Raw genomic sequence first — 549,228 nt, forward strand, 5'->3', positions numbered from 1 at the left:
GAGGAAGACACCTGCCTGACCCACCTCTGTCTCTTGTCCCCTCTCCCCTACCTCCAAATCTGGGCTGCTCTCTGCCACAGACTCCCCCCACTCACAAAGTCCTGTTACCCTTTCAGCTTCCAACACTCCCTTCCTCCCAGTCTTCTCCTTCCACCCCTCCCTGGGCTCTGAGCCTTAGAATCATAGAATCATAGAGTTGGAAGAGACCACAAGGGCCATCGAGTCCAACCCCCTGCCAAGCAGGAAACACCATCAGAGCACTCCTGACATATGGTTGTCAAGCCTCTGCTTAAAGACCTCCAAGGAAGGAGACTCCACCACACTCCTTGGCAGCAAATTCCACTGTCAAACAGCTCTTACTGTCAGGAAGTTCTTCCTAATGTTTAGGTGGAATCTTCTTTCCTGCAGTTTGGATCCATTGCTCCGTGTCCGCTTCTCTGGAGCAGCAGAAAACAACCTTTCTCCCTCCTCTATGTGACACCCTTTTATATATTTGAACATGGCTATCATATCACCCCTTAACCTCCTCTTCTCCAGGCTAAACATGCCCAGCTCCCTTAGCCGTTCCTCATAAGGCATCGTTTCCAGGCCTTTGACCATTTTGGTTGCCCTCCTCTGGACACGTTCCAGTTTGTCAGTGTCCTTCTTGAACTGTGGTGCCCAGAACTGGACACAGTACTCCAGGTGAGGTCTGACCAGAGCAGAATACAGTGGCACTATTACTTCCCTTGATCTAGATGCTATACTCCTATTGATGCAGCCCAGAATTGCATTGGCTTTTTTAGCTGCCGCGTCACACTGTTGGCTCATGTCAAGTTTGTGGTCAACCAAGACTCCTAGATCCTTTTCACATGTAGTGCTCTCAAGCCAGGTGTCACCCATCTTGTATTTGTGCCTCTCATTTTTTTTGCCCAAGTGCAATACTTTACATTTTCCCCTTCTTCCCTTGGGGGTCCCCCAGCTAGTTCCTCCCGCCGTTCCTCTGCGTCCAACCTGCCTGTGACATGGCTCCAGATCGAGAGGTCTGGAGGGTTACATGTGTCCCTTGAAGCTGAGATTCCTCACTCCTGATCTAGCGAGACAAAGCAGCCTTAGGTCCATTCATTGCCACGTGTTTACTCTGAGCAGGACTGAGTTGCACGTTGTTGTTTTTCCATTCGCCACCCGCCAGTTTGAGGCTGAAGCAGAGGAAAAGGAACTTGCCTCCTGCTTCTCCCAGCTCAACTCCTCCCTCTTGCTGAGGACAGGAAACATGTCCAGGCTGTTTGGAGTTTTGAAACAGGAAAGGACGGCTGCCTGCCATTCCGGCTGGACCTGCAGAGAGCAGACGGTTTTTCTCTTGCCATCCTCCAGTTTAGCCAGAGGGCAGGAGAAGCTGGAATGGACAAGGTGAGTGCAGAAGGTTTTGTTTTATACCTGAAGGAGCGTCTCCACCCCCATTGTTCTACACTGAGGTCCAGCGCCAAGGGCTTCTGGCGGTTCCCTCACTGCAAGAAGTGAGGTTACAGGGAACCAGGCAGAGGGCCTTCTTGGTGGTGGCGCCCACCCTGTGGAACGCATTCCCAACAGATGTCAAAGAGAACAATACTACCAGACTTTTAGAAGACATCTGAAGGCAGCCCTGTTTAGGGAAGCTTTTAATGTTTGATGTATTATGGTATTTTAATATTTTGCTGGAGGCTGCCCAGAGTGGCTGGGGAAGCCCAGCCAGATGGGCAGGGTACAAATAAATTATTATTATTATTATTATTATTATTATTATTATTATTATTATTATTATTATTATTACAGTGGTACCTCAGGTTACATACGCTTCAGGTTACAGACTCCACTAACCTTGAGTTAAGAACTTTGCTTCAGGAGGAGAACAGAAATCGTGCTCCGGCGGCACAGCGGCAGCAGGAGGCCCCATTAGCTAAAGTGGTACTTCAGGTTAAGATCAGTTTCAGGTTAAGAACGGACCTCCGGAATGAATTAAGTTCTTAACCCGAGGTACCACTGTATGATTATTGTTTTTTGGGGTGTTTGGGGGTCCTGAGTCTTCTCAGCCCCTTCATCCTGCCACTACCACTCCACAACTTCCTCTGTCGCTTCCCTTCCTGTCCAAGCAAGGAAAAGTGCAGGAACAATCCCAACTACTTGCGAGTAGACCCGCCGAAACAAACAGGGACCTTGGATTTTTTTTTTGCCATGTCTGCTCATTGCAACAGTCTGTCTCAGACCCTCCATTGGTCCTTATTTTCCAGGGATAATCCCACATCTACAGAAGCCGTCCCGGTTTCTGATTTGGTTCTGGAATGTCCCGCTTTCCCCTAAAAGGTAAAGGTAAAGGGACCCCTGACCGTTAGGTCCAGTCGCGAACGACTCTGGGGTTGCGGCACTCATCTCACTTTACTGGCCGAGGGAGCCAGCGTACAGCTTCCGGGTCATGTGGCCAGCAGGACTAAGCCGCTTCTGGCGAACCAGAGCAGCGCACGGAAACACCGTTTACCTTCCCGCCGGAGCGGTACCTATTTATCTACTTGCACTTTGACGTGCTTTCGAACTGCTAGGTTGGCAGGAGCAGGGACCGAGCAACGGGAGCTCACCCCGTCATGGGGATTCGAACCGCCGACCTTCTGATCGGCAAGCCCTATGCTCTGTGGTTTAACCCACAGTGCCACCCGCATCCCCCGGTTTTCCTTAGGACGTCCCTATTTTCATCAAAGAAATGTTGGAGGGTATGGAATTATGCAACCGCCGAGCCAATGAGATAAGTCATTAGACAAGCTTTAGAAGACATCTGAAGGCAGCCCTGTATAGGGAAGTTTTTCAATGTTTAATGTTTTGTTTTATATATATAGGGAGCCTCCCAGAGCAGCTGGGGAAACCCAGTCAGAGGGGCAGGGTTTAAATAATAAAATTATTATTATTATTGAATAGGATGTTCCTATTTTCCTCGGAGAAATGTAGGAGCGTCTGTCCTTGCTGGACCCCACCTGCTCAGGCAACTGACGACAATCCATCCCCTTTTCTATCTTTTTAATGGACTTAAATGGGAAGCATTTGAAGGCAGGAAGCCTTGGCCAGCAGGATGCAAGGCTCCCTTTCCTGTTTTCCACGGGAACAATGGACTTGCTTGTCCCTACTAAATCTCTCTCGCGCATGAAAGCTCCTTAGCTCACCACAAAAGATCGCTGTTTCTGACTAAGGTCTGCAGTTGACCTGACGCCGGCTTGGGAAGGGTCAGTCCGTTGTGCTGCTCTTCCTGTTCCGGACCACAAACTCACCACTGCCCCATAAAAAGCATTATTCAGAATAGCGGTTTGCACTACACACCAAGGGAGGTAACAGCACGACAAAATGTGACACCGTAACCATGAATTGCACACGGGTTTAAAATCCAGTTAAAACCATGTGGCTTCATTCATTTGACAAAGCGGACAAACTTGATCCAGGGAAACCAGCTTTCGATACGGTACAATGCGATAATCGTTATTGTCATTGTCCCATACAGAACAATGACATTGAAAAATTCTACATCAGACATTCAAAAACCAACAAGCCTGCTATCCCAGCTATCCCAGCCTGGTTAGCCCCCTAAAAAATTCTGATATCCAATAATTAAATACAATATACTCCCATAGAGACTACCTTAAAAAAAAGTAAAGGGACCCCTGACCATTAGGTCTAGTTGTGGCCAACTCCGGGGTTGCGGCACTCATCTCGCTTTATTGGCCGAGGGAGCCGGCATACATCTTCCGGATCATGTGGCCAGCAGGACTAAGCTGCTTCTGGCGAACCAGAGCAGCGCACGGAAACGCCGTTTACCTTCCCGCTGGAGTGGTACCTATTTATCTACTTGCACTTTGACGTGCTTTTGAATCTGCTGGCTGGACAAACATTCCTCCCCATGTGTAAATATGTTCACTCTAGGAATGTTGTACTTGACTGCTCTTGTTTTTCACACCCCGCATCTTTGATCGTCCTTGAATCTTCCTTCCAAATTTGCCATCCTCTCCTACCACACTGGAGTGGTGCGCTGCAGCCTTTGAGAACCACTCTAACCACTGCACCACGCTGCCTTGTCAGGTCTCTTCTTAAGCTCTTGTAATAATAGACTTACAAGGTAAGGATCTCCCCCACTATATGAACTGGCCTTTCTGGATAAGCGTGGGCTGCACCTGTTGAATTGCAGCCCGACACTGCCCCCATCCCGCAACAGCGCTGACAATATCCTTTCTGATTTTGCTTGCGTCCCTGCCTTCTGGGAGCCAGGGGGACGAGGACCCTGCAAGCGAGAGGTTTGGGGGTGATGCGCCCGACGAAGGAGCAATCCTCCGCTACGAAGAGCATATCACAGGGCTGTTGGTCACTATTGCCCATCTCCACGGCCGAATTGAGAGCCTGCAGCGGAGCAAGGCCAGGTAAGTTCTCCGGAAAAACAATCTCTCAAAGGACCTGTTGATGGCATTTTACCATTGTACTGTGGAGAGTGCACTAACTTACGGTCTCTGTGTGTGGTTTGGGAGCTGCACTGTCAGGGAAAAACAATGCTGTCCAAGGTTGTAACGACTGTGGAGAGAATAATTGGGTGCCTTTGGATCAAATCTACGCTTCCAGGTGCCTTAAGAAAGCTGCAGAGACAGCGCAGGATAGTGCACAGCCCGGAAATGATCTCTTTCAGCTTCTGCCTTCTGGAAGAAGGTACAGGGTTATAAAGACTAGGACTATCCGCCTGAGAAACAGTTTCTATCCAAAGGCGATTTTGGTTTTAAACGCATTGTAAGGTAGTCTCCGGGACACGGGTGGCGCTGTGGGTTAAACCACAGAGCCTAGGACTTGCTGATCAGAAGGTCGGCGGTTCGAATCCCCGCAACGGGGTGAGCTCCCGTTCCTTGGTCCCAGCTCCTGCCAACCTAGCAGTTCGAAAGCACATCAAAGTGCAAGTAGATAAATAGGTACTGCTCCAGCGGGAAGGTAAATGGTGTTTCCATGCGTTGCTCTGGTTAGCCAGAAGCGGCTTAGTCATGCTGGCCACATGACCCGGAAGCTGTCTGCGGACAAACGCCGGCTCCCTCGGCCTATAGAGCGAGATGAGCGCCGCAACCCCAGAGTCGGTCACGACTGGACTTAATGGTCAGGGGTCCCTTTACCTTTACCTTAAGGTAGTCTCCATGGGAGTATATTGTATTTAAAAATGGGGTATCAGAGTTTTTAGGGGGCTAACCAGGTTGGGATAGCTGGGATAGCAGGCTTGTTGGGTTTTGAATGTTTTATGTAGATTTTTCAATTTTGTTGTTCTGTATGGGACAATGAGGGACGCGGGTGGCGCTATGGGTTAAACTACAGAGCCTAGGACTTGCCGATCAGAAGGTCGGCGGTTCGAATCCCCGCGACAGGGTGAGCTCCCGTTGCTCAGTCCCAGCTCCTGCCAACCTAGCAGTTTGAAAGCACGTCAAAGTGCAAGTAGATAAATAGGTACCGCTCCGGCGGGAAGGTAAACAGTGTCTCCGTGCGCTGCTCTGCTTCGCCAGAAGCGGCTTAGTCCTGCTGGCCACATGACCCGGAAGCTGTACGCCGGCTCCCTCGGCCAATAAAGCGAGATGAGTGCCACAACCCCAGAGTCGGCCACGACTGGACCTAATGATCAGGGGTCCCTTTACCTTTACCTATGGGACAGTGACAATAAAGATTATCGTATTATCATAAATCGGGGTACAGGGGGGCAATAATTCTCTCTGGCACAAAAGCCCCCTGCCTTAAAAGGATTCTGCACTCCAGGCTATCCATGGCTACTAGTCATAATGGCTATGTTCAGAGGCAACAATGCTTCCGAATTTCAGTTGTTGGGAATCTGTGGAACTCCTTGCCCCATGAGGCAGTGATGGCCACTAACCTAGAATCACAGAATTGTAGAGTTGGAAGGGGCCTCACGTATCATCTAGTCCATGAAATGATGACATTAGACCATTTCTAGGAGGGGGGTTGTAAGAGAAAGAACAGAGGGATTTTATTTATTTTTTTGGCTGGATCTGGACTGAAACGTCCTTCCTTGCAGGGAGGACGACGACCTGTGTTCTGACCTGTGCTCTGAGTACACAGCAAGTCTCCCACGATGTTCTCTGCCGTTCCCAAATCCAGCCGCAGCCCTGCCTCCTCCGGCAGCCCATTCTGAAAGAGGTAAGGCTTTGCTGAGTCTGTGCAGGACTATGGTCTTTCCTTCAAAGACCAAAGCAGGTTCCTTGTCCTCCTTGTTCTTGAATGAAAAGCTGAACTCACCCTGGGGTTTAAGGAGGGAGCCGTCCCCCAGCCTAGAGATGGCAGGAGATTGCAGTCAAATGTGGAGATCTGAAGACCTATGGAATACAAACTTGGCTAAAGTGGAAACTGGAGCTTTTGGGACATTTGGACTTAAGAGAAGTAGGAAACAAGATTTTGGCTCCATTTTTAAATACGGAGGCCTGGCTGGAAGAAACATGGACCTTATTGGGACAGAGCTCCTTCGAGATTCGGAGTTTAATATAAAGGACTATCAAAAAAACCGGCAGAGAGGAATTGTGAGAGAATTGAGAGCCTCGGACGTGAGGTCGCCAGGCTGACTGCAGATGGACTGATGGACTTTTGTTGGGGTTCGAAACCGGGAAAGGGGGTGGTGGGGCTTTGGGAATCCAAAGGGTGTATAACTATATTCTGCTTTAATTAATTTGGTTTTGCCACTAACATAAAAATGGGGATTTCGGGGAAGGGAATTGGGGCCGACCTTAGAAAAAGACTTTTAAGAATAAGTATTGACGTATAAAGATTGAGGTTTATAAGTTAAAATTGGTTAATTAAATTGAGGGGGTGAACCTAGAAAAAGATTTTGAAGAATAAGTATTGATGTATAAAGATTGAGGTTTATAAGTTAAAATTGGTTAACTAAAATGAATTAGAGAAAATAAGGTAAAGTTTGGGGACAAGAACTTGCTGAGTTAAAAATTGGAACTGGAATACAAGAAGGGGAGGTGTGGGGAAGTCAAGGAAATTGGTCATTGACAGTAAGAAATGTAAGTTGTATGTGTGTTTAATTGTTTTTTTCTTTTTTCTTTATGTTTTGTTTTTATTTTTTTGAAAATTTCAAAAAATATCTTTAAAAAAAAAAGAGATTGCAGTCAAATGTAACTGTGCTCGAGTGCTAGTTAGTGCATGAAGGGGTTAAGACCAGAGAGGTCTGGATGTGGGTCCGAAAAGGAGATGGCATTGGTGCCAGGGTTATCTCCCTTGGCAGGGCTGGCATTCTAGGGCTAAGGAGCCACCACTGAGAATGTCCTGACCTTTTCTCCTTACATAATATACTCTAGCAACCTGCAAGCTGTTCCTGGACCAGATGCATCTTGGCCCCCCATTTTGGGGACATGCTCCCTTGGAAGCCATCTTTCTATGCATTTGGGGGGGGGTGTCCTTAACTGGAGCCTGGTCGTTGCTTTCCATTTTAAAGGTGCAATAACTTTTTTTAAAAAATCTAATGATGAGAGCTTTATGGAAGAATGGATGCCACAGGAGAACGCAAGGACCCTAATTGCTAAAAACTGGAAAAAAGAAACTGTGCCAACAAAAAAGGAATGGCAAGACAAATTGTTAGAGTATATTGAACTGGCTAGATTAACAGAGGCAATTAGAGATCACACTTGACAAGAGTTTCAAAAAGCATGGGGAAAGTTCAGAGAATACTTCACAAAACAGTGCCCTAAAATACATACCTGGACTTGTTTCGATTAATGTCTGCAGGAGACTTTGTGGATATTTAAGTTATAATTAGAAAAATCTTAATAATTATTCATAAAGGAAACAGTTTATAAGAAGTAAATAAGGAGGCCAGATACAGGATAAAGGAAGTCTTTTATTTGGTTGTTTGTATTGTTGTATGTTATGCTCATTGTATGTTATGTTCACGTTTAATGAGGGTGGATTTGCATAGCTGTCAACTTTTCCCTATTCTTGCGAGGAATCCTACTTGGAATAAGGGAATTTCCCTTAAAAAAAGGGAAATGTTGACAGCTATGGATTTATGTATTGGGGGGTAGGGGGACGCGGGTGGCGCTGTGGGTTAAACCACAGAGCCTAGGACTTGCCGATCAGAAGGTCGGCGGTTCAAATCCCTGCGACGGGGTGAGCTCCCGTTGCTCGGTCCCTGCTCCTGCTCCCTGCTCCTGCCAACCTAGCAGTTCGAAAGCACGTCAAAGTGCAAGTAGATAAATAGGTACCACTCCGGCGGGAAGGTAAACGGCGTTTCCGTGCGCTGCTCTGGTTCGCCAGAAGCGGCTTAGTCATGCTGGCCACATGACCCGGAAGCTGTACGCTGGCTCCCTCGGCCTGTAAACCCCAGAGTCGGTCACGACTGGACCTAATGGTCAGGGGTCCCTTTACCTTTACCTTAGGGGGTTTATGTTATGTTGCAAATAAAATTTCAATAAAAATTAAAATTTAAAAAAAGGAAGAATGGATGCCTTTTTTCGGACTACTTAAAGAAATATTAAAGGTAAAGGTAAAGGGACCCCTGACCGTTAGGTCCAGTCGTGGCCAACTCTGGGTTTGCGACGCTCATCTCGCTTTACTGGCTGAGGGAGCCGGCGTACAGCTCATGTGGGTCATGTGGCCAGCAGGACTAAGCCGCTTCTGGCGAACCAGAGCAGCACACGGAAACGCCGTTGACCTTCCCGACGGACAAATTCGTGAGCAGGATTTGAGCTTTGAGCAGCAGAAGCGATTAGATATAATATTGTGGTCATGATTTGATAGATGGAAGAAAGAAGGGGAAGAAACAACAGCTCAGTGGAAAACGGGGTGGGAATTCGATAAAAATAAGAAAATACAAAATTGCGTTCTGGCTGCATATGTTAAAAATGTTTAAACTTAGTAAAATATAATTGGAAAAAGAATACTTTTTATTATTTTTAAACACCCATTCCCTCCTCCCGTATCTTTTCCAGGCGACCTTTTCCTTGATGTCCACAAGGCCGTCACGTCCCTGGAGAACACCGTCTTTGCCCACCGGAGCCGCCTCCCCAGCGCCAAGGCAGAGCTGGAAGGATGCCTGGAGCCTGCAGAGGTTGGCAAAGCCACATTCCTCCTCCTCCTGGGGCAGGGGCTGTTTGCCAGCCTGAGGGGTCCACATTCCCTTTCAGGGGAGGGGTGGGAGGGCATCACCAAAGGCCAGCACCCATTTGGTGTCCCCGAGGGGGTTGAAAGGTTATTGGAAGTTCTCTCTAGTAAGTACCATAATAATTATGGTTATTTGTCAGCAGTTTGCAGAAATCAATTATCTCCAAGTGTGGCAGCCTTGAGTTTACAGGACCAAAGTCAGTGCCATCCAGTTTTGCAGACTCTCTGCAGCCGCCACCTGGGCTTGCTCATCAACAGTTCTGATACCCTCAGTTCAGATATAAACACATCAAAGCGGCTACCAAATGCTTTTCTAAACCAGCTGTTTTTTAAGTAGTAGCCTTTCTGGGTTGTTGTGGTTGTTGAGTCGTTTAGTCGTGTCCGCCTCTTCGTGACCCCCTGGACCAGAGCACGCCAGGCACTCCTGTCTTCACTGCCTCCCGCAGTTTGGTCAAACTCATGTTGGGAGCTTCAAGAACACTGTCCCACCATCTCCTCGGTCGTCCCCTTCTCCTTGTGCCCTCCATCTTTCCCAGCATCAGGGTCTTTTCCAGGGAGTCTTCTCTTCTCATGAGGTGGCCAATGTCTTGGAGCCTCAGCTTCAGGATCTGTCCTTCCAGTGAGCACTCAGGGCTGATTTCCTTCAGAATGGATGCGTTTGATCTTCTTGCAGTCCATGGGACTCTCAAGAGTCTCCTCCAGCACCATAATTCAAAAGCATCAATTCTTCGGCGATCAGCCTTCTTTGTGGTCCAGCTTTCACTTCCATACATCACTACTGGGAAAACCATAGCTTTTACTATACGGACCTTTGTTGGCAAGGTGATGTCTCTGCTTTTTAAGATGCTGTCCAGGTTTGCTATCACCTTTCTCCCAAGGAGCAGGCGTCTTTTAATTTCGTGGCTGCTGTCACCATCTGCAGTGATCATGGAACCCAAGAAAGTAAAATCTCTCACTTTATCAAATATAACTGGGAATCCAAATTTCAAGAAATGGAACATTAAAGGCTTACCTCCCCCTGGGGCTGTATAATTAATCCACATGTTGATTCAGCAAGCTGGTCAGACTTAGCAAAGTTACCTTCACTTCTCAATGGCTGCTTGGAGACTTTAAACTACATCACTCCACTCCACCATAAATCTCAGGCTAACATCCAAGGTTCTTTGGCGTCTCTAGGCAGAAGAATAGCCTTTGCTGGGTTTCAGGGGCGGTGGCCAAAGGCAGGGGACTATCTCGGGTGTCGACAGTTGCCGTCCAGCCGTTTTGGGTGGCTTCAGCGGGATTTCAAAGGACTTTAGAAGAGCCTCAAAGGAAGGGAGGATGCTTAAAATGCCGTCCGGCAACTCCCGGAGTCCTTATCTGGCAGGGATATAAGCTTGTTTTCCGGGAGTATATCTTCCTCCCTTAATATTTTTTAAAACTCCTATTCACTCTGCTGAGGCTCACAGGAGACTTGCTTCAGGCACCATCTTCTAACCCGTGAGAGTCGAAGTCAACATTCTTCTTGAATTGTGGTGCCCAGAACTGGACACCGTATTCCAGGTGTGGTCTGACCGAGGCAGAACAGAGTGGGTCTATGACTTCCCTTGATCTGGACACTAGACTTCTGTTGATGCGACCAAGAATAGCGTTAGCCATTTTTGCTGCTGCATCACACTGTGAGCTCATGTTAAGCTTGTGGTCCCCCAAGCAGGGGTGGAGGAAGGGGGGTGCGGGGGGTATGGTCCGCCCCGGGTGTCACTACTGAGGGGGGTGACAAAATGTCGGGTGGCACTCACCGTGGGGCCTGCAGCTTGCCCAAGCCACGCGTCTCTCCTGGGTGAGATTTGGTGGCTTGGGTGTGCACAGGCTCCACGTTGCCCAAAGGGTCCGCCTGCTGCCTCCCCCCCTCCCAGCTGTAGGGCAGCTGAGTGAGAGGAGGCAGGCAGATTCTGGAGGCCCCACGGTGCACCCTGCCCTCGCTCCAACCCTATGGGTGGCTTGCTCCGCCTCTGGGCGCACCACCCCAGGCGGCCGAGCAGTTTCCTCCACCGCTGCCACCAAGACACCTAGATCCTTTTCACATACCTCTCCTGGTATGCCCCGCGGAGGACCTTAAGGTCCACAAATGACAACATTCTGGAGGTCCCAAGTCACAAGGTGGTTAGATTGGTTTCAACTAGGGCCAGGGCCTTTTCAGTACTGGCCCCGACTTGGTGGAACGCTCTGTCACAAGAGACCAGGATCCTGCAGGACCCTTGCAGGGCCTGCAAGACAGAGCTGTTCCGCCTGGCCTTTGGTTTGGACTCAGTCTGACCTTTATGTTTCCCACCTCTTATGGATTTGACTTTTAAAATGATGCTGCATTTTAAATTGCATTTTAACCTGTATTTTAATTTCTTTTTCTTTTTCTTTCCCCCCCCTTATTATGTTTTACTGAAATTTTATTGATGCTAGCCTCCCTGAGCCGGGGAGGGCGGGGTATAAATAAAATTTATTATTATTATTATTATTATTATTATTATTATTATTATTATTATTTACTACTAGTAAGCCAGCTGCAATTTGTGAGGCTGGTTCTTCCTGCCTCAGGGTCTGGAAACCAAGCCTGATGAGGAACGGTTGAGGGAACTGGGGATGTTTAGCTTGGAAAAGAGATATTTCAGATATCTCGAGGGCTGCCAAATGGAGGCAGGAAGAAGCTTGTTTTCTCCTGCTCCGGAGGTTGGGACTCGAACCCATGTCTTCCAGTGACAAAGAAAGGAGATTCCAACCAAACACGTGGAAGAATTTTCTGACAGTAAGAGCTTTTCTACCATGGAAAGGAGGCGGTGGGTTCTTGTTCCTTAGAGGTTTTTAAACAGAAGTTGGATGGTCATCTGTTAGGGATACTTTAGCTGAGATTCCAGCATTGCAGGGGGTTGGACTGGATGACCCTTGGGGTTCCCTTCTCGCTCTACAGTTCTATGCTGTATTCTACGTTTCTGAGCACAATTCAAAGTGTTGGTGTTGACCTTTAAAGCCCTAAATTGCCTCGGTCCAGTAGACCTGAAGGAGCGTCTCCACCCCCATCGTTCTGCCCGGACGCTGAGGTCCAGCTCCAAGGGCCTTCTGGCGGTTCCCTCACTGCGAGAAGCCAAGTTACAGGGAACCAGGCAGAGGGCCTTCTTGGTGGTGGCACCGCCCTGTGGAACGCCCTCCCACCAGATGTCAAAGAGAAGAACAACTGCCTGACATTTACACCAGGGAAGTTTTAATTTTGATGTATTTTTAATTTTTGTTGGAAACCGCCCAGAGTGGCTGGGGGAACCCAGCCAGATGGGCGGGGTACAAATAAATTATTATTATTATTATTATTATTATTATTATTATTATGCATTCTAATTTCCCAGGGCCTGGAAGAAAGCCTGAGGAGATTCCAAGGAGGCGAGAAAGATCCCTGGCCCCAGCCGGACCCGGAAGCCCAGATGTCTGGAGCAGGGTTCCTGGCAGATGGGATGAGCATCTACGAGAGAGAAATCGCCTTGTACAAAGAGAGGAACGCTGTGCTCCGTGAAGAGTTGGAAGGCAGGGACGGCGAAATCGACAGATCAAAAGCTGCCCTCTGCTCTTACCAGGAAGAGAGGGATAAGCTACACAGGAAGGTGCGCTCCAGCTTTGAGTTCGTTCCTCCGCATTCCCACATCCGTTCAAGAATACTCTTTTATTTTTATATAACAAATTAATTTCGACTTCACCACCTATTTCCCTTGACGTTTTGACTTCCCACCCTTGAAGTTAATCTGTTAAAATCTGTGGAGCTCCCTCCCGTTCAGATGTCCAGGAGATTAAGAACTACACAACTTTTAGAAGACATCTGAAGGCAGCCCCATATAGGGAAGTTTTTAATGTTTGATGCTTTATTATGTTTTCATATGTGCTGGAAGCCGCCCAGAGTAACTGGGGAAAGCCAGCCAGATAGATGGGGTTTTATTATTATTATTATTAATAATAATAAGAAGAAGAACAACTCCCATGCTGTTTTTATTCCCACCCTTTTCAAATTCTATTATATAGCATGCTTTTTACCTATTACCTATTAAAGCGAGATGAGCACTGCAACCCGAGAGTTGGTGATGATTGCACCTAATGGTCAGGGGTCCCTTTACCTGTTTACCTATTACATATTTCCTCTATTACAATTATTTTCATCCTTTCCCATCCGCTGCCCCCCCTTCAATAAATTCATCACATTGATCTCTTACTCTCACACTGTCTGTCAATTTTAAGAGCCATTCTTCCTGGGCTGAGAATAATTATTATTATTGTTGTTGTTGTTGTTGTTATTATTATTATTATTATTATTATTATTATTAATTACTTTACCCTGCCCAGTATTCTTCCTTCTTTTCATTTCTGCGCTGTTGCTGCGTAGGCAAATAATTTAGTCATCCTTTTTGGGACATTCATCCCTTTTACACCTCGGAGAAAAGCTTCAGGTTTTTTGGGGTTACCAATCTTAACATTTTCTTCAACTCATTATGTATCCTTTCCCAAACCCCCTTCTATTCCGTTCTGTTTTTTTTAAAGTTCTCGCAAAAACTGTACCATCAAGTTAACCACCTCCCTGCCTCTTTAGCCTCCCCAAATGCCTCGCGATGCCGCAGAGCAATGCGAGGTGTTGGGGCGACTCAGGTAGCGCAGCGATGCGCATGGCGAGTGTTTGTCTCGTGTTTCCCTCCAGGTCAAAGATCTCCAAGGGGCCCTCTCCGAGATGGAAGCACTTCCCTACGGAGCCACCAGCCCGGTCAGGGAGAAAGAGTCCTTGGGATTGCAGGTGAGTGTTTTGGCATCTCAGGTTGTGAATGTGATCTGTGCGGGAGGCACGTTCGCAACCCGCAGCGTTCACAAACCACAGTGCCATGCCTGCGCACGCGCGGGACGCGATTCGGTGCTTCTGCGCATGCGCAAAGCATGATTTATCGCTTCTGCACATGTGCAAGCGCCGAACCCGGAAGTAACCCATTCAGGTACTTCCGGGTTTGGCGCGGTGCGCAACCCGAAATCGTGCAACCTGAAGCGTCTGTAACCCGAGGTATGACTGTATTGATGATCACCAATTCAGGTGGCTTAAAAGAGAACCTTCCTTGCTAGACTCTGCACCATTACTGGGACTCGGGTGGTGCTGTGGTCAAAACCTCTGAGCCTCTTGGGCTTGCCGATTGGAAAGTCGGCGGTCCGAATCCCCACGACGGGGTGAGCTCCCGTTTCTCTGTCCCTGCTCCTGCCAACCTAACAGTTTGAAAGCACGCCAGTGCAAGTAGATAAATAGGTACCACTGTGGCAGGAAGGTAAACGGCGTTTCCATGCGCTCTGGTTTCTGTCACGGTGTCCCGTTGCGCCAGAAGCAGCTTAGTCCTGCTGGCCACATGACCCAGAAAACTCTCTGCTGACAAAAGCCGGCTCCCTCGGCCTGAAGCGAGATGAGCGCCGCAACCCCAGAGTCGCCTTTGACTGGACTGAACCGTCCAGAGGTCCTTTGCCTTTGCCTTATGCCACTGCTCTCTCATGAAACTAGAACTTGCAGAGAACCAAAAAGATTCAGGATGCGCCGAAGAAAGGACTGGGAACTATAGTTTCCTCAAGGCGTCTTGTCAGGAGAAGCCTGATCCCCTCGGAGAAATGCAGTTTCCTGAGTGGTTTAACTACCAGTCCCTCTTTCGCAGGGGAAACCTGCAAATTGTAGCTCTCTTGCCTCAAGAGGAGTCTGCTAAGAACGTTCAGCAGCCTGAAAAAACTACAGTTTCCAGGGTTCTCTGGGGGAAGCTCTCGCTGGTTAAAGCAGTGTGATCATAGAATCATAGAATCATAGAGTTGGAAGAGACCACAAGGGCCATCGAGTCCAACCCCCTGCCAAGCAGGAAACACCATCAGAGCACTCCTGACATATGGTTGTCAAGCCTCTGCTTAAAGACCTCCAAAGAAGGAGACTCCACCACACTCCTTGGCAGCAAATTCCACTGTCAAACAGCTCTTACTGTCAGGAAGTTCTTCCTAATGTTTAGGTGGAATCTTCTTTCCTGCAGTTTGGATCCATTGCTCCGTGTCCGCTTCTCTGGAGCAGCAGAAAACAGCCTTTCTCCCTCCTCTATGTGACATATATTTGAACATGGCTATCATATCACCCCTTAACCTCCTCTGATGATACTTTACAGTATCATCAGATACTTTACTTGATGATACTTTACAGATCACGGGCAAACAGATTCTAAGGAAATTCAGAAAAAAAAGATGTAAATTTGTTTATGTATGCCACAACGGCTGCAAGAATACTCCTGGCCCAGAAATGGAAGCAGCAGGAGCTTCCTACATTGGAAGATTGGCAGATAAAGATGGTAGAATATGTGGAGATGGCAAAGCTGGCAGGGAAGATTTGGAATCAGCGAGACGAACTGTTTCAGAAGGACTGGAGCAAATTTATATTTCATATGAAAGAAAACTGTAAAGATTTGAAAACGTTTGTAGGTTTGAATTGAAATGCTTTGTCTTGTGAAAATAAGGGACCGGTTTACATATAAGGAGGTAATTTTTATGATAAAGGAAGATTTAAAGTTAAAAAGTGGCTATAAAAATGTGAGAATTTATTAAAAGATGTTTGGAAGTCAGAAAGAGGGAGGGAAGGAAGTCGGTGCTCTGTTTGAGCAATGCTTTATGTTCTAGATTTGTGTCATGATATGTAATTAAATGGGGATGCGGGTGGCGCTGTGAGTTAAACCACAGAGCCTAGGACTTGCTGATCAGAAGGTCGGCGGTTCGAATCCCTGCAATGGGGTGAGCTCCCGTTCCTCGGTCCCAGCTCCTGCCAACCTAGCAGTTCGAAAGCACGTCAAAGTGCAAGTAGATAAATAGGTACCACTCTGGCGGGAAGGTAAACGGTGTTTCCGTGCGCTGCTCTGGTTTGCCAGAAGCGGCTTAGTCCTGCTGGCCACATGACCCGGAAGCTGTATGCCGGCTCCCTCGGCCAATAAAGCGAGATGAGCGCCACAACCCCAGAGTCAGCACCGACTGGACCTAATGGTCAGGGGTCCCTTTACCTTTACCTTATGTAATTAAATATGGAAAACTCAATATTTTTTTTTTTATGAGCCTCCCTTCCCTTCCTGCTGTACATATTTACTCTTCCTTTTTGAATATATATCACAAAGAGGACTCTGCCTCAGGCTGTCTTGCTTTGCCCTGCAGGACCCACTCATGACAGCCCAAAACTTTGCCTGCTGTTTCCGAGGCGCCCCCAGTGCCCACCCCGCCTGCTGCCTGCACCCCGGGCAAGGCCCACCTCCTGAGGAGACCCCCGCGAAAGGCATGGAAGATCAAAGGCAGGAGCTGCGTGGGTAAGGGTGCCCCAACTATTCTCTCTCGCTTTCTTTTTTAAATCATTATATTTAGGGGGGAAAATTGCGAGTCAAACTTCTATGTTTTGTGTCAGCTTCAGCTGATGCAATATTTGGTACCATCTCTTCACATCATTTTTGTGCATATAATATTTGCATTAAAGAAATCAATTTACCTGTTTCTATTGCGGACACCTGTATGGGTTGTCCTTGCCTTCTGGTCTTTTGGGGAGAGTTACCTTAAATACCTTTTAAAAATTAAAAATCTTGTTATAAATAATCTCCCCAAAGTCCTTCACCACGTCCACCACAAAATGAGACAACTCTTCCCTTATTCCCTCATGAACCAGCAAAGTTCAGCCTCCTGGGGCTCAGACACTGCTTTCCCAGAATCGCAGGCTTGTAGAGTTGGAGGGAAAAACAAGGGTCATCTAGTCCAACCCCATGCAATGTAGGAATCTCAACACTGAACCACAGAGTTGGCTGCAGAGCCTGCTCAGTCCCTTTGGGGCTGAAGGACTTGCCCCCTTTTGTTTTGACTCAGATTGTTTTTTCATAATAGCAATAATTATTATTTATACCCCGCCCATCTTAAAATACAGTAATGCATCAAACATTAAAAGCTTCCCTAAACAGGGCTGCCTTCAGATGTCTTCTAAAAGTCTGGTAGTTGTTTTTCTCTTTGACATCTGGTGGGAGGGCGTTCCACAGGGCGGGCGCCACCAACAAGAAGGCCCTCTGCCTGGTTCCCTGTAACTTCGCTTCTCGCAGTGAGGGAACCACCAGAAGGCCCTCGGCGCTGGACCTCAGTGTCCGGGCAGAACGATGGGGGTGGAGACGCTCCTTCAGGTATACTGGGCCGAGGCCGTTTAGAGCTTTCAAGGTCAGCACCAACACTTTGAATTGTGCCAATGTAGGTCTTTCAAGAAGGTGTTATATGGTCTCAGCGGCCACTGCCAGTCGCCAGTCTAGCTGCCGCATTCTGGATTAGTTGTAGTTTCTGGGTCACCTTCAAAGGTAGCCCCACGTAGAGCGCATTGCAGTAGTCCGAGCTTTCTTCTGCGAAACCCTGAAACGTACACCTTCCCAAGGATGCAAATTCCCCCACCTTTTTCAAAGTGTTTGGCTCAATTTCTATCGGCACTCAGCGCCTGAGTTTGCTATTAGCGGGAGCTGCGGGGACAGCAGAATTGTGCTGAGCGTCTGCTTCCCCCCCATCCAGATTCACCGAGAAGCTCCAAGGCCTCAACCAGCTCCTCTCAGTAACGCTGCAGGAGTCCAAGGGCGACATGGAGGGCATCAGTTTGCTGCTGGGACAACGGGAATCTGAGGAGACCGCCCTGCGCTTGGCTGTCCGGTGCAGGTGAGCAGGGGTGTTGGCGAAGGAGCGTGCGCTTTTCAAAACGGCTTGCGAAATCGTTGTTTCGTGAAATTTGTGCACCTTTAGTGGAGTGGCTGGAGGCAAGGGAATGGTGGGGGGCACCGGCTGAGAGACCCCCAAGGGAAGAAAGCTCAGAGCCGGGGGAGGGGTGGCAAGTCGATGGTGTGGGATGTGAAAAAAAGAGCAGTGAAGTACAACATTCCTAGAGCGAACATGTTTACACCTGGGGAGGAATGTTTGTCCAGCCGGCAGGTAAACTTCCTGCTTCCTTCTGGGCTGGGACAGACTTCCTCTGCATGTGACTAGAGGTGGGCGTGGCCTCACCTGTGCAGGTAACGACAAAAGCACAGGGCAGGGCAGCCATCTCTCTCTTCTTTGACTATATGCATCGAAGAAGCAACATCTGCTTAGCCAAAGATGCTCTCTTTAGCCAAGAGAGGACAAAGGGACTGTCTCCTTAGGAGATAGTTTCCAGGTGTATGTTACTTTTCTGAGCTAAGTCTGCCTTCTGGGATCCGATTGTGAACAGAATGTGAGTAAACTCTTTTCATACTTTTATAGAAGACTGTGTCGTGTCTTTATGAGGGAATAAGGGGAAAATGTCAGAACAGTTATTATAGAGGCTTTAGCAAGCCTGAGCAAACACATCCGCTGTGAGTTTAAAAAGGGGAATGTTACTCTGCTAAATTGTGAACTTGTTAACACAAGTTGGAAAGGCTATAATCGAACAATATATCCTCTCCTGCACCCCTGAACATTCCCACAAGAGGGAGAAGATTGGGAAGCCGAGGTGTCAGAAGCTGAAGAGGTGGGGAGAGTCTGTGGCAGAGAGCAGTCCAAAATCAGAGGTGGAAGCTGAAGGAGGGGAGGAGGAGTTTGTGGCTATAAGCCATTAATAAGCCTTATTCTCCGTGAATTTGTCCAGTCCTTTTTTAATGGCAAGCTGGTGGCCGCTGTTGAAGGGGAGGAAGGTCACAGATGTCTCCCCTTCCTGTTGCAACCAGCTCCCCTCCCCGCTAGTCTCCCAGAACCAGGAGAGACATGAAAAGGGTGGAGGAGAGGTTGGTTTTGCGCAGGCGCAGTCTCCCATTGCTTGGGGAAACCCCCAGAAAGCAGGGAGCTTAGATGGCTGTGGGGAGGTGGGGACTTTCAGCAACTGATCCACTGGGCAAGGCTTTCTGAGAAAAACCTCTTGAGTAGACCTTGTTTCCTCTAATAAAGAGCTGGCTTCAACTTATTGCTGGAGCGCTCCTGACAGTGCCGCTCGCTGGTCAAGGAAGACTCACAAAAACCCCCAAAGCAGTTTGCAGAAAAGGTAGAACCAAGAAAAGAGCAAATATCGGAATTTTCCAAGTTGCTTGGGTGCTTTGCAAATTAATGCAAGGATCTTTGCATTTCCTGGATTTCTCAGTGAACGCTGCTTGGAGGCCTACGAGGTGCTGCTATCCTTGACAGCAACAAAACTTCACCCCAAAACAGAGGAAGGAGGAGAAGATGGAGGTCTGTGCCATGCAGGTGAGTCACCGTGGAGGTTTTTGATGTTCTTTTTCAAAAGTTTACAAACTTAATAAAAGGTAAAGGGACCCCTGACCATTAGGTCCAGTCATGTCCGACCCTGGGGTTGCGGCGCTCATCTCGCTTTATTGGCCGAGGGAGCCGGTGTACAGCTTCCGGGTCATGTGGTCAGCAGGACTAAGCCGCTTCTGGTGAACCAGAGCAGCGCACGGAAACGGCGTTTACCTTCCCGCCGGAGTGGTACCTATTTATCTACTTGCACTTTGAGGTGCTTTCGAACTGCTAGGTTGGCAGGAGCAGGGACCGAGCAACGGGAGCTCACCCCGTCGCGGGGATTCGAAGCACCGACCTTCTGATCGGCAAGTCCTAGGCTCTGTTTTTTAACCCACAGCGCCACCCGCGTCCCTTTAAACTTAAACTTAATACACAATACTATTTTCCAATTAATACTCATTTATCAATTGACTTTCCCTCTCCCCTCTCCATGGTTTCCCCATATTTTCTAATATTACCGCATCTTTTAATTATGCCCTATCCTTTCCGCTTGTTCCCAGATATTTTTTTCTGTTTTTCTTCATTCAAATCCTACTTGCATTTTTACATTTTTGCAATAAACTTATTCTACAAAATAATACAATAATACAATAAACTTATTCTACAAAAGGGTCCCAATCCTTCTTAAAAACTGTCTCTTCTGGACCTCTCATTTTCATGGTTAAATTTGCCAATTCAGCATATTCCATCAATTTTAACGGCCACTCTTTTTTTTGTTGGTAGCCCCTCATATCTCCATTTCTGCAGATCCTCCAAGTGTCCCTATTTTCCAAGGACATCCCTGATTTAGAGAAGCCGTCCCAGTTTCTGATTTGATCCCGGAATGTCCCACTTTTCCTTAGAATGTTCCTGTTTTCATGGACTATGCAGAATTAGATAAATTCAGAGGAAGGATTTGAAACCTGCGGGGTCAGAGATTCTTAGAGGACTGGAGCAAATATTTGAATTATTTGAAAAGCAATTGTGATAAGCAGATTACGCTAGTAGGACTGGAAGAAGTTCTGTAAGGAGTACTTTGTGAAATATTGCAAGGAAGAATTTGAAAAGAATTATTAGTTAAGGACAATTAAAAGTAATAGGGAAATTAAGAAATGCAGAACAAGTGATAAAGAACGGAAAATCTTCAGAGGTTGTTGACGGAAGTCCAAAATATTGCATAAGATAAGAAGTTATGTTAAATGATTGTTGGAATTTATACGTGTGTGTGTGTGTATATATATATGTATGTGTGTGTGTGTGTGAGTATATATATATATATATATATATATATATATATATATATATATGAATGTTCCTGTTTTCACTGGAGAAATGTTGGAGGGTATGGAGTTATCTGACCCCTGAGCCGCCTGAAGGCAATCCTGTCTAGGGAAGTTTAAATTTATTTATTTTAGTGCTTTATTATGTTCTTATATATGTTGGAAGCCGCCCAGAGCGGCTGGGGCAGCCCAGTCAGATGCGTGGGGTATAAATAGCAAAATTATCACTATGGAATGGGACGTCCCTATTTTCATCGGAGACATGTTGTAGGGTATGTTTCTGCGCATATATCACCCTGTTTTCAATGTTCTCACCTTACCTGTACAGGTGTCCATTGTATGTTGACAGAAGAGGTACCTGTGAACTGTAGTGAGTTAATGGCGCAGAGGGTTGTTAGGAGACGCCCCCCTCACAGAGGTACAGTTCCCGGCGCTCCCTGCAAACAGGGATTGACGGTTAAACCGCCATGCAGAACAATGAGGACTGGGAACTTGTGCAAGCCAAGGCAGCTTCCTGTGTCCAGAAACATCTGCTTCCTGGCTCTCTAACGGATTTTTGGAGGGCAGCTGTCGACGTAAAACGCTTAACCCTCTTTCCGCCCTTCCTCCCTATCGCAGGGCGGTTGTCGGAGGTGAAATTGGCAGTGTTGGGTGAAGCCTATCGGTCTCTGCGACGTTGCGGCAAGGAAGTCTCTGGGGGGCCTGGTCTCAGCTGCTTGGAGCAGAGGTGAGGAAAAGGGAGCTCAGATAAACAGCCTTGCATGGGATGGTGAAGAAGGAGAATGAGCTGTGAGGCCAATCATTAGTAAAGGTAAAGGGACCCCTGACCGTTAGGTCCAGTCACGGACGACTCTGGGTTTGCGACGCTCATCTCGCTTTACTGGCTGAGGGAGCCAGTGTACAGCTTCTGGGTCATGTGGTCAGCAGGACTAAGCCGCTTCTGGAGAACCAGAGCAGCGCACGGAAACGCCGTTTACCTTCCCGCTGGAGTGGTACCTATTAATCTACTTGCACTTTGACATGCTTTCGAATTGCTAGGTTGGCAGGAGCAGGGACTGAGCAATGGGAGCTTGCTCCATCGCTGGGATTCGAACCGCCGACCTTCTGATTAGCAAGCACTAGGCTCTGTGGTTTAACCCACAGCGCCACCCGCGAGGCCAATCATTATTATTTATTAAATTTGATGAAACTTGGTCCTCCTTCTTTCCGTACATAAGGGAAATAGATAACAAATTTTCCCCATAATCCCCCCCCCCAATTTTTTGCAATTGGAAATCAGAAGAAGCACCAACATTGAAAGCTTGGCAACATATGTTTTTTGAAATGATTGAATTAGCAAAAATGACGTTAACGATTAGAATGCAATCTAATCAAAATCTCAAACAGGAATGGAAAGGTGTAGAAGACTACATGACCACAAGATGCTCCAGCAAGAATTTATTGATATGTATAGACTGATTTCACAAAGTTAAGTTAAGCTAAGTAGATATATAAGATTGAATATTTAATTATTAAGATACAAAATTACAATCTCAATAATAAAGTTGCAAAATAATAACAAGGAAGTCACGCACGGGTGGAGGGCAGAGAAATAAGAAATGGATAAAAGTTGGTACATAATGAAATGGGAAAATGTGAATTTACGAATATAATGTATATGTATCATTATGTAAAGATTTCATATATGTATTGCAACATTAATAATAAATAAATAAAAGGGGAAAACAACAACAACAACAACAACAACAACAACAACAACAACAACAACAACAACAACAACAATTTATACCCCGCCCATCTGGCTGGGTTTCCCCAGCCACTCTGGGCAACTTCCAACAAAACACTAAAATACAATAACCTATTAAACATTAAAAGCTTCCCTAAACAGGGCTGTCCTAAACAAATTTCCCCCATAAATTTCCAGACTCTTGATCATCTTGGTCTCCCTCCTCTGCCCACACTCCAGCTTGTCAACATCCTTCTTAAATTGTGGTGCCCAGAACTGGACACCGTATTCCAGGTGTGGTCTGCCCAAGGCAGAACAGAGTGGGACTATGACTTCCCTTGATGTGGACACTAGACTTCTGTGGATACAGCCTAGAATAGCCTTAGCTTTTTATTTTTGCTGCTGCATCACCCTGTTGACTCATGTTCAGCTCGAATCCATGGCTTCAAGGAAAGGAGAGTCCAACTCAACATCAGGAATAGCTTTCTGACAGTAAGAGCTGCCTGACGGTGGAAGAGTTTGCCTTGGAAGGCTGTGGATTCTCCTTCCAGCGGTTCTCAACCTGTGGGTCCCCAAATGTTGTTGGACTTCAACTCCCATCATCCCTGAGCTCTAGCCTTGCTAGCTAGGGGTGATGGGAGTTGTAGTTCAACAACATCTGGGGACCCACAGGTTGAGAACCACTTAAACAGAGGTTGGATGGAACCAGGGAACCAGGCAGAGGGCCTTCTCGGTAGTGGCACCCACCCTGTGGAACGCCCTCCCACCAGATATCAAAGAGAAAAACAACTACCAGACTTTTAGAAGACATCTGAAGGCAGCCCTGTTTAGGGAAGCTTTTAATGTTTAATAGGTTATTGTATTTTAGTGTTCTGTTGGAAGCCGCCCAGAGTGGCTGGGGAAACCCAGCCAGACGGGCGGGGTATAAATAAAAAAATATTATAATATTATTATTATTATTATCTGTCCGGGATGCTTTAGCTTAGATTCCTGCACTGAAGGGTCTCTTCCAACTCTACAATTTGATGATTCAAAGTGCAGAACCTGACATCTGTCCTGGCTGAAATTCATTTTGTTAGTTTGCATACAGTTCTCCAATCTGTGGAAGTCATCTTGAATTCTGATTCTGTCTTCTGTGGCACTGAGAGTCCTGGGCTCAATCTGTAATTGTCTGGAGCTGATGAGAGTTATAGTTTGAAATATTTAGACTATATGGAAATGGCTGAGATGACTGGCAGAATCCGAGACCAGGGAGAAGAGTTGGTGGAAGAAGATTGGAGGAAATTTAAAACTTATTTACAGAAGTATTGTAAAATGTATGAATGCTGATGACATTGAATTAAAATGAAGGGGTTCTAGTAATAAGAGATAAAAATTTGAAATTTGGGAGGTAAAATAAATAAGGATAAAGTAGTAGGATACGAATTTGCTGAACTAATTGTTAAAAAGGGATATAAAAAAGGGAGGCGTGAGGAAGTCAGGAAAATAAGTTAATTGACGATGAATAATTGGAAAAGAGTGATTTGTGTTTTTCTTATTCTACTTCTTGAGTGTTGATTGTCTTTTTTTGTTTTCTTGTTAAACGTTTGTATTTTATGTATCGTGAAAGTTTGTATTGTTGTGTTTTATATTTATTTTGTGTTTTTATTGTTCTACTTTTTTATTGTTAAACTTAATAAAATATTATTTTTTAAAAAAAATAGTTTGAAATATTTAGAGGGTGCCAGGTCGTGGGAACCTGATTCCCCCCCCCCTTTCCCCTTCAGGCTCTCAGAGCTGTGCCGTTCGGAAGAGGGCGACAGGAACGTGTTGCGGGGATACATCTGGCGCCTGAGAGAGGAACAGGCCTCTCTGAAGCTCCCACCTTGCCGGCCACCTCCCGGGCCTGATTCTGCCGCAGCCAGAATCAGCTCCCGGATCGGGACCAAGGTGGCCGCGGTCCAGAAAGCCTTGCGGGAGACGCTTCCCTCCGAGGCAGCCCCACCCAGGATGGAGAAGACACGTTTGCTGCAGGAGTTGCAGGAGGCGAGGGTGAGCGATGGGAGATTGGACTCTTCCGTGCAAAATAGTCCGCAATATGTTTCTAGACCTTAGTGATTTTTTTATCCCATTAACCAATTGTGTCTCAGCTGAGTCTGATAATTTTTTCAGCCTTTCCCCCCGCAGTAGGTGGGGCTGAATCTCTCCTCCTGTCCTGAACCCCTGGCCTCCCTGGCGGCAAGTCAGTAGGTCCAGCCCCCAATCCGGCGTCAAGCCACGTGTCCAAAGTCCAAAGTGAAGTGGATCCTGGAGCATTCAAGACAAGATCCATCAATGTCTGGCAAATGAGCAGACACAGCCCCTCTGCTCCCTTTTGTACAGGCATAGCCAAACTCGGCCCTCCAGATGTTTTGAGACTACAATTCCCATCATCCCTGACCACTGGTCCTGTTAGAAAGGGATGGTGGGAGTTGTAGTCCCAAAACATCTGGAGAGCCGAGTTTGCCTATGCCTGCTTTTGCACTTTGCATGCCAATTCAAGCAACTGGGCTTGACGAGGCAGGTGCATTGCAGTGGGGTTGGGCTGGATGACCTTCGGGATCCCTTCCAATTCCCCAACTCTGTTATTCTATGGCCCTCAAAACAACACCACCACAAACTGGCTTATAAGTATAAAACCAAATTTACTAGAATTATAAGTAGAATAGAGATAGACTTGTAACCATTCAAGCAACAAATATACTAAAGTGCCATGTGCAAAACAAAGGCTGGAGATACCGTAAACATGGAGTGGATAAATGTACAGCTGTATCTTAACAAGTTAGGTAAAGGGACCCATGACCATTAGGTCCAGTCACGGCCGACTCTGGGGTTGTGGCGCTCATCTCGCTTTATTGGCCGAGGGAGCCGGCGTACAACTTCCGGGTCATGTGGCCAGCATGACTAAGCCGCTTCTGGCGAACCAGACCACAGAGCCTAGGACTTGCCAATCAGAAGGTTGGCGGTTCGAATCCCCGCGACGGGGTGAGCTCCCGTTGCTCGGTCCCTGCTCCTGCCAACCTAGCAGTTCGAAAGCACCTCAAAGTGCAAGTAGATAAATAGGTACCACTCCGGTGGGAAGGTAAACAGCGTTTCTGTGCACTGCTCTGGTTCGCCAGAAGCGGCGAGTAAAGCGAGATGAGCGCCGCAACCCCAGAGTCAGCCACGACTGGACCTAATGGTCAGGGGTCCCTTTACCTTTTTATGAGTGTATTGATATCGTATCATTGTATTTGGTCATTGTGTTGCCTTAGATATTACTGACTACTGTTTGCAACACAGGGGTTGAATTGTTTAGTTCACTAATCCTGCCAGTTCACGACAGCTCCCAGTTCTGATCTCAGGAGGCCTTGGGAGACCTGAACACCCGCTTGCACCTGACGGAGAAGGAGAAGCATAGACTGGCGCTGCAGATGTACACTTTTCGGGCTCAGGAAGCCGCCTGCCTGCTGATGGCCCGGATCCTGCAAGGGGAGCGCGATGAGCTTTGTGGGCAGCAAACGGCATCGACAGGAAGCAGCAGCAGCAGTGGAGAGGACTCCTCAGAGGTAAGGCTCACAACTGGTCAGTAGTCAAAACAAAAAATTTTTTTCCTTCCAGTAGCACCTTAAAGACCAACTAAGTTAGTTCTTGGTATGAGCTTTCGTGTGCATGCACACTTCTTCAGATACCAAGCACACGAAAGCTCATACCAAGAACTAACTTAGTTGGTCTTTAAGGTGCTACTGGAAGGAAAAAATTTTTTTGTTTTGACTATGACAGACCAACACGGCTACCTTTCTGTAACTGGTCAGTAGATTGTGCTTATTTTTTTTCCTTTTTGGCAAAAATAAGGATGCCCCAAAAGGTAAGAGAAATCTTTTTATACACTACGGTCACAGCAAGAGTTCTCATTGCGGCAAGTTGGAAGAGCGACAAAGTGCCCCCCCCCCGCAATTCCCAAGCCTTCCCCAAGCCGTCGGGTTAAGGGGGGGAGCTGTGCTTCTTTGCCAGCGGCTTCCCCCCTCCTCCCTTCGTTTTGACAGCTGGGGGGAGGCTTGGGAGTCGGGGGGGGCAGGCAGCACCCAGTTGCCCCCCCATGCTCCAGGAGGAGGGCAGGATGTGACTTCCTTTGACGGGGGAAGAAGCCTCCTGCTCCCTCCCTGCTTGACATTCCCTTTGGAATTGTAATAGCATCACCTCCATTGCCATATTGCAGAAAAGGGGAAGATGGGGAAATGTCTGAGAATCCCAAAGTCTAAACTCAGAGACTTTGACTTATGTCTCGCAGGTACCACTGTATTATGCATTTCTGAATTTCATATTACCTTTAATTGTCCTTAACTAATAATTCTCCTTGGGACGTGGGTGGCGCTGTGGGTAAAAGCCTCAGCGCCTAGGACTTGCCGATCGAAAGGTCGGCGGTTCGAATCCCCGTGGCGGGGTGCGCTCCCGTCGTTTGGTCCCAGCGCCTGCCAACCTAGCAGTTCGAAAGCACCCCCAGGTGCAAGTAGATAAATAGGGACCGCTTACTGGCGGGAAGGTAAACGGCGTTTCCGTGTGCTGCGCTGGCTCGCCAGATGCAGCTTTGTCACGCTGGCCACGTGACCCGGAAGTGTCTGCGGACAGCGCTGGCCCCCGGCCTCTTGAGTGAGATGGGCGCACAACCCTAGAGTCTGTCAAGACTGGCCCGTACGGGCAGGGGTACCTTTACCTTTACCTTTAATAATTCTCCTCATTATCTTTCGTGCAATATTTCAAATAATTCACCTTACAAAACTTCTTGCAAACCTACCAGCGTAATCGGTTCATCACAATTGCTTTTCAAATAGTTCGTAAATTTACTCCAGTCTTCTGAGAATCTCTGCTCCCGCAGGTTTCGAATCCTTCCTGTTATTTTAACTAATTCTGCATAGTCCATCAGTTTCATCCTCAAAGAATGGAAGACAAAAATGGGCGCTTCTTTTCATTCCTGTTTCCTCTCTGTGGCGCTGCAGGATTTTGCCTCCATCTGCACTTCCAAGAGGAACGCTTCCCGGTCTTCTGACGATGGTGGAGTAGAGCAATCCGGCAAGGAAGGCAAGACGGAGGCGTTGAAGCTTCTTAACACTCTGACACGGTGAGTGCGATTCAGCTCACCGCTTGCAGTTCCCCGGTTTTGAGGGTCCACAAAGCGCTTATTCCTGTGTGGTGGGCGTACAAAGCAGCTAAAGGTTTTTTGCGGAAAAGGAATGTTTAAAAGGACGTTCCCCCCTGCCAAAAAGACCAGAAGCGTTCCTTTTAGGAATCATTGAGTCAGATGTACCAAAGAATCGAAAGAATTTATTTTTATATGCAACTACTGGTGGCCGAAGGGGATGCGGGTGGCGCTGTGGGTTAAACCACCGAGCCTAGGACTTGTTGATCAGAAGGTCGGCGGTTTGAATCCCCACAATGACGGGGTGAGCTCCCGTTGCTCGGTCCCTGCTCCTGCCCACCTAGTAGTTCGAAAGCACGTCAAAATGCAGGTAGATAAATAGGTACCACTCTGGCAGGAAGGTAAGCTGCGTTTCCATGCTTCTCTGGTTCGCCAGAAGCGGCTTAGTCCTGCTGGCCACATGACCCGGAAGCTGTACGCCGGCTCCCTTGGCCAGTAAAGTGAGATGAGTGCCGCAACCCCGGAGTCGGCCACGAATGGACCTAATGGTCAGGGGTCCCTTTACCTTACTGGTGGCCGAATCTTACAGGCTGGGAAATCAGCGAGTCTAACCAGTAGAATGAGAGATCAAGAGGAAACTGTGTTCAAAGAGGATTGTGATTAATAATGCGTGAATAAATATATAATAATAAATGTATTGTAGGCAAAAAGGTGCCTAGTCCTCCGTGAGGGCACCGCAGCTGTCTCGGTGGAAATTTTTTTGGGGGGGCAGGAGCCCCTCTGCCCAAATTGCCCAGCCTCACTGTCCATCATCATCATCATCGTCATCAACATCATCAATAGAATTGTAAAATTGGAAGGGACCAAGAGGGTCATCTAGTCCAACCCCCTGAAATGCAAGAATCGTTTCCCCAATGTGGAACTCGAACCCGCAACCCTGCGATTAAGAGTCTCACACTCTGCTAACTGAGCTATCCCAGTTATTATTAGAACCATTGAATCATCGAGTTGGAAGGGACGCCAAGGGTCTAATCCTGCTGCAATGCAGGGATCTCAGCTAAAGCATTGATAATAATAGTATTATTATTAATTAAATTTGCGTACCGCCCTTCATCTGTAGATTTCAGGGCAGTTTGCAGCATAACAATAAGAGAGAGAAAAACACCAAATACATAACGAAAGCAAGAATGAAGCAAACCAATAACTCCCCCTGCCACTGAGTGCCAACCCATTGAAATCTATGGGTCTACTCTGAGCCAGGCATAGTGGGTTTACAACCCCAGATTTTCCTGCTATTACGGGCATCTCCTGCCGGCCTGCTCTGCTTGCAGAGAGCAGCAGGTACAAAACTCCCTCCATGTTCTCCTCTAGCGTAAACGGCAGGATCGAGGAGCTCAAAGACCGGATCAGCTCCCTCTTGGCTGAGCTGGAAGAGAGAAGCCAGGACAGCAGAGCCCAGGAGGCACAGCAGATGGAGCTCACGAGGGACTTTTTCAAAGCACACAGGTAAGTTTGGAGTGGGGGGGGGTCCCCTCTCCCCAAAAAGGCCTCTGAACCCCAAGAGACTCCTGGTACCCCCTTATCTGGTCCGAGCTAGCCAGCGGCTGCTCTGAAATAATAATAATAATAGTAGTAGTAGTAGTAATAATTTTTATTTATACCCTGCCCTCCGGAGCCAAAGCCGGGCTCAGGGCAGCTTACAAGCAATAATAAAAATAAGTTGAATGATTACAACTTAAAAACAAGATTAAAATACAACAATTAAAATATTGAAACATTAAAATATTAAAATGCAGCCTCATCACAGGAGGAGAAAGGAAAAAGAAAGAGAGGGAGGGAATCAAATTGGCTCCAAGCCAAAGGCCAGGCGGAACAACTCTGTCTTACAGGCCCTGCGGAAAGAAATCAGATCCTGCAGGGCCCTGGTCTCATGAGGCAGAGCGTTACACCAGGCTGGGGCCAGCGTTGAAAAGGCCCTGGCTCTGGTTGAAGCCAATCTAACTTCCTTAGGGCCCGGGACCACTAGGGTGTTGCTATTTATGGTCCTTGAGGCTCTCCGTGGGGCAGACCAGGAGAGGCGGTCCCGTAGGTACAAGGGTCCTAGGCCATGAAGGGCTTTAAAGGTCAAAACCAGCACCTTAAATCTGACCCGATACTCCGCCGGGAGCCAGTGCAGCTGGAAAAGCACTGGGTGAATATGCTCCCATGGCAGAGACCCCGTGAGGAGCCTCGCTGCAGCATTCTGCACCCGCTGGAGTTTCTGGGACAGCTTCAAGGGCAGCCCCGCGTAGAGCAAATTACAGTAGTCAAGTACTGGAGGTGACCGTCACGTGGATCACTGTGGCCAGGTCAGGGCGGGAAATCCCCACAAAAGGTAACCAGCCCTCTATTCAGAACCACTGAGGACTTGAATCTTGCTTTGTCTGAAAGGGAAAGACCTCTTTGAATGCAGAAGGTCAAGCATTGGTGGGGATGTTACCCCGAAACCCAGACGGACCACTGCCGGCCAGTGTTGGCAAACCTGAGCTATAAAGACCCAAAGTGTCCGACTCAGGAGAAGGCAGCTTCCTCTAGTGACTAGTGGGGTGCCACAGGGATCTGTCTTGGGCCCGGTCTTATTCAACATCTTTATCAACGACTTGGATGATGGACTCAAGGGCATCCTGATCAAATTTGCAGATGACACCAAACTGGGAGGGGTGGCTAACACCCCAGAGGACAGGATCACACTTCAAAACGACCTTGACAGATTAGAGAACTGGGCCAAAACAAACAAGATGAAATTTAACAGGGAGAAATGTAAAGTATTGCACTTGGGCAAAAAAAAATGAGAGGCACAAATACAAGATGGGTGACACCTGGCTTGAGAGCAGTACATGTGAAAAGGATCTAGGAGTCTTGGTTGACCACAAACTTGACATGAGCCAACAGTGTGACGCGGCACCTAAAAAAGCCAATGCAATTCTGGGCTGCATCAACAGGAGTATAGCATCTAGATCAAGGGAAGTAATAGTGCCACTGTATTCTGCTCTGGTCAGACCTCACCTGGAGTACTGTGTCCAGTTCTGGGCACCACAGTTCAAGAAGGACACTGACAAACTGGAACGTGTCCAGAGGAGGGCAACCAAAATGGTCAAAGGCCTGGAAACGATGCCTTATGAGGAACGGCTAAGGGAGCAGGGCATGTTTAGCCTGGAGAAGAGGAGGTTAAGGGGTGATATGATAGCCATGTTCAAATATATAAAAGGATGTCACATAGAGGAGGGAGAAAGGTTGTTTTCTGCTGCTCCAGAGAAGCGGACACGGAGCAATGGATCCAAACTACAAGAAAGAAGATTCCACCTAAACATTAGGAAGAACTTCCTGACAGTAAGAGCTGTTTGACGGTGGAATTTGCTGCCAAGGAGTGTGGTGGAGTCTCCTTCTTTGGAGGTCTTTAAGCAAAGGCTTGACAACCATATGTCAGGAGTGCTCTGATGGTGTTTCCTGCTTGGCAGGGGGTTGGACTCGATGGCCCTTGTGGTCTCTTCCAACTCTAGGATTCTATGATTCTATGATTCTAGACTAGACTAGAAACTGGCTTGCTTTTTTTCCTGGTAAAGGTTGCAGCTGAGCTGCGGGACACCTGCTTTGCTTGCAGAAGGTCCCAGGTGGGGACGGGGAGAAAGACTCCCTCCCTGAAACCGCATAGAGCTCGTGCTGCCGGCCAGGGCGGACCATGCAGGGGCTAAACACTGAGCTCCAGCACCGTGGGCCTTCTGGTGAGTCCCTCGCTGCGAGAAGCAAAGCTACAGGGAACCAGGCAGAGGGCCTTCTCGGTAGTGGCACCCGCCCTGTGGAACGCCCTCCCACCAGATGTCAAAGAGATAAACAACTACCTGACATTTAGAAGACATCTGAAGGCAGCCCTGTCAGGAAAGTTTTTAATGTGTAACATTTTAATGTATTTTTAATCTTTGTTGGAAGCCGCCCAGAGTGGCTGGGGAGGACCATCTGGCTGAGCAGGGTAAAGGTAAAGGTAAAGGGACCCCTGACCATTAGGTCCAGTCGTGCCCGACTCTGGGTTTGCGCGCTCATCTCGCTCTATAGGCCGAGGGAGCCGGCATTTGTCCGCAGACAGCTTCTGGGTCATGTGGCCAACATGACTAAGCCGCTTCTGGCGAACCAGAGCAGCACACAGAAACGCCGTTTACCTTCCCACCGGAGTGGTACCTATTTATCTACTTGCACTTTGACATGCTTTCAAACTGCTAGGTGGGCAGGAGCAGGGACCGAGCAACGGGAGCTCACCCCGTCGCAGGGATTCAAACTGCCGACCTTCTGATCGGCAAGTCCTAGACTCTGTGGTTTAACCCACAGCGCCACCCGCGTCCCTGGCTGGGCAGCGTACAAATAATATATTATTATTATTATTATTATTATTATTATTATTATTATTATTATTATATGCCATCCCGCCTGGCTCCACTGTTTTCTCCTTTCCCCCTTCCCCTCCAGTGCCCTCGTCCTTGCCTACCAGAACGGCCGCAAGAAGCAGGAAGCCCAGTTGCACCAGCTGGAGACGCAGATCAGTCTGATGGGTCAACGCCAAGCTGGGCAGTTGCAGTCGCTGGTGCGAACCCTCCGCAGGCTGGAGGGCAGAGCGGGCAGCCCAGCCTCCACTTAGCACAAGCCTTGCTCAGGAAGGAAGGGCAGGAGGCTCCCTGTCCTGTCGGGAGAGGAGGGGGAAAGGGCAGCTAAACATGACCCTATTTCCATTGGAGAAATGTTGGAGGGTCTGGAGTTATGCGTCCCCCAAGCCAAGGAGATGTCACTAAACAACCGCCTCTCCTGGTCTGCCCCGCAGAGGACCTTAAGGTCCATGAATAACCATCGTTTATTTATTTATTTTTAAATAAATTTTATTAACCGGCCAATCACATCAAATCAAACCACATAAATTCCAAATTACAGAGTCGAATTTTTAAATTTTGTTGGGGGGTCCCATACTTCCAGATCCGAGGAAGGATTCTGATCTAAATCCTTACTTCTGCATTAATGTCCAAATCAGTCCAAATAGATGTTCCAACAGTCCAAACACATGTTCATAGTTCTTTCCAATCTTCTCTTGCTGTTTCCACATCACTTCTTATTCTTATATTTTCTCTTTGTCCTTTATAATCCTTTATGGTCTCTTCTGATGGTCTCCTTAAGCTGATAAACGCCAATAATACTCCTGTGTGAATTTCCCGTCGTCATTCCTCAAGTCCAGATAGTTCCCATAAATCGTCACCTTCGGAGATAAGATCACTTTTTCCATCGTAGATTTATAGCTCTGTCGATCTTAAGACCTCTTTGAGGAGTTTAAAAAGGCTCTCTTTCACTCTTTCTCCCCCCGGTCTTAGTCCTCCGACAGAGCTTCCCAAAATGGCGTCGGAATTTTTGACTGCGTCATAACAAAGCTCTTATACATTCCACAGTCTTCTATAAACATGCTTTGGTTCGAAAGTTTATCTCCACACAGCCTTAAATTCACAGCTTAAGTCCTTACTCATTTCTGGCTTTTGACTCTTGAAGGGAGGGGATTCTTGGGTTTAATCACATAAGTAAAAAAAATAATAAAACATTTCCCCCCCTCCCCCATCGGTCATTTGCCGTACCGTATCTTGACGTATCTTCTCATAAATTAAATCTTGTTTTTCCAGAGACCTCTTCTGTTGCAGCCTTCACTCCTCCTCATTTCCTGAAGTATGTGCATTTCCTTCGTGCCAATTTAATTCTTTTGAAGTTCTTGCAGCTAGTGGCGCAGATCAGAGACAGCGTCCAGGAGTGCCGAGAACCCACGGGAGGGTTTTTGTGCCTAGTGCCCCCATCCCCCTCACAAATTCGGGGGTGGTATCGGGCACAGCAGGCAAACGGCCCCACTCACCGTCTTGAGTGGGTAGGGAGGCTAATTACTCCCAACATAGCCTCCAAATTACCTCCTGTGGGTCGGAGAGATGTTATTGTCGGCCATCTTCCTATGCGCCCCCTAGTGGGCCCCCATGAATAACCATCGTTTAGAGGCCCTAAGGAAGTCAGACTATCCTCCACCAGGGCCTTCTCAGTGGTGGCTCCGACCTGGTGGAATGCTCTGTCCCATGAGACCAGGGCCCTGCAGGATTTAACTTCCTTCCGCAGGGCCTGTAAGACAGAGCTATTCCGCCTGGCCTTTGAATTCAGCCTGATTTTTTATTTCCCTTCTCTTCCCTCCCCTTTTATGAAGATCACCCGCTCTGAGACCCCACAGCTAATTCTCCCCTGGCCTCCGCACTGGCCCAAGTAGGACCAAATCAGCCAGCTAGCCCTGGGGGTTATCTAATTGATTTTATAATTTTATTGTTATTCATGTTTTTATACTGTATTTTATGCTGTTTTTATAAATTAAGTGTTTTAAATTTGTTGTTAGCTGCCCTGAGCCCAGTTTTTGATCTGGGAAGGGCGGGGTATAAATAAAAATTATTATTATTATTATTATTATTATTATTATTATTATAGAAATCTGAATGGACACAGGTATAGCAAGAGAAGATCATAAAATATTCCTCTATGCCACAGGAGCAGCAAGGATCCTAATTGCTAAAAACTGGAAAAAAGAAACTGTGCCAACAAATAAGGAATGGCAAGACAAACTGTTAGAGTATATTGAATTGGCTAGATTAACAGAGGCAATTAGAGATCACACTTGACAAGAGTTTCAAAAAGCATGGGGAAAGTTCAGAGAATACTTCACAAAACAGTGCCCTAAAATACATACCTGGACTTGTTTCGATTAATGTCTGCAGGAGACTTTGTGGATATTTAAGTTATAATTAGAAAAATCTTAATAATTATTCATTAAGGAAACAGTTTATAAGAAGTAAATAAGGAAGCCGGATACGGGATAAAGGAAGTCTTTTATTTGGTTGTTTGTATTGCTGTATGTTATGCTCATTGTATGTTATGTTCACATTTAATGAGGGTGGATTGTGTATTGGGGGTGGGGTGGGGGGGTTATGTTATGTTGTAAATAAAATTCCAATAAAAATTATTAAATAAAAATAGAAATTTCGGCTCCACTTTTAAATATGGAGGTCTGGCTGGAAGAAACATGGACCTTATTGGGACAGAGCTTCTTCGAGATCTGGTTTCCAATACAAAGTACTATCAAAAAAACCGGCAGAGAGGAATTGAGAGAGAATTAAGAGCCTCGGACGTGAGGTCGCCAGGCTGACAGCAGATAGACTGATGGACATTTGCTGGGGTTCGAAACCGGGAAAGGGGGGGGGCTTTGGGAATTCAAAGGGTGTACAATTATACTCTGTTTCCTTTTATTCTGTTTTGCTACTAATATAAAAATGGGGAATTCGTGGAAGGGAATTGGGGTCGACCTTAGAAAAAGACTTTTAAGAATAAGTACTGATGTATAAAGACTGAGGTTTATAAGTTAAAATTGGTTAACTAAAATGAATTAAATATAATAAGGTAAAATTTGGGGACAAGAACTTGCTGAGCTAAAAATTGGAACTGGAATACAAGAAGGGGAGGTGTGGGAAAGTCAAGGAAATTGGTTATTGAAAGAAAGGATGTAAATTTTATGTGTTTTTAATTGTTTTTTTTTGTTTTTTCTTTATTTTTTGAAAACTTCAATAAATATTTATAAAAAAAATAATAAAAATAAAAATAAAAATAGAAGACATCTGAAGGCAGCCCTGGATAGGGAAGTTTTAAAGTTTAATGTTCTCTTCTGTTTAAATTTCTGTTGGAAGCCACCCAGAGTGGTTGGGGCAACCCTTATGGGCAAGGTATTATTATTATTATTATTATTATTATTATTATTATTATTATTATTATTATTGATGTCCCTATTTTAATCGGATAAATGTTGGAGGGTATGACTTTACTACCAATTCTCCCCTTGTTTCCTGATGCAAATGGAAGCATGGCGTACAGTGGTACCTTGGTTCTCAAACTTAATCTGTTCCAGAAGTCCGTTCCAAAACCAAGGCGCACTTTCCCAAGAAAGTAATGCAAAACAGATTAATCCATTCCAGGCTTTAAAAAACGCACCCCTAAAACAGCAATTTAACATGGATTTTACTATCTAACAAGACCATTGATCCATAAAATGAAAGCAACCATCAATGTGCTGCACTATAAAATAAAGAAGGCAGTATTGTAGATGATACAAATTAAAATTCTTATTTTTTCTTACCTGCACTGATGTTAGTCATTGTTTGGATGGGGGGCTTTTATCCATTTCCGCAGTCACACAATCAATCAATCAATCAATCAGTAGGGTTGCACATAGTCACAAAAACAAATTAACCAAAAAAGCCTCAAAAACTAAAACGCTAAATAAACAGCAAAAACAAAAGCGCCAAACTTAATCCGTTCTGGAAGTCCGTTTGATTTTTGAAATGTTCGAAAACGAAGCTGCAGCTTCTGATTGGTGCAGGCGCCCCGGAAACAATAGCCAACAGCCGCATTGGATGTTTGGCTTCCGAAAAACGTTCGAAAACCAGAACACTTACTTCAGAGTTTTTGGCGTTTGGGAAACAATGCATTTGAGAACCAAGGTATAAGCCAGGCAACCCCAAACTCGGCCCGCCAGCTGTTTTGGGACTACAATCCCCATCATCCCTGACCACTGGTCCTGCTAGCTAGGGATGATGGGAGTTGTAGTCCCAAAACATCTGGAGGGCCGAGTTTGGGGATGCTAACAAAGTTTTCTGATTGGCATCTGTCTGTCTCTAGGGGCAACAGAGTGCGTCTTCAGGGGTGAAGCCAAACTGCTGCTTTCACAGCACTGAAGTGACCTCCGTTGGGCACAATCCTGGGCAGTGTGTCTGGAGGTCCTGGGCTACCCAGACATTGAGACCCCCCTCTTGGTCCGGCTGATGTGGTCCCAAGGAAAGCAGAGCAAAATGTTTGGCACCAGCTGGGCTGGAGTTGGCGGAAGGCGGCGTACAAGGTGCCATCCAACTGCCTTAGGGACTCCGCTCCTAGTATTGAACCAGAAAATATTTGGAGAATGGAGAATATTTAAGGATTATATCAGATCATATTGTACCAATCACACCATATTAGCCGAACTTGAGTGACACATGTATACACAAATACCGTTTGCGGAGTAGACGGGAACAATACTGAAGAATATAAAACTGTGCGGCAAAAACGACAGTATAAACAGTACAGTGAGAATGACTGGAAGACTCGTTTTGTTAGAAGTCTTTTTTCTTTTAAGTGTTTAATTAAGTATTAATTAGGAAGATTAATTTTTTTCTACGTAAATTTGCTTTTTCTTTCTTTTTTTGTATTTTCTTCTTTTCTTTTTTCCTTAATTGTTTTTTCTTTAATTTTCTTTTTGTAGTATCAGGTTGTAAATTCTTTGTAAATTAAATTTGTAATTTAAATTAATAAAGATTATTTAAAAAATAAATAATGAAAGGGACTCCGCTCCTGATTTGTGTAGGTTTAGGTTTTCCTTCTCCTGAAAATATCCTGCAAGGCGGCGGAGGTTTAGGGTCAGAGTTCTCCTTCTCCTAGATGGGCTCCCTTTCCAGATGGATGAGCCCCACCTGTCTCTCACGTCCCTCTACGGCATGTGCAGAAACTGCCCCAAATTTCCCCCAAATACACACAAAAAAATTCCCATACAGTCATAGCTCATGTTACGTTTGCTTCATGTTACTTTCTTCAGGTTGCGTCCCGTGGCGACCTGGAAGTTCCGGAAAGGGTTATAGTGGTACCTCAGGTTACAGACGCTTCAGGTTACAGACTCCGCTAACCCAGAAATAATACCTCGGATTAAGAACTTTGCTTCAGGATGAGAACAGAAATCGCACGGCAGCAGCAGGAGTCCCCATTAGCTAAAGTGGGGCTTCAGGTTATGAACCGTTTCAGGTTAAGAACAGACCTCCAGAACGAATTAAGTACTTAACTCGAGGTACCACTGTACTTCCGGGTTTCACCGCTCGCACAGAAGTGCTAAATCACGCTTCGCACATGTGCACAAGCGCCAAATCGCGCCGCGCACCTGCGCAGATACGGCGCTTCAGGTTGCGTGCTTTTCATGTTGCGAATGGGCCTCCGGAACGGATCCTGTTCGCAACCAGAGGTACCACTGTATAAGCTTCACAGGATCGTCATAATGAGGGCGGGGGGAGTTATTGGGTTGTTGTTTTTATTTTGATTATATATTTTGTGATTTTACGTTTTGATTTTGTTCTCTGAACCACCTTGAGACCTCCGGGTCTGGTTTCGAAAACCAGTATATAAATTCAATAAATAATAATAATAATAAAGAGAGGAGGAGGAAGAAGCCAGACTGCTGACATCCACCGGGGGGCGCCTTTGCACAAGAGTCATACTCCATGTAAACCTACTGAAGTCACCAGGTTTTTAAGCATTTTAATGAATGGGCCTTGAATGAATCCCGTCCTCCAATTTCAATAGGCGGACTCAGAGTGTGGACAACCTTCTACGCAATCGCCAGTTCAGTCATTAACCAAGAACAAAGATTGAGGTTGCTGATGAGGACATAGAGATTCAGGTTTACTGAACGTGTGAATCCCGTAGCGATTTGCAATCAAGAGTCGGCAAGCGAAGACACAGAAATAAAACCGCACAAACGTTGGCAAAAGCAGGCGAATACAGAAATAACCGCTGGTAGAGCGTGAGATTTTTAATCTCAGGGTTGTGGGTTCGAGACCCATGTTGGGCGAAAGATTCCTGCATTTCAGCGGGTTGGGCTAGATGACCTTTGGGTCCCTTCCAACACTATGGTTTTTTTTTAACATCACACAAAACATTGCTTTGTTGGTGCCCCCCCCATCTTCTGCCACTCTTAATTTATTTTTCTGGCAACCATACTGAGAAAAAACAGGCTTAAACCCACACACACCTAAGTCCTACTTAGAGTAGGCCCTAGAATTCTAGAATCATAGAAATTGTGTAGTTGCAAGGGACCTCCGGGGGCCATCTATTCCACCCCCTGCCTTGCAGGAATCTCAACAAAAGAATCCATGACAAACGGACTGCCTTAGGTCCATTTTTCTACTGTGAGTCAAGATTTGCTGGATGTGACCCAAGCTTTGCTGGATGTGACCCAATGCAAATAAAACCCTGAAGTCCAGAGAAAATAATAAAAAACAATATATAAATCAATCAAACCCTTGGTTTGATTTTTTTTCTTCTTGCTTCCTAGGAGGTGACCCTTAGCCTCCCTTCATAGCTCCTGACCCTTATCATCTGAATTCTCGGACAACCCCCTTCTCCCCCCCCCCAAACAACCCTCTTTTTTGAAAAAAAAAAATGTTCACCGCTGTCAGCAAGATCAAAGGTGAGAGCCAGGGGTTTGATAAATATTCGCTAGACAACGGAGTCAGTGACCCCCACAAAGGAGAAGTTTTCGAAACCAGACTCCTGGCTGGGTACCAAATCCAGGGGTCGTGGCCAAACTGACCCCCCCTCCAAAAAACCCCAGTCTGCCTTTTTGTCCCCTCCTCCCACGCTGCTAGACTTGATTCCCCCCTTCCGGGCTGATTTATCTTATGCTAATTAAAATTCCACGCACACACCCAAATATAGGGAATCTGATAGCAGAGGTCAAGCTCTCCCCCCAACCCCAAATTTGGAGGTCAGGCCAAGAGTGAAGGGGTAGGGGGGGTTGGGGGGGGTTGGAGCAGGATGGAGGCCTTGGGAAAGCGTGTTTAAGATCTCACGATAGGGACTGCCTTTCAGCCGAAAGGGATATTTCACATTCTCAAAACATTCCCGATACACATATTAAGATTTTGGAGGTCTGGAAGCCAAGCCTGATGAGGAACAGTTGAAGGAAGCTGGGTATGTTTAGCCTGGAAAAGAGGAGACTGAGAGGAGATAGGAGGTAAAGGTAAAGGGACCCCTGGCCATTAGGTCCAGTCGTGGCTGACTCTGGGGTTGCGGCGCTCATCTCGCTTTATTGGCCGAGGGAGCCGGCGTACAGCTTCTGGGTCATGTGGCCAGCATGACTAAGCCGCTTCTGGCGAAACCAGGACAGCGCATGGAAACGCCATTTACCTTCCTGACGGAGCGGTACCTATTTATCTACTTGCACTTGGACGTGCTTTCGAACTGCTAGGTTGGCAGGAGCTGGGACCGAGCAACGGGAGCTCACCCCATCGCAGGGATTTGAACCGCCGACCTTCTGATCGGCAAGTCCTAGGCTCTGTGGTTTAGACCACAGCGCCACCCGCATCCCAGAATTTGATCCCGGAACGTCCTGCTTTCCCTTAGGGTGTCCCTATTTTCATCAGAGATATTTTGGGACTACAACTCCCATCATCCCTAGCTAACAGTACCAGCGGTCAGGGATGATGGGAATTGTGGTCCCAAAAATATCTGGAGGGCTGGGTTTGGGGTTGCCTGGTCTGGAGTTATGCGATCCTTGCGCCAAGGATATGAGTAACTAGGCAACCTTTAGAAGACATCTGAAGACAGCCCTGTAGAAGGAAGATTTTTAATGTTTAATGTTTTATTTTATTTATATATGTTGGAAGCTGCCCAGAGTGGCTGGGGGAACCCTGTTAGATGGGCGGGGTATTATTATTATTATTATTATTATTATTATTATTATTATTATTAATTATTTGATGATGCAGCTCCCCCCTGCTTTGCCTTTCCACCCTCAAGGTGCAGCTTCTAAGTTTTGCAATTGCAAAACTGTTTCTAAGATTCTGCTTTAATATTAACGCCACGTTTTTAAAAGGGAACTCTGGGTGAAGGGCGGGTGATCATTTTAAACGATGACAAATAATCAAAAATGATCAGCAATAATAAAAGTATCGATTATAAAATAAAATTAACCGCTTCTTGAAGGAAATGTGAAATGCAACACTCTTTCCCCCGGCTGCTGATGTTAGGAAAGGCTGGATGAGAAATTCCTGGCTGTCGGGCCTCATAAATGCTTCATCTTTGTGTTGTTTTGCCTATGAATTTGGCAAGGCGTTGCACGACGGCTTTGGCAAAACTCTGTGGGACGTTTCTGTAGGCCGTGAAATACCCTCGCCTCCTTTTTTCCTGCATTTGCAAACCCTCATTTATTTATTAATCAAAACCAAACAAAGAAAACCCAAAATTTTTGGCCTTTTCCGAATTCCCAGGGCAGTTGTAAACTTTTGCATCGCCTGGGAAGGTTAGGCGGCTTTTGGGAAAGGAATGCAGGAGGAGGAAAGAGTTGGGGAATGGAATTATACAGGGATGAACAGTGCATACAGGGGGAAATTGCACACAGACCATCATCCCTGCACGTTAGGATGGAATCTGGCCGGCGGTCATGTTTTCTTGACACTCCCTCTGTTTGGCTAGGGGGGCTAGAGAAATCCATCTTCGAGGAGAGAAGCGGGGACGGGACAAAAAGCTATTAATTTTCCTTCCTGCAAACATTCTTTGAAGCTTTTCATTGTCGCCAGCCAGGGTCCAAGTGTCAAAGGGCAGCTGATTCGAGGATGGCGTGGCTTTCAGATGGAAATGTGGGCAGGGAAGCGTGTGTGTGTGTGTGTGTGTGCATGCGTGGGACATGATTGTGTGGTGAACCACCCCACCCACCCCCTTTGATGGTCTACAGAGAGCAGGGCTTGTGGGTTAGATTTCGTTTCTGATGGAAGGTGCAAAAATGCCAGCAAGGCTTAACTTTGCCATTTCCCGAGAGCAGCAAAGAGCACCCGTTCTCCCTCTAGGCTCAGGAGAAACTCAGCTGCGGGGCCTGTATTGGGAACAGCTGCCTGGATTATACCCTTGCAGATTAAACCGGTTTCAGTGACTTACACCTGTAACTTAAAAGCACTTAAAATGTTCCAAGCAGTTATGTGCAGCGCTGCAGTCCTGCAACAACAAGGCACCGCAGGCCCATTATACCCGTACTGCAGGTCGGAAGACTGAGGCTGGGAGAGGGAACTGCTGGGTGAGTGGAATGGTGGGAGGAACCAGCTGGGGGATGCCCAAGGGGAGAAGGCTCAGAGCCCGGGGATTAGTAGTGGGGCGACAATGAGTAGGCAGAGGGAGAAGACTGGGAAGAGGAGGTGGCGGAAGCTGAGGAGGCAACGGGGTTTAGTGAGTGGGGAGAGTCTGTGGCAGAGAGCAGTCCAGAATTGGAGGCAGAAGCTGAGGCAGGACAGGAGGGAGGCCAGGAGGCAGAGAGGAAGTCTGGCTGGTAAAAAGTCAAAGATGTCTCCCCATTTTGCTGCAACCAGGATTTTTTCTGTACCGCCATGCATCCCAAACGCATCATTGAGACTGGAGGCAAGACTCCCTTCAGTAGAAGTACGGACTTGGCAAAGAACTCTTAACTTCTGGCTCCGCCTAAACTCAAATCCCCCCGGTTTACTATCCCTAGTACTTCAAGACTCCCATAAAAGTGCCTGGCTTAAAACCCGCTATCAAAAACTTCCCTCTTGTGGCTGATCCCCACAACACCTACTCGCTATGGGCCCCACTAAAGCAAACAGTCTAATTGGTCGACGTCTAAAAGATATCGAGCATCAGAACAACCTGGCCACTATAAGGAAATTCTGCCCTTGGTATGTTCATTTTCCACCTCTCCATTTTGATTCTCTGGCCCCATATCTGCACAAACTTAGTATCCCAAAATACAGACGTGCTTTTACACTTGCAAGACTGGGTGTTTTGCCGTCTGCGGTACTTGAGGGTCGATTCCAAAAGATCCCGCCTGAGAAACGTCTTTGCCCCGTGGAGATGGTAGCACCGAAACAGCAACACACGTCCTCCTGTCCTGCACTCTCTACAAAGACCTGAGGAACGAGAGCATCACCCCGCTTGTCCTAACCATCCCAGGGCGCTCAACCACTGCCACAATGTCCTTTCTTCTATCAGATCAAAATGAGCAGGTAACAGCAAAGGTTGCTGGGTTCATAGCAGGGGCAATCAGAATAAGGGCCACTAACTGACTGCTGATTCAGGACTTTGAATCGTGCTCTTATATCAAATTTCCTTTTCTGCGTATACTGTGACATTTTACTGTTGCTATGGCCATTGGCTAATGCGAATAAAGTTTTATCTCTCTCTCTGTTGCAACCAATTCCCCTCCCCTCTGGTCTCCCAGAACCAGGAGAGGCATGAAAAGGACAGAGGAGAGGTTGGCTGCAGGCAGGCATAGTCTCTGATTGCTTGGGGGAAAGCCCTGGAAAGCAGGGAACTTAGACAGATGTGGGGAGGCAGGGACTTTCATCCCCAGCAACTGATCCATGCGCATGAGCTTCTCTGCATCTGTGCAGATTGTACTTGCATGGTGTGATTTGCTGCTGGCTGGCTCCTGGCAGAGAGTTCCTGCCACACTGAACTTGAGCTCCTTGAGCTCTGACTCTTGTTTGTTCACTTGCATTTGTACCTCACCTTCCTCTCAAAGGAGCTCCAGGTGGTGCACATGGTTCGTTCCTCCTCATTTAGCCCTTGATCTTCCTCCCCGCCCAACCCTAAATAAATATAATTTTTTGAGCTATTTTTATTGAAATTCGTCTAAATCAACACTTATGACATGGGTTGCCATACATCCGGATTTTCTGGGACGTTTCAGCGATTTCCGCCGGGACACTGTTTCCGACGGTCTAATCCTGGCAATGTCTGGGGAATTCCAGGCAAATGGCAACCCTCTTTAGCCCCCACAACAACCCTGTTGGGCTTCACCCAATGAGCTTCATGTCCAAATGGGGGGTTGAACCCTAATCTCCAGGACCTAGCCTCTAATCATGTTGCCTTAATGGCTCTCTTAGCTATGCTCAAGATTCACCAGAGAGTTGGAGTGAGGGTCACTTGCCAGAAGCCACGGAACGGGAGAGGGTTCGAATCCTGCTTCCTGATTTTCTGCAGACATCTCTTTGGCCGCTGCGAGAAGAGTTTGCTGGGGGTGTCTAGCCTGGAAAGAGGAGACTGAGAGCCATCTTCAAATATCTCAAGGGGCTGTCGTGTAGAAGGGGGAACCAGCTTGTTTCCTCCTGCTCTGGAGGGTAGGACTCGAACCTGTGACAAGAAAGGAGATTCTGAAGAAACATTTGGAAGAACTTTCTACTGCGGCAAGAGCCTTTTGACAGTGGAATGGTCCTCCTCAGAAAGTTGTGGACTCTCCATCTTTGGAGGTTTTTAAGCAGAGGTTGGATAGCCATCTGTCATGGATGCTTGAGTTGAGATTCTTGCCCAACTGGATGGACTGTATCACCCTCGGGGGTCCCTTTCTGAAGGAGCGTCTCCACCCCCATCACTCAGCCCAGACACTGAGGTCTGGCACCGAGGGCCTTCTGGCGGTTCCCTCACTGCGAGAAGCCAAGTTACTGGGAACCAGGCAGAGGGCCTTCTCGGTAGTGGCGCCCGCCCTGTGGAACGCCCTCCCACCAGATGTCAAAGAGAACAACAACTACCAGACTTTTAGAAGACACCTGAAGGCAGCCCTGTTTAGGGAAGCTTTTAATGTTTGATGTATTACGGTATTTTAATATTTTGTTGGAAACCGTACAGAGTGGCTGGGGAAGCCCAGCCAGATGGGCGGGGTATAAATAAATAATAATAATTATTCCAACTCTACCATTCTGTGAGGGACATGGGTGGTGCTGTGGGTTAAACCACAGAGCCTAGGACTTGCCGATCAGAAGGTCGGCGGTTCGAATCCCCACAACAGGGTGAGCTCCCATTGCTCGGTCCCTGCTCCTGCCAACCTAGCAGTTCAAAAGCACCTCAGAGTGCAAGTAGATAAATAGGTACCACTCTGGCGGGAAGGTAAACGGCGTTTCCGTGCGCTGCTCTGGTTCGCCAGAAGCAGCTTAGTCATGCTGGCCACATGACCCATAAGCTGTACGCCGGCTCCATAGGCCAGTAAAGCGAGATGAGCGCCGCAACTCCAGAGTCGGTCACGACTGGACCTAGTGGTCAGGAGTCCCCTTTACCCTTTACCTTTACCGTTCTGTGACTTGGTGGGCCATTTGCCTGATCCAACAGCCATTCTGATTGTATGTCTTCCTCTATCTCTTTGGGGGTCTCTGCATTCTCAACCCCCTCCATTCCCCAGATATCTGCCCCTCCTCTAATTCGCACAGCGCTCCTTTGTCTCCCTCCTTCCCCTAGACATCGGCCACATGGGCGCACATCGATTGATCCTTGCCCCTCCGGCTATCTGTCTGTCTGTCCCACCCCCCAGCGATCCTTCATTCCACCCCCTCTGCAGAAGCCAGGCTCCCTGTGGACTCCCCAGCTCAGACACGACAGCCACCAATCCTTGGGGGCTTGTTGCATTCCCTCCCCCCATTTGATCCATCCCTATTCCCCTCATCCTGGCTTTTGCGAGGGACGGAAGGAGGCTGGGGGGGGGGTGTTACTTCCCCATTGCCCTTCCTCCCCCCATCCCCAGGCCCCTTCTCCCCCCTCCCCAAACAACACCCCCCTCTCCGCAGTAGGTTTCCCAGGGGAACGTGGCCTGGGTCTCCCCCCCCCGCCCCATCCTGACAGCCGGGATGGAGGGTTTGACCCCCAGGTTGAAGGTCACTGCTCTCTGCTCCAGCTCCCTTTTCTGATTCAAATTGGGGGCAAGAGCTTTGTGTGGGGAGGTCAAGCTTGAGCGAGGAGGGGGGGCGCTGATGAAAAGGGGTTTGCGGTGGAAAAGGGGGAGGGCGACCAGTCCCCCCCACATCCAGCTTCTGCTCTTCATAGCTGTCAACTTTTCCCTTTTCTTGCGAGGAATCCTATTCGGAATAAGGGTGGAGGAGCCCACAAAACGGCCCCCAGTCCTTATGTGGGATGCCCTTTAATTGTGCCCCCCCCCAAAATACAAACATTGATGGGTCGCCTTGAAGAGCGTGCATTTCTCTCTGGTAGGACTGGGAATGCCTCAAACATTTGTTTAATGAAAATAATAATAATAATAATAATAATAATAATAATAATAATATTTATACCCTGCTTATCTGACTGAGTTGCTGCAGTCACTTTGGGCGGCTTCCAACAAATGAAAAAACATAAGGAAACATGAAACATGAAAAAACTTCCCTGCCCAGGGCTGCCTTCAGATGTCTTCTAAAGGTCGTATAGTTGCTTATCTCCTTGGCTCGGGGGGTCGCATAACTCCAGACCCTCCAACATTTTCCCGATGAAAATGGGGACATCCTGAGGAAAGAGGGACGTTCCTGGATCAGATCAGAAACCGGGATGGCTTCAGCGAATCTGGGACTGCCCCCTGGAAAATACGGACAACGGGAGAGTCTCTAATAATAACATCACACTGAAATAAAACAGCTACTTAGTCTGAAAAGGAACAGGGGCAGAAGGAAGAAAAGTAAAAAGTGAAAGAGAGAGAAAAAGAGAGAAATGTTTCCGGTTCCCTGTCCTGCAGCTAAATATAGTATTAAAAGCCAACCATTCTGCCTTCTGCAAACCAGTATTTTGCCAAATCCAGGTATTAGACGACGCTGGGAACTGTAGCTGTCGGAGGGCACTAAGAACCCTCCTAAGGGTCTCCTAAGGGACGCGGGTGACGCGGTGGGTTAAACCACAGAGCCTAGGACTTGCAGATCAGAAGGTCAGCAGTTCGAATCCCTGCCACGGGGTGAGCTCCCGTTGCTCGGTCCCTGCTCCTGCCAACCTAGCAGTTCGAAAGTATGTCAAAGTGCAAGTAGATAAGTAGGTACCGCTCCGACAGGAAGGTAAACGGTGTTTCCATGCGCTGCTCTGGTTCTCCAGAAGCGGCTTAGTCCTGCTGGCCACATGACTCAGAAGCTGTACGCCGGCTCCCTCGCCCAATAAAGCGAGATGAGTGCTACAACCCCAGAGTCGGCCACGACTGGACCTAATGGTCAGGGGTCCCTTTACCTTTACCTTAAGAACCCTCAGCACCCTGGACAAACTACAGTTCCCGTGGTTCCTTGGGGGAAGCCATGGCTGTCAAAAGCTGCATGGTTGTGCAGATGGGGTTTTTGAGTCTGTCTTTCTGCTCCCCAATGAGCCCATTTTGCAGAAGGAAACCTTTGCATTGGCAGGCCACGTTCTGCAGAGGGGTGCAGGCTACTTGCCATTCTTCGTCCTAGTGCCTGGTGTGTCCACCCCCCCCCCGCCCAGCAACTTCCCCTGCTTGGCAACATCCCAACAGATGTTTCTCCACAACTGCCCAGCCCGGTGGGTGGGTGCCCCCTCCCTTTATCGGGCGCCTCTCACCCCCTTCCTTCGCCTGCGTTCCAGAGTCCAGGAAGGTCAAATGGTAACTCCGCTGGCAAGGCAAGAGGGCAGAGGTCGCCACACGCGATGGAGAAAGAGGCGAGGGGGCGTGAGTTCAAACTTTGGAACTGCTGCTGGAATGAGAGTCTCTCTCTTTCTCTCCTCCAAGCAGCTGAAATATTCTTGTATCCTGGGAAGCCACGAGTGACTGAATCCTCTGTGTTGCAACAGAAATGACTTTTTCCCCTGCCTGGGGTGTGTGTGTGAAGTGTGCTGTGGGGTCCCCTGAATGTGACGGATGAGAGGCAGTGTGTGTTGGGTGTGTGTGAGAAAGATTTATTCTTTTATTTTATAATGCATATTAAAAGAGATAATAATAATCACAACAACTTTTTAAAAAATTAAATATTTTGTTGATTTACAAAAGTGTGTGCAGTGCCTCTCTCTCTCGTATTCCCCCCCCCCCCCATGTAACATTTTTACAAATCAGTTTCATTTGTTGAGACTTTAGGAAGAAGAGGGGGAAAGAAGTGGGGGGGAGATGGGGGGTCGGGTGGCGATGTTCCTATTTTACTTAATATATGTGGGGTTTGGTGTCAGCGTCGCTTGTGCAGGTTCTCTGCTGTTCGCTTGTGTTCCTTTGGTGGTGAGAGAGGTTGGGGTTGGCCTAGGGCAGCCTCTCTCAACCTGTGGGTCCCCATATGTGGTTGAACTACAACTCCCATCACCCCTAGCTAGCAAGGCCAGAGCTCAGGGATGATGGGAGTTGTAGTCCAACAACATCTGGGGACCCACAGGTTGAGAACCCCTGGCCCAGGGTGTGGCTGTTCATTTGTGGTTGGCTGTGGTGGCCTTTGTTTTCAGCTAGACTGGTGACTGGGGGCGGCCGCCGAGACCACATAACACTGGTCTTGAAAGACCTACATTGGCTCCCAGTACGTTTCCGAGCACAATTCAAAGTGTTGGTGCTGACCTTTAAAGCCCTGAACGGCCTCGGTCCAGTATACCTGAAGGAGCGTCTCCACCCCCATCGCTCAGCCCGGATGCTGAGGTCCAGCGCCGAGGGCCTTCTGGCGGTTCCCTCCCTGCGAGAAGTAAGGTTACAGGGAACCAGGCAGAGGGCCTTCTCGGTAGTGGCGCCCGCCCTGTGGAACGCCCTCCCAGCAGATGTCAAAGCGATAAACAACTACCTGACATTCAGAAGACATCTTAAGGCAGCCCTGTTCAGGGAAGTTTTTAACGTGTGATATTTAACTGTATTTTTGGTTTTTATGGAAGCCGCCCAGAGTGGCTGGGGAGGCCCAGCCAGATGGGTGGGGTATAAATAATAAATTATTATTATTATTATTATGTGTGAGTGGGGTGGGTGGGTGTTTTGGACCAGGTTATTTTTTTTTAAAGTAATATTTTATTAAGTTTAACAATAGAAAAGTAGAACAATAAAAACACAAAGAAAATATAAAACACAACAATACAAACTGTCACGATACATAAAATACAAACATTTAACAAGAAAACAAAAAAAAGACAATCAACACTCAAAAAGTAGAATAAGAAAAACACAAATCACTCTTTTCCAATTATTCACCTTCAATTAACTTATTTTCCTGACTTCCTCACGCCTCCCTTTTTTATATCCCTTTTTAACAATTAGTTCAGCAAATTCGTATCCTACTACTTTATCCTTATTTATTTTACCTCCCAAATTTCAAATTTTTATCTCTTGTTACTAGAACCCCTTCATTTTAATTCAATGTCATCAACATTCATACATTTTACAATACTTCTGTAAATAAATTTTAAATTTCCTCCAATCTTCTTCCACCAACTCTTCTCCCTGGTCTCGGATTCTGCCAGTCATCTCAGCCATTTCCATATAGTCGATTGTGTTTTGGACCAGGTTAGCCATTCTGATTTGTATGCTGTTGGTGGATTTTTGTCCTTGTCTTGTTGGGCTGTGTATGTGATAAAGGGGAGCCAGACCGGGGTGAAGGTGTCTTCTTCTATTTGTCCCCCATGTCAGTTTCAGTTTATTGGTTAATTTTTCTAGGGAGGCTGTTTCCAATACTATTTGGTACCATTGGTCCATGCTTACTCCTGACAGGTCTCTCCAGTGTCTGGCTATGATGCTTCTGGCTGCTGAAAGTAGAAGAACAACATTTTTCAGCCATAACTCTGCACCTCTCAGGTGGACGCCATTGCCATTATAAGAGAATGAGAGAGGAGTTCATGGTGAGTTCCGGCACCTATTTTCCTAGAAAAATAGCACTGATTATTATATTTATATGCTGCCCATCTGACTGGGTTGCCCCAGCTACTGTGGGCGGATCCCAACGAAATATTAAAGACACAGTAAAATATCAGCCATTAAAAACTTCCCTATACAGGGCTGCCTTGAGATGTCTTCTGAAAGTCGTATAGTTGTTCATCTCCTCGACATCGGATGGGAGGGCGTTCCACTGGGAGGGTGCTACCACCACCTCTGCCTGGTTCTCTGTAGCTTCACTCCTCGCAGTGAGGGAACCAGCAGAAGACCCTCAGAGCTGGACCTCAGGGCTGAGGCTGTTTAGGTCTTTAAAGGTCAGCACCAACACTTCAAATTGTGCTCGGAAACATACCGGGAGCCAATGTAGGTCTTTCAGGACCGGTGTTATGTGGTCTCGGCAGCCGCTCCCAGTCACCAGTCTGGCTGCCGCATTCTGGATTAGTTGTAGTTTCCGGGTCACCTTCAAAGGTAGCCCCACATAGAGCTCATTGCAGTAGTCCAAGCGGGAGATAACCAGAGCATGTACCACTCTGGCAAGACAGACAGCCGGCAGGGAGGGTCTCAGCCTGCGTACCAGACGGAGCTGGTAGACAGATGCCCTGGATACAGAACTAACCTGGACCTCCATGGACAGCTGTGAGTCCAAAATGACCCCCAGACTGCACACCTGGTCCTTCAGGGGCACAGTGACCCCATTCAGGACCAGGGAGTCCTCCACACCTACTTTTTAAAAGCAGGAAGAAAACATCCTGCCCCCTGAAGGAGGCGACAGATGATTAAAAACCATAGTCCCAGCTGCAAATAAATGTTTTTGACTGGCGCCCGGAGATATTTACCGATGGTACCAGGCAAGCTTCCCTGGGGCGAGCATTCTGCAAGCGGGAGATGCCACCAATGAAAAGACCCCATTCTCGTGTTGCCACTTTCCTGTGGAGGGGGTCCATGGAGAAGGGTGGGGCCCTTAAAATGAAGAGACCCCTCCCTCAGAAGGTGGAGCTACAACTCCTATTTAAGGTTCAGTCTGAGACTGGCTGGTGCTGAAACAACACCTGAGCTCTGCTCTGCTGAGCGGAGCTGTCCAAGGTACCGCTGGACCTGAAAACTTTTGCCTCCCCTCAGCCGCTGACTTGCCTCAAGCCAGATCTTGCTGCACATTGCTCTAACGCAGACTTTGCCCAATTTTCCCTTGCTGCCATCTGTTTGCCCAGATCTGAACTCCTCACTTGGGCCCAAAGCAGAACATCCATTCTCTGCCAACTTTATCTTATGTCTTAAAAGTCAGATTCAGAACCTCTGGAGGTGCCACTAATCTGAGTGCCTCTCTGCATGTTTTTTTTTTTAAAAAACCAACTTAAAGAACCTTCAAATCTATCCTTCATCTACCTAAACTTGAATTGGCAGACGAGGTGGTTCAGCACAGCCAATCTCCCTTTTAGTGGTTTGAGAAGTCGGATAAAATTTATCTGAGCCACACCAGGACATCAATAAACGACCTGGTTTCCGTTCTGCAGCTAAGCTTTCATTCTCTGTGAAGATCCCAGGGAGTAGCAGGCACGAGGTGGCCCACTAGGACCAGTTTTCCTTAGAGCTGGTGTTAGAAGTGGGATGAAATTTACTGGGGCAACACGGAGATATAAAAGATAAGCTGGTGTTCTGTCTGCAGTGAGGCTTGAATTCCCATTGAGAGTCCCAGGAAGTGACAGGCACAAGGTGGCCTGCCAAAACCAGTTTCCTTTAAATTTGGTGTCAGCAGTGGGATCTACTGGGGCCACACTGAGTCTTAAAAATGACCTGGTTCCCCACATCTTGTCTTCCAAAGCAGAAAATAGGCCGGGGCCTGAAGGAGACCCATGAAATCGTGCCCTCCCATCCATGAAATGACGAAACGCTGGAGTTGGAGGGGACTGGGTTGGGGGTGGAGAGTGAGAGAATGCAGACCTGTTTGAAAGCCAAAATAACAACAAGGACGGAGAGTTGGGGGGAGGGAGACGGCCGAGAGGCCTCTTTTGTATCTCTGAATCCAGCCAAGCAGGCCGGGGCAGAAGAGCCCCCAAATTCCTTCAGAGATCAAACGCCCTTCGCCAGCTGGATAAGAGATGTCAAAACAAATAGGGCGTCTGGCCAGGGAGGGGGGGGAGAGTCTTGGGGTGGGGCGGGGGAGCAACTGGGCTCGCAGCAGACAGATCCGATATCCCTCCTTTGTGGCGCAGCTTCTGCGATGGGAAAGGAGTGGGAAGGAGAGGGAGAGAGTCATAAATCAGACGCTGGCAAGGCTGGGAGGAGAATAGCCAGATGCTGGGGGTGGGGTGGGGGGGTGCCCGCCAGCTCCCCCTTGCTACGCTCTTCCAGCAGAATTCTCCAGAAAGAAGTGGCCGTGGCATTGCTGCTGTGGAACCGAGTCTCCCCGAGGCGCCTTCAGTCTTGGAAATCTCCTTGCTCACTGTCTTTGGGTGTCTTTTCCTATTTCATAGGATCGTGGAATCATATGGGGACCCTAGGGATCATCCAGTCCAACCCTCTGCCATGCAGGAATATGCCGCTGTCCCATACGGGGATCAAACCTGCAACCTTGGCATTATCAGCGCCATGCACTAACCAACGGAGCTGCAATTAATAATAATGAATTGTTATTAATTTGTTGTTTAGTTGTTTAGTCGTGTCCGCCTCTTCGTGACCCCCTGGACCAGAGCACGCCAGGCACTCCTGTCTTCCACTGCCTCCCGCAGTTTGGTCAAACTCATGCTGGTAGCTTCGAGAACACTATCCAACCATCGCGTCCTCCTCGTCCCCTTCTCCTTGCGCCCTCCATCTTTCCCAGCATCAGGGTCTTTTCCAGGATCACTTCTGATCACTTCTTTGCTTATTCATTCAATTTGTACATTGCCCCAAGACCCACAGGTCTCAGGGCGGTTAGAGCATAAAACCGCAATACAGTGGTACCTCAGGATAAGGACAGAAATTGCACGGCAGCAGTGGGAGGCCCCATTAGCTAAAGTGTGCTTCAGGTTAAGAACAGGTTCAGGTCAAGAACGGACCTCTGGAACGAATTACGTACTTAACCCGAGGTACCACTGTAAGAAAAGCACAAATTACATAATAAACAGATTATGCATGCAGAATATTATTTGCATGCACAATGTTATCAGGGCAGTTATACACCATCCTGCTTCCATTTCTGAGCTGGATGGGACTCGGTGGAAGACAGTCGCCTCCATCCCTTCCAACACACATGCACAAGATTTATTCCCACAGAGGATGGCTGCTGAAACATCCAGCTCCCTCCTGAAGGCTGTGCACTGACAGAGACAGGATCCTTTGGTCCATTGCAGCAGAGCTGCCTTAGAAGTATTTTGTAGCGCGTTCTCTATATTGTAGAGAGTAATAGTCCTGTTCTGTTCTTCCTTGGTCTAACCATACCTGGAGTCCTGTGTCCATTTCCGGGCACCGCAATCCAAGAAGGATGTTGACAAGGTGGAACATGTGCAGAGGGCAGCCACCAAGATGATCAACCCAGATGACCAAGTGTCTGGGAACCAGCCTTATGAGGAACGGTTGAGGGAGTTGGGTAAGTTTAGCCGGGAGGAGATATGAGAGCCATCTTCAAATATCTCAAGGTCTGTCACATGGATGATGGAGCAAGCTTGTTTTCTCCTGTTCTGGAAGGTGGGACTCGAACCCATGGCTTCGAGTTACAAGAAATAGATCCCACCTCAATATACAGAAAACCTTTCTGACAGTAAGAGCTGTTCAGCAGTGGAACGGTCTCCCTCAGAAGGTTGTGGACTGTCTTTCCTTGGAGGTTTTTAAGCAGAGGTTGGTTGGCCTGGGTGCTTGAGCTGAGATTCCTGCATTGCAGGGGGTTGGACTAGATGACCCCTGGGGGTCCCTTCCAACTCCACAATTCTATGTTTTTATTACAGTGGTACCTCGGGTTAAGTACTTAATTCGTTCTGGAGGTCTGTTCTTAACCTGAAACTGTTCTTAACCTGAGGCACCACTTTAGCTAATGGGGCCTCCTGCTGCCACCGCACCGCCAGAGCACCATTTCTGTTCTCATCCTGAAGCAAAGTTCTTAACCCGAGGTACTATTTCTGGGTTACTGGAGTCTGTAACCTGAAGCGTCTGTAACCTGAAGCGTATGTAACCCGAGGTACCACTGTATTCCTTTAAGCCTCTTAAGAGTGGGTCAAGCAACTGGCAGGGCCATCGTGGGTAGGACCGTAAAAATCAATGCAATGTTGACAGCAGATGGTAGTGAGATTTCTCTGCAGCAATGTGCAAGAATTTGGGAGTTGGTGTGAAAGTCCACAAAAGTATGTGTCATTTTTCTGACTCATCTATACAGCACACACACACACAGAGAGAGAGAGAGAGAGAGGAGAAGAGGAGGAGGAATAATTTTGCAGACTCGTGTCCTAATTACCGTATTTTTTGCTCTATAAGACTCACTTTTTCCCTCCTAAAAAGTAAGGGGAAATGTGTGCGCATCTTATGGAGCGAATGCAGGCTGCGCAGCTATCCCAGAAGCCAGAACAGCAAGAGGGATTGCTGCTTTCACTGCGCAGCGATCCCTCTTGCTGTTCTGGCTTCTGAGATTCAGAATTTTTTCTTTTCTTGTTTTCCTCCTCCAAAAACTAGGTGCGTCTTGTAGTCTGGTGCGTCTTATAGAGCGAAAAATACACACCAACTCCCAAGCTCTGCCAAGATTCCAAGAGGTTCCAGATGTTCATGTTTTCATTTAGAATCAAGACACAGCAGAAATCGTAGTGACTTTGAGATATATGTTTTGTTCGCATATACAGTGGTACCTCGGCTTAAGAACTTAATTCGTTCTGGAGGTCCGTTCTTAACCTGAAACTGTTCTTAACCTGAGGTACCACTATAGCTAATGGGGCTTCCCACTGCCACCACGCGATTTCTGTTCTCATCCTGAAGCAAAGCTGTGATATTTCTGGGTTAGCGGAGTCTGTAACCTGAAGCGTCTGTAACCTGAAGCGTCCGTAACCCGAGGTACCACTGTATACATATAAACCTGGTGAGGGGAGCTGATGGGTGAATGTCAGACCAGGACCCTAGAGAGCCTATGGTTCAAATCCTCCCACTCAGCCATGAAGACAGAATGGGAAGAACTATGTATGTATGTCCTCTTTCCTTGGAGGAAAGACAGGATATGCAGTCGATCAGTCAAGGGTGAATATGTATGAATCATGAAGGCCTTATTGGGCAGGGCCCTTAGAGAAACCACCGACCCACAGGCCTCACCTGTGATGGCCTGGGGTTCGGATGCTGAACCTGAGGGATCCCAGCCTGCACAGGTTTCCCCGCCTCCAGAACCAGCTGAGCCGGGGCTGGGGCATGAACCTGAAGGGTCCTCACCTGTGCTGGATCCTCAGGTGCAGGCACCAGCTGAGTCTGCTCTGGCTTCGGAGGTGATGGAGGACCCATTGCCTGCAGGTGCTCCACTCTCAGCCCCGCCAGGGGAAGGTGAGGTTGCCTCTGGGTCTGGTAACCCTCCAGCCTCTCCTGAGCTGCAGAGGCTCAGGACAGAGAGGCGGAGGGAACTAAGTTCCCGCAGGAGGAGGGCTCGCCTCCAGGCCAGGAGAGGCGAGTCACCAGAGGATCGGGGCCGCCCTATGCCTCAGGGCAGATAAAAGCCAGCCAGCCCCAGTCCCAAGTTGCGGGAGGAACATTGTTGGTTGCCAGTTCCTGTCTGCACCCTGTCCTGCTTACCTGCCTGAGCTCCTGACCCGCCCTGGCTCCCTGCTTGCAAGCCTGTTCCTGACTTCACCCGACTCCCTGCCCTGCACCCAGCTTCAGCTACTATGGACTGCCTTCATGTTGCACCTTTGACCATGGACCGGACTTGGACCTCGCCCCTCGGGTAACCCACGGGACCAGCACATCACCTTTGCCTACAATCATAGAATCATAGAATTGTAAGGGTCCCCAATGTCCTCTTTTCCAGGTTAAACATATCATAGAATCATAGAATCATAGAATCATAGAATCATAGAGTTGGAAGAGACCACAAGGGCCATCGAGTCCAACCCCCTGCCAAGCAGGAAACACCATCAGAGCACTCCTGACATATGGTTGTCAAGCCTCTGCTTAAAGACCTCCAAAGCAGGAGACTCCACCACACTCCTTGGCAGCAAATTCCACTGTCAAACAGCTCTTACTGTCAGGAAGTTCTTCCTAATGTTTAGGTGGAATCTTCTTTCTTGTAGTTTGGATCCATTGCTCCGTGTCCGCTTCTCTGGAGCAGCAGAAAACAACCTTTCTCCCTCCTCTATGTGACATCCTTTTATATATTTGAACATGGCTATCCTATCACCCCTTAACCTCCTCTTCTCCAGGCTAAACATGCCCAGCTCCCTTAGCCGTTCCTCACAAGGCATCGTTTCCAGGCCTTTGGCCATTTTGGTTGCCCTCCTCTGGACACGTTCCAGTTTGTCAGTGTCCTTCTTGAACTGTGGTGCCCAGAACTGGACACAGTACTCCAGGTGAGGTCTGACCAGAGCAGAATACAGTGGCACTATTACTATATTACTATTACTATATTTCAGCTCCTTCAACCGTTCCTCATCAGGCTTGCTTTCCAGACCCTTGATCATCTTGGCTGCCTTCCTCTGCACACCTTCCAGCTTGTCAACATCCTTCTTAAATTGTGGTGCCCAGAACCGAACACGAGACTCCAGGTGTGGTCTGACTAAGGAAGAACAGAGTGGGACTATGACTTCCCTTGATCTGGTCATTAGACTGCTGTGAATGCAGTCTAGAATAGCATTAGCTTTGCCCCCACCCCACTCCCAGCTGTATCACACTTGTTCCCATCCCAGATAATAATAATAATAATAATAATAATAATAATAATAATAATAATAATTTATTTATACCCCGCCCATCTGGCTGGGTTTCTCTAGCCACTCTGGGCAGCTTCCAACAATTAAAATACAGTGGTCTGTTAAACATTAAAAGCTTCCCTAAACAAGGCTGCCTTCAGATGTCTTCTAAAAGTCTGGTACTTGTTCTTTTTGACATCTGCTGCGAGGGCGTTCCACAGGGCAGGCGCCACCACCGAGAAGGCCCTCTGCCTGGTTCCCTGTAGCTTTGCTTCTCGCAGTGAGGGAACCGCTAGAAGGCCCTCGGAGCTGGTCTGGGCTGAGCGATGGGGGTGGAGACGCTCCTTCAGGTCTACTGGGCCGAGGCTGTTTAGGGCTTCAAAGGTCAGCACCAACACTTTGAATTGTGCTTGGAAATGTACCAGGAGCCAATGTAAATCTTTCAAGACCGGTGTTATGTGGTCCCGGGGGCCACTCCCAGTCATCAGTCTAGCTGCCGCATTCTGGATTAGTTGCAGTTTCCGGGTCACCTTCCAAGGTAGCCCCACATAGAGCGCATTGCAGTAGTCCAAGCGGGAGATAACCAGAAATGTCAGTGGGATGGAACTTCTTACATGCAAAGTCTGAGATCTGCCACCAAGCTCTGGCCATTCCTTTAAAGGCAAAGTAAGATTCTGGTCCTCATGGATCTGCATAAATAGTTGCTTTAGGTAGGAATGCAGGACACTCCTTTATTCAGAGACTGAACTTTGTTTACTCTAGCTATGCAACATCTGTAAGAAAGTGCCTATCGGAATTTTCTGACCTCTTTAACTGGAAGCATGAAGGGTGTCTCCAAAAGCGGGCGTGTGTGTGTGTCAATGTCATGTTGCCATGTTGCACACACCCTAGAAAACGTCTGGCCTTTGCTCAGAGGCTACCTTAATAAGTGACTTCAGGGCTACTTACATCTCCCTCCAGAATCTGAAGCCAGCACAGAGGTCACTCCCCCCTCCCTCCGCAGATGCAAAGGCTTCTGGGTTGAGCTGACAGGGAATCTTTAAAATTTACGTTCTGGAGGCGTTGGGCGCGCGGCTGGCCCAGCCCTCCTTTTGTCTGGTCTGCCCACGCCTCCAGATTTATTTATTTCCCCCCTGACTCAGCAGACTGTTGACCTCGTCTGTTTCCCAGCCGCGGATTTCTCCTCCGAGAGGCGGATGAACAAATACTTATATATGCCAAGGGAAAAGAAATATAGACTCCAGGAAGTGGCTCAGATGTTTTTGTGGGAAATGGATGAGCTCAGAAGGAAAAGTGCTTGGGAAAGCAAGGAATGCGTGGGGCGAACTGGTTAGGTGCACTCCCCACCCTGAAAACCATCACCGACTCCCATATTGTCTAGTACGGCTAATTCCATCTTCCTTATACACTTCATATGTGTCTCCCGATTTTGTTGGGGTGTATCGCAAGAGCAAGGGACGTGGGTGGCGCTGTGGGTTAAACCACAGATCCTAGGGCTTGCCGATCAGAAGGTCGGCGGTTCGAATCCCGACGACGGGGTGAGCTCCCGTTGCTCGGTCCCTGCTCCTGCCAACCTAGCAGTTCGAAAGCATGTCCAAGTGCAAGTAGATAAATAGGTACCACTCTGGCGGGAAGGTAAACGGCATTTCCGTGCGCTGCTCTGGTTCGCCAGAAGCGGCTTAGTCCTGCTGGCCACATGACCCGGAAGCTGTACGCCGGCTCCCTCGGCCAATAAAGCGAGATGAGCGCCGCAACCCCAGAGTCGGCCACAACTGGACCTAACGGTCGGGGGTCCCTTTACTTTATTAACGCAAGAGCGCAATAATATTGGGGAAGCATCGCAGAACAATGAATCAAGCAGAATTATATGCAGATGGTCCAGAATAAATCTGCCGCTAATGCACTATGGTTGGGTGGAATCATGGAATTGTGGAGTCGGAAGGGACCCCTGAGGGTCATCTAGTCCAACCCCCTGCAAGGCAGGAATCTCAGCTGAAGCATCTGTGACAGATGGCCACCCAACCTCTGCTTAAAATCCTCCAAGGAAGGAGAGTCCTTCACCTTCTGAGGGAAACGGTTCCACTGTCCAACAGCTCTTACTGTCAGAAAATCCTTCCTGATGTTGAGCCACAATCTCCTTTTTTGTAAACTTGAAGCCACTGATTCTCCAGAGCAGGAGGAAACAATATTGCTCCACCTTCCACACAACAGCCCTTGAGTTAGTTGAAGATGGCTCTCATATCTCCTCTCAGTCTCTTCTTTTCCAGGCTAAACATACTCAGCTCCTTCAACCGTTCCTCATCAGGCTTGGTTTCCAGACCCCTGGTCATCTTGGTTGCCCTCCTCTACACACCTTCCAGCTTGTCAACATCATTCCTAAATTATGGCACCCAGAACTGGACACAGGACTCCAGGTGTGGTCTGACCACGGCAGAGTGGTACTATTACTTCCCTCGATGTGGAGTTGTGGACACTAGACTTCTGTTGATGCAGCCTAGAATAACATTAGCTTTTTTTCGCTGCTGCATCACACTCGACTCATGGTAAGGGTGGCGCTGGGGTTAAGCCACAGAGCCTAGGGTTTGCCGATCAGAAGGTCGGCGGTTCAAATCCCCGCGACGGGGTGAGCTCCCATTGCTCGGTCCCTGCTCCTGCCAACCTAGCAGTTTGAAAGCACGTCAAAGTGCAAGTAGATAAATAGGTACTGCTCTGGCAGGAAGGTAAACGGCATTTCCATGAGCTGCTCTGGTTCGCCAGAAGCGGCTCAGTCATGCTGGCCACATGACCCGGAAGCTGTACGCCGGCTCCCTCGGCCAATAAAGCGAGATGAGCGCCGCAACCCCAGAGTCGGCCATGACTGGACCTAATGGTCAGGGGTCCCTTTACCTTTACTTTAAGCTTGTGGTCCACCAAGACCCCTAGATCCTTTTCATATGTCCTGCTAGTAAGCCAGCTGTCCCCCATCTTATATTTGTGCTGCTGAGTCAGGGTTCTCATTGGATTATTAATCATTAAGGTGCAACTCTGTGTGTTTGTGTATCGGGAAGAACAGCAGAGTTCTACGGGGGCCTTGTCACCAGGTGGTGGGATGTCAGACCTCTCCCCGCCCTGAGTCCCCAGGGATGTGTTTGGCTCGTCTGGCCTTGTCTGGCCTCCTGGATGGGGAGACACTTCCAGGCCAATCAATGCGGGCCTTGATTGATCGCCGCAAGAATGGCTGCAGGGAGACAGAGCAATTATACGTACACACTCACAGGCGGGGAACCCACGGTGGCCTGGGTGACCTTGTCATCCCACCTTCTCAGGTGCTTTGTTCCACCTAAGAACATCCTTCCACACCCCCAAGTACTGTTCTTGGGGGACAGGGGGTGGGCTGGTGTGGAGGACTCCCTGGTCCTGAATGGGTTAACTGTGCCCTTGAAGGACCAGGTGCGCAGCCTGGGAGTCATTTTGGACTCATAGTTGTCTATGGAGGTGCAGGTCAATTCTGTATCCAGGGCAGCTGTCTACCAGCTCCACCTGGTACGCAGGCTGAGACCCTGCCTGGCCACGGACTGTCTCGCCAGAGTGGTGCATGCTCTAGTTATCTCCTGCTTGGACTACTGCAATGCGCTCTACATGGGGCTACCTCTGAAGGGGACCCGGAAACTACAACTAATCCAGAATGCGGCAGCTAGACTGGTGACTGGGGGCGGCCGCCAAGACCACATAACACTGGTCTTGAAAGACCTACATTGGCTCCCAGTACGTTTCCGAGCACAATTCAAAGTGTTGGTGCTGACCTTTAAAGCCCTAAACAGCCTTGGTCCAGTATACCTGAAGGAGCGTCTCCACCCCCATCGTTCTGCCCAGACGCTGAGTTCCAGCGCCGAGGGCCTTCTGGCAGTTCCCTCATTGCAAGAAGCAAAGCTACAGGGAGCCAGGCAGAGGGCCTTCCTGGTAGTGGCTCCCGCCCTGTGGAACGCTCCCCCATCAGATGTCAAAGAGAAGAACAAGTACCAGACTTTTAGAAGACATCTGAAGGCAGCCTTGTTTAGGGAAGTTTTTAATGTGTGATATTTTAATGTATTTTTAATCTTTGTTGGAAGCAGCCCAGAGTGGCTGAGGAAAGCCAGCCAGATGGGCGGGGCACAACTAATATATTATTATTATTATTATTATTATTATTATTATTATTATTATTATTATTACCCTCCAATGCCCTCCTAACAGATGTCAAGGAAATAAATAACTATCTGGATTTTAGAAGACAGGGGAGTTTTTAATGTTTGATGTTTTGCTGTGCTCAACATGTTTAATTTGTTGGAAGCCGCCCTGAGAGGCTGGGGCACCCCAGTCAGGTGGGAAGAATATACATATAAACATAATAACCATCCATGCTGGACTACGTTCTTAAGGCCACCTTCGGCAAATGAAACCCAAGGCAGACTTCCCAAAGGTAAAGGTACCCCTGCCCGTACGGGCCAGTCTTGCCAGACTCTGGGGTTGTGCGCCCATCTCACTCAAGAGGCCGGGGGCCAGCGCTGTCCGGAGACACTTCCGGGTCACGTGGCCAGCGTGACAAAGCTGCATCTGGCAAGCCAGCGCAGCACACGAAAACGTCGTTTACCTTCCCGCTAGAAAGCGGTCCTTATTTATCTACTTGCACCCGGGGGTGCTTTTGAACTGCTAGGTTGGCAGGCGCTGGGACTGAACAACGGGAGCGCACCCGCTGCGGGGATTCGAACCGCTGACCTTTTGATCGGCAAGCCCTAGGCGCTGAGGTTTTACCCACAGCGCCACCCGCGTCCCTAGGCTTCCCAAACAACGCTCTTAATCTCAGAGCCGTGGGTTTGAGCCCCACGTTGTGCAAAAAGAGGGTTGGACTAGATGACCCTCGAGGTCCCTTCCAACGCTATGATTCTTTGATTCTAGGTAGGCACAAAAAATGTGCCTGCTTGTTCTACACTAAAAAAACATTAAACCTGTGTTTGAAAACATCTGTGGTTGCGGTCTCATTTGTTCTTGCAGGAGTTTTAGAGGCATACAGGGCTGTCTGTGGTCTGCCCGTATTGCAGTGTGTGCCAGGTAATGTGTGAACAGGGGACAAGTCGTGGCCCAGTGCTGGAGCATCAACCGGATGTGTGCAGAAGGTCCTTGGTTCAGTCTCTGGCTTCCCCAGCAAAGACTTGCAGCCTGAAACATCAGAGGGCCTTGCTTTCTTGCTGAGGCTCAGCGGCACAGCCCCTGCTTTGTCTGGTGCTGGGTTCAAGTCTTCCCATCCCCAGGTGAGACTGGGGAGCTATTATCTATTAAATAAAGCAAGAAACAAAAATATAGAGAGACGGCTTGCACTTTGGTTATACTTTTTTCCAGGAAATCACCAGCGACAATGGGATCATTATTTCCCGTTTCAGATGGGTGTGTGTCACTCTGTGTGTCCAAAGGTCTTTTTACGAGATTCTCCAGTCTCAGCGCTTTCTGCTGAATCACCCAAGCAAGGAAACAACCAGTTGACCCTTAAAAACAACACAGCAGGGTGAGGCGGAGTCAAGAACAGAACTAATTTTTCTGGCCCTCCATTTCAGGAGTGATTTTCCTTTGGGTGCGCGGGTTTAATTTTTTAGAATTATAGAATGGGCACGCTTTTCAGACTCTCCGCTTCAGCCTGACACCCTAGAGACCCCGCAGCCGGCCACAGCAGGCAGTCCTGAGCTCCAGCAACATTTTTTAATGGGATCTTTAGATAAAGGGCAGTATATAAATTGTATTAATGCAGCAGCGCAGTCACTCCAACTCTGTCGAAGGCAGCTCCTGCAGGCTCTGCCCATCCGTCCTGGCAGGGCTGTTGTTGTGAGGCTGGGAACCGGGAGAGCCAAAAGCCCCCGGCGCGCCCTGCCCGCTGGGTGGCGACGCGGCCCTCTGCGCGCGCTCAGAGACCCTCTGGCGCGCCTCGGGGCTGGGCAGGAAGCGGCGGGCGAGAGGGAGGCGGCCTCGGCAGGCGGGCCGGCCGGCGGAAGGGGAGGGCCGGCGAGGGAGGAGCGAGCCAGCAGCCAGGCACGGAGCGAGCGAGCGCCGCCGCGCCAGCCGCTCCAAGTCCTTCCTTGCCGGGGCCTGAACTTTGCGCGCCGCCGCGATGCGCTAAGGCATTTTTGCGCACGGCGGGCGCCCCCTTGGCAGCCTCCCCGGCCACAGATCGGCGCCCCACGGCTCTTCGCAGGAGACCAGCCCCCCACCTGGAGCTCCCGAGAAGCCCCCGCACCGCTTCACGTCGCGCCCGCCCGCCATGGCCGCCGGGGAGCCCCGGAGCGCCCCCAACCCTCTCCGGAGCGCGCCAGGCAGGGCCCCCCAACCCTCTCCGCACGGGCGACCCTCCTGAAATCCCGCCCCGGAAAAAACTTGCCTGGCTTTTTTCTCCCCCCCCCCTTTCCTCTTTCCTGTTCTGGGGGAGTTTCTTTCCAGGATCCCCTTTTTAACAAAACCTTTCCAAAACTTGGATACCCCCAACCCCTCTCCAACACTTTCCCCCCTCGATCTGCAAAACAACTTTGGGGAGGGTGTCTTTTTTCAGGGTCCCAGTTCTCCCTCTCCTAAGACTCTCCCCAAACGCGACCCCCTTCTTGCCCCCCCCCCCCGATTTTAAGGAATATTATTTACCAGCCCGAAGTGACCTGGATTTAACTTTTTTATCTTTTTGCGCTTTCCACCTTGAGCCCCCTAACGTGGGCGCCAGGTAGCTGACCCCTGGCTCCCTCCTCCCACGAAATTGCCCTCCCTGAAATTCCGCTTTGGGGGGGGGAAGCCAAGGCTTAATAACAACGATAATCATCATAATACTGTTGGCGATCTATTAAGGAGACATTTTTGTGCCTGACTTCGCCGCCGCTGCCGTCTGGAAGGAGAGAGCGCCCCCAACCCGCGGCTGGCGGCCGGAGCCGTGCTTGGCCCCCACCCCGACCCCTCCGGCCCCCCACCACGGACACCCCCGCCGCACCCCTCTCCCCCCCTCCGGGGCGCTATGGCCATGGTGACCGGGGAATGGGGCGACCCTAACGGAGGCGAGGCCAACGGCTTGGAGAAGGGCTACCCCCGGCACTCGGAGGACGACTCGGCCTCCCCCCAGGGGGGCACCAGCGACCAGGAGCCCCTCGACGACGACAAGCCGGGCATCCAGGTGGACTGCGTGGTGTGCGGGGACAAATCCAGCGGGAAGCACTACGGGGTCTTCACCTGCGAAGGCTGCAAGAGTTTCTTCAAGCGCAGCATACGCAGGAACCTCAGCTACACTTGCAGGTGGGCCTGGGATTTTAATTTAAAAAAAATAAATCTTTGGGGGGCGGGGGGGGGCTGGGGAGGGGGGAAAGGGGGCACACCTGGGCATCACCTCCATTCATCCATTTCTTTTAACATCACGTTTCTCTCCGAATCCCCTCTAAACCCCCCTTTCTTTCTGTCCGGCCTGGCCTTTCCGGAGAAGTCAAGAAGCAGGGGTCCTTTTCTACGCATGAGACTGGGAGAAGGGGTGCTGCTGCACCCATGGCTGGGAGAGGGTGGTCTGCCTGTTTGTGAGATGGGGGTGCTCTGACCGTTAGAGGGGGTGCTGTGCCCATGGGTGAGAAGGGGTGCCCTTTCTGCTTGTGAAAAGGGGGTGCTCTCTCCATGGGTGAGGAGGGGTGCTGTGCCTTCCCTCTGTCCATTTGCGGGAGAGGGTGCTGTGTCTGTGAGAAGGGGCGCTGGCTGACCCCTGTTCCGCCTCTGGGGAGTCGGGGCCTTCTCTGCTCTCTGGACTTACAGCCTTGGAGTCGCCTCAAAATCCAGGCCGCCTTCGGGGTCTGTTCCTCTGCCTGCTCCTTCTCGGACTGGGCCTTCTTGCTTTGAGATGGAGTCAGGGACATCTTTCGATTCTCATTGCTGGCGTTGCTGGAGCTGGGTGCCAGGAAACATGCCCCCCATCTCCCAGTGCAGGGCTAGGCACCCCCCTCACTGCCAACACACACCCCAAATTATTTCGGATTTCCTTTCCCAAATCCGCCTCTGTATCCTATTTCATTTCCTTCGCTTGTATCCACCCCCTTCCTTCAAGGAGCTTGAGGCGGTGGGCACGATTCTCTCCCTCCCTATGCAATCCTCACAACAACCTTACGAGGTTGTAAGATGGGCGCGTGGTGGAATCTGAACCTTGGTTTCCAAGGCCCTAGCCTAGCCTGACACTCAAGGCTCTGGTTAACCTGTGTAGTCAGTCTGGTGAAAATCAGCCCTCCGCCTTGAGAACGCAGCTTGGCTCGCTGACTCGAGATGTCTGGAGTTGTGAGTGCGACTTGCCGTCTGGTTTTGCGGTGCCCTGAGATGTTTTGCTGTTGCAGGCGAGCTGGCCAGGGGGTGCCCCGCTCAAGTGCCACCCCTGTCTCCTTGCCACCCTTGCTTCTGGCGGCTGTGGCTTTCGCCGGAGCATATAAACGCTCAGAGTTTATAAATGGTTCAGAGTTGAGGCTCTGTCATACTTTGGGTGTCCCCTTTTGAGAGGAGAGGTGGCGAAAAGAACATTTTAACAATGCACAGCACTTGTGTGTATGCAGGAGACCAAATACGGTTCCTTCTGATGTTATGTGGCAATCGTATCGTAGAATCGTACAGTTGGGACCCTGGGGTCATCTAGTCCAACCCCCTGCGGTCATTCCTGCGCTTGATGTTTCTGCAGGCGGATTGGGTTTTATGCAGCAGTCTTGCATTTTAAGAGTCATAGAATCGCAGAATTTTAGAGTTGGAAGGGACCCCGAGGGTTATATAGTATTGCGTCCTGTTCATTCTTATTTTTTAAAATTTATTTTCCAGTGTTAGAAACTCAAAGATATAAGCAAGGGGCCAAATGACTCCTTCAACCAAGGTTGCCATTGCCAAAACACAATGCCTAGTTGTGCTTTTGGGGAAAGACAGCTCTAAAGTCTTATTTTCCAAATGATGGACTGACTGTGATGGATTCTCAGTTCAACATCTGGCTAGTTCAGAGGACAACCTTGGGCCTGGTTAAGAGCTTTGAGAATTTAAAAGAAGGAAAGTCACTTGATCCAGGGACAGTCCGCACTTCTATTGGCCTATTCCAACCTCTTTTTCTTAATGGTGACACAGACCATTCGTAACGTAGGGATATTATTTACAACCGTGGGGGAAGCAAAGACAAGCGACAACAATTCACTATAACGCTGTTCACTGCTGCTGTTCAGGCTGCACAGAAAAAGCGTTCTGGTTCCTGAAATTCATTCCGATTGTGCAGATAAAATATAACTGATAGAATTTTACAGGATGGAGCCTTAGTGTGTGAAAACGGTCCAGATCCAAGGATCCCCAGGTGGAGGAGAGGTCAGGCGCCATCCTGGCTCCCAGGCACCTTCACTTGGTTAAAAGTGGTCGAAAGTCAGGTGCAAAATGCGCCTGGCTAATTTCGAACACTGGCTGGAGTGTGTCGAATCCCTTGCTTTACCTGAAGAGAGAAAGAGAGATCTTGTGTGTGGGTGTGTAGAAATCAGCAACTTTTTTAAAATATATATTTTATTAGTTTTTTTAGTGTATCATTTCGAACAATCATATAACATAACTTCTTATCTCATACAATGTTTTAGACTTCCGTCAACACCTTTGATGATTTTCCGTTCTTTATCACTTATCCTGCATTTCTTAATTTCTCTGTTACACTTAATTATCTTAACTCATAATTTTCCTCATGGTCTTTCTTGCAACATTTCAAAAAGTCCTCCTTGCAAAATCCTACTAGCGTAATCTGTTCATTACAATTGCTTTTCAAATAGTTCGTATATTTACTTCAGTCTTCTGAGAATCTCTGGTCCCGCAGCTTTCGAATCCTTCTGTTAGTTTATCCAGTTCTGCATAGTCCATAGAAATCAGCAACTTTTTCCTGGCTTGAGTGTTGAGAGCCCCTTCTGCCCCCCCCCCACTTTTTGCCTCTGGCCCTGTTCACCACGACCCCCCCCCTTCGGGAGGTTCCCCCACACCTTCCCTCGGTCCCGGGTGTCAGTGAAACCAGCTAGCTGCAGATTCCCTCAGTCCTGCTTAAGAGATTCAGCTTTGAAATGGGCCTGGGAATGAGAGCTGGCAGTGGGGATAGTGGTTAGAGCGTTGGACCAATACTTACATGGGAAACCAGGGTTCAAATCTTGCTGCCCAGCCCATGAAACTCACTGGGTGACCTCGGGACAGTTGCTCCCAAGGACTCCCCTTCCTAGCAGAGGTCAGTTAGGGATTCTTTCCCTGCTGTTCCTGCATTGCAAGGGGTTGGGCTAGATGACCCTCAGAGGTCTCTTCCAACTCTACAATGCTAGGATTCTGCAAGGATGCTAATGGTCTGTCTTGCAGGACTGCTGTTGCAAAGATTTCAAACAAACCCCTGTGTTGCAAAAGAGAACGTCAACAATGTTTAGGCAACAAGTTGACATGCGTAATAGACAATCTTTATAGAATTCCTTCAGCGTGGCGGGAAAATATAGAATTGTTTCATAAACCCATCTTATTTCAAATGAATATATGTGAATGAAAATATCAAATGCTGTGGAGCAGTGCTGACGAAGATCTATGAAACAGCAGTCAATATCCGGAATCTCTGTTCAGTGTTGGACATTATATTTGCTGAATACACAAAGCTTCACAGCTTATCTTCCATCGTACAAAGTTTGGTACCTTGCTTCATTTAAAGATTTTCAGAGACTTTGAGACTAAGGTTTCATTTTGAACTTGTTATTGTTTGAATATTCTATATTCACTAGAATAAAGAATATTCTTTATTCTATAAAGATTGTCTATTATGTATGCATATGGTCATCGTGTTGCCTAAACGTTGACGTTGCAAAGATTTCAGCAGTCCTTGGAGTGTTGAGGAAGTGTTCAGAATCATAAACAGGATTTGTTCTCAGCTCTGCTTTCCAGGAATCCTTGGAATGAGATTTATTGCAAGAACTCTGGGACGGATCCTGAACTGGCGACGGGGTATGTGTGTGCCTCATCATCCCCTTTGTGACATCCGTGAGAGGTAGTCAAGCCGAGGCTTGTGTGAATCGCCCATGTTGGGGCCTGTGCGCTGTTGCGATAACCTTGGATTTTTGCTCCGTTCAAAACAAGCGCTCAAGTTACAAGCCCTCAAGGCTGTTGAGAGTTGGCCGTCTCCACCGCACTCAGTGCTCTGCCCTTCCCCGTGAGTGGGAAAAAGCAGACGATCCGTTGCCAAATCCTTGCCAAATTTGCTGCAGCCCTCAGGGAAGAGAGGTTGGGTGTGAAATATTGGCTGCCTCCTTTAACACCTGGCCAGTTTTCTCACTGGGAGTCGGGATTTTAATCCTGCGGCTTGGGGCTTTGGCGTCTATGTATAAATCCTCCTTTGGGGGTTGGTGGTGTGAACTTCCTGTGATCCGGAGTCATGCCTAGCAGGTGATTCGAATCCAGTACCAGAGACTGACAGGTGCTTTCCCTTAGTTTGGGGCAGCCCATGTTCCCCCCCAATCTGAAGTTGGGCTATATGTCCCTGGAGGTTCCTTCACGTCTATAATTCTGTGATTCGGATCTAACACTTCTCTAGCAGTTGCAAATAGGCTGCCAGACAGTGTTAGAAACTCAGATATATACTGTATTTCTCGCTCTATAAGACGCACCAGACCACAAGACGCACCTAGTTTTTGGAGGAGGAAAACAAGGGGAAAAAATTCTGAATCTCAGAAGCCAGAACAGCAAGAGGGATCACTGCGCGGCGAAAGCAGTGATCCCTCTTGCTGTTCTGGCTTCTGGGATAGCTGCGCAGCCTGCATTCGCTCCATAAGACGCACACACAATTCCCCTTACCTTTTAGGAGGGGAAAAGTGAGTCTTATAGAGTGAAAAATACGGTAATAAGCTAGAGGCCAAATGGCTCTTTGAGCCAGGGTTACAGTCGCCAAAACATAATGTCTCGTTGCCCCTTTTGGTCAAGATGGCTCTAAAGTCTTATTTTCCAAATGATGGACTGAGTGTGATGGATTCTCAGTTAAGACGTCTGGCTAATTCAGAGGACAACCTTGAGCCAGGTTAAGAACCTTGAGAACTTAAAGAAGAAAAGTCCCTTGATCCAGTCCACAAATATTGGCTTATTCCAGCCTCTTTTTATCAACAGTGACATGGACCATCCTAACGTAGGAATATTCTTCCCAACTCTGAGCAGGGCAGTGGGGGAACTGAAGACAAGCGACAACCAGTCACTAGAACGCTCTACACTGCTCTTTCTCAGGCTGCACAGAAAAAGCGTTTTGGTTCCTGAAATTCATTCCGATTGTGTCAATCAAATATGGCAGGATGGGGGCTTAGTGTGTGAAAACGGTCCAGATCCAAGGATCCCCCAGATGGGGGAGACGTCAGGCGTCATCCCGGCAGCCAGGGATTTCCACATAGCTGTCAAGCGTCCCTTATTTGGCGGGACAGTCCTTATCCCAGCGCCACGTCCCGCTGCTGTCCCTTATTGATGATGTCCCTTAAATAAGCTACTGAAGGTAATGGGGCCCTTTCTATGTCCAGCTGTCCTTTGTCAACAACAAATTGTTGCTTTTTTTTGTGTTGAATATATGCTATATGGTAATTTATGGACCTCCTAGGCATCTAAAGCCATTTGCACGCAACAAAATATGCATTTCATCAAAGTAATTGTTGATCCCTTATTTTGGCTGCTGGTCCCTTATTTTCAAATCTGTAAGTTGACAGCTATGGATCTTCACTTGGTCACAGGTGGCCGATATTTTGAACACTGCTGCCATCCGGGTTTGAGTCATAAAGAGTCATAGAATTGTAGAGTTGGAAGGGACCCAACTCCCTGCAACGCGAGGTTTTTGCATTAACCCACAAAGCCCAAAGTAACTCTGGCTCAAAGTACCTGCAGGACGACCTTATTTCTTCCGGCCCACTTTTACTGGCATCTGAGCCTTGTGCCCTGTGTAACTCACTGCTACTGGAGGCTGGGAAGGAATTGTATCTGCCTTTTTTGTTTTTTACATCTCCTAAAAGCTGCGTTAGTCAGATGGGCCTCCTCAGTGTGGATTTTCTTTCTTACCAACCTGTACTTATTTGTTTATTGGGGGGGGGGCTTATTTAACCAAATGTATACAGTCGTACCTTGGAATTCGAACAGCTTAGTTCTCAAACATTTCGTTCCCAAACATCACAAACCCAGAAGTGAGTCCCGCGGCTTCTGATTGGTTGCAGGAGCTTCCTGCAGCCAATCAGAAGCCGTGCTTTGGTTTTCGAGTGTTTTGGAAGTTGAACGTATTTCCGGAACGGATTCCGTAATAAAACCTCTTATTGATTTGGGGGTGGGGGGGAGAACTATCAGCAGAAACAGTCAAAAGTTAGTATTTTTAAAAATCCAAAAGACAGTTGGAAAATGACCATATATTATTAATGTTGTTGTTGTTGTTGTTGTTGTTGTTGTTGTTGTTGTTGTTGTTGTTGTTGTAGTTGTTGTAATTTGTATACCACCCACCAGGTCTCAGGGCAGTTCACAGGAAAAAATAACGATTTAAAAACATGAAAAGCATAGTCAAAATAAAAACAAATAAAAAAGAAACCCGATAACTCACGAAAAGGATAAGATTAGCGACAAAAAAGCAGTTCCAAACAGGTATTTTAAAAAACATTCAGGAGGTATTTAAAAATCGACAGTGTATTTACTTAAAGAACAAAATATCAACAAAAAGCAGTTGAAACCGGTATTTTTTATTTGATCAGATGATAAGTACAATTGACCGTGTATTTATTTAGCAAAATTCTAAGCCCTTCGCTGATGTTTTTATTGATCTGATTGCGGTTTTATTTGCTGTGTGCCGCATATACCACGCCACAGCCAATCACCAGCACATCTCATTTTGTGTTTTTTTTAAGCGCCAGGACTTTTCATTGTGATGACCGTAACCCAGGCTTAAGGTTGCCATTTGGCGATTAGCTTATACACCTGAGTTTCTAACACTGCCTGGAACTCTAGTCCTAGCCCTGTGGTTCCCTAGCTTTCTTTGGAGCCAAACCACCACACCTCGCCTCCATAAACGTTTCCCCGGTGTCCTCCGTTACAAAAAGCAGTTGTTCCGCTCAGGAAGATAAGAGTGCGAAGAAAGTGCCGAGCGGCAGCAATTAATCGCGCGCTTATTCCAAATCCAATTAAAACCCCTTCGTTCAATTAATGCAGAAAGACGCAGGGACTCGCACCCGGCCCCTGGCAGCCAGGCCCTTTGTGTGACATTAGGAGGACTTGCGACGGCCTCTCTCTGTGCCTCACGCTCTTTGTGGCCGGAGTAATTGAACCCGTAATTTATTTATTTCCCTTGTATAAAACGGGGTGTGTTTGTGTGTCTCTGGAGCCTCCACAAGGGAACCTTTCATGCCTTATTCTTTCGACAGTTGGACGGCGCCCAAAGCCGGCCAAATTTGCCTATTTAACACACGCTGCTCCACTTTGGTGGCAAATTAACTGGCCCCCTAATGACATAATTAGCGGGACCATCGCCCGGCCCATCAGAGCTCATTCACACGGATATTGGTATCCGTACTCAGAAGCTGATTTCTCTAATTTGCAGATTTCTCTTACAGTGGTACCTCGGGTTACATACGCTTCAGGTTACATACGCTTCAGGTTACTGACTCCGCTAACCCAGAAATAGTACCTCGGGTTAAGAATTTTGCTTCAGGATGAGAACAGAAATCGTGCTCCGGCGGTGCGGCGGCAGTGGGAGGCCCCATGAGCTAAAGTGGTGCTTCAGGTTAAGAACGGACCCCCGGAGCGAATTAAGTACTTAACCCGAGGTACCACTGTATTTGCTGAACATTAGGAGATTCAGGGCAGATTTTCCCTCTTTTAATTAAAAAAGCACACCCTCCTCTTCATTTGGCACGTGGTTAAACTGCGGAACCTTCTCCCACTGGAGGCAACCAAGATGGCTTTCTCATGAAAGAGGAGGAGGAAGGGAGGGTTATCGACTCGCTGCGATGGCTACCCAGATCCTCAGCTCAATGGCTTCAAATGACAAGAAAGGAAAGTTTGATAGTGAAACGGACTTCTTAGGAAGGTGGTGTACGCTCCTTCCTTGCAGTTTTTAAAGCAGAGTTTGGATGGCCGTACTTGTCAGGGATTCTTGCACATTGCTGGGGGGCAGGGTTGGACTAGATGAGCTTTGGGGGTCCCTTCCAGCTCCACGTTTCCGTGAAGGAAAAGGGGAAAGTGCATAAGGAAGTGTGGAAGAGGCTGTTGCTTAAGGCGCATCCGAGTTGCCAAACTTGAATCTTCAGATTTTACAGATCTTTTGCCTTTTGTGGGTTTGATGAGCATGGCCCGATGTCTGCAAAGCATCCATGGGGCTGGGCACTTTTGCGCCTTCACCTTTGCTCTGGCCCTTCCGTCGCGTAGACTTTGGACCTGGCTGTTTACACCCCCCCCCACTTTGTTCCAATGTGTGTAGAGGAGCCCCATCCTGTCTCCCTGGTCTTTTCCTGCATATAAAATATATTTCTGTTTCTGGCATTTATAGGTATCGAGGGCTCTTGCTTTTGCCCCCTCTGCAAACCCGGAGTTTGCAGAAGTTTTTTGCTTTTAAGCAAACAAGTAAAAAATAAAGACATGGCATGTGAGGGAAAAGGGAGGTTAAAAGACGATGGAGGTGTTGGTGCTGACCTTTAAAGCCCTAAATGGCCTCGGTCTTGTATACCTGAAGGAGCGTCTCCACCCCCATCGTTCAGCCCAGACACTGAGGTCCAGCTTCAAGGGCTTTCTGGCGGTTCCCTCCCTGCGAGAAGTGAGGTTACAGGGAACCAGGCAAAGGGCCTTCTCAGTGGTGGTGCCCGTCCTGTCGAACGTCCTCCCATCAGATGTCAAGGAAATAAACAACTATCTGACTTTTAGAAGACATCTGAAGGCAGCCCTGTTTAGGGAAGCTTTTGATGTTTGATTTTTTTATTGTGCTTTTAATTGTGTTGGGACTATCCTCCAGCAGGGCCCAGGGCCTTCTCAGTGATGGCTCCCACCTGGTGGAATGCTCTGTCCCACGAGACCAGGGCCCTGCAGGATTTAACTTCCTTCCACAGGGCCTGTAAGACAGAGCTATTCCGCCTGGCTTTCAACTTGAACTTAGCCAGATCTTTTATTCCCCTTCCTTCCTTCCCTCCCCCTCCCCTTTTTATGAAGATCCCACAGCTCTGGGATCCCACAGCTAATTCTCCCCTGATCTCCTCGCTGGCCCAAATAGGACTAATTTAGCCAGCTAGCCCTGGTGATCATCTAATGTTTATTGGATGGATTTTCTCCCTAAATTGATTTTTGAATTCTGAATTTACCGCTATTCACGTTTTATACTGTATTTTATGCTTTTTGTTGTTGTATCAATTAAGTGCTTTAAATTTGTTGTTAGCCACCCTGAGCCCGGTTTTCTGAACCGGGAAGGGCAGGGTATAAATAAAAATTTATTATTACAGTATTATTATTATTATTATTATGGGCATTCAGAAAGTCCCACATTCACTCCCTGATGTCTCCAGGTACAGCTGGGGAAGACCCTGGCTGAAACCCTGGAGAGCATCTCCAGCCACTCAGTGCAGAATTACAGAGCTGGAAGAGACTATAGAATAGTAGAGTTGGAAGGGGCCCCAGAGGGTCATCCAAACCAACCCCCTGCAATGCAGAAATCTCTGCTAAAGCATCCTTGGCAGGTGGCCCTCCATCCTCTGCTTAAAAGCCTCCAAGGAAGGAGAGTCCACAGCCTCCCAAGGGAGACCGTTCCCCAGCTGAACGGCTCTCAATGTCAGGAAGTTGTTAGCCATCCTCCTCTGTCCACCTTCATGTGTACCAGTTTTAAATCATGAGGACTAGATCCCTGCTTCATTTCTAAATAAAAGGACCACAGCTTAAGGGCTCAGTCCCCAATGGCATGTCCCCAATGCTGCGCCCAGGGTCCTGAAACCTCGGAGCAGGGGTAGGCAACCGAAGGCCCAGGGGCCGGATGCGGCCCAATCACCTTCTCAATCTGGCCCACGGACGGTTCAGGAATCAGTGTGTTTTTACCTGAGTATAATGTGTTCTTTTATTTAAAATTCATCTCTGGTTTATTTGTGCCTGGTGTTTTTACATGAGTAGAATGCGTCCTTTTATTTAAAACGCATCTCTGGGTTATTTGTGGGGCATAGGAATTCGTTCATTATTTTTTTCAAAATACAGTGGTACCTCTGGTTGTGAATGGGATCCGTTCTGGAGCCCCATTCGCAACCTGAGAGGAACACAACCCGCGCCTGCGTGTCTACGCATGTGTGGGTCGCGATTTGTCACTTCTGCACATGCGTGCGACGTCATTTTGCGTGTCTGCGCGAGCGGCGAAACCTGGAAGTAACCCTTTCTGGTACTTCCAGGTCGCCGCGGGACGCAACCTGAAAAGACATAACTTGAACCGAACGTAACAAGAGGTATGACTGTATATTCCGGCCCACCACATGGTCTGAGGGACGGTGGACCGGCCCGCGGCTGAAAAAGGTTGCTGACCCCTGCCTTGGAGAGTCGCTGCCAGTCAGTGCAGGCAGTCTTGAGCTTCAGTGGACCAGCGTTGTGATGCGGCGTAAAACGTCTTTCCGGAGATACTGAGGCAGTCCCGCCCGCCTGCCTGCTTCCTCCCTCCTGCCTTGGCAACCCTCTCCTCAGAGTCCCTTGTCCGGGGAGGAAGGGATTTTTGGGATTCCTGACTCCTTTGCCTGCTCGTGCGCATTGACCTGATGGGCCCCAAAGAGAGAAATGGTCTGTGTGCATTTGGAGAAGCCAGAGGGTTTCAATTCTTTGCTGGTGCAGAAGGCAAGTGTCCAAATAGGCAGGAATTGGAAGAGGTTCATCGCAACCTATGCGGAGTCCAGAATTCTCTTCTCCCCGTGGTTAGAAACTCGGATATATAAGCCAGTCGCCAAATGGCACCTTAAAAAGGTAAAGGTAAAGGTACCCCTGCCCGTACGAGCCAGCCTTGACAGACTCTAGGGTTGTGCGCCCATCTCACTCAAGAGGCCGGGGGCCAGCGCTGTCCGGAGACACTTCCGGGTCACGTGGCCAGCGTGACGAAGCTGCTCTGGCGAGCCAGAGCCGCACACGGAAACGCCGTTTACCTTCCCGCTAGTAAGCGGTCCCTATTTATCTACTTGCACTTAGGGGTGCTTTTGAACTGCTAGGTTGGCAGGCGCTGGGACCGAACAACAGGAGCGCACCCCGCCGTGGGGATTCGAACCGCCGACCTTTCGATCGGCAAGCCCTAGGCGCTGAGGCTTTTACCCACAGCGCCACCCGTGTCCCTAAATGGCACCTTAAACCCAGGTTATAGTTGCCACAATAGATAGTGGGGGATGGCGACGATGATTTCTATACCACTTTATATTTTAAAGAAAGAAAAACCCTCAAAGTCGTTTACAACACATTAAAATATCCAATCAACATAGGCACCGAGAGACAACAGGACTGCTCAAGGTGCCCCTGCTATAAACTTGGAGAAATCGAGAGAGATATAGCCGCACCGGCAGCATATCTCTTCTTTCTCGTATCCAAAAATGTAAGAAGGGCTTTTACACTTGCCAGAAGCTCAGCTCTGCCCTCGCCGGATCGTTTTAAAAAGTCCCCTATGCTCAGAGACTTTGCGCCTGTTCGTTGGGGGAGATAGGAAGCCCAGAGCACTTGTTCTTTAGATGTCCCTTTTAGGAAGCGGCACGGAGTGAGACCATTGATCCCCTGCTGGTGAGGTTCGCTGACGACCTGGAAAAGCAAAAATTCGACCTTTTCCCGTTAGGCAAAGATCATAAGACGACCCGGATGGTCGCCAGATTCTGTGTACAGATCTGTAGGCGGAGACCATCCCCCAACCCAAACTAGTTCATTAAGAAAATCCCCAAACTCTGTTCCATGGGTGACTCTGGTCCTCTCTCTGCGATAGCTTATCTGAAAGTTTTAAGTGTCTATACGCTTATCAAATTTATAAATTTTAAAGCTACTGTTGTACATTGTTTTAAATGATTGTTTTCCTTCTGGGATTGTACCCCAAAGTGTGTTTTATAAGCTGGTCTCCGACCGTAATAAATTTTCTATCTGTATCCAGTCAAACAATCCAGAATAAAACGAATTCAGGCTTCCGGGGAAATATTTCTGATTCTTTTCTAAGTGACATTTTGATTCCCATTTACTTACTTACTTACTTACTTACTTATTTACCTAAAAGGTAAGGTAAAGGGACCGCTGACCATTAGGTCCAATCGTGGCCGACTCTGGGGTTGCGGCGCTCATCTCGCTATACTGGCCGAGGGAGCTTCCGGGTCATGTGGCCAGCATGACTAAGCCGCTTCTGGTGAACCAGAGCAGCGCACGGAAATGCCGTTTCCCTTCCCGCCAGAGTGGTACCTATTTATCTACTTGCACTTTGATTTGCTTTTGAACTGCTAGGTTGGCAGGAGCAGGGACCGAGCAACGGGAGCTCACCCCGTTGCAGGGATTCGAACTGCCGACCTTCTGGTCGGCAAGTCCTAGGCTCTGTGGTTTAACCCACAGCGCCACCCGCGTCCCTTACTTACTTACCTACCTACCTGCTTAATATATAAAGCCTCTCCCTAGCAGGCGTGCTGTAGGAAGGCAGGGTGGCGTAGTGGTGAGAATGGCAGACTAGGACCTGGGAGACCAGGGTTCCAGAGTTCGAATCCCCACTCAGTCATGGAGCTCACTGCGTGACCTTGCGAATCAGTCCCAGCATCTTAGCCTACCTCTCAGGGGCGTTGTAGGCATTAACCTGGGGGGGTGGTGAACTGTGTAGTCCTTGGAGAAAAAGGGGGGAGATAAATGCAATCAATCAGCTCTTCTGTTTATCTGCTTAAGAAAGCTGGAGGGGGCAGGCAGGTGGAGATGTCAGTCGCCAGGCTGGGCACCCAGAGATCTCCATGTGGTTTCAATGGGACCCACGGCAGTTGCAAAACGCGCCTGGCACCTGCCTAATTTCTAACACTGTTCCAAGGTAGTACAGTGGTGCCTCGCAAGACGAACGCCTCGCAAAACGAAAAACTCGCAAGACGAAAGAGTTTTCCGTTTTGGAGGTGCTTCGCAAAACAAATTTCCCTATGGGCTTGCTTCGCAAGAAGAAAGCTCAAAGGGAAATCCCCGGGGACCTCTTTTAAATGCTGGCCATCGGGAGCAAAGACTTTCGCCCACCGCCGGCCTTCACAAGAGTTCCTGGACCTCTTCTGAAGGCCGGCGGGGGGCAAAAGTCTTTGCTCCCCCCCGCCTGCCTTCCCGGGATAGCGGAGAAGCGCAGCGCGTTTCTCCGCTATCCCGACGGCTTTTGAAGGCAGGCGGGGGGGGCAAAGACTTTGGCCCACCGCCGGCCTTCAGAAGAGGTCCTGGACCCGCCAGCATTTTAAGATCGCCCCGGGACAGCGGAGAAGTCTCCGCTGTCCCGGGGGCTTTTAAAATGCTGGCAGTCGGGAGGAAAGCCTTCCTGTCCCCGGAGCTTGCGGGGCGGGAGGTGGGGAGAAGGGCTTTTCTTCCCACCGCCAGCCTTCAGAACAGCCTTCTGAAGGCTGGCGGTGGGAAGAAAAGCCCTTGTCCCCCCCCCCCAGCCTTCAGAAGAGGTCGGGGGACAGACTGTCCCCGGACCTGGTCTGAAGGCGGTTTCCATAGGAACGCATTGATTGATTTTCAGTGCATTCCTATGGGAAACCGTGCTTCGCAAGACGAAAAACTCGCAAGAAGAAAAAACTTGCGGAACGAATTAATTTCGTCTTGCGAGGCACCACTGTAATAGGAGAGATTCCCCAAGTCCGAAACCCTGAACCACGTCCACTCAGTTTATTTTTCTGCGGCTATTTGGCTAACGTTGCTAATGTCGTTTCATAGATTATAAATGCTGCACTGATGTGTCAATCATATAACACAACTTTTGCTTGAATTGTAGTGCTTAGCTTATTTTCTTGTGGCTGCTGCTTTGTTTACGGTTGCAAAATGCGCCTGGGGAATTTCTAGCACTGGGTGGCTTACGGAGAGGTTTATCTTACTTTTATTTTTTAACAATATGTGCATTTCCTTAAAGAGACGGGACGGCCGTGTGTGTAAACAGGAGGAAGGAGGCAGCTTATATCATGTTTTTTTGTTTTAACCCAGGTCGAACCGCGACTGCCAGATCGACCAGCACCACCGCAATCAATGCCAGTATTGCCGTCTGAAAAAGTGTTTCCGCGTCGGGATGAGGAAAGAAGGTACTCTCTGGGGTGTGTGTGTGTGTGTGTGTGTGTGTGTGATATTTGGAAAGATACAAACTCCAAAGAGGACGACGCATATGTCTGTTAACCGAGGTCCCTTGCAGGACCTTGAAAGTTGCTGAATTTATTTCGCAGTACATCACCCAACTCATGTCATCAGATGTATCACTTATTTTGGGGTTTACCGTATTTTTCGCTCTATAACACGCACCTGACCATAACACGCACATAGTTTTTAGAGGAGGAAAACAAGAAAAAAAATATTCTAAATGAAACAGTGGATGTATGATTTTTGTGGTTCATGCTGTGGCCACAGACATGTGATCTGACAGTGAGTTTGGGGTAGCCCAATGCAAAAATCCTGAGGATCCATGTGGATCCATGCTTTGTAACCACGTTTTGCACCACTGCGGCCCCAGGCAACAGTGGGTGTGTGATTTTTTGGGTGCAAGCTGTAGCCATGGACATGCTATGTGATCTGATGGTGAATTTGGGGTGACCCAGTGCAAAAATCCTGAGAATCCATGTGGATCCGTGCTTTGTAACCAGGCTCTCTGTCCCTCTCTTCTCCCCACTAAGCGGCTCTTCTCCCGCTTTGCTGTTTCAAAGCGAGCCACGGAGGAGTGAAGGAAGGGGAACCATGGATCCTCTGCTCACGACTGCAGCAGATCCCCCCGCCATCCGTAGGCATTCGCTCCATAAGACGCACAGACATTTCCCCTTACTTTCTAGGAGGAAAAAAGTGAGTGTTATTGAGCAAAAAATACGGTATTTTCATCCTCGTGTTTCTGCATCCCATCTTTCCTCCCCTCTTCTCCATTCCCCCCCAAGATCTTTATTGAAACCTAACATATATACCATAATAACCAAAATTCCCAGTGATTCCCTCACACAGTGGCGTAGCGTGGAGGGTGCCAGGGGTGCCGGCCGCACCGGGCGCAACATCTGGGGGGGCGCGAGTCCAGAGGGAAGGGACAAGCAATCGAGGCTTGTTTGGGGTGGGGGGTCCTCGTCTCCGTTTGGCCGCCCCCCCCCCCCCCGAGGAAGCGGGAACCTCTCCAAGGCGCAGCGCGCCGTCGGTGGAGGGAAAAGAGCCGCGCAGCAGCAAAGCCGGGAGGAGGAGGAGGTGGAGGCGCCGCCTGCCTCAGGATCCGATCCGAACCTGCTCATCGCTTGCTGGGAATTAAGCGCCTCAAAGAGGCAAAGGAAGAGGTGGAGCCGCTGGCCCGGCCGGGAGGAAGCTGGAGAGAGCAGCGCGCCTGGGCGCGCGGCGAGGTTGGGTAGGTGCGCCCTGGCTGGCTCCCCGCCTCCCGGGCTCAGTGCCTCCATGACCCCTCCAGCGGCGATGGGAGAGATGGGGGGGTCTGGAGCAGCCCCGGCTGGCCTGCTCCTGCTTCTCCCCCGCCTCCTTCCCGTTGCCGGCGCCTTGATCTCATCCGGATCAGGGACGAAACACGCCCATCCTTCGCTACTCCTTGTCGGGTCACTGCTTCGTTTCTCCAGGGAGAGAGAGAGGAGAGGAGAGGTGCCGGGGATTGCCAAGCGCGCGTGACGCAAAGGGCCTGCCCACGCGCAGGCTGAGCTCCGCGTGGCGGGGGCGGAGGGAGGCGCTCTGCACATGCTTAGGAGGCGCTCGCTCTTTCCGAAGAAGGACCCGGCTACTGGATCAAGGCCACAAGGGCCCATCTAGAGTGGCCAAGCAGACGCGTCCATGAGAAGCACTCAAAGCAGGACCGGGGCACAAGAGCGCTCTTCCTTCCTGAACTATAGAGCTCAGGTATTTAGGAGCAAGCTGGCTCTGCCCATAGGGAGGAAAAGCACTCTGTGCAAGCTCAGAAAACCCACGCTACGCCACTGCGCGCTCTCACTCGCAGCTCTCTGCCCCTACCTGGCTCACTCACTCTCACTGCAGTGCTGGCTGTGCGAATCCGATCTGAGCTGCCGGGTCGCCGCCCACTGTGGAGGGGGACCTGCCCTGGCCGCTCTAAAGGGGATCTATGGGGGGACCCTGCTGTAAAGGGGGATCTATAAGGACCCTGCTCTAAATGGGATCTATGCAGTGGCGTAGCATGGGGGGTGCAGGGGGGGCCGGCCGCACCGGGCGCAACATCTGGGGGTTAGGGCAAATCCACAGGTTAGGGGGCGCAAATCCACGGGTTAGGGGGCGCAAATTACTTGCCTTGCCCCGGGTGCTGACAACCCACGCTACGCCACTGCCCTCACATAAAACATAATAGAGTGGTACCTCGGGTTAAGTATGTAATTCGTTCCGGAGGTCCGTACTTAACCTGAAACTGTTCTTAACCTGAAGCACCACTTTAGCTAATGGGGCCTCCTGCTGCCGCCACACGATTTCTGTTCTCATCCTGAAGCAAAGTTCTTAACCTGAAGCACTATTTCTGGGTTAGCGGAGTGTGTAACCTGAAGCGTATTTAACCCGAGGTACCACAGTACCTAGATTAAATCAGCTACTTAATTATAAAACCCATCACATACCCGCTACTTCCCTCCACAGCAATTCGACTTCTTTATATTTCTTTATACCCTTTCCCCTTGCATTCTATGATAAATTATTCTTGTTACGTTCTGATTTTTCCTTCTTTCTTTATTGGTTTTGTTATTGCTTACACTTTTTATTCTAAGCCTATTAGCGTGTCATTTTTAGAACAATATTTTGACATACAATCTTCGAAATACCGTATTTTTTGCCCTATAAGGCGCACTCGCCCATAGGACACACCTCGGGTTTTATTATTTCCCCCCCCCCAGCCGCAGCTTGCCCCGACCCCAGCCTGCAGAACAGGCGGCCGGGCGCGCAAGGCTTGCAGACAGCAGCCCGAAGCACAGGGCGTCCTCCGGAGGGTGCCCGTGCTTCGGGCTGCAGGCTGCAGGCTGCCGCCCGCAAGCCTTGCGAGCCCGCGGGAGCTCCCACCGGGCGCGCAAGGCTTGCGGATAGCTTCCTGAAGCGTGGAGAACGAGAGGGGTGGGTGCGCACCGACGCCTCTCGTTCTCCAGGCTTCAGCGAAAGCCTGCATTCGCCCCATAGGACGCACACACAATTCCCCTTCATTTTTGGAGGGGGAAAAGTGCGTCCTATAGGGCGAAAAATACGGTACTTCCACTCCATTCTTAACTTTTGATTTGATTGATATCTTATAATTGAAGTTAATTTTGCCAATTCTATCTGCTCAATTTACAAATCCACTCTTCCTTTGTTGGTTTGTCCTGAGATTTCCATTTAGTGGCAAATGCTACCCTGGCAGCTGTTGTTGCATATAAAAAGATTGTTTTTTTTTTCATACGTGGTATGTCTGTGCCCATCAACCCTAACAGATAAGCTTCGGGATTTTTTATCTTCTCTTTCTCCATTTTTATCCGTACAACAACGCTGTGAGGTAGGTTAGGCTGAGAGGTAGCTGCCGGCCCCCAAGGAGAAAGCAAGAGAAAAGGAAGAGAAGGAAAAAAACGAAAAAAGTTAGAGTAAAAGGTCCTGGCTCTCTGCAGCTACATATGATGTTCATTTTTTTAAAAAATCTTTTTTTTAATTTTTATTAATATTTTTATTAAGTACAAATTAGAAAACATACATATTCACAGCAAAAGAAAATACAAAAGAAAAAGAAAATATATCTAACCAAGGAAAAAGAATTAGAGAATATTTTGTCTCTTTTCATATTTACAGTTATTTATACCTCTATAAAATACTATTCACAATAAAGCAGTGAAATGAAAGATAAGATATCAGAAAAAAGAAAAAAGAACAAAGAAAGAGTAAAGAAGTAAAAGAAAAAGATCATAAGTGAAAATTTTTAAAAGTAGATAAGTACTCACAATACATAGCCGTTTCCCATCTACAGTGGTGCCTTTCAAGACGAAAATAATCCGTTCCGCGAGTCTCTTCGTCTAGCGGTTTTTTCATCTTGCGAAGCAACCCTATTAGTGGTTTAGCGGCTTAGCTGCTATTAAAGGCTTAGCGGCTTAGCAGCTAAAAGGCTATTAGCGGCTGAGCGGCTTAGAAAAAGGGGGGGGGGAATCGCAAGACTCGCAAGACGTTTTCGTCTTGCGAAGCAAGCCCATAGGGAAAATCGTCTTGCGAAGCAACTCAAAAACGGAAAACCCTTTCGTCTAGCGGGTTTTTCGTCTTGCGAGGCATTCGTCTTGCGGGGCACCACTGTATATTTATATTCAATTGTATAATTTCATCTTGTCCTTATCTACCTTAAATACCTCATCTACCTTAAATAAATTTTTTAAGTTCCAACCATTCTGTCTACCATAATGTATTTTTTATTTATTTTTTTAATTTTTGGCACCCAGTACCCGCTGGATGGCAGAAGGGGACTCAACTGGCAGGACTCAACTTTGTAGACGGTCTGAACTTTGGTGAAATCTGCCAGCCACACACAGCCCCAACCTGAGAAAGAGTTGTGTCAGAGAATCAATGCTTAGGAGCTGCCGTACGCCAGCATTACAAAGGGGTCAAAGGTCCGACACTGGCACAGATAACCCTGGCTCAAAGTGCCTGGTGCCAGCTGGAACGCAGCAGAACCAGGGTTCAAAAAAAGCCAGGAGCCAAACGCATTTTGCACCTGACTATCAGCCATTTGAGGGATGCGGGTGGCGCTGTGGGTTAAACCACAAAGCCTACGACTTGCCGATCAGAAGGTCGCGGTTCGAATCCCCGTGACGGAGTGCGCTCCCGTTGCTCGGTCCCTGCTCCTGCCCACCTAGCAGTTTGAAAGCACGTCAGTGCAAGTAGATAAATAGGTACTGCTCTGGCGGGAAAGTAAACGGCGTTTCCATGCGCTGCTCTGGTTCGCCAGAAGCGGCTTAGTCCTGCTGGCCACATGACCCGGAAGCTGTACGCCGGCTCCCTCAGCCAATAAAACAAGATGAGCGCCGCAACCCCAGAGCCGGTCACGACTGGACCTAATGGTCAGGGGTCCCTTTACCCTTTACCTTTCATCCACTTGCGACTGAGTGAAGATGCCTGGGAGCCAGGTTGCACAATCAGAATGAATTTCAGGAACCAAAACATTTTTTCTGTGCAGCAGGAGCAGGCGCACTGAACAGCGTTACAGTGAATTGTTGTTGCTTGTCTTCGCTTCCCCCACTGCCCTGCTCAGAGTTCGGAAGGATATTCCTACCTTACGAATGGTCCGTGTCACCATTAAGAAAAAGAGATCTGAATAAGCCAATATATAGTGTTATGGATTGTCCCTGGACCAAGTGACTTTTCTTTTTTAAGCTCCCAAAGTTCTCAACCTGGCTCAAAGTTGTCCTCTGAACTAGGCAGATGTTTAACTGAGAATCAATCACAGTCAGTCCATCATTTGGAAAATGAGACTTGTCCCAAAATGCCAACTAGAAATTCCGTTTTGGCGCCTATAACCTCAGTTTAAGAAGCCATTTAAAAGACGTGATACGTTTTACTTTTTATTTTATTTTTATTTTTTTGATACAAATTTTTATTAATTTTTCAACATATCATTTTCAACAGTAATTAAATACGCTCTCATTTCTTACACCATTTTTTTGACTTCCATCAATCACACCTGAAAATTTTCCAATCTATTCACTTAATATACATTTCTTATTTCCACTGTTACATTTAACTCTCAAAACTAATATCTCTATTCTTTCTCTACTTTGCAATATTTCATATATTTCCCCTTACAAAACGTCTTGTAGTCCTACTAGCGTAATTTGTTGATTACGGTTGCTCTTCAAATAGTTCATATATTTCTTCCAGTCTTCTGCGAATCTCTGGTCCCGCAGGTTTCGAACCCTTCCTGTCATTTTATCTAATTCTGCGTAGTCCATTAATTTTGTCTGCCATTCTTCTTTCGTCGGAATTTCTTCTCGCTTCCATTTCTGGGCTAACAATACTCTTGCCGCTGTTGTTGCATATAAAAACAATTTAACATCTTGCCTATTAATATCCTCACCACTTTTTATTTTATTCTTCAAATATATATTTCCACAAATTTCACATGTATTGGCGACTGAAACCTTGGTTTTAGGAGCCATTTGGCGCTTAGCTTATCTATCTTGAGTTTCTAAAACTGCCTGCATCTTAGAAAGCTGCACCAGTCTGTTTAAGGTAAAGGGTAAAGGGACCCCTTACCATTAGGTCCAGTCGTGGCCGACTCTGGGGTTGCGATGCTCATCTCGCTTTATTGGCCAAGGGAGCCGGTGTACATTTTCCAGGTCATGTGGCCAGCATGACTGGGCCGCTTCTGGCGAACCAGAGCAGCGCACAGTAACGCCGTTTACTTTCCCACCAGAGCAGTACTATTTATCTACTTGCACTTTGAGGTGCTTTTGAACTGCTAGGTTGGCAGGAGCAGGGACCGAGCAACGGGAGCGCACTCCGTCACGGGGATTCGAACCGCGACCTTCTGATCGGCAAGTCCTAGGCTTTTGGTTTAACCCACAGCGCCACCCGCGTCCCTCAAATGGCTGATAGTCAGGTTCGAAAAAGGCGTTTGGCTCCTGGCTTATTTTGAACCCTGGTTCTGCTGCGTTCCAGCTGGCACCAGGCACTTTGAGCCAGGGTTATCTGTGCCAGTGTCGGACTGCTAGGTTGGCAGGAGCAGGGACCGAGCAACGGGAGCTCACCCCGTCATTGCGGGGATTCAAACCGCCGACCTTCTGATCAGCAAGCCCAGAGCAAAGGGGAAGCTGAGGACTAGCGGTGTGAGATGGCTGGGGAGGCAGGTTAATGTGGGACCTGGTGCGGAGTCAAGAGGCCCTGGCTTTGGCAGAGCGAGCTGCTTGCCTTCAAGGCTCCTGGAGGGCCTAGCGGGTCGCTGTCAAACCGGTAAAACCGGTGGTGTTTGTTTGGAGAGTGCAGGATTTTACAGGCGGGTGAGGAAAGGAGCCTGCAGGCTGGCAGGTCATATGACTCAGTAGCAGCAAAGGTCACAGCTGGAGAACCAACTACCATCTTGAGAGCCAGCGAGCACCAAATTATTCCTTTGTTTGGATTTTCGGCCCTGTTTCCACAGGTCTCGTGATTGTGCCCCTCACTCGCCACCCTATTGGGTTTCTAAGGTCTCCGGGGGTGATCTTGCCCTCTGATCCTGCTTACGAGCTCCTCCTTTAATTGGGAACAGGATACAGTGGTACCTCGCAAGACGAATGCCTCGTGTCAGGGAACTGCCATCGGAGCGAGAGGAGGAGGAGAGGCTCCCCGACGATGCTGGAGAGGGGCCAAGTAGGGAGAGAGGCAGGTCTCCTGTTGGGGAAGAAATTCAGCGCGGCACCAGGGATGGAGGGGGGCCAATGGGGGAAGCGGAGAGCAGGCTCCGAGACTCTTCACTGGACACCAGCGCGGAGAGCACAGGTCCTCCGCTACCCACGCCCACCCTGCGCAGAAGGCTTCCGCGCAGGGAGAGTAGGAGGAGACTGGGCGTCAAACAACTTTTATGTTGGAAAAGGTTGAAGAAACGCCCACTGTCGGATTCTGCCAGCGACTGAGCAGCCACGAAGTGAGGGGCTGTCCAGCCAAGAAAGGTTTAACCAGGCCACCTAGCCAGGAGTGGCGGCAACTTACGCACGAGCAACCCCCATAACCATTAGACCTCGCAAGACGGAAAACTCGCTAGACGAAAGGGTTTTTTGTTTTTTGAGCTGCTTCGCAAGACGATTTTCCCTATGGGCTTGCTTCGCAAGACGGAAACGTCTTGCAAGTTTTCCTTTTTCTTAACACCGTTAATACAGTTGCGACTTGACGTCGAGGAGCAACTCATAGCTCACGGTGTGGTAGCCTTTTTTGAGGTTTTTGAAGACTTTGGTGATTTTTGAAGCTTTTCCAAAACTTTCCCGACACTGTGCTTCGCAAGACGAAAAAAATCGCAAGGCGACAAAACTCGCGGAACGAATTAATTTCGTCTTGCGAGGCACCACTGTAGAGTTATAGAGTTGCAGCGTTGGAGGGGCCTCCCACAGGTCATCCAGTCCAACCCCCCTGCGATGCATTTGGAGAACCTTTAGCTGCCTTTGCTGGATCGGACCCCAGAAAGTTCCCTTTGGCCCAGAGAATCATACAGAGCCAAAGATTCTGGCATTTGCAGGGGGTTGGGCAGGATGACTTGAGGGTCCCTTACAACTTTACAACGCTGTGATTCTGTGGTTCGTGGGAAGGGTAGCTACTGCTGCTGCAGAAGACCCTGAAACGAGAAGTAATCGACGATAAAGTTAAATTAAATAACAAAAATCAAAAAGTTTAAGGAAAACGTTAACCTAGAATTAAAGAAAGACTTAACGAGATGCCGGCTACAAAACTCGTTTCACTGAACTACCCTATTTTTCGCACCATTGGACGCACATTTTTTCCTTTAAAAACTAAGGGGGAAAGTCTGTGCGTCCTATGGAGCGAATGTGTGGTCCTGGGACTTCCCCTCCAGCCCCTCCATGCTCCGGTTGCAGCGGAGAGGCTGCGTGGGCGGCTGGGAAAACCCCGGGCTTCCCCATTCAGCCCGACAAGCAGCGGAGAGGCTGCGTGGGCGGCTGGGGGAAGCCCGGGATTCCCCATTCAGTGCTACAAGCTCAGGGCATTCAGCGCGCAGCGGAGAGGCTGCCTGTAACTTGCCCTCCGTCCTGTGAGCCGCTCTAGGGTTCTGGCTGGGGGCAGCCCCCGGCTTCCCCATTGAACGGTGAAAACATCATGGCACTCCGTGAAGGAGGAAATCGTTGTCCGGTCATTCAAAAAATGTGGCATTAGCAATGCTTTGGATGGAAACGAAGATGGTATCTTATATGAAGATAGCGAAGAAAGTGATGTCAGTGATTGTGAGCAACTGAGCTCCACAAATTCTGACTCTAGCAGGGATGAGTTCTTGGGGTTCACAGAAGACTAGAAGAGTACTCAAACTTTAAAGTCTCTCTTCATTTGTTAATGACAGTGATGATGGTTCTTAATGCCATTGTTGACTGCTGTTCACTTTACATGGCTGTAATATGATTCTGAGATACTGGTTGTTTATTAAATACAGTAGTTTATACAACATTTGATTCAGAATATCTTTTACTTGTTTTCCTCCTCTAAAAATTAGGTGCATCCTTTGCTCCCGTGCGTCCAATGGTGCGAAAAATACGGTAATCAGTTTCCTCAGAAGGAAATAAAGAAATTATAAACCTTAAATGATTTTAAACAAGAGCAAGGCTGAAATGCTTCCCAGAGTTTTGTAGCCGGCATCTCGTTAAGTCTTTGTTTAATTCTAGGTTAATATTTTCCTTAAACTTTTTGATTTTTGTTATTTAATTTAACTCCATAGTTGATTACTTCTCGTTTCAGGGATTTTCACGGCATTTCATTTGTTTTGTGTAATTTCTTGGTTCCGTGACTGTCCTTTTTCCACTGACGGCTGCAGAAAACAGCTTGTTAACACCCTCCTTAATTTGTGGCGCCCAGAATTGGACACAGTATTCCAGGTGTGGCCTGACCAAGGCAGAAAAGATTGGGACTGTTTCCCCCCTTGATCTGGACACTAGGCTTCTGCTGATGCAGCCTAGAATAGCATTCGCTTTTTTTGCTGCTCCATCACCCTGTTGGCTCATGTTCAGTTTGTGGCCCACCAAGACCCCTAGATCAGCCTTTCTCAACCTGTGGGTCCCCAAATGTTGTTGGACTACAACTCCCATCACCCCTAGCTAGCAAGGCCAGAGCTCAGGGATGATGGGAGTTGTAGTCCAACAACATCTGGGGACCCACAGGTGGAGAACCGCTGCCCTAGATCCTGAACGATGGGGGTGGAGATGCTCCTTCATATATACTGGACTGAGGCCATTTAGGGCTTTCAAGGTCAGCACCAACACTTTGAATTGTGCTCGGAAACGTACTGGGAGCCAATGTAGGTCTTTCAAGACCGGTGTTATATGGTCTCAGCGGCCGCTCCCAGTCACCAGTCTGGCTGCCGCATTCTGGATTAGTTGCAGTTTCCGAGTCACCTTCAAAGGTAGCCCCACAGAGAGCGCATTGCAGTAGTCCAAGCGGGAGATAACTAGAGCATGCACCACTCCGGCGAGACAGTCTGCGGACAGGTAGGGTCTCATCCTGCATACCAGATGGAACTGATAAACAGCTGCCCTGGACACAAAATTGACCTGTGCCTCCATGGACAGCTGTGAGTCCAGAATGACCCCCCAGGCTGCGCACCTCGTCCTTCAAGGGCACAGTTGCCCCATTCAGGACCAGGGAGTCCTCCACACCAGCCCTCCTCCTGTCCCCCCCAAAACAGTACTTCTGTTTTGTCAGGATTCAACCTCAATCTGTTAGCCACCATCCATCCTCCAACCGCCTCCAGACACACACAGGACCTTCACCGCCTTCACTGGTTCTGATTTGAAAGAGAGGTAGATTAGTTGTAGTTTCCAGGTCACCTTCCAAGGTAGCCCCACGTAGAGCGCATTGCAGTAGTCCAGAGCATGCACCACTCTGGCCTTAACCAGCTCTCTCTGCTTGCTTCCCTCAGCCGTCCAGAGGGGCCGGATCCCTCCCACCCACTCCAGCGCCAGCCCCAACGCCCTGCCCAGCGGCGAATACTACAATGGGCAGCCTGTCTCGGAGCTGATTTCGCAGCTCCTCCGCGCTGAGCCCTACCCCACTGCGCGCTTCAGCTCCCAGTACGCCCAGCAAGGCAGTGTGATGGGCATCGATAACATCTGCGAGTTGGCGGCGCGGCTCCTCTTCAGCACGGTGGAGTGGGCGCGAAACATCCCCTTCTTCCCCGACCTGCCCGTCTCGGACCAGGTGGCACTGCTGAGGCTCAGCTGGAGCGAGCTCTTCGTCCTCAACGCCGCGCAGTCTGCTCTGCCGCTGCACATGGCGCCGCTGCTGGCTGCCGCTGGTTTCCACGCGGCTCCCATGTCGGCCGACCGCGTGGTCTCCTTCATGGACCAGATCCGCATCTTCCAGGACCAGGTGGAGAAGCTCAACCGGCTGCAGGTGGACCTGGCGGAGTACAGCTGCCTCAAAGCCATCGCCCTCTTCACCCCAGGTGAGCACACCGGCCGGAGCCATTCCCGGCTGTATTGAGGCGGCTCAAGCGAATGAGCCAAGCCGCGTGTTTGGCTGTTGCAGAATTGCCCCTGTTTCTCCCTGGATTTGGAGGTTTTTCTCTCTCTGGATGAAAATGCTTTGTTGAAGTAAATCAAAATGGCATAAAATCACAGAAGTACTAAAAAGCAGAGCGGTAACAACAACAACAGTTTTATTGTATAGCATTATTATTATTATATAATTATTATCTTATAACTATTTTCATAATTGTGCAATTAGTTATAATTATTAGGTAATAATTATATAATAGTTGTTTAAGATATTATTTGATTATTTCTTTAAAAAAATTAAATGAACTTTTCAATTTTTGGAAATTATTTTAAACATCTAAACAAATCTCTCATATCCTTTGACTTCCATTCCATATTTATACCCTGACATTCCATTCCATATTTATACCCCGCCCATCTGGCTTAGTTTCCCCAGCCACTCTGGGCAGCTTCCAACAGAATATTAAAATACAATAACCTATTAAACATTAAAAGCTTCCCTAAACAGGGCTGCCTTCAGATAGCTTGTAAAAGTTGTGTCTTTCTTTGATCTCCTTGACATCTGATGGGAGGGCGTTCCACAGGGGAGGTGCCACTGAAGGAGAAAATAAAACAATGAGACCACAAATGAACTATTAGTAATAAATTATTATTACTATTATTGGATATAAATTATACGACTTTCAGTAGACCTCTGAAGGCAGCCCTGCGTCACGGAGCTTTTAATGTGTGACCATAGAATCCTAAGAGTCGGAAGGGACCCTGACGGTCATCTAGCCCAACCCGCCCGCAGTGCAGGAATCTTGCGCCCAATGTGGGTCTCGAACCCACAACCCTGAGAATAACAGTCTCAGCTACCGGTGTTTTGAGGTGTTCTTTGAGGCGACTGGGGTCATGGTGAGTTTGCTCCCTGCAGCTCAGCTTCTACAAAGCTTTTTGCTTCGCCGGCTCACTGGCTTTGGCAAAATCCCGGTGCTTAGATGACAGTTGTGGAGGCCGCAAGGACGCTGAGGAGCAATGGGACCCCCTGCCAGCCACAGAGCTTGTGGTTCATGCTCCCTCTTTGTCATTTCTCGTCTGCGAGTGCCGCGCATGGAGGCAGCACCACCTTGTGGTGAGGCAGAGTGCGAGCCTGCATGCCCAGTGGCAGTCTATCTGGGTTCCTAATGGGTAATTGTGTTGTTGTTTAGTCGTTTAGTTGTGTCCGCCTCTTCGTGACCCCCTGGACCAGAGCACGCCAGGCACTCCTGTCTTCCACTGCCTCCCGCAGTTTGGTCAAACTCATGCTGGTAACCTCGAAAACACTATCCAACCATCTCGTCCTCTGTCGTCCCCTTCTCCTTGTGCCTCCATCTTTCCCAACATCAGGGTCTTCTCCAGGGAGTCTTCTCTTCTCATGAGGTGGCCAAAGTATTGGAGCCTCAGCTTCAGGATCTGTCCTTCCAGTGAGCACTCAGGACTGATTTCCTTCAGAATGGAGAGGTTGGATCTTCTTGCAGTCCATGGGACTCTCAAGAGTCTCCTCCAGCACCAGAATTCAAAAGCATCAATTCTTAGGCGATCAGCCTTCTTTATGGTCCAGCTCTCACTTCCGTACATCACTACTGGGAAAACCAGAGCTTTAACTATACGGACCTTTGTTGGCAAGGTGATGTCTCTGCTTTTTAAGATGCTGTGGGTAATTGTACACTGTGCATAAAGGATTCCAGATTAGATGAGCCGCTCTCTTCAGCTTGATCCAGCAGCCAGCTTTTTCTGGTATCTTTGTGGAACCTCCACGTCCATAGGCAGTCTATCTTGGTTCCTAGTTTCTCAGGGGTATTTAGCCACTGTGAGGACAGGATCATAGAATTGTAGCGTTGGAAGGGACCCAAGGGTCATCTAGCTCAACCCCCGGCAATGCAGGAATCTTTTGCCTAGCGTAGGACTCGAACCCGCCACCATGAGAGAGTCTCTACTGTCAGAGCTTATCAGGAGTAGAGACGTGTTTCTATCCCCCCCTCACACTTTGACTTAAAAAAATAATTATTTAATCATTTTTTCAATACAAACAACAATTGCAAAAAACACATACAACAAAAACCATAATAACACAATTTAACAATTCAGATTTGAATACTGATATACCTATGACTACACCTTTTTAACAATATTTCCCCCTACTTCCCACCACTGTCCACCTTATCACTTAAATATTCCTTCCAGATTTCCTCATATTTATCCATTTTTAATTTGCGTCGACATGCAATTTGTTCGTATGTAGCTAGTCTGTACATATCACCAATCCATGTGCTCAATGGAATCTTTTTGCGGCTCTTCCAATTCATCAAAACAAGTTTTTTTGCTTCTAATATGGCACGGTACATCCAATTTTTTTGACCCCTTGTAATCTCCCACATTTCCGGAATATAATTTAGAATTAAATTCAATTCTCCTATATAACAATTTATTTTTATTACTCTTGCTATAAATGTCCTCACCCCGCACCAAATGATCTTATCATCGGGCAATTCATCATCATATGTACCAAGTTCGCACTTTTACTCCCACATCTCCAGCTGTCGTCCGCACTTGTTATTTTCCTCTGGTATAGTTTTGCTGGAGTCCAGTGGACTCTGAATATTATTTTCTGCTGAATAAGTCTTAGTCTTAGATCCACAGAGGCTATTTCTGTTGATTTTATACTTGACTCCCATAAATCATTTGTTATCTGTGCCCCTAACTCTTCACTCCATTTTTGTCTATCTTATTCTAAATCATATTTCTTCCTGTTGGTCACACACTTTGGCTTGATCCAGCAGCCAGGCCTGTCCTTGTGGAGCCTCCAGGTCTAGGGGCAGTCTATCTGCGTTCCTCGGTTCTCAGGGTTATTTGGGGACAGGATGGGGCTCTCGCGAATGCTAAGGAGGATGGATGGCGGCTAACAGATTGAGGTTGAATCCTGACAAGACAGAAGTACTGTTTTTGGGGGACAGGGGGCGGGCGGGTGTGGAGGACTCCCTGTCCTGAATGGGGCAACTGTGCCCCTGAAGGACCAGGTGCGCAGCCTGGGAGTCATTTTGGACTCGCAGCTGTCCATGGAGGCACAGGTCAATTCTGTGTCCAGGGCAGCTGTCTACCAGCTCCACCTGGTATGCAGGCTGAGACCCTCCCTGCCCGCGGACTGTCAAACCAAAGTGGTGCATGCTCTGGTTATCTCCCACTTGGACCACTGCCATGCGCTTTATGTGGGGGTGCCTTTAAAGGTGACCCGGAAACTACGACTAATCCAGAATGCGGCAGCTAGACTGGTGACCGGCAGCGGCCGCTGAGACCATATAACACCGGTCTTGAAAGACCTACTTTGGCTCCCAGTATGTTTCCGAGCACAATTTGAAGTGTTGGTGCTGACCATTTGAAGTGTGGCAGGGAAATGTGAAAATTTGGAATTATTCACCCATCCTACATTGGCTCCCAGTACATTTCCGAGCAAAAGTCAAAGTGTTGGTGCTGACCTTGAAAGCCCTAAACGGCCTCGGTCCAGTATATATGAAGGAGCGTCTCCACCCCCATCGTTCTGCCCAGATGCTGAGCTCCGAGGGCCTTCTGGCAGTTCCCTCATTGCAAGAAGCAAAGCTACAGGGAACCAGGCAGAGGGCCTTCTCGGTGGTGGCACCCGCCCAGTGGAACACCCTCCCATCAAAAGCGATAAACAACTACCTGACATTCAGAAGACATCTTAAGGCAGCCCTGCTCAGGGAAGTTTTTAATGTGTGACATTTTACTGTATTTTTGGTCTCTGTGGAAGCCGCCCAGAGTGGCTGGGGAAACCCAGCCAGAGGGGCGGGGTACAAATAATAAATTATTATTAATATTATAACCATCTCCTCTGTTTCAGACGCCTGCGGCCTCTCGGACCCCGCGCACGTGGAGAGCCTGCAGGAGAAGGCGCAGGTGGCGCTGACGGAGTACGTCCGCTCGCAGTACCCCTCGCAGCCCCAGCGCTTCGGCAGACTCTTGCTGCGCCTCCCTGCGCTGCGGGCCGTCCCCGCCTCCCTCATCTCGCAGCTCTTCTTCATGAGACTGGTGGGCAAGACCCCCATTGAGACGCTTATCAGGGACATGCTCCTCTCGGGAAGCACCTTCAACTGGCCCTACGGGACGGGGCAGTGAGGAGACGACGAGCGCGCGGAGTTGCTGGGACCTGCCTTCCCGCCACACATCTGCCCTGTCCGTTCCTGCGGCCGCCGCACCGACAGCCTGGATGTCCCCCGGCACCACCCGATTCCCCCGGATCGAGGCGGCGAACTCTGTGCAATTTTTTTTCCGTTTCGGGGGGTGGGGTGGGGGGCCACCCTCCCTGCTGTGACTGCCTCTACCCCCCACCACCCCAGTGCCAAGAGAGGGGCAGGGCGGGCGTCCGTTGGGAAGGTCTCCTTTTCCGTTCTGGGCGCGGGAAATGTAGCGTCCTTGGTTTCGTTTTCCTGGTTTCGTTTCGTTTATCCACTCCGGCTTCTAGCAGACGGACAGTTCCCCCGGAGGTTTTGCTGGGGGGCAAAACTTCCTTGATTCTTGGGCCTCAAGAGAGAGGGGAGACTGACCGCTCTCCCAACCTCCCCTCTCACCCCCATTTCTCTCGATCCGCCTTCTGCCGCCTGATGCCCCTCCCCAGATGTTATGGGACACCCCCCCCCAGCCAGTGTGGCCAAGGGGTCTGGGGTGACGGGGAGCCCCAAAGCAGCCGTGAACCGTGATTGAGGTGGATTGGGTCCCCAGTGCGAATTTGCAAGCCGTTTCGCCTGGAAGCAAGCCAGATTCCCGCTTACTTCGAAGCGGGGAGGTATTTTGAGAGAGAAAACTTTTTGTTGCAATGGGGCGAGGTGTGTGGGGGCGCGTTAGTTTGGGGTGCACCTAACGTGCAAACTTCCCAGATGTCTGGGTGCAACCCTGTGTGGAACAAAGGCAGATAGGAGAATTTTCTTTCCCGCAAGCAGAGAGCGCCCCTAGGCGCGTGCAGAAAGCCCCCAGGTCCAGCCTCAGGCAAGTTCAGCTTAAAGGACCTTTTTGGGGGGGTTCAGAAGACCCAGGAAGTTGCTCCCCCAGGTTACGCGGACTCAGTATAATTTCCTGTGCTCCTATTTGGATCTGCCTGCAGTTCAGACTCATGTGGACCAGAGTCTTGATTCACTGCCAGTAACACTAGGACTAGAATCTTGCATTACTGTCCGGGTACTGCCAGTCTTCCAGGGTGGGGGCACAGCTCAGTGATGGAGCACCCCCTCTGCACCCTGAATAATAATAATTTATTATACGCTGCCCATCTGGCCGGGCCTCCCCAGCCGCTCTGGGCGGCTTCCAACAGGATATTAAAAACAGAATAAAACATCAAACATTAAAAACTTCCCTAAACAGGGTTACCCTCAGATGTCTTCTAAAAGTCACGTAGCTGTTGTTGACATCTGACATCCACAGAGCGGGCGCCACCACCAAGAAGGCCCTTTGCCTGGTTCCCTGTAACCTCACTTCTCTCAATGAGGGAACTGCCAGAAGGCCCTCGGCGCTGGACCTCAGTGTCCGGGCTGAACAATGGGGGTGGAGACGCTCCTTCAGGTATACAGGACCGAGGCTGTTTAGGGCTTTCAAGGTCAGCACCAACACTTTGAATTGCGCTCGGAAACGTCCTGGGAGCCAAAGTAGGTCTTTCAGGACCGGTGTTATGTGGTCCCAGCGGCCGCTCCCAGTCACCAGTCTAGCTGCCGCATTCTGGATTAGTTGTAGTTTCCGGGTCACCTTCAAAGGTAGCCCCACGCAGAGTGCGCTGCAGTAGTCCAAGCGGGAGATAACTAGAGCATGCACCACTCTGGCGAGACAGTCCGCAGGCAGGGAGGGTCTCATCCTGTGTACCAGATGGAGCTGGTAAACAGCTGTCCTGGACACAGAATTGACCTGTGCCTCCATGGACAGCTGTGAGTCCAAAATGACTCCCAGGCTGCGCACCTGGTCCTTCAGGGGCACAGTTACCCCATTCAGGACCAGGGAGTCCTCCACACCAGCCCACCCCCTGTCCCCCCAAAACAGTACTTCTGCCTTGTCAGGATCCAACCTCAATCTGTTAGCCGCCATCCATCCTCCAACCGCCTCCAGGCACTCACACAGTGTCTAGCTCCTCCAGGTCAAACGACCCCTTGCCCCCAAACCCTGGGGAGAAGCTGCCAGCCAGTGTAAGGGAACATAGAGCTGGGTGTGGCTCAGAGAAAGACACCTCCAGTTGCTCCTGCTTTTACAGATCGGCTCTTGATTTAGACTCCATGAGGACTAGAATTTTACATTAGGGGCAAGGACCAAAACTCAGAAAGACCCAGGGGTCTCAAACGGGGGGTGTGCTGTGAGCTGTCTCTTCTCAGGGGCTCCCGGTCAGTGCGTAAAACACCAGGCTGGATAAACAAGCTGCTTGGACAACACTTGGACAAGAACCCCACAGAGGTGGACTTGGTCGCTGGCAGGTTTCCGTCCACCACAAACACGAGCCACATTTCGACATGCTCAGCACCGCTGCCCGCTTACTTGTGATGGAACCTGCCTGCCCCACTTCCTCCGCCACAGTGGGGGAAATCCGCCTTGGCTGGGGGGCCCTCCATGTTTGTTGAAGATGCTATGCAAAAATAGTTTTGAGCTGCATGCAATTTGAAATATACTGACGACTTTGGAAAAACAGCAATCTTACTCTTTTTGCAACGGGATTCCGGCTTCCTTTGCTGGTCGGATCAGTTTCGACTGAGACACTAAAAAACGAAAACAACCCCCCCGCTGCTATTTTTCTCATGGATCATTCTTTTTCCTCCAGCCTGCAGACCTGCTCTAAGGATCTCCGCTTGGCTTGGGTGTCCTCTCAGTGGCGCCAGTATGAATTGCCCTCAAACCCATTTTCCGGATGGGGAAAACTGAGGCCAGAGGACTATTTCCCCCTGCATTCTACAAGTCCATGGGAGTGATGTGCCTCTAACTCAGGTCTCCCAGATCCAAAGTACCGGTTGTAATCTATGCAATCTATCCCCAAATTCTGCATCAAGGAAATTCAGATTCTGCGCTTGGAATAAAATTATGTTTTTGTTTTTTTTTAAAAAAATGGTGAAAATCGGATGTGCTTTTTTTTAAAAAAATCCCAGTTGTATGATGTGAGGTTTCTGAAGAACGTCCTGGGTGGGGAAGGACACAGGTGAGGTGTAAAGAAATTTGCTTTTTTCATAGAATTGTAGGGTTGGCAGGGAACCAAAGGGCAATCTAGTCCAACCCCCTGCAATGCAAGAATTGCAGCTAACCTGAGCAGACCTAGGCCCTTCCAGGCTGGGTGTATTGAATCTGTCACCTGACCCACACTGGCCAATCCCGCGCCCCTGAGCATCGGAGGTAGACTGCGCTTCAAACTGGAGGCTCCATTGAACTACCATGGCTTAGAGCTGCTGCTATATTGCCCCTCTTATTCTTCAAACCCCCCTTGAAAGCAAAGAACTTAAGAGGAAGTTTTGCCAGGGGCTCCATGCAGAAATTGCCTGGTCCAGTCTCTGAAGAGGGTGGGCAGATTGCTGCTGCCTGCCTGTGTTCAGTTGTGAACCAGCCCTTAGCCCAGAACCATGAGGTCTATAAACTTAATGGTCTCTTTTGAGAAAAAGGTCAGAGCATGGTCTCTCTATAGCAAGAAGTTTCCAGGTTCCTCCTTCCTCAGTTCCATTAAATCCCAGGTTTATTCTCTGTCTGAAACTCACAGGCAGTAATGACCTGAGTGGACCCAATTTAAAACTAAAAACTATGCACTTTGAGGTCTCTCTGATTTCCGTGGGAGTTTGGGTACCGCTCTTAATTAAAAGCCATAGAGAGAGAAATGTCCCCCCAAAGTTTCGATTCAGTGGGGCCATGTCCGGCATCTGTGGCTAGTGGTCCCGAGTTCAAGGTCTCTTGGATGCAAATCCTAATCAATAATTCTCCTTCCCCCCCGTTCGTGGAAGCCGGATTTGGGTGTCCGGATGGATGGAGAGGGTGACTTGTGCCAACCAAAATGTCGAAAAGGGGGGAAGGAACGGCTGGCGGGTTTGATTCTGTTGCAGACGCCTCCTTTTCTGATTTGATGCACAGCCAATGAAACAATAAATATTGTTTTTCTTAGGGGAAAAAAAAGAAGGCAGTGGTTGGTTTGTGTTTATTGGAGCGGAAAGGGGTGGGGAGAAGTGGTGTCATTGTTTTAAGACGATGCAGCACAGGTAAAGTCCTTCCTGCGGCACAAAGTTAGACTGTGGAACGTCCTGCCACAGGAAGCAGGCTAGAAGGCTTTAAAAGAGGACTGGACAAATTCACAGAGGAGAAAGCTATTTGGAGACAGCGATGTTTCAACCAGCACTCCCACTTACTAAGTTTAATCCAGAGAAAGCTGACATCTATCGGGAATCCTCTGTCATCGCAGGGTGAGGGGTTGGTCTGGATGACCCCCAGGGGGCCCTTTCAGCTCTGCAATTTTATCTCAAATGGCTACAAAACACACCTGGATCTCCACAGCCAGCATTCCCCACTTTTATTAAAGGAACAATTAAAAACACACACATACACACAACTGGTTACCCCCCTCCCCAGCCCCTCCGAAACCCCCAGCTGCCCCACACACAAATCGATAAACCCCCAAACATGCATAAATGGGGTCGTATATTTACAGTGCTGAATGAGTCGGTAGATGGGTCGCTGGACGGTTGGTTTTGAACCTGCATCAATGGGAGTGAGTATTCGGGAGTCTGCCGCCTGATAGCTGGGGGGTGTCTCTCTGTTTTGGGATCGTACGCCCCCCCCTATCCACTATTCACACTTTGACTTCTCTATATTTTTACTCTTTTGTGTGCCAATTAATTCCCCCGGGTCTGAGAGGTTTTCTTGCCATTCACTGCGTGCCTTGCCAAAACCCGATCTTTCCCGCTGAGTTGAAACTTGGCTAAGCAAAGCCCCTCTCTGGATTTTCTGTGCATGTGAAATCGCGACGCCACTCGGCGTTTTCGGACGTGCGTCAAGAACGTCCCGTTCCCCCCAAAAGTTTTATCGGCAGGTATATTGGTGTGCGGAAGGGACGCGGGTGGCACTGTGGGTTAAACTGCGGAGCCTGGGACTTGCCGATCAGAAGGTCGGCAGTTCAAATCCCTGCAAAGGGGTGAGCTCCCGTTCCTCAGTCCCAGCTCCTGCCAACCTAGCAGTTTGAAAGCACCTCAAAGTGCAAGTAGATAAATAGGTACCGCTCCGGCGGGAAGGTAAACGGCGTTTCCGTGCGCTGCTCTGGTTTGCCAGAAGCGGCTTAGTCATGCTGGCCACATGACCCGGAAGCTGTACGCCGGCTCCCTCGGCCAATAAAGCGAGATGAGCGCCACAACCCCAGAGTCAGCCACGACTGGACCTAATGGTCAGGGGTCCCTTTACCTTTATATTGGTGTGCGGAGATAATGATGAAACTGCCAAGATGTTTGGGAGTTTCCTAAGGAAGACGGGTGATGGGTTTATCAGCACACCGGCTTCACTTGGGAAGGGAGAACAAATTAGATGAAAACGCGGCAGAAACACTGGCGAAAAGTTTAAGAATTATTCTTGGCTGCTGTTTAACTCCTTTGCCCCTCAGGGAAGTGCAACACACACAATGGCATGAAATCCTATCGTTTGGGGTGGGTGGGAGCTGATTCAAGATTCAGCTAATGTTGAGCTGGAAGGGAACCCTAGTGTCATTTAGTCCAACCCGCAGCAATGCAAGAATCTTTTGCCCAACATAGGGCTCGAACCCACAAACCCATGCTCTTATCATTTGATAACCCAGGCATGGGAGATCAGTGAGCCTCCATCTTCACCCCTGGGCTGCGTTCTGCGCAAGCAGTGCACCGATGGCTACGCAACCCTTGTTTAAAGTAATTTTGCACAGGTTCAGGGTTGCGTCCAGCTATGCCTCCGTTGTGAAAGGGATGGGCATGGTCGATGTAGGACCATTGATTTCAGTGGGTCTACTCTGAATACGTGGGCGATGGGAAAGGGTTGTGGCTCAGAGCATGTGCTTTTCATGCAAAAGTTTCCTGGCAGGCCTGGAGTTAGACCCTTGCTTCTGCCAGTCAGTGTAAAAGGTAAAGGGACCCCTGACCATTAGGTCCAGTTGCGGACGACTCTGGGGTTGCAGCGCTCATCTTGCTTTACTGGCCGAGGGAGCCGGCGTACAGCTTCCGGGTCATGTGGCCAGCAGGACTAAGCCGCTTCTGGCGAACGAGAGCAGTGCACGGAAACGCCGTTTACCTTCCCGCTGGAGCGGTACCTATTTATCTACTTGCACTTTGACGTGCTTTCGGACTGCTAGGTTGGCAGGAGCAGGGACCGAGCAACGGGAGCTCACCCCATCGCGGGGATTCGAACCGCCGACCTGATTGGCAAGTCCTAGGCTCTGTGGCTTAACCCACAGCACCACCCGCGTCCCTATAGCACCCTATGCTAGCCCAAAATTTGGTGAGCCCCAATGGATCTTCTCAATTATAGATCTTCTCAGTTTTGTGACCCTCGTGGTCCCTTACGACTTTATAAAATTCTATAATACTATGATCAGATGATCATTGGGATCAGCAGAACTAAGCCGCGTCTGGCGAACCAGAGCAGTGCACAGAAAGGCCGTTTACCTTCCTGCCAGAGTGGTACCTATTTATCTACTTGCACTTTGACGTGCTTTTGAACTGCTAGGTTGGCAGGAGCTGGGACCAAGCAACGGGAGCTCACCCTGTAGCGGGGATTCGAACCGCCGACCTTCTGATCGGCAAGCCCTAGGCTCTGTGGTTTAACCCATAGCGCTGCCCACGTCCCTTGCCAGTCAGTGTAGGCTACGCTAAACTAGACGGGCTGCCGCGGCTTGGCTCATGAGAAGGTAGCTCCCACGAAAAACTCGCTTTTATAGGAAGGGCTACCTCTTACGTTACAGAGCACCCACTTTGCCTGCAGAGGGTCCGGGCTCAATTCCTGGCATACCCAGGCACCTGCCTAAAGGCCTGGAGAGCTGCTGCCAGTCAGAGTAGGCAATACTAAACTAGATGTACTCCCCTGGCCTGACTTGGGGCGGGGGGTGGGAAGGCAGCGCCCGATGTTCCCTGGGCTTAGCTGGGTGCAACCCACGGTTTTTTAAAAAAAATCTCTTTGGCACCCAAAATAAGAAAGTGCTCTGTCTAAATGAAGATTTGTAAGTTCTGGTTTCTTCTACTTCCTGGATTTCCCCCCCATGCATGTTCAGAGTTCCAGGGTCCCAGAAAACGGAGCTGTTTTTGCAAAATTGGCACAGGAATGGATAAAAGAGGTCATCTTGACATATGTACAGCTCGAAGAAAGCATCCCTGCTTGTCTTGTTTCGGGGGTCAAATTCTGCAGAAAACGGGAGCGTTGATCTGCCTCCGCAGCTGCCTGCCTCGTCCCTCTGTCCAGGTTACGCCCGACTCTTGTCGTAGTCGCTGACCATCCGCTTGATGTGGAAGAGCTTGTTCCGCAGAGACTTGCTGTCCATTTTCTTGCTCTGGTAGTCGGGAGTCTGCGGCGTGAATTTGCGAGGAAAACGCGTTAGGAAACAAAACACAATTCGCAGTGTTCTCGCTCGGGCCTCAGATTAAAATATATTTCTCAACCCAGCTTTTCACAGAATGGTAGAGTTGGAATAGACCTTCCTAGTGTCATAGAATTGTAGAGTTGGAAGGGACCCCAAGGGTCATCTAGTCCAACCCCCTGCAATGCAGGAATCTCAGCTAAAGCATCTATAAAACCAAATTCCAGGAGGCCACCAACTTGGGTGGATTCAGTTTCTCAGGAGTATTTGGCCACTGTGGGCGCTGGCCTATTGTGGGAGCTGAATCCAGCAGCCTTCTGACGTTCTAATGGAACCTCCAGGTCCTGGTGCAGTCTACCTGGATTCCTAGGTTCTTTGGGGTATTTGGCCACCGTGAGGACAAAAACAAAGGCTCTGTCTTCCCCCTACATCCCAATCCTCCTTTAGCGCACAAGGGGCCCGTGGGTGTTTAGGGGCCACGCACAAATCTGGATTTGGCCCTAAGAAGCATAGATCAGGAGTGGTGAAGCCACTGTCCTCCTGGTATTGCTGGCCTCCACCTCCACCACTCTGCCATCGTCGCTGACCATTGGGCATGCTGGCCGCTCCAACATGCAGAGAGCTGCAACTCTTTCCCCGGCCCCTTTTGGGAGGCAGGAAAACGTGTCACTTACGCGCTTCAGGTCCTTCAGCCGGTTGTATTCTTCAGCCACCCCCTGCGGGAGAAAGATGTCAAAGTCAGGAGAGTCCTGTATGTGGAACCTCCCTGTTCATGAGCAGTCTATCTCAGGGCATCCCTGGTAACGCACTCTCGGTCTCTCTCTGTTTTCACCATCCTAAGTTCAGCTCTCCACATTTCCATGTCAGTCTGCAATCATTATTCTAAAGCAAGCATAGGCAAACTCGGCCCTCCAGATGTTTTGGGACTACAATTCCCATCATCCCTGACCACTGGTCCTGTTAGCTAGGGATGATGGGAATTGTAGTCCTGAAACATCTGGAGGGCCGAGTTTGCCTATGCCTGTTCTAAAGGAAGCCCTGGTGGGAAGGTGTCGGGTCCCAGTATCCCTGGTAGAACACAAGACTTAATCTCAGAGTTGAGGGTTCAAGCCCCATTAAGATTCCTGCATTGCAGGGGGTTAGACTGGATGACCCTTGTGGTCCCCTTTAGCTCTACGATTCCTCCCGCTCCACACATTTCTGCAAAGCAATTTCACCCAACAGACCCTGTTTCGCAAGGCAACCTGCCCCTGTATAATCCACCTTTGCCATTTTCACGAATATACGAATTTATTCCTTGTCTGCATTTACCGTATTTTTTGCTCTATAAGACTCACTTTTTCCTTCCTAAAAAGTAAGGGGAAATGTGTGTGTGTCTTATGGAGCGAATGCAGGCTGCGCAGCTATCCCAGAAGCCAGAACAGCAAGAGGGATTGCTGCTTTCGCTGCGCAGAGATCCCTCTTGCTGTTCTGGCTTCTGAGATTCAGAATATTTTTTTTCTTGTTTTCCTCCTTCAAAAACTAGGTGCATCTTGTGGTCTGGTGAATCTTATAGAGCGAAAAATACGGTATACCCCTACCTTTTCTGTCTCTGCAGAGCTGAGTGCTTGCCCATATTGCCTTTCTTCCTTATTTCTACCCACAATTCTTTGCTCTGGGTACCCGGGGGGGATGGGGGACGGGACAACCTACCTGGTACTGCAGGCTGTCTTCGGGCAGATGGTCCAGCTGTTTGCTGAGTTGGTTGATCTGGTCATTGATGGCGTCCATCTCGGCGCACAGCACCTTGTAGCGCTTGAGGTCGGCGTCAAACTCTTGCTTGTAGTCCTGGCGAACGCTGTCTGACGTGATTGGCGGATAGAGGCTATGGGGGACAGTAGAGAAACCCACCCGGAATTGGGGGGTTGATGAGGAATGCCTTGCTTTTAAAACATACACGTGGCCCTATTGTGGTGTGGCGACCCTCTGGGAACAGCAAAGTCTTTGCCAGCACAGAGGAAAACTTTAATTTAGTGCAGGGGTCAGCAAACTTTTTCAGCAGGGGGCCGGTCCACTGTCCCACAGACCTTGTGAGGGGCCGGACTATATTCTGAAGGGGGGGAAAAGGAACGAATTCCTATGCCCCATAAATAACCCAGAGATGCATTTTAAATAAAAGCACACATTTACTCACGTAAAAACACACTGATTCCGGGATCGTCTGTGGGCCAGATTGAGAAGGCGATTGGGCCGGATCCAGCCCCCGGGGCTTAGTTTGCCTACCCATGATTCAGTGCCCTCCTTCCCTTGATGGGGGCACACCACTACTAATTTTATTATTTGTAGCCCGCCCACCGGACTGGGTTGCCCCAGCCACTCTGGGCAGCGTCCAACACGTATAAAAACATCAAGAATCCAGCTTTATAAGCTTCTCCAGAAGGCTCAATCCCCAGTGGTAGGGCTGGGAGCTGCTTCCAGATAGCGTAGACAATATTGAGCTGGTTGGACCTGTGCTCTTAACAGCTTCCTATGTTCATTTGAAGAGCAGAAAGTGCTCAGCACATCATGGCTAGTACCTGTAACATCACCAATCCAACCTTCTCTCATCCACCTTGATCTCCAGAGCAATTTTGTCACTGGTGGAAAAGGGGGCGAAGGTGTGCAATGAACAACCGTTCATATAACCGGTGAGGGTAATAATAATAATAATAATAATAATAATAATAATAATACTCCGTCCATCTGGCTGGGTTTCCCCAGCCACTCCGGGCAGCTTACAGAATAATCTAAAAACATAATAAAAACAGCAAGCATAAAAAACCTCCTGATACAGGGCTGCCTTCAGAAGTCTTCTAAAGGTTGTGTAGTTACTCATCTCCTTGACATCTGACAGGAGGGCATTCCTCAGGGCGGGCGCCACCACTGAGAAGGCCCTCTGTCTGGTTCCCTGTAGCTTCACTTCTGCCAGTTGAAGGAACCGCCAGAGGGCCCTCGGAGACGGACCCTGGTTTCTGGGGTGGAGACGCTCCTTCAGGTATACAGGGCCGAAGCTGTTTAGGGTAGGGGTTGGCAAACTACGGTCCGGGGGCCGGATGCGGCCCCCCAGGCTTGCAAATCCAGCCCGCGGACCCTGCTGCCCGCTCAGTCAGTCCCCACGCCCTGCAGATGCCTCACCGCGCAGGGACTGACTTTTGTGAAGCTGGCATGGCATCTGGGCGGGCGGTGATGCTGCCATAGCATTGGATTGGCTGCATGAAGTTCCTGCAGCCAATCCGAAGCTGCGACGTTTGGATTCAGGAGAGGTGACGGCGTGGAGCAGAGCAGAGGCGGTGCGCGGAGCATGCAAAGTGGAGGGGATGATCGTCGCAAGAAGATTTGTGTGGCGCTTGCCGGCGATTACGCAGAGACCTTGCCACAATATTGTGACCTCTGCATGGTGCGCACTTACCCAGGAGTTGTTGCGCTCTGTCGGGATGTGATGTCAACTTAACTTTCACGCAGAGGGCAGGCCCGTTGGAATGAACGGACCCGGGTTAGGCCTGGCCACGCATGTCAACGGGTCTACCCTTGAGTAAAAAAATAGGGGAGCGACTTCCGCGTAAATACGCATTTTTAAAAAACTATAGTCCGGCCCCCGGCAGTGTTTGAGGGACAGTGAACCGGTCCCCTGTTTAAAAAGCTTGAGGACCCCTGGTTTAGGACTTCAAAAGTCAGCACCAACACTTTGAATTGTGCCTGGAAATGTACTGGGTGGAAACATCACTGGAAGTGAACAATGACTTGGAATGGAAGTCTAGAGGCAGGTGAATTTTGGCGTTGTGCTGGGTGCTGCCGGAATTCGGAAGCCCCAAACCCACCCCTGGGTGCCGCACCCTTTGAGAACTTCTGAAGCAAATAGATATTGTGGCTTACTTCTTCCAGTCGTCCTGGTCCCGCTCGTCTCCGGACTCCACGGCCGTGGTGTAGTCAGTCTCGTACTGCGATTCCTCGAGTTCGGGGTTCCTCCTTCGCCTACGCCCTTTGCGGCCGGAGGGCTTGTTGGCGCTCTCCCTGGCGTTCCCTTCCAGCGTGCTGGAGCTGAAAGTCCAGGCGGGGTTGGCGGTTGGCGTGTAGGAAGGCGGGCTGGAGAGGAGACCCCAAGGTTACACATGAGTAGAGCTCGAGTCAGCTGGGAAACGGCGGCTGCCCTTTGGGGACTCATAGGGCAGGAGGAAGGGAGCTCAACAGCAGGGGGCGCCAGCGCTTACGACAGGCTTGTTAGCAATTTCACTCCTTCGAGCCTGTATTTTGTGATTTGTGGAAATCACACGGTCTGTCTGAGAGGAAGCGTGAGAACCAGATATAGTCCTATCTGTATGTATTATGTGATGTACTTTCACTTTTGCCTGTTCTCTCTCGGAGCTGGATGAGAGAGCACCATGATTCTGTTTCTGTGTAATACAGTGGTACCTCGGGTACAGACGCTTCAGGTTACAGACTCCGCTAACCCAGAAATAGTACCTTGGATTAAGAACTTTGCTTCAGGATGAGGACAGAAATCGCGCAGCGGCAGCACAGTGGCAGTGGGAGGCCCCATTAGCTAAAGTGGTGCTTCAGGTTAAGAACAGTTTCAGGTTAAGAACGGACCTCCAGAACGAATTAAGTTCTTAACCCGAGGTACCACTGTATAGTGTAAATAAAGAGTAGTTTAGAAACGGTGACTGCCCTTTGGGGACGCGGGTGGCGCTGTGGGTTAAACCACAGAGCCTAGGACTTGCCGATTGGAAGGTCGGTGGTTTGAATCCCTGCGACGGGGTGAGCTCCCGTTGCTCAGTCCCTGCTCCTGCCAACCTAGCAGTTTGAAAACACGTCAAAGTGCAAGTAGATAAATAGGTACCACTCCAGCGAGAAGGTAAACGGCGTTTCTGTGCGCTGCTCTGGTTTGCCAGAAGCGGCTTAGTCATGCTGGCCACATGACCCGGAAGCTGTACGCCGGCTCCCTCAGCCAATAAAGCGAGATGAGCGCCACAACCCCAGAGTCGGCCACGACTGGACCTAATGGTCAGGGGTCCCTTTAACTTTACCTTTAGGGCAGAAGGAAGGGAGCTCAACAGCAGGGGGCACCAGAGCTTAGGACAGGCTGAGCCAATTTAATTCTGCTCTCATTCCCATCCCATACCCTCCAAGTGTCCCGATTTTCCAGGCACGGTAACGGAATTACAGAAGCTGTTCCGGTTTGTGATTTGATCCAGGAATGTCCCGGTTTTCCTTTCTTATCCCCTCCCCATCTCGGAAAGTGGGGGAGAGATCAGATCGTCCCCTCCTGTCCTTTTTGGAAACAGGAGTCTTTGGTGTGTGTTTGTTTGTGAAGGTGCAGAAACAGAGTCCTATTTATAATGATAATGAAATCCCTGCACCAAATGAAGGAAATGTTGAAGCTGGCATACGATATCCTTCCTATAATTTTGAAGGAACAAATCCACCGGACATATTTCATTGCAATGCTTCCGCAGCCAGCCAATTATTAGGAAACATGTGGAGTGTTGATCCCTTTATTGGAAATGGAGCCTCACACTGCCTACTCGGAAGTAAGTCCCACTGTATTCAATGGAGCTTACTCCCTGGTAGGGGCATGGGTGGCGCTGTGGGTTAAACCACAGAGCCTTGGGCTTGCCGATCAGAAGGTCGGCGGTTCGCATCCCCACGACAGGGTGAGCTCCCGTTGCTCGGTCCCTGCTCCTGCCAACCTAGCAGTTCGAAAGCACGTCAAAGCACAAGTAGACGAATAGGTACTGCTCTGGCAGGAAGGTAAACGGCATTTCCGTGCGCTGCTCTGGTTCGCCAGAGGCGGCTTAGTTATGCTGGCCACATGACCTGGAAGCTGTACGCCGGTTCCCTCAGCCAATAAAGCGAGATGAGCGCCACAACCCCAGAGTCGTCTGCGACTGGACCTAATGGTCAGGGGTCCCTTTACCTTTACCTTTACTCCCAGGTAACTGGGTAAAGACTGTGCTGCAATCCAAAGTATTTTTACTCAGAACTAAGTCTCACTGAGTTCAATAGGACTTACTCTCAGGTAAATTAGATTTATTCTCACAATTTCCATTGTTCTTGATATCGTAGAATCGTAGAGGACGCATGAAGGTCATTTATCCCAACCCCCTGCAATGCAGGATTCTTTTCCTCAACAAGGGGCTCAAACCCACAACCCTGAAATTAAGAGTCTTGTGCTCTACCCACTGAGCCACCCAGCTAATAACGATAACAAATCCTACAAGCGTTTTTTAAGCGCAGAGTTAAACTGCAAGCGGGATCTGAACCCAAGACCTGAACACACTCCCTTCCTATGCCTGCGATTCAAAAGCGTCGCTGCTTCCAGCTGTGACGGTGGAGCCATCCTGGCTAGTGGCTCTCGATAGCCCCCTCCTCCCCCAAGGCTTTGTCCAATCCTCTTTTACAGCCATCAAGATCGGTGGCCGGTTGCTGTCTCCTGTGGCAGAGAGTTCCACAGTTTAATGATACGTGTTTAACCCCATTGTTGTTGTTGTTGTTTAGTCGTTTAGTCGTGTCCGACTCTTTGTGACCCCATGGACCAGAGCACGCCAGGCACCTCTGTCCTCCACTGCCTCCCGCAGTTTGGTCAAACTCATGCTGGTAACCTCGAAAACACTATCCAACCATCTCGTCCTCTGTCACCCCCTTCTCCTTGTGCCCTCCATCTTTCCCAACATCAGGGTCTTCTCCAGGGAGTCTTCTCTTCTCATGAGGTGGCCAAAGTCTTGGAGCCTCAGCTTCAGGATCTGTCCTTCCAGTGAGCACTCAGGGCTGATTTCCTTCAGAATGGAGAGGTTTGATCTTCTTGCAGTCCATGGGACTCTCAAGAGTCTCCTCCAGCACCAGAATTCAAAAGCATCCATTCTTTGGCGATCAGCCTTCTTTATGGTCCAGCTCTCGCTTCCATACATCACTACTGGGAAAACCATGGCTTTAACTATACGGACCTTTGTTGGCAAGGTGATGTCTCTGCTTTTTAAGATGCTGTCTAGGTTTGTCATTGCTTTTCTCCCAAGAAGCAGGCGTCTTTTAATTTCGTGACTGCTGTCACCATCTGCAGTGATCATGGAGCCCAAGAAAGTAAAATCTCTCACTGCCTCCATTTCTTCCCCTTCTATTTGCCAGGAGGTGATGGGACCAGTTAACCCCGTTATTCCGCCACAAATCTAGCATTATGCAAGAGGGAGAAAAACAACCTCTTTTCTTCACAATGCACCACTCAAAACAACTCCGTTTTCTCTGCTCACCTGCTCTGGCTTTCACCTGGGTAGTAGCCATTCCCGGAGACCTTGTAGTTGTAGGGGCTGGCTGGGGCATGGCTGGGGCTCATCGGCTTTTCAGAGTAGTTCAGGGTGGCTGTCTCATCGTGGGTGCTGGCCCCGTCGGTGACATTCTTCACCTGCGAAAGGAACGAAAGGCGTCGTTTTGGTGCCGGCTGAAACCTTCCCCTGGATCGGGGCCCTTCTGGGACGTGGTTTTGCCTCTCAGGTAATAATAATAATAATAATAATAATAATAATAATAATAATAATAATACAGTGGTACCTCAGGTTAAGTACTTAATTCGTTCCAGAGGTCCGTACTTAACCTGAAACTGTTCTTAACCTGAAGCACCACTTTAGCTAATGGGGCCTCCTGCTGCCGGAGCACGATTTCTGTTCTCATCCTGAAGCAAAGTTCTTAACCTGAAGCACTATTTCTGAGTTAGCAGAGTCTGTAACCTGAAGCGTATGTAACCTGAGGTACCACTATAATAATAATAATAATAATAATAATAATAATAATAATAATTTATTTATACCCCACCCATCTGGCTGGGCTTCCCCAACCACTCTGGGCTGCTTCCAACAAAATATTAAAATACAGTAATGCATCAAACATTAAAAGCTTCCCTAAACAGGGCTGCCTTCAGATGTCTTCTAAAAGTCTGGTAGTTCTTGTTCTCTTTGACATCTGATGGGAGGGCGTTCCACAGGACGGGCGCCACCACCGAGAAGGCCCTCTGCCTGGTTCCCTGTAACTTGGCTTCTCGCAGCAAGGGAACCCCCAGAAGGCCCTTGGCGCTGGACCTCAGTGGCTGAACGATGGGGGTGGAGACGCTCCTTCAGGTATACTGGACTGAGGCTGTTTAGGGCTTTCAAGGTCAGCACCAACACTTTAAATTGTGCTCGGAAATGTACTGGGAGCCAATGTAGGATGGGTGAATAATTCCAAATTTTCACATTTCCCTGCCACAACCTGGTTAGAGTATTGGACTAAGGAGCTGGCAAACCATGGTTTGAATCCTTACTCGGCCATAAAGGCCCCTGGGTGACCTGGGTGCGAGCAGTCCCTGACTCTCATCCTAACCTTCCTCACAAGGTGGTTGTGGGGATCAAACGAGGAAAGGGAAAACCATGATATAAATGCAACAAATAGATAAAATAAAATTACCATCGCTGCTTCTGGTTGTTTTTTAATAAAAAGTTGTCATGAAAATTCACCAGAATTTGGGTGCAGAGTTCTCTGTATCCAGACACTTGTTTTTCGTTTTTCCAAAACAAGTTCCCTAATACAATGCATATTTTTTTAAAAATTGTTTAAAAATGCATTCTTAGACACACTTCCCCTCAGTGTATGCATTTCCGTACAGATTACGTGGCTGTGGAACCGCATGACAAAATCTGGAGACGTGTGGATTTGCTCGTTTTAATTCTTTCAACGCCCCTGCAAGGTGGGTTAAAGGTGACAGGGACTGGTTTGCATGGTCCAACTCTGTCAGGGATTCTTTAGCTGCAGTGCCCGCACTGCAGCGGGTTGGTCTGGATGACCCTTGAGGGTCCCTTTCTTCTTCCCGCTTTTTAGCTGCTTCTTCCATGTGAAATAAAAAATTTAAGGTCATATATATATACACCGTATTTTTCGCCCTATAGGACGCACTTTTCCCCCTCCAAAAATGAAGGGGAAATGTGTGTGCGTCCTATGGGGCGAATGCAGGCTTTCGCTGAAGCCTGGAGAGCGAGAGGGGGCGGTGCGCACTGACCCCTCTCACTCTCCAGGCTTCAGGAAGCTATCCGCAAGCGGTGGGAGCCCGGCGCGACTTCGCGCAGCTCTCCCACGGCTTGTGGAAAGCTGCCTATTCTGGGGGCTGGGGTTGGGGGAAGCTCAGGCTTCCCCCACCCCAGCCCCTGGGGGGGGAATAATTTTTTTTCTTTATTTCCCCCCCAAAAAACTAGGTGCGTCCTATGAGCCGGTGCGCCCTATGGGCCGAAAAATACGGTATATTAAATGTTCATAAATGTACCAACCAAGTGCATACATAGATGTGTGGACCACAGGTCTGGATCAGCACAGGAGGACCGCCCTGAAACCATTTTGACACCCAAACTGACCAAATGTTTTCTCTGCAAGGAGGGAGGGGGTGAGGGAACCTTCCCATTGTCTCAGGAAGTGGGTAATCACCATCTCAAAGGAATGGCCAGACTACCAGGAAAGGCAATCAGATAAGGCATTATCAGATAACTTGGCAGAAAGGAAAAACAACAACACACTCAGATTTCTGTTGTAGACCGCCTTTTCTGTGATGTAGGTATGGTGTTTGTGGGGTGGTGGTCTTCGGTTCGAATCCCCGCAGCAGGGTGAGCTCCCGTCTTTCGGTCCCAGCTCCTGCCCACCTAGCAGTTCGAAAGCACTCCTAAGTGCAAGTAGATAAATAGGGACCGCTTACCAGCGGGAAGGTAAACGGCGTTCCGTGTGCTGCGCTGGCTCGCCAGATGCAGCTTTGTCACGCTGGCCACGTGACCCGGAAGTGTCTGCGGACAGCGCTGGCCCCTGGCCTCTTAAGTGAGATGAGCGCACAACCCTAGAGTCTGTCAAGACTGGCCCGTACAGGCAGGGGTACCTTTACCTTTACCTAACCTGAAAAAACGCAACCTGAAGAGGCTGTAACCCGAGGTATGACTGTACTGTAAGGGCAGATTTTTGTTTATTACACATGCCAGGGTTTTTGCTAGAAAACCTGCAGGCCGGATCACACCCGTGGCATTTCCTCACGAGGAACGGCCTGGGCTGGGGGGAGGCGTGGGTGCATTTCAAGTCTTGTGCTGGACTTCCCTGACCAGGCAGAGATCTGCATCTGGGGGGCAGACTATTTGCTCAGAGATGACTTCAACTGGAGGAAGAGGGTGCAGCTGCTTCTCTCCCCCGCCCCCTCACGCCTTTCCTCCTTTCCTTCCGGGCTTTTTTCAGAGCCACGACCACCTGGGGCTCCAGAGGCTTCAAAGGATCTCCTGCCAGTCTAAGGAAGCCGTCTGTCGAAGCAGAAATCATGTTGCAGAGAAGACCCAGCGGAACCGACAGACATTATTCAGGCCCCAACTGCCCTATTGCATTTAAAGAAGCATTGTACCACTTTAAACATGGCTCCCCCCCCCCCCGCAAACCATCTTGGGAACTGTAGTTTCCTTAAAGTGTGCTAGAAGACTCCTCTTCTGCCTCCCAGAGCTACAGTTCCCAGAACGGTTAAACCACTGCTTTTTTTTCTTTAAAAAAAATGCTTCGGGGCGACTCTCATTTCGACTCAAGAACACCACCGTTTTATAGTTCAAATTGGGAAAAATAGGGAAGCTTTTAATGTTTAATAGGTTATTGTATTTTAGTGTTTTGTTGGCAGCTGCCCAGAGTGGCTGGGGAAACCCAGCTAGATGGGTGGGGTATAAATAAATTATGATGATGATGATGATGATGATGATTAAATAAATAAATACAGTGAATGGACAAAAGTACAAAGGTTCACAAAAAGTTTAGGGCTCCTTAGGGAGCTCTGGGAATCGGATGAAGAGGCCGGATAGCTCAGTCGCTCAGAGCGTGGTGCTGGTAATGCCAAGGTTGCAGGTTCGATCCCCGTATGGGACAGCTGCATATTCCTGCCTTGCAGCGGGCTGGACTAGATGACCCAGAGGGTCCCTTCCAGCTCCACAGTTCTGGGATACTATGAAAATTCAAGCCAGAGGTACATTTTCAAAGGCTGCAGATCACCAGATCTTCCAGCAAAGAGCGTGTGAAGTCTGTTCCACCCGTCTGCCCTTGAGTTCTGAAACATCTTTGACACATGCAACCCCTTTCCTTGCACGCTGCACCCTGCTGGCCTGCGCTGTGCAGACCGTGTCCCTGACTCCCTGCTTATCTCTGCCCTTGTTGTACAAGGTGTCACAGGATGCCCCAATGCGTGCCTTATCTGGTTATCTCCCGCTTGGACTACTGCAATGCGCTCTACGTGGGGCTACCTTTGAAGGTGACCCGGAAACTACAACTAATCCAGAATGCCACAGCTAGACTGGTGACTGGGAGCGGCCGCCGAGACCATATAACACCGGTCTTGAAAGACCTACTTTGGCTCCCAGTACGTTTCCGAGCAAAATTCAAAGTGTTGGTGCTGACCTTGAAAGCCCTAAACGGCCTCAAAGGCCCAGTATACATGAAGGAGCGTCTCCTCCCCCATCGTTCTGCCCGGACACTGAGGTCCAGCTCCAAGGGCCTTCTAGCGGTTCCCTCACTGCGAGAGGCCAAGTTACAGGGAACCAGGCAGAGGGCCTTCTCGGTAGTGGCGCCCGCCCTGTGGAACGCCCTCCCATCAGATGTCAAAGCGATAAACATCTACCTGACATTCAGAAGACATCTGAAGGCAGCCCTGTTCAGGGAAGTTTTTAATATGTGACATTTTAGTGTATCTTTCATCTTTGTTGGAAGCCACTCAGAGTGGCTGGGGAAACCCAGCCAGATGGGCGGGGTACAAATAATAAATTATTATTATTATATTATCTGTTCCGTGTCCCCCTGGACATCCTTGAACCACAAGGAGGCCCCTTTGGCAGGGAGGAAAGGGTTAACCGGCTCCTTGCCCGCTGGACTCTGGGACTGAGCCCCTTCCCCAAAAAATGAGGCGGGACTCCCCTGTCCCGCTCTCCTCCAGGAATGTTGCAAGCTCTGTCTAGCAGATCTGGCATGAAATATCTCAACATCAGGTGCTTTCGATTTCTTTTTTTTGACCCCCAAGTGCTCAGTAGAAGCCGTCAAAATCTGCAGTCATTTGAAAACTAGGAAATTAAAATTTAAAAATCAACATCAGGGAGTATCTTTCATGCCGTTAATGAGTCGATTTTGCAAAATTACAAAGAATGCACCTTTTGCATTTTTAAACAATCTAAACTAAAGCAGGTTTTCTTGGATTTGCTGAAAAATCTGTTCAGCACTTCCTTCTCAAATTCCTCCTTTGCCCCCCCCCCCATGCACACTCAGTAAGGATAGCCCATTGAGGTCTTTACTCTCCGCAAGGTACTGAGTGACCGCTCTACGGTACAAGCAGTGCATGGCTGAGCAAGTATTCTGGGCCAAAACAAACAAGATGAATTTTAACACGGAGAAATGTAAAGTATTGCACTTGGGCAAAAAAAATGAGAGGCACAAATACAAGATGGGTGACACCTGGCTTGAGAGCAGTACATGTGAAAAGGATCTAGGAGTCTTGGTTGACCACAAACTTGACATGAGCCAACAGTGTGACGCGGCAGCTAAAAAAGCCAATGCAATTCTGGGCTGCATCAATAGGAGTATAGCATCTAGATCAAGGGAAGTAATAGTGCCACTGTATTCTGCTCTGGTCAGACCTCACCTGGAGTATTGTGTCCAGTTCTGGGCACCACAGTTCAAGAAGGACACTGACAAACTGGAACGTGTCCAGAGGAGGGCAACCAAAATGGTCAAAGGCCTGGAAACGATGCCTTATGAGGAACGGCTAAGGGAGCAGGGCATGTTTAGCCTGGAGAAGAGGAGGCTAAGGGGTGATATGATAGCCATGTTCAAATATATAAAAGGATGTCACATAGAGGAGGGAGAAAGGTTGTTTTCTGCTGCTCCAGAGAAGCGGACACGGAGCAATGGATCCAAACTACAAGAAAGAAGATTCCACCTAAACATTAGGAAGAACTTCCTGACAGTAAGAGCTGTTCGACAGTGGAATTTGCTGCCAAGGAGTGTGGTGGAGTCTCCTTCTTTGGAGGTTTTTAAGCAGAGGCTTGACAACCATATGTCAGGAGTGCTCTGATGGTGTTTCCTGCTTGGCAGGGGGTTGGACTCGATGGCCCTTGTGGTCTCTTCCAACTCTAGGATTCTATGATTATTTCTGCTGAGCCTGTGGGAAACTGCAGTCAAACATAGTTATACACAAGCACTAGTTAGTGCGTGAAGAGGTTAAGACCACAGAGGTAGAGTCCTAGACTCAGCTTCCTCTCCAATGAGGGAGGAAGTGTAGCCTTCTCTTCCTGTTCCCCCTCTCTCACCGAACTGGCCAAGGCAGACGCGCCTAAGCGAGCTCCAAGCTTTGAGCATCCGTTTGAAGCTCTCCGTCTGTCTTTTCTACCCAAGAGTATTCTGCCTGTGTTCTCCTTGCTGCTGCTTGGATGAATGCACAAATCTGACGTTTTGTAAGTAAAGTGCTTTAAACTTACTTTACCGTTGTGGTCTTTTCATTGCAAGAGAAAGAGGGGAGCTTTGTTTGCATGTATCCAAACAAGATATGAAAAGGGCTTAGTATTCCCATGCTATACAGCTTTTGTGAGTTTAAACGCTGCTCCTGCTGGTGAGTAAATTAAGTAAATTATGAATCCAGGCACCCAACCAATCCTTTTCTCATCCCCCCCCCCCCATTTCACAAGGATTCACTATTTTCCTCCTCTAGAGCCATTGCGGCCACTAACCATCAATACCCCTCTCCTCCTCCAATCTTCTTTTAAGCCATCTTGCTTGGTGGCCATTTCAGTCTCCTGTGGGAGGGAGTTCCACAGTCTAATTATGCACTGTGAGGTTTATTATTGTGCTGTGAACAGTGGGGACAAGGAGGCTTTCCCAACCCTCCATCATGAGGGCCACATTCCCTTGAGGAAATCTTTCTGGGGGCCACTCAGCAACTCACTGCCTGGAATTATTTCTGTTATAAGAATTTTAAGGTCTTAGATATGTAATAAATGTTCATAAATGTACCAAGCAAACACATACATAAATATATAAACCACATGTCTGAAACCCCACAGAAAAAAAGTCCTGAACAAATTGACCTCAAATATTTCTCTGCAAGGTCAAAGTGGGAAACCTCCCCGTTGTCTCTTTCATCACAAATCCTGTCTTAAGGGCACATTTAAGATATGAATAGGGTGTGAGCCTGTGACCTGGCTCAGGAACTAAGTATTTATCATTACAAAAGACTGGCCAGGTTCCCCAGGGTATCCAATCAAGTGAGCATTAAGAGGTAACCTGCCAGACAGGAGGTAAACAATGCACTCAGATTTCTGTTGTAGACCACCTTTTCTGTGATGTTGGTATGACGTGTCTGGGGGTGATCTTGAACTCCAGGGCAGGCAATTTAAAATGTCTATATAAGAGCAGACACACCTTGGTTCTGGGTTCCTCCTCCTTTCTGGAGGGGAGCACCATGTTGCAACAGATCAATAAAGATCAGGCTTACTAGCTGCTTTGCTTCCCAATATTCTCTAGTTGGCCTCTGTTATTTTCTCCGACTGATGGAGAACCTGCAAAGGACTCTAGAAGGGCTCTTGTGTACCCCATATGGGAATAAGGGTTAGGGTTTCTGTTTATTACATTTCCAAAGGAGATCCCTGGGGGAGCGTAAACCTGTGGCACTCTGCATGCCAGGTGGGGGCTGTACCATTCGAGAGCTATGGTACAGGCCTCTCTGCTTTGGTTTGGCTGATCTACACGCTGTAATCCTGACTCAGCACTCTTGAGGCTCCAGAAGTTTGAGGTCTGTCTCGTCCAGCAATTTGCTGCAAGGATCTCAGCAACTGTGTGTGTGTGTGTGTGTGTGTGTGTGTGTGTGTTTGTGTGTGTGTGTGTTCCGCCTCCCCACCCCTTCTGAAATGGGGAAAAGTTTCTCAGAGTTGCTCTCCGCTTTGGGGGTGCCCCGAACTGTAAGGTGTTTGGCAGGCGTGAATTCTCAGAGCATGAAATTGTGCGTAAAATGGGCACCGGGAGCCTGGTTAATCATTGACGCAACCGAAACCAGAGGGTATCGCAAGCAAATAGCGCAGAGCGAGAGTCTCTTTCAGAGACACACAGATTTCCCTCCCTGTTGAACGTCGCAGGCCGAAATCCCACCAGGTGACGCCTTTGCAAAACAATTTAACAAGAGGTAGTGACAATTTAACAAGAGGACAGCCACTTGCATGGTTTTTAAACAGGATTGGTTTTCAAAGAGCGAGTCTTGGGGGTTGAACGTAGGACCTTGTGCACGATCGACTGTGGAGCTGTAACCCTACGTTAAAACAACATAAGCTTCTAGCCCTCATTGGAAATTTAATAGGAACAGTGGCCAAGTGGATCTATCAGGCTCAGCTTTGCTGATGAAAGCCGTCCAATTAGCTTTCCAGAGGTCACATGCCACTGGTGGGCGGGGTGAGAAGGGAAAATGGGCGGAGCAATGAAGCTAAATTTCGCCTTTAGTTTCTGCAGACAAGCAACTCTCGCTCTCTCTCCTCCATCCTAGCCAGCCAGCGGGAAGATCAAAGTTCAATGATGCATTTCTAGGCTGGGAAAGAAGCTCTAGAGGGCTGGGGAGGGGTGTGGCCTGAGGAGAGGGGGTGTGGCCTGAGGAGAAGGGGTGTGACTGGAGGAGGCTTCTGAGGGCCAGATGGAGAGGCCAGGAGGGCCACATTTTAAAGAGCAAAAGAGCCGCCCTCCTAAGAATGCTGCGGCGGCGGAATGGGTCAGTACGCTTCGCTGCTGACCAGAAGGTTGGTGGTTTGGCTGTGGGTAGGATTCCTGCCTTGCAGAGGGTTGGACTAGATGACCCTCGTGGGTCCCTTCCAAATATTATTGTAACTCGCCCTACGTGGGGCTGCCCTTGAAGCTGACCCAGAAACTGCAGCGGGTGCAGAATGCCGCGGCGAGACTCCTTACGGGGTCCTTGCTGCGAGATCACATTCACCCAGGGCTATACCAGCTGCACTGGCTCCCAGTGGAGTACAGGATCAGGTTTAAGGTGCTGGTTTTGACCTTTAAAGCCCTATAGGGCCTAGGACCCTCGTATCTACGGGACCGCCTCTCCTGGTATGTCCCACGGAGGAACCTACGGTCTTCAAACAAAAACACCTTGGAGGTCCCAGGCCACGGGGAGGTTAGGCTGGCCTCAACCAGAGCCACGGCCTTTTCGGCTGTGGCCCCGATCTGGTGGAACGCTCTGTCACAAGAGACCAGGGCCCTGCGGGACTTGACATCTTTCCGCAGGGCCTGCAAGACAGAGCTGTTCCACCAGGCCTTTGGCCAGGGCACAGCCTGACTCCCTCCTTTGGCAATCCTCACAGAACTTCTAGCCCAATGGTTGCCATTAATTTGATTGGAATTAATTGTATAATGAAATGATTTTAGAATGTTTTATTGTTTTGCTGTTGTTAGCCGCTCTGAGCCCGGCTTCGGCTGGGGAGGGCGGGTTATAAATTATTATTATTATTATTATTATTGTTATTATTATTATTATTATACAATTCTATGGTTCCTCTCCAGCTTTTCTCCACTTGAATTCTCCACTGTCCTTTGGAAGAGGAAGGGGAGACATAGAGAGAGGAGGGTAATGCTTGGATCGTGGGGTCGTGGAAGAGCTCCACTGCCCCAAACACAGCCCCACACTCACCCATTCCTCCACGTTGGGTCCTTCGTGGAATGCCAAGGGCTTGTCCCAGTAGACGTTTGGCTTCCCGTACTGCCAGATCTTCTGACGCGTCTTGTGGGCGAAGAAGCAGATGACACACAGGAGAATCACGAGGAGGAAGCCACAGACGATGGCGATTGCCTGGTGTGGTTTTTTTTGTGGGGTGGGAAAAAAAGTGTGTATAGCATCAAACACCAAGGTTCTCAGGCCTGGGAGATATAACAGTACATTGGTCTCTGAGCATGTGCAGAGCGCATTTCACTCCCCCCTCCATATATGGGATGCACATAGATGTGGAGGCGCGGCTATTCTTTTGCTTGCTAAAATGTACACCCCACTTGATTGTGAAAAAACAAAGCAAATCTCAAAGCAGCGCAAAAAAAGATGCAATTAAAACCTCAATAATAATAATAATAATGACCTAAGACTTTCAGGAAGTTGAGATGACAATAAACTAAAAACAGATTAGAACTCACATCAACTTCTCTGAATATATGGGCAGGCTTTTCTAAGCAAGAATGTTTTTAGGCGCCAAAAAGAGAACAGCGAAGACTGAAATCAATCGGCAGGGAGTTTCAAAGTTTGGCTGTTGCCGTCCTCAATGGCCGAGTGCTTACAATTGTGAAATAGGTATTTTAGGGTCGGTTCCGCAGAATGAAGTGGCCAAGGGGGCAAATATGGGCAAGGTGACCTCACAGGTAAACAAAACGAGGTCATGACTCATGGGAATGTGATAAGCTCTGATTGGACCAGAGTGTAGCTGGTACCCTCCGTGATTGGAAGGATGGAAGGCAAAGGAGCCCAATACTAGGCGGAGCCAGAGTCAATGAAAGGCGGAGCCAGAGCCTGCGAAGGGCGGAGCCAAATGACACTCGTTTTCTCCCCCTCACTCCTTCCGGGTTGAAGAGGAGGGAGCTGATTGGCTGAGAGCAGACGCTTGGGACACAGCCCCATTCGCCCTAATGGTTCAGCTCCATCTGGACTGTGCGAAATTACTAGGCGACTCACGAGTCCCCCATGGCCATTCGCCCTGCACTGGGTGCGGATCGCACCCAGACGCTCTTATCTTATCTGCTGGGCAGTTTCTGGGTGTGCCCAGTTTAATGGACCGATTGTTTTGCTACCCAGCCCTGAAACCGACCTCTCCGATTTGTCCTTTTGCTTTGAAACAAAATAGGTTCCTGGTGTTTGCTTTTCAACCAGCCTGCCTTTTTCCTGGGGCCAGAACCTCTGAGCAATACAGAAAAGCAACAGAGCAGAGGCAACTGGGGCAGAAGGCATCATAGAATCCTAGAATCATAGAGTTGGAAGAGACCACAAGGGCCATCGAGTCCAACCCCCTGCCAAGCAGGAAACACCACCAGAGCACTCCTGACATATGGTTGTCAAGCCTCTGCTTAAAGACCTCCAAAGGAGGAGACTCCACCACACTCCTTGGCAGCAAATTCCACTGTCAAACAGCTCTTACTGTCAGGAAGTTCTTCCTAATGTTTAGGTGGAATCTTCTTTCCTGCAGTTTGGATCCATTGCTCCGTGTCCGCTTCTCTGGAGCAGCAGAAAACAACCTTTCTCCCTCCTCTATGTGACATCCTTTGATATATTTGAACATGGCTATCATATCTCCCCTTAACCTCCTCTTCTCCAGGCTAAACATGCCCAGCTCCCTTAGCCGTTCCTCATAAGGCATCGTTTCCAGACCTTTGACCATTTTGGTTGCCCTCCTCTGGACACGTTCCAGTTTGTCAGTGTCCTTCTTGAACTGTGGTGCCCAGAACTGGACACAGTACTCCAGGTGAGGTCTGACCAGAGCAGAATACAGTGGCACTATTACTTCCCTTGATCTAGATGCTATACTCCTATTGATGCAGCCCAGAATTGCATTGGCTTTTTTAGCTGCCGCGTCACACTGTTGGCTCATGTCAAGTTTGTGGTCAAACAAGGCCTCCCCACATACCCAACTCCCCGCCCCCCAATCCTTCCTCCCTGGGAATCTTCCTCCAGTCAGAAAAATGGGCTTCTGAAATCCTACAGGTGCCATCCAAGCAGTCATGAGGTCTAGCAACTTGCCAAGACGAGCACCAAAAGACTGAGGAGAATTAATGGAGGAGGAACCAGCAGCCCCAAGGGATGCTGTTGGATTGCAACTCCCAGAAGCCCCAGCCAGCTGTCCCCAGGGGTCAGGCATGATGGAAGAAGTCCAGGCATATCTGGAGGCCATCAGGGTCAGGGAAGTTTGCTTAGAGCAGGGATGGAGGCTCCCAGAAACCCCTGGGTCCAGCATGGCTGGTAATCCTGAACGAGGTCATCCTCCAGGGGCCCCTCTCTGTCTGTTGCTCACACCAGCTCATTCTGCTGGGAATTATAATGACTATTATTAGCTAATTTTATTGGTTGCTGCTTCTGCCGTGGTGACTCACAGAACGACTTACAAAACAACAACAACATACACACCTTAAAAGCGGGGGTGGGGGGAGTACATCAAAACAGCCCACCCACTCTAAAGGGCCATGTAGATAGCTAAAAGCCCAAGGACGGTGTGAAATGGAAGGAAATGTTAGGTGTTAGAAATGTTAGGTGCTTGAAGATATCTAGCATTGCGTCAGGGGCTGTTTGGATGAGGGGTGGGAGGCACCAGCTAGGGAACCCCCAGGGGAAGGAGGCTCAGAGCCAGGGGATTTGTGGTGGGACAACAACGAGTGGTCAGAGGTGGGTTAAACCACAGAGCCTAGGACTTGCCAATCTAAAAGGTCAGCGGTTCGAATCCCCGCGACGGGGTGAGCTCCCGTTGCTCGGTCCCAGCTCCTGCCAACCTAGCAGTTCCAAAGCACGCCAGTACAAGTAGATAAATAGGTACCACTCTGGCGGGAAGGTAAACGGCGTTTCCGTGCGCTGCTCTGGTTCGCCAGAAGCGGCTTAGTCATGCTGGCCACATGAACCGGAAGCTGTACGCCGGATCCCTTGGCCAATAAAGCGAGATGAGCATTGCAACCCCAGAGTCGGTCACGACTGGACCTAAGGTCAGGGGTCCCTTTACCTTTACCTTTACCGGGGTAGGAGGTGTCAGAAGCTGAAAGGGTAACAGGTTTTCCTGAGCAGGGAGAGTTGGTAGCAGAGAGAAGTCCAGAATCAGAGGCAGGTTGGAGAGGACAGAGGCCAAGTGTCAGAGATGAGACAAGCTGTCAAAGAAGTCAGGGGTTTCCCCCTCCTGCTGCAACCAGCTCCCCTCCCCTCTGCTCTCCCAGAACCAGAAGAGGCATGAAAAGAGCGGAGGAAAGAATAGCAAAGTGAAGAAGTCTCAGATTGCTTTGGAAAGACCCAGGAGAGGAGGAGGAGGAGATTTAGTCAGTGGTGGGAAGGCGGGGACCTTCAGTTCTTGCAACTGACCTACTGGGAAGAGCTGCTGTGATCACTAGGCCTGCACTGTTTTGGTTTCTTTGAATGAAAGAATTCACCGAGAGTGGAGTTTTTTTTTAATTGCTGGCCTGGCTCTGGCTGCTGACGGGATGGCGCCAGGCAAGCCACTCCGGGGAGAGTTTCCCACAAGTGGGGAACCTCTACAGGAAAGGCCCTGTTTCCGCGTTGCCGCCCTCAGAACCTCCCTTACCTCCTGAGGGTCCACCATGCAGTAGTGGTAGAGATATTGGCTGGCGTAGACCCCCGTGGTGTAGACCGAGTTGCACATGGCCAGCATGGGGTTGACGTAGTAGCTGCTGGACATCTGAGCCCGCGGGTTGACCCCCACGACGTAGACGATGGAGGCAATCAGCATGATGAACGCCATGATGGCGCACAACACCAACACCACCAGGTAGAACCTCCGGGAGCGAGAGCCGCTGGACTTGGTGAGGCTGGTGATAGCGAGCGCCAGCAGGGCGATGAAGCAGAGGATCGACATGGCGAGCATGAAGCCGTTGGCCGAGCGCGGGTTGGCCATGCCTCCGTAGTACCCCATGCCCATCCCGCCGTAGGTGCTCCCGCCGTAGACTCCCATGCCTCCGCCGTAGTAGCCGCCCATCGAGCCCCCGTAGCCATAGCCGTAGCCGTACTCCCAGGACAGGGTGGAGGCCACGCAGGCAAAGATGGCGACACAGAGAAGGACCCCCACGCCCTCCAAGATCCTCACGATCCCGGGGGGCGAGTTCCACTTGTAGAAGTGCTGTGGGACGTCTTCGATGTAGTAGGAGCCCGGTGGAGGGGAGTGGATGTCATAGCCATAGTCCTCGCCGGGGGGCCCATAACCGGTGGGAGGGCTGTTGTAGGGCTTCTTGGTGCTATACATGCTTTGGGGGGGGGCTGGCGGCCAGAGCGTCACACACCCCTGGGAAGGACCTTCAAAGAGGAGACCTGGAAAGGAAGACAAAGGGATATGCTGAGCATCTCTGAGAGCTTTTCATTTGGGCAAGTGAAAGTGGTTACCAAGGCATACAGTCATACCTCGGGTTACAGATGCTTCAGGTTGCGTTTTTCCGGGTTACAGGCTGCCGAAACCCAGGAACGGGTTACTTCCAGGTTTTGGCGGTTGCACATGCACAGAAGCGATAAATTGCGCTTTGCACATGCACAGAGGCACCGAATTGCAACCCGTGCATGCGCAAACATGCAGCTGTGGGTTGTGAATGTGCATCCCACACGAATCACATTCGCAGCCCGAGCGTCCACTGTATTTGAGTACACAGCCTAATAATAATAATAATAATAATGGCAATCGATTACAAAAGTGTATTTGAATACACAGTCTAATATTAACAATAGATTTTTCCCCAGCAGGAAGTCGCTGGAACTCATGTGGGTGCCATTGCCATTATAAGAGCACAAGGGCAGGATTCCTGCATTGAAGTGGGTTGAGCAAGATGATCCTCTGGATCCCTCACAACTCTACAATCCTATGTTTCAATTAAGAAAAAAACCACGAACCGATGTGGAAACGTGGGTAGCTGAACTTTCATGAGGGAGAAACACACTTATGGAAATTCATCTGCATTTTAGCATATGCATCTAGATTCAGATAGGTAGCTGTGTTGGTCTGACACAGTCGAAATATAAAAAAATTAAAAATTATCCAGTAGCACCTTAGAGACCAACTAAGTTTGTTCTGGGTATAAGCTTCTGTGTGCATGCATTGGAAGAATTGTGCATGCAAACGAAAGCTTATACCAGAACAAACTTAGTTGGTCTATAAGGTGCTACTGGACAATTTTTTATTTTAGCACATGCAATTTTGCTTGGCGAACATGTTTTCTTTTTGCAAGGCAGTTGCCTGCTACTCCAATTCATCTTTCAGTTTCACTGATATATTGTGTGCGTACATACATATACATACGATGCATTTTTGTACACCTCGCTTTGCTGCAAATTTGGAGAGGTGCAACTTCTCAACGATGGTGGTGTTGCTGTTGGTGTATTCTTTCAAAAACGAGGTGAGTTGGCGGCCCTTTGAATGCGAACTGAATCGAGTCCCTCCTCCCACCCCCAAATCTCTGCTTGGAGATGCCAGAGATCAGACTCAGGACCCTTTTCTCCCCTGAGACCCTTCAGACTCTGGCCATTGCCTCCCCCCCACCCCCACAACAGACTAAGACCTGGGAGACCAGGGTTCAAATCCTCTCGCTTGGCCATGAAGCTCACTGGCTCACAGTGCCTCTCACAGCCTAACCTACCTCGCAAGGTTGTTGTGGAGATGAAACGAGGAGAGGGAGAAAACCACGTCCAGCCCAACTTCATGGAGAGAGAGAAAAAGGTGGGAATACAGAAGCCGCCAAGAATTGAACGGAAATCCTGAACGCTGAGTCTGATGGTTGCAAGAAGGGGGTCGATTCCCCCCCTGCGGCAGCCCAGACCTCCCCAGCCTCACAAAAGAGTTGTTTGCAGTCTCTCTTACCCCTGCCAGCCGTCCCGCCGGCGACCTCAGCCCCAGAGCGCCAGTTGGGTCACCCCCTTGTTGTCCCTTTCCTTCCTTTCTCTCTGGCACCTGGATTTCAAGGCCGTTTCTTGCGAAGACAAAGCCGGACACCGGAGCCCGGCTCTCGCCTTTCGCCTGCTAAATAAATGATCCGCTTGCTCTTGTTTGCGTCCCCTGCTGTCGTCCGCCCAGCGCATGCCAGGACAGGAGCCGTCTCTGAATGGGACGAAGCTTCCTCCCTAGGGACTAGCGGCCAGCGACACCTCCCAGCATTCAGAAGTTCCTTCCTTCCTCTCTCTCTCTCTCTCTCTCTCTCTCTCTCTCTCTCTCTCTCTCTCCCAACCCTTCACCAAGGGAAGGAGGCACAACGGTGGCCTTCCACCGAATCCTCGAATTCGGCCCCCAGACAATTCGTCTTCCGGGGCCTGGTTTTCGTCAAGTGAGGCTGTGCAATTAAAGGCCATTTGCAAAATTGTAGCCATCAACCTCGGTCACCTTGAGCCAATGGCAACCTCTCCGCCTCACCTACTTTGCAGGGTTGTCGCAAAGGAAAAAATAATAACCTGCGAGGGAAGGGATCGTGTGCAACGCCTCCCACAGATAAACAGAATTGAAATAAAATTTTAGCGGTAAGCTGAGTCCTGGTCAAAAGGCGGGAAATAATAATAATAATAATAATGGCAGAAATTGTGAGAATGACCAGGAACATACCAGAGAAAGAATGCAGAGATCCTGATGGTGTGTGTGTGTGTCTGACTTTGCCTGCCCGAAATGTTAGAGGGTATGTGAATTTGTCTACTCCTCTTTTACTGCCGCCCAGGCCATCACTGCCTCCACAGTTTAACATGCTCTGCATGCACTTTCTTTCACCTGCCTTGATCTTCCAATATTGGATGCCCACCAGCTCTGGTCTTATGAGAGAGGGAGAAAAACTCTCCCCTATTTGCTTTCTCCAGGCCACACACAATTTTGCATACTTCTATCATGTTCCCGGGGACGCGGGTGGCGCTGTGGGTTAAAGCACAGAGCCTAGGGCTTGCTGATCAGAAGGTCGGCGGTTCGAATCCCTGCAAAGGGGTGAGCTCCCGTGGCTCGGTCCCTGCTCCTGCCAACCTAGCAGTTTGAAAGCACCTCAAAGTGCAAGTAGATAAATAGGTACCGCTCCAGCGGGAAGGTAAACGGCGTTTCTGTGCGCTGCTCTGGTTTGCCAAAAGCGGCTTAGTCATGCTGGCCACATGTACGCTGTACGCCGGCTCTCTTGGCCAATAAAGCAATAAAACATAAACACTGCCAACTTTCTTCATAGGGGAGTCTCTCCACTGCTACCTAAGACCAAGCCTCACTGAATTAAATATGATTTATGAGTAATAATAATAATAATAATAATAATAATAATAATAATAATAATTTATTATTTGTACCCCGCCCATTTGGCTGGGTTTCCCCAGCCACTCTGGGCGGCTTCCAACAAAGATGAAAAATACACTAAAATGTCACATATTAAAAACTTCCCTGAACAGGGCTGCCTTCAGATGTCTTCTGAATGTCAGGTAGATGTTTATTGCTTTGACATCTGATGGGAGGGCGTTCCACAGGGCGGGCACCACTACCGAAAAGGCCCTCTGCCTGGTTCCCTGTAACTTGGCCTCTCGCAGTGAGGGAACCGCCAGAAGGCCCTCGGAGCTGGACCTCAGTGTCCGGGCAGAACGATGGGGGAGGAGATAATCCTTCAGATATACTGGACCGAGGCCGTTTAGGGCTTTAAAGGTCAGCACCAACACTTTGAATTGTGCTTGGAAACGTAGTGGGAGCCAATGTAGGTCTTTCCAGACCGGTGTTATGCGGTCTCGGCGGCCACTCCCAGTCACCAGTCTAGCTGCCGCATTCTGGATTAGTTGTAGTTTCCGGGTCACCTTCAAAGGTAGCCCCACGTAGAGCGCATTGCAGTAGTCCAAGCGGGAGATAACCAGAGCATGCACCACTCTGGCGAGACAGTCCGCAGGCAGGTAGGGTCTCAGCCTACGTACCAGATGGAGCTGGTAAACAGCTGCCCTGGATACAGATTTGACCTGTGCCTCCATGGACAGCTGTGAGTCCAAAATGACTCCCAGGCTGCGCACCTGGTCCTTCAGGGGCACAGTTACCCCATTCAGGACCAGGGAGTCCTCCACACCTGCCCGCCTCCTGTCCCCCAAAAACAGTACTTCTGTCTTGTCAGGATTCAACCTCAATCTGTTAGCCGCCATCCATCCTCCAACTGCCTCCAGGCTCTCACACAGGACCTTCACCGCCTTCACTGGTTCTGATTTGAAAGAGAGGTAGAGCTGGGTATCATCCGCATTCTGATGAACACCCAGCCCAAACCTCCTGATGATCTTTCCCATGGTTAGCGCTTAGGATGGATCTGTCACTTTCAGCTCTCCCAGTTCCAAAGGCCACATTTCTCTCCCAGCCTTGAGGCTTCCAATTTACTGGCGTTCAGAATTTTTTCAGTTAGAGAGAGAGAGAGAGAGAGAGAGAGAGAGAGAGAGAGCGCAGAACATTTCCTCCACGAATGCAAACTGGCGATAAGGAATGTTTCTTTTCAGACCTTGCAAGCTGGGCTCTCCCCGGCTGTCTGGCTGAGGCCCGAGTTCCGAAAAGGCAACAATCATTGCTCAGAGAAGGGAGTGATTTGCCAAACAATGGGTGCATTTCTGGGAGCTTGAGATACGCTCCCTGAGCTAGTTTGAAAGCTGCATTACTTGCAGTTGCAAGGAATTTTCCTTGTGTATGTGCATGCATGGGTTTTTTAAATTTAATTTTTTTTAAAAGATGCCTCCCATTCTGCTTTGCGGCCCTTGGATTTCTGAGCCGCATGAGAGCTTTGTGGTTCAGAGTCAAGTTTGGCAAAAGAAAACGAGAAAAGGATAATCAAAACTCCCCAGTTTAAAAAGTCGCTCAGAGCGAAGAAGAGGCAAAATCGGATTTTGGGTGGCTGCAACTCAGAGCATGGCTGCTCTGTTTAGGGATTGTGTAAAGCACTTTCCCTGATTATTTTCAAGCTGGAGTCTCTCCCACTGATCTAGGGTCCTTCGCCCTAAAGAAAAATCAAGATTCTAGTCCTCATTGAGTTTAAACAGGGCTCTTTGCCCTCCTACACTGACTGGCAGCAGCTTTCCAGCATTTCAGACTCAGATTGTGATATATTTGTATAAGTCATTGTGAAAACTCAACAGCATTTTTTAAAGCACGAATTGTTTCCAATACAGTGGTACCTCAGGTTAAGTACTTAATTCATTCCGGAGGTCTGTTCTTGACCTGAAACTGTTCTTAACCTGAAGCACCACTTTAGCTAATGGGGCCTCTTGCTGCTGCTGCGCCGCTGGAGCACGATTTCTGTTCTCATCCTGAAGCAAAGTTCTTAACCCGAGGTATTATTTCTGGGTTAGCAGAGTCTGTAACCTGAAGCGTATGTAACCCAACGTACCACTGTATACACATTTTTGATGCAATTTCTGCCCCATAGACACTTTTGTGCAAAGCAATTCCCTTAATAGAATGAATTCTAATGCTTTTTTAAAAAAAATAAAATAAAAAAATCTTTGGTGCATTTTGCCCTCATATACACATTTTTTATATGCATTACTCAGCTGGAGAAGGAAAACTCTGGTCCTCAACCTCTGCTGCAAAGGATTAAACCCCCACAAATCCAGAGTGGAGTCCCTAAAGTGTTTAGATGGCGCCTTGTACGCAACTCCTTCCGGCAACTCCTGCAGCCAAACTGGTGCCAAACGTCTTGCTCTGCTTTCCTTTGGGACCCCATCAGTGAAGCTGAGAGGGGGGTCTTTTCACCTGGGGCAGCCCAGGACCTCCAGACACACAGCCCAGACTTGCACCCCAGGGACATCACTTGAGTGGTTTGAATTCACCCCCGGAGGCGCACTCCATTGTCTCTTAGATGCCAACAACAACTCAGCTGGAGAACTGCATTGCAAAATTCGGAGGATTTGAACCCGGGACCATGCGAAACAGGTGTTCTGCTTACTTCCCTCGGATGCTCCCCAAATTGTAGCATGATGAGGAGAGGAGGAAACGCATTGCTCTGACCACTAGGGATGGGTGAGGAATCTCAGTTTGCATTTAAAGAGGAACCTACTGAATTTTCGCTTTTTTAAAAAATGCTTGAACCGAATCACAGCTGCCCTTCAAAATTAAAAACCAAGTTTTGCAATGCCATTGTCTATGGGTGCTCTACCACTAAAAAATAAAGCAAGGTCCTAGTCCTCATTGTTCTAAACAAAGGGCTGGTTTGAACAGGAACCTAGGAGGTTTCCTTCTACAGAGACAGACCCTCGGTCCATCTAACCCAGCCTTGTCCACACTGACTAAGCTACACCCTTATTCGAAAGCGTCTACTCTGAGTAGGGCTTAATGGCACGCACCCCTCTGTGCACCAGGACCCGCAACGTTTTCGCTGCAAAAAGCCAACCCTCCCTTTCTGGATCATTTCATCAAGGGTGAGAAGGGCAGGAGGGGCACCCACAACACAAGTTATTTCTCTCTCTCTTACCTTGATTTTCGTCCCTCCTGGATCCCTGGACGGCTCCTATTCCCTTGCCTCCGGGGAGCTCATGATTGCAAAGGTTACCTTAATCACCACAACTTCCTGTTACCTTTGGAGCAGTGAGTCATGTGACCCTCTCCCCCCCCCAACCAGAAGGTGTTGGCTGCAGAAGTGCCCCCACCCTGCCCGCTCCCCGAAGCACACACCTTTCTATTTATTTTCTGCCCCTTCCTTCGCTCCTCCGAAAAGGAACAGATTAATCATTGCCAGCTCTGTGCAGTTGTTAAATCTGTTCCCGTGTGTGTACAACAACACCCCCCCTTCTCCCTCCCCAGAAACACCGCTTGCCTGCTTCCTCAAGCTCCGAGCCAACTTTTCAGACTCCGAGTGGTGCTTGGTACAAGACTGGACGCAGGAAGGCCTGCTGCCAAAGGGATTTAAATCTCCACTCCCTCTGCAGACTGTTTTCCAGGGCCCGGTGCCAATTCCAGACCTCACTGGGTTCTGCTTCAACCGCTTAAGGTGACCCTGGCGACCCGATTCCACCTTCCTGTCTCTGCAAATCGGTCATGGCAAAAAATGTAAGCCGAAGGTCTGCCAAACCACTGCCCAGTTATCGTTATTCTTCTTCCTTTCCCCCCAGAAAGGTGTTATCGAATAATGTGACTGGATTCCAGGCTTCTTAATTCCCTGAACGCCTGTTCCTTGCAAGCCTTCAGCAACATGACAGGCTGGTGGGGTCCCAGAAACCTGCGTCAACCGGAACAATCTGTACGCTTAACATTTAAGTGCCCAAAAATTGCAGCCTAGGATTCGGGAGACTCCCCAAGTGCAAGAAGCGCTCTCAGGATCGGATCGGATTTGTTTTCTTTCATGGCACATAGCTTGTTTGTTTTTTGCTTTTTGTTTTAGCAAAAGGGATAAAACAAGGAAACGATCACAATAATTTAAAATGAACAAGAATGAATTCATGGCGTTTGAAAAGTTTAAATGACCCTTTGCTTTGATCAGCGGGAAACGGGCACTTTTACTGTTGATACACACAACTGCATAAGTAAGAACTCGATAGTTTAGTTTAGCAGCAATGTAGAGCATGAGATGAGGGATGCAGGTGGTGCTGTGGGTTAAACCACAGAGCCTAGGACTTGCTGATCAGAAGGTCGGCGGTTCGAATCCCCGTGACGGGGTGAGCTCCCGTTGCTCAGTCCCAGCTCCTGCCAACCTAGCAGTTCGAAAGCACATCCAAGTGCAAGTAGATAAATAGGTACCACTCCGGCGGGAAGGTAAACGGCGTTTCCGTGCGCTGCTCTGGTTCGCCAGAAGTGGCTTAGTCATGCTGGCCACATGACCCGGAAGCTGTACGCCGGCTCCCTCTGCCAATAAAGCAAGATGAGCGCCACAACCCCAGAGTTGGCCGCGACTGGACCTAATGGTCAGGGGTCCCTTTACTTCTACCTTTACCTTTAGAGCATGAGATCTCGGTGAAAAGCTTCTGGGAAATGATATATAATGAGATGAAAAAGATGTTGAAATATACCTTTAAAAAAACACCCAGAAGCATTTTTACTTGGCGTTGTAGGGGAGAATATTAACAGACAGGATAATAAACTGTTTTTATGTGCAACAACGGCAGCAAGAGTACTATTGGCACAGAAATGGAAACAAGAAGAACTACCGACGAAAGAAGAATGGCAGACGAAATTAATGGACTATGCAGAATTAGATAAGATGACAGGAAGGATTCGAAACCTGCAGGATCAGAGATTCTCAGAGGACTGGAGTAAATATGTGAATTATTTGAAAAGCAATTGTAATCAACAGATTACGCTGGTAGGATTGCAATAACTTTTGTAAGGAGGACTATGCGAAATATTGCAGAGGAAAGTATGAAGAGAACTATTAGTGAAGGACTATTAAAAGTAATAGTGAAATTAATGAAATGCAGATTAAGTGATAAAGAGTGAAAAATCTTCAGATGTGGTTGATGGAAGTCCAAAACATTGTATAAGATAAGAAAATGTGTGTGTGTGTGTGTGTGTGTGTGTGTGATCTTGGGGCCATGGGTTCGATCCCCACAGTGGGTGAAAGATTCCTGCCTTGTGGGGGCTGGACTAAATGACCCCCTGACCCCCTTCCAACTCTACAATTCTATAATTCTATACCATCAGGCAATCACCTTCCCTATATTCCTTTTGGTGCCTGCTGAAGATGTTTTTATATAGACAAGCCTTCCCAGATGTTTAGAAATCCAGTCCGCGGATGGTCCAGGAATCAGCGTGTTTTTACATGAGTAGAATGTGTCCTTTTATTTAAAATTAATCTCTGGCTTATTTGTGGGGCATAGGAATTCATTCAATTTCCCCCCAAAATATATTCCGGCCCCCGACATGGTCTGGGGGATGGGGGACCGGCCCATGGCTGAAATAGTTTGCTGATCCCTGCATTAAAGCATAATAATAATAATAATAATAATAATAATAATAATAATAATATGTTCAGAGGTCTGAAACTGCAGCGGATCCCCCCTTCCAATAACGGCGCCTTCAGAGCCAATGTGGGAACAGGGCTCCACCGAGGCCCCTTGCTCAGGAAGGAGGCCCCCAGCGCCTTTGCCAAGATCATTCCTGCCCCGTAAGCTCTGTGACTTCAAAGCTGGAATGTACCTTCTCTGCGGGGCACCAGCTTTGAAGACTGGAGAGAGAAATTTGGCAGGGGAGGCACTGACCCTGCCAAGGCTCTCTGCCAAGCAAGATGGCGGCATTCTGTTTCCCAAAGGCTGAAAAGGTAGCTTTTAGCTTTCAGCTTTTAGCCCTCCCCACGATTCCTGAGACAGCCTCTCACCTGAGCGTAACAAATGCCGCCCAAACTTTCCCTTCAAAATGAAGCCCCCACAAATAAAGATTCTAGTCCTCTTGGTTCTGAATCACACACTGCACCATGATTTAAGAAGAATCTTGGCAAGCTGGAAGGTGTGCAGAGGATTCAAGCAAGACGATCGTGCGTGATCTTCACCATGCGTGATCAGGAAGGGTTGAAGGAGCTGGGGATGTTCAGCTTGGAAAAGGGGAGACTGAGAGGAGATATGAAAGCCATTTTCAGATATCTCAAGGGCTGCCACGTGGAAGAGGGAGCCAGCTTTTCTCCTGCTCCGGAGGGTAGGACTCGAACCTGTGGCTTCAATTTACAAGAATGAAGATTCCCACTAAACATCAGGAAGAATCTTTTGACAGTCAGAGCTGTTTGACAATGGACCCGACTCCCTCAGGAATGGACTCTCTTGTGGAGTCTCCAGTAGCAGTTTAGTCATGCTAGTCCCATGGACTGCAAGAAGATCAAACCTCTCCATTCCGAAGGAAATCAGCCCTGGGTGCTCACTGGAAGGACAGATCCTGAAGCTGAGGCTCCAAGACTTTGGCCACCTCATGAGAAGAAAAGACTCCCTGGAAAAGTCCCTGATGTTGGGAAAGATGGAGGGCACAAGGAGAAGGGGACGACAGAGGACGAGATGGTGGGACAGTGTTCTCGAAGCTACCAGCATGAGTTTGACCAAACTGCGGGAGGCCGTGGAAGACAGGAGGGCCTGGCGTGCTCTGGTCCAGGGGGTCACAAAGAGTCGGACACGACTAAACAACTAAACAACAACAAAGCCATATGACCCAGAAAGCTGTCTGTGGACAAACACCAGCTCCCTTTGCCTGAAAAGCGAGATGAGCACCTCACCCCATAGTCACCTTTGACTGGACTTAACCATCCAGGGGTCCTGTACCTTTTCCCTTACCTTCCTTGAAGGTTTTTAAGCAGAGGTTGGATGGCATTATCTGTCATGGATGCTTTAGCAGAGATCCTTGCATTGGGGTTGGACTGGATGACCTTTGGGGTCCCTTCCAACTCTCTGATTCTATGATCCCCAGAAATAATAATAATAATAATAATAATAATAATAATAATAATAAAAAATTTAATTTATACCCCACCCTTCCCGGTTCAAAAACCGGGCTCAGGGCAGCTAAGAACAAATTAAAAACACTTAATTGTAAAAGCAGCATAAAATACAGTATTAAAACATGAATAACAATAAAATTCAAAGTTCAGAAATCAATTTAGGGGAAATCCATCTAATAAGCATTAGATAATCCTCAGGGCTAGCTGGCTGAATTGGTCCTACTTGGGCCAGCGAGGAGGCCAGGGGAGAATTAGCTGTGGGGTCTCAGAGCGGGTGATCTTCATAAAAGGGGATGGGGAGGGAAGAGAAGGGAAATAAAAGATCAAGCTGAATTCAAATTAAAGGCCAAATAAAATTGCCACCCTATTTGGAAAACCTCAGAGCAGGTGTTATTTTTCAGCAAAAACTTAGGAACGCTAACCAGTTCAGCCCGTGTTCCTCCTTGTGGAGTTTCGTGGGGTGTCCAGGGATTTTGCAAGAGACCAAGGAGAAGACCTGGACCACCCCTGTAAAAAACAAACAAAAAAAAACACACCCAAGGGATGCTGCCGTTTCCTTGCAGAAGAAACTGCAAGTCAAAGATGCCAGCTAGTAGGCATCTTCACACTCTCTTTAGAAGTACACAGAGCCCTGGCTGGTCTTCTGGTCGTAGGCTTGGATCTGGGCCTTGATGTGTGTCAGTTTCCTCTTGAGGTATTCGCAGCGCTCCTGCTTCTCCAGGAAAGCCGGGTCCTGAAATATGCAGGGTGGGCAGAGAGATGGGGAAAATGGAAACACGTCAAAATGCATTTGCAGTGGGAACCAAATACCCACCCAGTTTTCCAGGGACAGCGCCGGAGTTACGAAAGCCATCCTGACTCCTGATTTGATCCCAGAATGTCAGGTTTAAGGTGCTGGTTTTGACCTTTAAAGCCCTTTGTGGCTTAGGGCCCTCGTATCTATGGGACCGCCTCTCCTGGTCTGCCCCACAGAGGACCTTAAGGTCCATGAACAACCACGGTTTAGAGGTCCCGGGCCCTAAGGAAGTCAGACTATCCTCTGTTTTATAGATATTTATTAAGATTTTTAAAGTGTTACAAAATGAAAAAAGAAAAATACAAAATAAAAATAATTAAAAACAATTCCATCTTTCCTTTGCTTATCTTTCATTTGCTTATTTCCCGGACCTCCTCACACCTCCCTTTTTTGTATCAATTTATTAATTCAGCAAATCCTTTCCCTCTTTATTTATCCTAATCTTTCATTGCATTACCTTAATCTATTTTCATCTTATCTTGTAGAAAACCTTGAAAACTTAAAGCTTAAATCTTATTTTTACCAACTTCTCATAACCATAATATTCTTACCTAATTCTTTAAACATTTTTACTAGAGCCAAGCAATTTCATTTCAACATCTTTCTAACATTCATCAATTTTATAAAACAATCCTAGTAACAAAAAAAGAAATAAAGACAATCCAATCTTCATCCAGCGTCCCTTCCTCCTGGTCCTGGGTTTTGTCAGTCCTTTTTATCCCAATGATCTAGCGCATTAACCTGGTAACCTTATATCCGAGGCCCTTAAGTCTCTTCCATGTCCCTTCCGTGGCTCTTCTTCATATTCTCCTTTCACTTGTGGGAACTCCAGCTTATTAATGTTTTTGGCCCTTTTCAACAAATCAGCCCCTTTTCTATAGTCCAAACTAAACTCCATGTGGTATTTAAAAACATGTTTCAAAATCCTTCCAAAATTGAGAGCCCCCACAGCTCCAAACCTCTCACGGCCCATTGCCAAACTCGGAAAGTCCAAACATCCCTGCACAGGGGGATCAATCCAACCCCCCATTTCCAATCCAGTCCAAACTTTATCTTTCCAAGTCTGGTTTTTTCCAAGTTCATTTGTCAAATCCAAAAGCTCATGTTCCTGCAGGTCTGCAGCTCCCTCCATCTCTGGCGCCCAAGATTCAGCAGGATCCTCGGAAGTCAGACTATCCTCCACCAGGGGCAGGGCCTTCTCAGTGATGGCTCCAACCTGGTGGAATGCTCTGTCCCAGGAGACCAGGGCCCTGCAGGATTTAACCTCCTTCCGTCGGGTCTGTAAGACAGAGCTATTCCACCTGGCCTTTAATTTGAATTCAGCCTGATCTTTTATTCCCCTTCCTTCCCTCCCCCTCCCCTTTTTATGATGATTACCTGCTCTGGGATCCCACAGCTAATTCTCCCCTGGTCTCCTCGCTGGCCCAAATAGGACTAATTCAGCCAGCTAGCCCTGGTGATCATCTAATGTTTATTGGATGGATTTCCCCCCTAAATGGATTTTTGAATTCTGAATTTATTGTTATTCGCGTTTTATACTGTATTTTATGCTGTTTTTTTGTTGCATCAATTAAGTGTTTTAAATTTGTTGTTAGCTTCCCTGAGCCCGGTTTTCTGAACTGGGAAGGGCAGGGTATAAATAAAAAATTATTATTATTATTATTATTTCTCCCACCAGTGCCAAGCTTGGGGAGGAGGATGAGAAAGCTGCGGCTGCAAGGGAGCACCTCCTTGTTTCTCTCTCCATGGCTGCTGCTGCCAGCCTCTTCCCTCGGGCAGATCGTACTCATGCTCCCCCCCCAAGAATCCTGGGAATTGTAGTCAGGTCAGAGTCCTCTCACAGAACTACAATTCCCAGCGCTGCCTGGGAAAGTGGGATTGACTGTTAAACCACTATGGGAATCGTAGCTCTGGGAGGAGAAGTTGTCAGGAGCTTGTCCTACACTCGAGTAGGACCCATGGCATGTTCTCTCGCTCCTGGTTGTTCGTTCGGGAGCTTCAAAAGCTTTCATAGAATAGAATCATAGAGTTGGAAGAGACCACAAGGGCCATCGAGTCCAACCCCCTGCCAAGCAGGAAACACCATCAGAGCACTCCTGACATATGGTTGTCAAGCCTCTGCTTAAAGACCTCCAAAGAAGGAGACTCCACCACACTCCTTGGCAGCAAATTCCACTGTCAAACAGCTCTTACTGTCAGGAAGTTCTTCCTAATGTTTAGGTGGAATCTTCTTTCTTGTAGTTTGGATCCATTGCTCCGTGTCCGCTTCTCTGGAGCAGCAGAAAACAACCTTTCTCCCTCCTCTATGTGACATCCTTTTATATATTTGAACATGGCTATCATATCACCCCTTAACCTCCTCTTCTCCAGGCTAAACATGCCCAGCTCCCTTAGCCGTTCCTCATAAGGCATCGTTTCCAGGCCTTTGACCATTTTGGTTGCCCTCCTCTGGACACGTTCCAGTTTGTCAGTGTCCTTCTTGAACTGTGGTGCCCAGAACTGGACACAGTACTCCAGGTGAGGTCTGACCAGAGCAGAATACAGTGGCACTATTACTTCCCTTGATTTAGATGCTATACTCCTATTGATGCAGCCCAGAATTGCATTGGCTTTTTTAGCTGCCGCGTCACACTGTTGGCTCATGTCAAGTTTGTGGTCAACCAAGACTCCTAGATCCTTTTCACATGTACTGCTCTCAAGCCAGGTGTCACCCATCTTGTATTTGTGTCTCTCATTTTTTTTGCCCAAGTGCAATACTTTACATTTCTCCCTGTTAAAATTCATCTTGTTTGTTTTGGCCCAGTTCTCTAATCTGTCAAGGTCGTTTTGAAGTGTGATCCTGTCCTCTGGGGTGTTAGCCACCCCTCCCAGTTTGGTGTCATCTGCAAATTTGATCAGGATGCCCTTGAGTCCATCATCCAAGTCGTTGATAAAGATGTTGAATAAGACCGGGCCCAAGACAGAACCCTGTGGCACCCCACTAGTCACTCTTCTCCAGGATGAAGAGGAACCATTGATGAGCACCCTTTGGGTTCGGTCAGTCAGCCAGTTACAAATCCACTGAGTGGTAGCATAGTCAAGACCGCATTTTACCAGCTTCTTTACAAGAATATCATGGGGCACCTTGTCAAATGCCTTGCTGAAATCAAGGTAGGCTACATCCACTGCATTCCCTTCATCTACCAGGCTTGTAATTCTGTCAAAAAATGAGATCAGGTTAGTCTGACATGACTTATTTTTCAGAAATCCATGCTGACTATTGGTGATCACAGCATTCCTTTCTAGGTGCTCACAGACTGTTTGCTTAATGATCTGCTCCAGAATCTTCCCTGGTATTGATGTCAGACTGACTGGGCGGTAATTATTTGGGTCCTCTCTTTCCCCCTTTTTGAAAATAGGGACAACATTTGCCCTTCTCCAGTCTGCCAGGACTTCGCCTGTTCTCCAGGAATTCTCAAAGATGACTGCCAGTGGTTCTGAGATCACATCTGCCAGTTCTTTTAATACTCTTGGATGCATTTCATCTGGCCCTGGAGACTTTCTTCTGCCCGAACATCACAGCGACTGATGCCAACAGACACTGGCACACTTAGGGATCCGCAAAGTTTGCTCATCACGCATGACAGACCTCAGCAATTCAGCATTTTGGCTAATCTACTTTATTTACACGGAGCGCTGCAACATGGCTCCCTCTCTCTCTAGCATCAGACAGCAGAGAGAAAAAGAACAAAGGAGAATAGTCCCACTTCACAGAACACAGTAACACAAACATCCTGTCTCCGTCACTTCCCACTCTGTGGAGTCATAACATACAGTGTCATGTGATAGACAACAATCCCATGACTGCAATCACGGAGCAGGAATTCTAACAGAAATGAGGGTCTCCTAGCAAATCTCAGCATCCTTGCCAACTTACAGTTCCCACCAGGGCTGCTGACAGGGAGGAATGTACACATGTATAGGGCCCCATTCCAGCTGGGGCCCCAAACTGATAGCTCAGTCTGTAGAGCATGAGTCTCTTAAACTCAGTGTTGTGGGTTCGAGCCCCACATTGGGCAAAAGATTCCTGCATTGCAGGGGGTTGGACTTGATGACCCTTGTGGTCCCTTACAATTCTACAATTCTACGATTATTATCTTTCAATCAAATACCTGAAGGGCTGTCCCATGGAAGATGGAACGAGCTTGCTTGCTCTTGCCCTGGAGGGAGGACCTGAACCGATGGGTTCAAGTTACAAGAAAGGAGACTCCGAATAAAAATCTGGAAGAACTTTCTGGTGGTCTGAGCTGTTCAACAATGGAACGGTTTCTCTCGGAAAAGGGGCAGACTCTCCCTTCCTTGGAGGTTTTTAATCAGAGGTTTAAGCATCTGTCAGGGGTGCTTTAGCTGAGATTCCTGCATTGCAGGAGGTTGGACTAGATGACCCTTGACATCCCTTCCAACTCTCCAATTTTATGACTATATTAATTAGACACTTCTAAAGAAAGTTATGGGACGCGGGTGGTGCTGTGGGTAAAACCTCAGTGCCTAGGACTTGCCGATCGTATGGTCGGCGGTTCGAATCCCCGCGACGGGGTGAGCTCCCGTTGCTCGGTCCCTGCTCCTGCCAACCTAGCAGTTCGAAAGTACTCTTAAGTGCAAGTAGATAAATAGGTACCGCTTTATAGCAGGAAGGTAAACGGCGTTTCCGTGTGCGGCTCTGGCTCGCCAGAGCAGCTTCGTCATGCTGGCCACATGACCCGGAAGTGTCTCCGGACAGCGCTGGCCCCCGGCCTCTTAAGCGAGGTGGACGCGCAACCCCAGAGTCGGACACGACTGGCCCGTACGGGTAGGGGTACCATTACCTTTACCTTTAAAGAAAGTTATAAAACAAAAGGTGGAGAAAACACTAATGCTTTGGCACTTGGCAGGCAGCACCATTGGTATACGGTGTGCTGGGCTCAGGAAATTCTGCTGCCACAACTGGTTCTCAGGATACTTTGAGGGAAGCCATTGCTGTTTAAAGTGGTGTGAGGCGGCTTTAAATAGGACTTAGGGATTCATTTGCAGCCTTAGGGAAATCTTGAAACGACACTCACTTCTGACTTTTATTTACCTCCTTCTTGCTTTGGTAATCTCTCCAAACAGTGGAAACCCGGCTTTCCTCCTGCAGAGGAAAGAGAAGCATTTAAAACCCTTCACTGAAACAAGCCAGCAAAGGAACCTCTCAGAACCATTGCTCCAAGCTAAGAATGGATGGATCTCTGAGTTTTGGTTTTTCTTCCCCTCCACAAACTTAAACTCAGCTCTCTGCGTTTGCATCAACAAGGTGCATATATATATTTTAAACTTCATGAAAGTTTGCCATCATTTAAGTGCAAAGTTTGCATGCAATTTCTCCTCCTATGCACATTTCCACCAATACAATGCACTTGCAGTAAGTTATCTTCATTAATAAATTCATTTTCATGGATGTTTTGCTCCAGTAGATACACTCCTGTCCTCATTATTTGCCTGGAGAACTGCATTGCAAAATTCAGAAAAAGGGGTTGTTGTTCGACGTACTTTGCAAACTTAATGCCTGGTTAAGGTTTGTTGTTTATACATATATATATTAAAAATGCATCAATGTGTATTAAGAACTACCTTCTGGTTCTGATAGTGGCGAGGAAGCTTGGAGAGCATCGCCTCCAGTTCCTTGAATTTTCCCAGCGCTGTGCGGACTTCATCGTACAGCTCCTTGTATTCTGCATACTGGTCATTGAAGACAGCCTTGTATTTTTCACGCTCATCCCTGCTTCCGATGGCTGGGTACTTTCTACGTCGTGCAGCAAAAAGTCAAGAAGGAGGAAAGAAGTGGGGAGGAGAATCAAAGCCAGACTCAGAGTAGACCCACTGAAATGAATGAACACAATTCACTTGGGCCTGTTAACTTCAATGTATTGTGTCCAACTCAGTCAGAGGAGACCCAGTGAAATGAATGAGCACAATTCTCTTTGGCCTGGTTGAAGAGGAACGTTTTTGCCAGGCACCTAAGAATATATAATGAAGGCACCAGGTGAACCTCCCTGGGAAGAGCATTCCACAAGCGGGGAGCCACTGCAGAAAAGGCCCTGTTATCGTGTTGCCACCCTCTAGACCTCTGGCCTGGTGGAACGCTCTGTCTCCTGAGACCAGGGCCCTGCAGGATCTGATTTCTTTCCCTAGGGCCTGTAAGACAGAGTTGTTTCGCCTGGCCTTTGGCTTGGAGCCAATTTGATTCAATCCCCCTCTTTCTTTTTTCCTTTCTCCTCCTGTGATGAGGCTGGGGAGGGCGGGGTATAAATAAAATTATTATTATTATTATTATTATTATTATTATTATTATTATTATTATTATTATTATTACAGCGGTTCTCAACCTGTGGGTCCCCAGATGTTGTTGGACTACACCTCCCATCATCCCTGAGCTCTGGCCTTGCTAGCCGGGGTGATGGGAGTTGTAGTCCACCAACATCTGGGGACCCACCGGTTGAGAAAGGCTGATCTAGACCTTTTGTGGGACAGGCACCCAAAGAAGGGTGTTGGAGGATCTCAGGATCCAGGTACGTTCATATGGAGAGAGGCGATCCTTGCAGGATTGAAGTCCTGAGCTGTTTAAGGCTTTATAGGTCAAAAGCAGCACTTTGAATTGGGCCTGGAAGCTCATTGGCAGCCAGTGCAGTCAGACCAGGATCAAACCGTCTTGGCCAGGTGACAAACCTGGCCACCAAATTCTGCACCAGCTGAATAATAATAATAATAATAATAATAATAATAATAATAATAATAATAATTTATTTATACCCCACCCATCTAGCTGGGTTTCCCCAGCCACTCTGGGCGGCTCCCAATCGAGTGTTAAAAACAATAAAGCATTAAATATTAAAAACTTCCCTAAACAGGGCTGCCTTCAGATGTCTTTTAAAGATAAGATAGCTGCTTATTTCCTTCACATCTGAAGGGAGGGCGTTCCACAGGGTGGGTGCCACTACCAAGAAGGCCGTCTGTCTGGTTCCCTGTAACCTCACTTCTCGCAATGAGGGAACCGCCAGAAGGCCCTTGGCGCTGGATCTCAGAGTCCGGGCTGAGCGATGGGGGTGGAGACGCTCCTTCAGGCATACAGGACCGAGGCCGTTTAGGGCTTTCAGGGTCAGCACCAACACTTTGAATTGTGCTCGGAAACGTACTGGGAGCCAGTGTAGGTCTTTCAAGACCGGTGTTATGTGGTCCCGGCGGCCACTCCCAGTCCCCAGTCTAGCTGCCGCATTCTGGATTAATTGCAGTTTCCGGGTCACCTTCAAAGGTAGCCCCACGTAGAGCGCATTGCAGTAGTCCAAGTTGAAGCTTCTAAAGCGTCTTCAGAGACAGCCCTATGTATAAAGCATTGCAGTAATCTAACCTAGAGGTTCCCGGAACATAGACAACAGAAGTTAAGATATCCCTGTCCAAACAAGGGTGCAGAAAAACCTCCTTAGCCTTCCTGGACCATTGCTGCTTACTTACGACACATAATCCGGGACAATGTGAGGTTTGGGGTGGTGGCCTGTCGGAATGGCGAAGTTTAACACCTCTGGGTCCCCGCCTTTCTCTGAGAACTCAACGCGTCTTGCAACCTTCTCCTTGGGAGTAACTTCATCCTGGTCTATGACTTGCTGAGGGGTACCTCGTAAGAGGATGGGCTTTCGCTGAGATGAAGGGAAGGAGACAAGGCGAGAGGGAGGCTCGTAGTTCATTTGCCCAACCTTCAATGGGGAAAGAGGGTGTTGTGGACATCATTATTGTTGAGGGACTCAACATGTCATGAGCGCAAGAAACTGCCTTTTATTAATCCCATGATTGGTCCAAGTATCCCAGCAGTCCCCAATCTCATGCCCTCTGGGTGTTGCAGGACAACAGCTCCCACCAGCCCTAGCCAATGAATGAGAAAAATAATCTAGAAGAGGCTGGGTACGTCCTTCCTTTTCTTTGATGCGGTTCCCACTTCATGCTAGCAGTTTGAATGGCAGCAAGGTGGCTTGCATTTCTAATTTTAAAACAAACAAACAAACAAGGCCCAAAGTTAGCATTCCAGCTTGCCGAAGATATTTTGTGAAAGTCAGACTCACAGTAGACCCATTGAAATCAATGGACTTAAGTCTACTTTGAGTTTGACTTAGCCAAAGACAACCCACTGGAATTCAACATCACACTATGGCAAAACATTTCGCCCGCACGAGCATTTCAGCTGGTCAGGTGCAACGGTTCCTCTCTCCTCCTCCAGGGTGCTGTACTGGGGGGGGTACTCTTTTGTCCCATTAGTGAATTTTCAGTGGGGTGAAGCATGGGGAGGAGGGGGGAAAGTCCCACTGTGCAAGTATCCTTGCACAGAGATTCTGCTGGTGGGGCTTGTTCAGTGAATCCTGCCCATTGTGTTTTGCAACACACACACACACACACACAGAGAGAGAGAGAGAGAGAGAGAGAGAGAGAGTTGGAGCATGGAATTGTAGAGTTGGAAGAGTTGCAGTTCAGGATCAACACAACACAAACTTAGGAGCCAACTCCTAGGAGACGAGGTCCCTTTGCCCCCCCATAAAATATCTGAGGGGCAGATCCCCCCAAATTTGATGGGCATTGCCATTCAAATGACGTGGGTGTGCCGTGTCATGCGACACATTATGTGAGGTGGGACTTACCTGCCCCCCCCAATATTTTATTCAACACAGCTGCCTTTTTTTGACTCTCTCATAGGTCATAACTCTTGACCATGGGTAGGCAAACTAAGGCCTGGGAGCCAGATCCGGCCCAATGGCCTTCTAAATCTGGCCCACGGACAGTGTGTTTTTACAGGAGTAAAATGTGTGCTTTTATTTAAAATGCATCTCTGGGTTATTTGTGGGGCCTGCCTGGTGTTTTTACATGAGTAGAATGCGTGCTTTTATTTAAAATGCATCTCTGGGTTATTTGTGGGGCATAGGAATTCGTTCATTTTTTTCTTCTTCAGCCCCCCACAAGGTCTGAGGGACAGTGGACCGGCCCCCTGCTGAAAAAGTTTGTTGACCCTTGCTCTCAACTGTTCTGGAGGCCATGACTATAGGGGAGGTCATAAGGAGCCCCTGCGTGCCAACATTGCCTTCTCCCAATGGTGGGGTCTTACCAGAGCTCTTGCGTTCTTCTGGGCAGCTTGATGGCTCCACATCCTGAGACAGACAAGGGAGCCGACCAGATAGAGCAGCATAGTGAGGAAGAGGAAGGCGATGGCGGCCACTTGCCCCCCTTCGACTCGGCACAAGGCAACAACAAGCGGATTGTTGGCAAATACGGAGTAGCAGAGTCCTCCACGGTTGACGTCGTTGACGTAGGCGATTGCAGCAGCCATATATAGGAGGGACATGACGAGGTTGAGGCCAAACTCTGCCAAAGGCCACCAGTGGGAATCAAGAAGGATCGTCCTGTAGTACATGGTGACCCCCAGGCCTAGCAAGATCACGGTCACCAGCCACACCAGGCTGACCACCACAAGCACGAATGGGGTCATCGGGCCGTAGTAATTGTATCCATACCCTCCGCCCAAGACACCATTGTAGGGCAGAGAGTTGCCACCATAAAGCGCCGACCACTGGTAGTCCTTCTGGATGTAAGCGGCTGTGCAGGCGAAAACCATCCCACCTAAGATCAGCTCCAGGCCTGCCATCAGCCTCAGGAGACCAGGCCACGACTTCATGTAGGAATATTTGTGGTCGTAGGTCTCCAACTTCTCCTTATAGCTGGGTGGACCACTCGACAAGGCACCCTGCCTCTCAGCAGCCAGCGTCTTCCCAGGCTCCAAAGGGGTGGCGGGAGCTGAGAGGGGTTCCTTAAAATCGCCATCGTTTCCATTGTCAGTGGAGCTCCCCTCACCATCGAAGGTGGTTCTTTGAGGGTGCTCAGAAAACTGGGTGTGTTTGAAGTCTTCTGGAGCGTAGGTCAAGAGAGAAGTCTCAGTCCAGGGCTGTCTCTGCCAGCGGTGGAAGAAGTTCTTCCAAGATGGAGGAATGAAGCGTCTAATGGGCTTCATGGAAGATGACTCTTGGTCCTGAGGTGTGCCAGTGAAGGCTGGTTTGGCTGATGGAGATGAGCAGAAGCCACCTGAAGACCTAGAACCCAATGACTTCTCAGAATTCTCTGACCAGGTTCTCATTGGATGAAGCTGCCTGGAGTTGTTTAGAAGTTCCTCACCTCCATACATCTCAGGAGGCCTCTTTTCTCTGACTGATGTCTCCTCAGAGCTCATGTCCTCAAATGGTTGGCAGAGAAAATCTTATCTGCAGCCTCCTGTGGGCACCTCTTGAGTGGGTGATTGAGGGGCATCCCCCATTCTCCTCTTTGCCATTTTGACAAGTCTGTTTGTTGAACGTTTGGGAACTGAAGGTGGAAGAGAATCAAGCGTTTCAGAATAAACGGGGCCCTATTTTTTTTAACAGAGAAAATCGACAGCAGTTTAGTTTTCACAGTAATGAAATGTGGTGAGAGGAGAGGTCTACAGCACTTTAGGAAGAGACTATACCACATCAATGAGACCTTTCATGCCTCTCCCACCTTCAGAGTCTAACCCAACAGCGCAGAAACTAATCTGTACAAGACGTGATGTCATCTTCAAGAAACATTTTGAACAGGTTATTTCCTTCAATGTAACTTAAGAGCTTAACATGGCGGGAACAACCGAAAATGGTTTGAGGTGGTACAGTCCCACCCTGAAATGTTCCACACACCCTTTTTTTCAACTTCCCTTCACCCTGACTTTTGATGCATATTTTTCGGACGAACCTCATTCCTGTAGTTCTGAGTTGTTTTAAACTGTCTTTTAACTGTGTTTTGATTGTTGTAACCCACTCTGGGACTTTGGGGTGAAGGGTGGATAAAATAATAATACAGTGGTACCTCTGGATACACGCGTCTGTGCATGCGTGGGTCGCGCTTCGCCGCTTCTGCGCATGCGCGTGACGTCATTTTGACCGCCTGCACTTGCGCGAGCGGTGAAACCTGGAAGTAACACGTTCTGTTACTTCTGGGTCGCTGCGGAGCACAACCCGAAAATGTTCAACCTGAAGCAACTTCAACCCAAGGTATGACTGTAATAAATAATAATAATAATGGCTATTTTTCTAGAAAAAGAGGAGCTGGAACTCACCACGAACCCTTATAATGGCAATGGTGCTCACCAGAAAGGTGCTGGAACAGAATTCCAGTGAATTCTGGTTGGAAAAAAAGCCAGAAGAAGAAGACGAAGAAGAAAACGAAGACGAAGACGAAGACGAAGAAGAAGAAGAAGAAGAAGAAGAAGAAGAAGAAGAAGAAGTCTCTCCAGTGGTGAGACTCTGTTAGCCAACAAGGGTCCTTCTTGTCCATCTCAGGCATTCTCGACACCCGAATCCTGCCTCCACAAGCAGTCATCTGATGCCTGGAAAAGTCACCTACTGAATCCCCCAAACCCTTGCATTGTTTTCTGCCACCCCATCTTTTCATCTCCCTTGTGCTTCCTTCCCAACGAACCCCGCACAACCAAGGCGTTGGCCCTTGTCCACAATCTGGATGGAAGTTCTCGATCGTCACACATCTCTCGCCCTCCCCAGAAATGCTTTCCACGGTACCTTCAACGGCCACGGAGTCCGCAGCGTAGATTGCCTTCCAGAGAGGGGAATCTGGCTCGGCCGGGTTCAAAGCCTCTGTCGAAGGAAGCAGGTCATTTCCTCTGGCTGGTCACAGCATGGTCTCCAAAAGACGTCGGGATCTTGGTCGGCCTCTGCTGGGAGGTTGCAAATGACCACGGATGGGCGGGGGAACTGATCTGCGGCGTACGGAAGGCTCTAGGCTCCCAACCCAGCACGTTATCAGCCCCTGGCACGGTTAAATATTAACGGTGGAGCGGGCAGGAGGAGAAAAATGTCACACGCAGATCGCATTATTAGTAAGGCTAGATACCCAGCCGGCCGGCTGTCTTGCGACAAATGTCTAATAGCTCAAGCTACAGGGTCACCTGGAATAATGGCTTCTGATATCTATCAGGCGGGATATACCGTATTTTTCTGTGTATAAGACTAGGTACCGTATTTTTTGCTCTATAAGACTCACTTTTTCCCTCCTAAAATGTAAGGGGGAAATGTGTGTGTGTCTTATGGAGCAAATGCAGGCTGCGCAGCTATCCCAGAAGCCAGAACAGCAAGAGGGATTGCTGCTTTCACTGCGCAGCGATCCCTCTTGCTATTCTGGCTTCTGAGATTCAGAATATTTTTTTTCTTGTTTTCCTCCTCCAAAAACTAGGTGTGTCTTGTGGTCTGGTGCGTCTTATAGAGCGAAAAATATGGTATTTTCCCTAAAGAATAATGTCAAAATTTTTGTTGTTGTTTAGTCGTTTAGTTGTGTCTCTTCGTGACCCCCTGGACCAGAGCACGCCAGGCAGTCCTGTCTTCCACTGCCTCCCGCAGTTTGGTCAAACTCATGCTGGTCGCTTCAAGAACACTGTCCCACCATCTCATCCTCTGTCGTCCCCTTCTCCTTGTGCCCTCCATCTTTCCCAACATCAGGGTCTTTTCCAGGGAGTCTTCTCTTCCCATGAGGTGGCCAAAGTATTGGAGCCTTAGCTTCACGATCTGTCCTTCCAGTGAGCACTCAGGGCTGATTTCCTTCAGAATGGAGAGGTTTGATCTTCTTGCAGTCCATGGGACTCTCAAGAGTCTCCTCCAGCACCAGAATTCAAAAGCGTCCATTCTTCGGTGATCAGCCTTCTTTATGGTCCAGTTCTCACTTCCATACATCACTACTGGGAAAACCATAGCTTGAACTATACGGACCTTTGTTGGCAAGGTGATGTCTCTGCTTTTTAAGATGCTGTCCAGGTTTGTCATTGCTTTTCTCCCAAGAAGCAGGCGTCTCTTAATTTCATGGCTGCTGTCACCATCTGCAGTGATCATGGAGCCCAAGAAAGTAAAATCTCTCGCTGCCTCCATTTCTTCCCCTTCTATTTGCCAGGAGGTGATGGGACCAGTGACCATGATCATCGTTTTTCGGATGTTGAGCTTCAGACCATATTTTGCGCTCTCCTCATACACAGGGCCGCCTCCCCCCATTTTCTTAAATCTGAGTCCCCCAAAATAGGGGGCGTCTTATACGGATCCCGTTCGTATCTAGAGGTACCTCTGTATATGTTATTTTTGGTAATAAATTCTTAACTATCTGCCGTGTGCATTCCATTGGCTGGGAAGTTCCCTTGAATTTTGATGATGGGAAGGCTTTTTTCAGAATACAGTGGACGCTCGGGTTGCGAATGTGATCCATGTGGGATGCACATTCGCAACCCGCAGCGTTTGCAACCCTCAGCGGTGAGTCTCTTCACGAGCAGGTTGCGATTCAGCGCTTCTGCGCATGCGCGACGGCCAAAACCCGGAAGTAACCCTTTCCGGTACTTCTGCGTTTCGGCAGGTGCATAACCTGAAAAAACGCAACCTGAAGCGGCTGTAACCCGAGGTATGACTGTATTCAAAGAAATATAGTCTGGTGAATTCATGAGCAGGATGTGAACTATCAGCAACAGAAGGAATTAGAGATTATTGTATGGTGGTTATGATATAAGAGACAGAAAACTGTGTGCGGCAAGGGAGAACAGGAGGGGATTTTTTGAAAAAAAAATTAATAAAATATAATAACAAAATGAATTCTGATGATGCCTCCTGCTTGTGAAGATGCAGAATACAGGTGTGTTGAGAGTAGAACCCAGTTCATTGTACAAAAGTGAAATTCACCTGTGATGCCCCGCCCACTTCCCCCTCAGGCCACACCCACTCTGGAATGTGCCCCGCCCCCAGGCTTCCCATGTGACTCGCCTCTCAGCTTTCCCCACTGGTCAGAGTTAAAGGACGCATCCCGGCAAGGCGGGTGTAAGAGGCCAGGCGAAAAGGCTCTGAGGGCCACATTCTGACCCCCAATCCTTGCCTGAGGTTCCCCATCTTTCAGTCTAGAACAGTGTTTCCCAAATTGGGCGATACCACCCTGTGGTAGTGTGTGTGCTGGAACGATCCAGAGGGTCGATGGTCTCCTCGGGTGCAATTCGCGGGCGTTGAATAGAAATAATGGGGCGGTGGAAGCATAAAGAAGAGAAGAGAATTTTGAAAAACCATTCGTACATGTTGCATCTGTTGGTGTAACGTAGAGTTAAAGTCGCAGTAATTACCTTCCAAAATAAGCTGATAGCTGCACAGCAGGTTCATAATCCTTCTCTTTAGGATTATTTTTAAGGTTATTCATAACGTTCATTTTAAAATGATCCTTTGCTTTCCTAATTTTTTGCATGTAATGTGAATGTTATCAGGGTTGATTTTTAATTTCAAGCTTCTTTTTTAAAAATATTTTTTATTGATTTTCCAATTAAAAACGTCCAATTAATATATCCAATCATAATACAGCCATACCTCGGGCTGAATGTGCTTCAGGTTGAGCGCTTTCGGGTTGCGCTCCACGGCAACCCGGAATTAACGGAGCATGTTACTTCTGGGTTTCGCCGTTCGCGCACGTGCAGACGCTAAAAATGACATCACACGCATGCGTGGAAGCGCCAAAATGTGACCCGCGGATGCGCAGGTGCGCCGTCGTGTCTTACGTTCCATTCAGGATGCGAACGGAACGGATCCCGTTTGCATCCCAAGGTACCACTGTAGTCCAATTAAAATAAAAAACTAAAATAAAAAAGACCAAATTATAGTCCAAATTATAATTATTAATTTTTTGGGGCTCCGCACACTCTGGATCTCTGAAGCATATCTCCACATCTCAATCCTGCCTCTCCTCATAATTTCAAGCTTCAAGGTCTTTCTTTACTATGTTTCAGGACGTAGGTAGAAATATAGATGCGTAAAAGAACACAAATTTGCCACTGCATCTTTCTGCTTGTTCTCGTAAAGAAGGTAGATTTTGGGGGGGAGTTGCGCTGAGTAATATTTTTTTTTCTGAAAAGGAGGCAGTTAGCCAAATAACTTTGGGAACCTAGAGGAAAAGGCTGTTCTGATATGGTTAGACCACAAGATGGCAGAAAAGAGAAAGGCTGGTGGCTTTTCAAGCCTTTCCAAGATACCATCCTCGATTGAGACCTGCAGACCTGGAGGATTAAATTCTACAGCATCCTTTCCCTGGTCTCCCCTCTCTGTGAGTTTGGAGGAATTCTCACTATTACCACAATAGGCCACAAGGGTGGGGAGAATGTCTGGAGAGACCTCTAAGGTCCCGTTCATCAAAATGGCCACTAATTTGGCTTAACCATGTCTGGAAGTAGAGCAAAGTAATACACATTACCATCTGTATAGCAGCCTGCATCAGGCTGGTGCCCTTCAGGTGTGGTTGGGTTTAGGAATGGTGAAGTCTGGAATAATAGACTCCTAGAAGTTGGAAGGACCCCAAGGATCATCTGATCATAGAATTTTATAGAGTCAGAAGGGACCATGAGGGTCCCAAAACTGAGAAGATCTATAATTGAGAAGATCCATTGGGGCTCACCAAATTTTGGGCTAGCATAGGGTGCTATAGGGACGCGAGTGGCGCTGTGGGTTAAACCACAGAGCTTAGGACTTGCCGATCAGAAGGTCGGCGGTTCGAATCCCCGTGACGGGGTGAGCTCCCGTTGCTCGGTCCCAGCTCCTGCCAACCTAGCAGTTCGAAAGCACGTCAAAGTGCAAGTAGATAAATACCGTATTTTTCGCCCCATAGGATGCACTTTTCCCCCTCCAAAAATGAAGGGGAAATGTGTGTGCATCCTATGGGGCGAATGCAGGCTTTCGCTGAAGCCTGGAGAGCGAGCGGGGTCGGTGTGCACCAACCCCTCTCACTCTCCAGGCTTCGCGCAGATCTCCGCGAGCCATGTTCAGGGAAGTTTTTAACATGTGATATTTTACTGTATTTTTGGTTTTTATGGAAGCCGCCCAGAGTGGCTGGGGAGGCCCAGCCAGATGGGCGGGGTATAAATAATAAATTATTATTATTATTATTATTATTATTATTATTATTATTATTGGAGCCCACGTCGGGCTTCCGTGGCTTGCGGAGAGTTGCCTGCATGCCGAAGGCTGGGTGCTCTGAGCTCAGCGCGCCCAGACATCGCACAGCTCTCCGCAAGGCGCGGGAGCCCGGCGCTGGGCTCCCATGGCTTGCGGAGAGTTGCCTGCATGCCGAAGGCTGGGCGCTCTGAGCTCAGCGCGCCCAGGCTTCACGCAAGTCTCCACAAGACGCGGGAGCCCGGCGCTGGGCTCCTGCGGCTTGCAGAGAGTTGCCTGTTCTGGGGGCTGGGGTTGGGGGAAGCCCGGGCCTGGGGGGGAAATAAATTTATTTCCCTTTATTTCCCCCCCAAAAAACTAGGTGCGCCTTATGGGACGGTGCGTCCTATAGGGTGAAAAATACAGTAGGTACTGCTCCGGCGGGAAGGTAAACGACGTCTCCGTGCGCTGCTCTGCTTCTCCAGAAGTGGCTTAGTCATGCTGGCCACATGACCTGGAAGCTGTACACCGGCTCCCTCAGCCAATAAAGCGAGATGAGTGCCATAACCCCAGAGTCGTCCGCAACTGGACCTAACGGTCAGGGGTCCCTTTACCTTTACCTAGGTGCTATATTTTGAAAAATTGGCGAAGTCCACCCTTGCTCTGAGTTTTGCTGAAACTCTCCTTAACTAAAAGCGAGACTGGGGAACGCTCCATGAGCAAACAAGAGAAATGAATGGAAAGTTTGCAGCCTAAATAAATGACCAACCCTTTTATCCATTTATCTTTCAAACGTTTTATTTAATTGTCTGCCTAATACAAAAGTATCCATATCCCCACAGCTGAGCCCTTAAAAAGGCGTCCCCCAAAATTGCATACATGAAATATAAAAGACAGAAACAACCCCACCCCCAACACACACACAATGACAATGACGATGAAAGTGCTTCGTCACACATATTCTCTTGTTCTAATCATTACACTGGTCCTGCAAGGTAGCCTGGTGCTATCACTCCCATAATATGCTCAGGGGAAACAGAGGCTGAGAGAACGTGGCTTGCCAATGTGGCTCCTTTCCAGGTGCTGTAGATCATGGCTCGCATCAGGCGCCAGGGATGATGGGAATTGTAGTTCAACACCTCTGGAAAAGGTAGCAGATGAGACAGCCACCCTAAGCCCCATTGACCTGAATGTTCACCCCACCAAATTCAGTAGGACACGCTTCTTGAGTCGGCATGGCTAAGATTCAGTCATGAGGCTTTTCTGATCTCTGCCTCATCTAGGGATGCTCCCTTGACATTTGCCTCAGATTTTGGAGTCCCAGATGATCTGGCCTCGTTTCCAAAGTGGAACAAGCCTGGAACGTCCCTTCTTTGCTATTTCCAGAGTTTCTCCGTGTGCCTTGCTTGCAACCACGTCTGGTTCTTTCCTGCCTGGTTCATCCCTCCCTTCTCCACGCACACTGATCGTGAAACACTACAATAAAGCAATCCTGATGCAATTGTGTGCTGCTCCTTTTTTGGGGGGGCTGATTCTCCTCTTACTGACACGCAGGTGCAGTCTGAGCACACTAGAAAACCGCTGCACCGAAAACCATCTCAGTGCAACGGCACTCGCGACTCCTCTGCAATGTCTCATGGAAGGGGTGCAAATAAACTGGGGTGAGCTTAAAGATGCACTGGTCCCAGTTCCGAATTGCGGAGGAGCTGAATGCATAGCAGAGCAGGGACAAAACAGGGGCCACTCAGGCAACTGATTCTTTTTTTTTTTTTTTGCCACCATGCTACACCCAGCTTTCAAAACAACTGTTTTGCAACACCGTTTGCAGGAAAGAATAAAAATGTGAAGGAAAATCTCCTTGACGTATCTAAGAATAGCCCTATGAACTAAACCACAGTGTTAAATGCTAAATACTGGAGAAGTCTGGATGGGGTGTCATTTCATATGGTTTATTATTTTGTGGTTTTATGTTGTGGTTTTATGTTGTAACTGCACTGAGACCTGCAGGTATAGGGCAGTATACAAATTTAATAATAATAATAATAATAATAATAATAACAATAATAATCAGTGCTTTTTTTCTTAAAAAATGTTTAGGGGTACTCTCATTTTCCTACTCATATTGAAATACTGCCCCTCAATGAGGCCAAACGCAGATTCACAAAATGTTTAGGGGTATGCCTACCCCTATGTACCCCCCAGAAAAAAAGCACTGAGAAGGAGGAGGAGGAGGAGGAGGAGGAGAAGAAGAAGAAGAAGAAGAAGAAGAAGAAGAAGAAGAAGAAGAAGAAGAAGAAGAAGAAGAAGAAGAAGAAGAAGAAGAAGAAGTTGAAGTTGGTAGCCCTTAATACCAAAACAGCTTTCCACGGTCTCTCTTTCTCTCTCTCTCCATAGCTGTCAACTTTTCCCTTTTCTTGCGAGGAATCCTATTCGGAATAAGGGAATTTCCCTTTAAAAAAGGGAAACGTTGGCAGCTATGCTCTCTCGCATGCAAGCAAGCAAGCAAGCAGGCAGGCAGGCAGGCAGGCAGGCAAGCATACAGGTCTAAACAGAGCTCTTCTTCTAAGGATCATATCAAAATTCTTCCCAGTTCATTTTAGAGGACCCTGGGCAATTATGACTAAATTTTTTTGGGAACATCAGTTTATCCACAGAGCTGGCGAACTCCGAGATGCCAAACGAGTGCAGGGATCGCCAATATGGCATCTTCCCAAAATGGTTCGGCTACAGCTCCCATCAAATGGCTTTAAAAGTGGATTAGACAGAGGAGGCAGAGACATCACCTTGCCAACAAAGGTCTGTATAGTTCAAGCCATGGTTTTCCCAGTCGTGATGTATAGAAGTGAGAGCTGGACCATAAAGAAGGCTAATCGCCGAAGAATGGATGCTTTTGAATTATGGTGCCGGAGGAGACTCTTGAGAGTCCCATGGACTGCAAGCAGATCAAACCTCTCCATTCTGAAGGAAATCAGCCCTGAGTGCTCACTGGAAGGCCAGATCCTGAAGCTGAGGCTCCAAGACTTTGGCCACCTCATGAGAAGAGAAGACTCCCTGGAAAAGACCCTGATGTTGGGAAAGATGGAGGGCACAAGGAGAAGGGGATGACAGAGGATGAGATGGCTGGACCGTGTTCTCGAAGCTACAAACATGAGTCTGACCAAACTGCGGGAGGCAGTGGAAGACAGGAGTGCCTGGCGTGCTCTGGTCCAGGGGGTCACGAAGAGGTGGACACGACTAAATGGCTAAACAACAACAGACAGAGGAGGGGGAGGAGAGGCCCAAAGAAGGCTCCTGGCCATGACAGCTGTGCTCTGCAGTGCTTCTGAAGACCACTCACTCTGCACCTCACGAGGAGAGAGCTGCTCCTGTGCTCAGATCGTGCTTGACAGTTTCCTACAGGCTTCTGACTGGCCACTCTGAGAAGAGGATGCTAGACTAGTTTAAAGCGGTGGTCCCCTAGAAACCTGGGGCCTTTATGTTAGGTACCATTGGACCACAACTTCCAAGGGCATTGTTTAATTTGTTTATGTATGCCACCGCAGCGGCAAGAATAGTCCATGCACAAAATTGGAAAGAACAGGAAGCCCAATGGAAGAAGAATGGCTTATGAAGACGACAGGATATGCTGAGATGGTTAGACGAACTCTGAGAATTAAAGAACAGAACGAAGAAAACATTTATTGAAGAACGGCAATGTTTTGTGGAATATTTGGAAAAAACATCACGGTTATGTTAAAGCGTATGCTTGATGGTTGGGTGGGAGGTCAACGGAGATGAGATATGTATTCTGACGGTTGTGTAAAAGAATTTGTAAAATTTGAAAAGTTAATTTAAAATGTTTTTTTCCCCAAAATAGATGGGCCCTGATCCAACAGGCTCTTCTCATGTTCTTATGGACTGCATGACTCTGGACAAAAGTTGTGCACCTTCAGCCTTGACGAAAAGCTGTGGATCATGCAGGGCTTCTGTTCTCAATGGTGTTCTTGTGCAATAGGGACCTTGGAAACTGGCTTATTCTTTCGATGCCCTTGTTGCATCCAGCTCCAGCACGGACTGCACTGTCTGAGTGGCTACAGTTTCAGACAAGAGCGTCTCTCAGCCCTAGTGGTGTTCAAGCTCCTTGCACAGGTGGGCTTCGCTGTGCCTCTGTGGCAGTTGCTCCTAATGGACGTCACCTGCTTGTTGCCGCGTTCTCCCTCTCGTTTCATTATTAGCCTGGTGCAGGGCCTTCTTGGTAGTGGCGCCCTCCCTGTGGAACGCCCTCCCTTCAGATGCCAAGGAGATAAAAGAGCTACACAACTTTTAGAAGACGTCTGAAGGCATCTCTGTATTGGGAGGTTTCTAATGCTTGGTGTTTTTAGATTGTGCTGCAAGCCGCCCAGAGTGGCTGGGGAAACCCAGCCAGATGGGCGGGGTATAATAATAATAATAATAATAATAATAATAATAACCACAACAACAACCATCACTGGTTATATTAATGGTTGTTCATTGCACACCTTTGCCCCCTTTTCCACCAGTGGCAAAATTGCTCTGGAGATCAATGGTGGGTGAGAGAAGGTGGGTTGGTGATGTTACAGGTACTAGCCATGATGTGCTGAGCTCTGCCCGCTCTTCAAATGAACTCAGGAAGCTGTTAGAGCACAGGTCCATCTAGCTCAGGATTGTCTCTCCCACTCCTACTACCAGGTATTGAGCCTGAAAACTTCTGCCATGCCAAACGGGTGATTTGCCACTGAGCTACGAACCTTTCCCTGATGGGAGAAGCCTATAAGGCTGAATCGTTCTTTTCTAGCACTCGCACTGGGGCAGAAAATGGTCCATGTGGTTTAGGTTGGCAAAAGCTCTTTCCAAGGATACTTAAAAACATGGAAATCTCCAGTCTTCCTTTCCAAGTGGGTCACTGTGTTAGCCCATGACAAAGAATAAAAGGGGCTGCTGCAACTATGATGTCTAGAATAAAAGGCGAGAGGTGTGTGTGTGTAGGGGAGCCCTGAACCTTGGTGTCACAAGGGGCACAACTGAAATTTGAGACCCCAAGTCTGCCACTACTCCCTGTTTATAAGTAGTCTACCACTGATGCTGGAATGAGTTGAGGACAACAGGAAGGGAGGGCTACTGCCTGCATTTGCCCTGAGGCCACTTTGGAGGACAGGATTCTAGAAGCCAAGCCTGATGAGGAACGGTTGAAGGATATGGGTATGTTTACCCTGGAAAAGAGAAGACTGAGAGCCATCTTCAAATATCTTCAAGGCTGTCACATGGAAGAGGGAACAAGCTTGATTCTCCTGCTCCAGAGGGTAGCACTCGAACCCATGGCTTCAAGAGATTCTGACTAAACATCTGGAAGAACTTTCTGACAGTCAGAGCTGTTTGACAGTGGACTGGACTCCCTTGTGGACTCTCCTTATTTGAAGGTTTTTAATCAGATGTTGGATGGCCATCTGTCATGGATGCTTTGGCTGAGATTCCTGCATTGCCGGGGGGCTGGATTAGATGACCTTCGTGGTCCCTTCCAACTCTACCATTCTGTGATTCTATGATTCCAGAGCAAATGGTCTGATCCTGCAGGACTCGTCTTTCCAAAAAGGGGAGTGCACAATATCACAGAGCAGGAAAAGTCTTGCAATGGTTGCCAGCCGTGACAGCTGAGTAGAGCCTCTTTATCCAGAAAGGGTCTACCTTGGGATAAAAGGGGAGGTTTATCACCTTTGTGAACCTCCCCAGATCCCACCGGTGGGACATGAGAAGACTGATGTGCGTGTGCCTTGCCCCACACCAGAAAGTCTTGTCGTATGTTCTCCAGGTAGCTCAGCAGCAGACTCTTAATCTCAGGGTTGTGGGTTCGAGACCCATGTTGGGCCGGTTTCCTGCATTGCAGGGGGTTGGAATAGATGACCCTCGTGGTCCATTCCAACTCTACATTTCCCCTATGATTCTATGTTCTTAAAGCTATCCTTAAAAACCAAACCCAATTTGAAATCAAGAGAACCTTTAATAGAAAAACAAAACAAAACAAAACTTCGATCATCCTCCGTGCTTTCCTAATTCTTATAAAATAGGTTGGGTTGCAATCCTCCTCCCCCCCACCACCAAATTTCAGCCTCTCCCCACCCTCCCCGCAAAACACACACACACACTCACAATCGATCGATCGATTCAAGAGCTAGAAAGAAGCACAGTGTTTTAAGAGATCAAACCGGAAGTCTTCGAAACAAAAGCAGGAGGAATGTGTTTGTGTGCGTATGAGAGGAAACAGGGCGGTTAGATTACAAAAGAGGAGGAGAACACATGTTTGGAAGACCCCAGAAACGTTTTGTGCGTCCACTGAGTCACAAAGGCAGGACACCAAAGCCCCACACCCACCGATTTCTGCCCAATGACCTTGTATTGGAGACAGGAGACATGACTTCGCCCAGTTGAGATGGGCTGATTTCCAATGTAACATCGCTTCAACTGCCCATGTGCAAAGGGCTGCTGTCACCCCCCTTTAAATTACATTTGGAATTGCATCAGCAAGAGCTCCCTTTGGTGTGTTGGTGCCACGGATTTTATAGGATCTTACAGGAGACAGTGAGCTTGCTTGGGTGAGTAAGGAGAGGCCTGTAGCCTTATTATTTGATTTTACAGGTTTTTCGAACCCAGAAGCCATTTGCTCTATTATTGGGGGAAAGTGGAATGTTCTGTCTCTTTCTGACATTAGATTCCCCCCCCCCCTTTTCAGTATCACCTTACTTTTTAAAAAAATAATAATTAAGTAATAATAAAAGAACCCTTTAAAAGCTGTTAACAAACCTGCTATTGTGCGGATGTGGGGATCAGGTTAGGAATTGTGTGCCACTATTGATGTTACAGGCACTAGCCAATAGGTGCCTGGTGGGACATCTCAGTGGCGTAGTGGCAGTTGCCAGTGCCCGGGTCACACTGAGCCGCCTGCCTGCCCATGCAGTGGGGAGCCCAGCCAGATGACACAGCCCATGGCAGGCACAGAGGAGTGCTGGGCCAGGCCACACTGCCTGCATGGGGGTGCCTCGTTTGTGCCCCCTCAAAAATTGTGCGCCTGGGGCAAATGCACCTCCATGCTGCACCCCTGGGTTGGCTCCAACTATCTAGACCTCTTGAAGCGAATGGGCTTGCTCATTGCTCATTAATTTCAGTGAGTTTACTCTGAGCTGGATTAACATTAGATACAGCCCACAATATTTATTTCTTTATAACAGGGGGTGGAGAACCTCTGGTCCAGGGGATGGATGTGGCCCTCCAAGCCTCTCCATTTGGCCCCTGGAACTCTCCCCTCATTGACCCTCGTTCTGCACCTTGCTTGAGTGTTTTTGTCTGCCCAGGATACATCCTTTAATTTTGATGATGCCCCTTGCATGTCTGGATGTAGTGTGCGTAGAAACCAGCAAATTGCATAAAAGTAAACTTTGCATCAATTGCTCTATCCACTCACTCCTCCCCTGGCCTCACCCAACAGTGGCATGTGGCCCCCGGAAGCCCTACCAGCAGCAAATGGGGCCCTTGGGATGAGGTCTCTGCTCCTGCTTTAAAACAGGTCTTATTCTTTCTTCCAGGAAACAGAACGGGATTTGGAAGGAGAGCAAAAAAAAAAGCACACATGTGCCACTGGTCCCAACTGCCTCAGACCCCCTTGCACTTATGTATGGCTCCAAAACATGTTAAATCCATATATAGTTTTATGAGAAATGGGCATTTGCCTGCATTTCTCTCCAGTTTGGGAAGAGAAAAGGCAAACGAGCGAGTGGAGTGGGAGACTGTCGCCTAAGAGGTCCCTATTTGGAATCACAGGACGATAGAACCGTACTGTTGGAAGGGAACCAAAGGCCCATCTAGTCTCACCCCTTGCCAGGCTGAATGTTGAGACCGTGGAACAAGATGGCTCCCGTGGAGGGCATGGCTAAGGACCAAACGGCTGACGTTGGTAGGGAGAAAAGTGATTCTTTTTTTAAAAAGGGGATTGTTGTGAATTTGAGCAATTTCTACATGGGATTCCCCTCCCACCCAGTGCTATTTTTCAAGAAAAAGAGGTGCCAGCACTCACCATGAACGCCTCCCTTTGTTTTCTTAGAATGGCAATGGCGTCCGCCTGAGAGGTGCCGGAACTGAGTTCCAGCGAATTCCGGCTGAGGAAAAGAAAGCCCTGCTCCCACCCTCTCCTCATACAAACAAACAAAAGAAACATCCCCAGCTTTGCATAATGTTACATTGGAACCGGGTTCGGAATCCGTTTTCTGTGCCCGACGAGTCTTCCGCGGCACGGGCCCATCTCAGCGGACTTGGGGAGGTCTGTGTACAGGGCTTTCCAGAAAAAAGCTCAGAGGGGAATCGGCCACACAATGGCCATATATGAGTCCATGGGTGCCCCCGGTGTGCGAGCCCGCCCCCCCGAATCACCCGCTGTCCGAGGATGTGTGAGGGGCAGTGGAGGGAGACTTCCGCCGGCGGGTGGGAGTCCAGCAGGAGCGTTCGGAGCTGTTGGAGGTGCCGCAGGTGCGGGGCAGGGCCCGCTGCTGCTGGCGTATGGCTTGGCTGACGAGGCTGGGGAGCGCATGCAGAGTCAGGCCCAGCATGTCGATCTTTCCCTCCAGGGCGCTGATGCGCTTCTCAAGGTCCTCGTTGCGCTCCTGCAGCTCGGACACCATGTCGTACATGACGTTCTGCGTCTGGCGGGAAGGGAGAGGAAAGGGGGAAAGGGTTGGTGGTCGCTGCACCGGAAGAGAGCAGGATGGCTCCAAAACCTCATCCTTACCAGCACCCCGGTCCTGCTTGTTTATAGTAATAATTTATTATTATTTATACCCCACCCATCTGAATGGGTTGCTCTAGCCACTTATTTCTCTGACATCCTGGGAGACCAGGGGGGAGGGGAGCTGGTCGCAGCCGTAGGGGGAGACCACCAGGACTCTTCATCCACCTGAATCATCTCTGCCTCTTGGCCTCCCTCCTCTCCAGCCTCTGCTTCTTCTTCTGATTCTGGCCCTCTCTCTGCCACACTCTCCCCGCTCACTAAGCCCTGTTACCTCTTCTGCCCCCTGGCTATGAGCCTTCTTATCCTGAGGGTTTCCTAGGGTGTTCCAAAGCTGGTGCCTCTCATCCAGCCCATCCCCTTCCTTCCTTCCTTCCTTCCTTCCTTCCTTCCTTCCTTCCTTCCTTCCTTCGTACCTCTGTCCTTCCTCTGTCCATTTTGGGAACCACTGATCCAGCTCAATATTTCCACTGACAGGTAACAGCTCTCCAGGGTTTCAAGCAGGGGGACATTCCCAGACCCTTCCGATATCAGGGATTAAACCTGGGACCTTTTCCCTGTAGAACAGATGCTGCAACTTCCCCTTATAAGTAAAGCAAGAGCCTAGTCTTCATGGTTCTGAATAAAGGGCTGGCTCCCTTTGATAAGGAGGACGCGGGTGGCGCTGTGGGTTAAACCACAGAGCCTAGGACTTTCCGATCAGAAGGTCGGCGGTTCGAATCCCCGCAATGACGGGGTGAGCTCCCGTCGCTCGGTCCCTGCTCCTGCCAACCTAGCAGTTCGAAAGCACCAAGTGCAAGTAGATAAATAGGTACCACTCCGGCGGGAAGGTAAACAGCGTTTCCGTGCGCTGCTCTGATTCGCCAGAAGCGGCTTAGTCCTGCTGGCCACATGACCCGGAAGCTGTACGCCGGCTCCCTTGGCCAATAAAGCGAGATGAGCACCACAACCCCAGTGTCGGTCACGACTGGACCTAGTGGTCAGGGATCACTTTACCTTTGATAAGAATTGCATTGAACAGTAGTAGGCAACCTAAGGCCCGTGAGCCACAAGCAGCCCACAGGGGTCGTTTAACTGGCCCATGAGCCACCCCCGAACTGAGCCGCCAGCTTGGTGAGTCCCCACGTGCTGCGCTAAACCGGCGCATTGTGGCATGAGGACTCGCTTCCGCAGTGCCAGAAAGCGCATCTGCGCATGTGCAGATGCCAAAAATTGTGTCTGCGCAGACGGAATAAACCTTGCCAACCACTGGCATTGAGCCCCTTCCCCAATCCAAGGTGACTACTTCAAGCAGAGACCCAAAAATTGCTTGATGTTTCCGTCACCCAGGCGTGGCTCACCTTTGACAAATCCACCAGGGTGTTTGCCTGGTCGTTGAGCTTCCTCTGTTCCATTTTCACGCTCCTCAATCTGGAAAGCAAAAACGATAGCGGGAATTAAAGATGTGGGGAGGCGGGCAGGAGGTTGGGGTTGCACGAAGCAGCGGTCTGCAGGTGGAACAGACAGGAGATGAGAGAAAGAGATCCCACCATCACCGTAGACAGACATGCACACAATTCCAGATCCAACCTTGCTGGATCCAAACACACACACACCCAGGCATGCAGGGAGCCAATGACACGAGGCCATTGGCTTGGGTGGAGACAGCTTAGAGAAGAGCCCTCTCTCAGCATGGAGTGACCCTCCACCTCTAGGTTTTTGGGGGACTGGAGAAGACCTTCCTGTCTCAGCTGAGCCTCGGAGGTCAGCTACTCAGCTTTTGAGAACTCCTGTTGGGTTTTCACCCCACTAGAAAATTTAGAGGCCCCTTACCACTTTTAGGGACTTTTAAATATTAGTTTGATTCAACCTGAGAGCTGTCTTCTTGGCTCGCATATTGGTTTTGGGGCACGGATCAGGTCATATTTGCATGAAAATGCAAACTGGATGGATGTCTCTTCTAAAGGGCATCAGGGCAGGGAAGGTGCTGCAACCAGATCTCCTCCCTGCTTGTCTCCCAGAACCAGCAGAGGCATGAAAAGGGTGGAGAAGAGGTTGACTGATGACAGGAGCAGTCTCTGATTGCTTGGAGGGAAAGCCCTGGAGAGGAGGGGGTGGGGACTTTCAGTTTCAGCAACTGAATTTTATGGAGGACGACCACCGGAAATGAGATGCTCTCCTCATCAGGCCTGGAACTCAGCCAAGTCTGTAGAGATGGTGTTTTTGCTAATAACGAGTTAACTCCACCTTTGAACTGTGTGATTACTGACTGGCACACTCCTGTGGCAGCCCGAAGGATGGATTCAATGGATTTTTCCCAGCCTGGCTTATCAGGAAATTGGGAAAGCAATGGTGGGGCGGGAGAGAGAATCATCTCACATTCCCTGAGTTATTTGAAGATGCTCACACTATGTTTACAGCCCTTAAACGACTCAGGTCCCAAATATCTGAGAGACTGAGGACTCTCATGTGTTAAGAACATAAGAAGAGACCAACCAGATGCCCATTATGGGAGACTCTCAACCAGGACTCAAACACAGAACCAACTCGCCCTTCCCTTGGGTTTCTAGCAACTAGCATTACTGTCTAGACAGTGCATAGCCATTGTTGCTAATGGAAAACACAGCACAGGTGGCCCTCTTGCCTGCAGAAGTCTTTTTTTTTTTTGGTGGGGTGGCAGTTTGGGGAGAAAGATTGCCTTCTCTGTGGCGGCCCCTGCACTGCGTATCTCCCTCCCCACAGAGATCTACAAGGCACCTTCATTGCGCAGCTTTTGTCACATGTGGAAAATGTGCTGCATTATCTCGACACACCTGTTGCGGTTTTGATTGTGCTTTTTTAAATGTTGAGTTTACATGGTTGTGGCCTGCGGAAGTGAGGGCTATAATAATCATAATAGCAATAGCTAAAGGTGAAGCACCCCTGGGTGGTTAAGTCCAGTCCAATTCGACTAGGGGGTTCGGCGCTCATCTCCGCTTTCAGGCCAAGGGAACCGGTGTTTGCCCACAAACAGCTTTTCCAGGTCATGTGGCAAGCAGGATTAAACCGCTTCCGGCACAACAGGACACCATGACAAGCGCCAGGGCACACGGAAATGCCGTTTACCTTCAGAATAATAATAATAATAATTCAGATGGGATCTGCCAGGCTGTGATGGGCAGAGCAATGATGACATTGGAGGGAGCAGTTTAATAATAATAATGTTATTATTTATACCCTGCCAAGCTGGCTGGGTTCCCCCAGCTGCTCTGGGCTGCTGACAGCACTTATGGAAACATAGTAAAACGTCAAACATTGAAAACTTCCCGATACAGGCAGGAGGGTCTATGTGGGTGCTGTGAGATGGAGACATAATGACACTCCCACTTATGGATGGGTCCAGAAAGCCCTCGCGTTGCTTGGCCTCTAAATCAGAGCAACGTCGCGAGACAACAGGCAAGATGGAAACAGCTTGTGCTGAGAGATAGATGGGAGGGAAGAGAAACACGGCATTTGCAAGTTGGCAGTGGACTGGCATGCTACGAACCCCCAAATTTCTGACTCTCTCTCTCTCTCTTTTCTCTCTCTCTCTCTCTCTCGCTGTCCACATTTCGAAATGGAGAGAAATTTGGGTTAGCCGAGGGCTGGCCGGGGTGAAGCGCGGCTGGGATGTGCACCTTTGCGTGCGTAACTTGGGCATGCGTGTGTGTCTGAATGGGGCCGGCGTTGTGGCCTCCCGGAGGGGTGGAGACAAAGACGGGCAAACCATGCATTCAAACAAAAGTTCTGGCGGAACAGTAACTTACTTCTGGGCTCTGCAAGGGCGGGGCAGGGTGGAGGAGGGGGGGGGAACAGAGACAAAACAACAGCACAGGTTTAAATAAACATGAGAGATAGGAAGGGGGGGTCACACCGCCAGACAGACACTGCCTCCTCTGCTCCCCAGAACCCACAGATTCCCACCCCGGAGTGGTCAAATTGTGGGTTGAAGTTGTGAGAATAGCCGAAAACCCAGCACACACTAACCGGGGGGGGGGGGGCACTGCCAGCGACTCCCTCTTATGCACAGGAATATAGGAATTCGTCTTATACAGAGCCAGACCCGCTTCCCCACTCCATCTAGTTCAATACTGCCTGCACTGACTGGCAGCCAGAGATTTCCATCTCTCCATGGCGATGCCATGAAGACCCTCCAAGTGTCCCTATTTCCTTTTCCTTTTTTAAAAATGCTTTTTTTAAATCAAGTTTTCATTTCAAATACACCAACACCAACAAAATACACAAATATTTCAAATCTTTTTACATCTGCCTTACTTTACGCTCCGTACAGCAGTTGACTTCCCTTCCGCAGGTTTTCTTATTCCAATCACTAATCCACAGTTCCTTAATGATAACTAAACCATGACATAAGATTTATTTCAGTCCTGCTAACGTCTTCAAATTTCTACAGTTCTCACTTATATAGACCGTAAATTTACTCCATTCTTTTTGGTACTTTGTTTCCTCCTGACTACGAATCCTATGGGTCGGTTTTGCTAATTCCGCGTATTCGACCAACTTTGTCTGCCACTCCTTCACAGTTGGTATCTCCTGCGTTTTCCATTTTTGGGCTATCGAAACTCTGGCAGCTGTCGTAGCATAAATACCGTATTTTTTGCTCTATAAGACTTTTTTCCTCCTAAAAAGTAAGGGGAAATGTGTGTGCGTCTTATGGAGCGAATGCAGGCTGCGCAGCTATCCCAGAACCCAGAACAGTGAGAGGGATTGCTGCTTTCACTGTGCAGCGATCCCTCTTGCTGTTCTGGCTTCTGAGATTCAGAATTTTTTTGTCTTGTTTTCCTCCTCCAAAAACTAGGTGCGTCTTGTGGTCTGGTGCGTCTTATAGAGCAAAAAATACGGTATATAATCTTTGGTCCATCTTCTTAATATCTTCTCCTATCAAACCTAGCAATAGTTCTTCAGGCTTTTTTGGGAATGTATATTTAAGCATCCAAGTGTCCCTATTTTCCAGGGACAGTCCTGGGTTTACAAAAGCCGTCCTGGTTTCTGATCTGACCCTGGAATGTCCCGCTTTCCCTTAGGACGTCCCTGTTTTCATCGGGGAAATGTTGGAAGGCATGCGATTGAACTTGCATCCTACTGTATGGAAGACTACTGAGCTGGGGGACCAAGTAAGATTCAGGTCCTTTGTTCACAAAGGAAGTTGCCTTCCAGTGAGCTAAACCACCAATCCGTCTAGGTCAGTATCACCGGCACTGGTTGGCTGAGCTGGGAAAAGCGTTAAACTCTTGAGAGCGCCACCAATTCCGGCTCTGTCAGTTTGGTTACACCTCTCTCTCTCTCTCTCCCTCAGCCACCCACCCTTGCCCCGACATTACTTGTTATGTACTGAAGTTCTCACCCTGGGCCAGCAGGGGGATACTGTAGATAGTTATGCAAATAAGGGATCGAAAGTGACATTCAGTGATTGGATAGTTTTAGAAAGTTGTTACAGTAACGTTGTACTGGAGCTCTATATAAGCAGGCTGGCTGAACACTTCAGTTCAGTTCTGTCCTGGCCTGTGAATAAACAAGAGCTGTTTGAAGAATCGCTGTGTCGTCTGATATGTTCACCCACAACTTAACATTACTGATAACACACTGCATGTAAAACACAGTAAACGAAAGCCAGGGACCCACAATCTTGTCGCCTCAAGGTTATTTTGACGGCACAACTCTGCAAGTTCACACACTCTGGTTCGCTGGCAAACCATCTCATCGTAGATCGCCTTCGACGCAAGGGGAAGCGAGGGAACCTTGACGTGCAATTGTGCGTGCCACCACACCAACACATCTCCCTCTTCTTCCCATGTTGCATCGATGCACACAAGCAGATGGTTAACACGGATATGGGAGGGGGATTTGAAAAACACAAATGGTTTGAAACACATGAAAGTCTGTGTGGCGAAGGCGGCAGCTGTCCTTGACCGAAAATCTGGCAAAGGTGCTGTCCAGGATCTTGGAAGGTAAACAGAAGCTGCTCTTCTAGACTTGGGTTGGGTTAGGAAATCTAGATATGGGGCATGTGTTTTTTTTATCAGACTCGCTGACCATGATGCAGAAGAAGCTTGCAATTTCTTGCATGTATCTATATCCTTGTCTAATGTCACACAACCAGCGGCAATATTGCCTTACCCCAGATACAGCTACTTTCCCAAACCAAGTCTCCTATGTATATTTTGCTCTGAGAGGCTATGTTTGGTCAGAATCAAGTAGATACTTCCAAAGTTAACACCAAACATCAGACACTCCAAGTCCCCCTATTTTCCAGGGACAGTCCCAAATTTACAGAAGCCGCCCTGGTTTCTGATTTGATCCTGGAATGCCCCGTTTTCCCTTAAAGGTAAAGAAACCCCAGCCCATACGGGCCAGTCGTGTCCGACTCTAGGGTTGTGCGCCCATATCACTTAAGAGGCCGGGGGCCAGCGCTGTCCGGAGACACTTCCGGGTCACGTGGCCAGCGTGACGAAGCTGCTCTGGCGAGCCAGCACCAGCGCAGCACACGGAAACGCCATTTACCTTCCCGCTATAAAGCGGTACCTATTTATCTACTTGCAATTGGGGGTGCTTTCGAACTGCTAGGTGGGCAGGAGCTGGGACCGAAGGATGGGAGCTCACCCCGCCGCGGGGATTCGAACCGCCGACCATACGATCAGCAAGTCCTAGGCGCTGAGGTTTTACCCACAGCACCACCCACGTCCCTTAGGACGTCCCTATTTTCACGGGAGAAATATCGGAGCATGTGAAATGCATTGCTTCTGGTAAATGAGCCATCGTATTCACTAGAGGGCCGTGAAAATTTGTGTCCTGGACTTTTTAGACTCGTCTTCCCATGTACTATGGGAACCAAAGGGACACATTGCTTACCAGATGTGATTTTATTTTTAAACTCTCCCACCCCGCTATTAGTGGTTTGTGCAAAGCGCTGTTCTGCTTTTTGTATGGTAGAGGTAGAAGGCTTTAAGGGTGCATTTGTGGAAGCAAGTGGGTGAGGTCCCCCCCACAAAAGTATGGCAACCGTTGCTCTACATTGTTATATTCGGATGTGTGGGATGTGAAACACAGAGCAGCCAAATACAACATTCCTAGAGTGAACCTAAAAGGAGATGTCTGGACCAGCCAGTCGGAACTTCCTGTTTCCTCCTGGGCTGGGACAGACTTCCTCTGCATGTGACCAGAGGTGGGTGTGACCTCACCGGTGCAGGTAACAAAACAGCACAGGGGAGGCAGCCATCTCTCTAACTCCATTCCTTGAAGAAGCAACATCTTCTTAGCCTGAGATGCTCTCTTGGCATCTTGGCTTACAGCCAAGAGAGGACAAAGGAACTATCTCCTTATGGGATAGATTCCAGGTGTATATATTTTGTAACTTAAGTCTGTCTTCTGGGATCCATCTGTGAACAGAATGTGTGTGAGTAAACTCTTTTATACTTTTATACAAGACTGTGTCATGTCTGTTTTATGAGGGAATAAAGGGGAATTACAAGGAAACTTATTTTAGAGACTTATACAAGCCTGGCAAAGACGTTATCCGCTGTACAAATTTTAAAGGGGGAATGTTACTCTGCTAAATGATAGAACTTGTTAACACAAGTTGGGAAGGAAATAATTAAGCAATATATCCTCTCCTGCCTCCCTGAACATTCCCACAGAATGAACCTAACCTTTCCCATAACAGTTATGGTTTCTTGAGTCTTCTCCAAGGGAGCAACGGCAATACCTGGATGTGGACAAGGCCAGTATGTGGCTCCAAATCAAAGCAGTGCAGACTGTGGGATGTAACGTCACAGAAAGCAGTCAAATACAACACTTCCTGTATGCCCAGAGTGGACACACAGGGGGATGTTGCTCCAGCCAGGAGGACTTCCTGTGACCTGGTCTGGAGCTTCCTCCCCCTGCGTGTGACCAGGTAGATGGGCGTGGCTCTAGGAGACCCCATAAAAGGGCTGGTCACGCAGCCATCTTCCTTCTCTTGCTTCTCTTGATGATGTTCTCTTGATGTCTTTTTGTTTTCTGCTGGCTCTCAGCCAGCAGCACATATGGGATAAACTCTCTTCTGCAGCTAAAAGCTAAAGCCTGCCTTCAGGATCATACAGTGAACTGAATGTAAGTAAACTTCTTATCATTACTTTTAAAAGAACTGTTGTGGTCCTTATTGTTGTAAGAGGGAATAAAGGGGAATTTACCAGGATTGAACCCAGTCTGGACAAGCCAGATTGGACTGCTTAAAGAGATCCAAACAAATCTACCAACTAGCTTCTTGCAATATACTGGGGAAAATGGACTCTGCTACTGACTCACTAGCGTGAGTGAGGAAGGATAATATTTAATCAATATATCCTCTCCTACTAGCCACAACATTCCCACACAGACCTCTGATATGTGGGATGTGAAACACAAGAGCAGTCAAGTACAACATTCCTAGAGTGAACATGTTTACACCTGGGGAGGAATGTTTGTCCAGCCAGCAGGTCAACTTCCTGTTTCCTTCTGGGCTGGGACAGACTTCCTCTGCATGTGACTAGAGGTGGGCGTGGCCTCACCTGTGCAGGTAACAACAAAAGCACAGGGCAGGGCAGCCATCTCTCTCTCTTTGACTACATGCATCAAAGAAGTAACATCTGCTTAGCCAAAGATGCTCTCTTGGCCTCCAGCCAAGAAAGGACAAAGGGACTGTCTCTTTATGGGATAGTTTCCAGGTGTCTGTTACTTTTCTAAGCTAAGTCTGCCTTCTGGGATCCGATTGTGAACAGAATGTGAGTAAACTCTTTTTATACTTTCATAGAAGACTGTGTCGTGTCTTATCTTTTATGAGGGAATAAGGGGAAAATACCAGAACAGTTATTATAGAGGCTTTAGCGAGCCTGAGCAAACGCATCCGCTGCGAGTTTAAAAAGGGGAATGTTACTCTGCTAAATTGTGAACTTGTTAACACAAGTTGGAAAGGCTATAATCAGACAATATATCCTCTCCTGCATCCCTGAACATTCCCACACGATATGGGTAGGTTTTGTATAACAACCCAATGCCACCCCCAGCTAGCAGCAGATTTTTGCAACGATTGAACGGTGGATTGTAATTAGTGGAGCGGATTCTCCTCCTTTCAGGCAGGGACCCCCAAATCAGGGAGAGACCTGGACAACAAAACAGGGGGATGGAGGGTGGGTGGGTGGGAGCAGGAAGCAGCAGGCACTGGGGGGGGGGTTGAAGCAGGTAAACATGTTTGACTTACTGATGGATGGCTTGGAGGAACTTACGCTGGTGTTTCCGTACTTTGGCATGGTCAATCTTCCTCACCAGCTTGGTGTGCTTGTAGATCAGCCACGTTTCCCTGAGTACGTTGGCGGCAGAATTCTTCACCTGGGGGGTTGGGGAGGGAAAGAGGTTAAGGGGGAAAGAAAAGGAGATGGGCATCAGACAGGCAGGAGAAGTCTGAGGTGGTGAGCGGCGCTCTTCCAAAAAACAGGCTCTCTGGAGTTCGTGACGACACAGTCTCTTACCAATCCTACCTTGCTCCCATTGCGATAGCTCTCAATTATCACCAACCAATCCAAGTTTGACCCCGTGAAGGATTGTTTGTGAAGATGCTAAGTTGCACCCGTGTCTTAAGAAAGCTAACTATTCGGAGTTAATTAAGAACTCGGTCTCTTTGTGTGGCAGCATCTACACTTTGGAATTCCCTGCCTTTTGATATCCTAGTTCCCTTATTGGCATCTGCTAAAGAGATTTTTGCCATCCAGATATTTAGAAAGGTGGTGCGAGTTTTAATCTGTTTTTAATTTATTTTTAACTTTAAATCATTGCTATTAATTTTCCTTATTGGATCATTTTATTGTGATACACACACACACACACACACACACACCTCACACTGCTTTGAGGGCTTTTAAACAAACAATTAAGAGGTGCATGCATATTATGAAATAAATAAATATTACTGTTTTCACAGAGTCAAGTCTTGATTCTCTGAATGGCCGCTACAAGGAATTACCTTTGGAACCACAATCCGGTGCATTTTATAAAACTGCGGTAGAGGAGATTGTTCCTTACATTATCCTCTAAGTAAAGATCTTCTGTGTAGAGACCCATTGAAATTCATGGTCCTCAGGTTCTCATGCCCATTGAATTCAATGGGTCTACTCTGAGTATGGCCAGCGTTGGAGATGACCCACGTTATTCATGTCCATGACCTTTGATGGATTTACTCTTGAGCAGAACAAGGGTTGACCCACACTCTGCCTATGTTGAGGATCGGGGCCAAGGGTGCTGCACCTCTTACCCGCTTTGATAGCTGTGTATCCATCATGAAGTTGTGGACGTGCTTTTCCGCTTTGGTCAGTTCGAGCTTTCGGGCGACCACGGCAACCACGAGAGCTGTACAGCCCGCACCCTGCAAGACAAGGAAGAGGGTGGGTTAGAATAGGGAAAGCCAAACCAGTTGGATGCCTGCCTGCTAAAGGAGGCGGGAGAAGTAAGCCATATCCAAGGACACTGCAGTGTGCTCCATATTTTCATTTAAATTAGTAACATGCCATCCAATTACCAAAATCTCTAAGGGGTGGACTTATATATATATATTTAAAATAATTTTTTATTAGTTTTTCAACATATCATTTTCAACAGTAATTAAACATACTTTCATATCTTATATCGTATTTTTTTTACTTCCATCAATCACATCTGAAAATTTTCCAATCTATTCACTAAATACACATTTCTTACTTCCACAATTACATTTAGATCATAACTAATATCTCTATTCTTCCTCTACTTTGCAATGCTTCATACATTTCTCCTTACAAAACGTCTTGTAGTCCTGCTAGCGTAATTTGTTGATTACAGCTGCTCTTCAAATAATTCGTATGTTTCTTCCAATCTTCTGTAAATCTTATACAGTGGTACCACGGGTTAAGAACTTCGTTAACTCAGGTTAAGAAATTTGTTCCGGAGGTCCGTACTTAACCTGAAACTGTTCTTAACCTGAAGCACCACTTTAGCTAATGGGGCCTCCTGCTGCCACCACTGCTGCGTGATTTCTGTTCTCATCCTGAAGCAAAGTTCTTAACCCGAGGTACTATTTCTGGGTTAGCGTCTGTAACCCAGTCATCTCTAATGACAGGTCAGTGTCAATCCAGCCTCGGTTTGCAACTGCTTGAGAAAAACCCTGGAGAGGAGTCAGGTGGCTGTGGGAAGGTGGGGACCTTCATTACTTGCAACTGCCTCATTGGGGCAAGACCTACTGGGAAGAGTTGCTTGGGTCACCAAGCCTGCGCTGTTTTGAATAAAGAGTTAACTTCACAGGCACCATGTTGTTGTTGTTGTTGTTTTAAATCACTGACCTACACCTTAAATTAAAGCTAGGCAGTCTCTGAAAGGCATGGCATGAAAGGAAAGAGGTACAGGGAGGGAAGAGGAAAAAAGAAGACTTACAAGCTGAAAGGCAGAACATACAGGGAAGGAAGAACAGGGAAATGTAAGAAACAAAGGGTAATCTGTGCACCTGCAGGAAAGATGGTACCTTACCATAATCCCAGTGAGCAGGCAGACTCCTTTCCCGCAGTAAGTGTGTGGGACCATGTCCCCGTAGCCGATGGAGAGGAAGGTTATGGAGATCAGCCACATGGCCCCCAGGAAATTGCTGGTCACGTCTTGCTTGTCATGGTATCTGGGCCGAAAGAGAGTAAAAGGAGAGGGGGGGAAAAGTCTCCATCAAAACCTTCTTGGCTTCTTCCCCTTCCGCCCTAGGCCTGCCCCACACATAACCGGAGTGGGTGAGGGTGGGGCTATAGCAGGACACACACCCCCACGTGCCCAATCTCTGCCCACTGCAGGCTGCCACAGAGGATGGAAGAGTTTTGCATCGGACTGGGTGTATTTCAGTTGTAAATTGTCGCCTTAAATGTGGATCCAAAATGCATCAGAACTTGTTGATTTTGGTTTCTCATTTTAAATTCAGTTCTCCTCATCTGCCCAGCGAAATATGTATATCCTCGTGAAAACTGGGCAGCATTTCTGGTGCAAATTTCTCCTAATATACAAATGTTTGCATTGGGTTTGACTAACAAACACATTTTCTTGCAAAGCAACATTTTTTAATATGATAGGGCGTCAGGTTGTTTTCACCAGTGCATGCACCACAAAGCGCACACTGCCCTAATTTTTTTTGCACACAATATTCAGTCGGCCAACTGCATTGCAAAATTCAGATAAGGGCAATTCCTGCCCTCCCTGTTTGAAGGATAGCTGTTATTTCACAATGCATATTTGCTCCAGGACTGTGAATGAAGCATTGATCGTAGCCAACAGTGGTTTGGAAATTCAGTTTTGCAGACCCGGGGAACCCCTTTCCTGCCCATATTTTGCATTGATTCTAAATATGGCTTCTCATTCCATCCCTGTGGCAGCCTCGGAGCACTGGCAGCACCATTCAAAGTGTCCATTCCTGCATTCTCAAAGCTGTGGTTGCAAGATTGCTCTCTGGGTTTCCAAGCAGAGAACTCCATTGTATGAACACCCGCTAACTTTTTTTTTTTTTTTTTTGCAGCTCAAAGACTGAAGGGTTTTGTTTGTTTCATAAAAAAAAAACAAGTCAAGATTCCTCTTTGGGTACAACATGGCTTTCCCCCCAATCAGTATGTTTACCGTATTTTTCGCTCTATAACACGCACCCGACCATAACACGCACGTTGTTTTTAGAGGAGGAAAATCCGTAGACATGCCACTCGTAGGCATTCCCTCCATAACACGCACAGACATTTCCCCTTACTTTCTAGGAGGAAAAAAGTGAGTGTTATGGTGCAAAAAATACGGTAATTCTTTTACTTCCATTCTCTTTGAAGCTGGATCCTATGCAAGTTTACTCGAAAGAAAGTCCTACTGTTCCTTCTCCTCCTCAAAATACTGTTTCCCTAAGCCTTTTCCATCTGTGTCTTCATACGCAAGGGAATATTGTGTGGCGAGTTCCTGCCTCCCCCCCCCGAGGAAATAAAGACACAGGACACAAGAATTCAGGTTAATGGGTCAAATTAGGCCACAACTTTACTGATTACAGGAATTGAGTGGTATTGTCTTAGGCATTGGTCCTAACTACTAACTGGCTAGAGGCCAGAAGGGTTAATCACCAGTGGGAGGAGTCCTGCTGAGGCACGTCAACTAGGACCTCCCCCAGGTGTCACCGCATGGGGGTGTGCCATGGGCCCACACCTCCTTAGGCTTAGGACAAGGCCACGCCCCCCAGAATCCTGTACCCTTGCTTGGGGGAAGGTTATAGCGCTCCTTCCCCCCCTTCATTTGCATAACAATAGGACAGTACTCCCACCAATGCCTAACCACCAATACCGAAGAGTTGTGATGGTTTGCTACGAGGTAGGCGAAAACCAAATGGCCGGAGCCAATCCGTCATTCGGGAAAATTCCTACCAGGCCCCTTGACGGCGACCAACCGGAGTTCATAGCAATGGCAGAGAACCTAGCCTAAAAAGAGGGTGGGATGGGCGGGAAAACCGGGTCAGCTGCAGCGGGAGAAAAGAGGAGGAGCCTCGGCTGTAGCCGGTTTAAATAGCCGAGGCCCCACCCCCGGAGCCAGCTGATTGGCTGGCCCGGGGTATGATGTGGCTGGGGATTCCCTTAGGTATTGCGGTGGCTGGAGCCAGCCTCCGCGAATGTGGGGAAGGGCGTGACGCCCGCAACCCCACCTCCTTGTTTATCGCGGAAGTGGCTTTCCATAAGAAGGGTCTCGGCTAGGAATAATATTAATAATAATAATGCTGTATTGTTTTTAACACTTGATTGGAAGCCGCCCAGAGTGGCTGAGGAAACTCAGCCAGATGGGCGAGGTATAAATAATAAATTATTTTTTTTATATATTTTTTTTATTATTATTATTAGGCCAGTGGCCCAACAGCATCCTGTTCTCACAGTGGCCAACCAGATTCCCCAATGAGAAGTCTGCAAACAGGATCCTAGCACCAGATCTGTCTCCCTTCCTGCAGTTTCTGTCTCCCTTCCTGCAGAGCATAGCGGTCCTGGCTAGTAGCCCTCGATAGCCCCCCCCTCCATGAATCTGTCCAATCCTCTTTTAAAGCCATCCAAGTTTGATGGCCGTCACCGCCTCCTGTAGCAGGGAGTTCCACAGGTTAACTGCACTGCGTGAATAAGTTCTCCATCGTTCCTGTCCTGGATGTCCCAACATTCAGCTCCATCGCGTCCCCCACAAGGTCAAGTGATCTTTACAGATGTCATTGTATATATCTCATCACAATCAAGCCAGGATTGCTGGTGGGCTTGTGAGCTCTGAGGAACATTCTCCCCATCTTTAGCGGAAATGCCTTCGGGTCTCATTATTCTGGTCCCCTAAAATACCAAGAGGGTGGCGCTGTGGTTAAACCACAGAGCCTAGGACTTGCCGATCTGAAGGTCGGCGGTTCGAATCCCCGCGATGGGGTGAGCTCCCATTGCTCGGTCCCAGCTCCTGCCAACCTAGCAGTTCGAAAGCACATCAAAGTGTTGTTGTTGTTGTTGTTTAGTCGTTTAGTCGTGTCCGACTCTTCGTGACCCCATGGACCAGAGCACGCCAGGCACCTCTGTCCTCCACTACCTCCCGCAGTTTGGTCAGACTCATGTTTGTGGCTTCGAGAACACTATCCAACCATCTCATCCTCTGTCGCCCCCTTCTCCTTGTGCCCTCCATCTTTCCCAGCATCAGTGTCTTCTCCAGGGAGTCTTCTCTTCTCATGAGGTGGCCAAAGTACTGGAGCCTCAGCTTCACGATCTGTCCTTCCAGTGAGCACTCAGGGCTGATTTCATTAAGAATGGATGCGTTTGATCTTCTTGCAGTCCATGGGACTCTCAAGAGTCTTCTCCAGCACCATAATTCAAAAGCATCAATTCTTCGGCGATCAGCCTTCTTTATGGTCCAGCTCTCACTTCCATACATCACTACTGGGAAAACCATGGCTTTAACTATACGGACCTTTGTTGGCAAGGTGACGTCTCTACTTCTCAAGATGCTGTCTAGGCCTGTCATTGCCCTTCTCCCAAGAAGCAGGCGTCTTTTAATTTCGTGGCTGCTGTCACATCAAAGTGCAAGTAGATAAATAGGTCCAGTCATGGCCGACTCTGGGGTTGCGGCGCTCATCTCGCTTTACTGGCCAAGGGAGCCTGCGTACAGCTTCTGGGTCATGTGGCCAGCAGGACTAAGCCGCTTCTGGCGAACCAGAGCAGCGCACGGAAACGCCGTTTACCTTCCCACTGGAGCGGTACCTATTTATCTACTTGCACTTTGATGTGCTTTTGAACTGCTAGGTTGGCAGGAGCTGGGGCCGAGCAACAGGAGCTCACCCCAACGGGATTTGAATCACCGACCTTCTGATCAGCAAGTCCTAGGCTCTGTGGTTTAACCCACAGCGCCACCCGTGTCCCGCCACCCGCGTTTTTCGCCTACCTCGTAGCAAATCGTCACAACTTTTCGGGTATTGGCGGTTAGGCATTGGAATATGTTTGTGTATTGGAGGGCAGGGTGTGGCCATCGCCTACCCCTCCACTTTTTGGGTATTCTGTTAAAGGAATCCGGTGGTCGTGGATCCTGTCTGATGCCCTTGTTGGTGGCTAGGACCATGGCACGACCCCCAGTGACATCAGGGGGAGCTTACAGTTGTATTTGCATTACCAGGCTCCTCCTACTGGTGGTTAACCCTTGTTAGACTCATCCCTCCCTGAGGGGGTGGAGTCACGCTCCGTTGTTTTATCCAATGCCTAAGCCAATACCGGGACACGGGTGGCGCTGTGGGTTAAACCACAGAGCCTAGGACTTGCCAATCTGAAGGTCGGCGGTTCGAATCCCCGCAATGACGGGGTGAGCTTCCGTTGCTCGGTCCCTGCTCCTGCCAACCTAGCAGTTCGAAAGCACGTCAAAGTGCAAGTAAATAAATAGGTACCACTCCGGCAGGAAGGTAAACAGCGTTTCCGTGCACTGCTCTGACTCACCAGAAGCGGCTTAGTCATGCTGGCCACATGACCCGGAAGCTGTATGCCGGCTCCCTCGGCCAATAAAGCGAGATGAGCGCCGCAACCCCAGAGTTGGTCATGACTGGACCTAATGGTCAGGGGTCCCTTTACCTTTAACTGCCAATGCCACTCACATGATGTAATCAATAAAGTTGTGGCCTTTTTTAGCCCATTAACCTAATATACTGCATCCTGGTGTCTTTCTTATCCTCAAGCGGGTGGCGGGTCCTCGACTCACAACAGTGGAATCATAGAGATGGAAGGAACCACAAGGGTCAACAGCCAGCAATGCAGGAATCCTTTTGCTGAATCTGGGGCTCGAACTCCAGACCGGAGATAAAGAGTCTCACTCTTTGCCAACTGAGCTATCCTTTGTCGATGGATGGCATGAACGCTTGTCACTCTGAAGAGGTTGTGACACGGCTGCAGCTAGGATTTTAGGAGCCCGGGAATGGAAAAACCTCAAAAAATCTGCATTTGGCTTATGGACTTTAGCTACTGGGGGTGGGGAATACATGCAAACTGTGTGTTTCTTTTGGAAGACCCAGAATGCTTTTAGGTCAAGCTGAAATGTGTGCAAAGGAAGGCAAACAAGAGGATCAAGGGTCTAGAAACCAAACCTTATGAGGAGCAGCTGGGGATGGAACAGCTGGGGATGTTTAGCCTGGAAAAGAGGAGACTGAGAGGAGATACGAGGTAAAGGTAAAGGGAACCCTGACCATTAGGTCCACTCGTGACTGACTCTGGGGTTGTGGCGCTCACTCGTGACTGACTCTGGGGTTGTTACCTTCCCGCCAGAGTGGTGCCTATTTATCTACTTGCACTTTGACGTGCTTTCGAACTGCTAGGTTGGCAGGAGCAGGGACTGAGCAACGGGAGCTCACCCCGTCACGGGGATTCGAACCGCTGACCTTCTGATTGGCAAGCCCTATGCTCTGTGGTTTAACCCACAGCACCACCCACATCCCAAGAGATAGCCATCTTTAAATATCTGAAGGGCTGCCACATGGATGATGGAGCAAGCTTGTTTTCTCCTGCTCCAGAGGGTAGGACTCGAACTCATGGCTTCAGGTTACAAGAAAGGAGATTCCGACTAAACATCAGGAAGAAGTTTCCGGCAGTTTAAGAGTCATTTTACAGTGGAATGGTCTCCCTCCGGAGATTATGGGGTCTCCTTCCTTGGAGGTTTTTAAGCAGAGGTTGGAAGGCCATCTGTCAGGGATGATTAAGCTGAGATTTCTGCATTGCAGGGGGTTCGCCTAGATGACCCTTGGGGTTCCCTTCCAGCTTTACAATTTTAAGATTCTGTGATGTAACACTTCTGGGTTGTTAAGAAAGGCTGCTTTGTTTTGTTTCAACCAGCGGCTGTTGAGTGCCAATCCCGAGCAAATAAACCTACAAGCCAGTAAGGAAAAAGCGGAAAACCCCCCTGTGAATATTCGTAGGGTCCTGGGGGAACAGGGAAATGTCAACAACGCTTTGCGAAAGAAAGGAAGAAAGGAAAGGGCTTTGCAATTTAACGCCCGACTCAGACGCACACAGCAAATTAGCGCTAATGTGAGATGAGTGCAGTGATACCCGCAGAGGGATTTATTCTGCCGAGCTGAGCGTCACTCCTCTCCGGAGACTGGAGGAAAGCGAAGGAGCGTTTAAAGCTGCGCAGATTAGTTTTGAAGAAGCGCTATGGGGGGGATGGGGGAAGAGTGTGACTTAATTGCTCGTGGTGCTAATTAGGATCGCTATTGATTCGCGCCCAGGGCTCCTCTCACCAGAGCGGGCAACGAATGCGCAGGACTTGCAATGTTGTAGAAATAAGGTTGGTATATTCAGAAGAAATGGGAAATAATGCATCTGTCCTGACCAGACAGAAGGACTGTTTTGGGGGACAGGGGGCGGGCAGGTGTGGGGGACTCCCTGGTCTTGAGTGGGGTAATTGTGTCCCTGAAGGATCAGGTGCGCAGCCGGGGGGCCATTTTGGACTCACAGCTGTCCATGGAGGCACAGGTCAATTCTGTGTCCAGGGCAGCTGTCTACCAGCTCCATCTGAGACCCTTCCTGCCTGATCCCTGTCTCGCCAGAGTGGTCCATGTTCTGGTCATAGCTGTCAGCTTTCAGTTTTGAAAATAAGGGATCAGCAGCCTCGAAAATAAGGGATCAGCAGCCTCACCTATCCCAGGGACAGTCTACAGGATATCTAACAATCCGGGATAGAAGCAGGAAGCAGCGGGAAACAGCACTGGAATAAGGGAATTTCCCACAAAAAAAGGGAAGGTTGACAGCTATGGTTCTGGTTATCTCCCTCTTGGACTACTGCCATGCGCTCTACGTGGGGCTACCTTTGAAGGTGACTCAGAAACAACAACTAATCCACAATGCAGCAGCTAGACTGGTGACTGGGAGTGGCCGCCAGGACCATATGACACTGGTCCTAAAGGATTTTAACTGGCTCCCAGTACATTTCTGAGCACAATTCAAAGTGTTGGTGCTAACCTTTAAAGCCCTGAACAGCCTTGGCCCTGTAAATCTGAAGGAGCGTCTCCACCCCCATCGTTCAGCCCGGACACTGAGGTCCAGCTCCGAGGGCCTTCTGGCGGTTCCCTCCCTGTGAGAAGTGAGGTTACAGGGAACCAGGCAGAGGGCCTTCTCAGTGGTGGTGCCCGCCCTGTGGAACGCCCTCCCATCAGATGTCAAGGAAATAAACAACTACCTGACTTTTAGAAGACATCTGAAGGCAGCCCTCTATTGGGAAGTTTTAAATGTTTGAAGTGCCTTGGCCCCATATGCCTGAAGGAATGTCTCCACCCCCATTTTTCATGGCTATCCTAGCTGCTCTCAGTCTCATCTTTTCCAGGGTAAATATACCCAGCTCCTTCAACTGTTCCTAATAAGGCTTCATTTCCAGACCTCTGGTCATCTTGGTTGTCCTACTCTGCACACCTTCCTGCTAGTACACACACTGATTTTTTTTTTTTTTGGGGGGGGAGTCATGAATGTTTAAATTGGTGCTTTAAAAGGATTTTACGAATGTGGCCTAAATTAGAAAGGTCCATTAAGTTCAATGAGTGTGACGAGTCTTTAATACAAGGGAGCCTGGCTGGATCAAACCACCTGGCAATCCAATAGTTAACTTCTGATAGCCTTGGGGAGGGGGGACGACAAAACTGGGCTTGCATGCCAGACCTGCTTGTTCCAGCAATTACTATTTAGAGATAGACTGTTCCTGATCAAGGAGGTTCTATTAAGACACCATGGCTACCAGCAGTTGATTCCTCCTCTTCAATAGTCTACCAATTTCCACTAAAATAAGGCCCACAACTGTGCTCTCTGAGTTTTGCCTTGTTAAATTGTACGGCTTTTCCGAAGAGATCAATTCAGCTTGGCAAAATTTTATCCAATCACTTGTAATCTGTAATCAATGCACGAATTGCAGTGCCCCCTGCAAATACCTATCTGCCTGCTGCCCGCCCTGCTTCTATAGCTGACTAAAACAGTGGCCACCACCACATCTTGTGGCACTGAGTTCCACAGGTGAACTGTGTGGCCTGAGTAAAGAAAGTTCACGGTTTTCAGCAAAACCCTTCAGTGCAAATCTCTGCAGGCAAAAAAGAAGGGAGGGAGGGAGAGAAGGAAAGGAAAAGAGAGAGAATAACCTCCTCCCCGACCTTGGAAAAGAACCGGCATGGAGTGTGGTGGATTTTGGGAGATGCGGAGAAGAGGGTGCTTTGGAGTGACATGCAGGGGGTAAGACTGGGATAGAGGAATGCAGAAATTTGCCCCCCAGGAGGGGAAAAAACTAAAGGAACAGAAAGACCCAGACAAGCCTGACTATGCCAAGCAATGTTAAGAGGAGGAATTTAGGATTGCTGCTTTCTTTCTTTCTATTCACCTTGCACAGCTAGAGCTGGTGGACCCCCAGACCTCCGCCCCCAGCTCTATCCAGCCCTCCTTGCCCAGGGAAGGGTAGCGGCGGTTGTGAACCGTTGAACATTTTGCTCGGAACATCGGAAAAGGATGCGAGGGGTGGCGAGGGAATCTGCAGAGTTGGAAGCGGGGGTCACCCCAGAGTCATCTAGTCCAACCCCGCAACTGCAATGCAGGATGCACATCGTGGAATATCTGACTGCTTCCCAGGAAAGGACTTTCAATGGCGCTGTGTTGCTTTCGCTAGATCAGCTTTGCTAGCTTGCAAAGATTCAATTTTATATTGTTCTCAGTTCCATTATAGTTTAATTGCTTTTTTCCCTCAACTGCTATCTCCGATAGATCTTTAGCTTTCTGCATTTTCTCTGCGTTGGTTTTAATTTTGAGTCCCGTTCCCAGGGGGAAAGGTGGGTCATAAATAACGATGGTGATGCTTTAGTTGCGATTCCTGCATTGCAGGCGGGTTGGACTAGATGGCCTTTGGGACCCCCCTTCCAATTCTATGATTTGATTATGATGATAAACAGGGGTGACATGATCTAATCCCTGCATTGCAGGCGGGTTGGACTAGATGACCTTTGGAGTCCCCTTCCAATTCTATGATTCAATGACAATGATGATAAACAGGGGTGGCAAGATTTAGCTGCCTGGCAGTTCTGTCTCTCTCCCCCCCCCAACCCCCCTCCAAATCTGTGATTCCTGCATGTCAGGGGTTGGACTAGATGACCCTAAGGGTCCCTGCAGTTCTATGGTTCTGTGAAAAGCGGGCATCACTGGGCCAGGAAGGGATGGAAGTCTCCTCTGGCTCTCCTCTGGCAGTGGGTGTGCATGTGCGCTTGAATCATGCAGCCTTCTCGGTTCCCTTCACGGCTGAGTGTGGCCTGACTCACTGCTTCCTCGCACACAGAAAACCTGGCAGCCCTGAAAAAAATCCGTGGCACCCTGGCTGAGCTCCTGGTGCTCACAAAAGGGCTTCAGGGGTGTTTCTCCATCTTGGCATCTAAGGGGGTTACCAGCCACCCGTCCTGCTGCGCCCAGAAGAGAACGAGGGTGCAGGAGACAGGGCCACCCCCCTCCTCGCTCCCCTCTCAAGGTTGAACGCCTGCCTGGCAGCCGTGATAAATTTCCAGGAAATGACAACGACTCCTCGGGACAGCTTAAAGGCTGAGGATTTATGGGGGCACCAGCTTTTGTGGACGAAAGCATGTGGGATGAGTTTGGAGGAGGTGGGCAGGAAGGGGGAACTGGGTTTTAGCCAATGTTTGCCATGCTCAGAGTAGGCCCATTGACGTGGCTACTCTTCCCCTGCGGCAGTTTCCAGAATCTGGTATTCAGGAGCTCCGACACTGAACACAGAACATTGCCAACATGGCAAGGGTTCAGCAATAGCCATCTCCTGCTCTGTGATTTTAGTCTAATCCTCTTTTCATAGACTCGTAGAGTTGGAAAGGATGCTGGAATCTCAGCAAAAGCATCCATCACAGATGGCCACCCCACCTCTGCCTATAAACCTTCAAAGTCAACCACCTCCCAAGGGCAATCGTTCCACTGTTGTACAGCTTTTGCAGTCAGAAGGTTCTCCCTGATGTTTAGTTGGAATGTCTTTTCTTGTAACACAAATCCGTTGTTTCAGTCCTGCCCTTCAGAGCAGGGGAAAACAAGTTTGTTCCCTCTTCCATGTGACAGCCCTGAATATATTTGAAGGTGGCCATCATATCTCCTCTCAGTCTTCTCTTTATTGGGCTGCATTGGGTATAATTCCTCATAAGGCTTGGTCTCCAAACCCTTGATCATCTTGGCCACCCTCCTCTGCACACCTACCAGTTTGCCAACATCCTTCTTAAATTGTGGCACCCAGAATTGCACACAGGATTCCAGGTTGTGGGATGTGAAACACAAGAGCAGTCAAGTACAACATTCCTAGAGTGAACATGTTTGCGCATGGGGAGGAATGTTTGTCCAGCCAGCAGGTCAACTTCCTTTTTCCTTCTGGGCTGGGACAGACTTCCTCTGCATGTGACTAGAGGTGGGCGTGGCCTCACCTGTACAGGTAATGACAAAAGCACAGGGCAGGGCAGCCATCTCTCTCTCTATGACTACATGCATCGAAGAAGCAACCAAAGATGCTCTCCTGACCAAGAGAGGACAAAGGGACTGTCTCCTTATGGGATAGTTTCCAGGTGTATGTTACTTTTCTAAGCTAAGTCTGCCTTCTGGGATCCGATTGTAAACAGAATGTGAGTAAACTCTTTTTATACTTTTATAGAAGACTGTGTTGTGTCTTATCTTTTATGAGGGAATAAGGGGGAAATACCAGAACAGTTATTATAGAGGCTTTAGCGAGCCTGAGCAAACGCATCCGCTGCAAATTTTAGAAGAGGGGAATGTTACTCTGCTAAATTGTGGAACTTGTTAACACAAGTTGGAAAGGCTATAATCAAACAATATATCCTCTCCTGCATCCCTGAACGTTCCCACACAGGTGTGGTCTGACCAAGGCAGAATAGAGCAGTACTGTTTCTTCCCTTGATCTGGACACTTGACTTCTCGTTATACAACCTAGAATAGCATTCACTTTTTTTGCTGCTGTATCACACTGTTCACTCATATTCAGCTTGTGGCCCACTAAGACCCCAGATCCTTTCCACAGGTACAGCCAGGAATCCCCCATCCTGTATTTGTGCATCTGTTTCTTCCAGATGGATAATACCTAAGAAATATATCCTCTCTTAGTTTCTATAGTTCCCATCCCTACAGCCAGCCAGGCAAGAACACCCAAGGGAGGGAGAAAAGCAGTGGTGAGTGATTGGAGTGGTCTGAGGAGAGGAGGATGTGGCCTAGAGATTGTCCTGAGGGTCAGACAGAGAGGCATTTATCCCCAGGCCTAAGGTTCACTGCCTTTGCAGTAAGGTTTCCTAACCTGATGGAGATCTATCACTTTCTAGTGTTCTGAAAGGTTTCACCACGATGCAATTTTGAAGGGAGAGGGTCTGGGACAGATCCTTTATTGCACACATCATAAATGAGGAAGATGGGGACGAAACACTTTAAGTAAATTGCATGTGTGTGCCGTGCAAAATTTAGACGTGAAGGACGACACGGGCAAGATCTTGCATGCATGCATTGTTTCCTCTTGAGAAAGAAGGACAGGTCTTCTAGGAATGCAAACATCTTAAGATGGGAGAGGGTTGGATGGGGAGAATTTTGGAAGATATAAAGCTTTTGGGAGGAGTAATTTCTCTGGACGGGAAGGTTGAGGTGGTGATGTGAAAATAGGAAGGAAGGAAGGAAAGAAGAAAGGAAGGAAGGATAGACAGACATATGGATGAATGGATAGATGGACAAAGCTTCCTTCCGAAAGCTAGATTAGCTTTGGGATTCTGTTCAAAGTTCGCAACCACCAGCAGCACCCAGGGTTTCCTCTACCCCAGACCCCCCCCCAGACGACACCCCAAACTGCCAATCCCACAAGCTGCAGCTAATCTTAAATTCTGAGCAAGTCTTGGCCTCCGTGCAAGGGTTGCGTCTACCCGGCTGCTAGCCAATCGGAACTCACAGTTTGTCCCTACGAGAAGCACAGCGGTTTCGAGAGGAGGAAAAACAACAACAACAACAATAGCACGTTATTGAGCAGTTTCCAGGCCGGAGGAAAAACAGGGCAAAAGGTCCAGAAAGCAAACGACACACACGAATGGCACAGAGACAAACACAGTGGGGGGGGGGCTGCCGGAAAGTGTGGGGCACTCTCCTGGGTCTGACACAGCCGAGGGGAAAGCCCAGATCTGGCGCAAAGAGGGAGGGGTGAATTTGTTTCTGTTTCCCTCGATTTCTCCCAAGACTTAAGCTCAGTTCTCCAGGCATTTGACGCCTGAGATGTGTGCTTTCAGGACCTCATTCCTGTGACCATAATCAGATTTAACTGTTTTGAATCAGATGTCAAACAGATAAACAATATATGACTTTTGGAAGACACCTTCCCTGCACAGGGAAGATTTTAATGTTTGAGCTTTTGCTGTGTTTCCAATATTTTGTTGGAGATTCCAAGAGTGGCTGGAGAAACCCAGTCAGGTGGGTGGCATAATAATAATAATAATAATAATAATAATAATAATATTTCTGAATTTTAAATGGCTGGAACCTGCCCTGGAACTTGCTGGTAAAGGGCAGGAAATAAATAAACACTATTAATATACTACTAGTAGTAATAGTTTTGTTTTTATCTTGTTTTTAATGCCCTCATACCAATTTGCCAGTAAAGGGACCCCTAACCATTAGGTCCAGTCGTGACTGACTCTGGGGTTGCAGCACTCATCTCGCTTTACTGGCCGAGGGAGCCAGCATACAGCTTCCGGGTCATGTGGCCAGCAGGACTAAGCTGCTTCTGGCGAACCAGAGCAGCGCACGGAAACGCCGTTTACCTTCCTGCCGGAGCGGTACCTATTTATCTACTTGCACTTTGATGTGCTTTCGAACTGCTAGGTTGGCAGGAGCAGCGACCGAGCAACGAGAGCTCACCCCGTCGCGGGGATTCGAACTGCTGACCTTCTGATCGGCAAGTCCTAGGCTCTGTGGTTTAACCCACAGCGCCACCCGCGTCCCTAATTTGCCAGTACTCTAGTATAAGGAGAAATTTGCACTAGAATTTGCCAGTACTCTAGTGCAAATTTCTCCTTATACACATTTTCTTAAATGCAATTTTTGCCTGATCCACAAATGTTTTTGAGAGGACTTTCCTGCGATATTAATGAATCTTATTTATTATTTTCACTAACTTTTTCTTTCCCCCCCTTTTGCATGCATTACTTGGCTGGAGAGCTTCACTGCAAAACTGCGATAAGTGCAAGTTTTGAAGGTTGGTTCTGTGCTAATGGTTGCTTACTGTTTCCGAAAGTATGAATTAGATATAGGCTTGCATTAAAAGCCTAACAGCACCAAAATTCCTCCTCTGACCCACTGCTACTGTGTGCATTTGAAAATAGGCTGAATATATTGAAATGTGCCAAATTCACCTCGGCTTCCATCCGGCAGCGTTGCCTGTTATTTTTGAACAGCATCACAAATTTTAATCTATGGGACAAACTTTGTGGGGGGTTTGGGGGGCCTTTCCTATAGTTGTATTGCTTTAAACTGTTTTTAATATTGCATTTTAATATTACTGTTGTGTATTAATTGTTATAACCTGCCCTGGGACCTTAGGGAGAAGGGTGGTAATAAATTGATATATGATGAGATAATAAAAAATGTTTGATTATACCAAAACAACAACCCTGAAGCTTTTTTTCTGGAGATTATAGGGAGAGAATTTCCCCCCAAAAAAGATGGTTGAGTTGTTTATGTAGGTAGCTACAGCAGCTAGGATTCTTTATGCACAGAAATGGAAAGATGAAGAAGTTCCCACAGAATAAAAATGGATAAGAAAAGTGATGGTTTGTGATGAATCAGAAAAGCCAACAGCTAAGAGAACTTAACGACGACTGCTTTGTGGAATTATACACACATTTTCCAGGCTATTCAAAGAAATATTATAATTCAATGAATTCGTGAGCAGGATTTGAACTATGAGCAACAGAAATAATTAGACATTATTGTATTATGGTTAGGATATAAAAGACGCAGGATTGAGATAGAATGAAAACCCCCTACAGAAAATGGAATGCAATGTTGATAAAACAAAAGGAGAAATTAATTTGCATTGGAACTTTACGTGAAATTTGTGGACATTTAATATTATACACACACTGCGTCTACTCCTACTACTAATGATAGTGGTATTATTATTCTATTTTGCTTGTCTATTTTGCAGGTCTTTGAGTGAATTAATGTCTTATTATCCCTTTGCAGCCACGCTGCATCTTTGTACTTCCAGGCTATAATGCTTTGTGGTTTGCATTTTTTAGTCTTCGTTATTCCACATGGCCTTTTTTCTTTTTTGTTATGCTTGCACTTGGGATTTTTGGGTTAACAAATCAGTAAAAAGTGAAAGGAAGGGGGAAATGATGGGATATCTCCATCCTGGAGAAAGCGGAGAGACTCGAACTCAGCACCAAGCAAACCCAACGAGCTCAACGGGTGCAGGAACCTGGTTTTCCCCTCGGCTGCGAAAGGGGGCACCAAAGACCCCCTCAGCAAGTGCCATCCTTTCCCCTGCTATGCCCTCCTCGGCGGGAGTAGAAGAACCGGGACTTACCTCTCGCACACACGGACCGTCCAGGCGGCGATAATCCAGGAGGAGATGCTGAAGACCAGGAGGACCGTCCCGGGGCAGATGGTCATGAGGGTCTTCATGACGAAGCGGGTGTTGAAGTTGATCTTGTTGAGGGCCCCGATGCTCCGTGAAGAGGCGTCGGTGAAGAGCTTGCTATGGAGGAGCATGACCCGCCCGATCAGGTAGAGTCGGAGGAACATTGGGATGGAGAGGATTATGTCCACGTCGGTGTTGGCCTCCGAGGTGGCGTACGTGAACGCCAGGCGGGTCGTCCACGTGAAGAAGTACTGGCCCGGGATGGGATGGATGGCGCAGACCAGGAGCTCCAAGGTGATGAAGAAGATGCGCTCGTAGGTCATGGCGATGCGCCAGTCGTCCGCTCCGTTGTCCACCATGAACAGCTGTGAAAAGGGAGGGACAGTGTTCAGGCCAGGTTTGCGGGTACAGAAACCACACACCCGTCATGGTCCAAAACAAGGAGGGTGGGCACTTACTTGGCAAGGACCCCTCCCAGCCAAAGGAACGCACATGGCAGGTAGCCAATTCTTACTTAATGGTGGCTCTTGAGTCTTTTATACATTTTGTGTGTTTAATAGGCATTGATTAGCAAAGTTTTGCGGATGATTGCTTCCCCCTCTTATGATTCTATTGTCTAACAAAGAAAAAGGGTAAAGGACCCCTGGACGGTTAAGTCCAGTGAAAGGCGATTATGGGGTTGCAGTGCTCATCCCGCTTTCAGGCCGAGGGAGCCGGCGTTTGTCCACAGACAACTTTCCGGGTCATGAGGCCAACATGGCTAAACTGCTTCTGGTGCAATGGGACACCGTGACGGAAACCAGATGCACGGAAACACTGTTTACCTTCCCGCTGGAGCGGTACCTATTCATCTACTTGCACTGGCGTGCTTTTGAACTGCTAGGTTGGCAGGAGCAGGGACAGAGCAATGGGAGCTCACCCCGTCATTGCGGGGATTCGAACCGCCAACCTTCTGATCAGCAAGGCCAAGAGGCACAGTGGTTTGGACCACAGCGTAACCTGCATCTAAATTGTCTAAATTATGCCAATATAGGCTGAATGAAGAAGAAGAGCAAGAACAAGACCAACAACAACAACAACAACAACAACAGATGATTGATAGATATTAAATAGATATCCCCCTCCGCCAAGAGTGACACTTACAATTTTGTGATTTGGATTGGGGGGCATTGGCATCCCTCAAACTTTTCCTGCTACTCCCCCCCAAATATTAATAACTGCAAGACACCATTCTCTTCTTTCTATGCGGTTGAGACGCTCACATTCATCACAATCTCATTGATTTGTTTGTTAAGGGCGCAATCCTTCCACTATTAACCTGGGAGTGAGATCCATTGAATTCCGAGGGATGTCCACCTGAGCAGGTGTGGAAAGGATGGAGCCGTAAATCAGGACAGGACTGGGAAGGGATGGATGATCAGTTCACTTAAAAAAACCTTTATTGGTCTGGTTGTGCAAATTTTGGACACGCAGAAGCATGAAACTGAAGGGATTTTAAGAACGCAAACAGAAACCAAGATGGAATAATATTGTTTAGTGTGTGTGGTTTTCAAGGTCTGCCTGGCACCTCAGAACATTGAGTTTCGTCGAGTGCAGTGTTGTGCTCTCTCCATCTATCAGTGAAGGGCAAAGCAAGGTCAAAGACCCTCTCAGCTCTTGACCCAGGATCTGTTCGTTCCAGGGCCCACCTGCATCCCCTTGAAACTGTCCTCCTCTTCCGCCTCACCTCTGCAGGGCTGAGGGTCAGTTCCTCCGCCCTCTGACGCAGCCCATAAAAACATTTTAATGGGAAAACTCTCCCTGCTGTTCAGCAGCGGGTGCTAGATGCCTGTGAGGTGTCACAAGCGGGCGCCTCTCCGTTCAGCGACGGCACTGGCGGCAGCTGGGTCTGCTTGACTGAGTAATAGCTCCAGGCTACAGCAGCCCCAAAGTCAGACCTGCCCCATCTGTTCCTTGTTCAGAGAAAACAGCAACAGCACCCAAAGCAAACCCTTCCGAATTGCTCCCACCTATGGACAAGAAAATCCGTTGATGACCTTCTTGGTTTCTCCCATTCCAGACCCTCCCAGTGTCCCTATTTTCCAAGGACAGTCCCAGATTTTCAGAAGCCGTCCCGGTTTCGGATTTGATCCTGGAATGTCCCAGTTTTCCTTAATGGTAAAGGGACCCCTGACCGTTAGGTCCAGTCATAGCCGACTCTGGGGTTGCGGCGCTCATCTCGCTTTATTGGCCGAGGGAGCCGGCGTACAGCTTCCGGGTCATGTGGCCAGCATGACTAAGCCGCTTCTGGCGAACCAGAGCAGCGCACGGAAACGCCGTTTACCTTCCCTCTGGAGTGGTACCTATTTATCTACTTGCACTTTGATGTGCTTTCGAACTGCTAGGTTGGCAGGAGCAGGGACTGAGCAACGGGAGCTCACCCCGTTGCGGGGATTCGAACCGCCGACCTTCTGATCGGCAAGCCCTAGGCTCTGTGGTTTAACCCACAGCGCCACCCGCGCCCCTTAGTTTTCCTTAGGACGTCCCTATTTTCATCAGAGAAATTTGGGAGGGTATACCGTTTTGCTCGCTCTGTTTTAGCATTCTTGAAAACCACAGCCACCTTTCTCCTAATACAGGCAGGTTCCTGTTGCCATTTTGCTTAGTATATTGTTTCATAGAACTATAGAGCTGAAGAGGGTCCCCAGAGGGTCATCTAGCTCAACCCCCTGCGATGAAGGAAGATTGTTGTTGCTGCTGCAAATGACTGTCGCAGACAGATTTCCTCCATCATGTTACTAGAGTTCTACGGCGTTATCCAAGGAGGAGCTGAATGCTGGACAGTTCAGGGTAGGCGAAAGAAAATGCTTCTTCACATAGGCACAGGGCGTAGTTAAACTGTGGAACTGCAGGCCGTAATGGCTGCCAACGTAGATTGTTTTAATAGTAAAGGTAAAGGTAAAGGTACCCCTGCCCGTACGGGCCAGTCGGTTCCGACTCTAGGGTTGTGCGCTCATCTCACTTAAGAGGCCGGGAGCCAGCGCTGTCCGAAGACATTCCGGGTCACGTGGCCAGCGTGACGAAGCTGCTCTGGCGAGCCAGCACCAGCGCAGCACACAGAAACGCCGTTTACCTTCCCGCTATAAAGCGGTACCTATTTATCTACTTGCACTTAGAGGTGCTTTCGAACTGCTAGGTGGGCAGGAGCTGGGACCGAACGACGGGAGCTCACCCCGCTGCGGGGATTCGAACCGCCGACCATACGATCGGCAAGTCCTAGGCACTGAGGTTTTACCCACAGCACCACCCGCGTCCCTGTTTTAATAGAGGATTAGACAAATTCACAGAGGAGAAGACTACCAATGGCAAGTAGCCATGATGTTTGCTGTGTTGCTGTCTCCATGATGTTGGGCAAAAGATTCCTGCATTGCAGAGGGTTGGACTAGGTGAGCGCTGTGGTCCCTTCCAACTCTGCGATTTAAGAACCCTGGGTGATATATATTCAAGGCTAACCCTACTCACGGTAGACCCGTTGAAATGTCTAACTCCAGCCCAGTCATGTCAGTAGGTCTACAATTGGGTGAGGCCATCAGGCATCAACTCCAGCGAAGTTTCACTGCAACTCCATGATTCTCCCAAGCAAGGCGTATATACAAAACCCTAAATGTATCTACGCTAGTAGGACTGCAAGAAGTTCTATAAGGAGAATTATGTGAAATATTGCAAGGAAGACTATGAAAAGAACGATTCGTTAATGATAATTAAAAGTAATAGAGAAATTAAGAAATGCAGAATAAGTGATAAAGAACGGGGAATATTCAGAGGTTGTTAACAGAAGTCTAAAATATTGTATAAGATAAGAATTTATGTTAAATGATTGTTGGAAATGATATGTTAAAAAACCAATAAAAATGTATATAAAAAAAACAACCCTAAATGTCTCAGGCCCCTTCCTGACAGATCAGAAGAGGGGGCCCTTTTGGAAGTTCCTCCACCCTCAGAGACTTGAGGGGTGGCAGCCCAGGAGAGGGCCTTCTTTGTGGTGGCCCCAAGGTGTGGGACTCTCCACCCCCAGGTGTGTCTGGTATCTACATTGCACAGCTTCCAGAGAATCCTGAAGACACCCCTCTTTAACTCTGGCTTTTGACATTTGAGGCTCAATCAGCAGAGCGTGGGACTCCTGATCTCAGGGTTGTGGGTTCGCGCCCCATGCTGGGCAAAAGATTCCTGCATTTCACGGGGTTGCACTAGATGACCCTTGTAGCCAACTCTACAGTTTGTGATTCTATGTTTTTAGGACCCACCTTATTCCTGGGATTGCAAGTCGTTTAAAACCATTTTTAACATCGTGTTTCAATTGCTCTTGGACCACAGGGAGGAGGGCAGGTAATAATAATAATAATAATAATAATAATAATAATAATAATAATAAATTTTATTTATACCCTGCCCTCCCTGGCCAGAGCCGGGCTCAGGGTGGCTAACACCAATAAAATCAGAGTAAAAGCATAATAGGGGAAAGAAAAAGAAAAAAATAATAAAATACAGGTTAAAATGCAATTTAAAATGCAGCCTCATTTTAAAAGTAGCTGATAAATCAAAACCATAAGGGGAGGGAAACATAAGGGTCAGACTGAGTCCAAACCAAAGGCCAGGCGGAACAGCTCTGTCTTGCAGGCCCTGCGGAACGATGTCAAGTCCCGCAGGGCCCTAGTCTCTTGTGACAGAGCGTTCCACCAGATTGGGGCCAGTACTGAAAAGGCCCTGGCTCTAGTTGAGACCAATCAAACCACTTTGCGACCTGGGACCTCCAAAATGTTGTCATTTGTGGTCCCATAGGTACGAGGGTCCTGGGCCACATAGGGCTTTAAAGATCAAAACCAGCCCCTTAAACCTGACCCTGTACTCCACCGGGAGCCAGTGCAGTTGGTAAAACACTGGATGGATGTGATCCCACTGCAAGGACCCTGTAAGGAGCCTCGCCGCGACATTCTGCACCTGCTGGAGTTCCTGGGTCAGCTTCAAGGGCAGCCCTGCGTTAACAATAATAATATATTTTTGGCTTTCGTACAAAACCTGGATTCTCACCTGGATCTCTCTCGCGTGGTACATGATGATAAGCCCCAGAAGGATCATTGTGGACAGGCTGATGAGGCATTTGAGGGCGAATGAATATGAAGACTCCTGGAGGGGCGAAGGGAGACGAGACATGGTGCATTGTTAAACTGAGGAACTCACTGAGACAGGATGTGGGGATAGCCACCAACTTGATGGCTTTAGAAGAGGATTTGGGAGGGGGGTGGGAATCTACAAGGGAGAGGGCTATCAACAGCTGCTATGTTCCACCCCCTGCATTGGAATAATAGCAGTTGCTGGGAAGAGAGTTGTGCTAATTTTGGGGCTTCCCTCCTAGGCCAGATGAGCCATTTTGAATTCTGATTCTGCCTTCTGCGGCATTAGCTACCCCCCTCCCCCGGATTGGTGTTGTCTGCAAACTGGATGAGCACCCCCCCTCATGAAAATTTAATTAAATCTTTTAATTGTCTATATTAAATCATATTAAATATACTGCAAACACTTTAATTCACAATGTGAAATTTTAATTCAGTGGCATGGACCACGGGTTCTGTGTCGGAAGTTCAACTGCAGACCGCGCGGTATGAAAATATGGACTACCCTGGACTAGAATTCCAGCTTGTCGATTTCTAAATTAAAGTGGGGTGCCCAGAACCCAAGATGCATCTCTTTATCCTTTGGCAACTGGTATGCATATCATTAGGATCATATGTGGTGGGATTGTAATGTAATTTTAAAAATTTGGGAAATGATATACAACAAATTGATGAAAATGTTCCATTTAACATTTGTTAAAAAACCTGAAGCATTTTTGTTAGGGATTGTAGGGAAAGATCTGCCCAAAAAGCTGAAAAACATCTTCATGTATGCAACAATGGCCGCGAGAGTTCTAATAGCACAAGGTTGGAAGATTGAAGAAACCCCAACTAAAGAATCATGGCAGGAAAAATTGGTGGACTATGCAGAACTGGCAAAACTGACATATAAGCTATGGGACAAGGATAACTGTGACTATAAAGATGAATGGGAACCCTTTACAAAGTATTTGAAGACGCAACAAAGCGAACTGGACTCTTTGGCTGGTTTTGAATAAACATTCGCAAACCTTTTATTGATAATAATCAGCTAAATAGTTTGAGGATCTATAGAACTGTGTAACATGCAGAAAACAGCATTCTTAGAGAAACCAAAGACTGGAACTGAGGGAAGCCGGAGGGTGGGAGGGGGGTGGGTGGGTTTTGTGTGGGAGGGGGGAGGAAAAATGGGGGGGGGAATAAGGATGTGGGAGGGGGGGATTCTGGATAATATGTGCTGTTTTAATTTTGAATAAAAAAAAGTTTTTTTTAAAAAAGGATCTACCTTGTTTCTGTAAGTCACTTTGAATTGCTTTATTGTTGCAGCCTGCCCTGGGACGTTAGCGTTATGGCCAGGTTGTAAGCTGTAACAATAATAATTAACAATAATAGGAATCTGGGGCCACTTACCTTGGTGTAGACCCCCCACGACAGCTCCGTCTCCGTCACCATGACCACGATCCCAAACATCCCAAAGATCAGGGCGTAGTCGCTCAGCCGCTTCCTCTTCTCGAACAGCGCCCTCCGGTGGCCCAGCCGGTAGCCGATGTTCTGGTTCTTCTTGTGGCTGCGTGGCCTCTCCTCGGCCTCGGGGTCGTTGTCCAGGTGGGGGTCCGACCCCTTGCTGCGCTCAGACTTGGAGACCACCACCTCCAGGCCGGAGTCGTGGAAGGTCTGCAGGGGCTGGGTCTCGGCGTCTAGGTCGTGGAGGTTGTGGCGGGAGGAACTCAGGCTGCTGAGGGGCCGGATGACGCCGCCGTTGTATTTGCAGCTGTTCATGGCTATCTCGGCGAAAGGGCTGGGCTCGCTGACCGTGCTCCTGGACCCAGCATGGCTCAGAATTTGGGAATCAGCATTCACCTGGGGAGAGGAGGTGCCAGCAGTGAATCGCACCGTGCAAGTTGGAGTCAATTCTTTACTGGCAAAAACACGATCTGCACAGGGGTGTCAGGCCTAATGAGCACAGCAGCCCGTCTCTGGTAGGTCTTAGCCCCATGAAGAAGTTGCTGAGAGAGAAGGTCCCTGTCTCCCCACAGCTGCCTAAGCCTTCTCTTCTCCAAGGCTTTCCCCCAAGCAATCGGGGACTATGCCTGCATGTAGCCAACCTCTCCTCTGCTCTTTTCATGCCTCTCCTGGTTCTGGGAGACAATGGGTGAGGGGAGCTGGTTCATGGCTGTCAACTTACAAATTTGAAAATAAGGGACCAGCAGCCTCGAAAATAAGGGATCAGCAGCCAAAATAAGGGATTTTCCAAGGGGCACAGATATGTTCGACTTCTGAGCTCCTCCGAGCCAAAGGCAGAAAGCCCAGCCAGCAGCCACACGAAGCCTCAAGCAGTGGTTCCCACAGCGCAGCAACCCGGCAAAGGGGATGCAGCAAGGGAAACCACCGTCACCTCTCCGCTGGGAAGCGCTGAGCAAAGGCGAGTCCCCAGGCAACGCGGCCGATTTGATCGGCACAAGGCATGCAAGCTCCACCCCCCAGTCGTTCTTATTGGGTGAGCAATGCAGCCAAGCAACACATTTGGAGCCTCCCTCCTCCCTGGTCGTCAGGCAGGGAGGGAGAGGAGCTGCTTCCTTTGACAGTGGAATTTGCTGCCAAGGAGTGTGGTGGAGTCTCCTTCTTTGGAGGTCTTTAAGCAGAGGCTTGACAGCCATATGTCAGGAGTGCTCTGATGGTGTTTCCTGCTTGGCAGGGGGTTGGACTCGATGGCCCTTGGGGTCTCTTCCAACTCTATGATTCTATGAAACCCGGGAAATTTAAGGGACATCAACAATAAGGGACAGTAGCGGGACACAGCGCTGGGATAAGGGACTTTCCCGCCAAATAAGGGACGGTTGACAGCTATGAGCTGGTTGCAGCAGGAGAAATCCATGACTCTTCCCCAGCCAGATCCATCTCTGCCTCTTGGCCTGCCTCCTCTCCTGCTTCAGGTTCTGCCTCTGATTCTGAACTGCTCTCTGCCACAAACTCTCCCTGCTCACTAAGCCCTGTTACCTCTCCAGCTTCTGACACCTGCTCCCCCCAGGCTTTTCCCTCTGGCCACTCACTCTTGTCCCACCACCACTCCCTGGGCCTGAGCCTTCCTTCCTTGGGGTTCCCCCAGTTGGTTCCCCCCACCATTCTTCTGCCTCCAACCAGTTACTGGTTCCTATTAACCTTATGATACCCAGAGACCTGATCATATACAGGTGAAACTCGAAAAATTAGAATCTCGTGGGAAAGTTCATTGATTTCAGTAATTCAACTTAGAAGGTGAAACTAATATATGAGATCGACTCATGACATGCAAAGCGAGATGTGCTTCTACTTCTCCGAGGTCCAATCTTGCTCGATTTGCAATCCTTGTTTTGCTGATTTCCTTGAATATTCTAATTTTCTGAGATTGTTAATTTGGGGTTTTCATCAGATCATCACAATGATAACAAATCAAGGCTTGACATATCTCGCTTTGCATGTCACGAGTCTATCTCATATATTAGTTTCACCGTTGAAGTTGAATTAGTGAAATCAAGGAACTTTTCCACGATATTCTAATTTTTCGAGTTTCACCTGTACAGGAGAGTTTTCCCCAAGCAATTGGAGCCTGTGCCTGATTGCAGACCATAGCCATTGCTCCATCATGAATTTGTCCAATCCTCTTTTAAATCCATCTAAGTCGGCGGCTGTCGCTGCCTCCTTTCTCCCCAATTCCATTTTATTTTCAACATTTTTAACACAGTCAAAACACAGTTTTGCATTTTCTCTTATTTTTGTCACCTTCCTGTTTTCCACAGAGTTGTCGTTTCCCTCCTTCTGTTGCTTCTATCTATCAAATCAGACCCACAATAGTATACTCTAATCACTTCGGATGCTCGTATCTAAAATCCTGCTTGCGAGTTCATCATACTACAAAATTTCTTTAAGTGGTCCCAAAAACAGGCACCAGTTCTTCCATAAAACACTCATCATAAGGTCCCCTGGCCAGAACCCCTCTGACATGATTTTATATCTCCTCACAGACACAGATAAGTATGTGACCTGGCGTGTAGCACTCTTTGCAACTGCCGCTAAGAAAATGAGAGCAAATTATATAGCCAAGGTAGCCACCAACTGTAAAGGAGATGAATTTATTTGATCCTATCTACATCAAGCTATATTCTATCTTTATCATCAAACTCCGAATATAATTGCACACTGTATCAATTAACATTATTTTTTAATATATCCGTGGCCATGTGATAATTTTACCTTGTAAATTTTATTGTTTAATGTCTTAACTTGTATATTAAGGTGCTTTTATAGCTCTGTTTAGAGTAGGTAATGTCTTGGTAATATAAATGTTTTAAGTTTTTTGTATTAATCCAGTGTATTTTCTTTTAATTGTTGAATGATTCTTGTGTACATTGCGGTGGCCTTTGCCTATGTGCAATAAAACTGACGGACTGACACTCATCATTAGATTCTCTTAATTTTGTTGTTGATTTTGCCAGTTCTGCAGGTTCCTGTGGCAGGGAGTTCCACATCTCAGCTCTGTGCTCCACGAAGAAGGTCTTCTTTTTATCTGCCCCAAATTTTCCAATGCTCACCTCCACTGGATGCCCTCGAGTTCTAGAGTAATGACAGAGGAAGCAAAGAAAGTCCTCTGGAAATATTCTGCCTTCCATGCGTGTTTTCCTCTATCCAGAGTGAGCAATGTAGCTGGTTCAGTCAAGGCATTGGACCAATGGACTGACTCAGCGTACTACCTTCTTGTGCTCGCTTTGGACAGGCACCCAATTTACCCATCCATGGACGCCTTTACCCAACCCCTTCCCCCAGTCGTGAGCGTTTAGCGGCTCTGGGAGGGTCCTGTGTGCCAATCAGGCATAGCACCCTCTCTGCCAGGCTGCAATTGTACCTGCCGAGTCCTGCTTTTGTGATGGCCCTCCTCTCCCCTGAGACGGCGGCTTTGTTCCCCTGCCAAGAGGTTTCTTGCAGCCTCGGCGCAATGTTCCCGGTGTGGCTAATTACACCCTGCAGGGCTCAAAAGCTTTGGCACCAATATTTTCCCGTCCCGACGCCCTCCGAGATGTTCCCGGGACTGGCAGGCTAATTGCAAGGCAAGGTGACTCAGTGGCTCCCAAGGAAGGGAAGAGAGGGAAGGAATACGTGTGTGATCTGAGAGGTGGAGCCGGCTTGCTTTCCTCCTGTTCTGGAGGGTAGGATTCGAACCATTGGCTTCAAGTTGCTGGAATGCAGATTCCAACTAAACACCGGGAAGAACATTCTGACAGTAAGAGCTGTTCAACAGTGGAACAGGACTCCCTTGGGAGGTCGTGGAGTCCCCTTCCTTGGAGGTTTTTAAGCAGAGGTTGGATGGCATTATAGCTTGAGTTGAGATTCCTGCATTGCAGGGGATTCAATTCTTACCATTCCAACTCTACAGTTCTATGACACCGGGAAATAGTAGCCTCAGGAGAAGAGACTGGGGCCTTGCAAGAAATGACCAGCTCATTCCGGAGTTACGACTAGAGGTGGAAGGATCAGAATGGAAGAACACCATTATTACTTATCCCGTTCAGGGTGCTGTAGATGTTTCTCACCTGCCTGCTTTGCAAAGTGTTGCTGCTATGTAGCGTTCTGGTCGCCTCACCTCCAAAAGGAGATGGCAGCGTGGGAAATGGTTCAGGAAAGGACAACTCAAATGATTGAGGGGATGGTGGAGTTTAGATGGTATATGATAGAGGGTTACAAAATCATATATCACATGGGGAAAGCAGATAGAGGCTCTCTCTCTCTCTCTCTCTCTCTCTCTCTCTCTCTCTCTCGTGTAATACTAGAACTCATGGTGGCTTTCAACATATATAAAAACATAATAAAACCTTTAAAAGATTCCCTATACAGGGCTGCCTTTGTATGTCTTCTAAAGGTTATATAGTTACTTATCTCATTGACATCTGATGGGAGGGCATTCCACAGGGAGGGTGCCACCACCGAGAAGGCCCTCTGCCTTGTTCCTTGTAACCTCACTCCTCGGAGTGAAGGAACCACTAGAAGACCCTCGGAGCTGGACCTCAGTGTCTGGGCTGGAAGACGCAGGTGGAGATGCTCCTTCGGGTACACAGGGCAGAAGCCGTTTATAGGGCTTTCAAGGTCAGCACCAACACTTTGAATTGTGCTTAGAAATGTACTGGGAGCCAAAGTAGGTCTTTCAGGGCCGGTGTTATATGGTCCTGGTGGCTGCTCCCAGTCACCAGACTGGCGGCCACATTCTGGATTAGCTGCAGTTTCTGGGCCACCTTCAAAGGTAGCCCCACGTAGAGAGCATGGCAGTAGTCCAAGCGGGAGATAACCAGGGCATGCACCACTCTGGTGAGACAGTCCACAGGCAGGGAGAGCCACTACCGGCGTTCCAGATGGAGCAGGATCCTCATAGAGCAAGATAATGGTTGGGACATTGCCCTACCACACTTGCAAGGTTCCTGTTTCAGCATCTGGTTGGCCACTGTATGAACAGGTGGGCCATTGGCCTGATCCAGCAGTCTCTTTCTATGTCCTATGTCCTCGCTCTACGTGGGGCTGCCCTTGAGACTGAGCCAGAAACTTCAGCGGGTGCAGAATGCCGCGGCGAGACTCCTTACGGGGTCCTCGCTGCGAGATCACATTCACCCAGGGCTATACCAGCTGCACTGGCTCCCGGTGGAGAACAGGATCAGGTTTAAGGTGCTGGTTTTAACCTTTAAAGCCCTATACAGCCTAGGACCCTCGTATCTACGGGACCGCCTCTCCTGGTATGTCCCACGGAGGACCTTACGGTCTTCAAACAAAAACATCTTGGAGGTCCCAGGCCACAGGGAGGTTAGGCTGGCCTCAACCAGAGCCAGGGCTTTTTCGGCTGTGGCTCCAATCTGGTGGAACGCTCTGTCACAAAAGACCAGGGCCCTGCGGGACTTGACATATTTCCACAGGGCCTGCAAGACAGAGCTGTTCCACCAGGCCTTTGGCCAGGGCACAGCCTGACTCCCTCCTCTGGCAATCTTCACAGAACTCTAGCTCAATGGTTGCCATCAATTTGATTTGAATTAATTTTATAATGAAATGATTTTAGAATGTTGTATTATTTTATTGTTGTTAGCCGCCCTGAGCCCGGCTTCGGCTGGGGAAGGATATAAATAAAAATTATTATTATTATTATTATTATTATTATTATTATTATTATTATACATGATCCGTCAAAAAACCCCCACCACTTTTAACAATTTCTTTTAAATGGGGTGGGGTGGAATTGTTGAGTTATAAAGCCAATGAGCTTTCAAGGAAAACCCAGGTGATTGGCCCTCATCCCTGTGCGTATAAGTGAATGTGCTGGGTACAGTATTTGGATAGGGCTCCAGGGCAGCTGTGCCACCCCCTCTTGATGCATCTTTCACGGGCTGGTTTGGAAGTTGTTTCAAGGTGAGACAGGCAACTGTTCCATCTACTTCAGCATTGTCTACACTGACTGGCAGGCATTGAATGTGGCTTATTCTGCACACAAGGCAAATGCTTTGATGCTGAGTTATGGCCTTTCCTCAAAGAAAGACGCTAGTCATCAATGTTGGGGGGTGGGGCAGACCTATATTTTGGGGGCCCTGAAGCTCAAACTGTCATTGGGGCCCCTTCTCAACTGGCAATGAAATCTGGGCAGCCACTGAAACCATCTTCTTCAAGGGGGTACCTTCCACAGCAGATCACCAGAGCTTTACAGCATCTAGACTACTGATGCCAAACTTTGGGGATGTTGAAATATATACAGGAAAATAATAATAATAATAATAAATCAATACATTTTACTCAAACCAACACGGCTCTAATTGGGTCTATGAGGCCCCCCAAATTAAGCGATGTGGGGTCCTTTTACCTTGTCGGGGGCAAGCCCCATGTTGGTTGAAAGACTCCTGCAGTGCAAAGGGTTGAGCTACATGGCCCTTGTAGTCCCTTCCCAACTCTACAGTTGGTCCCTTACCTTTCCTGCCCTGACCTGGCCACAGTGATCCATGCGACAGTCACCTCCAGGCTTGACTACTGTAATTCGCTCTACGCGGGGCTGCCCTTGAAACTGTCCCAGAAACTCCAGCGGGTGCAGAATGCTGCAGCGAGGCTCCTCACGGGGTTCCTGCCATGGGAGCATATTCACCCAGTGCTTTTCCAGCTGCACTGGCTCCCAGTGGAGTATTGGGTCAGGTTTAAGGTGTTGCTTTTGACCTTTAAAGTCCTTTGTGGCTTAGGGCCCTCGTATTTACAGGACTGCCTCTCCTGGTCTGCCCCACAGAGGACCTTAAGGTCCATGAATAATCATAGTTTAGAGGTCCCGAGCCCTAAGGAAGTCAGATTCTCCTCCAGCAGGGCCAGAGCCTTCTCAGTGATGGCTCCGACCTGGTGGAATGCTCTGTCCCAGGAGACCACGGCCCTGCATGATTTAACTTCCTTCCACAGGGCCTGCAAGACAGAGCTATTCTGCCTGTCTTTCAATTTGAACTTAGCCTGATCTTTTATTCCCCTTCCTCCCCGCTCCCCTTTTTATGAAGATTACCCGCTCTGGGATCCCACAGCTAATTCTCCCCTGGTTTCCTCGCTGGCCCAAATAGAGCTAATTCAGCCAGCTAGCCCTGGTGATCATCTAATGTTTATTGGATGGATTTCCCCCCTAAATTGATTTTTGAATTCTGAATTTATTGTTATTCACCTTTTATATTGTATTTTATGCTGTTTTGTTGTTGTTGTTTTTGCATCAATTAAGTGTTTTAAATTTGTTGTTAGCTGCTCTGAGCCCGGTTTTCTGAACTGATAAGTGCGGTGTATAAATAAATTATTACTATTATTATTATTATTATTATTATTATTATTATTATTATCCTATGGCCTTGAGCTCCCCAGAAATACTGCAGAACTTTCATCCTTCCTAGACTTAATTCCTTCCATAATTTCTAGACTAATTCCTTCCTTAATTCTCAGTTTGTAGGTGCCAAGCTAAATCTGTCTGGCTCAGGGATGTTTCTGAAACCTTCCTATTTATCAATGGATGTTGGTGTTGTTGTTGTTGTTAAAACAGAAGATCATAGAATTGTAGAGTTGGATCTCTGAGGGTCATCTAGTTCAACCCCCTGCAATGCAGGAAGTTTTCCCCCCAAGGTGGGGCTTGAACCCACGACCCTGAGATTAATCTCATGCTCCGCCAACAGAGCTGTCCTAAATGTTAGGCAAAATTTAAATTTTCAAGACATCGGTCTTGAAAGACCTACATTGGCTCCCAGTACGTTTCCGAGCACAATTCAAAGTGTTGCTGCTGACCTTTAAAGCCCTAAAAGGCCTCGGTCCTGTATACCTGAAGGAGCGTCTCCACCCCCATCGTTCAGCCACTGAGGTCCAGCACTGAGGGCCTTCTGGCGGTTCCCTCACTGCGAGAAGCCAAGTTACAGGGAACCAGGCAGAGGGCCTTCTTGGTGGTGGCACTCGCCCTGTGGAACGCCCTCCCACCAGATGTCAAAGAGAACAACAACTACCAGACTTTTAGAAGACATCTGAAGGCAGCCCTGTTTAGGGAAGCTTTTAATGTTTGATGTATTACAGTATTTAAAATTTTTTTGGAAGCCGCCCAGAGTGGCTGGGGAAGCCCAGCCAGATGGGTGGGGTATAAATAAATTATTATTATTATTATTATTATTATTATTATTATTATTATTATTATTTAAAAGACATAAGACAAACCTGCTAGGTCAGGCCAATAGCGCATGTGGCCCAACATCCTGTTCTCACAGTGGCCAACCAGTTGCCCCCCCCCCATGGGAAACCCAACAAGCAGGACCTGAACCCAAGACCTGCTCTTTCTCCCTCCTGTGGCTTCCAGCAACTGCTGTTCAGAAGCATTACTGCCTCTGGCCGTGAAGACAGAGCTTAGCCATTGTGGCTGGCAGCTATCAAAAGCCTTCTCCTCTTCTACAAATTTGTCCAATCCTCTTAAAACCATCCAGGTTGGCGGCGGTCCTTTCCCCCTGCAGGAGTGAGTTCCATAGTTTAACTGTGTTATATCAGCTGCTTATATCGAGTCCTTGCTCTCCGTTAAGAGGAAAACCATTTTCAAATAAATAAATAAATGGGGGGAGGGGGTGTCGGGAGAAGGCTGCTTCTACAGGGCAGGGATGTCGTGTCAAAGTGCAAACGCACAAACACACAAACACAAACACACCCGGGGAGAGAAAGAGAGAGAGAGAGAAGGGAAATCGGTGGTCTTGACGATGAAACCCAGAAGTGGTTTCTGGAAGAACCCACAAGGGTACCAACTTGAATAAAAAATGGGGGGGGTGTACAGGTAAGCCCCACCTTGCCTAACTGATCACAAGACACAGCTCAGGTAGCCAGGATTTATGTTAGGGGGCAGGCCTTGTTTGGAGGGGGGCAGAACCTCATTTTTAATGATTTGCTTGATTTAGGGGGGCAGCTGCCCCCTTCCTCCCTTGGCTACGCCCATGGGAACACGCACATCCTTTGAATGGCAATGGCCATCCATTTTGAGGGCCGTGACCCCTCAAATATTTTACTGGAGGGGGCGTTGACCTTGGCCCCTAGGAGTTGGTTCCTACCAGAGGCAGAGAGCCGCCTGCCTCCTCTCCTCACATAGATACTGGGGGGGTGCAATAGAAGACTCCCCTGCTCCCCATCTCCCAGGGAGAAGAGGAGGAGAGAAGGAACCTTTCCAAGAGAACTCTCTGCTCTGAAATGCTCTCCTCGGCCTCACCCCCTTCTTCCGTATCAATGAAATCATCTACGGATCCCTGGTAGGCAAAGTTCGGGTCTGAATGGGATGGATCACGTGCGCGCGCACAGAGTGCCTGGGGGTCGTTTTCCCCACCCCACAAATTGCGGGTTTCTCAAATCGGTGGGTGATTGGCCTGGTTCCTTCGGAGCTTCTTAAATCACAGGACCCCTGCCGCAACATTCCTTTCCAAGGGACGAAGCCTTGCTGTGCAGACTTTTTAAAATAATACTAAAGCAACGGCACCCTACTACAAATGCTGAAAGGGTTTCTAGAGTGGAAAGGACTCTGCAGTTGCTAAATAACTGGGAAGGAGGTGGATGGTGGTACAAACCCCAAATATGCCGCCGCCCCCCTCTCTCTCCGCACACGCAGAATTTGGACATCAATGAGATTGCAGCGAAAGGAACCGCTGAGGTGAGTTCCTCCTTTTCTCAACCCCCTCCTCAAATTCTGCAGCAGTCTCCACACAGGTGCCAGAGACACCGAGATGGTGTTGTATGTTGTGTTGTGTGTGTGTGTATTTTAAAAAACACATAGTATCCCCCCCTTTAAAAACACAAATAGGCTGACCTTCCACAGATGGAGGGATAATTTTGTGTGTGTGATGTTGGTGTTTGGGGGTTGGATAGTGCCCTTGATTTATTTATTTCTCTCATGGCTATCGATCCTCTTTCCTAGGTTGCTACAACACCGCACGAGGACGGAGGGAGTCCGTTCCCCATCCCCACCCCACAGATATATGTAGGTGCACAGAAAATGGATAAAGGCAATTTAAAAAGGGAAAAAAAAACGCATCAGAGGAAGCAATGAAACCGAACGCGCCAGCTGCAAAGGAACAATTCATTAATATATGGACAATATATATATATATATGGACAATTGCAAATAATTGCTTAGGGGCCAGTGAGGTCGGGTCTTGAAGTTGGGATTCTGGCTGAACAGGGCACACCAGCTGCAAAGGGAGAATTAAACAGGGTCTGTACCTGTGCATATATCGAAGGTGAGCGTCAGATGAGGCAGAGCGATTAAACAGAATAAATACGCATGGAGAGAGACAGAGACAGCGAGACGGAGAGACAGAGAAAGATCATGCATATTAATTGCTTAGGAGCAAATGGGATTGGGTCTTGAAGTTGGGCACCAGGTTACAGAAAACACACCGGCTGCAAGGGGAAATTGAACAGCATAAACACGCATTCGAAGAGAGAGAGAATGAGTGCATTTTAATGTCTAGGAGCAAATGAGTCTTGGAGCTTGGCTACGGTCTTATGGGGGCGGGCAGGGGTGCTCAGCTACTTATAACGATGGGGACTTACTTACTGGGGGGAACTGCCCATCCCTCCTCATAGCCTGCAGCCGTGACCCCTGGGTGCGTGGCTAAGAACCTAGATCCCACCCCCCCCCAAATCTGCCACCTTCTTCGATACCACCAACACCAAAGGAGGGGTTTATGTTTCGGGGGAGGGCTGATTTTACCTTCTGCCATCCGAAGGTTCCTGGCGGCTGCTTCCCGGAGCGGCTGTGGCCAAGGCTGCCTTCGGGAGCCAACTTTCCCTGCAGAGGCGAGCGGCCAGGCAGAGCCCGCTCCTCGCCCGTCGGCGGGCACCAGCGGCACCCGGGCGCGCTCCGGCGCTGCCCTGCGTTTCCCGGCGCTGCGGACGAGCACGGCTGGCGGGGGGGAGGCGGCGGCGGCGGCGGCAGGAGCCGGGGGGCTGCCCAGTGGCCGGGCCCCGATCCGGGCCAAGCGCCGCCCTCCTGGTGGGGGCAGGGGGAGTGCCAACCGGAGGGCAGGCGGCCGGGGTCCCGGGCCCTCTGGAGCAAGGGGTAGAGCGAGAGGAAGACCAGCTGGCTGGGCGAGGGCCGCCCGGGGGCCAGGAGACGCGGGTCGGGGGCCGCGCCGGGCCGGACGGCGCCCAGGGAGCTGTCCGGGTGCTGAAACGAGGGAGCAGCAGCCCGGACCGCAGAGCGGCCGCCGCCTCTGCCGCTAGCGCGCTGCTGCTGCGGCGGCGGGTGGTGCTGAAGGACAGCTCCCGGCGCCTGCCAAGGCATCTCCCGGGCGCCGAGTCAAGCCCCTCTCGCCCGCCTGGCGCGCCACCCGCGGCTCCCCTCGCCCGGCTCTCCGGCGGAATCCGGGAAAGGGACCCTCTCCTCCCATTGGTGGGCTCCCTCCCCCAGCCCCTCCCCAGCCTTCGCCGCGCAGACCACCCGCCTCCCCTCCGCTGCGCCGCCCCTTCGACTCCTCGCCCTCCCTCCCTCCCCCTCCTCTTTCCGTCTCTCCCTTTCTAGGTAATCCGGGGTAATTACTCTTGGCGCAGGACGGCGGCTGTCTCCCCCACCCCTTCCGCTCAGTCTGCCCTCGTCCCTTTCTGCACTGCCAATGGGGAGGTTTTAGGCCCCAAGGGGGCAAAGCGCCTTATCCCCCAGGGTCGTCAGGACTGGGGTTTCGCTCTGTTTTTAAAGGGAGGTTCCCAGACTCGCTGGTACAGGCAGTGGCGTAGCAGAAAGGTTCCAGGTTCAAGAATAGGAATCCTAGACTCGGGAGGGACCTCGAGGGTCATCCAGACCAACCCTCTGCAATGCAGGAATCTCAGCTCAAGCACCCAGGACAGATAAGGCCATCCAATCTCTTCTCAAGAACCTCCAAGGAAGGAGAGTCCACTATCTTTCGAGAGAGTCCGTTCCACTGTTGGAAAGCTCTCACTGTCAGAAAGTCCTGCCTGATGTTTAGTTAGATGCTCCTACCGTCCGGAGCAGGAGAAAATAAGCTTGCTCCATCTTCCATGTGGCAGGCCTTGAGATATTTGAAGGTGGTTATCTCCTCTCTGTCTCATCTTTCCCAGGCTAAACATACCCAGCTCCTTCAACCGTTCCTCATAAGGCTTGGTTTCCGGACCCCTGGTCATCTTGGTTGCCCTCCTCTGCACACCTTCCAGCTTGTCAACATCCTTCTTAAATTGTGGTGCCCAGAACTGGACGCAGTATCTGAGGTGCTCGATTTGAGGCAATCTCAAAGCAATATTGTGTTCAAACTCAACAAAGGGGGAATTGGTGGTTCCGGCTGAGGCTGAATCCACACTACAAAGATGAAGGTTCTCTTGGGCCTCATGAAATAATCATAAAAGAAGGAGGAGGAGAACTGAATGTACTATATTTCAAAAGCAGGTTACACTTGCTCCGTGTATGGAAAATGAAAGAGTCTGGGTTCACAAACACACAAGCCTAGTTCTTTCTTCATGGAACCTGTGGCTGGGGACTTGCCATATTTTCCTGGATGTGACTGAGTACACCTCCAGACCACACACACACACACACACACACACACACACACTATCTATATCTATCATCTATCTATCATCTATCTATCTATCATCTATCATCTATCTATCTATATCTCTCCCTGCATTTAGAAATGTAGCATGTCAAGGAAAAAAGTTTCCAGTTAGCTTTTTCTGGGTGAGGAATATGTATTTAAATACAGGAGTGTTCAAATTCTCTACCCGCATGCAGACAGACCTAGCATGCCGGGGAAAAGAGGTCTTGCCTATTCATCACCTCCCTGACATGCTATCTTTCTATGTTGCAAGGGTTATACGTATACAAGTATACAAGTATACAGACTCCCTGGCAGGTGTCAAGCAGGTGGGTTATAGTCCAGCTTTCCAAAGAACGTAGGAACGAAAAAAGAATTGGTGAGGCATTTCGCTAGTAAAGGTAAAGGGACCCCTGACCATTAGGTCAAGTTGCGGCCGACTCTGGGATTGTGGCACTCATCTCGCTTTATTGGCCGAGGGAGCCGGTGTACAGCTTCTGGGTCATGTGGCCAGCAGGACTAAGCCGCTTCTGGCGAGCCAGAGCAGCGCACAGAAACGCCGTTCACCTTCCCGCTGGAGAGATACCTATTTATCTACTTGGACTTTGATGTGCTTTCAAACTGCTAGGTGGGCAGGAGCAGGGACTGAGCAACGGGAGCTCACCCCGTTGTGGGGATTCGAACCGCCGACCTTCTGATCTGCAAGCCCTATGCTCTGTGGTTTAACCCACAGCACCACCCGCGTCCAGGCATTTTGCTACTGCACACCAAAGCCAACATATTTTGGGGTGGGGGGGGACACATTAATGTGTGAAAACAAAGCAAAGAGAGTGTTGTGTCAGAAGAAGGGAACATATTCCTGCTTCTCTGGATAGATTTTTGTGGGGTTTGGTGGTGCTGATGGAAAACCAATGTGGCATTCTGTATCCGATGCTTTCCATTAAACACCAGAACATCAGAAGAGCTTGGCTGCAGGATCAGGCCCTTGGCCCATCTAGTCCAGCATCCTCACAGTGACCAGCCAGATTCCTCCCCGGTGGGAAACCTTCCAGCAGCACCAGAAACAAACACAGGAAACACTGCCACCGAGGAAGGGATCAGTCAATTAAACTAATGGGATCCAGGACTGCGAATCCAAGGCTTGTTTTGAGTTTTCAGGAAGCAAACTCTCTGTGGGCTCTTCAACCTGCAGATTTGTTGAGAAATGTTTACCTCGAATACATTACATTCATAGGTGTAGCCAGGATTAATTTTACAGTGGGGGGGGCAGGCATTATGTTGGGGGGGCAGAACCAAGTTATCTGTGACGCAATTGGTCAGTTAGTTAAGTATTACTTTTTATTATAATAATAATAATAATAATAATAATAATAATAATAATAATAATTTATACCCCACCCATCTGGCTGGGCTTCCCCAGCCACTCTGGGCAGCTTCCAACAAAATATTAAAATATAGTAATGCATCAAACATTAAAAGCTTCCCTAAACAGGGCTGCCTTCAGATGTCTCCCAAAAGTCTGGTAGTTGTTCTTCTGTTTGACATCTGATGGGAGGGCGTTCCACAGGGCGGGTGCCACCACCGAGAAGGCCCTCTGCCTGGTTCCCTGTAACTTTGCTTCTCGCAGTGAGGGAACCACCAGAAGGCCCTCGGCGCTGGACTTCAATGTCCGGGCAGAATGATGGGGGTGGAGACACTCCTTCAGGTCTACTGGACCAAGGCCGTTTATTTATTTGATGGGGGGGCAACTGCCCCCCTGCCTCCCTGGCTACGCTTCCATGGTTACATTGAATGGGGAAGGGAGGACCCCAAATACAAAAAATTCAGGTGGAATTTGAGGGGATATATTTTTCTGGCTCTGGAGTTCCTTTTGTGTACAGGGGGACAGGGGGAAAAGGATGTTGGAAATGGCTTAAAATCAGGGAGCATGATGCACTGTCAGGAAGGTGACAACACTGAGAAAAAGGATGTCAGCGACGGATAGCCACAAAGGCTACGCTCTGCCTCCACAATCAGAGGCAAGGAATGCACCAGGAAGAAGAATGAACAGACACAGCTGTGCTAAGCTGACATGCATTTGAGGGACCCCAGCCTCAACTCAAACCAAGAGGACAATATGTTGTTGTTGTTTAGTCATTTAGTTGTGTCCGACTCTTCATGACCCCCTGGACCAGAGCACGCCAGGCACTCCTGTCTTCCACTGCCTCCCGCAGTTTGGTCAAACTCATGCTGGTAGCTTTGAGAACACTGTCCCACCATCTTGTCCTCTGTCGTCCCCTTCTCCTTGTGCCCTCCATCTTTCCCACCATCAGGGTCTTTTCCAGGGAGTCTTCTCTTCTCATGCGGTGGCCAAAGTCTTGGAGCCTCAGCGTCAGGATCTGTCCTTCCAGTGAGCACTCAGGACTGATTTCCTTCAGAATGGAGAGGTTTGATCTTCTTGCAGTCCATGGGACTCTCAAGAGTCTCCTCCAGCACCAGAATTCAAAAGCATCCATTCTTCGGCCACCAGCCTTCTTGATGGTCCAGCTCTCACTTCCATACATCACTACTGGGAAAACCATAGCTTTAACTATACGGACTTTTGTTGGCAAGGTGATGTCTCTGCTTTTGTCTGTGGAAAATATAGGAATCTATATTCACACACACATATATATGGGGTTGTATGGGGTGTTAGGGGAGGTGCAGTACCACCGCTAGGGGACATGTTGTGCTCCTTCTGGGGTCGTTTGTCCATCTTGGGTCCCCCACCTGCACTCAGCTCCCACCTGTGGCTCCTGGAAGCTGCCAGCAGGCGACAGCAGCCACAATCCTGGAAACAGTTTTGACTGGCCAGTTAAAGCAGGTGAGGGGAGCCGATGGGTCTGAACCCCTTGGTGAGTTAGGGGCTTCCCTGTGTGTGAAGACAGGCTCTGGCGGACAGAGAAGACGAGACCTAGAGTGGGCCCAGTGGTCAAGAAGGCAGTTTCTGCCCTTGCTGTAGAGGGAGACGAGGGGCAGGTGGGGCTCATTCACCTGGGAAGGGAGACAATCTAGGACAGGGGTCAACTAAGACCCGGGGGCTGGATGCAGCCCAATTGCCTTCTCAATCTGGCCCATGGATGGTCCGGGAATCAGTGTTTTTTTACATTAGTAGAATGTGCCCTTTTATTTAAAATGCATCTCTGGGTTATTTGTGGGGCCTGCCTGGTGTTTTTACATGAGTAGAGTGTGTGCTTTTGTTTAAAATGCATCTCTAGGTTATTTGTGGGGCACTGGAATTCATTCATTTCCCCCCTCAAAATATAGTCCGGGTCCCCACAAGGGCTGAGGGACAGTGGACCGGCCCCCTGCTGAAAAAGTTTGCTGACCTCTGGTCTAGGAGAAGGAAAACTCTGATCCTAAACCTCCGCTGCTTTGTGGGGTCTCTTCAGGGAGGCAATGGCTCAGGAGTAGACCCTCCACAAATCTGGAGTCCCTAAGATGATTGGATGGTGCATTTTACGCCTCCTTCTGGCAACTCCTGCAGCCCAGCTGGTGCCTAACGTCTTGCTCTGCTTTCCTTTGGGCCATATCAGCCAGGCTGAGAATATAAATAAAATACCGTATTTTTCGCTCTATAAGACACACCAGACCACAAGACGCACCTAGTTTTTGGAGTAGGAAAACAAGAAAAAAAATATTCTGAATCTCAGAAGCCAGAACAGCAAGAGGGATCACTGCGCAGTGAAAGCAGCAATCCCTCTTGCTGTTCTGGCTTCTGGGATAGCTGCGCAGCCTGCATTCGCTCCATAAGACGCACACACATTTCCCCTTACTTTTTAGGAGGGAAAAAGTGAGTCTTATAGAGCAAAAAATACGGTAAATATTTTTTTATTTATACCCTGCCCTTCCCGGTTCAAAAACAGGGCTCAGGGCGGCTAACAACAAATTTAAAACACTTAATTGTAAAAGCAGCATAAAATACAGTATAAAAACATGAATACAGTGGTACCTCAGGTTACATACGCTTCAGGTTACATACACTTCAGGTTACAGACTCCACTAACCCAGAGATAGTACCTCGGGTTAAGAACTTTGCTTCAGGATGAGAACAGAAATCGTGCTTCGGCGGCACGGCAGCAGCAGGAGGCCCCATTAGCTAAATTGGTGCTTCAGGTTAAGAACAGTTTCAGGTTAAGAACGGGCCTCCAGAATGAATTAAGTACGTAACCAGAGGTTCCCCTGTAACAATAAAATTCAAAGTTCAGAAATCAATTTAGGGGAAATCCATCTGATAAGCATTAGATAATCCCCAGGACTAGCTGGCTGAATTGGTCCCACTTGGGCCAGCGAGGAGGCCAGGGGAGAATTAGCTGTGGGGTCTCAGAGTGGGTGATCTTCATAAAAGGGGAGGGGGAGGGAAGAGAAGGGAAATAAAAGATCAGGCCCAATAAAAGAAGGGGGTCTTGTCATCTGGGCAGCCCAGAACCTCCATGCACACTGCCTGGGCTTGGCCAGAGGCGCACTCCACCATCTCTCAAGACAGACAGGTGCCACCTAAATATTGCATGCTCATGACTGGCAGGCCAGCTGGAATGGCATTTGTGGACTGTGCAAACCTCCTTTTGGATTTCTCTAGCCACTGGTGTTCTGAAGACAACTCAGCCTTCTTGAGGATATGACAGAAGGCTGCTCATGACACGGTCTGCCCAATTCCGAATCTGGAAACTGAGGTGTGCCACTCTTAGGCCAGTGCTCTACCAATATCTGTGGGTTGTTTCTTCTTCTTCTTCTTCTTCTTCTTCTTCTTCTTCTTCTTCTTCTTCTCCCATGCAAAAAAAAAAACCAATGCACTTTGTAGGGCATGGAAAGTCTGTGGCCTAGAGATAAGAAACCTTAAAGTCCGTCCAGCAAGTGCGAAGTCAGAACGCATTATTAGGATCGAAGCACCTGGAAATGCAAGGTGGATTTTTTGACAAGGGGAGGGGAAGTTCCTGGAAAAATTGTGCACACAACAAAACACCCTTCTTTGTGGGCAATAGAACAAGGAAGGAAACCGCCCATTCTCCCTTGTGGGTTTGATGAGAATATCTGGCTGACCTCATGGGTCACACCAGGTTCCTGGACTAGAGGGATGTTGACAAGCTGGAAGGTGTGCAGAAGAGGGCAACCAAGATGATTAAGGGTCTGGAAACCAAGCCTTGTGAGGAATGGTTGAGGGAGCTGGGGATGTTTAACCTGGAAAAGAGGAGACTGAGAGGATTTAGGAGAGCCACCTTCAAATATCTCAAGGGGTGCCGCATGGAAGAGGGAGCAAGTTTGTTTCCTCCTGCTCTGGAGGGTAGGACTCGAAACCATGGCTTCAAGTTACAAGAAATGAGATTCTGACTAAACATCAGGAAGAACTTTCCAGCAGTAAGAGCCATTTGACAGTGGAATGGTCAAGCTTGGGAGGTTGTGGACTTTCCTTCCTGGGAGGTTTTTAAGCAGAGGTTGGGTCGGATGCTTGAGCTGAGATTCCTGCATTGGACTAGATGACCCTTGAGGTCCCTTCCAACTTTACAATTCTATGATGTAACACTCTGCTACTGCTTCTGGGTTTCCTTTTGGGACATCTGTGACAACAGGGTGATGGGCTGGATGAGTCCCCTATGGCCTGATCTTGTAGCCAAGCTCTGACAGTCTTGTAGGGAGCCTCCAGCTGCAGAGGCAGTCTACCTGGACTCCTGCATTGTTGTTGTTTGTTGCGCTCCAGTCCTGTGAGACAGGACTCTGGAACTAGCTGAGCTACTGAGCTGATCCAGCCAAGCTTTCCTTATAAGCTCTTACTAAAAACAACCAACCAAACGCAAAGACAGCTGGTTAACAACAAAAGCATTCACGAGCAGCAGCAGCAATTTCAAAAGCTGTTTTTTGTTTGTTTCAGCAGTTTGATTGCCAGCAGAATGCAAATAAAGAGGGAGCTGGACTCTCGAAGCAGTGAGTTCCACAGGTTGGGTGCCACCTCTTGCTCATTGCCACCAACCGTACAGTTGACCAGAACTCAGACCAACAGCTAAGACCAACTTGGGGTGAACTGTTCCTGAAGGTCTCCACAAAACACGTACGCCTGTCTCCTCTGGGGGTTTGCCCCAATATCCTAAGCCCATCCTTTGACATTCAGCAAGGTACAGTTTCGGTATCAGGGCAGCTGGCATGAGACAGCATTGGGGAGCTGGCACAGCGTGACAGATGGCAGGTTTCTGGGTTCTGCCTTTCCCCAAAAATATATCAGCAAATAGGCAGCAAACTGCTGCTGCAGAGAGAAAAAGTTCAGATGACAAAGTCCACCTCACTAGGCCAACATCCAGGTTTTCCACCTGCACTCGACCCATTTCCCCCAGGAAGCCAACAAGACCTTCCTATCTTGTCCCCCTTGCCATTCCTTCCCTAGGTGTTCTCAGACAGACTCCCATGGCAGCGGCAGAAAAACTCCAGAGTTCTTTAAACCTATGCACTGCATGTGTGAGGAAGTCTTTTCTCTTCGCTCTCCTTCTCTGGCTGATCCCTGAGTGGCTTCCAGTGTTTTGGGAGAAACAGGAAAAGAAGAAGAAGAAAAAAACCACTTTCTCCAACCACTGCTTCATTTAATACACCTTGGTCAAGTTCCTCCTAACTTGCCTTTTTTTCTTTCTTTCTGCAAACAACAAATCCCTCATCTCCTCACAGGGAGTTTGTTTCCATCGCCTTTGAGCATTTTCGCCTGCCCTTTCCTGAACCGACTCTGTAGCTCTGCAATATCAGATCAGGACTGCAGAACACAACATTATGAGCGCACTGAGACCACAGATTTATATAAACGCTTTGCAATATTGGCTGTTCGGTTGTTCGGCCTCTTTCCCAGCAAAAACCGTAACGTGGAACTGGCTTCTCCCGCACCCCCCCATCCTTAAATTGGGAAATCCGCCCCCCCATCCCATTTTTATGATTTGCTAAACACCCATAAAAAGGATTAATAATGTTACATCAGATTGAAAGCAGCATAAGGTTGAACATTAGCACTAAAGGTATGGTTCCAAAAGCATTGCAAAAAAAGAAAAAATCAAAACCATTTCCCCAGAAACCTGTTAGCTTTATTTATCTGCATTATTGTGTAATAGGTTTACTTAATCATTGTTCCTACAGACCGGATCCCACCCCCCCACCCCCCACAAAACCCATTAGCATACAGATATACTCTGCACACACCCTCCCAATTGTTACTTATCTGAGATAGCTGAGTTGGTAAAGCATGAGATTTACCGTATTTTTTGCTCTATAACACGCACCCGACCATAACACGCACGTAGTTTTTAGAGGAGGAAAATCCGTAGGCATGCCACCCGTAGGCATTCCCTCCATAACACGCACAGACATTTCCCCTTACTTTCTAGGAGGAAAAAAGTGAGTGTTATGGTGCAAAAAATACGGTAATCCCGGGGTCTTAATCTCAGGGTTGTGGGTTTGAACCCCATGTTGGGCAGAAGATTCCTGCAATACGGGGGTTGGACTAGATGAGCCCTGAAGTCCTTTCCAACTCTGAGTCTAACCAGGCCTTTGGATAACCAAGTAAGTTAAACAACAGGTCAAGAAAGCCAGAGACAGACCCAAAAGAGGACTATACGGAACTTGCCGAACTGACTGGGAGACTCCGAGACCAGAGAGAAGAGACAGTGGAAGAAGATTGGAAGAAGTTTAAAGAATATTTGAAAAAATATGTTAATATTTAAATCTTAGAATAGCTTTGGAAGTGGATATAGGCTGTAGGGTTAGAAGTAGAAGATAGGGTATTTTAAAATAGTATTATTTGTAAGTGATAAAATGTGAAGATTTTTATGGTAAAGGTAAAGGTAAAGGGACCCCTGACCATGGTAAAAATAAGTGTGATTTTAAAAAATGGTTAAAAATTATGATATATGAAACTGCTAAAGATGAGGTAAAATGAAAATCAGATGGGGGGACTTGGGGAAGCTCACTTATCAATGTTTAGAAAAAATAAGGATGAGACAAGAATTCGTTTGTATTGTTTGTTTTTCTGTTTGTATTGTTTATTTGTGTTACAAAATGAATAAAACATTTTGAAAGGAAAAAAACAGACAGACCCAAAAGAGAAAATAACAGAGCACCACTAGTAATCACACACAGCTCCCAAGTTAAAACAGTTCAATGCATCATCAGAGATCTACAACCTTTCCTAGACAACAACAGTTCTCTTTCTCAAGCTCTGCGAGGAAGACGTTTCATTGCCTACAGACAGCGACCCAATCTTAAACAACAACTCACCCACATTAATACAGCAAGCAGACTTAACATAGACACTGGTACCAGAGCCTGCAATAAACCCAGATGCCAACTTTGCTGCCACATACACTCAGACAAGACCATCACTGGACCCAACAACATCAAACATACCATCTCAGGACTATTTAATTGCTCATCTTCCAACATTGTGTAGGCCATCAAATGCCAACAGTGCCCTTCAGCCCTCTATATTGGACAAACAGGTCAAACCCTATGCCCAAGGATAAATGGACATAAATCTGACATCGGAATCACAAGAGAAGCTTCAATCTCCCAGGATCTCAAAGCAGCTGTCTTATTACAAAAGAATTTCAGAAATAGACTTGAAAGAGAATTTGCTGAATTACAACTTATTGCTAAACTGAAAACTATGGAGAGGCCTGGTCTGAATAGAGATATTGGATTCTTGTCTCATTACATATGCTAAAGCTATTTTTGGTCTTCTGCATACTATCCCTTGCTTTTTCCTGTAGGACTAATTGCAGTCATTAACAGTCGTCAACAGGTTTACCATACCCATTAAGTCAATTACCCATCTCCTACCACCCTTCTGAGAAAAACCCCACCCCACCCTCCCACTATATATAAGGGTCTGGTGACTTCTGTTTCAGTGTATCTGAAGAAGTGTGCATGCACACGAAAGCTTATACCCAGAACAAACTTAGTCGGTCTCTAAGGTGCTACTGGACATTTTTTTTAATTTTTTCAAGTAATCTTTGTAGCAGTTATAAGGCTGACTGCTATTTCTCAATCATTTTCCGGGATAACATCCTTCAGAAAAATGAGTAGGAAATAGTTTAGGGTTCCACAAGGGTATGTGATATCCTAGCACATCAGAAATAGTAGCCTAGAGAAATTTCCAAAATATTTGTACCTGCGAGCAGTTCCAGTGATTCTCAGCACCCTGAACGAAATACACATCCCAGGATTCTTTGGGGGGAAGCCATCGCTAGGATACTTATTCAGATGCAGAGTGCAGACGAGGCCTCAGTTTTTCCCCTTGAGGAGCAAGAGTATGGGCACAAATATATAATGGGTTGACTCCTCCTGTCAATGGTTCTGGCACCCCCTGGCTTCTAAGAATGCCTTGGCTAGTAGCTCAACTGGTTAGAGCGCGGTGCCGATAACGCCAAGGCTGCAGGTTTGATCCAGCTGCATATTCCTCTATTCCAGTTCTATAATTCTATAGTTCTTGCCCTGAAAGGGCACAAGCCAACCTGGAGCAAAATTATATCATTCTAGGATTCTGCATGCACAAACGGAGAGAGCCAGGTGGTCATATGTGCCCCTGCCCCACCTTGATTTCTCGTTTCCTCTCTGCTGTGATGCTTAATTACTTTTCCTTAATTTATTGTTACGGCGGCACAGGCTTGAATATTTCATGGGGTCGCTTCCCTGCTCTCCCGGCTGCTGCACCGCTGGATAAATTACTCTTATTAGCCTGATTAATCTGCTGGTCCCTGGGGAACGAAAAGGGTTAAGGCCGCCAAAGGAACTCAGGTTCCTTTCCGTTCCACTCGGTTCGTAGGAACAAAGGAGAGCCGGCTGGTTCAGGCCAATGGTCCATCTACTCCAGCATCCTGTTCTCTCAGTGGCCAACCAGATGCCCATTAATGGAAACCCACGAGCAGGATTCGAACACAAGAGCAGCTCTCCCTCCTGGGGTTTCCAGCAACTGGGATTCACTGACTGTGATGGCAGAACAGAGCCACCTGGGCTGGTAGCCATCGATAGCCCTCTCCTCCCCCACAAATTAGTCCAATCCCCTTCCAACGCCATCAAGATCAGTGGCCGTCGCTGCCTCCTGTGGCAGTGAGTTCCGCAGTTTAACAATCCACTGCACGAAGAAGGACTTCCTTTTACCCGGTGGCAGACCTACATTTGGGGGGGATCCCTTTGCAACAAGCAACAAGGTCTGGGTAACCACCGTTGTCTTCTTAATGGGGTTGTTCCATGACAGACTGCCACTTTAAAAGATGCCTGCTTCTTGGGAGAAGGGCAATGACAGGCCTAGATAGCATCTTGAGAAGTAGAGACGTCACCTTGCCAACAAAGGTCCGTATAGTTAAAGCCATGGTTTTCCCAGTAGTGATGTATGGAAGTGAGAGCTGGACCATAAAGAAGGCTGATCGCCGAAGAATTGATGCTTTTGAATTATGGTGCTGAAGGAGACTCTTGAGAGTCCCATGGACTGCAAGAAGAGCAAACCTCTCCATTCTGAAGGAAATCAGCCCTGAGTGCTCCCTGGAAGGACAGATCCTGAAGCTGAGGCTCCAGTACTTTGGCCACCTCATGAGAAGAGAAGACTTCCTGGAGAAGACCCTGATGTTGGGAAAGATGGAGGGCACAAGGAGAAGGGGGCAACAGAGGACGAGATGGTTGGATAGTGTTTTCGAGGTTACCAGCATGAGTTTGAACAAACTGCGGGAGGTAGTGGAGGACAGAGGTGCCTGGCGTGCTCTGGTCCATGGGGTCACAAAGAGTCGGACACGACTAAACGACTAAACAACAACACCTCAGGTTACATACGCTTCAGATTACAGCCTCCGCTAACCCAGAAATAGTACCTGGGGTTAAGAACTTTGCTTCAGGATGAGAACAGAAATCGTGCTCCGGTAGCGCAGCAGCAGCTGGAGGCCCCATTAGCTAAAGTGGTGCTTCAGGTTAAGAACAGTTTCAGGTTAAGAACGGACCTCCGGAATGAATTAAGTACTTAACCTGAGGTACCACTGTAATAATAATAATAATAATCTACATCATTTCAGATTTTGATTTAAATTGCTGCACTGGGTTATCTCACATGTCAAAGTCACTGGTGTTAATGAAAAAATTCTTATGCCTTATATTTTTTGAGTTATGGGGAGGGTGGATGAAAATCAGGGGGAACCAGGGATGCACTTTTTAAAGCAAAATTTTTAAGCAATGAGGATTAAGGTATATTAGGAGCCCTGAAGCTTAAGTTCCATTCTATTCATAGCAGATCCGCCCCTGGTTTTACCTGTCCTGAATCTTCCAACATTCAGCTTCACTGCAGGCCCACGAATTCTGGTGCTATGAGGGATGGAGGGGGGAAAATACTTTTCCCTGTCTGCTTTCTCTTTGCCATGGGAGTTGAAAGATGACCCAGCAGGCTTTCTCATGTTCTTTTTTTATATATATAGAATATTTATTGAGATTTTACAAAAACATAGATTTAAAAAATACAAAGAGAAACATAGTAAAAGAAAAAGATAAAGAGATCAAAAACATCATAAAAAATAAAAAATAAAAATACAAAATAAAGACAGATAAATAAAAAAGAATTAAAAACAAATCCATTTTTTATAACTTTAAATTCGTTAGCTTGTTTCCTTGACCTCCTCACACCTCCCCTTTTTGTATTCCCAATTAAAATAATCAGGTCAGCAAATCCTTACCCTCTTTCATTTGTCTTAACTCTATATCTTAACATATTGTACCTCTATATTTTCATCCTTTATCAATTCATTTTTGCATATTCTCGTAACTTTGTTGCTAATGCCACTTATTTCCAATCCAACATCATATTTAACATTAATTTTACAGTGTTTCTGAAGATAGTCTTTAAATTTCTTCCAGTCTTCTTCCACCAACTCTTCTCCCTGGTCTCGAATTCTGCCAGTCATTTCCGCTAATTCCATATAGTCCATCACTTTCATCTGCCATTCTTCCAGGGTGGGTAAATCTTGTGTCTTCCAATACTTTGCAATGAGTATTCTTGCTGCTGTTGTTGCATACATAAAGAAAGTTCTATCCTTCTTTGGCACCAATTGGCCGACTATGCCCAGGAGAAAGGCCTCTGGTTTCTTCAGGAAGGTATATTTAAATACCTTTTTCATTTCATTATAAATCATCTCCCAGAAAGCCTTAATCTTTGGGCACGTCCACCAAAGGTGAAAGAATGTACCTTCATTTTCTTTACATTTCCAGCATTTGTTATCGGGCAAATGATATATTTTTGCAAGCTTGACTGGTGTCATGTACCACCTGTATATCATTTTCATAATATTCTCTCTTAAGGCATTACATGCCGTGAATTTCATACTGGTGGTCCACAACTGTTCCCAGTCCGCAAACATAATGTTATGACCAATATCTTGTGCCCATTTAATCATAGCAGATTTAACCGTTTCATCCTGCGTATTCCATTTCAACAGCAAGTTATACATTCTTGAGAGTATCTTAGTTTTGGGATCTAACAATTCTGTTTCCAATTTTGATTTTTCCACCTGGAAGCCAATTTTTTTATCCAAATTATAAGCCTCTCTTATTTGATAATAATGAAGCCAGTCTCGCACTTTATCTTTTAATTTCTCAAAACTCTGCAATTTCAATTTATCTCCTTCTTGTTCCAACATTTCCCAATATTTCGGCCATTTGGCCTCCATATTGAGCTTTTCCTGAGCCTTCGCTTCCATTGGTGACAACCACCTTGGGGTTTTAGTTTCCAATAAGTCTTTGTATCTTATCCAGACATTGAACAGTGCTTTCCTGACAATATGGTTTTTAAATGCTTTATGTGCTTTAACCTTGTCGTACCACAAATATGCATGCCACCCAAAAACGTGAGGCTTTCTCATGTTCTTACAGCCTCCTAACAGCTCTCAGCACCCTCAACAAACCATAACTCCCAGGATTCTGGTGGGGTAGAGGAGCCATGTCTGCTTCAAGCAACGCCATAGCACTTGAACTGGAAGTTGTGGATGCGGTCCAAATTTCAGCCTCATCGAATTGCAGGTGTTGCTCAATTTGCTGGGCAAAAAATTCCTGCGTGGCGGGGGGTTGGACTAGATGATCCTTGGGTGTATCTCCCAAACTCTATGATTCCTTGGCTTTATATACCAAGAGCATGGAAAAGGGGTCAGCGAGGCCTTTCTGGTGGGGCTGCTTTGGCCCATGGCCCACACACACACTCCGGAAACTAGGTCACCCCAACCTCGGCCGGTTCCCTCTCTGCTCTGTTGTTGTTGTTTAGTAGTTTAGTCATGTCTGCCTCTTCGTGACCCCTTGGACCAGAGCACGCCAAGCACTCCTGTCTTCCACTGCCTCTCGCAGTTTGGTCAAACTCATGCTGGTAGCTTCGAGAACACTGTCCCACCATCTCGTCCTCTGTCGTCCCCTTCTCCTTGTGCCCTCCATCTTTCCCAACATCAGGGTCTTCTCCAGGGAGTCTTCTCTTCTCATGAGGTGGCCAAAGTACTGGAGCCTCAGCTTCAGGATCTGTCCTTCCAGTGAGCACTCAGGGCTGATTTCCTTCAGAATGGAGAGGTTTGATCTTCTTGCAGTCCATGGGACTCTCTCAAGAGTCTCCTCCAACACCATAATTCCAAAGCATCAATTCTTCGGTGATCAGCCTTCTTTATGGTCCAGCTCTCACTTTATGGTCCAGCTCTCACTGTGGCTAGGTAAATATTTCATTCATCAGCACTTAAGGAGTCGTTTCCCCTAATAGGTTATATTGATGCCAACACAAAAGGAGGTGCCTTAAATCTCTTGCTCTCTCTGGGAACGCCAATAAACATATCTGTCTCTCCGGGGGAATTTACGCCCGTCCCTTGGGCAATGGAGGATGATAAAGGGGAGAAGGTACAGGTGTCATGGAGACTCGGAGCCTGACTTTCATTGGAGGAAAACAGGGGCCTCCTTGCGACACCCAACACCGTTGCTCGAGAATCCTGGAAATTTGGATTTCGTGGATGCCCAGCAGTTCTAGCGTTGGAGGGTACACCCAGGACGTGGGTGGCATCGTGGTCTAAACCATGGAGCCTCTTGGGCTTGCCAGTCAGAAGGTCGGCAGTTCGAATCCCTGCAACAGGGTGAGCTCCCGTTGCTCTGTCCCAGCTCCTGCCAACCTAGCAGTTCGAAAGCACACCAGTGGAAGTAGATAAATAGGTACCACTGCGAAGGGAAGGTAAACGGCGTTTCTGTGCATTTTGGCACTCGTCACCGTGTCCTGTTGCACCAGAAGCTGTTTAGTTCTGCTGGCCACATGACCCGGAAAGCTGTCTGTGGACAAATGCCGGCTCCCTCGGCCTGAAAGCAAGATGAGCGCTGCACCCCATAGTCACCTTTGACCTTCCAGGGGGTCCTTTACCTTTACCTAGTGTTAGGGGGGAGAGAGGAGAGGTCTGTGTCCTCTCTCTGTGTCCACAGACACACAGCTGCACAACCTTTGTGGCAGTCACAACTAGTGCACACCCTCCAACATTTCCCCAATGAAAATACGTCTTATTCAATATAATGGAGGGATGTGGGTGGCGCTGTGGGTTAAACCACAGAACCTAGGTCTTGCCGATCAGAAGGTCGGCGGTTCGAATCCCCACGACGGGGTGAGCCCCCGTCGCTCAGTCCCAGCTCCTGCCAACCTAGCAGTTTGAAAGCATGTCAAAGTGCAAGTAGATAAATAGGTACCGCTCCGGCGGAAAGGTAAACGGCGTTTCCATGCGCTGCTCTGGTTCACCAGAAGCGGCTTAGTCCTGCTGGCCACATGACCTGGAAGCTGGACGCCGGCTCCCTCGGCCAGTAAAGCGAGATGAGCGCCGTAACCCCAGAGTTGTCCGCGACTGGACCTAATGGTCAGGGGTCCCTTTTCCTTTATTCAATATAATAATGATAATAGCAACAACAACAACAACAGTTTTATTTATACCCTGCCCATCTGACTGGGTTTGCCCAGCCACTCTGGGTGGCTTCCAACATACATAAAAACACAATCAAACATGAAACAGGGCTATCTTCAGATATCTTCTTAAGGCTGTCTAGTTACGTATCTCCTTGGCTCAGAGGTCGGATAACTCCAGACCCTCCCACATTTCTCTGAGGAAAACAGGGACATCCTAAGGAAAAGCAGGACGTTCCAGGGTCAGATCAGAAACTGGGACGGCTTCTGAGAATCTGGGACTGTTCCTGGAAAATATGGACACTTGCAGAGTTTGCCAGGGATTGCCAGGTCAGGAACGTCCCAGGCGATCAGATTACAGGACCCAAACAGGAGCATTTAAAATTCTGGATTATTAAACGCTTGCAACCCTCCCCGAGACCTGCTCTTGAAGGGCATGTAAAAGATTTAACAACGGGGGGGGAGAGGATAAAATGCTAAAATACGTTTTTAAAAATGCAATTTGGAAATGCATGTAATATTGGGCAGAAAATAAGGGTGGGTAGGGAAGTGGTGGGGCAGGGAGTCAGCTTTTAAATTTGTATTAAATTTGAATTAATTTGATGTCAGTGTGGTAAACTTTTTTGAAAAGCAATAAAAATATATTTGGCCAAAACAACAACAACAACCAAGAAGAACAAGAAACAAAACAGTTTAATAATAATTGGACTTCCCCCGACTGATGCTACCTGTCCCCAGGAGGAAATACTTATTTTTCAAGACACACACACATCACAATCTGCCTTGCGCTGCAACACTTTGGGACAGCCTTCCCTCCTTCCCAGGGTATGCATAGAAAGGTCAAATGTTCTTTAAATAGGAACTCAGAACAGGATGAGCTTCGCCAGAGTGTGGCTGACTAAGAAGGAATTAATTCCACATGGGGTCCTTGATCCTCCCCTCCGGGAATGGACAGGCCAGACAGAGAAAAGACACCGCGCAAGACGCAACGGCAAGCCAGAGTCTGCCTGGCCTGGCCTTGTGCTCAAAGGAGGTGGTAGAGTCCTGAACCAGGAGGGAGGACTCTACCACTTTTTTAAAATGTTTAATTTCTCATCTTGAGGCACTGCACTGTTTTGTCCTCACAACAGCCCTGTGATGTCGGCGGGCTCAAGGTCACACCTTGAAGGCAGAGTGAGGGGATTCGAACCCTGATCTCTCCCAGGTACTAGATTGACACAGTAACCACTACACCACAACTGGACCTTATGAGAGAAGTCCAGATAAGCAGCAGAAGCTGAAACAGGAGAGGAGGAAAGCCAAGAGGCAGAGTTGAGTCCACCTGGTGAAGAGTCATGGATGTTTCTTCCGTCTGCTGTGACAAACTCCCTTCCCATCTTGTCCGCCAGAACCAAGAGAGGTATGAAAAGGGCGGAGGAGAGGTTGGCTGCAGGTAGGCATAGTCTCTGATTGATTGGGAAAGACCTGGGAGAGGTGGAGACAGGCAGTTGTCATGGATTGGTTGGATGCAGAAGAGCAGTGGAAGGCACCAGCTGGGGAAGCCCCAAGGGAACCCCCAGGGGAAGAAGGCTCTGAGCCAGGGGGCTGGTGGTGGGACGACAATGAGCAGTCAGAGGGAGAAGACTGGGAGGAGGGAGTGTCGGAAGCTGAAGAGGCAACAGGGTTTAGAGAACAGGGAGAGTCTGTAGTAGAGAGCAGTCCAGATTCAGAGGTGGGGAGCAAGAGTCAGAGATGAGGTAGGCTGCTGAAGAACCCAGGGGGTCTCCCCCTCCTTCTGTGACCAGCTCCCCTCCCTGCTGATCTCCCAGAACCAGAAGAGGCATGAAGAGGTGTGAGGAGCAAAGGCAGGTGTGAGGCAAAGTCTCAGATTGCTTGGGAAGGAGGAAAATTAAGGAGCTGTGGGGAAGCAGGGACCTCCAGTCCTCACTGGGGCAAGATCTACCACAGGGGTAGGCAACCTAAGGCCCGGGGGCCGGATCTGGCCCAATTGCCTTCTCAATCTGGCCCTCGGACGGTCCAGGAATCAGTGTGTTTTTACATGAGTAGAATGTAAATTCTACTCATGTAATTTATTTAAAATGCATCTCTGGGTTATTTGAGGTGCATAGGAATTTGTTCATTCCCCCTCCCCATTCAAAATATACTCTGTGGACTATATGGAACTTGACGAACTGACCAGGAGACTCCGAGACCAGAGAGAAGAGACGGTAGAAGAAACTGGAAGAAGTTTAAGGAATATTTGAAAAAATATGTTAATATTTAAACCTTGGAATAGCTTTCAAAGTGGATATAGGCTGTAGGGTTAGAAGTAGAAGATAGTGTATTTTAAAATAGTATTATTTGTAAGTGATAAAATGTGAAGTTATTTTAAGTGTGATTTTAAAAAAAAGATGGTTAGAAATTATGATATAAGTAAACTGCTAAAGATGAAGTAAAATGAAAATCAGATAGGTGGTACTTGGGGAAGCCCAATTAACAATGTTTAGAAAAATAAGAATATGACAAGAATATGTTCGTATTGTTTGTCTTTTCTGTTCGTGTTTATTTATTTGTGTTATAAAATGAATAAAAAATTTTCATAAAAAAACATATAACACCGGTCTTGAAAGACCTACATTGGCTCCCAGTACGTTTCCGAGCATAATTCAAAGTGTTGGTGCTGACCTTTAAAGCCCTAAACGGCCTCAAAGGCCCAGTATACCTGAAGGAGCGTCTCCATCCCCATCGTTCAGCCCAGACACTGAGGTCCAGTGTTGAGGGCCTTCTGGCGGTTCCCTCGCTGCGAGAAGCCAAGTTACAGGGAACCAGGCAGAGGGCCTTCTCGGTGGTGGCGCCCGCCCTGTGGAACTCCCTCCCACCAGATGTCAAAGAGATAAACAACTACCAGACTTTTAGAAGACATCTGAAGGCAGCCCTCTTTAGGGAAGCTTTTAATGTTTGATGTATTACAGTATTTTAATATTTTTTTGGAAGCCGCCCAGAGTGGCTGGGGAAGCCCAGCCAGATGGGCGGGGTATAAATAATAAATTATTATTATTAAAAACAAAATATAGTCCGGCCCACCACATGGTCTGAGGGACGGTGGACGGTGAAAAGCTGAAAAAGGTTGCTGACCCCTAATCTACCAGGAAGAATTGCTGTGCTCACTAGGCCTGGCCTCCAGAGCTGTTTATTTCTTGGCATAAAGAGAGTTAACTGACGCTGTGTGAATTACTGCCGACGTGCTCTGACACTGAACCTGATTGTTTCGTCGCGCAGCATACCTTGAAATAGGTGGGGGGGGGGAATGGGACAGGTGCAGGCTGGTCATTTTTTGGCCTTCCTGTTGGAGCAGCTGATTGGGTGCATCCCAAAACAGGACTCTGGGCTCAAGGCCTGGGGGACCTAATCCCAGAGGGCTCTGCCAATGCCCTGGTAAAAATAGTTTGCCGAGGTACCACCATCCAAAGTCACCTGTTTGACAGCCTCAAGCTTCTCTCCTGTTGAGCCTGCCAGACGTATGACTCCAGGCTGCATTTATAGAATCATAGAGATGGGTGGGACCCCGCAGGACCATCTAGTCCAGCCCCCTCAAATGCAGGAATCGAGGCCAAAGAATCCCTGACAGATGACCTTTTAAAAAAACAGAGGTTGGAAGGGACCCCAAGGGTCATCCATTAACTCCCACCAACACTAGCAAAGCATGTCTTTATAATGAAGCCAGAACTGTTGGGGTTAAGTTCACCACATGTACTGTGTTAAAGGAAAATATAATGAAAATGATGTATAGATGGTGTTTGACCCCTGTTAAACTAGCTAAGATTTATCCTAACTGTGATAACTTATGTTGGAAATGTAAAGAAAAAGAAGGAACTTTTTATCACATGTGGTGGACCTGCCCCAAGGTGAAAGACTTCTGGGAAAAGATTTATAATGAATTGAAAAAAATGTTGAAATATATATTTATAAAGAAACCAGAAGCCTTTCTTCTTGGAATAATTGGTTGGGAATTGCCCAAGAAAGATATTAAATTATTTTTGTATGCCACAACTGCTGCTCGAATTTTACTAGCTAAAAAGTGGAAAACGCAAGAATTACCAACTGTGGAAGAATGGCAGATGAAAATGATGGATTTTTCGGAGCTAGCCGACCTACCTGGAAGAGTCCGCGACCCGAAGGAGGAGGAACACCACGAAGAATGGAAGAAATTTAATGATTATTTAGTTAAATTTGTTAAGTTAAATTAATTGGAAACAGCTTGCAGGTATTAGATTGGCTTAGGATTTTATATAAGTTAAGTGTTGAATTAATATGTTTAATTTCAAACTGAAAAGATATAAGGATGTTAAACGATTAAGTTAAGTTTATGAGAACTCTGATTTGGAAAACCGTTAAAAGGATATACATTGAAATTCAACCAAGGGGAAGCGAAGAAGTCGCTTAACAATGTTAATAAGTATAACTTTAATAAGGTTATGATTTATATTTGTTTGTTTATATGTTAATATGTTTGTTTGTTTGTTTATAATTTTGTGAAAATTAATAAAAATTTTGGAGAGAAAAAATATATATAATGAACCCAGAACTGTTGGGAGTTGTAGCGCAAAACCTCTAGCTGGTCCCCAGTTTTTTATTCCATGGATGGATTTTTATTCCATGGCTTCATAAATGCATTCTTCTATACCACAAAGAATCTTAGGGCTGGTTCACAAAATACATTTTTAGCTGCATGAGTTATCATGATCATTCCAGAGTGCATATTTATGAAGACAAACAATGTATAAAAGCAATCACAGTTTCAGCCTTATTGTATAGCTGTTGGGGGGCAGGGCGGAAATCACATTAGGTTAAATGCTGCTGACTGTATAATTGGTTATTTTTACACATTATTTGTCCGTATGAACATGGTGATGGTGACAGCCTGGAGCACTCACATGGAAGAAAAGAAATCTAGTGTGAACCAACCCATTGTAATAAAGGTCTTCATAGACACATCAGCAATACTTGGTTCCCAGTCCAGGCATTTTTGTTGTTGTTTGTTGTTGTTTAGTCGTTTAGTCGTGTCCGACTCTTCGCGACCCCCTGGACCAGAGCACGCCAGGCACTCCTGTCTTCCACTGCCTCCCGCAGTTTGGTCAAACTCATGCTGGTAGCTTCGAGAACACTGTCCCACCATCTCGTCCTCCGTCATCCCCTTCTCCTTGCGCCCTCCATCTTTCCCAGCATCAGGGTCTTTTCCAGGGAGTCTTCTCTTCTCATGAGGTGGCCAAAGTCTTGGAGCCTCAGCTTCAGGATCTGTCCTTCCAGTGAGCACTCAAGGTTGATTTCCTTCAGAATGAAGAGGTTTGCTCTTCTTGCAGTCCATGGGACTCTCAAGAGTCTCCTCCAGCACCAGAATTCAAAAGCATCCATTCTTCGGCGATCAGCCTTCTTGATGGTCCAGCTCTCACTTCCATATATCACTACTGGGAAAACTATACGGACCTTTGTTGGCAAGGTGATGTCTCTGCTTTTTAAGATGCTGTCTAGGTTTATCATTGCTTTTCTCCCAAGAAGCAGGCGTCTTTTAATTTCGTGACTGCTGTCACCATCTTCAGTGATCATGGAGCCCAAGAAAGTAAAATCTCTCACTGCCTCCATTTCTTCCCCTTCTATTTGCCAGGAGGTGATGGGCCCAGTGGCCATGATCTTGGTTTTTTTGATGCTGAGCTTTAGACCATATTTTGCGCTCTCCTCTTTCACCCTCATTAAAAGGTTCTTTAATTCCTCCTCACTTTCTGCCATCAAGGTTGTGTCATCTGCATATCTGAGGCTGTTGATATTTCTTCCGGTAGTCTTAATTCCGGCTAGGGATTCATCCAGCCCAGCCTTTCGCATGATGAATTCTGCATATAAGTTAAATAAGCAGACCAGTCCTGGCATACTTATGCTGAAGTTTGACAAAGCACTTGTGACTGACCAAAGCCTTGGGTTGTGAATGTCCTTTAAAAACAAAACACGACTACAATGTTTCTAAAAAATTAATGTTTTCGCAAGGAAATTTATTTTGCCCAACTCATATTTTAAATGAATATGCTCTCAAGCCCCAATTTCTCTTTCTTATAACTAACTGCTGTTATGTGAGAGTCTGGCCTTCCTGTTCATTTTAGCCAGATTTACATGCTGCCTGATTGCGACTACAGCTTAAAGCAGTTTGCAAGAAACGCTCAAAATTAGTAACAAAAAACCTGTAATTAAAACAATTAGAATCAGCTAAGGATAGCATGACAGGTTGAGCTTGGGAGTTTGTGTTACGAGTTATCACGGATCATGGCCAACTACATTTTACGCAGAGTAAGCCCACTGAAATTAATGGATCTAAGCGAGGCAAAAATGTTAAAAAAATGAAATTGCATGCAAGTTGGAAAGAAGAATGAAAGATTTAAATTACTATAACCTCACTTGCTGTTATTTGATATAATTTTGTTTTGTCTATTTGCAGGAGTTTGTAAATGGACAGCCGAAGGACGAGGAATTTGCTTAAAAAAAACCAAAACTGTCCATTGGAGATAAATCTGTAAAGGAAGAGCATGTAAAGGGGGATAAATTGGAATACATCTGAGAAACTGAGAAACCAGTTTTGAACAAATTGTACTAAATTAATTTTAATTTGGTTTTGACGTGTTATAAATTTGAAAACGAATAAAAAAATTATTGGTGGGGGGGAAAGGTGCCTGAGTTTGATGCTTTCCTCTTCCCTCCCTGTCCATTTTCCTTGCGTGTTGCATCAGTTTTAGATTGTACGCCTGTGTGGGCAGGGACTGCCTTGTTCTAACTGATTGCATGTGAGCCGTTCTGGGAGTTTTCTTGATGCAGGAAGCAGAGGGTAAAAATGTTCCACATAAACAATAATAGCCTTTGTGGGTTTAGCACAACCACGTCTGGCACCACCAGATAAACCCACAAGCAAAGGTCACCTTTCTCGGGGGGGGGGAAGGTGGAGATTGCTGCCCGGCCCCCCCACCCCAATGTCAGGAGTGGGTCCCGGCTGGGAGTTCCCGTCCGCTTTCCAGAGCCTCTGCCAAATCCTGCGTGGCTCTGATCTAAACCATCTGCCAGCCATTCATTCCCAAAACAAAGGAGTGTGCTATTAATAAACCCCTCTGAGGAACGTATTGTTGGGCACCAACCCTAGGAAAACACACCCAGCCGGCGTTAAGTTTTTCTTTGCAAATGCATTTATATTATTATTATTATTATTATTATTATTATTATTATTATTATTATGTTTTTAAAAACCCTGTATGCTTTCAATATAGCAGGGCAGCAAGTACAGGTGAAACTCAAAAAATTAGAATATCGTGGAAAAGTTCCTTGATTTCCATAATTCGACTTGAAAGGTGAAACTAATATATGAGATCGACTCGTGACATGCAAAGCGAGATATGTCAAGCCTTGATTTGTTATCATTGCGATGATCATGGCGTGCAGCTGATGAAAGCCCCAAATTAACAATCTCAGAAAATGAGAATATTCAAGGAAATCAGCAAAACAAGGATTGCAAATCGAGCAGGATTGGACCTCGGAGAAGTAGAAGCACGTCTCGCTTTGCATGTCATGAGTCGATCTCATATATTAGTTTCACCTTTTAAGTTGAATTACTGAAATCAATGAACTTTCCCATGATATTCTAATTTTTCGAGTTTCACCTATAGCTGTTTTTCAATTCAACGCCAGGTTTGAATCCCCTTCTTCAAGCATTCGCTGGGTTTGGGGTTTTTTGGGTTTTTTCTCTCAAGCTGGCCATGGAACAGAAGCTCTGAGGCATGTACAAAGCGCTTTCCGTCTCTTATGGCCATAGACTGCTGCTCCATACTGAATGACAACTGTTCTGGCCATCAGGATAGTCTACAGTTCATAGAATCACAGAAGTCTAGAGTTGGAAGGGACCCACACGGTCGTCTGGTTCAACTCCCTGCAATGCAGCCCCCCCCATGTGGCACTCGAACCCATGTCCCTGAGATTACGAGTCGCATGCTCTTCCGAGTTCACGTCCCCAAAGGCCCTTGAATCCTTTCAAGCCAGCCTCCCAGGAACTCCCACCTTATAACTGAGTCAGACTAATAGGTCTATCGAGCCCAATAGTGCCTACTCAGACTAACAGCATCTCTCCAGGGTTTCAGGCAAGGGGTATTTGCAGTTTTACCTGGAGGGCATTGAACCCGATGCCTTCTGCATGCAGGAGGTTGCCCTACCATTGGGCTACAGCTCTTCCCTTAGAAAGCAACATTCTAGTCCTTATTGTTAAAGAGGAAGCTGCCTCGGGGTGTGTCTGCCAAGATGGGCACTGTTTACATCGACTGTGGTTGGAAGCCTAGCTGGATAGCTCAGTCTGTGGATCGTGAGGCTCTTAAACTCAAGGTTGTGGGTTCGAAACCCGCATTGGGTCAAAACATAGCTGCATTGCAGGGGGTTGGACTAGATGGCCTCATGGTCCCTTCCAACTCTACGATTCTCTGCAGGTTTTGTAGGCAAGGGAGTCCTTTCTAGTCCCAGGCAGGAGATGCCACCCAACTGATGTGCAAAGCAGGTACTCCGTCACTGAGCTATTAACCTTACCCTACAAAACTAGAGTAGGTTTCTAGTCCTCATTGTTGTGAAATACTGTATTTTTTGCTCTATAAGACTCACTTTTTCCCTCCTAAAAAGTAAGGGGAAATGTGTGTGCGTCTTACGGAGCGAATGCAGGCTGCGCAGCTATCCCAGAAGCCAGAACAGCAAGAGGGATTGCTGCTTTCACTGCGCAGCGATCCCTCTTGCTGTTCTGGCTTCTGAGATTCAGAATATTTTTTTCTTGTTTTCCTCCAAAAACTAGGTGCGTCTTGTGGTCTGGTGCGTCTTATAGAGCAAAAAATTCGGTATATATGGGAATGCAGGAAATGGGCCTATGCCACAGCCAGACTTCCTGGCCCAGCTAGCTGAGGAGCGTCTGCACTTTCAGACAGAGGCCACTCCCAGCACAAACTGGAGGCACTGGGAACCAAACCCTCGGCTTTCTGCATGCAAAGTGAGCGTGCTGAGCTGCAGCCCAGAAGCTTTCCTGGAAATTTGGACCTCGGCAACCTCACGTTTCGCTGCTAAAAGACCCCAGCCGTGTCCTGAGCGAAGAGACCACGAAAGCAGGTGGGAGTGAGCGCCCCAGGGCCTTACCCTCCAAATCTGCTGTTTGCAAGAGGCGTGTTGCCACCCACTAGCCTTGAATTCCTACTCCCCCTGCAGAAGAATTCTGCTCCTCAACTCAGGACTATCACGTTTCTCTCGACTTGCTCAAATGCTGCATGCGTTTGGGTATAGGGTTCCCATGCCCTTTGGTGAGGCCGGACAACAAAGACGTTTCTCCAAAATAAATAAATGTGACCTGATTAGTATGTGTTTGTGTGAAATGGAGGGGGGCAGGGAGGTGGTGGAGGAGAGCCATAAGGCAAAATTCCTTCTTGCCAGACCTGCAAGCGCTGGCACGCTTCGGAAATGCGGTGGTGGGAGTCTGGGCCCCCGCAGAGAGTAGAGGGCTGGCAGGTGACGCTTCCTCTCTCCTTAGATGGAGAGGGAGAGAGGGATTTATTCTTGCCTTGCCAATCATGATTTGATTAAGCAAGATAAGATAAAACTTTATTTGCATTAGCCAATGGCCATAGTAGCAGTAAAACATTACAGTATATGCAGAAAAGGAAATTTGGTATAAGAGCACAATTTAAAGTTCTGAATCAGCCCTTATTCTGATTGCCCCTGCTATGAACCTAGCAACCTTTGCTGTTACCTGCTCATTTTGATCTGATAGAAGAAAGGACATTGTGGCAGTGGTTGAGCGCCCTGGGGTGGTTAGGACAAGCGGGGTGATGCTCTCGTTCCTCAGGTCTTTGTAGAGAGTGCAGGACAGGAGGACGTGTGCCGCTGTTTCGGTGCTACCATCTCCACAGGGGTAAAGATGTTTCTCAGGTGGGATCTTTTGGAATCGACCCTCTGGAGAGGGAAAATGCGGGCCAAAATGCCATCTTTTGGCAGGGTGACCCAGGAATGTCAAAGGCGCACGCCTCTCCAACCCAACACCGGCCTCCTATCTTTAGGGAAGAGGTGCAGTGATGTCACCAGGATCGGGGCCAGTGGGAGGGGCAACCCTCCCCGAGAACACTGATTTGCCCCACATAGGACCTCTGGCTTTCAAGCTTGCAGAAGGACACAGAATTGCAGGTGTCAAGAAGGTTGCTAAAATTATCGGACTTAGCTGAGATGGCAAGGCTGGCATGTTTAATCAGAGCACTAATAGCAATAATTTTATTATTTGTACCCCGCTCATCTGCCTGGTTTGCCTCAGCCACTCTAGGCCGCTTCCAACATATATAAAAACATCATAACACATCACACCTTTAAAAGCTTCCCTATGCCGTAAAATCACTGTCAAATGTTTACTAAAGATTGGGAACTCCTTATAGACTTCTTGCGTGGAAAGGAAAAGGAACTTACGGTGCGGATTGAAGAAAATATTGGTTTATAGAAAGTGGAATTGTTGGAGTGGATGGCTTGAATATTTTTCTATACATAGCAGACAGACCAAGAATCAGCAGTTCATTATCTTTTTATTTTCTCTTCTTCTTTCCTCCCCCCCTTTTCCTCTTTTGCTTTGATCGGTGTTTTAAGTTGGATTTCTTAAAAAATGGATATTTGTTGCAAACCTTTGTATGTTTTCTTTCAAACTTTAGTAAAATTGATTGGTGGGAAAATCTAGATGGACTCCCAAGTCTAACTTCCATAGAATCATGGAATTGTAGAGTTGGAAGGGACCTTGAGGGTCATTTAGACCAACCCCCTGGAATGCAGGAATCCTTCACCCAATGTGGGATTCAAACCAATGCCCTTGGAGAATAGGAAAGGTGGAAAGAAGAAACAGCTCCAGCAAAAGAGGATTGGCAATTAAAATTGATGGATTTTGCAGGAGTAGCGAAACTTACCAGAAGAATAAGAAATCAAGAAGAGAGACCTTTTTTATGACTGAGTGGAGAAAATATATTGACTATTTGAAGATACAACTGTAAAAAAACTGTAAAAAAAAAGTTAGCAGGGTTGCCATAAACTGGCACAGCTAGAGGTAAATAAAAAGAATAATAATGAGATATTAGTATTTGGATATAAATTTGATATGCAGTGGAGGAAAGATATAAAATATGTAATGGCAGAAAGGAGGGGAGGGAAGCTGAAATAAATGTAGGTGGTTTTCGTATACATTTGCTTTTCTTTGTTAAACTGAGAGAATGAGAAAGACAATTTTAAAAAAAAGAGAGAATAAGAATCTCATGCTCTACCAACTGAACTCGCCATTGTTTCCAAGAGCGTTGAGATGACCCTGGGTATATAGCATCTCCCTAATTTTCACCCCCTACCCAATTTTCACCTCTACTCATACCCTGTGCTTGAACCCACAGCCCTCAGATTAAGGGTCTTGAGCTCTACTGACTGAGCTATGAGTATTATGCCCCTTCCTTAAGCCCTAGAAACCCACAGCTACCTGTCAGGGTAAACAACAGATAGACCCACAATCTGACTTGGGATAGGGAAACGCTCCTGTTTAAACAAGCCCTGTTTGGGAATAATGAGGACTGCAACTTTATCTTCAGAAAGACATCACCTTGCCAGCCAAGGTCCGTATAGTTAAAGCTATGGTTTTCCCACAAGTGATGTATGGAAGTGAGAGCTGGGCTCCATGATCACTGCAGATAGTGACAGCAGTCACGAAATTAAAAGACGCCTGCTTCTTGGGAGAAAAGCGATGATAAACCTAGACAGCATCTTTTAAAGCAGAGACATCACCTTGCCGACAAAGGTCCGCATAGTAAAAGCTATGGTTTTCCCAGTAGCGATGTATGGAAGTGAGAGCTGGACCACAAAGAAGGCTGATCACCGAAGAATGGATGCTTTTGAATTTTGGTGCTGGAGAAGAGTCTTGAGAGTCCCATGGACTGCAAGAAGATCAAACACATCCATTCTTAAGGAAATCAGCCCTGAGTGCTCACTGGAAGGACAGATCCTGAAGCTGAGGCTCCAGTACTTTGGCCACCTCATGAGAAGAGAAGACTCCCTGGAAAAGACCCTGATGCTGGGAAAGATGGAGGGCACAAGGAGAAGGGACGACAGAGGAAGAGATGGTGGGACAGTGTTCTCGAAGCTACCAGCATGAGTTTGACCAAACTGTGGGAGGCAGTGGAAGACAGGAGGGCCTGGCGTGCTCTGGTCCAGGGGGTCACGAAGAGTCGGACACGACTAAACGACTAAACAACAACAGCAACAACTCAACAACAGAGCTGCTGCGATCTACGAACTGCCCTACGGATGAAGGGCAGCGTACAAATTTAACAATCAATAATGATTATGATGCATAGCTGTCAACCTTTCCCTTTTCTTGCAAGGAATCCTATTCGGAATAAGGGAATTTCCCTTAAAAAAAGGGAAACGTTGACAGCTATGTTATGTTGGTGCATGCAGAACATCCCAGCTTCCATCTCCATGTAGGACTGGCTGGGTGGGTTTGTCCATGTATCAAAAAATGGTCTGATTCAGCATAAAGCTATTCCTATTTTCCTACGTTTCACTGGGATTACAAAGAAATTTAGCCATCCCTGATGCATTCAGATACCAGTGCATCCCTTTAAATGATGTATCACCAGAATACTTTAGCATTGCTGATGGGTATATATATTGTCAAAATAGATGGTCTTATATATGATCTTGGCAGCTCACATAGTAATTGCTATTCAGTGGAAGACAGCCCCAAATCTTACACTGAGGGCTCGGGAATTTGCACTACTCTGAATTTTGCAACACCGTTCTCCAGCCAGGTAATGTGTTCAGAAAAGATGCTTTTGTCTACACATAGAAATTCACACTAAAAGGCTGGTGAATTTTCACGGGGACTTTTTAAATAATAATAGTGAGTTCCGAAGCGATGTGAAAATGAGGAGGACCGAGGCTGGGGGGGAAATGAGAAACTGAGAGAGAAACTGATATCAACGTTCTCTTTAAAAACAATCATTTTGGAATGATCCCCCCCCCCTTAATCCTATCAGTTTAGGGGGCTGTAAAACTCACACTGAGGTCTGACAGCTTTTGGGAGAGAGTGACAAAATGCTTTTGATGGTTCTGAAGACGTCACGGAAGACGCTTTCCATTTGCCTTTGCAGGGTGTGTATGTGACGTGGAAATAATAATAATAATTTATAATGATTTTATTGTTTATACCCTGCCCAAATGTGACCACCCAAACTCCTGTCGCTAAGGGTGGCTGGTGCAACACCTATCTTGCACAACCCACTCTCATGTTTTGGGGAAGTGTTTAGATAGAAATTTATAAAAAGCCACTCACTCGACCTGCAGAGAGCTCTTTCTGCCTGTGTGAGTCAGGGTGGAGCTACCCAGGAGGCCCAAGAATGGTTGCCTGCGACGCCATGGGGCAGCCTTGCACCCCCAGGGTGCCAATAACATCAAGAAGCAGCCTTGCCTCTCCGCAGAGCAGTTTTCCAACTTAAATATCTGTTGTTGCTTTCTTTTTTTAAAAAAAAAATTAGATGCTGTATTGACTGAACAAGAGAGGGCTTGGATAACCTTACACATGGTGCCGTGAAAAACAGACAGGAAAAAGAGACAGAGAACTCCTCAGATGTATCAGGGGGCAAGTAATTATTAGACGAAGAAAATCAAGATTTGGTGCAGCGGTGATTGGATACCCCAACAGAGCTAAAACAGACCAACTTCTGCATCTAAGCTCCAAACCCTTTAACCTTACAGAGCGAGAAGGAAGATCTTGCAATAGTTAAGGCCTTTCTAATGTATGTGAACTGATTCTGGTAATGCAAAACATGTCCAAGGACAGATGCATGCTAACCGAATCAAGCTCCAAAGGTCTACTGCAGATTTGGAAGAGACCCTGGGGTCATCTAGTCCAACCCGCTACAGTGCAGGAATTTGCAGCTGTCCCATGCAGGGATCGAACCGGCAACCTTGGCGCTGGGAGCACCACACTCTAACCAACCGAACTCTGTCCAGGGCAGAGCCAAAGCAGATCGACAGCTGTGTAAAATTCGGCTGGGGAGGTGGGGGAGAGGGAGGCAGACCGCAGGCAGCAGGGCCAGCCCCCCACAACTGCCTCTAAAGGGGTGCGTGTGACCTGGCGGACATTCTTGATCCAAAAGAGACCTGCGGAGTGGTCCAATGGCAAGAGGCGCAGCCGTCCAGCCCCCTCCAATTCTAACTCCCCCAGCAATTTTTCCTCCTTCGCACTGCATCCTGACCTCTCTCTCCCCACACTACTTCACAAGCCCCCAAAGCAGCTTCTCACATTCATATCAGCAATTTGGTGCAGATACAGAGATGGCCTGGAGATCTGAGGTGCCTGCGTTTAATGAACATATGAGTCTTGGATAGGCAAGGAGATGGGAGTGGGGGCTGGGCTTTGGGGCAGAGGTGACAATATTTCCCCAGGTATTTGCCCAAGCCTTCCAGGGAACCACCTGCCTGAGTGGCAGAACACCTGCTCTGCATGCAGAAGGCCATAGATTTGCTCTCCAGTGGCATCTCTCCAGGCAGGAAAGAGCTTTTTCCCCTGGAGAGCTGCTGCCGGTCAGTGCCAGCCACATGGAGCTAGGCCAATGTGTCTGACTTGGGCCAAGCCTGTGTCTTACATTCCTTGGGACCTTCCAGTTCCAAGGCCACTGAGCCATCTGCCCTTCCTCCAAAACCAATATGGCAGGAATACATGAAGCTGCAAAAATCTCAGGTCTGTCTCAGTTATTGTCGTCACTGGCTGGCCAGGTTTCAGATGCGGGTTTTCTCCAGCGCTGCCACTGGGGACTAAACCTGAGGCCTTCTTCAAGCAAAGCAAGGGCTCTACCCACTGAGCCACAGCCCCATTTCCTCCTTAAACTTACCATTATATTCAGATCGATGAGGACTAGACCCTCTGATTTGTGATTTGGATACACACACCACACCATATCTCCTGTGGCAGAGAACACACATTGCATGCACAAGCCCTGGGGATCTTCAAACAGCAACCCACCCCCTCCTTAAATCAGCCTTGTATTCAAATTCATGAGGACTAGCGCCTTTCCCCCCCTATGCTTGGGAAATGAACTGCAGCTCAGTGGCAGAGCACACGCTATGCACACAGAAGGCTCATAGAATCACAGAATGATGGAGTTGGAAGGGAAGCCCCAGGGTCCTCTAGTCCAGCCCCCTGCAATGCAGGAATCTCCACTGAAGCCTCAGTGACAGATGGCCAGCCAACCTCTGCTTAGAAACCTCCAAGGAAGGAGAGCACGCAACATCCTGAGGGAGGGAGACCTTTGCGCTCCAGGGTTCAAGGAGATGAGTAACTATATAACCCCAGATGTCAAGGAGACAAGAAGATATCTGAAGTCAGCGCTGTATAAGAAAGCTTCTTAAGGTTTAATGTTTATTATTATTAGTAGTAGAAGAAGAAGTAGTAGTAGTATTCAGCCCTGGCGATCTCCAAAAAGGGCGAGGTGTCCATCCCCTCCTTAAACCGCCTTATCTTGGGACCCCATGAGAACTACAAGCTTAGGAAACGGACCCTCGAGCCCCGACACTTTTGCGCGCAGGAGACCCAGTCCTGGACATCTTCAAGCAAAGACGCAAACATACCACCTGAAACGCGCCGCCTGAGCTGGAGGAAGCCGCGGCAGACCTCTCCGGGTTGCTAAGCCAGAACTATTGGACTTTTCGGAGACGTCCAGGCGGCCACCCCGAGGCTTCCCCATCCCTGCAGGGAGGGCGCAGCTGCCACCGGGGGGAAAGAGAGATAGAGGCGCGCACTTACCCGGAGGAGAAGAAGAAAAAGCGAGCTGCTCCATCTCTCTTCGTCCTTTTTGGAAGGAGAGACTAAGGCGCACCTGCCTCTTCTCCTGGTTCCTGGATAACTGCACCTCTCTCCTCCTCCCTCTGGGTCCAAAAAGACCCCTTCTATAAATACACAAACAATATAGCTCCTGGGAGGGTGGATTGGGGTGGGGGGTGTCCGCCTGACACCGCCCTGGCTGGCGCTCCCTTCGCGCTCCCTTCGCCAGCGAAGGACAAAAGCTGCCAGCCCGCCTCTCTCTCTTAATTGGAGCAGCTCAGCTCCCTGGCAGAAGGGGATCCCTAGATGATGGAAGAGGAAGGGAATCCGCTCCTGGAAGACGGGGAGAGGCGCGGGGCGGGGGGAGAGAACCGGGCGGAGCTGCTGGTGCGGCTGTCGCCCCCCCCCCAACACACTCCAGTCACCTTCCCAAACAGAGGCACCCAAAGCTGGGTGGTTTTTATGTTTTAATTTTTCGGGGAAGAACACCGCGGGCGCCTTCGCTCGCCAACCCCAAAAAAACCCCAAAGCGATAGCAACTCTTTGCTATATGTTTGGGGTCTCTTTGTTTGCTGCCTGCCCCCAATAAAATATTTGAGGGGGGCAGACCCAGTGCCGCCCTGTGCAACGCCCTCCCGTCGGATGTCAAAGAGATGAGTAACTATACAACCTTTAGAAGACATCTGAAAGCAGCCCTGTCTAGGGAATCCTTTTTAATGTGTAATGTTTTATTATGTTTTATGTTGGAAGCCGCCCAGAGTGGCTGGGGCAACAGATGGGGGGGTTACAAATAATAAAAGTACTACTACTATCAAATAGGCAGAGTATTGGTTTATTAAAATTGTTGGTTGGTAAAATAAAAAATGTATTAGGAGATGCTTTGCGAGCCCCCACCCCGTCCCGAGATTTCTGTTTCCCTCCCTCTGTTGAACCCTGTCTTCTATCTCTTAAACCTAAACAAAGCTGCTGTAATCTTTACTCCCTTTATGTTGCTCATAGTTCGAATCCTGCTTGCGGGTTCATGGTATCATAACACCTCTTTGAATTATCCCGAAAGGGTTTCCAGTCTTCCACAAAGCCTTGGTTCTCTTAAGTTAACTGTTAACTGTGCCAGTTCTGCTTATCCATTCTTCTTTAGCGGGGGGTTCTGCTTCTTTCCATATTTTTGTGCGTAGAGAATCCTAGCTGCAGTTGTAACATACACAAACAACCATCTTTTGGGAGACTTCATTTTTGGAAGAACATTCTCTTCCTATCAGTGCTGCATGAAACCCTGTGGAGGCCCCTGGGCAGGCGAAGTCTGGGGAAGGGGAGCATCGCAAATTATCTCCTAATGCGTTTTTTATTCCACCAACCAAAAATGTAAATAAGTACATTTTATGACACATTATTGTTTTGATGCGTTTTCGCAGGGCCCCGAAAAGGCATGGGGCCAATAGGCCGGTGCCTACTCTGCCTATCTGGTAACCTGACATTGTTTCTTATATTCTTAATTTTCTCCCTGCGGCCTGGCACGGTGGGTTGGTTCGAGCCGACGGCTGTGCCAGGACGGCCGATCACATTACAGCCACTTCCAAGCGCCGCGTGACAAAGGACGGTGTCTCAAATTTAAGCCCTGGTGAATGGCTTTTTGGGGGACGCCCTTTGATGCCCCCCTCTCCCTCCCTCCCCTTGCAAGCCACTGACCGCTTTGGAGAGAGAAAAACAGGAGCCCCCCTCGCCACGGCGCGCCGTGCCAACGTGGCACCAGTCCTTTTCCGATGCCCCGCAGTGACAAGGTCTCCAAAGGTCGGGAAACATATCACAGGGCGTTTGATGGCAAGGCGACGAGACGTGTTTGTGTATGTGTGTCTGTTGAAAGGAGGAACATCCGTTCTGCTCGGCGGGGATAAAATGTTCCAGATTCGAAAAAAGGGCAACCCTGTCAACAGACGGAAGTCCCTGGGAATAAAAGAATGACATGGCCACCCTCTAGTTTCTGGGAACTGGGGGGGGGGTGAGGGAGAGAGGAGGCAAGTCTTAGGTGCTTGCAATCTAACCAGGGTTTTTTTTGGGGGGGTGGAGGACAGGCAGTTGAGGAACGGTGCAAGGGGATCTGCACAAATTCATGCCCATGTCCAAAAATCATAAACACAAGAATATCCTTCCTTCTTTTTTGGTTGGGGAAACGGCATCACAAGATCCGGAGAAGCGTGAATTTCAAAGGACAGGTGCATGAATCTTGCGTATTACAGGTCTTGCGTATTGGGGTAGAACCAAGTCAAACGCGAATGGCGCCGAAACAGGGGCGCCAACTTGAATAAAATATAGAGGAGGGCAGGTAAGCCCCATCCTGCACAATCCATCACATGTACACCATTGGAATGGCAACGCCCATCAACTTTGGGGGGCCCTGGACCCCTCAGATATTTCAGCTGAAGGGACCTCGGCCCCTAGTGCGTGCCTGGCTCCTACGCAGCCGAAGACGCGTCCACAACCCTATGATGGGAAGAAGTGTCACTAGAGATGGGAAGGGCGAGGAAAGAAACCTAGAAAAAATTAGGGGCGGGAGAGGAGCAAAGATGCCAAACCACCCCTAAGGTATCTATCTTGCGCTTTGCACGCTTCTCGTTCCCTGGAAATGTTGGATTCCGCAGGAGAGGCTGTCTGGGGAGCTGTTGGCAGGTCTGCCCGCGTGAGGCATGGATCAACGAGCGCCCCCCCCCCCCTTTCTCCAAACCAAACCTTGCCTCTTTCCTTCTGCGATTCGTCTTGGGTGTTGAGAACAAAGCCAACCTTCGGCACTGCGGTTCTGTCCCTTAACACGCGCGCGCAACGCCCCCCCCAATAATTGCCTCGCTTAGCACAGAAGCCATTGGAAAACCCCTGAAGTGGAACGGAAACAGCTGCCGGGGGGTTGGGGGGGGGGGGATAGGAGGAGGAGAGAGAAAGGCAGATTTTTCAAGGCCAGCTTTCCCCCGAGCTGGTGACCTCCGGATATCTGGGGCTATAACTCCCACAGCTCTTGCGGGTGGGGTGTGGGGGTGCTCCACCCAACCAAAGACCAATTCATGGAGGAAGCACTATAGATGGCTACTATCCATCCTGGCTGTGCAATTTTGCTTTATTTTGCTTGGACACGAGATCATAGCGTTGTGGAGTCGGGAGGGAACACAAAGATCATCAAGTCCAACCCGCTGCAGTGCGGGAAATCTTTTGCCCTACGTGGGACTCGAACCCGTAACCCTGAGATTAAGAGTCTCCTGCTCCAGCCATCTGAGCTATCCCAGCTGTTGCTTTGAACCCAACTTGCTGGAAACCCCGGGGAAGGGAAAGTCCTGGCCACCAACATCACTGGCTTTTGTTGTTGTTGTTAAAAAACTAAACTTTATTTTCACATTTAAGTTTCCCCCATTTCCATTTTTGACCACCACTAGTATGCATTAGGGATGTGGGTGGCGCTGTGGGTTAAACCACAGATCCTAGGACTTGCAGATCAGAAGGTCAGCGGTTTGAATCCCCGCAATGACGGGGTGAGCTCCCGTTGCTCGGTCCCTGCTCCTGCCAACCTAGCAGTTCGAAAGAACGTCAAAGTGCAAGTAGATAAATAGGTACCGCTCCGGCGGGAAGGTAAACGGTGTTTCCGTGTGCTGCGCTGGTGCTGGCTCGCCAGAGCAGCTTCGTCATGCTGGCCACGTGACCTGGAAGTGTCTCCGGACAGCGCTGGCCCCTGGCCTCTTAAGTGAGATGGGCGCACAACCCCAGAGTCTGTCAAGACTGGCCCGTATGGGCAGGGGTACCTTTACCTTTACCTTTAAGGTAGTCTCTGGGGACACAGATGGCGCTGCGGGTTAAACCACAGAGCCTAGGACTTGCCGATCAGAAGGTCAGCGGTTCGAATCCCCGCGACGGGGTGAGCTCCCGTTGCTCGGTCCCTGCTCCTGCCAACCTAGCAGTTCGAAAGCACACCAAAAAGTGCAAGTAGATAAATAGGTACTGCTCCGGCGGGAAGGTAAACGGCGTTTCCATGCGCTGCTCTGGTTCGCGGCTTAGTCCTGCTGGCCACATGACCCGGAAGCTGTATGCCGGCTCCCTCGGCCAATAAAGCGAGATGAGCGCCGCAACCCCAGTGTCGGCCACGACTGGACCTAATGGTCAGGGGTCCCTTTACCCTTTACCTTACTATGCATTATCAAAACATCCCCTACATATTAGAAATTAAAAGGGAGGGGGTTCTGGTCTTTAAAAACTGAACAGGCATTTTAAGACAACACATTCTGGGCAAAATATTCTGGACGACTGAAACTTAAAAAGGAACCATTTAAAATTGGATTGGACAAAGTCATGGGGGCGTCTATTGAAGATTATTACGCCAAAGAAGGATGTGGACATAGGTGTAGCCAGGAATTATGTTGGGGGGGGGCACCTGTCATCAGATTGTGAATGAAATGGCTAACAACAGTTGTTTTCAATTGCTTTCTTTCGATCCCAAGTGCTCAGAAAAATCTGTCGAGATATTCATTCATTTGAAAACTAGGAAGTTAAATGGGAAATTAACATCAGGGAGTACCTTTCATGTGGTTAACGATTAGCAAAATCACAAAGAACACTCATTTTTTTATCTTACTTTTTTTTAAAAAAAATGTAAACTAAAGTAAGTTTTTCTTGGATTTGCTGAAGACCTTTGCCAGCAGTTCCTTCTCAAATTCCTCCCCTCCCCTCTATTGCAGAGCCCATGGAGGCCATCGGTCATGGATGCTTTAGCTGAGATTACTTCGTTGCAGGGGGTTGGACTAGATGACCCTTGGGTTCCCTTCCAACTCTGCGATTCTTTGATTCTATGAGATGCTCCCCTGCCATGGTCGACCTTAGCCAGGTCTTTATACAAGGTACTGAACGACTGTTCTACGGTGCAAGTTAGACCCACGGCTGCAGCATCTTAAATTCTGGTGTTCTGCACAGAACGGCTCGCACATTTCAACGAAGGATGAAATTATATGCTACATGCAGAAGCGTAAAAAAAAAAAGCAGGCACTGAATTTTTTTCCTAGGGAAATGCTAGCCAGAGAGGAAGATTGTGTATCTCAGCGAGCATTCCAGTTTCAAATATTCAGATTATATCTACTTTTAGTTCTTTGATTTGGGTAAATGGCCCTAGGGATCCATCACCCTTGAGCTCAGGGGGTGCGGTCCTCTGCCTGCCACGATTTTTCTCCCCCCCCCCAAAAAAGCCACCCTGTTCTAACAAACCCAGAACCCCTTTTCCTGATAATTTTGCCCATCTGCTTAGCCTCCTGCCCAACATTTTTTCAGGGGTGTCCCCGGGAACGACGGCGTGAACACTCCCCCCCCCCCAAGGCGGGAGAAGAAGAGAGGTGTAGGAAAAATGGCCTCTCTCCTGCTCTCTTGTGCCTTCCTTCCTTCTTTTCCTTCTCCTGCCCACCCCTTCCTCAGTTTGGCTCTCCCTCTCGCCTGCGTTTCAGGAACGCCTGAGCTCAGCCCAGCCAGCAAACGCCCCCGCAGCAAACGGTTCGGGGGAAGCCCGGCTAAGCGGAGGATTCCTCGTAGGCAGAGGGCCTCGTGACTCGAATCCCTAACACGGATTCCCCCCCCCTTCTCCCTCCCTCTGCCTTTGCTCTTTTCTCCCTCCCCTCTGTCTCTATCTCTCTCTCTCTCCCTCTTCCCACCCCTCTCCTCCCGGCCCACGCTTCATCTCCTGCGCCCCTCCTCGCTCCAGGGGCTCTGCAGAGAGATGCCCCGTCGCCATGGCAACGAGGCAGGCCTGGACCACGTCCCCCCTTCCCCTCCCCTCCTTGGATGGTTGCAAAAATAAAAAATATCTATCTAAAAAAGAGGCAGCATCAGCAACAAACAACAGCCCAGATGCAGCGAATCTATAATTCATTGGCGAAGCCTCCTGGCTTTTCCTCCCCTCGCTTTGGTGCAGAGGGAGGAGGGAATCCCCTGCTCCAAAAATAACCTGCATTAGCTCGGGGGAGGGAGGGAAACCCCTCCCTCTGCACACATATGCATTTATATATAGCCTCAGATGCACAGATAAAAATGAGAGGGCATGGTTTTTGCATGCGGTGCGTCTGAGAGCGCGCCGTGCGCCCACCCAAAGAAAGGCGCACCCAGGCTTGTGGGGGGGGTGTCAAGAGGGTTTCCCCGCCCCCGCCAGCGCCTGGCCACCCCCGCACAGCTCCCCGCACGGTTGACTGCATCATGGGGAGGGAGGGAGGGAGGGAGCGCCGCAGGGCGTCTGGAGGAAGCGCAGGTGGAGAGGAACTGCGCTATGAATAGCCTGGCGCACGTGCGGGGACTCCGTAATGGGGTCTCCCCCTAGCCAAAGGGCACCGAGGCGGCTAGGGAGGCAGGATCCAGCCTCGGAAGAGCTGCTGTGCTGGAGAAATAAAATGCAGGGGGAAGAAGGAGGCAGCCCAGGAAAAACTACTATCAAACAGATGAAGCGACTGGAGTCCACGCTGCTTTAAAAAACGGGACTAGTAGACGCAGTCTGAGGGTCAGGCATGGGCAAAGGCTGCTGCCCCCCCCCATCAAGCAAACAAGTAAAAATACAAAAAGTGGAAATAATCATAATATTTGAAATTGAAATGCTCGCTGAGATACCTCCCTAGTGAGCATTTCCTTAGAAAGTCAGTGCCTGCTTTTTTTTGCCTGATGCATGTAGCAAAATCATTTCATCCCTCAACGAAATGTGTGTGCCATTCTCTGCAGAACATCAGAATTTAGGATGCCACAGCAGAGAGTCTAACTAGCCACCTCTCTTGCTCAGTCAGGCACCACTTAATAAATAATAATAATTTTATTCTTTGTACCCACCCATCTGACTGGGTCTCCCCAGCCCCTCTGGACAGCGTCCAACAGATATAAAAACATAATAAAACACCGAGCACAGACACATTTCTGCAGCCAGGTCAGCAAAATGCATATAGTAGGGGCAGGAATGTGTACAAAGGCGGACGTTCACGGGGGGGGGGGGTTGCTCTGCAAAGAAAAGTGAAATTGAAATACCCCCAAACAATGTGTACGTTAAGGAGAAATTTGCGCTAAGAGGCTGGCAAATTTCCTTGGCGACTTGCGGAAATAAAAACCGGAGGCGGATGTGAAGATGCGAAAAATAGATGGATCCACCCCCTCCCTGGTAGCCAAGCCCACCCCAGACAAAACCCACCCATCCTTTTGTCCTTCTCAAGGATTCCCAAATATAAATTCCCCTGCAGTCTTCCAACGCCAGCTTTTGACTATGACGCCTCACATGGCGGCAAACGGTTTGCCGTGGGGCAGCGTGATATTCAAGGAAGGAAGGAGTGTGCGCGTGTGTTTATTCTGGGTGAGTCAGGATGGCATTACTCATAATCTGGATTTTTAGCACTCTGCAGGATTTCAGATGTAAGAATCTGACATCTGATGATTATTATCAAGTCGGCTCTAATTAACCCGTCCAGAATTTAGCAACAGGGAAAATACAGATGGAAGCTACTGCTGATTTCAGCATGCATTTAAGCTTTAGGAGGTAAGGAGACCCTGCAGGATCAGGCCCAAGGAGGTCCATCTCGCCGGGAATCCTGTTTTCGCAGCAGCCAACTAGAAGCCTGTGGGATATTTGCAATGCAGCCAAAACAACAATGCATGTTTGCTGGAAAGGCACACGATAGGAGTTGAAGCTGTCAAAGTTTTCCTGCAAGTTTGCTAGTGAGAACTTTGAGGGACACGCCCCATGTGCCCCCCAAGGGGTCAGCCTGACCCGTCTCATCACCAAACCAGAAATGTGAGAACCGTCTCCATATGGGCCTGTGTTCTATTGCTCAGACACCACCCTAAGCTAGACTTAAGAGGGGAGGTTGTGGGCTCACCCTTGGAGGCTTTTAAGCTGTGTTTGGACGGCAATCTGTCATGGATGCTTTAGCTGAGATTCCTGCATTGCAGGGGGCTGGCTTAGAGCAGGAGTAGGCAACCTAAGGCCTGGGGGCCGGATGCGGCCCAATCGCCTTCTCAATTTGGACCACGGACGGTCCAGGAATCAGTGTGTTTTTACATGAGTAGAATGTGTGCTTTTACAGTGGTACCTCAGGTTAAGTACTTAATTCGTTCCAGAGGTCCATACTTAACCTGAAACTGTTCTTAACCTGAAGCACCACTTTAGCTAATGGGGCCTGCTGCCGCACCACCGGAGCACGATTTCTGTTCTCATCCTGAAGCAAAGTTCTTAACCTGAAGCACTATTTCTGGCTTACTGGAGTGTGTAACCTGAAGCGTATGTAACCTGAAGCGTATGTAACCACTGTATTTAAAATGCATCTCTGGGTTATTTGTGGGGCATAGGAATTCGTCCATTCCTCCCCCCCCAAAAAAAAAATAGTCCGGCCCACCACATGGTCTGAGGGACGGTGGACCGGCCCACAGCTGAAAAAGGTTGCTGACCCATGGACTAGGGGATCCTCGGGGTGCGGTTTCCCTTCCAACTCTACAATTCTATGATTCTGTGTCTTTGCAACCGAATTACTATTTTAAGCCTGCCTGAACAAAGCTGCTGTGATTTGTTATTCTGCAACAGAAAGCAGCAAATGCTGTTTTCACCTTTTACAAGACTGTTTGTGATTATTACTTTAAGGGGGCGGGAGGGAAGGGGAGAAATACCAGGAAAATCTATAGTCTGCCTTAAAGCACCCCAGATTACTTAAACTAAAAGGCTAAAAGCAGACTATCTAAGCTTCCCTTTTAAGCTGCAAAGGGATGCACTCTGCTGAACTCACAAACTCGTTTCCATTTAATTAAGTTTCAGTGTTTTATTGAGTTCCAACAGTTCCGTCTCTTCTCTTATTTCTGTCGACTTCCTACCCAAGATGGGTGGCCTGCGGGATGGAGTTCCATAGTTTCCCAACAGCCAGTATGCAAAAATTGCAGGGGGCTGGACTAGATGAATTTCGGGGTCCCTTCCAACTCTACAGTCTATGAAAAGCACTGGTGTCACAGTGGCTAGTAGCCTGGGATAGCCCTCTCTACGAATTTGTCTAATCCTCTTTTAAAGCTGTCTTGGGTTTTGCATAATTCCAGAAACATTTTGATTTGCTCTTTTAATGGAGGCAGAGCACTGTAATCTATGCAGGGCTCGGGTCCTCAGAAGGTCTGGATGGAGCCCATGCACTGGCTTCCAAACCTCCCTTTCCAATTTATTTATTTTTAACCAGGAAATTAAAAGGAGAACGGAACCAGTGTCCTTCGGGCGACCTTGGAGGGGTTGGCGCTTCTGCGGCACGGCGGACCGTTATCGCTCGTGCATCAGCCTCTGCTCTGGTTATCTCGGTCCCCGCAGAGGTGGGGAGCGATGCTAAGACACGCCATATCTGCTGAGAGGATGCAGGAACATCGGGGCAGGAAGGGAGAGATAACAGAAGACGCTCGGGCTGGATGATGGCCAGGAAAAGGAGATCGATGCCAGAGACAAATGGGAAAAAACAATGGAGAGCGCGATGGTCACCTGGTGGGGGTTCTGTAGCTGCGATTCCTGCATTGCAGGGGGTTGGACTAGATGGCCATTGGCGGTCCCTTGCGACTCCTGAGTTCCATGATTCTATGTGCTCAATGCCGCCCCAGGCAGCCTATCTCTGTTCAGTTCCCTTGGCTCCCTCCTCCTGGCGGAATTAGGACACTGGGTTGTCTTCAGGTCTAGCCCTATTTTGTTGCTGTTGTTGTTGGCATCTGTCAGTCTCAAGAGGCAACGGAGTGCACCTCTGGTAAAGGTAAAGGGACCCCTGACCATTAGGTCCAGTCGTGACCGACTCTGGGGTTGTGGTGCTCATCTCGCTTTATTGGCCGAGGGAGCCGGCGTACAGCTTCCGGGTCATGTGGCCAGCAGGACTAACCCACTTCTGGCGAACCAGAGCAGCGCACGGAAATGCCATTTACCTTCCTGCCGGAGTGGTACCTATTTATCTACTTGCACTTTTGACGTGCTTTCGAACTGCAAGGTTGGCAGGAGCTGGGATCGAGCAACAGGAGCTCACCCCGTCACGGGGATTCAAACTGCCGACCTTCTGATTGGCAAGTCTTAGGCTCTGTGGTTTAACCCACAGCATCACCCGCGTCCCTACACCTCTGGAGGTAAAGGCAAACTGCTGTGTTAGCAGCACCAAAGGGACCTCTCCGGGGCGCAAGCCTGGGCAGTGTGCCCGGAGGTCCTGGGCTACCCAGGCGACAAGACCCGCCTCTTGGGCTCACCGATGTGGTCCGAAGGAAAGCAGAGCAAGACGTTTGGCACCAGCTTGGCTGCAGGAGTTGATGGAAGGAGGCGTAGAAGGCGCCATCCAACCACCTTAGGGACTCCGCTCCATTTTTACAGAGGGTCTACTCCTGAGCCTTTTCTTCTCCCAAAGATATCCCGGCCGCAAGGCAGTGGAGGTTTAGGGTCAGCGTTTTTCTTCTCCTAGACTGGCTCCAATCCCAGGTGGGTGAGTCCCACCTGCCCCCTCTACAACAAGGGCAGAAACTGCCTTCTTGACCGCTTGACCTACTCTTAGGCTCGTCCACTCAGTCGGTGGGAGCCTGTCTTTGCATGCAGGGAAAGCAGCAGGTTTTAACCCGGCCCTCCATTGCTTTCGATGAAACCTAGGAATGGGTGAATATGGCTTTTCGAAGTGGTCTTGGCGCACCTGGGAGTTAGGGCGCTGCTTCCAGGTAGGGAGATCCAGCTCCCCCAAATTACTAGGAGTGTGATACATTTGGCTTCTAAAGGGTTAACCATCCCCTTTCCAAGGCTTGCTGTTTTCCTGCTTTCTGTAAATGCTGCAATTACCGCTCCAGACCCCACCTAATTAGGAGGCCTCGTTTCCCCCCCAGGAAAGGCTCAGCAGAGCTAATGATAATTAGAAAGAGGCGTCTGGGGGATGTCTCTAGATGGGATCCTCTGGCTAAGCCTTTTGCTGCAGGGCTGAGAACCCCAGTTCATCCGTGGTGGGGGAGACAGCTCCTCCACCACAGGTCAAGGTGAGCTTTTGTGTGCGCCACATCAATTTACAGGCTGGAGAGCCTTTCAAAAGAACACACGAGTCATTTTGGACTCATCGCTGTCCATGGAGGCGCAGGTCAATTCTGCGGCCAGGGCTGCTGTCTACCAGCTGCACATGAGACCCTACCTGCCTACATGCCCTGGCTATCTCCCACTTGGACTACTGCCATGAGCTCTCCGTGGGGCTGCCTTTGAAGGTGACTCAGAAATAACAACTAATCCAGAATGCGGCAGCTAGACGGGTGGCTGGGAGTGGCCGCAGGGACCATATAGTACTGGTCCTGAAAGACCGACATTGGTTCCCAGTACATTTCTGAGCACAATTCAAGGTGTTGGCGCTGATCTTGAAAGCCCTGAACGGCCTCAGCCCAGTATACGTGAAGGAGCATCTTCATCCCCATTGTTCAGCCCGGACACTGAGGTCCAGCTCCGAGGGCCTTTTGGCAGTTCCTTCACTGAGAGAAGTGAGTTTATAGGGAACCCGGCAGAGGGCCTTCTCGGTGGTGGCGCCCTCCCATCAGAATGTCAAGGAGATAAACAACTATATGACTTTTAGAAGACGTCAAAGAGATATCCAATTACACCACCTTTTGAAGAAGAAGCAAGAGAGGAAAATCAGATGATGGCACAGTTCAAACACTTTATTCCTTTTGAGAAGTTGGGTTTACAAATTTGGGGCAATATGTATATATGTTTTTTTGCTTTTAATGCTGAAACTTTTCTCTGCAGAGAAGAGCAGCAACACTGGGGTACGTCCGGCGAATTGGGGTTGGGGGGGCTCATAATTGTTCTTGGGGGCCAGATGGGATCACATCGAGCAAAAAGGGAAGGCCCTGGTGCTAAAAACTGGGCAGAGAGGAAGATGATGCCAAATTAGTAGCCCAGTTTGTGTACACACACACACACACACACAGAAAGATGGGTGTCCCCCGCTGCTCTGACACCCCTATCTGAAACTTAGCAAGCATTCCTGGATTCGGCAGAGGAAAGAGGAAAAAGGAACACGCTGTTTTTTGAGCGGTCAGTTCGTGCCTTGGCAAGGCGAGAGCTCTGCTGCCGCTGACCTGTGGCACAACGAGAATGAGGGAGGCTGTCCCTCATCGTGCAAAGGCCTCCTCAACAACAGGAAGACGTCACTGAGTTGCACCTTGTTCCAAATTCCCCTGAGCAAGGAAAAACCCCATGCCAGAAGGGGGGCAGCGGTAAAGGGAGGCGAGATGAGAGGTGCATGCTCCCTGCAGATTTTAAAAGACCCCCCCAAAGAAACCCTCTGTTGTTAAGAGAGTCAAGAGAGGGGCGCCGATTGCACGGCAAGAATGCGAAAAGGTGATGCCAAGCTCGGAGGCTTCACTGAGATGCATGTGTGAGGATTTTTCGCCCCCGCCTCCTCCTTACTGCCCCCAAGACCCAAGTGCGATGCCAGCCCTCCTGACCTACGAAGCAGCTTATGGCTGCTAGATGAATCGGAGATGGAGGGACGTTTGCGGCCTTCCAGACACGACTGGACCCCCAGCAGCCAGCAGGGTCAATGGTCAGGGACGGCAGTGGCAAGAGACGGAGGGCAGCAGTATTTGGAGGGATAGAGGCACCGAATAAACAAACAGAGCAAGAACTAAGTGGGGGTCAGCAAGTCCTGGCAAGGAGCAGCCTCGGCCTCCTCCTTGCAGAGGGGGCACCCCACTTTGTGCCGCGAGTAGAGGCTTGCAGGATTGGGGGGGGGCGCGCGGTTGCTGCTGAATGGATCCTCTGCACCAAACCGCCCTCCACAAACAGAGTAAAAGGCCAGTTTGGAGAACTGGAAGGCTAAGGAAGAACTCCTCTCCCTAAAGTGGCTATTTTAATTTTGCATGGCTTTCTTGCACCCAGAAAGCTAGCAAAGTGATCTGCCCTCGCTTTTTCTCGCTTCTGCAATGCTGGGGGGCGGTATTTCTTTGCTGTTTCACCTGCAAGGGCTTTCACGCCTGCCCCACAACCCAATCTTGGAAGACTTAATGACCTCTAAAGAAGAACTAGCTCCCGTCTTGAGACGCGACGTGGCAGAGAAAAGTGTTGCGCTCTGGGGTTAGGAAGAGAAGGGGGTGGCACAGATTTTTGCTGCACCTGAGTCTCCCCCCGCCCCCCAAACCAAAGCACAAAGAGGCAGGTGAAGAGGGCAACGTCCCAAGAGAGAGGAAGAAGTTTAGGTACCCGGGGCAATCCCATCTGGCCCCGGAGGAAAAGTTCCGGAGCCAATTTGAACCTACTTCTGCAGGAGATCAGGAAACCCAATTTTAAGGGGTGGGTCTGGGGAGGGGGGAGGTTTTCGAGTCCAACGGGGGAGGTCAACGAAAGCAAGGGGGAATATTTAGTTGCACCTTAATTTTAATCCGTAGAGCGGAGCTTGGAGGGACCACGGTGGCCTTGGCTGTTCTTGAAAGGCGGTTCAGTGTTGGGGGGCGGAAAAAGGAGGTGGTCTCTCTCTCTCTTTCTCCCTGCACCACTTCCCGGGCCCACACATGGGGGGCTTCACCAGTCTCATTTCTGGCTGTTGTAAGCCGTGTGCCGCTGGTTCATGGGGTTCTCGGGCGACTTCATCCACTCTTTCTTGAGGAGCTGCTTCAGCTGCGAGAGGCGCATGTTGGGGTTCTCCTGCTTCAGCCGCGGCAGCTGGACCTCCTCGAAAGCCGTGAAGGCGGCCTTCATCCGGCGCTCGGGGTGGCGGTCCAGGTCGTCGGCAACGCTGGGGGTGGGGGAGAGAAGTGAGAAACATAGAAATGGCAGAACTGCAGAGCTGGAAGGGTTATCTAGTTACAAGCTTAGTGGATCAGGGGAATGCTGCACGTAGTATACCGTAACTTGATTTCAACAAGACTTTTAACAAAGTCCCCTATGATATTCTTTGAGGAAGCTGGTGAGGAACTGTTAGGTGGATTTGTAGTGGGTTGATGGACCGAACCTAAAGGTAAAGGGACCCCTGACCGTTAGGTCCAGTCGTGACCGACTCTGGGGTTGCGGCGCTCATCTCTCTTTACTGGCCGAGGGATCTGGCGTGCAGCTTCCGGGTCATGTGGCCAGCAGGACTAAGCCGCTTCGGGCGAACCAGAGCAGCGCACGGAAACACCGTTTACCTTCCCGCCGGATTGATACCTATTTATCTACTTGCACTTTGTGCTTTTGAACTGCTAGGTTGGCAGGAGCTGGGACCGAGCAACGGGAGCTCATCCCGTCACGGGGATACGAACCGCCGACCTTCTGATCGGCAAGTCCTAGGCTCTGTGGTTGAACCCACAGCGCCACCCGCGTCCCTGCTGAGGGCATAGTATAACTTGATTTCAATAAGGTTTTTGACAAAGTCCCCTGTGATATTCTTGCGAGGAAGCTGGTGAAATGTGGGTTGAACGAGGGAACTGTTAGGTGGATTTGTGGCGGGCTGACAGACCGAACCTAAAGGTAAAGTTCCTGTCGTGGCCGACTCTGGGGTTGCGGCACTCATCTCGCTTTACTGGCCAAGGGAGCCGGCGTACAGCTTCCGGGTCATGTGGCCAGCATGACTAAGCCGCTTCTGGCGAACCAGAGCAGCGCACGGAAACACCGTTTACCTTCCCGCCAGAGAGGTACCTATTTATCTACTTGCACTTTGACGTGCTTTCGAACGGCTAGGTTGGCAGTTCTCATTAATGAGAGTACTCATTAATGGTTATCCATCATTCTGGGAAAAAGTGACCAGTTGGGTGCCGCAGGGATTTTTCCCGGGCCCATTGTTGTTCAACGTCTTTATAAACGACTTGGGTGAAAGAATTGAGGTGATGCTCATCCAATTTGCAGGTGGCACCAAACTGGGAGAGGGAGCTAATGCCGCAGAAAACAGAACCGGGATTCGAAGTGACCTTAACCGTCCTATGATTCTATGACTTTAATGCAAGAAAGGAGTTTCCGACTAAAAATCAGGAAGAACTTTCTGACATTAAGAGCTTTTCGGCTGTGGAATGGACTCCCTTGGGCGGTTGTGGACTCTCCTTCATTGAAGGGAAGGGATTTAAGCAGAGGCTGGGTGCTCATCTGTCAGGGATTCTTTGGCTGTGATTCCTGCATTCATAGAAGAGTAGCATGGGAAGGGATCCCAAGGGTCATCTAGTCCAACCCCCTGCAATGGGAGAATCTTAGCTAAAGCATCCATGACAGCTGATCATCCAAGCTCTGTTTAAAAACCTCCAAGGAAGGGGAACCCACAACCGCCCAATTGAGTCAATTCCACAAGGGTCAAACTCCTTTTACCCTCAGGAAGTTCTTCCCAGTGTTTTGCCAGATTCTTCTTTTTTGCCATTTGAATGCATCACTTCAGACCCTACCCTCCAGATCAGAAGGTAATAAACTTGCTCAATCTCCCATGGGGCAGCCCTTTCGATATTAGAAGATGGCTGTCATATCACCTCTCAGCCTTCTTTTTCTCTGAATAAATTTAGCAACTCTTCCCCAGCCGGACTCATCTCTGCCTCCCTCCTGCCTCCCTTCTCTCCTGCTTCAGTTTCCACCTCTGATTCCGGACTTGCCCCCAGCAGCTTCCTCCCACCATTCTTCTGCATCCAGTCAGTCCATGACAGCTGCCTAGGTCTCCTCCCCTTCAGGGTTTTCCCCAAGCAATGGGAGACTGCGCCTGCGCAAAACCAACCTCTCCTCCGCCCTTTTCATGCCTCTCCTGGTTCTGGGAGACTAGCAGGGAGGGGAGCTGGTTGCAACAGGAGGGGGAGACATCCGTGACTCTTCACCACCTGGACTCATCTCTGCCTCTTGGCCTCCCTCCTCTCCTGCTTCAGCTCCTGCCTCCGATTCTGGACTGCTCTCTGCCACAGACTCTCCCCGCTCACTAAGCCCTGTTGCCTCTTCAGTTTCTGCCACCTCCTCCTCCCAGCCTCGTCCCTCTTCTCCCCCTGACCACTCATCGTTGCCCCACCACCCCTCTCTGGACTCTGAGCCTTCCTCCCTTGGGGGGTTCACTTCATGAAATCTGGCCCTCTTTGGAAAAAATTTGGGCACCCTGCTTTGGAGCATCCCACTAGCCCCTGTGCGGGCAGGATGCTGGACTAGACGGGCCCCTCTTTGTCCTCATCCAGCTGCTGCAGGACTCCTCCTAGGCTCTTAGCTCCCACGTGGATTACCTGAGCACCGCAATGGCATCCTCGATGGTCCGTGCCTCTACAGCGCCTTCCTCCAGGACCCTGCGGTTGATGTTCTCTTCCAAGGGCATCTCAAGGTGACTCTTCAGCTTCTCTCCTGGCAGAGAAGGGGGCAAATGGAAGCACAGGTTAGCTGGAGGCCAAGCTTTTTTTGAAAAATGCAGCAATACATTGCAGGGGACTGGACTGGACCATCCTCAGAGTCCATTCTAACTCCATCATTTTAACGCCCTGCATTCTGTCAGTCACCCTCTGCTCTGGATGTGGCTGTGGTCTAAACCACTGAGCCTCTTGGGCTTGCTGATCAGAAGGTTGGCAGTTTGAATCCCCATGACGGGGTGAGCTCCTGTTGCTCGGTCCCAGCTCCTGCCAACCTAGCAGTTCGAAAGCACACCAGTGCAAATAGATAAATAGGTACCACTGTGGCGGGAAGGTAAACAGTGTTTCCGTGCGCTCTGGTTTCCGTCACAGTGTTCCATTGTGCCAGAAGCGGTTTAATCCTGCTGGCCACATAAGCCGGAAAGCTGTATGTCTCCGGCTCCCTCGGCCTGAAAGCGCGATGAGCACCACAACCCCATAGTCGCCTTTGACTGGACTTAACCATCCAGGGGTCCTTTACCTTTTTTCACCTGGACTCCCAGCACCCGCTAGCCCAGGCATAGGCAAACTCCGGCCCTCCAGATGTTTGGGACTACAATTCCCATCACCCCAGCTACCAGGACCAGTGGTCAGGGATGGTGGACTTGTAACCCCAAACATCTGGAGGGCTGGAGTTTGCCTATGCCCGCGCTAGCCCATTGTCTCCCACTCACCGGGTTCCCCGTTCTCCTTCTGCTGCTCTTTCCGGAGCACCTCGTCGATCTGAGCCCGGGTGACTTTGCCCGGGGGCAGCGGCTTGGGCGTCTTCCCTTTCAGCTTGGCATCCTCTTCTTCCAGGAGGCGCTGCAGCTCCTTCTTGCGCTCCACCTGCTCCAGGCGTCGTTTCTCGCGCTCTTCCTAAAGTGACCGGAGGGCGGGAGGGAGAGAGAGAAAAGAGTCTAGTCCTCAGTCTAGAGCCAGTGTGGTGTAGTGGTTAAGAGCGGTGGACTCGTAATCTGGTGAACCGGGTTTGATTCCCCGCTCCTCCACATGCAGCTGCTGGGTGACCTTGGGCCAGTCACACTTCTATGAAGTCTCTCAGCCCCACTCACCTCACAGAGGGTTTGTTGTGGGGGAGGAAGGGAAAAGGAGAATGTGAGCCGCTTTGAGGCTCCTTCGGGTAGTGATAAAGTGGAATATCATATCCAAACTCTTCTTCTTCTTCATGATTCTGAATGAAGGATGGAGTTGAATAGGAGCACCATGTTCTGCCTCATACGGAGTCAGAGACACTTGAGCTCAACATTGTCTACACTGGTTGGCAGCAATGGTTCTCTGGGGTTTCCAACTCAGGGGTCTCTCCCACCCCTAATCTGGTGATGCCTTTGGGGACTGAGTTTGGGACAATCAGAATGCAAAGTCCAGTGTTAGAAACTCCAATATATCGCTTAACCTTAAGCCTAGGTTACTGTCGTCGCTACAATGGAATGTCTAGGAGCCTTTTTTTTTTTTGGCAAAGGATTTTATTTTATTATTATTCACTTTATTTCTATAATGCTTTCTATTTGAAAGATGGGGAAAAAACCTCAAAGCAGGTTTTCAACACATTAAAACTTCCAATAAAACAATCCAGAATAAAAGAAATTCAGGCTTCCAGGAAAGTATTTCAGATCCTTCGGCAGGTGACATTTTGCTTTCCCCATATTTATTTACCTACTTAATTTATAGAGCTGCCCCACAGCAGAAGGGCTCTAGGAAGGCAGGGTGGTGTAAGGGTTAGAGTGTCAGACCTGGGAGATCAGGGTTCAAATCCCCACTCAGCCCTGAAGCTCACTGGGCGACCCTGGAGTCAGTCCCAGCCTCTTAGCCCACATCACAGGGTCGTTGTATGGATTAAGGGAGGAGGGGGGGTGAACCATGTACTCCTTGGAGAAAAAGGTGGGAGATAAATGCTGACCGGCTTAAGAAAGCTGGTGGGGCCAGCCAGGTGATGCCAGTCACAAACCTGCCGCCCAGAGATTTCCACATGGCTGTTCTTTATGTATGCTACAACAGCAGCAAGAGTTCTTTTAGCAAAGTATTGGAAGACACAAGAACTACCCACGCTGGAAGAGTGGCAGACGAAGGTGATAGACTATATGGGACTGGCTGAGATGACTGGCAGAATCCGCGACCAAGGAAAAGAGACGGTGGAAGAAGATTGGAAGAAATTTAAAGTTTATCTTAAGAACTGTTATAAAATTAATGAGTGCTAAAATGTCATGGGTAATGTGAAACAAAATTGCAGTGATAAATAATTGGGTAAGAGAAAAAGGATTAAAGAAAGTGAATTATAAGTAATTGGAATTAGGGGTTGCTGAAAAAGTTTAAAATAGGGATGCAGAAAAGGGAGGTATGGGGAAGTCGTTGAAATAAGGTTTAAGAAAAAGAGGTTATGAAACTATACGTGTTTATATGTTTGTTTGTCTGTGTACTGTCAGTTGTATTGTGTTTTAATTTATGTTGGAAAATTAATAAAAATTTATATTTATATTTATTTATATATATATATATATATATATATATATATATATATATATATATATATAAAAGAGATTTCCACATGGCTGTAACTGGACCCGCGCCAGTCGCAAAACGTGCCTGGGGGATTTTGAGCACTACCACTGAGCTATGGCCCTCCCTCTGTGCATGGACTACAAGTCCCATAACTCCCAGCCAGCCTGGCTGCATGATACCAGGGAGGATGGTATCTGTAAGCCCAAAACATCTGAAGTTTGGGGAAAGTTGGCCTGCAATACAAACCTTCCTAAATAATCAAAGACAGCAATCCATTCAACGATTCGTCAAGAAGCGCAGCTAAGCCCAAGATCAACGGCGCAGAAAGTCCAACATGCCCATTAACACCTCCCAGCTGGCCGAGGTGGTACAGAAAGCAATTTGCACTTTGGATCTGGTCAATAGCAATCAACAAATCCAAAATCCCAGGAGATGCATTAAGACCAGGAGTCAATAAGGCCAGAGACTCTTTCGAATTGGAAAAGCTGTGTCTCAAAGCGCCCCTCCCCGTGCATTTCGCCCAGATGAACCATCAGATCATTTAACATTTGAAGATTCAGAGCAGATGAAAGAAAGGTCTTCCCCTCTGTGGCGGAGAGTTGAACTGTGGAACTCCCTGCCACAGGAGGAAGTGAAGACCATGACTTTGAGAACTGCAGGAGGAGCCAGGAAGAGAGGAGAGGAGTTCAGGGATATTTTTTTAAAAAAACAACAATAGCTGTGTGCCCTTGTTTTATATTATAATTATATTATTATTATTATTATTATTATTATTATTATTATTATTATACTGCTCTACACCTGCAGGTCTCAGGGAGGTTCACAATATAAAATCACATAGTAATAATATAATAATAACAACAATAATTTATTATTTCTACCCCACCCATCTGGCTGGGCTTCCCCAGCCACTCTGGGCAGCTTCCAACAGAATATTAAAATACGGTAATGCATCAAACATTAAAAGCTTCCCTAAACAGGGCTGCCTTCAGATGTCTTCTAAATGTCTGGTAGTTGTTGTTCTCTTTGACATCTGATGGGAGGGCATTCCACAGGGCGGGCGCCACTACCGAGAAGGCCCTCTGCCTGCTTCCCTGTAACCTCGCAATGAGGGAACCGCCAGAAGGCCCTCGGATCTGGACCTCAGTGTCCGGGTAGAACGATAGGGGTGGAGACGCTCCTTCAGATATACAAACAAAATCATATCTATATCTATCTATCTATGTTATAATACAAACAATTTGATCGCTTTACATGGTTTTTTTTGTGCTTTGTGGTATTTGTAGTTTTGTATGTTTCATTTTATGCATTGTGATTCGCCATTTTTTTAATTGATCATAGTTTAGCAATTCTTTATTGTAACTGCTAGGTGCAAATTGTTTAAGCGTTATTTATTAATACGTATTTAATTTTACTGCTTACCATTATATTCTAATGGATGATGGGATGGTGCTTAATTTGATATACAGCAAGTTGTGCTTTTTTTGAAGTTATGTTTTTATTATGATTTTCTATGGTCTGCCTGAAACCCTGGAGAGCTGCTGGCAGCCAGTGTGGGCAATACTGGGCTAGACAGACCCCAATGGATCTGGCTCAAGGTGAGGCAGCTGGCCTTATAGGTTCGCATCCCATTAAAGATTTGAGAGCGTCTCAAAACGGCATCGTGCTCAAACTTAATGGCGGAGGAGAAATTGGCCGTTGTGGCCGAGGCTGAATCCTCACCAGAAAGAGGAAGGTGCTCTTGCATAATAAATAATAATAATAATAATAATAATAATAATAATAATAATAATATTATAATAATAATAATAATAATAATAATAATAATAATAATAATAATTTTTTTATTTATATCCCGCCCTCCCCAGCCGAAGCCGGGCTCAGAGTGGCTAACGTCAAATGTATAACACATTAACAAAAAATCAGACAATCAATTAAAATACATCCGCAAATCAGATCAGGATCAGAATAAAATCCAATCAGATGGCAACCCGCAGATTAGGGTTGGGGACCTTAAATGCTCACCAGGCCCAACTGTTTGTGCTGAACTTATATGGGCCCGTGAGAAAAATTGGGAGGCCACTTTCATGCAAGTTCTTATGAAAGGGGAGAGAGAGTCAGGCTGCGCCCTGACCAAAGGCCTGGCAGAACAGCTCCGTCTTGCAGGCCCTGCGGAAAGATGTCAAGTCCTGCAGGGCCCTAGTCTCTTGTGACAGAGCGTTCCACCTGATCGGGGCCACGGCCAAAAAAGCCCTGGCTCTGGTTGAGGCCAGCCTAACCTCTCTGTGGCCTGGGACCTCCAAGATGTTTTTGTTTGAAGACCGTAAGTTCCTCTGTGGGACATACCAGGAGATACCTATGGCGGTCCCGTAGGTACGAGGGTCCTAGGCCCTATAGGGCTTTAAAGGTTAAAACCAGCACCTTAAACCTGACCCTATACACCACCGGGAGCCAGTGCAGCTGGTATAGCACCGGGTGAATGTCGTCCCGCAGCAAGGACCCCGTAAGGAGTCTCGCCGCGGCATTCTGCACCCACTGGAGTTTCTGGGTCAGTCTCAAGGGCAGCCCCACGTAGAGCGAGTTACAATAATCCAGTCTGGAGGTGACTGTCGCGTGGATCACAGTGGCTAGGAAGCAGAGAGAGCGAGATCACGGAATTATAGAGCTCAAAGGGACCCCCAAAGCCATCTAGTCCAACCTCCTGCCACACAGAAGATGGAAGTGTTGGGGCCAGGGAGGGAGAGAGAGGATGGAAACAGACAGAGAACACTCTGCATCCCTGGAGCCAGCGGGTTCGTGTCACCATGGAAGCATGATCAAATTAACCCAGCTGGTCTGATCCAAAGGATGTGTCCCGCCCCAGGGGACAGGTCGATGTCACGGAGATGCAGGGCTGAAACCGGAACCTCAACAAGACGGGAGCAATGTTGCCCTTGGTCTGGCGCAGTTTCAAGGCTCCCAAATAACAGAGGTGCCTTTAATTAAGCTCTCTGGTCCTCCCCCTTGGGACCTTCAGCACGCAAAGCAAGCGTCTTTGGCGCCCCTTTCTCCCCTCGCCACCCCACAAAAGGGAAACGAAACACTATAGGATTCATCCAAAGAGACAGAAGAGAGGGACAAACCTGCACTGTGATTCCAAAAGCTCTCAAACCAGCTAGAGAGATCTATCCATTGCTGCCACCTCCTGGGCAGAAAAGAGAAGTGCCCCTTCACCGAATGGAGCCTGAAAGGTGTTGTTTGCCTGCTTTAGAAGACTCCCGTGTCTACCCAAGTAACACAGATCATTGGGTCACCTGGCTCAGCTATTGGCTAGCACTGGTTGGCACCAGCAGTTGCTGGGGGGGCGGTTCTGACTCGGGGGAGTCTTCCCCAGCCCTTCCAGGAGACGCCACTGCAGAATGAACCTGGGGGCTCCTGCAGGTTCTCTGCCCCCCGAGCTCCATCCCATCCCCAAAAGATAAAACAAGATTCTATCTAGTCCTCATGGTTATAATAACAATAATTTATAATGGGGAACTGCCTAAGCTAGATGGCTTTCAGGCAAAATTTCTACGATCTCTGCTGCAGGTACCCAACTGTGTCCCCAACTCCATACTTCTGTTAAAAGGTAAAGGGACCCCTGACCATTAGGTCCAGTCGTGACCGACTCTGGGGTTGCGGCGCTCATCTCGCTTTATTGGCCGAGGGAGCCAGTGTACAGCTTCCGGGTCATGTGACCAGCAGGACTAAGCCACTTCTGGCGAACCAGAGCAGTGCACGGAAACGCCGTTTACCTTCCCGCCAGAGCGGTATCTATTTATCTACTTGCACTTTGATGTGCTTTCGAATTGCTAGGTGTGCAGGAGCAGGGACCGAGCAACGGGAGCTCACCCCGTCTCGGGGATTCGAACCGCTGACCTTCTGATCAGCAAGCCCTAGGCTCTGTGGTTTAACCCACAGCGCCACCCACTTCCTTATACTTCTATTAGAAGCTGGTGAATGCCCAATTTCAACTAAAGCATGGTGGGCAGCCCTAAAACCTTGGCTCAGGATTTCAGTGTTTGATCTAGGGAAGGGTTTGTTCCAACACCTGGCCAATGAGGAGTTTGTCAGCAAATGGCAGAAAACCATGGCTAGAAAAGCTATGCTCTATTGCTCTGTCACCCTCCCAACTTTATTACCTGGGTTTTGAAGGTGCCCTAAAGATGTTAAGCAAATTATGGGTTAATACACACAGTGACTTGTGATCTCGATCACACACAGTGTGTAGTCCACTGGCAGTCGGAGTTCAATATGGGCATGTCTTTAAATTAACATCTTACATTAAAAACCTGACAGTACCAAATTATCGAAGGCTTTTCACCAAAGCCAGACTAAATGCCTTTCCTTCTGCAGTGTTAGAAGGCAGGTTGAGAGGAGTTCCCTACCAGGACAGACTTTGCTCGTGTGCTCAAGACATCGATTCTATAAAACATATTTTGTTGCATTGTGCAAAATATGAGCAAGCCAGGGCTGAACTGATATTCCCTTGCTGGTAACTTTCCCGGGAAAATCAGAGGCTCACTATGTCAGGTTCCTATTGGAAAGACCGGACAAACGCTAGAACATTAGCAGTGGCGAAGTTCTTATCGGTGGTCGCAAGAACCAATGATCCCTATCTTTAAGTCTGAACAAAATGCTTGTTTAACCTGGAGGTAGGCTGTCTGAATTGTGCATTGCTTTGTAACAATTTGTTGGGTCTCTGGACCGTAATAAAGATTGATTGAATATTTTATTATTTATACCCCACCCATCTGGCTGGGTTTCCCCCGGCACTCTGGGCGGCTCCCAACAGATCACGATGAAACATCAAAAACTTCCCTATGCAGGGCTGCCTTCAGGTGACTTCTAAAAGTCTGATAGTTGTTTATTTCCTTGACATCTGAAGGGAAGGTGTTCCACAGGGTGGGCACCACCACCGAGAAGGCCCTCTGCCTGGTTCCCTGTAACTTGGCTTCTCGCAGGGAGGGAACCGCCAGAAGGCCCTCGGTGCTGGACCTCAGTGTCCAGGTAGAACGATGGGGGTGGAGACGCTCCTTCTGGTATACTGGGCCTTTGAGGCCGTTTAGGGCTTTAAAGGTCTTTAAAGGTCAGCACCAACACTTTGAATTGTGCTCGGAAATGTACTGGGAGCCAATGGAGGTCTTTCAGGACCGGTGTTCTATAGTCCAGGCGGCCACTCCCAGTCTAGCTGCCGCATTCTGGATTAGTTGTAGTTTCCAGGTCACCTTCAAAGGTATAAACAAAGGGCCTGGATTAAACTGGGATCGTAGCAAGTTGATGGACACCAATGCAGGCTATCCATGCATCTAGGCCTGTGTTGGTTACACTGGCTGGCAGCAGCTCTCCAGGGTTTTTTGCAGGGGCCAGATGGGCAGGGTATAAGTATATTATTATTATTATTATTATTATTATTATTATTATTATTGGTGGTGGTACTAAGGGGTGGCGCTGTAGGTTAAACCACAGAGCCTAGGACTTGCCAATCAGAAGGTCGGTGGTTCAAATCCCTGCAACGGGGTGAGCTCCCATTGTTCGGTGCCAGCTCCTGCCAACCTAGCAGTTTGAAAGCAGGTCAAAGTGCAAGTAGATAAATAGGTACCACTCCAGCGGGAAGGTAAACGGCGTTTCCGTGCACTGCTCTGGTTCGCCAGAAGCGGCTTAGTCATGCTGGCCACATGACCCAGAAGCTGTACGCCGGCTCCCTCGGCCAATAAAGCGAGATGAGCGCCACAACCCCAGTCGGCCATGACTGGACCTAATGGTCAGGGGTCTCTTTACCTTTTACCTTTTTAGTGGTGGTATTATTATACCTGGGGATTGCAGTAGGGACCTTTCACACACTCAAAGGAGGCACTCTACCTGTGAGCTACAGGTCTTGGCTAGGGCGTTAGAGGAGGGACAGTACTTCTGGCGGGGGACATGTTGTGCTCCTTCTGGGGTTGTTTTCCCACCTGCACTCAGCATTCACCGGCGGCTTCTGGAAGCTGTCAGCAGGCGACAGCAGCCACAATCCCAGAACGGCTTCGACTGGCCGGCTGAACCAGGTGAGGGGAGCCGGTGGGTCTCAGACCCTCGGCGAGTTAGGGGCTTCCCCTGCATACGAAGACAGGCTCCAGCGGACGGAATGGACAAGACCAAGAGTGGGTCCCATGGTCAAGAAGGCGGTTTCTGCCTGTGCTGTAGAGGGAAGTGAGGGGCCGGTGGGGCTTGTCTCCTATCTAGGAGAAGGAAAACTGTGACCCCAAATCTCTGCTGCCTTGCGGGATATATTTGGGAGAAGAAAAGGCTCAGGAGAAAACCCTACACAAATCCACAGTGGAGACACTAATGTGGTTGAATGGCACCTTGTACGCCTCCTTCTGGCAACTCCTGCAGCTAAGCTGGTGCCAAACGTTTTGCTTCCCGTTCCTTTGGACCCTGTCAGTGAGGCTGAGAGGGGGTCTCAATGTCTGGGTAGCCCAGGACACACACCTCCACGGCCCAGGCTTTGTCGCCCCAGAAAGGCCAGTTCAGTGCTGCTGGCCCGGCAAAAACAACACAGGAGGCAGCAGTCACAGGCTTCAGGTCAAGAAAGGGTGACACACCCCAGATCGGATCCTGCCCTTCCAGATTCCTGGGAGGTGATTAAGCCCTGAAGTGCTCAGAAGGAGGAAGTCAGCCCGGTCAGAAGAGTCACAAAACCACATTATTGTCTCAGGTTGGGAAATTCAGAGTGTCTGGTCTGCTTAAGAATGCCAGAAGATGCCCACCGACTCCAAGTTTGCCCATGATGGAGTGGGGATTCGAACCCTGATCTCCCAGGTCCTACTCCAGCACTCTCACCACCCCACTTCTGCCATGGGGCAGCTTTAAAAATCTAGTCGGTAAATAAATAAGGGGAAGGCAAAATGCCAATTAAAGAAGGATCTAAAAGATTCTGGAAGCCTGAATTTGTTTTATTCTGGACTTATTTTAATGCATTGTCAACTGCTTTGAGACCCCCCCCATTTAAAGTGGTGCATGCTCTGGTTATCTCTCGCTTGGACTACTGCAATGCGCTCTATGTGGGGCTACCTTGGAAGGTGACCTGGAATCTACACTAATCCAGAATGTGGAAGCTAGACTGGTGACTGGGAGTGGCCGCCAGGACCATATACTGAAACACGTACATTGGCTCCCAGTACATTTCCGAGCACAATTCAAAGTGTTGGTGCTCACCTTGAAAACCCTAAATGGCCTCAAAGGCCCAGTATATCTAAAGGAGCGTCTCCACCCCCACCGTTCAGCCTGAACACTGAGGTCCAGCTCCGAGGGCCTTCTGCTGGTTCCCTCCCTGCGAGAAGTGAGGTTACAGGGAACCAGGCAGAGGGCCTTCTCGGTAGTGGCACCCGCCCTGTGGAACACCCTCCCACCAGATGTCAAAGAGATAAACAACTACCAGACTTTTAGAAGACATCTGAAGGCAGCCCTGTTTAGGGAAACTTTTAATGTCTGATGCATTACTGTATTTTAATTTTTGTTGGAAGCTGCCCAGAGTGGCTGGGGAAGCCGAGCCAGATGGGCGGGGTATAAATAACAAATTATTATTATTATTATTATTATTATTATTGCAGTATAGAAATGAAGCGAATAAGAACCATAATCATTATAAGGTTCAATGTAAAAAAAGAAGAACTTGTTGTGGGTTCTTGGGTTGTTCTTGGGTTTGTTTTTTTTTTTTTTATAATATTTTTTATTACGTTTCTTTCCAAATTTTATACATTACAAACAAATAAGGAGTTTACAAGAAACCATTTTTTTTTTTTTAACAAAAATCCCAACTTGGACTTCCCCACCCCTTCCGATTCTGCGTTCTTTATATTAACAATGTCAGCAATTTGTTACCTTATGTCATACCTTATTGTAACTTTTACATGTTATGTATCTATATTCAATGTATTATGTCACAATTTTTATACCTTTAAAATAAACGTAACATGTTCAATTTCATATTATCTCCTTTTCTCTTTTATCACTTAGTTTACTATTTACTTAATCATAATTGCTAAAGCGTATCATTTCCAAATCATGCACCGTCTTAAGATTCATACAGTTTGTAATACTTTTGCAAGTAGTCTTTAAACTTTTTCCAGTCCACCTCAATTGTTTCTACATCCAAATCTCGGATTCTGCCGGTCAGTTCAGCTATCTCCATGTAGTCCATCAACTGCATCTGCCATTCCTCCAGCGTGGGTAAATCTTGTGTCTTCCAGTTCTTTGCGATGAGTATTCTTGCTGCTGTACTAGCATACATAAACAAAGTTCTGTCCTTCTTTAACACTTTCTGGTCTACCATGCCCAACAGGAAGGCCTCTGGTTTCTTGGGAAAGGTATACCTAAATACCTTTTTCAACTCATTGTAAATCATTTCCCAGAAAGCCTTAACCTTTGGGCATGTCCACCAGAGGTGAAAGAAAGTCCCCTCTGCTTCCTTACACTTCCAACATTTATTGTCAGACAGGTGATGTATCTTAGCTAACTTGACTGGGGTCATGTACCACCGGTATATCATTTTCATAATGTTTTCCTTCAAGGCCGTACTGGCCGTGAATTTCATTCCGGTGTTCCATAACCTTTCCCAGTCTTCAAACATAATGTTGTGTCCAACATCCTGTGCCCATTTAATCATAGCAGATTTAACTGTCTCATCCTGTAAATTCCACATAAGCAGCAAGTTATACATTCTAGATAACAGCTTTGTCTTTGGTTCTAACAATTCTGTCTCTAGTTTCGACTTTTCCACCTGGAAACCAACTTTTTTGTCCATTTTGAAAACCTCTTGAATTTGAGCATAATGTAGCCAATCTCGCACCTTATTTTTTAGTTTGTCCTGGCTCTGCAACTTCCAATTGTCTCCAATTTTTTCAGTCAATTCCCAATATTTCGGCCAATAGGCCTCCATATTGGGTCTTTTTCGGGCCTTGGCCTCCACTGGTGATAGCCACCTCGGAGTTTTACTCTCTAGTAAGTCTTTATATTTCATCCAGACTGCAAAAATTGCTTTTCTGACAATGTGGCTTTTAAACAATTTATGTGCTTTAACCTTGTCGTACCATAGGTATGCGTGCCATCCAAAAGCATTATTAAAACCTTCCAGATCTAGGACATCGGTGTTTTCCAACAAAAACCAATCTTTCAGCCAGCAGAAGGCTGCAGCTTCATAATACAACCTCAAGTCCGGCAGGGCAAACCCCCCTCTTTCTTTCGAATCTGTTAATATTTTAAACTTTATTCGGGGCTTTTTGCCCTGCCAGATAAATCTAGATATATCCTTCTGCCATTTTCCAAAGCAATCCACTCTGTCCACGATCTGTAAGGTTTGAAACAAAAATAACATTTTCGGCAACACATTCATTTGTTCTTGGGTTTGTTTTTATGACGTATTTTGTGTTTTCATTTTGCGGTTTCCTGCTGCAGCCGCAGGTATAGGGCAGCATACAAATTTAACAAATAATAACAAAACAATAACGAACATTTTCATTCCTATGCCGCTTTGTATTTTAAAGAAAAACAATAACCCTGAAGCAGTTGACCACACTTGAAAACATCAAATCAAACCATTTGGAACGAAACAAATTCAAGCTTATATTTCAGAGCCTTCTCAGTGGCGTTAGGCTTTGCCCGTATTTATTTCCCGATTTAATTTATATAGCTAATTTAATAAATAAAATTAAGACACAAATTTAAAAGGCGCCTAGACATTCTGCAGTGGCGACCGCAAGCTCGGTTTAAGGTGCATATACGTTTGAGTTTCTAAGGCAGCTCCCTCTGCTCCTCATCCCTTTGCAACCTGGCAGAGAATTTGGGGGGGACCCCCGCCCCCCCTTCCGGCCAGCCCCTCCCCGCTCACCTTCCTCTGTTCCTTCCTCATGACGTGTTTGTCCTCGTCTTTCCAGAAGGCATCCTCCAGTTCTTTCTGCTTCTTGGCATCAGCTGCGGCCTTGGCCTCCGCCTTCCTCGCCCGGGCGGCTGCCGACTTGGTGTTCTCCCCTTGGAACTTTTTGGGCATCCCTCAGGGTCCTCTGGCCTGGCGGGGGCAAAAGAGAGGGGTTCGCAAACGTGATTTTTGTTTTATTTGCAATTTTGCACTCAGAGCGACCTGCGCCGTAAAAGCAAAGCCACAAAGATGTTAGGTAAGGTAAAGGGACCCCTGACCATTAGGTCCAGTCGTGGCCGTCTCTGGGGTTGCGGCGCTCATCTCGCTTTATTGGCCGAGGGAGCCGGCGTACAGCTTCCAGGTCATGTGGCCAGCAGGACTAAGCCGCTTCTGGCGAACCAGAGCAGCGCATGGAAACGCCATTTACCTTCCCACCGGAGTGGTACCTATTTATCTACATGCACTTTGACGTGCTTTTGAACTGCTAGGTTGGCAGAAGCAGGGACCGAACAACGGGAGCTCACCCCGTCGCGGGGATTCGAACCGCCGACCTCCTGATCGGCAAGCCCAAGAGGCTCTGTGGTTTAACCCACAGCGCCACCCGCGTCCCATACGGAGATGCTACAGGCAGAACAAATAATAATAATAATAATAATAATAATAATAATAATAATAATAATAATAATATTTTATTTATATCCCGCCCTCCCCAGCCGAAGCCGGGCTCAGAGCGGCTAACAACAGTAAAATGATACAACATTCTAAAATCATTTCATTATAAAATCAGTTCAAATCAAATTAATGGTAACCATTGGGCTAGAGTTCTGTGAGGATTGCCAAAGGAGGGGGTCAGGCTGTGCCCTGGCCAAAGGCCTGGTGGAACTGCTCTGTCTTGAAGCCCTGCGGAAAGATGTCAAGTCCCGCAGGGCCCTGGTCTCTTGTGACAGAGCATTCCACCAGGTTGGGGCCAGTGCTGAAAAGGCCCTGGCCCTAGTTGAGACCAATCTAACCTCCTTGAGGCTTGGGACCTCCGAAATATTGTCATTTGTGGACCTTAAGGTCCTCCGCGGGGCATACCAGGAGAGGCGGTCCTGTAGGTACATGGGTCCTAGGCCATATAGGGCTTTAAAGGTCAAAACCAGCACCTTAAACCTGATCCTGTACTCCACCAGGAGCCAGTGCAGCTGGTATAGCACTGGGTGAATGTGATCCCGCAGCGAGGACCCCATAAGGAGTCTCGCCGCGGCATTCTGCACCAGCTGAAGTTTCTGGGTCAGTCTCAAGGGCAGCCCTACATAGAGCGAGTTACAATAATCCAGTCTAGAGGTGGCCATCGCGTGGATCACAGTGGCTAGGTCAGGGTGAGAGAGGTAAGGAGCCAACAAAGCAGCCGTACCCCCAGCACTAAAAGGCTTATAGCTCAGTCGGTAGAGCATAAGACTCTTAGGGACCCTGAGGGTCATCCAGTCCAACCCGCTGCAATGCAGGAACCTTTTTGCCCAACGTGGATCTCAAACCGACGACCCTGAGATGAAGAGGTCTACTAACCCAGAGTTTTGGGTTCGAGCCCCACGTTGGGCAAAAGATTCCTGCATTGCAGGGGGTCAGACCAGGGGGTCCCTTCCAACTCTACAGATCTATGGTTCTACATGGAGGTTTCTGGGCACCAGGTTGGCAGACACAGTTTAAAAACCTCCGCCTTAGTCCACACTGTGTGTGTTCCTCCTTCTTGCAAACTAGGACAAATGAATTGCTGTAAGAGCGAGCAACATAGTTGAGATCATAGAATTACAGCATAGGTAATTCTATAAGGGGACGTGGGTGGCGCTGTGGGTTAAACCACAGAGCCTAGGACTTGCCGATCAGAAGGTCGGTGGTTTGAATCCCCGTGACGGGGTGAGCTCCCGTTGCTCGGTCCCTGCTCCTGCCAACCTAGCAGTTTGAAAGCACCTCAAAGTGCAAGTAGATAAATAGGTACGGCTCCAGCCGGAAGGTAAACGGCGTTTCCGTGCGCTGCTCTGGTTCGCCAGAAGCGGCTTAGTCATGCTGGCCACATGACCTGGAAGTATAAATTTATTTATACCCAGCCCTTCCTGTTTCAGAAAACCAGGCTCAGGGCGGCTAACAACAAATTTAAAACACTTAACTGATGCAATATATATATATATATATATATATATATATATATATATATATATACACACACACACAGTATAAAACGTGAATAACAATAAATTCAGAATTCAAAATCAATTTTGGGGGGGGGGGAATCCATCCAATAAACATTAGATGATCCCCAGGGCTAGGTGGCTAAATTAGTCCTATTTGGGCCAGCGAGGAGACCAGGGGAGAATTAGCTGTGGGATCCCAGAGCAGCTGTGGGATCTTCATAAAAAGGGGAGGGGGAGGGAAGGAAGGGGAATAAAAGATCAAGCTAAGTTCAAATTGAAAGCCAGGCGGAATATCTCTGTCTTACAGGCCCTGCGGAAGGAGGTTAAATCCTGCAGGGCCCTGGTCTCATGGGACAGAACATTCCACCAGGTCGGAGCCATCACTGAGAAGGCCCTGGCCCTGGTGGAGGATAGTCTGACTTCCTTAGGGCCCGGGACCTCTAAGCTATGGTTATTCATGGACCTTAAGGTCCTATGTGGGGCAGACCAGGAGAGGCGGTCCCATAAATACGAGGGCCCTAAGCCACCAAGGTATAGGTACAGGCCGCATACACACCCCATATTTGGGGCACTGGATGCCACACTCACCCACCCCCCCCCGAATCATTTGAAAATAGCTGAAGGTCTTTGGGAAGTGGAACCACTTAATGGTTTTCTCTGCTTGTGGCAACCACTGTAACCATCAAATCAGAGGGTTGGGGCCCCCAAGGGTCATCCAGTCCAAACCCCCGCCCCCCCGCAATGCAGGAATCTCAGCTCATGCCTCCTTGACAGGTGGCCATCTAACCTCTACTTAAAAACCTCCGAGGAAGGTGATGTGCTGTGTGGCTCTAAATTTTATTTTTATAGACACGCCATCTCCAGACCACAATTTTGGGACCTCTGATCTAAAGTACACGACTTTGCTCCAAGGATCCCTTGCATTGTAACCTGTATTTTAAATTGTTTTTTCCCCCTAATATGTTTTTATTGTAATTTTACTGGTGTTAGCCGCCCTGAGCCCAGCTCTGGCCAGGGAGGGCGGGGTATAAATAAAAGTTATTATTATTATTGTTATTATTATAAATAAAATATATACCGCACTTCATCAAAAGATCTCAGGGCAGTTCGCAGTATAAAATGCAAGATAAAACACAAGTAAATAATTAAACCCAAACAATTTTATGGCGTGTTTGTATGCAGCTACAGTTTGTGTGTAATAATGCTAAAAAATCTTGCAACACTGCATGCAAACTATGATCCCAGAGGACGTGCGTGTAAACATGGTAAAGCAACTTATTTCCAATGGAAAGTGACCACCAGGCGACTGAAAATAAAACTAAAAAACTCTAAATCACAATTAGGGGATAAAAAACAAAATTAAGGTGAGGTGGGTAGACTGCTAGAATTAAAGAAAAAAATGAGGAAAAATTTCTTTAAGAAGGGAAATATTTTGTGGGTTATTTAAAAATATATATCATGGTCATGTTAAAACATATGCAGGACTTGAAGCATAGCAACAGATGAGAAACGGTAGTTTAATAAGTTCGAATTAATGTATATAATGGGTAAAATATAAGTAATACAGCAGCTTTATACAGTAAGGAAAGAACACCATGGAAAGGGTGGCTGGGAGATGAGAGATTTGTTCTGAGTGTTGCCTCAAAGAATTTGCAAAATCTGATAATTTAGTAACAAAAAAAAAAATCAAAATTTAAGAGCTGTATGCAAAAGTGTGCTGAAACGAAGAAAGGAAAAGCCAAACACACAAGAGCACTTTCACAATTAATAACAATAACAATAATAATGTCATTTGAGGATACAGAAGAAGCAGCTGGCACGAAGTAAACAAAGGGCTTGATTTATTTATTTTTAAAGGGCACATTTTATTCAATGGAGATTAATAAGAAGAGCTGATAAGATGCATTGCAAGGCTGGAGCTATTTCTTTTCTTCTCTCTCCTCCTTCCCCTTTCTCTCTCTCTTTCCACCCCATGGCTTTGGGGGCCTCCCCCTCCCCCCTGAAGGCAGCCCCTTGCCCCATAATAAGACGGGGAAGGGGGGGGTCTCGCAATCCCCTGCCATCCTGCCCCACCCAGCCCTCCCCTTACCTGCCGCCTCCACCTCCGGCCGTCGCAGCCTTTGTCCGTCACGCCCCCGCCTCCCTTTTCGAAAGCCACCCCTCCATGGGGCGCGGAAAAGGGGGGGAATAGTCTCGTCGTCTCCGCCGCCGCCTCTTTTGACGCCATTTTTGTTGAGGGCGGTTTCCATGTTTGTTGAGGGCAAAGCCAGCATTTCCCCCCTCCATTCTCCATTTTTTTCTTCCCCTGCCTTTCCTTCGCTTCCTCACGGCAGACCGTAGGGCCAGTGATGTGTGGGGAAGGGAAAGAAAGAAACGGCCCCCCTTTCCCCACTTCTTCAGCAGCATTTCGAATTCATGTTGCCCGATACAAAGATGGCGTCGGCCACGACACGGAAGTGCCCGGGAGCAAAAGGGAGCAGTATGCCCACTACTAAGATGGCCGCTGGCTCCTTAACGTGAAAGCGTGACCTGTTCCGAGATGGCGCCTGCTCTCACCCTCTATAGGCTTTTCTTAGCTCTATGGGTGAATCCAAGATGGCCGCGGGACCTCGCCCGAAGCAAACATGGCAGCAATCGGCTTCACGCTGCCCTTTGCCATGATGGCCGACCCGTCGCCTTGGAAACGGCTGTACCAGCTGTTTTGGGGCCTAAGAAGCTTTGTGTAAGTTTTTATGTTGTGTTAAATGTAATGTTTTTCTTTTGTGGTTTTGTCTGTGTGTTATAAGAGAAAACTTATAAACTTTTTTTGGGGGGGGGGAAGCTTGTTGTAAATAAAAAAAATTGCCCTTTTTTTCCCTTATGGGGTACCCAAGAGCCCATATAGAGTCCTTCCATAGGTTCCCTATTGGTAGGAGAAAATAACAGAGGCCAACCAGAGAATATTGAGAAGCAAAGCAGCTAGTAAGCTTGATCTTTATTGATCTGTTGCAACAGGGTGCCCCCTTCACATGCAGGAGAAGGAGGAGGACCCAGAAAAATGGTGTGCAAAGCTTTATAAAGACTTTTGAAACTCCCATCCTGTAGATCAAGAGCACCCCCAGAAACATCATGCATACATTACAGAAGGGGTGTAACCTAAGACCACCCCTCAGATACATCATGCGTACATCACAAAAAAGGCGGTCTTAAAACAGAAATTTGAATGTTGTTTTTCTCCTCTCCTTGTTTATCTCCCGTCTGGCAGTTTCCTTGATTGGATATCTTGGGGAGCCTGGCCAGTCTTTTGTAGTGATAAATACTTATTCAAACACAGACATACTGAAATATACTCAGAGTCGCAAAGTGATTTCATGCTCTTTATTCAGCTCATAGTGGTGAGGAGGAATGAATGAATGTCCCCCTCAAAGCATCTGCTTTATATACATTATTTACACAATGGGCTGCACATGATTGGCTAATTCCGGAATTCTACTGTAAGCCAATCAGGTTGTGGATTCACTTCTATCTGGAGCATGATTGGGTGGTTCCTGCCAACCAATCATACTGCTGCATTGTTCTAGGACCAATCAGACTGCTGCATTCTGAATCCTATTGTTCTAGGACCAATCAGACTGCTGCCTTTTGGATCCTATTGTTCTAGGACCAATCAGACTGCTGCAGTTTGGATCCTATTCAACTCAGTACATAACACATACCCTTAAGACAGGATTTGTGAAGGAAAAGACAATGGGGAGGCTTTTCCAGTTTGACCTTGCAGAGAAAACATTTGCTCAGTTTAGGAATCAAAATGGTTCCAGGTTGGCCTTCCTCTGCTGATCTATGTACGTGCGGTTATGAATATTGCCATATATCTGAGACCATAAAATTCCTATCACACCACAAAGATGGCGGATTCGGCTACAAAAACCACATTGGTTTATTATGATTTTCAAAAGTCTCGTTTTTTTTTGTTGTTTTTTTTAATGGCAAACCCGAGACCACAGGAAAAAGAAAACAGGGCGAAAGCAAGGAAGGTTTGGGGCTCAGTAATGGAAAGCAGCCCCCAGCATTGGCAATACTAACAGACTGCAATCCTGCATGTTGCAGCTGGACCCAAATGGGTCTTATTTCTGAGTAGTCACGCATAGGGATTGCATTGCAAGGCTGCAACCTTCAATGCACTTTTGGTTGCAATCTTAGGACACCTTATGAAGTTTAGCTAATTGTAAGAGAGAATATTATGAAAATGATATGCAGGTGGTACATGACCCCAGTCAAGCTTGCAAAAATATATCATTTGCCTGACAATAAATGTTGGAAATGTAAAGAAACTAAAGGTACATTCTTTCACCTTTGGTGGACGTGCCCAAGAATTAAGGCTTTCTGGGAAATGATCTATAACGAAATGAAAAAGGTATTTAAATATACTTTTCTGAAGAAACCAGAGGCCTTCCTTCTGGGCATTGTCGGCCAATTGGTGCCAAAGAAGGACAGAACGTTTTTTATGTATGCTACAACAGCAGCAAGAATACTTACTGCAAAGTATTGGAAGACACAAGAACTACCCACTTTGGAAGAATGGCAGATGAAGGTGATGGACTATATGGGATTGGCAGAAATGACTGGCAGAATCCGAGACCAGGGAGAAGAGTCGGTGGAAGAAGATTGGAAGAAATTTAAAGATTATCTACAGAAATATTGTAAAATTAATGAGTGTTAGAATGATGTTGGATTGAAATTAAGTGGTTTCCAGCTGTAATGCTTTAAGAGATATGAAAAAAAAAGGATTATAAATAGGTAATAATATAATGGTAAGGATTTGCTGAACTAACAATTTGGGGTGGAATACAAAAAAGGGAGGTATGAGGAGGTCCGGGAAACAAGTTAAAAGAAAATAAGTAATTGAAAATGTATCTGTGTTTTTCTTTTTTAAAAAGTTTTGTTACTCTGTATTTCTGTTGTTCTGTTTTTTCTTTTTTCTTTTATTGTGATATTATAAAAAATCTTAATAAATATCTTATAAAAAAAATGAAGTTTAGCTAATTGGTCCCCGCTTTTTTTAAAAAAAGTATTTCTGGGTGGTCTGAGAGACCAGTTTAATTTCAGGTGCTTTTTCCTCCGTCACATCCCTGCAAACTTCAGCACGTTTGCGCGAATAATAAAACAACAAACAAAGTTCAAATGTCAAATTATCCTGATTTGCAAACCGAAACCACACACACATCTCCATTCGCCACTCGCCTCGAACCCCAATTCCAAACTATGGATCTTCAGGCCGCAATCCTTAATAATAAAATAATGATGCTGGTGATTGTTGTTGTTATTTTATTTATTTGTACCGCTCCCATCTGACTGGGTTGCCCCAGGTACAGTGGTGCCCCGCAAGAAGAATGCCTCGCTAAACGAAAAACCCGCAAGACGAAAGGGTTTTCCGATTTTTAGCGGCTTCGCAAGACGAATTTCCCTATGGGCTTGCTTCGCAAGACGAAAGCCCATAGGGAAATCTCCGGGGACAGCGGGGAAGCGCAGCGCGCCTTCTCCTCTGTTCCCGGACCTGTCCTGAAGGCTTGCGGTGGGAGGAGGGCTTTCCTCCCCACCGCCAACATTCAGAAGGCTGTTCTGAAGGCTGGCGGTGGGGAGAAAAGTCCTTCTCCCCCCGCCAGCCTTCAGAAGAGGTCCGGGGACAGACTGTCCCCGGACCTGGTCTGAAGGCGGTCTCCATAGAAACACATTAATTGATTTTCAATGCATTCCTATGGGAAACCGTGCTTCGCAAGACGAAAAACTCGCAAGAAGAAAAAACTTGCGGAACGAATTAATTTCGTCTTGCGAGGCACCACTGTACTTTGGGCGGCTTCCAACATATATAAAAACATAATTAAAAAGCTTCCCTATACGTATTTACTGGAACAGGCAGTTACCCGGGTTAGTGGATCTTCCATCATTGCACATCCACCAAATAAATAAGTGACTCGGTAGGTTTCTGCCTCCCACCAAATCCGCCTCCTTATTCTGGCTAATAATAACAGTTTTAATAATAATTTTATTATTTCTATGCTGCTTGTCTGCCTGAGTTGCCCCAGTGGGATGTCCAGTCTTGTTCATGTATATGAATCGCTGACCAGTTAGCAGTTTCCCACAATTCCTTGCCACACTCCTGCCAGCAGCCATTTTCTGCCCTCCTGTTCCAGCCCAAGACATTTTGGCGCCTGAGGCACACCACAAAATATGTGGGGAAAATTCTACATCAGAAACAAGGCAGCAGGGGATAGAGATCTTCTGTTGCCCCTATGGATCCTGCCGCCCGAAGCAGTCGCCTTGCCTTGCCTCATGAGAGAGCCGGCACTGAGCCATGCAGTAGGAACAAAGCCTGCTGCAATGGTTCATCCTTCTTCCTGGCTATTCCTTTTCAAGAGAGGAATTAGCCCAAGTGCCTAGAACGGTGTGCCAATAACACCGGGGTTGGGCTGGATGACCCTTGAGGTCCCTTCCAATTCTCCCATTCTAGGATTCTATGACTGCCCTCCTATTGATGCACAATGTTAGGCTGGGTCTAAAAATATTGCTTGTCAGGAGTTAAAAGGGGCCCACACACAACTACGAGGCTACCATTTAATTTTTATAAGAAATAAATGGAAAATTTCAAAAAACACATAAGTGGGAAAAGGTACAATTAAAATTTGTGCGAAATGAATGAATTTTTTTTAAAGTAATCACAGTGTGCATATATTGTACATCTGACCCCCTTCTTTCTACGGGACCCCGTATATAAGTGACCTCCTTGGCTCTTTCTATCTATGGGACCAGCATGGGTGGCCGGGCCTGGTGAACTTTTAATTCCTTATCCTTATGGTTATGGTTACAGATAGGTAGCCGTGTTGGTCTGCCATAGTCAAAACAAAAAAAATTTTTTCCTTATGGTTATGATTCGTGGGTTCCCACTTAATTTTATTTTGATTTTAAATGTGATTTGAATTGTATTTTAAACTAATCATTTGATGTTGTGTTTTTAATGTATTATGTATTTGGTGTTAGCCGCCCTAAGCCCGGTCTCGGCCGTGGAGGGCGGGGTATAAATAAATTATTATTATTATTATTATTATTATTATTATTATTATTATTATTATTATTATTCTATTAAATACAGGTGGTTATAATTTATTTTTTAAAATTAATATTAAATAAATGGTGGATATTTTTAAATAGTTTGCTAGTAAATGAACATTTTACACATTAACAGGTACCGTAGTTCAAAACCATATTCCATGCAGTCGACTACATTAAGAGCAATTGGTTGAATTCACTAGATGACTGGGCAAATAGATAATATTTTCTAATGCTTAAGGGGGCCAACTGGCCATTGGGCAAGCTGACACCCTGGCCAGTCCGCCACTGGTGATGCAGCAATAAAACTGCTCACACGTTTGCAAAGCTAAGCAGGGTCTGGTGTGATTTCAAATTGGATGGGGGACCACATGCTGAGGTTCCTGCATTGCAGGGGGTTGGACTAGATGACCCTCAGTGTCCCTTCCATCTCTATGATTCTATGACTCTGCCCTGTTATAACCGAGTTCCCCACCCGCCTTATGAAACTCTGCCTGGTCCTCAGGCACCGCTCTGGGTAGACCGCCATTGGAGTCCAGCCTCCATTTTGGATTTAGGAGTTCAGCTTCTCACAAGCCCTAGACCAGAACCTGAACTAAATCTAAATCCCTGAGCTCAGCAGACAAACGGAGAGCATTGCAAACGTGTTTCTCCTCCTGCTGAGATTCACTCAACGTTTACAGGAATATAATTATTTACTTTTCCAGCTTTCAAAGCCACAGCAATTACAGTAATGTTTGCTCCCTGGAGGTGTCTTTCAATTTGCCATGCTAAAAACAAAGAAATGTATTGCAAGTTGTAACTCGGCTCAATTCCCTTGTTCTTATGCATCAGGGGAAAAGTCTCTTGACCCTTAAGATTGCACTATAGGGATGCTTTGGGGCTAGAGATTTCTGCTCCTGTTTTTCTGTTTTACCTTTCAATCCATAGCAAGTCAAAGTAATAAGTAATTTGTTTATTCTTTTGTGATGTGTTTGGACTCAGGGCTCAACTGATGGTTTTCTACTTGTGTTTTTGACTTGCTTTATATGTGTTGCACTTGAGAATAATCAGGGTAAACATGTTATGAGGCAACTACACATCTATCTATCTATCTATCTATATCTATCATCATCTATCCTTGGGAGCAAGTCCCATTGAATTCAATAAGACAAATAATTCAGTAAGCTTCCAGCTAAATACCAAACCTTCAGCAGTCACAATCTTAAATCACATCAAATACAACGGCATGTCAAAGCAAGAATTTTTTTTCCTTCCAGTAGCACCTTAAAGACCAACTAAGTTAGTTCTTGGTATGAGCTTTCGTGTGCATGCACACTTCTTCAGATACACTGAAACAGAAGTTGCCAGATCCTTCTATATAGTGAGAAGGTGGGGAGGGGTATTACTCAGAAGGGTGGTGGGAATGGGTGATTGGCAGATAGCTGTGATGAGCCTGTTGACGACTCTTAACGACTGCAATAGGTCTTACAGGAAATGCCAGATGCCAACTTTGCTGCCACATACACCCGGACAACACCATTACTGGCCCCAACAACATCACACATACCATCTCGGGACTATTTAATTGCTCATCGTCTAACATTGTATATGCCATCAAATGCCAACAGTGTCCTTCAGCTCTCTATATTGGACAAACAGGCCAAACCTTACGCCAAAGAATAAACGGACATAAATCGGACATCAAGAATCACAAGACAGAGAAACCAGTAGGAGAACACTTCAATCTCCCAGGACATTCTATACAAGATCTCAAAGTAGCTGTTTTACTACAAAGGAATTTCAGAAATAGACTGGAAAGAGAAGCTGCTGAATTGCAACTCATTACCAAACTTAAAACCATGGAGAGACCTGGTGTGAACAAAGACATTGGATTCTTATCTCATTATACATGACAAAGCCATTTTTCACCTTCTCACCCCTTGCTTTTTCCTGTGGTGCGTTGTCTATGTGGTGCAAAAACAGAGTCCTGGTTATTCTGAAAATAAAATACCGGCATAAAGACCAACACATTTGATCAGGTATCCCATGGGATACCGGCTGAAAATCAAGCCCAGAGGTTTTGTGGATGTTGCTGCTACTTTAAATTCATTTTCAGCCTTCATGCTGTATGCAAAATGGCTGGTAAAGACTTCTCTAAAGACCAGAAATCTTAAGATTTTGTTGTCAGGTGCTCCTTTGAGTTCAGATCAGGCCTCAGCACAATAATGTAGCACTTGGGAAGGAAGATGCAGCCCAGAAGCCCAGCACTGGAGGCCAACATAGAGAAGATCTGCACGGCTACCATGTACTTGCCCTTGGTGCTCAGGTAGGTGGGCACAAAAGAGACCCAAACACTGCAGAAGACCAGCATGCTGAAGGTGATCAGCTTGGCTTCGTTGAAGGAGCCAGGCAGCTTCCTGGCTAGGAAAGCCACCGTGAAGCAGGTGGCAGCCAAGAAGCCCATGTAGCTGAGGGCAACGTAAAACATGGCCACAGACCCTTCGTTGCATTGCAGGATGATCTCTTCCACCTGGGAGTGCATGTCGGGCTCTGGGAATGGGGGAGAAGAGCCCAGCCAGATGGTGCAGATGAGAACTTGCCCCCCAGAACAGGAGATGACAATGGAGTTGGCCAGACTCTTGCCCAGCCATCTCCTCACCCTGTTCCCGGGCTTTGTGGCCAGGAAGGCCAGCACCACCGTGATGGTCTTTGCCAAGACAGAAGAAACAGCAACTGAGAAGATGATGCTGAAGACCGTTTGTCGGAGAAGGCAGGTCTCTTTCCTTGGGCGCCCGATGAAGAGGAAGGAGGACAAAAAGGAAAGCAGGAGGGAGACAAGCAGGATGTAGGAGAGGTCCCGGTTGTTGGCTTTGACTATGGGAGTTTCCTTGTATTTAATGAAGATTCCCAACACAATGCTTGCTGTTAAGGACAAGAAGAGGGCAATGGAAGCTAAAACAATTCCCAGATATTCTCCATAAGTCAGGAAGATGACAATCTTGGGGACACATTGATCTCTGTCCTTGTTTGAATGTTGATCTTCTGGGCATTTGGTGCAATGTTCTGCATCTGGGGAAGAGAAAAAGAGTCGCTGCAGCATCACTTACATCCCTAATGATCTGAACTTGATTACGATTTGAAGAAATCCTAGAGATTTCTTCCTTATGATCATTCCTTTCAACTCTCTTCCAGGATGTAATGAAGGTGATTAATCCTAAAGAAGTTGAGGAAGGAGCCACATTCCACAATGTCTGCAGAATTCTCACAAAAAGTGTGTGAGACTGGATTACTGCCCTGTGGATTACTTTCTCCCTTGGAGTCACCCACCTTCCTGGGCGGAGAAGGTCCCTTCCGCACACCGAGCACAAGCATAGCAGCAAATGGGCTCTCCTTCTAGAACCACCTTGGCATAGCCAGGTCGACATCTTTCTGTACACCTGGAACGAGGTACGGCCTAACCAGGAAGACAAGAAGGTGCCACAAAGAGGAAGAGTTAGGAGTATTTGTGAGTGTGTAATTCACTCATAGAGTGAATTCAAACGGATCTCTGGAATGCAGCCTTTGACCCCCTCATCAGGGTCCTTTCAACCCCCCACTGACCATTGGGGTGACCAGAATATCTTGTTCTTCATAATTCGTTCAGGACAACTGAGGTTTGCGCCACAGAACTCTGATTCCTCTTCTCCGTTTACCTGCTTCCCTGCTTAATAAATCTTCAAAGAAAATGGCAAGGGAGTCTGAAATGTGATTTCCCCAAAGTTCAGGATTCGAATAATCTCTTAATCACTAATGAAGACAAATTTAATATGACTTTTCCAAGTATTGGTTTCCCTCACTCTGTTCTTGAGGCATGCAAGGCTTCCTCTTATCGCTGATGAATTTCCTAGTTATTTCTAGTTCATATGCCATTCCTTAACATTAACCTTATATTACAATGGGGTTTGTTTTTTTTTAACTTCTCATCCTTCACCAACAGTTGTGCACTTCTTAATTCCTGCACGTACAATAGTTTAAAATTTGCAACATCTACAAGTGAGCATACTCCACAAATTTAAAAAATCCACAATAAATCAGTAATTATCATTTCAAAAATAAATTGCTTTCCATCCTTCTGCTTGTATGAAAACCCAGTAGTTCACTTTTACTAGGTGTTTTCCCTTTTCTTCTTATCTACGTAGTCCATTCGGTTAAAGATTCTGTCCAGAATTCTTAAATTCTCAGTCTGGTTCGGAAATAGATAGTGTCTTTTCTAAGGACCTCTTGGCTATATCCTTTCTTTGAGCACCCCAAATCCCCCTCCTATCTCAGCTGCTGTGGAAAGAAGGAGTGGCGGTTGCAGCTGTTATTGGACGGTCAAGACATCATTGATCAACCTGATATAGTCATTTTGCAGCAGTTGTTCAAGGAAAAATATATTCAGGATCTCCTAGCCTCCCCTCTCTGTGATTCCCCTTACCTTGTTGAATTTCTTGGGCCACTCAATAGCTTCTGGGTTAATGGTGAACTTTATGCTAGCAGACGTCTCTCTCCTTATATTCCCAATTTTCACAGCGACATGAGACTTATTGGGAGACATCACCCAGTTCAAAATATCGAAGTCTCCTGGCAGCTCCCAGTTCTCATCCAAGCACAGCCTGCCTCTGGAAGTATTCAGACACCGGATTTCTCTTAAGAAAGGGTGAAGCTGGAATGACAGGGGAAAGCACCAGCACTGAGAAACCTGGAAGCCAAGATGGATATCTCAGTCCTACTCACTTCAACCTCTTCTGATTTGGGGCCTGCGTGTATCTCATGTAGACTGGAATTCCTATTCAGCCATTTCTATTACTACAGACCCTACAAGTGTCCCAGTTTTCCAGGGACTTCCCTGAATTAGAGACAGTTTTTCACTTGATCCTGGAATTTCCCACTTTTCCTTAGAATGTCCCTATTTTCATTTCAGAAATGTTGGCGGATGTGGAATTATCCAACCCACAAGCTGTCCAATCCTATATCGGGAATTTTTAAATGTTTAATATTTTAGTATGAATTTCTTTATTTAGGGAGCTGCCCAGAGTGAGGAGGCAACTGAAGAAGATGTATAAACAGTGCTATTTTTCTAGAAAAGAAGGTGCCGGAACTCACCATGAACACCTCCCTCTGAGAATGGCAATGGCACCCACCTGAAAGGTGTCAAAACTGAGTTCCAGTGAGTTCCCCTCTGAAAAAAAGCCCTGGGTATAGGCAGTAAAGGACGCAGGTGGCGCTGTGGGTTAAACCACAGAGCCTAGGACTTGGTGATCAGAAGGTTGGCGGTTCGAATCCCTGTGACGGGGTGAGCTCCCGTTGCTCGGTCCCTGCTCCTGCCAACCTAGCAGTTCGAAAGCACGTCAAAGGTGCAAGTAGATAAATAGGTACCGCTCTGGCGGGAAGGTAAATGGCGTTTCCGTGCGCTGCTCTGGTTCGGTAGAAGCGGCTTAGTCATGCTGGCCACATGACCCGGAAGCTGTACGCCGGCTCCCTCGGCCAATACAGCGAGATGAGCGTTGCAACCCCAGAGTTGGCCACGACTGGACCGAACGGTCAGGGGTCCCTTTACCTTTATAAGCAGTAACATTATCATTATGGAATGGGCCGTCTCTATTTTCAACAGAGTTGAATACCAATGTTGGGCGGTATGCTACTATTGCTAATACTAATAGTGTTATGTACTGATAGAAACTATGATATTTTGCAGGTTTATCCACAGTCAAGATCAGCATCTGTGTGGACTGCAGTTTGCAAAAAAGGGGAAGGAAATACCTGCCACGGCTGTAGCCTTTGGGGTCCCCATTGCTCTCCTTCCTCCACCATCAGCCTCCTCTGGGATCTCGATGAAAGTGAAGCATGCAAGGCCTGAGCCACAGTGTGAACATTGATGTAAGTGCCATAGCTGTCTACAAACAGGACTCTCTCAGGCTCCCATTGGGATAATGGCTCCAGTTTCTCCTCCTCTTTGCATCTTATCCTGCCTTTCACAGACAACAAATGCTTTGAATATGAACACTGAAACGCTTCATCCAAAGAATCCACAAGATTGGACGGTGAATTATAGTTGTCACCTTTGCTGCTCCTTATTCCGGTCTGAATTGCAAAGGACAGAGAACCATGGAGGTACTGGAAGCCATTTGGAGGGATGTAATAGCCAGTTCCGATTTCTCGCAAAGCTGTTGTGATCCAGACTTTTGCCCCTATTTCCTTCTCATATACTATGTTTATTGCCAGGAGTAGAACGATGCCCATTGCATTGGTTACATAGTAAAAAAATACCCCAACTTGTCTCCATAGGAAAAAAGGTTCCCCAGGCCTGATAAATTGATTTGGATCATTTTCTGGTACTCTTTTTGATAAAGCAATGCAGATCCCTTTGCTGAGCATCAGAGGTTTCACAGCGCTCACAAATCTTTCTCCACTGTCATTGTCTGGAGTGAAGAGGCCAATCCACGTCCATCCAAAATGCAGGAGCAATTCAACAATCCCCTGGTACTGACTTTCCTCTTTGGGAGTCATCCGGTAGACAAAAGGGAACAGGGTTTTACCTTCGAGAACCTGGGCAGTGAAGCCATAACTGATCTAGCAAGGGAAGCAAAAGATCAGCAATTTATTTTACTTTCATCATAACGGGTATTTAAACATATGAAATGACTGATACCTATCTAAATCTCTGCTGGCTGAGGCTGATGGGAGTTTTAGTCTGAAACATCTGGAGGTGTCAAGTTGGTGAAGGCTCAGTTTTGAAAATGGGATTTTGGATCTATAGCTCAGGATCTTCCCATTTTTAAAAATATCCCCACTTGACCCCTCCAAAGAGAAAATAGAATTTTACGCAGTTGAAATTCTCTTTCCCTCCATGCTCTCCCAATACTTACCTGAGGGATTTTGTAGATGTCTGACAAGGCTGAAATCACTCTTGAGATGAAAGTGTTGCTTCTTTCAAGAACAGCCAGCAGGGGATTCTGTTCTCCACAGTGATAATTGGGAATATTGCATCCACTGCCTGCAAGCAGCTCTAGCATGGCGTCCGAAGTCATCCTTGCATCTAAATAGTTCTCATAGAGGTTGTAGCCCAGGGTGATGTTGGGTAAGAGCCTGAGATCCTGGTTGATCTCTTGGATGGTGAGCGGGAAAGACAACATGTACGAATAGAGCCTAGGTGACTCCCTGCAACAAATGAATCCTTTAAAAAGAGTGAAACTGATATTCATATGATGGGGGGGGGGGACATTATATGATCCAAAAAGATTAGTATTTATTGATTAATCCTATTGCATTAATATCAAACCATTTACAGTCTAGTATAGAATAAAAATAAATAGAATAAAGACATGCTGGCCACATGACCCGGAAGCTGTACGCCGGCTCCCTCGGCCAATAAAGCGAGATGAACGCCGCAACCCCAGAGTCGGCCATGACTGGACCTAATGGTCAGGGGTCCCTTTACCTTTACCTATAGAATACAAATTTGCAGATCTCTACTCCATGACCGGAGCTTTGATGCAAACAGCACACAGAGCTGTTCAACAGTGGAACAGACTCCCTCCGAAAGTGACCATGTGTCATGGTCTAAGAGCCTGAGATCCTGGTTGATCTCTTGGATGGTGAACAGGAAAGACAACATGTACCAGTACAACCTAATTGCCCTCCTGCAATAAATGAATTATTTAAAAAGAGTGAAACTGATATTCATATTAATGGGAGGGAGGAAACATTATATGATCCACAAAGATTAATATTTATTTATCATTTTACATTAATATCAAACCTTTCCTGTCTAGCATAGAACAAAAATTTGGAAATCTCTGCTCCATGACCGGAGCTTTGATGCAAACAGCACACAGAGCTGTTCAACAGTGGAACAGACTCCCTCCAAGGTGACCATGTGTCATGGATGCTTCGGGTGAGATTCCTCCAGGTTCCTTCCATCTCTACAACTCTATGATTCTATTCTACTGTGGTTCTATGAGTAAGACATGAAGGCGCCCCTCAAAATGTGTGCTATACTGGGAAGTTGCTGCAAAGCCTGCTTTTCCTGCATTGGTCTTTGACTTCTTCCAATGGGCTAGACTATAGGTAGATAAGAGACAATTTTATTGAAGGAGGGGAAGCACCAAATACCTCAGTCCCCTTTTACTTAGAAATGAGGCCTGGTGGCTTTCAGGTTTGAGTGTGTGGTAAAATTTATAATTTGTCCATATTTTGGATCAGTGACTCCACCAATGAGGACACCCCCTGGTCTGTATTATTTTATATAATCATTTTATTTGAAGCATATCATTCCTGCTCTTCTCCCATAAAAATCCACCTATTTTCAAGAGAGATTTTTTCATTCTGAGATGTAGGTGTCCTGTTGTGTTGTATAAAGAGAACTGTGATCCAAACAGAATAAACATAAAATTATTAATCTCAGTTGCTTGGAAATTGCTTGAGTTTCATGCCACCCTCTGGGTTAGGAAACAGGTACCTACTTTGTCAACCATTGCAATCGTTAGAAATGAGACCAGTTGTGTGTGTGTGAAGAAAAGGAATGATTCCTTTTCACATTTTAGACTCCACTAACAAGGAAGTCTCCTCACTCATATTATTTTATTTATCATTTCAGTTAAAGCACATATTTCCTGCTCTCCAGCCACCAAACGTTAACCTGTAGGATTTTAAAAATCCATTTTTAAAACTATAGCATTCTTTAACAACAATTTGTTGATGGTCATTTATAATATTATATCATTATAAGGATATAATAGAAGAATGCAAGAATGCCAATGAATCTGGTCAGGGTTCAAAAGTTTGCACTGAATTTCCCCACCTGCAGGAAGCCATGAAACTCAGGCAATTTCCAGAGCTCAAAGGTTGAATTGCCTGAGTTTCATGGCATCCTGCAGGTGGGGAAACTCAGTGCATCCATAGGTAGGAGAGTGTTTCACTAAAGAAGACCCAGGGAACAAGGAAATGGGAGAGGTTTGGGTGGAATCTTTTACTGGACTCCCCAGCTCCCATCAGCCCAGCCAGCAAGACCAATGGTCAGGGCAGGGTAGACCTGCAACATGAGGACAGCCTTGGCTCCCCAGCCCTGAGAAAGGCGCTCTTTCCTTGATAAATAGGAACCATTACAAGGACTGGAGGACCATGAAACCCACCCACATATGATTTTATATACCTCTCAGTCCTGGCGAAGGGTGTCTGAGAAAAGACGTATGGAGTTTCCTTATATAAGCGTTTTGGAGATATGATCCCACTGATGAGAAAGTGTCCAGGCCAGTAGTAATTGCGAGCATCCGTTTCATCCCTGACCAGATTCAAGGGGCATTTCGCCTTGTGGTTCCCGCAGACTCCAAAGGGCATCATGAGCAGCAGAAGCAGCAACAACAACAGAAGGAGCAGGGATCTCATTCTGGCTGTGCCTCCTCCTCCTCTTACCTGCCAAGGAGGCAAAGCAGAAGAACCCAAAGACTCTTGCAAGGCCAGACTGCCTGGGCTTTCCCAATCTGGGTGGTTTTCAACTCTACCTTCGGAGCTAGGAAGCACAAGGCAGGCACACCCCTCTTTCGCCAGCTCTGCATCTTGACTCAGTCTGTCTCCAACACAGGAAAAATTATCTGCACCAACTTTTTCTTTCCCAGTCACACTTCAATTAATATTGCCATGCTGTTGTTGCTTTCCGAGGCTCATGCAATTTCCAGAAATATCTCCTGAGCTTTTAGAAGATGAGATCACTATAATTTCGACTATTCTAAGTGGAATAAGTTTCACCACAATAACTTTCTGGAGTTTTGAATGGCTCAAGTGGCAGGTGCAGAGCTGGAGAAAAACATGTTGGACAGAAGTCAAGGGGTGTGTTTGGGAGTTGGAAGTTTGGCCTGAACTTTGCTCACAAGCACCAAAGAAGGAGCTGGATCCAACCATGGACACTCCTTCTTTGGAGGTTTTTAAGCAGAGTTTGGATGGCCATCTGTTGGGATTCTTTAGCTGAGATTCCTGCATTGCAGAGGGTTGGACTAGAGGACCTTGGTGTCCCTTTCCAAGGCTCCCATTCTATGATTCATTGGAGGTTTTTAAGAAGAGGTGGGAGAGTCAGGGATGGACAACAGCCAGATGAAGGCGTCCCAGCCTTGTATCCCAGGCATCCTAAGCCCTTTTAAAATGTGGGGGTGGGGGGCATTATTGGCTTGTTGTTTTTATTTTGATTATATATGTTGTGGTTTTATATTTTGAACCGCCTTGAGACCTCCAGGGGTAGGGCGATATATAGATTCAGTACATCAATAAATAAAGGAATAAATATGAATAAATAAAAATCAATCAATGGAGAATGCTGAGAAATGCCATCCTCATTACTGTGAACGGGATACATGATGGTGAGATCTTGTTTCCTGGAGGCTGCTAGAGACAGAGACTGGTGGAGCCTGCGATGGGGAGGGTTTTCTCAAGCCCACCCTCCGGCTGCTTTGGGTGGGTCTGGGCTGCTTGATTCCTGCCAATCCCTTCTGGTTCTCCCCCGGAAGGGAAGTAGCGCCTTGGTGGCTTCAAAGCCACTTCAAGTGAATTTCCACCCCATCTTTGAAAGGCTTCTCCAACAGAGGGAAGCTCTCTGGGGTTGGTTGAGGGGAGAAAGGTTGTCCTGGGCCTTAGACGCCCCTTCCCCTTCGACATGTTCTGGGGAAGGTGAGCTTCTGTTGCACATGGAGCCAACTTGCTCCTCGTCTTTGAGCAGAAACTTCTCTACTCATAAACAAATTGTCTGTGCAGAAGCCAGGCTAGCATTTTAGCAGCTTTATTATTCTTTATCAATTTATTTATTCTTATTTATTTATTTACTTATTTAATCTGTTTCATAAAATCGATGCAGCGCTTGTTTAGGCCAATAACCCCTAAAGCACTTTATTTTAAGATAAGGCAAGACATTCAGAAAAAAGTTTACAAACATTAAAAAAAGTTAAACATTAAACATTAAAAAAGTTAAAATAACAAAATGGACTGAAATTGTATCAGCTTCCTAAGAATCTGGGTGGATGCTATATTTATTAAATTTATTTTTTGAAAAATATTTTTTATTAAGTCTCCAAAGATATCCCAAAACACTTGTGTACCTACAGAGTTTTTAAAAAAACAACTAAATACATAATTGCTTCGTGACTCCCCACCCCTCTTGATGTTTGTTTTATTACTCCTTTTTATCAGCTGTTTTTAAAAACATGTTTAAGTTATCTAAGCCCCGAAGTCGTATATCAGTAATCCTCTGCTTATATTTCAAATCCTGCCTTTGACTTCAGGTATGGATGTTAGTATGACAGATAATATAACAATGGTCTCCATTCTTCCTTGAACAATTCTTCATTATGTCCTCTTAGTTTAGCAGGGAATTTCTCCATTTCAGCATATTCCACCAGCTTCATAAGCCATTCCTCGTTGGTGGGGAATTCTCCTTCTTTCCACTTCCGTGTGTATAAAGTCCTAGCTGTTGTGGTTGCATTCAGAAAACCTAATTAACTGCAGGCCAGTTTCTCATCTCCCTTTCCTGAGCAATGTTCTGGACCAGATCCAGGCGCTTTTGAAAGAAACTGATTTTCTGGATCCATTTCAAGTGGGGTTTTTGTGACAAAGACACCTGAGAGCCGAAGCAGCCAAGCAGGCTGGGAGTCCAGTCATTTGGACCTAGTCAAGTTCTGGTATGGGACTTGGCCGCCATTTTCTCTCTGTCTTCTCTGTAAGGTTTCAGTCAGAGTCAGTCTGCCTCAGTTGTGAGCAGTATGGAATCTCAGTCAGACTGTTTGGAACCATGTTGTTTAGGAAGAAGTTTATTTTAACTCAGTAAAGTCAATTAAAAACTCTGCATTATTCATTTACGCTGCGCGTCAGTTTAGGTCTGACGTCGTTTCCAGACGGTCTTAGTTGGGGAATGTTTTTCAGGCCCAGGAACCTTGAATGTGGGGTTTACAGGGCTCAATCCTATCCACAGGGCACTGGCTCCCGGTGGAGTACAGGATAATAATAATAATAATAATAATAATAATAATAATAATAATGATTTATTATTTATACCCCGCCCATCTGGCTGGGCTTCCCCAGCCACTCTGGGCGGCTTCCAAAAAAATATTAAAATACTGTAATACATCCAACATTAAAAGCTTCCCTAAATAGGGCTGCCTTCAGATGTCTTCTAAAAGTCTGGTAGTTGAATAATAGTGAAGGACCAACCACATCTGCTATTGGGTCCCCGAAGCACAGATTCACACAAAGCGGCAAAACGCCCTTGCAGGTTATTAACAGGATTTTATTTGAAGTGCATATGCAGAACAAAGCTACAGGGCGATAAGTCAGGGTGCGCCCCCTTTGTATAGATTTGCAGAATAGAATACCACATAGGGATTTGGGATCATATAGAGAACAATATTCTAATGGCCCCTTCAATAGTAATATGTAGGATCAGGTTTAAGATGCTGGCTTAACCTTTAAAGCCCTATACGGTCTAGGACCCTCGTACCTATGGGGCTGCCTCTCCTGGTATGTCCCATGGAGGAGCTTACGGTCTTCAAACAAAAACATCTTGGAGATCCCGGGCCACAGGAAGGTTAGACTGGCCTCAACCAGAGCCAGGGCCTTTTCGGCTGTGGCCCCAATCTGGTGGAACGCTCTGTCACAAGAGACCAGGGCCCTGCGGGACTTGACATCTTTCCACAGGGCCTGCAAGACGGAGCTGTTCCGCCAGAGCACAGTCGGACCCCCTCCTTTGGTAATCCCCACAGAACTCTAGCCCAATGGTTGCCATTAATTTGATTTTGAATTGATTTTAGAATGAATTGATTTTAGAATGCTGTGCTACTTTTATTCTTAGCCGCTCTTAGCCCGGCTTCGGCTGGGGAGGGTGGGATAAATAAAATTTTCTCCTTCTCCTTCTCCTTCTCCTTCTCCTTCTCCTTTTCTCCTTCTCCTTTTCTCCTTCTCCTTTTCTCCTTCTCCTTTTCTCCTTCTCCTTCTCCTTTTCTCCTTCTCCTTTTCTCCTTCTCCTTCTCCTTTTCTCCTTTTCTCCTTTTCTCCTTCTCTCCTTTTCTCCTTCTCCTTCTCTCCTTCTCCTTCTCCTTCTCTCCTTCTCTCCTTCTCTCCTTCCCTCCTCCCCCTCCTCCTCCTTCTTTTTCTTTTTCTTTTTCTTTTTCTTTTTCTTTTTCTTCTCCCCCCCCATTGTTTAACATCTACATGAAACCGCTGGGTGGCGTTATGCGGAGGTTTGGAATATGTTATCAGAATTATGCTGATAACACTCTGCTCTATTTCTCCTTCACATCTACAGGTGAGGCCGTGGAAGTGCTGGACCAGTGTCTTGCCCTGGTAATGGATTTCAAGTGGGGTTTAGGCCTGGTTTTGGCACAGAAACTGCTTTGGTCGTCCATTATGGTGACCTCTGTTGAGAGAGAGAAACATGTCCCTGTTAATTCTTCTCAACTTCTCACTGGCTTTCGGTACCATTGACCATGGTATCCTTCTAGAGTGACTCTCCGAACTAGGGGTGGGTGGCAGCGCTTTGCGGTGGTTCCAGTCCTACTTGGATGGTCATTTCCAGACGGTGTTACTTGGGGAATGTTTTTCAGCTCCGGGAGCCTTGAATGTGGGGTTCCACAGGGCTCAATCCTATCCCCCACATTGTTTAGCATCTACATAAAACCTCTTTTCAGTCAAGGCTTGGCTAAGGTCAGCTGCTACTCTTTGGAACAGGGAGCACAGCTTACACAATACAGAAATTAAACCAACAGACTACGGGAGATAACTTAAATTAATTTCTCAGTTTATTGATATACAAAACTTAGGAGAACGAAATGACATGAAGTGCACTTGTAAATGATACCGCATACAAAAGATTTCCACCCAACTTACTGTTCATGTGAACAGGACTTCCTAAAACCTAGGCTAAGAATGAACACATTCTCTTTCAGAGATGGAGAATAAACAGCATGGATGAGTAGCTGTGTTTCCTTTATGCACTTCTGGACATCATGAACATGGAATATTTTAAGAATCAGATGCCTGTTAATTCCTTGTTCTCAGGTGCTCCTTTGTGTTCAGATCAGGCCTCAGGACAATAATGTAGCACTTGGGAAGGAAGATGCAGCCCAGAAGCCCAGCACTGGAGGCCAACATAGAGAAGATCTGCACGGCCACCATGTACTTGCCCTTGGTGCTCAGGTAGGTGGGCACAAAAGACACCCAAACACTGCAGAAGACCAGCATGCTGAAGGTGATCAGCTTGGCTTCGTTGAAGGAGCCAGGCAGCTTCCTGGCTAGGAAAGCCACCGTGAAGCAGGTGGCAGCCAAGAAGCCCAGGTAGCCGAGGGCAACGTAAAACATGGCCACAGACCCTTCGTTGCATTGCAGGATGATCTCTTCCACCTGGGAGCGCATGTCGGGCTCTGGGAATGGGGGAGAAGAGCCCAGCCAGATGGTGCAGATGAGAACTTGCCCCCCAGAACAGGAGATGACAATGGAGTTGGCCAGACTCTTGCCCAGCCATCTCCTCACCCTGTTCCCGGGCTTTGTGGCCAGGAAGGCCAGCACCACCGTGATGGTCTTTGCCAAGACAGAAGAAACAGCAACTGAGAAGATGATGCTGAAGGCCGTTTGTTGGAGAAGGCAGGTCTCTTTCCTTGGGCGCCCGATGAAGAGGAAGGAGGACAAAAAGGAAAGCAGGAGGGAGACAAGCAGGATGTAGGAGAGGTCCCGGTTGTTGGCTTTGACTATGGGAGTTTCCTTGTATTTAATGAAGATTACCATCACAATGCCTGCTGTTAAGGCCAAGAAGAGGGCAACGGAAGCTAACACCATTCCCAAATATTCTTCATAAGCCAGGAAGATGATAATCTTGGGGACACATTGATCTCTGTCCTTGTTTGAATGGTGATATTCTGAGCATTTGGTGCAATGTTCTGCATCTGGGGAAGAGAAAAAGAGTGGCTGTAGCATCACTTACATCCCTAATGATCTGTGCTCTATTGACGTTGTGATCTAGGATAAACTGAGAGGCAGTGACCACTCCACTTCTGTTAACTGCATTGTTTGGATGCTGCCTATTCCTCTTTGAACCTTTAAAATGCAGACATTGCTTCCATGCAATGTTCATAGCAGTGAGATCAAAACGGTCCATAGATTATATTGTAATAATTTTCACATGAAGTATTGTTTATTTTTTAGTGTGCTTTTGCTGTTAATTATTTTGCTCCTTTTCATAGTCTATCCATTATTTTTGATAAGTGTCAACAACATTTCCTTTTTGTGTGGCTTGGTTTAAAAAATAAAAAAGGAATGCTTTGCGGGCATTCCTCTCACAGCTGCCCAGTTTGCACCCCAGATATTTCTTCCTTATGGTCATCCCTATCAACTCACTTCCTGGATGTAATAACGGTGATTAATACTAAGGAAGTCGAGGAAGGATCCCCATTCCACAATGTCTGCAGAATTCTCACAAAAAGTGTGTGAGACTGAATTTCTACCCTGTGTTTACTCTCTCCAGGAATTTTTTCCCCTTGGAGTCACCCACCTTCCTGAGCAGAGAAGGTCCCTTCTGCACACTGAGCACAAGCATAGCAGCAAACGGGCTTTCCTTCTAGAATCACTTTGGCATATCCAGGTCGACATATTTCTGTACACCTGGAACGAGGTACAGTCTAAGCAGAAAGACAAGAAGGTGCAACAAAGAGGAACAGTTAGGAGTATTTGTGGGTATGTAATTCACTCAACGCAATCTCTATAGCATGGTGGTGATCCCTGACAACCGGTCTTGCCAGCTCAGGATGATGGGAGCTGTAGTCCAAAGACAGCTGGGGACCCAAGTTTGGGAAACCGTGATCTACACAAAGATTCGCAGTTGTGGCCCCCAATGAACCATTCAGGAAATCATCACAGCTCTACATCAATCACATAGAGGTTAGGGAGGGTTCTGTCTGGCAGGGAATCCTGAGAGATCCCAGTTGCCGTTTCCAGCAACCAAGAACCCCAGTTGCCTGCCATCTCCCCATTCCCTTAATGCGGTCAGTTCTCTTTAGCTGCAGAACATGATCTCTGGAATGCAGCCTTTGACCCCTCATCAGAGTCCTTTCAACCCCCCACTGACCATTGGGGTGACCAGAATATCTTGTGCTTTAAATTTAGTTCAGTACAGCTGAGGTTTGAGCCACAGAACTCTGTTTCCTCTTCTCCATTTACCTGTTTCCCTTCTTAAAAAAACTTCAAAGCAAATGACAATGGGTCTGATATGTGATTCCCCCAAATTTCAGGATTCGAATAATCTCTCACACGGTTCATTCTCGTGTTTGTGTTTGTGTGTGTCAGAGAGAGAGAGAGAAAGCGCTTTGCTGTTCAATGCCCAACTGAAAGGAGAGTTGGGGGTTTTTTGGGGGGGGGGTTTGCCAAATTGCTTTAATTGATTTTCCAAATTTCACCCCATCAACCACAAATTAAGACAAATTTAATACAAGTGAGCTTACTCACAAATTTAAAAAAATATACAATAAATCAGTAATTATCATTTGTAAAATAAATTACTTTTCATCCTTCTGCATGTATGAAATGTCAATATCCTTTATTTGAGCATCTCAAATTCCTCCTATCTCAGCTGCTGTAGAAAGAAGGAGTGGTGGTTCCAGCTGTTACTGGACAGTCAACCTGACATGGTCATTCTGCAGTGGTTGTTCAAGGAACAGCACAATCAGGATCTCCTAGCCCCCCTCCCCCAATTATTCCCCCTACCTTGTTGAATTTCTTGTTCCACTCAATGGCTTCTGGGTTAATGGTGAACTTTATGCCAGCAGACGTCTCTCTCCTTATATTCCCAATTTTCACAAGGGCACGAGACTTATTGGGATAGATCGCCCAGTTCATAATATCGAAGTCCGCTGGCAGCTCCCAGTTCTCATCCAAGCACAGTCTGCCCCTGGAAGTATTCAGACACCGGATTTCTCTCAAGAAAGGGTGAAGCTGGAATGGCAGGGGAAAGCACCAGCATTAAGAAACTGGGAAGCTACAACAGGCAATTAATCAAGCCAAAATGGGAAAAACACCAGGGCCAGGTGGGCTATCAGCAAAGTACTATAAGAAATTGCAAGATTATTTGGCACAACCACTAAAAGATTTAAGATACTTACATTATGCTGATTCTGAAAAAAGATCTATTATCAGTCAAAAATTATAGACTGATTTCTCTATTAAATAATGACTATAAACTGTTTGCAGACCTATTGGCAAAGTGCTATTAATGGATTTAATTCATCAGGACCAGGCTGGTTTTTTACCAGGCCGCCAGATGAAGGATAATATAGGGAATATAATTTATATAATAGAAGATCTGGAGGTTAGAAATGATAAACAAGCAGTGTTGATTTTTATAGACGCAGAGAAGGCCTTTGACCATGTTTCATGGACTTCTACGAAGAAGACTATAGAAATGATGAATTTCAGAGAGTCATTACAGTGGTACCTCAGGTTAAGAACTTAATTCGTTCTTGAGGTCCGTTCTTAACCTGACACTGTTCTTAACCTGAGGTACCACTTTAGCCAATGGGGCCTTCCGCTGCCACCGCATGATTTCTGTTCTCATCCTGAAGCAAAGTTCTTAACCCGAGGTACTATTTCTGGGTTGCCAGAGTCTGTAACCTGAAGTGTCTGTAACCCGAGGTACCACTGTACTTAGAGGAATTGACTCAATTTATTCTGACTAACAGGCTATGATGATAGTAAACAACGTAATAACAGAAAAATTCAAAATAATGAAAGGGACAAGACAGGGATATCCCCAGTCACCATTATTATTTTAGTTTTAGAGACCCTGGTCAGAAGTATAAGATCAGATGAAGAAATAAAAGGGATAACAGTAGGTTAAAGGTAAAGGTAAAGGGACCCCTGACCATTAGGTCCAGTCGTGGCCAACTCTGGGGTTGTGGTGCTCATCTCGCTTTACTGGCCGAGGGAGCCGGTGTACAGCTTCCGGGTCATGTGGCCAGCATGACTAAGCCGCTTCTGGTGAACCAGAGCAGCATATGGAAACGCCGTTTACCTTCCCCCCGGAGTGGTACCTATTTATCTACTTGCACTTTGACGTGCTTTTGAACTGCTAGGTTGGCAGGAGCAGGGACCGAGCAACGGGAGCTCACCCCGTCGCGGGGATTCGAACCACCGACCTTTGGTCGGCAAGTCCTAAGCTCTCTGGTTTAACCCACAGCGCCACCCGCGTCCCAACAGTAGGTTACAAAGCATATAAACTCAAGGCATTTGCAGATGACTATGTGGTAACTGTAGGAGACCCCATGGCTAGCCAACCAAGGGTCTTGAACAGATGCACAAGTTTGGAGAAGTAGCAGGTTTTAAACTAAATAAAGGTAGAACAAAAGTATTGGTGGAAAATGTGACAGAGCAATATAAAAAAGACAACAAGTAACGGAACTGATGATTGAGAAGAAAGTTTAATATTTAGGAGTATGGATAACAGCTACAAACATAAATATTTTTAAGAATAACTATACAGGAGCTTGGAGAGAAATGAAGAAAAACTTAAATTAAAAATATATATAAAAAATAGAGATATCTGGAGAGTGGCAGCACGACAACAGGACTTTTCTGTGGTGGCTCCTCGCTTGGGGCATGCTCTCCCAGGGAGGCTTCCTGGACACCTGTGTGACAAATCTTTAGGTGCCAGGCGAGAAAGTTATTCTGTAACCAGGATTTGGGTGGATTAAATCATCTCTGGGCATTTTAATGTGCTTTTGGTTTGCTTGTTTTGTTTCTTTCGTTTGCTTTTTCTATTCTCATTTTGTATTTTTATTCTGTAAACCACCCTGTGATCTTCAGATGAAAGTTGATATATAAACACAAATAATACTAATATTATTACTACAGACTCTCCGAAGGTCAAAATGGCACCCAGTTGAGAGGTGCTAGAACTGAGTTCCAGAGAGTTCCCCCTGAAGAAAGCACTGGGTATAAATAGTAAAATGATCGTTATGGGATGAGACATCCCTATTTTCATCAGAGAAATGTTGGAGTGTATGCTGCCATAACTATTACTAATAGTAACTATGATATTTTACAGATCTATCCCCAGTCAAGATCAGCATCTGTGTGGACTGCAGGTTGCAAAAAGGGGAAGGAAATACCTGCCACGGCTGTAGCCTTTGGGGTCCCCATTGCTCTCCTTCCTCCACCATCAGCCTCCTCTGGGATCTCGATGAAAGCGAAGCATGCAAGGCCTGAGCCACAGCCTGAACATGGATGTAAGTGCCATAGCTGTCTTGAGACAGCATTGTCTCACAAACCCTTTGGGACACCATCTCCAGTTTCTGTGTGCATCTTATCCGGCCTTTCACAGACAACAGATGCTTTGAATATGAACACTGAAACACTCCATCCCACACCACTCCCCAAAGAATTTCCGACTGCGATTTATAGTTGTCACCTTTGCTGCTCCTTATTCCAGTCTGAATTGCAAAGGACAGAGAACCATGGAGGTGCTGGAAGTAATTTGTAGGGATGTAAAAGCTGAATCTGATTTCTTGCGAAGCTGTTGTGATCCAGACTTTCGCCCCTATTTCCTTCTCATATTCTTTGTGTATCACCATGAGTGGTATGATATCCAGTGCATGGGTTATATAGGAAACAAATACCCCAACTTGTCTCCATAGGAAAAAAGGTTCCCCACGTGTTATAAATTCATCAAAATAACTTTCTGGTACTCTTTTTGATAAAGCAATGCAGATCCCTTTGCTGAGCATCAGAGGTTTCACAGCGCTCACAAATCTTTCTCCACTGTCATTGTTTGGAGTGCAGAGGCCAATCCACGTCCATCCAAAATACAGGAGCAATTCAACAATCCCCTGGTACTGACTTTCCTCTTTGGGAGTCATCCGGTAGAGAAAAGGGAACAGGGTTTTACCTTCGAGAACCTGGGCAGTGAAGCCATGACTGATCTAACAAGGGAAGCAAGAGATCAGCAATTTATTTTACTTTCAGCATAACAGATATTTAATTATATGAAATGACTGATATCTAAATCTCTGCTGGCTGATGGGAGTTTTAGTCGGAAACATCTGGAGGTGACAAGTTGGTGAAGGCTCAGCTTTGAAAAAGGGATGTAGGATCCATAGCTCAGGATTTTCCCATTTTTAAAAATATCCCTACTTGACCCCTCCAAAGAGAAAGTAGAATTTTACGCAGTTGAAATTCTCTGTGCTTCCATGCTCTCTCACTACTTACCTGTGGGATTTTGTAGATGCCTGACAAGGCTGAAATCACTTTTGAGATGACAGTATTGCCTCTTTCAAGAACAGCCAGCAGGGGATTCTGTTTTCCACAGTGATAATTGGGAATATTGCATCCACTGCCTGCAAGCAGCTCTAGCGTGGCGTCCGAAGTCATCTTTGCATCTAAATAGTTCTCATAGATGTTGTAGCCCAGGGTGATGTTGGATAAGAGACTGAGATCCTGGTTGATCTCTTGGATGGTGAACAGGAAAGACAACATGTGCCAGAAGAACCTAGTTGACTCCCTGCAATAAATGAATCCTTTAAAAAGAGTGAAACTGATATTCATATTAATGAGAGGAAGGAAACATTATATGATCCACAAATATTAGTATATTTTATTTATTTATTTATTCATTCATTCATTCATTCATTCATTCATTCATCCATTCATTCATTCATTCATTCATTCACTCACCCACCCACCCACCCACCCACCCATCCTTTTGCATTAATATCAAACCTTTTCCTGTCTAGCATAGAACAAAAATTTGGAGACCTCTGCTCCATGACAGGAGCTTTGATGCAAACAGCACACAGAGCTGTTCAACATTGGAACAGACTCCCTCCGAAGGTGACCATGTGTCATGGATGCTTCAGGTGTGATTCCTCCGGGTTCCTTCCATCTCTACAACTCTATGATTCTATTATATAGTGGTTCTGTGAGTAAGAAATGAAGGCGCCCCTCAAAATGTGTGATATACTGGGAAGTTGCTGCAAAGGCTGCTTTTGCTGCAGTGGTCTTTGGCTTTTCCAAGAGGCTAGACTATAGGTAGATAAGAGGCCATTTGATTGAAAGAGGAGAAGCACCAAATACCTCAGTCCCCTTTTAGTTACAAATGAGGCCTGGTGGCTTTCAGGTTTGAGTGTGTGGTAAAATCTATAATTTTGCCCATATTTTGGATAAGTGACTCCACCAATGAGGACACCCCCTGTACTGTATTATTTTACATAATCATTTTATTTGAAGCATAGCATTCCTGCTCTTCACCCATAAATATCCAACCATTTTCAGGAGTTTCTTAAAACGCTTCTAATTTTTTTTAAAAAAATGAAAGAAAGGTGAAAGTGCTGGGATTGGAGGAGGAAACCTTTAATGTATCTGAGACGGATTTCTCCAAGATGGGCTGTAGGTCTCCCGTTGCATTGTGTAAAGAGAACTGTGATAAGGTTGTTCACAAATGATGCCAATAGAATAAACATAAAAGAATCTTAGCAGTTTGGAAATTGCTTGAGTTTCATGCCACCCTCTGGTTTAGGAAGAAACTTCAAACACCTCAATACTTTGAAATGAGGCCAGTTGTGTGTGGTCAAAAAAGGAATAATTCCTTTTCACATTTTAGAGATCTAAGTCCATTTACAAGGAACTCCCCTGACATATTATTTTATTTATCCTTTCAATTAAAGCACATCTTTCCTGCTCTTCAGCTACCAAAGGTCACCAAGAGGCTCTTAAAATTCCATTTGCAAAACTGTAGCATTCCTTAATGACAGTTTATGAATTGTCCAAATGTAATAATATTGAATGAAACCCTTGAGCCTTGGAAATTGCCTGAGTTTCATGGCATCCTGCAGGTGGGGAAATTCAGTGCATCCTTTTGAACCCTGACCAGATTCACTGGCATCCTTGCATTCTACTAAAAGCAGCACAGACGCATAGGAACAGGATTGTTTTACTTAGGAAGACAGAGGGAAGAAGGAAATAGGAGAGGCTTGTCCTGGACCCCCCAGCTTCCATCACCCCCAGCCTCAGGGCATGAGGACAGCTCTTGGCTCCCCAACCCTGAGAAAGGCACTCTTTCCTTGATAAACAGGAACCATTACAAGGACTGGAAGACCATGAAACCCATTCGCGTATGATTTTACATACACTTCATTCCTGGCGAAGGGTGTCTGAGTAAAGTTGTATGGAGTTGTCTCAATTAGGCGTTTTGGAGAGATGATCCCACTGATGAGAAAGTGTCCAGGCCGGTAGTAATTGCGAGCATCCGTTTCATCCCTGACCAGATTCAAGGGGCATTTCGCCTTGTGGTTCCCGCAGACTCCAAAGGGCATCATGAGCAGCAGAAGCAGCAACAACAGAAGGAGCAGGGATCTCATTCTGGCTGTGCCTCCTCCTCCTCTTACCTACCAAGGAGGCAAAGCAGAAGAACCCAAAGACTCTTGCAAGACCAAACTGCCTGGGCTTTGCCAGTCTAGGTGGTTTTCAACTCTACCTTCAGAGCTAGGAAGCACAAGGCAGGCACACCCCTCTTTCGCCAGCTCTGCATCTTGACTCAGTCTGTCTCCAACACAGGAAATATTCTCTGCACCAACTTTCTCTTTCCCAGACACAGCACAATTAATATTGCCATGCTGTTGTTGCTTTCCGAGGCTCATGCAATTTCCAGAAACATCTCCTGAGCTTTTAGAAGATGAGATCACTATAATTTCGACTATTCTAAGTGGAATAAGTTTCAGCACAATAACTTTCTGGAGTCTTGAATGGCTCAAGCGGCAGGTGCAGAACTGGAGAAAAACATGTTGGACAGAAGTCAAGGGGTGTGTTTGGAAGTTGGAAGTTTGGCCTGAACTTTGCTCCCAAGGACCAAAGAAGGAGCTGGATCCGACCATGAACTCTCCTTCCTTGGAGGTTTTGAAGCAGAGTTTGGATGGCCATCTGTTGGGTTTCTTCAGCTGAGATTCCTGCGTTGCAGAGGGTTGGACTAGAGGACCTTGGGGTCCCTTTCCAAGTCTCCCATTCTATGATTCATTGGAGGTTTTTAAGAAGAGGGGGGAGAGTCAGGGATGGACAACAGCCAGATGAAGGAGTCCCAGCCTTGTATCCCAGACATCCTAAGCCCTTTTAAAATGTGGGAGTTTGGGGGGGGGTATTATTGGCTTGTTCTTTTTATTTTGATTATATATTGTCAGGGAACTGCCATCGCAGCCAGGAGTGGAGGAAGGACTCCCAAGCGATGCCGGAGAAGGTCCCAGCAGGAAAAGAGGGGACTCAGCGACCGGGGAAGGAAATCAGCGTGACACCAGGGAGAAAGGCGGGCAGAGGCGGGCTTCGGAGAGATGGCTCTAGGATTCTTTGCCGGAGACCAGCGAGGAGAGTACGGGTCCTCCGCTGCCCACACCCACCCTGCGCAGAAGACTTCCGCGCAGGGAGTCTAGGCGGAGACTATCCGTCAAGGAACTTTTATGTTGGAAGAAGTTCAGGAAACGCCCACTGACGGATTCTGCCAGTGACTGAGACAGACGCGGAATCAGGACTGTCCAGCCAGGGGAAGGTTTATCCAGGCAACCTCGCCGAGAGTGGCGGCAACTTACGCACGAGCAACCCCCAATTCCCATTACAGGTGGCTTTGGCTTTTTCAACAACATCTTCACTCTCCAATAGATATTCATTCATTCTCCATCTGAACCCGCCCTGTGATGTGCCTTTTATTTCAAAAACTATCGGGTTATGATCAGAGAGGGTTCTAGGTTGGATTTCACACTTTATAGTTCTTAATGTAAGTTCCCTTGTGTCAGGGAACTGCCATCGGAGCTAGAGGAGGAGGCAAGGCTCCACAGCGATGCTGGAGAAGGGCCCAGCAGGGAGAGAGGCAGCTCTTCGGCTGGGGAAGGAAATCAGCGCAACACCAGGGATAAAGGGGGGCCGATGGGGGAAGCGGAGAGCAGGCTCCAGGACTCCTCACAGGAGACCAGCAAGGAGAGCACGGGTCCTCCGCTGCCCACACCCACCCTGCGCAGAAGACTTCCGCGCAGGGAAAGTAGGCGGCGACTTGGCGTCAAAGAACTTCATTGCTGGAAGAGGTTCAAGAAACGCCCACTGACGGATTCTGCTAGCGACTGAACAGCCACGAAGTGAATGGCTGTCCAGAGAGAAATGGTGTAACCAGGCAACCTAGCCTAGAGTGGCGGTAACTTACGCACGAGCAACCCCTTAAACCATTACACCTTGAGACCCAGATTTGATCAATTCTGCCCCAACTCTTATGTGGCTCTGAAAAGAAAGTGAATTGCTTCTCTATTGGGTGTTTGTATCTCCAGATGTCTATTAAATCTAAATTTTCCTCCAAATTGTTAAAGGATCTTGGCAGTTTCCCTTGGTTACGTTTTTCTTTTCTGATTCTCTGTCTATTTCTGGTTTCGGCACTCCATTGAAATCTCCCAATAATATCGTCTTGTTACACTCTAACTCCAGTAAATTTCTTCCAGTTTCCTAAAAAACTCCGGTTTATTCAGATTCGGGGCATATATGTTTATCACATTAAGTTTTTCACCCTGGAAGTTAATTTGTACCCCCAAAATCCTTCCATCATCATCTTTACAGATCACTTTGGGTTCCCATTTTTCTTTGACGTATATCGCTACCCCTCTTTTCTTTTCCGCAATAGAGTTTATAAACTCGACCCCCAGCTTTTTGTGTATCAAAATATGTTTATGCTTTTTAGTCACGTGTGTCTCCTGTATGCAAATTAAATCAAGATTCTTTCTTTTCAAAACATTCACAATTTTATTCCTTTTGGTTTTTTCATTCAAACCGTTCACATTCCACGACAAAACTTTCAAATTCATTATTATGACTACTTTCCAATTTACAGACAACTAATAATTTAAATTCGAGTGGTTTTGTTTTCTATATCCTCTTCCTCTTCTTCTTCTTCCTCTTCCACTGCTACCTCTTCCTCTTCTTCTTCGTCTACTCCTTCTTCCCTTCCTTTATCTTCTTGTTCTTTTTCTTTCTCTTTTTTCCTTCTCGCCTCTGGATCTCCATTTCTTCCTTCATATCTCTGCTCTACTTTTCCAAGGTCTTTCTCATATCTATGCAAAAATTTCTTCCTAAATCTTTTATCTTTGTAAAAAAAGGAAATCCCTTCAGGGAACTCCCATCTGTACTGTATGCCATTCTTTTTTAGAACACTTGCCAGCTGTTTATAACCTTCTCTTTTGTGCAGGAGTCTCGTTGGTATCTCTTTAAAGATGATGATTGGTCTGCCATCAATTATTAATTTCTTTTGATAGCTTATTCTTAATATCATATTTTTCATCTCTATCGAATTGAATATAACTAGGCAGTCTCCTGCGACTTTTTTTGATTTTACTTGTTTGGCCCTTGTTTTTATTCTAAAAGCGTTTTCCATCGTATATGCAACCTCTTCTTCTTTCCGTTCTAACCATTTCGCTAACTCTTTAGTCATTTTTTCTTTAATATTTTCATTTATTTCTTCTCCTACTCCTCTAAATTTCAAATTTAGCTGTTTTTGTTTCATTTCAATCATCGCTAAATTGTCCAAAACTTGATCTTGATTTCTATTCAGTTCTTCTATCTCATCCTTTATCCTATCTGTCTCCTTTCTTTGTTCTTTCATTTCTTTTTGTATTTTTAATTTTTTTCTTCCATAGTCTTTGACCAAACTGTCAAGTCTTTAATTTTACTTGACAGTTCTCCTACTGCTCCCTCTATTTACTTATCTATCAGCTCATGCATCTCTCCTAGTTTTTTCTCCATATGTATTTCACTCTGTTTGAATTCCTCCTTTATTTTTAACCATAGAATATCTAGGTCCTTAATTTCTTCTTGTCGGGATGTTTTCCTATCCGATGGTGTTCCTCCTATCTTTTTTCCATTTTCCCCAGACATTTTCTCCTTCTCCAGTTTTTTAATTAAATCTCTTGCAATATTTGTTCTCTCCCCTAGAAGGCGCACAGTCTAAACCAATTCTAATTAATTATCAAACAGTGTGTTCAAGGGCACTTTCTTAAACACTCAAATTGCAAATTTTTACCATTTAGAGTCAAAAAGGATACATATAGAATGACTCTGTAAGTGTAATAAATCAAATTATTCTCAGTCCCTTTAGGTTCCTACAAATACACTAAGATGTTATTCATGCAAAATTAACTTATAAAATTTCCAACTCCAATTCTAAGATCCCAGATATCAGTTAATTTCCCGAATTAAAGACCCAATTGGTAAACTTACAGTCTATAAACTCCAAATTTGGATAAGATCCAACATAACTTCACAATTAATACAAGTTAATCCAAATTAATTCAGTGATAAACTTATTAGGAGATTAATTATGGAGAGATAAAGGCCTTATATAAAGACCGTTAATAACTTATTAATCTTACAGGGAAGCCTTTATAATGAAGGAAAGAGCAAAAACAAACAAACAAACAAAAACCAGCAACATAAAATATCTGATTTTTGTTTTATATAGAGGCTCTCTGTTCTTTCTTCTATTTGAACTTCAGCCACTTGGTCAGCTTAGTCCGATTCCAATATTTCGCCAGGAGAGTGCGTCAGTATTTAAAGATTGGTCTAAATAAATAAATCTCTGAGGCCAAAGAGCATCAAAGCAGTTCGTAGAGAGAAAAAATATGGATAAATAAAAAATAAGAAATAAACACAATCTCTAATATACAGTCTGATGGGATCCACACAGTTAGGCCTCCACAAATAGGAAAAAGAAGAGAAGAGAGTTTTTTACTTAAGTTCTAAGTTCTATGCTCTTCAGCCACTTGCTGGCTTAATCCAATATTGGGCTGTAATTAAAGAAGATCCAGAGGTCCAAAAATCCAAAAATCAAATCCAGTCTATCAGATGAGGAGGAATATATCCCCCAGTAATCTTAAGTACACCCCTCTCTGACTCAGTTCAAGTATAGTTCAGTTCCAGAAAGATCCAAATCTCCAAACCTTTAAGAGTCCGGAGTATTCAAACTTTAATCCAATCGGTCAAAAGGAGGAAGTAGGTGTTCAAATAAAAATATGTCTATATCCCTGTGAGCTCAGTTCATGTAGAATTTCCAACAACTCAGAGAAAAGAAGTAAAAAAGAAGTCAAAAATCCAAGTTCTTTTGGGGGGGAGGGGGTTAGAGTCCAGAGTTGAGGTTTAAGAAAAGGGAAACAGAAGTTTACACTCTTGCTTAATCAATTGCCCAAGCTGTACTATAGAGGGTTCAGGATTTAAGACAAAAAGGGCAATGAGTGGAAGTTATTATTTTGTTTTAAAGCCTTTGTTTTATTTCGTCCTTTCTCTTCTCCCCTCCTTCCCCCTTGTGCTTCCATATTGAAGTTTAAGGCTTCAGAGTATTTGTCTCTTTGTAACCACTCTGTTCAGTTGATTCTCTTATTTTTAGTGCCTTCCCCCCAAAAAAGATACAAAGTCTCTAAAGGTATTTTTTGTTACTTTTATGTTACTTAGTTTCCTTCGCCTCGCTTAAAGATTGCTGAGGACTTTCACTTTTCTGTTTCTACAGCGGGTGAATAGCCACTTCCTTTCTTCACTCTTACAACTATGTATCCTGCGCCATTTTAACTCCGAAAAACGGGTCGGGTTCCTCAGTTAAATCCTTTTACATTCAGATCTCACTTAGTGTACAATCAAAAAATTTTAGCGCAAAATTACTCCAAAAACACTAAGGGTTCTGCTCTTAAAGTTACGGAGGTTTGTCGCTTTTCCAGTAGGAGCTAGAGGCATCGCAACACGGGGTCCGCAGAGCTTACCATTCGCGTTTCTCAGTCCCGTCGTTCTCGAGTCCTTAAAAAAAAACCCCGAAAAAACATCGGAACCACTCCAACGCTGCTGGATAGCTTATCCCTCAAGGGTGTCCCCCTTGAGATTTTGGGGGTCGCGGTGCCTTTGCGTTGCCCCCAAGTCCCCGTGAAGCTCGGAAAAGCTCTCAGTGGCTTCTCTGTGCTCCCTGCTGCTTGCGATTCCAAACCGGAAGTCAATAGAACCATATCAATTCTAATATTCAACAATACTGATTGGTTATGCCAGTTCTATGTAATCAATTTTCTATGCGCCATTTCCCGCATTTATGTGCTATCATTCATAAGCTCACTTCACATCATTTCGTTCTCCTAAGCTTTGTATATCAATAAACTGGGAAATTCATTTAAGACATCTTCCGTAGTCTGTTGGTTTAATTTCTGTATTGTGTAAGCTCTGCTCCCTGTTCCAGAGAGTAGCAACGGACCTTAGCCAAGCCTTGACTGGGATTCAATGAATTTTATTGCATTGACCAGGGTTCGGGATAGGGTTAGGGGCGGGCGAGGCAGGCGGGAAGAGAGGGGAGAGGGAACTCTCATGGGAGTGGCTCATGGGAGTGGCGGGCCGCCTACGCCAATCTGGAAGAGTCATTGTGAAAGGAAGTGGGGAGAGTAGAGCTGGAGAAGGCAATGGATCACGAAAGGCAGCAGTGGAAAGCGGGGAGAGGCGGGGTGGGATTTAGTGGGGAGTGGTCACGCCCACTAGGCAGGGCAAGGCAAAGCTGACTTATTTCATTATTATTACTAATATTAATTAGTAAGGAAATATTAATTTGGGGGAATGTATATTAATTATATTATATTATATTATATTATATTATATTATTATATTATATTATTATATTATTGGTATATAAAGTCAGAACATTATTGTAAAGTTACAAGGAAGGAGATTCCAAACTAACATCAGCAAAAACTTTCTGATAACAGCGACTCCCGAATACATCATAGAAGATGCAGAGAGAAGCCCCGAACAATGGGGGCTCCTCCTTTTTCAAAGTTTCTCCAGGTTTCCCACAACTCCTTGCTGGAAGCATCACACACATGCCATGAACATGTCATAGAACAGGTGTGGTACTGGGGTGAAAACTGATGCCGTGTCAATCAAAAATGTAAGACAAAAATAAATACCTGCCACCTCTGACCCTCCAGACAATGTCAAGTACCCCCCCCCCTTGTCTTTCCAATACACTGAGACCGGGAGGAGATGGTTTCCTGGATGGGTTTGTGTCCGACCCTCCAAAGTCAGGATGGAGGGCTTAACCCTTATGCAATAGGGCAGGTGGGGACGTGACCATAAGCTTCAGAGATTAGGGCAATGCCAGGCTCAGCCCCAAGCCCCATCTCGGATGGCCACCTTTCCCCTGAATAAAGCAACCTTGGCAGGATCAAAACCCGTCGCTGGAATGATTTATTATGAATTTCTAAAGATTCCTACTAAATGGAGGGTCGCTCAAATGCAGCCCGTTCGTGTCAATGGCTTCTTCGCCTTTCCCTGCTTTGGCAGCTGCAGTACCAGCGCTCTCGTCGCTAGAGGGCGATGTTTCGCAGCCTCTCCTGATCCCGCGCTTCGGATTGCCGAAGGAAAGAGGGCGCTGTCAGGAAGGGCGCTTGTTGATTGGTCGAGCACTTTATGGATGGGGGAAAGGAGGGAACGAAGGGGATCGCTGCACGCTACGCTGCACGGGTTTGAGCTACAGACGTGCATGTCTGCAACACGTGCAAAGAGTCGGCGAACAAAACACAGGATCAAAATTCAGGGCGCCACCGGCGAAGTCCGTCCTCCGTTCTTTTCTCCGGTTACAACCTCCCTGATTTCAGAATGGGGGGAGGGTCACATTTATAAGCCCCCCCATGGATCAGCAAGGGCATCAGGCCCCCCACCAATTTCAACCCTGGGATACTGCCAGGGAGACAAAGTCCATCTGAGCCCCCAAGCCGGCTGCCGGACGTTCCATCGATCTCCCGTAGTCACGCAGTATCAGCAATAGCGACACGAAGCCTCAAGAATAGATAGCCACATTCTTAGGCTGGTGCACACTCTATCAGCAGAATTCACACAGCAAAAGATGCACAGCAGGAGAGCATATTTACAGTTTATTCAGCGTTGGTCAGAACAAAGAAACCATGACCGCCTGCTCCGGCTGCTCAGGCAAACAGAAGAGAAACGAAAGCAACTGAAAACATAAACATCCTGTGAACAGGAAATACGCAGGCTGTGACACAAACATCCTGCTCCCTTTTTAAGGTGGAACGGAAATATCCTAACAAGGGGAGGGGAGGCCAGGAAGCAAGCTGCCCCCTCCCCTCAGGTGGAAGGGGCCTTTAAAATGGGGAGGGGTCAGAGCCACAGACTTTACGCCCCCTAAGCTATTGGTCTGAAGTTCAACATCAAAAAAACTAAGATCATGGCCAGTGGTCCCATCACCTCCTGGCAAATAGAAGGGGGAGAAATGGAGGCAGTGAGAGATTTTACTTTCTTGGGCTCCATGATCACTGCAGATGGTGACAGCAGTCACGAAATTAAAAGACACCTGCTTCTTGGGAGAAAAGTGATGACAAACCTGGACAGCATCTTAAAAAGCAGAGACATCACCTTGAAGACAAAGGTCCGTATAGTTCAAGCTATGGTTTTCCCAGTAGTGATGTATGGAAGTGAGAGCTGGACCATAAAGAAGGCTGATCGCCGAAGAATTGATGCTTTTGAATTCTGGTGCTGGAGGAGACTCTTGAGAGTCCCATGGACTGCAAGAAGATCAAACCTCTCCATTCTGAAGGAAATCAGCCCTGAGTGCTCACTGGAAGGACAGATCCTGAAGCTGAGGCTCCAAGACATTGGCCACCTCATGAGAAGAGAAGACTCCCTGGAAAAGACTCTGGTGTTGGGAAAGATGGAGGGTACAAGGAGAAGGGGACGACAGAGGGTGAGGCAGTGGAGGAGAGGAGTGCCTGGCGTGCTCTGGTCCAGGGGGTCACGAAGAGGCGGACACGACTAAGCGACTCAACAACAACAAAGCTATTGGAGACAAACTAGGGAGGGGGGAGCAAGAAGCTTTCAACTCCCCCCACCCAGATAGATAATACTTTATTCGGCTATAGGCCCACAAAGTAAAACCAATCAATAAATAAAATAGCATTTTACATTCTAAAATATCAACTAAAATATTTCAACGCATAATCTCCTTCACGTTACATACAATCTCTAGATGTACCATATTGTGGCCTTGAATATAAAGATGGTGGATAGAGTTTACTAGAGTTTTAATAGTCATGCAGCATTCCATGAAGTCTTTTATATGAAAGAACTGAATTCAGGAATCTGGCAACCTGTAATGTTCTATAAGAGTCAATGTCCTGGAGTAGATAGGCTAGATGTAACTCCTTAATAACAATAAAGATACTTTTATCTGTTTGTCTTTAAAAGGGGGGGGTCCAACTCTGTTACTCCCCCCCCATTTCCCCCTTAGGTGAGGAGGGGGCACTTGCCCCATGCGCCTCCCGCTGCCGACCGCGCTGAGGACTCAGCCCCCCCCTTCAGCTGCCTCCTTCCTCCATCTGCTTCTGACGCCCTCGCCCCGCCTCCCTCCGCCAGGCCACGCCCCTTACGGGCCCCCATCTTGGCCAATCAGCGTGGGGCGAGGCAAGCGGGAAGAGAGGGGAGGGGGGAGCTCCTGCGCTCGCGAGAGTGGCAGGCGGCCTACGCCAATCCGGGCGAGCCACTGTGAAAGGAGGCGGGGAGAGTGGAGCAGGGGAAGCCAATAGGTGTCAGAAAGTGGGGAGAGGCGGGGCTTAGTGGTGAGTGGTCACGCCCACTGGGTGGGGCAAAGCAAAGCTGGGAGGAGCCACTGGCTGGACTTATTTCATTATTATTACTAATATTAATTAGTAATAAAGTATGAATTTGGAGGGAGAGGAATACATTAAATTACATCAGTGTCCAATCACTGCATTACTAGGATACTTCATTTCAATCAATCAGATCTTCATTACGGTAGTAGACCAGCATCAATAGAGTGGGGTACAATCATTTACAGCCCATAAAACGTTTCGGAAAGCGAAAAAGTATTTAACACAAAGTATATATAAAAGTCTAAAAGAAGCTAAAAAAAGGATTTGGGAGCGTTAAACGGATGTGGAAGAGCTTAAAACGTTGGTATATATAAAGACTATGGCCATCAATTTACAGAGCACTGATATGCGTGTTCATTAAATCTAGTATAATAAATGATGATGATGATGCTGTTGCAATGGAGGAGTGTAAGAAAAAGAAAACTCCTGGCACTCATTCTTTCTTGCTACGGAATTAAAAGCTTTCTCCGCTTTTCTCCTTCTTTTTCTCTTGGGTGGTGTGTTCAGCGGTCGCCCTCAGAGGAAACAGGTCCCCCCCCCCGGAGGAAATGGACTGATCGGAACCTGCCTGTGACATCGGCTCAGAATCCCAACCTCACTTTGCAGTTGAGGCCAACCCCTGCCCTGCCTTTGGGTGCCTTATCTGCAACTGCAAAGAGAGAAGACTGACGTCTGGGAAAATGGTGAGGGGACCAGCAGGAAACTGCTAAGGGAGTTTGGAGTCCTTTTATTCTGTTGCAGTTGCAGAGAAAAGAGGGTGGGGGGTTGGGGCCGCCCCAGGTGTCATCCCTGAGGGGGGTGGCAAAAGGACAAAAAGGCAAGTTTAAAATAAAAATAATAATTCGGCTCACCAAACCTTTTAGTTGAGTTAAAAAACGCGGCTGGCACTGGGCGCCACACCGTGGGGGCTGGCACTTACCGGGGGGGGGGTGCAGAGTGCCTGATCCACGCATCTCTCCTGGGGGTGACTTGGTGGCTTGGGCCCCTGCAGGCTGGGCGCTGCCTGAAACAGCAGCGTGGGGCTTGCGTCTGCCCCCTGCCCCCCCGGCCAATGACCCCCATGTTGAACCGGGCACCCGAGCGGCTGGCTATGCCGCTGTTCTGTTGTTTCAATTATGGGTGCCTTGAGAGTTAATGTGCTGTGCTTGCTGCCCCACTTGTCCTGATGGACCAGCCCCCCATGGCGCCAGGGCTGTAGGGCTTCCCTGGCTAGCGACTCAATGTGGGCAAGAGAGTTTGCCTTCTGCGTTCCTGCCTGTCTCATTTTGGGCTGCTCTCTTTCTCCTTTCCTTTCTGGGGTCCTGTCTCATTTTGGGCTGCTCTCTTTCTCCTTTCCTTTCTGGGGTCCGTTCTCTGCCAGCAGTCAGCCATCGAGGATGACAATTTCAATGAAAAGGAGGAGGAAGCCAACGGCAAGGAGGAGACCCCAAGACGGCTGGATCTCCTCAGCCCTGACTGGGTAGGTGGCCGTGGCCTGAGTGGTGATTGGCAGAAGGGGAGGGGGGCATATCAACCACAGAATGGAACTGTTGTTTCAGTTATGGGTGCCTTGAGTTTTAATGTTTGGTTGCGTTTTTTAATTGCTCGTTTTTTGCATCTTTTCCTTGCAGGTTCCAAGCATGTCCCCGTTTTCTAGCGTTTCCTCCCTGTCCTCCCTGGATTCCCTTTGGGACTCCCTCAATGAGGTAGGTAGCAGACAGAGCAGGAGGGAAGCCCTGCTGAGCTGGGCAACCCTGAGGCTGGGGAGGAGGAGGAGGAAGCCGTCCGTCCGGTCAGGCCACCTTCTGGACTGGTCGTGAGCAAGGGGGCAGGCAGGCAGGGGGCTGCTAAGGGTATGCTTGCTGCCCCACTTGTCCTGATGGACCAGCCCCCCATGGCGCCAGGGCTGTAGGGCTTCCCTGGCTAGCGACTCAATGTGGGTTCCTGTCTCATTTTGGGCTGCTCTCTTTCTCCCCTCTCCCCTCCACCACTGCCACCACCTCTGGGGTCCTGTCTCTGCCAGCAGTCACCCTCTGAAGTGGCTCTCAAGGAGGAAGAGCCACAAGAACCAGGGAGCCCTCCAGAGGAGGACGGGGAGGACAAGGAGGACGGGGAGGACCTTGATTTGGCGTGCCCCCCACCTGAAGAACACCTGGAGGCAAGCATAATTGAGGTCAGACGAAACATACATTCATTCATGACATATGAAAGCTTCCCTGAACTGTCTTCAGATGTCTTCTAAAAGTCAGATAGTTGTTTATTTCTTTGATATCTGGCGGGAGGGCGTTCCACTGGGCGGGTGCCACTACCGAGAAGGCCCTCTGCCTGGTTCCCTGTAACTTCGCTTATCGCAGTGGGGAACCGCCAGAAGGCCCTCAGCGCTGGATCTCAGTGTCCGGGCAGAACGATGGGGGGTGGAGATAATTCTCCTGGGTTGCTTTTGGTTTGGTATTTGTTTTGTAAGATAACTCTTTTGAATGCGTTTCCAGGTGGCTCCTGCCAAATGAAGTTCTTAATTGCAAAGTGGGTTTGGCGATAATAAAACCATGTTGGCACTTTGCAAAGCCGGTTCTCTCTGGGGTTTTCCTGCCTCCTATACCTTCCCCCCACCCGCTTGTTCTTGGTTTTGTGTCTCGTTCAGATCTCTCCAAGGCTGACCACATGAGAACTTGGGAGAGGAGTGTTCCCTCCTGACTACAACCCTTTCATATAACGCCTCGCCCCCCAAAAAAGGAGGGATTATGACAGCCTGCCACCACACAGGCCCTTCTTCGTGTGGCTCTGGAGGGCAGCAACACAAGAAGGGGCCTTTTCTGTGGTGGCTCCCCACTTGCGGAATGCTCTTCCCAGGGACGCTCATCTGGCATCTTCATTATGTATCTTTAGGTGCCAAGCAAAGACGTTTCTCTAGAACAGAGCTTTCCAAACTGTGTGCTCCTGCCAGGGCTGGAAAAGGGCTAGTTGAACTGAATCCCTGTGTTGCGAAATGAGGCATGTCTCCAAAGTGTGTCACCAAGATGGAACGTTCTGCTCTAGAACCAGCCTTTGGCTAATTGAACAATGCATGGCCTTTCCAACATGCTTGTGGATTGGGAGGTTGGCTTCTGAGTTCGTTTTTGTTTTTAATGCATATGTTGTGTTTTTATTTTGTATTTTTATGGTGTAAGCCGCCCTGACAGCTTCAGATGAAGGACGGCATACGGATTTAATCAATCAATCGTTTGTTTGATTGATTGATTAATGAATGCGGCATTTCCCCAGAATCTGGAGGTGAATTGTTTACTTTCCTCACAGGACTGCGAGGAAGAGAGGCCCCCGAAGACCCCCACTTGCCTGGCTTCCATCATCTCCCGGATTCGCAAGATCTTCAGAAGAGCGCCGCCGCCAACACCACCAGTGCCACCGGGGCAACCCAGTACAAGAGGCAGCAGTGCAGCGCAGGGAGAAAGGAGGCCACTCTGCACGCGGCTCAAGCGCTGGATGCGGCAGCATCGCAGCTGTGTCCACCCTGAACCAAGGTGAGGAGGAGTTGGGAGACTTGCACCGATCTGCCCGGGGGGATTTTGCCACCCCCCTGGGATGACACTCGGGGCAATACCCCCCCTGCACCCCACCTTCCTCCGCCAGGGGTGGCAGGGGAAGTAGCACCTGGAGGCGCGCGAGTCCTTAAGGGACATTTCCTTTTTGTTGTCCTTGCACAGGTCTTAATCCTTGTGGTCCAAACTGGAGAGGAGGAATAAAAGATCTGAGCGCGGAGGCAAGCGGGGCGAGAAACCCAAACTCTCGTGGCCCTACGCCGGCGTCCCACATGGCCAGCCCCAGTCCTAGAGCCTGTCACCTTTTGAGATTGTGGAGCGGAACAGAGAAGACAGCGGGCAAAGGGGGGACGGCGAAGGAGAAGTGCGAGAGAACGACAGCGTCTGCGGTGGTGGAGGAGAAGGAGAAGGCAGGACTGAGAGGGGAACGATCCTGGAAGGTGGCTTGAAAAGAAAGGGCAAAATGGCGTAGGAAAACTGCTAGCTCACGCTGCCCACGCCCAAAGGAGGAGGAGGAAGGAAAGGAGGAAGGCAAGCGAGCAAGAAGGGACAGCTAAAGAAAGAACTGAGAAAAGAGACAGTGAGACCTTCTGGGGGTCAAAGAAATTACAATAAGAAGGAAACTGAGAGTTTTTAGGTTGCGCTCCGCGGCAACCTGGAAGTAACAAAATGCATTACTTCCGGGTTTTGCCATTCGCGCATGCGCAAACGCTCAAAATGATGTCAAGCGCATGCGTGGAAGCAGCGAATCGCGACCAGCACACGTGCAGACGTGGGTTGCGTTCGCTTCAGGATGCAAAGGGGGCTCCGGAACGGATCCCGTTCGCATCCAGAGGTACCACTGTATACTAATGGGAGACTTAAATGGAGTTACATCGTTAGAGATGGGAGTTATTTGCCCAATCAAGTGGGGCATGGACTTTATGAAACAGATAAACAAACAAACAAACAAACAAATATTGATAAAAAATAATAAAACTGCTAGAATGCTAGCCTGGCTTGTGCACAGACAATTTGTTTATGAGTAATAATAAATAATAATAAATTTTATTTATATCCCGCCCTCCCCAGCCGAAGCCGGGCTCAGGGCGGCTAACAACAATAAAACAATACAAAAGTACAACACAAAGTTTCTGCTCAAAGACGGGGAGCAAGTTGGTTCCATGTGCAACAGAAGCTCACCTTCCCCACAACATGTCGAAGGGCAAAAGGTTTAAGGCTCAGGACAACCTTTCTCCCCTCCACCAACCCCAGAGAGCTCCCCTCTGTTGGAGAAGCCTTTCAAAGATGGGGTGGAAATTCACTTGAAGTGGCTTCGAAGCCACCAAGGCGCTACTTCCCTTCCGGGGGAGAACCAGAAGGGAGTGGCAGAAATCAAGCAGCCCAGACCCACCCAAAGTGGCCAGAGGGTGGGCTTGAGAAAACCCTCCTCATCGCAGGCTCCACCAGTCTCAGTCTCCCGCAGCCTCCAGGAAACAAGATATCAACACCATGTTTCCCGTTCACAGTAATGGGGGTGGCATTTCTCAACATTCTCCATTTTTTTTTATTTTTTAAAATTTACTTATTGACTCTATATAAAGCCCTACGCCTGGAGGTCTCAGGGCGGTTCAGAGAGCAAAATCAAAATATAAAGCCACAATATATATAATCAAAATAAAAACAACAACCCAATAACAGCCTCTGCCCTCCCAAAAACCCCCACATTTTAAAAGGGCTTAGGATGCCTGGGATACAAAGCTGGGACTCCCACATCTGGCTGTTGTCCATCCCTGACTCTCCCACCTCATATGAATCATAGAATGGGAGACTTGGAAAGGGACCCCAAGGTCCTCTAGTCCAACCCTCTGCAATGCAGGAAGCTCAGCTAAAGAATCCCAACAGATGGCCATCCAAACTCTGCTTCAAAACCTCCAAGGAGGGAGAGTCCATGATCGGATATTCTGATATTCAACAATAGTTTCTAGTTATGTCATTTCTATTTATTGAATTTTCTCCATTTTCTACATGTATGCTGTATCATTCATAAGTACACTTCATCTCATTTTGTTCTCCTAAGCTTTGTATATCAATAAACTGAGAAATTCATTGAAGACATCTTCCGTAGTCTGTTGGTTTAATTTCTGTATTGTGTAAGCTCTGCTCTCTGTTCCAAAAAGTAGCAACTGACCTTAGCCAAGCCTTGACTGGAGACCAATGGATTTTATTACACTGGCCTGGATCTGACACCTTGTGCACTGATGTTGAGTGGGTCACCAGATTACGAGTGAGCCAGCAACAAGTTTAGCATTGGAGGGAATCAATGAGACGAAGCCAGATAGTTGTATTCCCTGCCTGCCAAACCTTTTAAGAGGAGGCATCTTATGCTCAGTCAGGAAGGAAGAGCGAGAGGCCTCCTCCTCCAAGTCAGGATCCTCCCATTCAGGTCCCCATTTATAGAGCAAAACCAAGATCAGATGGGCAAGTGAAAATAATTGACAGAACAGCCACTGATGAAGCATTTAGAATAGGTTAATTAGCCAAGTTTGCATCCTACTTAAACTTTCAACACTTCAAATTGGTGGAAAGCTTACTAAGCTCTCAGTCTTATAGCAATTCAACCTGTAGCAATCCAATGAAGGCTCCTATATAAATTTAATAATTAAAGGTCCCGAGAAAGCTGACTGGGTTATTTATTGAGATCCAGCGCCGAGGGCCTTCTGGCGGTTCCCTCATTGCGAGAAGTGAGGCTACAGGGAACCAGACAGAGGGCCTTCTCGGTAGTGGCGCCCACCCTGTGGAACGCCCTCCCATCAGATGTCAAAGAGATAAATAATTACCTGACATTCAGAAGACATCTTAAGGCAGCCCTGTTCAGGGAAGTTTTTAATATGTAACGCTGTACTGTTTTTAACACTGATTGGGAGCCGCCCAGAGTGGCTGGGGAAACTCAGCCAGATGGGCGGGGTATAAATAATAATAAATAATAATAATAATAATAATAATAATTATTATTATTATTATTATTATTATTATTATTATGTATGCAACCACAGCAGCTAGAACTTTATATGCACAGAAGTGGAAAGAGGGAGGATTGGCTTATGGAACTGGGGGACTATGCTGAAATGGTGAAATTACCTGCTAAACTAAGAGGACGTGATGATGAATCGTTTCAGGAAGAATGGAGACCATTGATATCTTATTTGTCAAACTATCATCCATACATGAAGTCGAAGGCGGGATTTGAAATATAAGCAGCGGATTACTGAAATACGACATTGGGGCTTTGATAATAAAAACATGTTTTTAAAAACATCTGATAAAAAGAAGTAATTAAAAACAAACATAGAGAAGGGAGGGTGGGGAGTCAAGAAGAAATTGTGTGGGGGTTTTTGTTTGTTTTTTTCAACTGTATACGAAGACAAGCGATTGGAATATCTGTGGAGACTTAATAATTTATTTATTTTTAATGTAATAAAGAAAGCATCCACCCAGATTCTTAGGAAGTTGAGGTAATTTGATTCTGTTTTGTTATTTTAACTTTTGGAATGTTCTAAAGTAAGACTGTAAACTTTGTTATGATCGTCCTGACTTACCTTGACGTAAAGCGCTCTAGGGGTGATTGGCCAAAATAGTGCATGGATTTTATGAAAGATTAAATAATTAAGTAAGAAAGTAAATAAGTATTAATAAATAAATTCATAAAGAATAATAAAGCTGCTAGAATGCTAGCCTGGCTTCTGCGCACAAAATTTGTTTATGAGTAGAGAAGTTTCTGCTCAAAGACGGGGGAGAACCAGAAGGGATTGGCAGGAATCAAATCCATCCAAAGCGGCCAACTAGAAGAAGAAGAAGAAGAGTTTGGATTTCATATCCCGCTTTATCACTACCCTAAGGAGTCTCAAAGTGGCTAACAATCTCCTTTTCCTTCCTTCCCCACCACAAACACTTTGTGAGGTGAGTGAGGCTGAGAGACTTCCGAGAAGTGTGACTAGCCCAAGGTCACCCAGCAGCTGCATGTGGAGGAGCAGGGAAGCGAACCCGGTTCACCAGATTACAAGTCCACCGCTCTTAACCACTACACCACACTGGCTCTCTAAAGCATCCCTAACAGATAGCCATCCAAACTCTGCTTAAAAACCTCCAAGGAAGGAGAGTCGATGGTCGGATGCAGATGCAGGGCTCTTCTATGGTCCTTGGGAGCAAAGTTCAGGCCAAACTTCCAATTCCCAAACACATCTTTGGACTTTTCTCCATCATGTTTTTCTCCAGCTCTGCACCTGCTGCCAGAGCCATTCAAGACTTCGGAAAGTTAGTGTCATGAAACTTATTCGACTTGGAATAATCAAAATTATAGTGATCTCATCTTCTAAATGCTCAGGAGATGTTTCTGGAAATTGCATGAGCCTCGGAAAGCAACAACAGCATGACAATATTAATTGCGCTGTGTCTGGGAAAGAAAAAGTTAGTGCAGAGAATATTTCCTGTGTTGGAGACAGACTGAGTCAAGCTGTAGAACTGGCGAAAGAGGGGTGTGCCTGCCTTGTGCTTCCTAGCTCTGAAGGTAGAGTTGAAAACCACCCAGATTGGGAAAGCCCAGGCAGTCTGATCTTGCAAGAGTCTTTGGGTTCTTCTGCTTTGCCTCCTTGGCAGGTAAGAGGAGCCACTTGCAAGATTAGGGGAGGAGGCAGAGCCAGAATGAGATCCCTGCTGCTTCTGTTGCAGCTTCTGCTGCTCATGGTGCCCTTTGGAGTCTGCAGGAACCACAAGGCAAAATGCCCCTTGAATCTGGTCAGGGATCAAACGGATGCTCGCAATTACTACCGGCCTGGACACATTCTCATCAGTGGGATCATCTCTCCAAAATACCTTAAGGAAACTCCATACGTCTTTTCTCAGACACCCTTCGCCAGCACTGAAGTGTATGTACTTCACAGTTTCATGGTCCTCCAGTCCTTCTAGTGGTTCCTATATATCAAGGAAATAGCCCCTATCTCAGGGTTGGGGACCAAGGGCTGATGTTGCAGGACTACCCTGCCATGACCACTGGTCTTGCTGGCTGGGGGTGATGGGAGCTGGGGAGTCCAGTAAAAGATTCCACACAAACCTCTTCTATTTCAATGTTCTCTGGGTCTTCCTTAGTGAAACTGTGTTGCTTTTAGTAGAATGCAAGGATGCCAATGAATCTGGTCAGGGGTAAAAGGATGCAATGAATTTCCTCACCTGCAGGATGCCATAAAACTCAGGCAATTTCCAAGGCTCAAAGGCTTTATTCAATATTATTTCATTTGGACAATTTAGCAACTGTCGTTAAGGAATCTTAGTTTTACAAATGGATTTTTAAGACCAGACCCTCTGCGTGACGTTTAGTGGCTGATTAAAAAAAATTAGAAGTGTCTTAAGTAACTCTTGAGGGACGCGGGTGGCGCTGTGGGATAAACCACAGAGCCTAGGACTTGCCGATCAGAAGCTTGGCGGTTCGTATCCCCGCCATGGGGTGAGCTCCCGTTGCTCGGTCCCTGCTCCTGCTAACCGAGCAGTTCAAAAGCACGTCAAAGTGCAAGTAGATAAATAGGTACCGCTCTGGCGGGAAGGTAAACGGCGTTTCCATGCGCTGCTCTGGTTTGCCAGAAGCGGCTTAGTCCTGCTGGCCACATGACCCGGAAGTTGTATGCTGGCTCCCTCAGCCAGTAAAGCGAGATGAGCGCCGCAACCCCAGAGTCGGCCACGACTGGACCTAATGGTCAGGGGTCCCTTTACCTTTAAGAAACTCTTGAAAATGGGTGGATTTTTATGGGTGAAAGCAGGAACGATATGCTTCAAATAAAATGGTTATATAAAATAACCAGGGGGTGTCCTCACTGGTGAAGTCACTGATCCAAACATGGGCAAAATTATAATTTTACCACACACTCAAACCTGAAAGCCATCAGGCCTCATTTGTATCTAAAAGGGAACTGAGGTATTTGGTGCTTTTCCTCCTTCAATAAAATTGTCTCTTATCTAGTTATACTCTAGCCCCTTGGAAGAAGCCAAAGACCACTGCAGCAAAAGCAGCCTTTGCAGCAACTTCCCAGTATATCACAAATTTTGAGGGGTGCCTTCATTTCTTACTCATAGAACCAGAGTAGAATAGAATCATAGATTGCAGAGATGGAAGGAACCCAGAGGAATCACACCTGAAGCATCCATGACACATGGTCACCTTCGGAGGGAGTCTGTTCCACTGCTGTACAGCTCTGTGTGCTGTTTGCATCAAAGCAGAGATTTCCAAATTTTTGTTCTATGCTAGAAAGCAAAAGGTTTGATATTAATGCAATAGGATAAATAAATACTAATTTTTGTGGATAATATAACATCCCCACCCACATTCATATGAATATCAGTTTCACTCTTTTTAAAGGATTCATTTATTGCAGGGTGGCAACTAGGTCCTACTGGTACATGTTGTCTTTCCTGTTCACCTTCCAAGAGATCAACCAGGATCTCAGCCTCTTACCCAACATCACCCTGGGCTACAACATCTATGAGAACTATTTCGATGCAAGGATGACTTTGGACGCCATGCTAGAGCTGCTTGCAGGCAGTGGATGCAATATTCCCAATTATCACTGTGGAGAACAGAATCACCTGCTGGCTGTTCTTGAAAGAGGCAATACTGTCATCTCAAAAGTGATTTCAGCCTTGTCAGGCATCTACAAAATCCCACAGGTAAGTAGTGGGAGAACATAGAGGGAAAGAGAAGTTCAACTGCATAAGATTCTACTTTCTCTTTGGAGGGGTCAAGGTGGAATATTTTTAAATGGGAAAATTCTGACCTATGGATCCAACATCCTTTTTTTAAAACTGACCATTAACCACTTGAGACCTCCAGATGTTTCAGACTAAAACTCCCATCAGCCTCAGCCAGCAGAGATTTAGATAGATATCAGTCATTTCAGATAATTAAATATCTGTTATGCTGAAAGTAAAATAAATTGCTGATCTTTTGCTTTCCTTGCTAGATCAGTTATGGCTTCACTGCCCAGGTTCTCGAAGGTAAAACCCTGTTCCCTTTTATATACCGGACGACTCCTAAAGAGGAAAGTCAGTACCAGGGGATTGTTGAATTGCTCCTGCATTTTGGATGGACGTGGATTGGCCTCTGCACTCCAGACAATGAAGGTGGAGAAAGATTTGTGAGCGCTGTCAAACCTCTGATGCTCAGCAGAGGGATCTGCATTGCTTTATCTAAAAGTGTACCAGAAAATGATCCAAATAAATTTATCAGGCCTGGGGAACCTTTTTTCCTATGGAGACAAGTTGGGGTATTTGTTTCCTATATAACCAATGCACTGGGTATCATAATACTCATGGTAATAAACAATATCTATGAGAAGGAAATAGGGGCGAAAGTCTGGATCACAACAGCTTTGATAGAAATCAGAACTGGCTTTTTCCTCCCTTCATATTACTTCCAGAACCTCCATGGTTCTCTGTCCTTTGCAATTCAGACTGGAATAAGGAGCAGCAAAGGTGAGAAATATAAATTGCAGACCAATCTTGGGGATTATTTCAATCAAGCATTTCAGTGTTCAAATTCAAAGCACCTGTTGTCCGTGAAAGGCAGGATAAGATGCAGAGAGGAGGAGAAGCTGCAGCCATTACCCCAAGAGGAGTATGAGAGAGCCCTGTCTTATGACAGCTATAGCACTTACATCAATGTTCAAGCTGTGGCTCAGGCCTTGCATGCTTCGCTTTCATCGAGATCCCAGAGGAGGCTGATGGTGGAGGAAGGAGAGCAATGGGGACCCCAAAGGCTACAGCCGTGGCAGGTATTTCCTTCCCCTTTTTGCAAACTGCAGGCCACACAGATGCTGATCTTGACTGTGGATAGACCTGTAAAATATCAGTTACTATTAGTATTAGTAATAGTAACATACCACCCAACATTACTCTGATGAAAATAGAACCATCCCATTCCATAACGATAATTTTACTGTTTATACCCAGGGCTTTTTTTTCAGGGGGGAACTCGCTGGAACTCAATTCTGGCACCTCTCAGGTGGGTGCCATTGCCATTCTAAGAAGGAGGTGTTCATGGTGATTTCCGGCACCTTCTTTTCTAGAAAAACAGCACTGTTTATACATCTTCTTCGGTTGCCTCAGCACTCTGGGCACCTCCCAACATAAAGAAATTCATACTAAAATATTAAACATTTAAAAATTCCTGATATAGGATTGGACGGCTTGTGGGCTGAAAAACTCCACATCCGCCAACATTTCTCCAATGAACATATGGACATTCTAAGGAAAAGTGGGGAATTTTGGTATCAAATGAAAAACTGTCTCTAATTCAGGGACATCCCTGGAAAATTGGGGCACTTGCAGGGTCTGTAGTAATACAAATAGCTGAATAGGAATTCCAGTCTACATGAGATACAAGCAGGCCCCAAATCATAAGAGGCTGAAGTGAGTAGGACTGAGGTATCCATCTTGGCTTCAAGGTTTCTCAGTGCTGGTGCTTTCCCTTGTCATTCCAGCTTCACCCTTTCTTAAGAGAAATCCGGTGTCTGAATACTTCCAGAGGCAGGCTATGCTTGGATGAGAACTGGGAGCTACCAGCGGACTTCGATATTATGAACTGGGCGATCTATCCCAATAAGTCTCATGACCTTGTGAAAATTGGGAATATAAGGAGGGAGACGTCTGCTGGCATAAAGTTCACCATTAACCCAGAAGCCATTGAGTGGCCCAAGAAATTCAACAAGGTAGAAGGAAATCACAGAGAGGGGAGGCTAGGAGATCCTGAATATGCTTTTCCTTGAGCAACCGCTGCAAAGTGACCATATCAGGTTGACCAATGATGTCTTGACCGTCCAATAACAGCTGCAACATCCACAGCAGCTGAGATAGGAGGGGAATTTGGGGTGCTCAAAGAAAGGATAGAGCCCAGAGGTCCTCAGAGAAGACACCATCTATTTCCGAGCCATACTGAGAATTTAAGAATTCTGGACAGAATCTTCAACAGAAATACTACGTAGATAAAAAGGGAAAACACCTAGTAAAAGTGAACTATTGGGTTTTCATACATGCAGAAGGATGGAAAGGAATTTATTTTTGAAATGATAATTACTGATTTAGTGTGGATTTTTTTAATTTTTTAATTTGTGGAGTAAGCTCACTTGTAGATGTTGCAAATGTTAAACTATAGAATGTGCAGGAATTGAGAAGTGCACAGCTGTTGGTGAAGGATGAGAAGTTAAAAAAACCCAACCCTATTGTAATGTAAGTTTAATGTTAAGGAATGGCACATGAACTAGAAATAATTAGGGAAATACATCAATGACGAGAGGAAACCTTGCATGCCTCAAGAACAGAGTGAGGGAAACCATTTGGAAAAGTCATATTAAATTTATCTTAATTAGTGGTTGAAAGATTATTTGGGAAATCACATTTCAGACTCCAATGCCATTTTCTTTGAAGATTTATTAAGCAGGCAAGCAGGTAAACGGAGAAGAGGAATCAGAGTTCTGTGGCGCAAACCTCAGTTGTCCTGAACTAATTATGAAGAACATGATATTCTGGTCACCCCAATGGTGGGGGGGTTGAAAGGACCCTGATGAGGGGGTCAAAGGCTGCAGTCCAGAGATCCGTTTGAATTCATTCTATGAGTGAATTACACACTCACAAATACTCCTAACTCTTCCTCTTTGTTGCACCTTCTTGTCTTTCTGGTTAGGCCGTACCTCGTTCCAGGTGTACAAAAAGATGTCGACCTGGATATGCCAAGGTAGTTCTAGAAGGAAAGCCCATTTGCTGCTATGCTTGTGCTCGGTATGCAGAAGGGACCTTCTCCGCCCAGGAAGGTGGGTGACGCCAAGGGGGAAGGTATTTCTAGAGAGAGTAAACACAGGGCAGAAATTCAGTCTCACACACTTTTTGTGAGATTTCTGCAGACACTGTGGAATGTGGCTCCTTCCTCAACTTCTTTTGGATTAATCACCTTTATTACATCCTGGAAGTGAGTTGAAAGGAATGATCATAAGGAAGAAATCTCTGGGGTTGAAAGTGGGCACCTATGAGAGGAATTCCCACAAACATTCCTTTTTTATTTTTTATACCAAGTCACACCAAAAAGGAAATAATGCTCACATTTATCAGAAATAATGGACAGATAATGAAAAGTAGCAAATTTTAAACATTGCATGAAAGTAACAGAAAAGTGTTTGCATTTAAAAGGTTCAAACAAAGAGGTGTTTCTTCAGGATAAGGCAGGGTCCAAACAATGCAGTTAACAGAAGTGGAGTGTTCACTGCCTCTCAGTTTATTCTAGATCACCATGGTGCTTTGGGGATCAAAATTAGAAAAACCTTCTTCACTACCTCTGTCTCCTTGGAAGAATGGAATAATAGAAGAGTAAAGTGGTTTTTTAAAGAAACAAACGGGTTTTTTTGCCTCTCTATACTGCTTTTAACATGTTTATTTCCTGAGGTCCACCACATACTTTTTGAAAACTTAGGTTTTGAAACTTAGGTTTTCAAAAATTAGGATTGTAAGTGATGCTGCAGCCACTCTTACTCTCTTCCCCAGATGCAGAACATTGCACCAAATGCTCAGAATATCACCATTCAAACAAGGACAGAGATCAATGTGTCCCCAAGATTACCACCTTCCTGGCTTATGCAGAATATTTAGGAATGGTGTTAGCTTCCGTTGCCCTCTTCTTGTCCTTAACAGCAGGCATTGTGTTGGGAATCTTCATTAAATACAAGGAAACTCCCATAGTCAAAGCCAACAACCGGGACCTCTCCTACATCCTGCTTGTCTCCCTCCTGCTTTCCTTTTTGTCCTCCTTCCTCTTCATCGGGCGCCCAAGGAAAGAGACCTGCCTTCTCCGACAAACGGCCTTCAGCATCATCTTCTCAGTTGCTGTTTCTTCTGTCTTGGCAAAGACCATCACGGTGGTGCTGGCCTTCCTGGCCACAAAGCCCGGGAACAGGGTGAGGAGATGGCTGGGCAAGAGTCTGGCCAACTCCATTGTCATCTCCTGTTCTGGGGGGCAAGTTCTCATCTGCACCATCTGGCTGGGCTCTTCTCCCCCATTCCCAGAGCCCGACATGCGCTCCCAGGTGGAAGAGATCATCCTGCAATGCAGCGAAGGGTCTGTGGCCATGTTCTACGTTGCCCTCGGCTACATGGGCTTCTTGGCTGCCACCTGCTTCACGGTGGCTTTCCTAGCCAGGAAGCTGCCTGGCTCCTTCAACGAAGCCAAGCTGATCACCTTCAGCATGCTGGTCTTCTGCAGTGTTTGGGCGTCTTTTGTGCCCACCTACCTGAGCACCAAGGGCAAGTACATGGTGGCCGTGCAGATCTTCTCTATGTTGGCCTCCAGCGCTGGGCTTCTGGGCTGCATCTTCCTTCCCAAGTGCTACATTATTGTGCTGAGGCCTGATCTGAACACAAAGGAGCACCTGACAACAAGGAATTAAGGGGACATCTGATTCTTAAAATAGTCCATGTTCCCAATGCCCTCCATGCTATTCCTCCATGTTGCTTATTCTCCATCTCTGAAAGAGATTGTGTTCATTCTTAGCTTAGGTTTTAGGAAGTCTTGTTGACATGAACAGTAAGATGGGAGGAAATGTTTTGCTACCTTGCTTTGCCAATGACTACAATGAGTCCTGGTCTACTGCCCTTAGTTTGTAAACTATTATCTTTTAATAATTTTGTGTTTTGGAAACTTATATTTCTCTCACAACAAGATAGTTTAGAGGGAGATGGCAGTTAGGGAGATGGCAGTTAGGTTTTTTAGTCTGTTTGCTTTTTTATGACTATTAACCATATCAATTCTGATATTCAACAATACTTTCTAGTTATGTCATTTCTAGATATTCAAATATCTGTGCTCCATTTTCTACAGGTATGCTGGATCATTCATAAGCGCACTCCATCTCATTTCGTTCTCCTAAGCTTTGTATGGTAATAAACTGAGAAATTCATTTAAGTTATCTTCCGTAGTCTGTTGTTTTAATTTCTGTATTGTGCAAGCTCTGCTCCCTGTTCCAAAGAGTAGCAACTGACCTTAGTCAAGCCTTGACTGGGATCCAATGAATTTTATTGCACTGACCAGGGTTAGGAATAGGGTTAGGGGCGAGGCAAGCGGGAAGAGAGGGGAGAGGGAACTCTCATGGGAGTGGCTCACGGGAGTGGCGGGCCGCCTACGCCAATCTGGAAGAGTCATTGTGAAAGGAGGTGGGGAGAGTAGAGCTGGGGAAGGCAATGGGTCGCGAAAGGCAGCAGTGGAAAGCGGGGAGAGGCGGGGCGGGGTTTAGTGGGGAGTGGTCACGCCCACCAGGCAGGGCAAGGCAAAGCTGACTTATTTCATTATTATTACCAATATTAATTAGTAAGGAAATATTAATTTGGGGGAATGTAATATATTATATTATATTATATTATATTATATTATATTATATTATATTATATTATATTATAATTATACAGGGTGATTCATAATGAAGTATACAGTTTGAACACACTACAAAAAAGAAGAATGTAATATCTTTTGTTATCTGTAACAGGATTGTTTAACTTTTTTTAGAAACAGTCACAGATATTCTGTGTGTGCACCCTTTGTCACATGACACTGTCATCATTTGCTGTCACACAACAAACTCCGTTTTGCTCAGTTCAAGAACACAAAACGCCTTCTCCACCGCAGACGCAGCCATTTCGCCTGACTAGTCACGTGACACGCGCACTATCACCTCCATCACTTCCCTCAGTCACGGAACACAAACTTTATGAGTACATCTGCCTCACGGTTCGCAGGCACCTGGTCCATGTCGGCACCTGTCTTACAGGATCTGGAAACTGTATATTTCATTATGAATTACCCCGTATTATATTGTTTTGTGTCCAATCACTGCATTACTATAGGATACTTCATTTCAATCAATCAAATCTTTATTACGGTAGTAGACCAGCATCAGTAGGGTGTAAAACGTTTTGGAAAGCTAAAAAGTATTAAAACACAAAGTATACATAAAAGTCTAAAAGAAGCTAAAAGAAGGGTTTTGGAGCATTAAACGGATGTGGAAGAGCATAAAAGGTTAGTATATAAAAGACTATGGCTTTCAGTTTACAGGCCACTCTGATATTAATGTTCATTAAATCTAGTGTAACAACAACAATGACAATTTATTTATACCCCACCCATCTAGCTTGGTTTCCCCAGCCACTCTGGGCGGCTGCCAATAGAATATTTAAAACACGATAAATGCATCAAACATTAAAAATTTCCATAAACAGGGCTACCTTCAGATGTTTTCTAAAAGTCAGGTAGTTGTTTCTTTCCTTGACATCTGCTGGGAGGGCGTTCCACAGGGCGGGCGCCACCACCAAGAAGGCCCTCTGCCTGGTTCCCGCTTTGTGGCACAGGTCATCATCCGATGAATTGGGAGCGTCATTTATTTCTGTGTTTATATTTAAAGAAATTATGCATTTTAACAGTATTGCACCTTGATTGTAATATTAAGAATGCACTTAAAATTACTATGCACAACAATGAATAAGTGATTGCAATGCACACATAGTGAAGCAGTATAAATACCATATTTTTCGCTCTGTAACACGCACCTGACCATAACACGCACATCGTTTTTAGAGGAGGAAAACAAGGGAAAAAACATTCTGAATGAAACAGTGGATGTATCATTTTTGTGCTTCATGCTGTGGCCACAGACATGTGATCTGATGGTGAATTTGGGGTGACCCAATGCAAAAATCCTGAGAATTCCTGTGGATCCATGCTTTTTAACCACGTTTTTGCACCATTGCAGCCCCAGGCAACAGTGGGTGCGTGATTTTGGGGGGGCAGGCTGTAGCCATGGACATGCTATGTGATCTGATGGTGAATTTGGGGTGACCCAATGCAAAGATCCTGAGGATCCATGTGGATCTATGCTTTGTAACCACATTTTAAGTGGGGAGCGAAGGAAAAACAAAGAAGGGACATGAGAGGGGTGTGCAGAGAAGCAGCTGGCTAAGAATGCAGGAGAGGGATTTAACGGGAGGGAGGAAAGGCAAAAGTTTCCCCCCACCCAAGCCAGCCATCTCTCTCTCTCTCTCTCTCTCTCTCTCTCTCTCTCTCTCTCTCTGTCTCTCTCTCTGTCTCTCTCTCCCCCCCTCTCTCTCCCTCCCCCCCCCTCTCTCCCTCTCCCCCAGCAGCACCGGAGCACAGAGAGGAATTAGAAGGAACACACTCTGCTTTCCCCTCTGCTTGCCTGGAGGGGAGGGGCTTTCCCTGCTCTTTGTTCCGTTTCAGCAAACACAGCAAGGAAACAGAGGCGGGTGGGCAGTAAGACCCTGAGGCAGAATGCAGGAAAGCAGCCGCTTCCTCTTTTCAGATTTCCCTTCTCCGTGAAGCGCGATTTGATTTTTGCCTGATTTTTGTTCCTGCGCTCGCCCTAGTCGGCTCCAGGGACCACACATTCGCTCAATAACACGCACAGACATTTCCCCTTCCTTTTTAGGAGAAAAAATCTGCGTGTTATAGAGGGAAAAATACCGTATGTGTGAACAATGTTCTTAAAAACATTTGTTAACCAAGTCTAATATTACTATCTTTCTTATTGTGATTATTATTACTTATATTGCTACTAATCCCAGTGGCTTACAAGACTGAGCTCTATTCTGCCTTGGTCAGACGCCACCTGGAATACTGTGTCCAATTCCGGGCACCACAATTTAAGAAGGATGTTGACCAATGGGAAGGAACCCCTCACCCCCCAGAGAGATGCCGGCTCAGAAAGCCCCCTGAGCTTAGACTACGAAGCCTCTGAGGGCGTGCAGAGTGCACATCCCCCAGGGGCCCCTCTCTCTCCCGGGCTCACCTAGGGGTCCTGCCCCTGCCAGCCTCTCCGGCCTCTGAGCGCGTGCAGAGTGCACATCCCCCAGGGGCCCCTCTCTCTCCCGGGCTCACCTGGGGGCCCTGCCCCTGCCAGCCTCTCCGGCCTCTGAGGGCGTGCAGAGTGCACATCCCCCAGGGGCCCCTCTCTCTCCCGGGCTCACCTAGGGGTCCTGCCCCTGCCAGCCTCTCCGGCCTCTGAGCGCGTGCAGAGTGCACATCCCCCAGGGGCCCCTCTCTCTCCCGGGCTCACCTGGGGCCCTGCCCCTGCCAGCCTCTCCGGCCTCTGAGGGCGTGCAGAGTGCACATCCCCCAGTGGCCCCTCTCTCTCCCGGGCTCACCTGGGGCCCTGCCCCTGCCAGCCTCTCCGGCCTCTGAGCGCGTGCAGAGTGCACATCCCCCAGGGGCCCCTCTCTCTCCCGGGCTCACCTGGGGGCCCTGCCCCTGCCAGCCTCTCCGGCCTCTGAGGGCGTGCAGAGTGCAGATCCCCCAGGGGCCCCTCTCTCTCCCGGGCTCACCTGGGGGCCCTGCCCCTGCCAGCCTCTCCGGCCTCTGAGGGCGTGCAGAGTGCACATCCCCCAGGGGCCCCTCTCTCTCCCGGGCTCACCTGGGGTCCTGCCCCTGCCAGCCTCTCCGGCCTCTGAGGGCGTGCAGAGTGCACATCCCCCAGGGGCCCCTCTCTCTCCCGGGCTCACCTGGGGTCCTGCCCCTGCCAGCCTCTCCGGCCTCTGAGGGCGTGCAGAGTGCAGATCCCCCAGGGGCCCCTCTCTCTCCCGGGCTCACCTGGGGCCCTGCCCCTGCCAGCCTCTCCGGCCTCTGAGGGCGTGCAGAGTGCAGATCCCCCAGGGGCCCCTCTCTCTCCCGGGCTCACCTGGGGCCCTGCCCCTGCCAGCCTCTCCGGCCTCTGAGGGCGTGCAGAGTGCAGATCCCCCAGGGGCCCCTCTCTCTCCCGGGCTCACCTGGGGCCCTGCCCCTGCCAGCCTCTCCGGCCTCTGAGGGCGTGCAGAGTGCAGATCCCCCAGTGGCCCCTCTCTCTCCCGGGCTCACCTGGGGGCCCTGCCCCTGCCAGCCTCTCCGGCCTCTGAGGGCGTGCAGAGTGCAACCCCCCAGGGGCCCCTCTCTCTCCCGGGCTCACCTGGGGGCCCTGCCCCTGCCAGCCTCTCCGGCCTCTGAGGGCGTGCAGAGTGCACATCCCCCAGGGGCCCCTCTCTCTCCCGGGCTCACCTGGGGCCCTGCCCCTGCCAGCCTCTCCGGCCTCTGAGGGCGTGCAGAGTGCAGATCCCCCAGGGGCCCCTCTCTCTCCCGGGCTCACCTGGGGCCCTGCCCCTGCCAGCCTCTCCGGCCTCTGAGGGCGTGCAGAGTGCAGATCCCCCAGGGGCCCCTCTCTCTCCCGGGCTCACCTGGGGCCCTGCCCCTGCCAGCCTCTCCGGCCTCTGAGGGCGTGCAGAGTGCAGATCCCCCAGTGGCCCCTCTCTCTCCCGGGCTCACCTGGGGGCCCTGCCCCTGCCAGCCTCTCCGGCCTCTGAGGGCGTGCAGAGTGCACATCCCCCAGGGGCCCCTCTCTCTCCCGGGCTCACCTGGGGGCCCTGCCCCTGCCAGCCTCTCCGGCCTCTGAGGGCGTGCAGAGTGCAACCCCCCAGGGGCCCCTCTCTCTCCCGGGCTCACCTGGGGGCCCTGCCCCTGCCAGCCTCTCCGGCCTCTGAGGGCGTGCAGAGTGCACATCCCCCAGGGGCCCCTCTCTCTCCCGGGCTCACCTGGGGGCCCTGCCCCTGCCAGCCTCTCCGGCCTCTGAGGGCGTGCAGAGTGCACATCCCCCAGGGGCCCCTCTCTCTCCCGGGCTCACCTGGGGGCCCTGCCCCTGCCAGCCTCTCCGGCCTCTGAGGGCGTGCAGAGTGCAGATCCCCCAGGGGCCCCTCTCTCTCCCGGGCTCACCTGGGGCCCTGCCCCTGCCAGCCTCTCCGGCCTCTGAGGGCGTGCAGAGTGCAGCTGGATGGGCTGCAGGCGGCTGGTGTCCCTGGCGGAGGCAGAGGCAGGAGGGCCATGGAGCCAGGCTTTGAGATCCCCTCGGAGGGGAAGGGGCCACCTTCAAAAGGCCCTGCGACTCCCGCCAGCCTCTGCCAGCACGGTCCACACTGGGGGGGGGGCAGACTTCCCAGCATGCATTGCCAGCTCCGTCAGGCCAATGGTCGATTCCCAGCATCAATAAATTTGAAATTTACTGGTTTTTCCAGTGTATAACCAAATAAATCAATCTCAAGGTGTCTTCTGTTCGGTTTCACTTATTAGCTTTATGGATAAATTAACCTCTATTAGGTTTCATTTCCCTCACATCCTTCTTCCCAGCATGCTTTGCTGCCCCTTCTTCTCACAAACAAGGATCCTGTTTCCTATAATTGAAATTTCCCCCTTTTTCCAATGTATAACTAAATAAATAAGTCCCAAGATGTCTTCTGTTAGGTTTCACTTATTAGCTTTATCGATAAATTATCCTTTATTAGGTTTCATTTCATTTCCCTCACTTCCTTCTTCCCAGCATGCTTTGCTGCCCCTTCTCACAAACAAGAATCCTGTGTTCTATAATTGAAATTTCCCCCTTTTTCCAATGTATAACTGAATAAATTAATCCCAAGGTGTCATTTGTTAGATGCCACATATTAACTTTACTGAAAAATTGAAAAAAGGTGTCATGTCAGTTCCCTCACGTCCTTCCTCCCAGCATGCTTTGCTACCCCATCTTCTCCCAAGTATCCTGTTTCCTATCATTGAAATGTATTCATTTTCCAATGTATAACGAAATAAATAAATCCCAAGGTGTCTTTTGTTTGATTTCACTTATAAATTAACCTCTATCAGGTTTCATTTCATTTCCCTCACATCCTTCTTCCCAGCATGCTTTGCTGCCCATTCTTCTCACAAACAAGGATCCTCAATTATAGAATTGAAATTTACTTGTTTTCCAATGTATAACTAAATAAATTAATCCTAAGGTGTCTTTTGTTAGGTATCACATATTTGCTTTATTGATAAATTATCCTTTATTAGGTGTCATTTCAGTTCCCTCATGTCTTTCTTCCCAGCATGCTTTGCTGCCCCTTCTCACAAACAAGGATCCTGTTTCCTATAATTGAAATTTACCCTTTTTCCAATGTATAACTAACTAAATAAATCCCAAGATGTCTTCTGTTAGGTTTCACTTATTAGCTTTATCGATAAATTATCCTTTATTAGGTTTCATTTCATTTCCCTCACTTCCTTCTTCCCAGCATGCTTTGCTGCCCCTTCTCACAAACAAGAATCCTGTGTTCTATAATTGAAATTTCCCCCTTTTTCCAATGTATAACTGAATAAATTAATCCCAAGGTGTCATTTGTTAGATGCCACATATTAACTTTATTGAAAAATTGAAAAAAGGTGTCATGTCAGTTCCCTCACGTCCTTCCTCCCAGCATGCTCTGCTACCCCATCTTCTCACAAGTATCCTGTTTCCTATCATTGAAATTTATTCATTTTCCAATGTATAACGAAATAAATAAATCCCAAGGTGTCTTTTGTTTGATTTCACTTATTAGCTTTATGGATAAATTAACCTCTATCAGGTTTCATTTCATTTCCCTCACATCCTTCTTCCCAGCATGCTTTGCTGCCCATTCTTCTCACAAACAAGGATCCTCAATTATAGAATTGAAATTTACTTGTTTTCCAATGTATAACTAAATAAGTTAATCCTAAGGTGTCTTTTGTTAGGTATCACATATTTGCTTTATTGATAAATTATCCTTTATTAGGTGTCATTTCAGTTCCCTCATGTCCTTCTTCCCAGCATCCTTTGCTACCCCATCTTCTCACAAATATCCTGTTTCCTATAATTTTATTTTTCTCTAGACATAATTGTATTCTTCCATTTAGGCTTGTCGAAGGGGCGGAGTGATGGAGAAAGAGAGAAGGCTTTTCCTCACAGCCTTTCCCTCGCCATTCCCAGGCACTCATAAACCCACAGAACAAAGGTTGTGAATTCCACCAAATCAAGCCATGTTTACCGGGACCTTATAACTTTGAGTGTGGAGCAAGCGTATGATCCTCGGATGAAGGGTGTCATAGAAATTTAATAAAATTAAGTTACTTTAATACATGTAATAATAATATTGCCTTGGCCTGCTTGGCTGAAAAATTTCGCATGGCTTCTGGACTGAGGCAAGAAGTCTCCTTGCCACTGACATCATTTCACCCATGATGATGTCATCAATAATGCTGTGACCTCATGTCTCCAGGGGCTTGGAGCAACACTGGCGAGGGGAGCTTTCATTTCCTTATCCCCGCCGAGGGTTAGAAAGATTTGAAAGAGATGGAGGAGATGAAGGTCAGGAAAGACCATTCAAACTGGCTGCCTCTGGTTGCTAACCTTCATTCTGGCAGATTATTATCAAACTGCCCTGCCTTCTTTTTCGATGGGGGGGCGGGGAGCCTCAAAGTGGTTTACAAAATAATTAAATAATAATAATAATAATAATAATAATAATAATAATAATAATAATTAATAAAGCAGTATAGAAATTGAATAGATAAATAATAAATTGTATACCACCCTATACCCATAAATCTCAGGGCGGTTCACAGCATCAAATAAACAAAATAAAGAACACAAAATACATAATAAAAGCAAAGACAACCCAATAATCTATAGCCAGTAAAAGCTTTGTTTTCTCTCCTCTGCAGATCGGGCTGCTATTAGAGGGACAGGAGCAGGCCCGGCCACTTTCCTGATCAGTTGGCAACACTATAAAGAAGTATTACAGAAGGTCTCATCCTGGCATGATTTGCTATCTTGCCAATCCCAAGGCCTGAAGGGACCCCGGTGGCCTGCTCTTCCTCGGCTGACCCTTCCTCTGAAGGAGGGGGTCTCTAGCTTGGGGGTCCTCCCTGGCCTTCCCTCAGCTTCCCCTCTCTGGACAGGGGCAGCCTGACTTCTGTGGTCTCTGCTCTGGTAGCCTCAAGGTCCGCATCCTGCAATGCATTGTATGGAGGGCTGCCTCTGAAGGTTGCTCACCAGGGCAAGATGGGTTCTGACCCTGATCCTGGCCTGACTGCGCCAGCTGGGCCCAATGCATTGTGCTGCGTTTAATTGAGAAAGCCTTCAATGGCTCGGGAGCACAGGGAGAATTGCCCTTTGCTTGGATCCTGCTTGCTGGTTTCCCACAGGCATCAGAGCAGGATCCTACTCCGGGCTGTTGGCCGTATCCAGCCGGATTCTTCTGATGTCCTTATGTCCAAAGGGGCTCCAAATGAGCAAACCAGCCAGTGGGCCATTTCCTCTTCTGCAGGATGAAGCTCCAGGATCTGGAGAACAACCAGGGCTGGCGCCTCCAACCCAGCGGCGCCCAGGACCCTGTTGCCACATCTGGGGAAGTCTTCTCCTGTGCCTGCAGAGGCCAGGAGGAAACAGCTGTGGCAGGTCTCCGTGGGGATGCTGAGATGGAGGACTCTGGGAGAGAGGGAGGTCCTGGACTCCATCCTCCAGGATCTCCTTCCACCTCCCCGGGGGGGGGGGTGATGTTATGCAGCGAGAACCAGAATTCCCCAACCTCTAAATGTTCTGGGCTGTATGGTGGTTGTGGCTGGTGGCCGCTGAGATCCCCTTCACTCTAGCAACTCAGACTTCAGCAAAGGGAACTCACCATGAGGTCTGGAGAATCTTATGTTGTCGCTGGTGATGATCATGCTTTACATTGAAATTTGCAATCGGTACCAGTTGTAGAGCTCCGTCCTATCCGTATTTACCCAAGGCCAGAACTGACCCAGGTTGCCTGCGCTTAATCGGATTACACTATCCTCTGGCTAAGGCTGAGCTCTACAACTGGTACCGATTGCACGTTTCAGTGTCAAGCATGATCGTCACCCCTGACAAAATTCAGTTCTCCAGACCTCATGGTGAGTTCCTTTTGCTGAGTTGCTCTTCTGATGCCCTTATTGTCCAAAGGGGCTCCAAATGAGCTAAGCAACCAGCAGGCCATTTCCTCTCTTGCAGGATGGCTTCCTTAATAAAGAAGCTCCGGAGAAGAACATCAAAGGTCTTTCCGCTGCTGGTGAAGCCATCACCTGCGGAGGGCAGGCAGAACACTCAGTGAGAACCAGGATTCCCAACCTGGTGCCCTCTAAATGTTCTGGACTGTATGCTGGCTGAGGCTGGGGAGAGCACATAGAGGGGTTCAAGCTGAGGGGAGCTGGCATGAGCTATCGGGAGCCCAGCTTGGAGGAAGGTCCTCTTTCAGAGGCAAGAGATGACTTTCCCCGGTGCTGTAAACTAGAGGAGATGGACTTGCAGCAGAAAACGGTCTTGGGCAATGGTACCTGCTCACCTCTAAACCTTGGTTTATTACCCCTCTTAAGGCTCCCAAACTATTTGAATTCCTTAACTTCTTCGGCTCATAGATATGCCTTTGTAAAGGCAAGATTCAACACCTTCCCATCGAACGTGCTGAGAAATAGATTCTCCAATGGACAGATATCGCTCTTATGTGATTGTAATTGTGGGGCACCGGAATCGTTGCATCACATAATTTTTGATTGTGCTTTTCACTCGTCGGCCAGGAGTAAGTTTCTTGCTCAATATCTAAAGGGAATTGCCGATGATATGAATGAAGCCAAACTGAGATATCTATTAAATGATGATGACCCCCTAAGATCACTCATGGTTGCCAGATTCTTGACCAGCGTCCTATCCCTAAAGAAGAGAAACGGACTCCTGTGCGGCTCGGATAATCTCTTTAAACTATGATCTATGTTTTAGGATGTAATTAGGTGATATCACCATTGATGTCTTCTACTAATTTACGAGTAGAGGGCGATGTTTATGTTACAAATTTATTGTAATGTATGATGTTGGTCTTTTGTTTTTGTTTTGCTTTGGGTCTTGTCTGTTTCTTGTAAGTCTTGGCGGTTTTAAATTTGGAGGTTTAAGTACATTATGTTGGTATGGGAAACTGTCGTGTGATGGGCCAATGGCCGTAATAAAGATCAATACAATACAATACTTTCCCCGGTGGGGAGGCTTGTGAAAAGGAGTGGTGACCGCCAGCCTGGGTGGCTGTAAAGAGTACCAGGCAAACTTGGGGAAGCAGAGAAGGCAATCAGTGCAGGATCTCCAGACCTTCCCTCTTGTCAGCCTCCGACTGTAGCTTCCTTGGGGCAGAGACCTGCCTGCATGGCAGATGCCACACATTCTCTCCCCTCTCCCAGGTGCTGCTGACAGGGTTTCTCTCTCGTCCTCCGTTCCTTCTTCCCTGCATCTTTTGCTGCCCATTCTTCTCACAAACAAGTATCCTCTTTCCTATAAATCGGGTCCTCCCTTAAAGAGGGCACGTATTGCGGTGAGACCTGGTAAACCGAAACCCTGTGTTGTGGGTGGGTACGATTGGTCAGCCACAACACCCGATTGGTAGGCCCCTCGAAGCTGGGTACAATCTGGCCAATGGGACGCAGTCCAAACGGTTCGGGGGACCTATTTATGCCCTTGCATGTGACCCAGAGCTTCCTCTTTTGGCGCGTGCATTCGGAACACCCGCCCACCTCTCCCTACTTTTAGGGCTTTGCGCTTGACCTTGCTATGCCGTCGTGTGTCATCTGTCATTGGGACAGGGCCATGGCAGGAAATTCCCCCATTTGACTGATTGGCTGTTGCCATTTGGGTTTCGCCTGCCGTGTAGCAAAGCGTCACAGCTTGTAAGGTTGCAGATAATAATAATAATAATAATAATAATAATAATAATAATAATAATAATAATTTATTATTTATACCCCGCCCATCTGGCTGAGTCTCCCCAGCCACTCTGGGCGGCTCCCAATCAAGTATTTAAAACAATACAGTGTTAAATATTAAAAACTTCCCTGAACAGGGCCTTCAGATGTCTTTTAAAGATAGGATAGCTACTTATTTCCTTCACATCTGAAGGGAGGGTGTTCCACAGGCTGGGCGCCAGTACCGAGAAGGCCCTCTGTCTGGTTCCCTGTAACCTCACTTCTCACAATGAGGGAACCGCCAGAAGGCCCTCGGCGCTGGACCTCAGTGTCCGGGCTGAACGATGGGGGTGGAGACGCTCCTTCAGGTATACAGGACCGAGGCCGTTTAGGGCTTTAAAGGTCAACACCAACACTTTGAATTGTACTCGGAAACGTACTGGGAGCCAATGCAGATCTCTCAGAACCGGTGTTATGTGGTCCTGGCAGCCACTCCCAGTCACGTCTAGCTGCCGCATTCTGGACTAATTGCAGTTTCCGGGTCACCTTCAAAGGTAGCCCCACGTAGAGCGTGTTGCAGTAGTCCAAGCGGGAGATAACTAGAGCATGCACCACTGGTGAGACAGTCCGCGGGCAGGGAGGGTCTTAGCCTACGTACCAGATGGAGCTGGTAAACAGCTGCCCTGGTCACAGAATTAACCTGCGCCTCCATGGACAGCTGTGAGTCCAAAATGACTCCCAGGCTGCGCACCTGGTCCTTCAGGGGCACAGTTACCCCATTCAGGACCAGGGAATCCCCTACACCCGCCCGCCCCGTCCCCCAAAAACAGTACTTCTGTCTTGTCAGGATTCAACCTCAATCTGTTAGCCACCATCCTCCTCCAACCGCCTCCAGGACCTTCACCGCCTTCACTGGTTCTGATTTAAAGGAGAGGTAGAGCTGGGTGTCATCTGCATACTGATGAACACCCAGCCCAAACCAGGCTCTGGTTCAGATGATAGGGATGGGAGAACGCTCTCGCCATCCCTATGTGAAGGGTATTCCGTTAAAGGAATCCAGGGACTCAATGGTTTGGTCAACCCCTGAGAGGGGGTTGTGCCCGTGCCTGAGTCCAGGGGGACATTTGGGTGGCGGAGTTAGCCCGTTCCTGTCTTTCCACTTATCCAGGTGTTCACCCTTGGCTGACCTATGCTGGAACCCTGGGTCAGCGCTACCTGCATGGCAGGGAGCTAGTCAGACCAGAGCCTATGCAACCAGTCACTTTCTGTAATCAATAAAGTTGTGGCCTAAATTCTGCCAAAAACCAAACTAAAAAATCTGAGTCAAGTGTGAATTTATTTAGGGGGGGAGGTTTCTGGGTCTGAACACGCAATTGAAAATTACCCATTTCCCAGTGTATAACTGAATAAAGAAATCTGAAGGTGTTGCGGAAGGGTTCCAGATTAATTTGAAATTTACACTTTTTTCCAGTGTATAACCAAATAAATAAATCTCAAGGTGTCTTTTGTTCCGTTTCACTTATTAGCTTTATTGATAAATTATCCTTTATTAGGTTTCACTTCATTTCCCTCACCTGCTTCTTCCCAGCATGCTTTGCTGTTCATTCTTCTCACAATCACTTCTACCCCCCTCTTCAGTAAAAAGGCTCCCAGAGCAGCTTGCAGCTCAGTAAAATGCAAGACACTTCCCCTGCCCTCAGCCTGTCAAACTGAAAGATGCAACACAAAAGGAAAGAGGGATGAGGAGGGAAGAGGCTGGACTAGGCAGATCTATCCTATGAGTTATTTAGGAAATAGAGAGCCTCTGAGGACATCTTGGCCTGCTCTGTCCTTCAGACGTCTTCACATTGCAATTTTTGTTGTTTTTGTCCCATAGCTTCAGGAAATGGAAGAGGAAGAGGGGTCCCTCCAGGAATGGCCTGGAAGAGACGCCTAAATTGGAGGCGGTGGGCCCTTAACTAGGGTTCCCATATTTCAAAAAGTAAAAAAATGGACACTCATGCCAATGGCGCACCTACTCCAGAATCCTGTTCTCCCTGTGTCCGGCCAGATGTCCAAAGGGGGAACCTCCAAGCAGGATCCAAGCTCTCCACAGATTTCGGAATAAGGAATGAAATTTCAATGGAAAGACAAGCCATCACTCCACATTCAGGAGGACTGAGAACTAACAATGTAAGTTGTTACTTAGAAAGTCAAATAAATCCACAAATAAATGCAGAGATGCGGATGTGCATGCCCCTATCTTCCAGGGTTCCAGGTGCCGGCGCAGGTTCAGTTTCCTTGGAATGAAGGACAGCGGAGACCGTGGTGTCTTCAGGAGGCATGGTTTGACTTGCACAAGTACAACCTGAGCAGAGGATCCACGACCCAACAGATCTTGCTTCTCCATTAAGTCCTTCTTTTATTCTGTTGCAGTGGCAGAGGAAGGGGGGTGCGGAGGTAAGAGTTTGGGGGCCGGGGCACATGATTAAGCGATGTACAAATTAACCCAACAATGCTTTGCGGTAGCTGTATCAGCGTTTCAACCAGCCAGTTGGATATCGGGGACTCTGACGTTGTGTACTGGAAGACCCCAAGCTGGAAGAAAATCCTTGCTCCCCAGAGAGACGCCGGCTTGGACAGCCCCCTGAGCTTCAACTACGAAGCCTACGAGAGCGACTCCGACTGTAGCTTCCTTGGGGCAGAGACCTGCCTGCAGGGCTGATGCCACACATTCTCGCCCCTCCTCCCAGCTAGCAAGGAGGACAAAGGCAAAGGCAAGGGAGGAGACCCCAAGACGGCTGGATCTCCTCAGCCCTGACTGGGTAGCTGGCCGTGGCCTAAGCGGTGATTGGCAGAAGGGGAGGGGGGCATATCAACCGCAGGATGAAACTATTGTTTCAGTTATGGGTGCCTTGAGTTTTAATGTTTGGTTGCGTTTTTTAATTGCTCGTTTTTTGCATCTTTTCCTTGCAGGTTCCAAGTATGTCACCATTTTCTAGTGTTTCCTCCCTGTCCTCCCTGGATTCCCTTTGGGACTCAATGAGGTATGTAGCAGGCAGAGCAGGAGGGAAGCCCTGCTGAGCTGGGCAACCCTGACGCTGGGGAGGAGGAGGAAGCCGGCTGGCCGGTCAGGCCACCTTCTGGACTGGTCGTGAGCAAGGGGGCAGGCAGGCAGGGGGCTGCTAAGGGTATGCTTGCTGCCCCACTTGTCCTGATGGACCAGCCCCCCATGGCACCAGGGCTGTAGGGCTTCCCTGGCTAGCGACTCAATGTGGGCAGGAGAGTTTGCTTTCTGGGTTCCTGCCTGTCTCATTTTGGGCTGCTCTCTTTCTCCCCTCTCCCCACCACCACCTCTGGGGTCCTGTCTCTGCCAGCAGTCCGCCATCGAGTGTGACGATTTCGATGAAAAGGAGACGTAGGCAAAGACAAGGAGACCCCGAGACATCTGGATCTCCTGAGTCCCGACTGGGTAGGTGGCCGTGGCCTAAGCGGTGATTGGCAGAAGGGGAGGGGGGCATATCAACCGCAGAATGAAGCTGTTGTTTCAGTTATGGATACCTTGAGTTTTAATGTTTGATTGTGTTTTTTAATTGCTCATTTTTTGCATCTTTTCCTTGCAGGTTCCAAGTCTGTCCCCGTTTAGTAGCCTTTCCTCCGTGTCCTCCCTGGATTCCCTTTGGGACTCGCTCAATGAGGTACGTAGCAGACAGAGCAGGAGACAAGCCCTGCTGAGCTGCACAAGGGCAACCCTGAGGTTAGGGGAAAAGAGGAGGAAGATGGCCGGCCAGCCAGGCCATCTTCTGGGCCGGTTGTGAGCAAGGGGGCAGACAGGCAGGGGGCTGCTGGGGGCAGGCTGTGCTTGCTGCCCCACTTGTCCTGATGGACCAGCCCCCCATGGCGCCAGGGCTGTAGGGCTTCCCTGGCTAGCGACTCAATGTGGGTTCCTGTCTCATTTTGGGCTGCTCTCTATCTCCTCTCTCCCCTCCACCACTGCCACCACCTCTGGGGTCCTGTCTCTGCCAGCAGTCACCCTCTGAAGTGGCTCTCAAGGAGGAAGAGCCACAAGAAGTACCAGAGAGCCCCCCAGAGGAGGACGGAGAGGACAAGGAGGACCTTGATTTGGCGTGCCCCCCACCTGAAGAACACCTGGAGGCAAGCATAATCGAGGTCAGACGAAACATACACTCATTCATGACATATGAAAAGCTTCCCTGAACAGGGCTGCCTTCAGATGTCTTCTAAAAGTCAGATATCGACTCAATGTGGGCAGGAGAGTTTGCCTTCTGGGTTCCTGTCTCATTTTGGGCTGCTCTCTTTCTCCCCTCTCCCCTCCACCACTGCCACCACCTCTGGGGTCCTGTCTCTGCCAGCAGTCAGCCTCTGAAGTGGCTCTCAAGGAGGAAGAGCCACAAGAAGAACCAGGGAGCCCCCCAGAGGAGGACGGGGAGGACAAGGAGGATGGGGAGGCCCTTGATTTGGCGTGCCCCCCACCTGAAGAACACCTGGAGGCAAGCATAATCGAGGTCAGACGAAATATACACTCATTCATGACATATGAAAAGCTTCCCTGAACAGGGCTGCCTTCAGATGTCTTCTAAAAGTCAGATATTGACTCAATGTGGGCAGGAGAGTTTGCCTTCTGGGTTCCTGTCTCATTTTGGGCTGCTCTCTTTCTCCTCTCTCCCCTCCACCACTGCCACCACCTCTGGGGTCCTGTCTCTGCCAGCAGTCAGCCTCTGAAGTGGCTCTCAAGGAGGAAGAGCCACAAGAAGAACCAGGGAGCCCCCCAGAGGAGGATGGGGAGGACAAGGAGGACGGGGAGGCCCTTGATTTGGCGTGCCCCCCACCTGAAGAACACCTGGAGGCAAGCGTAATCGAGGTCAGACGAAACATACACTCATTCATGACATATGAAAAGCTTCCCTGAACAGGGCTGCCTTCAGATGTCTTCTAAAAGTCAGATATTGACTCAATGTGGGCAGGAGAGTTTGCCTTCTGGGTTCCTGTCTCATTTTGGGCTGCTCTCTTTCTCCTCTCTCCCCACCACCACTGCCACCACCTCTGGGCTGGTTCCTCCATCCTGTCCGGGCCAACAGTTATCCTCTGAGGACGAAATATCCCATGACAAAGTGACAGAGGAGGAGGGAAGCCCAGGCAGGGAAGCCAGAGTGGCCAAAGAGATCCTGGTAGCGTCAGGCCAGGTTGCAGAGGGTTCTGGGAAGTCTGTCCCCTCTTCCCTGCGCTGCTGACAGGTCTTCTCCCTCTTCCTCCACGGTTCCCCGAAATGGATATCGGCTCAGACAGCTCCCTGAGCTTAGACCACGAAGCTGAAGAGAGCGACACCTTCTGGGACTCCGTAGACCTCAAGGAGGGACGTGGCAGACAGAGGAGGCAACCTGCAAAGAGCTGTTAACAGAAGCAGAAGATCAGTTGAAGTTGAAAAAGTTTGAATATATCAGAGATTTACTAACAGATTGGTTACAGGATTATCACTTAAATGATGTTTTCAAACTTGATTAAGAAATATGTCTTAAAACGGACTTCCGGAGGCGGCGCAAAACCGTGATGGCGGACCTCTTCGAGCTCTGAAGAGGGGCACCGCAGAAAAGGGTTGCTCGCGACGGCGCAGCGGCAACCCATCAAGATAAACCACGGGCAGAGTGAGTCCGTGGCCGTGGGACCCGGCGGGCACCTGGAGCGACCCCGAAATCACAAAAGGAACCCCGTAAGGGGCTCCGGAGTGAAGGAGGGGGAGCGGTGCTGTGGGTTCATCGCTCTTTCTGCGGAGGCGAAGCCGCGCGGCTGTCACGGATGAGCGCTGACCTTTCTTCCAAGAAACATCGGGCTGAAACATCAAACCCGTGAGTAAGGACCTAAGATTCTACAAATCAAATCGGAAAATTTGGCTAAAAACGGGAGACGAGAAAGAGGAAGTCCGTCTTCCGACACTGCTTTCAAGATCAAAGCAGATGGTCTAAAGAGCGGAAAGCGCTGTGAACAGGGAAGCTTTGAAGCTTTAAATCGGGACTTTCGTGCACATTTGAATTTTACTTTTAAAGAATAAATACAGCATAAAATTGACCTGGAGTGGACACCCCAAGGGCAAGGGAAGACTCTAACCCCAAATTCCCGGGTGGCCGGGTAAAGTTGTTTAAACTGCGGAACTGTTGCAAGCTTCCAGATACTTTTGTAACTGGATAGTGTAATTTTGAGCTCACCTAGCTGAAGTGGATACAATTGCAGGCACCTTGCTGGAACTTTGTTATATGTTTAAAAGGGCTCTGCAGGACCTTTCTTTTAGCGTGCTGGAACTAATTTGCTTTTAAAATTGTTTTTAAAGTTGGAACAAAGAGACTTTAATTGTGGAAAGTTACCTTCTTCTTACTAAAACTTTGGTGGCACTCCCCCTAGAGGACATTGGGAATATAGAGGCCTGGGAAAGTTTCTCTGTTTACCTTCTCTCAATAGACTGTTTTTAATTCTGGACTTGCCTTTCCCATGGGATTACAACACTTGACCTTGAACGTTGACTGATGAGTGGCACAGGAAAGACAAGAGCAGCCAAAGCTAAGGAAGCTAAGGAGAAAGAGAAAGCAAAAAAGCAAGCACAGCTTTTGCAAACAACTTTAACTCAGGGACGTAGATTATCAGTTCCAGCTGTGCTTGCGACACAAAAAGTAGAAACCGAAAAGCCTGAAAAATCTGAAGAGGAAGATATGGCAGCAGGAGGAGCTGAGGCAGTACTGAAACAAGTTTTGGAACAATTGTCAGCAATAAATCAAAAAATTGATAACCAATCAACAAAAATTGACCAAGCAACATCCTCGATCCAGAAATTGACAGATCAGGTTTCCCAACATACCCAAGCAATTGAAAAATTGCAAGGAGCAACAGAAGAGAATCGTAAACTGGCAGGGGAAGCCGTTCAAATTGCAACATCAGCTAAAAAAGAAGTCGAGGAAGTTAAAGCGGAAGTCAAGCCTCTTCATAAACAGATAGGGGACCAACAAACCTATCTCTCGTTGGTGGAATTGAAAAATCGCGAGACCAACCTCAGACTAAGGGCAGTCCCAGAAATTGAACAAGAAGATTTGAAAGGACTTTTGACAACAGAGTTTACAAAGTTCTGGGACTTAAAAGAAGAAATTGATTTCAAAATTGTATCGGCTTTTCGGTTGGGAAGATTAGTAAGAAAAGATAGATCCAGAGACTGCTTAATAGCTTTGAGATCAAGGGAGGAGAGAGACAAAATACTAGGCCTACACTTCAAAAACTCAATTGTGATACAAGAGAAAAGGGTGGAAATTTACCGAGATATTCCTAAACAGTTATTGGACTTGAGAGCCACCTACTCAGATTTGGCTAAGTTGCTGAGACTCAACACAATTCCTTACAGGTGGGAGTTCCCACAAGGGCTATCATTCACTTACAAACAGAAGAAGGTTAAAATAAGATCACCAGAGGACTTACAAAAGTTCCAGCACGATCACGGAGAAGACCTCCAAAAAGAAGCAGCAGCTAATTGGCCTATACCCAACCCAGGTGGAGCAATACCTGCACCTTCGGAACCAGAGGAGAAAGAAGATACACCGCTCTAGGTGTAGCAGAATAGTTCAGGATGTCTCTGCGGCTACTCAGTTGGAATATAAATGGCGGAAATTCCCCGGAGAAAAGAAGGAGGTTATTTCACATATTGAAGAAAGAACAATTGGACATTATTTGCCTACAAGAAACCCATGTGACCAGGCTCCACAGGAAGGTTTTGGTAAATAAAAGATTAGGCCAAGAATTTATTTCGTCTGACAAAGTAAAGAAAAGAGGAGTGGTGATCTACGCTAAGGAGAGCCTGATACCCAAATTTCTATTTAAGGATGAACAAGGAAGAATTTTGGCAATTGAAATTCAAACCCAAGGAGAAAAAATATTGATATTAGGAATTTATGCCCCAAACGACGGGAAATCAGAATTTTTCAAGAAGCTGCATGAGACGTTGCTGGACTATCTGGATTATGCTAACATCATAATGATGGGAGATATGAATGGAGTGGTGTCTACACATATGGATAAGTCTTACAACCAAAACTTAACATCAGACGGCAGACTGCCCAAAACTTTTTTCGAACTGACTGACAATCTGGATTTGATTGACATATGGAGGACAAAGAACCCCCTAGGTAAAGAAGGAACTTTTTTCTCTGAGGCCCACCTGTCTTGGTCAAGGATCGACCAAATCTGGACCTCCAGGGGGCTGGCACCCAAGACTAAAAAGGTGGAAATCTGCCCAAAAACATGCTCCGACCACAACGCCTTGAAAATAGAACTTAGATTAACTCAACCCGGTTCCTTCAGATGGAGAATGAATGACACACTACTAAGAGATCAAGAGATTGTGAAAAAGGCCCAAAAAACATTAAAGGACTATTTTGAGATAAATCTGAATACTACAGTTGAAAAAAGAACGATCTGGGACGCAAGCAAAGCTTTTATGAGAGGGTTTCTGATACAACAGAATTCAATCAAGAAAAAACTCTGGAACGGAAAGAAGGACAAAATATTGGAGAAAATACACCAAGGAGAAAAAAAACTGAGAACCAAACCAAAGTCCAAGGAGGTGCTGAGAGAAATTAAATTCCACCAAGCAGAATACTCAAAATTGATTAATCAGGAGATTGAATGGAAAATAAAACAGATGAAGCAAAGATCTTTTGAATCAGCAAATAAATGTGGAAAGCTGCTAGCTTGGCAGCTGAAAAAAAGACAAAAGCTAAACACGATAACAAATCTAGAGATTGATGGAAGGATCGTACAGAAACCAGAAGAAATTAGGAGGTGCTTCCACAGATACTTTAAAGAACTGTATGCACAGGGGCCCCAGAAAGAATCAGAGATAGATCAATTTTTAAAGATAAATGGACTATCAAAAATAACTCAAGATAAAAGATCAATCTTGAACTCTACAATAACCTTACAGGAAATTGAAGGTGCCATTCAGAATATGCAACTAGGCAAATCTCCAGGCCCGGATGGACTTACCTCCAAATATTACAAGGTTCTGAAGGACTATTTGATACAACCTTTGTTGGAGGTATGTAACCAGATTATGGATGGGAAGAGGGCACCAGAAACGTGGAAAGAAGCCTTCATCACATTGATACCTAAGTCAGAATCTGAAAAGACTCAGCTTAAAAACTACCGTCCCATCTCACTCCTAAATGTGGATTACAAAATATTTGCAGACATTTTGGCAAATAGACTTAAAAAAGTCTTAAATGAAGTAATTCATAAAGACCAAGCTGGCTTTCTCCCTGGTAGACATTTATATGAGAACACTAGAAACATCATTGACATTTTAGAACTTTTGCAGACTAACAGGAACACAAGGGCGGTGTTAATCTTTATTGATGCGGAGAAAGCATTTGACAACATATCTTGGATGTTTATGAAGAAGAACTTGGAAGGGATGGGAGTGGGACGGGGGTTTGAGAATGGATTACATGCAATCTATTCAGAACAAAAAGCTAAATTAATAGTGAACAATGTGGTGACGGAGGAATTTAAAATTGAAAAAGGGACACGACAAGGGTGCCCTCTATCCCCTCTGTTATTTATTTCAGTCCTGGAGGTGCTATTGAATATGATCAGAGAGGACCGGTTGGTACAAGGGATAGAGGTCGGAGTGAAACAATATAAACTGAAAGCTTTTGCAGATGACCTAGTTTTGACACTGCAGGAGCCAGAATCCAGTACAAAAAGAGTTCTCGAACTTATATCTGAATTTGGTCGGGTGGCGGGATTTAGGTTGAATAAACAAAAAACTAAGGTTCTGACCAAAAATTTAACAATTACAGAAACAGAGGGGTTTCAGAGAGAAACAGAACTGAATGTGGTTAAAAAAGTGAAATACCTTGGGATCTATTTGTCCTCCAAGAATTTGAATTTATTTAAGGATAATTATGAGAAATGTTGGTTGGAAGTTAAAAAGGATTTAGAAATTTGGTCAAGATTGAAACTTTCCTTGTTGGGAAGAATTGCAGCTATAAAAATGAATGTGTTGCCGAAAATGTTATTTTTGTTTCAAACCTTACAGATCGTGGACAGAGTGGATTGCTTTGGAAAATGGCAGAAGGATATATCTAGATTTATCTGGCAGGGCAAAAAGCCCCGAATAAAGTTTAAAATATTAACAGATTCGAAAGAAAGAGGGGGGTTTGCCCTGCCGGACTTGAGGTTGTATTATGAAGCTGCAGCCTTCTGCTGGCTGAAAGATTGGTTTTTGTTGGAAAACACCGATGTCCTAGATCTGGAAGGTTTTAATAATGCTTTTGGATGGCACGCATACCTATGGTACGACAAGGTTAAAGCACATAAATTGTTTAAAAGCCACATTGTCAGAAAAGCAATTTTTGCAGTCTGGATGAAATATAAAGACTTACTAGAGAGTAAAACTCCGAGGTGGCTATCACCAGTGGAGGCCAAGGCCCGAAAAAGACCCAATATGGAGGCCTATTGGCCGAAATATTGGGAATTGACTGAAAAAATTGGAGACAATTGGAAGTTGCAGAGCCAGGACAAACTAAAAAATAAGGTGCGAGATTGGCTACATTATGCTCAAATTCAAGAGGTTTTCAAAATGGACAAAAAAGTTGGTTTCCAGGTGGAAAAGTCGAAACTAGAGACAGAACTGTTAGAACCAAAGACAAAGCTGTTATCTAGAATGTATAACTTGCTGCTTATGTGGAATTTACAGGATGAGACAGTTAAATCTGCTATGATTAAATGGGCACAGGATGTTGGACACAACATTATGTTTGAAGACTGGGAAAGGTTATGGAACACCGGAATGAAATTCACGGCCAGTACGGCCTTGAAGGAAAACATTATGAAAATGATATACCGGTGGTACATGACCCCAGTCAAGTTAGCTAAGATACATCACCTGTCTGACAATAAATGTTGGAAGTGTAAGGAAGCAGAGGGGACTTTCTTTCACCTCTGGTGGACATGCCCAAAGGTTAAGGCTTTCTGGGAAATGATTTACAATGAGTTGAAAAAGGTATTTAGGTATACCTTTCCCAAGAAACCAGAGGCCTTCCTGTTGGGCATGGTAGACCAGAAAGTGTTAAAGAAGGACAGAACTTTGTTTATGTATGCTAGTACAGCAGCAAGAATACTCATCGCAAAGAACTGGAAGACACAAGATTTACCCACGCTGGAGGAATGGCAGATGCAGTTGATGGACTACATGGAGATAGCTGAACTGACCGGCAGAATCCGAGATTTGGATGTAGAAACAATTGAGGTGGACTGGAAAAAGTTTAAAGACTACTTGCAAAAGTATTACAAACTGTATGAATCTTAAGACGGTGCATGATTTGGAAATGATACGCTTTAGCAATTATGATTAAGTAAATAGTAAACTAAGTGATAAAAGAGAAAAGGAGATAATATGAAATTGAACATGTTACGTTTATTTTAAAGGTATAAAAATTGTGACATAATACATTGAATATAGATACATAACATGTAAAAGTTACAATAAGGTATGACATAAGGTAACAAATTGCTGACATTGTTAATATAAAGAACGCAGAATCGGAAGGGGTGGGGAAGTCCAAGTTGGGATTTCTGTAAAAAAAAAAAAAAAATGGTTTCTTGTAAACTCCTTATTTGTTTGTAATGTATAAAATTTGGAAAGAAACGTAATAAAAAATATTATAAAAAAAAAAAGAAATATGTCTTAAAACGGAGATATCAAAATTCGAAAGAGATCTGTTGGGAAATAATGTGAAATTACTATCTAAAATGTATAAATTGATTTTAGAATGGTATACTAACGATGAAGAAGTTATATCTGTAATGATACACTGGGCAAGAGATTTTGGTTATCACGCCGGTAAAATTGGCAAAATTGGAAGGGATGCGAGTGGCGCTGTGGGTAAAACCTCAGCGCCTAGGACTTGCCGATCGCATGGTCGGCGGTTCGAATCCCCGCGGCAGGGTGAGCTCCCGTCTTTCGGTCCCAGCTCCTGCCCACCTAGCAGTTCGAAAGCACCCCTAAGTGCAAGTAGATAAATAGGTACCGCTTTATAGCGGGAAGGTAAACGGTGTTTCCGTGTGCTGCGCTGGCTCGCCAGAGCAGCTTCGTCACGCTGGCCACGTGACCCGGAAGTGTCTCCGGACAGCGCTGGCTCCCGGCCTCTTAAGCGAGATGGGCGCACAACCCTAGAGTCTGTCAAGACTGGCCCATACGGGCAGGGGTACCTTACCTAAAATTGGCAAAGATGTATAGAATAAAAAATAGGAAGTGTTGGAAGTGTGGTGGGGCAGAAGGAGATTTATATCATATGTGGTGGGTTTGTGGGAAAGTGAAGGGTTTTTGGGAATCAATATATAATGAGCTGGAAAAAATCTTTAAGTACACTTTTCTAAAAAAACACCCTGAAGCCTTTTTATTGGGATTGAAAGGGAAGGAAATTAAAAAGAAGGATAAAAATCTTTTCCTGTACGCCACGACAGCAGCTAGAACTATGTTGGTCCAGAACTGGAAAACTGATACTATACCTACAATCATGGAATGGCAGACTAAAATGATGAATTACGCAGAATTGGCTAGATTGTCGGGGAAAATACGCCGGGATCAAGATGAAAAGACGTTTGCTGAAAATTGGAGTAAATATTTGGTATATGTAAGAGAAAATTGTAAAACTTTAAAGACACTGGCAGGGTTGGAGTAACTCTAACAGCATAAGACAAAATAGTATTAGATAGATTACGCGATGTTATAACTATATGATACTTACCGAAGAGACGGAGGGAAGTCGGAAGCTCGGCAGAGCTTAAGGCTTAGGTGGGTGGATAAATGTATAATGAGTGTATGTATTCTATGTGTATGTGTAATAATGAAAATCAATAAAAACTGAATTAAAAAAAAAGAGAGATTTTGGTTATAGTTTTCACAATGGGGATAGTTATGGAAGGAAGATTTAAAATTTACAGCTTGCTGTACGTTGAAGGAACATTACATGAAAATGATGAATTGTTGGTACCCAGCAGCCAGTAAACTAGCAAAAATGTACAGAACAGGTTGAAACGTGTTGGAAATGTAAGAAGAAGGAAGGTACATTTTATTACATGTGGTGGACATATGGGGTGGTAAAAGAATTCTGGGAAATGATATGAAATGGAAAAAAATGTTTAAGATAACTTTTGTTAAAAAAACCAGAAGCTTTATTATTAGGAATGAGAGGTGCCGAACTACCAAGAGATAAGAAAAGACTGTTTATGGATGTGGCGACAGCAGCATGGCTGCTCCTAGCCCAGAGGTGGAAAGAAGACAAAAACCGACCAGAGAAGGGCAGACCAAATGGAAGGAGTACGCAGAAATGGCAAAGCTGGCGGGAAAGATCAGCAATCAGGAAGATCCTATTTTTACAATGGACTGGAATGATTGATTGATTGATTGATTTTAATATATAATTTTTAATTACTTTTTTTATCGTATCATTTTCAACGGTAATTAAACATACTTTTACATCTCATTCAAATTTTTTACTTCCATCAATCCTGTCTGAACTGGAATGATTTTGTAACCTTTTTGGGAGACCGCAGTAAGCAGTTGAAAAAAGCAGCAGGTATATAACCAACACTTGCAAAGCAATGTGAACTTTGGAAATTGAGGATATATACTAGATAGATTACAATGAAAGATGCAGGAATGATATCTATCTATCTATTAATTTTATAATGAATGATTTTAGAGTGTTGTTTGTGTTGTATTTTTGTATTGTTTTATTGTTGTTAGGCGCCCTGAGCCCGGCTTCGGCTGGGGAGGGCGGGATATAAATAAAATTTTTATTATTATTATTATTATTATTATTATTATTATTATTATTATTATTATCTATCTATCTATCTATCTATCTATCTATCTATCTGAACCCAGGGAGGGGGGTCCTAAGGTTTGGGTAACCTTTTATCTTGTTTTTAATTGAATGGAATAATTGTTATGTATACATATTGTGTAAAACCAAATATATACTGTTAAGAGTACATAACATATACATATACATATTACACACACACACAAACACAAATGGGAAGAAACTCCTCACCCCCCAGCTTAGACTACAAAGCCTCTGAGGGCGTGCAGAGTGCAACCCCCCAGGGGCCCCTCTCTCTCCCGGGCTCACCTGGGGGCCCTGCCCCTGCTAGACTCTCCGGCCTCTGAGGGCGTGCAGAGTGCAGATCCCCCAGGGGCCCCCCTCTTTCCCTGGCTCACCTGGGGGCCCTGCCCCTGCCAGCCTCTCCGGCCTCTGAGGGCGTGCAGAGTGCAACCCCCCCAGGGGCCCCTCTCTCTCCTGGGCTCACCTGGGGGCCCTGCCCCTGCCAGCCTCTCCGGCCTCTGAGGGCGTGCAGAGTGCAGATCCCCCCAGGGGCCCCTCTCTCTCCCGGACTCACCTGGGGGTCCTGCCCCTGCTAGCCTCTCCGGCCTCTGAGGGCGTGCAGAGTGCAGATCCCCCCAGGGGCCCCTCTCTCTCCCGGGCTCACCTGGGGGTCCTGCTCCTGCCAGCCTCTCTGGCCTCTGAGGGCGTGCAGAGTGCAGATCCCCCCAGGGCCCCCTCTCTCTCCCGGGCTCACCTGGGGGTCCTGCCCCTGCCAGCCTCTCCGGCCTCTGAGGGCGTGCAGAGTGCAGATCCCCCCAGGGGCCCCTCTCTCTCCTGGGCTCACCTGGGGGCCCTGCCCCTGCCAGCCTCTCCGGCCTCTGAGGGCGTGCAGAGTGCAGATCCCCCAGGGGCCCCACTCTCTCCTGGGCTCACCTGGGGGCCCTGCCCCTGCCAGCCTCTCTGGCCTCTGAGGGCGTGCAGAGTGCAGATCCCCCCAGGGCCCCCTCTCTCTCCCGGGCTCACCTGGGGGTCCTGCCCCTGCCAGCCTCTCCGGCCTCTGAGGGCGTGCAGAGTGCAGATCCCCCCAGGGGCCCCTCTCTCTCCCGGACTCACCTGGGGGTCCTGCCCCTGCTAGCCTCTCCGGCCTCTGAGGGCGTGCAGAGTGCAGATCCCCCCAGGGGCCCCTCTCTCTCCCGGACTCACCTGGGGGTCCTGCCCCTGCTAGCCTCTCCGGCCTCTGAGGGCGTGCAGAGTGCAGATCCCCCCAGTGGCCCCTCTCTCTCCCGGGCTCACCTGGGGGCCCTGCCCCTGCCAGCCTCTCCGGCCTCTGAGGGCGTGCAGAGTGCACATCCCCCAGGGGCCCCTCTCTCTCCCGGGCTCACCTGGGGCCCTGCCCCTGCCAGCCTCTCCGGCCTCTGAGGGCGTGCAGAGTGCACATCCCCCAGAGGCCCCTCTCTCTCCCGGGCTCACCTGGGGGCCCTGCCCCTGCCAGCCTCTCCGGCCTCTGAGGGCGTGCAGAGTGCACATCCCCCAGGGGCCCCTCTCTCTCCCGGGCTCACCTGGGGGCCCTGCCCCTGCCAGCCTCTCCGGCCTCTGAGGGCGTGCAGAGAGCAACCCCCCCAGGGGCCCCTCTCTCTCCTGGGCTCACCTGGGGCCCTGCCCCTGCCAGCCTCTCCGGCCTCTGAGGGCGTGCAGAGTGCAGCTGGATGGGCTGCAGGCGCTGGTGTCCCTGGCGGAGGCTGAGGCAGGAGGGCCATGGGGCCGGGCCTTTCTCTGCCCTCGGAGGGGAAGGGGCCACCCTCATAAGGCCCTGCGACTCCCGCCAGCCTCCGCCGTGGGCGCCGTCCAAGCTGCTGAGTGGTGGCAGTTGCAGTCTAGCTCCCAGCATGCACTGCCAGCTCCCTCAGGCCAACGGTCGATTCCCAGCATGCCCTGCTGCGGGGTTTCATATTAATTTGAAATTTAACCGTTTTTTTCCAGTGTATAACCAAATAAATAAATCCCAAGGTGTCTTTTCTTCGGTTTCACTTATTAGCTTTATTGATAAATTATCCTTTATTAGGTTTCATTTCCCTCACATCCTTCTTCCCAGCATGCTTTGCTGCCCCGTCTCACAATCAAGGATCCTGTGTCCTATAATTGAAATTTACCCGTTTTCCAATGTATAACTGAATAAATAAATCCCAAGGTGTCTTTTGTTAGGTTTCACTTATTAGCTTTACTGATAAATTATCCTTTGTTAGGGTTGATTTCATTTCCCTCACGTCCTTCTTCCCAGCATGCTTTGCTGCCCATTCTTCTCACAAACAAGGATCCTGTTTCCTGTAATTTAAATTTACTTGTTTTCCAATGTATAACTAAACAAATTAATCCCAAATTGTCCTTTGTTAGGTTTCACTTACTAGCTTTATGGATAAATTATCCTTTATTAGGTTTCATTTCCCTCACGTCCTTCTTCCCAGCATGCTTCGCTGCCCATTCTTCTCACAAACTAGGATCCTGTTTCCTACAATTGAAATTTACTTGTTTTCCAATGTATAACTAAACAAATTAATCCCAAATTGTCTTTTGTTAGGTTTCACTTATTAGCTTTATGCATAAATTATCCTTTATTAGTTTCATTTCATTTCCATCACATCCACCATGCTTTGCTACTCCCATCTTCTCACAAGTATCCTGTTTCCTATCATTTTATTTTTCACTAGACGTATTTGGATTCTTTCATTTAGACTTGATGGAGGGGCAGCGTTTGGGAATCCCTGTGAATGATTATAACAACAAGAGATTCAGATTATGTTTATATGTCAAATCCTTCATAGGGGTGGCAGGTCCTGGTGAAAAATGGCTTAATTTGGTGGTATTCACAACCTTTGTTTTGTATTCTCTTTGTATCAGGTCAGTTCTTTTGGAACATCGTATAGTCTCTTGAGAATGTATTTTATGTTAGGAACCCCTTAAACTAGACTTTGACTTTAGACTTGGCGCATTTTTTTTCTTTTTGGTTATTTTATCTTTCTTACTGGAATGTTATTTTAACTTTACAACAATGTTTTAAATTTATATATATATATAAAACCAATAGTTGGGTCTGAAGCTCAACAAAAAAGAAAACGAAGATCATGGCCACTGGTCCCATCACCTCCTGGCAAATAGAAGGGGGAGAAATGGAGGCAGTGAGAGATTTTACTTTCTTGGGCTCCATGATCACTGCAGATGGTGACAGCAGCCACGAAATTAAAAGACGCCTGCTTCTTGGGAGAAAAGCAATGACAAACTTGGACAGCATCTTAAAAAGCAGAGACATCACCTTGCCGACAAAGGTCCGTATAGTTAAAGCTATGGTTTTCCCAGTAGTGATGTATGGAAGTGAGAGCTGGACCATAAAGAAGGCTGATCGCCAAAGAATGGATGCTTTTGAATTCTGGTGCTGGAGGAGACTCTTGAGAGTCCCATGGACTGCAAGAAGATCAAACCTCTCCATTCTGAAGGAAATCAGCCCTGAGTGCTCACTGGAAGGACAGATCCTGAAGCTGAGGCTCCAAGACTTTGGCCACCTCATGAGAAGAGAAGACTCCCTGGAAAAGTCCCTGATGTTGGGAAAGATGGAGGGCGCAAGGAGAAGGGGACGACAGAGGACGAGATGGTGGGACAGCGTTCTCGAAGCTACCAGCATGAGTTTGACCAAACTGCAGGAGGCAGTGGAAGACAGGAGGGCCCGGCGTACTCTGGTCCAGGGGGTCACGAAGAGTCGGACACGACTAAACGACTAAACAACAACAACAAATAGCAAGAGATTCAGATGACGTTAGGGATTGAGTTTAATCAGTCAGGTACCAATCAGAACAATGTGAATGGTCAGAAATAACGTCCACACATGAAAATATTTCCACTGAGTTTTGCACCATTGCCTGCTCTCCTCCCCATCTGCCTGGCAGCTCACAAATAGGGCTCATCTTTCGACAGTTCCCATTTCCGTGGCGCAGGGCCAGGTTTCACTGGCTTTCTCTCTGTTGGTGCAATAGAAGATTCTGAGCTGGAGGGGAAGAGAAACAGGAGATGGTTACATTTCCAAATCCTCAAAAAATACAAGAATGTAGGGAGGACCCCTGAAAAATAAAACTATTTTTAAATTGATTTCATATTAGTTTTGAATACAGAATGTTAAGTTTACTCAATAAGGCTTCCAGCTTTGGTGGAAAGATTAACAACAACAACAACAACAAATTTTATTTATACCCCGCCCTTCCTAGTCAGAGCCGGGCTCAGGGCAGCTAACACCAGTAAAAATACAATAAAAACATAACAGGAAAAAACCACACATTTAAAATACAGGTTGAAATGCAATTTAAGCAGAGCAAATATTAGCACTGCTCGATCAAAGGAATACTGAGGCGTTTAAGCCAAGCCCACTCAGAGGGCAGATACTGTATGGTGTGAAAATCCCTATGAAGATCTGAAGAAAAATATTAAATATTAAATATTTGGAGCAGGAAAACAAAGGGATGAGGATGACTAGAGATTCACAAAGTTATACATGAAGTGGAAAGAGACACATTTCTCTCTCTGTCATACTTACATGTTCAGGGTGTTAGCATTAATTTACAAGGCCCTGAATAATTTGGTCACAGGTTGTCAGAGGAGTCACTCTTAATGGTTCCCCATGGCTCAGATCCACCAGGAGCTGTATGTTTAGTTTAGGCATTTTAGTTGATATTTTATTTTATAGTTTTAACTCACGGGTGTCAAACACAAGGCCCGCGGGCCGAATGCGGCCCGCCAGACCTCGTCATGTGGCCCGTGTAGCCGCCGCCGGCCGCCAGCCTTCACCTTTTATTCTCGCTTTTTTTTTTACACAAGAAAGCCACCTCTTCAGCGCATGCGCGGCAGCCTACAAGCCAGAGAACGTCTGCCCTCTAGCAGCGCCGGCCGTTCTACACAGGAAACCTCCACTTTACATGCATTCAGGAAACCTCCACTTGTTTTTATATTGAGCGCATGCCATCCTGTGATGTGACAGATCTACTTGCCATTATTCTGACTATGTTTCTGCTTTCAGAGCTAGTTATTACTTACATTATTACAAAAAACAGTAATAATTGAATGCAGTGACAATAATTTATGATAATAAAGAGTGGACACAGAGTCCTACAGATACAACCGGCCCTTTGAGAGTGACCAAACTGCTGATGCGGCCCCCGATGAATTTGAGTTTGACACCCCTGTTTTAACTGGTTGTTTTTTGTTTTGTTTTTGTATTAGAACCATACAGTAGAATTGCAGAATTGTACGGTTGGAAGGATCCCCCAAAGCTCATCCAATCCAACCCCCTGCAATGCAGGAATCGCACGTAAACAATTCCAAACCTCTGCTTAAAAACCTCCAAGGAAGGAGAGTCCCAAAATTAGTAACGCCCATTAATTTAAATGATTCTACTCTGTTATTGAATGTGGGAAATTTAAAACGTGGTCAAAAACCAACAATTCATGTCTTGCCAGACAGGCACATGATAGAAGCTGAAGTCTGCAGAGTTTTCCACCAAAATACTTCATTAAATTTGATACATCTCAGGCTGACCAGAGAGTTGTAATCCATTGACAGCTCAAAATGAAACGAAAGGAGCCATTGGGATGAATCTGTGCCAGCCTTCTGTCTACCATTTTACCTTGTCTGCCCCAGTCCAGTAGGTGAGTGTTTTCTGCAGGCTCTTAAATCAAATAACAGCCAGACCTGGCCCCAATTAGTTTCCAAGATTGCTAGGCTGAAGTGGGTGTAGACCAAAAGGAACACAAAACCTACCTGCCATGCTGCTGCCCTCCCGGAGCCAACCTTTTCTGAGCTGATACAAGGACAATGGGAGGGAAAGTCTCCCGGCGTCCGTCACGGGTGCAGTAGTAATTGTTTGCAAATTTATGGCTGGGGCCGACAGGGAGGCGTGGAGGTGGCTGAGTCCTAAAGAACAAGACATTGAAGAAGGTCAAGCAATGGAAAGGGGAAATCTAAGAAGTTCAGTTATCTGACAAGCCATTAGCAAAGAACAGGATTGATCTCCCATAAATTGAAATTATCTAAAGGGCTGAGCTCAAATGACATTCCCCCCCCCCATAATATGGCATGATTTTATTTCTTACACAGATATTGAGGCACATGACCACTCAAGCGCCATCGGCATATGTAAATGTCTGGCTTGTTTGAAGACAATATAGAGCCTTTATTCACAGTAATAATGGAACTCACACCCAGCCTGGAAGATCATTGGGTTGTTCACTCACTCTCAGGCTGCCCTACTTCACAGGTGTTACGGAAAGGGGGGGCATGTCTTCTTCACCTTCTTCTTCGCTACAATATATCCATTTATTCCCAATTGTCAATGTCAAAAGGGACTAAAATCTATAAAATCCATAGAAAATCAACATGCCAATTTGCTCAATTTCTCTAGGACTCTATGACACCTCCCCTGTCCTCCATAATCCCTCAAGTAAGGTGCTCTGCCAAGCCTTTCCTCCGGGCAATGCCAGGTGGCAGACTATGCATACATGGACCATTGTCTTCCCATCACCGGCACTCAGGAAGCGCTTATCTGCACATATCTCCAGCTCTGCATATTCCCCCCTCCCTCCTCCATATGTTAATCCGGTGTAACCCAACCTCTCCTTAATGTATTCATGATGTAACTGGGATGTATTTTGCACTGTATTCTGGGACATGGGGGGAGTTTCAAAAGTTCATGTCACCCCTTTCTCGCTGTTCAATCTCGCCTTGAACCTGTTGCGCAATAAACTTGGATCTTCTGCAGTTTGCTCCTGTCCGGCTGAGCTCATTTTCTTCCGCAGGGACCCACGGACTTAGTCCGATGAGCTGGGTGGCAGAGTAGCCCCGCACCCAGATTTTAGCCGTAACACAGGGTTGCTGTGAGGATAGAATGAGGAGGAAAACCACCTACATGACCTTGAGCTCCTTGCAGGAAAGGTGGGATATAATGTACAAAATAAATATTATTCATCAATAAATTTACTCAATACTCTAAATTTCTTCTCCATTATTTGATTTATATCCCACCCTTCCACATGAAGGAGCCCCCGACAGCAGTAATAAAACATGTTAAAGGTAAAGGTAAAGGGACCCCTGACCGTTAGGTCCAGTCGTGGCCGACTCTGGGGTTGCGGCACTCATCTCATTTTACTGGCCGAGGGAGCCGGCATACAGCTTCCAGGTCATGTGGCCAGCATGACTAAGCCGCTTCTGGTGAACCAGAGCAGCGCACAGAAATGTCGTTTACCTTCCTGCTGGAGCAGTACCTATTTATCTACTTGCACGTTTTGTGCTTTTGAACTGTTAGGTTGGCAGGAGCTGGGACCGAGCAACGGGAGCTCACCCCGTCGTGGGGATTCGAACCGCCGACCTTCTGATCGGCAAGTCCTAGGCTCTGTGGTTTAACCCACAGTGCCACCCGTGTCCCTCTAATAAAACATGTTAGTGTTTTTTTTTTTTTTAAAAAAAAACCATTATCTCAGGGTTATTGGGAACAGTGTCTTTCAAATGTCTGGGCAAACAGAAACGTTTTAGCATTTCATAGAATTGTAGAGTTGGAAGGGACCACAAAGGCATTTTGTAGTCCAACCCTCTGCAACGGAAGAATATTTTTGCCCGCCGTTGGGCTCGAACCCATGACTTTGAGATGGAAAGTCTCGTGCTCTGCTGACTGAGCTGTCCCAGCTCTGACTTTCTCCTGAAAGTCCATCATGTGCGTAGTTCAAAACTTGTTTCATTGGGGGAGAGAGGCCTGCGGCTGAGATCTGAACCCAGGGCTTTGGTTCCCTTCCAGGGGAAAGGCAGCAAAGGAACCCCTCCCACACTTGACACTCCCCCCTTACCTCTTGGCAATCTCTGTGTAACGAAGCTGAAGTTTCGCTTGGAGATCTCGCTGTTAAAAAAAAAAAAAGAGAAAGACAAAAGAGGAACAAGGCTCAAGTCAAGTGTGCCACCTGGAGGGCAGGAAGCCTGTGTTTTCTTAAAAGCTAAACTGCAACAAGAAGTGGCAAGAATACCTGTCGCTTAGCATCAATTTGAAACCAAGTTAATACAGTGGTACCTCAGATTTCGAACATAATCCGTTCCGGAAGACCGTTTTCATGGAACTTTGAAGTGTCAGGCATAGCTCTAATGGCTTTAGCCCAAACGTAGCAGAGTTTTCCTGCACAGCGAAGAAGCTAGTTGAGGTGGAAATGACTAGTCAGCTAGACTCAGAATAACTATTTACAGGATTTATTAAAAGGAAAAAATAAAACCAGCAGAGTTTCTGCATACAAAACAAAGCAAAATAAATCCTTTCTTTCTCTCTCTCTCTCTCTTAACCACACACAGCACTCCTACTCCTAACACACCCCACACACACTGTGCTAGCAATCCCTAGATAACAGAGTTGAGTGCTGGTCGTTAACCAATCAGAGTAAGTAGTTTCTAGGTCAAGCTGACCTTGGCTTTCTGCCAAGAGTAAATTGACACTGCCTTGAGTTAATTGTGTGAAGCCAGAATCTGTAAGTTTCCCATGAGAACCAATTAACAGAAACTCAACACGTTTGACTTCCAAAAAGTGTTCAGAACGGAAGCAATTACTTCTGGGTATCTGGCATTCGAAAACCGAAACGTTCAGTTTCTGAGATGCTCAAAAACCGAGGTACCACTGTAATAGCATTTCAATGAGCAGAAATCATATTACCGGTACTTGCCCAAAAAATGGAAAGACGCAGAAGTCCCAGCAAAGGAAGAATGGATACAAAAATTTACGGAATATGCAGAAATGGCGAAACTTACCATAAGTATAACAATTTTTTAAAATAAAAGAATGGAAATGGTTTATTGAATATTTACAGATGAATTATAAATACAGTAGATAAAAACACTGTCAGGATTATTGTAATAACCTGCAGTTTTATAAGAGTATATATTTAAAGAAGATGAATAAATGAGCAAATTAAATTAATTTGGATATGCAGGAGATATTAAAAACAAATTTAAGGAACTGCAGAAAGAGGGGGAAGGAAGTTGAGTTTTGAAACGTCAAAATGATTGTAAAATTAGTGAAATATATAAAATTAGTGAAATGTATAAACTTGAAAAGAATGAATAAATGAATAAATAAATAAATAAATAAATAAATGTATTTCAATGGGTCTGTTTTAGGTTTCATTGCAAGCAAGGCGATGAATGAAAAGTCACAGTCACAACATGTATCTAAAGCATATTTAGAGTATGTGGCTTTAAACTGCAGTTAAAACAACTGAACTTAGTCCCATTTAAAGCACATGATTCTCTCCCCCCCCACTCCTGGGAACTGTAGTTTTGATGGTGTTGGGAATTCTAGTTTTGTGGGGGATCCTATAGTTTTGCAGAAGAAGCCATATGCTTTAAATGGAATTAAGTTTGATTAATTAATTGGATTGCCATATAACTGCCTTTAAAAAAATATATATTTAGGGGGTCTCCCCAGGAGTAGGACTACAACCCCCATGATCCCTTGCGCAGAAAGGGGACGGGGCTAGGCTATCGGATGGGAATACGTGCAGGGGGGGGAAACCTAAAACCACGCAGCAGAATTTCCCACCACCGTTGCCACAGGGATCCTTTAGAGCAGCAGTTGTCAACTTGTGGGTCCCCAGATGTTATTGGACTACAACTCCCATCATCCCTGAGCTCTGGCCTTGCTAGCTAGGGGTGATGGGAGCTGTAGTTCAACAACATCTGGGGACCCACAGGTTGAGAAAGGCTGCTTTAGAGCAGGCATAGGCAAACCTGGCCCTACAGCTGTTTTGGGACTACAACTCCCATGATCCCTAGCTAGGAGGACCAGTGGGCAGGGATGATGGGAATTGTAGTCCCAAACATCTGGAGGGCCGGAGTTTGCCTACGCCTGCGTTAGAGTCTGCCTGCCGGTTCCCAGCCCGGTTCGGTTCTTACCCCGGCCGCAAGGTTGCGGATCTTCTGGATGAGGCGGGTGGCCGACGCCATTTTGGCCTGTGTTGTCAAGGGCACGGGAGCCGCGGGGCACCTCGGGAAAAAGTCTCTTCGGGGCTTCCGTAGTTATGTGGGGGTTCATTAGTGCCGCGTGGCACGCCGGGAGGAAGGGAGTCCCGCGCGGCAGGAAGCAGGTCGCGCAGTGCACCCTGGGAGTGGTGAGGGAAACGCTGTGAGGAAAGGCCAGCTGTCTCTCTTTCTCCCTCCCTCTCTCTCCATTAAGTCTAAATGGAAGAATCCAAATCCGTCTAGAGAAAAATAAAGTTATAGGAAACAGGATACTTTACTTTTTTTGTGAGAAGGGTGTAGCAAAGCATGCTGGGAAGAAGGACGTGAGGGACCGAGTGTGTATTTGTGGAAATAAATGAAACCCAAAAGAGGATAATTTATTAATAAAGTTAAGAAGTGAACTCTAACCAAAGACAACGTGTGATTTATTTACTGATACATTGAGAAACGAGTAAATTTCACATTCAACAGAAACCCCTCAGCGCGGGGCATGCCGGGAATCGACTGTTGACCTGACGGTGCTCGCTGTGCATGCTGGGAAGCAGCCCCCACTCTGGACTACAACTCCCGCCATCCACGAACGCTGACAGCGCCGGCGGAGGCTGACGGGAGTTGAAGTCCTTACGTCACACACCGCTCCGGGAGCTGGTAGGCGTGGCTTCGTCCCCTCCGAGGGTATATAAAGGCCCGTCCCGGGCCACGTGACCCTTTCCGCCTGCTGCCTTCGCCTCCGCCATGGACACGAGCCGCGTGCAGCCCATCAAGCTGGCCCGAGTCACCAAAGTGCTGGGCCGGACAGGCTCGCAGGGGCAGTGCACCCAGGTAAGCCCGGGAGAGGGGTGGGGGTGGACAAGGCCTCCCCGCATCCTGCTCCTCCACTTCCGGGGGGGGGATATGCACTCTGCACGCCCTCAGAGGCTAACCACCCCCTTCCTCCTCCTCCTCCCGCCTCGGTGCCTGAGTCTGGGCCTCTTCAAGGCGAAGGAGGGGCCTTGGTGACGCCACCAGACACACAAACACACACACTACCTCGCCATCAAATTTCGTGGGCCAGGGCATCAGAAAAGTGTGGTGGTTTGAGCTCACTCGAGGTTGGACTAGATGATCCTTGCGGGGGGGGTTGCACTCTGCACGCCCTCAGAGGCTAACCACCCCCTTCCTCCTCCTCTCGTCTCGGTGCCTGAGTCTGGTCCTCTTCAAGGTGAAGGAGGGGCCTCGGCGACGCCACCAGATCAGGGGTGTCAGATTCAAATTCATTGGGGGTCGCATCAGCAGTTTGGTCACCCTCAAAGGGCCGGTTCGAGTTCGAGTGTCTTCCAAGCCCATGACACCTTTAAAAGCTGGATTACCGTATTTTTCATTCTATAGGGCACACCAGCTCATAGGACACACCTCGTTTTTTTGGGGGGGGGAATGAATAAAAAAAATTTATTCCCCCCCCCCCCCAGCCGCGGCTGCCGCCCCAAGCCTTGCGCACACCTGCCCGAAGCACGGGGCACCCTCCGGAGGGCTCTGCATGCTTCAGGCTGCAGGCTGCCGCCCCAAGTCTTGCGCGCCCGGCGGGAGCTCCCACCGGGCGCGCAAGGCTTGCGAACACTCGCCCGAAGCACGGGGAGCCCTCCAGAGGGCTCCGCGTGCTTCGGGCGACAGGCTGCCGCCCCAAGCCTCACGCGCTCGGCGGGACCTCCCACCGGGCGCGCAAGGCTTGCGGACACTCGTCCAAAGCATGGGGAGCCCTCCGGAGGGCTCCCCGTGCTTCGGGCGACAGGTTGCCGCGCCAAGCCTCGCGCGCTCCCGCTGGGCACGCAAGGCTTGCGGACACTCGCCGGGGCTGCAGGCTGCTGCCCGCAAGCCTTGTGAGCCCGCGGGAACTCCCGCTGGGCTTGCAAGGCTTGCGGATAGCTTCCTGAAGCCTGGAGAGCGAGAGGGGTCAGTGCGCACCGATGCCTCTCGCTCTCCAGGCTTCAGTGAAAGCCTGCATTCGCCCCATAGGACGCACACACATTTCCCCTTCATTTTTGGAGGGGGAAAAGTGCGTCCTATGGGGCGAAAAATACTGTAAGTAATGCAGAGCTTCTGGCTCATGGAACACTACACCTTGATTTCATTTGAATACATATATGAATATAAAAATTGTTTCCTGTTTGGCTTGGTGTTTAAGTTACACAAGATGTGCAGGTTTTAATTTTTCTCATTCCCCAAATTTTAATCGAGCATTTGTTTGGATTTTTTCCCCTTTGCTACCTACCCTAAACCTTTGAGGAGGGCGGGAACTGATGGCCGGACCCTGTAATAACATTGAGGAAAAAATTGCATGAAATAAACCAATTCCTTATCAGCTTTTTTCCCATATATAAACCAATTCCTTATCAGCTTTTTTCCCATATATAAACCAATATAAACAAATTCCTTATCAGCTTTTTCCCCATATATAAATTTTTGCAACACGCACCCTGCGGAAGCCGCGCCTGACGTTATTTACGTATCGAATTTGCTTTTGAATCGCGAATCCCCAGAGGCAGAGGATGCTGCTCATTGGGCAGCGCGGAAACGCGCCTAAAGAAATAAATAAAGAAAAGCAAAGCAAAAGCACGCTGCCCCGAGTATTCACAGGGCGCGCTCCTGAAACACAAGCGCGCTCTCAGTCTCCCTCTCTCCAACGCGCGCGAAGCCGGCTCTGCCCTTCTCCGCGTTCCACCTCGCGCAGGCGCGCTGCGCTCCCGCCGGGACTTATTTCATCCCGGCGAGCCCGAAAAGAAGTTGAGAGCAGCGGCGGCAGCCTCCCATATCCAACCCCGCCCTCGCCATGTCAAATAAGTCTCGGCTAGGTAGCTGGAGGAGGGGGAGGTCTGCACCTGCGCAGAAGGGACCCGAGGCGACCTGCGCGCGCCGCACCCCAAGCTTCCCTCACAGATATATATAGACCAGGCTACACGGGCCACATGACGAGGTCTCGCGGGCCGGATTCGGCCCACGGGCCTTGTGTCTGACACCTGTGGACTAGATGATCTTCTGGGGGTCCCTTCCCACTCTACAACTCTTGGGGTAGAAGTATTTCGTAAAAAGGTTCCAGGAACGAAACCCTTTGAAGAGCCTTACTCGTTTTGCAAAGTTTAAATGCGGTTGCGCAGGGGGAGCGCAAACCTCAAAGCGCTCCCCTGTAAAGTCCAATCGAGAAAAAAGTTTGCAGCCCTACTCAAAATGCTAATAATAATAAAAAATTATTTCTACCCCGTCCATCTGGCTGGGTTTCCGCAGCCATTCTGGGCAGCTCCCAACAGAGTATTAAAAACACAATAAGACACCAAACATTAAAAGCTTCCCTAAACCCATTAATGCCACCTTGACTTTCCTAGAAGCATCTGGGTAGGTTTGTAAACCTCCCTGTGAGTGATTATTATTATTATTTATTAAATGTGTACATACTGCCATTCATTTGTAGATCTCAGGGCAGTACACAACATAAAAATAAATAGATTCATTTAAAAATGAACAAAAGCAAACCAATAACGCCCCCCCTTCAAATGTGAGTCGTTGTTACGAAAATGGGTTTCCCTCACTTGCAGAATGGTTAGTGTAGTTCCTGCACAAACTAAACAGCTCCTAACACCTTGATCCTTGGATGAAGTGCAGTGTATAAATTAAAAAAAAAAGACAATTAAGCGGTATAAAAATGCAATGAACTTAGCAACGCTAGGCTCTTTTGCAGGTGACATTTGTGGCAGGGCTGGGTAGCTCTAATGAGGATGATGTAGTCCTGCAGTAGAAAGGAAAATGTATTCTGTGCATCCTCAGGGGAACCCTGCCATAAATATTTGAAGCCTTGCTTTCAAAACAGGTTCAATTTTTGGTTGTCTTTTGCAACCCAGCTCCTCTGCTAATTTTATCCTGCTGATGCCTCCTTGTCTCCTTCATAGGTCCGTGTGGAATTCATGGATGACACCAGCCGTTCGATTATCCGCAACGTGAAAGGCCCAGTCCGGGAAGGGGATGTGCTCACGCTGTTGGAGTCTGAACGCGAGGCCCGGCGGTTGCGCTGAGCTGTAGCCAAGTGAGTCTTCTTCTAATTACCCATCCTCTCTCGAGCAGTGCGCAGTTCAGCCTTGCTCAACCCTGATGTCTTCCAGATTATCGTTTAATCTGTGTTTGAAAAAAGCAGTGCACGAAATACAATAAAAGCAGCTGAAGGCAATACTGGTGGGAAGGAAAGCAGCAGATACATGTAAAATCCACAGGGAGGACAGGAGAATGTTCTGTTGTGCAAGGAGAAATATATAATCTAATAATAATTTATTATTTCTTCCCCAGCCACTCTGAGTGGCTTTCAACAGAACATTAAAAACAGAATAAAACTTCAAACATTAAAAACTTCCCTGAACAGGGCTGCCTTCAGATGTCTTTTAAAGATAGGATAGCTATTTATTTCCTTCACATCTGAAGGGAGGATGTTCCACAGGGTGGGTGCCACCACCTAGAAGGCCCTCTGCCTGGTTCCCTGTAACCTCTCTTCTCGCAGTGAGGGAACCACCAGAAGGCCTTCTGAGGAGAACCTCAATGTCTGTGCTGGACAATGGGGGTGGAGACGCTCCTGCAAGTATACTTCACCAGAAGGCCCTCAGAGTGGGACCTCAGTGTTAGTGTTGATGCTTCTTTGACTACAACCCAGTGGTTGCATCTATCTGAGTTGCACTGAAATTAGACCCACTGAAATTAAGGAGTCTCTGAATAGGAGTAACATTGGATAGAATCCACTACAACACTCACGGTAGAGACTTATTGACCCAGCTGGGAAAAGCCCTTGGGAACAAAAACGCCTTCAGTTGTTCTCCAGAGAGTAGACACCTGCCATATCTCAACAGGAATGCTATTTCATAGAACGGGCCGCCAAATTAAAAGCCTTGCTCTGAGTTGACGTGGAGTGGGCCTCAGATCTTTGGAACTTGCAGGAGAAGGATGCTTTTTAAATCCCAACTCCCATACTCTGGTCCATTGAACACATCGTCAATTACAGGTGCTAACATTCTAGTTTCAGTCTGCTTTCCTGGCCAGGATTTTGGCAGGCCTCCCCTTTCTACCCACCTAGTCATAAACAAAGCCTTTTAAAAATCCTCCTGGGGCATTCTCATGCCTGCAATTATCTGATCAATATTTGGTGGTCCATAGGCATGCTGAAAGATTGAAACTGAGATGTTGGTTCTCTTCACTTAGGATGCGTTTAAACGACCTAGCAACTGGCTTTGAATTACTGCAGTTCGCTAGAAAATATTCCCTGGGCGTAAGGAAAAACCTTTGCGTTCAAACTTGCTCAGAGCCTCAGTTGCCCCCCCAAATGGAAAACCTTGCAGGATATGCAACTTTTGCTTTGGAGTAAAAATAATAACTCGTAAATTGTGTCTTGTCAAAGGCTTGGAGGACCCAATGCTGTTTGGTGGAATTTTATCTTATCTGCAACCAATACAGGCACACAGGACTAGCTCTCCACAATACAGAGTGAAAATTGGTTTTCCTAATGGTTTTGAAGGAATTCAGCAACATAATATTATCACTGGAAGATCACGGGGTGGTTCACAACATAAAAATACAAAATAGGAGCACAAAATACATAATAAAACAAAAACAAACCAATAACACTCCCCCCAGCACATTTAAAAGGCCATAGAAGCTTCCTATTCTATTGGATGTACTGTGCTGCTTTTGTGATTCATTATTTTTATTACATTGTTTTGTTTGACTTTATATTTTATTGCCGATAAATTATTTTATTTTGCAACACACACACAACACTAAAAAAGGGGGGGGGGCTTAAACAGAAAGTACAAAAACAAATATGAAACGAGTAATGAACTTATAACCACCTTTCAGAAGAAGGAAAAAAATGACTGACTTGATTTTAAATGTGCTCAGAATTCCAATTCCTGTTCACCCCAGCCACCAGTTGGGGGAGTCCAGCCCCACTTGCAGGTCCAGATTGTGCAGTGCTGATCATTCCCCTAATCTTTCTGGCGCTCTGAAATTCAGCTGCCTGTCGATAGGGCTGAGGCATGCAACTAAATCCCGGTTTGTTTTGTTTTCTAGGTTGGGTCAAAACTCCCATGCGATGTGTTTGTACAAGCCTGGTTGAAGAGTGATGAGCTACTCTCGGTCCTTCCAATAAACTTCCTTTGCCCTCCACCACTTAAACTTGTGTGCAGTGTTTTTAAATTACCATAGCAAAATATTTCGTAATGGTCGAAATACTTGTATGGTGTTATGGGTACATACGCAGCCCTTTCTCGCTGCCTGCCCCATTTAAGCCCAATCCCTATTCATTAGGTAAAGGTAAAGGGACCCCTGACCATTAGGTCCAGTCGTGACCGACTCTGGGGTTGTGGCGCTCATCTCGTTTTATTGGCCGAGGGAGCCAGCGTACAGCGTCCGGGTATGTGGCCAGCATGACTAAGCCGCTTCTGGCGAACCAGAGCAGCGCATGGAAACGCCGTTTACCTTCCCACCGGAGCAGTACCTATTTATCTACTTGCACTTTGACGTGCTTTTGAACTGCTAGGTTGGCAGGAGCAGGGACTGAGCGACGGGAGCTCACCCCGTCACGGGGATTCGAACCGCCGACCTTCTGATTGGCAAGTCCTAGGCTCTGGTTTAACCCACAGCACCACCCGCATCCCTTATCCTTATTCATTACTGCAGTTATATCTGAGGGGCAGGTGGGGCTTGTCCACTGGGAAGGTAGCCCATCTAGGAGAAGGAAAACTCTGATCCTAAATTGGCTGCATTATGGGATATTTTTTCGGGAGAAGAAAAGGCAGTGCAAAGGCCTGGAAACGATGCCTTATGAGGAACGGCTAAGGGAGCTGGGCATGTTTAGCCTGGAGAAAAGGAGGTTAAGGGGTGATATGATAGCCATGTTCAAATATATAAAAGGATGTCACATAGAGGAGGGAGAAAGGTTGTTTTCTGCTGCTCCAGAGAAGCGGACACGGAGCAATGGGTCCAAACTACAAGAAAGAAGATTCCACCTAAACATTAAGAAGAACTTCCTGACAGTAAGAGCTGTTTGACAGTGGAATTTGCTGCCAAGGAGTGTGGTGGAGTCTCCTTCTTTGGAGGTTTTTAAGCAGAGGCTTGACAACCATATGTCAGGAGTGCTCTGATGGTGTTTCCTGCTTGGCAGGGGGTTGGACTCGATGGCCCTTGTGGTCTCTTCCAATTCTATGATTCTATACTGGAGATGAGCGAGTGGCGCCTTATGGCAACTCCTGCATCGAAGCCAGCGCCAAACGTCTTGCTCTGCTTTCCTCTGGACTGTATCAGCAAGGCCACGATGGGGGTCTTGTTGTCTTAGGACCTCCAGACACGCTGCCCAGGCTTGTGCCCTGGGGGGGGGGGAATCACATCGGTGCTGCTCATACAATGATTTGACTTCACCCCCGGAGGCACACTCCATTATCTCAAGGTGGCGTAGGAGCCTGCAAGCTTTCTTCAGCCCTCCCCATTTTCTTTGCACACCCCCCCCAGCTCTTAGGTCACCTCTCCACGCCATACATTCAAAGCATGCGGCTTCACACAAAGAACTCTGAGAACTAGCGCCTCTTTGCAGAGCTACAATTCCCAGCACCCTTAGAACACCACAGTTCCCAAAGTTTCTTGTGGGATGAATCAAATCTGTGCTTCTAGGTGCCATAAGAAAGCTGCAGACCCCGGAAATGATCTCTTTCAGCTTCTGCCTTCTGGAAGAATGTACAGGGTTATAAAGACTAGGACTAGCCACCTGAGAAACAAGTTTCTATCCAAATGTGATTTTGGTTTTAAACGCAGTGTAAGGAGTTCAGATTTTTCTATATAGTTTTGCAAGTGCCGTATTTTTCGCACGATAGGACGCACCGGTCCATAGGACGCACCTAGATTTGGGGGGGGAAATAAAGGGGAAAAAATTATTCCCCCCCCCCCCGCCAGGCGCGGGGCTGTGGCGGGGGAAGCCCGAGCTTCCCCCTCCCCCAGAACGGGACCCAGAGCCATGCCGAAGCTGCGCGCAGCTTTGGCATCGCTCTGGGAGCTTGCGGGGCTGGGGGAGGAGGAAGCCCTCCGCCAGCCTCCAAACCATGTCGGGAGACAGCGGGATGGCGCGCTGCGCCTCTCCCGCTGTCCCCCGAGTTTGTGGGGCTGGCGAGAGGGAGGAGCCGGCTTCTCCCCGTCGCCAGCCTTCTAGCCAAGTCGGGGGACAGCGGGAAGGGCGTGCTGCGCCTCTCCCGCTGTCCCCCGAGTTTGTGGGGCTGGCGAGAGGGAGGAGCCGGCTTCTCCCCGTCGCCAGCCTTCTAGCCAAGTCGGGGGACAGCGGGAAGGGCGTGCTGCGCCTCTCCCGCTGTCCCCCGAGTTTGCGGGGCTGGCGACGGGGAGGAGCAGGCTTCTCCCCCCCCCCCGCCAGCCTTCTAGCCAAGTCGGGGGACAGCAGGATGGTGGCGTTCCGCCTCCCCGCTGTCCCCCGAGCTTGTGGGGCTGGCGGTGGGGCTCTCCTGAAGCCTGGAGAGCTAGAGGGGTCGGTGCGCACCAACCCCTCTCGCTCTCCAGGCTTCATCGAAAGCCTGCATTCGCACCATAGGACGCACACACATTTCCCCTTCATTTTTGGAGGGGGAAAAGTGTGTCCTATAGTGCGAAAAATACGGTATCCTTTAAACACCTTCCAGTCCTTGTCTAAAGGATACTTGCAAAAGTATATTGAATCAGAACTCCTTTTAGAAGAAACAAGTTCTGTTATAAACACTGAAATACTAAATAAGATGGATAACAATGTGTAACAGAAAAAGAAGCAGAAAAATGGTTTAAAAGTGTGAAAGAAAGTAATAGAAGTGGAAAGAAATTGCAATTGAGTAGATTTGAAGTTTAGCACAAGGGTGGGGTGAGGGGTAAGGGATGGTGGTGGGGAAAAGAAGTATCTGTGGGATTGAGTGTGGGTATGTATGAATATTTTTAAGGATTGTATGAAATGTATGTTTGTATATCCGTTACGTGTGTATTAATGCTGAATTATTTTAATAACAAAAATTTATTTTTTAAAAAAATTAAACAGTGTAAGGAGTCTCTATAGGAGTATATTGTATTTTAAAATGGGGTATCGGAGTTTTTAGGGGCTAACCAGGTTGGGATAGCAGGCTTGTTGGTTTCTGAATGTCTTATGTAGATTTTTTTCAATTTCATTGTTCTGTATGGGACAATGACTAAGATTATCGTATCGTATTAATGGGACACTGATTATAGTGTGGGTTTGCCTGTATCCTCTCATTTATTCATGTACCTTTGCTGGTTACTGCAGCAGCTTGAATCCTCTTGGCTCCTGAAGTATTATTCAAAGGTCCCAGTTTCAGGACTGGGGCAGACCTGTGTCTGAAGCGTTGCCCGGCTATTCCCAATTGGTGTCTACACATGGAGGCATGGCTGCAGCTCTCTAAGCCTGTCTTATCTTTCCAAGGTCATGCTCCACTCCTAACCGCTTTTGCCTGTCTAGAATATGCCATTGGAAACCTCTGCCCACCAAGGGACTGGTGCCCTCTGGAAGGTTGACCACGAGGAAATGCAGTCCTCGGGATCAACAAGTTTCTCTGCCTTGTAGATGACATAGATATAGATTGACTCTCTGCAGACACCACACATCTGAAGCCCATGTCTCCCCCCACCCACCCAATACTGTGAACTGTAGTTCCTATACAGCATCTTAAAAAGCAGAGACATCACCTTGCCAACAAAAGTCCGTATATTTAATGCTATGGTTTTCCCAGTAGTGATGTATGGAAGTGAGAGCTGGACCATAAAGAAGGCTGATCGCCAAAGAATGGATGCTTTTGAATTCTGGTGCTGGAGGAGACTCTTGAGAGTCCCATGGACTGCAAGAAGATCCAACCTCTCCATTCGGAACGAAATCAGCCCTGAGTGCTCACTGGAAGGACAGATCCTGAAGTTGAGGCTCCAGTACTTTGGCCACCTCATGAGAAGAGAAGACTCCCTGGAAAAGACCCTGATGTTGGGAAAGAAGGAGGGCACAAGGAGAAGGGGATGACAGAGGACGAGATGGTGGGACAGTGTTCTCGAAGCTACTAACGTGAGTTTGACCAAACTGCGGGAGGTAGTGGAGGACAGAGGTGCCTGGCGTGCTCAGGTCCATGGGGTCACGAAGAGGCGGACACGACTAAACAACAAGTTCCTATAATTCCCAGCCCTACAGTTCACAGGAGTCTTTGGTAGAAGTCATCTGCATTAAATCGATGGGGTGTGTGCACAGATTCTCTGTACAACAGTTTTTGTGTGTGTTCTTAGACTGATGTCTAAGCATCGGGGCCTGGGAAGATTTTCCTAAGCTGTAAAGTTCTTTTACTGATCCATTTTACTTCCCCAACGGGGAATGGGGTGGGGAGGGGATGCATCTCAGCTGCTTAGCTAGGAACTTCGTGGAGAGAGGCCGGTGCATTTTTCATATAAGGTCAGTGTAAAGGGAATTGGGGGTTGCTTGTGCGTAAAGGGTGCTGCAGCTCTAGGCAACGTTGCCTGGCTAAATCTTTCCCTGGCTGGACAGCCCTTTCTCCATGGCTGTGTCAGTCACTGGCAGAATCCGTCAGTGGGCGTTTCCTGAACTTCTTCCAGCATAAAAATTCCTTCACCCCAAGTCTCCTCCTAGCCTCCCTGCGTGGAAGTCTCCTGCGCAGAGTGGGCGTGCCCAACGGAGGTCCTGGGCTCTCCCCGCTGCTCTCTGTGGAAGAGCCTCGGAGCCCTCCCTCCGCAGTCTCCTCTTGCTTCCTGGTGTCCCTCCTATTTCCTTCCTCAAAGGAAGCTTGCTCTCTCTCCCTGCTGGTCCCCTCTCCTGCATCGTTAGGGAGCCTTACCTCCACTCTAGGCTCCGATGGCAGTTCCCTGACAGTCAGGCTGCGTATTTGAAACCAGCATTGCGGCATGTAAGGTGGGCAATGAATGGCTGTGGCTTAGATGTAAGAGCATCTGTTTTTAATGCAGAAGGCTTCAGGGTCCATCCCTGGCATCTCAGAGAGTTGGAAGGGGCTCCTGAGGGTCATCCAGTCCAACCCCCTGCAATGAAGGAATCTCAACTAGATCATACATTACACATGACTCTCCAACCGAAACACACCCAGTTCCCTCAACCGTTCCTCATAAGGCTTGGTTTCCAGACCCTTGGTCGTGTTGACGGGGAAACAACTGGGGAGGCTATTTGGTGCAATTCCCTGGGTGAAAAGCTTTAATAAAGACTTTATTAACAGTAAAAGGGGCTTAACTATTCCTGCACCATGCCATCAAAATTCTACAACTTTCCCCTCTTTTTTTTTTTAACCCTGCCTGTTGGAATTTCCAAGGACAAGTGTTGTGTGTGAGTGTCTCTTTATTCTGGTGAATAACATTGGAAGACATTATTTTAAAAAGGAGCTTTGCATATGAAACGATGCGCTGGATCTTTGGAGTGGCTCTTTAAAAAGAAAAACCAGCAGTCTGGAGCATAAAAAGATTAGATCCATCACTTCTGATACAGAGAACCTCCATCCTTCACAGAGGAAACACGTCTGTTGCTAAAAGCAGGAAGGTATGCTGGATAAGAAAAGTGCCTTCGGGCAATGGATGTTTCGACCGCTCTAAAAATCCGTTGCTTTTGAGAAACGGGCAAGAAGGGTTCTTAAGCTAGCTTGCCCTTCGAAAACTGGGTGCTCTTCCAATATTTTGCTCTACAACTCCCATCATGGGCCGGGCTGATGGAGTCGGTACAACAGCAAGAAGACTCCAGGTTGGGGAATTGAAGTTGAATCATCTATATATTTTGGAAAGTAGGTTGTCAGTCCTCTTTAGGGTTCCCTGCCTCTTGAGATACTCTCAGCAGCCTTGGGCATGACAGATCCTGAGGTTTGAGCAGCAGCCGTCGAATGTTTGAATGCCGGGTGCCATTTTGTTTCCAGGTGGCGGACTGAAATCTGACTTCAGCGCCACTTCAGCTAGTTCTTATTTGTTTTTGCATAGCTTTGGCCACCTCATGAGCTGAGGATGGCAGCCTTTGTCGACATTCGGACACCAGGCGCCATTTTAAACCAAGGTGGCAGAACAAAACGTGGCTTTGGTGTGACAGGTTCAAACTCACAAATGACACTAAAAAACACAATATTCTGGGGGTTCTTCACATTCCTGGGCAATGCCAGGTCCCGTATATATCGATTATTTTGCGGGAAGCGGCATATAAACCCCCTTCCTCACAGAAAACAGGCAACAACAAAAAGTATGGATTGAACTGCCCCCCACCAGTCTAAAGTAACGCTGAAACAGGTTGACCTTCTTTTTCTTCTTTGGCGATCACTCGTAGCCAAGCAAAATTGTCTTCCATAAACACAGTTTTAACAATGAGTCCGTAAGTGACTGTGGAGGCCAATTCTGGATCCACACGTCCTTCCACAGTGGGGACATTGGTTTCCGGGTGGGAGTTGATCATGGTGTGGTTTTGTCAAGCGTGCCTTCCTCTTAGCACGTTTCTCCCTTGCGTCCTGAGTTCGAGTGTCTTCAAAGCCCATGACACCTTTGGTAAAGGCTGTCCTCCAACTGGAGCGCTCACAAGCCAGTGTTTCCCAGTTGTCGGTGTTTATACTACATTTTTTAAGATTTGCCTTGAGACAGTCTTTAAGCCTCTTTTGTTGACCACCAGCATTACGCTTTCCATTTTTAACTTCAGGAGGACTAGGGCCCCACCGAGGGGAAGGATTGGCGGATTCCTCCTGGCAGCCATAGCGTTGTACAGCTGTGGATTCTTAATTCTTCCATGTGGAAAACAGGCTGGACAGCCCCAAAGCAAGGCTGTTTTAAAAAAGTGACGGGAAGGGCAGTATTTGTTTGGTATTTTGGGTCAGTGAATTATGCCAAAGGTAGCATGTCACTGCTGGGAATCTTCCTGTCCCTGTCCTGTAGAAATATAATCAAATCAAATCAATCTGTATGCAGAAAAAAAGAAAAGGGGGGGGGAAACGCACAGCAGTTACTAAAACAATAATTAAAGGTAAAGGGACCCCTGACCATTAGGTCTAGTCGTGGCCGACTCTGGGGTTGCGGCGCTCATCTCGCTTTATTGGCCGAGGGAGCCGGCGTACAGCTTCTGGGTCATGTGGCCAGCAGGACTAAGCCTCTTCTGGCGAACCAGAGCAGCGCATGGAAACGCCGTTTACCTTCCCGCCGGAGCGGTACCTATTTATCTACTTGCACTTTGACGTGCTTTCAAACTGCTAGGTTGGCAGGAGCAGGGACCGAACAATGGGAGCTCACCCCGTCATTGCGGGGATGCGAACTGCTGACCTTCTGATTGGCAAGTCCTAGGCTCTGTGGTTTAACCCACAGCACCACCCGCATTCCTTGAAACAATAATTATTTCTTACTAATTTACTTACATGCCACCCATCTGGGTTGCAGTCAAAATCACAAACTTTAAATTGTAAAACAGAAAATTTAATAGAATTAAGAAGTCAGAAGGGATGGGGGGAGAACAGGGCTGACTCACCAGGTGAGCAGGCTGCTGACTGGGCGAGACGGGTAGATATCAACGCCGCTATGTCACGATGACCAGCCTCTAGAGCGATGGAAACAGCGTCGTTGCCTTCCTACAGACGGGAGGGGAGGCAGAACACACGTAAAACAAGGCTGGAAGATGCCCTGTTTAGAAACAGAGAACCACCTACAAGGCGAAACGTGGCAGATCCACTCTCTCCGCAACTGCCACTTCAGATGGCCGCCTCAGAGATAGGAAGCATCAAAACCTCATTGTTTCAGGTTTAGGGGTTGCCTGGCTCCACCAGGGATCCCCAGCCCCTGAACTGGGCCAGCTGGTCATGATGGGAACAACTCTTTAAGAAATGGGTGCCTGAGTTTTCCTCTTCCCTCCTTGTTCCTTTCCCCTTGTGTGCTGTGTGTGGGTTTTTTTCTGAGGCGTCATTTTGTTGTTGTTGCACGTAAGCCTCTTCGGGCAGCATTTTGGGAGGCACAGATGCTCCAAGCGTTTTTGCTAGGGGTTTTAGGACGAGCCCCGCCAAGAAAAACGAAGAATTTATTTATGTATGCAACAACAGCGGCAAGAGTCTTGTTAGCACAAGGGTGGAAGAAGGAGGAAACCCCAGCGAAAGAACAATGGCAAGAAAAACCGATGAGTTATGCAGAGTTGGCAAAGTTGACATATAAATTACGTGAGAAGGGCAATCGTGACTTTAAGGAAGAATGGGAACTTTTTACAAACTATCTTAAAAAACAACAACAAAATGATTTGGACTCCTTGGCAGGTTTTGAATAAACACCCACAAATTTATTAGTAGAATATATGACACATAAGGCACTGATATGTACAATTTTTAACATGGAGAATAATATGGGCAAATGAATCAGAGAGGGGAGCTGAGGGATAGTCCTTAGGGGGTGGGGGGGAATGTAATTGGTTGTTTTGATTGATAATTTGTTTTGTTGAAATGGTTTAATAAAAAATACATTTAAAAAAAAAATTAAGAGCCAAAGAGGTAAAGTGAATACCAATGATGTGATTGCATATTATTAAATGGAAAAGTAATAAAAAATTTTTTAAAAAAATATACATGTTGAAAGAGACAATGAGGACCAGGAGCTTGAAGTGGGGGGAACCCAAAGCTCCCTGTGCAGAGCAACCCAGCTGCTTACTGGAATATACTCAGAGTCGAGAGTGGATTTCATGCTCTTTATTCAGCTCATAGTGGTGAGGAGGTATGGAAGTTCCCCCAGAATGTCTGCTTTATATACATGATTTACACAATGGGCCCCATGTGATTGGCTAATTCTGGGTTTCTCCTGTAGGCCAATCAGGTTGAGGATTCACTTCCACCTGGAGCTGGATTGGGTGGCTCCTGTGGACCAATCAGACTGCTGCATTCTGAACCCTATTGTTCTAGGACCAATCAAACTGCTGCATTCTGAAACCTATTCTAGGGCCAATCAGACTGCTGCATTCTGGGTCCTATTGTTCTAGGACCAATCAGGCTGCTGCCTTTTGGATCCTATTCAACTCAGTACATAACACTTACGCATAGCTGTCAACTTACAGATTTGAAAATAAGGGACCAGCAGCCTCAAAAATAAGGGATCAGCAGCCAAAATAAGGGATTTTCCAAGCACAGGTATGTTCAACTTCTGAGCCCCTCTGCGCCAAAGGCAGAAAGCCCAGCCAGCAGCCAAACGAAGCCTCAAGTGGTGGTTCCCACAGCGCAGCAACCCGGCAAAGGGGATGCAGCAAGGAAAACCACCGTCACCTCTCCGCTGGGAAGCGCTGAGCAAAGGCGAGTCCCCAGGCAACGTGGCCGATTTGATCGGCACAAGGCATGCAAGCTCCACCCCCCAGTCGTTCTTAGACTCCTTATTGGGTGAGCAATGGAGCCAAGCAACACAGTTGGCCGGCAGGGAGGGAGGGAGAGGAGCTGCTTCCTTTGAAACCCGGGAAATTTAAGGGACATCATCAATAAGGGACAGCAGCGGGACATGGCGCTGGGATAAGGGACTTTCCCGCCAAATAAGGGACGGTTGACAGCTATGCTTACGTTATCCACGATGGAAGCGTCGCAGTCCGGCTGAGTCAGCAGCAGCCTGACGGTGCCTGCCCGCCCGTGTTCACAGGCGCACATGAGTGCCGTGGACCCCTCTTCATCTTGAAGGTTGATGTCTGCCCCGCAGGACAGCAGGGCTTCCACCATCTCCTGCCTGCCATGGCTGACGGCAAGCATCAGGGCCGTCTGGCCAGCCTGGAGCAAGACAGACAAAAAAATGTTGAAAAGCACTTTCTTATCGTTCTCAAATCTTCCGTTTCGTTAGCTCAAAACGCAGGATTTTCCCAATGAGCAGCACAGGGTGTCCAGTGAGATTCCTCCGATCTTGTTTAATTTTATTCTCAACCACAAAAGCACTTTCTTATTCTAGTAATAATTATTCACAGTATAAATTGTGTGTTATGTTGTGGGTGAACATATCAGATGACACAGCGATTCTTCAAATGGCTCTTGTTTATTCACAGGCCAGAACAGACCTGAACTGAAGGGTTCAGCCAATCTGCTTATATAAAGCTCCACTAGAACACAACAGTAACCATTTTCTGTAACTATCCAATCACTGAACGTCACTTTCGACCCCTTATTTGCATATGTGGACCTGAGTGAAAACTATCTACAGTATCACCTTGCTGGCCCAGGGTGAGAACTTCAGTACATAACATAGTGCACGGTATAATTACTGTATTTTTTGCTTCATAAGACGTACCTGACCATAAGACGCACCTAGTTTTTAGAGGAGGAAAACAAGAAAAAAAATATTCTGAACGAAACAGTGGATGTATGATTTTTGTGGTTCATGCTGTGGCCACAGACATGATATGTGATTTGACGGTGAGTTTGGGGTAGCCCAATGCAAAAATCCTGAGGATCCATGTGGATCCGGGCCTTGTAACCACATTTTTGCGTCACTGCAGCCCCAGGAAACAGTGGGTGCGTGGTTTTTTTGGTGCAGGCTGTAGCCATGGACATGCTATGTGATCTGATGGTGAATTTGGGGTAACCCAATGTAAAAATCCTTAGGATCCATGGGCTTTTACCTCCCCCCTCCCAGGCAGCCTCCTTTTTCGCTAGCCTCCCTTATCTCCCTCCCGATCACTTGCCGATCAGCAGCTTTGTTTCAACACCCACTTCCCTCTTTCTAAAAAAACAAAAAGCATGATCTGCTTTTCTCCCCTGGGCAATTCAGCTCCAGGGACCACGCATTCGCTCCATAAGACGCACAGACATTTCCCCTTACTTTTTAGGAGGGAAATAGTGCATCTTATGGAGCAAAAAATACAGTAATTGCCAGTGACATTTTGGCCTTTTCCCTTTCATTTGCCTATCTTTTTCTTTTCTTTTTCCAATTTCCAATTTTGTTTTGACAAAGTAATAATCACAAATAGATTAGAATAAAAATGTGCACCCCACCCTCAAAACCGTTCCATTGTAACTATCCAGCCTCCCAAAATTTCAACACCTCTGGCGATGGTTTGACCCCTTTCTGTTTCGACAGTACAAATTCTGCAAACACCTTCCATATCTCCTCCAAATCATTTCTCCTGCGTATTCCCCGTCTTAACCTTAATCGAACTTGTTGATTTATCACTAATAGCTATATTGTACGCCTCTTTATACCAGTCTTCCGTTTTATATTCTACATGCCCCTTCCACTTCCTAGCTACAATATGATGATAATAATACTATGCAATAATGATGATCATGTGCGGTATTCCAGTGCGCCTCTGAGCATGCGCCGACCGCCTAGGCTTCTTAGTTCCCTGCTGCCCAATAGCAGGGGGGCTGCTCCCCTCTCCCCAAACCCCATACATACCTGGCTAGCTTTGGCATTGACATTCCCCATGCCGAAAAGTCTCCGGACAACAGACATTTCCTCTTCCTGCTCTACAGTTGCTAGGGCAGTTAACATCAGAGCTGTGTAGCCAGCTTTGTTCTGGTAGTTAACATTACAGATCCCTGGGGAGACGAGGAGAAAAAATGCAAGAAAGTGGCGCAAGTACTCTACTCATGGCTATCTAAGTCCGGCTTGCGGACGGTCCGGGAATCAGAGATGCATTTTAAATAAAAGCACACTTTCTACTCATGTAAAAACACCAGGCAGGCCCCACAAATAACCCAGAGATGCGTTTTAAATAAAAAGACACATTTTACTCATGTAAAAACATGCTGATTCCCAGACCGTCCGTGGGCCAGATTTAGAAGGGGATTAGGCCGCATTCGGCCCCTGGGCCTTAGGTGGCCTACCCCTAGGTAAAGGTAAAGGGACCCCTGACCATTAGGTCCAGTCGTGGCCGACTCTGGGGTTGTGGCGCTCATCTCGCTTTATTGGCCGAGGGAGCCGGTGTACAGCTTCCGGGTCATGTGCCCAGCATGACTAAGCAGCTTCTGGCGAACCAGAGCAGTGCACGGAAACGCCGTTTACCTTCCCGCCGGAGCGGTACCAATTTATCTACTTGCACTGGTGTGCTTTGGAACTGCTAGGTTGGCAGGAGCAGGGACTGAGCAACGGGAGCTCACCCCGTCGCAGGGATTTGAACCGCCGACCTTCGGATCAGCAAGTCCTAGGCTCTATGGTTTAACCCACAGAGCCAGCCCTACCCCTGGTTTAGATTAAATGTGATCCACCTGGAGAAGGAACTGGCAATCCACTCCAGTATTTTGCCAAGAAAACTCCATGGACATAAAAAGGGAGAAGCTTTGAGAAGAAAGTGAGAGTTTCCAAGGCATGTTCTGGTTCATGGGGTCACGGAGAGTCGAGCACGACTAAGGCAACTAAACAACAACCCTAGTAAACTTTCACACCCATTACTTGGGTTGGAGAATGGTGTTGCAGAATTTGGAGATGTGCAAATTCCAGAGTTATGGCTGTATTCCAGTTTGTGCATCGATTTAAGAAGTGTGAAGGCAAAGGCCTTTGGGGACATGATATGCAGTATAATGAAATTAAGAAAATTTTCAAAATGACTTTTCCCCCAAGAGGCCAGAATTCTTCCTGCTGGGGATACTAAACAGCGAAATCGACGGCATTTATGTATGTGGCTACAGCAGCAGGGATTCTCTATGCTCAGAAATGGGAGGAGGAAGAACGGTTGGTGAAAATCTTGGAATATGCAGAGATGGCAAAATTGATGGCATGGATAAAGGTAAAGGTACCCCTGCCCGTACGGGCCAGTCTTGCCAGACTCTAGGGTTGTGCGCTCATCTCACTCAAGAGGCCAGGGGCCAGCGCTGTCCGCAGACACTTCTGGGTCACGTGGCCAGCATGACAAGCTGCATCTGGCGAGCCAGCGCAGCACACGGAACGCCGTTTACCTTCCCGCTGGTAAGCGGTCCCTATTTATCTACTTGCACCCGAAGGTGCTTTCGAACTGCTAGGTTGGCAGGCACTGGGACCGAACGACGGGAGCGCACCCCGCCGCGGGGATTCGAACCGCCAACCTGACAATCGGCAAGTCCTAGGCGCTGAGGCTTTAACCCACAGCGCCACCCGTGTCCCAATGGCATGGATAAAAAGATACAAATTCAGAATCTTTTAAAGAAGGCTGGAAACCCTTTCTAGTGTATATAAAAAGTTATTTCCTATAAATGCGAAGACCCCAGGGGGGTTTGAAGTGTAAGAAAATGGCAGAATGAATTAAGAAACACATTAAGGTAAAGGTAAAGGGACCCTTGATGGGACACGGGTAGCGCTGTGGGTAAAACCTCAGCGCCTAGCACTTGCCGATCGCATGGTCGGCGGTTCGAATCCCCGCAACGGGGTGAGCTCCCGTCTGCAGTCCCAGCTCCTGCCCACCTAGCAGTTCGAAAGCACGTCAAAGTGCAAGTAGATAAATAGGTACTGCCTTATAGTGGGAAGGTAAACGGCGTTTCCGTGTGCTGCGCTGGTGCTGGCTCGCCAGAGCAAGCTTCATCACGTTGGCCACGTGACCCGGAAGTGTCTGCGGACATCGCTGGCCCCTGGCCTCTTAAGTGAGATGGGCGCACAACCCTAGAGTCGGACACGACTGGCCTTCGGGCAGGGGTACCTTTACCTTTTTAAAGGGACCCCTGACCATTAGGTCCAGTCATGACCGACTCTGGGATTGCGGCGCTCATCTCGCTTTATTGGCCGAGGGAGCTGGCGTACAGCTTCTGGGTCATGTGGCCAGCATGACTAAGCCGCTTCTGGTGAACCAGAGCAGCGCAAGGAAACGCTGTTTACCTTCCCGCCAGAGCGGTACCTATTTATCTACTTGCACTTGACGTGCTTTTGAACTGCTAGGTTGGCAGGAGCAGGGAGCGAGCAATGGGAGCTCACCCCATCATTGTGGGGATTCGAACCGCCGACCTTCTGATCGGCAAGCCCTGGGCTCTGTGGTTTAACCCACAGCGCCACCTGTGTTCCAAGAAACACATTAGAGAGGATGAAATTAGATAAGATGGAGCAATTGCATGTAATTTGAATTGTGAACATCGATGCTGGGTGAGTGGGAAGTCACACTAGTTTTGCTGAATAACAAATGCAACTTTTTATAGGGAAACTCTCTCTCTCTCTCTATATATATATAGTTCTCATCCATTCCTAGCTGCAGGAGGTGCTAACAGAGACTACCTTGGCGACCTCTCACCTTAGGGCCACTCACCTGTGTCCAGCAGAAGCTGGACAATGTCAAAGTTGGAATGCGAGACACTGTAGTGGAGAGCGGTGTTGCCATTGCCGTCGGAGAGGTTGACGACGTGCGTCAGTAGCGCGGGTGAGATTTCGGCAAATGCCATCAGGTGCTCGGCCACCTCTCTGGCCAGAGAGGCCTTTTGGCTGGACAGGCGGAACCATTCCTGGAGGATGAGGCCAGTGCTGGAAAGCTGGAAGCCAAAACAGAGGAGCGGTTTCGATCCCTTTCCCCCAAAAAATCCTCATTGCAACCCTGTGAGGTAGACTAGGCCCAGCAAGACTTGCAGTCGAGCACGGATCTGGACCCCCATCTTGGCTGGACACTTGTGTGGGTTTCCGAGAGTGCGCACTGCTCTTAAGTGGCCCCGATCCTTTGAAAAATACAAGTGGAAAAGGCCCTCCCTTCCAATATTATTATTATTATTATTATTATTATTATTATTATTATTATCACCCCACCCATCTGGCTGGGTTTCCCCAGCCACATAACTCTATGGAGCAGGTTTTAGGGGTGCATTTTTGGGGGAAGTGGGGAGCTTTGATGCAGAGGAAAGAGAGATCCGATCCTCATTCCACAGTCAGCTGACAGGCGCTATTGGATATAACCCAGAATTTAATTGTTGCTGTATAAAACTAATTATGGGACGCGGGTGGTGCTGTGGGTTAAACCACAGAGCCTAGGGCTTGCTGATCAGAAGGTCAGTGGTTCAAATCCCCGCGATGGGGTGAGCTCCTGTTGCTCGGTCCCTGCTCCTGCCAACCTAGCAGTTCAAAAGCACCTCAAAGTGCAAGTAGATAAATAGGTACCGCTCTGGCGGGAAGGTAAACGGCGTTTCCGTGCGCTGCTCTGGTTTGCCAGAAGCAGCTTAGTCATACTGGCCACATGACCCGGAAGCTGTACGCCGGCTCCCTCGGCTAATAAAGCGAGATGAGCGCAGAAACCCCAGAGTCGGCGACGACTGGACCTAATGGTCAGGGGTCCCTTTACTTTACCTTTAAAACTAATTAAAATGACAATAAACAAATCATTCCACCTTTCCTCTAAGGTGCGAAAGGTGACATACCTAGCTTGTCCGCTCTCCATTTTATCCTCGCAACGACCCTGTGAGGTAGGTGGAAAGATGCAGCAAATGGCACCCAAGGGGTTACCCAGTGAGCTTAATGGCGGAGTGAGGATTCAAACTCGGCTCCTAGCCCCCACACTCTGACCACCACACCACGCTAGCTTATGGAAGCCTTACGAAGCTCCGTACACCACCTTCGGAGGGCGATTGTGTTATTTAATGCTAATAATAATAATAATAATAAGAAGAAGAAGAAGAAGAAGAAGAAGTTAATGTTGATGCTCCCTCCGAGTGGTCAATCGGCCCCAACTCACCACCTCTTTGCTCTTCGGAGCGGCGCCATCTCTGGCCAGGTGGCTCCTCACCAGGAGACAAGCGTCCCTCAGCCGAGGACTCAGCTCAAACCTGTCAAAGGAAACAGCTTTAGAGCTTCCATCGAGTTGAAAGGGACCCCCAGAGGTCATCCAGCCCAACCCCCTGCAATGCAGGAATCTCAGCTGAAGCATCCGTGACAGATGGCCGTCCATCATCTGCTTTGAAAACCTCCAAGGAAGGAGAATCCACCACCTTCCAAGGGAGTCTTCTCGCAACGGTCATGTTTTATAATCCCCAACGCGATCAAAGTAGCTCTCCTATAGGAATTTTTGAAGCATAGGGCTGTCAGGAATTCAGCCTACACTCGAGTAGGACTCTGGCAGAGACACATGCCCGACTGGCATGTTCCCTCCCTCCTGGTCGATCATTTGGTAGCTTCATAAGCTTTCTTCAGCCCGAACATCACATCGACCGTTGCCAACCGACACCAGCACACTTAGGGATCTGCAGAGTTTGCGCAGTTCGTGTGACAGACCTCAGCAACTCAGCATTTTGGCTAATCTACTTTATTTACGGGACGCGGGTGGTGCTGTGGGTTAAACCACAGAGCCTAGGACTTGCTGATCAGAAGGTCAGCGGTTCGAATCCCCGTGACGGGGTGAGCTCCCATTGCTCAGTCCCAGCTCCTGCCAACCTAGCAGTTCGAAAGCATGTTAAAGTGCAAGTAGATAAATAGGTACCACTCCGGTGGGAAGGTAAACGGCGTTTCCGTGCGCTGCTCTGGTTCGCCAGAAGCGGCTTAGTCAGGCTGCCACATGACCTGGAAGCTGTACGCCGGCTCCCTCGGCCAATAAAGCGAGATGAGCGCCGCAACCCCAGAGTTGTCCACGACTGGACCTAACGGTCAGGGGTCCCTTTACCTTTACTTTATTTACATATAAACACACACAGAGCACTGCAACATGGCTCCCTCTCTCTCTAGCATCAGACAGAAAAAGGACAAAGGACAATACAGTGGTACCTCGGGTTACATACGATTCAGGTTACATACACTTCAGGTTACACACTCCGCTAACCTAGAAATAGTGCTTCAGGTTAAGAATTTTGCTTCAGGATAAGAACAGAAATCGTGCTCTGGCGGCGCGGCGGCAGCAGAAGGCCCCATTAGCTAAAGTGGTGCTTCTGGTTAAGAACAGTTTCAGGTTAAGAATGGACCTCCAGAACAAATTGAGACTCTTGAGAGTCCCATGGACTGAAAGATGATCAAACCTATCCATTCTTAAGGAAATCAGCCCTGAGTGCTCACTGGAAGGACAGATCCTGAAGCTGAGGCTCCAAGACTTTGGCCACCTCATGAGAAGAGAAGACTCCCTGGAAAAGACCCTGATGCTGGGAAAGATGGAGGGCGCAAGGAGAAGGGGACGACAGAGGACGAGATGGTGGGACAGTGTTCTCGAAGCTACCAGCATGAGTTTGACCAAACTACGGGAGGCAGTGGGAGACAGGAGTGCCTGGCGTGCTCTGGTCCAGGGGGTCACGAAGAGGTGGACACGACTAAACGACTAAACAACAACAAACCACTGTAGTCCCACTTCACGGAACACAGGAACACAAACATCCTGTCTCCGTCACTTCCCACTCTGTGGAGTCAAAACATATACTGCCATGTGAAAGACAACAATCCCATGACTGCAATCACAGAGCAGGAATTCTAACAAGGGCGTCCCTGGATTAAGGGAGAAGAAAGCGTGGACGAGAGCATTCGTTGAAGGACCAGTGCCAGATTTTGGCTGGTGCGGGGGCTTTCCCCCCCACGGGGTGCAAAAATTGAAGACCCATCATTGAGAAGATACACACGATCCCCGTCCGCTCCTGATAGCATGAGTGAGAGGGGACTAAAAGAGGCATGAGAGAAGGAAAAAAAGAGAATATTCTTATATGCTACAACGGCAGCAAGAATATTAATAGCTAGAAATTGGAAAAGTGAAATAGTACCAACCAAAAAAGGAACGGCAGGATAAATTATTTGAATATCTCGAATTGGCAAAAATGACAGGTGCGATTAGGAGACGGCCTAACCAAAAATTCCAAAAGGTATGGGATATTTACAGAGATTATCTAAAACAAAACAGTGTCCCCAAGTCAAAACCTGGATTTGCTTTGATTTTCGCAAACCACAACATGGATGACAAGTGTAGTATGTGGAAAACAGTAGAAATGAAGAAAGGATAAAAGGAGTTTAACAAATAGACAAAATAGACCCACGTTGAGGAGGACGGAAGTCTATTAGAGAAGAGAAGGAATTGGAATTAAAGAATATGGTGGCATAAGTCTGTACATAAGAATTTATGGATTTATGGTTGTATGTATGCTTTTTGTATATATATATATATATATATATATATATATATATATATATATATATATTCCCTTTTGGTTGTTGTTGTTGCCATTTTATTATTTTGGTTATTTTATTGTGTGTATTTCTTCATCAAGTAAGAAAACCAATAAAAAGCAAAAAACAAAAAAACAAAAAAAAGAGGTGTGAGGGGTTTGCAATTTACATTAAGCTGAGGCGTAAAGGTAAAGGGACCCCTAACCATTAGGTCCAGTCATGGCCGACTCTGGGGTTGCAGCGCTCATCTCGCTTTACTGGCCGAGGGAGCCGGCGTACAGCTTCCGGGTCATGTGGCCAGCATGACTAAGCCGCTTCTGGTGAACCAGAGCAGCGCACGGAAACACCGTTTACCTTCCTGCCAGAGCAGTGCCTATTTATCTACTTGCGCTGGTGTGCTTTCGAACTGCTAGGTTGGCAGGAGCTGGGACAGAGCAACGGGAGCTCACTCCGTCGCAGGGATTCAAACTGCCAACCTTCTGATCGGCAAGTCCTAGGCTCTGTGGTTGAACCCACAGCGCCCCCCGTGGACGGACCTTAAATCAGAAGAGAAAACTCATGCCTCCCCCTGACCCTTTCTCAGTCGTGTGTAGGGAGTTATGATGATTACATATTTATTTGTGCCCTCGATTTTCCCCTGACAGGAACTCCAAGGCGGCTTACGGTTAAAAACAAGAACAGCTAAAAATGTAGAAAAACATTGACAGAATTAAAACTCGCTTGCTCACTCAGTCTATCTATTAAAAACATACAGATCAATTACATTAAAAACAGCACGGCACCAACCCCTTCCTTAAAAGCAGCCAGCTCCCAAAAGCCTGTTGGAGAAGAAGGTGCTTCACCTGCTGGCAAAAGAACAGCAAGGAGCCACCACCGAGAAGGCCCTCTCTTGTGTCCCCACCAAGAGGGCCTGTGGGGGTGGAGGGGCCGAGAGCAGAGCCTCCCCAGGAGATCTCAGAGCCCGGGGCAGGCTCGCCTGAAGGAATAAGGTATTTCCGATCACCTTGTAGGGATTTGTGGGGCACTTTTAACTGAGGCCCCGAAACAGATCGGTAGCAAGTGGAGCTGTTGTGTCCTGGATTCTAGGACTTACTTCTCCTTCACTTCCGGGGGAGTTTCTCCCGAGATGTTTGCATCTTCGGCTTCCTCCGGATCGTGGCCCTCCTGGGCGGCCCCCGAAACAGGAGTCTCTGAATCACTGCCGCTACTGTCCACATGGGAAGGTAAGTCGTCGTCGTCGTCGGTGGTGCTGGGAGTGTCACTGCCGAAGCCAAGCGGGGAGCCCTTCCTGGGGGACCTCTCCTCTTCCTCTTCCTCCTCTTCCTCCTCCTCACTCGAGGTGCTCTCGTACCTGCCAGGACAGATTGTGGGGGATCAAAACGGGGGTCTTGAGGGATGCAACTCGTAGGCAGGCACACAGCCAGGTACTCCTGGTGTTTGGCAACTGGCTTTCCTGCCTCAGAGGTATCTACGTTCTATATCAGTACGTTTCCGAGCACAATTCAAAGTGTTGGTGTTGACCTTTAAAGCCCTAAACGGCCCAGGATACCTGAAGGAGCGTCTCCACCCCCATCGTTCTGCCCAGACACTGACGTCCAGCGCCGAGGGCCTTCTGGCGGTTCCCTCACTGTGAGAAGCAAAGCTACAGGGAACCAGACAGAGGGCCTTCTCGGTGGTGGCGCCCGCCCTGTGGAACGCCCTCCCATCAGATGTCAAAGAGATAAAGAACTACCTGACATTTAGAAGACATCTGAAGGCAGCTCTGTTCAGGGAAGTTTTTAATGTGTGACATCTTAGTGTATTTTTGGTCTTTGTGGAAGCCACCCAGAGTGGCTGGGGAAACCCAGCCAGATGGGCGGGGTACAAATAAATAAATAAAATAATAATAATAATAATAATAATAATTATTATTATTATTATTATTATTATTATTATTATTATTATTATTATTATAGCGCTTGACAGATTCACACCCCACAGACTTTATTTAACTGGTTGTCAGAGCTGGGTGCCAGGGTTGGGTAAGTGATAACTCACAATGTTAGCGATGTTAAGTCTTTATTCCAAGAAATGAAACACCTCGGGCCCAGAGAGCACAGCAACTCTTCCCAGGAGGTCTTGCCCCCAATGGGGCAGTTGCAAGGATTAAAGGTCCCCAGCGTCGCACCGCTAAGTCTCCTCCTGCTCCATGTCCTTCCCAAGCACCCTGAGACTTCTCCGCCTTGTCTGCCTCTGCTCTGTCCTCTTCATACCTCTGTGGGTTCTGGGAGACCAGGGAGAGGGGAGCTGGTCACAGCAGGAGGGGGAGACTCCCTGGGTTCTTCAGCAGCCTGCCTCATCTCTGTCTCCTGGTTCCCCCTCCTCTCCTGCCTCTGATTCTGGACTGCTCTCTACCACAGACTCTTCCTGCTCACTAAACCCTGTTGCCCCTTCAGCTCCTGACACCTCCTCCTCCCAGGCACCTTTCTCTGACCACTCATTGTCATCTCACCACCCAGTTAAATGGGCAGGGTATAAATAATAAAAGTATTATTATTATTATTATTATTATTATTATTATTATTTAACAGACTGAGGATTCACTCAGTCTCTTTGTGAACCACTTTTTTTAAACAACCAGCACCATCAAGCAGTGTTAAAACGCGGGTGGTGCTGTGGTCTAAACCACAGAGTCTAGGATTTGCTGATTAGAAGGTCGGAGGTTCGAATTCCCGCGATGGGGTGAGCTCCTGTTGCTCGGTCCCAGCTCCTGCCAACCTAGCAGTTTGAAAGCACGTCAAAGTGCAAGTAGATAACTAGGTACCGCTCCGGCGGGAAGGTAAACGGCATTTCCGTGCGCTGCTCTGGTTCGCCAGAAGCGGCTTAGTCATGCTGGCCACATGACCCAGAAGCTGTACACCGGCTCCCTTGGCCAGTAAAGCGAGATGAGCGCCGCAACCCCACAGTCATCCACGACTGGGCTTAACGGTCAGGGGTCCCTTTACCTTTATCTAACTAAATAGCATCTGTAGGGCTATAGATTCCCAACCTCTGCTATAATCCCACAGCTATCTCTCCAGGCTCCAAATACAGTGGTACATCTGGTTACATACGCTTCAGGTTACAGACACCACTAACCCAGAAATATTACTTCGGGTCAAGAACTTTGCTTCAGGATGAGAACAGGAATCGTGCGGTGGCAGCAGGAGGCCCCATTAGCTAAAGTGGTGCTTCAGGTTAAGAACAGTTTCAGGTTAAGGACGGACCTCCGGAACGAATTAAGTACTTAACCACTGTAGTTGAAACTTCAGCATCGAAGACACCTGGGTCTCCTCTGCCATCCCGACCCCCCCCCAAAAAAAAGAGAGGAAGCAAAAAAGACTCGTACTCGCCATTCAGAAATCCCACAAACTGGAGGCTTTTCCTCCCACTACCTGCCTCCGTCTTGGCAGGGCTGCCTCGCTTCTTCATGATGGATTTGAGGGCTCCTGTGGGGGGAAGAAGCAGAAGAAGGAAGGAACGTTCTTTAGGCACTTGCAGAAACTCTGCCATTTTGAGCAGCTGGTAGGGGGGGACTGTACCTATCCAGACCCCATGGTTTTTTTTAAGCTGCAGGGTGAAATCTAGCTATGGGACCAGTGGGAAAACCTTGAGGGTTCTTCCTAGGGAGAGCTGCAGTTATTGTATGGCTCAAGTCTTCCTATGATACGATACGATAATCTTTATTTTCATTGTCCCATACAGAACAACGAAATTGAAAAAATCTACACCAGACATTCAAAAACCAACAAGCCTGCTATCCCAGCCTGGTTGTCCCCCTAAAAACTCTGATACCCCATAATTAAATACAAGATACTCCCCCAGGAGCAAGTTTCTTGCTCAATATCTAAAGGGAATTGCCGATGATACGAATGAAGCCAAACTGAGATATCTATTAAATGATGATGACCCCCTAAGATCACTCATGGTTGCCAGATTCTTGATCAGCGTCCTATCCCTAAAGAAGAGAAACGGACTCCTGTGCGGCTCGGATAATCCCTCTAAACTATGATCTATGTTTTAGGATGTAATTAGGTGATATCACCATTGATGTCTTCTACTAATTTATGAGTAGAGGGCGATGTTTATGTTACAAATTTATTGTAATGTATGATGTTGGTCTTTTGTTTTTGTTTTGCTTTGGTTCTTGTCTGTTCTTTGTAAGTTTTGGCGGTTTTAAATTTGGAGGTTTAAGTACATTATGTTGGTATGGGAAACTGTCGTGTGATGGGCCAATGGCCGTAATAAAGATCAATACAATACAAGATACTCCCATAGGGACTACCTTACACTTTGTTTAAAATCAAAATCGCATTTGGATAGAAACTGTTTCTCAGGCGGCTAGTCCTAGTCTTCATAACCCTGGACCTTCTTCCAGAAGGCAGAAGCTGAAAGAGATCATTTCCGGGGTGCGCACTATCCTGCGCTATCTCTGCCGCTTTCTTATGGCACCTGGAAGCATAGATTTGATCCCAGGTGGTAAAAGATCTGCCCATTAGGCTATACTTCAGGCTCCCTCAAGAACCACAGCCCTCTTCCCTCTAGTTCAGGGGTCAGCAAACTTTTTCAGCAGGGGGACGGTCCACTGTCCCTCAGACCTTGTAGGGGGCCAGACTATATTTTGAAGGGAGAAAACCCCCCACGAATGAATTCCTATGTCCCACAATAACACAGAGATGCATTTTTAATAAAAGGACACATTCTACTCATGTAAAAACATGCTGAATCCCAGACCATCCACGGGCCGGATTTAGAAGGCGATTGGGCTGGATCCGGCCCCCGGGCCTTAGTTTGCCTACCCATGCTCTAGCTGTTCTTCCCTGACAGGAACAAAATGCACAAGAATTAACTGAACCGCCCTGAAGCACATTGAAGTGCATGACTGGTGGGGAACGGGTCCTTTACTGAAAAACACAGGGAAGCCTCCCCCCCCCAAAATCTCCAGATCTCCAGCTGCGGTCTCCCAGTGTGGAGGGAAGCACACTTTGCACATCCTCAGAGGTCTGAAATAACTAAGTAAAACCCAGCCCAAGCTCCAGGCTCACCAGCGCCTGTGGGGTTTTTTCCGGAATCCCATTGCACACAAACATCCTCCTGGTCCCTCGTCACGGACTGAGGGAGCAAATCCAGATCCGCACCCAAACTCTCTGTTTGCAGGGATGCTTCAGTAACTCCGCATTCCAGCAGCTTTCCGGGTTTTGCATCTTCCGGTACAGACGCGTCTGTAGCTGTACCGCGGTCTAGCTCTGCAGGAGCGGATCTGCCGTCCTCCCTTGGGGCTTTGCTTTCCGCCTCCAGAACAATCTGGGCAGCTTTCCCCTCACATTGCACAGGGGCAAGATCTGGAGATTGCGGGCTGCAGCCAACTTCGACACTGGTCACTTGCGGACAGCAGTGGACGGCCTTGTCTGCCATTTCAATGTGGTTGCCCACAGCTTGAGACCGCATGGATGGAGCAGCTTCCATGCTGGCCTCCACTGTCAGCGGCCGGGCCATCGTCTCCTTGCTGGTCAAACTCTTTGGCAACCTTGAGCAAACTTCCACCCGTAGCTCCTCGAGCTCATCGCTGGCCTCCTGCAGGTGTCCCTCCAACATGGAGATGACCTCTCGTTGATGCTGGACCGTCTGCTGAAGCAGCTGGATTTCCTTCTCGGCCTCCGACGAAACCCCGAGTAAGGACTCCATGACCCACACCTCTGCGTCCTTGGTCTCAGCTTTGCGGCCGGCGGCCGCCTCTCGGCTCGGCTTCTGGCACCGGTAGTAGAAGACCACCTCGTTCATGTCCACCTCTTCTCCGACGCCAACAGACCGGCACGTGGGCTCTCCGGTTTTGGAAGGCAGAGCTGCTCCTCTGCTCATCTTCCTGGCTCTTTCCGAACCAGACAGTTTCTCCGTCAGTCTCTTCAGCTCGGTGATTTTACTTGTCCTTGCTTTCGAAGGCTCGCCATCATTTTCAACCTCGGGACTGACCCGAGAGTCTTCCTTGCCCTCGTCGGGAGCCCCTGAATTTGGAGACTTGGGGGGGAAGTTGAAGACACAAGCCTCGCCTCCGTCCATCTCCAGCTTCTCCCAGAGCCCGGCCAGCAGCTGCTCCTTCTCCTCCTTCAACCTGCAAACCTCCTTTTCTAGAACGGGGATGGTCTTCACTTGTTCCTCCATCTCCTTCAGCTGCTTGAGGGCTGTGGCCATCTGCTCACGAACATGTTGGAGATGGGCAGGACCGACGGCAGTGGCTGGCGTGCTCCTTCCTGAATTGGAGGGGCTTAACTTGACGGAGCCTGCAAGGCTTTCCCCCGTCAGAGAGTGATCTTGAGGAGACACAATCCTGGGGAGGCTACCAGGCACCCCGATGGCTGCAGAGGGTCCCCCTGCCCGCAGACCCAGCTGCTGTTCTTCCAACCGCTTGCTCGTCTCCTGCAAGGTTTCTTCCACACGTGTGTTCCTCGCCAGCGATTTGGGAGGAGGAAGGAGATGGATGATGGGAGATGGAGACGCGGGGAGCGAGGCCTGTTTGCTCACGGGCTCCTTGATGTCGGAGGAACTACCCCACAGCCTGTGGCGTGGGGAGAAGGCTGGTTTCCGATCCACGCTGGTGGTCGACGAAAGAGATTCCGTGGAGGTCCAGCCGCTGGTTTGGCCCCGGGAAGAGTTCGGGGCCTGCTTGGCCCCCTTAGACTTGCGCTGCGGCAGAAGCTTCCGGAAGCTTTGGCCCTTCTCGATATCGTCGACGTACTTGAGGAAGTCTAGATCCAGCAGGAAGCCATAGGGGGTCTCCAGAGAGTAGGACGCCTTGTCTCCACCCTCCTCCTCCTCCTCCTGGTCGCGGTACAAGAAAGGTCCCCCAAGATCTGAAAGCAAGATGGACACAAACATGTATCAAAAGAAGAGCCGTCAAGGCAGTATGAACTCTTCAGCCCAGCCTAGGACGAGAGCTCCCCAACCTTTCCGGGTCCGTGGGCCCATTTGGAATTTCCTAAACATATTGTGGTTGCCAGAACAAGATGGCTGCCACAGGGGGAGGGGCTAGGCCAGTCGCAAATCGATTTGTTGCTCGTTCACTTTGAGTGTATGTTGCTCAGTGCTTGACTAAGCCGCTTCTGGCGAACCAGAGCAGCGCACGGAAACGCCGTTTACCTTCCCGCCGGAGTGGTACCTATTTATCTACTTGCACTTTGAGGTGCTTTCGAACTGCTAGGTTGGCAGGAGCAGGGACTGAGCAATGAGAGCTCACCCCGTCGCAGGGATTCAAACCGCCGACCTTCTGATCGGCAAGTCCTAGGCTCAGTGGTTTAGACCGCAGCGCCACCCACATGCCTACGACCCCTGACTTAGGGAGACACTTAGGAGTCCCTCGATGGAGAATTGGGCTGTATATGCCAACCCCAGTTTTTTTCTATAACAATTTGCCATAGAGAGGAAATTGTAGGTTCCTGTAGTTTCATGTACAGGCTTTCTTCCTCTGGACAGGGGTGGAGTCTTACACACAAACACACACACAGAGAAGGGATAAAGTCTTCTACCCCATTGTGTCCCAGAGAGGTTTCCTCCTCTTGGCTGCAGAGACAGATATATAGAATCCTGGAATCACAGAATCATCCTTTCCAAAGTGAGAATGTGGTGCTGGCAATGTCAAGGTTGCAGGTTCGATCAATGCAGCTGCATATTCCTGCATTTCAGTGGGTTGGGCTAGATCAGGGGTCGGCAACCTGCAGCCCATGGAGGTCGTTTAAACCAGGCATAGACAAGCTCCGGCCCTCCAGATATTTGGGACTACAATTCCCATCATCCCTAGCTAACAGGACTAGTGGTCAGGGATGATGGGAATTGTAGTCCCAAACATCTGGAGGGCTGGAGTTTGCCTATGCCTGGTTTAAACTGAGCCACTCACTCGGCGAGTCCCCATGCGCTGTGCTAAACTGGAGCAGCGCGGAGTGGAGACTCGCTTCTGCAACATCAGAAATCACATCTGCACAGATGCGATTCCGCCCATGGAGCAATCTCCGCTGGAGTGAACCGGCCCAGGCGAGGTAAACCTTGCTGACCCCTGGGCTGGATGATCCTCAGGGTCCCTTTGAACTCCGTGATTTTATGAGATTGTGTGATGGCCTGGGATTCGGACTCAAATGCTGAACCTGAGGAGTCCCAGCCTGCACAGGATTCCCCGCCTCCAGAACCAGCTGAGCCGGGGCTGGGGCTTGAGCCAGAAGGGTCCTCACCTGTGCTGGGTCCTCAGGTGCAGGCACCAGCTGAGTCTGCTCTGGCTCCTGAGGTGATCGAGGACCCATTGCCTGCAGGTGCTCCACTCTCAGCCCCGTCAGAGGAAGCTGGGGTTGCCTCTGGGTCTGGTAACCCTCCAGCCCCTCCTGAGCTGCAGAGGCTCAGGGCAGAGAGGCGGAGGGAACCAAGTTCCCGCAGGAGGAGGGCTCGCCTCCAGGCCAGGAGAGGCGAGTCACCTGAGGAACGGGGCTGCTAAAAGTCAGCCAGCCCCAGTCCCGAGTTGCAGGAGCAATATTGTTGGTTGTCAGTTTCTGCCTGAACCCTGTCCTGCTTTCCTGCCGGAGCTCCTGACCTCACCTGACTACCTGCCCTGCATCCAGCTTCAACTGTTACAGACTGCCTCCATACTGCACCTTCGACCTCGGACTGGACTCGGACCTCGCCTTTCGGTTAGCCCACGGAACCAGCACAGATTGAGATTCTAACCATGCTTTATGTGCAAAAGACTCTAGGGTCCATCATCAGGAAACGCAGGCAGGGCTAGGAAAGGTCTGTTCCAAACCGCCCACAGAGATGCCGTCACTCTAGAATCTAGATGATATACTGAGCTAGATGGATTAATGGTATGATTTTGCAGAAGGCAGCTAGCACCCTATGGGAGAGGTCCCACTAAATTCTACTCAAGAGTAGACCCATTGTAGTTAAAGGCCATGACGAACTTAGAACCATTTGTTTCAGAGGATCTGGGAATACCTAGCATGGCATGCGACCCAAGGTCCTTATCATAAGGAGAGTGAAATAAACTGCAAATTTCTCATTACCTGGGAGATTCTGATTCAGGTGTGCAGGCTGGGCCATTTTCCTCTGCTGGGTCCTCCCGAAGTTTCTGAGAAGGCAATGGGAACCTAGAAGAGGAACACTTGGGAGTTAAGACTCATATATTATTTTTCTGTGATATCTGTGCAGCAGCCGCGTAAAGATGCACCACTAAACGCCGCAGGAGTTACTGGAGTATGCAAGTGTTGGGTTCCCCTGCATGGCCGGCAATGTCCTGCACCCTTACCTGCAAGTAAGCCCCATTGAATTGGTGGGGTTTACTTCTTAGGCTTGCCCCACCACAATATGTCTTAAAACAGGTAATGAGCCCTTCGTAGCCCCTGCTGACTTCTGAGAACCTCATAACTCGGCAACAAGGAGGACTTTTTTTTGACAGCTGAAATTGTCAAGAAACTGAATCCGGAGCCCAATAAAACATTCTCATGCCCCCCCCGACCCACCGAACAAACACACATTGTGCAGAATCACAGAAGATGCACCCCCTAGTTTATAAACCCATCTCCAGCACCCAGAAGTCTCCCTTCCCACTTCCAGCTGCTTTCACCAGCAGCAGTTCTGAACACCCTTGTTTTGCTCTCAACAAATATGGCAAAGTCACAGAGTCAGGACTTTCCCCATTGCGGCTGTCCCCGAGCGACAACAAGCCTCTGAGAACGTGCAGACTACGCGCACCCCGGGAGACAAGCGACAAGAAAGCCACCTGGGGTTTAGAAGCACGAGTCTTCCAGGCCTCCAGGCTGATAAATTGAAAAATCCCTCCTTGTTAGGACTTGCCTGCCTGGAATCAGCACACATTCTTCCTTGCCTCCTCTGGCAGCATCTCTGCATTGGCTCGCGTCCTAGACGCCTGCCTTTCGGAGCACAGCTTCATTCCTGCCCCGGGACCGTGCGGGTTTTCTCGACAGCAACCCCCCCAGTAACACCCGCAAGTCCAGCTCTGCAGCTTTTGCCTTGGCTGAATTGCCGGCTTGTCCCAAACGGCTACAAGATGTTCAGCTTGTTGCTTTTTTCCGCAAGCGTCCGAGACGCAAATCAGAGTCCAGCTATTTTCATGTGGCCAAAGGGTGGAGTGTTTTTAGTTTAGTGCAGAGAACTGTAGCAGGAAACCGCTCCCCCCCAATCATTCAGTTTGTACAAACTTCACACACACTCACACACTACATACGCTGCGCTTCTGTTATAAATTCATAGAAAATCAACCATACATCGGATTTGCACTGTTCCACTTTTATTTTACTCCATGAAGGAAGGACTACAAAATGGGGAAGGTTTGATACAGGGCAACCATAATCCCTTGACCATACCAGCACATCCACAGGAGCCCTGCCCAGTTGCTATGCCAACCCTGATGGTCCTAGACAGAAGACCATCAAGATCACAAAGAACTTGCATATGGGAGTGGATTCAGCTTGGACTGGAACAAAGGACAATGATCAGATCTTCCCTCAGGGGGCAGGAAACTGCGACTACATTTTGTCTTCAGAGAATAATTCCTGGGGAGGGGGAAAGGGGGAACCAGCCAGGTGACAGGACACTCAGGTTACCACCACAACTCCTCCCTCAACCCCTCCTTTCTGTGATGTATGCATGATGTTTCTGGGGGTGGGCTTGACCTAGGGGATGGGAATTTCAAAAGTCTTTATAAGACCTGGCACACCATTTTTTTCTGTGTCCCTCCTCTCTCCTGCAAGTGAGGGGAGCACCCTCTTGCAACAGTTCAATAAAGGCCAAGCCTACAGGCTGCTGTTTTGCTCCAAGTTATCCTGGTTGGTGTCTTTGTTTTTGTCCAAGGGAGCCCTCGGATTTTTCCGTTAACAGAACACAGACGGGAATTAATACGTGTGTCTGTGTCTTTAAAGTACGCCTTGCAGACTTCCGGGTTAGCGCCATCGACTAATGGTGGAGTCCCTCCGAGCTCCGGAGGGAATCGGCTCCGTAGGGTTTGGGTCTTGCCGCTGCGGCGACGCGGGGACCCTCAGAAATCACAGGCGCTGAAGCCTGTGAACCTGGTGACTCGGTGGGCACCATTTGCGCCCCCCGACCCGCGAAGGAGCCTTTTTAAAGGCTTCGGAACGGGGGACGGGGTGAGCGGCGCGGTGCTGAGAGTCGACTGCTTCTCCTGCGGAGTGAAGCCGCATGCCATGGTCGGAGAGCGCTGACTTCTTCTTGTGAACAATTGGACTTTAAAAGCAACAACCCGTGAGTAGTACAGAAATTGGATTTGCAAAGAAATTTTTTTTTTGAATTAGGCACGATCGGGGAAGGCGCAAACAGGAAGTCCGTCTCCCCGTCTTGTAAATAATTTAAAGCAAGGACTAGTTAACTAAGGTCGAGAGAACTTCTTCTTCTTTATTGGGTAAAAGACATTAATTTCACGATTTGGCAGTATAAGTAATTTTACTGGAGGATAAGAGTTAATTTTGAGAGCTGAAGTGCCACCCCCCCAGACCCGGGAGTGATCCGCGAGAGAGCCTGTTGAGGAGATATAGAAGAGTTTGACAGCTGTCAAATTGGCTGTCAAGAAGGAAAAAGAGAACTTTGTTTCTGCTGTCTCTGCTGGATATATTTGTTACAATTTGGTTATATTTTGTTGAAAACAAGGAAGAACTGATACAAACTAACTTGATTTTTGGATTTGAACTGGAAGGAAGATAAAGTAACCAAAATCCCTCTAGAGGGGTTTTTGGGACATTACAAGAATGGCTGAAGGAGGAAAAATTCAAGCTAAATTGGACAGAGTTTTTCTTCTCTTGGGAAAGTTACAAGGCCAAATTGATGTTTTGGCTACCAATGTTGCAACTCTGGACTTAACAGTAAACAAATTCATTGAATTTGATAAGGATTTGACTCAGGAAGTTCATGCAGCTGGACAAGAAGAGAAACTTGAGATATTTGAGAGTGTGGAGAAAGAGATATATGTTGTTTCTGAGGAAAAGGAAGGAGGAGATGTAATGTTGCAGATGACAAAGGAGAGCCAGAGGCCTGACATGATGGTTACAAAGGAAAATAAGTACTGGATGATGAAAATCTGGTCTGAATTGGAGATTGAAGAATGGAGAGATCTCCTTATGTGGAGATCTGAAGACCTATGGATTACAAATTTGATTAAGGTGGAAGTTGGAGCTTTCGGGACATTTGGACTTAAAAGGAGTAAGAAACAAGATTCGGGCTCCACTTTTAAGTATGGAGGTCTGGCTGGAAGAAACATGGACCCTATTGGGACAGAGCTTCTCCGAGATCTGGTGTTTAATATTAAGGACTACCAAAAAAACCAGCAGAGAGGAATTGAGAGAGAATTAAGAGCCTCGGACGTGAGGTCTCCAGGCTGATAGTAGACTAAGACTGATGGACATTTGTTGGGGATCGAAACCAGGAAAGGGTGGGGTGGGGTTTGGGAATCCAAAGGGTGTACAATTATAATCTGTTTTTTTATTTTGTTTTGTTATTAGTATGAAAATTGGGGAATTCGTGGAAGGGAATTTGGGTCGACTTTAGAAAAAGGTTTTAAGAATGAGCACTGATGTACAAATATTGATGTTTATAAGTTAAAATTGGTTTTTCTAAAATGAATTAAATATAAAAAGGTCAAAAATTGGGGATAAGAACTTGTTGAATTAACAATTTGAATTGGAATGTAAGAAGGGGAGGTGTGGGGAAGTCAGGGAAATATGTTATTGAAAATACGGATTGTAAACTTTATGTGTTTTTAACTTTTTTCTTTTTTCTTTTTTGATTTTTTAATGTATTAAGGTGGAAAATCTCAATAAATATCTTTTAAAAAATAAAAATAAAGTACGCCTTGCATGCTTGCATGAATCAGAACAGCGGACATGTTTGGGACGCCAGCACAAACCGTGATGGCATTCTCCAAAGCGGTCTCTGGGACCATTTCCTGCCACTTTGGAGCGCTTTCAGACGCTGGCTGCTGCTTCTTGGCTGGGCAGCATCAATCAATCACATGTTCTAAAATTAGCTTCCCTTGCGGAGATGAAGGGCCCTTTGAAAACAGCGCTGCCTGCCTCTTCCCCTCGAAAGGCCAGGAATGAGGCCTTTTCAAAATCCCCAGACCAGGGGAAACAGCAAAAGGAAAATAATAAGATGGACAGGACAGAGAACCATCTCTCAGCTGGAGAACTTCCTTGAGACAGATACCTTTCTGCCTAAGCTGATATTCTCCAAGTGTCCCGATTTCCCAGGGACAGTCCTAGAATTACAAGAGCCATCACAGATTCCGATTTGATCCCTGAATGTCCCTGAATTGACCTTTCCCTCCGCGTCTCGGAGAACAATTAAAAGTTGGCGCTTGTCTGTGTAGGGGCAAAAACGGAGCGCTCTTTATCCTGAAGATAAAATCCCTGACCAAATGAAGGGAATGGTGAAATGGGCATACAAAGCCCTTCCTATAATTTTGAAGGGAAAAGTCACCCATCCACCTTAAATTATTTCATTGCAGTGCTTCCGTTTCTTAGGAAATGCATGGATTCCTTTATTGTAAATGGAGCCTTACACTGGTATTCAATGGAGCTGACTCCTGGGTAAGTGGGTCAAGACTGGGCAGCCTCATACCGCAATCCTACGCATTTTTACTCAGAACTAAGTCCTACTGAGTTCAATAGGATTTGGGACGCAGGTGGCGCTGTGGGTTAAACCACAGAGCCCAGGACTTGCCGATCAGAAGGTTGGCAGTTCGAATCCCCACAACAGGGTGAGCTCCCGTTGCTCGGTCCCTGCTCCTGCCAACCTAGCAGTTCGAAAGCACGTCAAAGTGCAAGTAGATAAATAGGTACCGCTCCGGTGGGAAGATAAACGGCGTTTCCGTGTGCTGCTCTGGTTCGCCGGAAGTGGCTTAGTCATGCCGGCCACATGACCTGGAAGCTGTACACCGGCTCCCTCGGCCAATAAAGCGAGATGAGCGCCACAACCCCAGAGTCGGCCACAACTGGATCTAATGGTCAGGTGTCCCTTTACCTATGTCCCAGATCATTCTCAGAGTTTCCATAATATTACCGCCCCACCTTTTTTTCCATGACAGGGACTCAAGGCAGCTTGCAGTTACCGTTTTTATTTCATTCCATTTATCTGTGGAAGGTGTTGCCCATGGCAGAAAAGTTGCAATTTGCTCAAGGTGACCGATGTTGATGTGCGTAGGAGAAGCTTTCTGATGTGGGAAAGGATGTCCCTATTTTCATCGGAGAAATGTCAGAGGATGCGCAAGTTCCTTTGAAGGCAAATGGGAATGGCAGTATCCCAAGAGGAAAAGTCACACAGCCCCCTCCCCGTTTATGTGACAATAGCCGCTGTCAGGTATTTTGACCCAGCCATTTTTATCTGTACACCTTGTGCCCTTCTGACCTTATTTACGGGGAAATGGAGCATTATCTGCTTTCTGGTACCCCTAGCCTCTGGGTTCGGTGGCATTTTGAGGGCTGGATGCTTTAATTAATTAACCTGTCAATTAAATTTCTACACGAGTGGAACGGGAGGCAGTGACAGCCACTGGCCTAAAGGTAAAGGTAAAGGGACCCCTGACCATTAGGTCTAGTCGTGACCGATTCTGGGGTTGCGGCGCTCATCTCGCTTTATTGGCCGAGGGAGCCGGCGTACAGCTTCCAGGTCATGTGGCCGGCATGACTAAGCCGCTTCTGGCGAACCAGAGCAGCGCACAGAAACGCCGTTTACCTTCCCGCCAGAGCGGTACCTATTTATCTACTTGCACTTTGACGTGCTTTCGAACTGCTAGGTTGGCAGGAGCAGGGACCGAACAATGGGAGCTCACCCCATCGCGGGGATTCAAACCGCTGACCTTCCGATCGGCAAGTCCTAGGCTCTGTGGTTTAACCCACAGTGGCACCCATGTCCCTAAAGATGGGTTTAAAAGAGGATTAGACAAATTCATGGGGGCTATTGAGGGCCACCAGCCACAACTATGCTCTACCACCATGGTGGAACAAAAATGTTTTCTGGTGCTCCAGAGGGCAGGACCTAAACTGGTGAGTCCAAGTTACAAGACAGGAGTTTCCAACTCAACCTTAGGAAGAGCTTTCTGATGGTAAGAGCTGTTCAACAGTGGAACGGTCTTCCTCAGAGGGTGGTGGGCTCTCCTTACTCGGAGGTTTTTAAGCAGAGGTTGGATGGTCATCTGTCAGGGATGCTTTCGCTGAGATTCCAGCATTGCCAGGGGTTGGACTAGACCAGGGGTCAGCAACCTTTTTCAGCAGGGGCCGGTCCATCGTCCCTCAGGCCTTGTGGGGGGCCAGACTATATTTTTTGGGGGGAAAAGAACGAATTCCTATGCCCCACAAATAACCCAGAGATGCATTTTAAACAAAAGCACACATTCTACTCATGTAAAAACACCAGGCAGGCCCCACAAATAACCCAGAGATGCATTTCGAATTAAAGGACATATTCTACTCATGTAAAAAACACGCTGATCCCCGGACCGTCCGTGGGCCGGATTGAGAAGGCGATTGGGCTGCATCTGGCCCACGGGCCTTAGGTTGCCTAGCCCTGGACAAGATGGAACCCCTTCCAATAATTCTATGATTCTAAACTCCTGCCCCCCAATATCACCGGCATGCCCCAAATTGGGCAAAACGGCTCAGTTGGCATTGTACTGGTTTCGGAATTTTCCCCATTGTGAAAACAACAACATCGTTGAGTTGGGTTGTCAGTGCAGAATTCAAAATCATTTTAGATTTTGGATATAATATCCAATTTGAAGATTGGGAAAAATTATGGAAGGAAAATTTAAAATTCACTGCATGCATGGGATTGAAGGAAAATGTGATGAAAATGTTCTATAGATGGTATATTACACCTGTTAAATTAGCTAAAATGTATAAAACAGACAATAAGTGTTGGAAATGCAAAGAAAGAGAGGGAACATTTTATCACATGTGGTGGGAATGTAAGAAAGTTAAGAACTTCTGGGAAGGGATATATAATGAATTAAAAAAAATGTTAAAATATACTTTTGTCAAGAAACCAGAAGCTTTTCTTTTAGGAATCACAGGGAAAGAAATAAGAAGGAAAGGCTGTAAGCTATTCCAGTATGCAGTTGCGGCAGCAAGAATTCTACTAGCCCAGAAGTGGAAACAGGAAGAAACACCGACAATTCAAGATTGGAGAATGAAACTAACAGACTATGCGGAACTAGATAAATTGACTGGAAAAATAAGATATTCCAAAAATCAAAAGTTCATCGAAAATTGGGGAAAGTTTGTAGATTATCTGAAAAATGTATGTGATTTACAAACAACGCTAGTGGGGTTCCAAGAAGCACTGTAAAGGTTAAGATGTATTGTTTGGGAAAATATATATTGGAAAAGGTGAAAGGTAAAAGGCAATGCAAAAAAGGAAATGCGTTTTAGTTAGGAGTAAATATGGATGATTACCAGAAAAATCGAAGGAAGTCTCAAAAGTATAATTTGTGAAAATTTGGTTAAAAATGTATAATTCTGGCTGTAAACTAATAAAAAGTATATTTAAAAAAAATCGTTTTAGAAACATGGGGACCCTGGGAAGCATTCAAAGCGGCAGAGCTCTCTGGGAACGACAGGAAGTCGCAGGGAGCAAGATTCTGGGACTGGATCTGGGCCAGGAAGTGATCTCATTGTCTGTGGGAGCTGCAAGCGTTGAGTCCAGATGGAGCAGGACCTCTCCCCCAGCAAAAAACGGTGCGGGTGGGAAAATAAGTGTCCCCGGTGCTGTGAGCCAAAAGAAATGGGTGGGGAGAAGCCAGCCGAAAGCCAGTCCCACCTTATCAGGTCCAAAGCGGGTTACTTTCTAGATAACTCCTGGGCCAATGAAAACACAAGCCGGGTCCAGATCCCACGTCGCCCAGACAGCCCCTCACAAAGCAAATTTCACTGAGCATCACTGGATACAGATCACAGGCTTGGAAGTGGCTTGGGGTATCATCCAATGTGTGGCAGTGTGTATGTTGTGGAGAGGCGGGGAGTGAAGATTGCTAAATTGAGTGGCCAGCTACAGGAGATCATGGGGCACCATTTAGGGCTTTGAAGGTCAGCACCAACACTTTGAATTGTGCTTGGAAACGTCCTGGGAGCCAATGTAGGTCTTTCAAGACCGGTGTTATGTGGTCTCTTAAGCAGACAGATATATTGACCCATCACCCTTTTGCAACCCAGTTCATGTTTCCAGCACGAGTAGCCCAGTTCCCATGGAAGCTTGTATCTCCAGGGACCAGCTCACGTCTTGCACCAATTTTGAAACTGTTTTGCTTGTCCGAACCAGAGTGGCATAGTGGTCAGAGTGACCGACTGCACACAATTCCGAGCACAATTCAAAGTGTTGGTGCTCACCTTCAAAGCCCTAAATGGCCCAGTATACCTGAAGGAGCCTCTCCACCCCCATCGTCCATCCCGGACCCTGAGGTCCAGCGCCGAAGGCCTTCTGGCGGTTCCCTCCCTGCGAGAAATGAGATTACAGGGAACCAGGCAGAGGGCCTTCTCGGTGGTGGTGCCCACCCTGTGGAACACCCTCCCATCAGATGTTAAGGAAATAAACAACTATCTGACTTTTAAAAGGCATCTGAAGGCAACCCTGTTTAGGGATGTTTTTAATGTTTGGTGTTTTATCATGTTTTTAATATTCTGTTGGGAGCTGCCCAGAGTGGCTGGGGAAACGCAGCGGGGTATAAATAAGTTGCTGTTGTTGTTACTGGGACAGACCAGGTGTGACCTTAGGGGCCAGTCACTGTCTCTCTGCCTAAAGCTACGTCACAGGGTTTTTGTGGGAATTAAACAAAGAGGTGGAAAAATCATGTACAGTGGTACCTCGGGTTACATACGCTTCAGGTTACATACGCTTCAGGTTACAGACTCCGCTAACCCAGAAATAGTGCTTCAGGTTAAGAACTTTGCTTCAGGATGAGAACAGAAATCGGGCTCCAGCGGCGCGGCAGCAGCAGCAGGAGGCCCCATTAGCTAAAGTGGTGCTTCAGTTTAAGAACAGTTTCAGGTTAAGAACGGACCTCCGGAACGAATTAAGTACTTAACCCGAGGTACCACTGTATTGGGCTGCTTGGAGAAAACTGATGGGGTCTAAAATGTCAGGAATAAAAACAAATGGGGGAGAATAAGGAGCGCAGCTGCTGTGAAACCCCCCAGGCAGTATGGGCTTCCCAGAAGAGGGAGGAGGAGTGGGGGACATGGAAAATAAATCCCATGAAAGGAAGTTGGACAGGGGTGGGAAGAATCCCAGCTTCCGTAAGAGAAGGGAAATTACAGAGGGCCTCCATCCGTTGTGGGAAGAAAGCCATTGTCTTGCTCGGCACGACTGCCAAGATCAGCGGCCGGGCGACATCGCAGGCTTCCTGGAGAGTAACAGACAGCAGACTAACCGCCAGCTGGGCCAAGCTCGTAATCTGTAGCAGCACACCCTTACTGAAAAGCACGGGTGCGAGCAGAACGCTGCCACATATATTTGCTTTTTTCCCCATTTTGCAGGTCCCCATCTTCCCACCTTTAAGGGTGCAGTGCAGGTGTGTGTGGGGGGGAGCCTTAGACCCTCCAGGTTATGGGTAGGCAAACTAAGGCCCGGGGGGCGGATTCGGCCCAATCACCTTCTCAATCTGGCCCATGGACGGTCCGGGAATCAGCGTGTTTTTGCATGAGTAGAATGTGTCCTTTTATTTTATAATAATAATAATAATAATTTATTATTTATACCCCACCCATCTGGCTGAGTTTCCCCAGCCACTCTGGGCGGCTCCCAATCAGTGTTAAAAACAGTACATATTAAAAACTTCCCTGAACAGGGCTGCCTTAAGATGTCTTCTGAATGACAGGTAATTATTTATCTCTTTGACATCTGATGGGAGGGCGTTCCACAGGGCGGGCGCCACTACCGAGAAGGCCCTCTGTCTGGTTCCCTTTAGCCTCACTTCTCGCAATGAGGGAACCGCCAGAAGGCCCTCGGCGCTGGACCTCAGTGTCCGGGCAGAACGATGGGGGTGGAGACGCTCCTTCAGGTATACAGGACCGAGGCCGTTTAGGGCTTTAAAGGTCAGCACCAACACTTTGAATCGTGCTCGGAAACGTACTGGGAGCCAATGCAGATCTCTCAGAACCGGTGTTATGTGGTCCCAGCGGCCACTCCCAGTCACCAGTCTAGCTGCCGCATTCTGGATTAATTGCAGTTTCCGGGTCACCTTCAAAGGTAGCCCCACGTAGAGCGCGTTGCAGTAGTCCAAGCGTTTTATTTAAAATGCATCTCTGGCATATTTGTGGGGCATAGGAATTCGTTCATTCCCCCCGCAAAAAAATATAGCCGGCCCCCCACCAGGTTTGAGGGACAGTGGACCGGCCCCCTGCTGAAAAAGTTTGCTGACCCCTGGTCTAGGTTCTTGATGAACTACATCTCACAACAGCCCCAGCCAGCAATGGCCAGGGAGGATTGAAGTTGAGAGTTTTAGTGTGGCAGCGGCCACACTTCGGAACTCCCTGCCGATTGAGATGGGCCACGGATTCCTCATTTGAGATTCCTGCATTGCAGGGATAGGACTCTCAGAGGTCCCTTCCAACTCTGCAATTCTACAGTTCTCTGACATCAGAGTACACATGGCATTGTTGCACACTTTCCGGGGTCTGCTTAAATCTTTTTTTGTTTGTTTAGGCAAATCTGCCCTGACGCACAGAAGTTCCATGCCTTACAAACTTCTAGCTTATGGTTGGTTTTAATTAGTTTTGAATTTTTTTTAAGACACCAGTTTTTAACAGTCTTTTATTGATAAGTTTAATGGGGTGTTGTTGTTGTTTTTGGTAAACGGCTTTAAATAAAATACAGGTAAAGGTAAAGGGACCCCCGACCGTTAGGTCCAGTCGTGGCCGACTCTGGGGTTGCGGCGCTCATCTCGCTTTACTGGCTGAGGGAGCCGGCGTTCAGCTTCCGGGTCATGTGGCCAGCATGACTAAGCCGCTTCTGGCGAACCAGAGCAGCGCACGGAAATGCCGTTTACCTTCCCACCGGAGCGGTACCTATTTATCTACTTGCACTTTGACGTGCTTTCGAACTGCTAGGTTGGCAGGAGCAGGGACCGAGAAACAGGAGCTCACCCCGTCGCGGGGATTCGAACCACCGATCTTCTGATTGGCAAGTCCTAGGCTCTGTGGTTTAACCCACAGCTTTATTTATACTAAAATTGTTAAGTGTTATCTTACAACAAATTGGGAGCTTTTGCAAAGCAAAATTGCAAATTCAAATGTATCCCTATTGTGTTTTATGACTTCCTTGATATGTGGGCTGGAACTGGTCTGCGACCGAAATAATAAAATTCACCAATTGTGCTCATTAGAAGCTCATTAGAAGCTGCAAAGGAAACTCACTCCAGAGATGTCCTTCACCTCAGCTTTTCATAGAATCATAGACTTGTAGAGTTGAAATGGACCCTAAGGGTTTTCTAGTGACTAGTCCAACCCCATGCAATGCAGGAATCTTTTATCCAAGGTAGGGCTCAGACGTGGGTGGCGCTGTGGGTTAAACCACTGAGCCTAGGACTTGCCGATCAGAAGGTCGGCGGTTCGAATCCCCGCGACGGTGTGAGCTCCCGTTGCTCGGTCCCTGCTCCTGCCAACCTAGCAGTTCAAAAGCACGTCAAAGTGCAAGTAGATAAATAGGTACCACTCCAGCGGGAAGGTAAACGGTGTTTCCGTGCGCTGCTCTGGTTCGCCAGAAGCAGCTTAGTCCTGCTGGCCACATGACCCGGAAGCTCCCTTGGCCAATAAAGCGAGATGAGCGCCGCAACCGCAGAGTCGGCCACGACTGGACCTAATGGTCAGGGGTCCCTTTACCTTTACTAGGGCTCAGACCCACAACCCCCCATCTCCTCTCAGTCTCCTCTTCTCCAGGCTAAACATACCCAGCTCCTTCAACCATTCCTCATCAGGCTTGGTTTCCAGACCTCTCGATCATCTTGTTCACCCTCCTTCGCACAACTTCCAACTTGTCAATATCCTTCTTAAATTGTGGCACCCAGAACTGGACACAGGACTCCAGGTGTGGTCTGACCACACCTTGATCTGTGCACTCGTTTTAGGTAACCTAGAATAGCCTTAGCCTTTTTTGCTGCTGCATCGCACAGCTTTTCAGGAATGATAAAATGTTAAAATCTCCCTGCTGAGAGGAGGAGCTGTTTGAAAATGGAACAGACTCCACTGGAAGGCGGTGAGCTCTCCTTCGCTGGATGATTCTAAACAGAGGTTGAGAAGCTGTCTGTCGGGGATTTTCTGTAGATGTGACTCCTGCATTGTAGGGGGTTGGACTGGATGACACCTGGGGTCCCTTGCAACGCTACCATCCGACGATTACTGTCATTTCTAAATATTAAACTGCTTTATCTCTGCACAATTGTCATCGGAAGGTCTGACGCCAATGCGTTCTAACGTGGGAAGCATCACAGAGAATGTGAGGAAGTTATATGTTGAAAGAAAATTTTATGAAAATGATGTACTGGTGGTACAGTTATACCTCAGCTTACAGACGCTTCAGGTTGCATTTTTTCGGGTTGCGGACCGCCGAAACCCAGAAGTACCGGAACGGATTACTTCCGGGTTTCGGTGCTCACGCATGCGCAGAAGCGGTAAAATCGCACTTTGCACATGCGCAGAAGTGTCGAATTGCAACCTGCGCATGCGCAGACGCAGGTTGCAAACACTGTGGGTTGTGAACGTGCATCCTGCATGGATCATGTTCGCAACCTGAGTGTCCACTGTATTTAACTCCTAGCAAATGAGCAAAAATGTATAAAACATGCTCAAATGTATGCTGGAAATGTAAGGAAAAAGAAGGCACCTTTTATCATATGTGGTGGAATTGTAAGGTAGTAAAAGGATTTTGGGAAATGATATATAATGAGTTAGGGATGCAGGTGGCGCTGTGGATTAAACCACATAGCTTAGGACTTGCTGATCAGAAGGTCAGTGGTTCGAATCCCCACGACGGGGTGAGCTCCTGTTGCTTGGTCCCTGCTCCTGCCCACCTAGCAGTTCGAAAGCACGTCAAAGTGCAAGTAGATAAATAGGTACTGCTCCGGCGGGAAGGTAAACGGCATTTCCGTGCGCTGCTCTGGTTTGCCAGAAGTGGCTTAGTCCTGCTGGCCACATGACCCGGAAGCTGTACGCCGGCTCCCTCAGCCAATAAAACGAGATGAGCGCCGCAACCCCAGAGTTGGCCACGACTGGACCTAATGGTCAGGAGTCCTTTATATAATGAGTTGGAAAAAAAATGTTTAAAACAACCTTTGTTATGAAACCTGAAGCCTTCCTTTTAGGAATTCTAGGTGCCGAAATCCCAAGGGAGCAGAAAAGACTATTTATGTATGCAACCACGGCTGTGCAGATGTTATTGGCCCAGAGATGGAAAGAAGATAAAGTTCCCACCAGAGAAGAATAGCGGATGAAGTCGATGGACTATGCTGAAATGGCTAAAATGACTGGAAGAATCAGAAATCAGGAAGAAAGACCAAGATTTTAATAAGGAATGGGGAAAATTTATAACTTACCTTAAAGACCATTGTAAACAGTTAAAATCGTTAGTAGGGTTGGAATAGCACTTGTCATTTAAGAGTGAATTCTGGACACAGTGGAGATGTAAAAGATTTGCACCATCATAAAAGATGCAGGAGGAAATGATTAACAATAGGACCTGGATGGAAGTCCAGGAGATTCATTGGAAATTTGTTTTTTGTTTTAATGTTGGGTATATCTCTGTAAAAATTTGAAACCCAAATAAATAAATTTCTTTTTTAAAAAGAGACAATGTGAGAAATTGACACCCCTCCCAGCTCCCATCCGGAGAGATGACAATCTCAGCTTTTATCTTTGGACAAGTTCTCTTGCCTCCCTGCAACACTTTCCCCTGAGCGCTAAAACTCTTAATTTATCAGCCTTGGGGTCCAAGGCGGACAGGAAACTGGCTTCCTCTTCTAGTGAGCAGTCAGGAACCAGTGTGGAAAGCTGCCAAGGCAATTAAACCATCTGGTGCCAGAGAGAAAGAAGGAAAAACGGAATAATTTAAAGCTCTCTCACACACTCCCGTGTGACTCTTTTACCCGAGTTCAGGGCTGGCTGAATATTAATAGAACCATGGAACTGTGGAGTTGGAAGGGACCCCCAATGGTCATCTAGTCTGACCCCCTGAAATGTTGGGCTAACCATCAGGTGCTCTTCTGAGACTCCAGCCACTCAACGCAGCTGTCCTGGTTTGGTCCTGTTCCCAGAATAACTTGAGTCCAGAAACCTCTCTTCAACTCAGAAGTGAAAAGGTGGTTTGAGTGGTGATTCTAAAACTCCACTTGCAAAAATGCCAGGGTGACTGGTGGTAGTACCAGAATCCCACCTCAGAGTCCTACTAATTTAAGAAGGCAGTCCAGTCATAGACGCTCAAAACCAAGTCTCAGGATGTGAGATTCCTGCGTTGCGAGGAATCCAACACTACAGATGTATGTGTGGACAGAGTTTCATCTACCCAGCACTGTTCTATACCCAGAATCAAAACCCTCGACGTTCAATGCGCTTACGGTGGCTCACAGCCAGATCCTATGCAGCGCCGTCTCCAAAAAGTTCCAAGTTCCACCGAGCTCATCCTTGCTCAGAGGAGACCCGCTGGAATTGACAGGCCGGGAAGCAAGCCGTGTCTGTCGTCGACCCCGCTGTGCGCACGGCAAACTCGGTGGCTTTACTCCCAAGTCAACCCACCGAGCGCAACGGCTTTAAGGCTGGGAAATCGCGCTTTGTCCAGCGCCCCATTGGAGACAGTGGGATGGGCTTCCGAGTAGACCAGCGCTGGCTGACCTGGGCCAGGATCCCAGGACCAGTTGCGCCCAGAAGACCCATCCTCGCCGGAGTTGCGCCAGTGCGCCTTTCCCCCTTCCGCATTCCGCCTTACCTGCCGCCTCGGGCTCAGCGCATCGCAGCGTCGCGCAGCTGCTCCGGGAGCCACCCGGGACGCAAGACGCGCAGGAGGCAGCGGCTGGGCTGCGAGAACATCTGGCCAATTAACAATGGAGGGCGGAGACTGCCTGGCCCAAAGGGGGACTTTTTGGAGAAAGGTGGAGGCTTTCAGCCTAAGACACTGGCTCTCTTCACTCCTCCTTCTGGGCCACACTTTCAGAATAAAAATTGGCTCTCACCGCACCGAGTTTGTTTTTTTTATGGATACTGTGATAGGAATTTTAGGGTCTTAGATATATGGCAACGTTCATAACCACACGTACATAGATCAGCACAGGAAAGCTGATCTTTCTCTGCATGGTCAAAATGGAAAAGCCTCCCCATTGTCTCTTCCTTCATAAATCCTGTCTTAATCTAGTTACAGATAGGTAGCCGTGTTGGTCTGCCATAGTCAAAACAAAAAATTTTTTTCCTTCCAGTAGCACCTTAAAGACCAACTAAGTTAGTTCTTGGTATGAGCTTTCGTGTGCATGTGTATCTGAAGAAGTGTGCATGCACACGAAAGCTCATACCAAGAACTAACTTAGTTGGTCTTTAAGGTGCTACTGGAAGGAAAAAAATTTTTCGTCCTGTCTTAATCTGTGTTTGAATAAGGGTGTGAGCCTTATCATTACAAAAGACTGCCCAGGCTCCCCAAGAAATCCAATCAAGTAACCTGCCAGACAGGAAATAAACAAAGCGACAGGAGAAAACAACATGCAAATGTTCTGTTTTAGACCGCCTTATCTGAGGGGTGGTCTTAGGTTACACCCCTTCTGTGATGAATGCATAATGTTTCTGGGGCTGGTCTTGATCTAGAGGATGGGAATTTCAAAAGTCTTTATAAGCCCTTGCACAGCATTTTTGGGGGTCCTCTTCCTCTCCTGCGTGTGAGGGGAGCACCCTGTTGCAACAGATCAATAAAGATCAGGCTTACTAGCTGCTTTGCTTCTCAATATTCTCTGGTTGGCCTCTGTTATTTTCTCCTACCAATAGGGAACCTATGTAAGGACTCTATATGGGCTCTTGGATACCCCATAAGGGAAAAGGGCATATTTTTATTTACAACAATACATTGGAAAACAAACAGAAATAACTCCTTGCACTGCTTGATTTAAAACTGGAACACTCCTTCTTTATGTGATCATGGGATACCCAGAAAGCTTAAAACAATGCAGGAATCATTCCCAAAATATAATTTTTCTTGCATATGTGCCTTAAGTATGTATGCAAACTCAATGAGAGGTGTCTGCTTGCTTTTGCAGGGTAATCTCATTTGGAGACTGAATCTGATTTGAGACAAGCAAACTCTCATCTCCTCCCCAAGACAAAGTAGCCTTTATCTTTTCTGATCTGGATAGTATGCTATGCTACACCATACTGAAATGTTTAAATCAGTGATGGCCAAACTTGGCCCTCCAGCTGTTTTGGGACTACAACTCCCACGATCCCGGAATAACAGATTTGGATATTCCACAAAAGAGGAAGGGTATCTTTTTATATGCGACGGCGGCAGCAAGAGTTTTGATCGCAGCAAAATAGAAGAGTAATGAAATCCCCTCTATACAAGATTGGATCCAAAAGCTGACAGAATATGCCGAATTAGATGGTTTATCAGAAAAAATAAAGAATGAATCAAAACAGGAATTGGTTTCAAAATGGGAGGTTTTCAAAGAATATCTGAAAAATAAATATAGTCGTTTAAATTCTGTTGCAGCATTTGAGGAACTTTAGTAATAGTTGCAAGGTAGATATAAGAAATTAGATTTATTGAGAATAAGTTTAATTATGATAAAAGTGTGTATTGGCAATAAGTAATATGAATTTGAAATATGGAATAGATGGGAGGTTGGGTCTTTAGTGTTAAGACCAATAGATGTTTTATTGTTTGCTAAGAAAATTATGTTTCTATGGTTATTTTTGTAATTTGTGTGTAATTTGGTATTTGTGTTTTTTTTCTTGTTGTATAAATAAAAAAGTTTATTAAAAAAAAAAACTCCCACGATCCCTAGCTAACAGGACCAGTGGTCAGGGATGATGGGAATTCAGGGCGGGATATAGATCAAGAGAGGCCCTAGGGCAGGGATCAGCAAGGCTTACCAGGCATGGGCCGGATCACTCCCACGGACATCCTCTGTGGACCAGACCCTGCCCTCGCATTAAGTCTTGAGTTTGCAATTTTGGAAGAGGGGAGACTGCCTGCTAGCAGGGGTATTCTGAGGGGGTTGGGGGCAGTCCGCTCCAGGTGCCATTCCAAGGCGGGGGACAAAATGCTACCCCCGATCAGCGGCACCCCTCAGGGCGTGTCCCACTCACCGTGCGACACCTGGGCAGCACACCACATCCCAGGACGTGCACCACGCCCCCAGGATGCATGCCACGCCCCCAGGACGCACGCCACACCCCTGGGATGTGTGCCACGCCCCCTGGAACAAGTGCCACTTTGGGTCTTGGAGCAGGTTGCTTTGCCTCTGCCTGCTAGAGAGCAGGCAGGCTGGTGAGGCCCCCTAAATTTAGAGGCCCTAGGCTTCAGCCTACTTAAAAGGTAAAGGGCCCCCTGACCATTAGGTCCAGTCGTGACCGACTTTGGGGTTGCGGTGCTCATCTCGCTTTATTGGCCGAGGGAGCAGGCGTACAGCTTCCGGGTCATGTGGCCAGCAGGACTCAGCCGCTTCTGGCGAACCAGAGCAGCACACGGAAATGCCATTTACCTTCCCCCCCTGAGTGGTACCTATTTATCTACTTGCACTTTGACGTGCTTTCGAACTGCTAGGTTGGCAGGAGCTGGGACTGAGCAACGGGAGCTCACCCCGTCGCGGGGATTCGAACCGCCGACCTCCTGATCGGCAAGCCCAAGAGCCTCTGTGGTTTAGACCGCAGTGCCACCCGCGTCCAAACTGTATAGGAAGGAAGCAGGAAATAGCTGATGGTTCCCACCCCAAAGGCTGCTTCAGGTCTTGGGCAAATCATAAAAAGGTAAAGGGACCCCTGACCATTAGGTCCAGTCGTGGCCGTCTCTGGGGTTGCGGCGCTCATCTTGCTTTATTGGCCGAGGGAACCGGCGTACAGCTTCCGGGTCATGTGGCCAGCATGACTAAGCTGCTTCTGCTTAACCCACAGCGCCACCTGCGTCCCTGGGTAAATCATACACCCAAGCAAACAATGTTTTTCAGGTATGCATTGCTGAGATGATATTTCCGCTTCCTGAATGGGTACAGTTGCTTTTTTATGGATGTTCTCAGCAGGTACCTGTTAGTATTATTATTGTTATGGCTCTGTGTGTGGCTGTGCGGCCCTAAAACCAATGCTTTAAAGATCTGGATGTGGATCTGACCTCTCCACATCTGGTTCTCCAAGGTTTCAGAAAGGGGTCTTCCTGATGGTGAACCTGGGACTGGAGCTATGGACTTTCCCCATCTCTTCTACGTTGCTTTGCGTCTTCATCCAGGCTCTGAAAGCTTTTGCGCTTTATGTGCAACGCTGGGAAAGGCACTGCCTTTGGGGAACAGAAAACGTGATTATCTCACCAGCCCTGCCACAACGCCCCTTTGACATTTCAGACAGAGAGGGAAATAGCCAAGTTGGTTCGCCGCAAAGAACAGCCCTTGTCTTTCAGAACCGGGAAGTTCTGCCAGGGGAACATAGGAAGCATCCGTTTTTAGAACCATCTGAGAGCAGGACACCACACATTATCAAAGGGCCTTTCATGCACATATGTATTCAAAGGGCTGCGATTTTGGGAAAACAATCCCCCTATTCAATCCAATCTCCCCACCCCTGCTCCCCATTTTATGATCAACAGCCTTCAACTTTCCATTCCGTTCCCCCCCTTTTTTCCTTCCCAAATTTTTTATTGATTTTCCACATTTATCACAAAAAAGACATAACACAACACACAAGAAAGAAAAACACTACAATACACAAAGCTAAATACAAAGAAAATTTGTATCTTTAAATGCCTAATTCTCATTACACTGACCACTGACTTCCTCCAATCCCCTCTAACTGAATTTCATTATATCACCTGTGTAACAGTTCTCCAAGTTCATATTTCTAATAATATTAACTCCTTTCATTTACTAATCTCTTCTCCTTTATTAATATTCTAATCCTTCATATTTACTACCACATATTCTTATTCTACTCGTAAGCCTATTTATTACCTCCAATAAATTTCTCTTTATCTTATATCACAATATTTAGCTAAATATTCTTTCAATTTCTTCCAATCCTAATCCTCTCGTATCTCTTCTTTCTGGTCACGGATTCTTCCAGTCAGGTCGGCCGGCTCCAAAAAGTCCAACGTCTTCATCTGCCATTCTTCTACTGTCGGCATTCCGTTCCCCTTTTGACCATCTACTGACCTGGGGAGCCAGCTATGGGGGCGGAAGGGGCTTCAGACCCCTCAATATTTCTAGGCAGGGGATGAGTCCCCCCAAAATTGAGGGACCCCCCCATACCCCACCCCTCTGGTGAGCACCAGCCCGTCATGAGGATGAGGTGGGGAGGAAGGCATGGCAATTTTCACCCTCCACTTTCCACACCGTGATCTGGGAAGGCGCTCTGGCGATCCTCAAAGACATTCACACGTCCCTGCAAGCCTGGCTGGATTTGGGGGTGGGGGGGGTGGGAAGTCATGTGTGTGATGTCATGCACATGCAACAGCTCCTCCCCCCTCATGCAGGACCCAGCTCTGCACGCCTGCTACTGACTACCCACCAGTATAGATCTTCTAACATGTTATTATGAGTCTGTGGGTGCTTTGTTGTTTAGTCGTTTAGTTGTGTCTGACTCTTTGTGACCCCCTGGACCAGAGCACGCCAGGCCCTCCTGTCTTCCACTGCCTCCCGCAGTTTGGTCAGACTCATGCTGGTAGCTTCGAGAACCCTGTCCCACCATCTCGTCCTCTGTCGTCCCCTTCTCCTTGTGCCCTCCATCTTTCCCAACATCAGGGTCTTTTCCAGGGAGTCTTCTCTTCTCATGAGGTGGCCAAAGTCTTGGAGCCTCAGCTTCAGGATCTGTCCTGCCAGTGAGCACTCAGGGCTGATTTCCTTCAGAGTGGAGAGGTTTGATCTTCTTGCAGTCCATGGGACCCTCAAGAGTCTCCTCCAGCACCAGAATTCAAAAGCATCCATTCTTCGGCGATCAGCCTTCTTTATGGTCCAGCTCTTACTTCCATACATCACTACTGGGAAAACCATAGCTTTAACTATACGGACCTTTGTTGGCAAGGTGATGTCTTTGCTTTTTAAGATGCTGTCTAGGTTTGTCATTGCTTTTCTCCCAAGAAGCTGTTGTTGTTGTTTAGTCGTTTAGTCGTGTCCGTCTCTTCGTGACCCCCTGGACCAGCGCACGCCAGGCACTCCTGTCTTCCACTGCCTCCCGCAGTTTGGTCAAACTCATGCTGGTAGCTTCGAGAACACTGTCCCACCATCTCGTCCTCTGTCGCCCCCTTCTCCTTGTGTCCTCCATCTTTCCCAGCATCAGGGTCTTTTCCTGGGAGTCTTCTCTTCTCATGAGGTGGCCAAAGTCTTGGAGCCTCAGCTTCAGGATCTGGCCTTCCAGGAAAGGAAAACGTTGACAGCTATGGTTAAAGCCTCAAGGAGAAGGAAAACGGGTGACCAGAACTATTTCAAAGGGTGTTGTTTTTTAAGGAAACCTGGCAGAAGTCCAGAGTTTCAACCACAAACTGAATCTGAACTGGCCATTTAAGTGTTTTAAGCTGCAAAGAGGAGGAAAACTGACCTCTTTAACTGTTCTAATGTGAAAAAAGAAGGAAACCTGGTGGAAGTATGGGCTTTCTGCTGGAAAACAAAACAAAATTGGCCACTTGACTGATTTAAACTAGAGAACAACTGGCGACTCAAAAGCATTTTAAAGGAGGTTGGGCTGGGAGAAGAAAACCTTGTGGGAGTCCAGACTTTCAGCCACAAAATAAATAATAATAATAATTTATTTATTATTTATACCCCGCCCATCTGGCTGGGCTTCCCCAGCCACTCTGGGCGGCTTCCAAAAAAATATTAAAATACTGTAATACATCAAACATTAAAAACTTCCCTAAACAGGGCTGCCTTCAGGTGTCTTCTAAAAGTCTGGTAGTTGTACTTCCGGGGTGGCGCCATCGGTAATGGCGGATTCCCTCTGATTCGGAGGGACTGGCTCTACGGAAAACGGGTCTGTTCCGCTACGGCGAAGCGGGGACCCTTTTAAAAAATCACAGGCGGATGAAGCCTGTGACCGTGGGACTCGGCGGGCACCTTTCGCGCCCCCCCAATTCGTAAAGGAACCCAATTACGGGCTCCGGAGTGAAGAGGGGCAAGTGGTGCGGTGCTGGAAGTCAACTGCTTCTTCCGTGGAGCGAAGTCGCACAGCCATTGCTGGAGAGCGCTACCTTTTTCCTGTGACAATTTGGCTACAAAACAGCTACCCGTGAGTAGATTAAATTTGGACAACTGGACTTTAAACAACGACCTGTGAGTAGAACGGAAAATTGGATTAAGAAATCTCCTTTAATTTGGCACTGAAGTGGGAAGGTCTAAACAGGAAGTCAGCCTTCCGTTTCTTGTAGATAGTTTAAAGCAAAGACATGGCAAACTAGAGCTTAGAAAATCGTCTGTAAAGGATCAACTTTCATCATCTAAAATTACTGAACCCCCTTCAGAAGCAGGAGAAGAGGGGGGGGTCTTTTCCGGATTGTTTAAACCTGCAGAAGAGAGTGTAAAGAAAAGTAATTTTCCACCGTCTTGAACCTGGGAGCGGGGTTTTCAATCTTTTGAGTCCATGGCTCCCTTGACCAACTACTTTGGCACCCCTGTGGGGCTCAGGAGCCCAATTATGTCAGCCACTGACTGCAGAGCCAGTAGCCCCTCAGCCCTTTTTGAACACCTCACTTGTGGAGTGCTCCCTCAACCTCCTCTCCCCCCTCTCTTTGGGGGTCTTCAAGGCAGCCCCTGGTCTCTGAGCCTAATACACAGGGTCTGGCTATTTCCTGGTTTTAACACTCCAAGCATCGATTAAAGTCTCACACCTATTAGACCCAGGAATTTAGGGTGTCTAGCACCCACAGGTCCATATAGTTAAAGCTCTGGTTTTCCCAGTAGTGATGTGTGGAAGTGAGAGCTGAACCATAAAGAAGGCTGATTCCCGAAGAATGGATGCTTTTGAATTCTGGTGCTGGAGGAGACTCTTGAGAGTTCCAGAGCCTGCAAGAAGATCAAACCTCTCCATTCTGAAGGAAATCAGCCCTGAGTGCTCACTGGAAGGACAGATCGTGAAGCTGAGGCTCCAAGACTCTGGCAACCTCATGGGAAGAGAAGACTCCCTGGAAAAGACCCTGATGTTGGGAAAGATGGAGGGCGCAAGGAGAAGGGGACAACAGAGGACGAGATGGTTGGACAGTGTTCTCGAAGCTACCAGCATGAGTTTGACCAAACTGCGGGAGGCAGTGGAAGACATGAGTGCCTGGCGTGCGCTGGTCCAGGGGGTCACGAAGAGGCGGACACGACTAAACGACTAAACAACAACAACATTTATACATTTTATATACTGTATGAATTAGAGGTAAAGGTAAAGGTACCCCTGCCCGTACGGGCCAGTCTTGACAGACTCTAGGGTTGTGCGCCCATCTCACTCAAGAGGCCGGGGGCCAGCGCTGTCCGGAGACACTTCCGGGTCACGTGGCCAGCGTGACATCGCTGCTCTGGCGAGCCAGAGCCGCACACGAAAACGCCGTTTAAATAAATAGGGAGCGGTCCCTATTTATCTACTTGCACCTGGGGGTGCTTTCGAACTGCTGGGTTGGCAGGCGCTGGGACCGAACGACGGGAGCGCACCCCGCCGCGGGGATTCGAACCGCCGACCTTTCGATCGGCAAGCCCTAGGCGCTGAGGCTTTTACCCACAGCGCCACCCGCGTCCCACTGTATGAATTAATCTACAATAAATTAAATGCAATAATCTACAATAAATTAAATGCAGCATTTATAAAACAGAGAGGGACCTAAGCTGCATTTTAAATATATATTTTATAAATGACACCAGTTACTTCGATGCCACCAAGATGCAGAATGCCCTACACACGTGCGCCCTCTAAAGGAATACTCCATTGCCCCACGTGCCTTCAGCTCCGCGCATGCGCTCTGAGGAGTTCCATAAATCACCGTGGTAAGAGCGAAGCCGCGCTCTCATTTCCCAGCGTGCCTTGCTGTGCCCTCCCCTGTCGGTCGTTGCGGGCTGGGTACTTCAAGCCCCAGCATGCCATGCGCTAGAGAAACCCCCGCTGAGGAAGTTCGCATAGGCAACTCCACTTCCCGGCGTGCCTTGCGCGCCAGCCTCTCTCCCTCTCCGTTATTTATGACCGAAAGAGCCGAGGAAGGAGGCCTCTGACTTGCCGTCTGAGGGAAAGGCACCTTGGAAACGCACAGATAAAACAACACAGATTGGGCAATCACTGAGGGACGATCCCGGGGGCCATTTCCCGGCGTGCCTTGCGCGCGCGGTCGGTTGGGATACGCAGTCCACCCCTTCCCAGCATGCCTTGCGGTTCACCACAGGGCGCCTTAACTCCGTTTCCCAGCGTGCTTTGCGGTTCCGGCTTTAGGACAGCCGGGTTAACTGCGAGAAGGAGGCGGCGGCCTCCATTTCCCAGCGTGCCTTGCGGCCCTAGCCTATTAAAAGCCGAGTCGACTGTCAGGGAAGGAGGCAGGCCCTCGCTTCTTTGAACTCATTTCCCAGCGGTCCTGGCCTGAATTAGCCCCATGAGGGAACGCAGGGAGCCCCGGCGCCTTAACTCCTATTTCCCGGCGCTCCTTGCGGCGGCGGGCTCAAATTCCCAGCGTGCCTTGCGGTTCCGGCCTTAGGACAGCCGAGTAAACTGCGAGGAGGCGGCCTCCATTTCCCAGCGTGCCTTGCGGCCCTAGCCTATTAAAAGCCTATTTCCCGGCGCTCCTTGCGGCGGTGGCGGACTCCATTTCCCAGCGTGCCTTGCGGCACTAGCCTATTAAAAGCCGAGTCGCCTATCAGGCGCCTTATTTCCCGGCGCTCCTTGCGGCGGCGGCGGCGGACTCCATTTCCCAGCGTGCCTTGCGGCCCTAGCCTATTAAAAGCCGAGTCGCCTATCAGGCGCCTTATTTCCCGGCGCTCCTTGCGGCGGCGGCGGACTCCATTTCCCAGCGTGCCTTGCGGCCCTAGCCTATTAAAAGCCGAGTCGCCTATCAGGCGCCTTATTTCCCGGCGCTCCTTGCGGCGGCGGCGGCGGACTCCATTTCCCAGCGTGCCTCGCGCGCGCGCTGTCTCTGAGGCGATGTGCTGAGGCGAAGAAGCGCCTCCTTCTCCTCCTCCCTTCTCGCCTCACGGTCGCTCTCGCCGCCGCTCGCCGTCATGCTGGAGGAGGCCGGCGAGGAGGTGCTGGGCTCGGTGCTGCTGAAGGCCTCGTGCCTGCCGCTCAGCTTCCTGCTGGTGGTGCCGGCCGTCCTGCTGCTGCTGCTGGGCCCGCCTCCGACCTCGGCCGCCCACGAGTTCACCGTCTACCGCATGCAGCAGTACGAGCTCGGAGGGCAGCCCTACGGTCAGTCAGCCAAAGGGGGTTCGGGCGGGGTTCGGGTGGCGGCGGCGGCGCTGACAGGGAAGGCCCGGGAGACGACGACGCTCTCCCCACCCGCCTCTCATGAGGCGCTTAAATAACCCCCCCCAACACCCCCCCCAACACAGGTACAGAGTTTCCAAGGAACTGTAGTTTTCTCCTCACACTCACAGAACTACAGTTCCCAGGATCCTTTGCGGGGGGGGAAATCCACGTGCTGACAGCCCCCTTAACGTCAGTGGTTCCTCATTAGCTAAGATTCCCCCCCACCTTGTTTTTCATAAAGCTAAGCCATGCCCCCCCCCTACTTTTGAACAGTTTGATTATTCTTATTTATACCCCGCCCATCTGGCTGAGTTTCCCCAGCCACTCTGGGCGGCTCCCAATCAAGGGTTAAAAACAATACAGCGTTCAATATTAAAAACTTCCCTAAACCTTCAGATGTCTTTTAAAGATAGGATAGCTGCATATTTCCTTCACATCTGGTGGGAGGGCGTTCCACAGGCCGGGCGCCACCACTGAGAAGGCCCTCTGTCTGTTTCTCTGTAACCTCATTTCTCGCAATGATGTCTGTGGTAGTTTTTGCTATGTGCCACGGGCCCCCTTGGGTGGGTTTTGCAGAGCCCCCCCAAAGTGGGAACCACTGCCCCAACATATTATTATAATTATTATTTAGTGGGAACCACTGCCCAAAATATTATTTATTATTATTATTAGTGGTAACTACTGTCCAACATATTATTATTATTTATCCCCCACCTTTTCTGCCGACAGGGACTTGAAAGGTAGAAACAAGAGCTACTCAAAACCATGGGGCGAGGGAGAGCAATAATTAAAATACAATTTTTCCGTTGCGGCTGCCCTGGGATCTTCGAAGAAAGGGTGGGATACAAATTTAATAAAGGATTATAATAAATTTAAACATTTTAAAACTTTACGCATACATAGTGTTAGATTAAGTATGTTAATGTAAAAATAGGAGATTGTGGTATTTAGTGTCTGCATTGTTTCGGTGGAGGTGCATGAAATGTATACACAGCTTGATGGTAAAAAAAAATAAATCTCAGCGGTTTGCAAAAAGATAAAACAATAAAATCAAGGGGAGGATCACAGTTGTACTTCAAAACGTACAAAAGTTAAAATGCTAAAACAGATTAAAAATACCTCAACTGTCTAAGCATGTGGGTAGGCTTGTCTAAGCAGGAATGTTTTTTAGCAGGCGCTGCAATGAGTACAGTGAAGGCACCTGCTTGTTCTCAATAGGCAGGGAGTTCCAAAGTGTAGGTGCTGCCGCAGTAAACAATCTCATTCTTACAAGCGTGGAATGGGCGTTATGTGGAATGGGCGTTATGTGGGTATGCAGGGTAAGACAATCTTGTAGGTAAACTGGTCCTTAGCTGCTAAGGGCTTTATATGTTAATCGTAACACCTTGAATTTGGCCTGGTAGCAAATTGGCAATGAGTGCAGATCTCTGAGCGCAAGTGTTACATGCTGGCAAGGCCTCACTGCTGTCAGCAACCGTGCTGCAGCATTCTGCACCGATTGCGGCTTCTATGGCTCACAGCCTGTGGTTTGTCGGGTAGGAGCTATCCGACAAAGCTCTGTTCAGATGATACGCTAAGCTGAAACTAAACCATGGCTTAGCGGTAGAATGACCAGGGAGGGGCAATGCAGGTGGTCTGACTTAGTATAAGACAGCTCCCTACATTTGTGTATTGTATTTAAATAATGTAGGTGGATCAGTTTTAACAGTATGTGTGTAGCAATATAAAATGATGAAACCGTGCAGTGTGTTCTGATTTCCTGACAAGGGAGTTCTCCTGCTTAAAGGTTTCTAGCCAGCCGTACTCTCCTGCAGCAGAACTCTGCCACCAGCCCTCTTTTTCCTCTTCCAACTCACAAGTCAAAATTTATTTTTGTTTTGTAAAATTCGTGCACCGCTTGATTGTAAAAACACCCCAACCAACCCTCAAATCAGTTTACCAAAAGGGTAAAAGAATAAAATTAAGAAGAAATTGCAATCATACTTTCAAAACATGCAAAAAGTTCTAATACCAAAACAGATTAAAATTAATCAACTTAGAATTGTAGAGTTGGACTAGTCCAACCCCCTGTGATGCAGGCATCTTTGCCCAGCATGGGGCTTGAACACACAACGAGATTAAGAGTTTCATACTTTACCAGTTGATCTATCCCTGGGTGCCTCCCTTAGTTTTCCTTCTTCTAAAGACCTTTTGTGTTTCGGCAAAACTTGTTCTCCACAGCATGCAGACGCCTCCCTCTTGTTTTTCTGTGGCTACATTTTGGTTGCAGTCCTCTCAAGTCACCACCCGAATTCTCTGTGCTGTGTAGCGAGTCGAAAGATGTAATTAATATTTATAAGACTGAAATTTATTAGGAACAGGAATTGGCCTTATACAAGAGCTGTCCAGCGTTGCAGGCAAGAGTCATTCTCAGCCCTGCCTGGATATGCAAGGTGGTGTAAGAAAATAGCATTTATTTTTGCAAGCTTTGTAATAAAGAATATAATACTAATCCTGTAAAGTCTCCCATATGTAAATATAGAGATTTATGTATGTATGCATGCATGCTGAATTGTACCACTCTGCATTAGGGAAGTTTAAGAAAAACCTGCAGTTGAAACTTGCAGTTTAAAAGAAGCTGCACCCCAATTCTGTGCAAGTCTATTCAGAAGTAAAGCCTGCTCTGTTGAGTGTAACTGGCACAGAGATAAGCAAGAACAGGATTTCAGCCTTAGATGATTAGTCACCTGAGTTCTAAATGAATAATTGACTAAGGCTGCAATCCAAAACCACTCTTGCAAAAGAGTAAGGCCTCATTGAACTAAGTGGGCTTGCTTCTGTGCAATCAAGCTTAGGGTTGTGTTGAAAATTTGGGTGTGAAGAAATCCTTCTGAAGGAAGGGCAAGTATTTTTCCCTGCTCTTGGGTGACACATGCATATGTTGTAGCAGGTGCTGCCGTCAAATAGGCATTCTGTCCTATGTGTGAGAGGCAGACAAGACGACATGCCTTTTCTAAGCATGCCTGCTTTTTTTTTTTTTGTATGCATGAAAACAAGAAATACCTTTAAATATAGGAAAGCAGCAGTCTGCTCAGCTAATTGGGCGGTGCAGGGAACACACAAGTGTGGCCTTTAGATGTTGTTGAGCTGCGACTCACATCATCCCAGATTCTTTGTTCATGCTGGTTGGGGCTGATGGGAATTGTAGTGCTAAGATTTTATGGAAACGTCTCTGCCGCACTTCCACTTCATAGGGCTGTGTACAGGTAGGTGAGCACACTATGTGCGTGAGAGCTAGAATAATAATAATAGTAATATATATATTCCTTGGTATGGGAGCAGAGTTAAGATCAGCTGTCCTGTTAACTTGCCCCGCCCACTCCAAATTTCCATCCTGTGGCTTTATAGACATCTTTGGGCACAATAGGGCAGCAGTTAAGAGGTCTCCCCACTGTGCTTCCCTTCATAAGTTCAGCTCCTGCCCGACTGGCAAGGAGAAACTAGACACACTTGCCTTGCAAGAGGCAGCAATTGGTATTTTTGTGCCCACTTTTACAGGCTAAGCAGCTGCTCTAGTTAAAACGTATTTCCACGCACCAGGCTCATGTCTTATTTCCCCTCTCCAGCGCTTCCAGTCACTCACTTCTCACAGTGCGTGACCGACTCCTTACTGGGGCTGCTGTAAATCAAGGCAGGTTCCTACCCATATTTAGCTAAGACCACCAGTCTTGGAAGCAAGTGCCTGGTTTCATGCAGCTGCTCTGTGAGGATCTGCAAGGGAGGGAGAGCCTTTGGAGAGGGATGATGACAGGCAGGGTTTTAACATGGTTTAACAAAGCTGCTTAATATTGAGTCGTGCTACCCGTCCCTTTATCTCAGTGGTCTCTGGCCTATAGCTTAGAACAGGGCTCTGGACAGAGGTGTTTCTCTTTTAATGGGAGGTGTCAGGATTCAACCTGGGACCTTATGCATGAAAAAGCACGTGTTTTATCACTGGCTGACACCCCCTTCCTGTTTCTAGGGAAGGATTGTCAAGGAGACAGCTGGAGATTTTTTGGGTTTTTTGATTTTTTTTTTACAATTACCTTATTTTTTGCTCTATAAGACGCACCAGACCACAAGACGCACCTAGTTTTTGGAGGAGGAAAACAAGAAAAAAAATATTCTGAATCTCAGAAGCCAGAACAGCAAGAGGGATCGCTGCGCAGTGAAAGCAGCAATCCCTCTTGCTGTTCTGGCTTCTGGGATAGCTGCGCAGCCTGCATTCGCTCCATAAGACGCACACACATCTCCCCTTTCTTTTTAGGAGGGAAAAAGTGAGTCTTATAGAGCAAAAAATGCAGTATATTGTCAAACTGCTGTGCAAATAAGTTACATTAGGATTAAAAGGGTTCACTGTGATGGCACTAGGGAACTATGTACATTTCCACAACCACTCAAAACAGGTACGCTGAGTGGCAATGAGCAGACACCAAAAATGAGCTATAATCTGGGGAAAATTTTGGAGGGAAGATTTCAAAGACAGCTGCAGAGCCCTCAGTGGTACCTAGATATTTTGCCTTGTTTCCCATTCTTGAAAACATGTCTCACAAAGTTAGCATCCTACACATATTTTTGTATTGCACAGCCTGGATTAAGTAACTGGTGAGCTGTAACGGAATCATCCACTACTCTTCCAATCTAAAGACAATATTCCTGCTCCCTACAGGTGAAAGGTGGACACCTATTTGCTTCCCCCTACCCCCAAACAAAAAGAGTCCTGCTGAATCAGGCCAGAGACCCCTCTAGTCAAGCATTCTCTTCTCCCGTTTGTCAGTCAGATGTCAGTCAGGCGCTTAACTGCTTGTGAAACTAGCTTTCAAAGGCATATCTGCTTGTGAAACTAGCTTTCAAAGGCAACTAGCTTTCAAAGGCATATCTTAATTCTGAAAGTAATATATAGCCATCAAGTAGCTATTGATAGATTTATCCTGCATGAATTTTATGATCTCCTTTTTAAAGCCATCTAAGTTGGTAGCCATTGTGGTTTGTGAATTCCATAGTTGTTTCTTCTTCTTCTTTGGCAATCTCTCTTAGCCGAGTAAGATTGTCTTTCATGACCACGGTCTTAACAGTGAATCCGTAAGTGACTGTGGAGGCCAATTCTGGATCCACACGTCCTTCCACAGTGGGGACATAGGTTTCTGGGTGGGAGTTGGTCATGGTGAGGGTTTGCCAAATGTGCCTTCCTCTTAGCACGTTTCTCCCTTTCGTCCTGAGTTCGAGAGTCTTCAAAGCCCATGACATCTTTGGTAAAAGCTGCTCTCCAGTTGGTGCACTTGCAGGCCAGTGTTTCCCAGTTGTCGGTGTTTAGACTACATGTTTAGATTTGCCTTGAGAGAGTCTTTAAACCTCTTTTGTTGACCACCAGCATTACGCTTTCCATTTTTAAGTTTGGAATAGAGTAGTCGCTTTGGAAGACGTTAATCAGGCATCTGGACAACATAACCAGTCCAACAAAGTTGATGTTGAAGAATCATTGCTTCCACACTGGTGATCTTTGCTTCTTCTAGTACACTGGCATTAGTTCGCCTGTCTTCCCAAGTGATTTGTAAAATTGAATGGAATTTTACCATTGCTGAAATATTTCAAGGAGTTGGAGATGTCGTTTAAAAGTGGTCCATGTTTCACAAGCATACAGTAAGGTTGGTAGCCACAGTTTATGCCCTGTGTGACAAAGGTTTTCCTTTTGTCGGTCCTGAACCTTCCATGCTTCAGCTTTGTTGCATGTCCCCAAGTTATCGTATTCAGAATCTACTTCTTCCACACAACGCATAACCTCTTATCATGTTCTCTGCCCACTTACCTGCCTTTTTTCTAAGCTAATGAGTCCCAGATGTTGTAACCTTTCCTCATGGGAGAGTTGCTCCAGTCCCTTGATGGTTTTGGTTCCCCTTTTGTGGATCTCTTCCAGCTCTGTAGTAACCTTTCCAAGGTGAGGCAACCAGAACTGTACAGCAGTATCGCAAGTGTGGTCTCACTGTAGATTTGTATAATGGCATTATCGTAGTAGTCGTTTTATTTCCAGTCCCTTTCCTAATGATCCCTAACATGGAATTCACCTTTTTCACAGCTGCCGCACACTGGGTCGACATTTTCATCAAGCTATCCACCATGGCCCCAAGATGTCTTTCCTGGTCAGTCACCACCAGGTCAGACCCTATTAGCGTATATGTGAAGTTAGGAATTTTTGCCCCAATGTGCGTCATTTTACACTTGCTTACGTTGAATTGCATTTGCCATTTTACTTCCTTTCTGCATGGTTTGGAGAGACCTTTTTGAAACTGCTGCTGCTACTATAACTTTTTGTTTTTACCACCCTGTGTGATTTGGTGTAATAGACCCAAAAGCGAAACATTAAAATAAGCAAGTATGCAGATTGCAATAAAGAAAGGCAGTGCAGTTATTAAAGTAGTTTAAAATAAAATCGTACAGATAAAATTGCTTTGACACCAAAATGCACCCCAGTCACAGCGGGTGGAGAAGCTGTGCATTAAATTGTAGCTCTACACTAGAGTTGTGGCTCACATGCTGTCGCGGCTCACTTCCTTTCCAAATCGTGTCACACGGTGAGTTTGGGAGTTGACAGTTCATGGCATGAGCCCCCACAACAAAGGCATGTGGCGTTCCCACTGCGTGGTTTCTACTAAGCTTTTTCAACTCTGCTCTCTTGGCAAGATCTACACCTGCCAACGTTGGCAAAGCATCTTCAGAACTGATCATTGAATGTTCCTGATGGTACCAGCCCTTCATAGTCAAGTACTGCACAACCTGAGAATTGACCTTAAAGAGTTGGAAAGGTGTTGTTATTGATTTAAAGACCTTTTTTTTAAAAAAAAATCCCATTCTCCAGCCAGTGAAGACTCCCAGAACAGCTTAGTAATCACTCCACTCCCCTAAAAAGGCACAGTCTCTGTCCACAAACTTAAAATTCCAAAAAAGACATGCGAGAAAAGGAACAGATTAAGAGGGAGGAGGAAACAGGCAATTAAGCATTCACATTCTCTTTTAGGACATGGGGAGGCCTCCTATCTGTGGATCTAAAGTACCTTCATGGCTACGTACTAGGCCCCTTTCTCTGCTTTTGACAGGCACTCGGAATGCCGTGCTAAATACAGAGGCTCGCACAGTTGAGGCGGATGTCTTGAGCCGCCGCTGTGTGATGATGCGGCTGATGGACTTCTCCTACGAACAGTACCAGAAGGCGCTTCGCCAGTCGGCCGGTGCCGTGGTGATCATCCTGCCACAGAACATGTATTCGGTGCCTCAGGATGTCATCCGGGTAAGCATCCCTTTGAGGCCCCTGCCTTACATTCATAATTGTGCTTCAGCATGCTGAAACTGCCTCCCCTGCTTAATTCCAGAAATCCTTATGCTACCTGTAATCAAGCTGATATTATGGCTTCTACCTGGACCCCGAGATCATCCTCTGAGTACCTTCTTTGTGTGCCTCCTCCAAGTGAGGTCCGGAGGGTGAGCGGAGTCCTCCTCTTCAAGTCACTGAGTCTTTTATCTGCTCCTCCTCAGCAATTCATGGAGATTGAGCCAGAAATGCTGGCGATGGAAACCATTGTGCCGGTCTACTTTGCTGAGGAAGATGATGATCTCCTCTCCATCTACGAGCAAACGCAGGCGGCTTCTGCGTCGCAAGGCTCAGCTTCAGCTGCTGAAGGTAGGCCTCTTTCAAAAAAACCCACTGGGATTAGCTTCAGGGGTTGCCTCCGTTTAAGACCATCTTCCAAGGGCCTTTTCAGAGGTGGCACCTTGTATTTGGAACAGCAACTCCAGATAGATCCAACAGGCTTTGCTACTGGTATAAGAGAGGGATCATAAAAAAAAAAAAAGCTTGGCAGGTGTTGGGAAAGATCTAGCTCTAGAATACTATACCCTCATATCTGGGATTAAACGCCATGGGACTCAGTAGGATTTGTTTTTTATTAGACAGGCATAGGATTACATGATTACATCATGAAGAAGCCTGAGGCAATGGGTTGTTTCCAGCTAAGTTTTACTCAGAACAGACCCATTGAAATTCATAATAATTATTAATAATAATGTTATTATTTATACCTCGCCCATCTGGCTGCGATTCCCCAGACACTCTGAGTGGCTCCCAACGGAATATAAAAAACACAATCAAACATTAAAAACTTCCCCAAACAGGGCTGCCTTCAGATGTCTTCTAAAAGTCAGATAGTTGTTTATTTCCTTGACATCTGGTGGAAGGGCGTTCCACAGGGCGGGCATGACTACCGAGAAGACCATCTGCCTGGTTCCCTGTAACCTCACAGTGAGGGAACTGCCAGAAGGCCCTTGGAGCTGGACCTCAGTGTCTAGGCTGGATGATGGGGGTGGAGACGCTCCTTCAGGTCCACAGGGCAGAGTCTGTTTAGGGCTTTAAAGTTCAGCACCAACACTTTGAATTGTGCTCAGATATGTACACATGAACCCAATTCCTGTTATATTTTGAATATTTTTATTTATGTTAAATATAAAGAGGCAAACCTTGACCGTGGATAGAAAAGACTGTCCAGAATATATAAAGCGTACCGGCTCAAATCCATGTGTGTCTTCTACATGGGGAGCAATTTGCAAGGTTTCTGATGCTGTTGTGAATGGAGGCAAAGTGTAGCTGTGTACTCTTATCTTTGTGCCCCTGTTTTCTTCCTAGTACTTTTACACACAGCAACTGCCAACGGCTTCCAGATGGTGACCAGTGGGGCTCAAAGCAAAGCAGTCAGTGACTGGCTCATCACCAGTGTGGAGGTGAGTTTGGGAGCACTTCCTGTCATACTGACTTTCCAAGGTTGGATTACCGTAATGCACTGTGCAGGGCTTCTTTTGCACTTGACCCAGAAACTGTAGTTAGGGCAGAGTGCTGTAGCGCAGTTGCTGACAGGAGTGAGAGACCCTATCAGCTTGTAACACTTCCGCTCAGAGGGCTGAACTGCCCTGTGATCTTTCATTGAAGGTCAGTGTACAAATTTAATAAACCAGCAAGCAAGCCAACCAAAACCAAGTCTGCACTGGTTGCCATATTCCTGCCAGGCCAACTTCAAGGTGTTACTGTCAGTTTGCATTTCTTGGTGCAGAAGGAAATAGATCTAAGGTGCAGAGATCTTGTCTATACTAATTGATTCAAGAGGGTTCTGTAAGCTTCCCTGTGTGATACAAACTGAAGTTTCTAGCTAACAAGCAGGCTTCTGTTCTGCCTAGAAACAAGCAAAAGGTTCCTGATGTTCGGTTTATACCTGCAGAGAAGCTGAACAGCTGGTTTAAACTGGTCCTGTTATCTCTTTCACCCAAGGTCATGCTGACTATAATAATAGGCCAGAAGGAGCCTGAGTTTCACATTCTGTCCTTCTTTCCTTCTGGTGTGGTGCTCTGTACATAGTATGCTTAAGTGCTTAGTTTTAGTCTTATTATGAGTTATTGTAAATTTAGGTTAAGTCTGCTGCAACTGGATTTCTTATGGACGGGGCCAATCCTGAATGAATTGGATTTGTGACCAAGATGCTCATTTGCCTTCAGTAGCAGTAAAGCTCTGCTGGATGGAATGTTAATTGCCTCTGGTCTATTTTGTATGGGAATCCTACAACGTGCTAAGTTTATTTTGCTCTGCTAACTATACGTTGGAATCTGCTCTGGATCAATATGAGCAGAATTCTTAACGTTTACTTCTGGTACACAGTAACTGCCTGGGCCCAGTTATCTGCAAGTTTGCCTTAACCATGTATGTGCCCACTCAACTGCGTCGACCTGCAGAGCTGGCACTGTTACAGGTGCCGCAGTAAGTGCTCATTCTGCCCTTGTAAGAAATCATTCATTTAGTATGGTGGCACCTACACTTTGGAACTCCTTGTCCATTGACCTCGGGTGGGCACCTTTGCTGTACACTCTTATGTGTCTGCTTAAAACATTATTTTTCTTTTTAGGCAAGTCTGTCCAGATACACAAATGTTGACGTGCTTTCATCTTTTTGCTGTTGATTTTAATTATTTTTGATTTTTACTTTTTAAAATTGGTAATCTTTAATATTTATTGTAAGCTGCTTAGAAGTTGTTGTTTTTTAAAAAACACCACAGTGAATATGGTACGTGCTTTTTGTTAAATCAAATAAAATGGGCACAAATGCAACTTGTTAAATAAAATAAAATGGGCACAAATGTAACCTTGCAAACTCAGGAAGAGATGGGGCATATTTGCTAGGGCCAAGGAGGCATTGTTTTGGGCTACCAAGTTTCCAGAGTCTAGTCTTAACTACTTTTCACAAGCCTGACTCTTAACCCTGCTTTTAAAAAATTCATTTTACTAAAATTATTGTTCAGTCAGTGTGCATCATGCTTCTGCCGATTAGAAGCAGACAGGCCTCTTTCTGGAGGAAAAGTCTCTTTCTGGAGGAGTTTACAGTCTAAATTTTGACATAGGGGTGACAAGGAAATGCAAGGGAAGTGGATGCAGTAAATAAGGCAGAGAAAGAATATCTAATCCTTGCATGTTATTACTGGTGTGTTTGTTTCCGCCAAGCATTCTTAGAGAATTAAGAAGATTCATTGTTTGCCATTTGTCTTACGTATTTTATTGCACACTGCCATGATATTATTATAGGGCTTCCCCCAAAAAAACTCTTCCGAATTATTAATAAAATCAATACATCTTCATGGGCCTGGTTACAGGCTGGCAGGTTGCGACAGGGCACAAAGTGGCATGGGCAGCGGTGCCAAAGGCTTTGCAGAAAAGGTGTGAAGAGAGATTTGAAAGGAGGAGGGAGGCAGTTCGGAGTTTAAGAGGTGACACATGAGTCTTTGAGTGGAGCTGGAGACCTTTGGACGGTCGAGGCCTGTGGCGCTCCAGGAGTAAAGGTCATGAGCAACAGGCATAGGTAACAAGGGCTGGGAAGGAACCAAAAACCAAACCAAGGAGCCTACGCTGGATAAGGGAGCAGACGAGAAGTCGGTGTAGGGATTTTGAAAGTGTTCAGAAATGATTTACAGCAGAGATTCTGAAGGTGTTTAGAAAGTGATTTACAATAGCAATAATACTGTAAGAGCTGTTTGACAATGGAACAGACTCCCTTGGAAGGTGACGGACTTCATTGGAGGTTTTTAAGCAGAGGTTGGGTGGCCACCTGTCAAGGATGCATTAGCTGAGATTCCTGCATTGCAGGGGGTTGGACTAGATAGCCCTCAGGACACCTTCCAACTCTACAATTCCCTAGATTTCATGAGGAGGCAGAGGTGATGTGTGGTGTCTTGCATTGACACAGCGACAGAAATGACCTTGATGTAATGATTCCTCCCCTGCTCCCCATGTTAGGGTCGGCTGACTGGTCTGGGAGGAGAGGACTTGCCTACTATTGTAGTAGTCGCTCACTACGACTCTTTTGGAGTGGCACCGGTAAGTTTCTGTCGGCTGTTGCCCCATGCTTGCTTTGGCCTTTCTGTATAATGCAGCATGGCTCATTTATGCAAGCCACCTACGTTGTTATACACTAACAGCTCCTTTAAATTTGGACAGACCTTATGCATGAACTGACTATAGAATGATCTGATCCACTGGGTCTTCTGCTTTGTTTGTTTGTTGAACTTTATGAGTTAACTTCTGTTGAAATTTACAATTTGATACTGTGAAATGTATATCTTATTTATCTAAGAACACAGCTGGTTACGTCTCATGTGTTTATTGAGGAGGGAGCTCACAAGCAGGGCTGGAAGGCAAGCTTTCCTCCCACCTTGGCTGTCCTCAGCACCCGGCTGGCCTTCCCTTTTGTGGATCACAGCTGTTCTATTCTTAAAAACAAGCTGCAGATGTTGGTGGCTGTTGCGCCATTCAGTGGCAAAAAAAATCCCAGCTTCCTGCTGGCTGCAATGTGTGGCAATGACTTGGCTTACTCTGCAAGGATCTGGCTTGCTGCCGCCCCCCCCCCCTTTGCTTGTGTGTCCCGAAACCCAGAGTTGCCCTTAATATTGGATATTCTCCCCCCCCCCCCCGCCCAGTGGCTCTCCCATGGCGCCGACTCCAATGGCAGTGGGGTCGCCATGCTCCTGGAACTGGCCAGGCTGTTCTCTCGCCTCTACACGTACAAACGGACACACGCCGGGTAAGTTGAATTTCTCTTCTGGGAGGCCTTTTGCCCAAACCGGTTGTGCAATGGCCAGAATGTAAGCCTAACCCTTCTCTCTGCCCCCCAGGTATAATCTGCTGTTCTTTGCGTCTGGAGGTGGCAAGTTTAACTATCAAGGGACCAAGCGGTGGCTGGAAGACAACCTGGATCACACAGGTGCTGCAGGCTTATTGTTTGATATTCCCCATAAACCTGGAGGTTCTACAGCCAGGTGGAGGACCTGGGTTATGAGTTGGCCAGGAGGGGAGAGCAGGCATCAGGAGGATGACTGGGAAGCCATGGGCCTAACTTTCTCACTTTTAGAAATCGGAGCGTGTAGCTCTCAATAAATAGCTTGCAACTATCCCTGGTCTTAAGGGACGCGGGTGGCGCTGTGGGTTAAACCACAGATCCTAGGACTTGCAGATCAGAAGGTCAGCGGTTTTAATCCCCGAAATGGGGTGAGCTCCCGTTGGTCGGTCCCTGCTCCTGCCAACCTAGCAGTTCGAAAGCACGTCAAAGTGCAAGTAGATAAATAGGTACCACTCCGGCGGGAAGGTAAACGGCGTTTCCGTGCGCTGCTCTGGTTCGCCAGAAGCGGCTTAGTCATGCTGGCCACATGACCCAGAAGCTGTCTGCGGACAAACGCCGGCTCCCTCGGCCCATAGAGCGAGATGAGCGCCGCAACCCCAGAGTCGGTCACGACTGGACCTAATGGTCAGGGATACCTTTACCTTTACCTTTTATCCCTGGTCTTAGCTGACAATCTGTGGTTTTTCATGTTGCATTAAGAGCATGCAAAGCGTGTCTCTTCCACCTCCTTCCCCACCCCATAACTCTTTGTAGGGTGATGGCCATTTCATATCCCTGACTGTCCCTTATTTCAGATTCCAGTTTGCTGCAGGACAACGTGGCCTTTGTACTCTGTCTGGACACTCTGGGGAGAGGGAACAGTCTCCACCTACACGTCTCAAAGCCTCCAAAAGAGGGGACCCTTCAGCATGCTTTTCTGAAGGAGCTGGAGCTGGTAAACAAAGGGGGGCAGGCTGGATTGTGTTGGGCAAGATGGGGGGGCAGCAGCAGTTGAATACTCAGTGTGCCTCCCTGGCAGAACATCCGGCTAATGTGGATGCCTCTTCCCCCTTTTCTGGAGAAAATAAGGCAGCTGTCCTTACTACAGAATGACTGTTTCTGGGGGACACAGGTGTGGAGGACTCCCCAGTTCTGTTGGGGTAACTGAACACCTAAAAGAACCAGGTGCACAGCCTGGGAGTCATGGAGGCACAGGTCAGTTCTGTGTCCAGGGCAGCTGTCTACCAGCTGCATTGGGTACACTGGCTGAGACCCTACCTGCCTGTGCCCTGTCTCGCCAGAGTGGTCCATGTTCTGGTTATCCGCCACTTGAACTACTGCAGTGCACGCTACCTATGAAGGTGACTTGGCAACTACAGGGTTTCAGGCAGGGGGCAGTTGCCATCTCTACCTGAAGATGCGGAGGACTGAACCTGAAAGCTGAATGTGAAGCGGGTGCTCTGCCGCTGAGGCACGGTCCTTTCCTTTAAAAATTGAAGTAAGATTCTAGTCCTCATGTGTAGGGATATCGTGGAGTGGGCAGTGGGGCCCGGAGGGAGCACACTCCCCACCAGCAGGCAGCCACAGTCTGCCTGCACGCGTGACCCTGGGGTGCGTAGCATACTCCCCCCCCCCAGACAAGCCACAGCTGTCTGAACATCGTTCCCTCTGTCTGACCTTTTGTGGTCTCAGCAGTCTGCGGTGCCCTGTCTGTAACCTTTGTCCCCGAGATCTTTTGTCTCCTTCGTCATACACTGTGCAAGGGGAAAATGACGCGGTGGAAACAGGTGCCAAAATAACTTTGTACCACCCCACGATCTCGGGACCGGAAGATGTGTAAAGGTCATAGCCCAAAATGTATCTGCCTGGTTTGCATATTTGTCTCAATAAAAGGAGGCTCCACAGGGCTAGCCAGCAGCTTGCATGCAGCTCACCTATGCGCAGCTCACCTGATGACCAACCCCCAGTCTTGTGCCTTCACTTCACTCATGACTGTTTTAAAACAGTCCATTGGTCCATCTAGCTCAGCATCACCCATACTGACTGGCAGTGTCTCTCCAGGGTGTCAGGCAGGGAGTCTCTCCCGGTCCTATCTGGAGATGAAAAGCAGACCCTCTCTCACTGAGCCCTCTTTTAGGGATGTTTTTAATGACTGCTGTTTGAATGTATTTTTAATCTTTGTTGAAAGCCGCCCAGAGTGGCTGGGAAAACCCAACCAGCTGGGTGTGGTATAAATAAATTATTATTATTACTACTACTACTATTACTACTCTTCCCCTTTCTTGAAGGATTGGGGTTGCGCAGCATGGCAAAGGCGCAGACCCTCTTTTAAGAAAAGCAGGGTTGTGAGGGAGTTGCTAACTGTGCCCCGGAGGCGAGTTGCTTGGCGCCTCCTCACCCCTCTCTTTCTGGTGACTTCTCCCCCAGGTGGTTGCCAGCCAGTTCCCAGAGGTGAGGTTCTCCATGGTGCACAAGAAAATCAACCTCGCCGAAGACATGCTGGCCTGGGAGCATGAGCGCTTTGCCATCCGACGCCTCCCAGCCTTCACCGTCTCCCACCTGGAGAGCCACCGAGACGGCCTGCGCAAGAGCATCATGGACGTCAGGTCAGCCGCTGGGTGAGGAGGCTGCAATAAGGGCTGGCAGGGGATGGCGGTAGCTTTCAAATGCTGGTCTACTTGCACCTATGAGCTGAGGATCATTATCAGAAAACGAACCTTGAACCCATTAGGGAACATGAAGCTGCCTCTCGCTGAGTCAAACCATTTGGGCCCATTAACTCACCATTGCCCACACTGGCTGGCAGTAGCTCTCCAGGGGTTCAGACTGGAGCCCTTTCCCAGCACGGATGTGGGTGGCACTGTGATCTAAACCGCTGAGCCTCATGGGCTTGCCAATCAGAAGGCCGGCTGTTCTAATCCCCGTAACGGAGTAAGCTCCCGTTGCTCAGTCCCAGCTCCTGCCAACCTAGCAGTTTGAAATCACACCAGTGTAAGTAAATAAGTAGGTACCGCTCCGGCGGGAAGGTAAACAGCGTTTCCATGCACTCTGGTTTCTGTCACAGGGTCCCGTTGCACCAGAAGCGGTTTAGTCCTGCTTGCCACATGACTCGGAAAGCTGTCTGTGGACAAACTCCAGCTCCCTCTGCCTGAAAGCGAGATGAGCGCCGCAACCCCATAGTCACCTTTGACTGGGCTTAACCGTCCAGGGGTCCTTTACCTTTTTACCTTTTCCCCCAGTCCTAACTGGAGATTCAGGGTTTGAACCTGGATCCTTCTGCTGGCACAGCAAGTGCTCTGTCATCAAGCTTACAGCCATTCCATAGGGCATAAACTTGGAGGGCTGCCACTTGGCTCAGGAGCTGAACATGTGAGATTGCATTTAGCAGTGGATACTTAATATTACCTGTTGGCAGACAAAAGTTATGCAGGGGGAAGTGTAGCCATTTTCCCTTTCTTAAACCACGTAAGCTGTTGCCACGTCTTCTAAACACGAATCCCACGAGTTCTGGCTGGGAGGCAAAGAGCCTGCATGTCGGAATGCTCTATGATCTGGCAGGGCAGGCTTAGCCTTTCCTATCTTTTCTCTTTCTGTCTCTGTCTCCCTCCCTGCCTTACTGCAACATAGCAGTGGGTGGGTGTGGAGGCATTTTGTACGAAAAGCTTTGCATGTTTTTCTGGAACCAGAATTCCTTGCGCAAGTCCAGTAGCATGCCCTCCGTTGTGTGTGAAAAGTGTGCTAGTGGTGACTTCCAGTTTGGCCCTCAGTCTTGGTATGAAGCAGGGGTGAGGAAGCCATTCTGGCCCTCTGGATGTTGTTGGGACTCAACCCGCTGTCAGCACCAGCCCCCAACAGGGATGATGGGATGTTGTAGTCCAGCAACACCTGCAGGGTAGTGGTTCAGAGCGTAATCTTGGGAACTGGGTTCGCTTCCCTGCTCCTCCACATGCAGCTGCTGGGTGACCTTGGGCCAGTCACACTTCTCTGAAGTCCCTCAGCCCCACTCACCTCACAGAGTGTTTGTTGTGGGGGAGGAAGGGAAAGGAGATTGTTAGCCGCTTTGAGACTCTTTCGGGTAGTGATAAAGCGGGATATCAAATCCAAACTCCTCCTCTTCTTGTTAACACCAGTTTGGGGTGGCAAACGCCCTGCATGTAATTATCAATTCTTACTGGTGTCCTAGCTTTCCTACTGCGCGTAGTTAACACATAGCACATAGTTAAACTGTCGAACTCCTTCCCACAGCAGGAAGGGACCCACTTGGACGGCTTTAAAAGAGAGTTAGACCGTGGTTGGAGGCAATAATGCTTCTGAATAACCATTGTTAGAAACGGCAGGAGGCAAGAATGCTCTTGTGTTTGGGTCCTGCTTGCAGATTTCCTGTTGGGGCTTCTGGTTGGCCACTGCGAAAACAGGCTCCTGGACTAAATGGGCCATTTACCACATCCAACAGGGCTATACTTGCATTCATATATATACAGTAGTACCTCGGGTTACAGACGCTTCAGGTTAGACTCCGCTAACCCAGAAATAGTACCTCGGGTTAAGAACTTTGCTTCAGGATGAGAACAGAAATCGTGCTCCGGCGCCACAGCAGCAGGAGGCCCCATTAGCTAAAGTGGTACCTCAGGTTAAGAGCAGTTTCAGGTTAAGAACGGACCTCCGGAACAAATTAAGTACTTAACCTGAGGTACCACTATATATATAGAGAGAGAGAGAGAGGAAAAAATTTAACAACCAGATTATCAATCAATATATAAAGGTAAAGGTAAAGGGACCCCTGACCATTAGGTCCAGTCGTGGCCGACTCTGGGGTTGCGGCGCTCATCTCGCTTTATTGGCCGAGGGAGCCGGCGTACAGCTTCCGGGTCATGTGGCCAGCATGACTAAGCCGCTTCTGGTGAACCAGAGCAGCACATGGAAACGCCGTTTACCTTCCTGCCGGAGTGGTACCTATTTATCTACTTGCACTTGACATGCTTTCGAACTGCTAGGTTGGCAGGAGCAGGGACTGAGCAACGGGAGCTCACCCTGTCGCGGGGATTTGAACCGCCAACCTTCTGATCGGCAAGCCCTAGGCTCTGTGGTTTAACCCACAGCACCACCCGCGTGCCTCAATCAATATATAGCATTCTTAATGTGGAGGAGCATTTTTTTAAAATTCAGCATGCGCACCCTTCCCAGCCACCTGGTTATCTGAAATGGTTCCTTGCTGAAAGGGGAAAGGGTTGGAAAGGGAGGAGGAAAACAAGCACAGCCAGCCATCAGTTCTTGGAAGTTACCACTGCAGTTGGGAGTATCTCCCCCAGAATTCTGCCCCAAGGCTTCATCATCTCCAGATTGGTTTGCTGTTAAGGAGGGGGGTGGGATAGCCAGCTGTATGAACTGTGTCGTATGGGCCTTGCTCCCTTTTTTGAAGGAAGACATTGGTTTGCATGCTCCCTTCCACGTTTATGAGGACCATGGGCTGGTTGTCCCTTTTTAAAGACCTCAGGCCCAAGTGGGACTGCTGGCGGAAGACTGCACGACACGGGGCCCAAATGAGAAACTTGGTAGGCGGTCGTTCAAATGCCTGCTCTCCCTCCCTCCCAGGAAAAGATGTTCTTGACACCGCTATTGCCTTTCCCCTTTGCAGGGCACGGGTCGACCCCAAAATTCTAACCCGCAACACCCGCATTGTTGTGGAGGCTTTGACACGGGTTATCTACAACCTAACAGAAAAGGTGAGGGTTTTTCTCTACATCTGCTCTCCCTCAGGCAGTTTTCGCCAGCCACAGCAGAGGAAGAGGCTCAGTGTGGCCCCATCACATTTCCTCATTTGACTCTCCCTCTCCAAGATCTGTTAGCAGCCATTCCACCGATTGCAGCCGAGTGGCTGATAGGGCAGCAGGCCCCACTCTATCAACTGTTAGCTGTTAGCTGCCACTTGACTGGGCTGGAAAGAAGGGGCAACGGGGCCATTTTGAAAGACCAGCTCCGTTTGGCTCCTTCCCTAAACCATCCCTGGTCTTGGTGGTGATTATCAGATACACTAACATCGCACTCAGGTGCTGAGTTACGAGGAGCATGTTGCCAAAACAAGGCTCTTGAGAAACGAGGGAATATTAGCATGCTCCATGGGGAGCAAAAGAAATTTTATGCTTGCGGGGAGGGGGGACCAGAAAAACCCAACCCAAGACAGCACAACATGGATTAAGTGTGCTCAGCAGCCACTGAACTGACCATTGAGGGCTGCGAGGTTGTTCAGAAAGGTTATTCTGGAAGAAGCCATGCCTGCCTGGCTTGAAACCCAGGGTCAGGAGTGCCCCACATGATCTTGCTCTTATAGTATGAGCAGTGACGTGTGCTTTCCCAGAAAATTTTGAACTGGGTGAATTGCACTGGAATTTTTTGTTCTGTTTTCCCAGGGAGTGGTCTAATTTAGCACGCTTGTTTGACTTGTATTTAGCGATCAAGGCCAAAAACCTTGACGCTGCCAGGTTTGCCTAACACTATTTGCGGTTGGTAGGGACGCGGGTGGCGCTGTGGGTTGAACCACAGAGCCTAGGGCTGTGGTTTCGAATTCCCGCAACGGGGTGAGCTCCCGTTGCTCGGTCCCTGCTCCTGCCAACCTAGTAGTTCGAAAGCACGTTGAAAGTGCAAGTAGATAAATAGGTACCGCTCTGGCGGGAAGGTAAACGGCGTTTCCATGCACTGCTCTGGTTCGCCAGAAGTGGCTTAGTCCTGCTGGCCACATGACCCGGAAGCTGTATGCCAGCTCCCTCTGCCCATAAAGCGAGATGAGCGCCACAACCCCAGAGTCGGTCATGACTGGACCTAATGGTCAGGGGTCCCTTTACCTTTACCTTTATTTGCGGTTGGTATTCATTCATTGCTGCTGACAAAATTAGGAAACGGGGAGCATCTTGCTCCCACATCACATAACTTTAAGAATTGGTGCCTGAGCGTGCTTGTTTTTCTCTTCCCTCCCCATCCTTCTCCCCTTTCGGGTTGTGTCTCTTGCATTGAAAGCCCGTGAGCAGGGGCTGCTTTCAAAAGACAAAAAGATAGCAGGATGCCTAAAATTCCCAGTGTGTTTTATAGATGAAAACTCTCCATTGTGTCTGTTCCTCTAGGGAGTTCCTGTTGACCTCCAGATCTTCACAGAACAGATGGTAAGCATGCCTTGCTAGTGGGGTCTCTTCCGCACAGGGAAGGGGAAGCCTGAGGGTGGTGGGGGTTTTAATCTGCAGAGCAGACCGACTGCCCCTCTCCCTTCCCCACCCCTTTGCCTCTGCAGCAGATCCAGCAGGAACAGATGGAGTCTGTGATGGACTGGCTCACCAGTCAGCCAAGGGCCGCTCAGCTGGTCGACAAAGACAGCACTTTCATCAACACTCTGGAATATTACATGAGCCGCTACCTGAAAGATGTCAAGCAGCATCACGTGAAGGCAGACAAGCGGTAAGAGCGGGGCTGCCCTTTGCTCTTTCCCCTGTTCTGCTCTGGTGCTCTTTTGTGCTATTAAAGGTAAAGGTACCCCTGCCCGTACGGGCCAGTCTTGCCAGACTCTGGGGTTGTGCGCCCATCTCACTCAAGAGGCCGGGGGCCAGCGCTGTCTGAAGACACTTCCGGGTCACATGGCCAGCGTGACATCGCTGCTCTGGCAAGCCGGCACCAGCGCAGCACACGGAAACGCCGTTTACCTTCCCGCTAGAAAGCGGTCCCTATTTATCTACTTGCACCCGGGGGTGCTTTCGAACTGCTAGGTTGGCAGGTGCTGGGACCGAGCAACGGGAGCGCACCCCGCCGCGGGGATTCGAACCGCCGACCTTTCGATCGGCAAGCCCTAGGCGCTGAGGCTTTTACCCACAGCGCCACCCGTGTCCTTTGTGCTGTTAACTGCCCTCAATATCCACACACACACACCCTTTTTTGACGTGGGTGGAGACAGGGTGGCATAGAGAGGTGAACTAGTAAAAAGCATCTCCAGGAAAGACTCCGGGTGGTCCTGGTTCAGGGCCCAACTGGTTACTTATTTATTGATGGCATTTATACTCTGCTCTTTAGCCAGAAAAGCTTTGAGAGTGGCTTACAAAAATCAGCATTCAGACACTCCCTTAGAAAAGCATGGCATGGACATGTAACAAGGTAAAAGGGTATTGGGAAATGATTTATAATGAATTGAAATAAATGTTTGAAATTACCAAGGGCATCTAGGCCAACCCCTTCAATGCAGGAGTCATAGCTAGTGAATTCTTGGCAGGTGGCCATCCAACCTGTGCTTAAAATCCTCCCATGAAGGAAGCTCTTAACCCTTGGGAAGTTATTCCTAATATTGAGCTGGAATCTCCTTTCATTGTGTTTGAATCCACTGGTTCAGGTTCTCCCCTCTGGAGTAGCAGGAAACAAAGCTTGCTCTCTCACAAGGTGTGTGACTGAACCAACACCTGTGCATCTAGCACTCAACAGGTATTCCTACACAAACTACAAAGTGGTGTAGGAGCTTTTGGGTAAAAGAGTATTGGGAAATGATCCATGATGAATTGAAAAAAAAGGTTTTAAAATACTTCCCCCCCCCCAAACCAGAGTCCTTTCTGTTAAGGATAACTCAGACTGAAATTCCCAGGTGTCAAAAAAGGTTACTGTATTTTTCTGTGTATCGGACGTTGCTTTTTGCTAAAAAAAAAAAAGGCAAAAATTGAGTGTCGTCTTATACACGGATAGAGAATGCAGAGGGGAGACATGTGCTTGTTGGCAGGAGCAAGCAGGAGATTGGCAGCGGCGATTGGGTGGGTGATTGGTGGCTGCAGCAAGGCCTGCTGGCGATTAGTTGTGGCTGCTGCAATTGGGCAGGTGATAAGATGGCTGTGGCGAGGCAGACGATTGGCGGCTGCGGCAAGTGGGCAGGTGGGCTGTTGGTGGCGGTGAGCGGGCAGACGAGGTGTGCGATCGGCAGTGGCTGTGGCAGACGGATGAGCGATTGGTGGAAGTCACCTCCTCCCCCTCCCCCAGCAAAGCTAAACAGCTTAATTTCTTAATTTTCGGTTAAAAAAATAGGGGTCATCTTATACACAAAAAAATACAAATTTTTTTTTTCTTTCCAGTAGCACCTTAAAGACCAACTAAGTTAGTTCTTGGTATAAGCTTTCGTGTGCATGCACACTTCTTCAGATACACTTGAAACAGAAGTTGCCAGATCCCTCTATATAGTGAGAAGGTGGGGAGGCGTATTACTCAGAAGGGTGGTGGGAATGGGTGATTGGCAGATAGCTGTGATGAGCCTGTTGACGACTCTTAACAACTGCAATAGGTCTTACAGGAAAAAGCAAGGGGTGAGAAGGTGAAAAATGGCTTTGTCATGTATAATGAGATAAGAATCCAATGTCTTTGTTCAGACCAGGTCTCTCCATGGTTTTAAGTTTGGTAATGAGTTGCAATTCAGCAGCTTCTCTTTCCAGTCTATTTCTGAAATTCCTTTGTAGTAAAACAGCTACTTTGAGATCTTGTATAGAATGTCCTGGCAACTTCTGTTTCAAGTGTATCTGAAGAAGTGTGCATGCACACGAAAGCTCATACCAAGAACTAACTTAGTTGGTCTTTAAGGTGCTACTGGAAGGAAAAAATTTTTTTGTTTTGACTATGGCAGACCAACACGGCTACCTTTCTGTAACGAAAAAATACGGTATTTATGTATGCTACTACTGCAGCCCGTGTTTTGTTAGCCCAAAAACGGAAGACAAGCAAGGTCTCAACCAAAGAAGATTGGCAACTTAAGTGGACAGACTATGCACAACTTGCAGACTTAATACATAGAATAAGAGAACAAGAAGAACATACATTTAAAGCAGATTGGAAAACATTTATTGAATATATGGAAAATAATTGTGTACAGCTGAAAACGCTGGTAGCATTCAGATAAATTCAACAGTAGAAATCAGTTTTGATGGATGTAATAATGGAAAACTGATCGGTATAGTTTTTGTAAAATATGCAGGAATTTATGATATGCAGAATGAACCATGGAAAGAGAAGGGAAGTCACTGATATCTTTTGTATGTAAAATGTTTATCTGAAATTGTAAGACAGAAAATTTAATAAAAATCATATTTAAAAGGCATGGCACGCAAGGAGAAATGAATAGAAGGGAGGAAGAAAGAGCAGTCTGAAGCCCGAGTTATTAAAGTTCCACTTCTTCTACCACGGTTAAGAGCAGCAGCTCCCCACCGATGTCTGTGGCAGTTCTGGATCTCCTGCCCCGATAACGAGCTCTTTTCCCCACACCCCTGGAAGCATTTGTCCTCCACAGACGAGACCCAGGGGCTAAGCAGGTGACCGTACCCAGTCTGGGACGCCACAGCAGATTCTGTCGCACTGTCTGAGTCTTGAGGGCCGTTGGAATCCTTGCAGCAGGAGGGTGGGAACATGGTGGGGCTGGTTGCCTGGTCCTCCCTGGGAGCGCTTTTCCTCTCAGGTCAGATCCAGCAGAGCTGGCAATGGGGGGCAAGGCAGCTCCAGCCACGCAGCTCTTCCCTCAGGCAACTTAGCTGGATTATTAGGATTTAGGATGAGCTAGATCAGACTCTGTACATAAGGCACCCCCATGTATTTCTACAGCTTACTGTGTTGTGACTTTCAAAGGCACAACTGTTTTAAAAACATTAACAAGTTAATTCGGCACCCCTCTTTTTCTAAACCCCATGCAGGGACCCCGAGTTTGTTTTCTACGACCAGTTGAAGCAAGTAATGAATGCTTATAGGTAAGTGCAGGCAACCTTGTTTTGTATTTCTTTGCCCTGAGATCAGAGGCCCCCTCAAAGGCCTGTGTTCTAGGGCTTGGCCTGTGTGGGGTGGGGAGGAAGAAATCTTAATATCAACCTGTTGCCCCACAGAAAGAATTGGGAAATGTTCTGTGCAGATTCCTCTTGGGCTCTTGCCCAGGAATATGGTCAGCCTTTTCTCCCACCTTGTGGTGCTGGCATTGCCCTGCTCTGAATACACAGGCTCTGAGGATCTGCCAACCAAGGAGGAAACGTCAAGAGATTCCTCCTTCCTGCCCAGCCATTATGCTCCTCTCTCTGACACACACTCACTCTGTGTTTCCAACCTATCAAGGCAGCCTTCTCAAACTTGGGACTCGCCAGATGTTATGGCCTGCGATGGCATCATCCCCAGCCAACAGCTTGCAGAAGGGGTTAAATAGGGGTTAAATCCAGCAGACGGGGCTGGGTGCCCCCTCCCAGGCACCACCTGTTTCCCACCCAACAGAGAGTGGTCAGAAGCAAGCCTTCTCAGACTGGTCGTGTACCTGACCCTGAGCAGGAGGGAGAGCGTGTGGGGAGGGGCAGACGCTGCAAATTGGACACTCTTCTTTCCAGAGGGAGAAGCGGGGAGGGCGCCCTGGGAGAGGAGCTGGAACGGGCCTTTCTGAGTAGCACCCACCTGAACATGAGCAACTCCAGCAGGGTGTGTGTGTAGAAAACATTCCCCTCTTCAAAGGGTGACTTTGTATTCCTGTTACTCATTCACTTCGTAATCCACCAATTTCTGTGGAAATGGTGCAGGAGGGTGTGAAGTGTGCGCTTTAAGGGACTCCGTAATGTGTGCACGTCTAAACTTGGCTTGTTTTCCAGGGTCAAACCTGCCATCTTTGATCTCCTCCTGGCTCTCTGCATTGCTGCCTATCTCGGGGTAGCCTATGTTGCTGTCCAGGTGAGTGTGCAACAGACCGTGGTGGCCTCTCTCAAGCAAATTTCAGGAGGAAATCAAGGCAGCTGCTTTTTCTTTTCCCCAGGGCTTGTCTGAGTTGGGGCAAAGTCTGTTCAGAAGCTTCTTTTGCCACATTTTTGAGTTTTGCCTTCACCTCTTAATAGGTGCTGGCTTCCATGCCTTTTCTGTTAGCAGTTCATTAAGCCAGATTAATGTGGACAGAGTCCTTTTTAACCTTTCGAATCCTCACGTTTGCAAGGAAACTTGAAAACTTGCAGACAGAAAGGAAAACTATTCAGGGGCTACATTTTTTGTCCATCCCGTTAATTTCATTTCATTTCATGCACAGAAATCGGAACAAATTTTGAGTTGTGTGCACAGTGTAAATAGGATTGCAACTTAACCGAGGAGAATTTTAAACTCTCAACAGATTATTCTCCCCTGACTCTTCTATATCAAATTGCTTTTTTAAAACTCGCCTCCATTTTTTATTTGCCAGGCATTGTTTTTCTTTGGGGTGGGGTGCCCAGGTGCTGGCTACTGTTAGAGAAAGAAAATAGGTTCCCATTGGCCTTATGGAACCACTTTCACAGTGCTCCAGATCCTGGCTTAAAAATCAGGTTTTTGAGACAATGGGTGTGATCCAACCGAAGCCGCCTCCCTAACTTGATACGGGTGGGTGGGCTGGCCAAGGGTGGGGAATTGAGCTATAGCAAAGAAAGCCTTGCGCCCCCCATAGGACGTTTCATTGTGGCACAACAGACATTCTCCTCTTTTAAGGTACCGCTGTTGCAGATGTGGCTGCAGCATGCCAGATTCGAAAACACTTCTCCCACCCCCTCTGCCCGTTTCAGCATTCATCTTGATGATACAGAGCCACCCACTCACTGTCTGTTTCTCTCTCTCTCTGCTTGTGTGCCCCCCTTCCCTGCCCCCCCAGCACTTCAGTCTGCTTTACAGGTTGGTGCAGAGACTGTCCCTGAAATCCAAGCAACAATGAAAGGGTTCCAGAGGCACCACCATTGGAAATGAGCCCGTCCGGACCAGCGCTGCGTTGGATGCTACTGCTGCTGCTCGTTTCCTTGTTCCGTTTCGTGACACTGGAGCAGGAGGCAGAAGCCGAGACGGAAAACGCCCTTCCCCTCCTTTGCGTCTCGCGGGCCTGCGTTGCTCTCCCTTCTCGCTCCCCCACCCCCTTCCTTGAGACAGAGCTCCAGGCGTTCACACACACACACACACCATTGCTTCCAAACTGAACAATGGGTGTCTTCTTCTTTTTTGTCTTCTCTCTCCTTCCTCCCGCCTTCCCTTGGAAATCTTCCTCTGAGCAAAAAGACATTTCCATAAGTGCGAAGCTGCTGTACGAGAAGCAGGCAACACATGTGCCATAGGTTTTAAGCTTTGGGGGTGGAAGCCTTGGGCTGTTGGGGTGGGCGGGGGCCTGCCTGCCTGTCAGATGGAGAACTTGAAGGGGCTGCTTTGGGGGGGTCAGTTTGTGTTTTGTTTCGTTTTTTTAAAAAAAGATGTGCACATGTAAATTAAAAGAGAACTACTGCGAAGTTTCTTCCTGAGCTTTCTTGATATCACAGCTTTCTGACATCTAGGGCGCTGTTTGTTAAGTGGGGTTTGCCACATGGATGTGGCAGCTGGGTGAGTGGGGAGTAAGGGTGCTTAATACCTCGTTTTGGTGGGGAGGGTGATGAGAACGCGGATGCTGAGAACGGGAAGCTCTTTGGTAGAGCGGCCAGAGCTGTCATGTTCAATATTTACTCAGCTCTGCCTATTCTTCCTTCTCTGGGCACCTCCAGGAAGAGTTACTCAGTGAGTTTTCACGAGTTTGTGGCCGGTCCCTACCGCAAGGCTTGGCCTATCCAGCTCTCATCAGCTGCAGCTAGCAGGGCTTCTGGGGAAGGCTGTCCTAGCTCACCTGGTCCAGACTCGAAACCCACCTCTGATTCACAACCTGCAATATAGGTAAAGGTAAAGGGACCCCTGACCATTAGGTCCAGTCGTGGCCGACTCTCGGGTTGCGGCGCTCATCTCGCTTTATTGGTCGAGGGAGCCAGCATACAGCTTCCGGGTCATGTGGCCAGCATAACTAAGCGCTTCTGGCGAACCAGAGCAGCGCACGGAAACGCCGTTTACCTTCCCGCCAGGTAAAAAGGTAAAGGTACCCCTGCCTGTACGGGCCAGTCTTGACAGACTCTAGGGTTGTGCGCCCATCTCACTTAAGAGGCCGGGGGCCAGCGCTGTCCGGAGACACTTCCAGGTCACGTGGCCAGCGTGACAAGCTGCATCTGGCGAGCCAGCGCAGCACACGGAACGCCATTTACCTTCCCGCCAGTAAGCGGTCCCTATTTATCTACTTGCACCCGGGGGTGCTTTCGAACTGCTAGGTTGGCAGGCGCTGGGACCTAGCAACGGGAGCGCACCCCGCCGCGGGGATTCGAACCGCCGACCTTTCGATCGGCAAGCCCTAGGCGCTGAGGTTTTTACCCACAGGGCCACCCGCGTCCCTTTTTTCTTCCCGCCAGAGTGGTACCTATTTATCTACTTGCACTTTTTGTGCTTTCAAACTGCTAGGTTGGCAGGAGCTGGGACAGAGCAACGGCAGCTCACCCCGTCGCGGGGATTCGAACCGCCGACCTTCTGATCGGCAGGCCCAAGAGGCTCTGTGGTTTAACCCACGGCCCTGCGACATAGAATCTGCAACATAGAATTGGAATGGATCCTGAGGACCATCCAGTCCAACCCCCTGTGGTGCAGGAATATGCAGCTGTCTCATACGGGGATCAAACCTGCAACCGTGGCATTATCAGCAGCACGCTCTAACCAAATCCAGGCTGAGGCCCACTTTTCCACATGCTCACTTTTGACTTCTTAATAGCTGTTGCTTCTTTGGCAATCACTCATAGCCAAATGGCGTTTATTGACCTGACCAAGGCCTTTGACACTGTAAATCGTACTGCCCTGTTGACTGTCCTCCAGAAAATGTGAACATCCTTCGGTTCCTCCGCAGTAATACGACGGCAACAATTGCGCGTAACAAGGGCTTTCAAAGTGAATCATTCACGGTGGGGTCAGGCGTTAACACATCCCTGTTTATCGCCCCAACTTAACAGCACCAATAAGGCACATTACTAATCTTAGGGTGGCAGTGCACAGTGTTGCCTTAGCTTTAGGTAAAGGGTAAAGGGACCCCTGACCATTAGGTCCAGTCGTGGCCGACTCTGGGGTTGTAGCACTCATCTTGCTTTATTGGCCGAGGGAGCCGGCATACAGCTTCCGGGTCATGTGGCCAGCAGGACTAAGCCGCTTCTGGTGAACCAGAGCAGCGCACAGAAACGCCATTTACCTTCCTGCTGGACCGGTACCTATTTATCTACTTGCACTTTGAGGTGCTTTCGAACTGCTAGGTTGGCAGGAGCAGGGACCGAGCAACAGGAGCTCACCCTGTCGCGGGGATTCGAACCGCTGGCCTTCTAATCGGCAAGTCCTAGGCTCTGTGGTTTAACCCACAGCACCACTTGCCTTAGCTTTACTAATGGAGAAACAGCGAGGAACTTCCCCCTGACTCAACCCTGTTTTGAGTTTGGAGTGAGGATGGTGTCCCTGCTCCTCCTCACACTCATTTCCTGCAGCCAGACTTTTGCCGTTGCCGCAAGGGCCCCCAGAGGCTGCCAAGATGGCAGCCATTGGGCCACCCAGGTACAGAGTTCTGCATTTTAATCCCCAGCATGTTTCCATTCTGAGAGAAGTCTAGAAACCCATAGAGGCAGACTAGAAAGTGAACACGCATTTTCCTCACCATGATTGATTTCCATGGGAGCCCCGGTGTAAAAACAACAAAACATATAGCATGGAATACAAAATAAGCTATAGTGGGAAAGCTCAGTTCCGTCGGGGGCTTTGTTCAAAGAGGCAAGTTCCTGTCATTTCTGTGAAAACTCCATTGAAAAAGATAGCTTATTTCTAAGTTGGGAGACAGTTCAGAAGGCTTGGCGTTCTTTTTGCATCAAATCCATAAAATTGTATTTCCCCCACTCCACAAGTGCACATAGAAAATTTGCCTTCCATGTCTCCTGTGTTCACGCAACATTCATAAATGGCCGGCCACATTTAATACTTGCGAAAGCTTGCACCAACATTCCTGAAATAAAGAGAGCAAGTCTGTAGAAGGTTGCCAGCCTATTGCAAATCCCCTTCCCATTAGCAAATTGGATGTAGAACAGCAGTGTATACAAACTTCTGCTCTTTAAATAATGGGTTTATTTTGCATCAAATTTTGTTAATGGACAGGAAAGTATTTTAAATGGTGGGCTGGGTGTGTGTGTGTGTGTGTGTGTGTTTTGGGTTTTTTTTTTTTGAGTCACTAAAACAAGTAAGACAGCGAAGCTTTCCTGGTGGCCAGAATTGCCCTTGTGTTGATGATCAGTGGTGTGTAGTGGAAGGGGAATAATTCATAAATTGTACATGCCGCTCGACTGTAAAAAGAATAAGATTTTAAAAAAAGAGTTGCAAGGGACACCAAAGGGTCATTTAGTCCAACCCCCTGCAATGCCGGAGTCCTGCTCACAGCCATCAAACCACCAACCTTCTGGTTAACAGCTGGATGCACTGACCCATTGCTTCATTTTGGGTTGACTATGGCCTGAGCTTAATGGCAGTAGGACACATGCTTGGCATGCAGAAGGTCCCAGGTTCTGTCCTCAGCGGCTCCAGGCAGGGCTAAGGACTGCCCCATACCTGAAACCCTGGAGACCTGCTACCTGTCAGTGGAGAGGTAACCTTGAGCCAGACAGATCAAAGGCCTGCCTCAGGGTAAATTGATCAAAATGATGAGGACTAGACGCTTGCGTTCTTTTTAAGAGGAGGGCCGTGCCTGCTTGGCATACGGAAAGTGCCAGTTTCAGTCTTCTATAAAGGTAAAGGGACCCCTGACCATTAGGTCCAGTCGTGACCGACTCTGGGGTTGCGGCGCTCATCTCGCTTTATTGGCAGAGGGAGCCGGCGTACAGCTTCCGGATCATGTGGCCAGCATAACTAAGCGCTTCTGGCGAACCAGAGCAGTGCACGGAAACGCCGTTTACCTTCCCGCCGGAGTGGTACCTATTTATCTACTTGCACTTTGACGTGCTTTCGAACTGCTAGGTTGGCAGGAGCAGGGACTGAGCAACAGGAGCTCACCCCATCATGGGGATTCAAACCGCCCACCTTCTGATTGGCAAGCCCAAGAGGCTCAGTGGTTTAGACCACAGCGCCACCTGCGTCCCATTCAGTCTCCTATAGTCAATGGCAACTGAGGAGGGGTCGTCGCTCCCCGAAGTCCAGATGCAAGGGAGGGCAGGATTCCTATCCCCCTTTAACAGATGTGCAGAGAGGACTGGAGGCAGTTCCAGCCAAGCTGCATCTTGCCATGAAGGTTTTCTTGTTGTTGTTGAGTCGCTTAGTCGTGTCCGCCTCTTCGTGGCCCCCTGGACCAGAGCACGCCAGGCACTCCTCTCTTCCACTGCCTCCTGCAGTTTGGTCAAACTCATGCTGGTAGCTTCGAGAACACTGTCCAACCATCTCGTCCTCCGTTTTCCCCTTCTCCTTGTGCCCTCCATCTTTCCCAACATCAGGGTCTTTTCCAGGGAGTCTTCTCTTCTGAGGTGGCCAAAGTCTTGGAGCCTCAGCTTCAGGATCTGTCCTTCCAGTGAGCACTCAGGGCTGATTTCCTTCAGAATGGATAGGTTTGATCTTCTTGCAGTCCATGGGACTCTCAAGAGTCTCCTCCAGCACCATAATTCAAAAGCATCAATTCTTCGGCGATCAGCCTTCTTTATGGTCCAGCTCTGACTTCCATACATCACTACTGGGAAAACCATAGCTTTAACTATACGGACCTTTGTTGGCAAGGTGATGTCTCTGCTTTTCTTCTTGCAAAGCTCTTAATGGCTGAGGGACATTGGGAGCCGCTTTCAGCCTGGGGGGATGGGGGGGGGGGACACATGCCAAGAGTGGCAGGTGTGGGTGGGCAGAGAGAGGCAGAAGTGGGCGGAGCAATGGGTGCCCGTTTTGCATCTGGGTAGGAGGCTAGTTTCTGCACCTACCCAGGGAAACAAGATGGGTTTTCAGAGTTTGGAGTCCAGGCAGGCTAAAGTTTTCCAGGAGAGCGCAGGGCACAGACCTGTGAGGGGGCATATCTTGGGCACACGCCACTGTCAGTGGCTAAGCTGCTGTGACATCACAGAGGGATAGGGATCCCCAACCCTGCAGATCAGGGATAGAACCGGATCCAGAAGCGTCTCCAGGCTACATACTGGAAGGTAAACCCATCCACAAAGGACCTTTGCCAAAATAGGTCCGTATAGTTAAAGCCATGGTTTTCCCGGTAGTAATGTATGGAAGTGAGAGCTGGACCATGAAGAAAGCTGATCGCCGAAGAATTGATGCTTTTGAATTATGGTGCTGGATGAGACTCTTGAGAGTCCCATGGACTGCAAGAAGATCAAACCTCTCTATTCTGAAGGAAATCAGCCCTGAGTGCTCACTGGAAGGACAGATCCTGAAGCTGAGGCTCCAAGACTTTGGCCACCTCATGAGAAGAGAAGACTCCCTGGAAAAGACCCTGATGTTGGGAAAGATGGAGGGCACAAGGAGAAGGGGACGACAGAGGACGAGATGGTGGGACAGCGTTCTCGAAGCTACGAACATGAGTTTGACCAAACTGTGGGAGGCAGTGGAAGACAGGAGGGCCTGGCGTGCTCTGGTCCAGGGGGTGACGAAGAGTCGGACACGACTAAACAACAACAACAACAAACCCATCCACAGTAGGCGACTGACCAGTTCCTCGGACACGGGGGCCACTCGCCTTCTGTGCCTCCCTCTTGCCAGAATGGGGTCAAGCCTAGGAGCCAACTCCTAGGGCCAAGGTTCCTTCGCCCCCCCAATAAAATATTTAAGGGGGCTTTCCCCCCCATTAATGAACATTGCCATTCAAATGGTGTGCATGCACTGCATCTTGTGATCCATTATGTGGGGGGGGGGACTTACCTCCGCCCCCAATATTTTATTAAAGTAGGCAGGTACCCCTGGATTCCAGCTTTGGTACGATGGCGTTTCCCTTCTCCAGGGGAAAGTTTCTGGTAGATCTTCGACAAGGTTGGTGATATAAATTAAAAATTTAAAAATTGTCCACTAGCACCTTAGAGACCAACTAAGTTTGTACCCAGAACAAACTTAGTTGGTCTCTAAGGTGCTACTGGATAATTTTTTTTATTTTTAATTTCGACTGCGTCAGACCAACACGGCTACCTACCTGAAACGCTAGATTCTAGAAGACTGGCAATGCGAAACCTGGGAGGAGAGGTATAAAATTGTGTGGCCTCGAGGTGGCGCCAGGGCACAGGGTTTGACTCACCCACCAACTGTGCCTCGCGATGATTCTAGTCCACAATCTTTCTTTCTTTCTTTCTTTCTTTCTTTCTTTCTTTCTTTCTTTCTTTCTTTCTTTCTTCGCAACCTGACTAAATGTAGAAATAGGAGCAGGTTCAAAACTTTGAGAAAAGGAACAAAAGGTTATCTTGCACAGCTGACGGAAGGAAATTCTTAATTTCACCCTTGGTGGGTATCTCCTGCGAACAATTAACCAATATTTTCCCCCCTCTCTCTCTGCTACTCAGGGATTTCCCTGTCTACTGAACAGTGGTTCAACTTGAAGGCAGTCATTCTGCCAATCGACGCAGCTATCCAGAAATTCTAAGAGACAAGCTACTTTGAAAAATCACTTTGAGATTTGCTGTGGTAGTGTGAGTGTGAGAGAGGGATCACACAAAACGTGGTTGTGGTTAGCGAATAAATATAACCGCTCCTGAGATTGTGTGCGTGTGTGTGCATGTGCTTGCGGTTCTTTGGAAACAAATCCCAGAAAATAATCACCCTGGGAGGATTTAACAAATGCAAAGAGGCGTTTTGCTAAAAATAAATGTGATTAGTAACCAATAATGGCTGTTACTGACTTCACAATCCCCGCTTCAGAGAACTGGTGGCCCATCGAGATTTTGCTAGACTCCAGCTCCCGTCAGCCCCTGTCAGCCTGGCTGGTGGTCAGGGATGATGGGAACGGTAGTCTAACAACATTTGGACGGCAACACATCGCCTTGACCCTTTATGTGCGTCTAAAAGTATTTATAACAGAACCTCCGAGGGTAAAGGCAGTCTATTTTGGCAGCTGATGGGGGAGCAAAAAAGCATGGCGGTGTGTGTGTGTGTGGATCTGTCTACTTTAAGGAACAGGTTCCTGGCTGAATTGCATCCTTTGTTTAATTCAACAAAGCGGTTCTTCAAATTCACCAAACACCTTGTTGCATCCTTTTTTGCCCTCCCCTTCCCGGTTCGTTGGGTTAATAATATTTGCCTTTGCAGCCCTGCCTAGTTTGGGACATAACCCCCCGTCCTCCCCCCCCCCGCGCCACGCTTCCAAGCTCCCAATCCCGCTCCCAGTAGCACCCCGCTTTTAAGCTCCCCGAAACCCCCCCTGCACTTCCCTGGAACGGCCAGGCGGTGTCGCTGCCCAGCAGCTGCTTTTTGTGGTCCTGATGCTGCGCTCGGCAGCATCCTTTTCCCCCTCCAGTGGCATCTTGCGCGCCGCCGCCTCCTTCCTTCTCGCAGCATCCTCCACTGCGCAGCCCGCGCTGGGGGCTCGGGGGATGGCCAGACTGCCGGCGAGCGAGCCCAGGCGGAAGGCGCAATCCCAGCAACCGCCCCGCGCCTCCCCCATGAGCAGCGGCGGCAGCGGCGGCGGCGGCAGCATCTCTGAGCCCGAGGGCATGAAGGACCTAGATGCTATCAAGCTCTTTGTGGGGCAGATCCCCCGGAACCTCGAGGAGAAGGACCTCAAGCCCCTCTTCGAGCAGTTCGGGCAGATCTACGAGCTGACGGTGCTGAAGGACCGGTACACTGGCATGCACAAAGGTGCGCCCTTATGTTTTTAATCCATCCTTTTCTCTCTCCCCTTCTGTTGCCCGCTCGCCTTTCCTCTCCGCTCCTCTCCCTCGCGCACCCTATTCCCCCCCCCGCCTAATCCATCCTGCTCAACCTTTTCTTCCCTTTCTACCAATCTCTCCACCCGCCCCCACTACATTCTCCATCCTGTCATTTTCATCCACCCCACCACTTTCTCCCACCCTGCATGCAATATTTCCCTCCATCCATTCTTTTACACCTCCCTCCCTTAAAACAATAATCTTCATTCTATCTGGGCGGGCAGGTGAAGCGGGGGCGGGAAGCGTTTTGCTCATCGTCTCACCCTTAGCTCTCCACATCAAGCCTGTTTCTCTCCCCCCCCCTATTTTTTTTTTTTTTGCTGCTCTATAAACCCCTTATATAGTTGTGTTTTATTCCATCTGCTCTTTAATGGCGCCCCCCCCCGCAGGCTCTCTCTTTCTCATTCTGCTCCATTAGCCCCCTTCCTCCCTTTCACCCCCCCCAATTTCCCTCCCCTTAACCCATCACCAGATCAGCCTCCAAAAGCACCTCACTCTGTTCCCAGGCCCACTGCTAGCCCGAGCTTCAAGGCTGGTGCTGGCATCCTCTCACCTTCTCTTGCCTGGACACCTGTGTGACCCACCTCCTTGCAGGTTAAACTGGGGGGGTGGGGGTGGGGAGGTGCTCATTCAGGAGCCTTGGAGCCTATATGGCTTCCCTCCCCCCTATCTCCTCCTCTGTGCATTTTCTCTTCCTTTCCTCCTGTTCTTTCCAGACCCCATTCCCAGACACCTCCCCATTTCTCTTCCCACACCCTCCATCCAAAACTCACCCACCACCAGCACCACCACCCCGTCCTAAAAAAAAGCCCATTTTCATATCATTTATGGTGTGTTTCTACCCTTCAGGGACCTTCCCCCACCTCCACCCCCTGTTTCCTTTACTCCCTTTTCATTTTCTGGAAAAAAAGGCTTTTGACAGGAACACTGGGGTGGGGGGCACAAATATATATATATATATATGCATGCTATGCTAACCAAAATGGCTCTTGACCGCCTTCTCTGAGGCTAGACCCTAAAAGCTGCCTGCAATTGCTCCCCAGCATTTAAACTTCCAGACGAAAGGTCTTGGGTGCCTTTAACATTTCATGGGTCACTGGCAGATGCAAACCCATAGTGTGTATGAGAGAGGGGTGGGCTGTGTGTGTGTGTGTGTGTTATATGTGCTTGAAAACAAATATCCCCCCCCCAAAAGGCATTGAGATGGGGCTACGTGTGGACAGCACAGTCAGTGGCGAATCCTGGCCTGTTGCTGCCTCGCGATGTACGGAAACGGCAATGTTTTGTTGCAGATAGTTGAAGGCCTGTGGGCCTAAGCTGGCCCTTACCTCAGGTGGACCCTCCGAACAAGGTTGGAATCATCCCTGACCCTTGACTATCCCATGGGGGGGGGAGCTGGGGGGCTGGGGGGAATCGGAGACCAGCGGCAAACTCTGCAAAACGGCAGGTTCCCCGCCCCAAACTTTCCAGGGGCGAGACTGAATCACCTTGTTGGTTTGTGTGTTACTTTCAAGAGGCACGTGGTCTTGCGCCTGCACCTGCCTGTGGCCAATTTTTGCGTGACGCGCTTTGCGGCGGGCTTAAGTCGGACTGGAAGGGTTTCCAGAAACCACAGGAAAGGAGTGAGGTCTTGTGGTCAAATCTTGTGGATTTTGCACTGGCCATTGTGAGAACAGGATACTAGTCTTGAGAGCCTCAAGGTCCATAAATAGCAACACCCTAGAGGTCCTGGGCCCTAAGGAAGTCAGATTAGCCTCAACCAGAGCCAGGGCCTTTTCAGCACTGGCTCCGGACTGGTGGAACGCTCTGCCTCATGAGACCAGGGCCCTGCAGGATCTGATTTCTTTCCGCAGGGCCTGTAAGACAGAGTTGTTCTGCCTGGCCTTTGGCTTGGAGCCAATTTGATTCCCTCCCCCTCTTTCTTTTTTCTTTTCCTTTCTCCTCCTGCGATGAGGCTACATTTTAATATTTTAATGTTTCAATATATTAATGTTGTATTTTAATTTTGTTTTTAAGTTGTATTCACTCAACTTATTTTTATTATTGCTTGTTAGCTGCCCTGAGCCCGGCCTTGGCTGGGGAGGGCGGGGTATAAATAAAAATTATTATTATTATTATTAGTCTAGGTGGGGCCATTGGCCTGATCCAGCAGGGCCTTCTTCTGTTCTTATGTGGGCCCATCCATATTAGCACTATCTACAATGACTGGTGGGACGCGGGTGGCGCTGTGGGTAAAACCACAGAGCCTAGGGCTTGCCAATCGGAAGGTCGGCGGTTCGAATCTCCGCCACGGGGTGAGCTCCCGTTGCTCAGTCCCTGCTCCTGCCAACCTAGCAGTTCGAAAGCACGTCAAAGTGCAAGTAGATAAATAGGTACCACTCCGGCGGGAAGGTGAACGGCGTTTCCGTGCACTGCTCTGGTTCGCCAGAAGCGGCTTAGTCCTGCTGGCCACATGACCTGGAAGCTGTACGCTGGCTCCCTCGGCCAGGAAAGCGAGATGAGCGCTGCAACCCCAGAGTCAGCCACGACTGGACCTAACGGTCAGGGGTCCCTATACAATGAGTGGCAGCCGCTCTCCAGGGTGCCTGGGCAGGGGTCTTATTCCAGCCCTTCCTGGAGATGCTTGGGATCGAAACTGGGACCTTTTACATGTAAAAAACCTGGTGGTTCTTCCCCTAATAATAATGTAAGTTTCCAGTCCTCATGATGCAGCAGAAACCCTCAAAAATTGGTAGCTGCTTTGTACTGAGTCAGCCCATTGGTCCATCTACCGTATTTTTTGCTCTATAAGATGGACCAGACCACAAGACGCACCTAGTTTTTGGAGGAGGAAAACAAGAAAAAAAATATTCTGAATTTCAGAAGCCAGAACAGCAAGAGGGATCGCTGCGCAGCGAAAGCAGCAATCCCTCTTCCTGTTCTGGCTTCTGAGACAGCTGCGCAGCCTGCATTCGCTCCATAAGACGCACACACATTTCCCCTTACTTTTTAGGAGGGGAAAAGTGAGTCTTAGAGAGCAAAAAATACGGTAGCTTGGCCAACAGCATCCCTGTGGGGTTTCAAAGGGAGCCCTGCCTGGTGATGTTGAGAGCTGGACCCGCAAAGCCAACAGGTGTCTTGCCACTGAACGGAGCCCCCTTCTCCTTCTCTCCTGGGAGGAAACACAGAATTGTTTAGCTGGTATTGTATGTGGAGGGACGATTAGAACATGCCGTTTGGTGGAAGGAGAATGTCTCCTGTTCTCTGTTGCCCACGAGAATGTCTAATGGGCTCAAGAGTCAGGAGGGTAGATTTTGGTTGTGTGTTTGGAAGGAATGACTCAATGGCGGCTTTGGCTGGCCACGGGGATGAACGACATTGGCAGGAGGAGTTTGATGATTGAGTTGGTGACCCAGTGGGGTGGGTGGTCTCTCGCTCAGGAAGAGGTCTTCAGGTGGGGGGCTAGACAGCCACTGGTTGGGGGTTCTCAACATTATTACAGTGGTCCCTTGGTTCTCCAACTTAATCTGTTCCGGAAGTCTGTTCCAAAACCAAAGCGTTCCAAAACCAAGGCGCGCTTTCCCATAGAAAGTAATGCAAAACAGATTAATCCGTTCCAGACTTTTAAAAACAACCCCTAAAACAGCAATTTGACATGAATTTTACTACTGAACGAGAGCATTGATCCATAAAATGAAAGCAATAATCAATGTACTGTACTGTAAAATAAATAAGACGGTATTGTAGATGATATATATAAAAAAATTCTTACCTTCACTGATGTTAGTCATTGTTTGGATGGGGGGCTTTTATCCATTTCCGCAGTCACGCAATCAATCAATCAATCAATCAGTAGCTGTACTGAAAAAGCCTCAAAAACAAAAATGCAGAATAAATAGCAAAAACAAAAGCACCAAACGTAATCCATTCTGGAAGTCTGTTTGACTTCCAAAATGTTCGAAAACCAAGGTGCAGCTTCTGATAGGTGCAGGAACCTCGAAAACAATAGCTGACGGCCATATTGGATGTTCGGCTTCCGAAAAACACTCGAAAACTGGAACACTTACTTCTGGGTTTTCGATGTTTGAGAACCAAGGCACCACCGTATGATGATGATGATGTCTCAAGCTGCGTGGGGAACGCAATTGTTTGATTCTGCGACCTCACTGGGAGCCCTGAGAGGATCCTACTGAAGAAGAAACATAGAGTCTTCTTCATCCAGGGACAAACCTTCTATGAAACTAAAGAAGCTTAAGGTTGAGGGCCCCATACTGCTTTAAAAAATTGCTTTTAAAAAATGCATCATGCACATATATGACATTTCCCTAAATTACACCCCCATAGAAGCGTGGAAGGGACTACGAGGGTCATCTAGTCCAACTTTCAGCAATGCAGGAATATTTTGCTCAAACCCTTGAGTTCTCCTTCTCTACCAACTGAGCAGACCTCGAAAACTACAAGACAGGGGGAGTTTTTATTGACTCCAGTGGTTTTGGCATGTGAGATAATCCAGTACAACAATTTTAATCAAAATCTGAGATGTGGTAGCTATTATTTTTTTTAAATAAAAAAAGTGGCAATGTGTTGTGGAGCAAACGCACCAAAGAGGATAACAGTAGACACAAGATCTACCCACCGTGGAAGAGTGGCAGATGCAAGTGATCGACTACATGGAGATGGCAGAAATGACCGGCAGAATCCGTGACCAGGGAGAAGAACTGATGGAACAGGACTGGAAAAAGTTTAAGGACTATTTACAAAAATATTGCAAAATGTTTGAGTGTTAACATGATGTGGGAAGTGAAGGTAACAGGGCATGTGGGATTTGGTTAAAAGTGAATGAAAAGAAGAATTTTAAAAAGGAGAAGGGGGTTATGAACGGAATAATATTATGTCATAGTATATAAGATGAGGAATGGGCTAAGATAAGGGAAATTTGGGACATAATAACTAGAAAAATATAATTTTAAGGATGGTTTGAATAAGGGTTTGAACTTGCTGATTTTGATTTGGAATAAAGAGGAACACAAAAAAGAGAGATGTGAGGAGGTCAGGACAGAGGGACATGGAAATTTTTAATTTAAAAAGTGGATTTTTCTTTTTTCTCTTCTTCTTTTTTGTTATGTATTCTTGTTTTTTGTTTTTTCTGTGGCCTTTATCTAATGGATTGATCTATGTGAAAGGATGAACTTTTTGATTTGTAAAATTTCAATAAACATTTATTTAAAAAAACAAAAACAAAGAGGATAACAGTAGTCACCCAGACCTTGTTGCTGGTTGCACTGGGGTTCCCATGACCGTTCAAGCTTCAGGGTACCCCAAAAATGTAGGCCTGCCAGTATCTCCATCCCCTACGTCAGGGATGGGGAACCTTTGACCCGCCCCCAATGTTGATGGTCTATAACTCTCCATCTTACTGGACGTTGGCCAAGCTGGATGCTGGGAGTTGGGCTCCCAAAACATCTAGAGCTCTGCAGGAACCCCATCTCTCTGCTTTCTCAGGATCCGATGAATTTGTGGAAGACAAGGTCATTGATGGCTCTGCTGCGGCTCCACAGTTGGAGGCAGAGATGCTTTGGATGACCAGTTGCTGGACACAGCAAGTGGGGAGAGTTAATGTTGTGCTCAGGCCCTCCTTGTGGGGGCATCTGGTTGGCCATTGTGAGAACGAGATGGGCCACTAGTCTGATCCAAAAGGCTTTTTTTATGGGCTTAGGCTCTACATTCTATAGAGTCGATTGCATTCTGCGTAAACAGGCACCGTATTTTTAGCTCCATAAGACGCACCAAACCGTAAGACGCACCTAGTTTTTGGAGGAGGAAAAGAAGAAGAAAAAATATTCTGAATCTCAGAAGCCAGAACAGCAAGAGGGATCGCTGCGCAGTGAAAGCAGCAATCTCTCTTGCTGTTCTGGCTTCTGGGATAGCTGCGCAGCCTGCATTCGCTCCATAAGACGCACACACATTTCCCCTTACTTTTTAGGAGGGAAAATGTGAGTCTTAAGGAGCAAAAATTACGGTAATTGTATTAAAACACACACTTCTTCTTTTTCTTCTTCTTCTTTGGCGATCCCTCATAGCCTAGTAAGATTGTCTTCCATGAACACGGTCTTAACAGTGAATCCATAAGGACTGTGGAGGCCAATTCTGGATCCACATGTCCTTCCACAGTGGGTACATAGGTTTCTGGACAGGAGTTGATTTGGAAGGCCAAACGTGCCTTCCTCTTAGCACAGTTCTCCCTTTATCAACAACCTCAGATATGCAGATGACACAACCTTGATGGCAGAAAGTGAGGAGGAATTAAAGAACCTTTTAATGAGGGTGAAAGAGGAGAGCGCAAAATATGGTCTGAAGCTCAACATCAATAAAACGAAGATCATGGCCACTGGTCCCATCACCTCCTAGCAAATAGAAGGGGAAGAAATGGAGGCAGTGAGAGATTTTACTTTCTTGGGCTCCATGATCACTGCAGATGGTGACAGCAGTCACGAAATTAAAAGACGCCTGCTTCTTGGGAGAAGGGCAATAACAGGCCTAGACAGCATCTTGAGAAGTAGAGACATCACCTTGCCAACAAAGGTTCGTATAGTTAAAGCTATGGTTTTCCCAGTAGTGATGTATGGAAGTGAGAGCTGGACCATAAAGAAGGCTGATCGCCGAAGAATTGATGCTTTTGAATTATGGTGCTGGAGGAGACTCTTGAGAGTCCCATGGACTGCAAGAAGATCAAACCTCTCCGTTCTGAAGGAAATCAGCCCTGAGTGCTCACTGGAAGGACAGATTGTGAAGCTGAGGCTCCAGTACTTTGGCCACCTCATGAGAAGAGAAGACTCCCTGGAGAAGACCCTGATGTTGGGGAAGATGGAGGGCACAAGGAGAAGGGGGCGACAGAGGACGAGATGGTTGGATAGTGTTTTCGAGGTTACCAGCATGAGTTTGACCAAACTGCGGGAGGCAGTGGAGGACAGAGGTGCCTGGCGTTCTCTGGTCCATGGGGTCACGAAGAGTCGGACACGACTAAACGACTAAACAACAACAACAACAACAACCCTTTTGTCTTGAGTTCTAATGTCTCCAAAGCCCATGACACCTTTGGTAAAGGCTGTTCTCCAGCTGGAGCGCTTGCAGGCCAGTGTTTGCCAGTTGTCGATGTTTATACTACAGTGGTACGTCCAGAACGAATTAAGTACTTAGCCTGAGGTACCACTGTACATTTTTAAAGATTTGCCTTGAGAGAGTCTTTGAACCTCTTTTGTTGACCACCAGCATTACGCTTTCCACTTTTAAGTTCGGAATAGAGTAGTTGCTTTGGCAGACGATAATCAGGCATCCGAAAAACATGGCCAGTCTAACGAAGTTGATGTTGAAGAATCATTGCTTCAACACTTGTGATCTTTGCTTCTTCTAGTACATTGGCATTACGTAGTTCGCCTGTCTTCCAAAGAGATATGTAAAAAACACACACACACTCCCTACAGGAGTATACAATGTTCTCACCAGCCTTAGCAACCTGCATTTCTAAACAAACATTGCTTGAAAAGGCTAGTGATCAGAGACAAATAATCCAGGTTTTAAAATTGCAAATGAGGGCTGAAAAGGCGATTGACCCTTGTTCAGAGGCAGTCTTGATAACATCTTCCAGGTGTTTGCTGCTCTTCAGTTTCCAAGAGCCACAAGCAGCTGGTCAGGGATGATGGGAACTTCATGTGGCAACATCTGGAGAGTCTCTTGCAAAGCAACCCTGTGGAGTATATGTCTTGTTGGTTTCTGAGAAATGGCATGTGTCTCTGTGTGTGAGAGAGAGATAAAGAGGAGTTATCCATGCGCACAGCAGCTCCAGAGAATCTCGCCTTATAGGCATTTAATCCATATAATCCATCCAGAACTATATGCATTAAAAAAAAAAAACATTCATAGGGTGTTTTTGCAAAGCGACTTAAGCAAAGAGCGTGAGCCTTTCCCCAATAGAGCTTTCCGTCTGTGCTGTGCCGGAGGGATGGCTACAGGGTCGGGGGCAGAGACGATGATGGCCATAGGATCACAGAAGTGTAGAGCTGGATGGGAACCCATGGGTCATCTAGCCCAACCCGCTGCAACAAGGATATATTTTTATTTCCCGCCTCCACCCTATGGTCCCAGCAATTAAAATGCAAAATCGAAAACAGCCTAAAACAATTTACAATCCGAGCTTAGCATCCAAGGGGGTCTGTAGGGAAGGAGGCGGTCTCCTTCGGAATTTGGGGCCTGAGTCGTTCAGGGCTTTAAATACTACTGTGAGAACTTTGAATTGGGCCCAAAAATGAACTGGCATTTCTCCTCCCCCCCCCAAATTTTTAAATTAATCCCCCCCCCAATTTTTTTTAAAACAAACAAACATACATCCTAATTGTAATTAAACCAATCTTGGTAACATTGTTAAGTGACTTCCTCAAATCCTCCTGGTTGAATTTCATTATATATCATTCTATATTTCCCCCCCAATAATATTTATTATTTTCAGTAGATAAACATAGTAAAGAAAGAAAAGATTAACAATAATAAAGAGAAACAAAAAAGAAAAGAAAAAGAGGAAAAAGATACATACAACATATTACCACTTAATTAATTAAAATTAAGTACCATCCATCTTCATAAACATAGTATTTGACTCTGGTTTCTCTTCAGATCGTATAAATCTTTCGCCTCATTATATATCATTTTAACAGTTTTCCAAAATCTATCTTCTCAAAGAAAAATTATCTTGATCACTTAACATCTTTCATTCCTTCTATTCTGGCTTTAAACATCTTAATTCCTATCCTTAACATATTTAAATCCTAGACCAATCTCGTAGGAACTGAATCTCATATGAAATGAACTGGCATTTCTCTTGGCACACTTCCGGGTCGGAGGAGCACCGGAAATAGCTTGTGCTCATGTGCACGGGCCTCCTCCGACCCGGATGTGCACCGGAAATAACACTTATGCATGCGCAAATAACGCTTGCGCATGCGCACAAGCTATTTCCGGTGCTCCTCCGACCTGGAAGTGGGCAGCGGCGCAGTGCAGCACCGGTAAGAGTGGGCGGCGGGGGTTGCCGCCAGCCGGATAAACGAGTCCCTCGGGCCTTATCCGGCCCGCGGACCTTAGTTTGGGGACCCCTGCTCTAAGGACTTCCTGCTTAGACTACTGCAATGCTCTGCGTGGGGCTGCCCTTGAAGGCTGTCTTCAGTGCACAGTTGGAGTCAGCCATGCTTCTGAATACCAGTCTCCAGAAACCACAGGAGGGGAGAGAGTGGCTCTTGTGCTCGGATACTGCTTGCGGGTTCCCCCTAATGGGCTCTGACGGAACCTCCCAGTCCAGAGATAGTCTATCACATTCACCCAGTGCTATACCAGCTGCACTGGCTCCCGGTGGAGTGCAGGATCAAGTTGAAGGTGCTGGTTTTAACCTTTAAAGCCCTATACAGCCTAGGACCCTTGCGTCTACGGGACCACCTCTCCTGGTATGTCCCACGGAGGACCTTACAGTCTTCAAACAAAAACATCTTGGAGGTCCCAGGCCACAGGGAGGTTAGGCTGGCCTCAACCAGAGCCAGGGCCTTTTCGGTCGTGGCCCCCATCTGGTGGAATGCTCTGTCACAAGAGACTAGGGCCCTGCAGGACTTGACATCTTTCCACAGGGCCTGCAAGACAGAGCTGTTCTGCCAGGCCTTTGGCCAAGGCACAGTCCTTTGGTAATCCTCATAGAACTCTAGCCCAATGGTTGCCATTAATTTGATTCTGAACTGATTCTAGAATGTATTTTAATTAATTGACTGTGCGATTTTATGTACACTGCTATTTTTACCTGCTGTTAGCCGCTCTGAGCCCTGTTTTGGCTAGGGAGGGCGGGATACAAATAAAATTAACATTATAATAATTATTATAATCTGGATTCCTAGGTTCTTAGGGGTATTTGGCCACTGTGAGAACAGGATGCTGGGCCTTTGCAGAACATGGTTGGTGAGAAGGGTAGCCTGGTGGGAGACCATGCCTTGTGTTACCGTATTTTTCGCTCCATAAGACGCACCTGACCGTAAGACGCACCTAGTTTTTAGAGGAGGAAAACAAGAAAAAAAAATATTCTGAACAAAACAGTGGATGTATGATTTTTGTGGTTTACGCTGTGGCCACAGACATGTGATTTGATGGTGAGTTTGGGGTAGCCCACTGCAAAAATCCTGAGGATCCATGTGGATCCATGCTTTGTAACCACGTTTTTGCACCATTGCGTGGTTTTTTTGGTGCAGGCTGTAGCTATGGACATGCTATGTGATATGATGGTGAATTTGGGGTGACCCAATGTAAAAATCCTGAGGATCCATGGGCTTTTACCTCCCCCCTCCTAGGCAGCCTCCTTTTTCGCTAGCCTCCCTTATCCACCTCCCGATCGCTTGCCGATCAGCTGTTTCCTTTCAACACTCCCTTCCCTCCTGTTTGCCTTGGTGTCTCTTCCTTAGCTGGAGCAGTTTTTTGCTCCTCCTTTTCTTCTAATTTCTCTCCTCATTGATTTAGTCTCCTCTCCTTGCAAGTTTGCTGTCTTTACCTCCCCTCTCCCAGGAAGCCACCTTTATTGCTAGCGTCCCTTATCTCCCTCCCTGATCGCTTGCCAATTAGTGGCTTTGTTTCAACACCCACTTCCCTCTTTCATAAAAACAAAAGCCTGATCTGCTTTCTGCCCCTGGGCAATTCGGCGCCAGGGACCACGCACTCGCTCCATAAGACACACAGACATTTCCCCTTACTTTTTAGGAAGAAAAAAGTGCGTCTTATGGAGCGAAAAATACGGTATCTGCCAGTTCAAGGCATTCGTACCAGTGTATGAAGTTCTAAATGGCTTGGGACCCAAATATTTTCCCTGTATCCACCGTCTCAGGCCCCATGATAGGCAGAGAGGATGATGGGGTCCAGTTGGCGGCTGCCCAGTTGGCACTGACCCATGACAAGGCTTTTTTTGGTGGGTTTTTCTCATTTGGGGAATGCCCTCCCTCGTGAGGTGCGGCGCCCTCCCTCGCTATTGGCTTTCAGGAGGAATTTAAGAACATTCCTGTTTAGGGAACTTTTTTATGTGTGACATTTTAATGTATTTTTGATCTTTGTTGGAAGCCACCCAGAGTGGCTGAAGAAGCCCAACAGATGGGTGGGGTACAAATAAATTATTATTATTATTATTATTATTATTATTATTATTATTATTATTATTTAATCAGGAGAGAGGAAAGGTGCAATCCTGGCCTAATGCTGCAACCATCCCTAACTAGGGATGGAAGAATCTGTTAGTTTTGACTCTCCATTTCTTCTCCTCATTTTGCAGCAGTTTGAGATTTAAAAGATTTTATTTTTTATTTTTAAAAAATCCTCATGAAAATTCATCAGCATCCTAGAGTGGATTTCTCCTAACGAACACATTTTTTAATATGCCGCTTTGACCAGTGCATCCATTTCTGGCAAGTGGTTTCTCCTTAACACGTTTTTTATTTTTTAAATTACTTTTTCAACAATCAGAACGACAAACGTCGCTTTTCCAAAATAGGAGCTATAAAACACTAAAAGTTGAATTTACTCAACATCAGCATGCAGAGTAACTGATTTGAGTGTTAAGCCAACATTACATACAAAATCATAAATGCAAATGTTGTTGTTGTTGTTTAGTTGTTTAGTCGTGTCCGACTCTTCGTGACCCCCTGGACCAGAGCACGCCAGGCACGCCTGTCTTCCACTGCCTCCCGCAGTTTGGTCAAACTCATGCTGGTAGCTTCGAGAACACTGTCCCACCATCTCGTCCTCTGTCATCCCCTTCTCCTTGTGCCCTCCATCTTTCCCAGCATCAGGGTCTTTTCCAGGGAGTCTTCTCTTCTCATGAGATGGCCAAAGTCTTGGAGCCTCAGCTTCAGGATCTGTCCTTCCAGTGAGCACTCAGGGCTGATTTCCTTAAGAATGGATGCGTTTGATCTTCTTGCAGTCCATGGGACTCTCAAGAGTCTCCTCCAGCACCAGAATTCAAAAGCATCAATTCTTCGGCGATCAGCCTTCTTTATGGTCCAGCTCTCACTTCCATACATCACTACTGGGAAAACCATAGCTTTAACTATACGGACCTTTGTTGTCAAGGTGACGTCTCTACTTCTCAAGATGCAAATAATATATACGATATATATATTATATATAAATTATATATATATATATATATATATATATATATATATATATATATATAATATAAATAATATATAAATGCAAATAATATATACTAAATCACAAGACAAATAAAAAAAATGAATTTGTATTGTTATCTTCACTGACATCTCCATGTTCAGGCATGTTTCCCCCTAACAGATGCATTATGTTATTATTATTATTTATTTTCTAAATGCTGCATGGCTGGAAAACAGCGTTGCCAAATTTCGGAGAAATGCAGCTTTCAAAGGAAGAGTTCGCAGACCGTTTCGGATAGTGCGAACCAGATCGATTCAAGCGCTTACTGGATTTATTTGTTTGTTGCGTCTCCAAACCACCTTTTCCTCCAAAGAGCTCAAGGTGGTGCCCACGGTACTCTCCTTCCTCCCCAGTCCCCCCTCAAAACAACCCTGCGAGGTCAGTTAAGGCTGAGAGGCAGTTGTTCAGGGAGCTTTGTGGCTGAGCGGGGATTCGAACCCAGACCTTCATCCTATGCTCTTAACTGTTCCGCCGCACTGGCTCATTTCCATCCCTCTTCCTGACCCGGCTGGGGCTGAGGAGAGCCGGGGTCCTGGCAGCACAAGCTACGGACCTCCCAATCTGTCCTGTGGAGCCGCTTGCCAAGGGACCGATATCTCTGCCGTGGGCCTGGAGTTGGTTCTGCTGAGGGCAGGGCGCCACGCTACGTGGTGGGTTGAACGTGGCTCAGTTCCGCAGGCATTGGGGGGAGTTGGGGCAAGGAGAAGCATGAGTAATTTCCCCTCTAGTGAAATCCTCTGCGCGGTTCGTGGCTTTTTCCTCGTTGCTGCTTCACTTTCTCTCCCTCCCTCCCTCGACTTTGGAGCATTTAAAAATGTCGGCACCGCTTTCAGGGAGGGCTAAGTGCAGTACAGTGTTGGTGTTGTTGTTTAGTCGTTTAGTCGTGTCCACCTCTTCGTGACCCCCTGGACCAGAGCACGCCAGGCACTCCTGTCTTCCACTGCCTCCCGCAGTTTGGTCAAACACATGTTGGTCGCTTTGAGAACACTGTCCCACCATCTCATCCTCTGTCGTCCCCTTCTCCTTGCGCCCTCCATCTTTCCCAACATCAGGGTCTTTTCCAGGGAGTCTTCTCTTCTCATGAGATGGCCAAAGTCTTGGAGCCTCAGCTTCATGATCTGTCCTTCCAGTGAGCACTCAGGGCTGATTTCCTTCAGAATGGAGAGGTTTGATCTGCTTGCAGTCCATGGGACTCTCAAGAGTCTCCTCCGGCACCAGAATTCAAAAGCATCCATTCTTCGGCGATCAGCCTTCTTTATGGTCCAGCTCTCACTTCCATACATCACTACTGGGGAAACCAGAGCTTTAACTATACGGACCTTTGTTGGCAAGGTGATGTCTTTGCTTTTTAAGATGCTGTCTAGGTTTGTCATTGCTTTTCTCCCAAGAAGCTGTTGTTGTTTAGTCGTTTAGTTGTGTCCGCCTCTTCGTGACCCCCTGGACCAGAGCACGCCAGGCCCTCCTGTCTTCCACTGCCTCCCGCAGTTTGGTCAAACTCATGCTGGTCTCTTCGAGAACACTGTCCCACCATCTTGTCCTCTGTCGTCCCCTTCTCCTTGTGCCCTCCATCTTTCCCAACATCAGGGTCTTTTCCAGGGAGTCTTCTCTTCTCATGAGGTGGCCAAAGTCTTGGAGCCTCAGCTTCAGGATCTGTCCTTCCAGTGAGCACTTAGGGCTGATTTCCTTAGTACAGTGGTACCTCGGGTTAAGAACTTAATTCGTTCCGGAGGTCCGTTCTTAACCTGAAACTGTTCTTAACCTTAACTTTAGCTAATGGGGCCTCCCACTGCCACCGCGCCACCGCCATGCGATTTCTGTTCTCATCCTGAAGCAAAGTTCTTAACCCGAGGTACTATTTCTGGGTTAGCGGAGCCTGTAACCTGAAGCGTATGTAACCCAATGTACCACTGTACAGACTTCCTCAGCCTCGGCCCTCCAGATGTTTTTGGCCTACAACTCCCATGATCCCTAGCAAGCAGGACCAGTGGTCAGGGATGATGGGAACCGTAGTCTCAAAACATCTGGAGGGCCGAGGTTGAGGAAGCCTGTTGTAGTAGATGAGTCTTGATTTAAGCCCAAATGAGGTACGTAGAATACACTGGATGCCTGCCCCTCTCCTTTTCTTTTTCCTTTGGGGTTGCTTGAAGCCTCTCTGCCTGCTTTGCCTGTTCCAGCTGGTGAGTGGGCCGCAGGCGCCCAGATGGCGCCAAGCACAGGGAACCGGGAGGGGGGGGAAACCTGTTTCACTCCTCGTGTCTGCAAACTGTCCTTGTTCAGGAAATGGTGAGGATTCAGGGAGGGAGGAATGAGAAGTGTGGATGGAACGGGTGAAGTGGAGATCCTTCCCCCCCCCCCGTTTTATTTTATCCCTGAGTCGGAGAAATCGGAAATGGACAGGGTGGCAATGGCTGCTTCCCCCCAAAAAAAACTTCTTATGAAATGTGTTGCAAACCTCTTTGCAGGAGGTTTGTGCAGAATACGGTTCTCAGCGGCCACTAGGCGTGCTGGCTGCGGCCTCTTAGGTATACAGTGGTACCTCGGGTTACATACGCTTCAGGTTACAGACTGTGCTGGACAGCTTAAGATACTGTATGAATATTTTTGGATACATCGTTTGATGTTTCTGGTTTGTTTCGGAGAAAGCTCTGCAAGTAAAATGTTGAATAATAATATTATTTATTTATTTATTAACTTTATTCCAAAACCGAAAAAGAATTACCATCATCAAATTCAAAATCCATATTCGTTTTGTAACATAGGCCTATTACATAGTTGACTTGATTAAAATGTACCTAATTGCTATAGTCTTCCCTTTGCTATACAGTGGTACCTCAGGTTACATATGCTTCAGGTTACATACGCTTCAGGTTACAGACTCTGCTAACCCAGAAATAGTGCTTCAGGTTAAGAACTTTGCTTCAGGATGAGAACAAAAATCGTGCTCCGGCAGCGTGGCGGCAGCGGGAGGCCCCATTAGCTAAAGTGGTGCTTCAGGTTAAGAACAGTTTCAGGTTAAGTACGGACCTCCGGAACGAATTACGTACTTAACCTGAGGTACCATTGTATATAAATGCAGCGCAATTAGAAATATTATATTAGAATTTTTTTATAAATTCCCCTATACCCCCCACTCCCATGTGTGATGTCAATAATATTATTATTTTACTTCTTCCATTTTGTTGTGTTGTTTTAGTTTAATAATTATTCAATTGATTCTTTTAATATTTCCTTGCTTAAAGGTAAAGGGACATCTGACCGTTAGGTCCAGTCACGGACAACTATGGGGTTGTGGCACTCATCTCATTTTATTGGCCGAGGGAGCCGGCGTACAGCTTCCGGGTCATGAGGCCAGCATGACTAAGCCGCTTCTGGCGAACCAGAGCAGCACACGGAAACGCTGTTTACCTTCCCGCCGGAGCAGTACCTACTTATCTACTTGCACTTTGACATGCTTTCGAACTGCTAGGTTGGCAGGAGCTGGGACTGAGCAACAGGAGCTCACCCCATCACGGGGATTCGAACCACCGACCTTCTGATCGGCAAGCCCTAGGCTCTGTGGTTTAACCCAGAGCGCCACCCGCGTCCCTCATTGTCCCATACAGAACAACAAAATTGAAAAATCTACATAAAACATTCAAACCCAACAAGCCTGCTATCCCAGCTATCCCAACCTGGTTAGCCCACCTAAAAACTCTGATACCCCATTTTTAAATACAATATACTCCCATGGAGACTACCTGGGGTTGCGGCGCTCATCTCGCTCTATAGGCCGAGGGAGCCGGCGTTTGTCCGCAGACAGCTTCCGGGTCATGTGGCCAGCATGACTAAGCCGCTTCTGGCTAACCAGAGCAGCGCATGGAAACACCGTTTACCTTCCCGCTGGAGTGGTACCTATTTATCTACTTGCACTTTGACGTGCTTTCGAACTGCTAGGTTGGCAGGAGCAAGGACCGAACAATGGGAGCTCACCCCGTCACGGGGATTTGAACCGCCGACCTTCTGATTGGCAAGTCCTAGGCTCTGTGGTTTAACCCACAGCGCCACCTGCATCCCTAGAGACTCCTTATACTGCGTTTAAAACCAAAATCGCGTTTGGATAGAAACTGTTTCTCAGGCGGCTAGTCCTAGTCTTTATAACCCTGTACCTTCTTCCAGAAGGCAGAAGCTGAAAGAGATCATTTCCGGGGTGCGCACTATCTTGCATTTTTCAACTTCAGTGGATTTTTTATGGGGACTGATTTGTAAATCCGGGGACGGTCCCCGGGAAACGGGGATGTCTGGGAACCTTAAGCTAGCAGCTCAGAGGAACAAAATAAGGTGTGTTCACCTAGGGATTCCTTTGGCCTGTCTTGGCTCCACTCCACATTCAGGATCTGGCCCTCTCTTCCTCGTCCTTTTCTGTCTCTTGGGGGAAGGAGTGGCCGGATTCAGAAATACATTCTGTAGATTCCACACATATTATTTCTCCTTCCCTCTCTGCTGAAGGCTAAAAATAATCACAAGAGCGAGATGATGTGTACGGATTTCGCCCCCCCCCGCCTGTTCCTCTCCCTGTGTGGTTGCAGATGCAAACTTACGATTAAAAAAACACACCCGATCAACCAGCTTGTTTGACGTGCCATTGCTCTGGGGCCCTATTAATTAGAATTAAAAATTTAAACCACTGTGCCGTGGGCGTCTCTGTGGTACAAAGGTTAAATGGAGGAGCCATGTGCAGTGAGTGCCAGCGAGCACAAGCGCTGCTGCTGTTGTTGGCGAGTTCCAGGCCTCGCTCGTGAAGTTAGCTGTGGGCAGATAAGCACAGAGCCTCCTGGTGCAGCAGCAGTCTACCCCTGTTTGCCAGTTGGAGGAGGCAAATGGCAAGGAAGGCCTTTGAAAAAGTGCCAGGGGAGACGGAATTCACATTTTACTGCTGCTTTTTCCTGTTTATTCTGGTTGATGCCCTTGCCTTTTGCAGAAGAGATTGGCATCAATGTCCCAGTGTTATGAGAGAGGAAGAAAACCATTTGTCTGCTTTCTCCATGCCCAGGTCACCTCTTACAGTACTTGCCTTTTCTCTAACTAAGAAGTCTCAAACACAGCAACCTTTCTTCACAAGTCAACTGCTCCACTCCCTTGATAATTTTGGTTGTCTATTTCTGACTCCACATTATCCTTTCCGAGGGGAGGCAACCAGAACTGTACACTGTATATCTGAAAGAGCGTCTCCACCCCCATCATTCTACCCGGACGCTGAGGTCCAGCTCCGAGGACCTTCTGGCGGTTCCCTCACTGCGAGAAGCCAAGTTACAGGGAATCAGGCAGAGGGCCTTCTCGGTAGTGGCGCCCGCCCTGTGGAATGCCCTTCCACCAGATGTCAAAGAGAAAAATAACTACCAGACTTTTAGAAGACATCTGAAGGCAGCCCTGTTTAGGGAAGCTTTTAATGTTTGATGTATTACTGTATTTTAATATTTTTTTGGAAGCCGCCCAGAGTGGCTGGGGAGGCCCAGCCAGATGGGCGGGGTATAAGTAATAAATTCCTCCTCCTCCTCCTCCTCCCCTTCTTCTTCTTCTTCTTCTTCTTCTTCTTCTTCTTCTTCTTCTTCTTCTTCTTTTACACAGCAGTCCAAACATGGTTGCACCACAGATCTGTATGATGATATTGGCAATTTTATTTTAAACCTCTTTCCTTTTTTTTAAAAAAGTTAACTTTATTTGACAGAGAGCATTAAATTACACATCATCCCACATCACACCATAATATACTATAGAATACAACATCACACAACTATACAGTATATACATCACCAATCATTACAGGAAAAAAGAAGAAAGAAGAAAAGAAAGAAAATTAAAAGAATATAAAGTTGACTTCCAATTAAACCCGTTGTACTATCACTTATTTTGATTGTTTTACACACAGCACCATGCTGTTATTTTGTTTTCCTAATTCTTATCCAAAGTACATGATTATTTATCACATTCTTCTTACAAGAATCAGTCAAAGGTCTGCCAGGAGATTTTTGTCGTCACAGTAATTTTTCAAGTAATCTTTAAATGTTTCCCATTCTTTATGTAGCTTCTGCGTCGGATATCCTCTGATTCTCCCTGTCATCATGGCCAACTGTAAATATTCTATCATTTGGACCTGCCATTCACTTATAGTAGGAGTCTTTTCGCTTTTCCAGTTCCTTGCTACCATATTTTAAACCCCTTTCCTAATGATCGCTAGCATGGAACTTGCCTTTTTAAAATTTTTACAGCTGCTGCACACTGGCCTTGCCTTCCCACAGCTCAACTTGTGTTCTTAAACCCCTTAATCTCCCCACTTGATCCTGTACTTCTCCCACAGGAAATGCGACAAGGTGACAGGATTGCTGTGCCTGCTCTTGGTAAAAAATGTGCATGGAATTGGTGTGTGTGTGTATTTGAGTGGGGCAGAGAAGGGAGTGAGAGCCCTTAATGTAACAGCGCATGAAGTACATTTGGTGCATTCATGCGTATAAGCGTGCATTCTGCTCATACATGTTCACGTGTTTGATACCAGTGCACGCCCTCTCTGTTGCAGGTTGCGCCTTCCTTACGTACTGCGCCCGAGATTCGGCCATCAAAGCTCAGACAGCGCTACATGAACAGAAGACACTCCCTGGGGTAAGTCTTGGCTGTTTGGAATCGCTGTGGGTCGGCTCCGGAGGCTCCTCAATAGAGGTGTATTTCGCTCAGAGAAGCGCAGTTTCGCACCTTGCCTTGAAGTGAGAAATCAAATGTCAGTCTGTGCCTTCCAGTAAGTGTGTGAATGCTTAAAGGGGCCGGGGGGGGGGGAGTAGGAGTGGATTTAGGCACTGGGAGAGGATATATTATTTGGTTATCATCTTTCGTTGCACATGTGACTGAGATCAGCAGAATACCATCCTTTGCAGCTTAAACGTGGAAGCTAAGACAAGGTTAATTTAACCTTCTAGAAGCAATAATCCAGGATTTTCCCTGGTATTTCCCCCTTTCTCCCCATTAAAAAGAACAACCTCTCTCTCTCTCTCTCTCACACACACACACACACGCACTGTTCTGCGAAGAAGTAAAAGTAGTGTTTACTTACATAACCGAGGCCTTGAAGTAGCAGCAGTCCTAGGTGCTAAATCAAGGCAGGTTTATATCTAAGTTAAAAGTAAAGGTAAAGGGACCCTTGACCATTAGGTCCAGTCGTGGCCGACTCTGGGGTTGCGGCGCTCATCTCGCTTTACTGGCCAAGGGAGCCGGCGTACAGCTTCCGGGTCATGTGGCCAGCATGACTAAGCCGCTTCTGGCGAACCAGAGCAGCGCACGGAAACGCCGTTTACCTTCCCGCCGGAGTGGTACCTATTTATCTACTTGCACTTTGAGGTGCTTTCGAACTGCTAGGTTGGCAGGAGCAGGGACCGAGCAACGGGAGCTCACCCCGTTGCGGGGATTCGAACCACCGACCTTCTGATCGGCAAGTCCTACAGCACCACCCGCGTTACTAAAGTGCGAAATGGAAGTTCGATATGGTGTCTGAGCTGCAAAGCTCGGACATGCACATGTGTGCTCAGCTTGGAGGCATGATGAAGAAAGAGAGAGATGTTATAGCTGCTGGCCAAGGAAGACAAAGGAAGTGACGTCCAGAGTTCTCTGAAGCAAATTTTACAGGAAAGCTCTGTGAGCATCAGCCCCTTCATGTGCCCACCTGGCAAAGCATAAATTGTTGGTTTGGCTGCAATAAACAGACCTGTGCCCACACCCTGATGCTGCTAGACTCCAGCTAGGAGTCTGCCAGCACTGAGCTGAAATCTCCAGTTTCTTGCTTAATTTCCAACCAGTGACATATTTGTTCGAACACATATGAGGAAGAAAATCCGGTTTAGTTCACATCAGAACAGACACCTTCATAGTTTGCAAACCTATGCAAACTGATATGCTTCCAAATTTACAGTTACAGTGGTGCCTCGGGTTAAGAACTTAATTCGTTCTGGAGGTCCATACTTAACCTGAAACTGTTCTTAACCTGAAGCACCATTTTAGCTAATGGGGCCTCCTGCTGCCACCACGCCGCCGGAGCACGAGTTCTGTTCTCATCCTGAAGCAAAGTTCTTAACCTGAAGCGATATTTCTGGGTTAGCGGAGTCTGTAACCTGAAGCGTATGTAACCTGTGCAGGTACCACTGTATCTGAATTCTGCGACAAAGCGCTCCAAGCGAAATAATTGCATCGGAACTGCTTTAAGGGGGAAAGAGGGCATTTAAAAAATGCATACGTTGTTGAAAATAACCTACAAAAAACACACAATATTAGAAGAAATTGTGTGCAAAAATATGTGTGCATTAGGAGAAACGCTTGACAAGTTTCCGTGAGGATTTGTTTTTTAAAATGTATAGTCGTACGTACCTTGGATCCCAAATGCCTTGATACTTGGACGTTTTGGCTCCTGAATGCTTCAAAGCCGGAAGTGAGTGTTCCGGTTTGCGAATGTTCTTTGGAACCTGAACGTCCTCTGTGGCTTCCGATTGGCTGCAGGAGTTTCCTGCAGTCAATTGGAAGCCGCGCTTTGGTTTCCGGACGTTTTGGAAGTCGCACAGACTTATGGAACGGATTCTGTTCGACTTCCAAGATACAACTATATACAGTGGCGGAGGAACCCTCTCTGGCACCCAGGGCGGGACACCGAAGGGCAGGGCGAACCGCCCGATGGCGCATGCGCAACGTCCGTACAGACTACGCATGTGCAGCATCCTGTACGGATGCGAGTATGAACAGCGCACAAGAGCAGCAGCCCGTACGGACACCGTGTGAGCGGTGCCCATACGGACTGCCTGTGCCCTCGGCCACTCTGTAGCTAGGGGGAGGCAGGGGCCATCTTGTCACCCCCATGAGTGGCACCCGGGGCAGACCCCCCCCAATTTGTATGCCCCTGACTGTACAGTGGACGCTCGGGTTGCGAATGTGATCCATGTGGGAGGCACGTTCGCAACCCACAGTACCACCTCTGCGCACGCGTGGGTTGCGATTTGGTGCTTCTGCGCATGTGAAAAGTGTGATTTAGCGCTTCTGCGCATGCACGACCTGTTCCGGTATTTCCGGGTTCGGCGAGGTGCCCAACCCGAAAATGTGCAACCCAAAGAGTCTGTAACCCGAGATATGACTGTATATCCATCACAAACGAATGCAGAAATGTGGCACATTGAGACCATGTACATATTGGCAGTGGAGGATGCTTCTCCCAGCACTACATCTCTTACTTTGCTGTGCACACCAGAGAGATAGTGAGGAGGTCTTGACCCAATGCCCACGACTTGTTTGGTTTCCCTGCGCCAAACTCTGATTCCGCAGAAGCTGTCCTCTGCGCATGCCTGATGGCTGCCTGAAATGGACACACCTCAACTTAACTGCATTTTCAAATCGGACGGAAGCTGCCTTGGGGGAAAGCACACGAGCCGAGAGTGTTTTCTCAAGAATCCTATGGATTGTGGCTAATGTCAAACGCTGGATTCAGGGCAAGCAGAGATGTCTATGCAGACCGAATTTAGCACTGGGGAGAAATGGAAATGGAAGGGAACCAAAAACAGGTTTGCCCTTCTCTAGTCAGGGATGACAAGAGTTGGGAGTCCAGCAACACCTGGCGGGAAATATATGAAATCAAACTATCCCCCTTCCTTCCTTCCTTCCTTCCTTCCTTCCTTCCTTCCTTCCTTCCTTCCTTCCTTATTTTATTTGTACGTTGCTTTTCCACAAAAAGAATTGTGCTCAAAACATCTCACAGAAAGGGAATGCAGGAATGCGTCTTGAAACCCAAACACTGCAAAAACAATTTCACAACAAAGCGGCAACACAATCTCAAATGCAAAACATTTTGATACCACAAATATAACAGGATGGTGCTGTGGGTTAAACCACAGAGCCTAGGACTTGCCGATCAGAAGGTTGGTGGTTTGAATCCCCACGACGGGGTGAGCTCCCGTTGCTCGGTCCCAGCTCCTGCCAACCTAGCAGTTCGAAAGCACGTCAAAGTGCAAGTAGATAAATAGGTACCGCTCTGGCGGGAAGGTAAACGGCGTTTCCGTGTGCTGCTCTGGTTCGCCAGAAGCGGCTTAGTCCTGCTGGCCACATGACCCGGAAGCTGTACGCCGGCTCCCTCGGCCAATAAAGCGAGATGAGCGCCGCAACCCCAGAGTTGGCCACAACTGGACCTAATGGTCAGGGGTCCCTTTACCTTTATATTTATATTTACAACACCGCACCTCTTTGCAATACCAAGAATAGCAAGGGAGCTTTCTCTGCCTCAGAACCTGGAAAACTACCACCGCCAAAAGACCAGCCTTGGCCGGATGGGTGAGTGGATGGGAGTACAATTCCCATCAGCTCCCCAGACAGCTTCACCCAATGGTCAGGGAACTCTGCTGTAGGCAACATGGGAGTAAATAGATGCTGCAAAAGTTGGGTGCCCCCCCACCCCTCTCTCTGCTGAGCAGTAGCAAGATTCTAAGCAGAGGGTTCCAGACAGTCGTCTAGGGTCTGTGTTCCTTTGGAGAACTGAAGATGCAATGGAGGTTGTTGTAGCTTTTAGGAGGGAATATAGGGCTTGTTCCCTGCAGCACTGGAGTCCAAGGCATCTTTCCCAGCCAGACTTCAGCCAGCCTACCCAAAATGGATCCCATTCTTTCTTCTTCCCTTCCTCTTCCCATCACACCTTTCTAACGTTCAGATTTTTGGGCATTGAATTACAAGAGGATCTGTCCTGGAGTGTCAACACAAGGGGGCTTGTGAAGAAGGCGCAGCAGAGACTGTACTTTTTGAGAATTCTAAGGAAAAACCATCTTCCGCAGAAACTGCTGCTTGCCTTCTATCACTGTGCCATTGAGAGCATGCTCACTTATGGCTTATGTGTGTGGTACGGAAGCTGTACTACCCAGGACAGGATGGGGTTGTGCAGAGTTGTTAAGGCAGCAGAGAGCATTGTTGGCTGCCCACTCTCCACCTTAGAGCAGATTTATGCCACAAGGTGCCATAGGAAGGCACTGGACATAGTAAAAGATCCATCGCATCCTGGTCACTGTCTCTTCGAGCTCCTGCCGTCGGGACGGAGATACAGGACGATGAAGACAAGAACCAGCCGTCTTAAGAACAGCTTCTTCTCCAGAGCGATCTCGGCCCTGAATGGGAAGCCTGGACTTTGAAAGTCATCTAATCTTCCTTGCTGTACTATACTGTATTGTTTTAATTAGTGTTTTTATGGAGCAGTCAAGTAATTTCGTTGTCCCTGAGAGGGGGCAATGACAATAAAGATATTATGATGATGATGATGATGATGATGATGATGATGATGACTCTCTTTTCCTCTGACTTCACACCCAGCTGACCTGTCAACTTTCTGTCTGTCCAGGACCAAGATTTCTCTTAGATGTGCCATCAACACATTTTGTCATGTTAACACCTGTCTCCCAGGTGAGGCTCTAGCTTCAAAAAGGAAGCTTAGCCTGTATTTTTCCCCCACTGGCCTGCATTCTTCCCTTCAATACTCCAAATAATCAAGATCCTACCATTTATTACTTTCTAGGGTTTAGGGGGAGTACCCCCATCTATAACACAGACAATGAATCCAACCTGATAATAAGACAGCTTTCTGGGCCTGCAACAACTTTATGCAATTGAAAATCAGAATGGCTGTTCCTTTGAACAGAAAAGCAAGAGATTTTCTCTAAATGTGGGCCTTTGCCCTGTGTAATAAACAAAATATACCCTTATTCCCTTATGGGGGACACAAGAGCCCTTATAGAGTCCTTTGCAGGTTCTCCATCGGTAGGACAAAATAACAGAGGCCAACCAGAGAATATTGAGAAGCAAAGCAGCTAGTAAGCCTGATCTTTATTGAACTGTTGCAACAGGGTGCTCCCCTCACACGCAGGAAAGGAGGAAGACACCAAACAAAGGTGTGCAAGCCCTTATATAGACATTTTAAATTCCCTGCCCCGGAGCTCAAGACCACCCCTCCATACACCATACATACATCACAGAAGGGGTGTAACCCAAGACCACCCCCCAGATACATCATACCTACATCACAGAAAAGGCGGTCTACAACAGAAATTTGAATGTTGTTGTTTTTCCTTCTCTGCCAGGTTTTCTGATAATGCCTTATCTGATTGCCTTTCCTGGTAGTCTGGCCATTCCTTTGAGATGGTGATTTCCCAATTCCTGAGACAATGGGAAGGTTCCCTCACCCCCTCCCTCCTTGCAGAGAAAACATTTAGTCAGTTTGGGAGCCAAAATGGTTTCAGGTCGGTTTTCCTGTGCTGATCTATGTACGTGCTTGGTTGGTACATTTATGAACATTTATTATATATAAAGGTAAAGGGACCCCTGACCATTAGGTCCAGTCGTGGCCGACTCTGGGGTTGTGGCGCCCATCTCGCTTTATTGGCCGAGGGAGCCAGCGTACAGCTTCCGGGTCATGTGGCCAGCATGACCAAACCGCTTCTGGCGAACCAGAGCAGCGCACGGAAACGTTGTTTACCTTCCCTCTGGAGAGGTACCTATTTATCTACTTGCACTGGTGTGCTTTCGAACTGCTAGGCTGGCAGGAGCTGGGACCGAGCAACGGGAGCTCACCCCGTCGCGGGGATTCAAACCGCTGACCTTCTGATCGGCAAGCCCAAGAGGCTCTGTGGTTTAACCCATATAAGACCTTAAATTTTGTATTTCACCTGCAGTGTTATAAAGAGGGAAAGTGTAGATTTGCAGAAATTAATGATTACCGTTTTCTTCCTGCCCGCTCGCAGAAGGGCTAGGAGGCAGTGTTGTAAATAAAAATATGCCCTTTTCCCTTATGGGGTATCCAAGAGCCCATATAGAGTCCTTACATAGGTTCCCTATTGGTAGGAGAAAATAACAGAGGCCAACCAGAGAATATTGAGAAGCAAAGCAGCTCGTAAGCCTGATCTTTATTGATCTGTTGCAACAGGGTGCTCCCCTCACACGCAGGAGAGGAAGAGGACCCCCAAAAATGCTGTGCAAGGGCTTATAAAGACTTTTGAAATTCCCATCCTCTAGATCCAGACCACCCCCAGAAACATTATGCATTCATCACAGAAGGGGTGTAACCTAAGCCCACCCCTCAGATAATGCGGTCTAAAACAGAACATTTGCATGTTGTTTTCTCCTGTCGCTTTATTTCCTGTCTGGCAGGTTGCTTGATTGGATTTCTTGGGGAGCCTGGGCAGTCTTTTGTAATGATAAGGCTCACACCCTTATTCAAAGACAGATTAAGACAGGATTTGTGAAGGAAGAGACAATGGGGAGGCTTTTCCATTTTGACCATGCAGAGAAACATTTGCTCAGTTTAGGAATGAAAATGGTTCCAGGTTGGCTTTCCTGTGTTGTTCTATGTACGTGTGGTTATGAACGTTGCCATATATCTAAGACCATAAAATTCCTATCACAGCAGAATGCAAGACACCCACACGCTTTGTTTTCACAACAACCCTGTGAGGTGTAATTAAGAGAGAGAGAGAGAGAGGGTGGCCAAACACACACACAAAAATGCCTTTAGCCCCAGCTTGGAAGAAAGGTGAATGTGAATGTGGGGGGCGGATCGCACTCTGAAATATCAAAAAGCAGCCTCCTTCCCAAAACAAACCCGCCTCCCCCCAACACCTCGAATCTCACATTTCAACTTCTCCTCTGTACGATTATGGCAGGTTGTTAATAACCCTCCTCAGGAATTGCTTTTCCAAGGCAGGAGCTGCCAAGATGTGCCATCGCCAGCGCTCACCTAAAGATAAATTCTGTAAGAGGAGAGCGCCGTCTAAGACTTATAAGAAGAGTCGGGGAGAATCTGGGCGATACCCTTGGCTTCCAGTATATCCTGGCTGTTTTGCCTTTTAGTTTGTTTTTCAAACGCCAGTGCTATGCATTGCTTTGAGCTGACGAAGCTGTAGCTCACCTGACCTTTCGCTTCCACCCCAAAAGTTGCGCTGCTCCTTAATATCCCGTGGCTGGCTGGTTTTCCTCCTCAGCAGTTGAAAGGTTAACTTTGACTCAGATATATAAGCTAATCGCCAAATGGCACCTTAAACCTAGGTTAAGGTTGCCCCAATGAAATGTCTAGGTACCTTTTTTCCCCCAGTGAAAGGAAAAAAATCTCAAAGCGATTTTAAACCCATTAAAACACCCGATTGAACAATCTGGAATAAAACAAAATTCAAGCTTTAAGGAAAGTATTTCAGAACCTTCTCTAAGTGACATTTGGCTTTCCCCCTAAATAATAATAATAATAATAATAATAATAATAATAATAATAATAATAATTTATTTATACCCCGCCCATCTGGCTGGGTTTCCCCAGCCACTCTGGACGGCTCCCAACAGAATATTAAAATACAATAGTCTATTAAACATTAAAAGCTTCCCTGAACAGGGCTGCCTTCAGATGTCATCTAAAAATCTGGTAGTTTTTTCCCCTCTTTTACATCTGGTGGTAGGGCGGGTGCCACCACTGAGAAGGCCCTCTGCCTGGTTCCCTGTAACTTGGCTTCTCGCAGTGAGGGAACCGCCAGAAGGCCCTCGGAGCTGGACCTCAGTGTCCGGGTGAACGATGGGGTGGAGACGCTCCTTCAGGTATACTGAGCCAAGGCCGTTTAGGGCTTTAAAGGTCAGCACCAACACTTTGAATTGTGCTCAGAAACATCCTGGGAGCCAGTGTAGGACATTCAAGACCCGTGTTATGTGGTCTTGGCGGCCGCTCCCAGTCACCAGTCTAGCTGCCGCATTTATTTCTCCTCCTTGATTTATAGAGCTGCCCTGTAGCAGAAAGACTTGTTACGGAAGGGGGGGGGGCATGTCTTCTTCACCTTCTTCTTCGCTACAATATATCCATTTATTCCCAATTGTCAATGTCAAAAGGGACTAAAATCTATAAAATCCATAGAAAATCAACGTGCCAATTTGCTCAATTTCTCTAGGACTCTATGACACCTCCCCTGTCCTCCATAATCCCTCAAGTAAGGTGCTCTGCCAAGCCTTTCCTCCGGGCAATGCCAGGTGGCAGACTATGCATACATGGACCATTGTCTTCCCATCACCGGCACTCAGGAAGCGCTTATCTGCGCATATCTCCAGCTCTGCATATTCCCTCCTCCATATGTTAATCCGGTGTAACCCAACCTCTCCTTAATGTATTCATGATGTAACTGGGATGTATTTTGCACTGTATTCTGGGACATGGAGGGAGTTTCAAAAGTTCATGTCACCCCTTTCTCGCTGTTCAATCTCGCCTTGAACCTGTTGCGCAATAAACTTGGATCTTCTGCAGTTTGCTCCTGTGCCCGGCTGAGCTCATTTTCTTCTGCAGGGACTCGTGGACTTAGTCCGACGAGCTGGGTGGCAGAGTAGCCCCGCACCCAGATTTTAGCCGTAACAGACTCTAGGAAGGCAGGGTGCTGTAGTGGTTAGAGTGTTGGACAAGGACCTGGGAGATCAGGGTTTGAATGCCCACTCTGCCATCAAGCTCACTGCATGACCTTAGAGCCCGTCGCAGCCTCTTCACCTACCTTGCAGGGTCACTGTAGAGCTTAGCTGAGGAGGGCTGTGAACCAGGTACTCCTTGGGGGGAAAAGGTGGGATTTAAACACAACAAATAAGCTCTTCTGCTTTCCTGTGTAAGAAAGCTGGAGGGGCCAGCCAGGTGGAGATGTCCATTGCCCACCTGCCAAACCAGAGATCTCCAGGTGGTTGCGCTTGGACTCCCGCCAGTCGCCAAACGCACCTGGCTAATTTCAGACACTGCTTTGACATTGCAGAGCTTGGGGACTGCTGGTTCTTTTTTTTAAAGTTAAGAGCAGAAACTCTTTATTTATCTTTTTCATTGGGAAAAGGGACAGTAATTTTTATTATTATTAAAGATTGTCTTGATTGACAAAAGTGTGTGCAATGTCTCTCTCTCTCTCGTATCCCCCCCCCCCATTGCAACATTTTTACAAATCAGTTTCATTTGTTGAGACATTGGGAAGAAAAGGGGGAAAGAGGTGGGGGGAGATGGGGGGGTCAGGTGGCGATCTTTCTACTTTACTTAATATATGTGGGGTTTGGTGTCAGCGTCGCTTGTGCAGGTTCTCTGCTGTTCGCTTGTGTTCCTTTGGTGGTGAGAGAGGTTGGGGTTGGCCTAGGGCGTGGTTGTTCATTTGTGGTTGGCTGTGGTGGTCTTTATTTTCATGTGTGAGTGGGGTGGGTGGGTGAGTGTTTTGGATCAGGTTAGCCATATTGATTTGTATGTTGTTGGTGGATTTTTGTCATCATCAATTTTAATTTGTATACCGTCTTTCTATCTTACAATACGCAAGGCGGTTTACAAGCTGAAGAAACGAAAAAGGTACATCTTATAACAATCTAAACGGGACGCGGGTGGCGCTGTGGGTTAAACCACAGAGCCTAGGACATGCAGATCATAAGGTTGGCGGTTCGAATCCCCGCGATGGGGTGAGCTCCCGTTGCTCGGTCCCTGCTCCTGCCAACCTAGCAGTTCGAAAGCAGTCAAAGTGCAAGTAGATAAATAGGTGCCGCTCCGGCGGGAAGGTAAACGGTGTTTCCGTGCGCTGCTCTGGTTCGCCAGAAGCGGCTTAGTCCTGCTGGCCACATGACCCGGAAGCTGTACGCCAGCTCCCTCGGCCAGTAAAGCGAGATGAACCCTAGAGTCGGCCATGACTGAACCTAACGGTCAGGGGTCCCTTCACCTTTACCTAGAACAATCTAATGCAATACAAAATTGTGATAATAAAACAAAACTTTAAAATAAGCAACCTACATCAAAAAAGAACATTCAACAATCATTAGAATAGTATAAAAAAAATGAACATATAAAAGTTAAAAAGAAATCCAGTCAACGGTTACAATAAATAATATCTAAACTATAATCAATAAAACAACGGCAAGCCACAGTACATAAAACAATACAATACACTTTGGGAAGCAGAGACTAGAGGGTAGAGCAAGGCAGGTGGAAGGAGGGCTTGCCTGATGGAGTCTTGTTGGGCTGTGTATGTGATAAAGGGGAGCCATACCGGGGTGAAGGTGTCTTCTTCTATTTGGGGAGACTGCTGGCTCTGAAATGCAAGGGGGACTAAGTGTGTGTGTGTCTCTGTCTGTGCTGAAGTTCCCTGGAGCAAACAGCCAGCCGTCCCGCACTTTTGGACCATTGCAGGATGTTGATTTGCTGAGTGAGTTGTGTTGTTTTCGCTGCTCCCCTTACTCCAAGGAGTTAAGTGGAGGACGCAGGGCTTCCATTGCCACCGTTTCATCCTCGCGACAGCCCTGCGAGGTGTTATGTGCTGAAGTTCTCACCCTGGGCCAGCAGGGGGATAGTGTAGATAGTTATGCAAATGAAGGATCGAAAGGGACGTTCAGTCATTGGATAGTTTCTATGCAAATGAAGGATCGAAAGGGACGTTCAGTGATTGGCTAGTTACAGAAAATGGTTATTGTTGCATTCTAGTGGAGCTCTATATGAGCAGGCTGGCTGAGCTCCTCAGTTCAGTTCTGTTCCAGCTGCTTTGGAAGAATTGCTGTGTCGTCTGATATGCTCGCCCACAACTTAACACGAGGCTGACCCAAAGAGCACCCAGTGAGCAAGTGGGAGGAGAGCTGAGCCGCAGCTTTGCATGCAGAAGGGTCTGGGTTCAATCCCTGATGTTCCCGTCTGAAAACCTGGACAGCTGCAGCCAGTCAGTGCGGATGCTACTATTGATCTGTTGCAACAGGGTCCTCACTCACCACACGCAGGAGGGAGCAGGAGGACCCAGAGCCCAGGTGTGTCCGCCCTTATATAGACATTTTAAATTCCCTGCCCCAGAGCTCCAGACCACCCCTCCATACATCATACATACATCACAGAAGTGGTGTAACCCAAGACCACCCCCCACAAACACCATACCTACATCACAGGTGTCTGGGGGGGGATTTCCGAAAGGTGGAGCTTTGTCCTGGATCTTAGGCCAGTCAATCGAAAACTTGCGTTTATTTGGCGTTTTTGTGTCAAAAACAACCACCACCTTTTGGACTGAGCTTTTTTTGCAAAGAAATCGGACTTTTTTTGCGCTATTTCTGCGGGAAATTGACAAAAACGACACTGGGCCGCTGCACGTCCAGACATTTCGCCGATTGCAAAATACTGCGCCGATTTCCGCCCTGACGCTGCTCGCAGCTGCAGTATTCCGGATATGTCTGGGAAATGTATGGCAACCCTAGGTTTCCCTAAACATCAAAGCTCAACTTTCGGGGAGTCCTGGTTTGGACTATTTGAAATATGGCGACCCTGTCTGCCGAGAGAGAGGATCTGACGGAGGAGAACCGCACTCTTAATTACAGACAAAGCAGGTCTCTGCTAATTGAATGTTCTTTTGTTGTCCCAAGGAACAGGCGGCTGCTGATTTGCGCTGTAATGAGAGGGCCTCTCCGCACCCCGGCTTCACCGGCTCCATGTAGGCCTTAATTAACTCACGGTTCCCATGGCAACGTCTCCCGATGCTGCTGGATTCCTCTCCAGCCAGAGCTGCTGGAGCATCTATTTTGGAGCGCCACAAACCTACAGTGTGCTATGGGGCTGGAGGGGCAGGCGGAGAGAAAGTCGCTCGGCACATGGGCTTGCAATGGCCTGTTTGGACCACAGAGGACAATTTTATATCCCGTTTGAGCTGCACTCGGTCCTTGCCTTGCCCAAAGTCAGCACTGTGGGGCTCTGCGTGCTGTCATAGCGCTGCCATCTTCACCAAGGCAGTGTTGGGGGCGGGCTTCGTTCTGCAGTTGTGGGGCACACACGCATTGTGGTTCTGCACGTTGTGGTTCTGCACATCCAGCCCAAACGCGGGGAAGGCTGCATTTTGTGTTGTAGCTGCCACGCTGCCATAGGGTCGGCGTTGTGCGCTAAGCTGGAACGCCGGGCAACGGCTGTGTTTTGCAGTTGTGGGCCACATGTATTTCCCATCCTAGAGCGTTTGTGTAGAAAGACAGAGGCCCGAGCTTTGTATGTGCGACGCACATGCTTTTGCCACCACAGTGCTGTCTTGTGGGAGGTTGGCAGCACTTACCGTATTTTTCGCTCTATAAGACGTACCAGACCACAAGACGCACCTAGTTTTTGGAGGAGGAAAACAAGAAAAAAAATATTCTGAATCTCAGAAGCCAGAACAGCAAAAGGGATTGCTGCGCAGCGAAAGCAGCAATCCCTCTTGCTGTTCTGGCTTCTGGGATAGCTGTGTAGCCTGCATTCGCTCCATAAGACGCACACACATTTCCCCTTACTTTTTAGGAGGGAAAAAGTGAGTCTTATAGAGCAAAAAATACGGTAGTTCTCGCTGAGTGTGTGTTTGAGTTCATGTGCTGCCGTAGTGCCGGTTTGTGCTTTAACGCTGCACACCGGCGGTGGTTGTGTTTCATAACGTAGCGCATGTCTCGTCATAGCACATGGGGCGGTGACTGCGTTTTGTTGTTGCAGAACGTGTGTGTGTGTCTGCGTGCACGCTGTCCTAGTGCTGGCTTTCATAAGAAGGCAGTGTGTGGGCTGGTGGCTGCCTTTTGAAGTGTAGCATTCATGTGCATGCTGTCACAGCTGAGTGCGCACTTGCCCTTCTAGTGCTGGTGGTGCATGAAGGCAGACCAAAGCTGGTGGCTGTGATGCGACGGCATGTTCACGCATGCGCCGTCGTAGTGCTGGTTTGATCACAGTGGCAGCAGGTGGGTTGTAGAGCGCCGAAAATGTGGGACTCTCTTCCCTCTCTTATGTGCCTTTTTGCCATCTTACCCCCGTCCCCCAAACCATCTCTTGGATAAAACAGCATTTGAGGGGGCATTAGGAAGGAAGGTTTAAGGGTGAGGCAGAGCACGTCAGATTCATAGAGTCATAGAATTGTGGAGTTGGAAATGCTGTAAACAAAATCTGCCCCTTTTACCTTATGGGGTACCCAAGAGCCCATATAGATGGGTTCTCCATCGGTAGGAGAAAATAACAGAGGCCAACCAGAGAATATTGAGAAGCAAAGCAGCTAGTCAGCCTGATCTTTATTGATCTGTTGCAACAGGGTGCTCCCCTGAACGCAGGAAAGGAGGAGGACCCAGAACAAAGGTGTGCTTGCCCTTATATAGACATTTTAAATTTAAATTTAGGAGTCAAAAAAGGGTTTCCGGATGGTTTTCCTGTGCTGAAAGGGTTTCCGGATGGTTTTCCTGTGCTGATCTATGTACGTGCTTGGTTGGTACATTTATGAACGTTTATTATATATAAAAAAGGTAAAGGGACCCCTGACCATTAGGTCCAGTCGTGGCCGACTCTGGGGTTGTGGCGCTCATCTCGCTTTATTGGCCAAGGGAGCCGGCGTACAGCTTCCGGGTCATGTGGCCAGCATGACTAAGCCGCTTCTGGCGAACCAGAGCAGCGCACGGAAACACCGTTTACCTTCCCGCCGGAGCGGTACCTATTTATCAACTTGCACTGGTGTGCTTTCAAACTGCTAGGTTGGCAGGAGCAGGGACCGAGGAACGGGAGCTCACCCCGTCGCGGGGATTCGAACCGCGACCTTCTGATCGGCAAGTCCTAGGCTCTGTGGTTTAACCCACAGCGCCACCCGTGTCCCGTTTTGCGTATAGATCAAACATATACTCATGATCATCCCAGGCAGTATGCGTATCACAGGATTGTGCTGAAGTTTGTGCGATGAAGAAATGCATTTATTTTATTAGCAAAGACCCCAGAGCCTAGGGCTTGCCGATCAGAAGGTCGGCGGTTCGAATCCCCACGACGGGGTGAGCTCCCGTTGCTCAGTCGTGGCCGACTCTGGGGTTGTGGCGCTCATCTCGCTTTATTGGCCGAGGGAGCCGGCGTACAGCTTCCGGGTCATGTGGCCAGCAGGACTAAGCCGCTTCTGGTGAACCAGAGCAGCGCATGGAAACGCCGTTTCCCTTCCTGCCACAGTGGTACCTATTTATCTACTTGCACTTTGACTTGCTTTCAAACTTCTAGGTTGGCAGGAGCAGTGACCGAGCAATGGGAGCTCACCCCGTCACGGGGATTTGAACCGCTGACCTTCTGATCGGCATGTCCTAGGCTCTGTGGTTTAACCCACAGCGCCACACGCGTCCCTTTTATTATATATATAAGACCTTAAATTTATTTTTACAGAAGGGACCCCATGCGTCATCTAGTCCAACCCCCTGTAACAAGATAGGTGACACAAAGGATCCCTTCACAACAAGAAAGCTATTCTGCATATGTCCAGGGGCAACTTTGCCCTAAGATCCTTTTTCTATGGATATGGGGGGGGGGGAGAGAGACTGATTCATAGCAAAAGACTCTGCACATGCTCAGAGGAAGCCCACAATGCCAAGGATATTTTTATAAATAAAAATATGGCAATGTGCTGACATCTCCTCTCTCGAGCTGAGAGTGGCGCCCCTGACAAAGCAATGGGCAGTAATGCAATGGCAGCCGGCCTTGAAGATAAACAGAGGCAGTCACTTTGACCCTGGACAAGACGACAGGCCGGCTGATAAGCTCCCTCGGCACCCAGCTCCATTGGCTCAACCTTTGAATACCTCATTTAGTTATTTATTTAGAGCATGATTTGCATGCCTGATTCTCCTCTCCCCCATGCTTTTTAATATCTACATGCAGCCGCTGGGAGAGATCATTGAGGGATTGGGCTGGGTGTTCATCAGTATGCAGATGACACCCAGCTCTACCTCTCTTTTAAATCAGAGCCAGTGAAGGCGGTGAAGGTCCTGTGTGAGTGCCTGGAGGCAGTTGGAGGATGGATGGACTCACAGCTGTCCATGGAGGCACAGGTCAATTCTGTGTCCAGGGCAACTGTCTACCAGCTCCACCTGGTACGCAGGCTGAGACCCTACCTGCCTGCGGACTGTCTTGCCAGAGTGGTGCATGCTCTGGTTATCTCCCACTTGGACTACTGCAATGGGCTCTACGTGGGGCTACCTTTGAAGGTGACCTGGAAACTGCAATTAATTCAGAATGCGGCAACTAGACTGGTGACTGGGAGCAGCCACTGGCACCACATAACACCAGTCCTGAGAGATCTGCATTGGCTCCCAGTACGTTTCCGAGCACAATTCAAAGTGTTGGTGCTGACCTTTAAAGCCCTAAACAGCCTTGGTCCTGCCTCATCAGTGGACCGGTCCTGGGCAACCAAGATGATGGAGGGTCAAGCAGTGCTTTTTTTCTGGGGGTACACAGGGGTACGCATACCCCTAAACATTTTGTGAATCTTCGTACTTTTGTCCATTTACTGTATTTATTTTTCCCGATTAGAACTACAAAATGGTGGTTTTCTTGAGTCAAAATGAGAGTACAGTCATACCTCGGGTTACAGACGCTTCAGTTTGCGTTTTTTCAGGTTACGGACGTGCCGAAACCCAGAAGTACCGAACAGGTTACTTCCAGGTTTTGGCGGTCACGCATGCGCAGAAGCTCTACATCGCGCTTTGCGCATGCGCAGAAGCGCCGAATCGCAACCTGCACGTGCACAGACGCGGCGCTGCAGGTTGCGAACGTTGCAGGTTGTGAACTTGCACCCCGCACAGATCACGTTCTCAACCTGGGCGTCCACTGTACCCCTATACATTATTATTTTTTAGGAAAAAAGCGCTGGGGTCAGGAAACCAACCTTGATGAGGAACGGTTGAAGGAGTTGGGTTTGTTTAGCCTGGAGAAGAGGAGATATGAGAGCCATCTTCAAATATCTCAAGGGCTGTCCCATGGAAGAGGGAGCAAGCTTGTTTTCGGCTGCTCTGGAGGGTAGGGCTTGAACCAATGGATTCAAACAACAAAGAAGGAGATTCTGGCTAAAGATTAGGAAGAACTTTCTGACAGCAAGAGCTGTTCTCGCACACCTTCCAGCTTGAGAAACTGTGGTGCCCAGAACTGTGGTGCCCAGAACTGGACATAGAAGACAGTGGTGGCGTCCGTTTGGTCTCAAGCAGCCCCTGAGGGTGGAAATCAAATCGTAAATAAAGACGAGGAGGAAGGATATCTCTTAAGCGGGGAGAGGCCACAGCACACCCACCCTGAGGAGCTTGCTCTGCATCTCATGTGTCCATCAAAGCTTCGTCGTTCCACAGAGAACCCGTAATTGCTGTGATGGCCTGAGTCTCCCTGCTGCCTTCTTCTTCTCACTTCCTGCAGCTTGGTGATGCTAATGTGGCGTAATGGCCCTTGTCATCACTTCAGGGCTCCCATGCAGAGAGACGAGCTCTGGCAGCGATGGCACGGCCGCTCGGTGGTGTCATGGCGTCCGATGGGCGGAGGAGACCCTTCTGGCCCGCTAGTCAGCGGCGAAGCGAAGCGCTGTGGCGTACCGAGGGCCGGTGATGAGGCCGAAGCTGGCGATTGTCACCATCCCTCTCTGTGACTCCCTTCGGGCAGCACGGCCGTTGCTTGGCGTTGATCTGCCGATAGGAGGACAACCCACACGTGAGAACGTAAGAAATGGAAGCAAGAAGAAATTCCGACGGAAGAAGAATGGCAGATAAAATGAATGGACTGTGCAGAATTGGGCAAAATGACAGGAAGGATTCAAAACCTGCGGGACCAGAAGATTGGAAGAAGTATATGAACTATCTGAAGAGCAATTGTAATCAACAAATTACCGTAAGTAAGAAAGTAAGAAATGTATACTAAGAGATTAGACTGAAAAATTTTCAGATGAGATTGATGGAAGTAAAAAAAAATTGTATAAGATGTAAAAGTCTGTTTAATTACTGTTGAAAATGATATGTTAAAAAAATAATAAAATTAGAGAGAGAGAGAGAGAATGTAAGGAGAGCTTGGCTGCTGGATCCGACCAAAGCGGGGCCCATCTAATCCAGTGTCATGTTTTCACAGTGGCCAGGCAGGTGCCAATTGGAAATCCGTAAACAGTAGAAACTCCACCAGCCTTGTTCGGTATGCAAAGTGGATTGCCCCGTCTTTCCAAGACTGTCATTGCCCCATAAGGGGGCTTATGGCTGAGCCTTCCCTTTCACAGCCTGACACTCCCTTGCTGTCACTATCTGCCTTCTCTGAAACATCTCTTTGCCTTGTCTTCTCCCTCTAGCCGAGGTTAAGGATTGGAGCCAGGGCCTCTGAACTTTATGCCGATCTTAGTAGAAACTGCTCTCTGCCGCTCTTTTGAGCTAAATGCGTGTTTGTTTTAAAAATGTCGGTTTTAAGTTTTGCTATATCTTCCTATAAAGGGACGCGGGTGGTGCTTGTGGGTTAAACACAGAGCCTAGGACTTGCCGATCAGAAGGTCGGCGGTTCGAATCCCCGCAGCGGGGTGAGCTCCCATTGCTCGGTCCCAGCTCCTGCCAACCTAGCAGTTCGAAAGCACCTCAAAGTGCAAGTAGATAAATAGGTACCACTCCAGCGGGAAGGTAAACGACGTTTCCTTGTGCTGCTCTGGTTCGCCAGAAGCGGCTTAGTCATGCTGGCCACATGACCCGGAAGCTGTACGCCGGCTCCCTCGGCTAATAAAGCGAGATGAGCGCCGCAACCCCAGAGTCGGCCACGACTGGACCTAATGGTCAGGGGTCCCTTTACTTTACCTTTTTATATCTTCCTATATACATTGAAATGCGATGCTGTCGTCACGCTGTAGTGCGTGTGGCTGCTGATAGCTTATGTCAGGTGTAAAGGCAGGAGGGGGTGGTCAGGTGAGAGAGGAAGGTGGGGTTGCAAACAGTAGGTGGACTAAGTGAGGTTGGGGAGTGCAGTGAACAGGTGTGGGAGTTCAGAACAGGTATGGACCCTGAGATCATCTTCTGAGGCCCTTCTTGATGTGCCTGCTCCTTGAGAGGTCCAGAGGGTGGCAACGCAAGAACAGGGCCTTCTCTGCAGTGGCTCCCCATCTGTGGAATGCTGCCCCAGGGAAGTTAGCCTGGCGCCTTCATTACACACCTTTAGGCACCAGGCAAAAACATTCCTTTTTAACTAGGCCTTTGGTTGATCAGTTTGACACCCTATAACCTTTTAAAATGTGTTTTTTTGTGGGGGGGCAGGCAATTGGGTTGTCCTTACTTTTATTATGTATTTTGTGGTTTTATATCTTGATTTTATTCTGTGAACCACCCTGAGACCCCCGGGTATAAGGCAGTATATAAATTCTATTAATAAAGGTCCCAGGTTCTGCCCTCAGCCTCTCCAGGTAGGGCTAAGGACTGCCCCATACCAGCAAGTGTACCAGAAAATGTGTTTGTTTGTTTTTAGAATATATATATTATTGTTGAATGCATATGCTGCCTTTCAAAGCAGAATTTCCTCCAAGTGGCTTATAGCGCATCATCATCATCATCATCACCATCCTTATTTTTATTCTTATTCTTATTAATAGAATTGGGATGCGGTTGGTGCTGAGGGTTAAACCACAGAGCCTAGGACTAGCCGATCACAAGGTCGGCGGTTCGAATCCCCGCAACGGGGTGAGCTCCCATTGCTCGGTCCCTGCTCCTGCCAACCTAGCAGTTCGAAAGCACCTCAAAGTGCAAGTAGATAAATAGGTACCACTCCAGCGGGAAGGTAAACAGCGTTTCCGTGTGCTGGTCTGGTTCACCAGAAGCGGCTTAGTCCTGCTGGCCACATGACCCGGAAGCTGTACGCCAGCTCCCTCGGCCAGTAAAGCGAGATGAGCGCCACAACCCCAGAGTCGGCCATGACTGGACCTAATGGTCAGGGGTCCCTTTACCTTTACCTTTAACCTGCTCCCTGTAACCGGCTTCAGTTGGCAGTCTGGCCGCAGCATTCTGGACCAGGTGAAACAGCGTTTTCCAAAGGCAGAGCCATGTAGACCACACCATGGTTGTCCTGCCTTGAATAGCAACTGCCGTTTATTGTTGAGGTGTTCCTTTCCTGGAGGGAGTGGTGGGTGGACAGGGGTCTGCTAGCAGCTACCGTTTCTTTGGCCGACGAATGGAGGGGCTGGTTGGGCCCCACCCTGGTGCAATGTTCTTCCTGAGATGCAAGAAGTTCCGCCTAGCCAAAGGCAAAAGTCCCATGCAAAAAGCCACGTTGGGGCAGGCTGCAATTGCGTGTTTGCAGGATCCTGTCCTGCCATGGCCTCCCGACAGTGAACGGAGCAGTGAATCTTTCATGCTCATTTAAATCATTTATGGCTTAGTCTGCATAAATCACGAGCGCTGCATAAATCATGGTAGGGAAGGGGGCGAGGGTTGCTGAGTTAGGGGGCGCACCAGGGCATGACGCCATGTGGAAGATGCATTTATGTGCTTCCTCCCCTTGCTTTGGTCAACTTTGTCTCAACTTACGCGAACTCAATGGTCTGGTTCCCCCCGCTGTTCCAAAATGGAAGGAGATCCCTAATGGGATCAGTTGGGCCACATCTGCACCATACATTGACAGCGCATGGTTCCCCCCCAAAGGAAATGTAAAGAGAAAGAAGGTTATTTTTATCATATGTGGTGATCTTGCTGTAAGCTTACTCGGAAATGATATATAATGAATTGAAAAGGATGTTTAAAATAACCTTTGCAAACAACAACACAAAAAAACCCACAGAAGCTTTCCTTTTGGGAATTATAGGGACAGAACTACCGAAACTGTATAGAAACTTTTTTGTGTATGCTACTACAGCAGTGGACGCGGGTGGCGCTGTGGGTTAAGCCACAGAGCCTAGGACTTGCCGATCAGAAGGTCGGCGGTTTGAATCCCCGCGACAGGGTGAGCTCCCGTTGCTCGGTCCCTGCTCCTGCCCACCTAGCAGTTCAAAAGCACAAAGTGCAAGTAGATAAATAGGTACCGCTCCGGCGGGAAGGTAAACGGCGTTTCTGTGCGCTGCTCTGGTTTGCCAGAAGCGGCTTAGTCCTGCTGGCCACATGAGCTGTACACCGGCTCCCTTGGCCAATAAAACGAGATGAGCGCCGCAACCCCAGAGTCGGGCACGACTGGACCTAATGGTCAGGGGTCCCTTTACCTTTACCTTACTACAGCAGTAAGAATTAAAACACAGCTACATATATGAATGAGCTGGAAGGGAATCCCTCTGTTGGGGAATTGTGGAAGGGGACCCCAACGGTCATCTAGACCAACCCTCTACAACGCAGGAATCACAGCTAAGTGTTACAACTCTAGACTGGGTACATAGGAGTCTGCCTGAGGCAGGCCATTGACCCATCTAGCTTAGTACTGTCAACACTGACTGGCAGAGGCAGTCTAGGGTTTCAGGCAGGCGACATTCCCAAGTCCTGTCTGCCTGCAAGTGTTTTACTGCTGAGCTACAGCCCATACCCTAAGCAAGATTCTAGTCCTCATGTTACTACTGGTCTTGTAGTAAGGTTAAAGCTTACTGGGAAACGATATATAATGCAATGAAAAGGATGTTTAAAATAACCTTTGCAAAAACACAGAAGCTTTCCTTTTGGGAATTATAGGGACAGAACTACTGAAACTGTCTAGAAACTTATTCATGTACGCTTCTACAGTGGCAAGAATGTTAGGTAAAGGTAAAGGGACCCCTGACCATTAGGTCCAGTCGTGGCCGACTGTGGGGTTGCAGCGCTCATCTCGCTTTATTGGCCGAGGGAGCCGGCAAGTCCTAGGCTCTGTGGTTCAACCCACAGCACCACCCGTCTTCCCTGGCAAGAATGTTACTCGCCCCAAAATGGAAAGAAGCAGAAGTCCTAGCATAGGAAGAATAGATACAAAAGCTTATGGAATATGCAGAAATGGCAAAACGTACCAGAAGAATAAGAAATCAAGACAGTAAACTTTATATAGAAGAATGGAAATGGTTTGTTTAATATTTACAGATAAATTGTAAACAGATAAAAACATTGGCGGGATTATTGTGACAACCTGCAGTTTTATAAGAGTATAGATTCAAAGTAGATGAATAAAAGTGAATTCGGATATGCAGAAGGTATTAAAAATAAATTTAAGGAACCGCAGAAAGAGGGGGAAGGAAGTCAAGTTTCGAAATGTTAAAATGATTGTAAAATTAGTGAAATGAGAGTCCCATGGACTGCAAGAAGATCAAACCTCTCCATTCTGAAGGAAATCAGCCCTGAGTGCTCACTGGAAGGACAGATTCTGAAGCTGAGGCTCCAAGACTTTGGCCACCTCATGAGAAGAGAAGACTCCCTGGAAAAGACCCTGATGTTGGGAAGGATGGAGGGCGCAAGGAGAAGGGGACGACAGAGGACGAGATGGTGGGACAGTGTTCTCGAAGCGACCAGCATGAGTTTGACCAAACTGTGGGAGGCAGTGGAAGACAGGAGGGCCTGGCGTGCTCTGGTCCAGGGGGTCACGAAGAGGCGGACACGACTAAACGACTAAACAACAACAACAATAATCTGAAAAGCATAAATAATAATAATTTTTAAAAAGAACATATAGGAAGTGTTAAGTTGTGGGCGAACATATCAGATGACACAGCGATTCTTCCAAAGCAGATCTTTATTTGTAAGCTGGAACAGAACTGAACTGAGGAGCTCAGTCAGCCTGCTTATATAAAGCTCCAGAACAATCGTAACTGTTGCGACTTTCTAAAACTATCCAATCACTGAACGTCACTTTCGATCCTTCATTTGCATAACTATCTACAGTATCCCCCTGCTGGCCCAGGGTGAGAACTTCAGTACATAACAGGAAGCCCTGCCGGGTCAGGGCAATGGCCCACCCACTCCAGAATCCTGTTCTCACGGTGGCCAGATGCCAAGTGCGAAAGCCCTTTCCCTTCCTCCTTTGGAACTCCCTGCTTATTGATATAGGAAGCTGCCTTCCCAGTTCCGTTCCTAAGGCCTGTTAAAAGCTATTTTGTTTCGGCAAGCCTGCCTGCACCACGTCATATTATCTTGCCTACTTGTCTATAGCCGATTTTGATAAATATTTGACATGGTTTGCATGCAAGCCTCTTAGAGAAACACTATTCTCATTTTTTGATCTAGTGCTCTATGCATCTCGTTCAGTAAACGCTGCGCCTTCCCTGCTGCCCTGACATTTAGCTGCAAGCCCTTAGGAAGAACTGTGGCTCAGTCCAGTATTTCAGAACCTGCACAGAGTGTATTTTGGGGGCGGGGGAGAGGCAGGACCAGGGCGTGGCCTATCAATCATGTGACATGTCCAGGGCGGAGCAAAGATTAAGGCCTTCCAGATGTTGCTGCATTAAAGCTCCTGACGCGCTGGGATGCTGGAGCGCAGAAACATCTGGAGGCCGACGGTACCCCACCCCTAAAGAAAAACTCCAAAGCACGATGATGTCTTTTTGCTTTCTCGTGATCTCCCTGGAAGCAAAATGCTAAACGGCCCGGGTTGATTCCCCTCCCTTTCCCACCCGCTTTTCTGACTGGATCTCCGTTCTCCCTTTCCATCCCCTCAGCGCCACACGTAGGCAAATCTTAAATAGCCGCCCACCCGCGCGCACACACACACAAGCACGCGCACACTAAATTCCCACTGCTGTCTCCAAAATAGAAGGAAGGCAGCGCCCCCCCCCAACCCGGAGAAGAGCCTGTTGCTACGGCAACCACAAATGTCAGGTTCCATGTGGCGCACGGTCGTTGCCATGGCAATGAACATTCCTTCCCCCCCCTTCCTTAACAAAAAATAATAATAAAAATCCAAGCAGAATCACAGGGCTACCGAGATGGAGAGGACGGGGTTGGGGGACGGACGGACACCAGTGTGTGCAATGATGTTGGTGGAGATGGGCTTGGTCCGGTCCAGGATGGAGGAGGCAGTTAGGGGCAGCAGAAAGGCCTTGCAGTGCCAAAAACAATGGTTGTTTTGCTTTCTGGGAAGATGCCAGAGACATCCTCCCTGATACGAGTTGCTTACGCAACCCACCCAAACTCCCAAGTCCGGCCTTTGGTCCCAACAGAATTCCAGTCCTTGGAAGCAGGTGGCGGGGGGGGAGCGGATTAAATTTTGACCCAGGCGTGCGCACACATGCACTGCGAACCAAGGCCCCCAGTGCGCAGCTCCCTGCCCCGCCCTTTGTGCTGGCCTGCAGGGTTGGTTATCCCGCCGTAACTGCCACCAGATGCGATGTGGGAATAAACAGCCGCAAAGTGGTGCGGTTTTGCTTCGGAGCCAGGCGCACAAATGCGAGGTCCTGGGGCTCTCGGCAGCTATGAGTCATGGAGGCTATGCTCTGTCTCTGCAGTCCGATGCAGCGATGCTTCTGAATACCAGGGAATTGCAGGAGGGGAGAGTTGCTCTTGTGCACTGGCCCTGCTTGGGGACATGGGTGGCGCTGTGGGTTAAGCCACAGAGCCTAGGGCTTGCCGATCAGAAGGCCGGCGGTTCGAATCCCCGTGATGGGGTGAGCTCCCGTTGCTCGGTCCCAGCTCCTGCCCACCTAGCAGTTCGAAAGCACATCAAAGTGCAAGTAGATAAATAGGTACCGCTGTGGCAGGAAGGGAAACAGCGTTTCCATGCGCTGCTCTGGTTCGCCAGAAGCGGCTTGGTCATGCTGGCCACATGACCCGGAAGCTGTATGCCAGCTCCCTTGGCCAATAAAGCGAGATGAGCACCACAACCCCAGAGTCGGCCACGACTGAGCAACGGGAGCTCACCCCGTCGCGGGGATTCGAACCGCCGATCTGATCGGCAAGTCCTAGGCTCTGTGGTTGAACCTACAGCGCCACCCGCGTCCCTGTGTTTCATGGGTAAGGATGCATAAAAGAGCACACACTAGCGAAAACATGCCCCAAATTAAAAAGCATTGTATTAAGGGAGACGACGTGTATTTTGGGCAAAATTGCACACAGATGCATGACATCTTAAGGGCTGCCATGTGGGAGATGGAGCAAGCTTGATTTCTCCTGCTCTGGAGGGTGGGACTCGAACCCATGGCTTCAAGTTACTGGAATGGACATTCCAACTAAACATCAGGGGAAACTTTCTGACAGTAAGAGCAGATCGACAGTGGAACGGACTTCATTGGAAGATGTGGGCTCTCCTTACTTGGAGATTTCTAAGCAGAATTTGGGTGTCCATCTGCCATGGATTCTTTAGCAGAGATTCCTGCGTTGTGGGGGGTCTAGATGATGTTTGGGGCTCCTTCCAATTCTATGAATCTATACGAAGGGAAATTAGCACTAAAATGACGGCGGGTTTTCACGACGACCTTTTCGACGAAACCCAAATAGGTCACAAACTGATGCAGAGACATGGGAAACGGAACTGGCACCACAGAACAGTAGGGGTCTGAGAGCCGTTGCCAGTCAGTATGTAGACCCAGATGTGGTCAGCTTTTGGCATCCAGATGTTGCCGAACAACCGCTTTCCGATCAGAAGGTCAGTGGTTTGAATCCCTGTGACGGGGTGAGCTCCCGTTGCTCTGTCCCAGCTCCTGCCAACCTAGCAGTTCGAAAGCACACCAGTGCAAGTAGATCAATAGGTACCGCTCCGGCGGGAAGGTAAATGGCGTTTACGTGCGCTCTGGTTTCCGTCACGGTGTCCCGTTGCATCAGAAGCGGTTTAGTCCTACTGGCCACATGACCCAGAAAGCTGTCTGCAGACGAACGCCGGCTCCCTTGGCCTGAAAGCAAATGAGCGCCACAACCCCATAGTCACCTTTGACTGGACTTAACCATCCAGGGGTCCTTTACCTTTACCTTTTTGTCGTTCAAGCAACATCTGGAGGGCTAACGGTTCCTCTGAAGGTGTAGCTGACTCAGGACCTTCACGGGAGCATTCTACGCTGCAACGATTTGGCCAGCCATAGGCAAACTCGGCCCTCCAGATGTTTTGGGACTACAACTCCCATCATCCCTAGCTAACAGGACCAGTGGTTAGGGACAATGGGAGTTGTAGTCCCAAAACATCTGGAGGGCCGAGTTTGCCTATGGCTGGATTTGGCTGTATTTATGTTCTTGTTGCTATCACTCTCTTACCCCCTCCCTTCGTAGCACGACAGAGTGCTCAGAGTTTGGCTTTGCTAACATTTGGCAATTTTCTCTCTCTCTCTCTCTCTCTCTCTCTCTCTCTCTGTCTCCAGATGGCGCGGCCAATCCAGGTAAAGCCGGCGGACAGCGAGAGCCGTGGAGGTAGTTGTCATCTCTCCTTGTTTGTTTTTGTCCCCCCCCCCGCAACCCCTTGTCCTACCACCCTACTCAGGGAGGCCATTTAAAGGGAGCCCCCTTGTACATATCTCAGTTGCTGTGCATAAAATCAAATATTAGCTTCTGGTTCCTACAGTGTTGTCCTCCCCTTAAAATCTCAAAAGCCACCCACCTCTGTAATCAGGAATGTTGGTGGTGGTGGGGAGACATATTAGGAAAACATATAAATGCAAGGTTTTTTTTTTGCAATACGAAGGTGTATCAATAGATAGAATCACAGCATCACGGAATTGTAAAGTTGCAAAGGAACCCAAGCGTTGTCTAGTCCAGCCCTTTGCATTATAGGATTCACAGCTACAGATAGATAGATAGATGATAGATGATAGATGATAGATAGATAGATAGATAGATAGAGATTTTTATTTATACCCCACTCTTCCTGGTTCAGAAACCCAGGCTCAGGGCGGCTAACAACAAATTTAAAACAATTGATGCAACAAAAAATAGCATAAAATACAGTATAAAATGTGAATAACAGTAAATTCAGAATTCAAAAATCAATTTAGGGGGGAAATCCATCCAATAAACATTAGATGATCACCAGAGCTAGCTGGCTAAATTAGTCCTGTTTGGGCCAGCGAGGAGACCAGGGGAGAATAAGCTGTGGGATCCCAGAGCGGGTAATCTTCATAAAAGGGGAGGGGGAGGGAAGAGAAGGGAAATAGGAGATCAGGCTAAATTCAGATTGAAAGCCAGTCGGAATAGCTCCATCTTACAGGCCCTGCGGAAGGAAGTTAAATCCTGCAGGGCCCTGGTTTCATGGGACAGAGCATTGCACCAGGTGGGAGCCATCACTGAGAAGGCCCTGGCTCTGGTGGAGGATAATCTGACTTCCTTAGGGCCCGGGACATTTAAACTATGATTATTCATGGACCTTAAGGTCTGAGGGAGTCTGTTCCACTGTTGGACAGCTCTTGCCGTCAGACCGTTCTTCCTGATATTTAGTCGATATCTCCTTTCTTGTCACTTGAATTCCTTGGTTTGAGTCGTGCCCTCTGGAGCAACAGAAAACAAGCTTGTTCCCTCTTCCGTGGGGCAGCCCTTGAGATATCTGAAGATGGCTCTCCTAGAGAGCCAGTGTGGTGTAGTGGTTAAGAGCGGTAGTCTCGTAATCTGGGGAACCGGGTTCGCGTCTCCGCTCCTCCACATGCAGCTGCTGGGTGACCTTGGGCCAGTCACACTTCTCTGAAGTCTCTCAGCCCCACTCACCTCACAGAGTGTTTGTTGTGGGGGAGGAAGGGAAAGGAGATTGTTAGCCGCTTTGAGACTCCTTAAAGGGAGTGAAAGGCGGGATATCAAATCCAAACTCTTCTTCTTCTTCTACCTCCTCTCAGTCTCCTCTTCTCCAGGCTAAACACACCCAGCTCCCCCAACCATTCCTCATCAGGCTTGGTTTCCAGACCCCAAATCATCTTGGTTGCCCTCCTCTGCCCAACTTCCAGCTTGTCAACATTCTTCTTAAATTGTAGTTCCCAGAACTGGACACAGTATTCCAGGTGTGGTCTGACCAAGGCAGAAGAGAACGGGGCTATGACTTCCCTTGATCTGGACATGAGACTTCTGTTGATGCAGCCTAGAATAGCATTAACTCTTTTTGCTGCTGCATCAGTGGGGCTGCCTTTGAAGGTGACCCGGAAACTACAACTAATCCAGAATGCGGCAGCTAGACTGGTGACTGGGAACGGCCGCCGAGACCCTGTAACACTGGTCTTGAAAGACCTACATTGGCTCCCAGTACGTTTCCGAGCACAATTCAAAGTGTTGGTGCTGACCTTTAAAGCCCTAAACAGCCTCAAAGGCCCGGTATACCTGAAGGAGCGTCTCCACCCCCATCTTTCTGCCCGGACACTGAGGTCCAGCACTGAGGGCCTTCTGGCGGTTCCCTCACTGCGAGAAGCCAAGTTACAGGGAACCAGACAGAGGGCCTTCTCAGTGGTGGCACCCGTCCTGTGGAACGCCCTCCCACCAGATGTCAAAGAGAAGAACAACTACCAGACTTTTAGAAGACATCTGAAGGCAGCCTTGTTTAGGGAAGCTTTTAATGTTTAACAGATCACTGCATTTTAATACTTTGTTGGAAGCCGCCCAGAATGGCTGGGGAAACCCAGCCAGATGGGTGGGGTATAAATAATAAATTTATTATTATTATTATTATTATTATTATTATTATTATTATTACATCACACAGTGGACTCTGGTTGAGCTTGTGGTCTACCAAACTCAAATCTTAGCAATAATGATCTGTGCAAGACTGGAAACTTAGGTGTAGAGCAGGAAACCTCCCAATGCGGCTCTCCAAGGCCCTGCATCTGGCCCCCATAACTCTTACCCAGGCCACAGCCCTCACGAGCCTTGGTTTTGCCTAATTGGAAAGTGGCCTGGAACTCTGAATCCTGCCCCTTGCTCACCTGTGTGGAGGCTGGAGATCGGTGTGTGTCTGTGTGTAGAAACTAGCCTATTGTGGAAGGGTGAGAGATGCTTTTGGAAGGCTGTCCAGAAACCTTCTGGTTTCTGATATCATCGTTTCCTCTTTTTCTACCTGCTGCTTGTAATCTTATAAACCTCCCAGCACGTTCTGGTTTGCACCTAATCTGCACATATTCTTCATTCATTGCATATTTTTTTTCAGAAGGGGGAAGGAGAAAAAGAACAATGGTTTACTTTTTTGTTGTTACGTCAAGGTTAGCAATGTCAGATCTCTTACCCCGATGGTGCAAAATGCTGGGTGTGTTGCAATGCATTTGCTCGCATAGGTTTTGTTTTGGTTTTTTGGTTAGGGGTCTTTGCTAATAAAATAAATATATTTATTCTGTTAGTATTCATCGCAGAAACTTCAGCACAGTCCTGTCATACGCACACCACCTGGGATGACCATGACTACCGTATTTTTCGCTCTTTAAGACGCACCAGACCACAAGACGCACCTAGTTTTTGGAGGAGGAAAACAAGAAAAAAAATATTCCGAATTTCAGAAGCCAGAACAGCAAGAGGGATCGCTGTGCAGTGAAAGCAGCAATCCCTCTTGCTGTTCTGGCTTCTGGGATAGCTGCGCAGCCTGCATTCGCCGCATAAGACGCACACACTTCCCCTTACGTTTTAGGAGGGGAAAAGTTAGTCTTATAGAGCAAAAAATACGGTATATGTCTGATCTATATGCAAAAAACAACAACAAACAAACCCTTGCATATAGAAGGTTAACATTTCAGGGCCCAGAGTCCTAGCTTAGCCCTTCCCCTGAAGAGCTAGTTGTCTAAGTATAGGGCAGTGCCTGATTTGCATTTTTTTTTAAAAAAAGAGAGAGGGAGAAGGAGCATTTAAACCTCTGATCCTTGACTTCATTCTGAATGACTCCCTTAAATCACCCCCCCACCCAAGCTCCAAGGATGGAGAGTTACACAATTTCAGTAGATAATAAGATTTTGTTCCACTCTCCCAGCCGAAGAGCAGAATAGCACCCTCCAGTTTTGTTTCCCATAGGTTCTGACCATCCCCCCGCTACAGTTATGGGGGGGGGGCGCGGAGAAAGTGAACTCTCTCCTCTTTCTCGCGCTCTCATTGTTGGAGTAGCGTTTCTATGGAAACCCATCATTTCCCAGAGGCTGCTATAACTCAGGGCCAGATGGGCTTTTCGGATGTAAGAGGAAGGGGGTGGGGGAGGGAGATGTGGGGAGTAACTCAGGATAAGATGATAAAGAGCATTTCAAAAGGGGGGAGCAGGGAGAAATGGCTGTGTTTGTTGTTAAATAAATGAGGTCACGCAGATAACCGGCCGCGAAACGCACCTTGGCTTATCCTCTTATGTGGGTAGCTGCAAGTTGTAGCCAAGCTCGAGTTTGGAGCGGTGTGTCTGCTCACATCTGATCAGAGCTACTCGTTTGACTCTCCTCCCCTACGTAAGAACATCCCTGCTTCTGGATCAGGCCCAACGGGAAGTCCTGCAAACTTCTCTCACAGTGGCCCACCAGCTGGCTGGCATCCATCTGTCTCGAGAGACAATGGAGTGTGCTCCCAGGGGTCAAACCGCTGCATTTGCAGCAGCAAAATGACCTCTGCTTCAGATTCCCTGGTCCTGAATGGGATAACTGTGCCCCTGAAGCACCAGGTGCACAGCCTGGGAGTCATTTTGGACTCACAGCTGACCATGGAGGCGCAGGTCAAATCCGTGTCCAGGGCAGCTGTTTATCAGCTCCATCTGGTATGCAGGATGAGACCCTACCTGCCTGCAGACTGTCTCGCCAGAGTGGTGCATGCTCTAGTTATCTCCCGCTTGGACTACTGCAACGCGCTCTACGTGGGGCTACCTTTGAAGGTGACCTGGAAACTGCAATTAATCCAGAATGCGGCAGCTAGACTGGGGACTGGGAGTGGCCGCTGGGACCACATAACACCGGTTCTGAGAGATCTGCATTGGCTCCCAGTATGTTTCCGAGCACAATTCAAAGTGTTGGTGCTGACCTTGAAAGCCCTAAACGGCCTCGGTCCTGTATACCTGAAGGAGCGTCTCCACCCCCATCGTTCAGCCCAGACACTGAGATCCAGCGCTGAGGGCCTTCTGGCGGTTCCCTCATTGAGAGAAGTGAAGTTACAGGGAACCAGGCAGAGGGCCTTCTCGGTAGTGGCGCCCGCCCTGTGGAACGCCCTCCCACCAGATGTCAAGGCAATAAACAACTATTTTACTTTTAAAAGACAACTGAAGGCAGCCCTCTTTAGGGAAGTTTTTAATGTCTGATGCTGTATTGTTTTTAATATTCAGTTGGAAGCCGCCCAGAGTGGCTGGGGAAACCCAGCCAGATGGGCGGGGTATAAATAATAAATTATTATTATATTATTATTATCAACTATGAACCCCAGAAGTTGGGATCCCCTCCAAACCTGTGCCAAAGTCATAGAATCGAAGGGCTGGAAAGGACCACGAGGGGCATCTAAGTCCAAACCCCCTGCGATGCAGGGATCTTTTGCGTAACTTGGGTCTTGAACTCGCTACCTTGAGATTTAGAGCCGCGTGCTCTGCCAGCTGAGCTATCCCATATTCACTGCCACAAGCAGCACCTGTGGATAAAGGGAAGAGCGTATTGCTCGTCTTCATCCCTTTCGTAGATTTTGAGCGTGTCAAATGAGGTGCTCTTTCGATCAACAGGTTAGCTGACCAGGGAGGTGAATGTGGAGTCAAAAGGTTCTGTTGCACCAGAAACTAAGGCCCGGGGGCCGGATCTGGCCCAATCGCCTTCTAAATCTGGCCCGCGGTAGGTCTGGGAATCAGTGTGTTTTTACATGAGTAGAATGTGTCCTTTTATTTAAAATGCATCTCTGAGTTATTTGTGGGGCCTGCCTGGTGTTTTTACATGAGTAGAATGTTTGCTTTTATTTAAAATGCATCTCTGGGTTTATTTGTGGGGCATAGGAATTCGTTCATCCCCCCCCCAAATATAGTCCAGCCCCCCCCAAGATCTGAGGGACAGTGGACCAGCTCCCTGCTCAAAGAGTTTGCGGACCCCTGCAGCAGAAGATCCAAGGCCCTGGGTTGATCCCCTGTTTCCCATGAGATCTCAAGCACATTTCTTCCAGGTGTCTGGCAATTGCAGGGTCACAAAATATCTTTCTGAAATCCTGGAGGATTTTTGATAGAGGATCTGTGGCACTGGCACTCGCTCATTTTGCAGTGTTTTGCTGCAAGCAAAACTATTGTGAACGTCTCCTGGTCTGCCCTGCAGAGGACCTTAATGTCCATGAATAATCACAGTTTAGAGGGCCCTAAGGAAGTCAGACTATCCTCCACCAGGGCCAGGGCCTTCTCAGTGATGGCTCCAACCTGGTGGAATGCTCTGTCCCATGAGACCAGGACCCTGCAGGATTTAACTTCCTTCTGCAGGGCCTGTAAGACAGAGCTATTCCGACTGGCTTTCAATTTGAATTTAGCCTGATCTTTTATTCCCCTTCCTTCCCTCCCCCTCCCCTTTTTATGAATATTACCCACTCTGGGATCCCACAGCTAATTCTCCCCTGGCCTCCTCGCTGGCCCAAATAGGACTAATTCAGCCAGCTAGCCCTGGTGATCATCTAATGTTTATTGGATGGATTTTCCTCCTAAATTGAATTTTGAATTCTGAATTTATTGTTTTCACATTTTATACTGTATTTTATGCTGTTTTTGTTGCATCAATTGAGTGTTTTAAATTTGTTGTTAACCACCCTGAGCCCGGTTTTTCAACCAGGAAGGGCGGGGTATAAATAAAAATTTTTATTTTTATTTTTATTTTTATTTTTATTATTATTAGATCAGAAAATGTTGGGTCTTGGGGTGATACCTGTGATGCCCGGCTTCAGTTTCAATTACTCAGTTGGGGGGGTGCTGTAAAACGTGGGGTTTTGGCTTCAAAACACAACAAAACTCTTGCCAAACTTTGGCAGCAGTTTGAAGCGATTCAGACAATGTTTGGGTATGAACCCCGGCTTAATGTATCAATTACTTATCAGTTTGGAGGGGCGCTGCAAAATGTTGGTTTTTTTCCGCTGCAAACTGCTGGAGAAAGGCTGCAAAACTTTGGCACGGGTTGAGACAGCACCCCAAATTTCATAGTAAACAAAGCTGGCCAAGTACAGTGGTGCCTCGCAAGACGAAATTAATTCGTTCCGCAAGTTTTTTCTTCTTGCGAGTTTTTCGTCTTGCGAAGCACGGTTTCCCATAGGAATGCATTGAAAATCAATCAATGCGTTCCTATGGAAACCGCCTTCAGACCAGGTCCGGGGACAGTCTGTCCCCCGACCTCTTCTGAAGGCTGGGGGGGGGACAAGGGCTTTTCTTCCCACCGCCAGCCTTCAGAAGGCTGTTCTGAAGGCTGGCGGTGGGAAGAAAAGCCCATCTCCCAACCTCCCGCCCCGCAAGCTCCTGGGACAGGAGGGCTTTGCTGCCGACCCCCAGCATTTTAAAAGCCCCCGGGACAGCGGAGGTCTTCTGAAGGCAGGCGGTGGGCGAAAGTCTTTGCTCCCCCCCGCCTGCCTTCAAAAGCCGTCCGGGATAGCGGAGAAACGCGCTGCGCTTCTCCGCTATTCCGGGAAGGCAGGCAGGGGGGAGCAAAGACTTTTGCCCCCCGCCGGCCTTCAGAAGAGGTCCAGGACCTCTTCTGAAGGCCGGCAGTGGGCAAAAGTCTTTGCTCCCGATGGCCAACATTTTAAAAGCGGTCCGGGATAGCGGGAAAGCGCTTCCCTGCTATCCCAGGCCACTTTTAAAATGCTGGCGGTGGGGAGCAAAGCCTTTCGGCCCCCGCCGGCCTTCCTGGACCTCTTCTGAAGGCCGGAGGGGGGCGAAAGGCTTTGCTCCCCACCGCCAGCATTTAAAAGAGGTCCCCGGAGATTTCCCTATGGGCTTTCTTCTTGCGAAGCAAGCCCATAGGGAAATTCGTCTTGCGGAACGACTCAAAAACGGAAAACTCTTTCGTCTTGCGAGTTTTTCGTTTTGCGAGGCGTTCGTCTTGCGAGGCACCACTGTATATGGAGATCCTGGGCTGCCAGGATGACAAGCCCCCCCCCCCCCGGTCTCCAAAGGGAGCATACAAATATAAGAGGATCCTGCTGGATGAGGGCCACGGGACTGTTTAGGGAAGCTTTTAATGTTTGATGCATTACTGTATTTTAATATTTTGTTGGAAGCCGCTCAGAGTGGCTGGGGAAGCCCAGCCAGATGGGCGGAGTATAAATAAATAAATTTATTATTATTATTATTATTATTATTATTATTATTATTATTATTATTATTATTATTTATTATTTCCACCATCCTGCTCTCACAGTGGCGAACCAGATGCCTTTGTTGGACTTCTTGGGACTTGTGATTCCCAACAAGGCCATTAAAAGTGAGCCCCCTTGTACATATCTCAGTTGCTGTGCATAAAATCAAATTTAAAAACACATACAGTTCACAATACTTGATTTTCAATGACATATTTCCCTGACCTCCTCATACCTCCCCTTCTTGTAGTCCAATTCAAATTATTTGTTCAGCAAATCCTTATCTCAAAGCATTACAGCTTATAAAAACACCTTATTTTCTATCCAACATCTTAGATTATTATAACCTTAAATTTTTACTTATAAAAAACCATTTTTTCGTATTCCTTTATATACCATTATTATACCATTACAGCTAGAAACCACTTAATTTCAATCCAACATCATTCAATCAACCCAAGAAAGCAGCCCTCTGCTTTCCCCCAGACACGATTCATTCACCTGGGGGAGAGGATTAATCTCTGCCCCACACTTCTGTCACTGTGGGGGGATAATTCTGCCCTGTGCATCTCAGTAAACCCCGCAAGACGAAGCAACTGCAAGCTCCTTGCCGCTGCCCAGCATCTTTGCTTCATGCAAATATTACCATATTTTTCGCTCTATAAGACGCACCAGACCACAAGACGCACCTAGTTTTTGGAGGAGGAAAACAAGAAGAAAAAAATTCTGAATCTCAGAAGCCAGAACAGCAAGAGGGATCGCTACGCAGTGAAAGCAGCAATCCCTCTTGCTGTTCTGGCTTCTGGGATAGCTGCGCAGCCTGCATTCGCTCCATAAGACGCACACACATCTCCCCTTACTTTTTAGGAGGGGAAAAGTGAGTCTTATAGAGCAAAAAATACGGTACATATCGGCACCCACACATTGCCAATCATAATTACAGGCGCTTTGCTAGAGATGAATAAATAAAGGAGCAGGATGGAGGGGTGGAGGGGGGTGAGGTTAGGAGGGGACAGCAGCAGACCCTATCCACATGCACTCCCCCCTTCTCCTCCCCACTCTGCAACTGTGTTCATGCGGGCATGTGGCTTTCCATGACGGCGCTTGTTGCAAGCAGTGTGGCTGCCCAGCCTGGCAAGACTAATCGGTTCAGGCAGGGCTTCCGCTCGGGGCTGCCTGCGTCACATGCAGAAAGCGAGATCCCAGAGCGAGGGTTTGTGTGCTTCTGGTGGCTTACTCATTGCGGAGGGGCCTCCTTTCCCCCTCTCCTGCTCCCACTGGCGTAGCAAGCGAGAGGGAGATGTGCAGCAGGTTATCCCCAGTTGTTGCTGTTATATTTATACCCCACCTTTCCCCCCCTGGCAAGGACTCAAGCAGGAGTGCCAGCTTGGCTCCGCGACTGTGGGTGCCCAGGGCTCTGAGTGCCATGCGCCGCGCATGGCGCTGGCAGCGAAATCTGTGGGTGCCTGGCCCCTTCATGGGGGATTTTGTGGGTGTACCCAGGGAATTGGCACCTACGGACTCAAAGCAGCTTACAGATTTTATTTTTTAAAAGTACAGTTAAAAACATGGACGGGGGGGCGCACAATCATTTTTAAAAATTAAACATTGATAGAGTTAAGAGCATATATACAGGCAACAACCAATGTACATACATCCAACTTATGTGCGCTTGTGCGCATCGCCGCAAACCCAGAAGTGGCCGGGAAAGGGGGTGTAGCGTAGGGTTACCAGACGTCCCCGGTTCCTGGGGACAGCCCCCGGATTTGCAAATCTGTCCCTGGACAAATTCTGTCCCCGGAATGTCCCCAGATTTGCAAATCTGTCCCCGGGAAACGTGGCGGCTGCAGCCTCAGCAGCCTGGAGCCAGCCTGGTAGCACAGCTGGCTCTGCCTGGCTCTGGGCTGCTGACTGCTGCTGCCGTCGCCGCTGCTGAAGGGGAACCGGGGCGTCCGGTGGTACAGATCTGCCCCCCTTCCCCCTTTGTCTGACTGATGCGGGAGGTTCGGGAGTTGTGGGCCGATGACCGTTGCTTAGGAAGGGCACAAGGTGCGCAGTTTCTCTGCCAGGCAAGGTGCAAAGCCCTTCTTTCGCACCCTGTGAAACATAAATGCGCAGTTTTTTAAAAAACGGTGCAACGGTGCGCCGCCTGCCCATGACTCCCAAGTCTCCCCCGATCTCCTTCCCCCTCGGAGGAGGCTTGGGAGCCGCAGGGGGGGCAGCCATTGGCCAGTTTTTTCAAAAACTCTGCGCATTTATGTTTCACAGGGTGCGAAAGAAGGGCTTTGCACCTTTATACAATATGCATGTGTGCTTCGGCCCAGGGTCTTTTGCCTCACCATCCCTAATACTGACTCCCTGTTGCTACTCAGCTTTGGGGGGGGGGAATCTGAAGGGTCCCCGGATTCATTGAAAAAAACCTGGTAACCATAGTGTAGCGGGCTTATGCCTGATCTGCTGTTGGGGTCCGCTAATTGGCTGCCTTGGTCATTGAAAAGCCAATAAATGCTATAGACAGAGGAGATTCGCATAATCACTATTGATGTAAGGTTGGGGTCAGGAATGAATAAACCCCCCCAATGGAAAACAGCCATTGCCTGTATCTAAAAATCTGTTCAAACTATGCAAACGATTTTTTTAAAAATATTTTTTATTAAGGATTTTCTTGTTTTACAGAAGTGTAGTGACTCGTATTTTTTCTTCTTCTTCCATGTAACATTTTTACAAATCGGTTTCATTTGTTGAGGCATTAGGGGGAGAAGAAAAAAGAAAGAAAAAAGAAAGGGGGGGTGGAGGGAGGGGAGATGGATGGGGGTGGGGTCGGGGGGCGGTGTTTCTATTATGTTTAATGTATGTAGAGTTTGGTGTCAGCGTTGCTTGTGTTGTTCACTTGTGTTCCTTTGGTGGTGAGAGAGGTTGGGGTTGGACTAGGGTGTGATTGTTTGCTTGTGATTGGCTGTGGTGATCTTTGTTTTCATGTGTGAGTGAGGTGGGTGGGTGTTTTGGATCAGGTTAGCCATATTGATTTGTATGCTGTTGGTGGATTATTGTCATTGTCCTGTTGGGCTGTGTATGTGATAAAGGGGAGCCATACCGGGGTGAAGGCGTCTTCTTCTGTTTGTCCCCGTGTCAGTTTCAGTTTATTAGTTAATTTTTCTAGTAGGGCTGTTTCCCATACTATTTGGTACCATTGGTCCAGGCTTACTCCTGACAGGTCTCTCCAGTGTCTAAACATCTTCCAAGACAACAATGCCCATTTACACCACAAAGAACTCATAACCCACCTGCTCTCAGCGGCCAGAAACCATGCAAACGATTACAATAAAAACAGCACTGCTCCAGCCCTTTCGTGGAAAGCAGTCGGTTCCACAAAGCCTGTTGGAACAAGATTCTTCTTCCTTGCCGGCAGGAGAGCAAGGAGGGTGACTGTCTCTAGGAGGCCCTCTCCTGAGTCCCTACCTGTTGATCCATTCCTTTTTTTAAAAATCTCAAGAATGGGATTGTGCTCTCAGCGGCAGGCCTTCGCTTCTCAGAAACACTGAGCTCCGGTGAGGATATAATAGTGCAAAAGGCTACATAAACCAAAAATAGAAACTGAAATAGTTAAATGCTGAAAATGCGAGTCTAGTTGTATTTTCCTAAGGCCTGCACGCACGCACAACATTTTGTTCTGGAATGCATGGAGATAGAGTGCTCTGTGCATAGTCTGTGCTGCATTTTTGTGGGTTTTTTTGGCCCCTGAAAAGCATTTCATAAAATTTATACGCTGCTTGATTGCAGTTTTCAAAAAAAGCTAAAGGAATAAAATTACTAATAAGAAAGAAATAACAACAATACAGTGGTACCTCGGGTTACGTACTTAATTCGTTCCGGAGGTCCGTTCTTAACCTGAAACTGTTAACCTGAGGTACCGCTTTAACTAATGGGGCCACCGCTGCACGATTTCTGTTCTCATCCGGAAGCAAAGTTCTTAACCCAAGGTACTATTTCTGGGTTAGCGGAGTCTGTAACCTGAAGCGTCTGTAACCTGAAGCACCAGAGGTACCACTGTAATTTATTTGTTGTTGTGGGCCCCCTCCCCAAGTTAAAATAGCAATATTCTTAGTCAGATGAATGGTCCGCCCAACTCATTCTTGTCTACACTGATTGGCAGCTGTCCAGTCTTTCAGGCAAGGCAGCCTTTCCATCCCTACCTGGGGAAACTGCTGGGGAGTAAACATGGGACCTTCTGCATGCAGGGCAGGTGCCCAGCCTGCGATGGACCTCTCAGCATGCAGCTTGCGGACAGGAAACCCCGTGCCTCACAGCCCATCTCCAAAAATCAAAACAGAAGCAATCTCTTTCCAGGTCACTGCGTCCTCCAATAGATCCTGCCCCCTTTGCAATTCCTCCTGACACACGTCGCCTCCGATCTGCTCCCCTTCCAAGGCAGACCCTCTGATCCTGTCGCTTGCAATAAGGCATTCCTTCCATGGTTCCTCAACACGTTCCTTTCCTTTGTCAACGCCCCCGTGGGCATCTGTGCGGCACCCCACTGGGGGAATGTCACATTTTTTTATCCGTTTGCCAAGATGACTCCTCTTATGGGTTTAAAAAAAGAGAGAGGATGCAATATACCCCGTGGAGCTGCCATCTCCAGAAATATGCCCCCAAAACACTTTACCTAAATCCGCCCTGCTGATAACTGGTTGCAGTGTCTTCTGAAGCCCAGAAACAACAGCCCAGAAGGAATGCAAAGACACTCTCCCTCTTTATTAGTAGAGTGAAGAAGAGTCCCTGCCAGGAGCTGCGGTTCAATCAGGCAGCTCAGCTCTTGCAAAGCTTTTAAGTGCAGCCATTGGCATATTCAGTGCAAGATAACCCACTTTCTCCCATAAGAAAAGCTGTGGGTTTGTTGACCTATAATGAATTATGGAAGATGTACCCATATACAGTGGTACCTCGGGTTACAGAAGCTTCAGGTTACAGACGCTTCAGGTTACAGACTCCGCTAACCCAGAAATAGTACCTCGGGTTAAGAACTTTGCTTCAGGATGAGAGCAGAAATCGTGCGGCGGCAGCAGGAGGCCCCATTATTTAAAGTGGTGCTTCAAGTTAAGAACAGTTTCAGGTTAAGAACAGACCTCCAGAACGAATTAAATTCTTAACACCACTGTATAGGACTTCTCTTACTTTGCATAATAACATTTACTATGCTGCATGATGTATTCTCCTTCTGGTGGGATGCGGGTGATGCTGTGGTCTAAACCATGGAGCCTCTTGGGCTTGCTGATTGGAAGGTCGGTGGTTCGAATCCCCGCGACAGGATGAGCTCCCGTTACTCTGTCCCAGCTCCTGCCAACCTAGCAGTTCGAAAGCACACCAAAAGTGGAAGTAGATAAATAGGTACCGCTCCAGCAGGAAGGTAAATGGTGTTTCCATGCGCTCTGGTTTCCATCACGGTGTCCCGTTGTGCCAGAAGCGTTTTAGCCATGTTGGCTACATGACCCAGAAAGCTGTCTGTGGTCAAACACCCGCTCCCTTGGCCTGAAAGTGAGACCGTCCAGAGGTCCTTTACCTTTACCTTTTTACCTCTGTTTCTGGTAATCGTAGGAAGGGTGAAGGTAAAGGGACCATTAGGTCCTGACCATTAGGCCGACTCTGGGGTTGTGGTGCTCATCTCGCTATACTGGCCAAGGGAGCCGGCGTACAGCTTCTGGGTCATGTGGCCAGCAGGACTAAGCCGCTTCTGGCGAAACCAGGGCAGCGCGCGGAAACACCGTTTACCTTCCCGCCTGAGTGGTACCTATTTCTCTACTTGCACTTGACTTGCTTTCAAACTGTTAGGTTGGCAGGAGCAGGGACCGAGCAACGGGAGCTCACCCCGTCACGGGGATTCAAACCGCCGACCTTCTGTTCGGCAAGCCCTAGGCTCTGTAGTTTAGACCACCCGCGTCCCCTGTGCAGGAAGGGTAGGATTGCCATATTTCAAAAAGTGAACATTCGGACACAAACATTGTCTAGGACGTTTGCCAACACGTCTGGATTTTCCAAGACATTACAACGATTGCTAACTGGACAATTTCAGACTGCCGTATTCTAGCTCCGAATGAACGTATGGCAAGCCTAAGGAAAGGGCACTGAAGCCATCCCTCTGGTTTCTGAGATATCACAATGCTTTCGTGCCATGTCCTTTGAAACATACCTTCAAATCGATAAGCGCCAGAAACACCCGCAATTTTAAAAACAGGCGCACACATTGTGTGGCTTCATAGCTGCTGCAAAATCTCATCATTAAATGCTGCTAAATGTACATGATTGTTGTGTCCTTCCTTTCCACCTTGGAAACTGTCGTTCTATACAGGGGACTAGGGATCTCCATCACATCCCTACCCCCCCCTTCAGAATATAGAGAACTTGAACCCAAGACCCTGAGATAAAGAGAATGGTGGCACCTTTGCAAAACTAGTATCTTTGGGGTTCCTTGGGGTAGTGGATTGCTGAGGCGTTCCCAAAGTAAAGGAAGGATTGAACTCTCACACAGAGGCTTGAACCAGCAAGACTCTGGGAAGGGTGCGTATAGTAATCCCTCCCTGCCCCTCGGCCCAGGTCGTTTTATTCACAAAAGAGCTTTTTACAGAGTGTTCGTAAGAACCAGTCAGATTTCTTCTGAGCATTTCAACAAACCCACGTGGGGACAAGTTAAACTACCAAAACTAATCAAGCACACATATTTCTGGGGTAAACAAAGAGCAGAACTACAAAGGAGTGCATTTGGCAACCCCTGAGGTCATAAACAAGGAAAATACATGATAAGAAGGATGGCCAGGAGGATAGCATCATTATCACCTTTAGGTGAGATCTGTTTCCTGGCCCAAAGATTAACATCCTAAGATTAACATATCAGAAAAGCTACAGCAAAGAAACTGCCCACTGTCTTTGATGACCCAGGAGCCTGTATGTGACTTGCAGTATGTGACTTGTCAAGCAAGAGAAATGGACAGTAGAGGAAATGGCCAGAGGTGCAGAGGGTTGTAGGATTTGATCAGAAATTATTGTCAATGTATCAAACCCAGTCAACACAATGCATTCATCGTGGACACAATGGCTTGATGCATATTTTATAATTCCTCATAGTAATCCCACCTGACCCCACACTCTGGATATTTGCACTCCTACAGATTGCCCCATCTTTCCCCCCTCCATCCTGAGAGACCCACAGAAAGTTGATGGTTCTGTGGTTTTCTTTTCTTTTTCCCTCTCTAGGGGACAGAAAGCTCTTTGTGGGAATGTTGAATAAGCAGCAATCGGAAGAAGACATACTGCGCCTCTTTGAACCTTTTGGCGTCATTGACGAGTGCACGGTGCTCAGAGGGCCCGACGGAAACAGCAAAGGTCAGTCTCTGGTCCTCCGTCCATCTAGGATGGGGGATGAATCTTTTGCCCCATGTGGGTTTTGAACCCACCACCCTAAGATTAAGAGTCTTGTGCTCTACTAGCTGAGCTGTCCCTTCAAGAACAGACTTGACCTCTTCTCGAAGGGAACAGTTGATTGCAAATTCAATCCGTTTTGAAACTGGTTTCACTCCCAAAGCACTCCGCAAAGAACTCTGGGAATTGGCTGTCCTCAGGCTGCATTATTATTAATATTAATTATTATTATTATTATTACATTCTTTGCACTCGGGTGCCTCACAGCATCTCTCACAGGGGGCGGCAGCGGCAGGGGGGGGAACAATAGCAAAAAGGCATTTACCAAGAGGACTAGCCTCTTGCTTTTGCATTTATGCCTTGCCAGGTTTGATTGGAGAGTTTTGGAGAGCCATTGTAATAAATAATTGTTGGCAGTGCTCTTATACCTTCAGCAAGGCTATCGGCTAATGTAAAAGGGGGAAAAACACCCTCTTGATGTGCTGTGCAGGGTTGCATGTTATTATGGTGTGTGAAAAGAGTTGGGAACCTCGGGCTCGAGAACCCAATGTGGCCCCCAGGGCTCTCTGCCTGGCCCTCAAAACCACACCTAGTATTTGAACTGTGATAATGACTCTACCTTGACACACACACACTCTCTCTCTCTCTCTCTCTATCTCTCTGTGTAAAAACTTATAAGCTTTGTGTGGCTGGAAGGTCACCTATGGCTCAAAAGTCATGCCATATGCTTGCTTGTAATGTGGAGTTGCTCCTGGGATGAATGGAGGCCATGGGAAATTAAGTAGGGCGGGGGGCCATGGGAATTTTGCACAAAGAGGGGTCCATGGGAAATTAAGTAGGGCGGGGGGCCATGGGAATTTTGCACAAAGAGGGGTCCATGGGAAATTAAGTAGGGTGGGGAGCCATGGGAATTTTGCACAAAGAGGGGCCCATGGGATTTTCCCCTTCCATTTGAACAGGCAATGTTCCATAAACTATACTTTCCTCCAGCTCTGTTCTCACTTGCAGCTTTCCTTTCTGTCCTCCTCTTCTGTCTCTCTCTGTCTCCTCTGACACCCTCCAGGCTGTGCCTTTGTTAAATTCTCTTCTCACACGGAGGCCCAGGCAGCGATCCACGCCCTTCATGGCAGCCAAACTATGCCTGTGAGTAAGGTGCCATCAGAATTTGGGGTGGGTGGGTGGTCGGGTTCCTTTGGGGTGCGAGCCAGCGTCGCAAACCGGCCATTTGCCCAAGGCGAGTCGAAATCCTCCAGAGGGGATCAGCCGATGGGAAAACGAGTCACGATATGGCGGATCCGTGTGGGAGGTTTGTGGGGGTACCAGTGCTTCCCTATCCAAGGACTCAGCTATAGAGCTGCAAATAAAGCGTTTTAAGTGCAATGTACAAATGTAACACTAGGTGGCGACAGGGAGCTATGCAAAATTCAATTTATTTTTCAAAACTTTTTTTTTAAAAAAAGCGTTTTTGCAGCGTTTTTTTTAATATGTGTGTAGATTCCACCTGGCTTAAAGCTTGGGCTGCTGCGTGACATTGTGGTGGTGAAGGAGACTTAAGCAGACACAAGAGAAAGGGACCTTAGGGAGGGTTCTACTATAGGGTAGGGAGCCTGCAGCCACCCAGATATTGTTGGACTACAACTCCCAGAAGACCCAGCAGTCAGTCTAGGATGATGGGAATCGTAGTCAGCATCCCCTCCAGAGGGCTACAGTTTCTTCACCCCTCCTTAAAGCAGCTTACAGCACACACACAACCCTATGAATGTCTACGCAGAAATTTGTCGTCGTTGGCATCCGTCTGTCTCGAGGGACAATGGAGTGCACCTCTGGGGGTGAAGTCAAACCACTGCATGAGGGGCAGCAAAGTGCCTTCCCAGGGGCACAAGCCTGGGCATTGTGTCTGGAAGTCCTGGGCACCCCAGACATTGAGACCCCCCTCTCGGCCTCACTGATGGGGAAGCAGAGCCAGATGTTTGGCAGCAGCTGGGCAGCAGGAGTTGCCGGAAGGAGGCAGACAAGGCACCATCTAACCACCTTAGGGTAGAGTTACCATACGTCCCTGGTTCCCGGGGACAGTCCCCGGATTTGCAAATCTGCCCCCAGACAAATTCCATCCCTGGAATGTCCCCTGATTTGCAAATCTGTCCCTGGGAAATGTGGCAGCGGCAGCCTCAGCACCCGCCATTTTTCCTCGCCAGAAGTCCCCATATGATGTGTCTTGTGCACATATCATATGGGGACTTCCGGCGAGGAAAAATGGCAGGGCCACGGCAGCAGGCAGCTCCTGAAGCCAGCCAGAGCCAAGTGCACTACCAGGCTGGCTCCGGGCTGCTGATTGCCACTGCCAAAGGGGAACCAGGGACGTCCAGCGGTACAGATCTCCTGCCCCCTTCTCCCTTTGTTTTGACTGATCGGGGGAGGCTCAGGAGTTGCAGGCGGGCACTGCCCAGTTTTTAAAAAACTCTGAGCGTTTATGTTTCACAGGGTACGAAAGAAGGGCTTTGCACCTTGTCTGGCAGAGAAATCGCATTCCTTGCGCGCCTCCTGGGCAACAGCCGCCTGCTCATGACTCCCGAACCTCCCGCATCAGTCAAAACGAAGGGGGAAGGGGGCAGGAGATCAGGGAAGGCTCGGGAGTCATGGGTGGGCAGCGTGCTGTTGCCCAGTTTTTTTAAAACTCTGCGCATTTATGTTTCACAGGGTATGAAAGAAGGGCTTTGCACCTTTATACAATATGCATGTGTGCTTGGGCCCAGGATCTTTTGCCTCGCCATCCCCACTACTGACTCCCTGTTGCTACTCAGCTTCAAAAAAAAAATATGTCTCTGGATTCATTGAAGAAAATCTGGTAACCATACCTTAGGGACTCTGCTCCGGATTTGTGTCGGGTTCGCTCCGGAGCCTTTTCTTCTTTCGGATATCCCACAAGGTGCAAGTAGATAAATAGGTACCACTCCAGCGGGAAGGTAAATGGCATTTCCATGCGCTCTGGTTTCCGTCATGGTGTCCCGTTGTGCCAGAAGCAGTTTAGTCCTGCTGGCCACACGACCCGGAAAGCTGTCTGTGGACCAACGCCGGCTCCCTCGGCCTGAAAGCGAGAGGAGTGCCGCAACCCCATAGTCGCCCTTGACTGGACTTAACCATCCAGGGGTCGTTTACCCTTTACCTTTATAGTTACTTATCTGCTTGGCTCAGGGGTCGCATAACTCCATCCCCTCCAACATATGAAAATAGGGACGTCCCAAGAAAAAGCGGCACCAAATCAGAAACCAAGGTGGCTTCTGTAAATTCAGGACTGTCCCTGGAAAATAGGGACACTTGTAAACTCTCCACAAATCCAGAGTGAAATCCCTAAGGTGGTTGGATAGTGCCCTGTAAACCACCTTCCAGAAACTCCTGCAGCCAAGCTGGTCCCAAGTGTCTTGCTCTGCTTCCCTTTCGACCATCTCAGTGAGACCGAGATGGGGCTCTTGTCGTCTGGGCAGCCCAGGACATCCAGTGTGATGGCCTGGGGCTGGGGCTCGGACTCTGAACCAGAGGAGACTCAGTCTGCACCAGATCCTTTGCCTCAGGCATCACCTGAACCAAGTCTGGGGCCTGATCCTGAAGAGTCCCTGTCTGCACAGGTTCCCCTGCAACAAGCACCAGCTGGGCCGAGTCAGGGGCCTGAGCCTGCCCTGGCTCCAGATGTGGGGATGACCTTGTTGCCTCCAGCTGGGCCATCGCTTACAGCTGCTCCACTACCGGTTGGGTCAGGGGAGGCTGAGGCGGCCTCTGGGTCTATTAACCCACCCACGTCTCCCGAGCTGCAGAGACTGAGGTCTGAGAGAAGGAGAGACCCGAGTACTCGCAGGAGGAGTGCTCGCCTTCGGGCGAAACAGGGAGGTGAGTCGCCGGGGGATCAGGACCGGCCCTACCCTGACAAAGATAAAAGGCTGTCGGACCCTGTCCCAGGTTGCGGGAGCAACATTGCTGTGTGCTAGATCCTGCCTGCGATCCTGCACCTGCCCTTGCCTGGTTTCCTGCCTTGGCCCTGTCGGACTGACTCCTAGCAGAACCTTTGGATTCTGAAAATATTTATTAAGATTTTACAAAACATATATCACATATAACCAAACGAAAACATCATCGACAAACAAAAAATACACACTTAACAAGAAAAAGAAAAGAAGAAAGAAAAAAAAGAAAAATTCCACTTTTTAAATTTCAAAAATCCACATCCCTCTTTCCTGACCTCCTCACATCCCCCTTTTTTGTATTCCTCTTTATTCCGTCAAATTCAGCAAATTCTAACCCTTTTTCCAAACTCGTTTATAATTATATATTTCCAGTTATTATGTCTCTAATTTCCCTTATCTTGAACCCTTGCACCACCTTATATACTTTGACATAATATTATTCTAGTCATACCCCCCTTCTCCTTTTTAAGATTCTTCTTTTCATAACTCTTTTAACCATATCCCAAATGCCATGTTGCCTTCACATCCCACATCATTTTAACACTCAAACATTTTACAATATTTTTGTAGATAGTTCTTACACTTTTTCCAATCCTCTTCCATCAGTTCTTCTCCCTGGTCACGGATTCTGCCGGTCATTTCTGCCATCTCCATGTAGTCAATCACTTGCATCTGCCACTCTTCCACGGTGGGTAGATCTTGTGTCTTCCAATACTTGGCGAGAAGTATTCTTGCTGCTGTTGCAGAACCTTTGGATTCTGGACCAGTCCTGGATCGCGTTTCATGGGTTACCCCCGGGCCCAGCACATCCAGACATGCTGCCCAGGCGGTCGCTTCAGTGCTGCTAACACAGCGTTTCGACTTCACACACACACACACACACTCCGGTCCATAGTCTCTTGAGACAGATGGATGCCAAACTATAAGGCTCCCATCCGATGAAGGAGACCTCACTATGCCAGACTCTGCTTCCCCTTTGCCCTGTTTCTCTGGGGCTTATGGGAGTTGTAGTCCAGGCCGCGTCTGTCCTGGTCTCTCGCTTTGTAATAAAAGAACTTATTCAAAAGCCACGGGCAGTGTTTAGAGCAGCCTTCCTCAATCTTGATGCCCCGGAACCACAAGTCCCATCATCCCTGACCACTGGTCCTGATGGGAGTTGTATTGCAACAACTCCTGGGCACCCAAGCTTGAGAAAGGCTGGGTTAGAGCGTTGGACAAGGACGTGCGAAAGACCTGGGTTCAAATCCTCACTCAGTGACCCTTGGGGGTAGGTCACGGCCTCTCAGCCTAACTTGCCTCTCAGGGTCGTCATTGGGGATGAAATGAGGAAGGAGGGGGCAGATACCATTTTCTTGAAGCCCTTGCAGGAAACGGTGGGATGTACATGCAATAATTAAAAATAATTAATCTGTGCGTTGCAGCCAGCTCCATCTTAGAGCTCCTGTCTTGCTCAGGGTGTGTGGTGGTTCCGAAATGCTTTTTTAAAGATGATGGCTGCTACCTACAGTTATTGTGCTTAAAAATATACTTTTTCCCAAGTTCCCTAATTAACCGACAGCATTTTTTTTAAAAAAAGTTATTTAATCGAACCAATTCATCCACTAAATTTTGCTTTCCGAACCGTTATGGGTTTTTATATGATGTGGCCACATTTTGTGGTTGTAGCAGTGTTGGACCACTGGGAGAGCCGAATTCGAATCCCCCCGCAGCTCATAGGGGTGACCGGTCACAGCCTCTCGCAACACGAACCTACCTCTCAGGGTTATTGTAAGGAGAAAATAAGGCAGGGAGGAACTGTGTATCTCACATTGAGTTCCTGGGAGGGAAGGTGGGATTAAGTAAACATTCACATTCATTTCGGCCTGGTGAGGCTCTCAGGTGCTGGTCTGATGAGATTTTTATTCTGTCTCTTCCTTCTTTGGCTACCCTCAATTTATTGACATCTCTCTCTTTCCAGGCAGGTTTTAACAGAGAGGGTTGGGGGGAAGGAACCATTAATGACTGTCAGTGGGGCTCTGTAGGGTTCTGGGCAGCTCTAACCAGATTGGCTACCGAGCTGCGCTCGCCGAAAACAAGACTCCAGTCCACATGATTTGGAATAAAGGGCTGATTTAAATCAGAACTGCCTTGTGCAATGTTAAATTGCTGGTCCTCCCTGGCTGCTGTTGTCTGCACGGACTGCAGCAGCTCTGCAGGGGGTCGCGCCCAGTCCTCCTTGGCTGCCGCTGTGCTAGAGAGGAGTGGCAGGAAGCAGGAGGCTGCCCGAAGCCCCACAGGCCAGTGATGGAACCATAGAACTGCATAGTTAGAGGGTACCCCAGGGTCATCTAGTCCAACCCCCCGTAATGCCAGAGTCATGGCTAAAGAGTCCGACTCTGTAGTGGGTCATCAAAGATAGCGGGCAGCTTCTTTTGATGTAGCTTTTCTGATATGTTAATCTTAGGATGTTAATCTTAGGGCCAGGAAACAGATCTCACCTAAAGGTGATGATGATCGCTGTCTTCCTGGCCATCCTTCTTATTGTGTAATTTGCTTGTTTATCACCTCCCAGGGTTGCCAAATGCACTCCTTTGTAGTTCTGTTTTGTTTACCCCATGCTTAATTAGTTTTGGTAGTTTAACTTTGTCCCCACGTGGGGTTTGTTGAAATGCTTAGAAGAAATCTGATTGGTTCTTACGAACACTCTGTAAAAAGTTCTTTTGTGAATAAAACGACCTGGGCCCGGGGGTGGAGACAAGAGATTATTATAGGCACCCTTCCCAGAGTCTTGCTGGTTCAAGCCTCTGTGTGTATTCTTATTAATCAGAGTTCAATCCTTCCTTTACTTTGGGAACACCTCACGGCTCCTGTGCCTCTCAACCCATTTCCCCCTTTCCCTTCCTCACATGCGCATCTCACTCCGGCTGACCTTTCCTCCTCCTCCTGCGAACTAGGGCGCTTCCTCCAGCCTTGTGGTGAAATTTGCTGACACGGACAAGGAAAGGACCCTCCGGCGCATGCAACAGATGGTGGGGCAACTGGGGATCCTCACGCCTTCGTTTGCGCTGCCCTTCACCCCGTACAGCACATATGCTCAGGCTGTGAGTATCTGCCTGGACGTGAGACAGCAGAGGGAGGGCTGGGGGTGTGTGTGAATTCGGGGTGCGTGTTTGTGTGTGCCTGTATTCAGCAGGGCACCCGTCACAACACGGCCGTAAGAACGGAAGAAGAGCAACATGGGAAGGACTACAGAATCGGGATATAAAATTTGCAGCATGTTATGCCCACCTAGCAGTTCGAAAGCACGTCATGTGCAAGTAGATAAATAGGTACCACTCTGGGGGGAAGGTAAAGGGCGTTTCCGTGCGCTGCTCTGGTTTGCCAGAAGCGGCTTAGTCCTGCTGGCCACATGACCCGGAAGCTGTAAGCCAGCTCCCTTGGCCAATAAAGCGAGATGAGTGCCGCAACCCCAGAGTCGGTCACGACTGGACCTAATGGTCAGGGGTCGCCTTTACCCTTTACCTTTATGGTCTAAGACAACAGTTCTCAACCTGTGGGTCCCCAGATGTTGTTGGACTACAACTCCCATCATGCCTGAGCTCTGGCCTTGGTAGCTAGGGGGGATGGGAGTTGTAGTTCAACAACATCTGGGGACCCACAGGTTGAGAAAGGCTGGATGGGTAGGCAAACTAAGGCCCGGGGGCCGGATCCAGCCCAATCACCTTCTCAATCCGGACCATGGATGGTCCGGGAATCAGCACGTTTTTACATGAGAAGAATGTGTGCTTTTATTTAAAATGCATCTCTGGGTTATTTGTGGGGCATAGGAATTCGTTCAAATATATATATATATAGTCTGGCCCTCCACAAGGTCTGAGGGACAGTGGATCGGCCCCCTGCTGAAAAAGTTTGTTGAGCCCTGGTCTAGGAGCCAGCGTGGTGTAGTGGTTAAGAGCGGTGGACTTGTAATCTGGTGAACCGGGTTCGCTTCCCTGCTCCTCCACATGCAGCTGCTGGGTGACCTTGGGCCAGTCACACTTCTCTGAAGTCTCTCAGCCCCACTCACCTCACAGAGTGTTTGTTGTCGGGGAGGAAGGGAAAGGAGATTGTTAGCCGCTTTGAGACTCTTTCGGGTAGTGATAAAGCGGGATATCAAATCCAAACTCTTCTTCTAAGAGAAAATTATATAAAAATAATATATCATTGCTATCTAACACCGAGTAAACTGTCAAAAATGTATAAATCTAAATCAAACAAATTTTGGAAATGTAAAGTGAAGGAAGGTTCTTTTTATCATATGTGGTGGTCTTGTAGCTTACTGGGTTAAAGGTTACTAGGAAATGATATATAATGAATTGAAAAAGATGTTCAAAATAGCTTTTATTAAAAACAAATAAATCCAGAAGCTTTTTTTGTGGGAATTATAGGGACAGCACTACCTAAGTTGTATAGAAATTTATTTATGTACGCTACTACAGCGGCAAGAATGTTACTTGCCCCAAAATGGAAAGAAGAAGTCCCAGCAAAGGAAGAATGGATACAAAAGCTTATGAAATATGCAGAAACTTACCGGAAGAATAAGAAATCAAGATAACAAATTCATTATAAAAGAATGGAAATGGTTTATTGAATATTTGCACATAAATTGTAAACAGATTAAAACATTAGCAGGATTATTGTAATAACCTGCAGTTTTATGAGTATAGATTTAAAGTAGATGAACGCATGAGCAAATTAAGTTAATCTGGATATGCAGAATATATGAAAGAATAAATTTAAGGAACTGCAGAAGGAGGGGGAAGGAAGTCAAAGAAGCGTTGCGGCCTTCAGCTGTAGAGGCCTAGCCGAGCCATTGATAGATCTCTCTCTGTGGTATCGTTGCTGCAGATTGTTATTTGCACACTCTCAAGGCATGACGCGGGACGCGGGTGGCGCTGTGGGTTAAATCACAGAGCCTAGGATTTGCCGATCAGAAGGTCGGCGGTTCGAATCCCCGCGATGGGGTGAGCTCCCGTTGCTCGGTCCCTGCTCCTGCCAACCCAGCAGTTCGAAAGCAGAAAGGAGAAAATGATTAATGATAAGACCTACAAAGGGGAAGAGGGAAGTCCAGGAGATTCTTTGGAATCTTCTTTTCATGTTGTATGTTCGATGTGCAACTGTAAAATTTTAATTTGAAAAAACAAATAAATAAATTATATATAAGGGACGTGGGTGGCGCTGTGGTCTAAACCACTGAGCCTAGCTTGCTGATTGGAAGGTCAGCAGTTCGAATCCCCACGACGGGGTGAGCTCCCGTTGCTCAGTCCCTGCTCCTGCCAACCTAGCACTTCGAAAGCACACCAAAAAGTGCAAGTAGATAAATAGGTACCACTCCGGCGGGAAGGTAAACAGCGTTTCCGTGCGCTGCTCTGATTCGCCAGAAGCGGCTTAGTCCTGCTGGCCACATGACCCGGAAGCTGTACGCCGGCTCCCTTGGCCAATAAAGTGAGATGAGCGTCGCAACCCCAGAGTCGGCCACGACTGGACCTAATGGTCAGGGGTCCCTTTACCTTTGCTTTACTTTAAGGCACGACACCAACCAGGAAGTGGCACGTAAACGGGCAAAAACGGCACCCCAAAAGAGTGAAAATGGTGCAAAAACAGCGTTGTGCAATCCCAGGATCCTATGGAAAGTTTGAACAAGGAGGTTTGGAGGGAGCGATTGCGGTGGAGTTTTGGTTTTCTAAAGGGTTTCCAGAGGTTTAGAACAGGCTTCCTCAACCTCGGCCCTCCAGATCAGGCGTCCCCAAACTTGGCCCTCCAGCTGTTTGGGGACTACAGTTCCCATCATCCCTGACCACTGGTCCTGTTAGCTAGGGATGATGGGAGTTGTAGTCCCCAAAACAGCTGGAGGGCCGAGTTTGGGGATGCCTGCTCCAGATGTTTTTTTGCCTACAACTCCCATGATCCCTAGCTAGCAGAACCAGCGGTCGGGGATGATGGGAATTGTAGTCTCAAAACATCTGGAGGGTTGAGGAAGCCTGGTTCAGATTTAGAGTGTGTTTGCAGGCTTTTTCAATGGTGTTTCCCAGTAGACACGACTTCACTTACACACTGGAGACTTGACTGCATGTTTCTTTTCTTTTCTCAGCTGATGCAGCAACAGACCGTCCTCTCGGCATCTCATGGAAGCTTCGTTAGCCCCAGCCTCACCTTCTCCCCCTGCCACATCCAGCAAATCGGCACTGTCAGCCTAAATGGCTTGCCAGCCACTCCTGTTGCACAAACCTCAGGTGCGTATCGTTGGTAATAATAATAATAATAATAATAATAATAATAATAATAATAATAATTTTTTATTTATACCCTGCCCTCCCCAGCCAAGGCCGGGCTCAGAGCGGCTTACAAGCAATAATAAAAACAAGTTGAATGATTACAACTTAAAAACAAAATTAAAATACAACATTAAAATATTACAACATTAAAATAAAATGTAGCCTCAACGCAGGAGGAGAAGGAAAGAAAAAAAGAAAGAGAGGGAGGGAGGGAATCAAATTGGCTCCAAGCCAAAGGCCAGGCGGAACAACTCTGTCTTACAGGCCCTGCGGAAAGAAATCAGATCCTGCAGGGCCCTGGTCTCAAGAGACAGAGCGTTCCACCAGGCCGGAGCCATCACTGAGAAGGCCCTGGCTCTGGTTGAAGCCAATCTAACTTCCTTAGGGCCTGGGACCACTAGGGTGTTGCTATTTATGGACCTTGAGGCTCTCCGTGGGGCATACCGGAAGAGGCGGTCCCGTAGGTACGAGGGTCCTAGGCCATGAAGGGCTTTAAAGGTCAAAAGCAGCACCTTAAATCTGACCCTGTACTCCACCGGGAGCCAGTGCAGTTTGAAAAGCACTGGGTGAATATGCTCCCATGGCAGAGACCCCATGAGGAGCCTCGCTGCAGCATTCTGCACCCGCTGGAGTTTCTGGGACAGCTTCAAGGGCAGCCCCGCGTAGAGCGAATTACAGTAGTCAAGCCTGGAGGTGACCATCGCATGGATCACTGTGGTATCAGGGGTGGAGAAGTTTCCCCAGCCTGGGGGCCACCTTGCCTTCTGGGCAAGCCAGAGGGAAAAGGGGACAGAGCAGCCAACATGATTTTTGCCTTTGTACTGTTGTAAACAAAATCTGCCCTTCTTCCCTTATGTGGTATCCAAGAGCGCATATAGAGTCCTTACGTGGGTTCCCTATTGGTAGGAGAAAATAACAGAGGCCAACCAGAGAATATTGAGAAGCAAAGCAGCTCGTAAGCCTGATCTTTATTAAAGCTGTTGCTACAGGGTGCCCCCTTCACACGCAGGAGGAGGAAGAGGGCCGCAAACAAAGGTGTGCCTGCCCTTATATAGACATTTTAAATTCCCTGCCCCGGAGCTCCAGACCACCCCTCCATTCATCATACATACATCACAGAAGGGGTGTAGCCCCAGACCACCCCCCAGAAACGTCATATCTACATCACAGAAAAGGTGGTCTACAACAGAAATTTGAGTGTGTTGTTGTTTTTCCTGTCTGCCAGGTTTTCTGATAATGCCTTATCTGATTGCCTTTCCTGGTAGTCTGGCCATTCCTTTTGAAATGGTGATTACTTAATTCCTGAGACAATGGGTAGGTTCCCTCACCCCCTCCCTCCTTGCAGAGAAACATTTGGTCAGCTTGGGAGTCGAAATGGTTTCAGGGAGTCAAAATGGTTTCAAGGAGGTCTTCCTGTGCTGCTCCAGACATTGGTACATTTATGAACATTTATTATATATATATGACCTTAAAATTCTATTACAGTACGCTGCTCCCCTCCCTCAGCCCCAGCTACCTAATGATAGGGCTGGCCCTGGCTAGGATGCAAGCCAAATCTAGTAGGTTTGTACTTCTCCACTACATGACCAGCTCTGACTTCAATCCAACAAACTTTAATATTTTCCACAATCCAGATGGAGGCGGATTGCCGGTTAATTTTATATTTTCTGCCATGCATGGTAGAGAATGCAGGACTTCAGACAGGTAAATGTTCTGACCTGGTGCAAGGCAGCTCCTCTCCTTTTTTTTCTTCCTGGAGAGCTAGTTTGGTGGGAAGAGTATCTGTTTTTGCATGCAGTTAGTCCCGGGTTTGATTCCTGACGGTCCCGGTTGAAAAGCGTGCACGAAAGATGCCGCTCAGTGTAAACAGTAGACAAACAAGCACCTGGTTTAAGAATGCTTCTGAGGGGGGAAGGCACATCTGGATGCACGGAGGGGCAGGCTCCAATGCTGTCCCCAGAGCTGTTAAAAGGGTACAATATGGGCATGTCTTTAAGTTAACATCTTACATTAAAAACCTGACAGTACCAAACTATCGAAGGCTTTTCCCCAAAGCCAGACTAAACGTCTTTCCTTCTGCAGTGTTGGATGGCAGGTTGAGAGGACTTCCCTACCAGGACAGACTTTGCTCGTGTGCTTAAGATATCGATCCCATAAAACATATTTTGTTGCACTGTGCAAAATATGAGCAAGCCAGGGCTGAACTGATACTACCCTTGCTGGTACCCGGGAAAATCAGAGGCTCACTATGTCAGGTTCCTATTGGAAGACCGGACAAACGCTAGAACATTAGCAGTGGCAAAGTTTTTATCGGTGGTTGCAAGAACCAATGATCCCTATATTCTGAACAAAATGCTTGTTTAACCTGGAGGCAGACTGTATGAATTGTGTATTGCTTTGTAACGATTTGTTGGGTCTCCATAATAAAGATTGTTGTTGTTGTTGTTGTTAAAAGGAAAGTTACATCCACCCGCTTTTCTGCCTCTGATCTGCAGGGTTACACTCGCCTCCTCTCTTGGGCACGACTGCCATCCCGGGACTGGTGGCCCCCATCAGCAACAGCTTCGCAGGAGTGGTCCCGATTCCCAGCAGCCATCCCACCTTGGAGGCAGTTTATACGAATGGGCTTCTTCCCTGCACAGGTAGGAAAGGGGAAAGGTGGGGTGCGGGAAACAGGCACAGAGAGGAGGATACGGATGGGCAGCCTATGCTCTTCCCAGATGATGGTGGGCTCCAACTCTCATCTCTCCCGACTACCATCTTCAGTAAACCTGCTCATTCTAGTCCTCAAGGTTCTGAGTTGGTTGCTGGCTGTTTCGTTCTGATGTCTGTTTTGAGCAATGGTTCAAAATGCTGTTGCCACTCCCAATTTCCACTCCCAACTCCAATTCATTATTATTTTTTTGGCTCGTTCACATTTTAGGACTTCCCTTCTTCTCAACAGGTCCATTCCTTTAGAAAAATAAAATAAGATCTCTCCTCTTTTAGCCCAGAACCCATCGGTAGCAGAGACTATGCACCCAGCCTTCACCGGAGTCCAGCAGTATGCAGGTACCGTGTGCATGAGAGTGGAACTTGACCTGGGGAATACACACATTTTTCTAAGGCTGGTGGAAGCGTTATAGATTATATTCTAATTTCAAGATTTGTGTATGGCATTGATCAGGGCCAGAGGGGACAGCAAGGATGAAGAGCAGTTTCAAAATATGTAGAACGACTCACCTTAAGCTCACTGCTTTTGAAAACTTACAGAATTACAGTGGTACCTTGTTACAGAAAGGTAGCCGTGTTGGTCTGCCATAGTCAAAACAAAAAAAATTTTTTTCCTTCCAGGAGCACCTTAAAGACCAACTAAGTTAGTTCTTGGTATGAGCTTTCGTGTGCATGCACACTTCTTCAGATACACTGAAACAGAAGTTGCCAGATCCCTCTATATAGTGAGAAGGTGGGGAGGGGTATTACTCAGAAGGGTGGTGGGAATGGGTGATTGGCAGATAGCTGTGATGAGCCTGTTGACGACTCTTAACGACTGCATAGGTCTTACAGGAAAAAGCAAGGGGTGAGAAGGTGAAAAATGGCTTTGTCATGTATAATGAGATAAGAATCCAATTTCTTTGTTCAGACCAGGTCTCTCCATGGTTTTAAGTTTGGTAATGAGTTGCAATTCAGCAGCTTCTCTTTCCAGTCTATTTCTGAAATTCCTTTGTAGTAAAACAGCTACTTTGAGATCTTGTATAGAATGTCCTGGGAGATTGAAGTGTTCTCCTACTGGTTTCTCTGTCTTGTGGTACCTTGGTTTGCATACGTCTTGTTTTGCATACGTTTTGGATTACAAACATGTCAAACCTGGAAGTGTGTGTCCTGGTTTGCAACCTTTTTTGGATTACAACCTGTCAGGGGACTGCCATTGGAACAGGGGAGGGAGGCAGGGGGATACAGAGAGCCTCCGACGCCAGTGGGGAAAGCCACGCCTCCAGTGGAGAAGAGAAGGAAGGGGGCAGCCAGGTGCGGAGAGAGCTCGAAGATGCTGCTGAGAGCCCAAGCGCCTCACCTAGCCTGGCTGGCCACGAGGCACACATGCAGTTTCCGTCGCCCACCTTGCACAGAGGGGTGAAATGTTAGGCGGGGAGGCGGAGATTTGGGGTGTCTAAGTTCTTACGCGGGACGCGGGTGGTGCTGTGGGTTAAAGCCTCAGCGCCTAGGACTTGCCGATCGAAAGGTCGGCGGTTCGAATCCCCACGGCGGGGTGCGCTCCCGTCGCTCGGTCCCAGTGCCTGCCAACCTAGCAGTTCGAAAGCACCCCCGGGTGCAAGTAGATAAATAGGGACTGCTTACCAGCGGGAAGGTAAACGGCGTTCCGTGTGCTGCACTGGCTCGCCAGATACAGCTTGTCACGCTGGCCACGTGACCCGGAAGTGTCTGCGGACAGCGCTGGCTCCCGGCCTATAGAGTGACACAACCCTAGAGTCTGGCAAGACTGGCCCGAACGGGCAGGGGTACCTTTACCTTTACCTTAAGTTCTTATGCTGGGGGAGGGGGGAACCGGAAGGGGCCACTCCCAGGATTTGCAAGTGACTAAGACGAACATGAACTTTGTGGTAATGCTCTGTAAATAGTTTGCACCAATAAAACCTGTAAAAGACAGGTCGGAGTCCTGCCTGGTTACTCACGAGCAACCACCACCAGCACCTGACACAACCCCTACCTTTTTTTTTATTATGAACAATTTTTTTGGAGAGGCCCCAATGGCGAAAGCGCACCTTGGGTTGCAACCTGTTTTGGTTTTGTCAGGAACTGCCATCAGCTCAGAGGCAAGAGGTGGAAGAGCAGCTGGGTTACAGGGAGCCTCCAAAGATCGTGAGAAGCAGCACTTCCTCCGCGGAGGAGGGAAGCCCCGCCTCCAGTGGGGAAGGGATGCAGGGTTCGGAGGATGTGAGGGAGAGCCAAGACACCGTGCATGAACAAAGCGGGGGGAGGCAGGTTCCCCTTTAGCCACGCCCTCTCTGCGCAGTAGGTTTACGCGCAGAGAGGGGAGGCGTCGGCTGGGGGTCATGAGACTACTCTGCTGGGGAAAGTTTAAGGACCGCCCACTCTCAGATTCTGCTAGTGACTGAGCAAGACATGGAATTGAGACGTTCTTCACTGTAAATGTTTTTGCACCAATAAAGGTAATATCATCTGGTCCAACCCCCTGCAATCTTTTGCTCAAACCTACAACCCTGAGATTAAGAGTTTCATGCTTTAAAACCGATACACATACAGTAGAGTTTGACTCAGTTCTTAAACTAGTAGCCCACCTGAATGCACACAAAGGCAAGTGTGTTTGAAGTATATAAGATTGCAGAGCTATAGGGGCTTTCCATGAGTAAAATGGACAGGGATAGATATTTGCATTGCAGCGACCTGAAATTCTAACTTGAATCTGTATGTTAGCAGCCTTATTTGTTGGTTTTTCCTTTCCTTAATTTGATTATTTTATTTGTTTGTGTGTTTTTTTAAAATGCAAACTGAATATAGTATTAGGCTGAATTTATTGACAGCGTTTTGCTCTGATTTGAAGCATTTCGCATTTTGGTTTCCAGCCAACGAAATTTGAAGAAAGACAAATATATTTTGAAAAACCAAAATACATGAAAAATAATCAAACGAACGTTCTGTCTCCCCTCTCTTTCCCCGCCCAGCTGTCTACCCAGCCACTACCATCACCCCGGTAGCTCAACCCATCCCTCAGCCCCTTCCAATAATCCAGCAGCAGCAACGGGAAGGTAAGTCGTCTTCTGCTGATGGGAGGGCATAGTTTTGTAGCCTTATTAGACTTTACCGATTGGTAGGGTGAGTGTTGCTCCCAGAACAGGGAGGAAGGAGTCAAATGACACCGAGATTTGGTTCAGAGAAAGAGTTTATTCTGCTCTCCGGATAGCAGAATGCACTGCGTGAATCGGTTCACAGCAAGCACAATAACAAGAGAAATTGCATACAATATATATATCCTCCAGGCACCCTCTCCCCCCTTCCCCAGGAATCCAGACACGTAAGCTCATACACGTAAGTTGACATCACAGATGTTCCTGCTCCTGTACTCTTGACCATAAAAGGGTTCCTGTATTCCTTATCTTGGGGTAAGAAGGTCACCACCTCTAAGAGCACTCCTGGCGCCGTTCCTGGGGGGCCGACAAGGTCTGTGCCTCATTGTGGTCAGGATGTAATATAAGACCCAAATGTGTCATCCCTGCTCCACTTTGGAACTGGCAAGGCCATTCATTAGGCGTCACGGACTGATAAAGGAAAGAGCTTTGTTTACACAGCTGTGTTTTTGTTATACATTTGCTCAAGAGCTCAAGTTAAGGGTTTTTAGCTAATGCACCCTTGGAGAAGGAAAAATGGGATTTTGGGGCCCGTTTCAGATTGACTGCACAGTCAGGTTTTTAGATTTGGGAAACCCATTCCTTCAGTTTGGCAGAAATTGCTTGCAGGAGGACCACTTGGATTCCTTCACGGTGGCCAGAGGTTTCCCCACCCCCCACTTAGTGGGATACAAGCCAAATAATGCAACAGACTTGTTGTCACACAAGGGTGTTTCATTGCTGAATGGGGGGGGATTTGAACCCAAGGCCTCCCTGCTTCTAGTCTGATGCTCTAACCACTATGCCATGCTGCCTCTTTGACCACAGGCCCCGAAGGATGCAATCTTTTCATCTACCACCTCCCCCAGGAGTTTGGCGACAATGAACTCATGCAGATGTTCCTTCCCTTTGGGAACATCATCTCCTCCAAAGTTTTCATGGACCGCGCAACAAACCAGAGCAAATGTTTCGGTGAGCGATCGAGGGAGGGAGGGAAGAGGGGCAGGTACAGGACGGGCAATTTGAAGCCCTCGGTTTGGAGAGGTCCTTTGCAATCTCCTTCTGTTTTAACAAACCTGAGCGTTTTAGTCTCGTCAGCAAACCTGACCCTCTCTGTGCTCATATGCCTGACTTGAGGCCATTTATGAACGATGGCTTGAAAAGAGAATTGGGCAAATTCACGGAGGATAAGGTGACTAGCTGTGATGTTTCTGAATATGTTGTTGTTGTTTAGTCGTTTAGTCGTGTCCGACTCTTCGTGACCCCCTGGACCAGAGCACGCCAGGCCCTCCTGTCTTTTACTGCCTCCCACAGTTTGGTCAAACTCATGCTGGTAGCTTCGAGAACGCTGTCCCACCATCTCGTCCTCTGTCGTCCCCTTCTCCTTGTGCCCTCCATCTTTCCCAACATCAGGGTCTTTTCCAGGGAGTCTTCTCTTCTCATGAGGTGGCCAAAGTATTGGAGCCTCAGCTTCTGGATTTGTCCTTCCAGTGAGCACTCAGGGCTGATTTCCTTCAGAATGGAGATTTGATCTTCTTGCAGTCCACGGGACTCTCAAGAGTCTCCTCCAGCACCAGAATTCAAAAGCATCCATTCTTCGGCGATCAGCCTTCTTTATGGTCCAGCTCTCACTTCCATACATCACTACTGGGAAAACCATAGCTTTAACTATATGGACCTTTGTTGGCAAGGTGATGTCTCTGCTTTTTAAGATGCTGTCTAGGTTTGTCATTGCTGTTTCTGAATATGGGATGCTGGATATCATAGGAGGGGAGAGTTGCTCTTGTGCTCGAATCCTGGCTGTGGGCTTCCCTCTGGGGGCATCTGGTTAGCCACTGTGAGAACAGGACGCTGGACGAAGAGGGGCCATTGGCCTGATCTAGAAGGGAGACGAGGGTCATCTAGTCCAACCCCCTGCCCAACACGGGGCTCGAACCCACTGCCCTGAGATTAAGCTTCTCCTTCTCTGCCGACTGAGCTATTAAGCAGAGCTCAGGGGATTGATGTGCATCAGGAATAAGGGAGCCTGTCATCATCATGATTTATTTCATAGTCATGCAATCATAGAATTGCAGAGTTTGAATGGACCCCAAGGGTCATCTATTCCAACCCCCCTGCAATGCAGGAAGTTTTTCCCCTAACACAGGGCTCAAACCTACAACCCAGAGATCCTAATCTACCGACTGAGCTTTGCTTACATTCTTACGGCAAATTCGCTTGTGTTTTATTTCCTTCCTTCCTTCTCTTTCTCAATGGAAGCACTCAAGCACAGCAGAGCTTATATTTTCTGAGAATCCTCCAGAAAAATAATCTCTCAAAGGACCTGTTGATGGCATTTTACCATTGTACTGTGGAGAGCGTATTAACTTATGGTCTGTGTGTGTGGTTTGGGAGCTGCGCGGTCAGGGAAAAAACAACGCTGTCCAGGGTTGTAAAGACTGCGGAGAGAATAATTGGGTGCCCTCTTCCCACCTTGGAACAAATCTATGCTTCCAGGTGCCATAAGAAAGCGGCAGAGATAGCGCAGGATAGTGCGCACCCCGGAAATGATCTCTTTCAGCTTCTGCCTTCTGGAAGAAGGTACAGAGTTATAAAGACTAGGACTAGCTGCCTGAGAAACAGTTTTTATCCAAATGCGATTTTGGTTTTAAACACAGTGTAAGGTAGTCTCTATGGGAGTATATTGTATTTAATTATGGGGTATCAGAGTTTTTAGGCGGCTAACCAGGCTGGGATAGCTGGCTTGTTGGTTTTTGAATGTCTGGTGTAGTTTTTTCCAATTTCGTTGTTCTGTATGGGGCAATGACAATAAAGATTATCGTATCGCATCATGTCGTATCTTTGCCTCCCCCTTTTATTCAGGCTTTGTGAGTTTCGACAACCCATCCAGTGCCCAGACAGCCATCCAGGCTATGAATGGGTTCCAGATCGGCATGAAAAGATTGAAGGTGCAATTGAAGCGGCCTAAGGACGCCAGCCACCCCTACTGAACTGTGCGTCCCTGCGATGGAAACTGCAGTCCCGCAGTATGTAAATGCAAGGATGTCACGGAGTCTGGAAAGCTACAGCAAAAGGGGAAACAAAGCGATACAAGGGACTGAAAGAACTCAGAGGAAAAATTGCAGCGTTTGGGCAAGGCTCCCTCGGAGAGTCGTGGGGATCCTCTCTTTCTCACCCGCCAGCCATGGGGCACCTCTAGGGGTTTGGACCCCTTGGATCTGAACCAGGGCTGGATGAAACAATAAGCAAAATAAATACATGCTTAGGGCAACAAGGGAAGTACCTCAAAAAAAATTCCAGGGTTGGATGAACCCTTAAGCAAAATAAATACATGCTTGGGGCATCAAGCGAAGTGGGCACCTCAAAAAAATTCCCTTTGCCTGATTTTTAACATTAATGCTCTCCAGTTGCTCGACTGATCGTTCATTTTCTCTGTTGGAATCTATTAAAAATCCCAATACAACAACCATGCAACAAGAGTTGTTCCACCTGGCCTTTGGCTTGGAATCAACTTGATCCCCTCCCTCTCTTTCCTTTTCCCTTTCTCCTTCTGTGATGGAACTCCTATTTGGGGACTTCCCTGGCTTTTTTTTTGCCCACCTAGGACCAGTCTGGATAGTTGGCCTTGGTGAAGATTTGACATTTTTATCCCCAAAAAGTTTTTGATTGGAGTTTCTACTGAAAAAGGCTGCATTTTAATGTTGTACTTAATCTTGTTTTTAAGTTGTATTTTAATCAATTGTTTTTACCTGGTGTTAGCTGCCCTGAGCCCGGTCTTGGCTGGGGAGAGCGGGGTATAAATAAATTATTATTATTATTATTATTATTATTATTATTATTAAGGCAGGCTGGGGGCCTGATCTCCATGAGAGCCAGTGTAGTGTAGTGGTTAAGAGTGGTAGTCTCGTAATCTGGTAAACCGGGTTCGCGTCTCCACTCCTCCACATGCAGCTGCTGGGTGACCTTGGGCCAGTCACACTTCTCTGAAGTCTCTCAGCCCCACTCACCTCACAGAGTGTTTGTTGTGGGGGAGGAAGGGAAAGGAGAATGTTAGCCGCTTGGAGACTCCTTTGGGTAGTGATAAAGCGGGATATCAAATCCAAACTCTTCTTCTTCTTCTAGGTATAGACACCAGATTAGTTTTGAGGATCTTATCAAAGGCTTTTAGAAAAAGGGGGGGGGATTCAAATAAAGTGGAAGTATACAAAAATAAGCATCACCCTTTCATCTTACCGTAGGCTTCATTTCAACAAAATAAAATTTCAGTTCATAGTTTATTATTGTTTTATATTTTGAATTAGATATGTATGGGGCGCCAAAATATTTTAAGTGCTTGCAGCCTCTAACGGTTTCGATCCTTGATCTGATCTGAACGCGCACGCCCCCCCCATGCACAATGTGAGCATGCTGTATTTTATCATATGGGGGGGACGACGACAGGTGTGTGACTTTGGCAACCTTGCATTCCAACCTCTCTCTCTCTCTTCTTCTCCTTTAGGTGAAGTTAAGCATCCCCTCTTCCAGTTGATTTCATTCTTTCGTTTTAAAGAAGGGATCCCCCGCCCCTGAACAATTCCCCACCTTCCCTGGGTGGAGTGGGGGGCAGGGGGAAGCCAACGACAACAAACAAACCCAGCCAACATCCCGCAACAACGACAACACCTTTCACAATGTCCTCCTGAAAGGATTCACAGGGTGTGTGTGTGTGTGAGAGGGGGATTTCAGCACCACGGACAGCTGCCCCCAGTTAGCCAATGGACCAACCTGAAGACTTGGTTACATCGTTTTAACAGCAGGCTTTCTAATTTAAACCGTGTTGTGTATATAAATAGAAGAGAGAGAAAGAGAAAGATATATATATATATAAGGATATATAAATATATATTACAGCAACTCTATTTTTTTTAAAACGTTCGGAAGAAGAGAAAAAGAAAAACCACAGGACCAAATTTTTCTTCCTTTCTACGGCGGGTGAGTCGATGCGAGACGACAGATAGTGCCTGATCCTCAAATGGCGTCGGAAAGGGCCTGGGTCTTTCCCCGCCCCCCAAGAGCACTGCTGGGTGCAAAAGGAGAAGCTTTTTCCGCCTTGGCGTCCGGGACGGAGTGCGGACGAAGGGCCAGGGGAAGGACGACTCGTTCGGATGCTGGGGCGCGTCTCTGAAGAAGGCTCCGCAAATGAGGGCAGGTACAAGAAGTGCCTTCGCGGTGGCATTTTCGTGGCTGCGCCGGAACGGAAAGACGAAAGAGCGCAGCGGGGCGAGGGGGGGAGGTTCCCCTCCTCGCCCCCTTCCTCAACAGCCAAATATTCCTGATCATATGGAGGGCTAACTGTTTTAAAAAAAGAAGCAAGGAAAAGGAAAGGAACCTATTGATAAGGGTTACAACACTGCCTCCAGCAACAGACTTGAATTTTATTTTATTTTTTACTGTTCTGCAGATAGCCGATGTTTCCAGCGTGTATGTGTGTGTGTGTGTGAACTGGCTAACCCAAGAAGATGCAAGCAAAATATTATTGCAGAAGAGTTCTCTCTTCAGGGGAACAAATCAAACAGTATGCAACTGATACACGTATCTATGTGTGTGTGTATGTGTGTGTGTGTATAGATATACATATATATATATGCATTGCAGAGGGTTATTCCTACATTGGACTATTCAGCTCTATGATTCTGTATACACAATGCAGCTTAAAGACTTTGCACAGCCCAAAGGCATGGCTGATTCTTGGAAACAGAGATCTGGAACGCCAGCCCCCCCACCTCCCCACCCAATAGCACACTGCCTTTCCAGACCCTCTTCCCACTTCCCATTCTATCTGCATTCAACCATTCCAACCCCCCCCCAAAAAAATCTGTTGTGCATTGATTGATCAGACCAAAACCTCATCTGCCCAGTGGACTGTTTCTGACAGTGTCCAGCCTAAGAGCACTCACAAGCAGCAGGGCATGAAAAGACTTGCTTACACACACACACACAACTCCCTTTGGTTGCTGAGAGGTACAGTGGTGCCTCGCAAGACGAAATTAATTCGTTCCGCGAGTTTTTTCTTCATGCGAGTTTTTCGTCTTGCGAAGCACGGTTTCCCATAGGAATGCATTGAAAATCAATTAATGCGTTCCTATGGAGACCGCTTGCCAGGCTGGCGGTGCGGAGAAGGGCTTTTCTCCCCACCGCAAGCCTTCAGGACAGGTACGGGAACAGAGGGGAAGGCGCGCAGCGCTTCTCCTCTGTTCCCGGGGCTTGCGGTGGGAGGAGGGTATTTCTCCCCACCGCCAACATTCAGAACAGCATTGTGAATGTTGGCGGTGGGAAGGAAAACCCTCCTCCCACCGCAAGTCTTCAGGACAGGTCCGGGAACAGAGGGGAAGGCGCGTTGCCTTCCGAAGGCTGGCGGCGGGAGGAGGTCTCTCCGCCCCACCGCCAGCCTTCGGAGGAGGTCCGAGGACAGTGGGGAAGACACGCTGCGCTTCCCCGCTGTCCCAGAGATTTCCCTATGGGCTTTCGTCTTGCGAAGGAAGCCCATAGGGAAATTCGTTTTGCGAAGCGCCTCCAAAACGGAAAACCCTTTCGTCTAGCGGGTTTTCCGTCTTGTGAGGCGTTCGTCTTGCGGGGCACCACTGTACACTGCCCCTCTCTTTGGAGGTTCTTTTTTTCCAATTTTTTTTATTGATTTCCCCCCCCAAAATTAAACAAACAAATAGACAAACAAACATAAATCTCAACCTGATTTAAACCAAACTCAGAAACATTGTTAAGTGACTTCCTCGTATCCCCCTGGTTGAATTTCAGTGTACAGGAGAAACTCGAAAAATTAGAATATCGTGGAAAAGTTCCTTTATTTTACTAATTCAACTTCAAAAGTGAAACTAATATATGAGATCGACTCGTGACATGCAAAGCGAGATATGTCAAGCGTTGATTTGTTATCATTGTGATGATCATGGCGTACAGCTGATGAAAGCCCCAAATTAACAATCTCAGAAAATTAGAATATTCAAGGAAATCAGCAAAACAAGGATTGCAAATCGAGCAGGATTGGACCTCGGAGAAGTAGAAGCACGTCTCGCTTTGCATGTCACGAGTCGATCTCATATATTAGTTTCACCTTTTAAGTTGAATTACTGAAATCAAGGAACTTTCCCACGAGATTCTAATTTCCCGAGTTTCACCTGTATATCATTTTAATGGTTTTCAAAACCGTTATTCTTATAAAATTAACTTAATCACTTAACATCTTTTTTTCCCCTTTCCAGTTCAGCATTAAACATATTAATTCATCACATTACATATTTAAACCCTAAGCCTATCTTGTGTTTGCAAGCTTCTCCCATTAATTTTGTCTTTGGAGGTTCTGTTTGGCTGCCATGTCCAAAAAAGCTGCTTATTAATCCTCCTGCGAATTTGTTTCATTCTTAGAGGGGACGGTGGCATGACAAACTGCTTATTTATTTTGTTTTTATTTTTTAAAAGCCAGCTGATCTAGCAGTCTTATCCGCCCTTCAGAGTGTCTTAATTGCAGGGGTGGGGCATTCAGAATTGGTTTTCTTGCATCAGAATGAGAGTCTGAGAGTGTCGGCTGGTGCATTCTTAGTTACCAACCGGCTGCATCTAAGTGCATCTCTGTCGCAGGGGGCACTGGAGGGCCTGGCAGGGCCTTGTTGCCATCTGCCCCTTCCCCAGTTGGAGGTATAAATGCTTCTGAAAACCAGTTTCTGGAAACCGCAGGAGGGGAGAGTTGCTCTTGTGCTCGAATCCCGCTTGTAGGCTTCCCACTGTGAGAACAGGATGCTGAAATTATTATTATTATTATTATTATTATTATTATTATTATTACCTACATTGCAGGGGGTTGGTCTAGATGACCCATGAGACCCCTTCCATCTCTACAATTCTCTATATTTGTATCCTCCTTTCCCCCTTCCCCAAATTGGGATTTCAAGGCAGCTTGCAGCATGTTAATAACATCATTATAGCATACAATTGAAAGCAAAACTGGTTTAAAGAGAACAGAATGCGCGCCAAACCTGCATTGAAATTCAGGTTGCCTTGAGAGCAGCCTGCTGTTCTGCATTGACTAGATGGGCCACTGGCCTGATATAATAATAATAATAATAATAATAATAATAATAATAATAATAATAATTTATTTATACCCCGCCCATCTGGCTGGGTTTCCCCAGTCACTCTAGGCGACTTCCAACCGAATATTAAAAACAATACAGCGTCAGACATTAAAAACTTCCCTGAACAGTTGTCTTTTAAAAGTAAAATAGTTGTTTATTGTCTGGACATCTGCTGGGAGGGCGTTCCACAGGGCGGGCGCCACCACCGAGAAGGCCCTCGGCCTGGTTCCCTGTAACCTCACTTCTCGCAATGAGGGAACCACCAGAAGGCCCTTGGAGCTGGACCTCAGTGTCCGGGCAGAACGATGGAGGTGGAGACGCTCCTTCAGGTATACTGGACCGAGGCCGTTTAGGGCTTTCAAGGTCAGCACTAACACTTTGAATTGTGCTCAGAAACGTATTGGGAGCCAATGTAGGTCTTTGAGGACCGGTGTTATATGGTCTCAGTGGCCGCTACCAGTAACCAGTCTGGCTGCCACATTCTGGATTAATTGCATTTTCCGAGTCACCTTCAAAAGCAGCCCCACGTAGAGCGCATTGTCTGTCCCAGGAGTTTTTCTCAACCACCCCTTTCCCCAGCCTCTGGAGGAGTCCTTTACCCCTGTCCCACCCCACCCCTGTTTCCACCCCCCATTACCCCATTGCTGTGGGGACAGACGGATGTCCGGGGCCCTTCAGATATGGCTGAACCCCCAACTCCCATCTGCCCCAGCCTCCTTTGTGGAGTTTGTCACCCAGAAACATCTGTCTCTCCCCAGGCTGCTACCCCTGCCTTATCCAGAAGCCCAAGCTCTGTTTCTCTGGCTCTTACTTATTATCGTTGTTTATTTATTTCATTTATATTCCACCTTTATCTTCCATGGATCTCTAGGTGGGGCAAAAAGTCCCGTCCCCCCGTCCCCCGTTTCATCCTCCAAGGTCACCCGGTGAGCTCCATGACCGAGTGGGGGATTCAAACTCTGCCCTTCCAGGTCCAACGCTCTAACCATTACGCCGCACTTTATCCCTAGATTCATCCCACCCATTGCCTCCGCTCTCAGCCACCCTTCCACCCCCCCACCCCCACCCTTGATCCCGGGCGTATATCAGATTTAAAAGCACATTTTAAAACACTCACACCCCATAGCTTAGCTTCGGTGGCAGGAGAGCCAAACATGCCAAGGGTAGCGATTTGACCAAAAAACGTATCTTTTTAAACATAGAGATATATCTATATATATGTATATGTATTGCTACACAAGATCTCCTGCGGCAGGCTAGTCTGAAATATGCCAGAATTTTACTATATACTTAAACATTCCTGTTGTGTGTGTGTGTGTGTGTGTGTGTGTGTGTGTGAGAGAGAGAGAGAGAGAGAGAGAGAGAGAGAGGAATCTATGGGTCTCCAAAAGTTGCTGAACTACAATTCCCATCATGCTTGACTACTGCCCCTGCTGGCTCCTGGGAGTTGGAGTCCAGCGCCATCTGGAAGGGCACAGAGGGTCCCCACCCTGGCCTAAAGCAGCATTGCGAGTGGGGGCAACCTGGTGTCAGAAGTGGGCATGTTCCTGCAGCGGTGACTTTGGCAATATCCCAAGGCAAACTAGCCTGTCCTCAACAGCTGGCTATCTAACAAGCAATTCAGGGCTTCTTCTGTCCATGTAGAGGTGTTTTTTTTTTAAGAAAAGCTATCCCAACCACATAACCATATTTTTCGCTCTATAAGACTCACTTTTTCCCTCCTAAAAAGTAAGGGGAAATGTGTGTGCGTCTTATGGAGCGAATGCAGGCTGCACAGCTATCCCAGAAACCAGAACAGCAAGAGGGGTTGCTGCTTTCACTGTGCAGCGATCCCTCTTGCTGTTCTGGCTTCTGAGATTCAGAATATTTTTTTTCTTGTTTTCCTCCTCCAAAAACTAGGTGTGTCTTGTGGTCTGGTGTCTCTTATAGAGCGAAAAAGATGGTGAATAACATGCGCCGGATGAGGAAATGAACAGGGCAACAGCTCCCAGAACTGGGCAAAAGGGAAACTGAAATTGAATTGAAATACTTTATTGTCACTTGTACAACTTGTATAGAAAGTGCCGGCCAGGGTGTGACTCATCTCTGAGAATTTCCCTCACTCTCGTGAGGGAATGTTCTTCCGCAATTTCATCCGGCGGATTCACGGGACAGCCCATAATATCTCATGCTGTATTCACCAACCTCTGTAGGCACTTCCTATCAGATGATGTCAAACCAGCGTCCCACACCGTGATACAGTATGAAAGGACACTTCCTATTGTGGACCGGTAGAAGGAGGTCATCAAATGTTGATTGACATCGTTCTTCCGCAATACTCTGAGGAGACGGAGTCTCTGTTGGGCTTTCTTAACCACCTGGGTTGTACTGATTTTCCAAGTAAGGTCTTCACTGAGATAAACTCCTGGGAATTTAAAGGATTTAAATTTAAAAGATTGTGTAAAAAAAAAGAGACGAGCATTCTGGAGATTGCGTCCGGGCCCCTCGTTCGAAACACATGCTCTCCTTGTTAACAACAGCCTTCTCCCCACTTTCAGATGCATTTGAACTAGGTAAGAAAGCCCTCGTCTGAAAGCACCATGTTCACTGAAGAGGCATAGCTGCGCTGTTAGACTCAGAGCAAGGCAACTCTTTCTCCCTGGCACCCCGCCCTTGCCGCGCCCCAATTGAGGGCATCTCCCCAGGAGCGCATGCCATTGAATTGGACAATAAGTGGGAGTGTCTAGGATTGCAGCCCAGGTGTGGTACTTGCGGCGTAACAGAGGGATGGAGAAACTTTGGCTCGCCAGATGTTGCCGCCCTTCGCCCTGGCCATTGGGCATGCTGGCTGAAACTGATGGCAGCTGGAACTCAACATCTGGAGGGTCACAGTCTATCCCCTCCCCCCCTGTGTATTTATAAAGTCTGGGCACAAGTAATTTGGTCCACACACCTTGCCAGCCTCCTCTGAAAGTCCAGCAAATTCGTTTTTTAAAAAATCACCCCCCCCCCCAAAAAAAGAAGTAAATTAAAAAAGGATTTTAAACACATACGATTGCCAATGAACAGATGGTTCGTGGGAGAGTTGTGTATAACTTGGAAGATGGAAGCTTCTCTTCTTTTCTACCGTCAGAGCCTTATTAAAAAATTGCAGCTGCATTTAACAGCTTTTTTAATTTTTAATTTTTAAAAAAGTTGGCTTTTTCAAATAGAAGCAGGCCTCAGGCTAGTGCACGATTCTCCGGTGGCTGCAGAGGGTAGGCTGAGCCTCAGGATGAGGCTTCTTGAGAATCTTGATTTCTTGTTTTAAAGAAGCAAACAAACAGAGCAAGCTTCTAGCCCCTGTTGTTTCCAAGGTGTTCTTGGGATCACCTGGGCAAGGCCTGGCAAAGTCTCAGGAGCCAGTTCCAGTGTAGTTTGGTGGTGTGGGAGAGACGGCACTTTGCAGAGTGATCTTAGGTGTGTGCATTTACTCAGAAGTAAACACACACACACCCCTGCTTTGACTGGCGTCAAAGGAAAAGTGCCCGTTCAGGATTTCCGCTTTGCCTCCTCGCCCCTCAGAGCAAAATATGCAAAACAGCTTTAAACATTGCAAAAACTACCTATGCAAACAGCAACAACTAAGGGAGGGGCGGGGCGAAGCCTCAGACAGCTTGCGAAGTCTTTGCACCTGCCCCCCAAACAGAACCCAGCTTCTCATGGGGTCAAAATTGCAAAAGCAGTTTAGGCCACCTTAACCCCCCGGCCTCGTTGATTTTTCAGGGCTGGCGTAGCACAGCAGTCAGGAGCCTGAGGAACTGTGAAGTCCTCTTGCTCAGTGGACAAGACCTCTGCTCTCCCAGCCTCAGTTTTTCCATCTGCAAAATTGGGATAATATACTTCTGGCGCAAGAGGCTTTGCCAGTGGAATTGCCTCTCTCTGCCAAGGAACCAAACTGCCCTCTTTAGCTTTTCAGGAAACGCCCATTCCAAAGGAACTGGTCTCTGCCCCCTTTTTGGGCGGAGGAGAACAGGAAGCAGCCTTGCACCCAATCAGATCTCTGTTCCGTCCACTGGATCCCCAGGGTTTCACTTACCTGGAGAGCAGCTGCTACCAACCTTCCCATAGAAATAAAAGTACGACTCTTGTCCTCACCGTTCTGAGGCCAACTTAAATAGGACACTGCCTTAAACCGAGTCAGGACATCGGTATTGTTTACACTGGCCTGCAGCACTCCTCTAGGGTTTTAGGAAGGGGTCTCTCCCAGTGCAGATGTCAGGACTTGAACTTGGAACCTCCTGCATGCAAACCAGGTGTTTGGCCACTAAATTACAGGGTCCTGTCAGGCATGCACCGAAAGCTAGTTGCCGGTTTAGTATCTGGTACAGCAGAGCACCCGAGGGAGACAAAAGCTGCAATCCTCACACTCGACTCACTGGATTCAATGGGACTTGCTCCTGGGGAGGTCTGCCCTGTTAGGCGTTGCCTAGGATTTTCACCACTGCCCACAAATTTGCACATATGGCCGGATGCAAATCAAGAAGTAATGGCTCTAGTTCGAACAGAAATGCATCTCATTCCAGGGCTGGATCTACACCGATTTAAAAAAACACAACAAACCGCTATTGAAAAATAAAAGCTATAAAAGCTCTCAATGCAAAATCCCTTTGGTGACAGATCAGTGCTCTGCAGCGGCATCTAGTGTCACATGTTTACAAAATATAGAGTATTTTTTGCTCTATAAGACTCACTTTTTCCCTCCTAAAAAGAAAGGGGAAATGTGTGTGCGTCTTATGGAGCGAATGCAGGCTGCACAGCTATCCCAGAAGCCAGAACAGCAAGAGGGATTGCTGCTTTCACTGCGCAGTGATCCCTCTTGCTGTTCTGGCTTCTGAGATTCAGAATATTTTTTTTCTTGTTTTCCTCCTCCAAAAACTAGGTGCGTCTTGTGGTCTGGTGCGTCTTATAGAGCGAAAAATGCGGTAATTGTTGAGTGTAGCTGAGTCCCAGGTGTGTAGCAGCTCCTTCTGCAGACCAGGTGCAGTTGATGGGCCAATTTTCCTCTTGTCCCTTTTTAGGATTCTTCATCTTCAAACTAAACTTTGCCCAGACGCAGTCCTCTAACAGAGAACTGTCCTCTCTAAGTACAAAGCTCTGCCTCCTTCGCCCCAGGAAGTGCATCAGGTCTGGAGGCTTTCGATGCAACCTTTTGCAGGTCTACTCAGAGGTAAGCCCCATGCAGCACAGCGGGGTGTTGCGTCTGAGGAGGACAGGCAGAGGGTCGTCTGAACCTCAGTGGCACTTACTTCTGAGTAGAGAGATGCCTAAGGTTGCGCTGTCATTTATGGACCTCAATTTCGCCTTAGCGAACCAGTATTCTCTTCGCCCTCCGATATCTGCAACGTGCAGAGAGGGAATTAATACTGGCCCGCTTTAAAGGGTTGGTGTTAAGGGTGAAATAATGTCCACAAGGCGCTTTGGATGCAAAAAACCAACAACACAGAACACTGAAATGAAATTCTCTGCGTTATTGAAAAGCCAACACCATTTTCCAAGTCAGCTGCCAAAGAGCCCGTTTGCAGGACAAACACTGGGTTTGCCCAGGCCCACTTCAACAAAGCCAAGTAAATTCCAGGCAGGGTTGACATCTCAAGTGGCTATATCTCATCGAGGAGGAATTTCCAAGTTCTGCCGCGGGCTCCATCAGAATTGCCTACTGCTTTTCCAGAGCTTTGGGAGGTGTGTGTGTGTGTGTGTGTGTGTGTGGCACCTCTCGGAACAGAGGGAGCGTACGGAGGGTGCCTGGAACAGTGTGAATGATTTGTGAGTTGTTTTTCTAAAGTCCACGTTTACAGCTGTAAATACAGGTTTTTTTAATACTTAAAAACCATCAATTCCGTATGTGATTTGTACAATGTCGTTCTATTTCTGCTATGGAGTGGTTTCATGATGGCTGAACCTTAATTTTGAACTTGAAAAAAGAAATATATATATATTTAAATATATATATATATAAATATAAATATATACCTATAACCCCCCACCTGCCAACCACATTCCTTCTCTCCACCTTAAAAGGACATTTTGAAGTACTGTGTGAAAATAAGAGGGGAGGGGGGCGTATCCTCGTCCTTCTTCTCCCCGTTCACCCCCCACCCACCAACTTTTCCATTGACAATGACTGCTGCAAGAATTTCCAATGTTTGCAGGTGAAATCATACCAATAGACTTGAGTGTCCAGCAACTTGCTGTGGTCTTAAGAATCTTATGACTTTTATTGAATAAAAAAAAACCAAAAAAAAAAACCAAGCAAATGGAATTTATTTGAATAAATAGGGACCGGACTGGAGTCTCAATTGCTTCAGGTGAAAGACTTATATTTTTCTCTTGAGAGAGTGTTGCTGTGTTTTGATTTCCCCTTGTTGTTGTTCTTTAGTCGTTTAGTCGTGTTCGACTCTTCGTGGCCCCCTGGACCAGAGCACGCCAGGCACTCCTGTCTTCCGCTGCCTCCCGCAGTTTGGTCAAACTCATGCTGGTAGCTTTGATAACACTGTCCCCCCACCTCGTCCTCTGTCATCCCCTTCTCCTTGTGCCCTCCATCTTTCCCAACATCAGGGTCTTTTCCAGGGAGTCTTCTCTTCTCATGAGGTGGCCAAAGTCTTGGAGCCTCAGCTTCAGGATCTGTCCTTCCAGTGAGCACTCAGGGCTGATTTCCTTCAGAATGGAGAGGTTTGATCTTCTTGATTTCCCCTTAGAAGAGTTCAAAGACAAGGTGGCGGAGAGGGGGATTAAATTCAGTTTGCAGTTTCGGAAACCCCGCAAGAACCGAAATGCAGCCACCCTTTGAAAATTTGCACATTATCTTGAGTAATTCAATGCTAAATTTTCCAGCCAAATAATGTGTGCAAAATTGCACAAAGTAGAGGAGAAAGTGTGCGTTAAAATGCAAATTTCAGTGAAGACAGCATACCAAAAGGCTGTTTTGGAAACTGAGAACCACAATAAATGGATCTGTTCCATTTAACCCAGCACCGCATTTTCGACAGTGACCGGGTACCTCCAAAAAGGCCACAAACAGGGCACGAGAGGCCTCCGTCGTGCTGCTCCTGGCATCCTATGGTAGAGTGCCTCTGTACCTGGAGACTCTACATGCCAGGGTTTACAGACTTCAAGGGCTTGCAGGATCCAGTGTAGTTTTTTGTGTGTTTACTAGAACCCGAGTCCACTGATCAGAGTTGCCCTGGGGCAGGGAATAACTCAGGGTGGAGGTGGTGTGTTTGGGGGGTAAATGTAAAATTAAGGACCGCAGCACTTCTGTGCTGAAAGTCGCACCCTGATGGATTTTCGTGAGGATTTGTGGTCTGATGCAGATTTAATTATACAAAGCAGACGGAGAACGCGCAGAGGCGAAACACAACCATTCACCCACAAGGGATGTTTTGAGCATGTACAATCACCCTACATTGGGTGCCCTACAGAAAATCCATCAGGCACTGTCTTGAGGGACAACGGAGGGTGCCTTTGGCAGTGAAGCATTACAGTGGTACATCTAGACACGAACGGGATCCGTTCCACAGCCCCGTTCGCATCTAGAGGTAAACGTAACTAGCGTCTCCGCGTCTGCGCATGCATGTGACGTCATTTTGAGCGTCTGTGCATGCGCAAGTGGCGAAACCCGGAAGTAATGCGCTCGGTTGCCGAGGAGCGCAACTCAAATGCGCTCAACTCGAAGCATATTTAACTCGAGGTATGACTGTAGTGAGGGACGCGGGTGGTGCTGTGGGTTAAACCACAGAGCCTAGGACTTGCTGATCAGAAGGTCGGCGGTTCAAATCCCCACGACGGGGTGAGCTCCCGTTGCTCGGTCCCTGCTCCTGCCAACCTAGCAGTTGGGCAGGACGTCAGCAAGTAGATAAATAGGTACCGCTCCGGCGGGAAGGTAAACGGCGTTTCCGTGCGCTGCTCTGGTTCGCCAGAAGCGGATTAGTCATGCTGGACACATGACCTGGAAGCTGTACGCCGGCTCCCTCGGCCAATAAAGTGAGATGAGCACCGCAACCCCAGAGTCGGTCACGACTGGACCTAATGGTCAGGGGTCCCTTTACCTTTACCTTATGACTGTAGTGACCTCCCTGGGGCACAGACCTTGGCCAGGTGTCTGGAGGTCCTGAGCTGCCCAGACAACAAGACCCCCCCCTCTCGGCTTTGCCAAAGGAAAAGCAGAACAAGACGTTGGGCACCAGCTTGGCTGGAAGGAGGAGTGCAAAGCGCCTTAGGGACTCCGTTGTAGATTTGTGTAAGGTTTACTCCTGAGTCTTTTCTTCTCCCAAAGATATCCTGCAAGACAATGGAGGTTTGGGATCAGAGTTTTCCTTCTTCTAGATGAGCTACCTTCCCAGGTGGATGAGCCCCAACTGTGCTTTGCTTCCCTCTGCAGCACAGGCAGAAACCGCCTTCTTGACCATTGGACCCATTCTTGGTCTCTTCCATTCTGTCCGCCAGAGCCTGTCTTCACATGCAGGGGAAGCCCCTAACTCACTGAGGGCTTGAGATTCCCAGGATTGTCTGGCCCCCCAGAAGGTCTGAGGGACAGCGGACCGGCCCCCTGCTGAAAAAGTTTGCTGACCCCTGCAAAAGTTTAAGCACTGATGCCTTGTGTTTGCATTTTCCTCCTCCCTCCTCCTCTCGTTTTCCTTGTGTGTTGTGTCATTAAATAAAGAAAAAAGACCACAAGCCTTTTAGACTGCAGGAGCTGCCTTGCCACTGACCTTTGCAAGCCACTCTGGGAGTCCCCCCCCCCCCTTTTGCTAGAAAACCAGGGCAAAATTATTATAAGACAACTAATACAATGAGCACGCTTACCCACTGGGCCCAATGGGATTGCGCTCTTCATCGGAATTTGATTCGTGGGTGCCAATGAATTGCAATTTGCCTATCCCAACATTCCAATTCTTCCCAATATGCCAGGAAACGGCTATGTTCCCTAATAAAACGAGGGCCGCATCTAAAAATAATCGTAGCCGATCCTATAAAATGGCTGTTTAAGTGCAGAGGAAAGGACTTCCTTTCAGATGTGCAAATTTGAAATAATAATAAACTCATGGGCTGCAAACCAAGAGTTAAGAATGTGCATGTCAGGTGTGTGAAATGTATTTTTTTTTTAAATCCAGTTTTAAAGATACTGCTCTAGCTGCTATTCCTGATGGCCACAAGATGGCGGCAGCCGTGCGCTATCCCAGTGGAAACTTCTAGAAGAGCGCTGGAGGAGCCCCTTCCACGGAGATTTTTGTCTCTGTGCTGTGCTGCATGTGAATCGGGCCGGATACTGGCACCACGTGATGGTGGTGGCAGAAGTGATCTTATATGGCTTTTGGTGGAAAAGAGGGGGGACTTGTTAAAATTGTGGGATGGGGGCCTCTCCATCCATCTCTCAGGCTCAGCCTTTGAACCGGCCCCCTGCTTGCCTCTCTGGCCCCCTGGGACAAACCACTCCAGAGACCCAACAACCTGATCATTTGGGGTGGGACGCGGGTGGTGCTGTGGGTAAAAGCCTCAGCGCCTAGGGCTTGCCGATCGAAAGGTCGGCGGTTCGAATCCCCGCGGCGGGGTGCGCTCCCGTTGCTCGGTCCCAGCGCTTGCCAACCTAGCAGTTCGAAAGCACCCCCGGGTGCAAGTAGATAAATAGGTATCACTCCAGCGGGAAGGTAAACAGCGTTTCCGTGTGCGGCTCTGGCTCGCCAGAGCAGCGATGTCACGCTGGCCACGTGACCCGGAAGTGTCTGCGGACAGCGCTGGCCCCCGGCCTCTTGAGTGAGATGGGCGCACAACCCCAGAGTCTGTCAAGACTGGCCCGTACGGGCAGGGGTACCTTTACCTTTACCTTAGACTGATGCAACGTCACCTTGGACCAAGCATCCCCAACCTGCGGCCCTCCAGATGTTTTGGCCTACAACTCCCATGATGCCTAGCTAACAGGACCAGTGGTCAGGGATGCTGGGAATTGTAGTCCAAAACATCTGGAGGGCCGAAGGTTGGGGATGCCTGCTTTGGACCTTCCCTGAAACAGAGGCCCGTTCAGATTATTCTTATATTGTAAGCGGCTTTTTCTTTTATATACAGTGGTAACTTAATTCGTTCCGGAGGTCTGTTCTTAACCTGAAGCACCACTTTAGCTAATGGGGCTTCCTTCTGCTGCTGTACCGCCGGAGCACGATTTCTGTTCTCATCCTGAAGCAAAGTTCTTAACCTGAGGTAATATTTCTGGGTTAGCAGAGTCTGTAACCAGAAGCGTCTGTAACCCGAGGTACCACAGTATATAGGTAAAGGTAACGGTACCCTGACCGTTAGGTCCAGTCGTGGACAACTCTGGGGTTGCACGCTCATCTTGCTTTCAGGCCAAGGGAGCAGGGGTCTGTCTGCAGACAGTTTTTTCAGGTCATGTGGCCAGCAGGACTAAGCCGCTTCTGGCGAATCAGAGCAGCGCACGGAAACGCCGTTTACCTTCCCGCCGGAGTGGTACCTATTTATCTACGTGCACTTTTTGGTGTGCTTTCGAACTGCTAGGTTGGCAGGAGCAGGGACCGAGCAACGGGAGCTCACCCCGTCGTGGGGATTCGAACTGCTGACCTTCCAATCAGCAAGCCCTAGGCTCAGTGGTTTAGACCACAGCGCCACCCACGTCCCTTATATATAATTTATTTATTTGTTTTTTCAAATTAAAATTTTACAGTTGCACATCGAACATACAACATGAAAAGAAGATTCCGAAGAATCTCCTGGACTTCCCTCTTCCCCTTTGTAGGTCTTATCATTAATCATTTTCTCCTTCATCTTTTATGATGATCCAAAATCTTCTACCTTCTCTGTTGTGTCTAAAATTCACCATTAAACTACAGTGGTACCTCGGGTTAAGTACTTAATTTGTTCCGGAGGTCCGTTCTTAACCTGAAACTGTTCTTAACCTGAAGCACCACTTTAGCTAATGGGGCCTCCCGCTGCCGCCGCAGCGCGATTTCTGTTCTCACCCCATAGCTGTCAACTTACAGATTTGAAAATAAGGGACCAGCAGCCTTGAAAATAAGGGACCAGCAGCCTCACCTCTTCCAGGCACTCCAGTCTTCCTGTCCTCCTGCAGTCTGCTCAAACTCATGCTGGTAGCTTCGAGAACACTGTCCAACCAACTTTGTAACCAGAGGTTCAACTGAATAGAATATGAATCACATGCACCACAAGGCCTATGCAGCCTCAACTTAAGATGGCTCTGCAGCCTGGCTTTGCACTGCGAAGTTTGCAGCAGCACGTGCAACAAAATGGCGTCCAGCATTCAAAAACCCCCTCAGCTTGCATTAACTAGCCACACACGAGGCATGCAAGCTCCACCCCCCAGTCATTCTTAGCCTTCTTATTGGGTGAGCAACACAGCCAAGCAACACAGTTGGAGCCTCCCTCCTCCCTGGCCGGCAGGGAGGGAGGGAGAGGAGCTGCTTCCTTTGAAATTTAAGGGACATTTAAGGGACACCCATCAATAAGGGACAGCAGCGGGACATGGCGCTGGAATAAGGGACTGTCCCTTCAAATAAGGGACACTTGGCAGCTATGTCTCATCCTGAAGCAAAATTTTTAACCCGAGGTACTATTTCTGGGTTAGTGGAGTCTGTAACCTGAAGCGTATGTAACCTGAAGCGTCTGTAACCCGAGGTACCACTGTACAAGTGATATTCCAGTCCTGTTAACTGTTTGCAATGGTCTTTAAGAGAAGTTATAAATTTTCCCCATTCCTTATTAAAATTTTGGTCTTCCTGATTTCTGATTCTTCCGGTCATTTCGGGCCATTTCGGCATAGTCCATCAAATTGATTTTCCATTCTTCTCTGGTAGGGACTTTTCCCAATGAGCGGGAACTGCAACGAAATGTTGCAGCATGATCCGCACCCCCAACCCCCCCCCCCCACTAAATCTGCAAAATAAAAAACGGGGAAATGCTTATGTTTGGGACTTACTCCCGAATAAATGTTCTGTTTTAAAAAAAACAAACACAAAACACAGAGGCTGCCAGGCGCCTTTCCCTTTAAACCAAGAAGAAAACCTTGACTTGGAGGTGCAACCAACGAGTCGCAAGGCTGGAGCGGACTTTCAGCGGGAGGGCATGTGACTCGCCCGCCTTCGGACTGCAATTCCCGAAAAGTCCCGCGAGAGGCGTCGCTGGCTGGCTGGGTTTTCTGGAAACGGTGCGGGCGGGCGCCGAGCTGCCCTTGCGCCGCGCGCGGAGACGTCGCCCAGTCATGGCTCCCCGCATCTTCCCCATTGTCAAGTGAGTCGGGCGGGCGGGCCTCCTTTGCTTTCTTTGTCTTTTAATTTCTTTTTCTCCTTACGTTCAATGGGGAGCAAGGATGACCAGGTGGCAAATGCCTCCTGGTTCTTTTGGAGCTTTTGCAAATCCCAGCAGCAAAAAAAGAGGAAAGGAACAAGCCTTCTGTTCCACCCCCATTTTATTTTGGCATGTTCTGAGCTGAAATGTGCATTTTAAAATGAAATAAAAACCTCCCTGTGCATTTCCATATGCTGGTGCCCAGAAATATTAAAACAGCTTTTATTCCTTCTTTGGTTGCAATGGCTAGAGGCTGATGCAAATAAAGATTATTCTGATTTTTCTTGGGGTAATAATGTTGGTGCTGATCTCACTGTCATAATATTTATTTCATCACCTCCCCCCCAAGCAAATCCTGATGCCAAAAGCGATCACATTTTGCAAAATATGTCTTTGTGAGCTCTTTCCACTGTAATCTGTTGGGTCCAAACAGTCCCTCCCATTTCACTGGCAAAAACTAACTGGGGTCACTGTGCCCCCGAAGGACCAGGTGCGCAGCCTGGGAGTCATTCTGGACTCACAGCTGTCCATGGAGGCGCAGGTCAATTCTGTGTCCAGGGCAGCTGTCTACCAGCTCCATCTGGTACGCAGGATGAGACACTCCCTGCCCACAGACTGTCTCGCCAGAGTGGTGCATGCTCTAGTTATCTCCCGCTTGGACTACTGCAATGCGCTCTACGTGGGTCTGCCTTTGAAGGTGACCCGGAAACTGCAATTAATCCAGAATGCAGCAGCTAGACTGGGGACTGGGAGCGGCCGCCGAGACCACATAACACTGGTCTTGAAAGACCTACATTGGCTCCCAGTACGTTTCCGAGCATAATTCAAAGTGTTGGTGCTGACCTTTAAAGCCCTAAACGGCCTCGGTCCAGTATACCTGAAGGAGCGTCTCCACCCCCATCGTTCAGCCACTGAGGTCCAGCTCCAAGGGCCTTCTGGGGGTTCCCTCGCTGCGAGAAGCCAAGTTACAGGGAACCAGCCAGAGGGCCTTCTCGGTGGTGGCGCCCGCCCTGTGGAACGCCCTACCAGCAGATGTCAAAGAGAAAAATAACTATCAAACTTTTAGAAGACATCTGAAGGCAGCCCTGTTTAGGGAAGCTTTTAATGTTTGATGCATTACTGTATTTTAATATTGTTTTGGAAGCTGCCCAGAGTGGCTGGGGAAACCCAGCCAGATGGGCGGGGTATACATAATAAAATATTATTATTATTATTATTATTATTATTATTATTATTATTATTATTAATTCAACTTCCACCTGTTCTGATTGTTGTACATAAGCTTGATAATTTATTTGGGGCAGGGGCGTAGCCAGGATTTTTGTTGAGGGGGGCAGAACCTCATTTTGCTATGTATTTTTATTGATTTCTGCCCCCCCTGGCTACGCCCATGATTTGGGGGCTTATATTGCACCTGCTCCCTCTCTTTCCAGGGCTGCCCTCTGCCTATGAATACTGTGCCCCCCCAAAAAAAATCAGCCCCTCTCATTGTGTCTATGGGCTGCAGAAGAGGAAGCTTTACCTGTTGGAATTCTGCCTGTCCCGTGACCAACACAAGTTTCTTTGACATTTGGCTGCCCTTTGTTAAGCAAATTCTCTGGTGCCTCTGAGCATATGCAGAGTTCATCCCCTCCCGCTGAGGAAGGAAGTTTATTATTATTATCTATTAAATTTCTATACTGCCCTTCGTCCAAAGATCACAGGGCGGGTTGCGGCATAAAAACACAAAATACATAACGAAAAAGAAAAACCCCAAGCCAATAACTCATTACAGTGGTGCCCCGCAAGACGAATGCCTCGCAAGATGGAAAACCCGCTAGACGAAAGGGTTTTCCGTTTTGGAGGTGCTTCGCAAAATGAATTTCCTATGGGCTTGCTTCGCAAGACGAAAATGTCTTGCGAGTTCCTGCGGGGTTTTTTCCCTCCCCCCCCCTTTTTCCTAAGCCGCTAAGCCACTTATCAGCTGATCCGCTAAGCTGCTAAGCCGCTTAACAGCTGATCCGCTAAGCCGCTTAACAGCTGATCCGCTAAGCCGCTTAACAGCTGATCCGCTAAGCCGCTTATCAGCTGATCCGCTAAGCCGCTTAACAGCTAAGCCGCTTATCAGCTGATCCGCTAAGCCCGCTAAACTACTAATAGCGCTAAGCCGCTAATGGGCTTGCTTCGCAAGACGAAAAAACCGCAAGACGAAGAGACTCGCGGAACGGATTCTTTTCGTCTTGCAAGGCACCACTGTATTAACTTTACCCAAGAATCCTCTTGCACTACTTCTGACCTGAACTGGCTCTTCCATGCAAAGTGTTGTATTTCTCATATTTTATGTCCTCTGGAGGTGTGAGACTTTTGCATACTTTGTCCTCACAAGCACCCTGGCAAGGTAGACTACGGCTATAGACGAGAGAAAGCGAGAGACTCAAATTGTGCCTTCTGTGGGCCTGAACAGTCTCCTGGTTGCAACTGCAAAGCCGTTTATATATCTTTTGCCAGTCTCATCCCTTTCCTGAGATGACTCAGTAGATAGAGCGTGAGACTTAATCCACGGTTACCAGACGTCCCCGTTTCCCAGGGACAGTCCCTGGATTTCCAAATCAGTCCCCATAGAAAATTTTTTGAAATTGAAAAGTGTCCCTGGATTCACTGAAAAAAATCTGGTAACCTTCTCTTAATCTCACGGTTGCGGGTTTGAGCCCCGCATTGGGCATTGCACGGGGTTGGGATGGATGACCTTCGGGGTCCCTTCCAACTCTACAATTAATTGATGTCTGTTTTTATGCATATTGTGTTGTTTTTATGATGTTAGCCGCTCTGAGCCCGGCCTTGGCAAGGGGGGGCAGGATACAAATAAAATTTTATTATTATTATTACAATTCTGTGATCCTATGATTTTTCTGCTCAGGTTCCTGGTCAAAGGCGGCCTGGCAGGGGGAGCCATCTACGTGGTTTACAGCCAAGGTTTGCTGAGCGGGGGCGAGGAGGGGGCCCAAGCCCTCCGAAAAGCCCAAGAAGCGCTCCCCCCAGCTGTGGAAGAATGGGCGAAATATTTCGGCTGGAAGGTAAGAGCTCATGGGAGCGTTGGCTGAGCTGTGGTTTCCCAGACCTCTTGAGGATTATTATTTTTGTTGTTGTTGTTTAGTCGTTTAGTTGTGTCCGACTCTTCGTGACTCCCTGGACCAGAGCACGCCAGGCCCTCCTGTCTTCCACTGCCTCCCGCAGTTTGGTCAAACTCATGCTGGTAGCTCCGAGAACACTGTCCCACCATCTCGTCCTCTGTCGTCCCCTTCTCCTTGTGCCCTCCATCTTTCCCACCATCAGGGTCTTTTCCAGGGAGTCTTCTCTTCTCATGAGGTGGCCAAAGTCTTGGAGCCTCTGCTTCAGGATCTGTCCTTCCAGTGAGCACTCAGGGCTGATTTCCTTCAGAATGGAGAGGTTTGATCTTCTTGCAGTCCATGGGACTCTCAAGAGTCTCCTCCAGCACCAGAATTCAAAAGCATCAATTCTTCGGCGATCAGCCTTCTTTATGGTCCGGCTCTCACTTCCATACATCACAACTGGGAAAACCATAGCTTTTACTATACGGACCTTTGTCGGCAAGGTGATGTGATGTCTCTGCTTTTTAAGAGGCTGTCTAGGTTTGTCATTGCTTTTCTCCCAAGAAGCAGGCGTCTTTTAATTTCGTGGGGATTATTATTATTTATTAAATTTTAGTATCTGCTCTGTTTTTTTGCCACAGCAACTCAAACCAGCTGACACATATTTTAAGCAAAAAGCCGACGCATGCACACCTTAGAACTAGCATTGTAAAAATAAATAAATCCAAAAGGCAGTTCTCTCTTTTTTTAAAAAAAATAAATCTAGATTGAAACACCCCACCCATGCAGTAAGCCCATGGATAATTGAAATCCAAAGGTTTTATGAAAGAAGGAATGTTTTTTCCTGGTGCCCAAACCTATGTAATGAATGCAAACTTGTGTGTGTTTGTGTGTGTTTGTGTGTGTGTGTGTGTGTATGTGTATGTGTGTGTATGTGTGTGTATATCTGTGTGTGTGTGTGTGTGTGTGTGTGTGTGTGTGTGTGTATGTGTGTGTGTATATCTCTCTCTGTGTGTGTGTATGTGTGTGTGTGTATATGTGTGTGTGTGTATGTGTGTGTGTGTATCTGTGTGTGTGTGTGTGTGTGTGTGTATCTGTTTGTGTGTGTGTGTGTGTGTATATATATCTGTGTGTGTGTGTGTGTGTGTGTGTGTGTGTGTGTGTACACACCGTATATACTCGAGTATAAGCCGACCCAAATATAAGCGGAGGCACCTAATTTTAGCACAAAAAAAACCTGGAAAACTTATTGACTCGAGTATAAGCTGGTTCACCACACCACAAACCTGGTGGTGGCGGCAGCGGCGGAGGAAGAACGAGCAACCTGAAAGGTATTCAAAGAAATCAACAGAAAACTAAAATACTCTAAAAGATTTCAAAAGGAAGAATGACAGAGGAGGCCAACTGCATAATGTGCATTTAACCCAGTAAAGATAATATTTTTTTTTTAAAAAAAAGATCTTAAACGTTTCAAAAGAAAACCTTACTGAAGGAAGTCAGGTATAAAATGCACGTTTAAAAGGACATAATTAGCAAGCAGCATCACAAGCGTATTGTATTTATTTTATTCATATATAAATTGTGTGTGTGTGTGTGTATTACTCCAATAATAAATTATTATTACTCTTTAGGGAAGCTTTTAATGTTTAATAGGTTATTGTATATTAGTGTTTTGCTGGAAGCTGCCCAGAGTGGCTGGGGAAATCCAGCCAGATGGGCGGGGTATAAATAATAAGAATTATTATTATTATTATTCATTAAATTTATACATTGCCCTTCATCTGGAGAGCTCCAGGCGGCCTCCTGCATCCCTGACCATTGCACGAATGCTCTTTGGGGCTGGTGGAATCCAGTGGCATTGATGGCTGACAGGTTCCCTACGCCTGCTCTAAACAGAGATTCCTAGGTCTTGAATCCAGAACCTTTTGCTGATGGACTACATGGAACTGGCAGAAATGACTGGCAGAATCCGAGACCAGGGAGAAGAGTCGGTGGAAGAAGATTGGAAAAAAATTAAAGACTATTTACAGAAACACTGTAAAATTAATGAATGTTAGAAGGATGTTGGAATGAAGTTATATGGCTTTAGCAGAAATGTTATAAAGAATTAAGTAAAAATAGATTGTTAATGGGCCAAAGGGGAAAAAATAAGGTTAGATTGGGTTAAGATAAATTATAAAAACTGAGAAAGATGGAAAGGATTTGCTGAAATAGCTAACTGAACTGGAATACAAAAAAGGGAGGTGTGAGGAGGTCGTTGAAACAAGTAAATGAAAGACAAGATATGGAAATATTGGATGTGTTTTTAATTGTTTTTGTTTTTGCTTTTGTTTTGTTAAGATAAGTAGTGTTTTTGTTTTTCTTGTATTGTTTTGCTTTGTTTAACTCTTTTTCTTCTTTTGTAATCTTTAAACTCTTAATAAATATTACTTTTTTTAAAAAAAAATGAATCCAGAACCTTTTGCAATGCAAGCTGTTTTCGAAGGAGCCACTAGCCTTTTTAATATGCCTCCCTTGTGTTCTTCATTCCTCCAGCTCCCGGCTGTCCCAAAGACTGAATTCTCTCTCTGCAGCTACTGGAACTCAGGTAAGGCTTTTTAATTCAACCCCTGGTGTTGTTGTTTAGTTGTTTAGTCATGTCCGCCTCTTCGTGACCCCCTGGACCAGAGCACGCCAGGCACTCCTGTCTTCCACTGCCTCCCGCAGTTTGGTCAAACTCATGCTGGTAGCTTTGAGAACACTGTCCCACCATCTCGTCCTCTGTCGCCCCCTTCTCCTTGTGCCCTCCATCTTTCCCAACATCAGGGTCTTTTCCGGGGAGTCTTCTCTTCTCCTGAGGTGGCCAAAGTATTGGAGCCTCAGCTTCAGGATCTGTCCTTCCAGTGAGCACTCAGGGCTGATTTCCTTCAGAATGGAGAGGTTTGATCTTCTTGCAGTCCATGGGACTCTCAAGAGTCTCCTCCAGCACCAGAATTCAAAAGCATCCATTCTTTGGCGATCAGCCTTCTTTATGGTCCAGCTCTCACTTCCATACATTCAACCCCTGACGCACGCCAATTCCTATTATCTTCTTCCCCCCGGGCAAATATGTGGGTAAACTGTACGCAGAGCGAGTCTGCCCCTGCGGCCTGATAGATGTGGAAACCGTCTCTCACGTCTTGCTACGATGTCGTTTTTATGAGGCTGTATGCTCGGTCTTTATCACCCCTGTTATACAGAAAATTCCAAGTGGGTCAGAACCTCAGTGCTTAAAATCCCTGATAGAGGTTAAGGATACAGTGGTACCTCTGGTTGCGAACGGGATCCGTCCCGGAGCCCCGTTCGCAACATGAGCAGAATGCACCGCACGTCTGCACATGCACGGGTCGCAATTCGCCACTTCTACGCATGTGCGTGACGTCATTTTGAGCGGTTCAAATCCTCCGCTCATCCACAAAGCTCACTGGGCCACCTTCGGCCAGTCGCTGCCTCTCTCAGCCTAACCTACCATGCGGGGAAATCAAATGGGGAGAAGAACTGTGTACACGCTGTCAGGAGTTCAGCCTACACTCGAGTAGGACCCTGGCAGAGACACATGCCCAACTGGCATGTTCTCTCCCTCCTGGTCGATCGTTCGGGAGCTTCATAAGCTTTCTTCAGCCCAAACATCACAGCGACCGATGCCAACAGACACCGGCACACTTAGGGATCTGCAGAGTTTGCGCAGTTCGTGTGACAGACCTCAGCAACTCAGCATTTTGGCTAATCTACTTTATTTACATATAAACACACACGGAGCACTGCAACATGGCTCCCTCTCTCTCTAGCATCAGACAGCAAAAGGACAATAGTCCCACGTCACGGAACACAGTAACACAGACATCCTGTCTCCGTCACTTCCCACTCTGTGGAGTCAAAACATACACCGTCATGTGATAGACAACAATCCCATGACTGCAGTCACGGAGCAGGAATTCTAACACACGCCACCTCCAAGCTCCTTGGAGGGGGAAAAAGGTGGGATAAATGCAATAAACAAACAAATGGAAACATGCCCCCCCCCCTGCAAAAAACAGGGGAAAAGATACACCGACTGTTTGATGGGTACTGAGCATGCTCAGTGGCTGCAGATTGCTAACTTGACTGGCAGTGGGGGAATGGAATTCTCAGCAGGGAAAGCATCCATGCTGCAACTTTCCGTTGCAGTTTCTTGCTTTAATTTTCTTGTTGCTCTTCTTGTTGTTGTTTTTCTGCAGGGGTTCGGACGACAATCGGCGCTCTCTCCGTAGCCCCCACCAGGGCCAGTGAATATACCCAGAATGGATGGAAGTACATGAAGGACCTCATCAAATGAAGCCTCTCTGATAAGGCCCCCTCTTGTCGCCTTTAATGGGGAGGTGTTCAGCACCAGAGTCTGGCCCCTGTTTCTCAAGGGCTGCAATAAAAGACTTTATAAGAAGAATAAGAATAATTTATTATTTATACCCCGCCCATCTGGCTGGGTTTCCCCAGTCACTCTGGGCAGCTCCCAACAGAATATGAAAAACACGATAAAACGTCAAACATTTAAAACTTCCCTAAACAGGGCTACCTTCAGATGTCTTCTAAAAGTCAGATAGTTGTTTGTTTCCTTGACATCTGGTGGGAGGGCGTTCCACAGGGCGGGCGCCACCACCGAGAAGGCCCTCTGCCTGGTTCCCTGTAACCTCACTTCTCGCAGTAAGGGAACCGCCAGAAGGCCCTCGGAGTTGGACCTCAGTGTCTGGGCTGGACGATGGGTGTGGAGACGCTCCTTCAGGGATACTGGGCCGTTTAGGGCTTTAAAGGTCAGCACCAACACTTTGAATTGTGCTCAGAAATGGATACATGAACCCAATTCCTGTTAGATTTTGAATATTTTTATTTATGTTAAATATAAAGAGGCAAACATTGACCGTGGATAGAAAAGACTGTCCAGAATATATAATTTTTTACTAATAGCTTAGTTTTGTTTCTGTTTAAATACTGCCACTTCCCCAAATTCTTGAATCTTTTCTATCACTCTAGGAAGAGAATTTTTTGGATCCTCCGCCGTAATTACTGGGCCGAGGCCATTTAGGGCTTTCAAGGTCGGTACCAACGCTTTGAATTGTGCTCAGAAACGTACTGGGAGCCGATGAAGATCTTTCAGGACTGGTGTTATATGGTCTCGACGGCCGCTCCCAGTCACCAGTCTAGCTGGATTAGTTGTAGTTTCCAAGTCACCTTCAAAGGTAGCCCCATGTAGAGTGCATTGCAGTAGTCCAAGTACTTTCAACTGCACCCGGGTAGCGTCGGACCTGCTGTGTGTTCAGCGCCTAGTTAATTAAGCTTTAGTTTCTGTGGGGAAACTAAACCCCCCAAGAATTTTGGGAATTGTAGTTTGATAAGGGTGCTGATAGTCGTTAGGAGACACACACACCTATTCCTCACAGAGCTATAATTCCCAGAGTGCTTTTACTCTTTGCAGGGAACTCTGGGAATTGTAGAAGTGTGAGGGCAATGGGACAGCAGTTGGGTGGGTGGCACCCAATGCGCACCACAGAGCAGGGGAGAATGAAAGTAGTTCTGGGCTGCTGTTTGCCTGTGTGGGGAAAAGGGAAAGGGTCTACGCCAGGCATGGCCAAAGTCTGTTTCTGGGGCCTAATCCGGCCCGCCGGTTGATTTAATGAGGCCCCTGTGGCAGTATATGTCCTGGGGTAAAATCCTAAGAAAAGTTCAGCAACTTCAATCTTAAAAAAAGTTCAACAACTTTGGGTTAAATCCTAAAGAAAACTCAACAACTTTGGGTTAAATCCTAAAGAAAACTCAACAATTTTGGGGTTAAATTTTTTAAAAAGCTCAGCAACTTGGATCCGAAAAAAAGCCCATCAACTTTGGGGGAAAACTGTAAGAAAAACTGTTGATCATCAACTTTGGTTGGCCCTCACACATGTTCACTTCAACAAATCTGGCCCTCTTTGAAAAAAAAAGTTTGGGCGCCCCTGGTCTACACAGATTTGGTGGTGACCCCACAACCCCCATCCACTAAGCATCAAGGCTGCTGCTCCCCGGGGCATTTTGCCCCTTGATTTGCATAGCCACGCCCCTACAACCTGTTTTCTTGGTCACACAAGAGTGTGACGGAACGATGACGTGCTTCCTGGTAGCTGGTAGCAATTCTTTGCAGGAGTCTTATCAACAAGGATGGAGAAGATTGAATCTGGATTCAGTGTGACCTTAACAGATAAGAGAACTGGACCCCAGTTAGAACTGGACCCCAATGAACAAAAAGAATTTCAGTGGAGATAAATGTAATGTTTTACACTAAGGAATGTTAGGATCCCCAACTCTCGATTAGGACCCTGGCAGAGACACATGCCTGACTGGTCGATTGGGAGCTTCAAAAGCTTTCTTCTGCCCGAACATCACAGCAACTGGTGCCAAAAAACATCAGCACACTTACAGATCCACAGAGTATTTCGCAGTTGCGTAACAGAACTCAGTAGCTCAGCATTTTGGCTAATCTACTTTATTTACATATAAACACACACGGAGCACTGCAACATGGCTCCCTCTCTAGCATCAGACAGCAAAGAGAAAGAACAAAGGACAATAGTCCCACTTCACGGAACACAGTAACACAAACATCCTGTCTCCCACTCTGTGGAATGAAAACATACACCATCATGTGGTAGACAACAATCCCATGACTGCAATCACGGAGCAGGAATCTTAACAAGGGAGAAAAAATCTAAGCTTGCTGCGCAAATATAAGATGGGGGACACCTGGCATACTAGCAGTGCATGTGAAAAGGATCTAGGGGTTTTAGTAGATCACAGACTTAACATGAGCCTACAGGGTGATGCAGCAGCAAAAAAAGCTAACGCCTGGAGTACTGTGTCCAGTTCTGGGCACCACAGTTCAAGAAGGACACTGACAAACTGGAACGTGTCCAGAGGAGGGCAACCAAAATGGTCAAAGGCCTGGAAACGATGCCTTATGAGGAACGGCTAAGAAAGCTGGGCATGTTTAGCCTGGAGAAGAGGAAGTTAAGGGGTGATATGATAGCCATGTTCAAATATATAAAAGGATGTCACATAGAGGAGGGAGAAAGGTTGTTTTCTGCTGCTCCAGAGAAGCGGACACGGAGCAATGGATCCAAACTACAAGAAAGAAGATTCCACCTAAACATTAGGAAGAACTTCCTGACAGTCAGAGCTGTTTGACAGTGGAATTTGCTGCCAAGGAGTGTGGTGGAGTCTCCTTCTTTGGAGGTCTTTAAGCAGAGGCTTGACAACCATATGTCAGGAGTGCTCTGATGGTGTTTCCTGCTTGGCAGGGGGTTGGACTCGATGGCCCTTGAGGTCTCTTCCAACTCTATGATTCTATGATTCTATGATTCTATGATTCTATGATTCTATTCTAGTCTGCATCAACAGAAGTCTAGTGTCCAGATCAAGGGAAGTCATAGTCCCACTCTTCTTCCTTGGTTAGACCACACCTGG

The 549,228-nt window shown here is 47.9% G+C and overlaps 16 protein-coding genes and 1 long non-coding RNA gene across 46 annotated transcripts; 8 read left to right on the forward strand and 9 right to left on the reverse strand.

Moving 5' to 3' along the window:
* The first annotated feature begins 1,146 nt into the window (after positions 1 to 1,146).
* Positions 1,147 to 32,403, forward strand: USHBP1 (USH1 protein network component harmonin binding protein 1). The gene is made up of 15 exons (XM_053372480.1): positions 1,147 to 1,389; positions 4,258 to 4,406; positions 6,041 to 6,162; positions 8,952 to 9,070; positions 12,495 to 12,746; positions 13,826 to 13,918; positions 16,324 to 16,472; positions 17,695 to 17,835; positions 19,265 to 19,368; positions 21,300 to 21,408; positions 24,174 to 24,438; positions 25,770 to 25,973; positions 27,402 to 27,523; positions 28,913 to 29,047; positions 32,039 to 32,403. The coding sequence occupies exons 1-15, from the start codon at positions 1,381 to 1,383 to the stop codon at positions 32,205 to 32,207; spliced, it is 2,142 nt and encodes a 713-aa protein (XP_053228455.1). The 5' UTR covers positions 1,147 to 1,380; the 3' UTR covers positions 32,208 to 32,403.
* A 29,432-nt stretch (positions 32,404 to 61,835) lies between these two features.
* Positions 61,836 to 96,292, forward strand: NR2F6 (nuclear receptor subfamily 2 group F member 6). 3 transcript variants are annotated; one of them, XM_053372518.1, is made up of 5 exons: positions 63,032 to 63,109; positions 75,701 to 75,836; positions 76,979 to 77,091; positions 87,555 to 88,079; positions 92,009 to 96,292. In XM_053372518.1, exons 2-5 carry the CDS (start codon positions 75,763 to 75,765, stop codon positions 92,281 to 92,283), a joined length of 987 nt encoding a protein of 328 aa, XP_053228493.1. In that variant the 5' UTR covers positions 63,032 to 63,109; positions 75,701 to 75,762; the 3' UTR covers positions 92,284 to 96,292. The 3 variants fall into 3 exon arrangements, with proteins under 3 accessions (XP_053228491.1, XP_053228492.1, XP_053228493.1); XM_053372516.1 differs by lacking the exon at positions 75,701 to 75,836 and having other exon boundaries at positions 61,836 to 63,109; XM_053372517.1 differs by lacking the exon at positions 75,701 to 75,836 and having other exon boundaries at positions 61,840 to 63,109; positions 76,979 to 77,073.
* Positions 96,293 to 99,417: 3,125 nt separating this feature from the next.
* Positions 99,418 to 126,998, reverse strand: LOC128405653 (occludin-like). 3 transcript variants are annotated; one of them, XM_053372498.1, is made up of 9 exons: positions 126,848 to 126,998; positions 122,054 to 122,111; positions 120,001 to 120,740; positions 116,379 to 116,537; positions 106,948 to 107,099; positions 103,580 to 103,789; positions 101,381 to 101,552; positions 100,363 to 100,404; positions 99,418 to 99,676 (listed from the first exon to the last, which is right to left on the reverse strand). In XM_053372498.1, the coding sequence occupies exons 3-9, from the start codon at positions 120,673 to 120,675 to the stop codon at positions 99,575 to 99,577; spliced, it is 1,512 nt and encodes a 503-aa protein (XP_053228473.1). In that variant the 5' UTR covers positions 120,676 to 120,740; positions 122,054 to 122,111; positions 126,848 to 126,998; the 3' UTR covers positions 99,418 to 99,574. The 3 variants fall into 3 exon arrangements, with proteins under 3 accessions (XP_053228473.1, XP_053228471.1, XP_053228474.1); XM_053372496.1 differs by lacking the exon at positions 122,054 to 122,111 and having other exon boundaries at positions 126,848 to 126,997; XM_053372499.1 differs by lacking the exons at positions 122,054 to 122,111; positions 126,848 to 126,998 and adding an exon at positions 122,275 to 122,579.
* A 3,783-nt stretch (positions 126,999 to 130,781) lies between these two features.
* OCEL1 (occludin/ELL domain containing 1) lies at positions 130,782 to 143,407 on the reverse strand. Of its 4 annotated transcripts, none has more exons than XM_053372494.1 (6): positions 143,189 to 143,407; positions 140,716 to 141,962; positions 139,083 to 139,321; positions 137,202 to 137,376; positions 136,675 to 136,722; positions 130,782 to 131,516 (listed from the first exon to the last, which is right to left on the reverse strand). In XM_053372494.1, the coding sequence occupies exons 2-6, from the start codon at positions 141,829 to 141,831 to the stop codon at positions 131,397 to 131,399; spliced, it is 1,698 nt and encodes a 565-aa protein (XP_053228469.1). In that variant the 5' UTR covers positions 141,832 to 141,962; positions 143,189 to 143,407; the 3' UTR covers positions 130,782 to 131,396. The 4 variants fall into 4 exon arrangements, with proteins under 4 accessions (XP_053228469.1, XP_053228467.1, XP_053228468.1 ...); XM_053372492.1 differs by having other exon boundaries at positions 136,675 to 136,725; positions 137,205 to 137,376; positions 140,716 to 142,005; XM_053372493.1 differs by having other exon boundaries at positions 140,716 to 142,005.
* Positions 143,408 to 154,297: 10,890 nt separating this feature from the next.
* On the reverse strand, positions 154,298 to 232,817 carry KCNN1 (potassium calcium-activated channel subfamily N member 1). 2 transcript variants are annotated; one of them, XM_053372500.1, is made up of 9 exons: positions 232,434 to 232,817; positions 189,023 to 189,472; positions 187,551 to 187,646; positions 182,430 to 182,848; positions 167,841 to 167,982; positions 166,597 to 166,707; positions 165,550 to 165,677; positions 157,661 to 157,730; positions 154,298 to 156,237 (listed from the first exon to the last, which is right to left on the reverse strand). In XM_053372500.1, the coding sequence occupies exons 2-9, from the start codon at positions 189,389 to 189,391 to the stop codon at positions 155,965 to 155,967; spliced, it is 1,608 nt and encodes a 535-aa protein (XP_053228475.1). In that variant the 5' UTR covers positions 189,392 to 189,472; positions 232,434 to 232,817; the 3' UTR covers positions 154,298 to 155,964. The 2 variants fall into 2 exon arrangements, with proteins under 2 accessions (XP_053228475.1, XP_053228476.1); XM_053372501.1 differs by lacking the exon at positions 232,434 to 232,817 and adding an exon at positions 199,845 to 199,965.
* Positions 232,818 to 245,802: 12,985 nt separating this feature from the next.
* Positions 245,803 to 265,526, reverse strand: CCDC124 (coiled-coil domain containing 124). The gene is made up of 5 exons (XM_053372526.1): positions 265,423 to 265,526; positions 261,136 to 261,312; positions 249,425 to 249,608; positions 248,595 to 248,709; positions 245,803 to 246,178 (listed from the first exon to the last, which is right to left on the reverse strand). Exons 2-5 carry the CDS (start codon positions 261,292 to 261,294, stop codon positions 245,974 to 245,976), a joined length of 663 nt encoding a protein of 220 aa, XP_053228501.1. The 5' UTR covers positions 261,295 to 261,312; positions 265,423 to 265,526; the 3' UTR covers positions 245,803 to 245,973.
* Positions 265,527 to 272,374: 6,848 nt separating this feature from the next.
* On the reverse strand, positions 272,375 to 293,575 carry LOC128405520 (vomeronasal type-2 receptor 26-like). Of its 2 annotated transcripts, none has more exons than XM_053372246.1 (6): positions 292,557 to 293,575; positions 290,640 to 290,931; positions 276,180 to 276,989; positions 274,855 to 275,082; positions 273,726 to 273,852; positions 272,375 to 273,467 (listed from the first exon to the last, which is right to left on the reverse strand). In XM_053372246.1, exons 1-6 carry the CDS (start codon positions 292,784 to 292,786, stop codon positions 272,569 to 272,571), a joined length of 2,586 nt encoding a protein of 861 aa, XP_053228221.1. In that variant the 5' UTR covers positions 292,787 to 293,575; the 3' UTR covers positions 272,375 to 272,568. The 2 variants fall into 2 exon arrangements, with proteins under 2 accessions (XP_053228221.1, XP_053228220.1); XM_053372245.1 differs by lacking the exons at positions 290,640 to 290,931; positions 292,557 to 293,575 and adding exons at positions 277,286 to 277,577; positions 279,571 to 281,216.
* LOC128405521 (vomeronasal type-2 receptor 26-like) lies at positions 273,754 to 317,093 on the forward strand. 11 transcript variants are annotated; one of them, XM_053372251.1, is made up of 7 exons: positions 273,769 to 273,872; positions 287,241 to 287,464; positions 289,480 to 289,660; positions 291,164 to 291,286; positions 314,109 to 314,336; positions 315,308 to 315,434; positions 316,159 to 317,093. In XM_053372251.1, the coding sequence occupies exons 3-7, from the start codon at positions 289,628 to 289,630 to the stop codon at positions 317,055 to 317,057; spliced, it is 1,410 nt and encodes a 469-aa protein (XP_053228226.1). In that variant the 5' UTR covers positions 273,769 to 273,872; positions 287,241 to 287,464; positions 289,480 to 289,627; the 3' UTR covers positions 317,058 to 317,093. The 11 variants fall into 11 exon arrangements, with proteins under 11 accessions (XP_053228230.1, XP_053228226.1, XP_053228222.1 ...); XM_053372247.1 differs by lacking the exons at positions 273,769 to 273,872; positions 287,241 to 287,464 and adding exons at positions 276,191 to 276,296; positions 278,192 to 278,313; XM_053372257.1 differs by lacking the exons at positions 273,769 to 273,872; positions 287,241 to 287,464 and adding exons at positions 276,191 to 276,296; positions 278,192 to 278,313 and having other exon boundaries at positions 291,169 to 291,286.
* On the forward strand, positions 302,487 to 306,596 carry LOC128405524 (uncharacterized). Of its 3 annotated transcripts, none has more exons than XM_053372262.1 (6): positions 302,487 to 302,772; positions 303,450 to 303,548; positions 303,700 to 303,774; positions 304,095 to 304,241; positions 305,363 to 305,483; positions 305,770 to 306,596. In XM_053372262.1, the coding sequence occupies exons 1-6, from the start codon at positions 302,770 to 302,772 to the stop codon at positions 306,051 to 306,053; spliced, it is 729 nt and encodes a 242-aa protein (XP_053228237.1). In that variant the 5' UTR covers positions 302,487 to 302,769; the 3' UTR covers positions 306,054 to 306,596. The 3 variants fall into 3 exon arrangements, with proteins under 3 accessions (XP_053228237.1, XP_053228238.1, XP_053228239.1); XM_053372263.1 differs by having other exon boundaries at positions 303,453 to 303,548; XM_053372264.1 differs by having other exon boundaries at positions 305,363 to 305,586; positions 305,770 to 305,881.
* Positions 313,284 to 345,055, reverse strand: LOC128405523 (collagen alpha-1(I) chain-like). 4 transcript variants are annotated; one of them, XM_053372260.1, is made up of 5 exons: positions 343,752 to 345,052; positions 343,006 to 343,037; positions 342,557 to 342,906; positions 318,886 to 319,043; positions 313,284 to 313,464 (listed from the first exon to the last, which is right to left on the reverse strand). In XM_053372260.1, the coding sequence occupies exons 1-5, from the start codon at positions 343,827 to 343,829 to the stop codon at positions 313,285 to 313,287; spliced, it is 798 nt and encodes a 265-aa protein (XP_053228235.1). In that variant the 5' UTR covers positions 343,830 to 345,052; the 3' UTR covers position 313,284. The 4 variants fall into 4 exon arrangements, 2 of the variants coding, with proteins under 2 accessions (XP_053228235.1, XP_053228236.1); XR_008328324.1 differs by lacking the exons at positions 313,284 to 313,464; positions 342,557 to 342,906; positions 343,006 to 343,037; positions 343,752 to 345,052 and adding exons at positions 314,143 to 314,240; positions 315,288 to 315,462; positions 316,902 to 317,039; positions 318,336 to 318,434 and having other exon boundaries at positions 318,886 to 319,173; XM_053372261.1 differs by lacking the exon at positions 313,284 to 313,464 and adding an exon at positions 315,377 to 315,462 and having other exon boundaries at positions 343,752 to 345,055.
* On the reverse strand, positions 330,585 to 332,282 carry LOC128405526 (uncharacterized). 2 transcript variants are annotated; one of them, XR_008328325.1, is made up of 2 exons: positions 332,181 to 332,282; positions 330,585 to 331,540 (listed from the first exon to the last, which is right to left on the reverse strand). It is a non-coding gene; the product is annotated as an uncharacterized LOC128405526 (long non-coding RNA). The 2 variants fall into 2 exon arrangements; XR_008328326.1 differs by having other exon boundaries at positions 332,190 to 332,274.
* Positions 345,056 to 345,872: 817 nt separating the features above from the next.
* NDUFA7 (NADH:ubiquinone oxidoreductase subunit A7) lies at positions 345,873 to 352,132 on the reverse strand. Its single transcript, XM_053372551.1, has 4 exons — positions 352,027 to 352,132; positions 349,944 to 349,993; positions 347,869 to 348,021; positions 345,873 to 346,105 (listed from the first exon to the last, which is right to left on the reverse strand). The coding sequence occupies exons 1-4, from the start codon at positions 352,075 to 352,077 to the stop codon at positions 346,009 to 346,011; spliced, it is 351 nt and encodes a 116-aa protein (XP_053228526.1). The 5' UTR covers positions 352,078 to 352,132; the 3' UTR covers positions 345,873 to 346,008.
* A 655-nt stretch (positions 352,133 to 352,787) lies between these two features.
* RPS28 (ribosomal protein S28) lies at positions 352,788 to 358,272 on the forward strand. Its single transcript, XM_053372553.1, has 3 exons — positions 352,788 to 352,914; positions 356,010 to 356,143; positions 358,168 to 358,272. Exons 1-2 carry the CDS (start codon positions 352,828 to 352,830, stop codon positions 356,130 to 356,132), a joined length of 210 nt encoding a protein of 69 aa, XP_053228528.1. The 5' UTR covers positions 352,788 to 352,827; the 3' UTR covers positions 356,133 to 356,143; positions 358,168 to 358,272.
* A 6,617-nt stretch (positions 358,273 to 364,889) lies between these two features.
* On the reverse strand, positions 364,890 to 400,217 carry KANK3 (KN motif and ankyrin repeat domains 3). Its single transcript, XM_053372432.1, has 11 exons — positions 400,075 to 400,217; positions 385,149 to 385,232; positions 381,156 to 382,958; positions 379,460 to 379,559; positions 377,186 to 377,443; positions 373,697 to 373,787; positions 372,290 to 372,509; positions 369,481 to 369,623; positions 367,662 to 367,862; positions 365,612 to 365,711; positions 364,890 to 365,022 (listed from the first exon to the last, which is right to left on the reverse strand). The coding sequence occupies exons 2-11, from the start codon at positions 385,183 to 385,185 to the stop codon at positions 364,994 to 364,996; spliced, it is 2,982 nt and encodes a 993-aa protein (XP_053228407.1). The 5' UTR covers positions 385,186 to 385,232; positions 400,075 to 400,217; the 3' UTR covers positions 364,890 to 364,993.
* Positions 400,218 to 409,387: 9,170 nt separating this feature from the next.
* Positions 409,388 to 435,185, forward strand: NCLN (nicalin). 4 transcript variants are annotated; one of them, XM_053372428.1, is made up of 15 exons: positions 409,388 to 409,685; positions 416,855 to 417,045; positions 417,291 to 417,435; positions 418,435 to 418,529; positions 421,080 to 421,160; positions 421,760 to 421,863; positions 421,955 to 422,043; positions 422,754 to 422,893; positions 424,366 to 424,556; positions 427,574 to 427,661; positions 429,054 to 429,092; positions 429,221 to 429,381; positions 432,624 to 432,677; positions 433,551 to 433,629; positions 434,567 to 435,185. In XM_053372428.1, the coding sequence occupies exons 1-15, from the start codon at positions 409,499 to 409,501 to the stop codon at positions 434,624 to 434,626; spliced, it is 1,704 nt and encodes a 567-aa protein (XP_053228403.1). In that variant the 5' UTR covers positions 409,388 to 409,498; the 3' UTR covers positions 434,627 to 435,185. The 4 variants fall into 4 exon arrangements, with proteins under 4 accessions (XP_053228403.1, XP_053228405.1, XP_053228402.1 ...); XM_053372430.1 differs by having other exon boundaries at positions 424,366 to 424,544; XM_053372427.1 differs by having other exon boundaries at positions 409,390 to 409,685; positions 429,218 to 429,381.
* A 7,041-nt stretch (positions 435,186 to 442,226) lies between these two features.
* CELF5 (CUGBP Elav-like family member 5) lies at positions 442,227 to 524,203 on the forward strand. Of its 2 annotated transcripts, none has more exons than XM_053372417.1 (13): positions 442,227 to 442,581; positions 461,422 to 461,504; positions 486,851 to 486,902; positions 501,945 to 502,073; positions 503,173 to 503,252; positions 508,999 to 509,145; positions 512,175 to 512,316; positions 514,854 to 515,000; positions 515,347 to 515,409; positions 518,040 to 518,123; positions 519,030 to 519,173; positions 521,064 to 521,227; positions 522,700 to 524,203. In XM_053372417.1, exons 1-12 carry the CDS (start codon positions 442,317 to 442,319, stop codon positions 521,189 to 521,191), a joined length of 1,464 nt encoding a protein of 487 aa, XP_053228392.1. In that variant the 5' UTR covers positions 442,227 to 442,316; the 3' UTR covers positions 521,192 to 521,227; positions 522,700 to 524,203. The 2 variants fall into 2 exon arrangements, with proteins under 2 accessions (XP_053228392.1, XP_053228393.1); XM_053372418.1 differs by having other exon boundaries at positions 486,851 to 486,899.
* A 14,287-nt stretch (positions 524,204 to 538,490) lies between these two features.
* On the forward strand, positions 538,491 to 546,298 carry MICOS13 (mitochondrial contact site and cristae organizing system subunit 13). The gene is made up of 4 exons (XM_053372423.1): positions 538,491 to 538,597; positions 541,551 to 541,707; positions 544,279 to 544,330; positions 545,979 to 546,298. The coding sequence occupies exons 1-4, from the start codon at positions 538,569 to 538,571 to the stop codon at positions 546,074 to 546,076; spliced, it is 336 nt and encodes a 111-aa protein (XP_053228398.1). The 5' UTR covers positions 538,491 to 538,568; the 3' UTR covers positions 546,077 to 546,298.
* Positions 546,299 to 549,228: the final 2,930 nt, after the last annotated feature.

This window comes from Podarcis raffonei, chromosome 18 (assembly GCF_027172205.1).
Source record: "Podarcis raffonei isolate rPodRaf1 chromosome 18, rPodRaf1.pri, whole genome shotgun sequence".
Classification (NCBI taxonomy): Eukaryota; Metazoa; Chordata; class Lepidosauria; order Squamata; family Lacertidae; genus Podarcis; species Podarcis raffonei.

Bases quoted from the DNA above. Each gene is read 5' to 3' on its own strand.
- USHBP1 (XM_053372480.1), top strand. The intron at 13,919-16,323 runs GTGAGTGTTTTG...TTTGCCCTGCAG, and splicing joins AAGAGTCCTTGGGATTGCAG to GACCCACTCATGACAGCCCA. The intron at 25,974-27,401 runs GTAAGGCTCACA...GTGGCGCTGCAG, and splicing joins GTGGAGAGGACTCCTCAGAG to GATTTTGCCTCCATCTGCAC.
- NR2F6 (XM_053372516.1), top strand. From the start codon at position 62,835: ATGGCCATGGTGACCGGGGAATGGGGCGACCCTAACGGAGGCGAGGCC. The intron at 77,092-87,554 runs GTGTGTGTGTGT...TGCTTCCCTCAG, and splicing joins AGGTACTCTCTGGGGTGTGT to CCGTCCAGAGGGGCCGGATC. The intron at 88,080-92,008 runs GTGAGCACACCG...CCTCTGTTTCAG, and splicing joins CATCGCCCTCTTCACCCCAG to ACGCCTGCGGCCTCTCGGAC.
- LOC128405653 (XM_053372498.1), bottom strand. From the start codon at position 120,675: ATGTATAGCACCAAGAAGCCCTACAACAGCCCTCCCACCGGTTATGGG. The intron at 107,100-116,378 runs GTGAGTGTGGGG...TTCCTTTCGCAG, and splicing joins GACCCAACGTGGAGGAATGG to GTGAAGAATGTCACCGACGG. The intron at 100,405-101,380 runs GTAGGTTGTCCC...TTTCTCCCGCAG, and splicing joins AAGACAGCCTGCAGTACCAG to GGGGTGGCTGAAGAATACAA.
- OCEL1 (XM_053372494.1), bottom strand. From the start codon at position 141,831: ATGAGCTCTGAGGAGACATCAGTCAGAGAAAAGAGGCCTCCTGAGATG. The intron at 139,322-140,715 runs GTAAGACCCCAC...TCCCCATTGAAG, and splicing joins AGAAGAACGCAAGAGCTCTG to GTTGGGCAAATGAACTACGA. The intron at 137,377-139,082 runs GTAAGTAAGCAG...TGCACGACGTAG, and splicing joins ATTGTCCCGGATTATGTGTC to AAAGTACCCAGCCATCGGAA.
- KCNN1 (XM_053372500.1), bottom strand. From the start codon at position 189,391: ATGAACAGCTGCAAATACAACGGCGGCGTCATCCGGCCCCTCAGCAGC. The intron at 182,849-187,550 runs GTGAGAATCCAG...CCCTTTTCACAG, and splicing joins ACCACGCGAGAGAGATCCAG to CTGTTCATGGTGGACAACGG. The intron at 165,678-166,596 runs GTAAGAGGTGCA...CCAACCCCCCAG, and splicing joins ATACACAGCTATCAAAGCGG to GTGAAGAATTCTGCCGCCAA.
- CCDC124 (XM_053372526.1), bottom strand. From the start codon at position 261,294: ATGCCCAAAAAGTTCCAAGGGGAGAACACCAAGTCGGCAGCCGCCCGG. The intron at 249,609-261,135 runs GTGAGCGGGGAG...CGGTCACTTTAG, and splicing joins TGAGGAAGGAACAGAGGAAG to GAAGAGCGCGAGAAACGACG. The intron at 246,179-248,594 runs GTAATCCACGTG...CCCCACCCCCAG, and splicing joins GATGCCATTGCGGTGCTCAG to CGTTGCCGACGACCTGGACC.
- LOC128405520 (XM_053372245.1), bottom strand. From the start codon at position 279,803: ATGAGATCCCTGCTCCTTCTGTTGTTGTTGCTGCTTCTGCTGCTCATG. The intron at 275,083-276,179 runs GTATTTCCTTCC...CTGTCATTCCAG, and splicing joins AAAGGCTACAGCCGTGGCAG to CTTCACCCTTTCTTAAGAGA. The intron at 273,853-274,854 runs GTAAGGGGAATC...CTTCCTGGTTAG, and splicing joins GGCCCAAGAAATTCAACAAG to GCCGTACCTCGTTCCAGGTG.
- LOC128405521 (XM_053372255.1), top strand. From the start codon at position 289,628: ATGCAAGGCCTGAGCCACAGCCTGAACATGGAT. The intron at 314,337-315,307 runs GTAGAAGGAAAT...CTTTCTGGTTAG, and splicing joins GGCCCAAGAAATTCAACAAG to GCCGTACCTCGTTCCAGGTG. The intron at 315,435-316,158 runs GTGGGTGACGCC...TCTCTTCCCCAG, and splicing joins GACCTTCTCCGCCCAGGAAG to ATGCAGAACATTGCACCAAA.
- LOC128405524 (XM_053372262.1), top strand. The intron at 303,549-303,699 runs GTAGGTGGCCGT...TTTTCCTTGCAG, and splicing joins ATCTCCTCAGCCCTGACTGG to GTTCCAAGCATGTCCCCGTT. The intron at 304,242-305,362 runs GTCAGACGAAAC...CTTTCCTCACAG, and splicing joins TGGAGGCAAGCATAATTGAG to GACTGCGAGGAAGAGAGGCC.
- LOC128405523 (XM_053372260.1), bottom strand. From the start codon at position 343,829: ATGGCCCTCCTGCCTCAGCCTCCGCCAGGGACACCAGCGCCTGCAGCC. The intron at 342,907-343,005 runs GTGAGCCCAGGA...AGGTGAGCCCAG, and splicing joins GGCAGGGGCAGGGCCCCCAG to GAGAGAGAGGGGCCCCTGGG. The intron at 313,465-318,885 runs GTAGCCCTGTTT...GATATTTTACAG, and splicing joins CTTTTAGAAAACATCTGAAG to GTCTATCCACAGTCAAGATC.
- NDUFA7 (XM_053372551.1), bottom strand. From the start codon at position 352,077: ATGGCGTCGGCCACCCGCCTCATCCAGAAGATCCGCAACCTTGCGGCC. The intron at 349,994-352,026 runs GTAAGAACCGAA...TTTTTTTAACAG, and splicing joins TCCGCAACCTTGCGGCCGGG to CGAGATCTCCAAGCGAAACT. The intron at 348,022-349,943 runs GTAAGGGGGGAG...CTTGTTCTTTAG, and splicing joins TACACAGAGATTGCCAAGAG to GACTCAGCCACCTCCACGCC.
- RPS28 (XM_053372553.1), top strand. From the start codon at position 352,828: ATGGACACGAGCCGCGTGCAGCCCATCAAGCTGGCCCGAGTCACCAAA. The intron at 352,915-356,009 runs GTAAGCCCGGGA...TCTCCTTCATAG, and splicing joins CGCAGGGGCAGTGCACCCAG to GTCCGTGTGGAATTCATGGA.
- KANK3 (XM_053372432.1), bottom strand. From the start codon at position 385,185: ATGGCCCAGCCTGCACACCTGAATCAGAATCTCCCAG. The intron at 382,959-385,148 runs GTAATGAGAAAT...TCTTGCTTTCAG, and splicing joins CCTGAATCAGAATCTCCCAG to ATCTTGGGGGACCTTTCTTG. The intron at 365,712-367,661 runs GTAAGCATAGCT...TCCCGTCTGTAG, and splicing joins ACGCTTCCATCGTGGATAAC to GAAGGCAACGACGCTGTTTC.
- NCLN (XM_053372427.1), top strand. From the start codon at position 409,499: ATGCTGGAGGAGGCCGGCGAGGAGGTGCTGGGCTCGGTGCTGCTGAAG. The intron at 418,530-421,079 runs GTGAGTTTGGGA...TCCCCATGTTAG, and splicing joins GGCTCATCACCAGTGTGGAG to GGTCGGCTGACTGGTCTGGG. The intron at 424,557-427,573 runs GTGAGGAGGCTG...TCCCCTTTGCAG, and splicing joins GACGTCAGGTCAGCCGCTGG to GGCACGGGTCGACCCCAAAA.
- CELF5 (XM_053372417.1), top strand. From the start codon at position 442,317: ATGGCCAGACTGCCGGCGAGCGAGCCCAGGCGGAAGGCGCAATCCCAG. The intron at 502,074-503,172 runs GTCAGTCTCTGG...GACACCCTCCAG, and splicing joins GCCCGACGGAAACAGCAAAG to GCTGTGCCTTTGTTAAATTC. The intron at 515,410-518,039 runs GTACCGTGTGCA...TTCCCCGCCCAG, and splicing joins CGGAGTCCAGCAGTATGCAG to CTGTCTACCCAGCCACTACC.
- MICOS13 (XM_053372423.1), top strand. From the start codon at position 538,569: ATGGCTCCCCGCATCTTCCCCATTGTCAA. The intron at 541,708-544,278 runs GTAAGAGCTCAT...TCATTCCTCCAG, and splicing joins CGAAATATTTCGGCTGGAAG to CTCCCGGCTGTCCCAAAGAC. The intron at 544,331-545,978 runs GTAAGGCTTTTT...GTTTTTCTGCAG, and splicing joins CTGCAGCTACTGGAACTCAG to GGGTTCGGACGACAATCGGC.